The sequence below is a fragment of the Triturus cristatus genome, chromosome 4_2 (assembly GCF_964204655.1).
Source record: "Triturus cristatus chromosome 4_2, aTriCri1.1, whole genome shotgun sequence".
NCBI classification, from domain to species: domain Eukaryota; kingdom Metazoa; phylum Chordata; class Amphibia; order Caudata; family Salamandridae; genus Triturus; species Triturus cristatus.
In genome coordinates, this window is record NC_140586.1 from 963,806,080 (window position 1) to 964,361,883 (window position 555,804).

The 555,804-nt window shown below is 45.9% G+C and overlaps 2 protein-coding genes and 1 long non-coding RNA gene across 5 annotated transcripts; all 3 read left to right on the top strand.

Annotated features, from left to right (window-relative positions):
• The first annotated feature begins 9,756 nt into the window (after window positions 1–9,756).
• On the top strand, window positions 9,757–92,928 carry LOC146839148 (uncharacterized). Of its 2 annotated transcripts, XM_085603167.1 has the most exons (5): window positions 9,757–10,176; window positions 57,642–57,748; window positions 67,601–67,745; window positions 76,034–76,094; window positions 89,998–92,928. In XM_085603167.1, exon 5 carries the CDS (start codon window positions 90,854–90,856, stop codon window positions 92,570–92,572), a length of 1,719 nt encoding a protein of 572 aa, XP_085459293.1. In that variant the 5' UTR covers window positions 9,757–10,176; window positions 57,642–57,748; window positions 67,601–67,745; window positions 76,034–76,094; window positions 89,998–90,853; the 3' UTR covers window positions 92,573–92,928. The 2 variants fall into 2 exon arrangements, with proteins under 2 accessions (XP_085459293.1, XP_085459292.1); XM_085603166.1 differs by lacking the exon at window positions 67,601–67,745.
• Window positions 92,929–200,131: 107,203 nt separating this feature from the next.
• Window positions 200,132–458,749, top strand: LOC146839149 (uncharacterized). 2 transcript variants are annotated; one of them, XM_085603195.1, is made up of 6 exons: window positions 200,132–200,294; window positions 235,942–236,048; window positions 247,346–247,406; window positions 257,869–257,946; window positions 258,415–260,380; window positions 456,552–458,749. In XM_085603195.1, the coding sequence occupies exons 5-6, from the start codon at window positions 259,271–259,273 to the stop codon at window positions 457,494–457,496; spliced, it is 2,055 nt and encodes a 684-aa protein (XP_085459321.1). In that variant the 5' UTR covers window positions 200,132–200,294; window positions 235,942–236,048; window positions 247,346–247,406; window positions 257,869–257,946; window positions 258,415–259,270; the 3' UTR covers window positions 457,497–458,749. The 2 variants fall into 2 exon arrangements, with proteins under 2 accessions (XP_085459321.1, XP_085459320.1); XM_085603194.1 differs by lacking the exon at window positions 456,552–458,749 and adding an exon at window positions 242,567–242,707 and having other exon boundaries at window positions 258,415–269,520.
• On the top strand, window positions 358,738–435,170 carry LOC146839150 (uncharacterized). Its single transcript, XR_014960801.1, has 5 exons — window positions 358,738–358,899; window positions 382,854–382,960; window positions 429,233–429,406; window positions 434,278–434,378; window positions 435,026–435,170. It is a non-coding gene; the product is annotated as an uncharacterized LOC146839150 (long non-coding RNA).
• Window positions 458,750–555,804: the final 97,055 nt, after the last annotated feature.

Consider the following 555,804-nt stretch of genomic DNA (forward strand, 5'->3'; position numbering starts at 1 on the left):
GGAACATGCACGGTTCATGCATAGGTCGGAGCTGCGGCATGGGGTGACCTCACCCCACTCCATAATTGAGTATGCATAGGGACAGGAGTTCTCTCTGAAGCTTCAGATGATAACAGAACATGCACGGTTCATGCATAGGTCTGAGCTGCTGCATGGGCTGCCTCGCCTCACTCCATAAATGAGCATGGATAGGGACAGGAGACTCTCTGAAGCTTCAGGTGATGAGAGGGAACATGCACGGTTTATGCATAGGTATGAGCTGCTTCATGGGTTAGCCTCTCCCTACTCCATAAATGAGCATGGATAGGGACAGAGACTCTCTGAAGCATCAGGTGAGAAGAGGGAACATGCCCGGTTCATGCATAAGTCTGAGCTGCTGCATGGGGTGCCTGGCCTCACTCCATAAATGAGTTGGGGTGGGCGGAATTTGCCAAAGTCACTTTCGCAAAGTATTGCCAAAATGTTAAAAATCTCCGCAAACACGCGAAAATATTGCGAAGATGCAGAATTTTTTTTCCCGTCCGTTCGCTGTATTTTCTGCGTGGTCTCGGCTCGCCAACTTACCCATGCGGTTGCTCTCGGGCGCGGCCATCTTGTTTTCACTTGTCTCGCGGTGCATGATCGCGAGAAGAAAGACGTGATAGCGCGACCAATGACATGTTTGCGGGCGCGAACTGTCGCGAGACAGCGCAAATGGCTACCAACAATCCAACATCTCGTGGAGAACGCGACCGGATCGGGAAAACTTGTCGGCAAATGCGGGGATTCAGGTAAGGTGATCGGGCGCGTACGAGAATGTATTATTTTACAGCGCGAGCAAGCAAAAAAATTCCGGTTAAATGCGGAATGCGGAAATTTTGACATTTTCGCGCTCTCCGCGGAACGCGAAAATGTCAAATTATCGCAATTTCCGCGAGCGGAACAGAATTTTAGCCCAGGCCTATAAATGAGCATGGATAGGGACAGGAGTCTCTCAGAAGCTTCAGGTGAGAAGAGGGAACATGCACGGTTCTTGCATAGATCTGAGCTGCGGCATGGGGTGCCTCGCCTCACTCCATATATGAGCATGGATAGGGACAGGAGACTCTCTGAAGCTTCAGGTGATAAGAGGGAACATGCACGGTTCATGCATAGGTATGAGCTGCTTCATAGGGTGCCTCGCCTCACTCCATTTATGAGCATGGATAGGGACAGAGACTCTCTGAAGCTTCAATTGATAAGAGGAAATATGCACGGATCATGCATAGGTCTGAGCTGTGGCATGCGGTGACCTCACCCCACTCCATAAATGAGTATGCATAGGGACATGAGTTCTCTCTGAAGCTTCAGGTGATAACAGAACATGAACGGTTCATGCATAGGTCTGAGCTGCTGCATGGGGTGCCTCGCCTCACTCCATAAATGAGCATGGATAGGGACAGGAGACTCTCTGAAGCTTCAGGTGATAATACGGAACATGCACGGTTCATGCATAGGTCTGAGCTGCTGCATGGGGTTCCTCTTCCTACTTCATAAATGAGCATGGACAGGGACAGGAGACTCTCAGAAGCTTCAGTGATAAGAGGGAACTTGCACGGTTCATACATATGTCAGAGCTGCTGCATCGGGTGACCTCACCCCACTCCATAAATGAGCATGGATAGGGACAGGAGTTTTCTCGGAAGCTTCTGGTGATAAGAGGGAACATGCATGGTTCATACATAGGTCTGAGCTGCTGCATGAAGTGCCTCGCCTCACTCCATATATGAGTATGGATAGGGACAGGAGACTCTCTGAAGCTTCAGGTGATGAGGGGGAACAAACACAGTTAATACATAGGTCTGAGCTACTGCATGGGGTGCCTCGCCTCACTCCATAAATGAGCATGGATAGGGACAGGAGATTCTCTGAAGCTTCAGGTGATGAGAGAGAACATGCACGGTTCATGCATAGGTCTGAGCTGCTGCATGGGGTGCCTAGCCTCACTCCATAAATGAGCATGGATAGGGACAGGAGTTCTCTCGGCAGCTTCAGGTGAGAAGAGGGAACATGCACGGTTCATGCATAGGTATGAGCTGCTGCATGGGGTGCCTCGCTTCACTCCATAAATGAGCATGGATAGGGACAGGAGTTCTCTCGGCAGCTTCAGGTGAGAAGAGGAAACATGCACAGTTCATGCATAGGTATGAGCTGCTGCATGGGGTGCCTCGCTTCACTCCATAAATGAGCATGGATAGGGACAGGAGACTCTCTGAAGCTTGAGGTGATAAGAGGGAACATGCACGGTTCATGCATAGGTCTGAGCTGCTGCATGGGGTGCCTCGCCTCACTCCATAAATGAGCATGGATAGGGACAGGAGACTCTCTGAAGCTTGAGGTGATAAGAGGGAACATGCACGGTTCATGCATAGGTCTGAGCTGCTGCATGGGGTGCCTCTCCCTACTTTATAAATGAGCATAGATAGGGACAGAGACTCTCTGAAGCTTCAGGTGATAACAGAACATGCACGGTTCATGCATAGGTCTGAGCTGCGGCATGGTGTGCCTCGCCTCACTCCATAACTGAGCATGGATTGGGACAGGAGACTCTCGGAAGCTTCTGGTGATAAGAGGGAACAGACACAGTTCATACATAGGTCTGAGCTGCTGCATGGGGTGCCTCGCCTCACTCCATAAATGAGCATGCATAGGGACAGGGGTCTCTCTGAAGCTTGAGGTGATAACGGAACATACACGGTTCATGCATAGGTCTGAGCTGTGGCATGGGGTAGCCTCGCCCCACTCCATATGTGAGTGTGCATAGGGACAGGAGTTCTCTCTGAAGCTTCAGGTAATGAGAGGGAACAGACACAGTTCATACATAGGTCTGAGCTGCTGCTTGGGGTGCCTCGCCTCACTCCATAAATGAGCATGGATAGGGACAAGAGTCTCTCAGACGCTTCAGGTGATAAGAGGGAACATGCACGGTTCATGCATAGGTCTGAGCTGGTGCATGGGGTGCCTCGCCTCACTCCATAAATGAGCATGGATAGGGACAGGAGTCTCTCAGAAGCTTCAGGTGATCAGAGGGAACATGCACGGTTCATGCATAGGTATGAGCTGCTGCATGGGGAAGCCTCACCCCACTGCATAAATGAGTATGTAGAGGGACAGGAGTTCTCTCTGAAACTTTAGGTGATAAGGCGAAACATACACGGTTCATACATAGGTATGAGCTGCTGCATGGGGTGCCTCTCCCTACTCCATAAATGAGCATGCATAGAGACAGGAGACTCTCTGAAGCTAAGGATAATGAGCTGGAACATACACGGTTGTGTTAAGAAAGTTTGTATATTGTTTCTACAAGCGCACATCAATGAGACAGTCATCACCTTTAAGATCATTGTATAACAGCGGTCCTACATACTTGCCCTGGATACGTGTCAGGGTGAGGCTACGCTTGATTTGTACGTTCAAACCCAAGTTCTTCAACTATTTACAGTTATCTGCAGTCTGTGAGAGGGGAGGCTGGTATACACAATGCTGTGTGGGGAGGGCAGAGGCTGCTGTTTCTATAAGTCAGAAGGGCCACATCATGTATTCGATAGAAGCCATTTATTGAGGCACTCCCATAGGCGAAACTGTCATCTGAAGCTTTGTCGAGTCCTCTTTCTACCATCTTATTCTGGACAACCCAGTATTTAGTTGAGTTTGACAATGATACTTCAGCCTCCGCTATGGACACAAAAGTGCCTGAATCAGTCACCATTTTGCCACCTGAATGATCAGTGGTGGAAGCTTCCGTTTTATATCAGAACTGGAGTTAGCTGGCCTCACACTCGTGTCTCCCGGTTAATTGGCCCACTGCACCATGACAACAGTAAACTAATTAAACGTGAGTGTAAAATTAGTGAAAAGCTTTGGCAAGTAAATTACTTCTAAGAAATTAAGTCTGAAATAATAAAAGCACAAAAAAACAACACACCCCCAATCCAGACCACCAGCTGCAAGGTACACTGCATGCTAATAAACTGTAGATCAGCAATCAAACATGCAACCGAATTTGGCAGATAGCATACTGAACTACGACGTTGACATTATGTTTGTCACCGAAACCTGGCTAAATGAATCTTCCGTTATGATCCTTGACCTCCTAGTCCCCCACGTTTCTCTTTCATCAAAAAGGACAGATTAGATCATCTAGGCGGTGGTATAGCCATCATACACAAGAACAGCATCAAAATAGCTGAAACTAAAACCTCCTCCTATCCAACATTCGAATAACCCAGCACCAACCAAACACGAAATGACAACAAAGCAACAAAATGTCATCTCATCTACCACCCACCAGGAAACACTCCTGCACTCGGAGAACAACTATCTGGCCTACTAACACACTACTCCCTCTCTGACTCCGACAGTATTATCCTAGGTGACTTCAATCTCCAATGGAATAACGAGAAGGACAAATTATTACAGTCACTAATTGAACTCTTACTCTGCAAAGATCGCACCCAACATTGCAAGGGACAAACCCACACCAAAGGCTCTACCTTAGATGTTATCATAGTCAAAAACGAAATAGGAAGCATCAACAAAATTCTCCCAATCGACTGGTCAGACCACCACAACATTCTATTTAATATTAACTAAGCCACAGTGCCACCGAAACGAGCTCAGATGACACATCAATGGCGCAGAAACCTCAATCCTATCCCTCGCTCTAATTTGAAAGAGAAAATGTCATCCCTACTCACACCCACCACAGACGACCTCATTACGGATGAGCTCACTTCCCTCTACGACTCGACAATGAAAACTGCGCTGCACCAACTGGCATCCCTGAAACACAACAGGATCAGAGATACCCCGTCAAGAGCCTGGTTCAACAAAGACTTGAACATTGAAAGAAGACAAGTAAGAGCCGTTGAAACACCCTGGAGAGCAAACCCATTCACAACCAATCTCTTCCAGCTCAGATGAGAATGTAGGAATTACAAAAAACACATCCTCAAAGAGAAAACCACCTTCTTCGGTATCACCCTAGACAAAGCTAAAAACCGCCCCTAATAGCTCTTCAACATCACCTGAAATCAAACCTCCAAACCTGCCAAAGAAAATCCCCTGCCTCAAAACCACAGTGAGACAACCAGGACACATTCTACAATGAGAAAATCACCAAAATTGAGCTCTCCCTAGACTATCACCCACAAACTCAACACAGGAACTCTTCACCCAAAACGAAGATAAACCCAACCCTAGCTCACTCCACAATCCCCAAAACCGAGACTGCTCCCCCATCAACTGCAAAAATAATCCAGCATCCAAAACCTTCCTCCACACCCAAGAATTGGAAGGACTTCAAACCTCTCACAGAAGAGGACATCTCCATGGTGATTGCCACATACAAACCCTACCCCTCCTACACAGACCCACTGCCTGCCTGGCTATAAACCTCAACCTCACCTTAACCCCTTTATGGACCAAGATCATTAACAGCTCCCTGAACAACGGGATGATGCCTAACTGCCTTAAACAAGGCCAAGTCACCGCCCTGCTAAAAAAACCTGATGCAGACGCAAACGATCCTAAGAACTTTAGGCCATCACCAACCTTCCTTTCCTAGCAAACATCCTCGAGAAATGTGTTCTCTGCCAACTCAATAACCTACTCGACTCCCACCAGTCAGGTTTCAGAAAGGGATGCAGCACTGAAACGCTATGCTGAATATAACAGATAACATTCACAATGGCCTTGACACTAAGAGATGCTGCCTGCTCGTCCTGCTTGACCTATCTTGGCCTTTGAAACGGTTGACCACTAGTTACTCTTGGAAGCACTACAAAAGTGTATCAGAGCTGATGGCACTGTTCTGAAACGGTTAACTTAATTTCTACATAACCGATCCCAGCTCATAAAAATCAACAACTCGATGTCTGACATCTCCCCAATAACCCGAGGTGTCCCGCAGGACTCAGTCCTTTCCCCCACACTCATCAACAGTTACAAGAAACCGCTCACCACCAAGCAAGCAAATATCTCCTCCCACCTACGTGCCGATGACACTCAGCTCTACCTACAAATATCATCTCTTAATGATATGCACAACTTAACTCCACACTCACAAAAGTACGAAACCGCATATCATACCACACAACCACTTCAAACTCAACCAAGAAAAAACATGAAATTCTTGTCTTCTCCAATCACAACCACCCCCCACAGATCCAAGAAAGGATAAACACCCTGGACTCCCTGAACTCTACCTGACTCAGCCAAATCTCTGGGGATCTCTCTGGACTCAAGACTAAACATGAGCAGTCACATAAGCTCCACTGCAAAGGGCTCATTTTACAGTTTAAAACTATCAACAATATCATGCCTTTCCCGCCATCTAATGACCTAAAAACCACAACACAAGCTCTAGTTCTGTCCAGACTAGACTATGGTAATGTCACACTTACGTAGCCCCCTTGATAACCCTCTTAAACGCAGCAGCAAGAATGGCCACAGGAGCCACGAAATATAAACACATCACTCCAGCACCGCAAAACTTAAAGTGGCTACAAATTGAACCGCATTGTTGTTGCAAAACGGCCTGCCTCACCCACAGAGCCCTACACACTGGCAAACCAGAGTACCCTGCAGCTAAACTCACTAATGCAGGTGTAGTAAAAGACATCCAGGGAACCGAAGAAGCTCCAACATGCTCCTCTCATCCTCCCCATAAAACACAGACAAAAAACCCTCTCCCGCTCCTTCTCTGGCGACACCCCTTTTTCCTCAACCGTCATCTCCATCCCTGTGGACAATAGCTGTTCTATGTCACCTCATAATCCCCTACTAATGACGGCTTACCACTGCCACAAACTCCTCACTGCTCCGATCCTCAACTCCTCAATCAAACTTCTCCACTCTGCCTGAACTGAACTTTTATTAGTGTACTAGGACTGTTTATGATTCTGTCGTGTTTGTTGCTGTAAAGCCCTCTGATATCCCCTGGGATGTGTCAGCGCTATATAAAACTCCTGAAATAAAATAAATAAATAAATCTGCTCCTAAATCAGAGCTCTTTACTAGTACAATACTCAATGCATCCAACACCTCTAAACTACCTCTCTCTGTCGTCCAGTCGCTAGAAAACCCATTTTCACCTCCAATACAGTTGAACACTCTAACAGTTGTGTGACTCCCTCTCACTTTAGTTTGAGGAAAAAAATGAAAACATGGTGTGCAGCACCATATGATATGGCTGGAAAAATTTTATGGCGGTTCCAATCTCAAAAACACATCAGCAGACCCCTCGGTCTCTGGACATTTTAGACCTATTTCTGTGCTCCATTTTTGGACTTTGAAAAAATATGTCAACTGTGAGAAGGTGGCCTGATATATGCTGTCCACTAGTTCTAGTGGGCACCTTGTATCAGTCCCAACAACCCCTTATGGTGATAGGTTAAAGTCAACATTTATTGAAAGCTATCCTAGTGGTAGCTATGGAGAGCAGCCTTCAGGCTAAGTCTTGAAGGAATGTAAAGCAGCTTGTTTTACCAGTCTATAATCTCTTGAATGATCAAATGAAAGGACAACCACACCAGGTATATATTCAAAATATATGTATTTAGGATAAAACACAGTGTGGTGTATTGCACTACCTACACTAGTGCGGCCTACTAAACTCTCTTGAGTTGTTGAAAGGGTGTGCTATCCCATAGCACACAACTCTAAGTTCAGTAGAACTTACTGTAGCTAAACTTGATATTATATGTACCTTAGGTGGTTTTCAGTTGATCAATTCAATTGAGATTATCTGGTAAAACAATAGCAAGCTGGAATCCCACCACTGCCACCAATGTGAGAAGGTGGCCTGATTATATGCTGTCCACTAGTTCTAGTGGGCACCTTGTATCAGTCCAACCGTATGGTGATAGGTTAAAGACAACCTTTATTGAAAGCTATCCTAGTGGTAGCTATGGAGCGCAGCCTTCAGGCTAAGTCTTGAAGGAATGTAAAGCAGCTTGTTTTACCAGTCTATTATCTCTTGAATGATCAAATGAAAAGACAACCACACCAGGTATATATTCAAAATATATGTATTTAAGATCAAACACACCTCTCTAGTCTCTTTATGAGACTGGAGTTCGAAGTACTTAGTTTACAAGATAGCAAACATTAGTAATAGCACAAATACACGTTTGGGCACTGGGGGCGTATCAAACCATTTACCAAAAAAGTTGTATAAGAACCACGACTGGGATAGACACTAGGCCTATAGTCTTTAGAATCGCTGGGACCCCGAGGAACCACCCAAGGTAGTGACACACGGGGACTGTATGCAGTGTGTAAACACAACCGCGGGTTCCCGTTATCTTCTATGGGCAATGTCGCAGTTGGAAATTTAAAGATTAGGGACACTTCTAATCGAGTCAGGACCAAACCCTTTTGGACTTAGGAAGTTCTAGGGCTAGCACCCACGAGAGCACCAGAGTACTCGAGTTACCTCACCTAGGAAAGCCGGGTACATAGGTGTCTTTTGGTGTCGGGTCGCGTCGTCGATTTCAATGGGAGCCTGCAAAGAACTGCTGTTGCCGTGACGAGGAGAAGTGTCCGCATTGATCCAAGGCCGGATCTAGGATGGAAGGAACCTGAAGGCATAGGGGTCACTTGCCAGTGACCTAGGGCAGGATGGACCAATGCCCACAGATGTCGGGTGCTTCAGGTGAGTTTACGGGTGTCTTAACTCTTCAGCCACGAGGTTCAGGAGGCATACACAAAGTCCAGAGCCTGTTTTTGTGTGTGTGTGTGTGTGTGTGTGTTTTTGTGTGTGTGTGTTTGCGGTTGCTAAGGGGATGCTGACACCCGTCCTGTTGTATTCACAGTGCTGTGAAGTCCCAGCCTGCAGTTGAAGCGCTGTGAATGTGCAGCACTAGTCTTAGAAAGTGTCTGCAGCTCACTGACCTTCCATTTCAAGGATTTTTCAGCAGTTGTTTCAAAATCTTCTTTAGAGCCTCTCGTTGCTCAAAGGGAGTCATGTCTGATATTGATGTGTCTTTGTTTGCACGTCATTGCTTGGTTGTGCATGTGCTAAGGTGACACTCTGAGGTCACACTCATAAAAGCACCGCCACCATGAACATATCACGCACACACAAACACACAGACAGACAGACAGACACAGAGACATAAACACACAGACAGACAGACAGAGACATACACACACACGCACACACACAAACAGACAGACACACAGACATACACACACATCTCACACATGGCACTCTGAACCCTTGGCAGCTCTGCAGTGTGGACTGAGGTGGGCGGTTAGTGTGTTTCTCTTCAGGGAAACATGTGTCCTTCATGGAGGAAATAAAACACACATGTGCAGCTGTGCTCAAGGAGGGAGAGCTCTGGGCCTGCTGTAGGTTCAGAGAGGCCAGGCTTCAGCACAGACCTCGAGGCACAAGAAATGAAACAGATACAAAAACTATCGTTTGAGGAGCAAAGAATGCGTTCACTTACACTGAACTACATCCCCTCGAGTGACATTTCTCGGTTTGTCTCAAAACTAATGGCAGAAGATGGACCCATTTTGGCGTTTGCTGAAGAAACAGGATGTAGAAGAGTCCTGCTCCTGCTGAAGTCTCACAGAGCATCCCTGTGAGGCCTGTCATGGACTGTGTGTGTCTTAAAAACACCCATGTCTGTGTCTTTACAGGCACCAATGCTTGTTTCCCTGCTGGAGCCTGGAGGCGGAGGTTCCATCAGCGGCCACCAGAGGGCGCTCCTCGCCTGCTGATGAAACCCTTTGAGCTGCACATTGGATGAAAGGGAGAAGGATTTCCTCTTCCGGGTCAGCGACGGCAGAGACAGCACCAGCAGCGGTGGTGACATCACTTCCGGCCTCTGCAGAGGAGGAAGGACTCCCTGTGTGTCTGTGCAATTATCTTCATCTTCAGACCCTCACAGACCCCCCACGGACCCCAGATCTGACCCTGCCCCCCCTCAGACCCCAGATCTGCCCCTGCCCCCCCTCAGACCCCAGATCTGCCCCTGCCCCCTCCCTCAGACCCCAGATCTGCTCCTGCCCCCCCCCTCTGACCCCAGATCTGACCTCCTCAGACCCCAGATCTGCCCCTGCCCCCCTCAGACCCCAGATCTGCCCCCTCCCCCAGCCCCAGGAGGAGGAGGGAGCCTGGACATGTCTGCGCATATTTCTGCTCAGGTAGGAGATTGTCAGCACCTTCTGCTGTGTTTGTAGAAATAAACTGAATAATCCTGGAGGGAATCTCTGCAGGAGCCGGGCTGAGCTGGGCTCTTCTATCTGGGGGCCCTGGGGGCTGAGCTGGGCTCTTCTATCCGGGGCCCCTGGGGCTGAGCTGGGCTCTTCTATTCGGGGGCCTCTGGGGGCTGTGCTGGGCTCTTCTATTCGGGGGCCTCTGGGGGCTGAGCTTGGCTCTTCTATCCGGGGGGCCTGGGGCTGAGCTGGGCTCTTCTATCTGGGGGCCTCTGGGGGCTGTGCTGGGCTCTTCTATCCGGGGGCATCTGGGGGCTGAGCTGGGCTCTTCTATCTGGGGGCCCTGGGGCTGAGCTGGGCTCTTCTACCCGGGGTCCCTGGGGCTGAGCTGGGCTCTTCTATCCGGGGCCCCTGGGGCTGAGCTGGGCTCTTCTATCCGGGGGCCCCTGGGGGGGGGCTTTCCTTTGTAGTTGAGATATGACCCATGCACTGTGGCTTACTGCATTTTGCGGAATATGTGCATGCTGCACCGATTCTTCCTTCACTATAAGAAATCTGTGTGCATTGCATCTTACTGCACTATGAGGGTTCTGTACACACTGGACTGCATCATACTCCACTGTGAGGATTCTGTGCACTGCATCTTACTGTACTATGAGAGATCTGTGAACTGCACTGCATCTTAATGCACTGTGGTGAATCTGTGCACACTGCACTGCATCTTCCTGCACTATGAGATATCTGTACACACTGCACTGCATCTTACTGCACTATGAGGAATCTGTGCGCTTCATCTTACTGCACTATGAGGAATCTGTGCACACTGCACTGCATCTTAATGCACTGTGAGGAATATGTAAACAATGCACTGCATCTTACTGCACTATGAGGCATCTGTGTACTGCATTTTACTGCACTATGAGAATCTGAGAACACCGCACTGCATCTTACTGCAGTTTGAGGAATCTGTATACACTGCACTACATTTTACTGCACTATAAGGAATCTTTGCACTTCATCTTACTGCATTCTGAGGAATCTGTGCACACTGCATCTTAATGCACTGTGAGGAATATGTAAACAATGCACTAAATCTTACTGCAATATGGGGAATCTGTGCACTGCATTTTACTGCACTATTTGAAATCTGAGCACACTGCACTGCATCTTACTGCAATGTGAGGAATCTGTGCCCATTGTACTTACTTCAATGTGAGCAATCTGTGCACACTGCTCTGCATCTTACTGCACTGTGAGGAATCTCTACACACTGCGATGCATCTTATTGCACTGTGAGGAATCTGTGCACACTAGATCTTACTGCACAATGAGGAATGTGTGCACTGCATCTTATCACACTGTGAAGAATGCGTGCACTCTGCATCTTATTGCGCTTTGAGAATCTGTGCATGCTGCAGTGCATCTTACTGTACTGTGAGGAATCTGCACTTGATACTGCATCTTACAGCACTTTGAAGAATCTGTGCACTGTACTGAATTTTACTGCACTATGAGGTATATGTGCATGCTGCACTGCATTTTACTGCACTATGAGGAATCTGTGCACACTGCACTGCATTGTACTGCACTGTGAGGAATCTGTGCATCTTACCGGTACAAAGCATTGAGGAGTGTGTGCAAATTGCACTGCATCTTGCTGCACTGTAAGGAATCTGTGCGCACTGCATCTTACTGCAGTATGAGGAATCTGTGCATGCTGCACTGCATCTAACTACACTGTGAGTAATCTGTTCACAATGCACTGCATCTTACTGCACTATGAGGAATCTGTGCGCTGCACCTTGCTGCACTGTGAGGGATCTGTCCCACTGCACTGCATCTTACTGCGATAAATCTATTCAATTTGCACTGCTTATTACTGAGCTGTTCGAAATCTGTGCCACTGCACTGCATCTTAATGTACTGCAAGAAACTTCTGAACGCCGCACTGTATCTTACTGCACGTTGGAATGTGGTTTGTTAGTAGGTGCAGGTAGGTACCTACAGCTAGTACCAACTCCACAATCCCAAATAAAATCCAGTAAAGTCTCAATAAATTAGTCCTTGCTCAAACCTTGATAGCTTGGCTCACAAGCGGTCAGGCTTAACTTAGGAGACAGGTGTTTAAAGGGTTTAGAACACACCAATAACAGTAAATAAGTAGGAAAAAACACAAAATAAAAATCTGACACTAATTTATAGAAATAGCCAATATTTTTATGATTAAAATGACAACAAAGCGACAAAAATCTAATGTAGGAACCGGCGATATGAATTTGTACATATTAAAAGTAAAACTAGTGCTTAGAAGAAAATAGCACTCAAAGAGTTAAGAAAAGGTTGTTCTGGACTGGGGCAAAGTCAAGAGTTCAGGCCGCCTGCAATTTAACACTTTTACACTTACTTCCAGAAGTGTTTCTTGATGCAGGAAGTTGTCCACTGCACAAGCCAAAGGTTTAGAATCTCTGGTTTGCCTCTTCAATCAATCAGTCAGGGAATTGTAAGCGTGCTACTCACCCGTGAGGGTCTCAAGGCGCTGAGGGGGAGGAGGGGTCCGCAGATCTGGTCTTGAGGGTCTTCCTGAAGGTGTTCAGGTAGGGGGGTGCGTCTGATGTCTGCCGAGTTGTAGTCCCAGACCTCTCTTGGGGTCTGGGACCACAAATCCCACAATGCACCAGGTCAATCCAATTAAAATTTGGGTGTAGTTTGTCAGCTGGAGTTGTCCTTGTTGCTGATGTTGCAGGTTGCCCTTCCAGCACTTTTCTACCTGTTGCTGATCAGGGAGTCCAATACTTATCCTTTAAGACAGGCAGAGTCCTTTTGTGGGGAAGCCTTGTGAGTGCAGCAGGTGCAGTCCTTATGAGTGCAGGGCTCTCTTGAGCAGCCCAAGGGTCCAGCAGGGCAGTCCTTCTCCTCCAGATATTTAGTTTGGGTGTTTGAGGGTCCACAACACCAGTAAAGGGTCCAGAAGCTCTGATTTGCCTTTTGGAGGTTTAGGAATACAATTCCCATAATGCACCTGGTCAAATCCTTTAAAGTCCAAGTAAAGTTAGTCAGCTGGGCTTGTCTTGGTAGAGTTGTTGCAGTTGAGTACTCGGAGCTCTCTTCTAACTTGCTTTCAGGGAGTCCACTCTTTAATCTTTTGAAGCAAGGTAAAGTCCTCTTCTGTAAAGCACAAAGTGTGTATCAGGTGCAGTCCTTACGAGGGCAGTCGTCTTGTAGTGCAGACCCGGGGTTCACCAGGGCAGACGTTCTTCTCTTGATATTTCCAGGCAGGCATCTGATGTTGCTGGGCAGCTATCCCCTATAGTTCCAGGTTTCTGGGCTGACAACAAGGGGCGTGCCCCTGACCAATGGGGTGCCGGGTGTCATCTTCTGTGATGACCTCTTCCCCTGAAGTGTGACATATTTGTGTCCCAGAAAGCATTGTTGCACAAAAAACAAAATGGAGAAAATCTCTCCTGGAGCTTCAAGTCTGGCTAAGCCCACCGACAGGTGTGGCTAACTTTCCCCCTACACTTGCCTTCCAGCCCCTCTCCTAATTCAATTACAGGGGCTCCCACCTGGCTGGGGGTGCAGGAAGCGGGGGTGGGCCTGGTTCCTGTCCTCACTGTCTTTCTTTGAAGGCCAGTTTGGCTACCCAGCCACCTTCCTGTCCTGACAGCTGCATATCTTCTCCCACCAGATGTCTATTTAGTCTCATGTCAGGCTACTTCACACCTCATTAAGGCAGCTTGGCTCAGCCTGTCAAAGTCTCGCCAATCCGAAGAGGCTGCTACAGAGTTGAATTGGGTAACTTTTGGAAAGCAATTCTATAACTTAATTCCACCAATAGTTACAATACATCCAACCATGGCAAGTTGTTGGATTTATTGCATCTATTAATTTAACTTATTTGAATTATTATTATTGCTTACTCCTGTCAAAAGATAGGCCGAATTCACAAAGGCAATCTGAGACAAAAGTCTATCTTTACGACTTTTGGTATTCACAGAGGTCATTTACGAGTCGTATCTTTATGTCTGCAGTCAGGCCGGAATCTCCGCAGTCGGGCCAGAATCTCCTCACCCGGACCGTACTCTCCACACCCGGGCCATACTCTCCGGCTCCAGCCGTACTCACCGGCTCGGGCCAGATGAAGTGTAATCAATGGGCCGGAATCCAATTTTTTACACAAAGGAACATTAGGAATGTGTGATAAATGGTAGAGGAGGTCATGAAAAGCAGTTTGTGCTTGGAAAAGGGTGTGGCCGGACACTACATCATATCCCAGAAAAGTTTGCTCCTTTGCATCATGGTACATGAAGTCCATGATTTGCGCTCCCGTCATTGTTGACTGTAGTGTCACACTACACTCAACACTGAGAGAAGCGCAAATCATGGACTGTTCAACACTGAGGGGAGCGCACATCATAGACCACACCCTCAGCTCTCCACTGACAAGTGGCTGAGTTGCTTTAGGGGCAACTGTGGGTTCTTAGAACCTCTTCTGCTGTTTAGAGTGGGGGCTACCACATCCTGTGGCAGACACCCTTCTTCCACCCTCCACCTTGACAGCTGCCGGACTGCTCAGGACGTCCTTGGAGTCAGGTGAAGCCTTACCATGCCATCTCTGCTCTTCCTCCTTACTGGGTCGGGATTCCCTTGGCTCACTGGATCTCTATTTAGGACTGGCTTCCCTTTCCTTTCCTTTTCTTTTCTTTTGGGATCCCAGTCTCCTAACCATAGGGACTGGCTCCCCAGGATCTTTGGATGGGTGTGTGCCCTGGGCGACCGCCCCATTGCCTACTCCCACCCTCAGGGATCCCCAGCTAACCATCTGGATCTGTCGTCCAACACAATGCTAGGAGGACCTCCTCATCTGAGGTGTCCTACTTTATGGAGGCTACACTGGACAGCCCAGTACTAACCACCTTTTTGGAACAGGCGGGGTCACCTCTAAAGTGACCTGGCTTCAAACAGTCAAAACACACAGTGTTCTCAAAGATGTTTTTAAGCCCTGGTTTTCCTGCCTCTGCTTGTCAGAGTTGGGGTAGGATCTGCTCTTCTTCTTTTTAGGGTTCTGGGGCACTGAGGGAATCACTTTAGTTGGCCTACCACCTCCTTCTTTAGGTTTTTGTGGGCCTACTCCCCCGCTCCCTTCTTGAAGTCTACCCCGGGGACTCCTTGGAACTCTTGTACACACCCACCTACCAGCTGTCTCCCCCAGTTCCCTGGGGCCAAACAACTTAGAATCAACTAGACACTGAGATTCCTCCATGAACAGATGAGAGACCCCGCACAGGTACTTACCTTTTTACCCTGTATCCAGCCCTCTAGTGCCTTCACTGATATGTCAACAAAGTCCCCCCAAGATTGGGTGCTGACTTTGTGGGTACCCTGAACTTCATCCTGTACTGCTGTGGGGTGAGCCCAGATTTCCCGATTGGACACTGCTTCATGTGTGAGTAAGCCTCTGCTGCCTCCCCCTCTAGCGTCAGGAGCCCATCCCTCCCAGCTACTGGGACCAAGTCCCACAGGAGTGAACCCCAGTATGGAGAGTTAACCCTTCTCGTTCTGGGGGCCCTCTGAAATGCTGCCAGCCACTCTTGTATGTTGTCACACTCCTAGTATTTAGGGACAACCTCCTTGGGCAGCTTTGGGTCGAACCCACCACCCCTTGACATCTCAAATCTCTGTTTAGTTGCCACCATCTCTTGATTTGCCTTCACATGTCCACTTCTCCCGGGCCAAGGCATGCTTCTTATCCTCCACAGCTATGTAAGCTAACTGGGCCTCACACTCTTCTCCTGAGGGACAGTTCTGCCTCTTCTTTGGTGGATCCCACAAATCCTTCCTCCCTCGAGCTGTAGGTCTGGCCCTGGTGTCTGAAAGAATGGACAGGCGGTCATCATCCTCCTCGTGGAGGTTGGAAGGGTCAACTTACCCCCTCCCCTTCTATCTGTGGAACTTCCTCTTTCTTCTAGCACTGCCCAGGCCTCAAAGGAATGCACCAGCTCTCCTTTCCTAGTGTTGGTATGGGCAGGTAACCCCCTCTTTCTGCTCATCACCCTAAGGTCAGCTACTGTGAGTGTGGGTAGGCGAGTCAGATCGATCAGTTTTGGGTCACAGAAAAGCTTTGGCACCAATTGATCAGAACAATTTAGAAAGATAAAAAAATGAAGTAATTGAAAGAAATTCATCAAAATTTCAAAAATCTATTTTGCTCTAGGTCAATTTGGAGTATTTTTAAAGATCTTCACTTAAATACTGTATTGCATTAAACGCAAACACTGGACCCCACTACTGCGCACCAAATGTTGGAAGGTGGTTTGTTAGTAAGTGCGGGTAAGTACCTACAGCTAGGAGCAACGCCACAATCGCAAGTAAGTTCCAGTAAAGTCTCAATAAATGAATCCTTGCTCGACCCATGGTGGCTCGGCTCACGAGCATTGAGGCTTAACTTGGGAGACAGGTGTGTTCAGCATTTAAAAACACCAATAACAGTAAATAAGAAGGAAACAACACACAATAAAAATCCAACACCAATTTATAACAAGCATTTGCAATGCAATAGGTATCACATTTGTAAAAGCTAGAGCTCTTGTGTTAAAAATGACAATGTTTTTACTTTTGTTTTTTGTATGCATTAGAGAGGTGATATTTGCAAAGCACTATTGCCATTTGTATGACCTTGCGGTGCTGGAGCACCAGAAAATAGGAATTAGGTTATGAGGGAGGGGAGACAAGAGTAATATGCTGGCTGTGAAAAAGCAGAAACAACAATGGAATGATATGCTCTTAAAGCCACAGGACTTTAAACAGGACTATGTAATTCACAAACATGACACATAATCCTCAACCTACTGCATAATCTCAGATTATAACAATAAACACATCGTAGCTCAAATGAAAGCAAAGGAAAAAAAAAAGTGACGTTGTGCTGTGCACTGGCATGTTCTCTGCAAAGTTAATCTGTCACCGTACAGTTGCGGATTGTTGAATTCAGGTACTAAACTGGTACTAATGAGGTTAATTTTTTCCCAGCCAGTAGTTATTGTCACAAATATTGTTCTTAGTACAGTACTCTCACCCACCCAATGGGCCTTTTATGTGCAATAAAACAAAAAACCTTCAAAATAAACATAGATGCACAGATAGGCACACACAAATGTGCAAGCACAGATACAAAGAAACACGCATAGGCAGACAGAAACACACACATTGACATGCACACATTTGGAAACAGCCACCGGCAGCCACATACACAAATAGATGCAACCACACAAGCATACATTCTCACACACACACACACACACACACACACACACACACACACACACACTCATGCACACATTCGCATGAGGGCAAGAGAACAACCAAACGCAGACACACACATGCACATAGACATGCACATAAGCAAACATGCACATACATATACCGCATTACCATGAGGAGATACATTTACACACACACGCATGCACATATATACAAGCAGACATATGCAGGCACTTATACATACCTACGTATATGTGCACACTTACACACATATGCACCCAGGCACCCACACACTCGCGTCTCTTGTCTCACCCCTGTGAGGTGGCTTCAATTAAATATTTATTTTACATTTTTGAAAATGTAAGCTTTTGAAGTGTTCTGATGGGGCAGCGGATAGATAAAGATAAGAGGCAGAGAGGGGGGCTGACATGGAAACAAGAGACAGATGGACAGATGGAGATAAGAGGCCTACAGGGCGGTAGACATAGAAACAAAAGACAGATGGGCGGATGGAGATAAGAGGCAGATAGGGGGCAGACCCAGAAACAGGAGACCGATGGAGATAACAGGCAGATATGGCGCAGACATAGAAACAGGAGACAAATGGACAGATGGAGATAAAAAGGCAGATAGGGCGGTAGACATAGAAACAAGAGACAGACGGACAGATGGAGATAAGAGGCAGATAGGGTGGCAGACATAGAAACAAAAGAGATGAGTGTGTGAGATGGGGGAGAGCTATACGAAAAATCCAGACGCGAGAAATAGAGATACAGATGAGAAGAAAGAAGAGATGGTAAGGACAAAGAACGAGATGAGGCATCATGGGTGGATAGTTACGGAGAGAGGGCAAGAGAGATAACGGAGAGAGAGAGATGAAGGCAAAGGTGGGAGAGAAAGGGGAGAGAGATGAAGACACAGTGGTGAGTGGGTAAGGTGAGAAAGAAAGAAAAAAGGAGGGAGAGGTAGATGGGACGACTTGGGTGAAGAAGTAAGACGAAGGAGCAAGGGGGAGAGATAAGACAACGGGTAGGTTAGATGAAAGATAAATAGAGAAGGCGTGAGATATTGCGTGACAAGGACGGGTGGGTTAAATAAGAGAGATAGAGAGAGGGCGAGAGTGGGATGAAAAGACAAGCGGATGGGTCTGGTGAGAGAGACAGAAAGAGAGAGATGAGGAGACAAGGGATAGGGACATGTGAGCGAGAGAGGTGAGAGAGGGAGAGATGGGGAGACATGGGTGGACTGATAAATTGAGAGAGAATGGCAGAGGGAGACTTAGAGAGAGAGAGACACGTAGAAAGAGAGCGCGAGAAAGTGTATGAGAGATAGGGAGTTAGAGACACGGATCAGCCAGAATAAAATGTTTGCACAGAGCATGGGCGGTAGAGTGAGGAGCTGGGGCTGTCACAAGTGAGAGTCCAAGGCGCAGAGACACTGCATGGTCCTCTCAAACACTGCACCGAGGCAGGATCTGAATCTCTGGCAGAGTTGTGATCTCTCTTTGAGGTTTTTAATGGGCGCGTACAGCGAACAAACATCTACAGCTGTTGTTACAAATTTCAGGGAGAAGAACAGGAAAATACAGTTTTGTTTGTGCCTGCAGTAGGTATATCCTTACACTGGCTTGGTGGATGGAATCTTCTTTGCAATTGTAGATTTCTTCTCAACATTTGGGGGTGGGTGATCTGATTCAATGGCTAAACTTTGCAGGGTCATGAATTAGAGGACTGGCCAAGTCACAATGCTAAAGATAGAACAGCAGTGTATGATGTCAAAATAAGGAGGGAAAGAAGGCAGAGGGGAAGACAGGCCCGTGGAAGGGAGCACAAATAATGTAAACAAACTCCAAATCAGAAACATGAAAAATAATACGAATCTAATAAAGCAGTAAAGGATAATTATCGGTGTAGCCACCACAGAGCAGTGCTAAACTTTGCAGGGTCATGAATTAGGGGACTGGCCAAGTACGGTTGCCATGGCTTGCATAAAAAACAATTAAAACATCGAGCAAAGAAATGCAGCTTTTCTTTAGCACGGAAGTGAAAGGTTACGGCCACAAAGTCCACGCAGACGTGGTCAGGGTATCAGAGCCCTGTACATAGAAGCGGACAAGATAAGCAAGTGAAGGCGTAAAGTACTAATCACATAAGAAGCTAAACATACAGAATGCTAAAAATAGAACAGCCAGCATCATATTAGATATAAAGAAGCAAAGCATTGCATAGTTGAAAGATAGAACAGTGCTGTAAACATGAAATAAATGTTAGTTTCGGCTACTTCAAGTCTATTGCTGCAGGTCGCTATTCAGGAACCGCCTTTTGACTTCTTTTTTGAATGAGGCGTGGAAGGGTTAGCTCTGATTTGGGGAGAAAGATAGTTCCATATTTTCGGAGCAAGACCGGAGAAGGTGCGGTTATAAGTTCTCTTCTTTTTGAATTTTTGTGGTTCCAACAGTAGAGTGTTAGAGCTTCTTAGGGACTGATTCAAACCGATAGTTTGCGTTTTTTTGCCAGGTAAACGGGAGTGTTATAACGAAGCGCTTTGTGCCTCAAGCAGGCTATCTTGAAGCGAATCCTTGCTTCAAGTGAGAGCCAATTGAGTTGAATTGTATGTGGTGTGGTGTGATCACCTTTTCTCGATCCCATGATTAGTCTAGCCGCAGAGTTCAGAGTAGCCCTTAAAGGGGCCAGTCTAGCTTTGGGTAGCCCTGCCAGAGTCACAATTCCGTAATCTGAACGGGAGATGACTAGGGATTGTACTGCTAGCTGCATACCAACAGGAGGCAGGAACGGTTTGATTTTCCTTAAAGTGTTGAATTGGTGATTGGCTCCCCTAGTTGTTACACTGATGTGGTCTTGCATATTCAGTTGAGAGCAATTAGTTGTTTGAGCCAATCTTGAATGGGACCAGAGTGATTGTGGGGGGAAATCAGGAAGAATTCCGTCTTGCATGTATTTAACATCAGTTGATTTTGAGTTGACCATTGTTGAGTTTTTAGAAGAGCACAGTTAAGAGTTTAGATATCCTCCGGTGAAGACATTTTCAAGTACAATTGAGTATCATCGGCATACAAGTGATATTGTACGTTTTAGCAGTTCAGAGTTTCTGTGACAGGTTCCATGGAACATGTTGAAGAGCGTGGGCGAGAGTGTGGATCCTTGAGGCATCCAATTGAGACCTGTGTACTGCTAAAAAGGGAGTGGTTGACTTGGATTCTCTGCTTTCTGTGATGTAGGAACGAGGCAAGCCAAGTTAAAACTGGATCCGATTATCCCATCCTTTTTTCAAGGAGATCAATCATGTTGTCATGTTTGACCGTGTCAAATGCTGAGGCAAGACCAAGAAGTATAAGTAGGCAAAGTTCGTTCTAGTCAAGTAGTCTCAGGGCGTCATCAACAGTGCGCGTTAGGGCAGTTTCGTACTGTGTCCCGATCTGAAGGCTGATTGGTATTGGTCTAGGAGCTGAAACTGTTGGATGTGATTACAGAGTTGTGTGTGTATGCATTTCTCAAGTAGTTTGGCTAAAGTCATGATATTAGAAATTGGTCGGAAGTTGTTAGGATCAGATAAGTCTGCATTTGGCTTCTTTTGGATGGGGGTGACCTGTCCTAACTTGAGGCAGTCGGTAATCAAGCCCTGCACAAGAGATTCATGGACAATCTTAGACCAGGGTGGGAGAATGGAAGATCTAAGCTCTCTGAAGAACTTGGCGGGCAGAGGATCATTGACATTATTTGAAGATTTAATTAAGTTATAATTGTGAGCATCGTCTAGTAGTATAAAGGTATTCCACGATGCGATGTTTTTTTGAGTATGCTCACTAGAGCCAGAAAGAGGGTAACTGGCCAAGGGCAGCCATGGAGGGGGAGTGGGCTTGGTCTGATCATGCTTGTTTTGAGGTCAGTTGTATTTCTAGTTCAATCTTTCTTGCCTTTTCAATGGAGTGTGTAGAGAACTTCTCACGGCTAGGGAGTGAGTCCTTGAGTGCAGAGTGTTGGTTAGTGGAGTGGTTAGTTTCTTGTTTGATGATTTCAAAAAGTTTTTTTGGTCTGTTTTTGGCATTGTCTAGCTGTAACTTAAAGTGATCGGCTTTGGTGCAATGGATGTGTTTGTTGTACGCACTTCTTGTCATCCTCAACTGCTTGAGGTTTGTTGTAGAATGAGAGTTTCTCCATGATCTCCCTGCCAACCTTAGTTTGTAACTTTCCTCGTTAAGGGAGCAATTGAACCAGGGATTGGAATGTTTGTTGGGAATCCTTTTGAATTGCGTCGAACAAATCCATCATGGAGTGGATGTAGTGTTCAGTAAGGTTATCCAGATTAGTCATATTGGGGGGCGGAGGAAGTAGGTTATTGCTAATGTAGGTTAGATCATTTATGTTGATGTTCGTCCACTAAGGTGTGGAGTCCCTCAGGGATCCTCTTTAAGCCCCGCACTTTTCAACATCTATATGAGGCCATTGGCTGAGGTCGTCCACACTGAATTCTCTAAACGGGTTGGAGGGAATAGTTTGGATCTAAAATGGTGCGGGGTAATGAGTCACTTCGAGATGCGTTGTAAAAAAGTAGAATGGAGTCAGCCTCAGACAAATGGTCATTGATCCCATGGGGCCTGGAATGGTGATTAAGATGTGGCAGTGATTTCCAATGCAGGCGCACCGGGTTTTTCATGGATGAAGTTTTTCTCCGGTTGTGTTTTACCATTGCGGGAGGGCTGGGTTGATTAGTCTCAGAGGTCATATTGCGATTCCAAAGCTTCTCTATCTTCATAGAGAGTGTAATCGGTTTTGAAAGACACCTTTAACTAGTTGAAGATCATGCTTGAGGTCTGCCAGCTTATCCTCAGTGGAGGGAGGGTTTAAAGTGTGGGTAGATGGTCTAGGGGTAGATAGTAAGTGAGATCATTCGGAGGAGGGAGTGTTGGTATGCAGTAAGGATTCCTCATAGGTAAGGAGGTAAGTAAGAGGCAAGGTGATGGGATGTTGTAGGCTAGTGAGAGGTGTGCTGGAGGTGAGAGAGGAAGTGGGGTAGGAAAGGGTGCCGGATTAGTTTAATCGACAGACCTGTTGTGTACTAGGGCAGTTAAGCCCGTGGATTGGGGAGCGCGGTGAATGAGTGAGGCTCTCATTCGGGCGAGGGTGATGTAGAGGAAGGGTAGTTAGCACACCTGAAGTTCCCCAGATTGTTGATGAAAGCTTTAGGGGGGGAGGGGGGAGCATTGTGTTTTAATGACATGTGAGTAGAGGGAGAAGGCAAGTCCCACACTGGTGCTCAGGCAGTCTTTGATTGTGATGCAAGGTCTTGGTTTGTCAACTCTGGTTTCATCGTTGGTGCTGCAGGGTGACTGGTCATGCCAACTCAAAGTAAGTGAGGAAGAGGTGAAGGAGATGGAAGAGGAAGAGGTGGTAGATGCAGCGTGGGGTTTCAATGCAGAGGAGAGACTTTGATTTGGTACAGTAGACGGTACAGTGTTAGTCAAAGTATTTTTAATCCTCATGAAACGTTTGTCACACTGTTCTAGATTTCGGTCCAATTCTTGTATAGGATATTCCCATTGTTATATAAGGATATAACGAAATTGTCTTTGAAATCTGGTGAGGGCTGTGAGAAGGTGGCCTGATATATGCTGTCCACTAGTTCTAGTGGGCACCTTGTATCAGTCTAAACAACCCCTTATATTGATAGGTTAAAGCCAACCTTATATGAAAGCTATCCTAGTGGTAGCTATGGAGAGCAGCCTTCAGGCTAAGTCTTGAAGGAATGTAAAGCAGCTTGTTTTACCAGTCTATAATCTCTTGAATGATCAAATGAAAAGACAACCACACCAGGCATATATTCAAAATATATGTATTTAAGATAACACACACCCCTCTAGTCTCTTTATGAGACTGGAGTTCGAAGTACTTTAGTTACAAGTGTTTAAGCATCAGTAAAACACAAATACACGTTTGGGCCCTAGGGGCGTACCAAACCATATACTAAAAAAGTGGTATAAGTACCACGACTGAAACAGGCAGTATGCCTATTGCCTCTAGAATCGCTGGGACCCCAAGGAACCACCCAAGGTAGTGACACAGGGGACCCTCGGAGACTGTATGCAGTGTGTAAACACAACCGCGGGTTCCTATTACTTTCTATGGGGAATGTCGCGGTTGGAATTTTAAAGATTAGGGACACTTCAAATCGAACTAGGACCAAACCCTTTTGGACTTAGACAGTTCTAGGGCTAGCACCCTCGACAGTACCGGAGTACTTGAGTTACCTCACCCAGGGAAGCCGGGTGCATAGGTGTCTTTTGGTGTCGGGTCGCGTCGTCCATTCCAATGGAAACCTGCAAAGAACTGCTGCTGCCGTGAAGAGGAGAAGTGTCCAGAGAGATCCAAGCCTGGATCTAGGATGTGAGGAACCTGAAAGCAGAGGGGACATAGTCTGGGTCACTTGCCAGTGACCTAGGGCAGGATGGACCACTGCCCACAGATGTCGGGTGCTTCAGGTGAGTTGACGGGTGTCTTGACTCTTCAGCCACGAGGTCCAGGAGGCGTCGACGAAGTCCACGAGCCGGATTCGAGCTGCACCACGAAGTCTGTTGAGTGCTGCGGTGTCAGCGACCAGGAAGGACCCAACAAGCCTTGGCAACGGCAAGTCTCAGGAAATCAGAGAAAGGACTGCGGTGCAGACCAGCAAGGTCTGATGGAGTCACCCAGCGAGGGTAAGTAGGAGCAAGTCTGGAGCAACCAGAAAAGCCCATGTAGAAGTGGAATTGCCTTCGTGGGGACCTGCTAGCCAACGGGCTAGTGATCGCGAAGCAGCCTCGAGCGGTCGCACTTGGAGCTGGCCCACGGGTCACTCGTGGAGTGGAGGCCAACAATCTTCGGTGCAGGAGGTGCACAAGGCTGGGGCTACTCGGAGGCCAAAGCACAACTTCGAGGATGACCAGGAAGGTGTTGTTGCTGTAAAAGTTCACGGTGTTCAGGGGTCACGGTTCCACGTTACCCACGATAGCCACGGGCCTCAGCTTTGCTGTGGACTCAGGGTAGCCTCGGGGAAGTCTGGAAATCCACCTCAGGGGATGCAGAGACTTCGGCGTCCGACGGGAGCTTCAGTAATGCAGACCGGACAGTTGCTTCTTTGGTGCCTGCCAAGCAGGGGAGTCACTCCTTGACCCCAAGGGAGATTTCTTCAGTCTTCTAGTCGACATACAAATCGAAGGTCCAGGATATATGTTTCAGAGGTTCGTCCAGGGTAATCGAAAGTCCTAGGGACTGGGTTCCTATACTTATACTAAGTTTAGGGGATGGACTAACTCTTAGGCCCCACCTATGGGTGAGCTTGGAAAGAGGGGTGGTTACACCCATTTCCTTTGTCCAGTTTCGTGCTAGAGCAGGGGCAGGTAGCCCCTGCAACCGGTTTGAACTGGACTATGCACAGGGACACCAAGTGTGCCCCCAGTGCAGGACTTCAAATCACCAGAGAGTGCTCCCGCCCAGCCCCAATACACATCAGCCTGTCTGGGGAGGTGGTTACACCTCCCCTCAACAGGAAACCTATTGTCCAGGCCTCCCCTGCCGGAGTTTCGATCAGCAGCAGGAAGCCACACCCGTGTCTGTGGCAGAGGGATCCATTTTGTGATGTCAGGGCTCAAGAAAGTCCTACCGGGTTTAGCCAGTGTGAACATGTCTCTTCTTCCTCCAGAAGGGTGGAATGCTACCCCAGCCACCAGAATTTGCGGAGGGGGGGGGGGGAGGTAGTATTCCAAAGCATTTGACACCAAACACAACATGTTATGATGCAGCCATTCCAAAGTTAGCATTTACCGCAAGGTTATAATGCACTTAAGAGTATATGGTATGGCTGTATCACAGAACAGCTATAAGGAAGTATTTCTGAAAGCTGCAGAGGGGCTCAGCTCATGCTTGGGCACCCTCTCACACAAAACCAAGCACTCTGCCTTCAGGATTGTCAAGGCCTGCCATAGGAGTGGCTTATAGGTTTATATGTTTCTGTATAGGGTAGTGATATAGGTAGCCTATACCACTGTAAGGGGTGCAAGCACACCCTTACCCAGGCTGCAGTAGCAGACCTGTGGTGTCATTTTGGAGTGCTTCCCAGGGGTGGCATAATACATGCTGCAGCCCCTGGTAGGCCTCTTAGGTACCTATGCCCTAGGTACATAGTATACCATATACTCGGGGCTTATAAGGCACTCCAGAATCCAATTAGATATGTACCTAATGTTCATGGAAACCATTTTAGAGAGGAAGCAGCTAGGCTGTGGTCCTGATTAGCAGGGCCACAGCCAGACTAAGGTCGAAAAACAGTGAAACACCAGCAAAAAGTGGGGGTACCCATGTGAAGCAGGTCCTACTCTGCTACAAGGGTATTGTGGTTATATCGAAACCGTGAGAAGTTTTTCTCATTGGTTTGTATCAGAGCATGGAGGTTAGGACTTTTCTCCATTGGCTCCTCTGTTAGTGAAGGAGATTAGGTCGTTAACCACAACATCTTTTGAAGTGCAAAAGTAGACATCAGAGATAAGCGTTTCGTTGTGCCGTTTGAGTAGATTATTTCTGAAGTTCTTAGCAGTGTTTTTAGATAGGTTAGGGGGTAAACAATCTTAAATGCCTTATAACCCACCTATGGCAGCAGGTTATCACTAGGGAAAGAGTTTTTTGGAGCCATGCTGTTAAAGGAAGCAACTGTGTGAGATGCATATAATTCTGAGTTTGAAAATGAGATTTTCAAAGGACGTTTATTGGATAGCTATTTGTGTAGAATAGGGTTGTAGCTGAACAAGTCATAATATCGTTCAGTGTATTGATGAATCTGTCGTCCTGTTTCAAATTATGGAATCAATTCAATTATTGAATTGGTATGTCAGCATGGGACTTACTTGTGTTTCAATGCAACTATAAAAGGTTCAAAGAAGAAGCCAGGTCTATGATAGGCAATGAGGAGACACCATTACAAGATGGCCGCTCCATAGATGTACCAAGTGTATAGTCCTACCTTTCTTTTAATGCAATGGCAAGTTGCACATAGTCCTTCTTTACTTTATGTGCCTGGGCTAGAAAGAATATCCCGTGTGTATTTCAATCAAACTGATCGGGTGCCATCTTGTGGATGTGGTCTTCATGCCAGGGCTGGAGAGAGAGACCCCCTAAAATGGAACATTAGCCAATAACCATTGGTCAAAAATAGTAGTGGACTTGATTTCACTGGAGCAGCTAAGATGGCCACTCCTCATGAAGGTGACCCATAGAAGGAGCCTCCGTCTATCCCACTGATGTAGGGACTCTTCATGGCGACCCACCTACTCCCCAGGGCCGCAGCTGGTTAGTGACAGAGATCATGGCAAAAATGATGTGTGCGCTATGCAGGGTGCAACCGACTCACTGACCACTATGTTTCTCTCTCACCTCCATCGGGGACCCTTCTCTTCGGTAGCAGTTATGAGGTGAAGGCACTCGCCATTGCAGGCCGAATCGAACGCGGTCCAGCCCATATCAGCGGGGGCTGCAGTGCCGCACCAGAATAGAAATTTGCCTAGCCCACGAGTAGGTAAGTTTCAATTCTATTAAGGACACGGAGGCGAGGATTATGCTAACTCTTCCTTCGCTTTAATACCTATAAGCAGCCTTATTTAAAACAACATTAGACAACTAAATTTCCCAAAAATCCTGGGAAAGGAAAAAGCAACAGTCACTAATATAGTCCTTTAACGATGTCCCTGGCTCGTCTCCCTTGCACTTCCTCTTTCTTCGCTGGAGGAACTGTCCCTTGTTCACTCATCGTTCTTCGAATTATAGTTCCCTGGAAAAAACAACACGGATCAGCCAAAGAAAAAATACAATCATGCAAGCATAGTGAGACAACAGTCCATCATGAAAAGATCATGTAAAACACTGTACTGAAACATGAAATCACAGTGCTTGGCAAAGCAAGAAGATAAGTCAATGTAACACCATCATATGACCATAAAACCAGAGTGAAAAAATTACTTAAAGCCATACGGGGGGGGGAGGGGGGGGGGATCCGCAACCTGTGAGTTGGCGGGGAAGGGATAATCCCCGCCTCCCTGTCCTTAATAGAATTGAAACTTACCTACTCGTGGGCTAGGCAAATTTCTATTCTATGTCAGGATCGGAGGCGAGGATTATGCTCCTTTAAAGCTTATTGATAACCACCTGAGCCACATTCAGCACTGGCTTGAAATAGAACCTTTTAAAGGTAGAATCCGATGACCAATCTGCGGCTCTCATCAGGTCCTCTAACCAAGCACCTAGGGTAAATGCTTTCGAAGCCATAGCCTCCCGTGCTGAATGGGCCCCAAAAGCTCTCATGTTGATGCCCGCCTCTTGCATCACCCACCGCACTCAATGGGCTATAGTGGGAGAAGAAACTGCTTTGAACGTTTTTTTAAGGGCTATCAGGAGTTGTCGTTCGCCTGGAGGGCGGACTTCCTCCGTAGCCTCCTCATAGGCTTTAAGACATTGAACCACACAGAGCTTTGGAGATTCCCTGAAAGCAGGGTAAGAGATCGTGCGAGTGTTGGACTTAGTACGTCTACTCACTGTGAAAGTAACCCCCTCAGGGGAAAAAACTCTCGCCGAGATGTCGAGGGCTTGGACATCAGAAACTCTTCTGCAGGACACTAAACAAAGCAACATTGCCAGCTTAGCCGATAACTCCTTCCTTGAAAGATAACGGTTGGGTTGCCAGGACAAAAACAGGTTCAGCACCTGGTTCACAGCCCAAAGGGTTGAGTAGCGGGGCCCAGGAGGCAACTACAAACGAATGCCCCTGAGAAGCTTGCAAACAAAAGGATGTTCCCCCAAGGGCGCCCCATCCACCGGAGCGTGTCCTGCTGAAATAGCGGACTGTACCGTGTTCACGGACCTATAAGCCAAACCTTTTTTAGCGAGGCCAGCTAAATAATTAAGAACGTGGGTCAAATCTGCGACCACGGGATCCACTTCCCGTCGCAAACACCAACTTACCTAGCGCGTCCAAGCTGATTTATACCTTTTGGACGTGCTATCAGCCCAGGCTCTGGATAGTAGGAATTCAGCGTGTTCCGAAAGGCCCGGCAGTCTTCATCTCTGCCTGTAATCCGCCAAGCCATGAGCTGAAGGGATCCGTCCTCCACCAACCGGTGAGGGGCACCCTCCGGACTCGTGAGAAGGAGGGGAGTCTGGGGGAGTTGGATTGGAGAATCCCAAGAAAGTTGCAGTAGAACCGGAAACCAAACTTGCGACCTCCAGAGCGGCGTCACCAGAACGACAGAGGCACTTTACCTGCGAACTAGGGCTGCCGCCCGAGTGATTATGGAGAACGGGGGAAACGCATACCCGCTCTCCTGGCTCCAATCCTGAGTGAATGCATCCGTCGCCGCCGCCAGTGGGTCTGGTCTCCAACTGAAAAACCGTGGGAGCTGGTGATCGAGGCGGCACGCAAAGAGGTCGATGGAGAAAGGACCCCACCGCTCCTGCAGGCGGAGAAAAATTTCTGGATCCAGCTTCCACACACTGGTGTCCTGCATGTATCGGGAGTGCCAGTCCGCGACTAAATTGTCCCGACCCGGGAGGTATTCCGCCGTCACCGAGATGTGATTGGCTAAGCAAAACTCCCAGAACTCCTTGGCAGATTCGCCAAAGCTTTGGACCGCGTGCCGCCCAGGTGATTGATATACCGGACCGCCGAAACGTTGTCCATTTTCAGCAGCACTGAAGCTTGGACCTGGTCCAGCAACTCCAAACAATTGATGTGAAGACGCTGTTCTGAAGGAGACCAACTTCCGCCGGTGGAGAAATCCCCGCACCGCGCTCCCCAGCCGGACCGGCTGGCATCCGACTCTATCACCAAGTCGGGAGCGGAACCGAAGATAGCCCTTCCGTTCCAGGCCTCTATGTGCACCAGCCACCACTCCAATTCGTCTCTCACCTCCTTCGTCAGGGGAACTACCTGTAAATACGTCAGACCTCTTCGCAGATGATACGCCTTCAAACGCTGAAGGGCCCTGTAATGTAACGGACCCAGGAAGATTGCCTGGATGGAACCCGAAAACAGGCCCACCAGACGCGCAATCTGTCGAAGCGAGGTCCTCTGTTTTGCTAGAGTATGGCGGATCTCGTGACGGATCCTCGCCACTTTCCTGGAGGGCAGGCCGAGCGACGCCTAGACAGAGTCTATAGTGAAACCTAGGAAAACCGCTTGCTGCGTCGGGACCATGAGCGACTTCTGTTCGTTGATCACGAACCCCAAGTCCTGAAGCGAAGACACGGCCAGCTGAAGATGGGACCGCAATTGTACCGGACATTGGGCTAAGATGAGAATATCGTCTAAGTAGACGATCAAGCGGACCCCATGCGCCCTCAAGTATTCTACCGCCGGTTTGAGAACCTTGGTAAAGCACCACGTGGCCGACGATAGACCGAATGGGAGACACACAAATTCGTAAGCCAGACCGCGCCACAGAAACTGGAGGAATCGCCTGTGCGGTGGAAATATGGGTACCACGAGGTACGCACCATCCAATCGAGGGGCCGGAGAACATCTCTGAGCAGATGAATGCGCTCCATTTTGAAGTGTCTGTACACCAGCCACTCGTTGAACTCCCGGAGGTTGATCACCGGTCTCCGCCCCCCGTCGGATTTGTCCACCAGGAGGAGGTAGCTGAGGAAACCCCCAGGGTGAACGTTTGTACGGCAGACCGCTCCCTTGCGGAGTAAAGCAGCCACTTCCTAGTCTGTCATGACCGCGTCAGACGAGGAGGAAACTATGGGACGAGGCCGGACGGCCTGGTGGGGGAAGCCGTAAAACTCTATCTGGAACCCCCGCACCATCTGTAGAACCCAAGCGTCCCTTGTAAGCGCCTCCCAAGCGGGAAAAAACTGCGCCAGCCTGCCGCCAACTTGCAACATCGCCGCGGGCAAAACACTCACCGTTGGGGTTTCCGGAATTTCCACCTTTGTATCCGCCGCGGCCCCTGAAGCGTTGTCCTCTGGTCGGATAGAAGTTTTTGAAACGCTGGTCTGTTTGGTACTGTCCACGTCCGGAGCCTTGCCCCCTGCCCTGGGGGTTTTGGGTTTGGAAGCGGCTGGACGGACGGCCCCTGCTCCGACCGCCCCCCCCCCCGGAAAACCCGAGGATGAAAAACCCTTTTTATGTTCGCTTGCGCTTTATCCCGGGAAGTAAACGTGGCGACGAACTTGCCCAGTTCCTTGTCGAAGGGCGCGCCAAACAAACCCCCTTGCGCGACCGCTCCTGCCTCTCAACACGTCAAGTCGCCTAACTTAGGGTCGACTTTGATCAAAAGCGACCTACGCCTCTCAGTCGAGAGGGCGCAATTCGTGTTGCCCATCAAACAGATCGCACGTTGTGCCCACGCGGACAGAACCTGCGGGTCAATCAGGGAGCCCAAACTACGGGCCTCCTCCGCCATGTCCTTTTTAGGGTCCTTTATAAATTTCACCAGGAATGTCGCCATTTTACCTTCAATATCTGGGGTTAAGGCTACTTTCCCCTCCAAGGTAGGGCGAGGGCACTCCGCCCGCAATCTGCTCCGGGCCTCGTTCTCTAAGGGCTTCCTAAGTCTAGATGCTACATATTGGGCTGCTTTTTCACCAGGGACCCACTCCGCCGAGCGGGGGTGGATGATATCATCCGGGTCCAACATATCCGAAATACTCGCCTTCGGCGGTTCCGTAGAGCCAGACGGTCGCCAAGACCTTGAGCAACCGGCCTCATCGTCCGACCCATCGGGGGAATCTCCTACCTGTATCTGAGGGGAAGCCGGTTGCGGATCAATATCCGCTGGCGCCGGATCCTGGGGTAGTTCATGAGGCACAGAGCGGTCTAAAAAGGCCTGCTTAAGGCCTGCAAATGCGTCCATGTCCACCCCAGCCTCTCACTTTTTCTTGGGGGGAGGTGGCCCTTCGTCGTCATTCGGGTTTCCCACGGACTCTCCGCCCGGCGCTGAAGGACCAACCGGGGTCTGACCTCCCCTTGCGCACAACTGCTCAATCTTATCAACCAGGCGCTGCTCCATAGGGGTCATCATTTCAGTGACCGCCCTATAAATGGAGTCATCTACCGCAGTGTAAAAGTCATCGTCCCACTGTAAGTAGGACAAAGAATCCTCCTCCTGATAATAATCTTGCGCCATGCTCATAGGCCGCTCTTTAGTGGAGCAATAAACCCGGAGAAGTGATCACGCAGGGCGTGAGGATTAGGGCTGAGGGTCTCTCAGGAAAATATGGAGGGCCAAAGGCACAAATTTTTTGCGGGCGAACCACCCTCGGACGCCAGCACCCACAAGTACAAAGGGTCAGCTGCCTGCCAGGCATCCACAACAGGCCTTAGGCCAAAAAATACCTACCCCAACACCCGGGGCGTGTAGCAATTAATACAGTGCACCACTATTGACCCGCAAAGCGGGCGTTTTAATGCTTTGTTTAGGGAATAGTACTGACCCAGGGCTCTGGGCGATTCAGGCAGCAAGGCAGCGCGGACAGTACCAGCTTAGCGGAGCGCGCGAGTACTCTATGATTAAGCGCGCTCCGCGGCTGGCAAGTCACGGCTGAATGACGCAGCGCCCTCTAGTGGCGGCAAGCCGCGACCGCGGCCGGGAAAGAAACAGGATAAAACGAGCTGCGTAAGGAGCCCCGAGCGTTCCCGCGGCAGGCCAGGGAATCTGGAAAGGGTAAAACGCGCATTAGCACGAGAAGACAATACCAGCCCAGACTCCCAGCAACCATATACAAAGCCAAAGGTAAGAGCAGAAAAGGCACTTAACTCTGGCTGCTAAGCAGCGAAGAAAGAGGAAGTGCAAGGGAGACGACTGAGGTTTATGGGATGAGAGCCATGGACATCGTTAAAGGACTATATTAGTGACTGTTGCTTTTTCCTTTCCCTGGATTTTTGGGAAATGTAGTTGTCTAATGTTGTTTTAAATAAGGCTGCTGTAAAAAATATTGGTATTAAAGCGAAGGAAGAGTTAGCATAATCCTCGCCTCCGGTCCTGACATAGAATCAGACGTGTCCCAGCCCTCCTTGGCTGGGGCTGTGACCGCTTTGCCTCCCACCCGCTTGCGCTCCCACTCCAGGTCGCAAGAGGCAGCCCTGGTGAGAACGGGTCCCGAGAGGGTCATCACCACCTAAACAGACTAGGGAACCGAGCAGCAGGGATCGTGATCAGCACAAACTATGCGATCCTCTTGCCAAATGCAGCCAGATCCACATTGACATTCTGTCGGCTCCGCTTGCTTCCCACCCCTCTCTTGTGGGACTCTGGGGAGAGAACTCGAATAACCTGCACCGACTGAGCAGGACTCTCCCGTCGTGCTAGGGCCACAACACCGCCTCGTTCAAAGTGGCACCAAAATTACAAATCCAATGTAGGGAACAGTGGATATGAATTTTTAAAGATTAAAAGTAAAACTAACGCTTAGAAGCAAATAACACTCAAAGGGTAAAAAAAGGTCACACTGGACCGGCACAAAGTCAAGAGATCATGCCCCCACGATGTAACACTTTCACACTTACTTGCAGAAGTATTTCTTGATGCAGCAAAGTGGTCCACAGCACCAGCCAAAGGTACAGAAGCTCGGGTTGCTTCTTGGAACCTGAGACTACAACTCCTAGAACGCACCAGGTCAATCCAAGTAAAATCCAGGTGAAGCTTGTCAGCTGGAGTTGTCCTCATTGTTGATGTTGCAGGAAGCCCATTGTAGGAGAGTAGGATCTGCACTTATGTTGCCCCCACTTTTTTTTCTGATGTTTACACTGGTTTCTAGCTATAGTCTGGCTGGGTCCCTGCTAATCAGGGCCCCAGCCTCTCTGTTCTCTCTAAACAACTTGGAGTGCACATTAGGTGCAATAGTGATTGGATACTGTGGTACCTTATGAGCCCCTAGTATATGGTACCTTAGGTGCCAAGGGCGTAGGTACTTCACAGGCCTGCCAGGGGCTGAAGCATGTATTATGCCACCCCTGGGAAGCAGACTAAATCTGACACCACAGGCCTGCTACTGCAGCCTGGGTGAGGTAGTGTTAGCACTCCTCACTGAGATATAGGTACACCATATCTCTACCTACACACACATATAACCTATCAGTCACCCCTAAGGCAGGCCCTATCAATCCTAAGGGCAGGGTGCTTGGTTTCCATGTGAGGGGGTGCCTCTGCCTGAACAGGGCCCCTCTGCAGCTCTCAGAGTCCATTCTCTGTGGCTGTTTGTGCATGCGGTTAAAACATATACTCTTAAGTGCATTATAATCCCGTGGTTAATGCCAACTTTGGAATGGCAAGAGGATAAACAGCTTTGTGCGCACTCGATTTGTGTGAGGTAAACTATGAATCTACTCGGGTTAACGTTATTCTGATTATTGTGTGCAATGCCTGAGGTGGTTCTACCCTGCCACCTGTTAAAGACAATTGGAACTAGAGCGCTGTGATCTAGACAGGTTATGCACTACCTGAAACACCCATTAAAGGAGTGTAATTGATGCTACATCTTCATTTGTATGTGCTTTAACTGTTTCAATTTTGTTATATCACTAAATGAAAACAAAACAATTTACATTATGATTATCAAGAATTGTTCATAGTGTTCACCATAAAGAAAATGAATACAAAATGTAAAATAAAATGATGCTTGAACGGGTTCTGCTTGTTGATGTGTTGCTTTTTATTGACACATCAATTTCTTTCGCAGTGAATCCTTTTCAGAGATCCAAAATTCAAATCAATCCCAATGCATTTCGGGTGTTGACGTCACCCTTCTTCAGGGGATATCTACTAGTCAATAAATTCACATTTACAATGTATTGCATCATTGCTTGGTTTTACTTAAGTGAGAGTCTTCATTTTGAGAAAAGATAAGTGTGAAATAATAAGAACGAAGAGAAGAATGGTGTATCATTAACCAGGAGGAAAATGAGAGCTTGAAAGATTGAAAAAGTTGTTAATAAAGTTTTCGAAAAGCTGATGAAAGGAACTGGTGTGGAACCACATGACCCACAATGCACCACCATGCTGCGTGCCGTAGAACGAAAAAAGAAGAAATACAGTGCTTGAAACTGTGTAAGCTACCTTGAATGAAGTCCGTGGAGAACTGCAATATCAGTAATAGGGAGCTAGTCCAAGAGTCTGGCTCGTTGTCTGAAAGGTAAAGTGAATGTATTGTGAGTTGTATCTGTGTGCTTGGAGTTAAGTTTATGAGTGTCTGACCTGTGAATGAGAACTCACCCTAAATTTCCTCATGTAAATGTGGAAAAGCGAAAGTGTTCCTTAAGGGACTGTAGTCCAAAGACTGCGTGCTCGTGTCCTCGTTACTATACTGTGGGGCGAGATGTTCTTGAAACAAGTTAAGATCCAATCACCGCGTGTTCGTTAGTGCCGAAGTTTTTTTTACCTCGTCTCTCGTGGCTTAAGGATCATTACTAAAGTCGACTGCAAAAAAGACATAAACAAACATAGGTGTGAACCCTCGTTTGTTCCAAGGGGTCACGAAAAATATTTGGTGATTAGCAAGGAGAAATTCCTTACCTATGTCCTGAGGGGCATGACCGCATTTTCGAGAAACCGCTCCAGTGAGAGAAAGTCACGGTATGTAAACCGGAACAGAAGGTCAACTATATATTATCGTGAGAGTTAGTAAAAGACACGTGCAAAACAATGAAAAGAGATAGTGGACTACTCCGCAAGTGAGAAATCCGTGTCAGCCATGATGAAATGGTGTCATGGTTATTTATGTTAATCGAAGAAAAGAAGTGCAATTTTGGCTGGACAAAAATAAACGTCAATACGAAAGGATGTATGATTACTTGTATCAATTACAATCATTATCATGTCGACACCCATACTTTTAGCACGTGTAAAATGTGTCTGTTTAAACAGCTTGCTGAGAATGAATAAAGTCTATTGATACAAACGAGAAAGAAAAAGCTTCACATGTAAAAATACATCATAGTGCTCTGTGTCCTCGACAAAGTCAAAGTCTGCATATGTATACGTTGGGTATATGGACATTACTAATCATCACGATATCGCGGACAATACAATCAAAAAGCTTCCATGTGTTCACATATATAAACTCGTGCAGTTAATACGTACAAGTCTTTACATGTATAAACATTTCCATTTGACTGAATTGTGATGTGCTAACAGGAATATATACAAATAGCCTATACAAAATAAAATATATGAGCACATGCTTGTGCTAGATCCATGTATTGACTTGTGTGAACTTGATCATGCTCTAACAACCTGTATAACAGAAACATGCAGTAAGTAATCCAAGAGCTGGGTACCCGTGAACTTGATGTGTGTGAGATGAGAGGCTGTCGTGACTGACTCTGTGATGCGTGGGTGACAACTTGTACTAACTGAAAACTGAAGCAAATATGTATATGTCTAGGTGGTTGCGATCGTACTGATTCAGAAATCATAATTGGGAACTTGTGGTTGTTAAGAATAGCTTATAAGCAGCTGATGGTGACTGCAGTGGGTCCTTATTATGTGGTTCCTGGAAATTAAACTTAATGTACTAGCTAGTGAGCTGGTATTCATAGGTAACAGGAAAATTCTATGCGATCATTCAAACCCTTCGGGTGCATGGTATTCAAAGTTCTGATCCAGAAAGTCTCTCTCTGAGTGATATATTTAGATAAGTCCTTATCTTTGCTGTCGTGGACTACTTCCAGAACACTAAATTTTAATTGCGCTATGGAATGATGGGCTTCTTCCCAGTGATTTGCTAAAGGGGAATTGGGATTTTTGGTACGAATTCTGCTTTTGTGTTCTGTGATGCAGGTTCGTAAAGTCCTTTCCGTCTTACCCACATAATACAGGCCACATGGGCATCGTATTACGTAAAACACATTTTGAGTATTGCAGTTGGCCGTGAAATTCAATTTGATGAGTTTACCTGACCATGGGTGTGCTATGTGAGTGCCCTGAATCACGTTGTTACAGTGGGAACAGTTGTAGCAGCGAGTCATCCCTTTGTGTAATAAACCTGTCTCTTGTGTGTTCTGATTTTTCAGTAGTTCTTTAAGGTTACGAGAACGTTTGTATGCAAAGATTGGGCGTTCTCGAAAGAGATCGCCGAAGTCTGGTTCAGTTTGTAGTAAATCCCATCTATTTAGGATTGTTTTCTTGATCGCTGTCGAGTGGGTTGAGAAAATGGAGACAAAGACCTCCTTATTCTCTGTTGTTTTCGATTTTTTCTTCAAGAGTTCTGATCTGGGGAATCCCTCGACCTTTGCTCCTGCCTCATCCACTACCCGTTCTGGATATCCCCTCGTCAAAAAATCTTTCTTGCTGTTGTCTAGAGTTATTGGCAGTTGGGTCGGATCTGAAGTGATGCGTTTGATTCTCAGAAATTGGGATAATGGTAGATGTCTTTTCAGGGATTCCGGGTGAAAACTGGTGTACTGTAGTGTGTTGTTGCGATCTGTAGTTTTTTTAAGATCTTTGTGGTGATAACAGAATCCTGTAGAACAATGTTGACATCTAAATATGAAATAGATCGGGTGTCCAAGGTGTGTGTGAATTGAATCCTGGGGTTGAAGTTGTTGAGTTCACTGAGCTTCCTTTCCAGGTGTTGTTTGTGGCCTCGCCACATGATGAAGATGTCGTCAATGTACCTCCGGTATATGAGAAGATGGTCTGTCCAAGAGGCATAATTTAAGATGTGTTCCTGTTCGAACTGCATCATAAAGATGTTCACGTAGCTGGCTGCTCCCGCAAAACCCATGGATGTACCATTGGTTTGGAGGAAAAATCTTTCTTGCCATTTGAAATAACTGTGAAAGAGACTGAATTGTAGTATTTCTAACAAGAATACCTTGTTTGCTGCTATTTTTTCTTGTTTTAGTAGTGCCCACTCCACCGCTTCAATACCCCCGGAATGGGGTATGGAGGTGTATAGGGACACAACATCTATTGTACTTAACCAAATTGTTTCATCTACAGGTAAAGAAAGTTCATCCTAGAGTTTGAGGAAATGCGTGGTATCTTGGACATATGTGGGCTTTTCGAAAACTATATTAACAACTTTTTCAATCTTTCAAGCTCTCATTTTCCTCCTGGTTAATGATACACCATTCTTCTCTTCGTTCTTATCATTTCACACTTATCTTTTCTCAAAATGAAGACTCTCACTTAAGTAAAACCAAGCAATGATGCAATACATTGTAAATGTGAATTTATTGACTAGTAGATATCCCCTGAAGAAGGGTGACGTCAACACCCGAAATGCATTGGGATTGATTTGAATTTTGGATCTCTGAAAAGGATTCACTGCGAAAGAAATTGATGTGTCAATAAAAAGCAACACATCAACAAGCAGAACCCGTTCAAGCATCATTTTATTTTACATTTTGTATTCATTTTCTTTATGGTGAACACTATGAACAATTCTTGATAATCATAATGTAAATTGTTTTGTTTTCATTTAGTGATATAACAAAATTGAAACAGTTAAAGCACATACAAATGAAGATGTAGCATCAATTACACTCCTTTAATGGGTGTTTCAGGTAGTGCATAAACTGTCTAGATCACAGCGCTCTAGTTCCAATTAACTTTGGAATGGCTGCATCAAAACATGTCTTGTTTGGTGTTAAACGCTTTGGAATCGTACCCCACACCAGTAACTGGTGTGGGAGTATTATCCCACCCTTCTAGAGGGATAGACACGTACCTACTTTGGAAACACGGTAGAATCCTGAAGAGCCCTGGCATCACAAAATGGATGCCACCAGCACAGACACTGGGCTGCCCTGCCGCTGTTGACCGAAACTCGTAGTGGAGGAGGCCCAACAATAGGCATCCTGTCACAGGGCGGTGTAACCACCTCCCAGACAGGATTTAGTGTATTGGGGCTAGGTGGGTGCACTCCTAGAGTGCTTTGAAGTCCTGCACTGGGGGAGCAATAGGCTCCTATGTGCATATGCCAGCTCAAACCGGTTCAGGGGCTACCTGCCCCTGCTCTGGCGTGAAACTGGACAAAGGGAAGTGGGTGTAGCCACCCACTTCCCTGGCCCTCCCATAGGTGGGGTCATAGAGCTAGTCCCTCCCTTCTTGCTAGTTTAAGTTAGGGAACCCTTGCCATTGCAAACTAGATATCCCTGGACGACGCTCTGAAGAAGAATCCTGGACCTTCGACGTTCCACTACCTCTGGAAGACTGAAGTGACTCCCCTCCTTGGCAGGCGCCAAAACTTTGCATCAACGGTCGCAAACTTTCCCGCTCCCGCTGGAGTCCGAAGTCCCTGCAGCCCAGGAAGAGGATTTCCTGACTTCTCCAAGGCCATCGTGAGTCCCCAGCGGCGATGAGGCAAGTGGACCCCACGAGTGACGAGGAACCGCAATCCCTGGGTACCGTGCACTATTTTGGAGTGCAACCCCTTCACGACGCTCTACGAACTTGTGCATTGGACCACGTGTGGTCCAAGCCTCCAGCAGGATTTCCACCGAATATCAGAGGCCTACCCCATCCCGAGTGACCGTGGGCCCCTGTTGAGGGAATCCTCCCGAGGCGTCTTCGCGATCCCTTGCCGGCTGGCTCGTGGGTCCCCAGAAGACTTTTCTACAGTTCCAAAGGGCTCCCCTGGTTGCTCCAGGCCTGCCCTGACTTACCCTCGCTGGGTGAGTCCCTCAGACTTTGCTGGTCTGCACCGCTGACTTTTTACACTCTCCACGAGACTTGCTGTTACTAAGGCTTGTTGGCTTCAGTCTGGTCACCGACACCGCAGTAAGCTGCAGACTTCGTGGGACACGCCGAATCCAGCTCCTGGTCGTCGTCGAAGCCTCCTGGACCTCGTGGCTGAAGAGTCAAGACACCCGTGATCACCTAAAATCACCCGACGATGGTGGGCATCCATCTTCCTTGCCCCGGGTCACTGCCAAGTGACTTTGTACACTGTCCCCTCTGCTTTCAGGTCTTCTTTCTTCTGAATCCAGCCTTGGATTCCACCGGACACTTCTCCTGTCTTCGCAAGCAGCAAATCTTCTTTGGCTCCCATTGAAAACGACGCCGCGACCCGACACCAAAAGACACCTATGCACCCGGCTTCCCTGGGTGAGGTAACTCCAGCACTACGGTGCTCCTGTGGGTGTTGGCTCTAGAACTACTTACCCTGTAAGTGACTTGCTTGTAGACTCTCCCAAAGTATCCTAAAACTTTAAAATTCCAACCGCAATTTGCTCCATTGAAGTCAATAGGGAACCCGCGGCTGTGTTCTCACACTGCACGCGTCTCCCGTGGATCCTTTACTTACCTGTCTTGAGTGGATCAGTGAGGCCCCAGCGATTCTAAAGTCCCTAGGCCTTGTCCCCTTGCAAGTCGATATTCCTAAACCTCTTTTTTAGTATATGGTCTGGTACGCCCCTAGGGCCCCTGCCATATTTGTGCTTAATTTATTGTGAAACGTTGATTTGTGCATATGTTCCTGACTTCTAATCTCAAAAGAGATTAGTAGAGTGTGTCTAGAAATAAATACATATATATTTGATATATATACCTGTGTGGTGTCATTTCATTTAGTAATTCAAGAGATTATAAGGTAAAACAAGCTGCTTTACATTCCTCTGAGACTTAGCCTGAAGGCTGCTCTCCACAGCTACCACTAGGATAGCTTTATTTAAAAGGTTGTCTTAAACCTATCACCATAAGAGTCGAATTGGACTGGTGCAAGGTGGCCACTATAACTAGTGAACAGCATATACCAGGCCAACTTCTCACACCCATCCAGCACTTTTCTGTCTGTTGCTGATCAGGGAGTCCACTTCTTATTCTTTGAGACAGGCAGAGTCCTTTTGTGGTGAAGCCTTGTGTGTGCAGCAGGTGCAGTCCTTATGAGTGCAGGGCTCTCTTGAGCAGCCCAAGGGTCCAGCAGGGCAGTCCTTCTCCTCCAGATATTTCGTTTGGGTCTTTGAGGGTCCACAACATCAGCCAAGGGTCCAGAAGCTCTGATTTGCCTCTTGGAGGTTTGGGACTACAATTTCCACAATGCACCTGGTCAAATCCTTTAAATTCCAGGCGAAGCTAGCCAGATGGACTTGTCGTGGTGGAGTTGATGTAGGTGACTTCTCGAAGGTCTTTTGTACCTGGTGCCTCAGGGAGTCCACTCCTTAATCTTTTGAAGCAAGGCAAATTCGTCTTGTGAAGCCCAAAGCGTGGAGCAGGTGCAGTCCTTATGAGTGCAGTCCTCGTGTGGTGCAGACCAGCTCTTCACCAGGGAAGTCCTTTTTCCCTTGATTATTCCAGGCAGGCATCTGTGTTGCTGGGCAGGTCTCCCCTATGTATCCAGGTTTCTGGGCTGGAAAAAAACTGACCAATGGGGTGCATGTGATGACCACTTCCTTAGATGTGTGGTATATTTTTATCTCAGAAATCACTGTTCCACAAAAACCAAAATGGAAAAAATCTCTCATGGAGCTTCAGGTCTTGTTAAGTCTACCCACAGGTGTGGCTAACTTTCCCCCTACACTTGCCTTCCATACCCTCTTAATTCAATTACAGGGGCGCCCTCCTGGCTGGGGTTGCAGGAAGCGGGGTGGGCCTCGTTCCTGTCCTCACTGTCTTTCTTCCTTTGGAGGTCAGTTTGGCTACCGAGCCCCCTTCTTGTCCTGACATCTGCAGGCTGCAGATCACCTCCGACCAGATGTCTACTTCGTCTCATTTCAGGCTGCTTCACATCTCATCAGGGCAGCTTGGTTCAGCCTGTCAAAGGCTGGCCAATCCGAAGAGGCTGCTACAGGGTTGAATTGGGTAACTTTAGGAAAGCAGTTCCGTAACTTAGTTCCTACAATAGTTATAATAAATACAACCATGGCAAGTTGTAGATTCATTGCGACTGTTAATTTGACTCTTTGAATTACTAGTTTAGCTCCCTACTGTCAAAAGAAAAACTTTATTAATGTCAAATAAAGCCTTCCAACGTTAGCCTATTGAGCTAGTGTACTACAATGGGGAAAACCAACTTGGTCGTTTTTCCCTCACCAGGCATCTAAAACATCTTTTACACTGTCCCTGCTTATTTTATTATGGCCCTCTACTCTTGGGGCACCTAGGGCAGAACCTAGGGGTTATATATGCAAGAATAAGGTAGTGTAGAAGTACTTTTAATTCCAAAGTACTTGGACATCATTTTACTCTGAAAGCAGCCTGAAAGAAAGGGCTGGTTTAAAAATTACATCAGGCTCCACGGCAGTGCACACTTAAGTGCATTAAATCTACAGGGCCTCTACACCTACATGCCCTTCCATATACTTGGGACTTACAGGTAGGCTGTCAGTATCAATTGTAATTACACCTAATTACCATGTACCTTTTAAATGGAGCACTGGGCCTGGTTAGCAATGCCCAGGGCACAATCAGAGTCAGAAAACACCAGTATCAGTCAAAAATAGGGGCAACAATTGGGGGGATTCCTACAAAAGCCTGGTTTCCTCACACTGCACTTTCAGAAATCTGTCCCACTTCATCTAACTGCACAATAAGAAATCTGTGGACGCTGCACTGCATTTTACTGTACTAAAAGAAGTCTGTGCCACTGCATCTGTGTGTCGTGCACCACTTTTTCATCCAAGCTCCTGTAGCTGTAGAAACGTTATATCTATCAATCGTACCACAGGCGTCCTGGCACTAGTGTCTAAGGTCAGACTCATGGACTTGAAACAGACAGACGAAGCACAGGCCAACAGGACAGCGCGTCAGCTGAATAAGGACATTGCCAGATCATTCCTGAAGCTACTCTGACTTTACAATAGGAAGGGATGAGTCGAGGGGCCAAAGATAGCCCATTCCATAGGCGATGACCCAGCTCGCTGAAGATCATCTGCCTGTATCTAGTCCTCTGGAAACGAGGAATATGATTTAGGGCCTGCTGGCTGGATCGCTGAAGCCATGTAAGAGTGCGGGGCACCAACGTGTCTGACAAGGAGGTTGGACTTCCATTGTACATTGTAAAAGGTCTGATGAATAAGACAGAGGATTTTAAAGTGGATTTGTTTGGTTTTTTGCTTGGGAGCTACTGAAATGACATGATGGGATTTCTGCAGCACTGGCGTCTGCATTACTGATATATTCTGAATGTGCTGGAGTCTTCCCATCGCAGCCTACAGTAAGCCAAGATAGATAGTGTTAGAAATGGGGGTCTCTTGTTGGCAGGCTGTTACCCTGTCCAAGCAGGGACCCTTCTTCCCCGTCAGGATAAGAGAGTTACCCTTCTGAAATAACCCCTGCTCACCCCCTTGGTAGCGTGGCACGAGCAGTCAGGCGTATCCTAGAGGCAGTGTATGAAGCATTTACACATAACAAACAGTAATACAGTGAAAACATAAGAAAAGGACGCACCAGTTTTAGAAAAATATGCAATATTTATCTCTGTAAAGCAAGATCAAAATGATAAGAATCCAACATACAGTTATTCAGAAATGCTCATGAAGCAAAAATAGACTTTATAAACAAGTTCCTTGAAGTTGATAGCTCCATTCGGGGCTATCACGGCGTCGTGACCAAACAAATCCAACAATTCTGGCTGACCGTGGCATCGCAGGCCAGCTATGGTGTCAGGAATACCTACAAACAGTTCCTTTCGAAATGCAGGGGGTCAGGGACCTTGCAGTGAGCTCCGAAGAGCTGGTAAAATGTAAAATGTAAATGTATGTGTCTTGTAAAGCGCACTGCTGCCCTGAGGCGTCCTGGCGCTGTAGACCGCTGGGGAACCCGTCCTGGCTATCCCTGTGAGATGGTCCCTCCAGGGTATCTCCAAGGTGAAACCAGGCATCCCCGGCGAATGTGGGGGGCCGTTGTGGAGATGAGGCAAGCTAATGCCCAGAGTTGCCGAGTGTGTTCCTGGTTAGAGTAGGTACCGAGGCGAGAATTATCGAGGCCGTTTTGACCCTGGTCCACGACCCTGCCGCATCGGGAATTGAACCCTGGTCCCTGCTTACGGATCTGCCGCCTCTAACCAGTGAGCCACACCTCTCCACCTGGTATCGGCAGGCGTTGGATTTGGAGATCGGTGCAGGAGTCATCGGGGTCTTGAAGTCACATGTGTTTCAGATCGAACTCAGTGCGGTTTAAGGCGTGAATGTTGGCTTCGGTGGGTGTCAGGGCGAAGGGCAGAGGTGTTATGTGCGTTACCCTCAGGTCGCAGTGCAGGCACCTAGTCAGTGACGGCCTTCAGTGGCATCAGTGAGACCATGGCTGCGGTGCTTATCTCAGTGCTGGGAGGTCGTGGTGCAGGCAGCGGCTCAGTTACGGTATCCGGTGGCATCAGTGAGACCAGGGCTGCGGTGCGAAGTGGGCGGTGTTCATCTCGGTGCTGGCAGGTCACGAAGCAGGCAGCGTTGTTGTTGCAGCACTGTCGTTGGCTGACGACCTGGAGTCGATGACGTCAGTGGGGGAACGCTGCAGTGTAGGACGGGGCGGTGCGTAATGTAACTTAAGAGCGGTGCCCCCAAATTATGGTGCAAACAGTGGCATCGATGTCAACGTGGAGCGGCAGCGTCCGGAATACCAAGGCGGTAGTGTGAAGTGAGGCGGGGCGAAGTGCAGTACACACAGGTCACGATGCAAGCAGTGGCTTAGTGGCCGCATCAGACGGCATCGTCGGTAAGACCAGGGTTGCAGTGCGCGATGCGGCGGTGCCCTTTGCGGTGCCTTCAGGTCATGGAGACGGCAGCGACTTCATAGACGGCGTTGGGTTGCATTTTCTTCTGTTGCAGCACAAAACTCTCAGTTCCCAGTGCTGACAGTAGATGAACTTTAAGTCTTTGCTATTCCTGAGACTTCTTGAACAGGAGGAAAGCTCTGCCTTAAGCCCTTGGAGAAACTCAGGAAAATAGGATGCAGAAAGTCAGTCCTTTCACTACCCAACACAGAAGCAGCCACTGCAGGCCAACACAGCAAAGCACTCAGCAAAGTGGTAGTCTCTCCTAACAGCTTCTTCAACTCTTCTTCTTGGCAGGTTTCTTGATCCAAAAGAGTTCTTAGATCCCAGGGTCTGAGCCCTAATATTTATATCACGTTTCCCTTTGAAGTTCTGCGGTATTGGCACAACCAAAGTTCTCCTGGCACACCTATCCAGTACTGTCCGTCTCAGGCAGGTGGAGACAGCATTGTGGAATGCATCCACAGTCCATTCAGGTGCAAGTGACAAGTCCTCCCCCTGCTCTAAATGCAGCCAGGTCTATTCTGCCTGGTATAAGTCACCCAGAAAAGGCAGGGCACACCTCACCACCCCTTGCGATTGACTAGTGTGAATGCACATCCCTGCTCCTGTCACTCTGAACCCAGATGGTGAGTACACAAATGGCAGATGCACACAGGATGGTTAAGCAAGAAACTGCTCACTTTCTAAAAGTGGCATTTTCAAACATACAACATAAAAATCATCTTCACTAAAAGATGTATTTTTCAAATTCTGAGTTCAGGAAGCCTAAACTCTATGTCTCTATTTTGTCCCAATGGAAAGTAATGCTTGTAAGATGGTACAAAGCAACTCCCATGTTAGCCTACCGGACAGATAGCCTTTCAATAGTGAAAACGAATTTGACAGTATTTCACTATCAGGACATGTCACGCACACCAGTACGTGTCTTACCTTGCACATACACTGCACCCTGCCCATTGGGGAATGTTGAGCCAAGGGAAGGTTTGGGCCTGGCAAGTGCACTTGCCAGGTCGACATGGCAGCGGAAACTGAGCGCAGATATTGCAGTGGCAGGTCTGAGAACATTTTGACTGGCTGCTGGTGTGGGTAGCGCAATCAGTGCTGCTGGCCCACTAGCAGTATTTGGTTTATGTACCCTCGGTACACACAGTGCACTGTAGTAGGGAGACCAGCAAAAACAAGATCCAGAGTACCAAGAAAACCAGGAGGTCAGAAGCAAAAGTCCAGGGGAAACACACCAAAAGATGCCAGGTTTAACAGACAGTCTACTTGGTAGACAATAACTGCTCTTACCTCTTCCACTCTTTAAGGAGTGAGGAGTAATGCCAGAAACACTCCAGGGATGCACAGTTGAGAGAAATGTGATGCCCAGGTTCTAACCCTGTTGCAGCCACAACCAGTGGAGGCCAAAGTTCTGGCTTCCTGTGCTCCAACAATGAAAAGAACAGTTTTATTTCTGTTTGTCTTTAAAGTTTTAGTAGTTGTCAGGACTTGAATAGGTGTGAGGCAGACCCTCAGAAGACTGATACAATTGTCAGAATCCTGTTCCAGCCTAAGAAACAGCTGTGTGTCATTGACGTAGGGTGATACCATCAAACTAAAGGAGTGGAATAACCCCTCAGTAGTGCCAAATGCATAGTAAAGAGAAAGGATGAGACATAACATCCCATTGGCTGTTCCATACACTGTCGCTTACACTGCTGAGCAGAAGGGCAGAGGAGCAACAACCTGTGTTCACCCACACAGGAGCAGACGCTTTGGAAACCCACGCCGCTAGACCCGTCGCCAAAGGACGATCAACCATTATCAAGTGTCAACAGTGTCCAAAGTAGCTGTCAGCTCTAACTGCACCAAGCCCTTCATTACGAGTCATTTGAAACTCATCTGGGAAGGTCAGAAGAAATGCCTTCATGCTATGACAAGGATGGGATACTGGACTCTACCCAAACAAAAATGCAAGTTAAGGTGATGATTACTCCCACTCTCTTTGCAAGCATCTAGGGCCAACTTCGAAACAAGGGATTGATTGATAATCAGCCGGTGCCAGTAGTGGACCCATATCTGGCACCATCCTGTTCAAAGAGACACAGATCTTTCTTCTTCACCCCCTGCCATTGGTGTTGTGCCCTGTTGTCTGCAAGCACTTGTCCTGATTACAGAACTATTTCCCCCATCTCTGTAGCGTGGATAGTTCTGGAGACGATGGATTCCGAAGGTGCTGATAGACCTAAATCCTAGTTTCAGCTGGACTGGACAAGTATTTGGTCAGCAGTGAATACAATCCAAAAACGCCCTGCCACTACAAAAATGTGACTGCAGCTTGAAGCTTTCAAGACAATGGCAGAAAAAGCCCCTTACAACAGACTTTGTAGAGAGCACGGCCTCAGTACTGCCATTATCGCCCAATGAGAACCTTCTAGCTATGAGACCAGTTGGCGTTGTGTAGTTGAAATGTCATGTCACATTTTAGAGACATGCCATTTTCCTCCTGGTGTGTATTGCCACTTCTCCTCTTTGAACTCCAACCAAACTCTTCCATCTTTGCAGCCATCCTGCCCATCACAACCAACACCCAACCAACAGTCACCCAGACGAGTGCCCAGACTGTCTGGCCCATCACACCTCAAGAAACGACAATAACAATGCAGTCATACACTCCAGAGCACTCTCTGATCCCTGCAGTAACCACCTCTTCACTAAAGGACTGGGCCCAATCAGTGCAGCCCTTACCCCAAATCCGAATAATCCAGTCAACTCAGCCCAGATGCCTGCAGATATGTCAAAGTACCCCCATCCTCCTCGAGAAACTCTCAGCAGACACAAAGACGTTTGCCAACTCTCTACCCATCTCGCTGCAAACCTACACAGCTAAAGTTATGGAAAAGATGATAACCAAACATCTAGCCACCAACCTCAATGACTTGACCCTCTTGACCACCTCCTCAGTCTTGATTAAGGCACAAGAGGTTGCCGTCATCGCCCCCACCGACAACATATGACTGATCACGGACAGAGGAAACACCTCTGCCCTCACCATACTGAACCTATCTGCAGCCTTCGACACAATCTCACACCCCATCCTAATCTAACGACTGGACAAAGCCAGCATCCAAGGACCTGCGATTCGCTGCATCTGCTCCTTTCTTGCAGGCTACACCCAGTCCGTCGGCCTGGCTCCCTTCATCTCAGAAGATGCCAACCTCATCTGCAGAGTTCCTCCAGGATCTTTGCTCAACCTGAACTGGTTCAACGCCTGCATTGCCCCACTCACCAACATCATCTGTGTCCATGCAGTCAATGTCATAGCCTACGCTGAAGATACCCAGCTCATACTCTCCCTCTCGAAAACATGGCAAGCACCCAGACCAGGTTCTTCACCTGCACGATGGAAGTCGCCGAATGGATGGAACTAACTGTCTCAAGCTCAAAACAGACAAGACAGGAGAAGTTACCTTCGGCAAAGAGCTTTTTATCTCATACTCCACCTGGTGGCCTACTGAATGTGCACCTACACACCTCCTGGCAATTCATGCTAAAAACCTTGGACTAGTAATAGAGAACCAACTCGCTATGACTGGCCGCATGAACGCAGTCTCCGCCTCCTGCTTCCACTCACTCACAGTGCTCAAGAAGCCTTTCAAATGGCTCCCCACTTACACTCTCAGAGCCGTCACCCAAGCCTTTATCACTAGCAAGCTGGACTACGGCTATGCATTCCATGTCTGAATCATTAGAAGACTCAAGACCATAAAAAACGCAGCAGCCAGACTCGCACTCAACCTACCTCCCTGCGCTCACCTCACACCTCAAAGATCTTGACTGGCTGTCAGTCAATAAACAAGCACTCTCAAAACTCCTCATGCTGTGAGATCAAGCCTTATGCAACATTGTCCCTCACATGCCTCAACCACTTCATAAACTTCCACAAACCTACTAGCCACCTCTGCTCAGCCAGACCCCTACTCATACACTTCCCCAGCTTACGCAAAACCAGTTGGCAGTTGTGCCTTCCCCTACGCTCCTAAGTCTGAGACGACCGTCCGCTACGTATCAGAGCCGCCTCCTCAGTTTGTGGATTCTGCAATAAATGTAAGACCGGGCACAGCACTTGTAGCTCATGCTTTCAGCACTAGGATGACTTGTGTGCTCTACAAATACACATACCATAACATGTTAGTGACATGGCATTTTCCCAGTGCTTATTGCCATCTCACCAGTTTATCCGGGAGAAACCCCTTTAACATGCCACCAAGTTTGGTTGGTGATCCATTTCCCTTCCCACCCTGGATGTGAAGTTACCCCAGCATTTTTCTGAAGTAAATCTCTAACAATGTCCAGCATGGGAAAGGGTCACATTCAACTTTGGGAAATGCTAACATTTTCACAAGTTTGTGGTCATTTACAAATTGTCAAGGGTATCTTCACCTTGCTCCTCCCACTCCCCCATTTTTGCTCTGCATTTACTAGTGTGTACAACTATGCATGACTGAATGATAACTTCACGGTGTTAAAAACATTTTTAAATTGGAAGGAATCCTTTCATCGATAGCTGTCAGGTATCAGTGGAAGAATTTACAGCAGTAAACATAGGTATAAGGCTTTCTGACAGGACCCTGAGACTTTTGGCACCAAATAACATACGTAGAGTACTTGGGTGTAACTCTTGTGCTGCTTAAATGTTTTATTTTTTTAAGATGGATTTTACATTGTTCATAATTGAGAAAATGGTAGCAGGGACTCGGACCCAATGAGCTGGCCAGTTTCTACTAGATACCACTTTCTATTGAATAGTTTTGTTTGTACACATTGTAGAATGATCTACTGAGTCCCAAGGAGTTCTGGGATCACCTGAGTATTATGCCGAAGCTTAACTTTAGACACGGGTTCAACTGAAAACTCCAACTCTATGTGCGTAAACACGATATGTGGTAACTTTTTGGGGGTTTGTATCTCTGCCCAAGGGGGTTCCAGCACCTTCAGTATATTTTTAGCTGCTCCTTTTTGTACTTTTTATGAAAGTCCTACTCTTCTTTGACGCTGTAGCTCTGGTTGGACATTGGCCTTATTGTGTGTGTCTTACTGTGTTGTGCTGCGTCTGAGTTCCAACCTGTGCCAGTGCATGCCTTGAATGCTTGTCTTTGCTACTTCACTGCCCCTTGAGGGTCAATTACTCACAGGAATAACTTGGTTATTCAGTTGCAGTGTCATAGACACCAAGAAAAGCGCTCACCAGCTCCTGTACCTGACGGCTCCTGCTGAGAGTACCCAGGTGGAGTGTCCTGCTGGGTGTGCTCAGCGGCTTTGGTCGCCACTTCTTCCAGCTCCTGTACCTGACGGCTCCTGCTGAGAGTACCCAGGTGGAGTGTCCTGCTGGGTGTGTTCAGCTGGTCTGGTCGGCACTTCTTCCAGTTCCTGTACCGATAGGGTTCCTGCTGAGAGTACCCAGGTGGTGTCCTGCTGGGTGTGCTCAGCGGCTCTGGAAGGCACTTCTCCCAGCTCCTGTGCCCAATGGCTCCTTCCGGAGAGTACCCAGGTGGAGTGCCCTGCTGGGAGTGGTCAGCGGGTCTGTTCAGCACTTCTTCCAGCTCCTGTACCCGACGGCTCCTTCTGAGAGTACCCAGGTGGAGTGTCCTGCTGGGTGTGCTCAGGGGGTCTGGTGGGCACTTCTTCGGGCTCCTGTACCCGACGGCTCCTGCTGAGAGTACCCAGGTGGTGTGTCCTGCTGGGTGTGTTCAGCGGCTATTGTCGGCACTTCCTCCAGCTCCTGCCCCTGACAGCTCCTTTTTTTATTTTTTATTATTTTTATTATCATTTTATATTTCTTTTGCAAGACATACAGGATTACTACAGAATTGAAAGTACAATAAGTACAAAGGAAGAAAATTAACAGAAAAGAATAAAAAAAATAGCCATAGGGCAATACAAGAAATACAATTACAATTATAATATTCAGGCCAGCTCCCCCTGAATCCATTGCCGAACAGGGTCCCAAATGTTTCTACCAAAACACCTTTTCCTTCTGCCTTTTGATCTGTAAATAGCTTCCTCTATATTAAAAGAGGCTAAAAGACGCGCTCTCCACGCTTCAAATGAGGGAGGAGATGAACTAATCCATTCTTGAGTTATACATGCCCTAATTAAAGCCATAGATATAAATAGGAAGGCTTGTTTTCCTTCTGACAACGTATCTGAATTCACGCCAATCAAAACAAGTTCCCCCGTTAGAGTAGGTGAGGACCCAAGCACTGTGTTCAAAAAAGTCTGTATTGCCTCTAAAAAGGGCGCTAACCGCGGACAGGCAAAAAACATATGTATCGAATCTGCAGCCTGACTACCACACCTATTGCATACTGTTCCCGCCGTCCCACCCCATTTTGAAATTTTTAAAGGCGTATAATATAGATCAAATACAGCCATATAATGCTGAGTACGTGATCTACCAGTAACCAAAACCATATTAGCCAAAGTGATTGATTCTTCTAGGCAAATAGCCTTGGTACCTAACCTCTCAGCCCATCTTGCTGCATTAACAGCTAAATCATCTAGACAGGTATCCAAAAAAAGTCTATAATAATAACCAATTCGTTTTTTAACAAACAGATTATCAATAAGTGAAATCCTTACAATGCCGGATACTTCCAGCATTGACAGAGAACAGAAAAAACTATGAATCTGTAAATATTTAAAATGATCCTGCATTGGAAGTTTATATCTTTCCGTTAACTCCAAGAAGGTAAGTAACCGGCTATCCTGCCATATATCATTCACACAGTAAATTCCTTTATTTCGCCATCTAGACATGACTGCATCCTGAAAAACAGGTGGGAATATTTTAGAGGCAGAAAGAGGTGTATAGATCAACAGTTTCATAATTCCAAATTGATGCCTGACTCACTTCCATACCCCGAAGGCTGCTTTCAACATCTTAAATTTAACTTTTTTATAGTAACTTGGTTCTGTATTTTTAAGAAAACAGCCACGGCATTCCTCTCCCATTATGAGTTCATATATAGAGGGTGAGTGACTCTGAGGAATCCTTACTTTTTCCCCAATAATCAAAGGAGAAATAAACTGTAAAACAGAGGCAGCATAGTAAAACAAAAAATGTGGAGTTCCCCATCCCCCCCCTAGATTTTGGTAAGATCATCTTTTTATATGCCCTACGATGTTTTTTATAACCCCAGATAAACCTGGACACCAGTCTTTCCAATTGTTTAAAGAAAGTCAAGGGAAACTCAAGTGGAACAGATCGAAACATATAAAGACATTTTGGGAGTATAATCATTTTTAACACATTGTTCCGACCAACTAAAGATAAATGAAGGTGATCAATCCGTTCAAGTGTAGAGTTTGCGTTTTGAAGAACCGGGTTAAAGTTTATAGCTGGGATATCTGATACAGGGGATGTGATTTGAATACCCAAATAAGTTGCTACAGATACTAAAGGAATCGATGAGGGAGGGGTCTGACCTATAAATACATTTTGAGTTTTCGCTGTGTTCAATTTATACCCAGAAAAGGCCCCAAACTGAGTAGCCAGGTCCTCAACCACTGGAAGAGCTTTCGAGATATTAGTTGTAAGTACTATAATATCATCAGCATAGGCGAGCGCTCTATAATTACTATTAGCAACGGAGACTGGATGTATTTCAAATGCTGAGTTCAGTTTGTTTAAAAATATATCTATATAAATGGCAAACAAAAGTGGGGAGGAAGGACAGCCCTGACGGGTACCTCTAGAAATAGAAAAGGGAGGAGATTTTTTAGAGCCCAATTTTATACAGGATGTGGGGGATACATAGAGAGATTTTAAGGCAAGGATAATGCGTGGACCAAACCCTTTCATTGCTAACATCTCCCACAAATATGACCATGCTACCCTGTCGAATGCCTTTTCGGCATCCAACAGGGTAATACCTAAATCACACCGCATCGTTTCGGCCCGATCCATTAAAGTAATTACTCGCCTAACATGGTCCGAAGTATCCCGATGAGGAATAAAGCCATGCTGTAAAGGCGATACTACTGTAGAAATTACCCTGGATATACGAGTTGCTAAAATCTTTGAAAAAACCTTACTGTCAGCGTTAATAAGCGATATTGGTCTAAAAGATGAAGGAAGAAGATGGGGTTTGCCTTTTTTGAGAAACGCCATGATTGTCGATTGACTCCAAGAGGGGGGTGCAACCGCATTTTGAGCCTCTACGCAGGTCTGGAGGAAATCTTGTTTCAGGAGGGCTCTGAATACTCTATAAAACTCTAATGGTCTACCATCTGGCCCCATGGCTTTCCCAGAAGCCAGCGAGAGAATTGCTGCCTCTACTTCATCCCATGAAATTTCTACATCTAATGCTACAGATTGAGCATCAGTTAGCTTGGAAATATTGTCGGTTCCACAAAAATTTAACAGGGATTCTGATGAATATGATACATTTTCCTCAGTATAGAGTTTGCTATAGAATGAACGAAAAACCTCCAAAATTTCTTCAGGTAGACTATATATTTGACCCGAGTCACCCTGAATCTCGCTCACAGTATTGAACACTTCCTGCTGCCTAAGCCTCTTAGCCAAAATCCGGCCTGTCATTTCCCCCACTTCATAAATTTGGGAGCGAAACACTGTGACCTGCTCCGCCAGTTTCGAAGCAAAGACCTCATAGAGCCTAGACTTGTGTATGGCAAGTGTTGATTTAATAGGTTCAATATCTTGGGCTGCAGTAATAGCGGAAGCTAGTTTAGCCTCCCACTCTAATACTGCCTTCTGATAGGTAATAAGTTGGGCCCGGGAAGACCTTTGTTTATTAATAGAGTATGGCAGAGTTTCTCCCCGGACGGCGGCCTTAACGAATCCCAGACCATTTGAGTGGAGGCGGACCCACGATTAATATCAAAGAATTGCTTAATCCAATTAGACATGTGTTCAATATACAATGGGTCAGCCAGAAGTTTACGTTCAAATGTCCAAGAATTTATCTTCGGAGATTAACCCAATCCATGCTTAATCTCAATTAATATAGGATTGTGATCTGAAATTATTATAGGTAATACCTCATAGGTAATATTATTTAGAAGTACCAAAGACACAAAAAAATAATCTAGGCGAACCACTTTCCGATGTGGGGCTGAGTAAAATGTAAATCCCAGTGCCGTATCTCTTTTTGCAAACCCCACATCAGAAAGACCAACCTCTGAAACTAAACCTCTTAATGCCTTGTAAACCTTCTTCTTAAGCCCTAGATAAGTAATCTCTGAGGTTAGGTTGACATCTCTGTCAATATGTATATTAAAATCCCCACAAAGTATTAATGGAGTGGGCCAACCAGCTAGTTCAACACTTAAACAATTTAAAAGGTCAGGGTCATCAGAATTGGGGCCATATATAGAACAAATAGTCACTTGTCTACCATCTAGAAACAGTTCTATTATGACCCATCTTCCAACCTGATCAGTTTTGGCACGATTACAAGACCCTAGCCCCTTTCTAATGAGAACTGCCACCCCCCTAGTAGTAGTTCCTTGACTCGTACATCCCACAAGATGCATTCCTAGATCATTTAGACATTTTCTATTGTTCCATATCAGATGTGTCATCTATTCGCATACTTTGAATAATATGGGCACACATACCCGCTCTTTTGCTTATTATTCAACCCACAAATGTTCCAAGAACATACTCTTAAGTTGGCCATTTAAGATTCTTTCTTTTTTGTATGTTTATCATTTCTCCCCACTCTTTACATAATTCAAAATTCATAAAGAAGACAAAACTTAAATCTGTATAATACAAAGCATCCATAACTTCCTCTACTGAACTAGAATACAAATTAACTGCAATAATCCTGAACTTGCTTGACCCACCCCCACACCCCCCCTCCCCACTCCCCCAAACCCCCCCCCCCTCAGCCCCGACCCCACCCCCACCCATAAGGGGCAAAGGGACTGAACAGTCCCTAATAGTGATGGTCTGAGAAGCATAATGCGTCTCGCTGCGCACTCTCATCTGCTAAACAGAAATCCAACAAATATTTTTAAAGAGAAATAGGCCCACCTATGACGAGAGCAAAGGAAACATAGAACCAAATAGATAATTAAAGAAGGTGGGCCCCTAAAGGATTAACCTAACAGTCAAAAACAAGTCCAGCTGGAATTAAATCATCACATTTTGGATAGAAATTCTTTTGCTACGCTCTCCGAAGTGAAAAAATGAGTTCTCTCCTTAAAAATAACCTTAAGTTTCGAAGGGTTAAGAAGGAAAGCTTGGGCTCCCTTCGTCTTAAATGAAGGGTTAAGTTGGCGAAACTGCCAACGTTGTTGAACAGTAAAGTGACAATAGTCAGGACGAACAAAGAAGTCCAGACCGTTTCCCCTTCGTTTACGATCTGGTCGAGCAAGATCATACAGGGCTTCGCTTGCCAGAAAGTTGTTCAAAGAAATCAAAATAGCTCTTGGTTGGTTGTTAGAGGCCACGCCAAAAATCTTCTTAGGTTGGAAAGGGAACCTGTGTGCTCTGAGAAGCTCACGGTCCCACTGCCACTGGGTTAGCTCCGGAAAAGCTTCAGTAAAAAGCTCTATAATAAACTGTCTGATATTAATCCCTTCACTTCCTTCGGGAATGCCCAGAATGCGCAAATTATTGCGCCGTGATCTGTTCTCTAAATCCACAAGCTTCCAATTAAAGTCCTCCTTTAGATTAACAAGAGTAGAAAGCTGGGAACTTTGCTGGGTCAGCACATCTTCAATAGCGGAGATCTTCCCCTCAGCCTCCTGTACTCTAACAGAGTTTTCATTACATGTTTTTATCACCCGCCTTACGTTATTTTGGAGCTTACGTAAAGCCCCTTGCGTTCGCAGGTTCTCGGCTCTAGTCTCTTCCCGGTGTTGAACCATCATTTGGTACAACATATCTAAGGTAACCCCCGATGTCTGAGAACTCTGCAACGAATCGCTTAAATCTGGATGAGTATTTCCAGAAGGAGAGATAAGAGCAAGAGATCCTTGGTATTTAGCAGCTTCTGAGTTTGCTGATGAGGCCCCCCCCTAAGGGCAGTATTTTCCTCACCCCCCCCACTCCATTCGAGCAGACGGAGAGTCACCATTGACTGACCCTTTTTCACTGGAATGGCTGGTATTATCTTGAACCCCAGCAGTTAAGCTAGAAATACTAATATCGTCTCTCCATTCCTCATCCCCATCCTGATCTGAACTTTCCACCTCCAGCGCGGCTGATAAATCCGACATTGAGTAGAAATTCCCTGCAGAGTCAACCGAATGTGCGTCCACAATGTTATCAACCAGCTCCTGAGAATTAGCATGAGAAATGGAACCAGCACTGGAGCCACCAATTTTATCAGAAGACATGCCCTGGGATTTTAACTCTGGGTCCAGAGCGGTAACTGTATCCTTTTTACCAACATCTACGTTGGAAGCAGCAATCTGTACCATCAGGGATGCCTCATTGCTGGAGGAGGGGAGAGGAGCCGATACTTCCAAATTCACGCTATCACTGATAGTCACAAAAGGATTGTCCGAAGGATTATCACTCGAATATATTAAACAGGATTCAGGATTAACCAGTGAATCACCAACACTCTTCGATTTCAAGGTATCCTTCAGGTTATCCTTATACTTATCTAGTGCCTTATTCCCTTTTTTAAACATGCCAGGTATTTTTTTTTTAGCAGGAGTAGCACTACATCTCCCAGCATGCATCAGGTCGGTTTCGTGTAGCTTATGTGGAGTGGGATTGCCAGAATCAGCCGGAGTATTACTCAAACTGCTATCCTTCTGTATAGATTCAGCGACGTTTTTTTGTGGATTCAGAACAGTTCCATAATTGCCCGGCTTACCAATAACTGTTGCGGCAGCCGCCGCCACTGCCCGAGTAGTTGGTTTGGGTCCCATCGCTGGTCCCCTTCTCCGTACTCGCTTCCCCAGTGCTTCTTGGCTTTTGATCCGTCCGCCTGTGGCAGGTAATCTTAACGAGGAATCCCGAATCCAGCACAGTCGTGATTCAGCAGCCAGATGATTCCGCATCGATAGCAGGCCAGTTGTAACGGTCGCCACACGCCAGGCAGCTTGAGAAACCGGCGATATTTGAATAGGGAAGCCTGCTGCATACTCGTAAGTCACACCATTAATCGAGAATCCATATAGAATCTTCCCCGCAACTCCGTCTAGATGAAAAAAGGGAGAGCGAGCGCCCAGGACAGCTACAGGTGAGAGCGACTAGCAGCGAGCTCGTCTCTGCTGCTCACTCGGATGCGGATGCATCCGCCATCTCGCCCCGCCCTGGACAGCTCCTACCTCTGACGGCTCCTGCTGAGAGTACCCAGGTGGAGGGTCCTGCTGAGTGTGCTCAGTGGCTATGGTCGGCACTTCCTCCAGCTCCTGCCTCTGACAGCTCCTACCTCTGACGGCTCCTGCTGAGAGTACACAGGTGGACTGTCCTTCTGGGTGTGCTCAGCGGCTCTGGTCGGCATTTCTTCCAGCTCCTATACCTGACGGCTCAAGCCTGAGAGTACCAAGGTGGAGTGTCCTTCTGGGTGTGCTCAGCGGCTCTGGTCGGCACTTCTTCCAGCTCCTGTACCCGACGGCTCCTTCTGAGAGTACCCAGGTGGAGTGTCCAGGAGAGTGTTTTCAGCGGTTCTGGTCGGCACTTCTTCCAGCTCCTTACCTGACAGACCCTGGTGAGAGTACCCAGGTGGAGTGTCCTGTTGGATGTGTTCTGCTGTTCTGCTCAGCACGTCTTCCAGCTCCCATTCATTGCACTGCACTTGGATCTGTTAAAGTTTTATTTTCACAAGGATGATCTCTGATTCCTGCATGTCACATGTCTGACGTTTCTCACTGGCTGTAGCTTCTTGTCTCTTCACACTTCTTGTGCCGTACTTGCCACAGCATCATTGTGGTTTGTAACCAGCAAGTCTCCAGGCTCACTGGCTCAGATATCTTTTCATGCGGCTGTTGGTATCGAGAGTTCAACTGCTTTGAGCACACACTGGTTCCTTGATCATTTCCAGAAGTCTCAATATTTCAACTCTCAATAAATCTCTCAATACCTGTTACGTTTCACAGTTGTCCATTACTTACACCATCCGCTGTTGATCCAAAGTCACTGCAGAAACGCTATCCCAACTCTAGGAAAGAATGCAGCGTCAGCAGGATATATTGCGAGAACTACAACCTGCTAAACTGTTTGCAAAGCCGTGTCCAAGCATTCATGCTTTAGTTTTATAGCTATTGGTATAAAGTGGTTGTCATAAGGTTTCATGAGAGGTTGATCCTCTTAAGACATATATAGCTCCTCAGAAGATTTCCTCCCCATTGCTAGTGGTCTGTCTCACAAGTCCGTACACCACCTCACGCGCCCAACAACAGCAATCCTTCGGAAGTTGTGCCGAGATGTTTCCTTGTTTTAATTTGATGGCCAAACATGAAGTGTGATCTGCCCATCGATGTATGTGTTTATCTGTCCCTGAATAAAGCGATTGTGTTTCTTTTCAGCTGCAGAACACCACAGCCTTTTTACCACACACCACCGGTGCAGTCTTATGCCAGAGGTTCCATCGGTAAATCTTCTGGGCTGCCAAACTCAGCAGGTCTTGCGTCTGGTAAGTCAAATTAGTCTATCAGTGGCTAGTCAAGTCAAAAAGTAAAGTTTATTTAGACCTTTGGTCCTTAAACAGCATAAAAACATGACATTTTGTATAAATATTCTAAAACATTACAAATTCCTCAACAGCCATTTTACAGAGGCCTGATTTCCAAATACTTCCTCTATCGCTGGGAATAACCTTCAATATCAAGGGAAAGAGAGGGTTATTATGTTGGGCCTTCACACTTCCTCCTAAATCATAAGTGCACCCAACAAGGTGTGGCGTTGTGAAAGAAACATTCGTTTGTTGGGCTACAATTATCCTAGGAATGATTTATCTCTTTAGGTCCCGGGATTATCCTCATCAGATGCTCAGACATCACCCACCGAGGAGGCATGCTTCATCATCGGGTCGTGCTCCACGTTGGGTGGGGTGTACAGAACCTAATGGGCTCCGTCAGGACCATGTTGTAGAGATCTTTACGATTTGTTATGTGCAGTGGTCGAAAGCGCGATGCTTTTAATCCCTTGATAAGTGTCAGGAGTGAATGTGTTTAGATTGGGTGATATATAGCTAGAATGACCTATAAATAACCTGCTGACTATTTTATTGTTAGTTGGTTGGATCAATGGTGGGATTAAAAAGACCGATGGTTGTGGACTAGCAGGATCTAATCACAAATCCAACATAATTAATTAGTGTCTGTGCATCCAGATAAGGACAATCCCTGGACCTAGTGAGGTAAATTATGACAGTGATACTTGTACCCCTACATAATACTGTATTCTCTGGGACCCCACACCTTCTTGTGTGTACCACTGAGAATACCCCAAGCTGATGTCCCTCCTAGGAAGGTTGCTCCTCACTGCTCTGTCTTCTAGCCCTCTTTCCAGCTCTCTCTGCGTAGAGAAACATATGTATACAGAGGTCTGATTCGGGTAGTGCGACTCAAAGTATCTTCTTGCCCCAGTATGTTGTTCTTGTGAGACATTAGGTTTACTTATAGGGGCCTTAGAGCCCAGCCATTATTTACTATTGATTATCTTTGTTGTCACTCTTATTTCCTTGCTTCTCTTTGGTCTTCACGTGCTGGCATCACTTTCTCTTCGTATGTTTGCTCGTCCCCTGGAGCATGACTCAAGTACTGTTTCCTTGATTAATGTGTGTCCTTCCGTTGCTCGTTTTCAGAATTCTGAGGCCATTTATTTTCCTTCCGTCGTTGCTTGTCCTATCCATCCCATGTGCTGTGCTTTCCTCGCCCCTGCTCCCTCCTGCGTTGCATCAATTGCCCCTTCTCCCCAACATTCTATTGCTTGCACTGTCCTCCCACCTCACTGACCGTGTTGTTGTTGATTCCCGGTCCAGTTGCTTGCTCCATTGTTGTTGCTTGCCTTGCCATTGTAGCTTGACCCGTTGTCGCTGCTCGCCCCTTTGTTCTTGTTTGTCCTGGATCTCCTGCCCCCTCCTGAGCTGAGTTGCTTGCCTCACCCCCACCATTCTCCCTCATTCCGTTGCATGCCATGTTCCCCTCCTGGTCCTTTTCCACCCCTAACTGCATTGTTGTTTGCCCCAACTACCTTCCCTCTTGCATTGTGTTGCTTACCTAATCCCTCCACTCACTCCTGTGTTGTCACTTACCCTGTCGCCCCTCCAGTGTTATGTTGCCTGCCCTGCCCCTCCTGCATAAAAAAAAGCGCTATGACGCGCCCAGACCCGGCAGCGTGACAGCCAGCACTATTTTTCTAACGCTTAGCCATGCAATGCAGCGCCGCGCTGCTGTACGATATAGATAAAGAAATTGACAAAGCCAACAGCTCTCTCATAAGCGAGACCTGTTGGCTTTGCTAAGACTGGCTGAAGATTAAGGCTAAAGCCCGATACCTCGCTAAAGGGGTTCATTTCTCTTACAAGCTTAGGAAGAGACTTTGTTGGGCCGCTCAAGAACACCAAGATGTTGCATGCATATAGGTCAAGTTTGTAGTTATTCCTGACAATTTTTTTCCCAGTAAAATTAGTGTTGCACCTCCCTTTGTCTGCAGCTGGCTCCAAATACAGAGTAAATATGAGGGGAGAGAGAGGATTGTCATGTCTCATGTCCCAAGCATGTTTAGTGGTGGTGACATGGCTCTATCGATGCTCTCTCCCCTGTGTAGATTGCTACAGCGGGTAAAGTTCCATCTAACAAAGTTTGCGACGGTGGAACAGTAGAATGCCAAAAGAGGTCTGGCAGGGATGGAACCCATCATGACAAAGGATTTTTATCAGTGGAATAGTCAAATAGTCACCAGCACGCCAAAAGGGGGCAACAGATGCTGAATGTGAGATACCGAGAGGACCATGTTACATTATGGCATGGGGGATATTGAGACCTTATACGATTACAATTTACGTAATTCAGACAAACATGAAAAGAGGTCATACATATTACAGGAATTCCTGGTGGATACGGTACTCTCCACCCTAGAAGAGGCAGACGCAGAAGCTTTGGGGGCGCCAATCTCCAATGAGGAAATTCTCGCATCTATCAAAAAACTGAAACCGGAGAAATGTCCCAGGGGTGATGGGCTCCCAGCGGAGTATTATCAAAAATTTGCCCTGCTGCTGGCCGACCGCCTACTGGGCGTGTTTAATGAATGCCCTAGTCCACAAAGTGTTACAAAAACTATGCTGGAGGCGGTAGTGTCTATGATCCCGAAGCCAGACCGATGTCCATATTAAATATAGATGCTAAAATACTAAGTGGAATTCTGGCAATCCGATTGTTGCCTTACATACCTCAGCTGATCCACCTGGACCAGGCTGGGTTTATTCCTAGACGAAATACCACACATAATCTGCGTAGCCTGGCACATGTGTGACATGTGCCAAGTTTAGAAAAAGAGAGCTGGGCGCTGGGTCTGCTGGATATACTGCAGGCTTTTGATTCAGTAGAATGGAACTATGTATGGGCGGTACTTGAGAGGATGGGATTGGGAAGACAGTACATAAAATAAATGGAAATACTATACACTAAGCTGGCAGCGAGGATACGTCTTCGTAGACGTTCTCTGGCAGGGGTGCCCCTTGTCTCCGCTGCTGTTTGCCATTGCGATGGATCCATTGGCGTCTACCCTGAGAAACAAAATAGAGGGCTGGGGATTTCGATTAGGGGACACAAACCATGTGGTATCTATGTATGCCGACGACACATTGTACCTACGCCGCCCCGAAGTAGCAGTACCAGCACTTATCACAGAGCTGGAGAGATTTGGAGAGGAGTCCGGTCTGCGCCTTAACCCGGGGAAATCCAAACTGTTCCCCATGGGAAATCTCGTGAGAAAAAGAGAGCCTGAGCTACCAAGGGTGGGGATGGACTGGGTACGCGACGAGGTGAGGTATTTTGGGATTAGAGTGGCGCACACACACATGATTTATCTAGAAAGTAATATAGGAAGGAGCGTGGAGGGCATTAAAAGATCGGTTGCCCTTTGGAAAGATCTCCCATTGTCACTGATGGGCAGAGTGGCGCTAACAAAAAAGGTCATCCTACCACGATGTCTATATGCCCTTCAGAATTCTATATATAGAATCCCACACAGTTATTTTTCACAACTAGAACACCTGATAGTGGAACTACTGTGGGGATCCAAAAGAAAACGGATCAAGCTAGGCACCTTACAGAGGAGACGGGAGCAGGGGGGACTGGAAGTCCCACGATTAGAAGTATATTACATGGCTACACAACTGCATCATGCCGTGCACTGGTTGGATGAATGGGAGAACTGGGAGAAACAGCTGTTAGCAGGTACACACGAGGGAACCCCTCTCCCGGAGCTCCTCATGACTGGGTCTGGGGTGCCCGAATCCTTCCCATACATTATCAGGCATGTTGCTGCGATCTGGGAAACTGCTGTACAGAAGGTAGTCAAACGAGCGCCCTATGCCTCAGATGCTCCACTGTTCTTCAAAAGGACAGGGCAAACAATGACAATTAATAAATGGATAGAGGGAGGCTGCCACATGATGGGAGACATATAACGCTGAGCAGTTTATAACAAGGGAGGAGGCAGAGAACCCGTTTGAGCTTGCCAGAGGGCAATTACTGCAATATGCGAAAATGTCCGCAGTGGCCTGAGAACTGTGGCCGGTATTTCCGCAAGAGCCACCCGTTACGACAGTCCCACAGACGATATCCAACCTAGCGGGAGGACGTAGACTGTTCTCACATATAGACAGAGCGCTTGAGGAAGATTTTCCCACCGGTCCCCTTCCAATTCACACAAAATGGGACCCCGCAATGGATGAACCCCTAACAGCGACAGGATGGAAGAAAGTGCATGAGGGGGTCACACAGATAAGCTCTTTCACAAGGTTGAAACTCATACAATACAATATCATAAATTAGGCATATTTCACCCCGCGAGTACTACATAAAATATACCTGGAGCACACAAATCACTGTCCTAGGTGCAGACGCTCATTTTGTACACAGAGGTGCCGATCACGATCCATTAAAAACCGGGTACGAACCGTCGGTCGGAGCGTTTTCTCCGTCCGACTCGTACCCGGTCGTAAAACTTTACAAACATGGAATTACGATTCGCACGGAAACACCATTTCCGTACGAATCGTAAAAAACACCGACCGACGAAAATATACATACGAATGTGATCCGGGAATGCTGCGACGTGACGTCGGGACGCTTTCAGGCAGCGTTTCACGACCCAGGAATTACGATTCGAGCCGACAGCAGTCCGGACGGCAATATTTTCACGGCACCCAAAAAGTGCCGTAAAAGCGAAGTACGGCGCGAAACGACCAGAGTAGGTGGCCCGGTACGCGCCGACCCCCCCCAGCCCCCGTACGTTCGAGTCGTACCCCCCGTGAATGTACACCCGTGTACGTGTCGTACCCCCCGTGTATGTACACCCGTGTACGTGTCGTACCCCCCGTGTATGTACACCCGTGTACGTTCGAGTCGTACTCCCACCCGTGTATGTACGCTGGGGGTACGCACCGTACATACACGGGTGGGGGTATGACTCGAACGTACACGGGTGTACATACACGGGGGTACGACACGTACACGGGTGTACATACACGGGGGTACGACACGTACACGGGTGTACATACACGGGGGGTACGACACGAACGTACACGGGTGTACATACACGGGGGTACGACACGTACACGGGTGTACATACACGGGGGGGTACGACACGTACACGGGTGTACATACACGGGGGTACGACACGAACGTACACGGGTGTACATACACGGGTTTACGACACGAACGTACACGGGTGTACATACACGGGGGGTACGACTTGAACGTACGGGGGCTGGGTGGGGGTCGGCGCATACATACAGGGGCTCGGGGGGGTGTTGGGCGCGTATGCGGGCACATGTCTCCATGGTTGCAATGGGAGTTCGGTGCGGACGGTGTTTTTTCCATACGGTTGTCACATCGGACGCACGGGATGGATCGTGATTCCGCGGTCGGACTTCACTTTTCACATTTGTACGGTAAATCATCCGGGGACGTGTCGGACACATTTTCCGACCCGAGGACGTGTGGGGAATGATTCCCAATGCGATTCGTATGGACTTTTTCCCATGCGATTCGTGATTGCCAGTTTGTACGGCACTTGTATGATTCGTACGGTTAAAAGACCGGATACGAGTCGTACGGGGTATTTTTTTTACCGGATCGTGATCGGCACCATGGTGTGGGACTGCTTGGAACTAACAAACCACTGGGGGAAAATAATAGACAGTCTACAAACCGCCAAAGGATGGAAAATACCACTCACTATGCCACTCACTATGCCAAAAAATAAGAAACTTGGTAGAAAATGTGTACAATTAGGGTTAGTACCCGCAAAAAGGAGGATAGCAATTAATTGGCTGAGTTCAGATCCCCCCACAGTTGAGAGATGGGTTAAGGACGTACCCGAATGGGCCACAGCAGAGCAAATCCGAATGAAAAAAGTCAGAAAAGACGATAAGCTAGATGAAGTTGCGAGGGCCTGGTATCTCATGAAATAGATATACTTGAGAAGGAAGACCCGCCCGACGGGGAGGCAGACTTGATGCAGTCAGGACAGGAAGAGATGGTCACAGTGGCCGTGCCCGGAGGCTCTCTGGCAATTGAGAGTGGCATAGAGGGAGGAGACAAATAAAAAGTGGTATATGTTCTTTCCCGGCGACGATATGACACTAACACGTCCTTGGGAGCGAGGGAGGAAAGGGGGATACGTTAAACGTTATTGTTCTATATAGTTGGGATAATGGTATATGCAACATTTATGCTGTAAACGTCTCAGAGGAGGATCTGAGAAGAGAAGCTTATGATTTGTGAAATTTACATCTCCGTACTGCGAAGATAAGGATTGGGTATGCTGATATGTCACATCTGAATGTAAATGTATTGTCATTACGGAAAATGCCAATAAAAACAAAACAAACAAAAAAAAACATGAAAAGAGATCATATTTACATTTGGCACAATCCAAATCAAAATTATATACAGTAGGCCAAGCAAAACAAATTAAAACCTTAAAAAGGAAGCAGTGACAGGTAGGTGAAAACACAGAAGTAACAAACGTTATTTAAATGCAGCATAAAATGCTATTGGACAATGTTGTATTAAAAACAAATATTGTCACATAAATAAAATAATAAACATCACAAAGAAATAAAATTAAGAAAAATAATACAACCACCACTATACATTAAACATCATATACTGATAATCATTGGAAAGAAATCTAATTTATAGAAATGTATCCTCATCAAATCAAAATTTGATTTGAATTTAAACGTGCATAGATGGACAAACAATCAGAACAAGCTGCTTACAAACAGATTTAAGACGGTATGGCAAAACAAATAAGGCAACCTTCGTAAACTTGTCATGGTTGAGAAATGGAGTATGGACTGTACTCCGCCCATTAGAGTCCAGCATTCCATTCTTCCGTAGCGTTGAGTCCATCTTGGGTGGACTGAGGTTTAAATATCCACTTACATTCCAGTCGAGTTAGCAGGGTTTGTACATCACCTCCAGAGGCTGGGGTTTAATCAGATCAATGACCGGCCAAAAGAAGTAATCTTCGGTATGATTATCCTCCATAAAGTGTTCGACCAGTGGTACAGAGGCCACTTTACATCGGATTCTGCTCTTATGCTGATAAATCTTGGCTTTAACTTTTTGAATAGTTTAGCCAATGTAAATCCAATTACAGGGACAACAGATGCTCTAAAATACATTCTGCAAATTATAATTGGAAAAGAAATCCCACTCTTGAAGTATATCTTTGTGTTGAACGATTTGTGTGTTGGCTGTGGTGTTACGAGCTGTGCTGTTTCCACGTTGAAAGTGTCCTTTGACTGGGGGAAAGCTCAACATTGTGTCAACGGATTAAGGTTTGAATGCTCTCACCGGATGGCCTCTAAGGCTGCGTCCTCTTCTAAAAGATAAAAGAGGCAATCCCAGTGATAGGGAGAGCACATTCCAATGTTTTTTTAATGATTTTTATCAATTTGTTAGTTGAAGGGCAAAAGGCCGTAACACAAGTGAACGTATCACAGGAGGTTTATTTTTTGGTTGTGATAGAGTCTCCCTCTGAGAATACCGTGCCCTTTTGAGTGATTGTTTTTATCATTTTTATGGGGTAGCCTCATGCTTTAAGTTTGCATGAATAAGCTCTCTGCTTCTTTAAAGAAGTCCTCCTCAAACTTACAGTTGTGTCGAATGCACAAAATTTGTCTGCAAGGGAGGCCATCTCGCAAAGCTATAGGGTGGTAGTTGGTGTACCGAGGAGTGTATTTTTTCTGTAGGTTACACACTCACTACACGTACATACACTCACAGTCCTACCACCATAGCTGTGCTACACACTCACTACACATGCATACTCACACAGAGTCCTATCGCCATGTAGGAAAGTAGGATCTGCTTCTATGGTTACCCCCACTTTTTGCTTGATGTGATGCTGTTCTTGACTAGAGTCCTGCTATTCAGGACCCCAGTGTATCTGCTTTCTTCCATAAATTGTTGTGTTCAGTACTTAGGTACACCCCAGATTGGATACTGTGTTACCCTTATTAGTCCCTAGTATATGGTAGTAAGGTACCAAGGGCCTATGTAACCCAGAGGTCCCCCATGGGCTGAAGCATGCATTATGCCACCTATCGGAGACCATTCAAAATGGAACTACAGGCCTGCCATTGCAGCCCGTGTAAGCTGGTGCTAGCAGCACTTACTAAAGATATAGGTTTCCTATATCTAGGGTCACTGCACTTAAAATCTATAAGTCACCCATATAGCAGGCCTTAACAATCCTGAGGGCAGGGTGCTTGGTTCTAAGTGAAAGGGTGCCCCTGCATGAGGAAGACACCCTTACAGCCTACGGAGTCCATTCTCCCGGGTTGTAAGTGAAGCAGCCATATACTATATAGAGGGGCACCATGTAATAACGCGATGACCATCTAGAAAACGGCTGCAACTAATCCTATCATGTTTGGCATCAAACATGTTGGAATCATACCTCCCACAATGTAAACGGTGTGGGAGGTATTATTCTAAGCACTGGAAGAGCCCTCCGTTAGGCTCTCAGTATTCCTGGTACCAGCCTTCTAGACCCGGACAGCACAAAATGGTGGCTGCCGACCAGAGCCATGATTCTGCCCTCCAGCTGCTGAGCCAAGCTCGACCAGGGGAAGGCAGAAAAATGACAGCATTTAGTGTATTGGAGCCGGGTGAGTGTGCTTGCCAGCACCACTCATTCTGCATGAGGGGTGCATTTGGTGTCCCCATGCATAGTCCAGTTCAAACCAGCTCTGGAAGCTGTGGCTCCTGCTGTGGTGCGAAACTGTCACAAAGCACATGGGAGTAACCTCTCCCCTCACCTGGGAGGGTCCCCTGAATCGTCCCAACCCTTTCCTAAGGGTACTTGAGGGCTTACCTGTGGGTGGGTCCCTAGATTCGTCATGGGACAAGATTCAGATCAGACACCACTTCTTCCTCTACTGTCTGGGCACTCTGGCCTTAGTTTGGGCTCAACTTCATCTCCCTTCCAGTCTGCTGCATTGTCTGTGCATGTGCACCATACAGGAAACTTCCAAGGCCTGTGGGCATCAAAGACACCTGCAGGACTCTCCCTTGCAGTGGAGTCACTTCCCTGCATTTGCAGGCACCGCATCTAAGTCGACCGGTCTGCTGATCCTGAGCTCCTCCGGACTCTGAAAGGTTCTGCAACACAGGTTGTTGTTCTCCACAGCTCTGGAGGTCTGCCATGCCCTCTCACCAAGTTTGAGGCCAGTATCCCTCGTGGGGTTTGCAATAACCGAACCCCCTTGCACTGTGCAGTTGCAAAGCCTTGTTGGCTTCCTTCCAAGAAGATCTTCGGGCTCTAAGTAGCCCCAACCCTGAGCACCTCCAGTGACCAGAATCTTTGGCCTCACAGCACCGTTGTGCATCGTGCCCACCTTGAGGTCGTCTCGCAACTCCAGGGCCTCCAGCTTGTGTGTCCATTTGAGGGTAACTTTTGTCTCCCCTGATTGTTCTGGGCCTACCCTGACTTCCCTGCTTGTGGTGAGTCCCCTGGACCTTGCTGGTGCCAACATTGCACTTTCTTCGACTTCTGCGTGGGTTGCACTTGCTATGGCTTGTTGGTGCTCGCGCCGGACACCGACCCCTCAGCATTTGACATCCGACATGAGACAGCTCTTACATGGCTCCTGGTCTTTTTCAGCATCGCCTGGTCCTCTCAGGTGCAGAGTCAATGTCCTCATCAACTCTCCTGCAACTCCTGACATTGGTGGGCATTCGTCTTCCAGATCTCCTGGTCACTCCTGAGTGACAGACTCTGTCCCCTCTGCTTGCAGGTACCTCTCAACTAGAATCCACCTTCGGATTCCCCTGGACACTTTCTCCTTCGTCAGCAGCTGCACTTTCCTGAAGTCCTCCATTGGGTTCGACAGCGGTTTCCGACACCACGTCACACCTATGCACCCAGCTTCCCTGGTGTAGGTAATGTGGGTACTAGGGTATCCATGGGTGGGGTGGCTCTCCAACCTTCTGTCTTCCATGGGGTTTCTTCAGGGTCCACTGGGAAGGGTCCTTAATCTTTTAAAATCCAACCGCGACTTACACGTAGCGTTGTAGGGAGTGTGCGGTTGTGTTCCCACACTGCACACTCGCTCCGTGGGGTTCCTAGTCACTCACCTTTGGTGGTTCCTTGGGTTCCCAGCACTTCTATGTCCTCTTGACATTGTCTTGACCCGAGTCATGGTTCTTATACCCCTTTTTTAGTATATAGTTTGGCCCCGCCTCCCAGTGGTCCACTATGTATTCTGTGCTATTTGCTGTATTGTAAAAAAAAGTATTGTGTTTATCTCGGGTAGGAGATATCTAAACTCGTTAGAGAGTATTATATAATAAATACTTATTTTTATAAATACCTTGTGTGGTTCTTTTTCACTTTATCTATACTATAAGATTTAATTCTAGTAAAACAAGCTCCATTACACTCCTTCTGGACTAAGCCTGAAGGCTGATCTCCACAGCTACCACTTAGAGAGCTTTCTAACGTTGTCCAAGACCTCTTAAATCACCATAAGGATTGTCTGGAATGTTGCAGGGTGCCTGCTTACATTTGTGGACATCATATACCAAGGTCTGCTTCTCACACGTGATATCTGTGCTACAAACTCACTACACATACATACATACAGACTCCTACCACCATATCTGTGCTACACACTAACTACACATACGTACACAGCGTCCTACCACCATATCTGTGCTTCACACTTACTACTCATACATACACACACACATCCTACAGTCATAGCTGTGCTACACACTCATTACACATACATACAAACACAGAGTTCTACATCCATTTCTGTGCTCCACACTCACTACACATACATACAGAATCCTACCACCATATATGTGCTACACACTCACTACATATACAAACACACAGAGTCCAACTGCACTATATGTGCTACACACTCTCTACACATACATACACTCACAGACTCCTACCACCGTAGCTGTGCTACACACTCACTGCACATCACACAGAGTCCTACTGCCATAGCTGTGAAACACTCACTTCACATACATACACACACAGATTCCATCCACCATATCTCTGCTTCACCGTTACTCCACATACATCCACACACAAAATGCTACCACCATTTATGTGCTACACACTCACTATACATGCATACACCCACACGGAGTACTATATCCTTACTGCACTACACGCTCACTGCACATACATATACAGAGAGTCCTACGTCCATATCTGTGCTACACACTCACCACACATACACACACAGAGTCCTACCACCATATCTGTGCTTCACACTTACTACTCATACATACACACACACATCCTACAGTCATAGCTGTGCTACACACTCACTACACATACATACACAGAGTTCTACATTCATATCTGTGCTCCACACTCACTACACATGCATACAAACACAGTTCTATATCCATTTTTGTGCTTCACACTCACTACACATACATACACAGAGTCCTACCACCATATCTGTGCTACACACTCACTACATATACATACACACAGAGTCCTACCACCATATCTGTGCTACACACTTACTACTCATACATACACACACACATCCTACAGCCATAGCTGTGCTACACACTCACTACACATACATACAAACACAGTTCTACATCCATTTTTGAGCTTCACACTCACTACACATACATACAAAGACAGAGTTCTACATCCATTTTTGTGCTTCACACTCACTACACATACATACACAGAGTCCAACTGCAATATCTTTGCTACACACTCTCTACATATACATACACTCACAGACTCCTACCACCGTAGCAGTGCTACACACTCACTGCACATCACACAGAGTCCTACTGCCATAGCTGTGAAACACTCACCTCACATACATACACACACAAATTCCATCCACCATATCTCTGCTTCACGGTTACTCCACATACATCCACACACAAAGTGCTACGACCATCTCTGAGCTACACACTCACTACACATACATACACACACAGTCCTACCACCATACCTGTGCTACATACTCACTACACATACATGCACATGCAGAGTCCTACTGCCATATCTGTGTTATACACTCACTGCACATACACACACACACAGAGTTCTACATCCATATCTGTGCTACACACTCCCTACACATACATACTCACACAAAGTCCTACCACCATATCTGGGCTACACAGTCACTACACATACATACACAGAGTCCTACCACCCTATCTGTGCTACAATCTTACTACACACACATACACACAGAGTCCAACCGAAATATCTGTGCTAAACACTCTCTACACACACATACACTCACAGAGTCCTACCACCATAGCTGTGCTACACACTCACTGCACATCAGACAGAGTCCTACCGCCATAGCTGTGAAACACACTCACTACACATACACACACACAGATTCCAACCACCATATCTGTGCTACACACTCACTACACATACATATACCCACAAAGTCCGACCACCATATCAGTGCTACACACTCACTACACATACATACACACACAGACCTACCACCATATCTGTTCTTCACACTCACTACACATACATACACACACAGACCTACCACCATATCTGGTACACACTTACTACATATACATACACATGCAGAGTCCAACTGCACTATATGTGCTACACACTCTCTACACATACATACACTCACAGACTCCTACCACCGTAGCTGTGCTACACACTCACTGCACATCACACAGAGTCCTACTGCCATAGCTATGAAACACTCACTTCACATACATACACACACAAATTCCATCCACCATATCTCTGCTTCACCGTTACTCCACATACATCCACACACAAAGTGCTACCACCATTTATGTGCTACACACTCACTATACATGCATACACCCACACAGAGTACTATATCCTTACTGCACTACACGCTCACTGCACATACATATACAGAGAGTCCTACGTCCATATCTGTGCTACACACTCACCACACATACACACACAGAGTCCTACCACCATATCTGTGCTTCACACTTAGTACTCATACATACACACACACATCCTACAGTCATAGCTGTGCTACACACTCACTACACATACATACACAGAGTTCTACATTCATATCTGTGCTCCACACTCACTACACATGCATACAAACACAGTTCTATATCCATTTTTGTGCTTCACACTCACTACACATACATACACAGAGTCCTACCACCATATCTGTGCTACACACTCACTACATATACATACACACAGAGTCCTACCACCATATCTGTGCTACACACTTACTACTCATACATACACACACACATCCTACAGCCATAGCTGTGCTACACACTCACTACACATACATACAAACACAGTTCTACATCCATTTTTGAGCTTCACACTCACTACACATACATACAAACACAGAGTTCTACATCCATTTTTGTGCTTCACACTCACTACACATACATACACAGAGTCCAACTGCAATATCTTTGCTACACACTCTCTACATATACATACACTCACAGACTCCTACCACCGTAGCAGTGCTACACACTCACTGCACATCACACAGAGTCCTACTGCCATAGCTGTGAAACACTCACTTCACATACATACACACACAAATTCCATCCACCATATCTCTGCTTCACGGTTACTCCACATACATCCACACACAAAGAGCTACGACCATCTCTGAGCTACACACTCACTACACATACATACACACACAGTCCTACCACCATACCTGTGCTACATACTCACTACACATACATGCACGTGCAGAGTCCTACTGCCATATCTGTGTTATACACTCACTGCACATACATACACACACAGAGTTCTACATCCATATCTGTGCTACACAGTCACTACACATACATACACAGAGTCCTACCACCCTATCTGAGCTACAATCTTACTACACATACATACACACAGAGTCCAACCGAAATATCTGTGCTAAACACTCTCTACACACACATACACTCACAGAGTCCTACCACCATAGCTGTGCTACACACTCACTGCACATCAGACAGATTCCAACCACCATATCTGTGCTACACACTCACTACACATACATATACCCACAAAGTCCGACCACCATATCAGTGCTACACACTCACTACACATACATACACACACAGACCTACCACCATATCTGGTACACACTTACTATATATACATACACATGCAGAGTCCAACTGCAATATCTATGTTACACACTCTCTACACATACATACACTCACAGTCGTACCACCATAGCTGTGCTACACACTCACTGCACATCACACGGAGTCCTACCTCCATAGCTGTGAAACATACTCACTACACATACATACACACACATATTCCAACCACCATATCTGTGATGCACACTCACTACACATCACAGAGTCCTACCATCATATCTGTGCTACACACTCACTACACATGCATGCACACACAGAGTCCTACCACCATATCTGTCCACATACGCTCTACACATGCATGGACACACAGAGTCCTACCATCATATCTGTGCTTCACACTTATTACACATACATCCACGCAGAGTCCTACCACAATAGATGTTCTACACACTCACTACACATACATACACAGTCGTACCACCATATCTGTGCTACACACTCACTACACATACATGCACACGCAGAGTACTACTGCAAAATGTGTGCTATACATTCACTCCACATACATAGACACGAAGAGTCCTACGACCATAGCTGTGCTACACATACATGCACACAGAGTCCTACATTCATATCTACGCTACACACTCACTACACACATACACACACAAAGTCCTACCACCATATCTGTGCTACACACTCACTACACATACATACACAGTCCTACCACCATATCTGTTCTACACACTCACTACACATACCTACACAGAGTCCTACCACCATATCTGTGCTACACACTAACTACACATACATGCACACACAGAGCACTACCGCCATATATGTGCTATACACTCACTGCACATACATACACATGCAGGACCCTACCACCATAGCTGTGCTACACATTCACTATACATACATTTACACGCAGAGTCCTACTGCCATATCTGTGCTTTACACTCACTGCACATAATACATACACAGAATCCTACAACCATATCTGTGCTACACACTCACTAAACATGCATACAAACACGGAGTCCTACTACCATTGCTGTGCTACACACTCACCGCACATACACACACTGAGTCCTAACACCATATCTGTGCTTCACACTTACTACTCATACATACACACACACATCCTACAGCCATAGCTGTGCTACACACTCACTACACATACATACAAACACAGTTCTACATCCATTTTTGAGCTTCACACTCACTACACATACATACAAACACAGAGTTCTACATCCATTTTTGTGCTTCACACTCACTACACATACATACACAGAGTCCAACTGCAATATCTTTGCTACACACTCTCTACATATACATACACTCACAGACTCCTACCACCGTAGCAGTGCTACACACTCACTGCACATCACACAGAGTCCTACTGCCATAGCTGTGAAACACTCACTTCACATACATACACACACAAATTCCATCCACCATATCTCTGCTTCACGGTTACTCCACATACATCCACACACAAAGAGCTACGACCATCTCTGAGCTACACACTCACTACACATACATACACACACAGTCCTACCACCATACCTGTGCTACATACTCACTACACATACATGCACATGCAGAGTCCTACTGCCATATCTGTGTTGTACACTCACTGCACATACATACACACACAGAGTTCTACATCCATATCTGTGCTACACAGTCACTACACATACATACACAGAGTCCTACCACCCTATCTGAGCTACAATCTTACTACACATACATACACACAGAGTCCAACCGAAATATCTGTGCTAAACACTCTATACACACACATACACTCACAGAGTCCTACCACCATAGCTGTGCTACACACTCACTGCACATCAGACAGAGTCCTACCGCCATAGCTGTGAAACACACTCACTACACATACACACACACAGATTCCAACCACCATATCTGTGCTACACACTCACTACACATACATATACCCACAAAGTCCGACCACCATATCAGTGCTACACACTCACTACACATACATACACACACAGACCTACCACCATATCTGGTACACACTTACTACATATACATACACATGCAGAGTCCAACTGCAATATCTATGTTACACACTCTCTACACATACATACACTCACAGTCGTACCACCATAGCTGTGCTACACACTCACTGCACATCACACGGAGTCCTACCTCCATAGCTGTGAAACATACTCACTACACATACATACACACACATATTCCAACCACCATATCTGTGATGCACACTCACTACACTTTACAGAGTCCTACCATCATATCTGTGCTACACACTCACTACACATGCATGCACACACAGAGTCCTACCACCATATCTGTGCCACATACGCTCTACACATGCATGGACACACAGAGTCCTACCATCATATCTGTGCTTCACACTTATTACACATACATCCACGCAGAGTCCTACCACAATAGATGTTCTACACACTCACTACACATACATACACAGTCGTACCACCATATCTGTGCTACACACTCACTACACATACATGCACACGCAGAGTACTACTGCAAAATGTGTGCTATACATTCACTCCACATACATAGACACGAAGAGTCCTACGACCATAGCTGTGCTACACATACATGCACACAGAGTCCTACATTCATATCTACGCTACACACTCACTACACACATACACACACAAAGTCCTACCACCATATCTGTGCTACACACTCACTACACATACATACACAGTCCTACCACCATATCTGTTCTACACACTCACTACACATACCTACACAGAGTCCTACCACCATATCTGTGCTACACACTAACTACACATACATGCACACACAGAGCACTACCGCCATATATGTGCTATACACTCACTGCACATACATACACATGCAGGACCCTACCACCATAGCTGTGCTACACATTCACTATACATACATTTACACGCAGAGTCCTACTGCCATATCTGTGCTTTACACTCACTGCACATAATACATACACAGAATCCTACGACCATATCTGTGCTACACACTCACTAAACATGCATACAAACACGGAGTCCTACTACCATTGCTGTGCTACACACTCACCGCACATACACACACTGAGTCCTAACACCATATCTGTGCTATACACTCACCCTACACACATACAGACTCAATAAGCAACCGGATTTCCAGCTCACATTTCTGCGTCTCGCTCAGCAGCAGAACTTTACTTGAGAGAGGTCAGTAGACCATGTTTTCATTGTCACAGATGGAAAAGGTCTGATCTGTGAATTCACAACCTTGGTTTTCTGCCTCCACCGCTCATGTGTCTTACCCAAGGCAGGGACAGTAGTCCAATGTCTGATAAGAAGGCATGCTTGGTGTAGACCTCCAGGTCACAGGGAGAGGCCCAAGAGCTTGCATTGTCAGCAAGAGGCCTGTAGGCACAGAGTAGCTCTTATGATGTTACAGGACTCCCACTTTAAAATGATCTTGTATTGTTAGGAAAATGTCAGAGTTCTTTCCATATTTAGAGATCTCTACTACCCTGATGGATCACTGTCTCCATGTTTAGAGATCTTGTGTACCCTGGTGGATCACTATCTCCATATTTAGAGATCCTGTCTACCCTGATGGATCACTATCTCCATTTTGCACAGGATCAGAATGAAGGCTTTTCCCAATGCCCCCACTCGGAACGCTCTTCACCTCCTCCAAGCAATATATAGCACAGAAACGTTCCAAACGGTGGAAAGGGGCTGGGGAGTAAAAGAAGAGACAGCCAACACTCTATGGTTCCCTCTTCTAGAATCTTCCTTTCATCAATTGACTATCCCAAGCATAGTCCTTTTCTTCTAGGAGGATATGGAACTGAAAGAAAAAACAAGCATAACAGATGATGTAAAACTCCCTCTCTAACTGTTCTAGCTGCTATTAGTTTCTATATTATATTTCTTATTACTCCAATTCACATTACCACTTACCCAATTACAATGTTGGCCATAGCTCCTCTTCTGTAATTAATTATTCAGTTTTCAATTCTTTTCTTCTAGATTTTAAAATGTATTATAAGTGATATCTCTTGCATTAGTTGTTGAGAACATATATTCAATTATTTCTTTGTTTGGAAATTTCAGAGAATACTTGCGTGTTCCAAAAGGTCGAATACCAGCGGAAGACTGCCGAAAGATCTGTAAGGTAAGTTCTGAATGGTCGTCTTTTCTTTCTTTTCTTTATTTAGGGAGATTTGAGAATTTCAGATAGTTGCTGTCAAGAACTACTGTAATTCAGTTGGTTAACTCTGGACACAATGTAAAGAACTCTGACGAGGGTTATTTATAACGAGCAAGCCCCAGTCAGAAACACTACCAAACCTCAGGAAACGGGCTCCGACTGAGAAAGGCTCAGGAGACCGAGACACTGTTCCTGGAACACTCTTATCAACCCTGCGTTGCTGAAGAGGAACTAAGGGACACCAGCAACAAACTACCTGACTAACTAACCCACGAGAACTCAAGGAAGTTCCTGCATCTTGAAATTCTTCGGGTGAAGTGCGCATTCCGTTAGCAGCGCGCACCTCACATTCCGTTTACAATTCTATGGAGAAAAACACTAGTGCGCAGTTAGGCTGGCAGACATCTTACAATTCCAACGCTGCCAGCTCAGATTCCATTTCTTATTCTTTGGTCTCTTTTGTCGTTTGATTCCACTACGAGTAACAAGGCTGGCAATTGTGGAATGGTTGGCAGGAATTCTCCTTAGGATCCTGACACACTATCTCCATTTTAGAGATCTCTGCTACTCTAATGGATAACTATCTCATATTTGGAGATCTCTGCTACCCTGATGGATCACTGTCTCCATATTTAGAGATCTTTGCTACCCTAATGGATCACTGTCCCCATATTTAGAGATCTCTGCTGCCCTGAGGGATAACTATCTCTATATTTAGAGATCTCCATTACCCTGATGGGTCACTATCTCCATATTTGAAGATCTCTGCTACCCTGATGGATCACTGTTTCCATGTTTAGAGATCTCTGCTAGCCTGATAGATCACTATCTCAATTGTAGAGATCTGCTACTCTGATGGATTAGTATCTCCATATTTAGAGATCTCTGCTAGCCTGATAGATCACTATCTCACTTTTAAAGCTCTGTTACCCTGATGGATCACTGTCTCCATGTGTAGAGATCTCTGCCACTCTGACAGATCACTGTCTCCATATTTTCACATCTCTCTTAGCCTGATAGCTCTCTATCTCAATTCTAGAGATCTGTTAGTCTGATGGATTAGTATCTCCATATTTAGAGATCTCTGCTACACTAATGGATTACTATCTCCATATTCAGAGATCTCTGCTACCCTGATGAATTACTATCTCCATATTTAGGGATCTCCCCTACCCTGATGGATCACTGTCTCCATATTTTTAGATCTCCTCTACCCTGATGGATCACTATCTCCATATTTAGAGATCTCCCCTACCCTTATAGATCACTGTCTCCATATTTTGAGATCTCCCCTACCCTGATGGGTCACTGTCTCCATATTTATAGATCTCTGCTACTCTGATGGACCACTATCTCCATATTTAGAGATATCCCCTACTCTGATGGATCACTGTCTCTATATTTAGAGATCTCTGCTACCCTGATGGATCACTATGTCCATATTTAGAGATCTCTGCTAACCTGATGAATCACAATGTCCTGCTCTGATGTAGTGATTAAATATGAGTTAAGACAACACCAAACAATTGAATGCGATGAATCACCGTTATTTAATCCATTAGGCTACGGTTGTCACAAGGATCAAAGTTCAAAACGACAGACTGAATTATACTTTCCCAATTCTTGATCAAGACAGGTGCATACAAAGTGATAAGTGAGGAGTTGAGGGTCAGTGCAGGTGAGGTGCAAGGGAAAGGTAGTGCATCTATATACATCCACATACAATTCATGAAACCTATCCGGCCAGATTTCTGGCAAATACATTAAATGTAATAACATAAACAGCAGATGCAGTTATAGTATCACTGTCATCCAGGTTTGAGATACAAGGAAAAGGAATGTCGATGTTTCGACACCTATGGGGGACTAGCAAACTGTGAGTCTTGGAAGTGGGGTCTTCTTCAGGACCAGAGGGTAAAGGGGTAGCACCTAGGGAAATCAATATGAATAATTTGTGGTGTGTCTGAAAAGAGGGAGGAAAAAAGGGATGATTTTGTTGTAAAAACATTTTGAGCAAAATTTACCGGTGTCAGCCGTAGACTTTTATGCTGGGAGATGAGAGAATGGGCCTGTTGTGCTCCTATAAGGAGGAAAACAAGAAAGCCATCGCTAGGGTCAGGATTCGTATTGGTGGCTGAAGGAGGAGAGGGCTTTAAAAACAAAAGGTAAGTGTGTACTCACCATGGAGAATTACCATATGTAGACAGTAACTAGGGTAGGCTGATTAGTAGCGCGGCACAGAAGGTTCAGAAGTAACCTGTGGCTGAGACTGAAGACATAAGGGGAGAAGAATTTTGTAGTAGAAACCTGAGAGGTCGGTAAAATGGGCGTGCTTAAACTAATGGATAAAGGTTGGGAAACGTGCCAAATGCTCAGTGATTTAAAAAGGGGGGAGAGAAATTAATAAAAGTTAGTGCCGAGTGAAAACGGCGATACTTTGATCGCTAATTGGTTTGCAGTGAATGTGTAAATACGCGTGCGTTCCAGTGTATGGCAACCGGAATTTGCTCGCAGTCAAAATGGAAAACAATGCCGTGTCAATACGGGAATCAAGGCTTGCAGGATTGTGAGCAGCGCGGGGGCAAGGCATTTGAAACCGACAGGCTAAGACCGCAAGGGGTTGGAGAATACAGAAAAGGTTAAATCATTGTGGCAGAATGATCGTACATGTAAATGAGATAAGGTTCGGGTGGAAACTTGAACCCGACAGCCAGTGACTTAGATTAATTACATGGGAAGGAAACAGCTAATCACTAACCGACAGGGTGAAAATAGCGCAGCCGGCTGTGGCTTGACATACCTTTAGGGAAGCGTTGAGACATCTGACAGCTAACCCTGGAAGGTATCACGTGACCACTTAAATACTAGGAAGAAGGAATGAGCCTCGAGCTATCCTTGTTCACTGTGGGTGATCAGTACATTGTCTCCCTCACTATCTCTCCAATAACCTGAAGCCTTTGGCTATCCTTGTTCACTGTGAGTATGGAACACCCACAGGAGCGCCCTGAAGGAATACCAGCAGCGCATAAGAGACACCAAATGGACCTTCATAAGAGACAAAGTCCAGACCAACGTGACCAACGCCAAGGAACTGTTCACGTCATACAGCAGTTCACCAAACCCCACAGTGAATTCACAGACGTCACACCCTCCCTGGAACTCTGCGACAAGCTCAGCTACTACTTCCATCCAAAGATCAAGGCCCTCTATGACAGCTTCAGCGAACAGACACCGGACACCACCCCCCTCCCCACCACCGCTGATAAGCCGACCACCATGACATGGAATCCCGCCACCGTTGAACACATCACCTCGACCATGAAGAAAACCCACTCGGGAGCTCCAACTGACCCTTACCCACCGCACATATTCCACAGAGCCGCCGCGGCCATTGCACCCGAACTAGGACGGACCATCAGCACCTCCTTCAGATCTGGCATCTTCCCAGATGACTGGCAATGGGCGGAGATTAAACCCCTCCTCAAGAAACCCACGGCCGACCCAACGGACCTGAAAAACTACCGGCCCATCTCGCTCCTCCCCTTCGTGGCCAAAGTCACTGAGAGGCTCGTCAACGCCCAGCTGACGCCTTCATCAAAGAGAACTCCATCCTAGACGCCTCCCAGTCTGGTGTCTGCAGCAACCACAACACCGAGCCCGCCCTCCTCGCCGCCTCTGACGACATCTGCATGCTACTCGACCAGGCACACACTGCGGCCCTCATCCTTCTAGACTTCTCCGCAGCCTTCGACACCGTGTCACATCGCACGCTCGCAGCCAGACTTCACGACGCAGGGATACAAGGAGCCGCCCTCGACTGGATCCAATCCTTTCTCTCAGGCACAACCCAGAGGATTAGACTCCCTTTCTTCTTCTCCGCTCCCACCGACACCAACTGCGGAGTTCCCCAAGGATCATCACTCAGCCCCACGCTCTATAACATCTACATGGCCCCCCTCGCCGCCATCGTCAGACAGCATGGGCTCAGCATAGTATCCTACGCCGATAAAACCCAGCTCATTCTCTCACTCACGAAGAGTCCCGAAGACACCAGACTCTGCTTCCATGAAGGAATGAAGAACGTTGCAGCACTTCTTTACAAACTTGCTATAAAACTCAGCCATAACCAAAAATGAGGCCATCTCTTCCTTAGAACATGGATCTTTCAATTGTGTTATAGTGTCAAACAAATCCTTATTTGACTTAACCCCACTGCTTGATATGTGATGACCCAGATAGTCATCCTTAGTTACTCCATATTTACATTTCTCACAACGTAGCGTGAACCCTGCCTTTAATAGCCTCTCCAAAACCTTCACCACTCTGTCATCATGCTCTTCAATAGTCTTCCCATAAACCAACACATCATCCTGGTAACAACGAACACCTGCAGTTCCCTTGACAATATCATCCATGATCCTTTGAAAGACGGAAGCCGCCGACACCAAACCTAATGGCATCCCTACGAACTTAAAAGCCCCCATGGGAGTTATGAATGCTGTCAACTCCTGTGAACTTTTATCCAAAGGCACCTGATGGTAGGCGGATGCTAGGTCAAGAATGTTACATTAAAATGCCCTATCTAGAGTTGACATGACCTCATCAATGTTGGAGAGTGGGAATTTATCCACCACCACCTCCATATTGTGTGCTTGAAGATCCACACATAAGCGAATCTCATTATCACTCTTCTTGGCCATCAAAATTGAAGCAAACCACTCCATTGCCTCCACAGACTCAATCAATCCAGAATCCATTAACCTGGTGATTACCTAATTCATGGCATCCTGCACACTTAAAGGAATCCTCCTCACCTTAGCTACAACTGGCTTGGCACCAAGCTTCAACTTAATACGATGACTATAGCTTTTCATACGCCCCAACGTATCCTTAAAAAATTCTTCAAACATCATCACAAATTTGTTACTAGCACAATTCGGGGCAATATGGCGTCTGAGTAGGAGCCACCGCTTACCTCTCTCCCCCTCTTCGCTGTAAACATCCTGGATGGAGCACAAGAGTATGCATTGGAGCTGCGGGGAAGTCCGCGACGGGCATGCTGTGCTCCGGTGGATTTCTCCAACTTTCCATCAAGTCGGACAGCGAGGGCATTCCTGCAGAGCTAAAGGGAACTTCTGTCAGGGACGCTGGGAGGCCCTAATGTGGCTTCTGCAGATGGCAGCAACAGGTTCAGGGCACGCCTACGGCTCGCAGTGGTTGCCTGGAGATGGCAACACGCTATCGGCAGGAGCGCTGTTAGACACAGAGCCCGAGCGTAACAGCGAGCCAGTGGCAATCGCTCCTCGAGGCAGGGGAAAGCAACGAGTGAGCGCTACCGCCGTACAGTTACAGCGGGAGGTCTCTGATTTAAAATAGATCTCAAAAAAGGGGATCTATGGCCAAATAAAGGAGACAAGCAAGGGGAAATCGAACATGAGAAAACTGAACTTTCTGGAAAAACAAACTTATGGCGAACTAAACCATCCACTGATGTAGAGGAAGCACAACCATCCATTTTAAACATCGTTTCGCCCATAGCTTCGGGTGGAGAAGGGGCCCCTAAAAATGGAGACACAAAAGGACCTCAGCAATAACAAAAATAATGGCAATGGTGATATTGACAGGATTAGAAGCGACCATGTATCAGAAACTGACCAGGCAATAACATCCGCAGTGCGAACGCCCACTGGACAAAGTAAAAGGTTAGACGTCCCGGATGGGGGAAACACGACTCCATGGCAGGCAAATGGTGGTAATACCATTATAGAGGCACAAGTGCATGCTGTACATACTAGCCCAAGTAAAGACGTATTAATGCAGGGTACTCGATCCCGGATGTTGGACGCGGGTATTTCTGGTACAGCTAAGAGCGAACAGGAGAACAGAGTAACAGCTGTGGCCTGCAAAAATGGGCCAAACGGGGATATGGAAGCCGACTGCTTGACCCCAGATGTACCTGGGGGAAAATTCTTCTCACTGACAGAAGAGTCAGAGAGAGTCACAACCTCAAGTAAAAAACAAATGGGTGTCGGGGAAGAAGGCTCGCTGGAAGATCACAGGGGAGCAGGAGACGGAGGAGGAATGACTATTCAGCAACATCAATGCTATTCCCAGAGGGAATAGACGAAGGTGAGAAGCGAACGGCGGAAAATAACGGTTGGATCTCAGATCAGACGAAGCGAGTAAACCCGGCTGAGCCCTCACTGGCTCTGATATTGCAGTCCCTACGAGCTTTTCAGGATGATGTCAAAGTCGACAATCGACAGGCACGACTTGCAACTAAGAAACTTTAAGGTTCCATAGGAAAAGTGGGGAAGATCTGCTCCGACATTGCTGAGTGACTGAACGGAAATGCTTGAAAGCACAGTGGAAAGGCGCAGGCTTCATCGCAGGGCAGTACTATAAAAGATGTGATGTAAAAGCTTGAGGACTATGAGAACCAGCAGCGCCGCAATAACCTCAGGCTGTTAGGGAGTTCCTGAAAACTGTGAGGGTAACAACATAAGAAAGTTCATAGTAACCATGCTAAGAGGCTCCCTACCCGAGCTCCCAACATGGGATTGGGACAAGGAAGTTCAACGTGCTCACAGATTCCCCCTTTTACCATCAAGGCATTCCTCCAGAGAAAAAGCTCTACCCCATGCAATATTGATCTATTTTGGTAACTTCTTGCTTCAACAAGCCGTGTATGATTTAGTTAGACCCAATGCCAAAAGGAACTTTGAAGGTTTTTCTGTTTGTGCCAAACCGGATTTTGCACACGCTACGGTCGAGAGGAGATGGTCGGCTCAGGCAATTAATGACCCCATTTCAATCTGCAGGGACCGTGGTTTTCCTACAAAATCGAGCGAGGTTAAAGGTGATATACAAAGGCCAGAATTTCAGGTTCACCTCTGAAATTCAAGCACAGAAACTCTTGGACGATATTGCAGCGGGGAGTATGGGGGGGTAAATCGTAAATTGTAAAAAAAATGTAGTAACTATTGTAAGCAAGAATTGTAGGCTTGAAGGATGGTTCCTCTGGATATGGGTATTTGGTAAGGCACATTCGATGGGGGAGGAGCTTATGGGAGAGGAGAGTTTGTACAGACGTCCTCACATGAGCTCATGGCTGAGCCTGGTAACCTGAATTGTGGTGGGGGATGAGGGGGAGAGGAAGGGGGGACTCCCAGACAGGGGAGGAAAGGAACTAAGTTATGCCTACATTGCTTCTTGGATGGTTTAGACATTTGTGCAGTACTTCTTATAAGGGGATAGAAATTTTTGGAAAGGTGGCGGGGTTTAATGGAGATAAGGTATTTGTCGTAGGTCAACACCATAAAATGGTATGGAGATATTGAGAGTGGTGTCTATGAATATATGTGGTTTAAACAGTGTAAAGAAAAGACAGAAAGTTGCGGTTGGGTTACAATTGATGGGTGCTAATATCATTTGCGTCCAGGAGACACATATAGATGGGTCACAACTACATATTCTAAATACACTGGGATTTAGGGTGATAAGTGTGACAACACAGGGGGTTAAGGTACGGGGTGTGGTGATCCTGGCTAAAGGAGGGGTGCTGCAGTTTAATCGATCATGTTCAGATAAATTCGGACGTTGGGCTATCTCTGAATGCCAATATGGGGGGGAAGAAACTAACACTGTGCACATTATATGGATGCAACAGAGATGATCCTACAGTATTGAATACTATCTCGAGCGAACTCGCTCACTGGCCACTCCCACGTATTGTATGTGGAGACTACAATATTAATTTACCAAGTGAATGGTCTCTGGAGGGAGGGTGGAGATATGTGGGACGAAAGTAAAAAGTATTTCAAGCCTTAAGGAACATGTGTCAGACTCATGGCTTTGTTGACTGTTGGCAATTGTTAAGATCAAATGATCCAGGATGCACCTCTTTTTCTAATCCACACAGGTCCCATGCAAGATTGGATTATATGTTTATTTCAAATTCATTGAATTCAATATGCCATATATCGAAACTGCCACGAGTACTATCGGATCATCATCCGTTAGTACTAGAGATTGAAATAGAGGTAGCTAATTTTAACTGGAGGTCTTGGTCATTCGAGAGAGCTTTACTCTCTGATACTGAATATTCTACCCATATGAAACGCTGGATCACAATATTTCTGGCAGATAATATAGGGAAGTACCTCCATCGAGGTAGTATGGGATGCCATGAAATCAGAATTAGGGGGGAAACATTGCGATATTCCTTCAATCGTAACAAACAGGTCAAGCAGTCCCTAAAAACATTACAGGATAATCTGGGGGCAGTTGAAGAAGATTTGGTCAGGGCAGTTGAGGAAGGTCAAGATCTTGCGTTAATACAGCGGCAGATACCGATTTGCAAAAGCAACCATTATCAATGTATTTACGGACAAAGCGGTGAGCAAAACAATAGCACGAAGGGAAATGGTGTATGAATTAAATCAACAGGTGGGCCACCAACCAGCAGTTCGCACCAGGGAGAAAACAACATCCAATATAATGCGAGACATTATCCATCCGGGGATAGGACAGACCACTAATCCAGAGTCCATAAGGGATGCATTTGGTAAGTTTTATTGCTCTCTTTATATGGAGGATGACAAGAGGGATCTGGGGCATATTAAAGGTACCTAAATCTTGAAGGAAAGATGGATTAAACCGAGATCCTTGTGACTAGGGGTGAATGTTTGCATTGTCCAGCATTCCGTCCATCAATTGTTTCTTTTGCATATACCTCATAAGCACCTGTCTGTGCGCCTCCTCTGTTTGCACCTCATAAGCACCTACCTGTGCAACTTCTCTTTTTATACCTCATAAGCACCTGTCTGTGCAACTCCTCTGTGTGTACCTCTTAAGCACATACCAGTACACCTCCTCTTTTTATACCTCATAAGCACCTGTCTGTGCGCCTCCTCTGTTTGCACCTCATAAGCACCTACCTGTGCAACTCCTCTTTTTATACCTCATAAGCACCTTTCTGTGTGCCTCCTCTGTACCTCATAAGCAACTATCTGTGCACCTCCTCTGTGTGTACCTCTTAAGCACATACCTGTGCACCTCCTCTGTGTGTACCTCTTAAGCACATACCTGTGCACCTCCTCTGTACCCTATAAGCATTTACCTCTGCACCTCCTCTGTTTGTACCTCACAAGCACCTTCATGTCCACCTCCTCTGTTTGTATCTCACAAGCATCTAGCTGTGTGCCTCCTCTGTTTGTACCTCATACACACCTACATCTGCACCTTTTCTGTTTGTACCTCATAAGCACTTACCGGTGCACCTCCTCCATTTGTACCCCATAAGCACCTGCTGTGCGCCTCCTCCGTTTGTACCTCAGAAGCACCTACCTGTGCACCTCCTCGGTTTGTACTTCACAAGCATCTAGCTGTGTGCCTCCTCTGTTTGTACCTCATATACACATACCTCTGCACCTTTTCTGTTTGTACCCCATAAGCACCTACCAGTGCATTTCCTCCATTTGTACCCAATAAGCACCTACCTGTGTGCTTCCTCTGTTTGTATTACAACAAACAAAGGATGGACGGAATGGTGACAATGCAGACATTCTCCCCCAGTCAAGAGATCTGGGTTAAATCCATCGTTCTTTTGCCCACTACACCACCCCAGTTTAGACATGGCCATATGCAAATCAGTCTTGACCCTGTGCCTCATGGGAACAGTCCAGCCCGAACTGCCAAGCCATGTCTTCCCTGGACCGGAATCAAGCATCCTAGGACCGGTTTCTGGCTATCAGCCGTCATCAGCCAGGATAGCTTGACTCCAGTGGCGTAGTGAGCACGGGTCCCACGTCTGGGAATACCCATCCCACTTGGGGCGAAAAGCGTTACAACAAACAAATGATGGACGGAATGCTGACAATGCAGACATTCTCCCCCAGTCAAGAGATCTGGGTTAAATCCATCGTTCTTTTGCCCACTACACCACCCCAGTTTAGACATGGCCATATGCAAATCAGTCTTGACCCTGTGCCTCATGGGAACAGTCCAGCCCGAACTGCCAAGCCATGTCTTCCCTGGACCGGAATCAAGCATCCTAGGACCGGTTTCTGGCTATCAGCCGTCATCAGCCAGGATAGCTTGACTCCAGTGTCGTAGTGAGCACGGGTCCCACGTCTGGGAATACCCATCCCACTTGGGGCGAAAAGCGTTACAACAAACAAATGATGGACGGAATGCTGACAATGCAGACATTCTCCCCCAGTCAAGAGATCTGGGTTAAATCCATCGTTCTTTTGCCCACTACACCACCCCAGTTTAGACATGGCCATATGCAAATCAGTCTTGACCCTGTGCCTCATGGGAACAGTCCAGCCCGAACTGCCAAGCCATGTCTTCCCTGGACCGGAATCAAGCATCCTAGGACCGGTTTCTGGCTATCAGCCGTCATCAGCCAGGATAGCTTGGCTCCAGTGGCGTAGTGAGCACGGGTCCCACGTCTGGGAATACCCATCCCACTTGGGGCGAAAAGCGTTACAACAAACAAATGATGGACGGAATGCTGACAATGCAGACATTCTCCCCCAGTCAAGAGATCTGGGTTAAATCCATCGTTCTTTTGCCCACTACACCACCCCAGTTTAGACATGGCCATATGCAAATCAGTCTTGACCCTGTGCCTCATGGGAACAGTCCAGCCCGAACTGCCAAGCCATGTCTTCCCTGGACCGGAATCAAGCATCCTAGGACCGGTTTCTGGCTATCAGCCGTCATCAGCCAGGATAGCTTGACTCCAGTGGCGTAGTGAGCACGGGTCCCACGTCTGGGAATACCCATCCCACTTGGGGCGAAAAGCGTTACAACAAACAAATGATGGACGGAATGCTGACAATGCAGACATTCTCCCCCAGTCAAGAGATCTGGGTTAAATCCATCGTTCTTTTGCCCACTACACCACCCCAGTTTAGACATGGCCATATGCAAATCAGTCTTGACCCTGTGCCTCATGGGAACAGTCCAGCCCGAACTGCCAAGCCATGTCTTCCCTGGACCGGAATCAAGCATCCTAGGACCGGTTTCTGGCTATCAGCCGTCATCAGCCAGGATAGCTTGACTCCAGTGGCGTAGTGAGCACGGGTCCCACGTCTGGGAATACCCATCCCACTTGGGGCGAAAAGCGTTACAACAAACAAATGATGGACGGAATGCTGACAATGCAGACATTCTCCCCCAGTCAAGAGATCTGGGTTAAATCCATCGTTCTTTTGCCCACTACACCACCCCAGTTTAGACATGGCCGTATGCAAATCAGTCTTGACCCTGTGCCTCATGGGAACAGTCCAGCCCGAACTGCCAAGCCATGTCTTCCCTGGACCGGAATCAAGCATGCTAGGACCGGTTTCTGGCTATCAGCCGTCATCAGCCAGGATAGCTTGACTCCAGTGGCGTAGTGAGCACGGGTCCCACGTCTGGGAATACCCATCCCACTTGGGGCGAAAAGCGTTACAACAAACAAATGATGGACGGAATGCTGACAATGCAGACATTCTCCCCCAGTCAAGAGATCTGGGTTAAATCCATCGTTCTTTTGCCCACTACACCACCCCAGTTTAGACATGGCCATATGCAAATCAGTCTTGACCCTGTGCCTCATGGGAACAGTCCAGCCCGAACTGCCAAGCCATGTCTTCCCTGGACCGGAATCAAGCATCCTAGGACCGGTTTCTGGCTATCAGCCGTCATCAGCCAGGATAGCTTGACTCCAGTGGCGTAGTGAGCACGGGTCCCACGTCTGGGAATACCCATCCCACTTGGGGCGAAAAGCGTTACAACAAACAAATGATGGACGGACTGCTGACAATGCAGACATTCTCCCCCAGTCAAGAGATCTGGGTTAAATCCATCGTTCTTTTGCCCACTACACCACCCCAGTTTAGACATGGCCATATGCAAATCAGTCTTGACCCTGTGCCTCATGGGAACAGTCCAGCCCGAACTGCCAAGCCATGTCTTCCCTGGACCGGAATCAAGCATCCTAGGACCGGTTTCTGGCTATCAGCCGTCATCAGCCAGGATAGCTTGACTCCAGTGGCGTAGTGAGCACGGGTCCCACGTCTGGGAATACCCATCCCACTTGGGGCGTAAAGCGTTACAACAAACAAATGATGGACGGAATGCTGACAATGCAGACATTCTCCCCCAGTCAAGAGATCTGGGTTAAATCCATCGTTCTTTTGCCCACTACACCACCCCAGTTTAGACATGGCCATATGCAAATCAGTCTTGACCCTGTGCCTCATGGGAACAGTCCAGCCCGAACTGCCAAGCCATGTCTTCCCTTGACCGGAATCAAGCATCCTAGGACCGGTTTCTGGCTATCAGCCGTCATCAGCCAGGATAGCTTGACTCCAGTGGCGTAGTGAGCACGGGTCCCACGTCTGGGAATACCCATCCCACTTGGGGCGAAAAGCGTTACAACAAACAAATGATGGACGGAATGCTGTGTTTGTATGTCATAAGCACCTACCTCTGTACGTCCTCTGTTAGTACCTCATAAGTACTTACCTCTGCACCTCCTCTGTTTGTACCTCAGAAGCACCTACCTGTGTGCTTCTTCTGTTTGTATGTCATAAGCATCTACCTCTGCACCTCTGTTTGTACCTCATAAGTACTTACCTTTGCACCTCCTCTGTTTGTACCTCTCAAGCATCTAGCCATGCACCTCCTCTGCTTGTACCTCATTAGTACCTACCTCTGCCCCTCCTCTGTTTGTACCCCATAAGCACCTACCGGTGCACCTCCTCCATTTACACCTCCCAGGTGAGCTTCTAAAAATGAAGCTTGTGATCCCACACTGCCAACAATGGTCGTTTGACTACTAGGCTGTTACCCGATTTGTGCTCTGTACAGGTTTCAAACCGCTCCCTTTGTTTTGGCTAACAGTGAGCCCTGTAGAGTGAGAAAACAGGTATAGGGGAGTGGTAGGGGGTGATGAACTTACACCTCCTCTGCTCCGCCAAATACCCTCGTGGCCACAGAGTAGCCTCCTAGCACTAAACGGACAACATTAAATTAAATTAAATATCATTGAAAGGAAAAAAAGCAACAGTTGTATAATATGAACACCTCTTTTGGCTGCAAGGGTATGTCAGGTCAACTATTGATTGTGGTGGATTCACTCTGTTAAGAGCTAAATGACTGATATCGCTGTTGTTTGCTTTAGGAAGAACTAAAGAATCTCTAGTTTGTGTAAAGTGTCCGGGCCAGAACTAGGCTGTGTAGCTGCACTAGTCTCAGGGAGATGGGCGGATATTACGGTGATAGAAAATCCACCTCAATTCACAATAATGCTCCAGTCTTACAGGTTTGAAGAGACCAGAAATGCTTGAACCAACCCCAGGGGGGCTGTGGAAAGTGGCAAAGATAACAAGTGAACAACAAGGTAAAGAAAGGAGTTGGCGCATCAGCTGATCCAATGTGAACAGGAAAGGATTGTGAAGAAGTGTGTGAATGGAGTTACCTTTGTTATATACTTCCCGAAGAGTTACCTTTGTTATACACTTCCTCAAACTAAAGTAACAGCATCATGGCCTGATCCATCTCTGTTTCCTCAACCTGTTCTTGTTTAATTGTAATATTGTCCACTTGGGTCTGCCTAAAGCTGGACATGGTGCTCTGTGACCGCCCATTCTTTACTGAGTTACTCTGTGAACCCTGGTAAATCTCCACCTTTTGTGAAGTAAAGATGTCACATGGGTAATAGAAATTTTAGTTAATTATTAGTGTATGATGAAATATCGCTTGATAAGTTTCACAGATGGTGAAGGAGACATGTCTTTTGCAACCAGTAAAATATTGTGTATTCATATTCCATTACATTTCCATTTAGCGATTTTCAATCTCTTTACAGCCAACAGGAAACAAGTCTTGAGCGCACAAAATAAGCGCAGTCTGAGACAGAGGAACCTGAACCTAAACTCAACGATCCTGGAAGGAGCCGTCAAGGGCAGTTCAGTGAATGTATAAGTCAGAGTTGGGCGCCTCCAGCCACACGACGAAGAAATGACATCTAGAAACTAAAGGCAAAAACAATAACAAACCACCTCCGGTATAAGTCAGTGTCCAACAACAGCTTTGATCATGGGATCGGTATGATGTGGTTACAGCAGTGTTCTTCTTTCTATGATATCAGACCATCATTCAGTGCTCTGGGTGTCTTGTAAACTCTTTCTGGCAAAACCACAGCAACCAGACAAAGGCACAATGGAGTGGAGCCAGACAACTGGAGGGTGAGGGAAAGAGGAGCTCTTCTGTCTTAAATACAGAGGACTGCCTCAGTTTGCATCAACTAGGAGGAGGAAGGATCTGTACCCACAAGTGAGCAAAACCGTTATCTAGTTTAAAGAGACAATCACCCAAAAAGACGCCTGACGCATATTATGAATGCAACAAGTATTTAGTGACCATTGTACTTTATTGTTAAATTAGAAATCAAACTTACAAAATAGCAATACATACAGGGGGTGTGAGAAAACACAATGTTGGGATGTAGAAAAAACACATGCCGCTGAATCTTCAGTTTGTCATCAGAACTAAAGCACCATCACCAAACACACAAGGTGGAAAGGACAGTCAAGTGCAGTAAATATGTGAAGAGGTTTAGGCTGATATTAAACCTAGAAAGACATCAGCGAACACACAGAGGGCAAAAGCCATTCAAGTGCAGTGACTGTGGAAGTAGCTTTGGTCACTCAGGAAACCTAAAAATGAATCAGCTAACATACACAAAGGAAAAATCATTCAAATGCAGTGAATGTGAGAAGAGCTATAGGGGGTTATCACAGCTACAAAGACATCAGCGAACACACACAGGGGAAAAACCATATCATTGCAGTGAATGTGTGAAAAGCTTTTGTCAGTTATCAGATCTCCAAAAACATCAGCGAACACACACAGGGGAAAAGCCATTCAGTTGCAATGAATGTGTGAAGAGCTTTAGGGACTCCTCAGCCCTAAAAAGACATCAGCGAATACATACAGGGGAAAAACCCTTAAAGTGCAGTGAATGTGCAAGGAGCTTTTGTCAATTATCAGATCTCCAAAAACATCAGCGAACACACACAGGAGAAAAGCCATTCAGGTGCAATGAATGTGTGAAGAGCTTTAGGGACTCCTCAGCCCTAAAAAGACATCAGCGAATACATACAGGGGAAAAACCATTCAAGTGCAGTGAATGTGCGAGGAGCTTTCGTGAATTATCAGACCTACAAAGACATCAACGAACACACACAGGGGAAAAGCCATTCAGGTGCAATGAATGTGTGAAGAGCTTTAGTGACTCCTCAGCCCTAAAAATACATCAACAAATACATTCAGGGGAAAAACCATTCAAGTGCAGTAAATGTGTGAAGAGCTATAGTCGGTTATCACAACTACAAGAACATCAGCGAACGCATACAGGTGAAAAACCATTCAGATGCAGTGAATGTGGGAATAGCATTAGGTACTTATCAGAATTACGACGACATCAGCGAATACACACAGGAGAAAATTCAATCAAGTGCAGTGAATGTGGCAAGAGCTTTAGTAAGTTATCAAACTTGCAAAGCCATCAACGAATCCACACAGGGAAAAAGCCATTCAAGTGCAGTAAATGTGGAAGTAGCTTTAGTCACTCAGGAAATCTAAAAATCCATCAGCTAACACACACAAAGGAAAAAGCATTCAAGTGCAGTGAATGTTTGAAGAGGTTTAGTCGGTTATCAATACTACAAGCACATCAGCGAACACATACAGGCGAAAAACCATACTACTGCAGTGAATGCACAAGTAGTTTTAGTTGTTCCTCATCACTGAGGAAACATCAAAGAACACACACAGGAGAAAGACCATTCAAATGTAGAGAATGTGTGAAGAGTTGGGGTCAGTTATCAGGCCTTAAAAGACATCTGCGAACACACACAGGGGAAAAACCATATAATTGCAGTGAATGTGGGAGCAGTTTTATTGACTCTTCCGCATTAAAGAAGCACTGGCGTACACACACAGGGGAAAAACCATACCATTGCAGTGAATGTGTGAAGAGCTTTAGTCAGTTGTCACACCTCCAAAGCCATCAGCAAACACACACCGGGCAAAAGTCATTCAAGTGCAATGAATGTGGAAGCAGCTTTAGATGTTTATCAAACCTACAAAGACATCAGCGAACGCACACAGGGGAAAAGCCATTCAAGTGCAGTGAATGTTGGAAGAGCTTTAGTCGGTTGTTACACCTACAAACACATCAGCGAACACACACAGGGGAAAAACCATACCATTGCAGTGAATGTGTGAAAAGCTTTAGTCAGTCATCAAACCTCAAAACACATCAGCAAACACACACAGGTGAAAAGGCATTCAAGTGCAGTGAAAATGGGAAGAGCTTTAGTCGGTTAGTACACTTACAAGGACATCAACGAAAACACATCATCACTGAACAAACATAGAAATAATTTATAGAGATGCAGCAAAATTGGCAATAATTTAAGTACAAACAACCATAATCTTGACCCATCAGTGGACGCACATAGGAGCAAAATTGTGCAGTTATTGTTAGATGAAGGAATTACATAAAATTATAAAAATACAACTGCGAAGGACATTGAAATACCAGATGATAAAAAGTAGATAGAAAACTTGACCAGTCAGAATAAAGAAAAGCAGAGATATCTGTAGGGTTATAAAAGTGCCTGTACAAAATTGAATTATTGGTTGAAGGGGGTGAGAACCTTGTCTAATAATATCACAGTCGTTGTCAGGTGGAACCACAAACGTCACTAAATAAACCTTTGGTTAACATTCTGGTTAAGCAGTCAGACTTAACTTGGGGGTGGTGAGCATAGTATTCATAGCACTCTAACAGAAATAATGTGAAAACACAACACAAGAAGAATAAGAATCTCAAACCAATTTAGAAACATAGAGGATATTTTAATTATTAAATTGGTACCATGGAAACAAAAATCCAATAAGTAGAATCGGTGTTATGAGTTTTTACAATTTTAGGTAAAAATAGCACAAAAAAGGTGCAAAGCACCAATTGTGGGTATCTGATTACACCGGCGTGGGAAAACGTGACAAGTTCAGGATGACTGTGAAAAAGCGTGGGCCGTATCAAGGTCCAGGTTAATTCGGCTGGAAGTTTTACCTTGTGCTATTGGTGCGATGACGGTGTGGTGCGGCTCTGCAGGGCTCTGTGTCGAACTGTGCATGCTGAGTTGGACCCGGTGAAGCCACCCCTCTGGAGTTGCATGGTGCTTCTATGTGATACTCTGTGTGTGGTCCGGTGGAGCCAAAGATCGGGAGATGTACAGTGCTGTGAGCTGTGATGCAACTCTTGGCATTGCTCTGCATCAGGTCTGGGTAAATCTGCTGACCAGGAGCTGAGTGGTGCTGTGAGGCCCAGTGTCATCATGTGCTGCATTCTGTGAAGTCTCCAGTTGGGCAATGAGGTGTACAGTCCAACTCCAGCCAAGGGTCCAGGACCTAGAGGACAACAATTGGGGGGTCGGACTCAGTCCCACAGGGGTCAGCAGAGTTTAATCTAAGGCTGGTGGAGGTATTGTTTCTTTTCCACTTTTAATACTTGATACCCCCATGAGTGTGAACAGGAGCAAATCCCACTTAATGTAAAAACCTTCCGAAAGTGCCATTTTCAAAATAGAAAGTAAAAATCTAACTTTACTATTAAAGAGGATTTTTTGGGATAAACAATGTTATTGATTTCTGAGCAAACAAATAGCAGCATAGCACATTTGATCAGTAATACATGGTATCTCAGAGTACAGTTGCATTGGTAAGGTACAGGTAAGCGTGTCGATCTACAACCACAGCACATGGACATTGCATTTGTAGACAGTGGTGGGTGTCAATTCTAATCAATTGAACTGATTTGTCCATTTGCCCCAGACCCTTTGGTATTTAGTAGGGCATCCCCTGGCCTCAAATATGTGTTTTTGCTGCGCGGCACACCAGTCTACTCCTCGGTGCCACCTAGATATGTTTGGAAGCTTAGACTGTGCCCATGTCGCCACAACATCGCATTTGGCTACTGCAGTGGCTGTCCCCGGGAACACCTTGTCGGATCGAGATCCATCTAGACCGTCCATTACCCCTAAAAGGAGCCTTAGGGGATTGTGGGGATCCTGCTAGCCTAGGATGTGTGTGAGTTTGGACTCAATCAATCAATCAATCAATAATCTTTATTCGGCATCTAAAAAACACCATAAAAGCACATAGCAATAATAAAAAGAAAAAAAGAAAAAATTTCATTAAAATCCATGCTGATATACATCAAATACAGTACTAATTTTTGCTTCAGCAAACCCCTCTTGTTTTCCTTATTTTTAAGGCCATCTTCAGGAAATTCACCACACAAAACAGAGTCCGAGAGTCATTTACCATTTGTAGGTGTAGCAAGGCAACCCTGGCCTGCTTGAATTTAGCCTGTTTTAAAATACCAACTAAAAATCGACGTCTCGGCACTGAATAAAATGGGCATAACAGTACAAAATGAAGTGTGTCCTGAGGAGACCGTAGATCGCAGCCACAGGGACCCTTCTGCTCAACCGAAACAGTAAAACCATGAGGCACAGATAACAAGTGATGTAAAAGATTGAGCTTAAAACGGGTGATTAAAAACCTATCCTGAGCATTACACATAAGAGTCAAATACGGTTCCATCCCCGCCACCGTTTTCAACATATTGTAAGCTATCACAGAATTCTTGCCCCCTTCTTTTAATTCTCTCTGCAATTGGACATAGTTAAAATATCTTTTCATCACCAATTTCCTGTCCAAACGGGTAATTACCATGGGGATACTAAAAAGGTTTTTGCATCCAATAGACTCAAGAGAGGACTTTACATATCTCAGCCAAGGAATGGACAGCCCTTTATCCCTACTGATGCTGTCCATAATTATTTGCCTGTTTAGTTCAGCCTCTGGGTTCGCCCATATCCTAATCCAGGCCATAATCGGCTTCAAATGGACCACATCCTCTATATAAGCCAATCCTAGTTCCTCATGGGTGACATAAGGCGAGGTACTTTGGGGAATGTTAAGTAGGGATCTCAGGTATTTATTCTCCTCTGTCTGAAGCTGATGGACTTCTCTACAGCCCCAAAGTTCAGCTCCATATAACACCTTTGCACAGCAAATTGAGGTGTACAATCTTGCTATCTGCTCCGGGGACCACCGTCCCAGCCTACGTCCATAATTCATAATGGAGCCTGTGGCCGAGACTAGCTTTGTGCATCGTTCCTCCAGTAAAATTTTTAAATTTAAACGCCCATCAAATAAAATGCGTAGATATGAAAAATGTTGTACTTTCCCTATGCTATTGTCATCCATTTTATAAGTAAATTTCTTAATGGGTTTACGTCCAACCTCCATGATAAAGGATTTAGAGAGATTGCCCGACAGATCCAGCGTGTCCATGAAATTAACAAAACCGTCTATTAGACGCTGCAAGCCCCTGGGTGTGTGTGTTAGAAGTACCGCGTCATCTGCGTAGAGCAGAACCGGGATTGGCCTAGATCCTCCCCTGGGGGAATCCACCTTTAGATCAAGTAATGCTTGCTCCAATCCATTAATATATAAGGAGAACAAAAAGGGGGCCAAAATGCACCCTTGTCTAACCACACTGGTGCATGAGAACGATGCTGATAGGTTCCCCTCACGGTTATATCGGACTCTAGCAGATGTGTTACAGTGTAGGTTCCTAAGTATATTTATAAGTCCCCTATCCACCCCCAGCCTACTTAAAAGGGCCCATAATTTCTCCCTGTTTACATGGTCAAATGCGGCCGTTAGGTCCATAAAGCCTAAATAAACCGACCCCTCACTTGCTAGTGTATATTTAGCCACTAGTAAATATAGATTTATACACTGGTCGGATGTAGATTTCCCCGGTCTAAAACCATATTGAACATCAGTAATGACCCGATTTTCCTCCGACCAGTCCATCAATCGTGCTAAAATCACACGTCCCATAACTTTCGCTGTGACGTCGATCAAAGAGATCGGGCGATAACATTGAGAAGTGTCCCTATTCCCTTTTTTGAATATAGGGACAATTATCGCTGTGGACCACGAACTGGGACAACCAAACATTACTGCAGCATTGATCACTCTTGTCAGTATGGGCGCCCACAACTCAATATTACTTAGAAAAAGAACCAGGGGAATGCCATCCGGTCCTGGCGCTTTATTAGGGGATAGACCCTGTATTCCCCCAATGATCTCCTCCAACGTAAACATAATTGCAGGTACCTCCCCTGCCTCCACCTCAGAGGGAATTGTACTAACCGCTACATAATTATAAAGGCCTTTGAAATGAGCTACTCAATCTTCCGGCAAGATATTGGTGCCGAGTGCGGGAACACTGGCATCCTGGAAACATGGTTTATTCATTATTTTCCAGAAAGCAGATGTGTCCCTCCTTAAGGCAGCCTCCCTTAGGTCTTTCCAGGCCTGTGTTTGAATGGCTCTTTTCCTGCATTTAACGGCCTGATTATATATCAGGCTTGACTCTTTTACTTTCAACTTATCCCTTGGTGAGATTTTTAAACAACTTTTAAAATTTTTAAGGGCTAAAGTGCAGGATTTGTCAAACCATCTTGAATTATCCATAGCTGGACCATGGTGGGTGGAACACAACAACTTGTCCACTAGATGGGCAACTGCCTCAAAGCATTTAATTACTTCTGGACCCTAAACCACGGGGTCCAGGCACCTTTCTAGTTCTCTCTTGCCTTCTCTTATGAGTTTTTTATAAAAGGTACATCCATCCACTTTGGCCCATTTTAATCTTCTCCACTGGTCTGTTATTTTCTCTGTGCTACCACCCCTTCCCTTCTTCTTAGATTTTCTAGTGTCCACACCCTCGACCACCAATGTTAGAGGGTTGTGGTCACTAAAAGCACTTAGGTCAATGTCAGCCCCACTTACCCGATCTTTTAAAAATGTAGAGACTACTATGAAGTCATTGAAAGAGGAGCACCCCCTCCCCTTAAAAGTGAGATTAATCTCTCTCTCCCTCTCTTTGGTTATCAAATCCACGGTATGCTCAAAGGCGTGTTTGCTTAACACCCTTCCCAACTCATTGCCCTCAATTGAGTGCTCAAAGTGTGGTCCGTTCCTAACCGGGCACGAAGACCAATTTTCTTGGCCCGGTCTCAGATCAGGGCAAAGATGACAATTAAAATCACCCACAACGGCTACCAACGGGGCCACCGCCCCCTTGTAGGCCCAATTCCCTGCAGTGAGCCTAGCATCTAGTTCTTCCACACCAGACCCTGTCTTTTTTGTGACGTTGGGTTATAAAAATTGATCAAGAGAATACAGTTCCCATAATTAGAAAACCTAAGGTCCTGCATACAAGCAGAGGACCATTTTAGATCGGTCCAAGTGCCTCCCAATTGTAGGTCCACAAAAATACACAATCCCCCCATGGCTCTCCCTGAGCGGGACTTCCGGGCCGGTACAGCGAAGCGCTTGTAACCTACTAAGTGAATATTACTACAATCTATTATCCAGGTTTCCTGTAAACATATAATCTGGAAACCCTGAATATATTGCAGTCAATCAGGATCCTCTATTTTGGACGCAAGCCCTGCAATATTCCAAGATGTTTTTTTTTTATGTTGAAATTTTTAACCTTGTGTACTTCCAACTGTGACAAATTTACGGGGTCCTGTGCGACTCTTTCTGGTGTGGAGCCCTCTTCCAGTGCTACCATAGTGGCAATCCTCCTTGCCATCCCTACATTTTCCATTAACAAGTCCATGTTATCCCCACACCCCGCATCAACACCCTGTGGGACCCTACCTGCTTCCTTTGTTTGGTCTAGCTGCTGTACCCTTCCATTTTTCGCCCACCGTCAATCCACCTCACTTAAAACTCTCCCTCTAAGCAGTGGGTCGAACCTGTTGCGTCTAGGGATATCTCTCACTCCCCCTGCTCCATATGCACATTCTAATGAACCCTCTCCATAATTGCTAACCTCCAATGCTAATCTTGCAGACTTTCTATAAAAGAATTCCAGGGGCAACAAGCCTATCGCCAATCGTTCCTCCCACGCTCGATCTCTGAAGCAGCGAAGTGCTTTGTCCACCAGGTTAGGGTGCCTGAGTGTTACTACAACACAGTCCCCTGGGTGTACTTTTTTAGACTTCCCTACCCATGCTACTCGCCTGGCCATTAAAATATGCCTAAGGTCTGTACCATTAAACCTCGCATTCTGACTTAGGAAACCTTTCTGATTTGAAAACCGGAGAATCTGTGGGGGAAAGTCTGCTGGCGCCATCCCTGACCTGCTGTTCCTGGGCGAATTAACACCGTGTCTCCCCTGCTGCCGCTTTACCATCGTGCGGCCGAAGAGCGGGGAGACTACATCCCCCAGGTGCCCTAGCGCCCGCCTCACGTAAAGCACGCGCCCGGAGGCGCTTAAGAGGACGAGGACCCCTCTGGGGAGCGGGAAACCTTTCTGATTTGAAAACCGGAGAATCTGTGGGGGAAAGTCTGCTGGCGCCATCCCTGACCTGCTGTTCCTGGGCGAATTAACACCGTGTCTCCCCTGCTGCCGCTTTACCATCGTGCGGCCGAAGAGCGGGGAGACTACATCCCCCAGGTGCCCTAGCGCCCGCCTCACGTAAAGCACGCGCCCGGAGGCGCTTAAGAGGACGAGGACCCCTCTGGGGAGCGGGAAACCTTTCTGATTTGAAAACCGGAGAATCTGTGGGGGAAAGTCTGCTGGCGCCATCCCTGACCTGCTGTTCCTGGGCGAATTAACACCGTGTCTCCCCTGCTGCCGCTTTACCATCGTGCGGCCGAAGAGCGGGGAGACTACATCCCCCAGGTGCCCTAGCGCCCGCCTCACGTAAAGCACGCGCCCGGAGGCGCTTAAGAGGACGAGGACCCCTCTGGGGAGCGGGAAACCTTTCTGATTTGAAAACCGGAGAATCTGTGGGGGAAAGTCTGCTGGCGCCATCCCTGACCTGCTGTTCCTGGGCGAATTAACACCGTGTCTCCCCTGCTGCCGCTTTACCATCGTGCGGCCGAAGAGCGGGGAGACTACATCCCCCAGGTGCCCTAGCGCCCGCCTCACGTAAAGCACGCGCCCGGAGGCGCTTAAGAGGACGAGGACCCCTCTGGGGAGCGGGAAACCTTTCTGATTTGAAAACCGGAGAATCTGTGGGGGAAAGTCTGCTGGCGCCATCCCTGACCTGCTGTTCCTGGGCGAATTAACACCGTGTCTCCCCTGCTGCCGCTTTACCATCGTGCGGCCGAAGAGCGGGGAGACTACATCCCCCAGGTGCCCTAGCGCCCGCCTCACGTAAAGCACGCGCCCGGAGGCGCTTAAGAGGACGAGGACCCCTCTGGGGAGCGGGAAACCTTTCTGATTTGAAAACCGGAGAATCTGTGGGGGAAAGTCTGCTGGCGCCATCCCTGACCTGCTGTTCCTGGGCGAATTAACACCGTGTCTCCCCTGCTGCCGCTTTACCATCGTGCGGCCGAAGAGCGGGGAGACTACATCCCCCAGGTGCCCTAGCGCCCGCCTCACGTAAAGCACGCGCCCGGAGGCGCTTAAGAGGACGAGGACCCCTCTGGGGAGCGGGAAACCTTTCTGATTTGAAAACCGGAGAATCTGTGGGGGAAAGTCTGCTGGCGCCATCCCTGACCTGCTGTTCCTGGGCGAATTAACACCGTGTCTCCCCTGCTGCCGCTTTACCATCGTGCGGCCGAAGAGCGGGGAGACTACATCCCCCAGGTGCCCTAGCGCCCGCCTCACGTAAAGCACGCGCCCGGAGGCGCTTAAGAGGACGTGGATCCCCCCGCGTCGCGGGACGCGCGCGGGCGGCGCCGGGCTGAGCCCGGGCAGAGGGCGGGCCGTCTGTGGCCGTCCGGGGCCGACCAGGCCGGGCTGGGCTCTCCCCTTGATATTACGTTCCAAAAGTAAGCTGTTGCTGTTACAGTTCCCAGTTTATCGTCATTCGTGCAATCTCTGACTGCCGTTGCATAGAGGTCTGTGTATTTGTATTTGTTCTGGACTTTGCCCACAACCCGCTACAGGAGTAGCCTACCAACAAAACTGTTTACCTGCCCAAGGAGGAAGGAGTTCAACCAGCGTGGCCGTAGAGGAGGCGCGAGGCGCGGCCCCGGGACTGCGAGCCACAGCGTAAGTACCATCAGCTGTTTTCTCTTCCCGTGTGGGCCGCGCCCCCTCCCAGTGCCCTGCCCCCTTTCACCACTTACTGTCTTAAGCAAGGCTGCCAACGCGCATCGCGGGTCGACGCCCGGGCCAAGGGCGGGCCTGTTCAAGCCTGGGCAAGTCTGGTCTGGGCTAATCCATTGTCATCCCCACTAAATCCATCCTTATCCATCCCGTAGCGTGGCCCCGGTAAGATTATAATAACTATAATTATAGCTGCCACTATGACAACTAGGGCAATGAGGAATAAAACAGCACAAGGAGCGGGTCCCATAATTGGGCCGATCGATCAATTCATTAGTAAAGCTAATGACGCGATCAATCAGGGGATAGTCCTCTTAGAGAGACGCGTCTCCCAGGACCTTGCAGCAGCACGTAGATCTTCAATGGGCCTTTTGGCCCTAGCTAAAACACCCACCCAGCAGGAAATAAATGTCCCATTACTGCGAGAAACCCGTGCTGAACTTCATACCATACCAACAAGCGTTGATCTATCTGTTACCCACTTATCACTTGAAGAAGATACCTTGGACGATCTCGAAAAAACACCAACTTTGATGATTAGCCCCACCCAAATCACCCAAAGTCAATCAGCAACTGCGATCGGGACACAATTCTTAACCCAGCCCTCACTTCTAATAGTAGCTCCTCCAACAACAACTGATAAGGAGATAAGGGAGGGTCCTTTTCCTAATGAAGATAGTACAAGACTAGTAGTCAAGAACAAGGTCAAGCAAAAAAATACACTAAGGCGCCTGAGGTCCAAAAAGACGACCCGTAATAATAACCGGAATAACACAAGCTATTCACCATCGGGAAACGCGGACGACCCCTCTGTTGCATCCGTACCGCCAGACGATCACAGGGGGTATGGCGCTACCAACTCGAACTATCTTGAGCTTAACTCACAAGTACTAGATGTAATTAAGGACCTCATAAAAACTCAACTAACACCAATAGAGCGAACCTTAAATAATATCGAAAAACAGATGGCAAGATTAATCAGCAACACTAGTCACCTTATGCCACCCATTACCACCTTAGCTCCTCTGGCTCCCACGACTTCCACCCATTCTAAGGTAGTTACAGTCAAGAAACCCATATCGACGTTAATAACCCTCCCGAAACAAAATTCTCACAGTAACAGTATAATTGCCGAAAGCAAATCTCCCACGCCCAATATAACATCACCTATCACTAAGTTAAACACTCAAACAGTCAACTTACAAATGGTAAGCACCTCTATACCATCTCAGAAAGGTTCACAGAAACCAGTGCAGAAACCTACACAACTAAATCAGCTTAAAGCAAAATCCCAGCAACCAAAGATACCATACGAACAACCATATAACTCTAGACAGATACCGGCACGCATTACCCTTCCACCTGAATGCGGAGCCTATGACCTTGTATTGGTAAATGTTCCAACACTCAAGCCAGAACAGAGTGAAACAACAACATCCCTGAAAAATAAGATACTTCATTGGCTAAGCCTGAATTGTAACTTCCCAATAGAATGTGTAGGGGAAATTTCCCACACGCAAAGAGTAGGTTGGATAGGCCCCTTACGGAAAAAATTCGAGGGGGATTGTGTAGTTATTACCTTCAGAAACCCCCAGTGGGCCGAAAAGACACTAGCCAAAGCACCACCACCCTCTACTTGGGAATTCAACACAACCCTTCTCCCATTAGGTTATTTCTACAGGCATTTACTAAATACAACCACCAATATCCCGCCTGCCCCTACTAATCCTTTTTTAGAAAGACATTATCCTATTACCTCTTACCCTTCCATCCCTCATCAGAACTCTAAAGTTCTATACCCAACAGGTTCGGTCCAGTGGCATCAGAGCCAAACGTCCATACCCCCACCTATCCATCCTTATCTCTCTGATACTTCCCATCAAGAGAATGGAGATAATCGGTGGAGGCAACCAGTTCCCCCGCTAGCTACTTCCTTTAACATCCCAATATATAACAGATTTAATGCCTTTTCTGGTTTAGATCTTAACGATTGACTTTTCAACCCTTACAATATTGGGGAATTCTCACAATCATCCAAAACGAACCCAACTTCAGCATCTAACACATATCCCACCTTTGTAATAACTCCTACGCATTTGCCTCTTCCTCTCATTAAACCTGAGTGCTCAAAAAACAATTATGAAGTTGTTACAACTGCAACACCGATCCAAACTAATCAGGAAATCATCGAACGGAGGGCTAAAGCAGGCAAACCAGTTGACTCTATCTTAGATACTTTGCAGTTTCATTTTACCTACTGGAATATCGCAGGTCTCTCCGCAAAGAAAATTGACCCCGCCTTCCTAAGCCAGATCAATTTGAGCGGTTGTATCTGTCTTCAGGAGACGTGGGCCATAAGGCCTATACATATACTAGGCTTTAAAACTTTTTGGTCACCTGCGACGAAATCAACTTCTGGCAGAAATAGCGGAGGCTTAGTTATTTATTTCAAAAACACCCTTTCCGTGGATGAGATAATTCCCATAAGTTTAGACACAAATTATCAGATCATAGCAGTTAAGGTCACCAAACAAAGACTTTACCTTATTATAAACTTCTATAATAACCTCTCCAACTCTGCTATGAACACGCTACTCCCAGAGATCTCCGCAATAATACAAAAGCAACGAACTATTCACATCAAAAAGGCATGCATAACAATTTGGGGCGGAGATTTCAACTTACATCTATGCAGTAATAGTGACAATAATAAATGTGGTATTAGTGATGAGTCCGATATAAACCTCACGCATTTTACACACTCTAATGGAGGGGAAAAAATGAATGAACTCATGGCTGAACTAGAACTAAACTTTGCTAATGAAACAAAGAACCCACCTGTTCAATTTCAGCCCACATTCAACGGAAGAGGCTTAACAAGTACAATTGATTTTATACTGATCTCATCACCCATAGGATCCTTCGTAGAAGATTTTAAGGTTTCTAACAACCCCTTAAGTGACCATTTTCCCATTATCATGGTCCTCGCTGAAAGAACAAAGAATAAGCCACATGACATTCTGACCGCTCTAAATCAAAGCGATCTAGAGCTAGGCTCTTTGAATGGCTTTACATTGAAGTGGGGTAATATTGATAAAGAAGCCACAACAAAAAAAATTGTCACAAATAACCAAACGGATATTATTAACTGCTTGGATTCCATCACTCACCCTAGTGAAATTATAGTAAGCTTTCTATTAATTACAACAACCATACAAAAAGAATTGACTAAAAAGCACAAACAAAGGCCCCAACTGAAGAAAGGGTGGTTTGATACAGCATGTACTAAAGCATCCACACGCCTAAAGGAAGCTCTGAACAGTAAACATAAGGACAGAGTCGAAATCATCAGACTTAGAAAAGAATATACAGCCGCCCTAAAAAACAGGAAAAAGGAAGTAAAAGCTGAACTATGGTCAAAACTGATCCAAAGCTCGGAACTTAACGATAGTGCTTTGTTCTGGCAGATAGTTCGTTCCCCACTCCTAACAGAGAAATCCAACCTTCCATCAATAGATGTATCTATAAGCCAACACGAATGGGTGAACCATTTTGCTAAAGTCTTTGCCATAGACACGACCGAAGACAAAGATCAGTCTGAACCTTTGCCACAAATTGTCTATCCGTTAAATCTTCACTTCTCCCATGAAGAGGTCCAAAAAGCTTTAAAATCTTCAAAAACAGCCAAAGCACCAGGCCCGGACGGCGTTCCGGTTGACGTTTTTAAACACCTTCCAGATCTTTGGACCCCACTACTAACTAATGTCCTGAACGCCACCACTGAAGTAGGTATCCTGGAATCCTGGAAAACATCAACCTTGGTACCTATCTTCAAGAAAGGAGATCGAAATAGTCCAACATGCTATAGGCCGATCTCCCTCCTGGACTCCCTAGGCAAAATGGCAGGACGAATATTACTTGACCGCCTCCAGGAGTGGGCCCTAGAACACAAAATTATTTCCGATCTACAATATGGCTTCCGGGAGGGACTAGGAACAACTGACCAGGCTCTAAACCTGTCCCTACTGGCGAGCAAATACCTGGACGCCAAAGGGTCCTCATTCCACATGGCCTATGTCGATCTCTCCGCAGCATTTGACTGCGTGTCACACTCAATGCTGTGGAATACAATCTTGAAAATGGGCGTTCCTACGCCAATTGTGGATTTCCTACGCGAACTATATACAGGCACCACTGGCAGGGTTAGATTTGGGACAAAGGGCGAGCTCACCAACTTCTTCAGGGTGGAAAAAGGGGTTAGGCAGGGGTGCGTATTGGCCCCCTTCTTATTCACCCTATACACGAATGGCCTAGAGGTGGCCATGCTACAAGGCAGTAAGGACCTCCCGGCAACAGGTCGTCGGCAGATACCAGCACTTCTATATGCCGACGATGCTGTTATCCTAGCAAGAACATCAAACGAATTACAAATGGCCCTGAACAGATATTGTGATTTTATGGCAAGTTTAAACTTGAAACTAAACGCAAAAAAAACGTACACAATGCACTCAGGGGAGCAAAGAAACGTGAAACACAGGAAGTTAATGGCGCAGGGCGAACACCTGGATAGGACTAAAACCTATCCCTATTTAGGGATTGTCATTGACGAAAAATTCAAATGGACTCCAGCCATTAATACAAGAAAATTGATTTTCCTCCGAGAGACATCATCATTAAAAACCTTCTCGCAGAGATTGGGGCAGAGACCAATTAAAGAACTAGTGCAAATATATAACGCAAAATGTGTAAGCACTGCAACATATGGGGCGGGGATTTGGGGTTTCAAAAACGTGGACTCAATACAAACAATAGAGAACTCTTTCCTTAGATATTTGCTGGCGGTGCCCAAAACCTGCTCCACCTATGCCTGCCACTCTGAGCTGGGCATTGATTACATCACTGACATCATAAAACTACAACCAATAATGCTGTGGCGCAGAATATGGGTTACCGAGCAATGCCACTTGACCAGGACGATCATACAAGATATCTTAACGCTAGACCACGCTAAGAAAATCAAATGGCTGTCGTACGTCAAAGCGTTATTGACAGATCTTGGATATAGGAAATACTTTGACCATCCATCGCTGATAGAGGAAATCCCTAAAAAGACCTTAAAAATGGAGTGTTTAACTCATTTACGTCAGCTACGTTTATTATCCGAGGTCCACAAGCCATCAGTCCAACATTCCCTGCTAGTCCAGACTGCGTTTTCTGCTGAACCTTATCTAAATTTTAAAATAACACAGTTTGAAAGAATGCTGCTTACCCGCTTTAGACTTGATTTGTTCCATCTACTAGTTCTATTTCCTGAGCAAAATGTCAGGACTTCTACCATCTCTACATGCCCTTGTGACTTGGTATCGCCACAATCAACGATACACACAATGCTATTTTGCAAATTCTATAGCGAGCCCCGGAAGCGCTGGATACTCCCTATCTTGAAGTTCTGGGGTTTCCGTCAATGTCGCCCAGCGTATTTGGCACTACAATTTCTGGAAAATGAAAACTATGCGAAAGCGATTGTATCTTACCTTAAATTTTGTATACGCCACCGCACAAATTTATAACTTCGAACAACATTGCTTATACATATTAACGAAGGGACTGAGATAACAGAAAAACTGTACGTTTTTGCACATGTTGGAAAAATTTGCCCTAATGAAATTGTGATGCACTTTTTACTTCCATGTATTGCTGGCGGTGCCCAAAAATGTACATTTTAATAATCTTTTTAACTTCTTCTTTTATACAATTGTAACTGTGTTTTTATTCTATTTGAACTTTTATGGTGTTTTTTCAAAACTACCGAATAAAGTTGATATTGATTGATTGATTGATTGACTTAGCCAATGTGCCGTCTTGTTTATTAATGTTTCTGTCGTTTCCCGGGTGTTCTCTTTGGGTGCTGGCACGCCCACGAGAACCAATGTGTATGGGCTGCATGCAGGAGGGAGATCTAGATGTGTCAGCCCCTTTGATCCCTGCACACAGCCTTCGCCCTCCGCGTCCCTGTTATATTCCTTACTCATGGTCCCCCTAGTAGCCTGATCCAGAGTGGGTCCCCGCCTCTCTGTCTCACCCTCATTAATCGCTTGTCCTTGGTCCTGGTTTTTTCTAGTACCGGGCGCTTGGTTGACCCACTGTGCCCCTAATCCATTCTTCCCATCAGAAGACCTTGTCTCTGCCGCCACATGATCACTAACGGTCCTCCCTATAATATCCACACCTTTCCCATTTATCAAACTCTCCTGGTGCAACTCGGGACCCTTTCTCCAATTTCCCATCTTCATCAAGTGAGACTCAATCCGGTCTAATTTAGATAATAAGGGTTTTAAGGCAAGGATGAGGAGATGCTCAATTTTGGCCCAAAGTGCGCTATTCCTAACCAATTCTAAATCAGTCTCCTCGTGCACCACATTAGGACATGAAGCTACTTTGTTTGAATCATCTACCCCCTCCTCCCTCGCCCCAGCTGCGCCAGTCAAGTGCTTACTTATATTTCTTGGGGGGCCCCCTTTGTTTTTTAGCCTGGGCTGTTTGGTTAATTTCGATTTTATCCCCTCCCCACCCCCTTTCGCCACCAGCTCACAAACTGCTGGACTTGCTTTTTTCTGGGACCGTGTCATAACTGACCTATTTCCCCTAGCTAAAATCGGGTCCGCGGCATTTTCATTAACACCCTCATTCATACTCTCCCCCAGTTCCTCATCATGGATCTCAACAATCACACTCTTGCCCACCTTAACTGAATTATGGGCCTCTTTACCCTCCTCCCCCTTTGACCCTTGATTATGGCTAATACTAGTACCATCCTTGACCTCCCCTGGACACTGAGGCGGACTTAAAGGGCGTGACTGTGATTCTGTAATACAACACGGATCCCCCTCTGGAATCACAGACTGGCTCAGCCTACTCGTAATTGGTGATTTTGACAGGGCAATATGCCCGAGCGATGAGCGTCTCTGTGCCTGGGCCAGTTCAGCCGACACCCTTCTTTCCGTCAGCTGGATTTGATGTGACACCAGGGATTCTGCTCTTATGATGAACGCATCCAAAGTCCCTACAATTCTGCATCCCCCCCCCGCCCCGAGGTTCTACGTTTACTCATAATACTCCGCTCACGCTGATAGTCTCCAAGAGGTAATTACCAGCTTTTTATGAGAAGTCCTTAGGGGTTTGGCCCTGTCCTGCCTCTACCGGTCCACTAACGACCACAAGCGGCCGCCCTTGGCCCAAGCTGTCCCGGCGTCCGCCGTGGTTATCTGGAGCGCGGTTTTTATCCGCGAGTCAGGAGTCAATTCCTCCCTCCAGGGAGTAAGGACCTCTGGGACTTAGAGTCCCTGATGGAACGCACTGCAGTCACTCGCCAGCTGCCAGGGGAGCCTGCACACTAGTTAGGGAGCTCCAGCACGAACCACAAAAGGGAAGTCTCCCCCAACAGCCGCCTCCCAATTTTTGTCATCCAGCGCTACAGCATACAGAGGCCCAGGTGGACTGATCAGGGACCAGGGGTGGAGGTAAAAACTTCAATTTTATTGTGACGTCTGCTAGATGGCCAACGCGCCACCGCCGCCACAAGTTCGGACTCCATTGCAGCTCAGTAAGGGGCAAGGCATGGGCAGGTCCAGGTCATGTGGTAAAAGTCTGCTGGTTTGTGGTCACAGCGTGTGCAGCTTGGGGAGGGCCGTAAGCCCGCTCTTAAAAGGCGCTCTGGGGTGATATAGGCAGTGTGTAAGTAATATGGTTGGATTAGGCGGAGTCTGGCCAAAGTTGCAATGGCTTTGGGGGCCATAAGGTCATCGTGCCAGTCCTCTTCCTCCAGAGGCCAGCCGTCCTTTCCACCAGGTATGGTATATCCGAGATACTCCTCCCTTCCCCAAGTTTCCCATCATGACCTCATCTTCTAATGGGCTAAATTCAAGGAGTGTTGTGTCTGCTGGAATATGTGCGCCGAGAGCATGACGTAAATGTAGGTACTTATAAAATTGTGAGGTATGAAGAGTGTAGCTTTTCTGCAGGTCTTGAAATGTCTAATGTGGTCGCCCACCCAGACATCGCCCAGTTGGGATATTCCAATATGGTCCCATCGCCTGAACCCCCATGACTGCCGCCACCTTGCCCAGCCACATGCCCTGCCAGAGAGGTGTCTGCTGGCTTAGTTTCTTGTCCCAACATGTGTGTCTGATGGCCATATGCCAGGCTATCAGCACTGCCCTGGTAATTGGTGGTATTGCTCTAGGTAGTGGGCTGCCATATAGGAATGCCTGGATCTGAGGAAACTCCCAGTCCTTGAGCTCTGCTCTGTAAGCCGGGTCAGACCAGCCCCCGGTGAACCAGTCGTGGAGGACTAAAAGTAGGGTAGCTAAGTAGTACAGGTGAAAGTCAATCATGTCCATGTTGCCATCAAAAGTGGGATCAGAGCGAGGGCGATGCGTGGTCTTGCGCCCCCCCACAGGAATCTTGTAGCTTAAACCAGCTGCATGGGAGGTGGAAGGAGGATCATAATTTTAAACAGAGCCACCCTCCCCAGTTGGTTGAGTGGTAAGGTTTGCCAGCGCTTGAGATCCTCTTTGGTTTTTCTGACTAGCGGGGTAATATTTAATGCCCACTCTAGTTTGGGGAGCAGAGCAATCCATATCCCCAGGTATTTGAAGGATTGTCTCCTAATAGGGATTGAGGTTTGCCAGTCGAAGCATTCCCTAGAGGGATGAAGGAGTACAAGGGTCGAATTTTCCGGGTTGAGCCAGAACCCAGAGACGCTCTCAAAGGTATGGAGGGCCTGGAGACAGCGTGGGCCCAAGTTGGCCAGGTGTGCCAGGAAAAGCAGGACATCGTCCTCATATAGGGCAATTTTGTCGATGTGGTGGCTCCTCCAAGCCCAGCCCTGGATCAAGTCATCTGACCGAATTAGGCATGCCAAGGGCTCCATTGCCAGCACAAATAGAAGGGGGAGAGGGGGCAGCCTTGTCTCGTTCCTCTTTGAATGGGGAACGCCTCTGACAGGGCTCGCTTGGTGTCTAAATTGCTGACCCAGGCCCATTGTCTTTAAAACCTCCTCCAGGTAGAGCGAGTCAACCGTGTCGAAGGCTTTTTCAAAGTAGACAAGGAGGAGCGTCCGGTAGGGTGAGAGAAGACGACGGTGCACATGGGCCAGGTGGAGGTGCCTCAGGTAGTGCCTCGTACTGTGTGCTGGCATGAAGCTGCATTGGTCCGGGTGGAGTAGTTTGTTGTGAGTGCAGACATTGGGCCGACATTGAGCCAGAATCGTGGCATATATCTTTACTTCGGTGTTACTTAAGGAAATGGGGCTGTAGTCCGTGCAGGATGGTGAAGGTGGTTGGGTCGTGGGGATCACCACTATGGTTGCCACCCCTATCTATTTAAGGGGGGAAAGACCGGGCCTCATCAACACAGCGATACAGTTCAGTAAGGTGCGGGACCTATAGGTCCCGATAAGCTGCATAATACTCCTGCGGGAAGCCATATGGCCCCAGCATTTTCCCGGCCTTCAGCAAGGAGATTGCGCTGTGTATTTCCTCTGGAGTGAAGGGAAGATGCAGGTCTGCCGCCTCGGTCTCCACGAGACAGGGGAGCTGGACCCTCGGTTGGCTAATCATGTCCATGATGGAAGTTTCGGACCTGGGAGTGGAGTATAGGTGAGCGTAATAGTCTGCAAATGCCTGTGTGATTGTCGGTGACGTGTGCTTGGTGGTCCCTGAGGTGTCATGGATCTTGGGGATTATTCGGTTGGACAGGGGGTAAGAGACCAGGTTGTACAGCAGCTTCCTGTTCTTGTCTCCCCAGCCGTACACTCGGGCTACAGAGGAACGCCACATTTTCTTGGCCGTTTCTAATGAGATATGTTTAATCTCCTCACGTATGACCGTGAATTGCCTGTCTCGCAGATCGCTTGGGGATTCATTTGGGACTGTTTCAATCCGTATTGCTTGGGCCTCAAAAAGGGTTAAGCGGCTGGTCTGAGCCAGCCGACGTGCTTGGACTTGACTTCTGGCTACACCCGGGCATGGTGGCTTTACTTGCCTCCCAAAGGGTGCTCAGGAGGGGACAGATCCTAGATTAGTGGGGAAGTATTGGCATAGCTCCTCCCCTATCGCTTCCTTGGCCTCCTTGTCCTGCAGGAACCAAGCGTTTAGTCACCACAGTGGGCAGGGCGTATCAGGGGTTTCGCCGAGGTATAGAAGTAGGTCTGAATGGTCTGAGATTCCCCGGGGAGGACGGCAATGTTTGATACTCTCTGGCACTCAGAGGCAGGCATGAGGATCATGTTGATTCGCGAATGTGTGTGATGTGCCGCCATGGTATGAGTGTACTGAGAGCACCGGGGGTTCCAGATGCTCCAGACATTGCACAGCCCCAGGGCAGCCGCCCAGTCAACCAGTTTCTTTGCGTTCGCCAACCTAGCGGTAGTGAGTGTGCTAGTGGTGTTGAGCGTTGATGCCATAACCGCATTAAAGTCACCCCCTATCACCGTCTGGCCCAGGGGTAGGGCAGTGATAATGTCAGTGAGGTGGTGCAGAGAGGAGGTGACCGTAGCTGGTGGAAAGTATATGGATGCCAAGTTGAGGGTGCTCCCCTCCAGCGGCCCGGATACAGTGACAAATCGGCTTTGAGGATCTGTAGTAATGTGGTTGGGTGTGAAAGGAGGGCCTCATCATAGCAGGATGGCGATTCTTTCTGACCCTCGCTCAAACCCAGAGTTCCAAACCCTATCAAAGCCATACCTCGCAAGGAAGGGGCACTGAGTCCCAAGGAGGTGGTTTTCCTGAAGTAGGTGTATGTCAGGGGTGTGTCTTTGGCCGCATTTAAGGGCCACTGTCCGTTTAATACGGTCTAGCAATCCATTCACATTCCAAGATAAATTTTAGAGGGGATTACCTTTAGTGGATGATCGTGTCATATCTGGTGTGTTCATTGGATGGGAAATGGGGCAGGGAATCCCCAGGGGGATTGGTTCTGTGTTGTGGGAGGGTGCAACTAGTCTTCTCCCTGTGAGGTGCGTGGTCGTAGCGCTTACATGGTGATCAAGTGCTGAGGTGCTGCAAACAATGAAGAAGGGACATTTTTACAAATCCCAACATAAAATTAGGCAGAGGACAAAGGTCCTACCCCTCCCCGCCCTGATCCCCTCCACCCTATACTTCCGGAATGGAAGCTTCTGTTGCCCTGCAAAATAAAAACATAACTACTTAAACTGAACTAATACGTTTAGCTGAGAGCTGCGTGTTGGATCCCTCCATAATATCGGATCTAATGTTAGCAATGGCAGGCATCTCTAGGGTCTGTAATTCCGTGGCATATGGTCCACATGTCTCTTTTCCGCTAGACCCTCCCTTGCCAACCTCTCAATGGTGATGTGATACCTCAAATCACAGGGCTTCTGGAGAGATCTGAGTATGTAGCTGTCAGATCTAAAGTCTTGGAGGGTCTTCTTGCAGGGGACAGGTCATTCGCAGAGCCATCTTGATGTCGGGGGGGTGGGGTGGGGGAGAGCCCATCGGGTCAGTGGCAGCACTGGATACTGGATCCCAGCATCTTTGCACCGGACGATTTGGAAGCCTCCTTGCGTGCTCCCCTGCCCCTACGTGATTGCGTGCATCTCCTGCTTTGCATGGGGGATGGCGGACCAGGTATTTGTGATCTGGATGACCCAGGTGAGGAAACAGAGCAGACCCGAAGGGGTCATTCTTCGGTTACCCAGGTCCAGGCTGATTGCCGAGACTCAAAGAAATGCGTTTTGTTTTGGAAAACAACTCAGAGACGGGCTGGAAAGAGAAGTCTGTATTGGAGCCCCAAGTTGCAAAGTTTCTGCTTGACCTCTGTGTAGGAGCGCCGCTGGGCCTGAACTTCCTTAGTGTAATCTGGGATGATCATTATGGTTTCATTTTGGAATTTCAGGGCACCCTGGGCCCGAGTCGCATTCAGGATAGCGTCTCTGTCTTTAAAAATGAGGATTCGGGCAATGATGGGGCGTAGTGGGGCGCCAGGAGGTGATTTAGGCGCAAGAGATCGGTGGGCATGTTCGATAGCGAACCATGGTGACAGCTCGTTTCTGGGCATCCATGATGTCAGCCTGCTTTCAAGGAAGGCCACCATTTGGTCCTGTTTGGCCCCCTCCGGAATCCCACCAGGCGGGGTTTGTTGCCCTGTGACCTATTTTTGGCGTCCTCAGCTCTTCGGTGCAGTTCCTTGGTGTGGGCTCGTAGGTGGGTTACTTGCTCTTTCAGTTGGCGGATGTCGTCTTTGTAGGAAAGTAGTATCTGCTTCTTATGGTTACCCCCACTTTTTGCTGATGTCTCAATGTTTTTGAACTAGTCTGACTGGGATCCTGATATCCAGGACCCCAGTCTATCTGCTTTCTCCTTTAAATTGCTATCTATGTACTTTAGGTACACTCCAGATTAGATACTGGGGTACCCTTATCAGTCCCTAGTATATGGTACACATGTACTCGGGCATAGGTACCCCAGAGGCCTCCCCTGGGCTGAAGCATGTATTATGCCACCCATGAGAGGCCTTTCAAAATGACGCAACAGGTCTGCTACTGCAACCTGTGTAAGCTGGTGCTTGCACCACTTACTCAGATATAGGTTCACTATATCTATCTACATCACTACACTTAAAACGTATCAGTCACCCCTATGGCAGGCCTTATCAATCCTGAAGGCAGGGTGCTGCGTTTTACATGAGAGGGTGCCCCTGCATGAGTAGGGCCCCTCTGCAGCCTTTGGAGACCATTCTCCTGGGTTGTCTGTGATGCAGCCAGACATATAGGTAAAGGTGCATTATAACCTCGGTAAAATGCTATCTTTAAAACGGTTGCGTAGAAACATGTTGTGTTTGGTGTCAAACACCTTGGAATCATACCTCCACACCAGTAACTGGTGTGGGAGGTATGATTCCGCCCTCCAGAAGTAACCTTTATGGGTCATCAGTCTACCCGGTCTCGGCTTTCTCGACCCGGGCAGCACAAAATGGACGTTGCCAGCCACAGACACATTAGTGCCCTCCTGCTGCTGAGCCAAGCTCGAGCAGAGGAAGGCATGATAATAGGCATCCTGTCACTGGGAGGTGTAACCACCTCCCAGACAGGGTTTAGTGTATTGGGGCTGGGTGGGTGCACTCTGAGAATGCCGGAAAGTCTGCACTGGGGGCACATTTGGTGTCCCTGTGCATAGTCCAGCTCAAACCAGTTCTGGGAGCTGTTGACTCCTGATCTGGCGCGAAACTGGACAAAGGATGTTAGAAGTTGGCCTGGTATATGCTGTCCACTAATTATAGTGGGCACCCTGTACCAGTCCAAACAACCCCTTATTGGTTATAGGTTAAAGACAACCTTTATTTTAAGCTATCCTAATGGTAGCTATGGAGAGCAGCCTTCAGTCTAAGTCTTGAAGGAATGTAAAGCAGCTTGTTTTACCAGTCTATAATCTCTTGAGTGCCTAAATGAAAGACATCCACACCAGGTATATATAAAATATATGTATTTATTACTAAACACACCCTCCTAATCTCTTTATGAGACGAGAGGTCAAAACACATAAGTTACACTTCAAATATGACAGTAAAATAGCACAAATACACGTCAGGCCCTAGGGGCGAGCCAAACCATATACTAAAATAGTGGTGTAAGAACCACGACTTAACTAGACACAAGGCCTAGAGCCTGTAGAATTGCTGGGACCCCAAGGAACCACCCAAGGTAGTGACACAGGGGACCCACGGGGGCCGTGTGCAGTGTGTGAACGCAACCGCGAGCTTCTTTTAGCTTCTATGGGGAAAGTCGCGGTTAGATTTTTAAAGATTAGGGACACTTAGAAGTGAGTCAGGACCAAACCCTTTGGGACTTAGGAAGTCCTTGGGTCAACACCCACGGGAGCACCGAAGTACTCGTGTTACCTCACCCAGGGAAGCCGGGTGCAGAGGTGTCAAATGGTGTCGGGTCGCATCGTCGATTTCAATGGGAGCTAGCGAAGAAGTGCTGCTGCCGGGAAGATGCAAAGTGTCTGAAGAGATCCAAGCCTGGATCGAAGATGAGAAGAACTTGAAAGCAGAGGGGACAGAGTCTGGGTCACTAGCCAGTGACCAGGAAGGCGATAGGCAGATGCCCACCGATGTCGGTTGATTTCAGGTGAAGAAGGTGAAGATTGAATCCTCAGCCACGAGGACCAGGAGGCATCGAGGACAACCAGGAGTTGGATTTGAGCTGTCCCACAAAGGATGTCGAGTGCTGCAGCGTCGGTGCCCGGATTGGACACAACAAGCCTTGGCAACAGCAACCCACTCAGAAATGAGAAAGATGCTTCGGTGCAGACCAGCAAGGTCTGTGGGACTTACCACTTGGTTGGGAGTCGGGGCACGTCTGGAGCAACCAGGGAAGCCCAAGCAAATTCAAAGTTACCCCCTCAGGGACCCACCAGTCGGCGGACCAGGGAACGCGAAGGGACCTCGAGACGAAACACTAAATGGCGGCCCACAGGTCACTCGAGGTGACTAGGCTGACAATCTTCGGTGGATTCTGTGCTCGAGGTAGGGGCTACCAATCAGCCAAAGCACGACTTCAAGAGACGTCGAGAAGTCAATGCATTTGCAAAAGTGCACGGTGACCAGGAGTTCCGGTTCCATGCTACTCACGAGGGCTGCGGGTCTCAGCTCTGATGGGGACTCGGGTCAGCCTCTGAGATGTCTGGAAATCCTCTGCAAATACTTCAGAGTCTGGCGGGAGCTTCGGAAATGCAGACCGGCAAATTGCTTCGTTGGTGCCTGCAAAGCAGGGGAGTCACTCCTTGACCCCAACGGAGATTTCTTCAGTCCTCTAGTCTTGAGTAGAGCGTCGAAGTTCCAGGATTCAGTTCCAGGATTCAGCTGCAGAGTTTCGTCCAGGGATATCTAAAGTTCTAGTTACAGAGGTTCCTTATTTATACCTAAGGAAGGAGTTGGACTAGCTCTGGGGACCCACCTATGGGAGGGTTTTGAAAGAGGGGTGGCTACACCCATTTCCTTTGTCCAGTTTCGCGCCAGAGAAGGGTCTGGAAGCCCCTGAACCGGTTTGAGCTGGGCTATGCACAGAGACACCAAATGTGCTCCCAGTGCAGGACTTCAAAGCACTCAGAGAGTGCTCCCACCCAGCCCCAATACACATCATCCTGTCTGGGAGGTGGTTACACCTCCCTGTGACAGGAAACCTGTTGTCCAGGCCTCCCCTGCTGGAGTTTCAGTCAACAGTAGGAGGCCAGACCCGTGTCTGTGGCTGCAGCATCCATTTTGTGATGCCAGGGCTCTATTAAATTTCTACCGGGTAAGCCAGTACTGTCATGTCTCTCCGTCTAGAAGGGTGGGATCATACTCCCACACCAGTTACTGATGTGGGGGTATGATTCCAAGGTATTTGACACCTAACACGACATGTTTCCGTGCAGCCAGTCCAAAGTTATCATTCACCTTTTGGCTCAGCTCATACCTAGGCACCCTCTCACATATAACCAAGCCCCTGCCTTCAGGATTGATAAGGCCTGCTATAGGGGTGACTGATCGGTATGTATGTGCAGTGATATGTGAGGTATAGTGAACCTATACCTCAGTAAGGGGTGCACGCACCACCTTACCCAGGCTGCAGTAGCAAACCTGTGGTGTCATTTTGGGTGGCTTTCCAGGGGTGGCATAATACAGTCTTCAGTCCCTGGTAGGCCTCTGGGGTACTTATGCACTGGGTACATAGTATACCATATACTGGGGACTCACAAGGGTACCCCAGAATCCAATTTGGAGTGTACCTAAAGTACATGGAATCAATTTATAAGAGAAAGCAGATAGGCTGGGGACCTGAATAGCAGGTTCCCAGCAAAACTAAGTCAAAAACCATCAAAACACCAGGAAAAAAGTCAGATTCCACCTTCCTACAAAGGACATGGATGTAGCCGCCCCTCTCTCCTGCCCCTCCCCTAGGAGGGTCCCCTGAATCTGTCCAGCCCTTTCCCGTGGGTATAAAATGGGTTACCTGGCTAGATTTTACCTGGACAAGATTCTACAAACAAGATACCAAGTACTTTGACTGTCTGCACGACGCTGTACGACTGAAGAATCTCCCTTGGAGTAAAGGAGTTATTCCCCTGCACTAACAGGCACCTAAGTGCATCTGACTGGCTTGCTGCGACTTTGCTGCTCCCGAGCTCCTGAGGACTCCGAAGATTTCAACAACACAGGTGGGTTTCCGAAGGTCCCTGAGGTTGATCTGCCCTCTCAGCAATTCTGAGGGCACTATCCCTCGTGGGGACTGCTTGACCCGAACCCCTGTTCACCACATACATTTGCAAGTTGGCGATTCCCGAGCTTGTGCATTGAACTCCAGGTAGTCCTGACCCCGAGCAGTATTTTCCCCGAAGAACTTCGACCTCCTCACCCTGAGTGCTCCGTGGGCTGGTACTTTGCAAACTTGCTTGAGGTCTCCTCGCGACTCCTGGTCCGTTGGCCTCTGGGTCCTGATGAGGGTCACCTTGTTTGTTCTTGGGCTTTCCTGGTTGTTTTAGACGTATCCTGACTCTCTATTGCTTGGAGAGTCCCCGTAACCTGTTTGTCTTCCTTCATGGGTTGCTTTTGCCAAGGCTTGATTGGTGCTCCAGCCGGACACCGACCCCTCAGCACTCTACATCCTTTGTGGGACAGCTCACTCCGGCTCCTGGTCGTCCTAGACATCGCCGGGTCCTTGTGACCGCCGAGCCCCCAGTCACGTGAAGTGACCCAGACTCTGTCCCTTCTGCTTTCAGGTTCCTTCCTTCCCGAATCCAGGCTTGGATTCCACTGGACACTTTTCACCTTCATGGCAGCAGCACTTCTTCTCAGCAATCCATTGAAAACAACTTAGGTTTCCGACACCAACTCAGGTACCTTGGTATCCACGGGTGGGTTGGGCTTATGTTCCAAAGGGTTTGCTTGAAGTCCTCCTAGAAATGTCTTTAACTATAACTTTGCAACAGCGACTTTCTCATAGAGTTGTACGGACCACGCAGTCATGTTTCCTCACTGTACCCGTCCTCCGTGTTCTTCCTGTGTCACTACCTTGGGCGGTTCCTTGGGGTCCCAGCGATTCTACGTGCTCTAGGCATTGTGTCTATTCAACTCGTAATAGTTATGCAATATTTTTAGTATATATTTCGGTCTTCCCCTGGAGCCCGCTGTGTATTGTGCTACTTACGACTGTTCTATTGATCCAGTATTGTGTGCTTTGTGTTCTATCCTCGTGTAGAGGATAGTATAGAGTGTTACATTAATAAATACATATTTTTATATAACTACTGTGTGGTTCTCCTTTCATTTGGTCATTCAGGAGGTGATATTCTGGTAAAACAAGCTGTTTTTCTTTCCTTCAAGATTAAGTCTGAAAGCTGCTCTCCACAGCTACCACTAGGATAGCTTTATAAAGGTTATTTTTTACCTCATTCATCATAAGGGTCGTGTAGACTGGTACAGGGTGCCCACTTTAACTAGTGGACAGCATATACCAGGCCACCTTCTCACAGTCTATAGCTGTGGAGATGCAGGATTCTGCTTCCGAGATACGAGCTGTGGCGTTACACAAGTCTTGGCAAATGAGAGCCACAGCCACCCGGACCTCACCGATCTTATTCTCTAATAGGGCCCTGGACGTGCTGATGGCACGAGGGATTGCAGCGAGATCGGCTCCTGGGAGGGATGAGCCTCCGGTCGCATCGTCAATTGGGCCTGACGCGCTTGTGGTATATTGGTCCATTTTAGTCTGGGTCTGGGTGGTGAATGCCTTGGGGGCCTGGTCCTTCCCCATCCTAGATGTCGAGTGGAGCGGAGGCGAGTCAAAGTGCAGGAATCCAGCAGGACTCCAGCAGGGATTCAGAGGGGAAGCCTATCGGAATGTACTTTGAAGTTGGTCAGGCTCTGGTCGTCTGGCAAGCGTTCGCAGCCGTCAATGCCCCATGGCTCAGACTCCAAGAGGAGGGGTTCTCTTTGACCATGTCGTGGCTCCCGGGGGAGCAAGTGCCGATTGTTGGGTTAAGTCCAGGAGGTGAGCAGAGCCCTTGTCGGGTAGGTTGGCGGGGGGGAGAGGAGGGGGGATAGGGTCCGATCGCCTGGTAGAATATGACGATCCTGGCCGGAGCATCGCTGCAGAAAAAGTGGGGGTCTCAGGGAGACTGTGGGGTGATACCAGTCGGGACCCCGGGGAGGGACCCAGGGAACCACAGAGGTCCTCCACATGGAGTGCAGGTCAGGAGGGGTTCCTCATTAATTAAGAACCAGTCAGAAGCACAGGGTCTGCAGGGGTGTTTCTCAGTCTCTCTCCCCCTATCCAGCTATCTCCCGGACCCGGATTACCTCCCTATCGGTCCAGACGATCTCTGTTTCAGGTCCGACTGACCCCAGCAGCTCCAGCTAAGGCCCAACCTACGCAGCTGTTCGGTTGTGAGGTGTGAGTCACCAGTGGGGAGACGGTACGCAACACAGTTCCATTGGTTGGTTGTTGTGCATTGGGGCCAAGTCCAGCCAGATCTCTCGGCAGCCACCTTCTCAGAAACCACAGAGTGGTTCAGATCCCCGATCGTGCCTTCCTATGAAAGGGGGGGGGGGGCGCGGCTTGCCCTGGTAACATAGTATACCATATACTAGAGACTCACAAGGGTACCCAGGGTCAGCCGGGGGCGCTTTGTAGCAACAAAAGAGACAATTATCCAATAGTCCAAAGATTATAATGTCTTTAAGAGAACAAACGCTTGTCTGAAGCTGTATGGGGGATTGTAAGAAGAATGTAGCAACATTCCAGACAAGGTACAAATACAGTCCACAGAGAATTTAGAGCATTGGCAACACTCCAATACAATGCATTCTATTAAAGGACAAGAAACATGAAATGAGATAAACAGATAAACTCTCCAAACACATATACTACACATCCTCCCCTTTGAGAAAGAAAAATAATTTTAAAAAAAATTGATAACAAATGAATTCATTGTATCTGTCTGGTTTTTTTAACAGTCCTGCCACAAGAAGCTTTTACATTAGAGCAAGGTCTGGAAGTGTTGAACATATCATTAAAAACTTCACAATCGCTGTTATGTTATTTATTCATAAAGTTTAATATAGCGTGAACAAGGGTTATTTTATGTTACATAAATTTGTAACACGCACAGATACTCATGAGTGTCCCGGCGCAGTGCCTAGCGGAGTACGGAAAATGAACTTTAAGCAAAGAAATGGGTTTTCAGATTGCTCTTGAAAACCACTGGATCCTTAATATTGCGCAGGGCAAGAGGAAGGGCATTCCAAGCAAGAGCAGCCTTCAGAGACCCGAGAGGCCAGACTGGACGGGATGTTGGTTACGGAGATTCCTGCCTCTTCGTAAACCGAGGTGATCCAGGCCCCACCCACCCACAGCGCGAACTCTCAGCAGAGCAGTGAGTGTGATGGCGTTCGTAGGTGTTCTCTGTATGCCGTGTGGATGAATCCCTGAGGCAGCGTGGCGCCGGCAAGAATTCTCATGGGAAAGGCATGATAGATTGTGCCGCAGCGGGAAAAGAAAGGCTGTGTTTGAAGACGGTGCCCTGGGAGGCAGTTAGATGCCGTAGGGGAAAGCCGAGGAGGGCTTTTTTTCCAGCAGCTGAGGCGGTGGTTTGGACAAGGGTGAGACATCGCTCAGCGTGCGTGTGCCCTCAGTTAAAGTGCCCGGCCGGGTAAGAGCCTGCGAGACAATGTGTATTTGGCCCTAATTCAATTGTCCAGTCCCATAAGGAATTTGGAATTTTTGACAGGCAAGGTTTTCTCATTTTGAATGATAACAGCTGACAGCGAGGGGGACTTAAAGATATCAAAGAGATGGCTGAATGTGGCGATCTGTTTAGGAATGCTGGGACGGCAGAGGAAGGGCGCAGAGGAGATAATGCGTGCAGTTGGCTGGTGAACTCTGGCGCTTAAATTTTCGTGCAAGAATTCTGACATTTACTGACATTTTGAAGTACTGAGAAGTGATTATAGTCAGAGTATCTGCCAGTATTTTAGGAAGCCTCTCCCTCTGAGCTGTAAATGAGCTGTAAGTGAGTGAGCAGGATAAGGAGCGTCAGGACAGTATTCACTGTATTGTGGACAAGCCCGCTGAGGGAGTAGTTTACCACGTGGTGAATTCGTAGGCGCACACCAAGTCCTCTGCAGCCAGCAGAAGAAACCGGGTTTTAGAGTCTTACAAACTGGGATTAATATGGGAAGACATCAAAAGCAGGCAAACACGATGGCCAAGGTAGAGGCAGCTACTGGAATGAAAGCCAGAAAACGCCCTGTACAAATAAAGGGGGCCTCTTCCGCAGTAAAAACCCCTGTGTCTGCGAACCAATCCGAAGTAAGCTCTGGGTCAGAGAGCTCGATTGAGGATCATACGGGGTTGCCTCTAGTGATACTCCCCTCGCAAGATCTATCGCCATCTCAAGAGGAAAATACCACCCCAGTATCCAAAAGTCATGTGGAGTATCCTAAGGGTTCAATCAAGGGAGCAACTGGGAGTGCAACGTTTCCCTTGTTTACAAAAAAAAGTAACCAGCCTCCTGTAACCCAGGATCCAGTGTTAACCTGCTCGGCCTCCCCGGTAGCCCCCCAAGATGATGTAACTCTCAATCTCTTCGAGGGACTGCATATTACTCCACCCCATGTGGCTACGCAAATGGGTATGTCTCCCTCTGGAAAATCCTCTGCAATTTCTTTAGTAACATCATTAGTTCAAGCCAATTTAGTGGAAGGAGTTTCTGTGCCCACACCTGTAAATCAAGACATCATAGACCATATACCTGCTCAGCAGCCCTTACTCGAATCAGATTTAATAATGGTAAATGCCACAAGACAGCAGGATGCAGAGTCTTGGCAGATTTGTCAAGATATGTTGGGAGCGGCAGTAGAGAATGGTGGGGAACTAACAAGACATAGAAAGGAAAGCTGCCCTGAGAAGTCCGCTGCTCCTTCCTCCGGCACCAGTGCGCAACAGATGGAAGTTAAAGATCTCTTGAATCTAATACTGGAGGAAATTAGAGAAATGCAAAAATCTCAGGCGCTAGAGACCGCTATTATACATTTAAGGCTGGAAAAAATTGAGGCATCTATTGCTGGTTTCCGGTCAGGATCGACGAAGCAGAATTTAGGATTGCTCACCTGGAGGAGCAGATGAGCTCCACTATGCGAAAAATCAATGAGGTGACTGCAGATAAGATCGCCTGGAGTCTAAAGTAGAGGACTTGGAGAATTACTTGAGCAGGTCTAATCTACGGATAGTAGGAGTGCCTGAGGGGAGCGAAGGGACTAATGCTCTCTGTTGGGTGGAAACCTTTATTAGACAAAAGGTGCTCCCCGGCCAGGTGGGGGATCTCTCGCTTACAAGAGCTCATCGGGTTCCAGCCCACCCCTTTCCAAATTCTAAATATCTGCGGACAATTCTAGTTAATTTCTCTGATTTCAGGATGAAAGAAAATGTCTTAATGGAAGCCATTCAAATGAGACAGATTCCGATTGATGAGACATCCAATTGTCGTATTTTTGCAGATGTGTCAGTGGGGGCGGCACGAAGACGGAAAGAATTTGTAAAATTGTTATTGTTATTCAAAGCTCAGGGGGCCCAGGCATCCATTGCACAGCAGTCTAAACTCAAGGTGCTGGTTAAAGGAAAATTTCACTTGTTTACACGGGTAGAAGATGCCCAAGATTGTTTTAAAGAAATCTCCGTGATGAGATGAGTTTCTTTTGTAATACTTGATTATTGTGGGAAAATGTATCTGTCTGTGGGTTAGGGTGGGGCCGGTCACTGAGGGTGCAGGGTCAAGGCACCCCCCGTTAAGAGAAAGGGGAAAATGTGGCTTGCGGGATCAGAGGAGACCACATTAGAGAGGAGGGGAGGGTTCGGGGGGGGGTGAAAGCATGGTTAAAATGGGCAGCAAAAGGATTTGGAATGATAAAAAGGGTCAGGAGTATGCAAAGTATTGATGTAATTAGTAAGGTTATAGATATAGGATTATAAATGTTAAGTAAGTGCAGTATTCTTTCGCTAAATGTGAATGGGATCCTGAACAAACAAAAATATGGAGCTATAATTAGATGGCTAGCCTCCTTTTCACCCCAGGTACTATTTCTTCAGGAGACACATTTCAAAACTAATTCTCCTAGAATATTCCTCCCAAGATGGTACTCGCATGCCTTTTTTGCTTCTGCAGGACTGGCTAAAAGATTAGTTGCTATATGTTTCTGCAGGGATCTCCCATGGGAGCTTGGCCAAGTAAAGAGAGATCCCCAGGGGAGATGGATATGGGTTGAGGCTAAATTAAATGGCATGATATTGCATTTTATCAACTACTATGGCCCCATTGTGGATGACACCACTGCCCAATGCAGAATTAGTGAGCAACTAAGGGGGGTCCCCGGAAAAACAATTATGGGAGGTAATTTTAACTTCATTCAGGACTTAAAGAAAGATACCTCAAATAAAAATAAAAAAGAGCTTAAACCCAAAACTAAAAAGGTGATAGCACTATCCGCATCTCAAGTCAAATTGAGGAAAGAGAAAACTTTGAAACTTCAGCAGGCTGTAGTAGAAGCAACAAAATCTAGATATGTACAGTCTGCAGGGATGGGGGACGCCAAAGCAAAGCTAGATAGAGCCAAATACGAGTTAAAGGAGTTTTTTATCTTTGAAGAGATTGCCAGTTCCAGAACATATCTACTGCGAGTATATGAGGAGAGTCAGATGGTTGGCAAGATGCTTGCCAGTAGCACCAAAACTAAACAGGAGGCGGCCACCAATACGCAAATTATTGACCCCAAAACTAGATTGTCTTTAACAGGTAAAGAGGAGATTGCTCAAGTCTTTCTTGACCACTATTCTCAGCTAAACACCACTAGATATGAAGTTGGAGCGACTCAAATTGACAACAATTTTGATGGGGTCGAGCTCCCCATTCTTCCAGGGCCTATGGTGGAACAGCTCTTGCTAGACATATCTGAATAGGAAATTGTGAATGTAATAAAATCTATTGTAGGAGCAAAAGCTTGCGGAGCCGTTTGTCTTCCAATTGAATTTTATAAAACCTTTTGGAGGGAGCTGACCCCTTTTCTGGTAAACCTTTTTAATAATATTACTCAGGGAGGCTGTGTTCCCCCTAGTTTTAAGAAATCCATTTTGGTTAGTTTTGTCAAAAAGGGGGAAAATGGTAAAGACATTAATTCGTATAGGCCCATCAGTCTTCTCAATGCGGATTTTAAAATATTAACCCCTTCAGTGCCCGCCCCTTTCCCCGCCCTGTGCCGGCCGTTGCATTAGCGGGCGGGGTCTATGACGAGCTGGACTCTTCATGGGCACAGCGCAACCGCGGCCCATGACGAGTCCAGCTCGTCATGGGCACTGAAGGGGTTAATGAAAATTTGGGCACAACGTTTTACTCCCATCGCCCAGGAGTTAATTCACTGCAACCAAACCGGGTTCTTAGCGGGAAGGTCCATGTCCTCTAATACCCGGTTTTTAATTCAAGCCCTTGATTATGTGACAAATAATAAAATACCTACTTTTATTACCATGGTCGATGCCGAAAAGGCATTCGACCTGGTAAACTGGGACGCACTGTTTTTTGGCTTAGGTAAATTTGGCATCCTGGTGCAAGTCCTAAATATGTTGAAAAATATTTACCAAGGTGCTCAAGCCCGGGTGTTAGTTAATGGAGACTCAATTGGGACCGTGGACATAAATCGCAGCACTAGACAAGGGTGTCCGATGTCTCCCCTACTTTTTACTTTTTTCATTGAACCCCTAGCTGTGAGAATCCGTAGAAATCCCCTAATTAAAGCTCCATGCGAAGGGATGTCTAAGTTAAAACTATTCGCGGATGATATAATTATGTATCTCGGCCCGGATAAACAGATCGTAGAAGAAGCTCTTTTAGTATTTAGTAAATTCAAACAAATAGGAAGCTATAAAATAAACCAAAACAAAACTGAGATTTTAGTACTTAATACAGACTGCAACTTTTTACCCACGATCTTACGAACCCAGGCCCTGAAAGAGGATCCTTTTAGATATTTGGGTATATATGTTTTGAGTCACATAGATCAATTATTTAAGTTGAACTACCTAGCTGTGCGAAATAAAATTAAAACCCTATTGGACAAGTGGTCCCTTCTACCTCTGACTTTGATCGGTCATGTAGCACTTTTAAAAATGTCAATTCTCCCACTTTTAATATTTTTGTTTGTTAACGTACCCTTAAAAATCAATGCTAAATATTTCAGGGAAATTGACTCAATGTTTAGGGAATTTGTTTGGAAAAAAAAGGCGTCAAGTGTTAAACTGCCCATAGTACAACTAGAGACAAATCAAGGGGGTCTAGCCTTACCAAATATCCGTACCTACTATGAGGCAGCGTTACTAGATCTTACAGCACGTCTATTGGAACCCAACGACCAGATGGACACATATTTTTTTGAAAGAATGATCGATGAGTCCGGTACACAAATTCCAGTTTTTCTAAAGACATCTAAATGACCCAAAAAGTCCTTTATAAGACTGTTTGTAACTATTCCGATCGACTCCAGTCCTTTTTTAAACAGGCAAACTCGTCTGGGTTTGCTTTTTTAAAATTGGAGGAATGTAGGGGGTTTGGCCAGCAAATTCATTCCAGTTGTTTTAGGAGATGGAAGGACATTCGCTTCGAAAATCTGGGCCATATTTTCATGGTAAATACAGTGATTTCCTGGGAAGGAGTACTAGGTAGAGCAGGGAATCGAATTAAGCCTGGGTTCTTGGAATACATGCAGATTATTAACTTCATTAATAAGGGAGCCTACCTGTTCCTTCACTCATCAGGAATGGCAGGCTATAGCCCGGGTAGGAAGCAAGGCTCTGAGAGCAGCTAATTTTAAAACGATGGCCTTCTTATCACGGTGGCTGGCCTATTATACTCCGAAAAAGCTAAACAAATGTTATAAGGAAGTGGAGAATAAATGCTTTCGATGTCTCTCACACGGTGGGGGAGACTGGCTTCATATATTTTTTACTTGCCCGAAGCTAGAAGCCTTTTGGAGAAACATTTTTTAGCAATGAGCCAGTCTATTAAAAAAAAGATTGACCCTGAGACAGAAGTGGCTCTCTTCGGGCTCCCTAAAGTTGGGCCAGATTTGACTAAAGCCGACGAGATGTTCATCTCAATTTGTTCTTCAGTAGCACGCTCATTAATTCTCCAAAATTGGATTGGAAGAGATTCCATCTTACCTAAAATGGATAAATAAAATGTCAAGGATAAGGAGATTTGAGGAAGTTTATGCTAAACGGGTTGGCACATCAAAAAAGTTTGTTGTGGTTTGGAAGTTTTTTGATAATTTGACTGTATCGTTGGAATCTTAGCACTTTAGCACACTGCACTTTAGAAAACCTGGCACTTTAATGCACGGAACTTTAAGCCCCTAACCGGAGGGGATAGGAAAGCAAAGAGAAGAAGAAAAAATGCACTGTGTTAATGCTAAGATTTTGTACATGAAAAATAAGTGGTAGATAATCCAACTGACTTTTATTGTAATCTTAATGATTATTTGGCACAAGACACTTCAGGGTTTTGTAGGATGGGGAAGGTGCAATCGCTCTTTTGATGTTGATGTAAATTTAATATCCCAGACTTTTTTGTTTCGCTTTGATTAAGGATGTGTCCATCCCTGTTTTAAGGGTTTCAGATGTTACATCTATATATTGTGCATTTGCGCCAAAGTCATATTGAAGATGGTTGTTGTTTCTTCAATGATTTGTTATTTTTGTTTCCTGCTCTGCTCAGTAAAAATAAAAAAAAATAAAAAGAGCAGCCTTCAGAGCAACAGCGCTGCCCCCTAACCTCTGATATTTAAAGCGAGGAACCTGAGCGAAGCGTAGGGACACAGACTGCAAGGGTCCCGAAGGAACATAGAAGGAAAAACGTTTCTGCAAGTAGAGAGGACCACAACCATGAAGAGCACGATGGGCCAGAACCAATGATTTAAATTTAACTCTATCCATCACGGGGAGCCAGTGAAGTGATCGCAACTGACGGTAAACGCTGTTCCTAGCCGAGAGGCCCAATAGAAGTCTAGCTGATGTATTTTGAACCACCTGGAGCTTCTTCAGCAGGTAGGGCATTGGCGTACTCAGGCCGAGACAGAATCAGTGCACAAGTAACCGTTTCCCTTGCCACCTGCGGTAGGAGAGGAAAATATTTTCTAAGGGTTTTGTGAAGGCAGAAACAACAACCAGCCAACTTCTTAATGTGCATCAAAAAGGAGAACTCAGGTGGCCAGAGATATTCTTGGAAGTTGGACGGAAATTTCTCAAAAAGAAGAATCTCGGACTTCTCTTCATTGCACTTGAGCAGTGCATCTGCCAACCATTTGAAGATAGAAGATAGACAGTGTTGGACCGATAGAACAGAGTCCGCATTTTTGTCCCAGGTGAAAAGCAGCTGGGTGTCGTCAGCATAGGTCATCATCTTGGCCCCCAAAACTTCCGCCAGATATATCAGAGGTGTGACATATATATTAAAAAGAAGGGGGCTAAGGGAAGACCCCTGGGGGACTCCAGTTGTCACTGACTAAGGGGAGGAGGAGGACGATGGAAGCCAAATATGCTGGACCCGCCGCTCCAAGAAGGACCTAAGCCAGCCCCAGACCGCACCCGACACACCGATCCCGGCAAGTCGCGCAAGGAGAAATAAATGAGGGACCGTGTCGAACGCCGCCGAGAGGTCCAGCAAAATGAATGCTGCCCTCCCGCCGGCGTCCAAGCACTGGATCACTGTTAATGTTTGAGGGAACAACATCACAGGAAGAAGAATGTCAATCTTTATTGGTATCTTCATAACACCAGAAATAATAATGGGGAGATGACTTTGTGCCAGTACTTAATTGGTGATCAGAAACGGTAAATCACCTGAACTGGTAGAGCGAGCCAAAGCTAATCAACTTATGTGCCATGTTTCACCAAAATCACAGTGTTATGATGGATTTTTGGAATCTTTTTTGGAAGACTAAACTTGCTATGTCCTTTGGGTACCTTTTTAGCACTTTTAACGCAAACACATTGCCCCAGGTGCCCTGGCAATTCTGGAAGGGGGTACCACTCCAGGTGGAGGGTACAGAGCCCCAAGAGGGAGGGCCGGGTGTGGGAGAGGCCACCCCAGTCTTTAGTCCAGCCGCCGGGTACAGTCCTGGGGCTGGTGGGTCAGTGCCAGGATGTCATACCTGACCTGACCAGGGGGAGAATGGACAAAGGGTGCCAAGCAAATGGGGCTACTGCCCCCAGCTCCCTGGCGCCACAGCGGTTTGAGAGCCCTGAGAGGCATTCGGCCTGGGTCTAATCCCTGACTACTGTCAGTGGCCACGATAGCATTTTGCTGTCTGTCTGTTGGGACACACCTGTGGGCCAGTTAAGGTTAGGTGCTGCACAGGTGGTGTCCACAGGTGAGGAGAAGGGTTCCCCAGGGATTGGCCTGGTGGGCCCTGAGAGTATGGACAGAGGGATTCCAATAAGTTCAGATTGGCGTAGAACTGGAGTCTGCCCCTGCAGTTGCGGGCCAGGTCCTTGTTCTATCGCCCCAAGCAGGGAAGACCATCACGGTGGTGATTGGTCTACCCTGCGTTTTGTCTGGAAGGGGTTTGTGTTGGACTTGGCCCTTCTTGCAGGGTCATCCCTAAACTTTTTGCCTTCGTCCTGTATTTTTTCTGACCTGGTGTTGGCTGTTTTATGACTCTGGGCACCTTACCACTGCTGATCAGTGCTAAGGTGCATATGCTCTCCCTATGGTAAAATGTATTATGTGAATTGACTTCCATGTTTGGCTATTTGGTTTACTATCAGTCCCTAGCAGAGTGCACCAGGGGTGCCAAGGGCTTGTATATCCAACTGCTGCTAGTGGGCTTACAGCACTGGTTGTGCCACCCACAGAAGCAGCCTGGTAAAATGTGTCTAAGGTTTGCCATTGCAGAACCTGCATGCGGTCTGGTACTGTCATGCTGACTGGGCAAGTGTCCCCACTTGCCAGTCCCTAAACCTTCCCTTACCTTCATGTTAGTCACCCCTAAGGGAGGCCCTAGGGCAGGGTGCATTGTAAGGATAAGGTAGGACATGGCCTGAGGTGTGTGGCATGTCCTAGTAGTGAATTACAGCCATTTTTGTTTTTCACTATTGAAGGCTACCTGCCCTCCATAGGCCAGAACGGGCTGCTAGATTATAACACTCTATAATCCTAGCAGGCTCAGGAAGCATGGTAGAAATTCATGTTTAGTATGCCTGAACTCAGAATAATAAAATACATCTTTTAGTAAAGGGTATTTTAATATCCTGGGTTTGCAAATGCTACTTTTAGAAAGTTAACCTTTGCGTGCCTAACCATTTCAGTCCGCCTCTGGAGGGGAGGGCTATCTTCTTTGTGTGTAGCTTGAGTGACAGCGCTGGGAAGTTCCAGGAGACAGGCTGGGGCTGTCAGGTGGTGAATAGAGAGATTACACCAGGATGGGTGGGAGGAGTGCACCTTGACTCTGAATAGGGCAGTGCTCTGCCACCACAATGCTGGCTCCACCCCCTGGGGAGCGTCTGATGTCTCTGCCCTGCCTGCTGAAAGAAGAAGCCAGAGTCCCAACAACAAAGTGCTCCTCACTGAAAAGAACTGGACTGGGATTATGCAAAGGCCCCCCTGGCCTGTAAAGACAAAAGAAACTTGGTATAAATGTAGGATCCCTGCTCCTAAGAAATCAGATCCTGATTGAACCACGAAGAAACTCTGCCTGACTAGAAGGACCTGGAAGAAGCTGAAGGAGGAGTAACTTTCCCTGACCTGGGGGATTGGCCTGCAGTTGGTGCCTTGCTGAGAAAGGAGGAGAACAGACTGAAAGAGACTTTGCACTTTGTTTTTCAACTATCTCCAAGGGCTTGGAAGAAGAGCTTGCCCCCTGAACTGAGTCCCAGGACTATTGGACTCATCTGCCTTCAAAAATTGAGTTGCCTGGACGATTTGTGCTTGTTTCCCGCTGGATTTGGCCCCAGTACGCCTCGTACACCATCCGCCGCGAAGCCGTGTCTTGGCCGCCCGGCACCGTGCGTCTACGCTGATCCTAAAGCGTTAGTACGCGCCGTATCCCTCCCGGCTGCATTGCACCTAACCTTCCCCGCCGATTCGAGACGTACATCACTGGCTGCCGAACCCTGTACGCCGGATCCAAGTTCCATCGTCCCGCAGGTACGGTCCGTATGCTGCTAATGTACTGCACCGTGCCGTACTCAGAGCCGAGAAGCCGTAGTACGCTGATCCTCCCCGTACGCTGTACGGTGCCGAGAAGTGTCGCCGCCTATCCGCACCGAAGGTACGGCTCGAACGCCAAACGCCACGGACTCTGCAAGCTGATCCGGGCCATCCGCACGTATCCCTGAAGGTCCCGTACCAACGCCGCGTACCGATGCCGCGACCCGACCAGCATCTGAATACGCTGCCGAACTATGACCCGGACCCATCAACTTGTCCCGCACTGTCCGTCGCGGACCCCACGAACTTAAGGTACTTTGTTCTGTTCGCACCGCAGCGTGCGCGTCACGGACCCCGGAGTCCGCACCGATTGTTTGACTCGTACTTTCCTTGTTTTTAATACGGACGAGTTGCACACCCAGGCACGAACCGTACAAAGCCTGAAAAGAAGCAGAATTGACTAAATATTTTAAGCCTTTTTACAAGAACATTGAACTTTAAAATAATACTGTGGTCATTTTATTCGTTATTCTGGTCTTGTGCTAAGCCTTATATAAAGAAAACTATTTTTGATATAACCTTGACTGGTGTCCATTTGTGGTGTGTCATTGCATTACTGTATGTGTTCACAAATGCTTAACCTATGACGCCCTGAGAATAGTCTTGACTGCTTGCGCCACACTACCTAAAGGGTGAGCAGGGGTTATTTTAAAGGGTGATCCCCTTATCCTGACTTAGAATTGAGAGTCCCTGCTTGTCACAATTGTATACCTGTGCCAACTAGAGACCCCCATTTCTAACAAGTGCCATTGCTGGAGGAATGATAAAGGGGGGTCCATTTTTTAATAATAGCGTTAGAAGTAAGAAAATTCAACATTTCTTTAGATTTAAACTGCACCCCATTATCGGTCAAAATATAAGCCGGTAAACATTCTTGAAGAAAAATGGGATCTAAAAAAACACTAACAGTTCTAGTGTCCACTTTATCAACAACTTTAAGTTCAAACCACCTAGAGAATAAATCAACAAGGACAATAATGTACTTAAATGTACCATCCATCCAATTGATAGGGCCCATAATGTCAAACTCTAATTCTTCCCAAGGTAATTTAGGGGAACAAACAATACCTAAAGGTGGATTAAGGATTTTCTTGGACTTGTCAGCAATTTTGCAATTTACACAGGTTCTTACAATCTTCTCAACAGTATTGTCAACTCCAGGCCACCAATAATTGTATCTTACCTTGGATTTAGTACGAGAAATACCAGGATGACCTTCATGAGATTCTTTCTCAAAGAAGCAGGAGGAATAATTTTGTCACCTCTTAAAAGTAAATTATCAGAAATGGAAAGTTTATCCCTAACTTCCCAAAAACATCTCATGTCATCATGAAGATTCTTTTTACTAGAAATGTTCCACTCATCAAAGACTCTTGACTTAACATCAGCTAAAATATTGTCATCAATATCAGCCTTTAACCATTGTTCTTGAGAAATGCTATTCTTGAGATCACTGTTAGAAAGAACATTGGCAACAGAGAAATCATTCCATGAGTTACAATCAATCTCTGTAAGGGGTAAAGAAAGTCTGCTAAGGCAGTCTGCATTTAATTTTAGCCCCTGGAACATAGTGAATTTCAAACAAATAATCTTGCAAATGCATAGAAAGTCTGGCAATCCTGCCGTGGCTCTGTTGAGACCATCAGTGGTAAGTAATTGTGTAAGGGGTTTGTGATGAGTCCTAACAATAAATCGTTTCCCCCATAAGAATTTTCTAAAATGGTCTAAGCCCAAACAACAGCAAAACTCTATCTTTCAATTACTGAATACTAAGGGACCTGAATGCAAAGGCGATAACAACATCTTGTTTACTATCAGATAATTGGATTAAAACTGCACCGAGGCCTTTAGAACTTGCATCAGTAGTAACAAACGTGTGAGCACAAGGATCAAATCCTTGAAGATTAGGTACAAATAGCTTTTTGTAATAAAAAGAAATGCTTCTTGACATTCCGTGGACCATGAGAATATAACTTTGTTTTTAAGTAAATTTCTCATAGAATGAGTTTTTTCAGAGAAACTGTTAACAAATTTAGAATAAAATTCGGCTAAACCCAAGAATGATCTTAACTCATCCTTGGATCTTCAGATGCAATATAGAGTTTACAAACAGCAACATTCCAGACAAGGTACAAATACAGTCCACAGAGAATTTAGAGCATTGGCAACACTCCAATACAATACATTCTATAAAAGGACAAGAAACATGAAATGAGATAAACAGATAAACTTAACAAACACCATATACTACACATTTCTCAAGCCATGCCGCCCAGTGGGGCCCCCCGTCGGCAGGGTGCCAATGGGAAGGGCGGATCAAGCGAGGCCTCCCAGGGCGCGTGACTGGTCCCGATCCCAGCTCTGCAAGGGGGGAGTTTCTGGGGAGCATGGGGCCAGGTGGGTGCGGTGGCTCTTCAGTGCCTGTCCCGGTTCAGGGAGCCCCTCGGACCACACGGCCCGGGACCATCGATGGCTGTGTATTAAGGAGCGGATGATAGAGGGGTCCGGAGCACTCGTGACGCTCCAAACCACGCCCCTAAAGAGGATTTTAAGTTGCAATTCACATGAAGTATTTTTCTAGTTGTTCTCAAACTGAAGTTATCAATTATTAAATGTAATATGGTAGCCCGCTTTTAATATAGGGAAGGCTAGCCTTGCCACAGTGAAAAATGACTTTAAAGGGGTTTCACTGACACAACATGGAAAACATAAGTACACCTCCTACTTTTTAAATACCATGCCCAATGAAACTTTATTTTGCCAGGTTGAAATGGCAGTTTCAACCTGCCCTACAGGTGCAGTGTCAGGCCTGAGACAGGTTTATAAGCTACTTTACTGGCTGGCACAATGAGTGTTCCTGCCCACTAGTAGTATTTAATTTATAAGCCATGGGTATATAGCGTATCATTTACTAGGGACATATAAGTAATTTAATTATGCTAATTAGGTGCATTCCAATTTTACCACACCTGGAAGTGAGAGCCCAAGCACTTTATCACTGGTTAGCAGGAGTAAGGTGTGCAGATCCCTAAAGCCACCTAAACGGGTTCAGCAAGAATCTGCGCGATTCCTCGCAAAAGATGGTCATTCCCAACAGTGTCTTTTCTCAGCAATTGTTTATTCATTTCTCCACACGATGCAGGAAGGCACATGAAGACCAGGAAAACACATTGTGAGTTTAGCACAATGTGAAAAAAAAGAAATGAAACATTCTGTGAAATAAACGTATATAACAAAACATTCAAGCACACTTGATTACGTTAACTGCAGAATCAACACTAGGAATAATTGTGTCATGACGAAGACAGGGTTACCTACCTGTAATTCTGGTTCTGCATCGTAAGGTCCACAATGATAGTGCCAAACGCTAGAATACCTTCTGCAGCATGCGCAGAACCTCGAGCTCTCATTTATATGGTTCGTCCATGTACAGAATAGCATTTGAAGAAAGTCTTTTTTCCATGGAGTCTTATCCGTGAAGTCTTATCCAGGTATCTGTGTGATGGAGGCCATCAGAGGCTTCATATTTCCTGAATGTTCTAGTAATTTTTTAAAATTTATTTTCATATAACTGCTTTGAGGCACCCATTTGCAGAGAAGAAGGCATGCTTTTTTAAAAGGGAGCAAGAAGGTAACATGCAGCCCCTTTGTCTTACTTTAATCATTGCCAGGAAATCTGAAAAAGGACCCTGTCGGTTTAAGAGTGTGCGAGGCACCTCTTCCCACAATGCACAGTGCTGGAAATTACCTCACAAATCCAGTTTTTTTGAAGGCTAGAAGCAAAGCCAAGATATGGCATATGTATGTAGAGATGCACCCATACCCATCCTCAGGGAGGAGGGCAGGTGATTTATGCATTCATTGAACATTTCTACAATGCAGAATCCGGACCACAGGTGCCTAACATTTCCTTCCGCATTGTAGGCTCTTTATTGACAGTCAAAAATGCGAGAATAGAATAGCAAGCTAACTCAATCGCGAAGCGGTTAGTAAAATATAGTCCATCCACAGAAACAGTAAAGAACCTTATTTGCTAAGTTTGCAAAGAGTTTCCGGGCCTACTCTAGCTTCTGGCTGAGTATCAAACTCTAAACAATAGTGTTTGGCGAAGGCGTGGATAGATTTCCATGCTGCAGCACTACTGATTTCCGCAATACAAACATTTGTTATTTGTGAAGTAGTCCCTGCTTTTTCTCTTCTATATTCAGCTCTGGGTTTGGCTGGCAATAGTTGGTTGTAGGAACGTTTGTTATGTTATGTTATGTTACTGAAATTTTTAAAGCGCTCTGTTACCCTGGGATGTCCTGGCGCTGTGCGCTACCTACCAAAAAGAGGAAACTATGACAATTGGCTAAGATGACCATTTAGGTAAATAGCCAAGTTTTTAATCCCTTCCTAAAGGGAAGAAGCTCTGTTGAGTTCCTGAGATGGAAGTGAAGGCTGTTCCATGCCTTGGTGGCACAATGATGAAAACTCCTGCCACCCCAACTAGTTTTATTATAGCGGGGGAGAATAGCATGTTTAGTTTGTAAGGAGCACAGGGCTCTTCCCGGAACATACCACTGTACTGAATGTTTCAGGAAATCGGGGCCTATACCATTAAGGGCATTAAAGACTATACACATGGCCTTAAACTGAATCCGTAGTTCCACAGGGAGCCAGTAAAGATTTCTGAGTCCCGCCCTCACCGAGACAAACCTGGGTGTACCTGTGAGCATCCTAGCTGCCGCTTTCTGCACAATCTGGAGTCTGGACAGATGTTTTTTCTGGATGTTAATGTAGAGACTGTTACAGTAATCCAGCCGTGACAGAATGAGCGCAGTGACTGCAGTTTTCAGGCTGTCTTCCGGGAGGAGGAATTTAATTTTATGGAGAATTCTAGGAATAAAAAAGCAGGATGAGACAACCAGTTTCGAGTCAATAATCACTCCGAGATTTTTCGTCTTTTTTACCGGAACTGTCCATTGTATTCGGCCACCAGTCCGGTGTCCAGAGGTTGGCAGTGTTCCTGAATAATATGACCTCGGTTTTTTCTGCGTTGAGTTTGAGGCAGTTTGAGGCCATCCAGGCTGCAATCGCCTGCATGCCGTTATGACATTTTGAGCCAGTCTCAGCCTGTGACCCTTTTAGGATTGACAACACAATTTGCGTGTTGTCGGCGTAGGAGGTTAACTGGAATCCAAAGGATTTGATCAGGACTGCCAGCGGACCGACATATATGTCAAATAATGTCGGGCTGAGCGAAGACCCTTGTGGAACTCCACAGGGGAGAGAGAAGGGCTTAGAACTGTCTCTACCGAAGTCCACAGTTTGTGTTCTGTTGGCCAGGAACGATTTCAGGAGGTCCCAAGCCTTGCCTTGGACACGGTCCATCAAGACTTCGTGATGGACCGTATCAAATGCGGCCGAGAGATCCAGCATGATAAGTATGGCGGCACCACCCTGATCTATGGCCTCCCTGATCTCGTCTGTGGATTTTATTAATGCCAGTTCAGTGTTATGCTCCGCACGAAATCCAAACTGCGTGGTGTCTAATAAAGAGTTGGTCTGAAGGAACAAGCTAAGTTGGCCATTCATAGCCCTTTCAATCATCTTGCTCGGGAAGGGGAGACGAGAGATGGGTTTGTAATTGCTCGGGTCCTTTGGGTCCAAGTTAGGTTTTTTGAGCAAGGGAAGAATAGAAGCTATTTTCCAGGAGCCCGGGAAATGACCAGTATTAAAAATGGAGTGAAACAGTGGGGTAAGAGCCTCCCCAATGATTTCTGGAACCAGTTTCAGTACTGAGACTGGACAAGGGTCCAGAGGGGAGCCTGATCGAATCTCAGATAGAAGTTTAGTGACTCCATGCTGATCCAAGGATGTAAAATGATCAAATATGGAGGAGGGCTCATTGTGCTCAGAGAGCCCTATTGGCACTACCTCATTAGTAGCTGTGGGCGTAAACGTAAAGGAGAAAAAAATATTTTCAACCTTTTGTAAGAAGAGGGCAGCCAAAGACTCGCATAGTTCTGAGTTGCTTTCTGTCTTGGGGGAGAAGTAGTTAGCATGGAAATAGTTTTAAACAGCACTTTGGATGAGGATCCAGCAACTCTAATTTGTTCCCCAAAGTAGGTCTTTTTGGTTTCAGAAAGCAGTTTTTTATAACTAGCAAGACCTACCTTGTAGGCCTCTCGACCAGAGTTACTATACTCTCTCCTCCATACTCTCTCCAACTTTTTGCACTCTAATTTGTGAGTTTTTAAGCTTTCAGAGTACCACGGGGCAGTTGGCAGTGCCCGCTGGAGAATACACCGTTTACCTGGCACTAGTTTCTTGCAGGCAGAATCCACCTAGTCTGTATTGATGGTCGTGGCTCCTTCTACGTTAGGCAATGGTGAGCCTTGTAGAAGATTTCCTAGAGCAAGATTAACAATATTTTTCCAGGCCCTTGTGGTTATAATTGCCTTAACCGGAGGTTTGTGGTGGTTATGCAAGACTTGTTTTATATTATCAGAGTCGTTCGGATCTTCCAGATAAAAATTAAAATCGCCCATGACTGTGAAATACTTGTTGCACAATCCTTCCTCCAAAAGTGATCCTATGGAGTCTAAAAACGCACCCCTGGGCCCTGGAGGTCGATATAGGAGGATAGTGTTAAGTGTGTCATGATCCGAAGTTTGAATATTAATTAACAGTGCCTCGCAAGTCTGCTTGGAGGCTTCAGTGAAAGGGGGTTTGAGAGTCATGATAAATGGCTGCCGGCCCTCCGCCTCTCTTGGAGAGTCTGTCATGGGTGAAGCAGAAGAAACCGGGGCTAGTAGCTTTAACCAGATCGGGCCCGAAGCTTCATCAGACCAGGAGTCACTTATAAAACCTAATTTGATGTTATGGTCTTCCATAAACAAAGCACATTCCACACTGTGCTTGATTAAAGACCTAGCATTGAGCACAAGGCATTTAAGTGGCGCCTGAGTAGCTCGGATGGTCCTAGCATGGGCTATATTACTACGAGGAATACTAAGATTCTCAGTGATGCCAGGCAGGGCAAAAGAGCACTTAGGGCAGCGCTCGACCTGTGCCTCCTTGATTGATTTAGGAATAATCCTTGAGCAGCAGGCCTTACCCCCCTCAGGATCCCAGCCCATGAGCTGCTCCCTGGAATATGCTTCAAAGTTTGATGTTAAAGGACCAGGGGGACAGGCCCTGAGCCCGGACCGAGCTCGGACGGGCACAGACGGGCTTGCCTTTGGCGGTCGCGTCAACATGACTATTTATAGCCCCAGGGAAAGAAGCTAGAATGCTAACCGCCAAGATGGCGGCGTCCTGTCTATGATTCCCCCCACAAGCAGCAAGCATCAACAAATGATCAGCGCGAGGCACCGAAGACAAAGTGCCCAGTGCGCTCTTTGTGCAAAAATAGCAGATTAGCAGGAGTGTAAGTAAACAAAGTTAAAACCAGGAATAAAAACAAATTCACCAGCCTGGCGAGCGTTGAACGCAGCTTCGTCTCAGTCGGTATTCTCAACACTCGCAACGGCAGAACCCTGGGCCCACACCTCCACACAGTTCCCTACAATTTCTAAGTGTGGTGCACTGCAACCAAAATGTCAGTTGTCACTTAAAACTGGTGTCAAACAGAAATATTGTAGAGCAAATCACTGGAAGGTGCACCCACAGTAAAATCCACAGGTCTTTTTTGTAGGTAAAATTCCTCCGTTCTTTATTTCTGTTTCATAAAAACAGCCAATGATTACAGCTAACACGTTTCGTTCAGGCCATGCTGAACTTCATCTGGATCGGGTAGGCCAACGGGGTGGAGGGCTGGGCATTCTCCACAGGGAGTATTTTACTTATCGCACCGAGCCACTCACCTAATTTTCTGATCAGTACCAGGGTTTATATTTTTAGATAAATACTCAACCTACTGAAAGTCTCTCTGGTGTCTTATCCTATCGGCAACCCGGATCTAGAGCATCCTTCAGTTAGGACTTTAATACTGTGAGAAGTTGGCCTGGCATATGCTGGTCACTAGTTAAAGTGGCCACCTTGCACCAGTCCAATTCGACTCTTATGGTAGATAGGTTTAAGACAACCTTTTAAAGAAAGCTATCCTAGTGGTAGCTGTGGAGAGCAGCCTTCAGGCTAAGTCTCTGAGGAATGTAAAGCAGCTTGTTTTACCTTATAATGTCTTGAATTACCAAATGGAAGGACACCACATAGGTATATATATCAAATATATATGTATTTATTTCTAGACACACTCTATTAATCTATTACTTGGCTTCACATTCCTTGTTGTGTGGAGTTCCGCAGGGCTCCTCATTGAGCCCGTCATTTTTTAATATCTATGTTGCCCCGCTAGCTGAGGTCGTGAGATCCTTGGGGCTGGAGGTGTTGTCTTATGCTGACGACACACAAATAATGGGGTCCATCACCCACAGTATTAGGGAATCCGCCACAAATTTTTAAAATCGTATGCAGGCAGTTTCTTCCTGGATGGTTGAAAACTTTCTGAAATTCAATGGGGAAAAGACCGAGGTCTTGATATTTGATAACCAACATGACATCTGGTCCAACGATTGGTGGCCGGAAACGCTTGGCAGCTGTCCCTGCCCTGTATCCCACGGGAAAAACCTAGAGGTCATGGTGGACAATTCTCTGAGCTTGCAGATTAGTAGAACAGTGTCCCCTTGCTTTGGGATAATCAGGATACTTAGAAAAATGTCCCAGTTCCTTTCGTTTGCCTCACGAAAACAGGCTGTTATTGCCTTAGTAATGTCCAGACTTGACTATTATTTTATTTGGGCATTAACAAAGGCCTGGCGCGACGTCTGCAGCTGGTGCAGAATGCTGCAGCCAGGCTGGTGATGGATAGCCCTAAATACCACGCTGAACTGGCTTCCTCTGGACCATAGAATTCCCTTTAAAACCCTATGCCTGACCCATAATGCCTACTATGGCCTAGGCCCTGAGGCCATTAAAACCCTAATTCAGCCTTATGCCCCTGTGTGGCAGCTTAGGTCGGCAAGTAAGAATCTACTAACAGTTCCGAGGTTTAAAAAGGCTAGATGGGGAGTAAGGGCTTTCTCTACTGCCACTGCCAGGCTGGGGAACTTCCTCCCGGAAGATCTCTCTGGTCAGGTGTCACACTCTCTCTTCCGTAAGGCCCTGAAGACCTGGCTTTTTTACACAGACATCAGTCTGGGCATGTCATTTTGTGTCTGTACATCAGTCCTTCTGCAGCGCCTTGACGACCATGGGCTAAGTTAGCACTTCATAAATTTAATATTCATTCCTTCATTCTATCATTTATACTCCTTTGTACATGTCCTCACACAAGGTCCTTTTTATTGATAATATTTCAATGTATTTGCACCAAAGTGATTATTTGTGTATGCTCGCGTCAGGCTATTGCCCACTCCAGACACCTGAATCTGTCCAAATGACACTCTGGTTGGCAACAACTAGGAATAGATTGATCGGAAGTTGCCATTCCTTTTCTTATATGACCATAGCTTATAAAGATTTGGTTAGTTTTTCTACTGTCCTTGGTTTTATCTAACAAAAAAAAAAGTTAATTTCTGATATTTGACTAATGAAGACCCCTCTCTGCTGCTATGTAGGGCTTGGGAATGAAACTTGGTAAAATAATGGCCTGGTGTTAAATTCCACTCTAGCAGGAATGAAGGGTGCATTCTTAAACCCACCCTTTTCTAATGAAAAGCAAAGAATGCTTTATTGAAGACAAAGCATGGACCTCACTGGCTCTTCTAGCTGAAGCGACAGCCACTCAAAAGGAGTTTTCCTGAAAGATGCTGAAAAGTGGTTCAACGAATATGTTCAAAAGGAGAATACATTCATGTTGTCAGTACCAGATGTAGCTCCCAAGGTCAAGATGCATTTTTAACATGAGGGAAAACTTTTTTAAGCCCCTCTAGGAAAACATTTATGACAGCCAATTGGAAGACTGGAATTTGTTGTGGTGACTTTCTGTATCCGTTTATAGCTGGAAGACACACTTTTATGGAGGAGATTTGTAACATGGCTTTGGGTACAGAAACACAACTATGGCTTGACATGATGTGGGGTTGTGCCCTATAGTGTGGCGCTGTAAACAATATCTTTACCATTGTAGAGCATAACAAGATCTTGTGGATTCATTTTTACTTCAGAAATATATACAAAACGAGAGGAAACAGTCAAGGTTAACGAAAACCACATTCAGTAAAATAGGAAACTATTTCTTTCACATCTTTCATGCTTTTTTTTAGAACTTGTGGTTTTCTTTCCTTCTAGATTTTTAAAAAAAATATTTGAGGTTTTAGTCACGCAGACCCAACAGCTATTTTTGTTTAAAAGGAATAATGACACTGGGAAGAGATAGAAAGAGTTTTGAAACTTTCTGATTCTTTTGAATTTTGCTATTCATCACTTAAGTTTTTGGTTTGTGTTTGTAGAACTTCACTTTTGGTAAATATCTTGTATAGTAAATATATGTTTTTGTATAAACAGCAGCACTCTATGTTACCAGTTTTCACATTTTTAAATGTTTTACACATTTGTATCTTCCTGATTTGCAGCCCTGATGAAGTCTTTTGTAAGGTGAAACGCGTTGGCTGCGCTTTTCCAAGACTATGCATTACAGAGACATTATGCACCATCATACAGGACTCTCGACTTCTCATTTTATTGAATGCGGTTTTCGTTAACCTTGACTGTTGCCTCTCGTTTTGTATATATTTCTATATTAATGTATGGTCAGTGTGCAGCTGGCCATTGAGGTGGGCAACTGTCATCTTCACTTGGTTATTCTGTAGTTTTGATTGACGGTCTCAATCTGTTCGACATCGAATCCCCTGGCTGCTCCCCCCCCCCCACCCCCGTTTATTTGGATTTTTTACCTCTTTTAGTATGTCCATAGAAATCTGAGATGGGTTTAGGTGCCTATTGTCTGTACTCAGGAGCCATGCTGCCAAATTCAATGATTGGAGTTTTAACTGTTGGACTTGACCTTAGAGACTGGTCAGCAGGTCTTGTCTCCAGTAGAGTGTATTGTGCCATCCTAGTGACATGTCTAGGAGGTACGGGTATCACCATTGGCTCAGCCAGTCTGGTGCAATCAGAATAATTTTGATGTTTGCCTTGCTAAGTTTCACAATCATTGTTGGGATGAGTTGGATTAGAGGAAATTCATAAACAAATTCTGTTGGCCCATTGCCCACTGTGCTCTGGTGCCCAGAACACAGTCTTTCTTGCTGTGGCAATCAAATCTAACATTGGGATCGCTAGTCTCAAAAGATGTTTCCCATCACTTCATTGCTTAGGACCCATTTGTGAATGTCCTTGTGGTGTGGACTGAGGCAATCCACTTGTAGGTTCTGGCTTCCTGGGATGTGTATTGTCGATAGAGATTTCCCTCTGTTTAGAGCCTAATGCTACATCACATGAGCTCGTATGGACGGTTGCCTCGTTCTTGTTCTTTCTTGCTTGTTCATGCAATGCATGCCGGTGGGGTTGTGCGTCTGAAACATGGTGGTGTCTGATTTTAGAAAAGGTAGGAACATGTTTAGGGCTAACTTTTTTTCTTTGGATGCCCAAAGGCCCTGTATTTTGAGGTGACCTAAAAGGTGACCTATTAATCCTGTTAATGAGGTATTCATTACTATGATCCTCCACGCCAGAGACTGTGCAGCCTTTTGCATTAGATATATATGGTCTTCCTAGCTGTCCTTCGTCTGTGACCACTGACCTTTGCGACACTGTTCACTCGCGGTTGAAGAGATCTCATGAACAACCTTGCATGTGGGTCTGCATAAATGCAGGATGGCATGGATCCCAGTACAGAGGGAACCTGTCGAGCTGTTGGTTCGTTGTTCTTCAAGTTCCAACACTGCTTTGGACCTTTGTTTCTTTTTTTTTTTTAAAAGAGCTGTTACAAAAAACAAGTACAATACAGCGATGACTGTAGACATATCATACATCAATAAGCATGTCCATTGCAGTTCTTCCCTCATTGCGCCCAGAGGCCCTATGCGAAGCAGCCCTACAGCTAGTTTTGTCATGTTATTCTGTTTACTCCAAAGCCAGTGGAACCACCCCCAATAGCTGTAGACAACGTTCCCCGGCTTTTTTTTTTTTTTTAATATTTGTAAAGCGCTGCATATACCCGTAGGCGTCTTGGCGCTAAAAACCAATATAGACTAAGGAAATGTGAGGGAGTAAACCAGTTAATTGAACAGATGTGAGGGAAGAAAAGAAAAAGAGGTTAATGAGAGAACAACCAGGTTTTCAAGAGTTTGCGGAACTGAAGCAGTGTAACACTTTGTCTGATGTTAAGGGGCAAGGTGTTCCAGAGTCTGGGGGCCGCCACCAAAAAGCGTCGGTCACCCCAGGTAACTGTTTTGGTGCGAGGGACGACCAGTTGGCTAAGAGTGGCTGATCGTAAAGCTCTTGTGGGTTTGTAAGATTGTAATTGGTCTCTTAGAAAATGTGGTCCTTGATTATTGATTGTTTTAAATATTATGCAGAGTGATTTGAAATGAATTCTTTTTTGCACAGTAAGCCAATGAAGATCTTTTATGTTTTTGGAAATGGGTTCAAACTTTGTTTTGCCGGTAAGAAGGCGAGCTGCCGCATTTTGTATTGTTTGAAGTTTTGCAATTACTCTGGTTTGAGCATTGAGGAATAGCCCATTGCAATAGTCCAGGGATGAGAGGACCAGGGCAGAAACCAGTGTCTTAATGACAGAGTCAGGGAGAAAAGGGCGTATTTTCCGGATCATTTTTAACTTCAAGTGTGCTGTTGATACTGTTTTGTTGGCGTGGTTCATGAAATTTAGTCCATCATCAAAGATGACACCAAGGTTCCTAACCTTCGAGGTGGGCGTAGGAGGAGTACCGAAGGTCTCTGGCCACCAACAGGTGGACCAGGCTGGAGAGAGTGGACCGAAGATGAGTACCTCGGTTTTTTCCGAGTTTAGCTTTAGGCAGTTTGTAGCCATCCAGTCTCCTATTTCTAGGAGCCCTTTCTTAAATTTTTCAGCTACTTGCTCTCCGTCGCCTTTAATCGCCAACACTAGTTGGGTGTCGTCGGCGTAAGAGGTTAGGCTCATCCCATGTGCTTTGATGGTCTTAGCAAGGTCCGACACATAGATGTTGAAAAGTGTCGGACTCAGGGATGAGCCTTGAGGAACTCCGCAGGGAGCAGAGAGTTGAGCTGATTGAAAGGGTCCCAGAATGACAGCCTGCGTTCTTTTGGCTAGGAAGGACGCTATTAGGTTTTTGGCAGTGTGGCAGATGCCAAGTCCTTGGACACGGTCGACCAGGGTGTTGTGGTCGACCGTGTCGAAAGCCGCTGATAAATCTAGCAGAACCAGTATGGCAGAGCCACCCTGGTCTCTGATGACCCTGATATCGTCAGCGGCTTTAATCAAGGCTGTCTCTGTCCCGTGATGTTTTCTAAACCCAAACTGCGTGTTGTCGAGAAGCTGATGTTTTTCAATAAACTCGGAAAGCTGGGTATTCATGATTTTTTCAATCATCTTTGCCATGAAGGGTAGACTAGCAATTGGTCGATAGTTTTTTAACTCACTTTTGTCCAGTGAGGGTTTTTTTAGCAGAGGTTTTAGTAAAGTGTTTTTGAGAGGGTCCGGATAATTGCCCGACAGCAATATTAAATTGCAAACCTGCGTGAGTGCCGGTATAATGGCATCCATTACTGGTCTAAGTACAGATAAAGGGCAGGGGTCCAGGGGTGAACCTGATTTAATGTTAGATAATTTATTTTTTATTTGGTCCGGGGTGACTGGTTGGAAGCAAGGGAACGTGTTAGCTGGGGGGAGAGTGGTAGATGAGATTGAACCCGGAGGTGATTTGGAAGAGAACGCCTGGTAGATATCATCTACTTTAGTGTAGAAAAAAGAGGCAAGAGAGTCACACAAGGATTGTGACGGGGGGGGGTGAGGTCTGGGGAATTGCCTGATAATGCTTTGGTGATTGAGAATAGTTGTTTGCTGGAGTTCTTTGCTTTCTCGATTTGCTCACTGGAGTATTCTTTTTTTGCTTCCGCTATCATGATTTTGTATAGTGCTAAGGATTCCTTATAGACAGATTTACTGCTGGCATCATAGTCTTTTCTCCAAGTTCTTTCCTTGCTACGATTTATCTGTTTTTGTGTCCTTAGTTTGTCATTGTACCAAGGTGCGGTGGGTTTAGCTCTGTTACTAGAGTGTTCTTTAGAAGGGGCTGATTGGTGTGTTGCCTGGCCCATCCAGTCGTATAATTGCTGGAGCGCTAAATTGGGGTCCGAAGCGAACACTGGGTGGGTTTGTTCTTGTATGAGCTTCAAATCTTCTTGATTTATATTTTTCCAATCTTTAAAAGATTGTTTAGGTATAGGTTGAGGATTATTATTACAGTGATTATTGGTGGCTATATTTGCAAAAATTGCAGAATGGTCGGTCCAGGGCATAGGCAAAATATTGGTGATTTGCAGTCCTTCTAGGTTAGAAAAGATGGGGTCTAAAATGTGGCCTGCTTGATGAGTGGAGGATGTGACAAGTTGTTTAAGCCCTAGGGTACCTAGATCAGAGATGAGGGCGGCAGAATCGGTAAGGTGACCTAGATCTAAGTGAAAGTTCAGGTCACCTAGAACCGTGAAGCTACTTTCTGTGGCTACAGATTCCATCAAGATGTTTATGTTGGACAGGAAGGTCGTCTTTGATCCTGGAGGACGATATATTAGTATACCCTTGAAATTAAACAGGGGGGAAATGTTGATAGCAAATTGCATGGCCTCACAGGAAGTGGATGGAATAGATGTCGTTCTGACAGGATATGAATCTCTGGCAATTATGGCCAGCCCACCCCCTCTTTGTTTAGGCCTGTCCTGACAGTAGGCTTTAAATCCCTCTGGAACGGCGATGACCAAGTCTGGCTGTGAAGTATCATCTGTCCATGTTTCGGTGATAAACAGTATATCGAGTTTAAAATCAGTTATCAGATCAAATATTTCCTGCCTATGCTTACCGAGTGAGCGAGCATTTATAAGGGCTATGGAAGTGACAGGACCTACATCATGTTTGGTTGAAGAGCCGTTAGTTTGGGGAAGTATTAATGGGATAGTGTCATAACAGTGAGGGCAAATGATGGCAGTATCCTTATGGATCTCTGAGGGCTTGATTTTTGAACATTTGGCCATATTGAGTGGTCGAAGCGCATGTAGGTTATGGCTGGTGTATGTTTTAAAGTCTCCTGATACCTTTTGGGCAGGGGTTGTGGCCCTGGGCCCGGTCCCGGCGCGGACGGGCGCAGACGGGCTTGCCTCTGACGCGCCTCCGGCGCGCCGCCGGCGCGCCCGCTGCGCCCGCCCGCTGCGCGGACAGGAAGTGCCTATACTTTTATACATCGAGGGGGCGGGAAGGGGGGGAGTGCTGGATAGACTAGAGCGCAGCCCTTCCCTCCTCAAGATGGCGGGTGAGGTAGGAGAAGTCACGTGACCGCGACCGAGAGGGCAGCGCTGTTGGGGATGAAAGCTGCAGTCGCGCTTTGCAGCGCGCGATGATTTATAGAAGGTAAGCGCCAAGGTTTAGCCACCCAAAATGTATTTAAAAATACATCGAACTAATCATTGCCCTATGCACGGACAATATCAGCTGGTACCAGTGCAGGAACAGGTTTTAAAAATAAAGGATAGAGAGAGAATCCCCCGGCTTCCGCCTCAGGGGAGAGCAATATTAAAATAAAGGTTTTTGCCGGTGGTAGAAGAAACGCCCCTTAAGTAGTCTAAGAGGGCGGGAGCGCTGGATAGACTGGAGCGCAGCCCTTCCCTCCTCAAGATGGCGGGTGAGGTAGGAGAAGTCACGTGACCGCGACCGAGAGGGCAGCGCTGTTGGGGATGAAAGCTGCAGTCGCGCTTTGCAGCGCGCGATGATTTATAGAAGGTAAGCGCCAAGGTTTAGCCACCCAAAATGTATTTAAAAATACATCGAACTAATCATTGCCCTATGCACGGACAATATCAGCTGGTACCAGTGCAGGAACAGGTTTTAAAAATAAAGGATAGAGAGAGAATCCCCCGGCTTCCGCCTCAGGGGAGAGCAATATTAAAATAAAGGTTTTTGCCGGTGGTAGAAGAAACGCCCCTTAAGTAGTCTAAGAGGGCGGGAGCGCTGGATAGACTGGAGCGCAGCCCTTCCCTCCTCAAGATGGCGGGTTAGGTAGGAGAAGTCACGTGACCGCGACCGAGAGGGCAGCGCTGTTGGGGATGAAAGCTGCAGTCGCGCTTTGCAGCGCGCGATGATTTATAGAAGGTAAGCGCCAAGGTTTAGCCACCCAAAATGTATTTAAAAATACATCGAACTAATCATTGCCCTATGCACGGACAATATCAGCTGGTACCAGTGCAGGAACAGGTTTTAAAAATAAAGGATAGAGAGAGAATCCCCCGGCTTCCGCCTCAGGGGAGAGCAATATTAAAATAAAGGTTTCATTCCATCTGCCCCAAATCTTTATTCATTCATGAGGATTCCCCTGCCTTCATAGACCTCTCATTCTGTCTGCATTCACCAGTCCATATCTGCCTCCCATTCCCTTAACTTCGGAGCAGATGGTGCTCTCCACATTTTAGCTATATTTTGCTTCGCCATTATAAAACCCAGCGTCGCCCAGAGCCGGCCTGTGTTAGTTAGGTCTGTTGCCTCCCACATATTCAGACAGCACCATTTAGGGGAGGGCATCATATTCTCTTCCTATAGTGCCCCGATACAGGATACTACTGCAGCCCAAAATGGCTGTGATGGCCTGTCCCAAATCACGTGGAAGAACGTACCCTCGGAGCTGCATCCCCTGGGACACTGTGGTGATTCAACTCTACCCATCTTGACCAGTGTGGTACATGCGTAATAGGTCCTGTGCAAAATCTTAAGTTGCTGTAATCGAAAACGTTGATTCCCCATAAGAAGGTTTATGGTGTCGCTGTTCCGGAGTCATCCCTCGCTGTGTCTTAATTAACCAGATGTAGCAGCCAGTCCCGTTGTCCCTGGCCTCCCACTCCCTTGGGGCGATGTGTGCGTGATGTTTTGTCCTTGACTGTTTGCCAGCCATCTATCCAATTCCAAGCTTCCTCTGGAGTCTCGAAGAGCCACATCTTCCCTTTCGCTGCCACACAAAGTTTGGCCGGGAAGATCATCACATTTTTCACTTCTCGCTCCCGCAAGACGTTTTTGACTTCGAGGAAAGAGCATCACAGCTTTTGCACATGGTTGGTGAAATCCGGAACGAATGTGACGGTTGCAATTTCCAGCTTGAGGGATGGTCACTCCGTGCAGTCTGCAGTACAATGTCTCCATTCCTGTAATTAAATGTTCACACCACTATGGGGCACGGGGCACACCCGGTCTCAGGGAACCGCCTTGGAGGCAATGGGCTCTTTCTGTTGTAAATTGGCTGCAATTGGATTAGCATTAGCGGAATCCATCTGGTATTTAGAGGCTATCTTATCCATGTTGTAGAATCCATTTTGTATTTCTGGCAGCCATTTTGTTTGCCATGTGCTCACCATGTGCTTTGTCCTCCCTTAGTGTTGACTGCTCTTGTAATCTGCCTAGAAACAAACTATATTTAGTATCTTCTACTTCCGCACATGCCCAGTTGAGTTTGCAGCTGCTAGTAGCATGTAACTGTCAGGATATGTTTACCAGTGTTAGCAAACTGTTAACTCCTCCCACTTGTCGACTGTGCAGTTTCTGTATGACCATATATGTGCATAACTCTTCTCAAGTATACTTGTACCGTCTTCTTTTAGCCCTTGTGTGGGTATAAAAGGACCATGGCCCTTCTGTTCAGTGTGCTACTTCACTCAATACCGAAGGGTGCTGTTTGAATTTAGTTCCACCTCATGAGGTTTATTAAACTCTGTATTTTCTATTTCAGTTTCTGTGCCAACTTCTTTCCAATAGTCTGAGGACTCTGTGCAGAGAACGGCGAACCCCTTGCACTGGTAGGCCTAGCTGAGGCCTATTTTCTACAAATTGGCGCCCAACTCGGGGCTCATCGAGAACTCGGATGCCCGAAGGATTGGTCGTGACGAAGGATTGGAATCTCGCTCTGGACGTGATCACTGCCCGATAAGACCCGAGTCTTGGCATCCGCGGCGGCTTTTCCTTTCTTTCTGGTCTGACCATCCAGGTGGCGCCGGTCCTCGACTGAGATCTCTTCTGTTGATTCGCCGTGCAGTGACCATTTGGTTGATTTTAGAACTTGGCAGGATGAATCTGGACACCAAGTGATTGGTAAGTGTCCTTCTGCGGCGCTTGCTGTTGGTTTTGATGCCTGGGATTGGTAAGGTAGTTTAGTAACGCTTACTGTGGCTTTGAGTATTGTATATTTGTGTTGGCCAACTTGGTTTGTTTTGACATATGTGACTTGCAATTCACATAGGCAGGTAATGAGGAGAATTTTCTCTAACTGAATTGATTTGAACGGCACATCATACTAAAGGTACCTTAAGTGCTACTTTGATTATAATACTGCATATTCTGCACTATTTTTGGCATGCCTGTCTTTAGCACACTTCGTAGGATGTGTTGCTTTTGTAATGGTACCAATTTGAGACTTGATGAAGCACAACCGGCCCCCCCGGAGGGGACGCCTAATAGGGATATGTATATTAAGTATGGTCTTTCTTCTATAATGTACAGCGCATTATGGAATAAATACACGCGTAAGGATCCTGAGTTGCGTTGGCCTATGTATGGGTCATTTGATTTACGAAAGATTGAGTATGTGGAGCAATGTATGTTTAATCGTAAGACTAGGCATGATATGTTTGATTGTGTTCGAATGTGGGAGAAAGAAGTGCGTGAACGGCTGAAGCGTGAGCAAGCCTTGATTGAAAAAGAACAGCGAAAAAACATTTATGTGAAAGCATTAGAGTTAAAGAACAAAGAAATGAAAGAGTTGAAGGAGTTGAAGGAGAGAGAAGGTAGGGAGTGCGCTTTACAGGTAACTGGCCAATACTCTGTTCGGAGGCCCCTTTATCCTATACTTAATAAACCACAAGATGACTCCTTATTATTAGATCGTCCTCCACCTCCGTATACTGTTCCTTCTGCCCCCCATGAGTTAGATGGGGACTCTAGTTTGGAGGAAGATAAGACACGAGAAACTCGTTCTATGTTAACTGCTGCGCGTTCGTCCCAGCTCCGATCTGCTGCTCGTAAAGCAGTTCATGGAACTGCCACCGTCTCTGAAATTCTTGATAGTATGAGAGGGTGGTATGAAAGGGAGCATTTGTATTTTACTGAGGTATTTGCCGAAGAGGTCCTTGAGTTGTTTAGGAAATATTCTGAGGAGTTAGAGCCTAAGGATATATCAGATGATTATAAGCAAATGCGTGATGGTCTTTTTGTTTTCTCCCAGGTGGCTGATACAATCAGGCGTTTGGTAAAGCTGCGTGTTGATGCAGTCCGTTTGCGAGAGGAGAAAAAGGCTGCAGACAGGGCTGTGCAGACATCTCAGACCAGCATGGCACAAGCTCCTGCCTCCGGAACAGATAAGATTATGATAGTTCACGCGAAACCTATGCGGGAGGCCGCGCCCTTGTATGTTCCTCCTAAAGGACAGGGTACAAGCGATGATAAGGCCTCTCTTGATGCAAAGGGTTATTTTATTTATAATTGGGTTTACACCCCTTGGAATAGGACGGATGTTATGGCACTTAAAACTGCACTGCCTGATCCGCGAAAAAATCCAGCCGCTTTTTATGAGGAAGTTGAAGGTGCTATTAGTTCTTGCACTATGACTTTGCCTGATATTGATTTATTTTTTGGATTGATATTACCACCTGATATGTGGAGAACTGTTCGTAAAATTGATGATCATGCAGCTTTTGGGGCATTATGGAGAGACTTAGAACAAATGGATGCCGAAAGGGAACCTGCACAAAAGCCATGTCAGTTAATTTTAGATCTCCCTGCAGCTATATTAGTTAAGTTAAAAACGATTATTCCTCCTAAAAAGATAGATTGGACTGTTTTAGCATCTTGTAAGCAAAAGGCAGATGAATCGGTCTCTGATTTCTTTACACTCTTTGAAGAAGCATTCCGCGATTTTAGTGGCCAGTCTTTGACAGATGACACAGGCAGACATCTGTTTGTCGATAAATATGTCGCAAACCTGTTGCCAGGAATAGCTAGTCGCCTAAAGGCCAGTGAGAGTTCATGGACTACGTCTTCCCCGGTCTCCCTTTTGACTATGGCCCAGTATTATGAGCGCCAGGAATTAGAGGCAAAGGGTAATGAGGACAAAAAGACTAAAGAATTGAAAACGAAGATTATGTTGGCTCAGGCTTATGGTCCGTCTTTCAGAGGTAGTGATCGAGGTGGACGTGGGTCTTATGGTTCGTCTTTCACTTCTTATACTCGTTCGAATTTGTCTGCTGACCAGAGTGCATACTGTAAGAAATTTGGCCACTGGGCTTCTGATTGCCCAGCACTACGTGCTCCGCAGTATACACGTGGTCGGGGACAAATGAGGAATCGACCAGGATATTCAGGGCCTAGAGGAAACACAGGTGATCGTGCTAGGTTTGATACTAATATACGTGGGCAGGATGGGTTTAACACTTTTGATAGAAGGAACCAATATCAAATGTCTAATTATGTGCCATTTGATTCTCAAGATTCTGCTCATGCATAGGATTGCCTAAGATGGGGTAAGGCATCAGTTGAAGTTCCAGTAGATCAGAGGGGTCCCTATGTTACAGCAAATGTCTTGGGCTCCACTGATCAGTTTCTGGTTGATACAGGAGCTACTCGTAGTGCCTTGTCTAAACAATTGGTCCCAAGGGCTCCCCTGTCTGGCTTAACCATTACATCGATAAGTTTCGATGGAACCCCTTCCCTTAGCCCATTGTCGCAACCACTTGCATTCCATGTGGATAAATTTACTGCTCCATGTCCATTTTTGCTTTCCCCGAATACACCAGACAATATTGTGGGTCTTGATATGCTTAAGTATTTCAGGGCTACGATACGCTGTTCTCCAGAAGGTGTCCGTGTTATCTTGAATGACGACCATCCTGTGGCGGAGAGAGCTTGTCTTGCTAAAGAGGATATTGCTTTAGCCTCACTTCCTAGTACTTTGTGGGCTACTTCAGATACTGATGTAGGGCAAATGGTTATTCCATCAGTACACATTAGTGTCAAGGAGGGCGCTGTATTGCCACGTTTGCCTCAATACAAAATTTCACAGGAAGGTGAAGAAGCACTCATATGTATTGTCCGTGATCTTATTGTTCGTGATCTTATTGTTGTGGAAGTTCCCTACAATATTTGTAACAGTCCGATTCTTCCTATGCTGAAAAAAGATACTGACACTAAGGTCTACAGATTCATTATTGATTTACGAGAAGTTAACAAGATTGTAGTACCACAATACCCCGTGGTTTCTGACATAACCACACTTCTTACTCTGGTTCCCCCGACAGCGACTACATTTTCTGTGATAGATTTGAAGAATGATTTCTTTTCGATCCCTATTCATCCTGACAGCCGATATTTGTTCGGTTTTACCCTGAATAAACGATCGTATAGATTCTGTAGAGTTCCTCAAGGCTATACTGAGAGTCCTAGTATTTACAGTCAAGCATTGAAAAGACAACTTGATTCTTTTGTTTTGTCTGAAGGAGTGGCTCTCATTCAATATGTCGATGACATTTTGCTGGCAGCTGACACCCCTGAACAGTGTGAAAAATGTACTTTGTCTTTGCTGTCCTTTCTTGCTTCCCATCATCACAAAGTATCACGGAAGAAATTGTAATATTGTAGACCGAAGGTAACCTACTTAAGTCACCTTCTGTTTAAGGAGGGACGTGCACTTACACCAGATCGCATTCAAGCCATTTTAGAGACACCAGTACCCCGTACTCAGAAAGATGTCCGTGCATTCATTGGCCTTACTTCTTTTTGTAGGCAATGAATATTAGGATTTTCACATATTGTTAAACCCTTGCTGGCACTTTTAACCAAAGACACCCCAATGCCCCTTCCATGGACAGATGAGTGTGAGACTGCTTTCCGACAGTTACAACAAGCTCTTTGTTCAGCACCAGTGTTAGGAACTCCAGATTATACGAAGTCTTTTTCATTATATGTACACGAGAAAGATGGATGCGCATTGTCAGTTTTAGTGCAGACACACGGTGACAAACAGCGTCCCTGTGCATATTTTTCAGCAGTTCTTGATCCTGTTGCTCGTGCGTTACCTGGGTGCTTCCGTTCAGTTGCAGCAACAGCTGTGTCAATACGTCAGAGTGAAGGGATAGTTTTGTCACATAAGCTGTTGGTGTTAGTATCCCATGCGGTTGATGCCCTTTTAAATCAGACAAAGACGCAACATTTAACTAGCGCTCGTCTGACAGGATACGAATTGACATTGTTGGCCCTTCACATTACACTAAAGAGATGTGCGACACTAAACCCAGCCACTTTGTTGCCATACCCGGTGACTCAGTCTCAGTCAGAGGAGTCTCATGATTGTATATTCCTTACTGAGGAACAGACAAAGGGTCGTGTCGATTTGCAAGACACGCCCCTTTTAAGTGTTGATGGGGAACTATGGGTTGATGGGTCCTGTTTGAAGTTACCAGATGGTACAACGTCAGCTGCATATGCAATTACAACACTTCAGACGGTAGTTGAGACAGCTCGTATTCCACAGAAGTCATCTCAGGCAGCTGAGCTAATAGCACTGACACGAGCATGTGAACTCATTACTGACTTATCTGTGAACATTTATACAGACAGTCCCTATGCCTTCGGAGTGGCTCATGATTTTGGGCTACTTTGGAAGGAGAGGGGTTTTCTTACATCCCATGGGGTGCAAATAATGCATGGAGAATTAGTGCATAATCTCTTGACTGCTTTAACATACCCGAAGAGAATAGCGATTGTTAAATGTAGCGCACATAAGAAAATAGTTGATAAGATAGGACGAGGCAATGCCTTTGCAGACCAAACAGCCCGTGAAACCGCCATGCAGCGAAGCATCACGTCCATGTATGTAGTGAAGTCACAGGCTGAACGCTGGCATGATACCAGGCAGGAAGTACTAGATATGCAGAGATCTGCTTCTGCAGAAGAAATTGAGCAATGGTCCAAGGAAGGAACATTGGATGATGAGGGCTGTTGGAGGAATAAAGAGATGAGTAAGTGGAGATTGCAGACAGCTTATTTACAACCTATGATTCATATGGCACATGGGCCGGCACATGTTGGAGCCTCCTCGATAACGAAATTGCTTACGCAAGTTTGGGAGCATCCAGAAATTGCCGGCACAGCTAAAAAGATGGTACAGTCCTGTCTGATTTGTCTTCAGCATAACCCTGGAAAAGGGACACAAACTCCAACAGGAGGGTTTGCTACGCCAACTGCACCTTTTGAAGTTTTGCAAATGGATTACATCCAGCTTGAGCGCTGTAATAACTTAAAGTATGTCCTAGTAGTGGTATGCGCCTTTAGTAAGTGGATCGAGGCATACCCTACGAAGGACAATACAGCTCTCACCACTGCAAAGGTGCTTTTGAAGGAATTTTTTCCTAGATTTGGTGTTTGTAAATTTTTATGGAGTGATAACGGTCCCCATTTCATTGGGCAAGTTGTCGAATATGTCCTGAAGGGGTTAGGAATAAAACAGAAGTTTCACGCCGCCTTTCATCCGCAATCAGCAGGGTTAGTGGAGAGGTATAACGCCACACTTAAATTAAAATTGGCGAAAATACTAGCCTCCACATCCCTGAAATGGCCAGACGCGTTACCTTTGGCACTATTGTCCATTAGATCGGTGCCACATTCGCGGTCTGGCCTCACACCCTATGAGGTGGTGTTTGGCAGGCCTATGAACATTTGGGGAATTCCTAAGCCACGTCCCTTACACGACGTACCGTGTGTATTGATGAGTGACTATTTAGCACAATTGACTGACAGTTTGATCTGTATTCATCAACAGGTTCGAGAAGCTCTTCCGGACAGGTCTGCAGGTGAAGGCCATGGACTTCGGCCTGGAGATCAGGTGATGATCCGATCGTTCCAGAGGTCGAGCAGCTTGGAACCGAGGTGGCGCGGCCCGGAGCAGGTGCTCCTATCGACGAGAACTGCGGTTCGAGTAACGAATAGGAGGAATTGGGTGCACTCCACCCACTGCAAGAAAGTGCCGTCTACCTTGGTGGATCCTGTTGCTTTGATCGACCATCGGGACATCTTGGATACAGAGAAAGGCCAGGCCATATCACCTGACGAACCTGAGGAAGTCTTTCAGGACCACACGATTCCTGGAGTATCTCGATACCAACTGAGACCACGGAAAGAACCTGCATCGTTGAAAGAGACTGGTTGAGCAACCTTCCTGGGTTAGTGAAACGGAATGCCGATGTGGCAAGGGGGGGGAATCAGTTCTGTGTAGTGTAGCGACACCCGTCTTGACCCTCGGTGAAGAAATCAACGGCTGCCCAGGGATAAGAGCTCCAACGGTTGCTTTGACAAATAAGCTGATCATGTCCACAATGAGATCCACTGTTTCTAAGAGGAAGATCATTTGTACTATGAGGTTTATTGTTGCTATGGTGGCAGTAGCAGTAATAACCTGGTTCGTTGAGAGGGTGGCTCCTGCTCGAGAACTTTTGATCGCCACTACTCCAGTACCAGTTGAACACCACTACTTCACGCTTCCCTATCATGAGCGGAAGCATCGACAATCCTACTTAAATAATACCTTCATTCAGATGTTGCATCACACTCACAATGCCACGAATACTACCAATTGTTGGGTGTGTGGGATGATACCTGCACATCAGAAGAAAGGAGGAACACCTTTTATTCCTCTTCCCTTTTCTCATAATGGTTCTTGCCAAGCTTGGTATGCGCTTTTGTTTGCATCTGGGAAACGTACAGTAGGCGGGCTTCTTTTTCGCCTCAATAAAGTATGTTATCAAGATAAAGATGGTTATCCTCAAGCCAACGGGACTAAATGGGAATGGGAAGAGTATCAACCGGACAATATTTCAACGCCATATATTTTCACAAATATGAGAACTTTTCCTAGTAATAAACAATTTGTGATTTCTGTTACTAGAGCTAAAGCAGATTTATGTGTAAGCAGTATTGGAAGAATTCCAGTGGGGAAAAGTGAATGTACTGTGATTCTGCCTATTGAGGGTACAAATAATAGCACTTTCATAGCCTCACCCAATACCTACTTTATCTGTGGTAGCCACGGATATTATCACCTACCTGTTGGATGGTCAGGCGTATGCTATGTATCTTTTCTATTGCCCCCTGTGTTTCTGGTACCTGCATCCTACCACCGAGACCTTAAGTTATTTACCGATATCTCTAAGAACAGATATAAAAGGACAATAAGTGTTGACGAAGTAGACCAAACAGATACCACTCTACAACAGTATGTTGATTTTAATCTGGGTTTGTTCTTCTTTGTGGGAGCTGCATTAAACAGTAGGAAAATTAGACGATTGACTAGAGTTGTGGAAGCTGTTACCAATCAGACAACCTTGGCGCTTGGGAATATTACAGAGGAGCTGCAAATTGCAAGGATTGTAGCTCTCCAGAATCGAATGGCTCTAGATGTTGTTCTAGCCGATCGAGGTGGTGCATGTCGCATCATCGGTAGCAGTTGTTGTGTATTTATACCGGATCACTCGCCTTCAGTGTATGACGCAATATCAAAACTGCATAAGATTGCTGCAGAAATTCACCCAGAGACTGGTACTTGGACTCTAGCTGGAGGGTTCTGGACTCTCGTTTCTGCTTGGGGCTGGAAGCTACTAGCTATCTTGTGTATAATTATAACTGTTTTATTTACATGCTGCGTATGTATTCAATGTGGTCCAATGCTCTGCTCCATTTGCATTTCTGCTTGTATACCTATTAAGAGGAATATTGTAGAGACCAAGGCCCAACAAATGTTGAATAAAGAAGTGGCCGAAATAATGTTAATAGATGTACGAGATGCATATCTAGATTACCCTAGAGGAACAGATGTCTTCAGCTAATGCTAAAAGGGTCGTCTGTTGTAAATTGGCTGCGATTGGATTAGCATTAGCGGAATCCATCTGGTATTTAGAGGCTATCTTATCCATGTTGTAGAATCCATTTTGTATTTCTGGCAGCCATTTTGTTTGCCATGTGCTCACCATGTGCTTTGTCCTCCCTTAGTGTTGACTGCTCTTGTAATCTGCCTAGAAACAAACTATATTTAGTATCTTCTACTTCCGCACATGCCCAGTTGAGTTTGCAGCTGCTAGTAGCATGTAACTGTCAGGATATGTTTACCAGTGTTAGCAAACTGTTAACTCCTCCCACTTGTCGACTGTGCAGTTTCTGTATGACCATATATGTGCATAACTCTTCTCAAGTATACTTGTACCGTCTTCTTTTAGCCCTTGTGTGGGTATAAAAGGACCATGGTCCTTCTGTTCAGTGTGCTACTTCACTCAATACCGAAGGGTGCTGTTTGAATGTAGTTCCACCTCATGAGGTTTATTAAACTCTGTATTTTCTATTTCAGTTTCTGTGCCAACTTCTTTCCAATAGTCTGAGGACTCTGTGCAGAGAAGGGCGAACCCCTTGCACTGGTAGGCCTAGCTGAGGCCTATTTTCTACATTTCCACCGATAAGTAATTGGAGAGGCCTCAAGGCTGAAGGTGTTTCAGGATTAGATCTTTGACAAATAGGTCAGTCGAGGGGCCTTCCACCCGCTCAGGGACCCCAAGAATGCAGACATTATTTCCACTGTAGGGCCCCTCAAAATCTTCCATTCTGGCTTCTAGAACATGTGTTGTAGATTGAAGGTCTTTAACTTGCGCCTTAAACATTTTGGCTTCAGTCTGTAGGGTAGTTTCTGTGTCCTCAACAACTTTGTTGCAGGAACCTAGGTTCCCTAAGTCAGCATTCACCAATGTAACTTCCAATGTGATTGCGTCTTTTTTGCCCTCCATGACTGTTCTAACCCCTTGAATTGCTGCCATTATGTCTTGCAGTGTTAAATCTCCTTCCGCTGCAGGATGGGGCTGCTGCTGCTCTTCCGCTGTAATCGCAGTTGTATCTGCCTTGAACTGCCCATATTTTTTAGTCTGGTCCACCACTCGCAGTCCCTTGCCCCCTGGCATCCTTCCTGGCTCTGCTAACATCGTGTAATGCTTTAGGCTGACCACCAGGCGTGGGGGTTCCCAATGAGGGAAGAGGGGTGAATTGACTGGGCCTCCGGTCTCTTACCAGAGGGCCCTAAGGAGACCACCACTGCTCTGTAGGCCCATGCTTGCTCTTATGTTCCTGAGATCCCATGGGGGGCGGCAGCAAAAACAGAGGCTCAGGGCCCCACTGGCCAATGGCGACCTCTTATTAATATGTCTTCATGAGAGCCCAATTTAGGGCCAGGCGGGCAGTGCTCTCCTTTTCTCTACCAAGCCCCTGTTCTAGGGTTGGGCCTCTCAATATTAACCTTTAATGTAGGGCCAACCCTGGCCTAAATCAGGCAGTCTGCAAGGCCCCCCGGGTCCACTGGCACCTCGAGGGGGCCAAGTCACTCACTGAACCACCCGCACTTCGAGCCAAGAGCCAAGCGGCTTCCCCCGCCCATGGGTCTCTCACCTTCTTGATGCGCAGTACACCAGGGCTCACCCGGTCTGCTGTTAATGCATCAGCGGCCACCAGGCTAGCTCCTCTCGAGGAGTCTGGGTAGATTCACGTGCGAGCTTCATCTCCTGCTCGGCTCCTCAAGTATGCCTCCGCTTGTTCTCAAGGTTGTGTCCGCAGCAACCCCCGTGTCACTTCAGCAGGGGGTCACTCCACTTCACTTTACCTACAGCATCACTGCGTGGGGCCATAAGTCAAGCAAGGCCGTGGTCTCGGTGTTGTAGCCAGGCCTCAGCTGCCAGCTACCTTTAAGCTCACAGTTTCAGTCGGGGGAAAAATGCTCGGCCATCGTGTTGCTCTATGTTGCTTTTATCGTCTGCATCCACTACGGAAATCGGATTAATGTTCGGATAATCAGGGGTCTTACTCGGTGCCCAGAAGGAGCCCCGTCAGGATGCGGCCATCTTGGTCGGCTTGCTGGCCACTCCCTCATGTTTTGGACAGATGTAATTTTCACCTCCGAAGGAAACATTTTTTCTTCTTACTTGTGTCTGGCTTCACTCCCAGTTAAGTTAGACTTTGGACTGGTTTTAGAACTGACTATTCTAGTTTGATCTTTAGGCCTGGTTTTTGCAGGAGATATACTGTGAACTAAAAATTGAGGGCTGTTGTTTTAGGAGAGTTTACTTTTATAAGCCAATCATCTAGATATGGGTAAATATAAGCCTTGTTTTTTCTGAGATGGGCTGCATAATTCCTGGTCTAGGGAGCTATACTCGAAAGTCGATGACCTGTTTTATGTTTCTGGAACCTTAGCACTGCAAAAACAAACTTGGGTTCAGAGGAGAAGGACACAACTGATTCTGGGGCTTGTCTATGCAAAAAAAAAAGAAAACCCATTTTGGGAAGTGAATGCATAGACTTAAAAAGTAGATGCTGTCTTGTCAGCATAGAGTTAACAATTAAGATGCTGTTCAGACTACAAGTATGATTGAAGGCAGCATTCTGAATCATCTGCAAACGGCTGGTGTGTGGGTGGAACCACAAAACGCAGGGCGTTCTCAATCCCAGCATCACATATAAAGAGGTTCACCAAAAAACTGAAATGTCTTCATTAGACAGAAGCAGTAACTACCAATGCATTGCACTGAGTTAATGTTATCCAAGTGCCGAGTCCTGCAAGTTCTCCCTACCACTGACCACCATCACCACCACCCAACCGGTGGGAAATGGCAGAGACCAATCTTCCACAAACACATCCTGATACATAACACAACACATAAACATTTAGGAGGATTACATTCCTTCTACTTTTTCACAAAGACAAACTAGTTTTAAATGGGCCATTTTATATTTAGGGATATGTGATTTGTATGACCATTAGTGGCGAAGCAAATGTGAGTGAGGGGTCATTAATGAAAGTCACAGCGCTGCAGCTGTGTGATAACCAGACCTACGCCAAGGCTTCTCTCCAGAAGAGCGAGGGATCATTAATGGAAGTCACTGATTCCCTCACACTGTGTGATAACCAGACCTACGCCAAGGCTTCTCTCCAGAAGAGTGAGGGATCATAAATGGAAGTCACTGATTCCCTCACACTGTGTGATAACCAGACCTACGCCAAGGCTTCTCTCCAGAAGAGCGAGGGATCATTAATGGAAGTCACTGATTCCCTCACACTGTGTGATAACCAGACCTACGCCAAGGCTTCTCTCCAGAAGAGTGAGGGATCATAAATGGAAGTCACTGACCCACAAACTGTGTTATAACCAGGCCTAGGACGAGGCTTGTCTCCAGAAGAGCGAGGGATTATTAATGAAAGTCACTGATTCCCTCACACTTCATGATAACCAGCAATTGGACAAGGCCCTCTGTATTAGACGCATTAAATATTTGGTGGATTAATTCTTCAAAAATGGAGGGGGAGATTCATGATCTTGTTGAAACAGTAGCACTTTGAGTCTGCTTAGCTTATTGAAATCTGTGATCAAAGTTGGAATGGAAGGCCAAAGCAAACTATCTACAATCCCATGCGGAGGTGGAAACTGGACATTGCTGCAACAAGTCACACGTTGTGAAACTGGTACTATATACGCGATACCTGCCGCAAGCCGCAGCAGTCGTGATTATTTAAAATAAGATAACTGCCGTTAGAAAGCAAAGTCAATGCGGGAATAATAGGTGGGACAGGGGTTCCCTTTAAAAAAAAGCTAAATTAGGGTCCGAAACGTTGCAGGCACCGTGAAGTTTGACTTGTTTACAGACTAGGGAATGTCCTACTGTAGAATCACAATCCTCCCCTGTAAGAAAAACCTCCTTATCTGCTCGCTGACACCGAAATGTGAAAGGCAGGGATCATAATTCATGATTATATCTTTTACTGAGGGGTTCATATCTACCAACCAGATAGTGCTTTATGCACGATGTAAACTGGTAGTGAGAGATAGGCAGTGAAATAACCCCATGTATTAACCACACAGCTGAATCAGTCTCTGCCACAGATAATGGTAACTGGTCTAGTTTTTCAATATGTAACATCTTTTATGTTGCGTCCTTCATCAAAATCAATTTCTGTTTATCTGTCAAATTAAATGGTAAAAATAGTGTGGATGCATTCAGGTAATCCCATGGAATTTTACCACGTTTGAGTGTTTGCAAAGTGCAACCAAATTTCATTACAGAACATAACTGATTTTGACCATGGTACAAAACAGACACTTCATGTTGAACAATGTCAATGACTGATGATGCAATGTTATCCAAAGTATAAATATGAGAGGACAGTGTATTACTGCTGTTATCAACAACTACAAGAACTTTTTCTAAATTATCTTGGTCAATTTGGCACAGGTGCACCGCAGCTTCCATCTGCAATAGCTTCCAAAATCCATTATATGCAGCATAAACAAAACGTTTGGCACAAGGGGATTTAGGAACCAAAAGAAAATCAGCAAGATTAATGTCACCTGATAATTGAGAAAGATGTTATTTCACAGATGACAATGAGGAGTGTTCTAACCATTGTTGGCATAATTTACCCACAGAATATGTGGTAACAGTATGGGAATGTGGAAAACAAGGGTCAGGTCTACTTTGAGCAATCCCTTTTGTGGTATTCAAAAAACGTAATTGACATGCTTTTGAGCTCGTTGACCACAATACCCATCCCAAGGGGTCAATATTGAGCGAGCTATTCTGAAACATGACAGTTAAATCCTCAATTGTATAGTTAGTGTGTATTGCCATGTGTCATAAGCAGCCAATGACGGAATGGAAGGAGAATTAAGATTTTTATCTGTGGCTAAACCAAAACAAGTAGTCTGTTGTACCGTATCATTTAAAAATAAGTGTTGAGACGGTATCAGACACGCATGATGCAATGATTCAGTGCCCTGCATTTGCCAACCTTTGATACCTCATATGGATTTTAAATCAACTGTGTCCTTCAAGTACAAATCAGTTATGAAGGACAGGGAGTAGATCAGTTTGGTATGGGTCAGAATACATTTAATTTGGGTGGGTACATTCAATTTATAAAAATAGGACAAATGGTCTGAAAGATTGTAACCGGTGAAATACACAAATTTACTCCATTGGCTTTGTGAGCTCCTCGGTAACGGGGATGGGTAATGTTCCCACTGTGTACAGTCAAAAAATGGTCTCTGAGTATTAGTTTTGCGCACAAAATGATGGCCATAATGTTGGAAACAGAACAAGTAATCGTAATTGGCAAAATTAAAATACAAATCCTCAGTGTCAAAAGCGGTATAATATTTTAAATAAGAAAACAGTGAATAAACAGCATTAACACCTCAGTCATCGGAGTGTATTCCAGGTAAAACCACATCTCCAAAAGAAACACGGAAAATGTATGGAATGTTCAAAGTTTCGGTCGGGCCATGGATACCGATTGGTACTTTATCCCAAACAATGCCATGAACAACTGGGAAGGCTGAAATATTTACTAGGGATTGATCTCTTTTCATTTTATGTGAAGAAGTGTGAGGGGCCAGAACTAAGTCAACCAAGCACACAGCAGAGTGTACAGGTAAGTAATTGCCATTAATCAAAAGGAAAACCATAGTCGCAAACCCAATCCACATGAAGAGAAACACCATTGTCAGCACCATCCAGACATATGTGCAGGGCGGAACTTGGGAAGTCTTTTTGAACCAGGTGATAAAAAGACTGGTATGTGTATGGGGCTCTGCCTCTGATGATGACAACGAGGATGAATCAGAGGAAAAGCTATTGCGGTCCATATAGTAACCACTGGACCCCAGCTGAAACAACAGGGGGTTTTCTTCATTTGAAGATGAATGAATTGTACTTTCCGGAATGTCAATTATAACTTCAACTGGAGGTGAAGTATACTCATTATCCACAGTTGTAGATGTAGAAGGTAAAACAGGCAAGAAATCAATTGAAGATTCCATCTACCCCTCCATTTGGTGGGGAGACGTCGAGGAAACAGAAGCTGACGGATTCAGTGAAATATCCCGGCGTTGAACGCTTTTAGGCATACTACTCAGCATCGGCCATATGGTGTAGCTTGACATGCTCGAATGAAATGTAACAATTCTCCTTACGACCAGGTAGTGGAGGCAGAATCACAGAACGGGTGCCTTTCAAACCAAGGACTCAGACCGGTGCACGGTATGATGGACCAAATTCTTTTTTGTTCTCCAATGAGATTTCCAACTTTAGGAAGTCAGCCAGAAACCGGAATCAGCACTGCTGCATCCGTGCTTTTGCTTGTGAATCACAAGCCTTTTGTAGATCCTGTAACATGGCACAATGGTTTTCGACATCAAAGGGTGCGGCAGTCGCCACAAAGTCTAGACCATCAAGGTCTGGCACAAACATTTTAATGCCAACGAGCATTTTGTATGGTGTCCGCCCACTCAGAGATCTTCTTGGGAGATTGTTAAGTGCACGTTGAACTCCATATAGATGAGTAAACCACCCCCTACCAGTACCTAATACCCTCGCTGTCAAAGATTGCTTTAAGTCACGGTTCATCCGCTCCACAACAGAATTGCCCTCAGGCCAACATGGAGACGAGAATTGCACCTGCACCCCCAGAGACTTCATCGCATCACGGTAAGCCTTAGAGGCAAAAACAGGACCTTTGTCTATATGGAAGGTGCCACAGGCAAATGTCCCTACAAAGACACACAAATCTTATATAACAGTTCGAGTGTCAGCACTATGTTGAGGCCAAACCCAAAGCATTCTAGTGTATGAATCCTCTGCAACCAAGATATATTTAGAAGCATTATCAGATGTTAAAGGACCGCAGTAATCAAGATAAATACAACCAAACGGTTGTTTGAAATGTACAGTTGAGTGTGAGGTGGACGCGAAACAGTTGAAGGCCTAATCTGTTGACAAATGTCACAGCAAAGAACGTATTTACGTGCCTGTTGATACAAACCAAGCCACCTAAAATGTTGCTGTTAAAGCAAAATAGTCGCTGTCACTCCGGCATGCACAGAAGCAACGCCTTCATGTGCGGCTATGATCAAAGAAAGTCTGCGGTTCTCTTTGGGAATCAGCCGATCCCTAACAGATGGAATAGTTGCAAATCGAATTTGATCAGATGACAAGTGGTATGTATAATGTGAAGGGAAACCTTAGGGAAACTCCGTACCATCCTTCGACGTCTTTATAGCTGCTAGAATATCATCATCACTTTTAGTCATAGACCTACTGACTGCTGCTACTGAACAAGTGGCTACTGCAGATTTGACTGCCTCATCAGCCATTGAATTACCAACAGCGTGTGCTCCCACACGTTGATGTCCCAAAGTATGGATAACATATTAGTGGCAAACGTTCCTTAAGAGCAGCCACTTGGACCCAAAGCGTTTTATGCTTAGGTGCGCTACTTTTAGAATCACGAAAATCATTTTGTGTCCAGAAGAACAAGTCGTCATTGAAGGATTGTACGCCAGAAAAAGAAACGCACACAACAAGTGTAGGAACGTCCGAATAAGCAAACTCAAGAGCCAAAACCAAAGCATGTAGCTCCGTCAATTGAGCCGTGCAATCCCCAAAAGATTGCGTGTGCACCAAGAAGGATTTGAAATCCCCATCAATAATCGAACCTGCCACAATTGCGTAGGCTGCAGAATAAGCATGTTTAGAACCAATCGCGGGCTACGCAGATCCATCAGTGTAAATAATGCATTTGTACTGATCAAGAGGGAGTCATGATAAAGGAGTAGGATGAACATGTTTACATTGTGAATATTCCTGTGTTTGCAAAGAAGTTCCAAAGACAAAGTTGACACCAGCCGACGTCAAAGAACTAGCCTATTGTATCCAATGTGGATGCAAGGCTTTGGAATTTGAGACACTAGCCTTCGTAACCGCATCTAAAGCAGGTTCTGGCGAGACCATGGAAATGCGTTCACCCTGAGCCAAAGAGGGTGCTTTCAGAATCGCCATCTGGACAGCTGTTAAAAATTTTCTGTAGTAGAGAAACACATCTCAGCTGGAGTACACAAATGCGATTTATAAGCAATGGGGACCATATCCCCCTCATTGAAAGTCACGAAGGTAAAACCTACCCCGCCTGGGACAATCCTTATGACCAAATTAGCAGTACTATCTCTCGTTAACAAGAACTGAGAAGCAAGCAGATCAGATGGCAAAGCCCCAAATACTGCTGTATGCTCCGGAAGCCAACTGGAAGATGAGCAAGAGGGTTGTATCAACCCGTATAGCGGCTTGATATGCTGGGCATAATCAGGAATATATGTTCTACCAAAATTAGAAAAAACAGCACAGACTGCAACTTTTTAAGGGCAGAAGTCTGCAATTGAGCACATTTCTCAAAACAAATATGGAGCAAACCCCCCACCTTTGTGATTGAGTTCATAACCAAGAGAAAGTACTGCCAGAAAAGCAATGTGCGATTTGTAGCCCAATTTTGCAAAATGTGTGACAATGCTCAGAAGATGAGAATTTATCTCATCATCAGTCAAAATAAATGACATTGACTCACGAAAAGGCACTAGGGTCAATCTCATGTAAAATTGATACAATGCGTGCCGCAAAAATGCCAGGGCAATTCTTATATCCCATAGGCAATCTTGTATATCGTCTTTGATTGCCTAACGCACTGAATGCGGTCATAACCATGGCTCTCAGGAGCCAAACAATGGCTTAAAAAGCTGTTGGGGATATCAAAAGTTGTTTTATATTTTATGCGAACAATGTTGTTTAATAACACAGAGCTATGAGTGTTCTGAACGGCAAAGTTATGGACATGACTGTTCAAATGTACGTAATCTAAAACTATACGATATGAACCGTCCGGTTTCAATATTGGAAAAAGAGGATTATTCATCGACGATACACAGGGTTCATTCACACCCTGTGTGAGAAGTTGGCCTGATATATGCTGTCCACTAGTTATAGTGGGCACCCTGTATCAGTCCAAACAACCCCTTATTGGTTATAGGTTAAAGACAACCTTTATTGAAAGCTATCCTAGTGGTAGCTATGGAGAGCAGCCTTCAGTCTAAGTCTTGAAGGAATGTAAAGCAGCTTGTTTTACCAGTCTATAATCTCATGAGTTCCTAAATGAAAGATATCCACTAAGGGTGGGCGTAGTTCGCGAAGTAGCACTTCGCGAAGCTACGCAAAGTGAAGTTCGCACTACGCGAGCTACGCGTAGCACTTCGCGAACTGCGTAGTAACATGTTCGCACTGTGCAAGATGTTGTTTTCAATGATTGCACAGTGCGGACAAGCAACCGGCACTGTGCAATGTTTGAAAATGGCATCTTGCACAGTGCGAGCTGTAGTTTTCTGCTGCTCGAGTAGATTTTTACTCGAGCGGCAGCTTTCTCAACGCGAACTGGTAGTTTCTCATCGCGAGCGGTCGCGAGCATACGCGACCCCTCGCAATGAGAAACCTGACCTCCTCGCGTTGGGAATCTCGCCGGGAGGTTTATTTTCCATGCTCGCGATCGCCAACTTGATGTTGCTGATCGCGAACAAGGAAAAAGTCTCGCCGGGATGTCATTTTGCTTGCTCGCGGTCGCCAACTTGACGTTGAGGACCGCGAGCAAGCAAAAAATGACCGCAGCACTACGCAACACTACGCTACGCGTGTTCGCACTGTGCTACGGGCAGTTCGCGTAGTGCAAAGTAGCGCGAACTTCGCAAACTACGCGAGCGTAGCGTAGTGCTTCTCCCAGGCTTAATATCCACACCAGGTATATATAAAATATATGTATTTATTACTAATCACACCTTCCTAGTCTTTTTATGAGACTAGAGGTCAAAACACATAAGCTACACTTCAATAATCACAGTAAAATAGCACAAATACACGTCAGGCCCTAGGGGCGAGCAAAACCATATACTACAATAGTGGTATAAGAATCACGACTTGACTAGACACAAGGCCTAGAGCCTGTAGAATCGCTGGGACCCAAAGGAACCACCCAAGATAGTGACACAGGGGACCCACAGGAGCCATGTGCAGTGTGTGAACACAGCTGCGAGCTCCCGTTAGCTTCTATGGGGAAAGTCGCAGGTAGATTTTTAAAGATTAGGGACACTTAGAAATGAGTCAGGACCAAACCCTCTTGGACTTAGGAACTTCTAGGGATAACACCCACGGGAGCACCGGAGTACTCGTGTTACCTCACCCAGGGAAGCTGGATGCATAGGTGTCTTTTGGTGTCGGATTGCGTCGTCGATTTCAATGGGAGCTGGAGAAGAAGTGCTGCTGCCGTGAAGATGCGAAGTGTCTGAAGAGATCCAAGACTGGATCAAAGATGAGACAAACCTGAAAGCAGAGGGGACAGATCTGGGTCACTAGCCAGTGACCAGGAAGGTGATGAACAGATGCCCACTGATGTCAGGTGATTTCAGGTGAAGAAGGTGAAGCTTGACTCTTCAGCCACGAGGACCAGGAGGTGTCGAGGACCACTAGGAGCTGGATTTGAGCTGTCCCACGAAGGATGTCGAGTGCTGCAGCATCGGTGCCCGTATTGGACACAACAAGCCTTGGCAACAGCAACCCATGCAGAAACAAGAAAGATGCTTTGGTGCAGACCAGCAATGGTCTGTGGGACTCACCACTTGGTCGGGAGTCGGGGCACTTCTGGAGCAACTAGTGAAGCCCAAGGAAATTCAAATTTACCCCCTCAGGGACCCACCAGTCAATGGACCAGGGATCGCAAAGGGACCTTGAGACGAAACACAACGTGGTGGCCCACGAGTCACTCGAGGTGACTAGGCCAACAGTCTTTGATGGATTGAGTGCTCGAGGTGGGGGCTACAAGTCAGCCCAAGCACGACTTCAGGAAATGTCGAGAAGTCAATGCACTTGCATAAGTGCACGGTGACCAGGAGTTCCGGTTCCATGCTACTCACGAGGGCTGCGGGTCTCAGCTTTGCTGGGGACTCAGGTCAGCCTGTGAGATGTCTAGAAATCCTCTTCCTGGGTTGCAAATACTTCAGAGTCCGGCGGGGGCTTCATAAATGCTGGCCGGCAAATTGCTTTGTTGGTGCCTGCCAAGCAGGGGAGTCACTCCTTGACCCCGAGGGAGATTTCTTCAGTCCTCTGGTCTTTAGCAGAGCATCAAAGGTCCAGGATTTAGCTTCAGAGTTTCGTCCAGGGTAATCTAATCTTCTGGTTACAGAGGCTCCTTACTTATACCTAAGGAAGGGGTTGGACTAGCTCTGGGGACTCACCTATGGGAGGGTTTGGAAAGAGGGGTAGCTACACCCATGTCCTTTATCCAGTTTTGCGCCAGAGCAGGGGCTGGAAGCCCCTGAACCGGTTTGAGCTGGACTATGCACAGGGACACCAAATGTGCCCCCAGTGCAGGAATTCAAAGCACTCAGAGAGTGCTCCCACCCAGCCCCAATACACATAAGCCTGTCTGGGAGGCGGTTACACCTCCCTGTGACAGGAAACCTATTGTCCAGGCCTCCCCTGCCAGAGTTTCGGTCAGCAGCTGGAGGCCACACCCGTGTCTGTGGCTGCAGCATCCATTTTGTGATGCAAGGGCTCTGTTAAGTTTCCACCGGGTAACCAAGTACTGCCGTGTCTCTCCCACTAGAAGGGTGGGATCATACTCCCACACCAGTTACTGGTGTGGGGGTATGATTCCAAGGTGTTTGACACCAAACACAACATGTTTCCATGCAGCCAGTCCAAAGTTAGCATTTACCGTTTGTTTATAATGCACTTAAGAGTATATGGTCAGGCTGCACTGGGGAGAGGGGACAAGAGTTTTATATCTCTGTAGATATGGCCCTTTCCTGCTCTTTCCCTCACACGCAGCACAGCATTTTTTGGTGCTGTGGTGCGTTGTGTGAGAGTTTTGTCAATCTGGGTCCTAGTGTCTGCATTTATGAACAATTCAATGTTTTCTTTTTTTATCGAATAGGGGTCATTTAACAACCAACACAAATGGTTAAATGTAGTATGTAATTTGTTCAAACCTGGAGAGTCGAATCACATCGAATGACTGCAGAGGGCGCTGTGTTAAATCGTATCTTAAATAAAAATCACACTTTTCCTTTTTTTAACTAGTATTAACTGCACCTGACTAACATTTTATTGCTATTTTATGTTCTCTTATTCTTTAGAAATGCAAGCTTTGACCTCTTTATCTCGCTGCCTTTTGGGGTCAGGGAGAGTTTGTAGATGTTATATGGGGAGGGTGAGGGGGGCTGTTTAAACACTAATGATAAATTGTTGCCGGATGGTGACGGAGGGCTCCGGTCAGTCTCCCCGTTCTAAATCCAAATTCCATTAGGAAGTTTGTTGCCAAACATTTTAATCATCCGGTCAAAGAGCCACCTCAAAGCTCCCACCCAGGGTTATGGTGCAGAGTAATTCAGTTAAGAGTAGAAACCTCTCCTTTTACAGAAGGTGCACAAGACACTTCTACCTGCCCCATTCAAATGAAGATGCGGGATGTGTTAAGAGACGGAGTGAAGCGTCTTCTTATTCACATTAAAGGATTCCTGGGCTATCGTCCCTCCCTTGCCTCTCTAATGATTTATAGCTGCTCACAATGTGTTTAGCATGGAGAGAACCCTAAAAAACACATTTAGGTTGACTGGGAGCCCAAGGATATTTCATTCAAATGAAAATCTGATTAGTAACCCAGGAGGAATCTCTCAACTTCACCTTCTACAGAGAAAGGATCCTCCCTCTCTCCTCCCCCCTGGTGGATGTTTACTTCCTAAGCAAGGGTCTCCCCTGGGTTTCTGGAAGCCCTTGTAGTAGTGAACAAAAGTCAACAGACTCAGTCGTTACATTCAGGTTTCTCATGAAAGTGACCGTGTTGGGTGCCGCTTTGCATGTCAGCGATATTTATCGCTAATGACATGCAAAGAAGGTGTTCCCGACCACAAGACCAGGAAAACAGCCGCTAACAGGCCTATCGCCTATTAGCAATGCGGCCCTGGCCCCGGTTAGCGACGCTAAAAGTCGTGCTAACCGGGGTCATCGCTGGATTTTTAACACCTGCCCAAAACCTGACTAGTGCTTACTTAACATGGGGGGGTGGATTATTCTGATACGACCACTGGGTCGTATCAGCAAGGTTTCCCCCATCCCCCATGCAACATCGCTGGTTTTGTAGTGATGTTGGCCTATTTATCCTGCTATCGCTGGATTATATAACGCCATGGCGCTATTTATTTATTTTATTTTATTTTATTTTATTTTTAAGGTTTTATATAGCGCTGGTATTAGGTATCAGAGCGCTTTACAAGAGTATCAGACAATAATTGCAGGTTACATCTTTAAAAAAGGTTAAACGGTTATTAGAGCATGGCAATATAGTGACAAGTAAGGTTGAGACAAACAAAAAGGAACATATAGGTCAGGGAAAAAGCAGGCAAAGGGAGAGATTCCGGTGGGGGGGTAGCGGGTAAGAGCACCGGAAGTAGACAGAGAATGGAGGAGGGAAAGAGGATGGGAGGGTGAGAGACACAGCATGGCAAGAGGAGGGGGAGGGTGATGGGGACACAAACCGGAAGACGAGTCAAAGCTGCGCCCAAAGTCCCGTAAGCTGTGATCCCGGGGGAGTGGTATCATTACCCCATCTCTGTTGCGAGAGGCTCCCTAAGCGCAGTGGACTCTCTCAGAGGGGTCTCTGAGACTCCAAGGCCTACTTACTGGGTCCTTCCCCAAAAAGGGGAGAGGGAATGCTTTGGCCAGGGGTGCCATACCATACCTCAATTGTGAGTGGCTCCCTTGGCGCTGTGGACTCTCTCAGCGGGTACGCTGAGACTCCAGCGTATATATCTTGGATCTTTCCCCAACAAGGGGAGAAGGAGTGCTTAGTCAAAGGGCACAAAAGGATAGGGAGCTAGGTGGTGTAGCGGGGAAGGGGAAAGATTCAGGTGAGAGGGGAAAGGAGCAAAGGAAGTAGACAAAGAATGAAAGAATGCTGAATGGGAACAGATAGCTAGGAGACAAGGAAAAAGCAGGGTAACAGAAATACGATGGGGGGGGTGGGTGATTGAGACGGGGAGAAAAACTGTGCCCAAAGTCCGACTGGGTAGGTAACAGCCAGGGGATGAACCAAGGCCGATCTCCTCAATAGCTGAAACAGAGCAGCTCCATCGGGCGTCGTACATAGAGCTCGGACTCCGCTGTCAGGATGGAGATCAGGAGTATGCTCAGAGATTGTCATTGTGCGTAGATTAGGTGGTGGATGCTTCCATCCCTAGATGGTGGGCTGGTCTGGAGAGACGCAGGAGAGTTTTTCCAAAGACCGGCTGGGTAGGTGATGGACAAGGAGGGAATCCATAGCCCATCTCCCCTTTAGCTAGCGAGGTAGCTCCACCGGGCATCAGTCAAAATGGCTATGTCTCAGCTGTCGAGGGAAAGATTTCAGTGAAACTGTCCTGGAGGGCGAGCAGGAACAAAGTTGGGTGAGGGCTGATCAGGATCTGGACGATGATCCATGATTTTGGACCAGGAGAGAAAGAGCATCGAGGAGGGTCTCACTGGGGCGGCCATCTTGAGGTCACGCAAGGGGAATGAGAGCTTGAGGATCAGATTCAGACAGTCCCCATTTATCTCTATAGCCCAGAAGGAAAAGTGGGTGTAAGCAAGCCAGTTTATCAGTCCTGCAATATTCTTTAGGGCTCTGTATTTCCGCAGTGTGAACAGTCGGACGCCTCTTGTTATTATCTGTAATCGATGTCTTACTCGGTCGCCATTTTAAAGTCAGGCACCATTCATCCGAAAATCATCTTAAAGTCCCATTTGGATGTAAAACGCCAAAATATATTACAAGTTGCAGGCATTACTATTTTAGCGCTTAACTAGCATAGCGGTAGCAGGACACCAAACGTTTAAATCTGTAAAGAAAAGCTCCGTATTGAACGTGGAGCCGCCATTTTGCAATCTGGTTGCTTAAGATGAATAAACATCGCCATAGCCTCTAACAAAGCCAGCAATGCCGCAAATACCTCGTCGGGTGTGGGCCCAGACTTTAGTCACTGGGATTCGGTATTGGATCCTCGTTCCTCCGCCCCCAGCCCTCTCTGGCGGCACCGGTACCGACGCACCTTCGACATCGACTGGTAGAGTAGTACCTTTTCAGCGATTGTCGTTTTAACGCCAAATGAAAATTAGTGTTGAAAATATTGTGAAGCCGAAACAAATTGAGCTCTGAGTCAGTATGAATGGGGTTTTAGTGGACTGGTGGGTTCTTCAGTTGTACTATACAGTGCGGCATAGAGCGGCGCAGGGCGGGGGCACCCGCAAATCACAAGACTCAGCGGAGGGTGCCCGCAGTAGTCCACAGCCCTCGTCGCCGCAGCTCGCCAGGCCTTTCCCTCGGTGTTCAAGCACCACCTCTCTCCTCCGCTTCGCACCCCCGGCTCCGATGCTGGTCAGACGGTTAATGCGTCAAACAAGCGAGGATGTTTGCACAAAATCTCTCATTACCGGTTTAGAGAGGTTGACCCCATCCTGGATGAAAAGGTGCTCCCCTTGGAGGCAACCCCGGCATAGCCTTCAATTGGCGATCTAAACAATTTATTGACCTTCGTATTACTGAACAATGTGCCCGGCATTCCTGCCTGGGTCTGACCCGATGTGCCCAGCAGTCCTGCCTTGTTGCTAATACAGCGTTAGCGTGGCAATATATTCCAGCGATAGCAGGCGATAATTATTATCGCGCTAAGCGCGCTCTGCAATGTTTATCACAGTTTCTTGCTAATATGGCCCTTAATTTCTTTCCATAAACACAATTTATAAAGGGGTCACAGGGGAAATTTAGTTTAGGGACTACTACACCTCCAATCCCCACAGAATACTACAACAACTAACAGAAGGTGCAAAGTCCAATCAAAAAGAATAGCAAACCACTACGTGCTGTGAAAGAGTGCAAGAGACACCTCGGATAGTTAGTACACCACCCGGCAGGAGTTAAGAGTCCATCAGCCCACCCTCACTGGCGGAACTTCGTCATCTGAGACTCTAGGGAATCACAGTCTGGGCCCGCAATCACGAGCCAAGGGCTCTGCTGGGTGCACAGCCTAATATTTCCCGAAAAGAAAAATGCTCCTGCCAGGGTGTGTGCTCAAACCCTAAGGACTCTAGTGATGTGCAGTGCTCTTGTGTGGGTGTGAATTAAAAATGAATACCTGGGCAAAAAATGTGTTTATTAGGAATTGTCCAGGGGTTATATCTAAAAAAACCTATAGTCTTGAAAGAATAGACTATCTCCTGGCTCAGTTTTATATGGTCGACATGTTTCAGCCGATGTGGTCACTTGACCCGGCTTTCTTCAGGACCAAGGTGGACAAAATAAAAGCTACTGCAGGATAAACACAATACTTGTGAATCATGAACAACAGACAGTGAAAGTACAAACGTCAGATAAGCTTGTGGCAATGGCCACCCTACCGGATAAGCAATCTCGTGCTTGGACGTAAGAACTATGTCTTCTTTCCTAGAGAGAATCCGAAGAATCTACCGTCAGAAAAAGACATCTTACACATAAATCACAGCATTCATGGCAGCTATTCAGCAATGCCCATTATGCACTGCCATCTTTATAGAAACCCAAAATGATGGTACAAACAGAATAGCATAAGAACTATTTTGAACTCACCCAGCCTTCTGTGGGAGAAACGCCTCACCTCACCCGGCTGACTGCTCGGAGATGGAGGCACCGCTCTGTTTAAATGTGAGGGCAAACAGACAAGTTGCATATTGATACTCATCTGTCCAGACTCTACACACATATCTTTAAACAATTTAATAAACCCCAAAAAAACTAAAATATCAAAATATCAAAGACCTAGGGAAAACCCCCACGGGCATGCTAATGCAGGTAAGTCAAAATGATGTTTTTAAAAAAAATGTTTATTACGTCATTTTCGAGTGCAACATGGTTCAAGAGAAGGCATATATTATCTCTATGAAACCAAGCAAGAACAAAGTAAACTCTACCCTTACAATTTAATAATGTACAGTGTATCATATATAAAAAATAAACAGAGAATGACACCCAAATCAGATTAGGGTAATATGGCATACAAACACGTGAAGACACCAAACTAAATAGTACAACTCTTTTGTTTATTTCATTTGTAAGTGTCACTTTTTATAATACATAAATAGAATTTGTTGATTTTTTATACAAAAATGGTCACAATAAACAAAAAACAACATACATTGTAGCAAAATATATAAATGGATAAAGGTGTTAGACACACACAATAAATATCTGAGTTTTATACAAAAAGGAATATCCCACAGTAGTGAATACAACAAACAACAGGTTCCCAAATACAGGGGAAAAGGTGAAGGAATATTTTTTGATCAGAGCTACAAACACTCAAATTCAAACAGCTCACATTCATACAACATTACATATCTCATCCAACATCAGATCAAAAAGATTCTTGTGGACCCAACTCAAAGCAGTAACATCGGTAGTCCCACGATATTCTGATGGTTATTCAGGATAAATGTCGAAAAACACTTATCTAAAGTACATAATCAATGGGAATGGAGAGGGCCCAACTAAACAACGCCGACGCGCGTTTCGGTGAGACAACTCCAACTCAGGAGTACCACCTTCTTCAGGGCGTAACAAAGACAAACTCCCACAAAAATGGGACCTGTTGAAAAATAAGGGTACATATAAACATAAAAATATAATACAGCAAAAACAAAAACAAAAACAAAAAGATGAATCAAAGATATATACAACAACACAAAAATGTATGCCATATAGCAACCAGAGAGTAATAAACTCCAATATGGGTGTCAGACCCTTAAGGATGAATGAGTAGATTTATTTATTTAATACCATTTGGATTGGAAAGTGATAAACAGGCACCAGAGCAATAGTTAAAAGAATGGAGATAAGTGAAAAAAAGTTTTTTTTGGAAGAGCAAATAAAAATAAAGAAAGAGAGAAAAAAATAACACAGACAATAGAAAAGACGAATCCAGAAGCATCTGTCCAAGCTTTATACAAACAAAAAGTACAGACTAATAAATAAACATAAACCGGTGAAGGGATATAAATACACATAGGAGCTTACCTGTGTAGAGATAGAAAAAGGAGCTAAACCTTTTAGGAGCAGCTCAATCAGGCAAATAGTGGCATAGGGTGGATTAAACGCTGTCCCCACTTAGCCTATTACTCTGTCCTATCTTCTGTTTGTTAGACAGTGAACAAATCCAAACGGGGGTCCTACTGGGATCTAAAATAAGAAGAACAAAAGGGACCCAGAAAACGAAGATGTGAATATAAAGGCTGACCTGCTGTAAGAACTTAATTAATTAACCGTCGGTGAAACAGAGTACAATAAAGTAAAACATCAAGGCAAATTTATAGAAAACGAAGAAGGAATAAAACCATTCACTACGAGGTGATTTGTGCGTACGTAAACAGACACAGAGCTAATACAATCAGGGAATTTCTAACTGAGAACCAGAAGGGATAAACTAAATGAAGGAAAAAAACGCTCACCTGAGCCCGCTTAAGGAGGCAAACAATTGCCGGGTTCAAACAACGCTCTCAGGGTAGCATGATCATAAAATCCGCTGGCCCGTTTCAAAGGGCAAAAAGTCACGGGATACAAGTGGCGTTTTCAGAATGCCACGGCCATATCTATCATTTAACTGAAAAATTAAAACAAAAGGAGAATGGAAAAAGAGAAAAAAGAGAAATAGGTCATGCCAGAGACAAACAACAGCGTCCCAAACTGATACGCAGGAGGAGCAGCTAAGCTATAAATGCAGAGCTAAAAAGTGCCAGACTCGAAGAATCCCCTGTCAAAAATATTCACACAGAAAATACCTTGATAATAAGGTTCAGAGTTGGAGCTCGATCGGCCGTAAACCAAATAATGCGACCCCCAGAAGGATGGTTGCGAGGGAGAGTCTTTCGCCAAGGTTGCTTTTGAATTCTCCAGGTGAGTCCCTCCCACACCGTTAGCGAATCAAAATGGAGGGCGTGACAAATAGGACGAATCCCGCAGGACTCTATCACCGAAGTCAAATTCGGGTTCTCCCGAGAGGTCACTCCCTCATGGTTACCAAATCAAGGTAGAGGGCGTGACGGATAGGACCCGTGCGTAAAAATAAAACGATAGCGAGACGAATAGGCAAATTGATAAAGGAGAAGAAAAAGAGACCAAAACATAACTCAAATGGCGTGTATCAGCGGATCCAAGATGCTAAATCAAAAAATATATAAATAGTCAGCCATAAAACGAAAAAGGCTGATGGAAAAACCACAGAGAATGAAAAAATAAAATAAAAAATAAAGAATGAAACAGATGAATAAAAAGGTAGATAGAAAGGACCAGAATCGCTGACCTAAAGGATATAATAGAGATCCAAAAAATCAGAAAAGAAGATGTAAGATAAGGTCTGAAATAGGTAGTTATCAACTGTGTTGACCCCAAACATAGAAACAAAAACACCTTTTATTTAAATAAAATTGAGTTGAACCTAGATTATTTAAGCAGAGTTCAGCACAGGGGTTGTGATCAGCTGGCTCTGAACTCCTAAAAGAACCCTCTATTTACACTGACAGTGACGGACCATTCATCAAAACACCAGACACGAGGACCCCTTTCCTTACCTGTCCGTCGGTACTTCAGACCAGCCTTCGAGCCGTCTGGGAGGTGGCGGCAGGAAGGAAAAGGGTCCTTATATATCCACCTTAATTGTGTTGAACGATTCAATTAGAATCCGGTGCGGGTGCGTTCAAAGTAACCGTGCAGTCACCCGGAACACGAAGCGTGCGCCAACTCGGGACACACATTTCAAGACATGCGCATTGCATGCACCAGCCGATGCAAGTGTATACGGCCTGTGTCTCTGACAAGCGCATGCGTGTCAGAGAGCCCCGGCACCCCAACAATTAATACACTGCGTGAATGTCAAATAATCGAGTGCTGTGGCTATTCTAACCGTAATGGCAGGAGCGCATGCGCGTCAAAGGTTAATTATACAAAGCGCAAAGCTCAAGCCGCTGGCTACGGTGTATGCATATCGGCAAATTAGAAAATACTGCTGGGGTATCCCTAACGGTAGACCAACAGGCGTGTTTGAGGACCAGAGGCAGGCAAGACGATTTAAATACTCGTTATAGTGCATGTGTAATGATACACAGTGGAAATCTAGTATCAAGGGCACCAGTTTGTTACTATTCGTACTTGGTGAAAGAAAACTCAGGAGCTTCATGGCTTCATACCGGCATAGACGGGCTGGTGTCGAGGCTGACTGATAGTAGCTGTGACAGAGTCAGCACTCGCCGAGAGCAACCCTCAACACAAACTATACCAAACTGCTCTGTTACTGGTTTATTTCTACCTACAAAGTTTGCTCTTATGTCGGTAGATCTTATATACCGGTCATTGTCTACACTAATCTAGATATGCAGCAGCTACCATTTCTAGATTGTATATCTAGTAAGGTGTAATGACAAGAGGAGTGGTATCAGGATGGTGTCCACCCGTGGACTAGACCGCCAACAGGCAGCTACTACATAGTAGATAGATTAATGCCATGTAGCCTAAAGCACAGACACACAACCGTTGCTACAGCTATATTAACAAACATTGTTCAAGAGTGTCAGAACAAATAATAATGATAGACATAGACAGTGCATAAAGGAGTCACAACGCCTCGATGTATTCGTGAGATGGAGTGAGAGTTCTCCTGAACATAATAAGGCGGATATCATATAGGGTCAAGCATCCTATCAGCAGTTAGGGATATCAATATGTGATGCAATCTGTAGAGGGTATCTATATCCCTGAAGGTTTTCAAACTTAAAATTTTTGACCCCAGATTTCAGATAGAGGCCCATGGTATACTATCATTTAGGCTGTGTGTGTCTGTCCTCAATTTGAAAATCCACCTCTGTTCTCTAGAAAATAGAAACTTTGAAGTATCTGTTATGTGCTGGGGAATGAAAGGACGTTCCAGCACAAGCCATCTCAAATCATCGGCCTTGTGTTTTTTGGCCAAAAAATGATCCGTCAAACAGGTGGACTGTTTCATGCAACTGATGGTACTCTTGTGCTCACTTATACGGAGCTTAACCTTGCGTGTGGTGTACCCAATGTAGTGCAAAGAACAAGGGCATGTGATTCTATAGATCACACACTCCGAGTTACAGTTTGTGTGGTTGTGTAGTATCCAAGGACGGTTCGTCCCTATATCCACTGATGTGGTCTTAATGGTCTGAGGGCAGACACTGCACAAGCCGCATGGAAAATGGCCTCGTACCGGAGGTAGTGACCACAGAGTATTAACACCACATGTAGGCTGTGACAGTGGTCGTGTGTGGACCAGACTATCTCGTAGACTCGGACCCTTCTTGAACGCAAACAGGGGCGGCGGGATGCTTTCAGATGCCACATTTAGTATGTGCCAATGTTTCCGTACCATTTTTTGTAATCGGTTGGACAGGGTACAGAAGGTAGTTACAAAGGTAAGCCTCTCATTGGGGGTCCTGGACGTGCTGTTGTCCAGCAGAGCATCTCGATTGTTGTTCGACGCTCTCTTCCATGCTTGTCGAACCAAGCGCCTAGGGTACTGTCGCGACCGAAGTTGAGTCGCTAGTTCTTTCGCATGTTTCTCAAAAAGATCCCTAGTGGAACAGTTCCTCCGTACACGTAGGAATTGGCCAACGGGGAGATTCTCCCTAAGGGCCTTGGGGTGGTAGCTGTCGAAAGAGAGAAGAGAATTTCTGGACATAGGTTTTTTGTATAATTCACATTGCAGTGAATTCTCATGGATAAAAATGGAGATATCTAGAAAGGCTAACCGTTGTTGATTGAACTCAATGGTAAAGTTCAAAAAGGCATTCTGTTGGTTGAGCCAAGTATGGAAAGCCAGAATCTCTTGGCTAGTGCCTCGCCAAACCACTAGTATGTCATCTATGTACCTCTTCCACAGCACCAAATGGTGATGATAAGGGTTGCTGTGGTTCAGTACATGATTTTGTTCAAACAGATGAACATACAGCTTGGCGAGGCTGGGCGCAAAAACACTGCCCCTAGAGGTGCCAGACGTCTGGAGAAAAATCTGATCTTCGAATCTGAAGAAATTCTCTGTCATAGCTAGTCTGGCACACTCCATGATGAAAGTAACAGGGGTCATACTATCCAAATCATGTTCTTCCAACAATCCTCTGATGGAATCCAAAGTTTCTTGTTGTGGAATACACGTGTAGAGTGACTCCACGTCAAAGCTAGCCAAAATATCAGACATCAGACGTGTCTTTAAGATAGGTCGGCATCTCAGTGACCATGGGCCGTAAAAACACATCCACAAACTTAGACAAAGGCTCAAGTAATGAGCTGATCCCAGAGATAATGGGTCATCCAGGGGGTGGTTGTTGCTTTTTGTGGATTTTAGGGAGGCAGTAAAAATAGGGCATCACAGGGTTGTTAGTTACCAAAAACTTGGCCTCATGTGGCGTGATCCACCCTGAATTATTCATTTTTAATTCACACCCACACAAGAGCACTGCACATCACTAGAGTCCTTAGGGTTTGAGCACACACCCTGGCAGGAGCATTTTTCTTTTCGGGAAATATTAGGCTGTGCACCCAGCAGAGCCCTTGGCTCATGATTGCGGGCCCAGACTGTGATTCCCTAGAGTCTCAGATGACGAAGTTCCGCCAGTGAGGGTGGGCTGATGGACTCTTAACTCCTGCCGGGTGGTGTACTAACTATCCGAGGTGTCTCTTGCACTCTTTCACAGCACGTAGTGGCTTGCTATTCTTTTTGATTGGACTTTGCACCTTCTGTTAGTTGTTGTAGCCTTAATTTCTTTCACCAGCATTGTTGACACCAGAACATGGGCTTCTATGGGGATTCTCAAGGGCATATTATCAAGCTCATTATCGCCGCTTTAGCGGCAGTTTTCTGCCGCTAAAACTGCGATAATTTTAACGCCGTTTCTTGATAATATGCCCCCTGAAACCTCCAATCACTGAGACTAGGAAAGGCTGCAGGGAACGTCTCCCATCGGCCTCAGTCAGTGAACAAGAGATTCCAACTCTGTGGTTGTCTGTAATTCTCCTCTCTGTATAATCTTGCTTTAATGAGGTCCCAGTAGAAAACTAGAAATAAAAGGTACACATGTCATATATAGATATAAAGATGGAACTAGAAGATACAGCGCTTGACCTTACAACACCAAGATCTTTGTCTCCATTAACCATTTCATTACCGGGACAGACAAAAGTGTGAAAACTGTGAAGAAGGAAGATATGGAGACTTTGGCTTGGCCACCTGTCAACTCCAAACCTCGTGAGGTCGCTGGGCACCCCAATCAAAAGAAAGATCAGAGTCCTCAGGAAATTATTTGATTTTAAAGTTTTACATGAACCGGAAGCGAAACCGGGCAAAGAAACTTTACTGCTTTAACCGTTCAAAGGTCCTGCATTTATTCAGATGTCTAGGCTAACAGACATTCATCAGGCGATGGAGATAGAGTTGGTTTTGTCAAATTAGCGACCGCAACGGAAGTAGCAAAGTTATCTCTCTACTGTCCCTGATAATGCTGTCAATTATTAATGTTAGTAAAGCTTAAACTCAGTATGCTTGGAAATGAAACTGAAACTCATCTATTTATGGCTGAGCAGAAAGTGAATCCCTCACTAACCTGTCACACAGGTTTGACGTCATGTCAAGTGACATGACATGTCCCAGGTCCCATGAAAACCAATGCTCTTATTGCACTAACTGGATGAGAGATTTGGAGATTGAGACCGAGCACTTGGAAAACTCGGGCACCCTGTGAGCTGTTGTGTAAACAATCAAAAAGAAAGTATGGAAGGATCAATATATCCCCCATTAATTCATGGGGTTCCTCGTCTCACTCCATAAATGAGCATGGATAGGAACAGGAGACTCTCTGAAGCTTCAGGTGATAAGAGGGAACATGCACGGTTCATGCATAGGTCTGAGCTGCTGCATGGGGTTCCTCGTCTCACTCCATAAATGAGCATGGATAGGGACAGGAGACTCTCTGAAGCTTCAGGTGATAAGAGGGAACATGCACGGTTCATGCATAGGTATGAGCTGCTGCATGGGGTGCCTCGCCTCACTCCATAAATAAGCATGGATGGGGACAGGAGACTCTCTGAAGCTTTAGGTAATAAGAGAGAACATGCACGGTTCATGCATAGGTCTGAGCTGTGGCGTGGGGTGCCACACGTCACTCCATAAGTGAGCATGGATAGGGACAGGAGTTCTCTCTGAAGCTTCAGGTGATCACAGAACATGCACGGTTCATGCATAGGTCTGAGCTGCTGCATGAGGTAGCCTAGCCCCACTCCATAAATGAGCATGGATAGGGACAGGAGTCTCTCAGAAGCAACAGGTGATAAGAGGGAACATGCACGGTTCATACACAGGTCTCAGCTGCTGCATGGGGTGCCTCGCCTCACTCCATAAATGAGTATGCATAGGGACAGGAGTTTTCTCGGCAGCTTCAGGTGATAACGGAACATACACGGTTCATGCATAGGTATGAGCTGCTGCATGGGGTGCCTCGCCTCACTCCATAAATGAGCATGGATAGGGACAGGAGACTCTCTGAAGCTTCAGGTGATGAGAGGGAACATGCACGGTTCATGCATAGGTATGAGCTGCTGCATGGGGTCCCTCGCCTCACTCCATAAATGAGCATGGATAGGGACAGGAGACTCTCTGAAGCTTCAAGTGATCAGAGGGAACATGCACGGTTCATGCATAGGTATGAGCTGCTGCATGGGGTGCCTCGCCTCACTCCATAAATGAGCATGGATAGGGACAGGAGACTCTCTGAAGCTCAGGTGATAAGAGGGAACATGCACGGTTCATGCATAGGTATGAGCTGCTGCATGGGGTTCCTCGCCCCACTCCATAAATGAGCATGGATAGGGACAGAAGACTCTCTGAAGCTTCAGGTAATACGAGAGAACATGCACTGTTCATTCATAGGTCTGGGCTGCTGCATGAGGTAGCCTCACCTCACTCCATAAATGAGCATGGATAGGGACAGGAGACTCTCTGACGCTTCAAGTGATCAGAGGGAACATGCACGGTTCATGCATAGGTATGAGCTGCTGCATGGGGTGCCTCGCCTCACTCCATAAATGAGCATGGATAGGGACAGGAGACTCTCTGAAGCTCAGGTGATAAGAGGGAACATGCACGGTTCATGCATAGGTCTGAGCTGCTGCATGGGGTGCCTCGCCCACTCCATAAATGAGCATGGATAGGGACAGGAGACTTTCTGAAGCTTCAGGTAATACGAGAGAACATACACTGTTCATTCATAGGTCTGGGCTGCTGCATGAGGTAGCCTCGCCTCACTCCATAAATGAGCATGCATAGAGACAGGAGACTCTCTGAAGCTTCAGGTGATAAGAGGGAACATGCACGGTTCATGCATAGGTCTGGGCTGCTGCATGAGGTAGCCTCGCCTCACTCCATAAATGAGCATGCATAGAGACAGGAGACTCTCTGAAGATTCAGGTGATAAGAGGGAACATGCACGGTTCATGCATAGGTATGAGCTGCTGCATGGGGTGCCTTGCCCCACTCCATAAATGAGCATGGATAGGTACAGGAGTCTCTCAGAAGCTTCAGGTGATAAGAGGGAACATGCATGGTTCATGCATAGGTCTGAACTGCTGCATGGGGAAGCCTCACCCCACTCCATAAATGAGTATGCATAGGGACAGGAGTTTTCTCAGAAGATTCTGGTGATAAGAGGGAACATGCACCCCACTCCATAAATGAGCATGGATAGGGACAGGAGTTCTCTCGGCAGCTTCAGGTGATAATTGAATATGCACGGTTCATGCATAGGTCTGAGCTGCGGCATGGGGTAGCCTCGCCTCACTCCATAAATGAGCATGCATAGGGACAGGGGTCTCTCTGAAGCTTCAGGTGATAATGGAACATACACGGTTCATGCGTAGGTCTGAGCTGCGGCATGGGGTAGCCTCGTCCCATTAAATATATAAGTGTGCATTGGGTCAGGAGTTCTCTTAGAAGTTTCAGGTGATAACGGAACATACACGGTTCATGCATAGGTATGAGCTGCTGCATGAGGTAGCCTAGCCCCACTCCATAAGTGAGCATGGATAGGGACAGAGACTCTCTGAAGCTTCAGGTGATAAGAGGGAACATGCACGGTTCATGCATAGGTCTGAGCTGCGGCATGGGGTGCCTCGCCTCACTCCATAAATGAGCATGGATAGGGACAGGGGTCTGTCTGAAGCTTCAGGTGATAACGGAACATACACGGTTCATGCATAGTTCTGAGCTGCGGCATGGAGTAGCCTCGCCCCATTCCATATGTGAGTGTGCATTGGGTCAGGAGTTCTCTCTGAAGCTTCAGGTGATAAGAGGGAACATGCACGGTTCATACATAGGTATGAGCTGTTGCATGGGGAAGCCTCACCTCACTCCATAAAGGAGCATGGATAGCGACAGGAGTCTCTCTGAAGCTTCAGGTGATAAGAGGGAACATGCACGGTTCATGCATAGGTCTGAGCTGCGGCATGGGGTGCCTCGCCTCACTCCATAAATGAGCATGGATAGGGTCAGGAGTTCTCTCTGAAGCTTCAGGTGATAAGAGGGAACATGCACGGTTCATACATAGGTATGAGCTGCGGCATGGGGAAGCCTCACCCCACTCCATAAAGGAGCATGCATAGAGACAGGAGACTCTCTGAAGCTAAGGATAAGGAGCTGGAACATACACGGTTGTGTTATGAAAGTTTGTATATTGCTTCTACAAGCGCACATCAATGAGACAGTCATCACCTTTAAGATCATTGTATAACAGCGGTCCAACATACTTGCCCTGGATACGTGTCAGGGTGAGGCTGCACGTGATTTGTACGTGCAAACCCAAGTTTTTCAACTATTCATACTTATCTGCAGTCTGTGAGAGGGGAGGCTGGTATACACAATGCTGTGTGGGGAGGGCAGAGGCTGCTGTTTCTATAAGTCAGAAGGGCCACATCATGTATTCGATAGAAGTCATTTATTGAGGCACTCCCGTATGCGAAACTGTCACCTGAAGCTTTGTCGAGTCCTCTTACTACCATCTTATTCTGGACAACCAAGTATTTAGTTGAGTTTGACAATGATACTTCAGTCACCGCTATGGACACAAAGGTGCCTGAATCAGTCACCATTTTGCCACCTGAATGTTCAGCGGTGGGAGCTTCCGTTTTATATCAGAACTGGATTTAGCTGGCCTCACAGTCGTGTCTCCCAGTTAAATGGCCCACTGCACCATGACAACCGTAAACTAATTAATCATGAGTGTAAAATTAGTGAAAAGCTTTGGCAAGTAAATTACTCCTAAGAAATTAAGTCTGAAATAATAAGAGCACAAAAAAACAACACACCCCCAATCCAGACCACCAGCTGCAAGGTACACTGCATGCTAATAAACTGTAGATCAGCAATCAAACATGCACCCGAATTTGGCAGATAGCATACTGAACTACGACGTTGACATTATGTTTGTCACCGAAACCTGGCTAAATGAATCCTCCATTATGATACTTGACCTCCTAGTCCCCCACGTTTCTCTTTCATCAAAAAGGACAGATTAGATCATCTAGGCGGTGGTATAGCCATCATACATAAGAACAGCATAAAAATAGCTGAAACTAAAACCTCCTCCTATCCAACATTCAAATAACCCAGCACCAACCAAACACGAAATGACAACAAAGCAACAAAATGCCATCTCATCTACCACCCACCAGGAAACACTCCGGCACTCGGAGAACAACTATCTGGCCTACTAACACACTACTCCCTCTCTGACTCCAAGAGCATTATCCTAGGTGTCTTCAATCTCCAATGGAATAACGAGAAGGACAAATTATTACAGTCACTAATTGAGCTCTTACTCTGCAAAGATCGCACCCAACATTGCAAGGGACAAACCCACACCAACGGCTCTACCTTAGATGTTATCATAGTCAAAAACGAAATAGTAAGCATCAACAAAATTCTCCCAATCAACTGGTCAGACCACCACAACATTCTCTTCAATATTAACTAAGCCGCAGTGCCACCGAAACGAGCTCAGATGACACATCAATGGCGTAGAAACCTCAATCCTATCCCTCGCTCTAATTAGAAATAGAAAATGTCATCCCTACTCACACCCACCACAGACGACCTCATTACGGATGAGCTCACTCCCCTCTACGACTCGACAATGAAAACTGCGCTGCACCAACTGGCATCCCTGAAACACAAAAGGATCAGAGATACCCCGTCAAGAGCCTGGTTCAACAAAGACTTGAACTTTGAAAGAAGACAAGTAAGAGCCGTTGAAACACTCTGGAGAGCAAACCCATTTACAACCAATCTCTTCCAGCTCAGATGAGAATGTCGGAATTACAAAAAACGCATCCTCAAAGAGAAAACCACCTTCTTCGGTATCACCCTAGACAAAGCTAAAAATCGCCCCTAAGAGCTCTTCCACACCATCTGAAATCAAACCTCCAAACCTGCCAAAGAAAATCCCCCTGCCTCAAAACCACAGTGAGACAACCAGGCCACCTTCTACAATGAGAAAATCACCAAAATTGAGCTCTCCCTAGACGATCACCCACAAACTCAACACAGGAACTCTTCACCCAAAACGAAGATAAACCCAACCCTAGCTCACTCCACAATCCCCAAAACCAAGACTGCTCCCCCATCAACTGCAAAAATAATCCAGCATCCAAAACCTTCCTCCACACCCAAGAATTGGAAGGACTTCAAACCTCTCACAGAAGAGGACATTGTAAATAGGTAGGATACACTGATGGGCTGTATATCTTCTTTATTCAAGATATCCATAATCCAAGGTCTCATCCACAGGACAGCAGTCTTCAACTGTCACTAACAGAGGCATCATCAAGCAGATGTCATTACATTCTATTCTTACATCACATTCCATGCCCTGTCATTGAATACGTGTATGCTATGCAAACATATAACAATATCAAGAATACCACACACCTCCCCCCGAACCAACAATAAAATACAATTGTAAAAATGTGAAAACATTAAATACATTAACTCATAATCATGCAAAGAAGTAAACACACCGAAATACAATTGTAAAGATGTGAAAACATTAAATACACTAACTCAAATCATGCAAAGAAGTAAACACACTGACAGCGTGTCATAATGTTCAGATCAGTCTAACACAAAGTCATGGAGAGCAGCAGGAACTCTAACAGCACGTGAGCTCCTACGCAATAATGCACTACCATCACTTTGTGTGGACTTACTCACCGGTCTAGAAACTTTACCAACACACTCAGATAAGTTACTAGAAATGAGTGATATCCTATTTAAGTTCCAAATGCGTCCATCATTAAGTTTAACCGCATTATTAAAAAGTTTAACCACTTTAAAAGGAGAGGAGAACTTTGAACCATCCACTTTATGAGGGAGTCGTACTCTAACACGATCACCAACATTTACACAGGTCTGAGCCACAGCATGCCTAACATCAAACTTACTTTTCCTTTGCAAGGACTTGGCACTTTGTCTTGCTAGCATTTGAGCATTACTGACATTTTTGGTCTCAGCCCCTTTCTCCCTCATCCAGGATTGGAACAAAACACTATTAGGAGTACGACCTCGAAAGAGTTCAAAGGGAATCGCACCGGTAGTGGAGTGAGGTGTGATTCTGTAAACCTTGACCCTCTCATGAATCCCAGCTACCCAGTCTTTCCCTTGCGCCTTGGCTAACTGGATGGACTCCTTCAACACACGGTTGAATCTCTCCACCATCCCATTACATTCAGGATGATAGAGAGAACAACGTTTATGCCTAATGCCTTTCTTTGCCAAAAACTCTTCCATTTCAATCGAGACAAACTGCACCCCGTTGTCAGTTAGCAGAGATTCAGGAAACCCTTCTCTACCAAATACCTCCTCCAAGAACCTAGTTACATTACCGGTCTGTATGCTCTGCGTAACTTTTATTTCTGGCCATCTAGAGAACATGTCTATAAGGACCAGAACAAAAAACTGCCCACTCTTACTGTACACAGGCCCTAGAATGTCCAATGCCACATCCTGCCAGCAACGTATGGGTGCTTCACGAATAACCATGGGTTGTACTCTGGTTTTGCATACCTTGTCAGATATGTTACAGTCAGTGCAATCCCTTATCAGTCGTTCCACATTTAAATCCACACCAGGCCACCAAAAATGTAAACGCACTCTTTCTTTTGTCTTTGAAATGCCCTGATGACCTTGATGAGCAAGGTGAACAATTTTTTCCCTAATCAAGGACGGAGGAATTAATCTTGTCCCTCTCCATAAAAGACCTTTACTCACGGACAGTTCATTCCTCACATTCCAATACCTACGAGCATTTTCGCTCAAATTTCTCAACAAAGGCCAACCATTCGCCATTAAACTACAAATTTCCAGCAAATTCACATCCTCAGACATAGCATCCCTCCAATCTTTTTCAGTGACAACACCCTCAACAACTTCACACACCTTAAATTCGTCAACCTCCCATGAGTCTTCAACACCCTCAACACTATCTTCATTTTGTGCTGGAATCAACCGGGACAGACAGTCTGCTACTTTATTGTCAACCCCTGGTATATATTTGACCACAAAATCAAAGTCTTGCAGCGCAATTACCCACTTGCAAATCCGTGATGAGATTGCATCAAGACTTTTCTTGCAAAATACATCTTTTAAAGGCTTGTGATCAGAATGAACAGTAAAAGCATTACCCCAAAGAAATTTTTTTAATTTCTTGATGGCCCAGAAAATGCACAGTGCCTCCTTCTCAATCACAGAATAAAGAAGCTCAGGACCTACCAGAGCTCTTGAAAGGAAAAGTATGGTAACCTCTTTCCCATTCTTGACTTGCTTGAGAACCGCGCCCAAACCACGTGAGCTTGCATCTGTTACCAGTATAGAGTTTGATGTGATGTCAAAACTCTGGAGAGAGGGAGCAGAATTAAGGGCCGTCTTTATATCGTCAAATTCCAACTGACACTTGGAGGACCAGATAAATTTGACTCCCTTTTTTAAAAGCGATCTCAAATTGGGAGTACGGCAAGCAAACTGTGGTACAAATTTGTTATAATACTCGGCCATTCCTAGAAAAGTAACCAGCTCATCTCTGGACTCTGGAACCGGCAGTTCACTTATAGTTTTAACAAGACCCACCTTGGGTTTGACCCCAGTAGACGTTAGACAGTGACCTAGATAATCAATTTCTGTAAGATTAAATTTGCATTTATTCTCTCTCAAGGTCAAACCCCTCTCTGCAAATCGTTGCAAGACAGCTTTCAATCTTTGATCATGTTCCTCTTGTGACGAACCGTACACTAGCACATCATCCTGGTATATTTTAACCCCATGAATCCCATTCAGTACATCTTCCATGACCCTCTGAAACACCGATGCTGCAGAAATCAATCCAAATGGCAGCCGTGTAAATTTGTAAGTTCCAAATGGGGTTATGAAAGATGTAAGACTCATGGACTTTTCATCAATTTTGACCTGGTGATACGCAGCCCTTAAGTCTAAAGACGAGAAAACACACGCATCCCCAAGCTGTGTTAACATGGTTGTGATGTTGGGTAACGGATATTTATCAGGTACAACCTCACGATTGAGAGCGCGCAAGTCCACACATAGGCGAACCTCTCCGGAAGCCTTGCGTGCCAAGACTACCGGAGCCAACCATTCACATGCCTCAGTTTCTACAATAATACCTTCTTTTCTTAGCTTCTCTAATTCGAGACGCATTGGTTCTAGCATGGCCAAAGGTACGTTACGTACCTTACAAGTAACAGGATTTGCCTCTGCTTTTAGAGTTATACTGTGCGTAAACCCAGTGAGACAACCTAGTTTATCACTGAACACTTTTTTAAATTGGGACTGCCATGCAGTACTAGGTTTATCTTTATAAGACACAGAGTTCAAAGCACCAGAAACATGAGAATCATCTGTAGAAGAAGTACCTAGATCTCGTAGAATTATACACGGGTCGCAGCCAGGAGCTAACGACACTCCTAAATCAGCTTGATGAAACCAACTTATTATGCTGTCGCCTCTGCAGGAGATATAAATTTTGCCTGCAGTTAACCTTCCTTTATATTCAATATCGCCTAGAAAGTACCCAAATAGTTTTATAGGCTGCCCACCATATGCTAAAGGTTTGATGTCAGGCTTGAATACCTTGACCTTACCACACAATTCCTTATCAAAAAACACTTTCGGTATTAGTGAGATTTTAGCACCTGAATCAAACAGCATTTTGATACAAGAACTGTTAACACATACATCATCTAGAGGACCCTTACATTTTTTATCACCATTAGGTAGATAGACCTCCCCACAGTCCACATCATCATAGTCTGAGTTACTTTCTTCTTCTACCATTATCTCTTTAACGCGCTTACTCTTATTCACCTTTTGTGATTTGCATGCTCTGGTAAAATGACCCACTTTCCCACAACTAAGACATTTAGACTTAATCGCAGGACATGATTTGTCATTAGCTAGATGATCAAGGGCATTACACCGGTAACATTTGAGCTTACTATCAGTTTTGAGTTTAGCAAAACTTGGCGAAGACGAGGAAACTCGTTGTGAGCCTGAAGGCTTGGGTAACAGCTTGAATTGAGACTGTTTTTTACTGACATGAAGCACCTTTTCTTCCGGGACACTCCTTTCTTTTTTTTTTATCGTCTCAACACATACAAGAGAATGTTCTATTCTTTTAGCTATGGCTATGACCTCATCCAGGTCAGGATCATCCTTTTGCCAAAGTTCATCTTTTATTTTCTCGATGTTACAGCCGAGCATGAACTGATCGCGTATTCGCTCCTCAAGAGAATCTTCAAACTTGCATGTGGCTCCCAACTTCCGAAGTGCAGTTACATAAGTTTCCACCGATTCCTCTTCTTTTTGTACTCGTTTTCCAAATTGATAGCGTTCTAAAATTGTACTTATCTTTGGAAGATAATGTTTGTCAAGCTTTTTTATATTTATCTCAAATTCATTTAGGTTTCTAGACTCTTCTTCGTTTAAGTCAGGTAGGTGTTCAAAAACGTCTTGACCCTCTGAGCCAAGACAATGTAATAAGAGTGCAGACTTCCTCTCAGCGCTGAGTGACACACCACACACCCTTGCATAATTTAAAAATACTTTCTTCCATTTAGACCACCGAATAGGTGGATCGCCAGGATCCGAAAGAAAGAATGGGGCGGAAGTTACATTTTGCATTTCTATTTTTTTTAAAAAAAAAAAAACAGAAAGAAATTTTTTTTTAAAAAAAACTTGTGAATGACACCTAAAGAAAAGAACACTCTGGTTAAAGACTGTAAACCTGGAAATTACTGTGCACCTGAGTGTTTTGCCACAAGAGCTGTGCACATCAGCGCAGAAATCTTGTAATTTCTGTTTTCCCTTTTTTTAATAGTTATTGTGCACAGGCTGTGCACATCAGCGTGGGATATTTACTTATTTTCTTGTAATTTCTCTTTTCCCTTTTTTAATAGTTATTGTGCACAGGCTGTGCACATCAGCGTGGGATATTTACTTCTTTTCCGAAGCATTTCAGAAGTGCAGCGTGTGACAGTAAAGAAACGCAAGCCAGTTGTTCCTGTAAATAGATTCCACACACAGCGCGAAGGTCGTTGCAGTTCAGACAATGATAAAATAAATCTTATTTATTCATTGTGAAACAAAACGAAACGAGTTTGTAGTTTCTCCGTAAGTTGGCTGTGTTGCCAGGAGACGCTTGACCTGAGTCCTTTGTTTGTATCCACCAAGCGTTGTTGAGGAGGCTATGCCGGTCGTCAAGTGACGTATACCGGAGCTCAGATAGCGTGAAGACTGAAGCGCGAGCAGAACCAAAAGGTAACAAACGAATTTAAATTCACATTAAAGTTGATTTTAAAGTTTGTTGAACGCTTGGGAAAGAAGCAGATTACGCCCAGTAAAAGAAACTGCTTTCAAGGAATTCCTTCGTAAGTGTCTCAAAGTTACGAGCTCTAATTTTAAACTGGGAAGCAGCACACGCCGTTAATCATGAAACCCTCACTTCCGTCTGAGGTATCTCGAGTGACAGAAGAAATAAAAAAAAACAATAAAAATACCTTCGTGAGAGCAAAAGAGTTCAAATCGCGTTGAGACCTTGAAGTGATATTAATCAGCAGAAGTGTATCTTGAGGCAGTGATCCCGTCCATCGTCGCCAGTGTAAATAGGTAGGATACACTGATGGGCTGTATATCTTCTTTATTCAAGATATCCATAATCCAAGGTCTCATCCACAGGACAGCAGTCTTCAACTGTCACTCACAGAGGCATCATCAAGCAGATGTCATTACATTCTATTCTTACATCACATTCCATGCCCTGTCATTGAATACGTGTATGCTATGCAAACATATAACAATATCAAGAATACCACAGACATCTCCATGGTGATTGCCAAATACAACCCCTACCCCTCCTACACAGACCCACTGCCAGCCTGGCTATAAACCTCAACCTCACCGTAACCCCTTTATGGACCAAGATCATTAACCGCTCCCTGAACAGCGGGCTGATGCCTAACTACCTTAAACAAGGCCAAGTCACCGCCCTACTAAAAAAACCTGATGTAGACGCAAACGATCCTAAGAACTTTAGACCATCACCAACCTTCCTTTCCTAGCAAACATCCTCGAGAAATGTGTTCTCTCCCAACTCAACAACCTACTCGACTCCCACCAGTCAGGTTTCAGAAAGGGATGCAGCACTGAGACAGCTATGCTGAATATAACAGATAACATTCACAACGGCCTTGACACTAAGAGATGCTGCCTGCTCGTCCTGCTTGACCTATCTTGGCCTTTGAAACGGTTGACCACTAGTTACTCTTGGAAGCCCTACAAAAGTGTATCAGAGCTGATGGCACTGTTCTGAAACGGTTAACTTCATTTCTACATAACCGATCCCAGCTCATAAAAATCAACACCTCAATGTCTGACATCTCCCCAATAACCCGAGGTGTCCCGCAGGACTCAGTCCTTTCCCCCACACTCATCAACAGTTACATGGAACCCCTTACCACCAAGCAAGCAAATATCTCCTACCACCTACATGCCGATGACACTCAGCTCTACCTAGAAATATCCTCTCTTAATGATATTCACAACATAACTCCACGCTCACAAAAGTACGAAACCACATATCATACCACACAACCACTTCAAACTCAACCAAGAAAAAACATGAAATTCTTGTCTTCTCCAATCACAACCACCCCCCACAGATCCAAGAATGGATAAACACCCTGGACTCCCTGAACTCTACCTGACTCAGTCAAATCTCTGGGGATCTCTCTGGACTCAAGACTAAACATGAGCAGTCACATAAGCTCCACTGCAAAGGGCGCATTTTACAGTTTAAAACTCCTCAACAATATCATGTCTTTCCTGCCACCTAATGACCTAAAAACCACAACATAAGCTCTAGTTCTGTCCAGACTAGACTATGGTAATGTCACACTTACTGGAGCAGCCAGAGCACACGTAGCCCCCATGAGAACCATCCTAAACGCAGCAGCAAGAATGGCCACAGGAGCCAAGAAACACAAACACATCACTCCAGCACCACAAAACTTAAAGTGGCTACCAATTGAACCGCATTGTTGCAAAACGGCCTGCCTCACCCACAAAGCCCTACACACTGGCAAACCAGAGTACCCTGCAGCTAAACTCACTAATGCAGGTGTAGTAAAAGACATCCAGGGAGCCTAAGAAGCTCTAACATGCTCCTTTTCATCCTCCCCATAAAACACATACAAAAAACCCTCTCCCGCTCTTTCTCTGGCAACACCCCTTTTTCCTCAACCGTCATCTCCATCCCTGTGGACAATAGCTGTTCTATGTCAGCTCATAATCCCCTACTAATGACGGCTTACCACTACCACAAACTCCTCACTGCTCTGATCCTCAACTCCTCAATCAAACTTCTCCACTCTGCCTGAACTGAACTTTTATTAGTGTACTATGACTGTTTATGATTCTGTCGTGTTTGTTGCTGTAAAGCACTCTGATACCCCCTGGGTTGTGTCAGCGCTATATACAACTCCTGAAATAAAATAAATAAATAAATCTGCTCCTAAATGAGAGCTCTTTACTAGTACAATACTCAATGCATCAAACACCTCTAAACTACCTCTCTCTGTCGTCCAGTCGCTAGAAAACCCATTTTCACCTCCAATACAGTTGAACACTCTAACAGTTGTGTGACTCCCTCTCACTTTAGTTTGAGGAAAAAAATGAAAACATGGTGTGCAGCACCATATGATATGGCTGGAAAAATTCTATGGCGGTTCCAATCTCAAAAACACATCAGTAGACCCCTCGGTCTCTGGACATTTTAGACCTATTTCTGTGCTCCATTTTTGGACTTTGAAAAAATATGTCAACTGTGAGAAGGTGGCCTGATATATGCTGTCCACTAGTTCCAGTGGGCACCTTGTATCAGTCCCAACAACCCCTTATGGTGATAGGTTAAAGACAACCTTTATTGAAAGCTATCCTAGTGGTAGCTATGGAGAGCAGCCTTCAGGCTAAGTCTTGAAGGAATGTAAAGCAGCTTGTTTTACCAGTCTATAATCTCTTGAATGATCAAATGAGAAGACAACCACACCAGGTATATATTCAAAATATATGTATTTAGGATAAAACACAGTGTGGTGTATTGCACTACCTACACTAGTGTGGCCTACTAAACTCTCTTGAGTTGTGGAAAGGGTGTGCTATCCCTTAGCACACAACTCTAAGTTCAGTAGAACTTACTGTAGCTAAACTTGATATTATATGTAACTTAGGTACCTTTAGTGGTTTTCAGTTGATCAATTCAATTGAGATTATCTGGTAAAACAATAGCAAGCTGGAATTCCACCGCTGCCACCAATGTGAGAAGGTGGCCTGATATATGCTGCCCACTATATAATCACAAAAGACATGGGTATTTGCTTTAAGATCCTGATTTATTCAGGATTATGCATATATGTCGTTTCATGGACAGTGTTATACCCAACCAATGGTATTCCTATGTACCTACGTATCACATTTTCAGTGGTTACCTTCCGCCCCAAATGGGTTCTTTAGATGTGGCTCGTGCAACATGTGTAGCTATGGATTGCACAAAATCAATACCTTCAAGTACAATACGGAGAAAACATACACTATCAGAAGGTTCATTAACTGTAACACCAAATGGGTAGTGTACTGTATCAAATGTGTGTGTTCCAAAATTTACATTGGAAGCACAATTAGACCTCTGAAAGAGCGGATGCAAGAACATATCCGTGCCATCAGAAACAATAATTCACAGTATCCCCTAGCAGTTCATTTTAATACGGAACACACACCCAATGATCTACGCAAACTTGGCTTTCATGGTATTGACACAATAAATCGTAATACACGGGGGGGTGACATGACCTCGCAATTACGCAAATTAGAGAGCACCTGGATCATCAAATTGAGGGCGGTGGAACATGGGTTAAATTTTGATAAGGAGCTGTGTGAATTCCTATAATGTCATGTTCAGATGATCCATGTACCTTCTGTCAGCTGTCTCTACTATTCTTTCACATATCTGGGACTCTTTAAACCTCCTTCTTCGAGCCGTAGACTGAATCATATCAGCCTCGTGCCACATGAAGAGAATTTGTGAATTCAGACCTTCTCTCTTTCCTTTACTACTAACAATACTACTGGGTCAATACATATTGTCTTATTGTTACTCAATTTCTAATTGACTCGCCTCTGTCATTCTGTATAGATAATTGGACAGGCCACTAGTACTTTTGTCTTGTTGTCGTCTTCTATTCCAAATGGATGGTGAAATTCCATCGTTCATACTATATGTGCCGCTTACATCAAGGACATAACCTCACACTAAACCATGTTCATTAAGATACACTGAAAATGTGATACGTAGGTACATAGGAATACCATTGGTTGGGTATAACACTGTCCATGAAACGACATATATGCATAATCCTGAATAAATCAGGGGACTTTAGCAGTTTGCAAAATGTTCGGTACACCTTTTTTTTAGACTCATATATTATGCAGCTCGATTAATGATGATTTTGTATTTTAAAATATTTTTGATATACTTTGCAAACTAAGACCGTTTTTGTGTCTTCTTTTTTTCACCTTTGACGAGTGAGGTTAGTCTTTTGTCTATCTTCATTGTATTTTAGACTTTGCCTATCAAATACTTTTTCCGATTTCTTATTTTTGGGTTACTAAAAGAATATCATCCTGGTTGCAAACCCATAATCTTTGATTTAATGTGGTATGACCAGCGATTGATGTTTTTATTCTTTTAAACCACTTAAAACGAGTTACGATCGCAGCGACAGTCCGCTTTCTATAGCTATCCTCTATGCGTATTTAAACCTGCAAAATGGCAACAGCGTGTAAAATACACCGAGCTGCCATACGTTTCTCACCAGATTTTTGCCTTGAATCAGGTAAGGTTAAAGCCACCAAAACTTGGATTCGTAGTTTGTTTCCGACTGGATTAGATGCACTGTATAACTAGACACACGTACTTAGGTGTATGATTGACAACGGTATTAATTGCGCTCGTTGGTTTTTTTTTTTAGCACTTTGGCCGCTGCAAGTTCTACTAAGATCACGTTACTCTATATATTTTTTTATATAGGACTTATCAAGGTCCAGTGGGTTTACCATGACGACAAACCGCTTTTGAGAACGTGTCTCGGCCGTACACATTCACATGTGACACGGAGAGTAACATAGGCGGCGGTTTTTCGGGGTAAGGAAAAGTCACAGTTTTGACTTGAATCACATAACGTGTTCAGAAATATACCCTGCTTTTATATAGCTGTTTTGCTGTTAACACTTAATTTTTTCTTTAGAACTAATTTTTCAAGTTATGATATATACTCTGCGACTTTGAACTAGCTAGGAGTCATAACCTCGACTTTCAAGGTGAGAGGAATATCTCTAACACGTAGTGTTGACCACGGTTTTCTCTGCTCTAGTCATCTGTTTAGAGCTTCATAATTTGGCGTCAGTTTTCTCCATCGTTATTGGTGGTGGCTTTCTCTTCTCGTAGTGAGGCAATCTGCTCCACTTTTCAAGCTTGTCACGGTGTACCTTCTTTATGGTGATTGGCCATTTGAGATTATTGTGCTGTATTTTAAACTTGCAATCAGGTGTATGTGTTTTCTGTTCTTTTCTTATATTTGTTTATTGAGCACTAAGTGTTTTTTTGTTACAAACACAACTTTAAAAAGGGTTGAGTATTGTATCCTTAGACCTCCGGTTTCAGGCATAATCAATTTAGGGAGGTGGGATATGCAATGGATGATATACTCGACCAATGTACATTTATGTGCATTAGAAATGTGTTATCTAGGGCACTTCAATGTGTACTTACATTGTGTGGACTCTTAATGGGTCACCACTGGGCATATCTGTTCACTGTACCTTGACTGTAATATATGTATCCTCCTGCAGCCTTGAAAAAGCCCAGAGGGCGAAACGCGTGTCGGCTGCTGCTGTTCTGCGTTGTTGCTTGATCATTAAAAAATCTGCAACCGGACCTGATTGGAGAGTTTCTTGTCATACGACTGTGTTGATGGACACTTGAAATACTGACTATTGTTTACTGTGCATGTGTTGTTCTTTTTACAAATTTAGGATTATAGTCACTCTTTTTGGGTGTGCTAAGATGTACTGTGTATATATATTCTGCCCACTAGTTCTAGTGGGCACCTTGTATCAGTCCAACCTTATGGTGATAGGTTAAAGACAACCTTTATTGAAAGCTATCCTAGTGGTAGCTATGGAGAGCAGCCTTCAGGCTAAGTCTTGAAGGAATGTAAAGCAGCTTGTTTTACCAGTCTATAATCTCTTGAATGATCAAATGAAAAGACAACCACACCAGGTATATATTCAAAATATATGTATTTAAGATCAAACACACCCCTCTAGTCTCTTTATGAGACTGGTGTTCGAAGTACTTAGTTTACAAGATAGCAAACATTAGTAATAGCACAAATACACGTTTGGGCACTGGGGGCGTATCAAACCATTTACCAAAAAAGTTGAATAAGAACCACGACTGGGATAGACACTAGGCCTATAGTCTTTAGAATCGCTGGGACCCCGAGGAACCACCCAAGGTAGTGACACAGGGGACCCACGGGGACTGTATGCAGTGTGTAAACACAACCGCGGGTTCCCGTTATCTTCTATGGGCAATGTCACGGTTGGAAATGTAAAGATTAGGGACACTTCTAATCGAGTCAGGACCAAACCCTTTTGGACTTAGGAAGTTCTAGGGCTAGCACCCAGGAGAGCACCAGAGTACTCGAGTTACCTCACCCAGGAAAGCCGGGTGCATAGGTGTCTTTTGGTGTCGGGTCGCGTCGTCGATTTCAATGGGAGCCTGCAAAGAACTGATGTTGCCGTGACGAGGAGAAGTGTCTGCATTGATCCAAGGCCGGATCTAGGATGGTAGGAACCTGAAGGCAGAGGGGTCAGAGTCTGGGTCACTTGCCAGTGACCTAGGGCAGGATGGACCAATGCCCACAGATGTCGGGTGCTTCAGGTGAGTTTACCGGTGTCTTAACTCTTCAGCCACGAGGTTCAGGAGGCATACACGAAGTCCAGAGCCTGTTTGTGTGTGTGTGTGTGTGTGTGTTTTTGTGTGTGTGTGTTTGCGGTTGCTAAGGGGATGCTGACACCCGTCCTGCTGTATTCACAGTGCTGTGAGGTCCCAGCCTGCAGTTGAAGCGCTGTGAATGTGCAGCACTAGTCTTAGAAAGTGTCTGCAGCTCACTGACCTTCCATTTCAAGGATTTTTCAGCAGTTGTTTCAAAATCTTCTTTAGAGCCTCTCGTTGCTCAAAGGGAGTCATGTCTGATATTGATGTGTCTTTGTGTGCACGTCATTGCTTGGTTGTGCATGTGCTAAGGTGACACTCTGAGGTCACACTCATAAAAGCAACGCCACCATGAACATCTCACGCACACACACACACACACACACACACACATGCACACACAAACACACAGACAGACACAGAGACATAAACACACAGACAGACACAGAGACATACACACACACGCACACACACAAACAGACAGACACACAGACAGACACACAGACATACACACACATCTCACACACACAAACAAACACAGAAACATACACACACATCTCACACATGGCACCCTGAAACCTTGGCAGCTCTGCAAGTGTGGACTGATAGAGGGCGTGTTAGAAATGGGATTTCGGGTTGGCTAGGGCTTGCGCCAAAGCCAGGCTGAAACCACCACTCTAGTCAGGGCTGGGGAGTAACACGCCAAAGATAACCCCTGGTCACCCCCTTGGTAGCTTGGCACGAGCAGGCAGGCTTATCCCGAAGGCAATGTGTAAAGCGTTTGCGCGCGCACCCAACAACAACACCCAAGGCCTACCACAAAAGAAACTCCACACAAGGTTATATATAAAACTAGCCTTTGTATTATACCAAAACACATTAGATAATATTCACACAATTTACACTGTGCCAACTGCCACTGGGCAGAATTTACAGGGGACTATTTACACAAGACAGGGCCACATGGACCACTGTCAGAATCATCACAAATCACCAAATTATAAATGTAGAAATGTAGAACAAATAATAAACGTTGCAGCTGCCCACTAAGTGCTGGGCAGCTGTGGAAATGAGGCTGGGCACCACTGTGCCTTTAAAACAAATATGACACACGTTGGAGCGCACTGGCGCTCTAGATTAGCAATGCCCCCTTCGTTGGAGCCTCACAGGCTCTTGAATAATAATGGCATAGCACTGGAGCCACTTAGGCTCTGGGAATAACCTATGTCCCTCAACGTTGGAGCCTCTCTGGCTCTTGAATAATAATGCCCCAGACGTTGGATTGGGGCGGCCCGCTGCCATCCGGGGCCGCCCTGAAGGTAGAACTGCACTGTACCTTCACTGGCACTCTCGGGGTTTCGGTAGAGCGTTCCTAGGGGGAGGCACTGACAGGGGGTCCCGATCTCACCCCCCCAGACACCCAACACAGCCCCACTCACCGGGACCTTCGCGGTGAGCACGTTGCTCCTCCTTGGCTCTCCTTCAGTCTCGTGGCGACGGCGGCTGCTGGGCTGCACACGGGGCCCTCTTCCCTCGCGGCGGGGGCAGGCACCAGCAATGTGCCTCGAGCCCCCTCCGCTTCACTGGTTGTCAGGGCGGCACTTGCGGGACTCTCAGTACGGAGGGGAGTCCCGTGCCGCAGTACGCCTCACTTCACTTCGTTATGGAGCCCGCGAGGCTCGGGGTCACTTCCGCCTAGTCCCGCGGCAGAGCCGGCGAGCCTCCCTTTTGCTAGGGACGCGCTCGCGGTGGGGACCAATCCGGGCTCGGCTCTGGCCGGGACATGGCGGGGATTGGCCAATGCACCCAGCAGCACCGGTGATTGGGTCACGGACTCCGGGCCCGCAGCGGTGAATCTTTGTTACGGTGGTCAGAAGGGGTGGGCTCCCTCGCTCTCGAGCACAGAGACCCTGGTGGGGTGGGCACCCGCTAGGGATACAAAGACGGCAGATCTGCGGGGCCGGCACCCGCTTTTCCCTAATTCCAATACGAGGCAAAAACGCGGGGTGGGCACCCGCTATTTAATTAAAGGCAACAAAAAGCGGGGTGGGCTCCCGCCAACGAGCACCACAATGCGGGGTGGGCACCCGCTATAAAACACGGCAAAAAGCGGGGGAATCCCTACGTCGGGGTTCCCTCGTAAATTATCGCAGCTCAGCGCTGCTGGCCCCAACGAGGGTGCTCCTCAGCAAATAAAGATATAGCGCTTCCCAGGCGCTTGACGGCAAGGTCCAGGAAAAGTCTTTAGATGCAGGGGGGCTCACAGGGCCCTCCAGCAGGGAGGCAGTCCCCAGTGGTGGTCTCTCCTGGCACCCAGCAGCAGCAGGCCCCCTCAAGTTAGGATCAGAAGAGAACATTTTACATGGGGTCACAGCCCCTTCTTATACACAGGTTACCTTTGTTTCAAGGTGCAGGGAAGGGGCGAACCAGATGCAACTGGTTCTTGAGCACTTTGTTTTGCTCAGCCCCTCTCCCTATTCACAGAACAGGCCAGGGTCATCAGTCGCACCACAGGGGGCGGAGCCAGCATTGTGTGGGGAAAGCTCAGCCCTATTCAGGTCATAGGTGTACTCCTCCCACTCATCAACATGCAGACCTCTCCACTCACCACTGGGGTAGACCCATCCTGACTCCTGGAGCCAGGCACACCAGCCAATCACACGCCAGACAGTCACTGCACATTTATGCCAGTGTCTAGAAGTGGCACTTCTATACTAGCTACAGTAACGCCGCACACATCATTGCGCAACATTCACTCTCACGAGTTTGCACATATCAAACTCGACCCTGCACTCCCCACGCATCAGGAACTAGCACGGTCACTCAGATCCCCCATGCATTCCTATGGGAGGGCAGGTCAGTCTCTCTGAACCATACACAGAGCGCACGCGCTTTCCACTGGGACACAGTGTGAAAGCGCCTAGAGGCCTAAAACCACTAGTACTCCATAGGGAAAAAGCTGATATACTCGCAAAAAGTTTAGGGGTGAACCTGCCAGAAGGGCCAAGACCAACAGGGCAGTTGGTGTGTTTCTCCTCAGGGAAACATGTGTCCTTCATGGAGGAAATAAAACAAACGTGTGCAGCTGTGCTCAAGGAAGGGAGAGCTCTGGGCCTGCTGTAGATTCAGAGAGGCCAGGCTTCAGCAAAGACCTCCATGCACAAGAAATGAAACAGATACAAAAGCTATCATTTGAGGAGCAAAGAATGCATTCACTTACACTGAACTACATCCCCTCGAGTAACATTTCTCGGTTTGTCTCAAAACTAATGGCAGAAGATGGACTCAGTTTGGAGTTTGCTGAAGAAACAGGATGTAGAAGAGTCCTGCTCCTGCTGAAGTCTCACAGAGCATCCCTGGGAGGCCTGTCATGGACTGTGTGTGTCTTAAAAACACCCATGTCTGTGTCTTTACAGGCACCAATGCTTGTTTCCCTGCTGGAGCCTGGAGGCGGCGGTTCCATCAGCGGCCACCAGAGGGCGCTCCTCGCCTGCTGATGAAACCACTGAGCTACACATTGGATGAAAGGGAGAAGGGTTTCCTCTTCCGGGTCAGCGGCGGCAGAGACAGCACCAGCAGCTGTGGTGACATCACTTCCGGCCTCTGCAGAGGAGGAAGGACTCCCTGTGTGTCTGTGCAGTTAACTTCATCTTCAGACCCTCACAGACCCTAGATCTGCCCCTGCCCCCCCAGACCCTAGATCTGCCACCCTCCCCAGCCCCCCAGGAGGAGGAGGAGAGAACGTGGACATGTCTGCACAGGTTTCTGCTCAGGTAGGAGATTCTCAGCACCTTCTGCTGCGTTTGTAGAAATAGACTGAATAATCCTGGAGGGAATCTCTGCAGGAGCCGGGCTGAGCTGGGCTCTTCTATCCGGGGGCCTCTGGGGGCTGAGCTGGGCTCCTCTATCCGGGGGCCTCTGGGGGCTGAGCTGCGCTCTTCTATCCGGTGGGATCTGGGGGCTGAGCTGGGCTCTTCTATCCGAGGGCCTCTGGGGGCTGAGCTGGGCTCTTCTATCCGGGGGCCTCGGGGGGCTGAGCTGGGCTCCTCTATCCGGGGGCCTCTGGGGGCTGAGCTGCGCTCTTCTATCCGGTGGGATCTGGGGGCTGAGCTGGGCTCTTCTATCCGAGGGCCTCTGGGGGCTGAGCTGGGCTGTTCTATCCGGGGGCCCTGGGGCTGAGCTGGGCTCCTCTATCCGGGGGCCTCTGGGGGCTGAGCTGGGCTCCTCTATCCGGGGGCCTCTGGGGGCTGAGCTGGGCTCTTCTATCCGGTGGGATCTGGGGGCTGAGCTGGGCTCTTCTATCCGGGGGCCTCTGGGGGCTGAGCTGGGCTCTTCTATCCAGTGGGATCTGGGGGCTGAGCTGGGCTCTTCTATCCGGGGGCCCTGGGGCTGAGCTGGTCTCTTCTATCCGGGGGCCCTGGGGCTGAGCTGGGCTCTTCTATCTGGGGGCCCTGGGGCTGAGCTGGGCTCTTCTATCCGGGGGCCCTGGGGCTGAGCTGGGCTCTTCTATCCGGGGCCCCTGGGGGCTGAGCTGGGCTCTTTTATCCGGGGGCCTCGGGGGGCCTTCCTTTGTGTTAAAGTTGAGATATGACCCATGCACTGTGGCTTACTGCATTTTGAGGAATATGTGCATGCTGCACCGATTCTTACTTCACTATAAGGAATCTGTGTGAATTGCATCTTACTGCACTATGAGGGTCCTGTACACACTGGACTGCATTATACTCCACTGTGAGGATTCTGTGCACTGCATCCTACTGTACTATGAAAGATCTGTGAACTGCACTGCATCTTAATGCACTGTGGTGAATCTGTGCACACTGCACTGCATCTTCCTGCACTATGAGATAGCTGTACACACTGCACTGCATCTTACTGCACTGTGAGGAATCTGTGCACTTCATCTTACTGCACTATGAGGAATCTGTTCACACTGCACTGCATCCTAATGCACTGTGAGGAATATGTAAACAATGCACTGCATCTTACTGCACTATGAGGAATCTGTGTACTGCATTTTACTGCACTATGAGGAATCTGAGAACACCGCACTGCATCTTACTGCAGTGTGAGGAATCTGTACACACTGCACTACATCTTACTGCACTATAAGGAATCTGTGCACACTGCATCTTAATGCACTGTGAGGAATATGTAAACAATGCACTAAATCTTACTGCAATATGGGGAATCTGTGCACTGCATTTTACTGCACTATGATAAATCTGAGCACACTGCACTGCATCTTACTGCAATGTGAGGAATCTGTGCCCATTGTACTTACTTCAATGTGAGCAATCTGTGCACACTGCTCTGCATCTTACTGCACTGTGAGGAATCTCTACACACCGCGATGCATCTTATTGCACTGTGAGGAATCTGTGCACACTAGATCTTACTGCACAATGAGGAATTTGTGCACTGCATCTTATCACACTGTGAAGAATGCGTGCACTCTGCATCTTATTGCGCTTTGAGAATCTGTGCATGCTGCAGTGCATCTTACTGTACTGTGAGGAATCTGCACTTGACACTGCATCTTACAGCACTTTGAAGAATCTGTGCACTGTACTGAATCTTACTGCACTATGAGGTATCTGTGCATGCTGCACTGCATTGTACTGCACTATGAGGAATCTGTGCACACTGCACTGCATTGTACTGCACTGTGAGGAATCTGTACATGCTGCACTGCATCTTACAGCATTGAGGAGTGTGTGCCAATTGCACTGCATCTTACTGCACTGTAAGGAATCTGTGCAAACTGCACTGCATCTTACTGCAGTATGAGGAATCTGTGCATGCTGCACTGCATCTAACTACACTGTGAGTAATCTGTTCACAATGCACTGCATCTTACTGCACTATGAGGAATCTGTGCTCTGCACCTTGCTGCACTGTGAGGGATCTGTCCCACTGCACTGCATCTTACTGCGATAAATCTATTCAATTTGCACTGCTTATTACTGAGCTGTTCGAAATCTGTGCCACTGTACTGCATCTTAATGTACTGCAAGAAACTTCTGAACGCCGCACTGTATCTTACTGCACGTTGGAATGTGGTTTGTTAGTAGGTGCAGGTAGGTACCTACAGCTATTACCAACTCCACAATCCCAAATAAAATCCAGTAAAGTCTCAATAAATTAGTCCTTGCTCAAATGTTGATAGCTTGGCTCACAAGTGGTCAGGCTTAACTTAGGAGACAGGTGTGTAAAGGGTTTAGAACACACCAATAACAGTAAATAAGTAGGAAAAAACACAAAATAAAAATCTGACACTAATTTATAGAAATAGCCAATATTTTTATGATTAAAATGACACCAAAGCGACAAAAATCTAATGTAGGAACCGGCGATATGAATTTGTACATATTAAAAGTAAAACTAGTACTTAGAAGCAAATAGCACTCAAAGAGTTAAGAAAAGGTTGTTCTGGACTGGGGCAAAGTCAAGAGTTCAGGCCGCCTGCAATTTAATACTTTTACACTTACTTCCAGAAGTGTTTGTTGATGCAGGAAGTGGTCCACCGCACAAGCCAAAGGTTTAGAATCTCTGGTTTGCCTCTTCAATCAATCAGTCAGTCAGGGAATTGTAAGCGTGCTACTCACCCGTGAGGGTCTCAAGGCGCTGAGGGGGAGGAGGGGTCCGCAGATCTGGTCTTGAGGGTCTTCCTGAAGGTGTTCAGGTAGGGGGGTGCGTCTGATGTCTGCAGAGTTGTAGTCCCAGACCTCTCTTGGGGTCTGGGACTACAACTCCCACAATGCACCAGGTCAATCCAATTAAAATTCGGGTGTAGTTTGTCAGCTGGAGTTGTCCTTGTTGCTGATGTTGCAGGTAGCCCTTCCAGCACTTTTCTTCCTGTTGCTGATCAGGGAGTCCAATACTTATCCTTTAAGACAGGCAGAGTCCTTTTGTGGGGAAGCCTTGTGAGTGCAGCAGGTGCAGTCCTTATAAGTGCAGGGCTCTCTTGAGCAGCCCAAGGGTCCAGCAGGGCAGTCCTTCTCCTCCAGATATTTAGTTTGGGTGTTTGATGGTCCACAACACCAGTAAAGGGTCTAGAAGCTCTGATTTGCCTTTTGGAGGTTTAGGAATACAATTCCCATAATGCACCTGGTCAAATCCTTTAAAGTCCAAGTGAAGTTAGTCAGCTGGGCTTGTCTTGGTAGAGTTGTTGCAGGTGAGTACTCGGAGCTCCTTTCTAACTTGCTTTCAGGGAGTCCACTCTTTAATCTTTTGAAGCAAGGTAAAGTCCTCTTCTGTAAAGCACAATGTGTGTATCAGGTGCAGTCCTTATGAGGGCAGTCGTCTTGTAGTGTAGACCCGGGGTTCACCAGGGCAGACGTTCTTCTCTTGATATTTCCAGGCAGGCATCTGATGTTGCTGGGCAGCTATCCCCTATTGTTCCAGGTTTCTGGGCTGACAACAAGGGGTGTGCCCCTGACCAATGGGGTGCAGGGTGCCATCTTCTGTGATGACCTCTTCCCCTGAAGTGTGACATATTTGTGTCCCAGAAAGCATTGTTGCACAAAAAACAAAATGGAGAAAATCTCTCTGGAGCTTCAAGTCTGGCTAAGCCCACCCACAGGTGTGGCTAACTTTCCCCCTTCACTTGCCTTCCAGCCCCTCTCTTAATTCAATTACAGGGGCTCCCACCTGGCTGGGGATGCAGGAAGCGGGGGTGGGCCTGGTTCCTGTCCTCACTGTCTTTCTTTGAAGGCCAGTTTGGCTACCCAGCCCCCTTCCTGTCCTGACAGCTGCATATCTTCTCCCACCAGATGTCTATTTAGTCTCATGTCAGGCTACTTCACACCTCATTAAGGCAGCTTGGCTCAGCCTGTCAAAGGTTAGCCAATCCGAAGAGGCTGCTACAGAGTTGAATTGGGTAACTTTGGAAAGCAATTCTATAACTTCATTCCACCAATAGTTACAATACATCCAACCAAGGCAAGTTGTTGGATTCATTGCATCTATTAATTTGACACGTTGAATTATTATTATTGCTTACTCCTGTCAAAAGATAGGCCGAATTCACAAAGGCCATCTGAGACAAAAGTCTATCTTTACGACTTTTGGTATTCACAGAGGTCATTTATGAGTCGTATCTTTATGTCTGCAGTCAGGCCGGAATCTCCGCAGTCTGGCCAGAATCTCCTCACCCGGACTGTACTCTCGACACCCGGGCCGTACTCTCGGGCTCCAGTCGTACTCACTGGCTCAGGCCAGATGAAGTGTAATAATGGGCCAGAATCCAATTTGTTACAAAAAAGAACATTAGGAATGTGTGATAAATGCTAGAGAAGGTCATGAAAAGCAGTTTGGGCAGGGAAAATGGTGTGGCCGGACACTACATCATATCCCAGAAAAGTTTGCTCCTTTGCATCATGGTACATGAAGTCCATGATTTGCGCTCCCGTCATTGTTGACTGTAGTGTCACACTACACTCAACACTGAGAGAAGCGCAAATCATGGACTGTTCAACACTGAGGGGAGCGCAAATCATAGACCACACCCTCAGCTCTCCACTGACAAGTGGCTGAGTTGCTTTAGGGGCAACTATGGGTTCTTAGAACCTCTTCTGCTGTTTAGAGTGGGGGCTACCACATCCTGTGGCAGACACCCTTCTTCCACCCTCCACCTTGACAGCTGCCGGACTGCTCAGGACGTCCTTGGAGTCAGGTGAAGCCTTACCATGCCATCTCTGCTCTTCCTCCTTACTGGGTCGGGATTCCCTTGGCTCACTGAATCTCTATTTAGGAGTGGCTTCCCTTTCCTTTCCTTTTCTTTTCCCCTTTCTTTTGGGATCCCAGTCTCCTAACCATGGGGACTGGCTACCCAGGATCTTTGGATGGGTGTGTGCCCTGGGCGACCGCCCCATTGCCTACTCCCACCCTCAGGGATCCCCAGCTAACCATCTGGATCTGTCGTCCAACACAATGCTAGGAGGACCTCCTCGTCTGAGGTGTCCAACTTTATGGAGGCTACACTGGACAGCCCAGTACTAACCACCTTTTTGGAACAGGCGGGGTCACCTCTAAAGTGACCTGGCTTCAAACAGTCAAAACACACTGTGTTCTCAAAGATGGTTTTAAGCCCTGGTTTTCCTACCTCTGCTTGTCAGAGTTGGGGTAGGATCTGCTCTCCTTCTTTTTAGGGTTCTGGGGTACTGGGGGAATCACTTTAGTTGGCCTACCACCTCCTTCTTTAGTTTTTTGTGGGCCTACCCCCCGCTCCCTTCTTGGAGTCTACCCCGGGGACTTCTTGGAACTCTTGTACACACCCACCTATCAGCTGTCTCCCCTCCCTGGGGCCAGACAACTTTGAATCAACTAGACACTGAGACTCCTCCATGAACAGATGAGAGACCCCACACATGTACTTACCTTTTTACCCTGTATCCAGCCCTCTAGTGCCTTCACTGATATACCAACAAAGTCCCCCCAAGATTGGGTGCTGACTTTGTGGGTGCCCTGAACTTCATCCTGTACTGCTGTGGGGTGAGCCCAGATTTCCCGATCGGACACTGCTTCATGTGTGAGTAAGCCTCTGCTGCCTCCCCCTCTAGCGTCAGGAGTCCATCCCTCCCAGCTACTGTGACCAAGTGCTACAGGAGTGAACCCCAGTATGGAGAGTTAACCCTTCTCGTTCTGGGGGCCCTCTCAAATGCTGCCAGCCACTCTTGTATGTTGTCACACTCCTGGTACTTAGGGACAACCTCCTTGGGCAGCTTTGGGTCAAACCCACCACCCCTTGACATCTCAAATCTCTGTTTAGTTGCCACTATCTCTTGATTTGTCTTCACATGTCCACTTCTCCCAGGCCAAGGCATGCTTTTTATCCTCCACAGCTATGTAAGCTAACTGGGCCTCACACTCTTCTCCTGAGGGACAGTTCTGCCTCTTCTTTGGTGGATCCCATAAATCCTTCCTCCCACGAGCTGTAGGTCTGGCCCTGGTGTCTGAAAGAATGGACAGGCGGTCATCATCCTCCTCGTGGAGGTTGGAAGGGTCAACTTACCCTCTCCCTTTCTATCTGTAGAACTTCCTCTTTCTTCTAGCACTGCCCAGGGCTCAAAGGAATGCACCAGCTCTCCTTTCCTAGTGTTGGTATGGGCAGGTAACCCCCTCTTTCTGCACATCACCCTAAGCTCAGCTACTGTGAGTGTGGGTAGGCGAGTCAGATCGATCAGTTTTGGGTCACACAAAAGCTTTGGCACCAATTGATCAGAACAATTTAGAAAGATTAAAAAATGAAGTAATTAAAAGAAATTCGTCAAAATTTCAAAAATCTATTTTGCTCTAGGTCAGTTTGGAGTATTTTTAAAGATATTCACTTCAATGCTGTATTGCATTAAACGCAAACACTGGACCCCACTACTGCGCACCACATGTTGGAAGGTGGTTTGTTAGTAAGTGTAGGTAAGTACCAATAGCTAGGAGCAACGCCACAATCGCAAGTAAGGTCCAGTAAAGTCTCAATAAATGAATCCTTGCTCAACCCATGGTGGCTCGGCTCACGAGCATTGAGGCTTAACTCGGGAGACGGTGTGTTCAGCATTTAAAAACACCAATAACAGTAAATAAGAAGGAAACAACACACAATACAAGTCCAACACCAATTTATAACAAGCATTTGCAATGCAATAGGTATCAAATTTGTAAAAGCTAGAGCTCTTGTGTTAAAAATGACAATGTCTTTACTTTTGTTTTTTGTATGCATTGGAGTGGTGATATTTGCAAAGCACTATTGCCATTCGTATGACCTTGCGGCGCTGGAGAACCAGAAAATGGGAATTAGGTTATGAGGGAGGGGAGACATGAGTAATATGCTGGCTGTGAAAAAAAAAGAAACAACAATGGAATTATATTCTCTTGAAGCCACAGGACTATGTAATTCACAAACATGACACATAATCCTCAACCTACTGCATAATCTCAGATTATAACAATAAACACATCGTAGCTCAAATGAAAGCAAAACAACAAAAAGCGTGACGTTGTGCTGGGCACTGGCATGTTCTCTGCAAAGTTTATCTGTCACCGTACAGTTGTGGATTGTTGAATTCAGGTACAAAACTGGTACTAGTCAGGTTAATTTTGTCCCAGCCAGTAGTTATTGTCACACCTATTTTGTGACAAAACGGGGGAATTCCAGAGTAAGAGCTTCTCAAACTGACCAACAATGGGAGGAAGAAAAAGGACAAGCACTGACAACATGAGGATTGTCACAGAGGGAAACTTTTATCCACAACTCAAGGAAACTGGTTAAAAAAAACAGGACTGCCATCTTAAACTATACAAGTTGTTTTGTGGTTTGAGAATAAGGCTGCATTGTTTGGTCAATAGTTATGGTGTATGGTCTATGGGAAAGGGAGCTGGTACAGCAGTGTGTGATGTCTGTGAGAAAGCAAAATAAGGAGGGAAAGAAGGCAGAGGGGAAGACAGGCCCGTGGAAGGGAGCACAAATAATGTAAACAAACTCCAATTCAGAAACATGAAAAATAATACCAATCTAATAAAGCAGTAAAGGATAGTTATCGGTGTAGCCGCCACAGAGCAGTGCTAAACTTTGCAGGGTCATGAATTAGGGGACTGGCCAAGTACGGTTGCCATGGCTTGTATAAAAAACAATTAAAGCACCGAGCAAAGAAATGCAGCTTTTCTTTAGCACGGAAGTGAAAGGTCATGGCCACAAAGTCCACGCAGACATGGTCAGGGTATCAGAGCCCTGTACATAGAAGCGGACAAGATAAGCAAGTGAAGGCGTAAAATACTAAACACATAAGAAGCTAGACATACACGATGCTAAAAATAGAACAGCCAGCATCATATTAGATATAAAGAAGCAAAGCATTGCATAGTTGAAAGATAGAACAGTGCTGTAAACATGAAAGGAATGTTAGTTTCGGCTACTACACGTGGAGCGCAGTTGAGAGCCATTAGTTGTTTGAACCAATCTTGAATGGGGCCAGAGTGATTGTGGGGGGCAATCAGGAAGAATTCCGTCTTGCATGTATTTAGCATAAGTTGATTTTGAGTTGACCATTGTTGAGTTTTTAGAAGAGCACAGTTAAGAGTTTGGATATCAACCGGTGAAGACATTTTTTTCAAGTACAATTGAGAATCATCGGCATACAAGTGATATTGTACGTTTGAGCAGTTCAGAGTTTCGGTGAGAGGTTCCATGAACATGTTGAAGAGCGTGGGCGAGAGTGGGGATCCTTGAGGCATCCAATTGAGACCGGTGTACTGCTAAAAAGGGAATGGTTGACTTGGATTATCTGCTTTCTGTGATGTAGGAACGAGGCAAGCCAAGTTAAAACTGGATCCGATAACCCCATCCTTTTTCAAGGAGATCAATCATGTTGTCATGTTTGATCGTGTCAAATGCTGAGGCAAGACCAAGAAGTATAAGTAGGCAAAGTTCGTTCTAGTCAAGTAGTCTCAGGGCGTCATCAACAATGCGCGTTAGGGCAGTTTCGTACTGTGTCCCGATCTGAAGGCTGATTGGTATTGGTCTAGGAGTTTAAACTGTTGGATGTGATTACAGAGTTGTGTGTGTGTGCATTTCTCAAGTAGTTTGGCTAAAATCATGATATTAGAAATTGGTCGGAAGTTGTTAGGATCAGATAAGTCTGCATTTGGCTTCTTTTGGATGGGAGTGACCTGTCCTATATTGAGGCAGTCGGTAATCAAGCCCTGCACAAGAGATTTATGGACAATCTTAGACCAGGGTGGGAGAATGGAAGATCTAAGCTCCCTGAAGAACTTGGCGGGCAAAGGATCATTGAAATTATTTGAAGGTTTCAATGAAGTTATAATTGTGAGTAGCGCGGCATCATCTAGTTGTATAAAGGTATTCCATGATGCGATGTTTTTCTCAGTATACTCCCTAGAGCCAGAAAGCGGATAACTGGCCAACGGCAGCCATGGAGAGGGAGTGGGCTTGGTCTGATCATGCTTTTTTTGAGGTCAGTTGTATTTCTAGTTCAATCTTTCTTGTCTTTTCAATGAAGTGTGTAGAGAACGTCTCACGGCTAGGGAGTGAGTCCTTGAGTGTTGGTTAGTGGAGTGGTTAGTTTCTTGTTTGATGATTTCAAAAAGGGTTTTTTTGGTCTGTTTTTGGCATTGCCTAGCAGTAACTTAAAGTGATCAGCTTTGGTGCAATGGATGTGTTTGTTGTACGCTCTTCTTGTCATCCTCAACTGCTTGAGGTATGTTATAGAATGAGAGTTTCTCCATGATCTCCCTGCCAACCTTAGTTTGTGACTGTTAGACCCGGCCCTCGTAACATAGTCAGACCTGACCCCTGCACCTCACACCAGCCCCGAGCCCACGACCTAGCCGATCCTTCCCACCAGAACACACACACCCGACCCGGACTTCCCCCCATCCGTGGCCTTCCTCCTTAGGCCACCCCGGGCCCGCGTGCCCACTTCATGCACCAAGATGGCCGCCCGGCCCCAGCGCGACCCTTTCCTAGAGGCGCCACTCCGGCTGGAGGACATCGCGCTCCCCTTGGGGTAAGAAAGGGAGGAGCAGTTTCCATCACACCTCTGCGCTTCCCTGGGAAGGTGGGTTTTGATCGACCTGCCGGTCTCCCCGAGGGCTGGCTCCACGCCTGCTGGGTGTCTGGGGCTCCTCCCGACCCGGCCAGAAAGGATCAAAGGACAATGGCAGGAAACCCCCAACAAGCGACCCCCAGGTGACAAGACCCCTGCCTGCACAGACTCCGGACATCAAAGAGGAGTCGCCCTATAACAAGGGGTGCTCTGGGACCGTCCGGCAGATTCGCCTTGGAACACCTGAGCCCTGCTGAGTGACTCGCGGCTCCCCTGAAGATCGTAAGACCTCCGAACTTGTGCTTGAGCCCTGCTGAGTGACTCGCGGCTCCCTGAAGATCGTAAGACCTCCGAACTTGTGCTTGAGCCCTGCTGAGTGACTCGCGGCTCCCTGAAGATCGTAAGACCTCCGAACTTGTGCTTGAGCCCTGCTGAGCGACTCGCGGCTCCCCGAAGATCGTAAGACCTCCGAACTTATACTCGAGCCTGCTGAGTGACTCACAGCTCCCACAGACTCTCTTGGTCCCGCCGGACCCCACGACGACAAGCGTATCCCCCAGCTCGAGGATTGTGAGCTGTGCGCCGGGTACGCCCCTGCATTTGATTCTTATCCCCAAAGACTGTCCCGCTACCTCCTAACCCCCCTCCAAGACTTTGTGAGCCCGCGCTCTACTTGTATATATTTTGCCTTGCTGATCATAAAGATCCTACCACTCCGATCTGATAAAGATTTGCTCTTAAGAACTTCTCGTGTACTGTCTCTCTGTCGTGTGGTGCCGAGTGTACGATCCTAGAGACGAGGTTCCTCCCCTGAGGAGTCTCCCGCCAGTGCCCGGCTACGATACCTCGAGGGTGGGTCTCAGGGCAGTCAGGGCCCCTTCCGGGCCCCTCTGAGGTCGCCTTCTAACAGTGACTTTCCTCGTTAAGGGAGCAATTGAACCAGGGATTGGAATGTTTGTTGGGAATCCTTTTGAATTGCTTTGGAGCAATTGCGTCGAACAAATCTATCATGGAGTGGATGTAGTGTTCAGTAAGGTTATCCAGATTTGTCATATTGGGGGGCGGAGGAAGTAGGTTATTGCAAATGTAGGTTATATCATTTACGTTGATGTTCGTCAAATCTCTAGACCTGTGTTTGGTCTTACGAGGTTGTCCCTGTCTAGTCAGCATCCTTTCCAAGATTAGAAAAGAGATTAGGTAGTGGTCTGACCAGTCACAAGGTGATATGCCATCCAGTTGTGTAACGTTATCTTTAGCTATGATTAAATCAAGGGTGGGGCCCTTGTTGTGGGTAGGTCTGTTATAGGACTGGGCGAAGTTTAGGTCGGAGAGGAAAGCATCTCAGGTGCACAGTAAGGGATCATTTGCGTTGTTCCAGTGTAAGTTGAAATACCCAGGGAAGATTTGGTTAGGGTGTTGGTCAGAGTTAGAGGATATAGTCTCCATTATTTGTTTGATAAAAAAATTAGCACCTGGGGGGTGATAGATTTGTGGGGTGTACAAGCTATCTTGTCATTGTTCCAGATTTCGATGCCCAGGTGTTCACAAGTAGACATCGGAGCAGTTTGTGTATGCCTCAGGGTGAGAATGGAGCGAAAGATGCATGCTATGTGGTTCAACTTTAGCCAGGTTTATTCAGTCTGATGATTTCATATTCGGGCTAACTAAAAAGTCCAAAATTAGTAAGGAGGAATCATTGAGTCAAGTTTCAGTTAGGATCAGGAGGTCCAGTTCTTGTGTAAGATTGAGGTCTGCAATATCAGCTGTGGGCCTTACAGCTGACCTGCAGTTAGGAGGCATTGATTTGATGTGAGATTTAGTTACTAGGGTTTCTAGGTGTGATGTGGAGACAGGTAATAAACTATCCTTGTTCATAGTTCTGAGAATGACACTGACTTCTCTAAACGGGTTGGAGGGAATAGTTTGGATCTAAAATGGTGCGGGGTAATGAGTCGCTTCGAGATGCGTTGTAAAAAAGTAGAATGGAGTGAATGTCGGCCTCAGACAAATGGTCATTAATCCTATGGGGCCTGGAATGGTGATTAAGATGTGGCAGTGATTTCCAATGCAGGCGCACCGGGTTTTTCATGGATGAAGTTCCTCTCCGGTTGTGTTTAACCATTGCGGGAGGGCTGGGTTGATTAGTCTCAGAGGTCATATTGCGATTCCAAAGCTTCTCTATCTTCATAGACAGTGTAATCGGTTTTGAAAGCCACCTTTAACTAGTTGAAGATCATGCTTGAGGTCTGCAGCTTATCCTCAGTGGAGGGAGGGTTTATAGTGTGGGTAGATGGTCTAGGGGTAGATAGTGAGATCACTCGGAGGAGGGAGTGTTGGTATGCAGTAAGGATTCCTCATAGGTAAGGAGGTAAGTAGGAGGCAAGGTGATGGGATGTTGTAGGCTAGTGAGAGGTGTGCTGGAGGTGAGAGAGGAAGTGGGGTAGGAAAAGGTGCCGGATTAGTTTCATTCATAGGCCTGTTGTGTACTAGGGCAGTTAAGCCCGTGGGTTGGGGAGCGCGGTGAATGAGTGAGGCTCTCATTCAGGCGAGGGTGATGTAGAGGAAGGGTAGTTAGCAAACCTGAAGTTCCCCAGATTGTTGTTGAAAGAGTTAGGGGGGGAGGGGGAGCATTGTGTTTTAATGACATGTGAGTAGAGGGAGAAGGCAAGTCCCACACTGGTCCTCAGGCAGTCTTTGATTGTGATGCACGGTTGTGAAGCCTTGTGAGTGCAGCAGGTGCAGTCCTTAATGAGTGCAGGCCTCTCTTGTGCAGTTCAAGGGTCCAGCAGGGCAGTCCTTCTCCTCCAGATATTTCGTTTGGGTCTTTGAGGGTCCACACCATCAGCCAAGGGTCCAGAAGCTCTGATTTGCCTCTTGGAGGTTTGGGACTACAATTTCCACAATGCACCTGGTCAAATCCTTTAAATTCCAGGCGAAGCTAGCCAGATGGACTTGTCGTGGTGGAGTTGATGTAGGTGACTTCTCGAAGGTCTTTTGTACCTGGTGCCTCAGGGAGTCCACTCCTTAATCTTTTGAAGCAAGGCAAATTCGTCTTGTGAAGCCCAAAGCGTGGAGCAGGTGCAGTCCTTATGAGGGCAGTCCTCGTGTGGTGCAGACCAGCTCTTCACCAGGGAAGTCCTTTTTCCCTTGATTATTCCAGGCAGGCATCTGTGTTGCTGGGCAGGTCTCCCCTATGTATCCAGGTTTCTGGGCTGGAAAAAAACTGACCAATGGGGTGCATGTGATGACCACTTCCTTAGATGTGTGGTATATTTTTATCTCAGAAATCACTTTTCCACAAAAAACAAAATGGCAAAAATTTCTCATGAAGCTTCAGGTCATGTTAAGCGTACCCACAGGTGTGGCTAACTTTCCCCATACACTTGCCTTCCATCCCCTCTTAATTCAATTACAGGGGCGCCCGCCTGGCTGGGGTTGCAGGAAGTGGGGTGGGCCTAGTTCCTGTCCTCACTGTCTTTCTTCCTTTGGAGGTCAGTTTGGCTACCGAGCCCGCTTCCTGTCCTGACATCTGCAGGCTGCAGATCACCTCCGACCAGATGTCTACTTCGTCTCATTTCAGGCTGCTTCACATCGCATCAGGGCAGCTTGGTTCAGCCTGTCAAAGGCTGGCCAATCCAAAGCGGCTGCTACAGGGTTGAATTGGGTAACTTTAGGAAAGCCGTTCTATAACTTAGTTCCTACAATAGTTATAATAAATACAACCATGGCAAGTTGTAGATTCATTGCGACTGTTAATTTGACTCTTTGAATTACTATTTTAGCTCCCTACTGTCAAAAGAAAAACTTTATTAATGTCAAATCAAGCCTTCCAACGTTAGCCTATCGAGCTAGTGTACTACAATGGGGAAAACCAACTTGGTCGTTTTTCCCTCACCAGGCATCTAAAACATCTTTTACACTGTCCCTGCTTATTTTATTATGGCACCCTACTCTTGGGGCACCTAGGGCAGAACCTTGGGGTTATATATGCAAGAATAAGGTACTTTAGAAGTACTTTTAATTCCAAAGTACTTGGACATAATTTTACTCTAAAAGCAGCCTGAAAGAAAGGGCTGGTTTAAAAATGACATCAGGCTCCACGGCAGTGCACACTTAAGTGCATTAAATCTACAGGGCCTCTACACCTACCTGCCCTTCCATATACTAGGGACTTACAGGTAGGCTGTCAGTATCAATTGTAATTACACCTAATACCATGTACCTTTTAAATGGAGCACTGGGCTTGGTTAGCAATGCCCAGGGCACAATCAGAGTCAGAAAACACCAGTATCAGTCAAAAATAGGGGCAACAATTGGGGGGATTCCTACAAAAGCCTGGTTTCCTCACACTGCACTTTCAGAAATCTGTCCCACTTCATCTAACTGTACAATAAGAAATCTGTGGACGCTGCACTGCATTTTACTGTACTAAAAGAAGTCTGTGCCACTGCATCTGTGTGTCGTGCACCACTTTTTCATCCAAGCTCCTGTAGCTGTAGAAACGGTATATCTATCAATCGTACCACAGGCGTCCTGGCACTAGTGACTAAGGTCAGACTCATGGACTTGAAACAGACAGACGAAGCACAGGCCAACAGGACAGTGCGTCAGCTGAATAAGGACATTGCCAGATCATTCCTAAAGCTACTCTGACTTTACAATAGGAAGGGATGAGTCGAGGGGCCAAAGATAGCCCGTTCCATAGGCGATGACCCAGCTCGCTGAAGATCATCTGCCTGTATCTAGTCCTCTGGAAACGAGGAATAGGATTTAGGGCCTGCTGGCTGGATCGCTGAAGCCATGTAAGAGTGTGGGGCACCAACGTGTCTGACAAGGAGGTTGGACTTCCATTGTACATAGTAAAAGGTCTGATGAATAAGACAGAGGATTTTAAAGTGGATTTGTTTGGTTTTTTGCTTGGGAACTACTGAAATGACATGATGGGATTTCTGCAGCACTGGCGTCTGCATTACTGATATATTCTGAATGTGCTGGAGTCTTCCCATCGCAGCCTACAGTAAGCCAAGATAGATAGTGTTAGAAATGGGGGTCTCTTGTTGGAGGTTGTTACCCTGTCCAAGTAGGGACCCTTCTTCCCCGTCAGGATAAGAGAGTTACCCTTCTGAAATAACCCCTGCTCACCCCCTTGGTAGCTCGGCACGAGCAGTCAGGCGTATCCTAGAGGCAGTGTATGAAGCATTTACACATAACAAACAGTAATACAGTGAAAACATAAGAAAAGGACGCACCAGTTTTAGAAAAATATGCAATATTTATCTGTGTAAAGCAAGACCAAAATGATAAGAATCCAACATACAGTTATTCAGAAATACTCATGAAGCAAAAATAGACTTTATAAACAAGTTCCTTGAAGTTGATAGCTCCGTTCGGGGCTATCACGGCGTCGTGACCAAACAAATCCAACAATTCTGGCTGACCGTGGCATCGCAGCCCAGCTATGGTGTCAGGAATACCTACAAACAGTTCCTTTAGAAATGCAGGGGGTCAGGGACCTTGCAGTGAGCTCCAAGAGCTGGTATCGGCAGGCGTTGGATTTGGAGGTTGGTGCAGGAGTCATCAGGGTCTTGAAGTCACATGTGTTTCAGATCAAGCTCAGTGCGGTTTAAGGCGTGAATGTTGGCTTCGGTGGGTGTCAAGGCGAAGGGCAGAGGTGTTATGTGCGTTACCCTCAGGTCGCAGTGTAGGCACCTAGTCAGTGACGGCATTCAGTGGCATCAGTGAGACCATGGCTGCGGTGCTTATCTCAGTGCTGGGAGGTCGTGGTGCAGGCAGCGGCTCAGTGACGGTATCCAGTGGCATCAGTGAGACCAGGACTGCGGTGCCAAGTGGGCGGAGCTCATCTCGGTGCTGGCAGGTCACGAAGCAGGCAGCGTTGCAGAACTGTCGTTGGCTGACGACCTGGAGTCGATGACGTCAGTGGGGGAACGCTGCAGTGTAGGACGGGGCGGTGCCTAATGTAACTTAAGAGCGGTGCCCCCAAATTACGGTGCAAACAGTGGCATCGATGTCAACGTGGAGCGGCAGCGTCCGGGATACCAAGGCGGTAGTGTGAAGCGAGGCGGGGCGAAGTGCAGTACACACAGGTCACGATGCAAGCAGTGGCTTAGTGGCCGCATCAGACGGCATAGTCAGTAAGACCAGGGTTGCAGTGCGCGATGCGGCGGTGCCCTTTGCGGTGCCCTTTGCGGTGCCTTCAGGTCATGGAGACGGCAGCGACTTCGTAGACGGCGTTGGGTTGCATTTTCTTCTGTTGCGGCACAAAACTCTCAGTTCCCAGTGCTGACAGTAGATGAAGTTTAAGTCTTTGCTATTCCTGAGACTTCTTGAACAGGAGGAAAGCTCTGCCTTAAGCCCTTGGAGAAACTCAGGAAAATAGGATGCAGAAAGTCCAGTCCTTTCACTACCCAACACAGAAGCAGCCACTGCAGGCCAACACAGCAAAGCACTCAGCAAAGTGGTAGTCTCTCCTAACAGCTTCCTCAACTCTTCTTCTTGGCAGGTTTCTTGATCCAAAAGAGTTCTTAGATCCCAGGGTCTGAGCCCTAATATTTATATCACATTTCCCTTTGAAGTTCTGCGGTATTGGCACAACCAAAGTTCTCCTGGCACACCTATCCAGTACTATCTGTCTCAGGCAGGTGGAGACAGCATTGTGGAAGGCATCCACAGTCCATTCAGGTGCAAGTGACAAGTCCTCCCCCTGCTCTAAATGCAGCCAGGTCTATTCTGCCTGGTATAAGTCACCCAGAAAAGGCAGGGCACACCTCACCACCCCTTGCGATTGACTAGTGTGAATGCACATCCCTGCTCCTTTCACTCTGAACCCAGATGGTGAGTATACAAATGGCAGAGGCACACAGGATGGTTAAGCAAGAAAATGCTCACTTTCTAAAAGTGGCATTTTCAAACATACAACATAAAAATCATCTTCACTAAAAGATGTATTTTTAAATTCTGAGTTCAGGAAGCCTAAACTCTATGTCTCTATTTTGTCCCAATGGAAAGTAATGCCTGTAAGATGGTACAAAGTAACTCCCATGTTAGCCTACCGGACAGATAGCCTTTCAATAGTGAAAACGAAATTGACAGTATTTCACTATCAGGACATGTCACACACACCAGTACGTGTCTTACCTTGCACATTCACTGCACCCTGCCCATGGGGGAATGTTGAGCCAAGGGAAGGTTTGGGCCTGGCAAGTGCACTTGCCAGGTCGACATGGCAGCGGAAACTGAGCGCAGATACTGCAGTGGCAGGTCTGAGAACATTTTGACTGGCTGCTGGTGTGGGTAGCGCAATCAGTGCTGCAGGCCCACTAGCAGTATTTGGTTTACGTACCCTCGGTACACACAGTGCACTGTAGTAGGGAAACCAGTGAAAACAAGATCCAGAGTACCACAAAAACCAGGAGGCCAGAAGCAAAAGTCCAGGGGAAACACACCAAAAGATGCCAGGTTTAACAGACAGTCTACTTGGTAGAGAATAACTGCTCTTACCTCTTCCACTCTTTAAGGAGTGAGGAGTAATGCCAGAACCACTCCAGGAATGCACAGTTGAGAGAAATGTGATGCCCAGGTTCTAACCCTGTTGCACGACAACCAGTGGAGGCCAAAGTTCTGGCTTCCTGTGCTCCACCAATGAAAAGAACTGTTTTATTTCTGTTTGTCTTTAAAGTTTTAGTAGTTGTCAGGACTTGAATAGGTGTGAGGCAGACCCTCAGAAGACTGATGCACTTGTCAGAATCCTGTTCAGCCTCAGAAACAGCTGTGTGTCCTTGACGTAGGGTGATACCATCAAACTAAAGGAGTGGAATAACCCCTCAGTAGTGCCGAATGCATAGTAAAGAGAAAGGATGAGACATTACATCCCATTGGCTGTTCCATACACTGTTCCTTACACTGCTGAGCAGAAGGGCAGAGGAGCAACAACCTGTGTGCACCCACACAGGAGCAGACGCCTTGGAAACCCACGCCGCTAGACCTGTCGCCAAAGGACGGTCAACCATTATCAAGTGTCAACAGTGTCCAAAGTAGCTGTCAGCTCTAACTGCACCAAGCCCTTCATTACGAGTCATTTGAAACTCATCTGGGAAGGTCAGAAGAAATGTCTCCATGCTATGACAAGGATGGGATTCTGGACTCTACCCAAACAAAAATGCAAGTTAAGGTGATGATTATTCACACTTTCTTTGCAAGCATCTAGGGCCAACTTCGAAACAAGGGATCGATTGATAATCAGCCGGTGCCATTAGTGGACCCATATCTGGCACCATCCTGTTCAAAGAGACACAGATCTTTCCTCTTCACCCCCTGCCATTGGTGTTGTGCCCTGTTGTCTGCAAGCACTTGTCCTGATTACAGAACTATTTCCCCCATCTCTGTAGCGTGGATAGTTCTGGAGACGATGGATTCCGAAGGTGCTGATAGACCTAAATCCTAGTTTCAGCTGGACTGGACAAGTATTTGGTCAGCAGTGAATACAATCCAAAAACGCCCTGCCACTACAAAAATGTGACTGCAGCTTGAAGCTTTCAAGACACTGGCAGAAAAAGCCCCTTGCACCAGACTCGGTAGAGAGCACGGCCTCAGTACTGCCATTATCGCTCAATGAGAACCTTCCAGCTATGAGACCAGTTGACGTTGTGTAGTGGAAATGTCATGTCACATTTTAGAGACATGCCATTTTCCTCCTGGTGCGTATTGCAACTTCCCATCTTTGAACTCCAACCAAACTCTTCCATCCTTGCAGCCATCCTGCCCATCACAACCAACACCCAACCAACAGTCACCCAGACGAGTGCCCAGACTGTCTGGCCCACCATCACACCTCAAGAAACGACAATAACAATGCAGTCATACACTCCAGAGCACTCTCTGATCCCTGCAGTAACTACCTCTTCACTAAAGGACTGGGCCCAATCAGTGCAGCCCTTACCCCAATCCCGAATGATCCAGTCAACTCAGCCCAGATGCCTGCAGATATGTCAAAGTACCCCCATCCTCCTCGAGAAACTCTCAGCAGACACAAAGACGTTTGCCAACTCTCTACCTATCTCGCTGCAAACCTACACAGCTAAAGTTATGGAAAAGATGATAACCATACATCTAGCCACCAACCTCAATGACTTGACCCTCTTGACCACCTCCTCGGTCTTGATTAAGGCACAAGACGTTGCCGTCATCGCCCCCACCGACAACATATGACTGATCACGGACAGAGGAAACACCTCTGCCCTCACCATACTGAACCTATCTGCAGCCTTCGACACAATCTCACACCCCATCCTAATCTAACGACTGGACAAAGCCAGCATCCAAGGACCTGCGATTCGCTGCATCTGCTCCTTTCTTTCAGGCTACACCCAGTCCGTCGGCCTGGCTCCCTTCATCTCAGAAGATGCCAACCTCATCTGCAGAGTTCCTCAAGGATCTTTGCTCAACCTGAACTGGTTCAACGCCTGCATTGCCCCACTCACCAACATCATCCGTGTCCATGCAGTCAATGTCATAGCCTACGCTGAAGATACCCAGCTCATACTCTCCCTCTCGAAAACATGGCAAGCACCCAGACCAGGTTCTTCACATGCATGATGGAAGTCACCGAATGGATGGAACTAACTGTCTCAAGCTCAAAACAGACAAGACAGGAGAAGTTACCTTCGGCAAAGAGCTTTTTATCTCATACTCCACCTGGTGGCCTACTGAATGTGGACCTACACACCTCCTGGCAATTCATGCTAAAAACCTTGGACTAGTAATAGAGAACCAACTCGCTATGACTGGCCGCGTGAACGCAGTCTCCGCCTCCTGCTTCCACACACTCACAGTGCTCAAGAAGCCTTTCAAATGGCTCCCCACTTACACGCTCGGAGCCGTCACCCAAGCCTTTATCACTAGCAAGCTGGACTACGGCTATGCATTCCATGTCTGAATCATTAGAAGACTCAAGACCATAAAAAACGCAGCAGCCAGACTCGCACTCAACCTACCTCCCTGCGCTCACCTCACACCTCAAAGATCTTGACTGGCTGTCAGTCAATAAACAAGCACCTCATGCTGTGAGATCAAGCCTTACACAACATTGTTCCTCACATGCCTCAACCACTTCATAAACTTCCACAAACCTACTAGCCACTTCTGCTCCGCCAGACCCCTACCCACACACTTCCCCAGCTTACGCAAAGCCAGTTGGCAGTTGTGCCTTCCCCTACGCTCCTAAGTCTGAGACGACCGTCCGCTACGTATCAGAGCCGCCTCCTCAGTTTGTGGATTCTGCAATAAATGTAAGACCGGGAACGGCACTTGTAGCTCATGCTTTCAGCACTAGGATGACTAGTGTGCTCTACAAATACACATACCATAACATGTTAGTGACATGCCATTTTCCCAGTGCTTATTGCCATCTCACCAGTTTATCCGGGAGAAACCCCTTCAACATGCCACCAATATGGTTGGTGATCCATTTCCCTTCCCACCCTGGATGTGAAGTTACTCCAGCATTTTTCTGAAGTAAATCTCTAACAATGTCCAGATTGGGAAAGGGTCACATTCAACTTTGTGAAATGCTCACATTTTCACAAGTTTGTGGTCATTTACAAATTGTCAAGGGTATCTTCACCTTGCTCCTCCCACTCCCCCATTTTTGCTCTGCATTTACTAGTGTGTACAACTATGCATGACTGAATGATAACTTCACGGTGTTAAAAACATTTAAACTGGAAGGAATCCTTTCATGGATAGCTGTCAGGTATCAGTGGAAGAATTTACAGCAGTAAACATAGGTATAAGGCTTTCTGACAGGACCCTGAGACTTTTGGCACCAAATAACATACGTAGAGTACTTGGGTGTAACTCTTGTGCTGCTTAAATGTTTTATTTTTTTAAGATGGATTTTACATTGTTCATAATTGAGAAAATGGTAGCAGGGACTCGGACCCAATGAGCTGGCCAGTTTCTACTAGATACCACTTTCTATTGACTAGTTTTGTTTGTAAACATTGTAGAATGATCTACTGAGTCCTAAGGAGTTCTGGGATCACCTGAGTATTATGCCAGAGCTTAACTTTAGACACAGGTTCAACTGAAAACTCCAACTCTATGTGCGTAAACACGATATGTGGTAACTTTTTGGGGGTTTGTATCTCTGCCCACGGGGGTTCCAGCACCTTCAGTATATTTGTAGCTGCTCCTTTTTGTACTTTTTGATGAAAGTCCAACTCTTCTTTGACGCTTTAGCTCTGGTTGGACATTGGCCTTATTGTGTGTGTCTTACTGTGTTGTGCTGCGTCTGAGTTCCAACCTGTGCCAGTGCATGCCTTGAATGCTTGTCTTTGCTACTTCACTGCCCCTTGAGGGTCAATTACTCACTGGAATAACTTGGTTATTCAGTTGCAGTGTCATAGACACCAAGAAAAGCGCTCACCAGCTCCTGTACCTGACGGCTCCTGCTGAGAGTACCCAGGTGGAGTGTTCTGCTGGGTGTGCTCAGCGGCTTTGGACGCCACTTCTTCCAGCTTCTGTACCTGACGGCTCCTGCTGAGAGTACCCAAGCTGGAGTGTCCTGCTGGGTGTTTTCAGCGGGTCTGGTCGGCACTTCTTCCAGCTCCTGTACCCAATGGCTCCTTCCGGAGAGTACCCAGGTGGTGTCCTGCTGGGTGTGCTAGGCGGCTCTGGTCGGCACTTCTCCCAGCTCCTGTGCCCAATGGCTCCTTCCGGAGAGTACCCAGGTGGAGTGTCCTGCTGGGTGTGCTCAGCGGCTTTGGACGCCACTTCTTCCAGCTCCTGTACCTGACGGCTCCTGCTGAGAGTACCCAGGTGGAGTGTTCTGCTGGGTTTGCTCAGCGGCTTTGGACGCCACTTCTTCCAGCTCCTGTACCTGACGGCTCCTGCTGAGAGTACCCAAGCTGGAGTGTCCTGCTGGGTGTTTTCAGCGGGTCTGGTCGGCACTTCTTCCAGTTCCTGTACCGATAGGGCTCCTGCTGAGAGTACCCAGGTGGTGTCCTGCTGGGTGTGCTAGGCGGCTCTGGTCGGCACTTCTCCCAGCTCCTGTGCTGAGGAAATATAAATTTTATGATCAGTTATGTCCCCTATCTTAGACCCCAACGGCTCCATGTATAAGTTACAAGTACATGTATGTTCCCTCCAGTTCCAGTTATGAAGACGCAAATACATGTGCGTCCACCGTCAACATGTCCTCTTTCAGATCCGCTATGAATGAGTCGGATATTCCGTTCCTAAGTATGAAAGGCCACCGACTTTATATGGTTCACTTTCCACGTTTTACAGTTCAAGCGAGTAGGCCCTGAATTCTGTCATCAAGCCTTTTTCTGCATTCTGCCTCTGAAAGCTCCAGCCTGAGCTTGCATCTGTATCCATGAACTTTGTCCTACTCCCTGCGCGGCTAACGGTGCCTGACGCGACCTGATTGCCTGCCAAAAACTGTATTCAGCCTTCAAGTTATCTGCTCCGCTCCTCATCCAATGCATTCCTGTCTAATAGTTTAGGTAAACATCCTTCCAGCTACCGAGCAAGGGGCACGGTTTCACTGTCTTCATGCAAGTAATTCATAGTCCGTGTTACCATGGAAGATTTCTGCTCCCTCGCATCATATGTAGACACTTAGACGCTTGTACACGCACTCACAGTCAGTATAGAATAGATTTCGTCCGAGAAACCTTTCCTTTTGGATAACACAGTTCCTTAAACATAAGATATTAGATATGATTTGGGATTAGGTTGACCTGACCCCCTAGACTTTCTGTCTCCACATATAGAGCTAAATGTCAAGTCCCTTCACCCTCTAGTTGCACGTCAATCATACGTCATGCGGCTGCGCGCGCATCTCTGCCAAGTATTTCTGCTGACATTGCAGGATTCTCTTATGGATCCACCCATGTATAATGACGTTTTCTAGTTACGCCTATTTTAGTTACGTATGCATATTTTTATCTGTATTATCAGCTGTTACGCCTCCTGCATCTGTCTCAATGTAATGCATTTTGTATATATACGATTACTTGTCAATAATTTATTGCTAGCTAGCTATCCTTGCCATTGCATATGCCTATGCCTATTCCTGCTCTTCACTTCCTGAACCCTCGTGGTGATGGAATATGACGACTACAGTTCGAACTTGTAAAGGAATAAATCCCTTTCAGAACCTCTAATACCACGGATTCTGCCTCTCATTTTACTGAGTTATTATCTAAAGTTTTCCGCATCAAAAATAGTACCGGTAATTAAATTATTTACCACATGATTGGCGCCCGAATAGGGACACTTTCTCATCTCACGCGCCGGAGGTGCTTTGCAGGCCCGGTCTCCTGCCACAGCCGGACGGACAACAACGCGTACCCGCAGGATTTCCTGTATCTCCCTCCTGCCAAGCGGGGGCGACTGAGGCTGCGATCAACACCCAGACGAGGCGGTGAGAAGTGCGAAGTATCCCGACCAGAGCCTAGCTGAGAGAGCAAGATCCGAGGTATACAGAGACCCGCCAGGTTCCGAAGTTCCGAAGTTCCGCGTCGAGTCGAGTCCAGTCGAGTCCAGTCCAGTTCAGTTCCAGTCCAGTTCAGTTCAGTTCCGAGGCCTTCCGTTCCGAGCTACCCGGTGAGTACCGATTGCCGGGGAGGCGTTCTGACGTGCACATAGGTTGTGCCGGTCAAGACGGGTTTGGGTACACAAATCCGGTCTGCACTGTTTCAGCAGTGTATCTGTACTGTTTAGCAGTATATCTAGTATGTAATTCAGAATCACCTAGTTAGTACCGAGTATTATGCTAAGTGACTAGTTCCCTAATGGCCATCATTCTTGTTCGTTAAATGTTAAATGTTAAATGTTAAATGTTTTACACACGTTTTGCATATTGTGGTATGAATGACTGTTCATTATTGTGTTTATTGTATTAAGTGTGTTCAAGATTAAGTATCTGACCAGTTCTCAAAATGCCGCTCTTTTCGAAATTAAGACAGATCAAAACTAGAAAAGGGGTACTCGAAGAAGCTGTTCCCATTCCTCCTAGGGACACTCCAGGGTACTTCATGTATCATAAACATGGCCTAGACGCCGTATTATTTCTTGATTTATGGGTGGACTACACCAAGGAATTACCAGAAAGTCAGAAGTGGCCCGCAGCTGGGACCTGGGATGCAGATTGTATCATGAGAGTAGAAGAAGAATTATGGAAAAAGAAAGTTAGACAGTCACAGAAAGATGCCATTGAATTATGGCGTAAAGAATCATATAGACGTACAGAAAAAGCACTCAGACAGGAAGAGAAAAGTAAGGAGAATTCAAATAAAGTCCGAGAAAACCTATTAATTGAAGAAGGTACTCGAGTAAAATCAGAACAAGTAGATAGACAAAGAAACGCCCTTATGAATGGTATGTATCCTCTTCTGGCCGAGGGGTTACCTAAGGCTACTTCAGAAATACCCAAAGATTTGCCAGTTCCATTGTTTCCGATAAAAGTACATCCCAAAGGGCATCCCAGAACCGCAGAAGATGTTTTCCTTTCCTCCTATCTAGATGACGCAGCTCCCGAGTATGTTAACTCCGCACCACCCAGATCGCTTGCCGATAGTGTTCAACGCCAAGACCCTTCGTCTGTATCTCCGCAACAACAAGCTCCGACACACATTCCGACAAACACATCTGTTTCTACCGCTTTTCCCGCATCTACGGTTTCTGTCCTACATCCAACAAATCCTTTCACGTCCAGCACCTCAGATGGTGCTACAGGAGGTACGACAGACATTTTTTCTACGCCACCCAGAGGAAATAAACTTTCCCTTAGAGAATTAGCACACCAACGCACGCCTAAACTAGCAACTCCCGACGTACTTAAAGAACTTCTAGTGGATTGTAGATATGATCCTGTGCCCGGTAGACGGGAGGAAATGCTGCTATCATCATTACGTATCCGACGAGCTGCAATATATTTAGCGATGCTACCAGAAATGACGACACATTTAGAAAATATATATCACTTTGTCCAATCAGGGCGAGGTCCTGAAAGTATTAGTAGAGCCATGGAGTACCAGAAAGCGGAAGTACAGGGACAACTGTTACGTTTTTTCATAAATTGTGTAATCAGAAATCAAGACAGGCCTGGAGTAAATCCGGAAGAAATACAAAAACTTACCGCATGGGGTAGGAATATATCAGAAGGGAAACATGATAAACAGTTATGTATAGTAGCCATGTACCGAAAGATCCGCAAAGAAGTAGAACGAATACACGAAGAAAGATTAGAGATAGACGAGCCCGAACAAGACAGAGAGAAGGGGAAGAATCAGGAATACAAACTCGACAAGTGAATACGATGGCTTATGTAGGTAGAGGAAGATTTTCTAATAATACCAGATGCTTTAATGATTCGGTACGTCCGATACGTCTAGAAAATAATAGAAATTTCCAAACTCCTATGATAAATATAAGATCTCCCGAACACTTATTCCAAGCCACTGACAACTTACTCCGAGAACGGAGGGGATATCATATACTTGATTCAATGGACGAACAAGAATTAGCTAGATCAGCAGTACTATGGGCTGACAGTCCCGGAAAATACAGTGATGATGCATTAACACACACGTTTTTGAACCTTACCCCAGATGAACAGCGTTTAGCTGGTATATACATGATCCAACATCTCCTTATATTATATAAAAGCCAACACTCCGATCCTGGTCCTTTACCTGATATATTGACTGAATTACTCACGAATAAATGGAGAAGTTCAGGTACTGACTTAATTAGAGAAATACTAGAATTCAGAAACCAGTACATTCTTTTTGTATGTCCAGAACATGTCTCACTGCCCATCAAGGAAAGAACAACGTATTATATGGATAGACAGAATCCCTTACGCGAAGTGCACCCAATAAAAGGTGATGACAATGAGTTTAAACGCGTGTTTGTATACACACCTATATCTAAAATTGAATTATTAGAAATGAAAAAAGTAGTACCTAGTCATGACAAAGACCCTGCAGGTTTCCACCGTGAAATTAAAGACATGTTACTCATGGGAGAATATACCTATCCCGACATTATGAAAATATTGAAAGTATTAATGCCTGCTGGCATTTACGAAAAACTCAAAGAAAAGGATTGGGAGGTGGGAGACCAAAAGATAGATTGGACAGTATTAGAAAACGAAGAAAAAGCCCGAGCTGCAGGTTCAGGGCTTGGGGTAAAGACTACAGCATTACCAGGTTTATTAGTACAGGTATTGCCACGTTTATTAACTACGAAAAAGGAAGACTGGGGTGCAATCTCAGCCTGTAAACAAAAGCAAGATGAAGACACTAGTGATTTCTATTCTCGATTCGAAAAATGTTTTGGTATAAACAGTGGTATAAAAGCAAGTAGCGAATCATATCCACATCTGTTTGTGACCAAATTAGTTGAGAATTCCCTGCCTCAAGTTAAAAATAGAGTATTGAAATTCGAGAGTACCTGGCAAGGTAACACCCCGTCACAAATGTTACAGATGTTACAATATCACCACAATAGAATTAGGGAGGAACAAGAACATGAACAAAGACGCATGAAAGACACGAAAATAAAAATGCTTGTTGCCCAGTCAGTTCCAGTTGACGGTCATAAAAAGGGTATGACACAGTCCAGTGATTCAGCAGGTCCTGCGAAAGGGACATGCAACTATTGTAAACAGCCAGGTCATTATATACACGATTGTCCAGTTTTAAAACATAATATCGCCACAGGTAAAACACAGGAAAGACCACGGCCACCTAGACAGGATCAGAACCAACAAGGAGTCCCGCAGCATGAACAATCCATGCCAGTTCCACAACGGAACGTAGTCACATCACAGCAGCAGCCTATTGCTGCCACACAAGCAACGACACAACAAATGTACCAGTATGCACAATATGACTATCCTGATTATCAACGATACGCATGAAATAGCCTAGAGAAGGAAGTTGGCTTACCCCTTATCGAGGTTCCTGTAGATCAAGAGGGACCTTATGTACATAGTGAACTATTAGGTCAAGATAGAAAGTTTTTACTTGATACAGGGGCAAGCAGAACAACAATACGACGTAGTGAAGTTCCAGGGGCACCCCTCTCAGGCTCACAGAATATTTCCCTTGGATTTTCAGGAAAACCTATCATTAATGAAGTGTCACAACCTCTTCCACTTACGGTTTGTCCGTTGACACGAACTACAGATTTATTGCTTACTAAATCATGTCCAGAAAACTTGTTAGGTATAAAAACATTGAAAGCTCTAGGAGCTATAATATGCTGTTCTCCGGAAGGAGTAAGATTATTTTTACGTGATTTTAAAGGGCACTATGTGTCCAGGGACATGGATCACAGACTGCAGAATTTACCTACACATCTATGGGCACAAGGCCCCACTGATGTTGGTTGCATGCACATTACACCATATCGAGTCACACTCAAAGCAGGAGTGGTACTACCACGAATACGACAATACAAGTTACCTCCAGATGCTATAGTGGCTTTACTGCAAATCATTGACGAGCTTATTGCCCAAGGAGTGGTTATGGAAACCGACTCCAATGTATGTAACTCCCCGATAATTCCGATTCTTAAACGAACTGATCCAAAAGCACCGCCAGTATATCGATTAGTTATTGATCTGCGCGAATTAAATAAATGCATTGTACCACAATACCCCGTGGTCCCATACATTTCTTCCTTACTAACAGCCATTGATTCAGAAGCAACGTTCTTTACTGTAATTGACCTCAAGAATGCCTTTTTCAGCGTCCCAATAGATCCGGAAAGCCAATACTTGTTCGGATTCAGTTTGAATGGACGAAGTTTTAAATTCACACGCGCACCTCAAGGATTCACAGAAAGCCCCAGCATCTATAGCCAAGCACTGAAACGAGAACTTGACAGTATCCACATGCCAGTTAACACTGCTTTGCTTCAATATGTCGATGATCTGCTGATCACCGCCCGAAGCGAACCTGAATGTGAAAAAGCATCACTGACGGTTTTACAATTTTTGGCCAACCAGGGGCACAAGGTGTCGCCTTCTAAGCTGCAATTTTGTGTCCAGCAAGTTGTTTATCTTGGACACTCGCTGTCCAAGGAGGGAAGACAGCTTACACCCGATCGCATCCAGTTAATTGCTAACATGCCAATACCCAAGACACAAAAGGAGGTGCGGGCTTTTATAGGCCTCACTTCATACTGTAGGCAGTGGATCCCTCAATACGCATTTCTAGCAAAAGCACTCATTCAGTTGACAACACAGGAGGCAGCCACCTCGACTGTCCTCCCTTGGACTCAAGAACATACACAAGCTTTTGAGAGCTTAAAGAAAGCTTTATGTCAAGCACCTGTTTTAGCAACGCCATGTTACAATAAACATTTTACACTCTTTGTTACAGAACGCGAAGGTACTGCCTTGTCAGTACTCACTCAGGAACAAGCAGGATCACACAAGCCATGTGCTTATTTCTCTAGTACGTTAGATCCCGTAGCTCAAGCTCTTCCTGCGTGCCTGAAATCAGTGGCAGCAACAGCTTTAGCAATCAGACAAAGCGATGCCATAGTGTTAGGACATCCATTGACCGTACAGATACCACATGCAGTAGAGATTCTTTTGAACCGAACGCAAACACAACACTTGACTATAGCAAGACTTACCGGTTATGAATTAACATTGTTTCAGCCACATATAGAAATCAGACGTTGTAATACATTAAATCCTGCCACACTTTTGCCAGTAAACGGAACAGACCCACTGGCACATGATTGTATTGAAGTCATTACGGTTACAACAAAACCTAGACAAGACTTGACTGACATCCCATTACCAGATCCAGACATGACATTGTATGTAGATGGTTCATGCATGAGAGCAAGTACAGGAGAGTTAGTGGCCGCTTATGCAGTCACAACAGACACTAAAGTTATTGAAACACATTGTATTGACACTTTATCAGCGCAAGCAGCAGAGCTCATTGCTCTGACACAAGCCTGTATTCAAGCTACAAATAAAAAAGTTAATATATACACAGATTCACGTTATGCATTCGGAGTCGTCCATGACTTCGGCGTGCTGTGGCGCGAAAGAGGTTATTTAACTTCTCACGGTGCCCACATCCAGCACGGACCCCTCATTCACGCTTTATTAGATGCAATTCATCTACCTACTGCAATATCGATTATGAAGTGCAAAGCCCATACAAAAGTCACCGATATTATTTCTCAGGGTAACGACCTAGCTGACAGAACAGCTAAACAAACTGCTCAGAATCAAACTCGTACACCCAACTTGACAAAGACAATAGTTCCGACACCGACACATTGCATGACAGTTAAGGATCCCGCCCTTGATGTAATAGACATACAGACACATGCTACACCAGAAGAAATAAAGAAATGGACTGAATTAGGAGGGATCCAAACAGATCAGGGATGGATGACGAAGGAAAAATCTATATGGTTTCTTCCTGACTCTATGGTCCAAGTCATTATTAACACAATACATAGTCCAGCACACCTAGGAGAAAAAGCTATGCTAGACAGCATTCAACACATTTGGTTCAACAAACACTTACGAGCAGCAGCTAAACAAAAAGTCCGTACCTGTATGATCTGTTGTCAGTTTAACCCAGGTAAAAGCATTCCCGTAGAACAGGGTGGATTTCAACCTCCTGATCATCCTTTTGAAGTCCTCCAGATGGATTATATCCAGATGGAACGTTGTCGAGGATTCAAATATGTCCTCGTAGTTGTATGCGCTCTTTCCCGGTGGACAGAGGCGTATCCCGTCTCAGATTACACTGCCCCGACTACTGCCAAACAGTTAGTTCGAGAATTCTTCCCACGGTACGGTTTACCACGTGTTGTATATTCAGATAACGGTCAGCCGTTCTCATCCGAGCTAATGAAACACGTTTCACTTTTGTTAGGTTATAATTGGAAGTTTCATTGTGTCCGACATCCCGAGGCAGCAGGTCTCGTGGAACGCCATAATCAAACTCTGAAAATTAGATTATCTAAAATATGTAGAGAAAAAGGTATTGACTGGATAGTAGCCTTACCAGTTGCGCTCTTTTACATGAGAATGGTAGCGCATTCTCGAACAGGGCTATCCCCGTATGAGGTGATCTTCGGTAGACCACCAAATATGTGGGGGACGCCTATACCTCGTAAAATTACAGACGTTGATTGTAATATGCTGACAGATTACCTGGCTTCCTTGATGTCTGCACTACAATCTTGTCGTTCACAGGTAGCTGCAGCTTTTCCCGATAACACCGAGGTAAAACCCCATGACGTGGTTCCCGGTGACTTGGTCCTAGTACGGAATTTTAACCGGAAAACACAGCTGGATCCCAGGTGGAAATCGCCTCAACTTGTTCTGCTAACCACAAGGACAGCCGTGAAGATTGAAGGTCGTAAAGGGTGGTTGCACTCGAGCCACATCAAAAAGTTTTATGGACTACCTACTGATTTGAACTCTCAACCCTGCATTTCCTCACAGACTGATTCAAAACTCCCCTTGGTTGAACAATCCGATACAGAACTATACAAACTAAAATTAAGGTCTAACAAGTCAGACAATTTGATTGTTTAAGTCCTCTCCAAGGTGAATCGGTTGAATTTGTCACTGACATGTATCCTCTAGACCTGAATAGAGAAAGAAATGGACAGATAAAGATGAAAAAGCATGCGTATTGTAAATCACTGCGTAGTCATTGCACAGTAACATTATTAATTTTGTTTTTCTTAAGTCTTTTGATCATTGCTGCAAGTATACTATTACACATGTATTATCCTATTTCTAAGCATATTTTCAATGTTACTGCTGAACATTCTTTTAGCGAATTACCTCCGCATGAATTGTCCTATAGATTTGCGCTGCGTAACAACACTTTCATTAGTATGTTATATCATTCCCATCAGACCAGCAATGCTACAAATTGTTGGATATGTGGCCGACTCCCTCCCTATCAGAAATACCAGGGAGTTTTGCCTCTCTTTCCGTATCCATTCACACACAATGGCTCCTGTGGAGCATGGTTTAGTTTGATTAATCCTTTAGATTCAGACACCATAGTTTATCAAGGTAACCTGAACTTAGTTTTACTTAAAGTCTGCTACCCTAACAAGGAGGGACTTCCCAAAAGAACAGGAACCGATCTAGAAAATGAAGTATATGGATTAGGTAACTTTACACTTAACCTCATGATTCTGAATGTTGAATCAGAAGCTACACCAATCTTGCCCGCTATGTCAGTATTTCCAGTAAAAGGTGAATTATGTATAAGAAAGAATGGTTCAATACACATGGGCCATAGTACATGTACCACTGTAATTGAGTTCAGTGATCAAGGCAAATCTACATTTAGAGCTTCTCGTCATTCCTACTTCATATGTGGTCAGACTGCATATATACGTCTGCCTCCAGATTGGGATGGTACTTGTTACATTGCATTCCTTCTGCCACCTGTTTTCCTAGCTCCGCCTGATTACCATAGGAATACCTATTCAGTACACCACAGACAGCAGAGAGATCTCCCGATTGTCGATTACACTGAAACGGCATGGGAAAAATACACAGATTTCAATAAAGGTCTCTTTCCCTATATAGGTACAGTCACTAATAGTAAGCTGATACGTAGATTAACCAGAACCCTTGAAGCAGTAGTGAATGAAACTATTTCCGCCTTAGGCAACTTAACAGAGGAGCAGTCTGCAATGCGGATTGTTGTTCTTCAAAATCGTCTTGTCCTTGACGTCATTCTGGCTGATAGGGGCGGAGCTTGTAGGGTCATCGGATCAAGTTGCTGCGTATTCATCCCAGAAAATTCGCCTTCTGTATATAAAGCCATAACTCGCCTCCATAAGATTGTAAGCCAGATACACCAGAACCCAGGCACCTGGACTTGGTCCGGTTGGTTCTGGAGCGTGTTGTCAGCCTGGGGATGGAGGATCCTATCCTTCCTAGGTATTGGCTTTCTCATACTATTCAGTTCCTGCTTATGTCTACAATGTGGGCCAGCGATTTGTGGTCTGTGTGCCACGTCGTGTATCCCGCCTCCAAGTTTTCGCTCAAGATCCCGGATGAAGAAAGAAGAACAAATGATGCTATACGAACAAATAGATGGATTGATGAAGATCGATATCTCCTAAGGGTCCGTAGGGGACAAGGAGGGAATGAGGAAATATAAATTTTATGATCAGTTATGTCCCCTATCTTAGACCCCAACGGCTCCATGTATAAGTTACAAGTACATGTATGTTCCCTCCAGTTCCAGTTATGAAGACGCAAATACATGTGCGTCCACCGTCAACATGTCCTCTTTCAGATCCGCTATGAATGAGTCGGATATTCCGTTCCTAAGTATGAAAGGCCACCGACTTTATATGGTTCACTTTCCACGTTTTACAGTTCAAGCGAGTAGGCCCTGAATTCTGTCATCAAGCCTTTTTCTGCATTCTGCCTCTGAAAGCTCCAGCCTGAGCTTGCATCTGTATCCATGAACTTTGTCCTACTCCCTGCGCGGCTAACGGTGCCTGACGCGACCTGATTGCCTGCCAAAAACTGTATTCAGCCTTCAAGTTATCTGCTCCGCTCCTCATCCAATGCATTCCTGTCTAATAGTTTAGGTAAACATCCTTCCAGCTACCGAGCAAGGGGCACGGTTTCACTGTCTTCATGCAAGTAATTCATAGTCCGTGTTACCATGGAAGATTTCTGCTCCCTCGCATCATATGTAGACACTTAGACGCTTGTACACGCACTCACAGTCAGTATAGAATAGATTTCGTCCGAGAAACCTTTCCTTTTGGATAACACAGTTCCTTAAACATAAGATATTAGATATGATTTGGGATTAGGTTGACCTGACCCCCTAGACTTTCTGTCTCCACATATAGAGCTAAATGTCAAGTCCCTTCACCCTCTAGTTGCACGTCAATCATACGTCATGCGGCTGCGCGCGCATCTCTGCCAAGTATTTCTGCTGACATTGCAGGATTCTCTTATGGATCCACCCATGTATAATGACGTTTTCTAGTTACGCCTATTTTAGTTACGTATGCATATTTTTATCTGTATTATCAGCTGTTACGCCTCCTGCATCTGTCTCAATGTAATGCATTTTGTATATATACGATTACTTGTCAATAATTTATTGCTAGCTAGCTATCCTTGCCATTGCATATGCCTATGCCTATTCCTGCTCTTCACTTCCTGAACCCTCGTGGTGATGGAATATGACGACTACAGTTCGAACTTGTAAAGGAATAAAGCCCTTTCAGAACCTCTAATACCACGGATTCTGCCTCTCATTTTACTGAGTTATTATCTAAAGTTTTCCGCATCAAAAATAGTACCGGTAATTAAATTATTTACCACAGTGCCCAATGGCTCCTTCCGGAGAGTACCCAGGTGGAGTGTCCTGCTGGGTGTGCTCAGCGGGTCTGTTCAGCACTTCTTCAGCTCCTGTCCGACGGCTCCTTCTGAGAGTACCCAGGTGGAGTGTCCTGCTGGGTGTGCTCAGCGGGTCTGGTCGGCACTTCTTCCGGCTCCTGTACCCGACGGCTCCTGCTGAGAGTACCCAGGTGGACTGTCCTGCTGGGTGTGTTCAGCGGCTCTGGTCGACACTTCCTCCAGCTCCTGCCTCTGACGGCTCCTGCCGGAGAGTACCCTGGTGGAGTGTCCTGCTGGGTGTGCTCAGCGGGTCTGATCGGCACTTCTCCCATCTCCTGTGCCTGACGGCTCCTTCCGGAGAGTACCCAGGTGGAGTGTCCTGCTGGGTGTGCTCAGCGGGTCTGGTCGGCACTTCTTCCGGCTCCTGTACCCGACGGCTCCTGCTGAGAGTACCCAGGTGGACTGTCCTGCTGGGTGTGTTCAGCGACTCTGGTCGGCACTTCCTCCAGCTCCTGCCTCTGACAGCTCCTACCTCTGACGGCTCCTGCCGGAGAGTACCCAGGTGGACTGTCCTTTTGGGTGTGCTCAGCGGCTCTGGTCGGCACTTCTTCCAGCTCCTGTACCTGATGGCTCCTTCCAGAGATTACCCTGGTGGAGTGTCCTGCTGGGTGTACTCAGCGTCTTTGGTCGCCATTTCTTCTAGCTCCTGTACCTGACGGCACCTTCCGGAGAGTACCCAGGTGGAGTGTCCTGCTGGGTGTGCTCAGCGGGTCTGTTCAGCACATCTTCCAGCTCCTGTACCCGACGGCTCCCTCTGAGAGTACCGAGGTGGAGTGCCCAGGAGAGTGTTTTCAGCTGTTCTGGTCGGCACTTCTTCCAGCTCCTTACCTGACAGACCCTGGTGAGAGTACCCAGGTGGAGTGTCCTGCTGGGTGTGTTCAGCGGCTCTGGTCGACACTTCCTCCAGCTCCTGCCTCTGACGGCTCCTGCCGGAGAGTACCCTGGTGGAGTGTCCTGTTGGATGTGTTCTGCTGTTCAGCTCAGCACTTCTCCCATCTCCTGTGCCTGACGGCTCCTTCCGGAGAGTACCCAGGTGGAGTGTCCTGCTGGGTGTGCTCAGCGGGTCTGGTCGGCACTTCTTCCGGCTCCTGTACCCGACGGCTCCTGCTGAGAGTACCCAGGTGGACTGTCCTGCTGGGTGTGTTCAGCGACTCTGGTCGGCACTTCCTCCAGCTCCTGCCTCTGACAGCTCCTACCTCTGACGGCTCCTGCCGGAGAGTACCCAGGTGGACTGTCCTTTTGGGTGTGCTCAGCGGCTCTGGTCGGCACTTCTTCCAGCTCCTGTACCTGATGGCTCCTTCCAGAGATTACCCTGGTGGAGTGTCCTGCTGGGGGTACTCAGCGTCCCTGGTCGCCATTTCTTCTAGCTCCTGTACCTGACGGCACCTTCCGGAGAGTACCCAGGTGGAGTGTCCTGCTGGGTGTGCTCAGCGGGTCTGTTCAGCACATCTTCCAGCTCCTGTACCCGACGGCTCCCTCTGAGAGTACCGAGGTGGAGTGCCCAGGAGAGTGTTTTCAGCTGTTCTGGTCGGCACTTCTTCCAGCTCCTTACCTGACAGACCCTGGTGAGAGTACCCAGGTGGAGTGTCCTGCTGGGTGTGCTCAGCGGCTCTGGTCGACACTTCCTCCAGCTCCCATTCATTGCACTGCACTTGGATCTGTTAAAGTTTTATTTTCACAAAGATGATCTCTGATTCCTGCACGTCAGTTGTCTGACGTTTCTCACTGGCTGTAGCTTCTTGTCTCTTCACACTTCTTGTGCCGTACCTGCCACAGCATCATTGTGGTTTGTAACCAGCAAGTCTCCAGGCTCACTGGCTCAAATATCTTTTCATGCGGCTGTTGGTATCGGGAGTTCAACTGCTTTGAGCACACACTGGTTCCTTGATCAATTCCAGAAGTCTCAATATTTCAACTCTCAATAAATCTCTCAATACCTGTTACGTTTCACAGTTGTCCATTCCTTACACCATCAGCTGTTGATCCAAAGTCACTGCAGAAACGCTATCCCAACTCCAGGAAAGAATGCAGCGTCAGCAGGATATATTGCGAGAACTACAACCTGCTAAACTGTCTGCAAAGCCGTGTCCAAGCATTCATGCTTTAGTTTTATAGCTATTGGTATAAAGTGGTTGTCATAAGGTTTCATGAGAGGTTGATCCTCTTAAGACATATGTAGCTCCTCAGAAGATTTCCTCCCCGTCGCTAGTGATCCATCTCACAAGTCCGTACACCACCTCACGCGCCCAACGACAGCAATCCTTCGGTCCTTGTGCCGAAATGTTTCCTTGTTTTAATTTGATGGCCAAACATGAAGTGTGATCTGTCCATCGATGCATGTGTTTATCTATCCCTGAATAAAGCGATTGTGTTTCTTTTCAGCTGCAGAACACCACAGCCTTTTTACCACACACCACCGGCGCAGTCTTATGCCAGAGGTTCCATCGGTAAATCTTCTGGGCTGCCAAACTCAGCAGGTCTTGCGTCTGGTAAGTCAAATTACTCTATCAGTGTCTAGTCAAGTCAGAAAGTAAAGTTTATTTAGACCTTTGGTCCTTAAACAGCATAAAAACATGACATTTTGTATAAATACTCTAAAACATTACAAATTCATCAACCACCATCTTACAGAGGCCTGATTTCCAAATACTTCCTCTATCGCTGGGAATAACCTTCAATATCAAGGGAAAGAGAGGGTTATGTTGGGCCTTCACACTTCCTCCTAAATCATAAGTGCACCCAACAAGGTGTGGTGTTGTGAAAGAAACATTCGTTTGTTGGGCTACAATTATCCTGGGAATGATTGATCTCTTTAGGTCCCGGGATTATCCTCATCAGATGCTCAGACATCACCCACCGAGGAGGCATGCTTCATCATCGGGTCGTGCTCCACGTTGGGTGGGGTGTACAGTACCTAATGGGCTCCGTCAGGACCATGTTGTAGAGATCTTTACGATTCGTTATGTAAAGTGGTCGAAAGAGCGATGCTTTTAATCCCTTGATAAGTGTCAGGAGTGAATGTGTTTAGATTGGGTGATATATAGCTAGAATGACCTATAAATAACCTGCTGACTATTTTATTGTTAGTTGGTTGGATCAATGGTGGGATTAAAAAGACCGATGGTTGTGGACTAGCAGGATCTAATCACAAATCCAACATAATTAATTAGTGTCTGTGCATCCTGATAAGGACAATCCCTGGACCTAGTGAGGTAAATTTTGACAGTGATACTTGTACCCCTACATAATACTGTATTCTCTGGGACCCCACACCTTCTTGTGTGTACCACTGAGAATAGCCCAAGCTGATGTCCCTCCTAGGAAGGCTGCTCCTCACTGCTCTGTCTTCTAGCCCTCTTTCCAGCTCTCTCTGCGTAGAGAAACATATGTATACAGAGGTCTGATTCGGGTAGTGCGACTCAAAGTATCTTCTTGCCCCAGTATGTTGTTCTTGTGAGACATTAGGTTTACTTATAGGGGCCTTAGAGCCCAGCCATTATTTACTATTGATTATCTTTGTTGTCACTCTTATTTCCTTGCTTCTCTTTGGTCTTCACATGCTTGCATCACTTTCTGTTCGTATGTTTGCTCGTCCCCTGGAGCATGACTCAAGTACTGTTTCCTTGATTACTGTGTGTCTTTCCGTTGCTCGTTTTCAGAATTCTGAGGCCATTTATTTTCCTTCCGTCGTTGCTTGTCCTATCCATCCCATGTGATGTGCTTTCCTCGCCCCTGCTCCCTCCTGCGTTGCATCAATTGCCCCTTCTCCCCAACATTCTATTGCTTGCACTGTCCTCCCACCTCACTGACCGTGTTGTTGTTGATTCCCGGTCCGGTTGCTTGCTCCATTGTTGTTGCTTGCCTTGCCATTGTAGCTTGACCCGTCGTCGTTGCTCGCCCCTTTGTTCTTGTTTGTCCTGGATCTCCTGCGCCCTCCTGAGCTGAGTTGCTTGCCTCACCCCCCACCATTCTCCCTCATTCCGTTGCATGCCTTGTTCCCCCTCCTGGTCCTTTTCCACCCCTAACTGCATTTTTGTTTGCTCCAACTACCTTCCCTCTTGCATTGTGTTGCTTACCTAATCCCTCCACTCCCTCCTGTGTTGTCACTTACCCTGTCGCCCCTCCAGTGTTATGTTGCCTGCCCTGCCCCTCCTGCATAAAAAAAAGTGCTATGATGCGCCCAGACCCGGCAGCGTGACAGCCAGCACTATTTTTCTAACGCTTAGCCATGCAATGCAGCGCCGCGCTGCTGTAAGATATAGATAAAGACATTGACAAAGCCAACAGCTCTCTCATAAGCGAGACCTGTTGGCTTTGCTAAGACTGGTTGAAGATTAAGGCTAAAGCCCGATACCTCGCTAAAGGGGTTCATTTCTCTTACAAGCTTAGGAAGAGACTTTGTTGGGCCGCTCAAGAACGCCAAGATGTTGCATGCGTATAGGTCAAGTTTGTGGTTATTCCTGACAATTCTTTTCCCAGTAAAATTAGTCTTGCACCTCCCTTTGTCTGCAGCTGGCTCCAAATACAGAGTAAATATGAGGGGAGAGAGAGGATTGTCATGTCTTATGTCCCAAGCATGTTTAGTGGTGGTGACATGGCTCTATCGATGCTCTCTCCCCCGTGTAGATTGCTACAGCGGGTAAAGTTCCATCTAACAAAGTTTGCGACAGTGGGACAGTAGAATGCCAAAAGAGGTCTGGCTGGGATGGAACCCATCATGACAAAGGATTTTTATCAGTGGAATAGTCAAATAGTCACCAGCACGCCAAAAGGGGGCAACAGATGCTGAATGTGAGATACCGACATTATGGCATGGGGATATTGAGACCTTATACGATTACAATTTACGTAATTCAGACAAACATGAAAAGAGGTCATACATATTACAGGAATTCCTGGTGGATACGGTACTCCCCACCCTAGAAGAGGCAGACGCAGAAGCTTTGGGGGCGCCAATCTCCAAGGAGGAAATTCTCGCATCTATCAAAAAACTGAAACCGGAGAAATGTCCCAGGGGTGATGGGCTCCCAGCGGGGTATTATCAAAAATTTGCCCTGCTGCTGGCCGACCGCCTACTGGACGTGTTTAATGAATGCCCTAGTCCACAAAGTGTTACAAAAACTATGCTGGAGGCGGTAGTGTCTATGATCCCGAAGCCAGACAAAGACCCCCTCTCCCCGAGCTCATATAGACCGATGTCCATATTAAATATAGATGCTAAAATACTAAGTGGAATTCTGGCAATCCGATTGTTGCCTTACATACCTCAGCTGATCCACCTGGACCACGCTGGGTTTATTCCTAGACGAAATACCACACATAATCTGCGTAGCCTGGCACATGTGTGGCATGTGCCAAGTTTAGAAAAAGAGAGCTGGGCGCTGGGTCTGCTGGATATACTGCAGCCTTTTGATTCTGTAGAATGGAACTATGTATGGGCGGTACTTGAGAGGATGGGATTGGGAAGACAGTACATAAAATAAATGGAAATACTATACATTAAGGTGGCAGCGAGGATACGCCTTCGTAGAGGTTCCCTGGCAGGGGTGCCCCTTGTGTCCGCTGCTGTTTGCCATTGCGATGGAGCCGTTGGCGACTACCCTGAGAAACAAAATAGAGGGCTGGGGATTTCGATTAGGGGACACAAACCATGTGGTATCTATGTATGCCGACGACACGTTGTACCTATGTCGCCCCGAAGTAGCAGTACCAGCACTTATCACAGAGCTGGAGAGATTTGGGGAGGAGTCCGGTCTGCGCCTTAACCCGGGGAAATCCAAACTGTTCCCCATGGGAAATCTCGTGGGAAAAAGTGAGCCTTAGCTACCAAGGGTGGGGATGGACTGGGTACGTGACGAGGTGAGGCATTTTGGGATTAGAGTGGCACACACACACATGGTTTATCTAGAAAGTAATATAGGAAGGAGCGTGGAGGGCATTAAAAGGTGATGGGCAGAGTGGCGCTAACAAAAAAGGTCATCCTAACACGATGTCTATATGCCCTTCAGAATTCTATATATAGAATCCCACACAGGTATTTTTCACAACTAGAACACCTGATAGTGGAACTACTGTGGGGATCCAAAAGAAAACGGATCAAGCAAGGGACCTTACAGAGGAGATGGGAGCAGGGGGGCTGGAAGTCCCTCAATTAGAAGTATATTACATGGCTACACAACTGCATCATGCCGTGCACTGGTTGGATGAACGGGAGAACTGGGAGAAACAGCTGTTAGCAGGTACACACGAGGGAACCCCTCTCCCGGAGCTCCTCATGACCGGGTCTGGGGTGCCCGAATCCTTCCCATACATTATCAGGCATGTTGCTGCGATCTGGGAAACTGCTGTACAGAAGGTAGTCAAACGAGCGCCCTATGCCCCAGATGCTCTACTGTTCTTCAAAAGGACAGGGCAAACAATGACAATTAATAAATGGATAGAGGCTGCCACATGATGGGAGACATATAACGCTGAGCAGTTTATAACAAGCGAGGAGGCAGAGAACCAGTTTGAGCTTGCCAGAAGGCAATTACTGCAATATGCGAAAATGTCCGCAGTGGCCTGAGAACTGTGGCCGGTATTTCCGCAAGAGCCACCCGTTACGACAGTCCCACAGACGATATCCAACCTGGCGGGAGGACGTAGACTGTTGTCACATATAGACAGAGCGCTTGAGGAAGATTTTCCCACCGGTCCCCTTCCAATTCACACAAAATGGGACCCTGCAATGGATGAACCCCTAACAGCGACAGGATGGAAGAAAGTGCATGAGGGGGTCACACAGGTAAGCTCTTACACAAGGTTGAAACTCATACAACCACCATAACTGTCCTACACACTCACTACACGTACATACACTCACAGTCCTACCACCATAGCTGCGCTACACACTCGCTACACATACATACACACACAGATTCCAACCACCATATCTGTGCTACACACTCACTACACATGCATACTCACACAGAGCGCTACTACAATATCAGTGCTACACACTCACTATACATACATACTCACACAGAGTCCTATCGCCATGTAGGAAAGTAGGATCTGCTTCTATGGTTAACCCCTCTTTTTGCTTGATGTGATGCTGTTCTTGACTAGGGTCCTGCTAATCAGGACCCCAGTTTATCTGCTTTCTTCCATAAATTGTTGTGTTCAGTACTTAGGTACACCCCAGATTGGATACTGTGTTACCCTCATCAGTCCCTAGTATATGGTAGTAAGGTACCAAGGGCCTATGCAACCCAGAGGTCCCCCATGGGCTGAAGCATGCATTATGCCACCTATCGGAGACCATTCAAAATGGAACTACAGGCCTGCCATTGCAGCCTGTGTAAGCTGGTGCTAGCAGCACTTACTAAAGATATAGGTTTCCTATATCTAGGGTCACTGCACTTAAAATCTATAAGTCACCCATATAGCAGGCCTTAACAATCCTGAGGGCAGGGTGCTTGGTTCTAAGTGAAAGGGTGCCCCTGCTTGAGGAAGACACCCTTACAGCCTACGGAGTCCATTCTCCCGGGTTGTAAGTGAAGCAGCCATATACTATATAGAGGGGCACCATGTAATAACGCGATGACCATCTAGAAAACGGCTGCAACTAATCCTATCATGTTTGGCATCAAACATGTTGGAATCATACCTCCCACAATGTAAACGGTGTGTAGGTATTTTTCTAAGTACTGGAAGATCCCTCCGTTAGGCTCTCAGTATTCCTGGTACCAGCCTTCTAGACCCGGACAGCACAAAATGGTGGCTGCCGGCAAGAGACATGATTCTGCCCTCCAGCTGCTGAGCCAAGCTCGACCAGGGGAAGGCAGAACAATGACAGCATTTAGTGTATTGGAGCCGGGTGAGTGTGCTTGCCAGCACCACTCATTCTGCATGAGGGGTGTATTTGGTGTCCCCATGCATAGTCCAGTTTAAACCAGCTCTGGAAGCCGTTGGCTCCTGCTCTGGTGCGAAACTGGACAAAGCACATGGGAGCAACCTCCCCCCCCATCCAGACCCTCACCTGGGAGGGTCCCCTGAATCGTCCCAACCCTTTCCTAAGGGTACTTGAGGGCTTACCTGTGGGTGGGTCCCTAGATTCGTCATGGGACAAGATTCAGATCAGACACCACTTCTTCCTCTACTGTCTGGGCACTCTGGCCTTAGTTTAGGCTCAACTTCATCTCCCTTCCAGTCTGCTGCATTGTCTGTGCCTGTGCACCATACAGGAACCTTCCAAGGCCTGTGGGCATCAAAGACACCTGCAGGACTCTCCCTTGCAGTGGAGTCACTTCCCTGCATTTGCAGGCACCGCATCTAAGTCGACCGGTCTGCTGATCCTGAGCTCCTCCGGACTCTGAAAGGTTCTGCAACACAGGTTGTTGTTCTCCACAGCTCTGGAGGTCTGCCATGCCCTCTCACCAAGTTTGAGGCCAGTATCCCTCGTGGGGGTTGCAATAACCGAACCCCCTTGCACTGTGCTAACTTGCAGTTGCAAAGCCTTGTTGACTTCCTTCCAAGAAGATCTTCGGGCTCCAAGTAGCCCCAACCCTGAGCACTTCCAGTGACCAGAATCTTTGGCCTCACAGCACCGTTGTGCATCGTGCCCACCTTGAGGTCGTCTCGCAGCTCCAGGGCCTCCAGCTTGTGTGTCCATTTGAGGGTAACTTTTGTTCTCCCCTGATTGTTCTGGGCCTACCCTGACTTCCCTGCTTGTGGTGAGTCCCCTGGACCTTGCTGGTGCCAACATTGCACTTTCTTCAACTTCTGCGTGGGTTGCACTTGCTATGGCTTGTTGGTGCTCGCGCCGGACACCGACCCTTCAGCATTTGACATCCGACATGAGACAGCTCTTACATGGCTCCTGGTCTTCCTCAGCATCGCCTGGTCCTCTCAGGTGCAGAGTCAATGTCCTAATCAACGCTCCTGCAACTCCTGACATTGGTGGGCATTCGTCTTCCAGATCTCCTGGTCACTCCTGAGTGACAGACTCTGTCCCCTCTGCTTGCAGGTACCTCTCAACTAGAATCCACCTTCGGATTCCCCTGGACACTTTCTCCTTCGTCAGCAGCTGCACTTTCCTGAAGTCCTCCATTGGGTTCGACAGCGGTTTCCGACATCACTTCACACCTATGCAACCAGCTTCCCTGGTGTAGGTAATGTGGGTACTAGGGTATCCATGGGTGGGGTGGCTCTCCAACCTTCTGTCTTCCATGGGGTTTCTTCAGGGTCCACTGGGAAGGGTCCTTAATCTTTTAAAATCCAACCGCGACTTACACGTAGCGTTGTAGGGAGTGTGCGGTTGTGTTCCCACACTGCACACTCGCTCCGTGGGGTTGCTAGTCACTCACCTTTGGTGGTTCCTTGGGTTCCCAGCACTTCTATGTCCTCTTGACATTGTCTTGACCCGAGTCATGGTTCTTATACCCCTTTTTTAGTATATAGTTTGGCCCCGCCTCCCAGTGGTCCACTATGTATTCTGTGCTATTTACTGTATTGTAAAAAAAAGTATTGTGTTTATCTCGGGTAGGAGATATCTAAACTCGTTAGAGAGTATTATATAATAAATACTTATTTTTATAAATACCTTGTGTGGTTCTTTTTCACTTAATCTATGGTATAAGATTTAATTCTGGTAAAACAAGCTCCATTACACTCCTTCTGGACTAAGCCTGAAGGCTGATCTCCACAGCTGCCACTTAGAGAGCTTTTTAAGGTTGTCCAAGACCTCTTAAATCACCATAAGGATTGTCTGGAATGTTGCAGGGCGCCTGCTTACATTTGTGGACATCATATACCAGGTCTGCTTCTCACATGTGATATCTGTGCTACAAACTCACTACACATACATACACAGAGAGTCCTACCACCATATCTGTGCTACACACTAACTACACATACATACACAGCGTCCTACCACCATATCTGTGCTACACACTCACTACACATACATACACAGCGTCCTACCACCATATCTGTGCTACACACTCACTACACATACATACACAGCGTCCTACCACCATATCTGTGTTTCACACTCACTACACATACATACACAGCGTCCTACCACCATATCTGTGCTACACACTCACTACACATACATACAGAGTCCTACCACCATATCTGTGCTACACACTCACTACACATACATACACAGCGTCCTACCACCATATCTGTGCTACACACTCACTACACATACATACACAGCGTCCTACCACCATATCTGTGTTTCACACTCACTACACATACATACACAGCGTCCTACCACCATATCTGTGCTACACACTCACTACACATACATACACAGAGTCCTACCACCATATCTGTGCTACGCACTCACTACACATACATACACAGCGTCCTACCACAATATCTGTGCTACACACTAACTACACATACATACACAGCGTCCTACTACACATACACACACACACACACACATCCTACGGTCATAGCTGTGCTGCACACTCACTACACATACATACAAACACAGAGTTCTACATCCATTTCTGTGCTCCACACTCACTACACATACATACAGAGTCCTACCACCATATCTGTGCTACACACTCACTACATATACAAACACACAGAGTCCAACTGCAATATATGTGCTACACACTCTCTACACATACATACACTCACAGACTCCTACCACCATAGCTGTGCTACACACTCACTGCACATCACACAGAGTCCTACTGCCATAGCTGTGAAACACTCACTTCACATACATACACACACAAATTCCATCCACCATATCTCTGCTTCACAATTACTCCACATACATCCACACACAAAGTGCTACCACCATTTATGTGCTACACACTCACTATACATGCATACACCCACACAGAGTACTATATCCTTACTGCACTACATGCTCACTGCACATACACATACAGAGTCCTACGTCCATATCTGTGCTACACACTCACTATACATACATACATACATACACACACAGAGTCCTACATCCTCACTGCGCTACACACTCACTACACACATACCCACACAAAGTCCTACGACCGTCTCTGAGCTACACACTCACTACACATACATGCACATGCAGAGTCCTACTGCCAAATCTGTGTTATACACTCACTGCACATACATACACACACAGAGTTCTACATCCATATCTGTGCTACATACTCCCTACACATACATACTCACACAAAGTCCTACCACCATATCTGTGCTACACAGTCACTACACATACATACACACACAGACCTACCACCATACCTGTGCTACATACTCACTACACATACATGCACATGCAGAGTCCTACTGCCATATCTGTGTTATACACTCACTGCACATACATACACACACAGAGTTCTACATCCTTATCTGTGCTACACACTCCCTACACATACATACTCACACAAAGTCCTACCACCATATCTGTGCTACACAGTCACTACACATACATACACAGAGTCCTACCACCCTATCTGTGCTACAATCTTACTACACATACATACACACAGAGTCCAACCGAAATATCTGTGCTAAACACTCTCTACACACACATACACTCACAGAGTCCTACCACTATAGCTGTGCTACACACTCACTGCACATCAGACAGAGTCCTACCGCCATAGCTGTGCTACACACTCACTGCACATCAGACAGAGTCCTACCGCCATAGCTGTGAAACACACTCACTACACATACACACACACAGATTCCAACCACCATATCTGTGCTACACACTCACTACACATACATACACACACAGACCTACCACCATATCTGGTACACACTTACTACATATACATACACATGCAGAGTCCAACTGCAATATCTATGTTACACACTCTCTACACATACATACACTCACAGTCGTACCACCATAGCTGTGCTACACACTCACTGCACATCACACAGAGTCCTACCTCCATAGCTGTGAAACATACTCACTACACATACATACACACACATATTCCAACCACCATATCTGTGATGCACACTCACTACACATCACAGAGTCCTACCATCATATCTGTGCTACACACTCACTACACATGCATGCACACACAGAGTCCTACCACCATATCTGTGCCACATACGCTCTACACATGCATGGACACACAGAGTCCTACCATCATATCTGTTCTACACACTCACTACACATACATACACAGTCGTACCACCATATCTGTGCTACACACTCACTACACATACATGCACACGCAGAGTACTACTGCAAAATGTGTGCTATACATTCACTCCACATACATAGACACGAAGAGTCCTACGACCATAGCTGTGCTACACATACATGCACACAGAGTCCTACATTCATATCTGCGCTACACACTCACTACACACATACACACACAAAGTCCTACCACCATATCTGTGCTACACACTCACTACACATACATACACAGTCCTACCACCATATCTGTTCTACACACTCACTACACATACCTACACAGAGTCCTACCACCATATCTGTGCTACACACTAACTACACATACATGCACACACAGAGCACTACCGCCATATATGTGCTATACACTCACTGCACATACATACACACGCAGGACCCTACCACCATAGCTGTGCTACACATTCACTATACATACATGTACACGCAGAGTCCTACTGCCATATCTGTGCTTTACACTCACTGCACATAATACATACACAGAATCCTACAACCATATCTGTGCTACACACTCACTAAACATGCATACAAACACGGAGTCCTACTACCATTGCTGTGCTACACACTCACCGCACACACACACACTGAGTCCTAACACCATATCTTTGCTATACACTCACCCTACACACATACAGACTCAATAAGCAACCGGATTTCCAGCTCACATTTCTGCGTCTCGCTCAACAGCAGAACGTTTACTTGAGAGAGGTCAGTAGACCATGTTTTCATTGTCACAGATGGAAAAGGTCTGATCTGTGAATTCACAACCTTGTTTTTCTGCCTCCACCGCTCATGTGTCTTACCCAAGGCAGGGACAGTAGTCCAATGTCTGATAAGAAGGCATGCTTGGTGTAGACCTCCAGGTCACAGGCAGAGGTCCAAGAGCTTGCATTGTCAGCAAGAGGCCTGTAGGCACAGAGTAGCTCTTATGATGTTACAGGACTCCCACTTTAAAATGATCTTGTATTGTTAGGAAAATGTCAGAGTTCTTTCCATATTTAGAGATCTCTACTACCCTGATGGATCACTGTCTCCATATTTAGAGATCTTGTGTACCCTGGTGGATCACTATCTCCATATTTAGAAATCCTGTCTACCCTGATGGATCACTATCTCCATTTTGCACAGGATCAGAATGAAGGCTTTTCCCAATGCCCCCACTCGGAACGCTCTCCACCTCCTCCAAGCAATATATAGCACAGAAGCGTTCCAAACGGTGGAAAGGGGCTGGGGAGTAAAAGAAGAGACAGCCTACACTCTATGGTTCCCTCTTCTAGAATCTTCCTTTCATCAATTGACTATCCCAAGCATAGTCCTTTTCTTCTAGGAGGATATGGAACTGAAAGAAAAAACAAGCATAACAGATGATGTAAAACTCCCTCTCTAACTATTCTAGCTGCTATTAGTTTCTATATTATATTTCTTAATACTCCAATTCACATTACCACATACCCAATTACAATGTTGGCTATAGCTCCTCTTCTGTAATTAATTATTCAGTTTTCAATTCTTTTCTTCTAGATTTTAAAATGTATTATAAGTGATATCTCTTGCATTAGTTGTTGAGAACATATGTTCAATTATTTCTTTGTTTGGAAATTTCAGAGAATACTTGCGTGTTCCAAAAGGTCGAATACCAGCGGAAGACTGCCGAAAGATCTGTAAGGTAAGTTCTGAATGGTCGTCTTTTCTTTCTTTTCTTTATTTAGGGAGATTTGAGAATTTCAGATAGTTGCTGCCAAGAACTACTGTAATTCAGTTGGTTAACTCTGGACACAATGTAAAGAACTCTGACGAGGGTTATTTATAACGAGCAAGCCCCAGTCAGAAACACTACCAAACCTCAGGAAACGGGCTCCGACTGAGAAAGGCTCAGGAGACCGAGACACTGTTCCTGGAACACTCTTTTCAACGCTGCGTTGCCGAAGAGGAACTAAGGGACACCAGCAACAAACTACCTGACTAACTAACCCACGAGAACTCAAGGAAGTTCCTGCTTCTTGAAATTCTTCGGGTGAAGTGCGCATTCCGTTAGCAGCGCGCACCTCACATTCCGTTTACAATTCTATGGAGAAAAACACTAGTGCGCAGTTAGGAGAACTAGGCTGGCAGACATCTTACAATTCCAACGCTGCCAGCTCAGTTTCCATTTCTTATTCTTTGGTCTCTTTTGTCGTTTGATTCCACTACGAGTAACAAGGCTGGCAATTGTGGAATGGTTGGCAGGAATTCTCCTTAGGATCCTGACACACTATCTCCATTTTAGAGATCTCTGCTACTCTAATGGATCACTATCTCATATTTGGAGATCTCTGCTACCCTGATGGATCACTGTCTCCATATTTAGAGATCTTCGCTGCCCTAATGGATCACTGTCCCCATATTTAGAGATCTCTGCTGCCCTGAGGGATCACTATCTCTATATTTAGAGATCTCCATTACCCTGATGGGTCACTATCTCCATATTTGAAGATCTCTGCTACCCTGATGGATCACTGTTTCCATGTTTAGAGATCTCTGCTAGCCTGATAGATCACTATCTCAATTGTAGAGATCTGCTACCCTGATGGATTAGTATCTCCATATTTAGAGATCTCTGCTAGCCTGATAGATCACTATCTCACTTTTAAAGCTCTGTTACCCTGATGGATCACTGTCTCCATGTTTAGAGATCTCTGCCACTCTGACAGATCACTGTCTCCATATTTTCACATCTCTCTTAGCCTGATAGCTCTCTATCTCAATTCTAGAGATCTGTTACTCTGATGGATTAGTATCTCCATATATAGAGATCTCTGCTACACTAATGGATTACTATCTCCATATTCAGAGATCTCTGCTACCCTGATGAATTACTATCTCCATATTTAGGGATCTCCCCTACCCTGATGGATCACTGTCTCCATATTTTTAGATTTCCTCTACCCTGATGAATCACTATCTCCATATTTAGAGATCCCCCCTACCCTTATAGATCACTGTCTCCATATTTTGAGATTTCCCCTACCCTGATGGGTCACTGTCTCCATATTTATAGATCTCTGCTACTCTGATGGATCACTATCTCCATATTTAGAGATATCCCCTACTCTGATGGATCACTGTCTCTATATTTAGAGATCTCTGCTACCCTGATGGATCACTATGTCCATATTTAGAGATCTCTGCTAACCTGATGAATCACAATGTCCTGCTCTGATGTAGTGATTAAATATGAGTTAAGACAACACCAAACAATTGAATGCGATGAATCACCGTTATTTAATCCATTAGGCTGCGGTTGTCACAAGGATCAAAGTTCAAAAAGACAGACTGAATTGTACTTTCAAAATTCTTGATCAAGACAGGTGCATACAAAGTGATAAGTGAGGAGTTGAGGGTCAGTGCAGGTGAGGTGCAAGGGAAAGGTAGTGCATCTATATACATCCACATACAATTCATGAAACCTATCCGGCCAGATTTCTGGCAAATACATTAAATGTAATAACATAAACAGCAGATGCAGTTATAGTATCACTGTCATCCAGGTTTGAGATACAAGGAAAAGGAATGTCGATGTTTCGACACCTATGGGGGACTAGCAAACTGTGAGTCTTGGAAGTGGGGTCATCTTCAGGACCAGAGGGTAAAGGGGTAGCACCTAGGGAAATCAATATGAATAATTTGTGGTGTGTCTGAAAAGAGGGAGGAAAAAAGGGATGATTTTGTTGTAAAAACATTTTGAGCAAAATTTACCGGCGTCAGCCGTAGACCTTTATGCTGGGAGATGAGAGAATGGGCCTGTTGTGCTCCTATAAGGAGGAAAACAAGAAAGCCATCGCTAGGGTCAGGATTCGTATTGGTGGCTGAAGGAGAAGAGGGCTTTAAAAACTAAAGGTAAGTGTGTACTCACCATGGAGAATTACCATATGTAGACAGTAACTAGGGTAGGCTGATTAGTAGCGCGGCACAGAAGGTTCAGAAGTAACCTGTGGCTGAGACCGAAGACGTAAGGGGAGAAGAATTTTGTAGTAGAAACCTGAGAGGTCGGTATAATGGGCGCGCTTAAACTAATGGATAAATGTTGGGAAACGTGCCAAATGCTCAGTGATTTGAAAAGGGGGGAGAGAAATTAATAAAAGTTAGTGCCGAGTGAAAACGGCGATACTTTGATTGCTAATTGGTTTGCAGTGAATGTGTAAATACGCGTGCGTTCCAGTGTATGGCAACCGGAATTCGCTCGCAGTCAAAATGGAAAACAGTGCCGTGTCAATACGGGAATCAAGGCTTGCAGGATTGTGAGCAGCGCGGGGGCAAGGCATTTGAAACCGACAGGCTAAGACCGCAAGGGGTCGGAGAATACAGAAAAGGTTAAATCATTGTGGCAGAATGATCGTACATGTAAATGAGATAAGGTTCGGGTGGAAACTTGAACCCGACAGCCAGTGACTTAGATTAATTACATGGGAAGGAAACAGCTAATCACTAACCGACAGGGTGAAAATAGCGCAGCTGGCTGTGGCTTGACATACCTTTAGGGAAGCGTTGAGACATCTGACAGCTAACCCTGGAAGGTATCACGTGACCACTTAAATACTAGGAAGAAGGAACGAGCCTCGAGCTATCCTTGTTCACTGTGGGTGATCAGTACATTGTCTCCCTCACTATCTCTCCAATAACCTGAAGCCTTGGGCTATCCTTGTTCACTGTGAGTACGGAACAACCACAGGAGCGCCCTGAAGGAATACCAGCAGCGCATAAGAGACACCAAATGGACCTTCATAAGAGACAAAGTCCAGACCAACGTGACCAACGCCAAGGAACTGTTCACGTCATACAGCAGTTCACCAAACCCCACAGTGAATTCACAGACGTAACACCCTCCCTGGAACTCTGCGACAAGCTCAGCTACTACTTCCATCGAAAGATCAAGGCCCTCTATGACAGCTTCAGCGAACAGACACTGGACACCACCCCCCTCCTCACCACCGCTGATAAGCCGACCACCATCACCTGGAATCCCGCCACCTTTGAACACATCACCTCGACCATGAAGAAAACCCACTCAGGAGCCCCAACTGACCCCTGCCCACCGCACATATTCCACAGAGCCGCCGCGGCCATCGCACCCGAACTAGGACGGACCATCAGCACCTCCTTCAGATCTGGCATCTTCCCAGATGACTGGCAATGGGCGGAGATTAAACCCCTCCTCAAGAAACCCACGGCCGACCCAACGGACCTGAAAAACTACCGGCCCATCTCGCTCCTCCCCTTCGTGGCCAAAGTCACTGAGAGGCTCGTCAACGCCCAGCTGACACCTTCATCGAAGAGAACTCCATCCTAGACGCCTCCCAGTCTGGTGTCTGCAGCAACCACAGCACCGAGCCTGCCCTCCTCGCCGCCTCTGACGACATCTGCATGCTACTCGACCAGGCACACACTGCGGCCCTCATCCTTCTAGACCTATCTGCAGCCTTCGACACCGTGTCACATCGCACGCTCGCAGCCAGACTTCACGACGCAGGGATACAAGGAACCGCCCTCGACTGGATCCAATCCTTTCTCTCTGGCACAACCCAGAGGATTAGACTCCCTTCCTTCTTCTCCGCTCCCACCAACACCAACTGCGGAGTTCCCCAAGGATCATCACTCAGCCCCACGCTCTATAACATCTACATGGCCCCCCTCGCCGCCATCGTCAGACAGCATGGGCTCAGCATAGTATCCTACGCCGATGACACCCAGCTCATTCTCTCACTCACGAAGAGTCCCGAAGACACCAGACTCTGCCTCCATGAAGGAATGAAGAACTGTCGCAGCACTTCTTTACAAACTTGCTATTAAACTCAGCCATACCCAAAAATGAGGCCATCTCTTCCTTAGAACATGGATCTTTCAATTGTGTTATAGTGTCAAACAAATCCTTATTTGACTTAACCCCACTGCTTGATATGTGATGACCCAGATAGTCATCCTTAGTTACTCCATATTTACATTTCTCACAACGTAGCGTGAACCCTGCCTTTAATAGCCTCTCCAAAACCTTCACCACTCTATCATCATGCTCTTCAATAGTCTTCCCATAAACCAACACATCATCCTGGTAACAACGAACACCTGCAGTTCCCTTGACAATATCATTCATGATCCTTTGAAAGACGGCAGCCGCCGACACCAAACCTAATGGCATCCCTACGAACTTAAAAGCCCCCATGGGAGTTATGAATGCTGTCAACTCCTGTGAACTTTTATCCAAAGGCACCTGATGGTAGGCGGATGCTAGGTCAAGAATGTTACATTAAAATGCCCTATCCAGAGTTGACATGACCTCATCAATATTGGAGAGTGGGAATTTATCCACCACCACCTCCATATTGTGTGCTTGAAGATCCACACATAAGCGAATCTCATTATCACTCTTCTTGGCCACCAAAATTGAAGCAAACCACTCCGTTGCCTCCACAGGCTCAATCAATCCAGAATCCATTAACCTGGTGATTACCTAATTCATGGCATCCTGCACACTTAAAGGAATCCTCCTCACCTTAGCTACAACTGGCTTGGCACCAAGCTTCAACTTAATACGATGACTATAGCTTTTCATACGCCCCAACGTATCCTTAAAAAATTCTTCAAACATCATCACAAATTTGTTACTAGCACAATTCTGGGCAATATGGCGTCTGAGTAGGAGCCACCGCTTACCTCTCTCCCCCTCTTCGCTGTAAACATCCCGGATGGAGCACAAGAGTATGCATTGGAGCTGCGGGGAAGTCCGCGACGGGCATGCTGTGCTCCGGTGGATTTCTCCAACTTTCCATCAAGTCGGACAGCGAGGGCATTCCTGCAGAGCTAAAGGGAACTTCTGTCAGGGACGCTGGGAGGCCCTAATGTGGCTTCTGCCGATGGCAGCAACAGGTTCAGGGCACGCCTACGGCTCGCAGTGGTTGCCTGGAGATGGCAACACGCTATCGGCAGGAGCGCTGTTAGACACGGAGCCCGAGCGTAACAGCGAGCCAGTGGCAATCGCTGCTCGAGGCAGGGGAAAGCAACGAGTGAGCGCTACCGCTGTACAGTTACAGCGGGAGGTCTCTGATTTAAAATAGATCTCAAAAAAGGGGATCTACGGCCAAATAAAGGAGACAAGCAAGGGGAAATCGAACATGAGAAAACTGAACTTTCTGGAAAAACAAACTTATGGCGAACTAAACCATCCACTGATGTAGAGGAAGCACAACCATCCATTGTAAACATCGTCTCGCCCATAGCTTCCGGTGGGGAAGGGGCCCCTAAAAATGGAGACACAAAAGGACCTCAGCAATAACAAAAATAATGGCAATGGTGATATGGACAGGATTAGAAGCGACCATGTATCAGAAACTGACCAGGCAATAACATCCGCAGTGCGAACGCCCACTGGACAAAGTAAAAGGTCAGACGTCACGGATGGGGGAAACTCGACTCCATGGCAGGCAAATGGTGATAATACCATTATAGAGGCACAAGTGCATGCTGTACATACTAGCCCAAGTAAAGACGCATTAATGCAGGGTACTCAATCCCGGATGTTGGACGCGGGTATTTCTGGTACAGCTAAGAGCGAACAGGAGAACAGAGTAACAGCTGTGGCTGGCAAAAATGGGCCATATACTCTGGGAGGCACTGAGGACCAAACGGGGATATGGAAGCCGACTGCTTGACCCCAGATGTACCTGCGGAAAAATTCTTCTCACTGACAGAAGAGTCAGAGAGAGTCACAACCTCAAGTAAAAAACAAATGGGTGTCGGGGAAGAAGGCTCGCTGGAAGATCACAGGGGAGCAGGAGACGGAGGAGGAATGACTATTCAGCAACATCAATGCTATTCCCGCAGGGAATAGACGAAGGTGAGAAGCGAACGGCGGAAAATATCGGTGGGATCTCAGATCAGACGAAGCGAGTAAACCCGGCTGAGCCCTCACTGGCTCTGATATTGCAGTCCCTACGAGCTTTTCAGGATGATGTCAAAGCCGACAATCGACAGGCACGACTTGCAACTAAGAAACTTTAAGGTTCCATAGGAAAAGTGGGGAAGATCTGCTCCGACATTGCTGAGTGACTGAACGGAAATGCTTGAAAGCACAGTGGAAAGGCGCAGGCTTCATCGCAGGGCAGTACTATAAAAGATGTGATGTAAAAGCTTGAGGACTATGAGAACCAGCAGCGCCGCAATAACCTCAGGCTGTTAGGGAGTTCCTGAAAACTGTGAAGGTAACAACATAAGAAAGTTCATTGTAACCATGCTAAGAGGCTCCCTACCCGAGCTCCCAACATGGGATTGGGACAAAGAAGTTCAACGTGTTCACAGATTCCCCCTTTTACCATCAAGGCATTCCTCCAGAGAAAAAGCTCTACCCCATGCAATATTGATCTATTTTGGTAACTTCTTGCTTCAACAAGCCGTGTATGATTTATTTAGACCCAATGCCAAAAGGAACTTTGAAGGTTTTTCTGTTTTTGCCAAACCGGATTTTGCACACGCTACGGTCGAGAGGAGATGGTCGGCTCAGGCAATTAATGACCCCATTTCAATCTGTAGGGACCGTGGTTTTCCTACAAAATCGAGCGAGGTTAAAGGTGATATACAAAGGCCAGAATTTCAGTTTCACCTCTGAAATTAAAGCACAGAAACTCTTGGACGATATTGCAGCGGGGAGTATGGGGGAGTAAATCGTAAATTGTAAAAAAAATGTAGTAACTATTGTAAGCAAGAATTGTAGGCTTGAAGGATGGTTCCTCTGGATATGGGTATTTGGTAAGGCACATTCGATGGGGGAGGAGCTTAAGGGAGAGGAGAGTTGGTACAGACGTCCTCACACGAGCTCATGGCTGAGCCTGGTTACCTTAATTGTGGTGGGGGGTGAGGGGGAGAGGGAGGGGGGACTTCCAGACAGGGGAGGAAAGGAACTAAGTTATGCCTACATTGCTTCTTGGATGGTTTAGACATTTGTGCTGTACTTCTTATAAGGGGATAGAAATTTTTGGAAAGGTGGCGGGGTTTAATGGAGATAAGGTGTTAGTCGTAGGTCAACACCATAAAATGGTATGGAGATATTGAGAGTGGTGTCTATGAATATATGTGGCTTAAACGGTGTAAAGAAAAGACAGAAAGTTGCGTTTGGGTTACAATTGATGGGTGCTAATATCATTTGCCTCCAGGAGACACATATAGATGGGTCACAACTACATATTCTAAATACACTGGGATTTAGGGTGATAAGTGCGACAACACAGGGGGTTAAGGTACGGGGTGTGGTGATCCTGGTTAAAGGAGGGGGACTACAGTTTAATCGATCATGTTCAGATAAATTCGGACGTTGGGCTATCTCTTAATACCAATATGGGGCGGGGAAGAAACTAACACTGTGCACATTATATGGATGCAACAGAGATGATCCTACAGTATTGAATACTATCTCGAGTGAACTCGCTCACTGGCCACTCCCACGTATTGTATGTGGAGACTACAATATTAATTTACCAAGTGATTGGTCTCTGGAGGGAGGGTGGAGATATGTGGGACGAAAGTCAAAAGTATTTCAAGCCTTAAGGAACATGTGTCAGACTCATGGCTTTGTTGACTGTTGGCAATTGTTAAGATCAAATGATCCAGCGTGCACCTCTTTTTCTAATCCACACAGGTACCATGCAAGATTGGATTATATGTTTATTTCAAATTCATTGAATTCAATATGCCATATATCGAAACTACCACGAGTACTATCGGATCATAATCCGTTAGTACTATAAATTGAAATAGATGTAGCTAATTTTAACTGGAGGTCTTGGTCATTCGAGAGAGCTTTACTCTGTGATACTGAATATTCTACCCATATGAAACGCTGGATCCCAATATTTCTGGCAGATAATATAGGGAAGTACCTCCATCGAGGTAGTATGGGATGCCATGAAAGCAGAAATAGGCGGGAAACATTGCAATATTCCTTGAATCGTGACAAACAGGTCAAGCAGTCCCTAAAAATATTACAGGATAATCTGGGGGCAGTTGGAGAAGATTTGGTCAGGGCAGTTGAGGAAGGTCAAGATCTTGTGTTAATACAGCGGCAGATACCGATTTGCAAAAGCAGCCATTATCAATGTATTTACGGACAAAGCGGTGAGCAAAACGATAGCACGAAGGGAAATGGTGTATGAATTAAATCAACAGGTTGGCCACCAACCAGCAATTCGCACCAGGGAGCAAACAACATCCAATATAATGCGAGACATTATCCAACCGGGGATAGGACAGACCACTAATCCAGAGTCCATAAGGGATGCATTTGGTAAGTTTTATTGCTCTCGTTATACGGAGGATGACGAGGGATCTGGGGCATATTAAAGGTACCTAAATCTTGAAGGAATGATGGATTAAACCAAGATCCTTGTGACTAGGGGTGAATGTTTGCATTGTCCATCAATAGTTTCTTTTGCATATACCTCATAAGCACCTACCTGTGCGCCTCCTCTGTTTGCACCTCTTAAGCACATACCAGTACACCTCCTCTTTTTATACCTCATAAGCACCTGTCTGTGCGCCTCCTCTGTTTGCACCTCATAAGCACCTACCTGTGCACATCCTCTTTTTATACCTCATAAGGACATGCCTGTGAACCTCCTCTGTTTATACCTCATAAGCACCTACCACTACACCTCCTCTTTTTATACCTCATAAGAACCTGCCTCCGCCTCCTCCGTTTGTACCTCATAAGCACCTACCTGGGCACCTCCTCTGTTTGTACCTCACAAGCACATACCTGTGCACCTCCTCTTTTTATACCTAACAAGCACCTGTCTGTGTGCCTCCTCTGTACCTCATAAGCAACTATCTGTGCACCTCCTCTGTGTGTACCTCTTAAGCGCATACCTGTGCACCTCCTCTGTACCCTATAAGCATTTACCTCTGCACCTCCTCTGTTTGTACCTCACAAGCACCTGCCTGTGCACCTCCTCTGTTTGCACCTCATAAGCACCTTCATGTCCACCTCCTCTGTTTGTACCTCATACACACCTACATCTGCACCTTTTCTGTTTGTACCCCATAAGCACCTACCGGTGCACCGCCTCCATTTGTACCCCATAAGCACCTGCTGTGCGCCTCCTCCGTTTGTACCTCAGAAGCACCTACCTGTGCACCTCCTCTGTTTGTACTTCACAAGCATCTAGCTGTGTGCCTCCTCTGTTTGTACCTCATACACACATACCTCTGCACCTTTTCTGTTTGTACCCATAGGCACCTACCAGTGCACATCCTCCATTTGTACCCAATAAGCACCTACCTGTGTGCTTCCTCTGTTTGTATGTCATAAGCACCTACCTCTGCACCTCCTCTGTTTGTACCTCATAAGTACTTCCCTTTGCACCGCCTCTGTTTGTACCTCACAAGCATCTAGCCATGCACCTCCTCTGCTTGTACCTCATTAGTACCTACCTCTGCCCCTCCTCTGTCTGTACCCCATAAGCACCTACCGGTGCACCTCCTCCATTTACACCTCCCAGGTGAGCTTCTAAAACTGAAGCTTGTGATCCCACACTGCCAACAATGGTCGTTTGACTATTAGGCTGTTACCCGATTTGTGCTCTGTACAGGTTTCAAACCGCTCCCTTTGTTTTGGCTAACAGTGAGCCCTGTAGAGTGAGAAAACAGGTATAGGGGAGTGGTAGGGGGTGATGGACTTACACCTCCTCCGCTCCGCCAAATATTCTCGCGGCCACAGAGTAGCCTCCTCAGCACTAAACGGACAACATTAAATTCAATTCAATATCATTGAAAGGATAAAAAGCAACAGTTGTGTAATATGAACGCCTCTTTTGGCTGCAAGGGTATGTCAGGTCAACTATTGATTGTGGTGGATTCACTCTGTTTAGAGCTAAATGACTGATATTGCTGTTGTTTCTGTGCCTTGTCTCATTCTGGAAAGAGTTGCAGCTGAAAGTGTAACAAGATCCGAACTTTATCTGCTTTAGGAAGAACTAAAGAATCTCTAGTTTGTGTAAAGTGTCCGGGCCGGAACTAGGCCGTGTAGCTGCACTAGTCTCAGGGAGATGGGCGGATATTATGGCGATAGAAAATCCACCTCAATTCACAATAATGCTCCAATCTTACAGGTTTGAAGAGACCAGAAATGCTTGAACCAACCCCAGGGGGGCTGTGGAAAGTGGCAAAGATAACAAGTGAGCAACAAGGTAAAGAAATGAGTTGGCGCATCAGCTGATCCAATGTGAACAGGAAAGGATTGTGAAGAAGTGTGTGGATGGAGTTACCCTTGTTATATACTTCCCGAAGAGTTACCTTTGTTATACACTTCCTCAAACTAAAGTAACAGCATCATGTCCTGATCCATCTCTGTTTCCTCAATCTGTTCTTGTTTAATTGTAATATTGTCCACTTGGGTCTGCCTAAAGCTGGACATGGTGCTCTGTGACCGCCCATTCTTTACTGAGTTACTCTGTGAACCCTGGTAAATCTCCACCTTTTGTGAAGTAAAGATGTCACATGGGTAATAGAACTTTTAGTTAATTATTAGTGTACGATGAAATATCGCTTGACAAGTTTCACAGATAGTGAAGGAGACATGTCTTTTGCAACCAGTAAAATATTGTGTATTCATATTCCATTACATTTCCATTTAGCGATTTTCAATCTCTTTACAGCCAACAGGAAACAAGTCTTGAGCGCACAAAATAAGCGCAGTCCGAGACAGAGGAACCTGAACCTAAACTCACCGATCCTGGAAGAAGCCGTCAAGGGCAGTTCAGTGAACGCATAAGTCAGAGTTGGGCGCCTCCAGCCACACGACGAAGAAATGACATCTAGAAACTACAGGCAAAAACAATAACAAACCACCTCCAGTATAAGTCAGTGTCCAACAACAGCTTTGATCATGGGATCGGTATGATGTGGTTACAGCAGTGCTCTTCTTTCTATGATATCAGACCATCATTCAGTGCTCTGGGTATCTTGTAAACTCTTTCTGGCAAAACCACAGCAACCAGACAAAGGCACAATGGAGTGGAGCCAGACAACTGGAGGGTGAGGGAGAGAGGAGCTCTTCTGTCTTAAATACAGAGGACTGCCTCAGTTTGCATCAACTAGGAGGAGGAAGGATCTGTACCCACAAGTGAGCAAAACCGTTATCTAGTTTAAAGAGACAATCACCCACAAAGACGCCTGACACATATTATGAATGCGACAAGTATTTAGTGACCATTGTACTTTATTGTTAAATTAGAAATCAAACTTACAAAATACCAATACATACAGGGGGCGTGAGAAAACACAATCTTGGGATGTAGAAAAAACACATGCCGCTGAATCTTCAGTTTGTCATCAGAACTAAAGCACCATCACCAAACACACAAGGTGGAAAAGACAGTCAAGTGCAGTAAATATGTGAAGAGGTTTAGGCTGATATTACACCTAGAAAGACATCAGCGAACACACAGAGGGCAAAAGCCATTCAAGTGCAGTGACTGTGGAAGTAGCTTTGGTCACTCAGGAAACCTAAAAATGAATCAGCTAACATACACAAAGGAAAAATCATTCAAATGCAGTGAATGTGAGAAGAGCTATATGGGGTTATCACAGCTACAAAGACATCAGCAAACACACACAGGGCAAAAACCATACCATTGCAGTGAATGTGAGAAGAGCTATAGGGGTTTATCACAGCTACAAAGACATCAGCGAACACACACAGGGGAAAAGCCATTCAGGTGCAATGAATGTGTGAAGAGCTTTAGGGACTCCTCAGCCCTAAAAAGACATCAGCGAATACATACAGGGGAAAAACCCTTAAAGTGCAGTGAATGTGCAAGGAGCTTTTGTCAATTATCAGATCTCCAAAAACATCAGCGAACACACACAGGGGAAAAGCCATTCAGGTGCAATGAATGTGTGAAGAGCTTTAGGGACTCCTCAGCCCTAACAAAACATCAGCGAATACATACAGGGGAAAAACCATTAAAGTGCAGTGAATGTGCAAGGAGCTTTTGTCATTTATCAGACCTACAAAGACATCAACGAACACACACTGGGGAAAAGCCATTCAAGTGCAGTGAATGTGCGAGCAGCTTTTGTCAATTATCAGAACTCCAAAAACATCAGCGAACACACACAGGAGAAAAGCCATTCAGGTGCAATGAATGTGTGAAGAGCTTTAGTGACCCCTCAACCCTAAAAAGACATCAGCGAATACATACAGGGGAAAAACCATACAAGTGCAGTGAATGTGCGAGGAGCTTTTGTCAATTATCAACCCTACAAAGACATCAACAAACACACACAGGGGAAAAACCATATCATTGCAGTGAATGTGTGAAAAGCTTTTGTCTGTCATCAAACCTCAAAACACATCAACAAACACACACAGGGGAAAAACCATATCATTGCAGCGAATGTGTGAAGAGCTTTAGTCGGTTGTTACACCTACAAACACATCAGCGAACACACACAGGGGAAAAACCATATCATTGCAGTGAATGTGCGAAAAGCTTTAGTCAGTCATCCAACCTCAAAAAACATCAGCAAACACACACAGGTGAAAAGGCATTCAAGTGCAGTGAAAATGGGAAGAGCTTTAGTCGGTTAGTACACTTACAAGGACATCAACGAAAACACATCATCACTGAACAAACATAGAAATAATTTATAGAGATGCAGCAAAATTGGCAATAATTTAAGTACAAACAAGAATAATCTTGACCCATCAGTGGACGCACATAGGAGCAAAATTGTGCAGTTATTGTTAGATGAAGGAATTACGTAAAATTATAAAAATACAACTGCGTAGGACATTGAAATACCAGATGATAAAAAGTAGATAGAAAACTTGACCAGTCAGAATAAAGAAAAGCAGAGATATCTGTAGGGTTATAAAAGTGCCTGTACAAAATTAAATTATTGGTTGAAGGGGGTGAGAACCTTGTCTAATAATATCACAGTCGTTGTCAGGTGGAACCACAAGCTTCACTAAATAAACCTTTGGTTAACATTCTGGTTAAGCAGTCAGGCTTAACTTGGGGGCGGTGTGCATAGTATTCATAGCACTCTAACAGAAATAATGTGAAAACACAACACAAGAAGAATAAGAATCTCAAACCAATTTAGAAAAATAGAGGATATTTTAATTAATAAATTGGTACCATGGAAACAAAAATCCAATAAGTAGAATCGGTGTTATGAGCTTTTACAATTTTAGGTAAAAATAGCACAAAAAGGTGCAAAGCACCAATTGTGGGTATCTGATTACACCGGCGCGGGAAATAGTGACAAGTTCAGGATGACTGTGAAAAAGCGTGGGCCGTATCAAGGTCCAGGTTAATTCGGCTGGAAGTCTTACCTTGTGCTATTGGTGCGAAGACGGTGTAGTGCGGCTCTGCAGGGCTCTGTGTCGAACTGTGCATGCTGAGTTGGACCCGGTGAAGCCACCCCTCTGGAGTTGCATGGTGCTTCTATGTGAGGCTCTGTGTGTGGTCCGGTGGAGCCAAAGATCGGGAGCTGTACAGTGCTGTGAGCTGTGATGCAACTCTTGGCATTGCTGTGCATCAAGTCAGGGTAAATCTGCTGACCAGGAGCTGAGTGGTGCTGTGAGGCCCAGTGTCATCATGTGCTGCATTCTGTGAAGTCTCCAGTTGGGCAATGAGGAGTACAGCCCGACTCCAGCCAAGGGTCCAGGACCTGGAGGACAACAATTGGGGAATCGGACTCAGTCCCACAGGGGTCAGCAGAGTTTAATCTAAGGCTGGTGGAGGTATTGTTTCTTTTCGACTTTTAATACTTGATCCCCCCATGAGTGTGAACAGGATCAAATCCCACTTAATGTAAAAACCTTCTGAAAGTGCCATTTTCAAAATAGAAAGTAAAAATCTAACTTTACTATTAAAGAGGATTTTTTGGGATAAACAATGTTATTGATTTCTGAGCAAACAAATAGCAGCATAGCACATTTGATCAGTAATACATGGACGCGCCTACAGGACTTTTGCCACTTTCCTTCCGCCTGGGACTGCTGTGAGGGAAACGGCCTGCGTTGGGGGCATCTTCTACCTGCCCTGTTACTCCACAGTTGACACTGCTGCCGTGAGGTGAACGGCCTGGGATAACTACATCCCCCAGCTCACATAGCACCCGGCGCCTGCCGTACTCGACATCAGGCAGCGCCGGGGCGTTATTTAAGCCGCTTACCTGCCCTGCTGCGCGGGACGCGCCTACAGGACTTTTGCCACTTTCCTTCAGCCTGGGACTGCCGTGAGGGAAACGGCCTGCGTTGGGGGCATCTTCTACCTGCCCTGTTCCTCCACAGTTGACACTGCTGCCGTGAGGTGAACGGCCTGGGATAACTACATCCCCCAGCTCACATAGCGCCCGGCGCCTGACGTACTTGACATCAGGCAGCGCCGGGGCGTTATTTAAGCCGCTTACCTGCCCCGCTGCACGGGACGTGCGCGGACTGCGCCCGGGCCAAGGGCGGGCCCGTCCTTGCCCGTCAGTGGCCGGTTGAGGCTGGGCTGGGCCTATTCCCTTGGTTCCTGATTGGCTTTTGTGTTCATGCTGCTGGGTTGCTTGTAGTTAAGCAACAAAAAGTGGGCTTTGTTCTCTTTTGTTTGTGTTCCTTCATTGGGTTCTGTGTATGCTTATTGCAGTTTAAGTGCTATAAGCATCAAGCTTAGTATCATGAGTAAGAGAAAAGTTGAGGCTAGGCTGGTGGGGACTATTGATGACTATCTTACAAGGTCTGAGTCAGTAATTAATCATAAGATTCTAGCAGTGGAGAGAAGACTATCCCTAGAACCAGTCTCGGCGCTACCGCCTGCACAGCATGTGGATGAACAGGACATCCCTATGAATACCGGGACTGGTAACTGTATTCTGGAGGATAATGTATGTCTAATACCTAGGGCTGGGATTATTGACCCCTTGCCATCCGTAAGTAGCCTCCCCAGTCCCGCTATGGTAACAACTAGGGCCAAACAAAGAGCTACCGACCCTAAAACTAGAGAACCGCCCTGCAAGAAAAGGAAAGGTAGAGCCCCTAGTAAGTCAAGTGCAGCTAAGGCACCCCTTGGTATTAGAGGAGCCCATTGTTGTGGGACTCCTTCTGTCTCAGCTAATATTCCTCCCTTGCAACCTATGACCCAGCAGAGCTTTGAGCTTTTAAACACACTTCTTAAGGAACAGCTAGTCTCACTTATCCAACCTGTTTTGGACAAGCTAGATTCTGTGGCAACAAGGCTAAACTGTATTGAAGCATTTTTGGCAAGTAAAACCCCGCCTGCAGCAACCTCACTTGAACCTAATTTGAATGATGTGGCCAGCAACGTAAGCAGAGGGGTTTCTGAAGGTCCTCTCGATTTAAGACCCCAAGTTGTTAACTCCTCTGACCACGTAGCTAATAGAGCTAATTCTAATCAGCCGTTGGCCCCCCATACTATTGTTGATAGACCTTTGACCGATCACCAGCTAAGGGGTTCTACTCAAGGTCCTGCTGACCAGGCATCAGTGGACCCTGATGTGTTAATTAATTTACACCTCCCCCCGGAAGCAACTCCCTATACAGTTATCCTAGCCAATGTTCCATCACTATCAGCAGAGACAAGGGAGCACTGGTCCAATCTCAAAAATAAAGCCCTTTACTATCTTGGGAACAAACTAGGGGCAAGTAAAAGGTTGCTTAATGAATTCAAAATGGTTAGGCGGGTAAAATGGGTTGGCCACTCTCACAAATCCTTGGTAGGGGACTGTGTGGTTTTGATTGATTTATCTATTTGTATAGCGCGCGATTGCCCGAGGGCGTCTTGGCGCTGAGATATACCACTGGGTCTGATGATGTTGACTACAGATGTGTGGAGAAAAGCCATGTTTTAACTTCCTTTCTGAAGGATTTCAGGGATGGACTAGTGGTAGTTGGTTCCATGTTCTTGCTGCGTGTACCAGGAAGCTTCTTCCGCCCCAGTTAGTTTTCCGAAATCTAGGGACCCTGATGCATTTCGTTTGGCTGGATCTGAGTAATCTGTTTGGCTCATATAGTTGCAGATGTGTTTTTAAAAATTGTGATCCAATTCCGTTTAGTGCCTTGTACGCTAAGCATAATGATTTAAAGCGTATCCTACTTTCAATTGGTAGCCAGTGCAGATTTTTTAGTTTATGGCTTACTTGTTCGAACTTTGGTATTCCTAGTATCAACCTGGCTGCTGCATTCTGCAGGCGTTGTAGTTTAAGTAGGATTTTCTTCCTTGCTCCGGCGTATAAGCCGTTCCCGTAATCCAGTCTGGACAAGGCTAGTGCTGTCACCACTGTCTTGCGTGAATCAAACGGTAAGTACGGTAGAATCTTTTTGATCATCTTTAGAATGTACCAGAGTGACGAAGCTAGTTTGCTGGCTTGAGCGTCGAAAGAAAGGTTAGTGTCTAACATGATCCCTAGGTTTTTGACCTTTTCTGACGACTCTGGGCATCTTCCCATATCTTTAGGCCACCATATGGGGGACCATATGTTTGTGTCTCTTCCTAGTATCATGACCTCACTCTTGTCCCCGTTTAGCTTTAAGCAATTCATTTTCATCCATTGATTGATTTTTGTCATGCAGTTTTGAAATTTTTCTGCTGTGTCCTGTACCTCCTTGCTTCTTGACACCACAATTTGGGTGTCGTCGGCGTAGGATATAGGAGTGAAGCCGTTGTTTCTTATTATTTGTGCAAGTGGGGCTACATACAAGTTGAAAAGAGTAGGGCTCATCGATGAGCCCTGCGGGACTCCACATGGTAGATTGAACAGCTTGGATTTCGCTTCTCCTAATTCTACTGAGAAAGTTCTGTTCTCTAGGTAGGAGGCTGTGAGAGCGCATGCTGTGTCATGTATGTATGCTGTTTTTAACCGTGTAATAAGGATTTCGTGGCTGACCGTGTCGAAGGCCGCCGATAAGTCGAGTAATATCAGGGCGGCCTTCGATCCATTGTCCATTATTTGCCTAAGCTCCTCCACTGCTGTGATCAGAGCCGTCTCCGTCCCGTGTTCTACCCGGAAACCGAACTGGGAGTGATCCAGCCAATCTCCGTCCGTCAGATGTTGGGATAGCTGTTTATTTAGCAGTTTCTCCAGGATTTTTGCGGCGAAAGGGATCCTGGCTATGGGTCTATAATTGCTGGGATTTTCGCAATCTAGGTTGGGTTTTTTCAGTAGTGGCCTGATGGATATCATCTTCCAATCATCTGGGAAGATATTGGTGTTGATAATTTTGGAGAATAATTTTTCCAATACTCGGCTTAGTTGTATGGATCAAACCTGCATTATTTTGGGTGGACAAGGGTCCATTGGGCTGCCTGAGTTGGTAGTGTGTATCTCTTTTTCAATCTGTTCGGCTGTAGGTGATGTAAATCTAAAAGCTGATTGGTCTTGTTGAATTGGTGGCTGTGATGTATCCTCTTCTATTGTCTCAGTGTTCTGGTTTTTAAAGGAATCGTATACTGATGAGACTTTATTCACGAAGTATTCTCCTAGTATGTTGCAGAATTCTGATGACAGTGTTTCTGGGTTGTTGTTTTCGAACTTTGATAGTTTTTTGACAGTATCAAAGAGGGTTTTGCTGGAGTTTTTTGACTCGTTGATCTTTTTAACGAAGTATTTACTTTTTTCTGCTATTATTAGTTTTTTGTAGCTGTTTAGGGTATCTTTGTATTCTTGTCTGAGTTGGGTATCGTAATTAGTTCTCCATTTTTTCTCGGCTCTTCTACATGTTTGTTTTTGTGTTTTTAGAGCTTCTGAGAACCAGTTTTGAGTTTTAGGACCCCTCTACTGGTTAAACAAATTTTGGAGAGGGCCTCCCAACTTGCTTCTAACCCTAACGAGATCATGATCCTGCCCCTTGGTTACTTTTACAGACCAGTAAGGGACGCGCATACTAGACAGTTTCGCGCTTCACATTTTGCTTCCCAGCAGGGTCTGCAGCCTCTTGATTCTATTCTGTTACATAACCGCTTCACTGCCCTTTCCTCCTTGGAGGATAATGACTGACTGAGGGTTGTTAGCGTCCATTCCGGGAATGAGTCAGCAGGGGTCACAGAACCCTCTAGTCGGGCACCTACTGGCCAATCATTTCCATTGGTCCAAGGAGAAGATTTAGTTTTATCTGGCCTACCCAATGTCTGTTCTACTTCCCACCCTAACGCGGCGAACCAGATAGTGCATAAAAGAAGTGACTCTTATAATGTTAACATCTCTTCCTGGAACATAGCAGGTCTATTTTCTAGACTTGCAGTTCCTGATTGGTTGGTTTTTGTCGACCAGGCAGATATCTGGTGCTTTCAGGAGACCTGGTCGTTAGTTCCCCTACTTCGTGTAGGGTATCTGAACTTTTTCAAACCGGCCATTAAGGGTCCCAGAGGTAGACCGGTGGGTGGTTTGACTACTTGGATTCGTCAATGTGAGGGCATCACAGCTGTGGAAGTCCTGATCGATAACCCTGATATTTTGGTTACCAGGATTACTTCCACAAGGGGCCTTAATATTCTTATTATAAACATCTACGTGAGAGGTCTCCCGGGTGGCAAATGCTCCCCCACAGTCTATCTTTTAGACCATTTACTCTGCACAGTGTCTAGTGATGGCCACAGGGTGGTGGCAGGTGATTTTAACACATGTTTTGAGCCCCTGGGTGATGAGGACGGGAAACTGTCTGAGGTTGAGGATTCTGTGTGGGGAATTCCACAGTTGGAACTAAGTCCAATCAGGAAATGGACCCAAACAGCATTATACATGAAGGGTCTTTGTCTTGAAAAGGGTCTGCGGGCTGCCAATGGCAGAACGACATCAGATAGGTCCGGGACGTTGACTTTTAATATTGGCAGGAATGGTAGCAGAATAGATTATATTCTGGTTAACTATGAGCTGTGGCCGGCTGTTATCGATATGGTGGTGACCGACAGGATAGAAAGTGACCATAACCCCCTGACGTTGCTCCTATCAGATAGCAGTTTTAACGGCCCTCCAATTGATGATGGTTGTGTTGTGCAAGCGCATGCCATCTTATCTAATGATCAGAGAAGGGTTCGCTGGCCCAAGATTGCTTCTAATGCCATCGTACAGGAAGTCATTAGGAATTTGGTGAATATAGCTATGCATAAATTGATTAGTTGCGAGACCGACGATGGGGTTAAGTGTAGTATACCGGATATTCACAGAGACTTATTTGCAGGTCTTAAATCTTTTTTTGTCAAGAGTATCCCTGTTAATAGCAAACATAAATCCTTGGGAGATAACTCTTGGTTTGATTTAAGCTGTAAAGAATCTCGTAAAGCCCTTTCACTAGCTTTTAAATCCAGGATACCAGAAAGCATTAGGAGCTGTAGATCCGCGTATAAACTTGCCCAAATGAAAGCCAAGAAAAACTGGGACGAAAATCGGTGGAGGGAGTTATATGAGGCTTGTGAGGGTAGGAGCATGTGCCAATTTTGGTCCCTTCTTAAATGGGGCAAGAACCCACAGGATATGATTCCGGTAAATCATGTCGAACCTGCTCAGTGGGTTTCCTTTTTTGAAAGTCAGTTTAAGTCTAGTGAGAGTCCAGATAGAGTTTTGTGGTCTGTTGCTGTTATGGAAGGGCTACGGTTTGCCCCAAGTGAAGTGAAGGCAATCTTGAAATCTCTCCCAAGTGGTAAAGCCCCGGGTCCCGATTGCATTCCTGCTGATCTTTTTAAGCAGGACCTGGACCTCTGGACTCCCTATCTGACCACTCTTGCTAACGCCCTGGCTGGCGGTGCGCTGATTCCAGATACTTGGTTTGGGGCAGAGATATTGCAGATCTACAAGAAAGGTGATCGCTCTGCCCCGGCCAATTACCGCCCAATCAGCCTCATAGATGCTGCCCAAAAAATTATTGCTCGCCTCTTATTGGGTCGCATCCAGAATTGGATTTCTGAGATTAATATTTTAACCCGACTACAGGCGGGCTTTCGTTCTCATGTCGGAACCATTGACCAGGCTTTTAGGTTTACCTTATTATACTGGAAGGAAGTTTTTCTTGGGGGTGGCATGCTTTATGCCGCCTTTGTGGACCTTAAGTCTGCATTTGACTCTGTCCCAAGATTCAAACTCTGGGAAGTTCTTCGGGCTTTGTCCATGCCAACTGGTTTATTGAGGCTGTTGATTAGATTACATGATTCCACTTATGCCCAGGTTCGCTGGGGGAAACCAGGGGAGGTCTTGTCTAGATTTGAGGTGTCCAAGGGGGTAAGATAAGGCTGTGTCTTGGCCCCTACCCTCTTTCGCCTGTTTATTAATGGGGTAATTGACTACTTCTCAGATTTTCCGACTGATGTGCCCACATTGGCTGGTATGAAGGTCCCCCTGCTCATGTTCGCGGACGATACCCTCCTAATTTCTAAAACGCGTCAGGGGCTCCAGCTAGCACTGACCCGTTTTGAGTTGTTCTGCCGCGAACATGAGCTTGAGGTCAATGTGGGGAAGACCAAATTTATAGTCTTACGTGGTGCCAGACCGGTTAGGGCCAGGGTCGAAATGGGAGGAGTAACATTGGAACAGACTTCCACTTTCACCTACTTGGGGGTCACCTTTTCTGACAACCTTAGTTGGAAGCCCCAGATTGACCACTATACCCTTAAACATATTCAATTGGGTGGAGCATTGCTTAGGGAACATAGGCTTTCGCTAACCAAACCTATGGCTCCCCTGATTAAAATCTATGGGTCCAAAATCCTTCCAGCGGTCATGTATGGTGCTGAACTGTGGGGGTTTGGTAATTTGAATTCCCTGAGAGTGGCTCAAAATAAATTTCTCAGGTCTGCAATAGAGTTACCACAATCTTCCCCACGCATACCCCTTCTATTTGATTTGGGTTGTCACCCTATTGAGGACATGGTGCGGTTTAGGCCACTGGCGTTCTGGCGACGGCTGTGGACCACACCTGAGCTGTCCTCTTACGCTAACGCTTTGATAGAAGTTAAAAACCTTGGGGGTTCCCACAGAATCAGTTGGTTGTTTGAAATTAAAGCTATCCTGACTGATATGGGAATGGGTGAGTTGTGGTCTAATCCCGAGATGGCTGTTTTTCCTCAGAAAAAGATCTTTAGGGACAGATACTGGCAGTGGGTCAAAGATAAGCGTTTTGCCTCCATGACCGGAGGTCCTTTGACCATACTGTACTTGACCAATAAGGATGACCCTTATTTTGAGGCATATTGGGATACAATCACAAAACTGCAGGACAGGAAACTCTACCATCAATTTAGACTAGGCACCCTACCACTACGTTCCTTCACTAAAAGTTGGTCTACCCCGGGTAATGATAAATGACCTCATTGTGAGGATATGACAGAAACTGTAGATCATTTCCTCTGTTTGCCCGGAGTATATTCGCCCAAGAAGGTTGTGGTTACGCCCTGTCTGTCGCAAACTTAGAACAGCATCAATTGCTAGCAGAATATTGAAATCTGATACTTCAAGTTTTGTGATTATTGGTGTGGCAAGTATTTAAGTTGGGCATGGCTCTTACGTAGTCGGAGTTTTAGTCCCTAAATATTTTGCACTTAATATCGTATAGTCGGTCATGACATAAGTTTTAAACATATCAAGTCATTGCAATTTTTGCACATTTAATATTTTTTATAATATTGGTGTTCTTAATAGTGAAAACTTATTTATAGGATTTTATGTATACTGGTACAACATATATCTGTATGTTTTTAACTTGTATTGATGTTTTAGCATGTCTTTTATGATGAAATATTCGGAATAAAGACTTTTTTGACTTGACTTGACTTGGTATCTCAGAGTACAGTTGCATTGTTAAGGTACAGGTAAGCGTGTCGATCTACAACCACAGCACATGGACATTACATTTCTAGACAGTGGTGGGTGTCAATTCTAATCAATTTAACTGATTTGTCCATTTGCCCCAGACCCTTTGGTATTTAGTAGGGCATCCCCTGGCCTCAAATATGGGTTTTTAGCTGCGCGGCACACCAGTCTACTCCTCGGTGCCACCCAGATATGTTTGGAAGCTTAGACTGTGCCCATGTCGCCACGACGTCGTGTTTGGCTACTGCAATGGCTGTCCCCGGGAACACCTTGTTGGATCGAGATCCATCTAGACCGTCCATTACTCCTAAAAAGAGCCTTAGGGGATTGTGGGGATCCTGCTAGCCCAGGATGTGTGTGAGTTCGGACTCTATTACAGCTCAGTAAGGGGCAAGGCATGGGCAGGTCCAGGTCATGTGGTAAAAGTCTGCTGGTTTGTGGTCACAGCGTGTGCAGCTTGGGGAGGGCCGTAAGCCTGCTCTTAAAAGGCGCTCTGGGGTGATATAGGCAGTGTGTAAGTAATATGGTTGGATTAGGCGGATAAGTAATCCAAAAGGGGGGACAGGGGGGCTATATTTAAGGAGGTCCAATGTACAGGCCCCAACAGACTATATCCAAAGCGGGGTACAGAGTTCCTCAAGTACTAGAAGGGGGAGATGCGGTTGGTAAATGGAAGGTTCATTCACCAAGGTTTGTTGGTAAAAACAACACCACCCCGGACACTGGCGGCTTGGGTAGGTCTGAAAGTGAAGCGCTCGTTAGCGCTGGACCCAATCGGTGTCCTTTAAAGCCGTCAGCTCCGTTGCGAGCGTATTTAGTCAATGTATTAGGTCGCAGCATCGGATGTGGTATGTAGAGTACACATCACCATTTTAATGTAGACAGCTCCTGATCCTGATGAATTGCCTAAGATCCTTCTGACTAACATGGCAAGAAACATGTCGATCAATTTAGAGTAGAGCTTCACGCCTAGACACCTTCTAGCATTTAGCCACTCTACACATTTTAATAGGGTAGTCTACCTTTTGAATAAAGTACTGTTAGGACTGACCAACCCTTTTTATTACACACTTCCTTCTTCTGCTACATTTATCTTACTAGGCCCCTCACACTCAAGCATATATCGGCAGGAACAAAAGATCCCCGATAAAGAGCCCCGGTTTCGGGTGCCCGTCAAGTATTGCAGCGCCGACTTGACGAGGGGCAATGCTCATATGATGAAGCATGACACCTAGCTTGCTGGGTGTGTGAGAGCATTAGTTCCACCTAAAGGAATTCCCCTGGCTCCTTGTTTTTACCAACAAACCTTGGTGAATGAACCTTCCATTTACCAACCGCATCTCCCCCTTCTAGTACTTGAGGAACTCTGTACCCCGCTTTGGATATGGATTAGGCGGAGTCTGGCCAAAGTTGCAATGGCTTTGGGGGCCATAAGGGCATCGTGCCAGTCCTCTTCCTCCAGAGAGGTCAGCCGTCCTTTCCACCAGGTATGGTATATCCGGGATACTCCTCCCTTCCCCAAGTTTTCCATCATGAACTCCTCTTCTAATGGGCTAAATTCAAGGAGTGTTGTGTCTGCTGGAATATGTGTGCCGAGAGCATGACGTAAATGTAGGTAAAATTGTGAGGTATGAAGATTGTAGCTTTTCTGCAGGTTTTGAAATGTCTAATGTGGTCGCCCACCCAGACATCGCCCAGTTGGGATATTCCAATATGGTCCCATCGCCTGAAACCCCCATGACTGCCGCCACCTTGCCCAGCCACATGCCCTGCCAGAGAGGTGTCTGCTGGCTTAGTTTCTTGTCCCAACGTGTGTGTCTGATGGCCATACGCCAGACTATCAGGACTGCCCTGGTAATTGGTGGTATTGCTGTAGGTAGTGGGCTGCCATATAGGAATGCCTGGATCTGAGGAAACTCCCAGTCCTTGAGCTCTGCTCTGTAAGCCGGGTCATACCAGCCCCCGGTGAACCAGTCGTGGAGGACTAAAAGTAGGGTAGCTAAGTAGTACAGGTGAAAGTCAATCATGCCCATGTCGCCATCAAAAGTGGGATCAGACATCGAGTGAGGGCGATGCGTGGTCTTGCGCCCCCCCACAGGAATCTTGTAGCTTAAACCAGCTGCATGGGAGGTGGAAGGAGGATCATCATTTTAAACAGAGCCACCCTCCCCAGTGGGTTGAGTGGTAAGGTTTGCCAGCGCTTGAGATCCTCTTTGGTTTTTCTGACCAGCGGGGTAATATTTAATGCCCTCTCTAGTTTGGGGAGCAGAGCAATCCATATCCCCAGGTATTTGAAGGATTGTCTCCTAATAGGGATGGAGGTTTGCCAGTCGAAGCATTCCCTCGAGGGATGAAGGAGTACTAGGGTCGAATTTTCCGGGTTGAGCCGGAACCCAGAGACGCTCTCAAAGGTATGGAGGGCCTGGAGACAGGCCAGGTCTGCCAGGAAAAGCAGGACATCGTCCGCATATAGGGCAATTTTGTCGATGTGGTGGCTTCTCCAAGCCCAGCCCTGGATCAAGTCATCTGACCGAATTAGGCATGCCAAGGGCTCCATTGCCAGCACAAATAGGAGGGGGAGAGGGGGCAGCCTTGTCTCGTTCCTCTTTGAAAAGGGAACGCCTCTGACAGGGCTCGCTTGGTGTCTAAATTGCTGACCCAGGCCCATTGTCTTTTAAATTGCTATCTATGTACTTTAGGTACACTCCAGATTAGATACTGAGGTACCCTTATCAGTCCCTAGTATATGGTACACATGTACTTGGGCATAGGTACCCCAGAGGCCTCCCCTGGGCTGAAGCATGTATTATGCCACCCATGAGAGGCCTTTCAAAATGACACAACAGGTCTGCTACTGCAACCTGTGTAAGCTGGTTCTTGCACCACTTACTCAGATATAGGTTCACTATATCTATCTAAATCACTACACTTAAAACGTATCAGTCACCCCTATGGTAGGCCTTATCAATCCTGAAGGCAGGGTGCTGCGTTTTACACGAGAGGGTGCCCCTGCATGAGTAGGGCCCCTCTGCAGCCTTTGGAGACCATTCTCCGGGGTTGTCTGTGATGCAGCCAGACATATAGGTAAAGGTGCATTATAACCTCGGTAAAATGCTATCTTTTAAACGGCAGCGTAGAAACATGTTGTGTTTGGTGTCAAACACCTTGGAATCATACCTCCACACCAGTAACTGGTGTGGGAGGTATGATTCCGCCCTTCAGAAGTAACCTTTATGGGTCATCAGTCTACCCGGTCTCGGCTTTCTCGACCCGGGCAGCACAAAATGGACGTTGCCAGCCACAGACACATTTCTGCCCTCCTGCTGCTGAGCCAAGCTCGAGCAGAGTAAGGCATGACAATAGGCATCCAGTCACAGGGAGGTGTAACCACCTCCCAGAGAGGGTTTAGTGTATTGGGGCTGGGTGGGTGCACTCTGAGAATGCCGGAAAGTCTGCACTGGGGGCACATATAGGTGCCAATTCCGATCCGGTAAAAACCGGGTACGAACCGTCGGACGGAGCCTTTTCTCCGTCCGACTCGTACCCGGTGCGAAATCCATCCGAAAATGCAAGTACGATTCATACGGAAACACCATTTCCGTACGATTCGAACAAAACACCGACCGAACAGAAACTAAACACAATTCCGATCCTGAAAGGAGCCGACGTGACGTCGGTACGCATCCAGCCTACGTTTCACGAACCAGGAAGTACGATTCGAACCGACGTCATCCCGCACGGAAAATATTTACCGGCTGCCAAAAACTGCCGGGAAATCAGGACGACACACGCAAGGAGCAGCTGGACGCGACGAACAGACATGGACCCGAACCTACGTGCCATCCCTGCCCTCCTAGCAGTCCACCTGGCGTACAGGAACCGACGCAGACGCCGCAGAAGGTCAGCACAACAACCAGGGGCAAAGGGGGGGGCAGGGGCAGGACACACAACACCAACACATGGTACCAAATCACACATGGCCTGGACATACCTGACCATCAGGGCCTGGTCACTTCCAGGGGGTGGGGGCGAGGCCAGCAACGCAAGCGTCCGCCACAACGGAAGTGGATGGTCACGCGAACCGGTACGTACCCTACCCAGGCCGCAAGAGCGTGGGTACGGAACGTACCACGCGTCCCCCTACGTCACTCCAACAATAGCGGTACGGCCCGTACCCACGTCAGAAAGGCCTTGGTACAGCTCGTACCAGCATTGCTGGGGTCATGTAGGGGTACGCGTGGTACGACCCGTAGCCACGCCCCCAAGGCCTGTGTACGGTGCGGACCCCACGGCCCCGCAACAATGGTGGGACGCACCGTACCCACCCACCAAAGGCATGGGTACGGCCCGTACCCAGGCACGCAGAGCGTGGGCAGGGGTATGTACGGACCGTACCCCCACCCGTGGAAGTACGGCCCGTACCCCCACCCGTGCATGTACGCCCCGAACCCCCACTCGTGTATGTACGCCCCGAACCCCCACCCGTGTATGTACGCCCCGAACCACCACCCGTGTATGTACGCACCCAAGCGCCACCCGTGTATGTACGCCCCGAACCCCCACCCCACCCTGGTATGTACGCCCCGAACCCCCAGCCGTGTATGTACGCACCAAACCCCCACCCGTGTATGTACGCACCGAACCCCCACCCCAGCCGTGTATGTACGCCCGAACCCCCACCCGTGTATGTACGCCCCCGAACCCCCCCCAGCCGTGTATGTACGCACCGAACCACCAGCCGTGTATGTACGCACCAAACCCCCACCCGTGTATGTACGCACCTAACACCCACCCCAGCAGAGTATGTACGCACCGAACCACCAGCCGTGTATGTACGCACCAAACTCCCACCCGTGTATGTACGCACCTAACACCCACCCCAGCCAGGTTCGGTGCGTACATACACGGCTGGGGGGGGTTTGGTGCGTACATACACGGCTGGTGGTTCGGTGCGTACATACACGGCTGGGGGGGGTTCGGGGGCGTACATACACGGGTGGGTGTTTGGTGCGTACATACACGGCTGGTGGTTCGGTGCGTACATACACGGCTGGGGGGGGGTTCGGGGGCGTACATACACGGCTGGTGGTTCGGTGCGTACATACACGGCTGGGGGGGGTTTGGTGCGTACATACACGGCTGGTGGTTCGGTGCGTACATACACGGCTGGGGGGGGTTCGGGGGCGTACATACACGGCTGGTGGTTCGGTGCGTACATACACGGCTGGGGGGGGTTCGGGGGCGTACATACACGGGTGGGTGTTTGGTGCGTACATACACGGGTGGGGGTTCGGGGCGTACATACTCTGCTGGGGTGGGGGTTCGGTCCGTACATACACGGGTGGGGGTTCGGGGCGTACATACGCGGGCGGGGGGTGGTGGGGTGTTCGGCGCGTATGCGGGCACATGTCTCCATGGTTGCTATGGGAGTTCGGTTCGGACGGTGTTTTTTGCGTACGGTTGTGAAATGGGGAGGACGGGAGGGATCGTACTTGCGCAGTCGGACTTTATTTTTCCGCACGGTGGGTTTCTCGCCCGGGGACGTGTCGGTGACTTTTCCCGACCCGAGGACGTGTGGGGAAATCTTCCCAATGCGATTCGTATGGACTTTTTTCCGTTCGAATCGTACTTGGCAGTTTGTACGCTACTTTGACGATTCGGACGGAAAAAAATCCGGATACGAGTCGGACGGGGAATGTTTTTTACCGGATCGGAATTGGCACCTTAGTGTCCCTGTGCATAGTCCAGCTCAAACCAGTTCTGGGAGCTGTTGACTCCTGATCTGGCGCGAAACTGGACAAAGGATGTTAGAAGTTGCCTGGTATATGCTGTCCACTAATTATAGTGGGCACCCTGTACCAGTCCAAACAACCCCTTAGTGGTTATAGGTTAAAGACAACCTTTATTTTAAGCTATCCTAGTGGTAGCTATGGAGAGCAGCCTTCAGTCTAAGTCTTGAAGGAATGTAAAGCAGCTTGTTTTACCAGTCTATAATCTCTTGAGTGCCTAAATGAAAGACAACCACACCAGGTATATATTCAAAATATATCTATTTAAGATAACACACACCCCTCTAGTCTCTTTATGAGACTGGAATTCGAAGTACTTTAGTTACAAGTGTTTAAGCATCAGTAAAAGCACAAATAGACGTTTGGGCCCTAGGGGCGTACCAACCCATATACCAATAAAGTGGTATAAGAACCACGACTGTGATAGGCAGGGTGCCTATCGCCTCTAGAATCGCACACCAGGTATATATAAAATATATGTATTTATTACTAAACACACCCTCTTAGTCTCTTTATGAGACGAGAGGTCAAAACACATAAGTTACACTTCAAATATGACAGTAAAATAGCACAAATACACGTCAGGCCCTAGGGGTGAGCCATTTCGGATTACGAACTGTTTTCAAGATCGTGTGGGAGTCTGCGGTTTTAAAAGGATTGATTCATGAACATTTTCACTCGTACTTCTACAGAAGGTTTGCATTTTGTTCGTGATTTATCCAGGAGGAGAGAAAGCCAGCGTTTCCTGTGTTTTTTTTCTTCTTCTGCATATAATAACAGGAAGTTCCCACCCCTGCCTCTCTGGTGGAACTATGGGAGGTTAATTTTAAACACAAAAATAGGACTAAAATTAATTGGTGTTAAAAGAGTTGCTGTCCACTTGTGTTACTTTTTTTTTCAGTACTATCGTTTTTGTGATATTTAGAATAATATCTGGTGTAGGAATGTCTTCTGCATAAGTGCATGTAATTAGTCTTATTATTATTATTTTTTTTTCTCTCTATATACATATTTCTTTCTATTTTTCTTACCTTTTTATCTTCCCTTTCATCACTTCCATCTGTCTGGGTAATCACCTGTTTAGTAATTGGCTTGGATTTATTTTAGTCCAGAGAAAGATTCCCCTTTTTGGCACATATAAGAACCTCACACACTCATACATGCATCGCACCAATCAATCACCAGAACAAGACACCAGAGTCTGGACCCAGTCGGATATTTGTGTAGATAGAATTCATGTGTTTTATTAAAAACCCTAAATATCAACACAATAACAAAATTAAGTAACAAAATTAAAAAAGTTAAAAACACATCTTGATATTATGTTCAGTAGATAATGCACAATGAACAAACAATAAAAACCAATAAACAGCTCAAGACATTGGGAGAAAACGAGTAAGAAAGATGTTTGCTTATCCAAATGAAAGGGAAGACATAAGATCCGGATTTATTTTAGTACTGTTTAAACTATTTCATAATGGCTGGTGCAGGAATGAGTCAACCACCCCCATTTTTAAATGACTTAGGGGAGCCTGAAATTCCATGGAGAAGGTGGGAAGGAATTTTCAAGTCTTACCTTATAGCCGTAGGGGGTGGTAATTTTTCAAATGTAAGGAAGCAACACATACTGTTACACAATCTTGGTATACATGGGAGGAAAGTTTTTGAGGACATCACAGGGAGCTAATAGAGGATGAACCTCATGAGGATGAGGAAGGTGTGGATGTGTATGAATACACGTTAAGGAAGTTGGAGGCGCATTTCAAAGTTCAAATAAATGTGGTTCTTGAAAGGCATACATTTTTCAAAAGAAATCAAAGGAAGGATGAGAAGGTATCCTCTTATGTAGCGGTGTTGAGGAGTATGGCTGCCACTTGCGAGTTTGGGGCGCTTACTGACTCCCTCATCAGAGACCAATTAGTAAGATGCACTAATGATGTGAAGGTTCAAGAGGAATTACTTACAAGAAATCCAGACCTTGAGGAGGCTATTAGTATAGCAAAAGGGCTGGAACACACGGCACTATGTACGAGAGAAATGAAAATTTTGGAGGTGGTTAAGGAAAAGTCTGAAATCAAAGATTCTACTAGTGTGGAGGCTGTCTGCAAAGCAGATAATAAAAATAGAGAGGCCCCTAGTAATAAAACGGGAGGCTTGCAATGTTTTAGGTGTGGAAACCATAATCATTTGGCCAACAATTGGCGATGTCCAGCCAGAAACGTTATGTGTAGGAAGTGCAACAAAAAGGGACATTTTCCTAAAGTGTGCAATGTATTCAGTCCTAAGGTTCATGTTGTTGAACACAAGGTGGTTGATGAAGCGGAGGAAAAGAGTTTTATCTTTCAGATAGAGGATGGGAGCAAGGAAGAAAAAACCCAGTATGCCACATGTGAGATTAGTCTAGATCAGGGGTCTCCAACGAGTAGCTCGGGAGCTACTGGTAGCTCGCCAGGACCCTCAAAGTAGCTCTGATAGGCAAAGACGAGCCAAGCCAATCTTATAAAGTTTATGCATATTAAAGAAGGCAGCACTGCTCATCTCTAAACCCTCAGAGTGAAAACTAACCTAACCAATTGTAGCACCTTATAATTACACTCAGACAAACTGTGTTGGCTTATGTGGTCTGCTTCATGACCATCTGTATCCACTCTAAATCTAAGTCACAAGGAAATTGGCCATCTTATACACCCTACTCTATCAGTCGCACCACACGTGAACAATGCACTATCAAAGAAAAATGCTAGCAGTAATCAGTGTGGACTCACCAAAATGTTGGACTGCAGGAGCCAGAGTGAAAATGTGCTAGTTAAGGAGCATGATCAGCCCAAGATCTGGGGACATCAGGGTAGGAGTCCAGAGGAAAGAAAAAAATTAACAGCCTCATCAGCATTTCATTATGTGTGTGTCTGTCTGACATAGTGTCCCTACCTAATAAATAGTGTTGTTTCCTGGAAGCAAAGTGTCAAAGACCGTCAATTTTGTATGCTGGCCCACATCATATGGGTTTTATCTCTGGTGCAATAGTGTCTGTTCATGGAATATTAGTGCCACTGGCATAATAATGGTTATCCTTGACTATAATGCAGGGGCGGCTCCTCTATATGGGTGTTTGGGCATTGCCCCACTGCTTGCTCGCAGTGCGAGAAGCAAAAACATAAAATGGTAAAACTACAATTTTATATTTTTGCTTCTTACACTGTGAGAAAGCAGAAGGGTTTGTTTGGGGGCGGGTAGGTGGGCGGGTCTGCTCTAGGGCAGGGGAGGAGTGGCTTGCGCACTGCTGAGGGCGCTGACTGTTTTGTCGGCCCCCTCTCGCCGACCAAACCAGTCATGCGCACTCTGCCTTTTCTTCATGTAGGCTCAATGCAGCCTACATGGAGAAAATGGCCTCCCCATAGGCGCCCGGTTGGTCGGCGTCCCAACCAATCACAAAGCTGCCATTGCAGCATTGTGATTGGCTTAAGGGAGGGGAGGGAGGCTGCCTGCTTCCTGTTCTTGCCGGAGGCAGGAGAGCATGAAAACGTGGGACCCGCGGACAGGTACATGTTTAAAAAGTATTACCCCCTCATCCTGGATGTTATGGCATTCAGCCTTAGCACAATGGTGGCCCTCGTATAATGGTGGGCATTATTAGCTTAACATAGGCATCCTTGTTATGGTGAGCATCCATGACCTATGTTTGTAATAACTCTTATTCAAATTATTCAAAGCATAATCTGTTCCTGTGAGGTATTTTTACATGTTAATATTAGATGAAAATTGCAAGCTGATATTTGATGACAGTTTCTTCGAAAGATGAAAACTGATATTTTAATGGTAAACATTATGTTTTATCAGAACAAGTTTTACTTCTGGAAAATTGAGTTTTTCCCAAAATGGAAAGTGGTTTTTGATAGAAAAATGTGTATTTTCCAAAACGAATATGCTAACAAAGATAAGTATTGCAGTTCTAAAAACACATTTAAAGTTGATAGCTGAATGATAATTCAAGCTGAGTTGGGGGTTAAACTGCAGTGGTTATGTCTTTTGTGCAGCAGAGCATGTAACATTTTGAATGTTACTTCATTAGTCAGATGGAAGCATGTAATACTGAGAAATGTTTTCCTCTCATTCCTTTTGGTAACCTTGTCTGGAATGCTTGGGTGGTCACTACTAATAATTCTGCTTAGGGTAGGCATAGTCTAATGTTAACATATGTTGCCTCTATTTTAAAGTGATACTATTCGCTAGTAGCTCAGCAGGACTTTAATTGAGCAGAAGTAGCTCTCAATACAGAAAAGGTTGGAGACCCCTGGTCTAGATGGGGAAAAATTCAAAGTTTATGCAGATTCGTGCTCTCCTTTTACCCTGGTGGATAAGAACATTTTTAATGAGAAATTTTCTAAACACAACATCAAGTTAGAAACAGCTGATATTGCTCCCTCAGGGTACAATAGAGTTCCCATCCCTGTGGAAGGTATGGTAAGAATGAGAATTTCATTCAAAAACAGGCACACGGTAGGGAAGATATATATAACCAGTGAGGGCTCAAGTATCCTAGGGTGGAAACATCAGAAGGAATTAGGAATTAAACTAGACCCAAATAATCATGAGCAGGTACTAATTATTGATCCTCCAGTGGTAGGTGCTAATCTTGTAAAGGAATTTCCCGAAGTTTTCAACGAAAAGTTGGGTGTACTAAAAAACGACATGCATAAAATTGTACTTAAGGAAGGAGCTATACCTGTAATTCATTAAACACGTTCGATCCCCTTGTTGATGAGAGAACCTTTAAGAATGGAATTAGAAAAATTGGTCAAACAGGGTGTCATTCAAGAGATTGAATGTTCAGCATGGTTGGCGCCCATTGTCATTACAAGTAAGGATGGTGGGAAGAGCATTAGGCTATGTGTGGACTTGAGGGCTTTGAATGCCAACATTGTAGTTGACAGACATCCTTTACCAAGGATCCATGAGATGCTGAGCACTTTGCAAGGTGCTAAGGTTTTTAGTGTACTTGATCTCTCATCGGCCTATTACCAAATCAAACTACATCCTGATTCCCAACCATTGACAGCTTTCACCACCCCCTTCGGCAACTACAAATTCTTAAGGATGTCATTTGGGCTGGCGTCTGCTGCTTCTGCATTTCAAAGAGCAATGCAACATGTCCTGAAAGATTGCCCTAAATCGATGTGTTTTCAAGATGATATTCTAATTTATGGTTCGAGTGACACAGAACATAATTTGAATGCTGAGTTAGTGCTCAAAAGGTTAAGAGAAGTATGGTTCACCACGAAAGAAAGCAAATGTAAGGTTGGTGTAACATCGGTTGACTATTTAGGGCACACAATTTCTGAAGAGGGAATAAAGCCAAAAATTGATCTGGTGGAAGCAGTGAGGAGAGCACCTACCCCAACTTGTAAAGAGGAAGTTCTCTCATTTCTAGGTTTGGCTGAATATATGGCTAAGTTTATCAAGAATTGTGCGATGATATCGCAACCCCTCAGAGAGATCTTAAACAAGCATTTACAATGCAATGGTCTCGGCATTGGTAAAGTTAGAGCTATTGGCATTGCTCATGACAATGCCGTTTCTTTAAATGTTTTAAAAACAAAAACATAAACAAAAATAATGTCATGAGCAATGCCAATAGCTCTAACTTTACCAATGCCGAGACCATTGCATTGTAAATGCTTGTTAAAACTCGCAGACTTGCACTTTCTTTCCTTTGTGTCTGAGCCGCGGGTCGGGATAAGTGCCCTCTCAGTGAGTTTCGCGGGGGCAAGGATGGTGGCGGGGAGCGCTCCACTTGCCGCTCTGTACAACAGGCTTGTCTGGTTTCCGAGTCCCTTGTCTGCCTTCCTTGTAACTGTGGAGCCTCAGCCTGGGCCGGTCCCTTGCCAGCGTCTGTCCGGGGCCCCTCGGCTCCCTGCGCCCCTCTCACCCGTGAAAGGCGAGAGGACGGCGCGGTCAGCAGTTCCCGGGCAGCAGTTGGCACTTCCGTGGCGCTCAGACCCCTATTAATAACCGCCCTCGCCGCCCCCTCCTGCCCGTGGCTCTCTGGCGTTTCCTGTACAATGGCTAACTTCTAAAATGTGACGTTTTAGTGGTAAGAAAAAACATTCCCGACCGGTGAGGGAGCAGAGGGTGGAAGCTGTCCCCAACCCCGGGGCTCGGGTGGAAGTGGAGAGCCCGGCGGGGCTCCTCGGGTGGAAGCGGAGAGCCCGGTGCGTCTGCAGCCCAGGATGTGGATGAAGCGGAGGCACAGCGCCCGTGAGGCGAGCCCCCCGCCCGCGGCTCCCACCCCGTCAGAGGACTCTCCCTCAGGTAAAGCGGCAGTGGGGAGAGGGCCTGGTGGTACTGGCCATCCTTCCACCACCTGAACCGACCAACCCCACTTCTTTTCTTCCCGACCCTTCAAGCTGAACTGGGCCGTGGAGCGAGTTTGCACGGCGGAAACGTATTCCACGGATCGAATCTTTGGAAATATGACACTGTTTTTATGGGACTTGCACTGTTTATTTGCACTTATGGGTGTTTTTTCCCGGTGATTGCTATGATTGTATGCTTGCTTAGTGTATCATTGTACATTTGTGTCTACGGCAGTGTGTAAGCACGCCACCGCCTTTCTCCGAGGCAGAGCAGAAATGCCTCGGAGAAACGCAGCGTCCTTTTCGGATTGGGGGCGTGTTTGTCTTTTCTCTCCTCCAGCCATTGGCTGGAGGAGAGAATGAGACTTCTTGCAAAAAACACGCCCCCCGATCCGAAAAGGACGGTGCCTGATCGGAGTGACGGGACCTCTTCTCCAATGGCTGGCCAGCATTGAAGAGGCCAGTCAATGGAGAACGGGGGAGAAGAGGGGCGGGTTCAAGCCCCTCTTCTCCACAACATTAAATCTCTCGACTTCCGGTTCTGCCTTAGGCAGACCGGATGGTCCCGAGACCTAAAAAGGACATTGCATTCACTTGGGGAAAAAATCAAGAACTGGCCTTTGAAAACATAAAGGAGTCCATCATTTCAGCTCCATTCATAGGCAACTTTGATGTGAACAAGGACACTATCATTTCCACAGATGTCAGTGGCAAAGGAATAGGAGCCATGCTATCACAAAGATTTGATAATAGTATGAAAGTAGTGGCTTTTGCATCTAGGTCTTTGTCCGGGGCGGAGTCAAATTATTCAACAGTAGCAAAGGAGGTGTTGGCTGTGTATTGGGCGATTAAACACTTCAGTTTCTACGTGTGGGGTTTGCCATTTGAAGTATGTACAGATCACAAACCATTAGTCTACTTGTTCAGCAATAAGGACTTGGAAAACATGACTCCACGTATCGCAAAATGGGTTCTAGGCCTGCAGGGATTTAATTTCAAAATGGTATATGTTCCTGGTCAACAGAACAAAGTTGCTGATTTCTTATCTAGGACTCCAGTGGAAAAACACGATGAAGAAATCACAGGTATGGAGGGTGTCCTGGAAGTAAAGCTCCCAGCTGTGACGAAAGAACATTGGGACTATCACACTGAGCAGGATAGCACCCTCAGCAAAGTAAAAACATTTATAATTTAAGGATGGCCCAACAAGTGCAAAGACCTTCCAGGGGACATTCAACCATATTGGAATGTGCGTAACGAACTGTCAATTGTGGGGAGGTTTCTTCTCAAGTCGGGGAAAATTGTTCCTCCAGTGGGGTTAAGAAGCCAAATTATTGACCTCACCCATGAGGGGCACCTTGGTAGGAGTCTATGCAAAGCAAGATTGAGATCTGAATATTTTTTCCCAGGGATGGATCAGCTAATGGAAGATAAAGTGAAGGACTGCTATGCATGTGGTATAAGTGATAAATCCAGATGTATTAGGCGCTCCCCACTCATACCTGTTGAGATCCCCAGGTCTCCATGGGACAAGTTAGGCTTTGATATCACTGGCCCCATATGGGCTAAAGGACCTCTGGAGCGGTACCTTCTAGTGCTCATTGATTATTACTCCAATTGGACCACTTACAAATTTGTGAACAACATCAACACTAAATCACTGATAGAATTCTTGAGTGACGTGTTTTCAAAGGAGGGTATTCCATCCACCTTAGTCACAGACAATGGGGTTCAATTGATGTCGGAGATGAAGGAGTTCCTAAAGGATATGTCCATAACCCACTTACGTACCCCATTGTACTGTCCAAAGGCCAATGGGAAAGTAGAGAGGGCTAATCGAATGTTGAAAGAGTGTATCCAACTAGCAGTCAAGTCGGGGTCTTCTATCGAGTCTGCTCTTAGAGTCATGCTATGGTCATACCATACTACACCTAGCCTCTCCACGGGTCATACTCCCTTTGAACTGATGAGAGGGAGGAAAGCAGGTTCTAAGCTGTCACCTAATTGGTTGTGTCCTAAAGATTCTGTGGAGGTCAATCCGGAAGAAATCGGTAAGAAAATTGAATCCAGACAAAAGAGGTACAAAGAGTGGCATGACAGAAAATGGGGTGCAAAGGAAAGGTCTCTCAGTAAGGGGCAAAGTGTGTACATCAGGAAACCGGTGAGCTTAGGTGGTAAAGGTGATAAATACTACACAATCCAATTTTATTTATTATGATTTGGCACTCCGAAGAGGGCCACATAAACAAAATACACAAATACGAATACATATTCCCAAAAAATAAAAATTGCAGCACTCTCTGCTGAGAAAGACAGACTAGGACACAGACCTCCACATTTCATCAATAAATAGCTAAAAAACCTTTAAAAAAGTTAAAAATGTTGAAGCAAAACATTTCATTAGGAGGGGTAAATAAAGCCTGCAAAAAAGAGTTCATATCCAGGATACCCAATTGCAAACATGTAGATCTTAACCATTTTAAACGAAGAGGACGCAATACCGGACATATAAACAATACATGATTACGATCCTGTGCAGACATATTACATAAGTTACATAAAGGGGAGGACCCATACCATTTTGCTAAAAGAGTGTTAAGAGGCAATAGATCCTGCCTCAAGAGGAACCAAAATCTCCGAATACCATGAGGTAAATTCCAAATAACATAAGGTTGGACAAACTTCCTTAGGTATGAATTAGTCAGATACACACCTCCCTTCTTAGCTTCCATGGACTTCCTGTCCAACATAAAACAAAGAGTCCAGGAAGCCTGTTTCAGAAGAGATTTTAGCTGAGAGGGAGAGATAACAAAAATAGAGCTCTCATCTAATTCAAGAAGAGCTACAGCCTTTCTGACGTTTTTAACAATCTGAGAGTACTCTTTAAAACTTCCCAACAATTCCCCCCTGAGAAGGGATCTCAGAGTCCCCCTTTTCACCTCTGGCGAGGCAGGCAACCCATCGTACTAAAGCAACTAGGCCCTGCACCCAACAGCTGCGAAGACCAAACTCAAGTCTGCACGAAGCTACAGAACAAGCAGAATTAAGAGAGGTTATAGACCTTAATAATTTTCCTTCAACCGTCTGTAGAAAACCCCAATGCTTTAAATCGACCACTTCTATTCCATACAAAAGAGTTGATGGAATTTTTGCCCTATAAACCTCAAGAAAACAAGCAAAGTGTCTTCTCCCTGTAGCGGAATAAAGAACACTCAAACTTTTACCTTGGGACAGGGCTTTACGAGAATTGTTATCGATATGAGGTTTCTCACTCAGGTTTGCAGAAATTATTTTTCCTAAAAAGGTATATGTTTTAACCACCTCCAATTTCTGACCACCGACTGACCAGCCAAAGTTCTCAGATTTGGATTTTTTCCTCCCTGTAATGCACATAATTTTACTTTTTGTGGCATTTATCCTCATGAAGTGGGACTCTGCAAAATGATGTAAAGCCTGCAGACGATTAGCTAAGCCTTTAGGAGTTAAATCTAGGATAAGAATATCGTCTGCATATAAAAGGCAGGAAATAGAAGAGCCCCCCACTACCGGGGCTATGCCAACACAAGATGCAAGCGAAGCTGGAAGCTCAGCAATATACAGGGAGAACAGTAGTGGTGCCAGAAGACAGCCCTGTTTTAATCCATTAATAGATGCTATAGCCCGTGATAAGCCCCTTTCTCCACCCTGAAGGACTCGACACCAAGTGTCAGTATGTAAGGCTCGGACTAGATCTAATAGAGGTGGGGGCATACCCAAGGCTGCTAACTTTCTCCACAGCAAAAGACGATCTACTTTGTCGAATGCTGTGGAGAAATCAATAAAAGCTGCATACACTCCTCCTCCCCGAACTCTTACATATTTATCCAAAATAACCTGTAGTGCTGTAAGGTTATCCAGAGTGCCATGCTCCTTACGGAAACCGGTTTGTTCGAGGGGTAATATCTGATTCACCTCAACCCACTCAGTAATTAGAGATAGGAGACATTTCGAAAAAACGTTTCCAATAGCATCAAGAAGGGCTATCTGGCGATAGTTCATTGGCTTATCCCTATCGCCCTTCTTGAATAAAGGAACCAAAATGCTCCCTTTCCAGGAAGAAGGCACAGTTTTACTAAGGAAGGACGCTCTAAATAAAGGAAAGAGTATCTTGCTCCATAGAGCAGGGTTTAACTTCAGTATTGAAATAGGAAGTTCATCAGGGCCCATTGCTCCAGAGGAACGCATATCTATAATAGCTCTTTCAATGGTTTTCTCTGAGGGAACTTCAATGGGAGAATCAACGTCTCCAATGGCACTAATGGGTCGCTCACTTTCCAGAACTACACCATTCCCTGCATAAAGGTTGGAAATAAAGGAGATCCATGACGATTCAGCAATAGGAATAGGGAGAGGCCTAACTCTGACTCCACAACCTTCACCAATAAGGGACCAAAATTGTCTAACTTTGCCGTGGGAGACAGCCTCCCGTAGACTTATCCAAAGAGAGTCCTCTTTTTCTTTTTTTAGTTTCTTCCTAATTCTACTTCTCCTTCTTTTTAACAAATATATTTTATTTTTTATTTCAATGGATCTGCACAGGAATTGCTCCCGCACTAATCTATTTATTTCCTTATTTAACGGGATAATTGAACTAGGAACATGGGTCCTTTTTTTGAAGGAGGTGGATTTTTTTAGCAACACAAGTAACCTCCTTCATAAAGTTCTCAAAATAAATCAATTCAGAACCCTGCCAATCATTCAATTCTGAAATAGTTTTGCCTAAAATACACTCCAGGCCCTTCTTGGCTTTAACGTTCCAAAAACATCTTCCAGAGTCCTTATGAAAATTAACTATATCACTATTAAGGGTCCAAGAATCGGAATCTGGCAAAAATAAAGAAAAGTTTATAGTAATCACATTATGGTCACTAAAAGAAGTTGGTGAAACCACCAAATCTTTCACTAAGGAAAATATATCATAATCAGTAATTACATAATCTAGAATTGACTGGCTTTGAGAGGTTCTATGAGTGTATTTTGCAGGGACGTCAGAGGGGAGTCTACCGTTCACTATTATCCCCTCAGCGGCAGAAAGTTCTTCCAGCAGCAGCTTCCCTCTCTTATTAGTTTTAATTTTATTAGGGAAAAGAATCTGAGGGATATAATATGCTTCTTCTTTGCATTTATTGCTAAATAACTCTAAACTGATGTTAGAGACCTTACAATTAAGGTCACCTACTAACAACACCTGGGGGGGCGGATCTAGCGCTTTAATCTGTTTGATATATGAAAAGACTTGCTTCAATAGGGAATTAAAACGTTCATCCGGGGGAATATAAACATTTATTATTACCAAAGAGTTACTGTTACCCCTGCTGATAGAAGAGCGGAGGGTCACCGCCTGGAAAAGGTTACTTGGGTCAACATAATGTGTAAAATTCCAATTTAATCTATTCGACAAAAGGCACGCGATTCTCCCTTTTGCGTGCCCTTTCTTAGAAGGCAAAGCCATTGCCTCGAGAACAACATAATCTCTCCCTCCGCACAATCTACTGACACACCAAGTCTCTTGGATGCAAATAATGCTAGCTTTTAAAGAAAATAAATATTGTAATTTCTCGGGACTATTATTTATCCCGGCAGCATTCCAAGAGATAACTGTTAAATTATTGCTAAAGGTGTCGAAAGAGCTTAGGATTGTTTAAAGATTTAGTTGCCAAAGCACCAGGCAACCAGTTCCACAGTAGGTTATCTTCTATTGGGGGAATATTCTGAATTAGCGGAACAGGCTTGACTTGCGTCACCAGACGTATATTTTTCGAGACCGAGATCTTTAAATCATCAGTTAAGGTAGGAAGATTGTCTTGGAGAATACCCTGCTGAGAGGATCTATTCTGAGGAAAGCTAATTCTCTCAGAGGGTAGAACAGGTAATACGTCAATTCCCCTACACTGAAAACTCTCAGCCTGTTGCAAAATAAGGTTAACTATAAGTTTGGAATAAAACTTGACCCTAATAAAGGGTGCGGTGACTGATCCTGATATAACGACTAGATCAATATCGTTAGATTGAATTAATTTAAGGCTCTCTATATCCTTAAAATATTTGAGTAGCCATGCTCTATTTAAAGGTAAATCTGAGTCAAATAACGATAAAAAATCAATAGTCAAGGTGTCTACAAAAACTTGTGATATTTTTGTAGGTCGATAATGCGGCCATACCGCACCGCCACCCGGGGCATGAAAAGCAGGGGCGGAAGGATCAAGAGGTGCAGACAACGAGGGGATCAGCCCGGGCAACTCTACCACTGGGTGAGAAATTGCCGACCCTCCTGCGTCCAATTGGGGGCCAATCCCGGGAGAGGCTGGACAATCAGGGGGGATTTCTATGCCCAATACTGAGGGCTCCAAAGTGTCAGAAGAGTGAGTGGCCGCCTCCCTACCCACAGATCCTCCAGAAATATGGGCCTTAATATCTAAAACCTGGGAATCCTCAAAAACTATTTGTCTCTGCCTTTTCTTCCTATATTTACGGATTGGCTTCCTCTTTTTTCCTAAGTTCTTTCTTTGTTTTCTGATTTCTCCTTTTGCAACCGCCCCTATCCCCTTTATTTCAGGCACAAATATAGGAAATAGCTCTTTTTCAGTTTTTTGAGTAACGACCTCTATACTTTCTTCTTCAATTTCAGGGACAAGAATCTTTACACAATTAGATAGAGGTAATTTAGAAGCTAAAAAGGGCTCATTTTTAGGGGAAGACACGGGATTATTTTGAACTGGATTTACATTTACGGTTAAGGGATCGCCACCTAGCACATGCTCCTGCAGACCTACTTTAGAAACTAAATCAGGAACCTTTTCCGGGAGTTTTAACAATAAAACATTTAATATCTGAGTGACTGATTCCAGAATACAGTCAGAGCTTCCCACAAATTTACTCAATAACTGTAGAATGGAAGCCAGCAAATGTTCCAATGCAATCAAGGATTCAGAAATCGGTTTTTCCACTTTATGATAACCAGGAAGATCCATATGACCAATGCCAGATAAGTTAAGGAGTGGGCTCTTGGAAATGTTATACTGAGAGACTACACCCCAGAGAAAATAAGAGAGGTTAAAAGAAAGGTTGTCATCATGGAAGACAAGAAAAAATGGAGCATGGATCGGGTTGCCATAGGTCCGATGGAGACTGGCCACAGGGTGGACAGCAAGCCTCTTGTCCAGAGTTCCAAGTCTTGTGAAGCTCAAGTGACAAGTGGGTTGAGACAAAGGAATCCTCCGATTTGGCACAAAGATTTCAGAATGGTATGATCATTTGTAATATTCGTAGCATCTATATTTGAATTTCTGTCGTGGGGCTCGTTAATATGGCTCATTGTTGTTACCTTTTCTTTGTACTACCCTTCCCTTCTCCCTCTCCTTTTCTTCATTTGTCTTTGGGGAGGAAGATGTGTTATAGTTTGCCACTTGGTACAATCCACCCTCCCCTCCCCACTCATGATACATGGTATTGTTTAGAACTTTGACTTGAAGGCCGCCTTGGAATGTTGACAAGCTGACTTCACTGAGGTTACCTTACGCCAGCAGGCTGAGGGTGCAGTTATCGTTCATACCATTAAAGGAACTTGTCTCTTACCTGTGTGGTGAACATTACTTCACAAACCATATACTAAAATAGTGGTATAAGAACCACGACTTAACTAGACACAAGGCTTAGAGCCTGTAGAATCACTGGGACCCCAAGGAACCACCCAAGGTAGTGACAAAGGGGACCCACGGGGGCCGTGTGCAGTGTGAGAACACAGCAGCGAGCTCCTTTTAGCTTCTATGGGGAAAGTCGCAGTTAGATTTTTAAAGATTAGGGACACTTAGAAGTGAGTCAGGACCAAACCCTTTGGGACTTAGGAAGTTCTTGGGTCAACACCCATGGGAGCACTGGAGTACTCGTGTTACCTCACCCAGGGAAGCCGGGCGCAGAGGTGTCAAATGGTGTTGGGTTGCATCGTCGATTTCAATGGGAGCTGGCGAAGAAGTGCTGCTGCCGGGAAGATGCAAAGTGTCCGAAGAGATCCAAGCCTGGATCGAAGATGAGAAGAACCTGAAAGCAGAGGGGACAGAGTCTGGGTCACTAGCCAGTGACCAGGAAGGCGATAGGCAGATGCCCACCGATGTCGGTTGATTTCAGGTGAAGAAGGTGAAGATTGAATCTTCAGCCACGAGGACCAGGAGGCGTCGAGGACAACCAGGAGTTGGATTTGAGCTGTCCCACAAAGGATGTCGAGTGCTACAGCGTCGGTGCCCGTATTGGACACAACAAGCCTTGGCAACAGCAACCCACTCAGAAACGAGAAAGATGCTTCGGTGCAGACCAGCAAGGTCTGTGGGACTCACCACTTGGTAGGGAGTCAGGGCAAGTCTGGTGCAACTATGGAAGCCCAAGCAAATTCAAAGTTACCCCCTCAGGGACCCACCAGTCGACGGACCAGGGAACGCGAAGGGACCTCGAGACGAAACACAAAATGGCGGCCCACAGGTCACTCGAGGTGACTAGGCCGACAATCGTCGGTGGATTCTGTGCTCGAGGTAGGGGCTACCAGTCAGCCCAAGCACGACTTCAAGAGACATCGAGACGTCAATGCATTTTCAAAAGTGCACGGTGACCAGGAGTTCCGGTTCCATGCTACTCACGAGGGCTGCGGGTCTCATCTCTGATGGGGACTCTGGTCGACCTCTGAGATGTCTGGAAATCCTCTTTCTGGGCTGCAAATACTTCGGAGTCTGGCAGGAGCTTCGGAAATGCAGACCGGCAAATTGCTTCGTTGGTGCCTGCCAAGTAGGGGAGTCACTCCTTGACCCCAAGGGAGATTTCTTCAGTCCTCTAGTCTTGAGTAGAGCGTCGAAGTTCCAGGATTCAGCTGCAGAGATTCGTCCAGGGATATCTAAAGTTCTAGTTACAGAGGTTCCTTATTTATACCTAAGGAAGGGGTTGGACTAGCTCTGGGGACCCACCTATGGGAGGGTTTTGAAAGAGGGGTGGCTACACCCGTTTCCTTTGTCCAGTTTCGCGCCAGAGCATGGTCTGGAAGCCCCTGAACTGGTTTGAGCTGGACTATGCACTGGGACACCAAATGTGCCCCCAGTGCAGGACTTCAAAGCACTCAGAGAGTGCTCCCACCCAGCCCCAATACACATCAACCTGTCTGAGAGGTGGATACACCTCCCTGTGACAGGAAACCTATTGTCCAGGCCTCCCCTGCTGGAGTTTCGGTCAGCAGCAGGAGGCCAGACCCATGTCTGTGGCTGCAGCATCCATTTTGTGATGCCAGGGCTCTATTAGATTTCTACTGGGTAACCCAGTACTGTCATGTCCATCCTCTAGAAGGGTGGGATCATACTCCCACACCAGTTACTGGTGTGGTGGTATGATTCCAAGATGTTTGACACCAAACACGACATGTTTCCGTGCAGCCAGTCCAAATTTAGCATTTACCGTTTGGTTATAATGCATTTAAGAGTATATGGTCAGGCTGCACCACTGACAACCCCGGGGAATAGATTCCAAAGGCTACAGAGGGGCTCAGCTCATGCCTGGGCACCCTATCACATATAACCAAACACCCTGCCTTCAGGATTGATAAGGCCTGCCATTGGGGTGACTGATAGGTTTGTATGTGCAGTGATAGGTGAGGTATAGTGAACCTATACCTCAGTAAGGGGTGCATGCACCACCCTACCCAGGCTGCAGTAGCAGACCTGTGGTGTCATTTTGGGTGGCTTTCCAGGGGTGGCATAATACATGCTTCAGCCCCTGGTAGGCCTCTGGGGTACCTATGCCCTGGGTACATAGTATACAATCTACTAGGGACTCACAAGGGTACCCCAATCTAGAGTGTAACTAAAGTACATGGAATCAGTTTATTAGAGAAAGCAGATAGGCTGGGGACCTGAATAGCAGGTTCCCAGCCAAACTAAGTCAAAAACCATCAAAACACCAGGAAAAAAGTGGGGGCAACCATGCAGTCAGATCCCACTTTCCTACATAACCCCCCCCCCCCCCCAAACGAAAGGAGATAAGGCTAACCTTGGCCAGTTAAGCCTTTATTGACTAAGTGGCCATATAAGGAAGTACCTGCACTAGCATGGTAACCCCCTGTCTTATGGTCCACTAAGTTATCCCTCACCCTAAGGGTATGATGGGGTCTCCACCATGGGTATCACTACCTGTGGTGTGTTTTGGTAAAGACAAAAGCTGGTGAGGTGCCTGAGTAGGGAAGTGAGGCCCTAATAAAGTTGGTCTCAACTTCCTCAGATCACTGATCACCCTGTACGCCTCTCTTTCCATGACTGAGTTGCACTTTGCTCTAAGGGTCAACCTTTGGCTGCCTACAGCTGGGGGTTGAGTCCCTTTGGGCGGAACTCTGGAGGGACATGGCAGGTTTGGAAACTTTTGGTCCCAGGTTTTCCCTTGCCCAACAGAGTCCTTCTGGAGGAGGTCCCTACACAAAGCTATGGGGGATCCCTCAGTGTGTTGAGGAATGTTCACCTGGCTAGGGCTCCTAGACTGGGTGCCCCTAATCTGCTGATGAGGACGTTCCTCTGGACAGGGGGGCCTGTGGGGTCCACTGACATCTACAGCCCTGGGCTGACTGAGGCAGGGTAGAAAGGGGCAGGTTACCTGCTCCAGACTGGGTACCACTTCGGAAGGGTCTCCTGCCATCAGAAGTGTTGCCAGGACAGGCCTGACAACCTCTGGGGCAGTTCCTTCACTAGGGGTAGGATCAGTTCCCTGAGGAGGCTGACCCTTACCTAAAGTCTGGGGGGAAGAAGACTTTTCTTCAACCCTTGTGCTCTCTTGTGGAGGAGAGTGGGCCATTCTTTCAGGCTCCATCACTCCAAAAGTTTCCTGGGGTGGGGCTGTGGCCATCACAGCCCCCCTAACTTTTTCAGGGATGCTCAGCATTCTGAGATGGACTTGGTGTTCAACTTCAGTCCAGGCTGACATTTCCAGATCATTGCCCATCAGGCAATCTACAGGTAAGCTTGGGGACACTGCCACTCTCTTGGGGCCTGTGACCCCATCCCAGCTGAGATTGACTATGGCCATGGGGTGATCTGTTCTGATACCATCAATGTTGGTCACCTGGTATTTAAACTCAGGTAAAAGCTGCTGAGGGGGGACTAGTTTCCCTGTCACCGTGGTGACACTAGCCCGTGTCCCTGAATGCGACAGCTTTCTGACCATTAATCAGTGGCTCCAATCTGTACCTGCCCAATGCATTGGGACCTATGGTAAAAGTGGCAAATCCCATGCCACCATCAGAGTCAGAGGAGTCAGATGAGGAGGCCTTTCCTAAATTGGGGCCTACCTCTGTTCCACTTGCAAAAGCACCTAACTTTTTGGGCGCCCTACTCCCAACTGGGGGATTACTACTTGTAGTACCAGGAAGGGTGGTAGTGTTAGTTGGTGGAACATTTTCTTTATTGCCAGTCCTGGGGCAACTAGGATCTGTTTTCCAGTGTCCAGGCTTTTTGCAGACATGGCAATAGGGTTTCCTTTCTGGGGAGGAAGGAGTTTGGGACCCACCCCCAGAAGAGGACTTTTGGGGCCCTGTAGTGGACGTATCCTTAGATGTATCCCCACCTTTCTTTTGGGACTTGGTAGAATCTTTCTTCTGGTCACCACCCTGATTCTTAGGCCTTACCCTGGTTCTGACCCATTTATCTGCCTTTTTCCCAATTTTTTGGGAGAGATCAGATCAGAGTCCACCAGGTACTGGTGTAAAAGCTGTTTTTGACAATTATTAAGGATCTGCTCCCTCATAATCAAATTGTGCAATCCATGAAAGTCAAGCACTTTGGTGCCATGTATCCAACCTTCCAGAGCCTTAGTAGCACAATCTACAAAGCCAACCAAGTCTTGAGTCTGAGCCTTTTGGGTGTCTCTAAACTTCAACCTATACTGTTCAGTGGTTAGGCCAAACCCATCAATCAGAGCACTCTTCAAGACCTTGTAATTGTCAGCATCATCTTCTCTAACAGTGAGGAGCTTATCTCTACCTTTGTCTGCAAAGGAGAGCCATAAGATTGCTGCCCACTGCTCCTGGGGGACCCAATGAACTTTACAGGCCCTTTCCAGTGCAGTTATCCATTTGTGGATGTCATGCCCACTCTGATAGGGAGGGACAATCTTATTCAGCTTTCTATGATCATAAGACCTCTCCCTATCCCTAGGGATGTTGCTACCACAATGGGACTCTAGTCCCAACTTTTTCTAGCTCTGTAGAGCTCTAGGGCCTCCTTATCTAGGGCTACCTGCCTCTTTCTGATTTCCAGGTGAGCTTCCTCATACTTAAACAGTCTCTCCCTCCTCTCCTGAGAGGTTTCCCTCCTGTGAGAGGAAATAGAGGTCCCTATGGATGAGCCAGAATGGTCAGACTCCACTGAGGGAGATCTTGACCTTCTACGCCCACTACCAACTCTTCCAGGAGGGACTAAGGGCCCGATTCACAGAACTGACTTAAGACAAAATCCTAAACTTACTACCATTTTTGTATTCACAGAAGGCACTTACTCATTTTGGTATTCACAGAAGACACTTACTCACTTCGCTATTCACAGAAGTTAGGAGTCCTAACTTTAGGACTCCTAAATGCCTTCTGTGAATACCGAAAGTCTTAAAATTAGGATTTTTCTCAGTTTAGGAGTCCTAAAGTTGGGACTCCTAACTTTACTACTTAAACTGAGAAAAATCCTAATTGTAAGGCTTTCGGTGTTCACAGAAGGCATTTAGGAGTCCTAAAGTTAGGAGTCCTAACTATACTACTACTAAACTGAGAAAAATCCTAATTTTAAGGCTTTCGGTATTCACAGAAGGCATTTAGGAGTCCTAAAGTTAGGAGTCCTAACTTTACTACTACTAAATTGAGAAAAATCCTAATTTTAAGACTTTCCGTATTCACAGAAGGCATTTAGGAGTCCTAAAGTTAGGAGTCCTAACTATACTACTACTAAACTGAGAAAAATCCTAATTTTAATACTTTCGGTATTCACAGAAGGCATTTAGGAGTCCTAAAGTTAGGACTCCTAACTTCTGTGAATACCGAAATGAGTAAGTGCCTTCTGTGAATACCAAAATGAGTAAGTGCCTTCTGTGAATACCAAAATGGTAGTAAGTTTAGGATTGTGTCTTAAGTTAGTTCTGTGAATCGGACCCAAAGAGTGGTCCATTGAGGCCCTCTCCATCACCTTCCAGGGGAATTGGATTTTCCAGGTCCAGGTCATTGTCATCTGCCTGGCCAGCATCAGAGGTCAGGTCATGGGGAGTTCCATCCCTAGGCCCTTCCTCTGGTGCTGTCCCACCCACTCTGCCTACCCCTTCAGATCCTATAGATCTGCTGAGATCATCCAGCCTGAGTACCACTATGAGATGCTGGGTAGTTGGACTTTTGCCTGTCCTCAGTTTCCTAGCTGTACATAATGCTCTCAGTTCCATGAATGGGAGGTTATCATACTTGGAAACTAGAAGCCCATTCGCTTCTAGCAGGGACCCACTGGTTCCTGGCCTTGAAGACTGTGTGGTGTATTGCACTACCTACTCTAGTGTGGCCTACTAAACTCTATTGAGTTGTACAAAGGGTGTGCTAAGCCCTTCACACACATCTCTAAGTTCAGTAGAACTTACTGTATTCTAAAGCTTGTATTATATGTACCTAGGGTACCTTTAGTGGTTTTCAGTTAGTCACTCAATTGAGATTATCTGGTAAAACAATAGCAAGCTGGAATCCCACCTGCTGCACACCAATGTGAAAAGTTGGCCTGGTATATGCGGTTCACTAATTATAGTGGTAACTCTGTACCAGTCCAAACAACCCCTTATTGGTTATAGGTTAAAGACAACCTTTATTGAAAATTATCCTAGTGGTAGCTATGGAGAGCAGCCTTCAGTCTAAGTCTTGAAGGGATGTCAAGCAGCTTGTTTTACCAGTCTATAATCTCTTGAGTGCCTAAATGAAAGACATCCACACCGGGTATATATAAAATATATGTATTTATTACTAAACACACCCCCTAGTCTCTTTATGAGACGAGAGTTCAAAACACATAAGTTACACTTCAAATATGACAGTAAAATAGCACAAATACACGTCAGGCCCTAGGGGCGAGCCAAACCATATCCTAAAATAGTGGTATGAGAACCCCGACTTAACTAGACACAAGGCCTATAGCCTGTAGAATCGCTGGGACCCAAGGAACCACTCAAGGTAGTGACACAGGGGACCCATGGGGGCCGTGTGCAGTGTGAGATCACAGCTGCGAGCTCCCGTTAGCTTCTAGGGGAAAGTCGCGGTTAGATTTTTAAAGATTAGGGACACTCAGAATTGAGTCAGGACCAAACCCTTTGGGACTTAGGAAGTTCTTGGGTCAACACCCACGGGAGCACCGGAGTACTCGTGTTACCTCACCCAGAGAAGCCAGGTGCATAGGTGTCAAATGGTGTCGGGTCGCGTCATCGATTTCAATGGGAGCTGCCGAAGAAGTGCTGCTGTCGGGAAGATGCAAAGTGTCCGAAGAGATCCAAGCCTGGATCAAAGATGAGAAGAACCTGAAAGCAGAGGGGACAGAGTCTGGGTCACTAGCCAGTGACCAGGAAGGCGATAGGCAGATGCCCACGGATGTCGGGTGATTTCTGGTGAAGAAGGTGATGCTTGACTTTTCAGCCGCGAGGACCACGAGGTGTCGAGGACAACCAGGAGCTGGATTTGAGCTGCCCCACGAAGGATGTCTAGTGCTGCAGCGTCGCTGCCCAGATTGGACACAACAAGCCTTGGCAACAGCAACCCACGCAGAAACGAGAAAGATGCTGTGGGTCTCACCACTTGGTAGGGTGCCGGGGCACGTCTGGAGCAACCAGGGTAGCCCAAGGAAATTCAAAGTTACCCTCTCAGGGACCCACCAGTCGACGGACAAGGGATAGCGAAAGGACCTCAAAACGAAACACAAAATGGCGGCCCATGGTCACTCGGGGTGACTAGGCTAACAATCTTTGGTGGATTCTGTGCTCGAGGAGGGGGCGATCAATCAGCCCAAGCACGACTTCATTAGACGTTGAGAAGTCAATGCACTTGCAAAAGTGCACGGTGACCAGGAGTTCCGGTTCCACGCTACTCACGAGGGCTGCGGGTCTGAGCTTTGATTGGGACTCGGGTCGGCCTCTGAGATGTCTGGAAATCCTCTTCCTGGGCTGAAAATACTTTGGCGTCCGGCGGGAGCTTCGGAAATGCAGACCGGCAAATTGCTTCATTGGTGCCTGCCAAGCAGGGGAGTCATTCCTTGACTCCAAGGGAGATTTCTTCAGTCCTCTAGTCTTGAGTAGAGCGTCGAAGTTCCAGGATTCAGCTTCAGAGTTTCATCCAGGGATATCTAAAGCTCTGGTTACAGAGGTTCCTTACTTATACCTGAGGAAGGGATAGGACTAGCTCTGGGGACCCACCTATGGGAGGGTTTGGATAGAGGGGTGGCTACACCCATTTCCTTTGTCCAGTTTCATGCCAGAGCAGGGTCTGGAAGCCCCTGAACTGGTTTGAGCTGGACTGTGCACAGGGACACCAAATGTGCCCCCAGTGCAGGACTTCAAAGCACTCAGAGAGTTCTCCCACCCAGCCCCAATCCACATAAAACTGGCTGGGAGGCGGTTACACCTCCCTGTGACAGGAAACCTATTGTCCAGGCCTCCCCTGCCGGAGTTTCGGTCAGCAGCAAGAGGCCAGACCCGTGTCTGTGGCTGCAGCATCCATTTTGTGATGCCAGGGTGAAGCATTCCTCAATAAAGAATCAGGAAGCTGAAGTGTAGATTGAAGTAAGTTTATTCCATAGAGATCCCATCCATCCAGACCCTTGTCATCCAGCAACTCCCAGTTTACTTCTGAATCCCCAACCTAGAATACAGTGACATCGCAGATGACACTACCAACATTCTAAAGCTTCCAACCAATACCCAGATGAGATATTGTAAGTGTATGCCATGCATATGACATACTACACACCTCCCTTCGTCACACAAAATTCAGAATACAATCACTCAAAATAATAACATATAAACATTAAGTAATTATTCTCTAAATATAGTCTAACAGATAAAACATATTATACTCTAAACATAGTCCAACAGAGAAGATGGCCTTTTACAAATCCTAGTTGAAGCATGAATCATACCACCTTCAGATATACTTGGATTGGCCACATCACGATGGTAGACATCCACCCTTCTTTTTATCACCACAACCCTGTTCAAATTCCAAATTCTATGATCTTGTGTCTTCACGGCATTCTTAAAGATCTTAATAACCTTCATAGGTTCCATAAATTTGGAAACAGCATTACCTAACAAACCTGGGCGTTTGATCATCACCAAATCGCCAACCATAACTTTAGTTACCTTTACAGCTTTTTTTCCATCAAAATAACGCTTCCTCAAATTGCTTTTTTCCTCCTCTCTTTTTTGAATCATTTCATTATCACACTTCTTTTCCTTACCCTTTCCCACTTCATATCTATTAACCCATGTAGGTTCTACATTAGTATTTGGAACCCTCCCACGGAACAACAGAAAAGGTGTTTTACCAGTAGTGGAATGAGGAGATAATCTATACTCTTCAACTTTCTTCAACACTTCATCTTTCCAATTCAAGGACATAGATTTAGATAGTGCAATTGTCTCTTTAATCACTCAATTAAATCTCTCCACCATCCCATTTGCCTCGGGATGGTAAAGAGAGCATATTTTATGTGTAATGCCCTTGGATGCTAGAAAATTCTTCATCTCATTTGACACCAACTGCACCCCATTATCAGTTAGTATAGAACCAGGGATTCCCTCTTCTGAGAATAGATTTTTCAAACATTTAATGATGTGAGTTGAGCTAATGCTTGACAAAAAGAAAACCACAGGCCAACGAGAAAACATGTCAATTACCACCAATACGAATATCTGAGATCCATTCGAGTGAATCGGACCAAGGATATCCAAGGCAATGTCCTGCCGAGGATTCGAAGGAAGCCTTCTTATCACCATAGGTTGGACACGCGTGTTCTTGGACTTATCACTCAATGTACACGGCACACAATCTCGAATTACACGTTCCACTTCTATATCCATGCCCGGCCACCAATACGACATCCTCAAGCGTTCTTTAGACTTGGTAATGCCTGCATGAGAGGAATGAACCAGATCTATAAGTTCTTTCCTAAGACTACAGGGAGGAATCAGTCTCGTTCCTCGAAATAAAAGGTTATTTTCTACAGACAACTCATTACGTACCGCCCAGAATTTCTTTGTATCTAACGATCCTTGTTTGTTGCTGTTCCAACCCCTCCTAAGTAGAACCATTACTTCATTTAGAACAGTATCCATAACCATTTCATTGCCCCATCTCTCTTCACTAATCATATTCTGATCAATGACACAAACCAGTTCTTCTGAATCTTCCCAATCATCCTCTTCAGAAGATTTCATGGGCGGGAGGTATGACAGTACATCTGCCACATTATTCTCATCCCCTGGTATGTATTTCATTTCAAAATTATATACTTGCAGACCTATTACCCATCTGGTAATTCTACTAGATATTGAATCCAGGCCCTTCTTGCTGAATATTTCCACCAACGGCTTAAGATCTGTCCTCACCTCAAAACTTATACCCCAAAGAAACTTCTTCAACTTCTTTATAGCCCAATACACTGCAAGAGATTCCCGTTCTACAACAGAATATCTTGTCTCAGGCTCTTTGAGGCTACATGACAAGCACATAATAGTATGAATGCCATCTTTACCATGTTGTTGCAAGACAGCCCCCAAACCCTTTTCGCTTGCATCAGTGATGAGAATTGGTTTGATCATAGGATCAAAGCTAGCAAGGGAAGGGGCTGCTTTAAGCTTATTCTTGATATCCTCAAATTCTTGCTCACAGCTTTCTGTCCACTGAAAGTCCACTCCTTTCCTTAGTAAATGCCTCATGTTTGCCGCACAATCGGCAAAATTCCTTACAAATTTTGAGTAATACTCAACAACCCCTAAGAACTTCATGAGTTTGCTTTTGTTAGAAGGCGAGCTCATTTCTTGAATTGTGTTGATTAAGTCTTTTTTAGGTTTTACACCATCACAAGTTATGTTATGCCCTAAATAATCAATGGAGCTAGTTCCAAATCTACACTTTTACGCCTTAATTGTTAAATTATGCTCAGAAAGTTTTCTTAAGACTGATCTCAAACGAACGTTGTGTTGATTAGTATCTTGCCCGAAAATTAAAATGTCGTCTTGGTAAACGTAGATCCCAGGTAAACCTTGAAGCATGTTTTCCATAACCTTTGAAAGACAGAAGAGGCCGACACTAACCCAAAGGGCATACGAATAAATCTGAAAGTACCGAATGGTGTTATGAAAGAAGTGTAGTCCCTACACGACTCTTCCAACTCTATTTGGTGATATGCTGAAGTTAAGTCAATCGTACTAAAGACTTTAACTCCACCCAACAGAGACAGCAACTCATTTATGTTAGGCAGAGGGTACTTGTCAATCACTACACACTTATTCAACTGTCTCAAGTCAATGCAAAGTCTCAGGTCCCCATTAGGTTTGCGTGCAGCTACAACTGGTGCCAACCACTCAGTCCCTTCAACCTCTTCTATGATGCCACCCTTTTTTAACTTTACAATTTCTTTCTGCATGTCATCCCTCACTGAAATTGGAACATTTCTCACCTTGCAACATACTGGAGTAGAATCCTTTTTAAGTAATATTTTATGTTTGTATCCTTTGAGACAACCTAACTCTTCTCTGAACACACTTGGATAATCACTTTTGAGACTGTCAATTAGATTAACATTCCCAGCCTTCTCAATGGAGTTTACCTCGCTCCTCAATAGAATGGGAGGATCACCATTAGGATCAAGAAATACACCAAGATCTCCCTGATGAATCCAACTGATGATGCTATCACCCTTCCTAGATACATAAATCTTACCTGAGATTGATCTCCCTTTATACTCAATTAAACCTATGAAGAACCCATGTAATTTGATGGGCTCCCCACCGGAAGCCAAAGGTTTTATATCAGGCTTTAAAAGCTCAACTCTGCTTTTCAAATTATTCATGTAGAATTCGCTTGAGACAGTTGTGATTTTTGCCCCTGAATCAAATAGAACTCTGGTTTTTTCTCCTTCAACTAGAATATCATCTAATGGGGATTTTCTTTTCTTTTCCCCAGTCACAACCTGCACAACAATTTGACCACATTCATATTCATTAGAGTTAACTACATCATCACTATCATCATCAACCTGAACTACTTTTACTTTAGATACATTTTTACTATTGCACATAGGAGCAAAGTGACCTTTCTTTTTACACTTGGGACACAATGAGCCTAGAGCTGGACACCTTGGATTATTGGCGTGTCTTTATTCTTAAAGTTCCCCTTGTCCTTACTCTTCACCTCTTGAACTTTGCATTTATTAGGAGCATCTTTCTTTAAGACAGCCACACATTTGATAGAGTGCTCTATCCTCTTGGCTACGACAAGAACCTCATCTAGAGTGGGTTCATCGCGTAACCACAATTCCTCTCTAACTTTTTCTATATTACATCCAAGCATGAACTGATCACGAATGCGTTCATCAGTTTGCCCATCAAATTTACACGAAGACGCAAGCTTTCTTAAAATGGTTATGTATCCTCCACCGTTTCTTCATCTGCTTGCATCATCTTAGCAAAAGTATACCTCTCAAGAATAGTACTTACTTTAGGTAAGTAATGCTTATCTAGTTTCTTAATGCAAATTTCATAGTCATTGAGCCCATTTGCCTCCTCGTGTGATAATTCTGGAAGATGGTCAAATACATCTTGCCCTTCTGACCTCAAACAGTGCAATAACAAAGCAGATCTCCTCTCCGCACTGAGTGAAGGGCCACATACTCTAGCATAACGCTCAAAAACTACTTTCCACTTTTTCCATTTTATATTAGGCTCACCAGGTTCAGATAAAAAAAATGGCGCCGCAGTGCCATTTTGCATCTTCACAGAGATTGAGTACTGGTCTTGAAATATGTATATAAGTTACAAGATAAAGTACTAATTAATGCCTTTATATGCCAACTAAATAAACACCAGTAGAAAAATACACCAACTGCATAGGTAACTGTAAATACAACATATACTAAGAGAAGCGTTGTGTGTACCAGTGTGAAAGGGTTTTAACTATGCCCCAAAATCATCACACTAACAAAAAACAATGTACGATGCAAACCGAGAGCCGTGTGCATCGGCGAAATATACTTGACTGCCTGAACGCCAGAGCCGTGCGTATCGGCGAATGTGAATTGTTGCCAGGATACGCAAACAAAAGTTTACCTAAGCCTCACTTGGTTGCCTGAATGCCAGAGCCGTGCGTATCGGCGAATGTATATCGTTGCCAAGATACGCAAACAAAAGTTAACCAAAGACTCACTTGATTGCTTGTATACGAGAGCCGTGCGTATCGGCGAATGTACTCTGTTGCCAGGATACGCAACAAAGCCTCTGCGTGACTACGTAGAGACTTGCGTTGTCACGCACGTAATGACTTCACACGTGTATCACGCTCTTATGCGTGAGCGTCTCCATCGAAGAGTAATATGGGGAAGAAGACGAGGATTCCTCTCCAGGCAACGCAGCTGGTCGCTCCTCGAGACACTCCTGACAACACAGCTCCTCGGGACAGGTAAAGTTCGTTGTTATGTCTTGTTATTACTTGAACGTCTTTGCCAAAGTGGAGCGAGCGTTAACGTTGTAAGAAATCCTTCAGTTGTACAAACACAAAGTCAAACGAAGCAATCCACTCGTAATCAAGCGATACAATTCACACGTTTCCTCCTCTTTTCTCTTTTTTTTTTATTTATTTTTTTTTAAAAAAACTTGCAAGAGTAGAGAGGAACACGAAATAAATCCAGAGTTAAAGTATCAATGAATGATAAAGCTTTTGGTATCCAAACTGCCTTGCTCCATCCAGATTAAGGATATGATTGGAGAGAGATTAACACAAACTTCGCCAGAAGAAGTCTAATTATCGCAATAACTTCTAAAAGTCCCGATCAGTCTAGATTGTGATCCATGAGCAGTAAATATAGCAGAATAATGTACAAGAGTTCGTTTAAAGTTGATTAAATTCTCACCAAATTTCCATGTCTTGTGTTGGGATTTCAAATGGGTTTTCTCTGCGCCAGTGAAGCATTCCTCAATAAAGAATCAGGAAGCTGAAGTGTAGATTGAAGTAAGTTTATTCCATAGAGATCCCATCCATCCAGACCCTTGTCATCCAGCAACTCCCAGTTTACTTCTGAATCCCCAACCTAGAATACAGTGACATCGCAGATGACACTACTAACATTCTAAAGCTTCCAACCAATACCCAGATGAGATATTGTAAGTGTATGCCATGCATATGACATACTACACAGGGCTCTATTAAGTTTCTACCGGGTTTACCAGTGCTGTCATGTCTCTACCTCTAGAAGGGTGGGATCATACTCCCACACCAGTTACTGGTGTGGGGGTATGATTCCAAGGTGTTTGATACCTAACACAACATGTTTCCGTGCAGCCAGTCCAAAGTTAGCATTTATCTTTTGGTTATAATGCACTTAAGAGTATATGGTCAGGCTGCACCACTGACAACCCCGGAGAAGAGATTGAAGGCTGCAGAGAGGCTCAGCTCATGCCTAGGCACCCTCTCACATATAAACAAGCCCCTGCCTTCAGGATTGATAAGGCCTGCTATAGGGGTGACTGATCGGTTTGTATGTGCAGTGGTAGGTGAGGTATAGTGAACCTATACCTCAGTAAGGGGTGCATGCACCACCATACCCAGGCTGCAGTAGCAAACCTGTGGTGTCATTTTGGGTGGCCTTCCAGGGGTGGCATAATACAGTCTTCAGCCCCTGGTAGGCCTCTGGGGTACCTATGCCCTTGGTACATAGTATACCACACACTAGGGACTCACAAGGGTACCCCAGAATCCAATTTGGAGTGTACCTAAAGTACATGGAATCAATTTATAAGAGAAAGCAGATAGTCTGCGGACCTGAATAGCAGGTTCCCAGCCAAACTAAGTCAAAAACACCAGGAAAAAAGTGGGGGCAACCATGCAGTCAGATTCCACCTTCCTACAAAGGACATGGATGTAGCCGCTCCCCTCTCCTGCCCCTCCCTTAGGAGGGTCCCCTGAATCTGTCCAGCCCTTTCCCGTGGGTATAAAATGGGTTACCTGGCTAGATTTTACCTGGACAAGATTCTACTAAAAAGATACCAAGTACTTTGACTGTCTGCACGACGCTGGACGACTGAAGAATCTCCCTTGGAGTAAAGGAGTTACTCCCCTGCACTAACAGGCACCTAGGTGCATCTGACTGGCTTACTGCGCCCTTGCTGCTCCCGAGCTCCTGAGGACTCAGAAGATTTCAACAACACAGGAGGTGGGTTTCCGAAGGTCCCTGAGGTTGATCTGCCCTCTCAGCAATTCTGAGGCCAGTATCCCTCGTGGGGACTGCTTGACCCGAACCCCTGTTCACCACATACATTTGCAAGTTGGCAATTCCCGAGCTTGTGCATTGAACTCCAGGTAGTCCTGACCCAGAGCAGTATTTTCCCTGAATAACTCCGGCCTCCTCACCCTGAGTGCTCCGTGGGCTGGTACTTTGCAAACTTGCTTGAGGTCTCCTCGCGACTCCTGGTCCGTTGGCCTGTGGGTCCTGGTGAGGGTCACCTTGTTTGTTCTTGGGCTTTCCTGGTTGTTTTAGACGTACCCTGACTCTCAATTGCTTGGAGAGTCCCCTGGACCTTGCTGGTCCACACCGTAACCTGTTTGTCTTCCTTCATGGGTTGCATTTGCAAAGGCTTGATTGGTGCTCCAGCCAGACACTGACCCCTCAGCACATCCTTTGTGGGACAGCTCACTCCGACTCCTGGTCGTCCTAGACATCTCCGGGTCCTTGTGACCGCCGAGCCCCCGGTCACGTGAAGTGACCCAGAATCTGTCCCCTCTGCTTTCAGGTTCCTTCCTTCCCGAATCCAGGCTTGGATTCCACTGGACACTTTTCACCTTCATGGCATCAGCAGTTCTTCTCAGCAATCCATTGAAAACAACTTACGTTTCCAACACCACTTGACCACTAGGCACCCGGCTCCTCTGGGATAGGTAACTCGGGTACCTTGGTATCCACGGGTGGGTTGGGCTTAGAACCTCTTATGTTCCAAAGGGTTTGCTTGAAGTCCTCCTAGAAGTGTCCTTTAACTATAACTTTGCAACAGCGACTTTCTCATAGAGTTGTACGGAGCACGCAGTTGTGTTTCCTCACTGTACCCGTCCTCCGTGTTCTCCCTGTGTCACTACCTTGGGAGGTTCATTGGGGTCCCAGCGATTCTACGTGCTCTAGGCACTGTGTCTATTCAACTCGTAATAGTTATACCATTTTTTTAGTATATGTTTCAGTCTCCCCCTGGAGCCCGCTGTGTATTGTGCTACTTACGACTGTTCTATCGATCCAGTATTGTGTGCTTTGTGTTCTATCCTCGTGTAGTAGAGAGTGTTACATTAATAAATACATATTTTTATATAACTACTATGTGGTTCTCCTTTCATTTGGCCCTTTACACTGACCTGCTCCCTGCTGACGAGAGGCAACTACCTCGAAACACGTGTCCAGGGATGGCTAATGCGACACATACTTTTCTACATACACCGTGGCATAGGCGTACTCGCCGTCGCCACTACATTGACCACAGTTCCTTGGGGCAACTTGCTGGTGTGACGAGCAGAGTGCGACCAACTTTTGATTAATTTATTACGGCTCCCTTGAGCCAACGGGCTGACGAGCCTTGGACCTGCACCTGCGCGCCATGAGAGGTACTCTACCTGTTTTAATTACATTTTGGCAGTCCACGCGGCACCCCTTTACACTGACCTGCTCCCTGCTGACGAGAGGCAAGTACCTCGAAACACGTGTCCAGGGATGGCTAATGCGACACATACTTTTCTACATACACCGTGGCATAGGCGTACTCGCCGTTGTCACTACATTGACCACAGTTCCTTGGGGCAACTTGCTGGTGTGACGAGCAGAGTGCGACCAACTTTTGATTAATTTATTACGGCTCCCTTGAGCCAACGGGCTGACGAGCCTTTGACCTGCACCTGCGCGCCATGAGAGGTACTCTACCTGTTTTAATTACATTTTGGCAGTCCACGCGGCACCCCTTTACACTGACCTGCTCCCTGCTGACGAGAGGCAACTACCTCGAAACACGTGTCAAGGGATGGCTAATGCGACACATACTTTTCTACATACACCGTGGCATAGGCGTACTCGCCGTCGCCACTACATTGACCACAGTTCCTTGGGGCAACTTGCTGGTGTGACGAGCAGAGTGCGACCAACTTTTGATTAATTTATTACGGCTCCCTTGAGCCAACGGGCTGACGAGCCTTGGACCTGCACCTGCGCGCCATGAGAGGTACTCTACCTGTTTTAATTACATTTTGGCAGTCCACGCGGCACCCCTTTACACTGACCTGCTCCCTGCTGACGAGAGGCAACTACCTCGAAACATGTGTCCAGGGATGGCTAATGCGACACATACTTTTCTACATACACCGTGGCATAGGCGTACTCGCTGTCGCCACTACATTGACCACAGTTCCTTGGGGCAACTTGCTGGTGTGACGAGCAGAGTGCGACCAACTTTTGATTCATGCATTAATACCCCACTCATTGAGTAGGGATGGGGAGGGATGGAAGCAAGAGAAATTATTGAATATGTGGGAGCTTCTCTTTGATCTGAGGTGCCGTTGAGAGATGAGGTAAGGGAAATGGTATTTGAATCTAATATTCGATCACGAAGAATCAGCCCTAATCAAAATGAGGGTGATTCATCGGCTAGTAATAGGGTAGAAGATGGGAAAATAAAAATTCTGTCCTGGAATGTGGCCGGGTTGAAGAATAAATTATCTATACCTGAGTGGGGCAATTTCATAGACAAGCATGATATTTGCCTGATGCAGGAAACATGGGCACTAGAGGAAAATGAAAGGATTGGTTTTGCCACTTTTGACATCCTGGCAACCACAAGGGGCAGGGGGAGACCCTCGGGTGGTCTGACAATATGGGTGGGTACGCATTTGGGCACCCAGGCAGCTCAAATATCTACGAGCTCCCCTGACGTCCAATGTGTACTCTTAACACTTAAAGATATGTCACGGGTTGCCATAATAAACATCTATTCTAGACCAGTTAAGAGCAGTCAAGAATCTGTCACCATTGATGCACTAAAGCACTTTATAATGTCACTCGACCCCTCAGTGGTTCTATTAGTTGGGGGTGATTTCAATTGCCAATTTGAGCCCCTCGAGAGCTCGGATATGGGAGAGCTGGATGACGAGGACCAGTTCTGGCATGTTCCGGATCCTCAAATCCCTCCTGTTGGAGCTTTGACACCTCTGGTCCTTGAAATTAAGTCCTTCTCCCTCGCAATGTCTTTAAGGGCCTGTAACGGGAGGCTGAAATCAGATCGCCCGGGGTCAGCTACGTTTAATAGACCAGGGCAAACTTCCATCATTGACTATATATTGATGGAAACCAGACACTGGGATAAGTTGTTGGAGTTTACGATATATCCCAGACAAGATAGTGACCACAACGCCCTTGTCTTAACTCTTAAACCGGGAAGTTTTGGGTTAACAAACCCTGCCCCCGACCCCAATGGTCTATTGCTCCCTTTGTTGATATCCAACAATAGGCGGAGGGTCAAATGGCCCCATTTCCAGAACTCCCCCGTTAAACTTGCTAAAATATATCAGACAGTTATACCGTTTCTTTCTGATATGGGGGATATAAGCGAAGGTAACTTAGGTGCAGTTCCCCAGGGTACCCCCTGGAAATAAGCAGCTGGTTGCCAAGCTGGTGGATGTGTTCGATCCTGTGGGAAAGGAAAAATGCCACCAGGATCGGACACATCCCTGGTATGATGCCTCTTGTAGAAAAGCAAAAAAGGATCTGCTTTCTGCAATAAAAGATGAAGATGGAGCCAATATTAAGAAACTCCGCCTAGAGTATAAAAAGGCTATCTCCAGGGGAAAGAAGGACTGGGAGGAGCATAGATGGGAGGAGCTTAGATCAGCTCTCTCTCGAAGGGATCCCAATGCGTTCTGGGCTATTGTGAGTTTCGGTGTGAGTAGGGAAGGCTCATCCCCAATCGCAAATATAGCACCCGGAGTGTGGGAAGCGCATTTTGGAGCACTATATGGTGATTTGGGTGAAGATACCACACTCTTTTTTAATCCCGATTTACTTTTCGATCATAGACCGGTGAGTGGGACTGACTCGGCCGTTGGTGAAACCACGTTCCGCTCTTTGCTCGCCGTCTCTGAGCCCCAGCAGGAGTATCGATTTCTGGGGTTTTCGAACGGCGGACGGAGTGAGGACTCCCTGGTGGATGGGGGCGAGCTTCACTTGGATCAGTTGGAGGTTATCACCCTCAAGGAAGTAGAGTCTGCAATAGCAAGGCTACTACCTAATAAAGCTCCTGGTTTAGATAAGATGCCCGGGGACCTATTTCGGTCCCAACCTAAAATATGGGCATCGTACCTGGTGGTTTTATTTAACTCAATCCTTATGGGGGCTGATCCACCAGATACCTGGCTAGGAGCGGAGATTGTCCCCATTTTCAAGAAAGGCTGTCCGCTAACTCCAGCAAATTATAGGCCCATTAGCCTCCAAGATACTTCCCAGAAACTAATGGGTAGAATTATTCTAGACAGAATTCAAGGGTGGATGGAAGAAAACGAAATATTGACCACACTACAGGCAGGGTTTAGGACGGGTATTTCAACTATAGACCAAATTTTTCAGCTGCAGGTCCTATTTTGGAAAACGGTGAGAGTGGAGGGTGGTAGCCTCTAGCTCATCTTCGTTGACCTGCGTGCTGCCTTCGACCTTGTCCCAAGAGAAAAGTTGTGGAAAGTCTTAGCAGATATGGGTCTTCCACCCCATCTACTGAACATCTTAATTAGACTCCACAACGGTAACTATGCTCAAGTTAGGTGCGGGAGGCATGGCAACCTGACTGCACGTTTTCCAGTCAGGAAGGGTGTACGACAAGGGTGAATTTTGTCACCAACGTTGTTTAGTCTTTACATTAATGGTCTTGTGGACCATTTAGTTAATGTAATTGACAACGATGCCCCCAGGTTGGCCACCGGCCGAGTGCCCGCTCTGATGTTTGCGGATGACACTTTGTTGTTATCCAAAACATCATCGGGCATTCAGCGTACCCTGGATGGCTTTGCAGCATTTTGCACTGCTCGATGATTAGAGATAAACTTGGATAAGACCAAGTTTATGATTTTCAATCCTCCGAAGCAGACCCGCCCAAACCCCATTCTCAATGGTTCCGCGCTTGAGAGAGTTAAGACTTTTGTTTACCTTGGGATCAACTTGACGGAGAACTTTGACTGGGATTCTCAAATCTTGAAATCAACGCTCAGGCTGTCCCAAATTATGGGGGGGATTAGTAAAGTCCACCGAATTTCGGTCTTCAAACCGGCAGCTTCGGTTATAGAAATATATCGATTACAAGCCAGAACGGCTTCATTGTATGGAGCTGAACTCTGGGGCCACAAAAATATATTTAAACTCCTTAGGGCTGAGCAGGGCTTCAAGAGAAGCCTCTTGGGTCTGCCGCTAAGTACACCACTCATTCCTCTGCGATTTGATCTGGGGCTGGAATCAATCGAAGACCTAGCAGCTGTACGGCCCATGCTATATTGGGAAAGACTCTGGTCAGTGCCTGAATTGGCTCTTATAAAAAATAAGAATATTGCGTGGTTACACCATATCAAGAATCTCAGCATAAGGATTGGCCGGAGTGAGCTCTGGGAGTCCCCAGAGGTGTCCTGTTTAGGGATACGTAAATTGGAACTTATAAGTCAGCTGAGGCAACAGAAACTACTTGCCCTATATCAATCAAGCTCTTTGGGGAGACTTTCCAGAGAGTTCCTCTTAGTAAAAGCCGAACCACGAGCAGAAGTCTTCCTAGACGTAATCTACCCACCCCTCGTGAGGAAGCTTTATATACAGCTAAGACATGGCAGCTTACCACTCAGAGTATTTACCCATAAATGGGCAAAATCAGAAAATATTGTTTGCCCGGCTTGTAATTATAACCGAGAAGATGTATGCCATGTTATGTTTTTCTGCCCTGCTTATCAATTGATAAGGAAAGGCTAGTTGATCCCACTATGTAGGAACCTTGGGCTTAGACATTGTATACAGGCATGCAGGATTCTAACATATGATACTCATCCCCTCATTGTTTTTGCTGTCTCCCGTTTTTTACTTGGTATGTGGCGAAGAAGGAAAAGTTTTGGGTAAATATTGTTGTTTTTTACTGATCTTATCACTTGATAACTATACAGTTTAATCTGTTTTTAATAGTATATTAACTTGCTGTTATTTATTGCTTTTATGATTCATGCGTCTTGTATGTATTTTATTTGCACTTTTATGGTCTTTGACCGAAATAAAGTTATCGATTGATTGATTGTTATTGTTATTCAAAGCTCGGGGGACCCAGGCATCCATTGCGCAGCAGTCTAAAGTCAAGGTGCTGGTTAAAGGGAAATTTCACTTGTTTACACGGGTAGAAGAAGCCCAAGATTGTTTTAAAGAAATCTCCGTGATGAGATGAGTTTCTTTTGTAATACTTGATTATTGTGGGAAAATGTATCTGTCTGTGGGTTAGGGTGGGGCCGGTCACTGAGGGTGCAGGGTCAAGGCACCCCCCGTTAAGAGAAAGGGGAAAATGTGGCTTTCGGGATCAGAGGAGACCACATTAGAGAGGAGGGGAGGGTTCGGGGGGGTGAAAGCATGGTTAAAATGGGCAGCAAAAGGATTTGGATTGAAAAAAGGGTCAGGAGTATGCAAAGTATTGATGTAATTAGTGAGGTTATAGATATAGGATTATAAATGTTAAGTAAGTGCAGTATTCTTTCGCTAAATGTGAATGGGATCCTGAACAAACAAAAACATGGAGCTCTAATTAGATGGCTAGCCTCCTTTTCACCCCAAGTACTATTTCTTCAGGGGACACATTTCAAAACTAATTCTCCTAGAATATTCCTCCCAAGATGGTACTCGCATGCCTTTTTTGCTTCTGCAGGACTGGCTAAAAGATTAGTTGCTATATGTTTCTGCCGGGATCTCCCATGGGAGCTTGGCCAAGTAAAGAGAGATCCCCAGGGGAGATGGATATGGGTTGAGGCTAAATTAAATGGCATGATATTGCATTTTATTAACTTCTATGGCCCCATTGTGGATGACACCACTGCCCTATGCAGAATTAGTGAGCAACTAAGGGAGGTCCCCAGAAAAATAATTATGGGAGGTGATTTTAACTTCATTCAGGACTTAAAGAAAGATACCTCAAATAAAAATAAAAAAGAGCTTAAACCCAAAACTAAAAAGGTGATAGCACTATCCGCATCTCAAGTCAAATTGAGGAAAGAGAAATTTTTGAAACTTCATCAGGCTGTAGTAGAAGCAACAAAATCTAGATATGTACAGTCTACAGGGATGGGGGACACCAAAGCAAAGCTAGATAGGGCCAAATACGAGTTAAATGAGTTTTTTATTTTTGAAGAGATTGCCAGCTCCAGAACATATCTACTGCGTGTATATGAGGAGAGTCAGATGGTTGGCAAGGTGCTTGCCGGTAGCACCAAAACTAAACAGGAGGCAGCCACCATTACGCAAAGTATTGACCCCAAAACTAGATTGTCTTTAACAGGTAAAGAGGAGATTGCTCAAGTCTTTCTTGGCCACTATTCTCAGCTAAGCACCACTAGATATGAAGTTGGAGCGACTCAAATTGACAACAATTTTGATGGGGTCGAGCTCCCCATTCTTCCAGGGCCTATGGTGGAACAGCTCTTGCTAGACATATCTAAAGAAGAAATTGTGAACGTAATAAAATCTATTGTAGGAGTAAAAGCTTGCGGAGCCGATGGTCTTCCAATTGAATTTTATAAAACCTTTTGGAGAGAGCTGACCCCTTTTCTGGTAAACCTTTTTAATAATATTTCTCAGGGAGGCTGTATCCCCCCTAGTTTTAGGAAATCCATTTTGATTAGTTTTGTCAAAAAGGGGAAAAATGGTAAAGACATTAATTCGTATAGGCCCATCAGTCTTCTCAATTGGGATTTTAAAATATTAATGAAAATTTGGGCACAACGTTTTACTCCCATCGCCCAGGAGTTAATTCACTGCGACCAAACAGGGTTCGTAGCGGCAAGGTCCATGTCCTCTAATACCGGGTTTTTAATTCAAGCCCTTGATTATGTGACAAATAATAAAATACCTACTTTTATTACCATGGTCGATGCCGAAAAGGCATTCGACCTGGTAAACTGGGAAGCACTGTTTTTTGGCTTAGGTAAATTTGGCATCTCGGTGCAAGTCCTAAATATGCTAAAAAATATTTACCAAGGTGCTCAAGCCCGGGTGTTAGTTAATGGAGACTCAATAGGGACCGTGGATATAAATCGCAGCACTAGACAAGGGTGTCCGATGTCTCCCCTGCTTTTTACTTTTTTCATCGAACCCCTAGCTGTGAGAATCCAGGGAAATCCCCTAATTAAAGCTCCATGCGAAGGGATGTCTAAGTTAAATCTATTCGCGGATGATATAATTATGTATCTCGGCCCGGATAAACAGATCGTAGAAAAAGCACTTTTAGAATTTAGTAAATTAAAACAAATAGGCTATAAAATAAACCAAAACAAAACTGAGATTTTAGTACTTAATACGGACTGCAACTTTTTACCCACGATCTTAAGAACCCAGGCCCTGAAAGAGGAGCCTATTAGATATTTGGGTGCTTATGTTTCGAGTCACATAGATCAATTATTTAACTTGAACTACCTAGCTGTGCGAAATAAAATTAAAATCCTATTGGACAAGTGGTCCCTTCTACCTCGGACTTTGATCGGTCATGGAGCACTTTTAAAAATGTCAATTCTCCCACTTTTAATATTTTTGTTTGTTAACATACCCTTAAAAATCAATGCTAAATATTTCAAGGAACTTGACTCTATGTTTAGGGAATTTGTTTGGAATAAAAAGGCGTCAAGAGGTAAACTGCCCATACTACAACTAGAGACAAATCAAGGGGGTCTAGCCTTACCAAATATCCGTACCTACTATGAGGCAGTGTTACTAGCTCTTACAGCACGTCTTTTGGAACCCAACGACCAGATGGACACAATTTTTTTTGAAAGAATGATCAATGAGTCCGGTACACAAATTCCAGTTTTTCTAAAGACATCTAAATTACCCAAAAAGTCCCGTTATTAGACTGTTCGTAACTATTCCATTCGACTCCAGTCCTTTTTTAAACAAGCAAACTCGTCTGGGTTTGCTTTTTTAAAATTGGAGGAATGTAGGGGGTTTGGCCTGCAAATTCATTCCAGTTGTTTTAGGAGATGGAAGGACATTGGCTTTGAAAATCTGGGCCATTTTTTCATGGTAAATACAGTGATTTCCTGGGAAGGAGTACTAGGTAGAGCAGGGAATCGAATTAAGCCTGGGTTCTTGGAATACATGCAGATTATTAACTTCATTAAAAAATATAATCTCCTGCCAAGCGGGGTTCCAATTGCCCTGGTTAATGCTCTATATAAAGTAAGATTAAAGGGAATAGGAAATTGTTATTCCTTAATTATGAAACAAAAGGTTTTCCCCCTGGTTGATGAATTTTTGGGAAAAATAACTCGGGAGACTACCTGTTCTTTCATTCATCAGGAATGGCAGGCTATAGCCCGGGTAGGATGCAAGGCTCTGAGAGCAGCTAATTTTAAAAGGATGGCCTTCTTATCACGGTGGCTGGCCTATTATACTCCGAAAAAGCTAAACAAATGTCATGCGGAAGTGGAGAATAAATGCTTTTGATGTCTCTCACACGGTGGGGGAGACAGGCTTCATATATTTTTTACTTGCCCGAAGCTTGAAGCCTTTTGGAGAAACATTTTTTTAGCAATGAGCCAGTCTATTAAAAAAAAGATTGACCCTGAGACAGAAGTGTCTCTCTTCGGGCTCCCTAAAGTTGGGCCAGATTTGACTAAAGCCGAAGAGACGTTCATCTCAATTTGTTCTTCAGTAGCACGCTCATTAATTCTCCAAAATTGGAGGTCGGAAGAGAGTCCATCTTACCTGAAATGGATAAATAAAATGTCAAGGATAAGGAGATTTGAGGAAGTTATGCTAAACGGGTTGGCGCATCAAAAAAGTTTGTTGTGGTTTGGAAGTTTTTTATAATTTGACTGTATCGTTGAAATCTTAGCACTTTAGCACACTGCACTTTAGAAAACCTGGCACTTTAATGCACTGCGAAGCGTAGGGACATAGACCGCAAGGGTCCCGAAGGAACATAGAAGGAAAAACGTTTCTGCAAGTAGAGAGGATCACAACCATGAAGAGCACGATGGGCCAGAACCAATGATTTAAATTTAACTCTATCCATCACGGGGAGCCAGTGAAGTGATCGCAACTGACGGTAAATGCTGTTCCTAGCCGAGATGCCCAATAGAAGTCTAGCTGCCGTATTTTGAACCACCTGGAGCTTCTTCAGCAGGTAGCCTGGAGGGCATTGGCATAGTCAGGCCGAGACAGAATCAGTGCACAAGTAACCGTTTCCCTTGCCGCCTGAGGTAGGAGAGGAAAATATTTTCTAAGGGTTTTGAGAAGAAAGAAAGAACAACCAGCCAACTTCTTAATGTGCGTCGAAAAGGAGAGACTCTCATCCGACCACACCCCCAGATTTTTAACAGGCTTCCCTGTAGAGGTGGGCAAGGGGAACTCAGCTGGCCAGAGATATTCTCGGAAGTTGGAAGGAAATTTCTCAAAAAGAAGAATCTCGGACTTCTCTTCATTGCACTTGAGCTGTGCATCTGTCACCCATTTGAAGATAGAAGATAGACAGTGTTGGACCAATAGAACAGAGTTCGCATTTTTGTCCCAGGTGAAAAGCAGCTGGGTGTCGTCAGCATAGGTCATTATCTTGGCCCCCAAACCTTCCGCCAGATATATCAGAGGTGTGACATATATATTAAAAAGAAGGGGGCTAAGGGAAGGCCCCTGGGGGACTCCAGTTGTCACTGACTAAGGGGAGGAGGAGGACGATGGAAGCCAAATATGCTGGACCCGCCCCTCCAAGAAGGACCTAAGCCAGCCCCAGACCGCACCCGACACACCGATCCCGGCAAGTCGCGCAAGGAGAAGTGAATGAGGGACCGTCGCGAACGCTGCCGAGAGGTCCAGCAAAATTAATGCTGCCCTTCTGCCGGCGTCCAATCACTGGATCACTGTTAATGTTGGAGGGAACAACATCAAAGGAAGAAGAATGTCAATCTTTATTGGTATCTTCATAACACCAGAAATAATGATGGGGAGATGACTTTGTGCCAGTACTTAATTGGTGATCAGAAACAGGTAAATCACCCGAACTGGTAGAGCGAGCCAAAGCTAAGCGACTCATGTGCCATGTTTCACCATTATCTAAAGTCACAGTGTTATGATGGATTTTTGGAATCTTTTTTGGAAGACCATCCATCCAATTGATAGGGCCCATAATGTCAAACGCTAATTCTTCCCAAGGTAATTTAGGGGAACAAACAATACCTAAAGGTGGATTAAAGGTTTTCTTGGACTTGTCAGCAATTTTGCAATTTACACAGGTTCTTACAATCTTCTCAACAGTATTGTCAACTTCAAGCCACCAATAATGGTCTCTTACCCTGGATTTAGTACGAGAAATACCAGGATGACCTTCATTTTTTTTGTTGAAACATTTTTTATTGTTTTCATAGCAACAACTCCGTACAAGCCCCGCTTCCTCCCCGGTCAAAGAATGTATTGCACATACAGAGTTACCAGCCAATATCCGGGAGAATAAGCTTCCGGCCCATACGGGCCCTCCCCCCTCCCTCCCCACCCCATGTCAGTGTGCCTCCTGTCTTTCGCCTCGCTCCTGATGTGCCCCCTCCCTGCCATAAATCAGACATGGGTGCCCACCCTCCACTAGAGAACCAAGGCTGTCCCTCGCGCTTAGCCACACCTTTGTTTCCAGCACTCGCTACTACTCCCCTTCTACTCCCCGTTCACCGCCTCCTCCTGCCCACCAGATGTGTCCCCCTCTGTCCCGTTGTTAGCCATCAGCCCCTGAAGTTCCACCACCAGCGCCTCCCACGCACGGGCCGTCGCCAGCGCCTTTTCGTCGTCCCTCCGAAGAGCTAATTGCAACCGGAGCGCACCCTCTGCCCCCGCCCAACGCGCAAAGGCCGCCCTCCACCGCAAGAAGCTAGGCCCCGTCCTGGACTTCCAGTGCATAGTCAGTTCCCTCGTGGCCATTATCAATCCTAAGTCGTAAAACTTGCTAGTGACCTTCGTCCGGCGGGTGTGTGGGAACCAAAGCAGTAAACAGGCCCCCAGGTCCGGGTCAATAACACGGTCCGTCACCTGATTTAGGCAATCCATAACCTCTGCCCAATAATCACCCAACTGAACGCAGGACCAAAACATGTGACGAAAATCAGCACCCTCTCTTCCGCGGGTATTGCGAGTGCGCACCCCCAAAATATTGCAATATTTTAACCGGCGTCAAATATGCCCTGTGCAACGTAAAAAATTGAACCAACTGGAACCGGGCATTGCGCGTTCCCTTCCAGGCCCGCCGCACCAGCGTGGTCCAGGTAGTCTCGGGGATCGGTTTCTCAAGGTCCAATTCCCACTTGCCCCTCAAGGCGGCAAGGGGCGGTAGGCCTTCCGACGACAGTCTGCGGTAGAGACAAGTAATGGCCTTGGACGTCCCCGCCGCCATCACTACATATTGGCAACCTGCAGCGACCGGTGGCTCCGAGAGCCCCGCATTCCAGTGCCGCTGAAGGCTCGCTACCAGGGCCGCGTGAAGTAAAAAGTCCCCACGTGGGAGCCCATAGGAGTCCTGCAACTCCTGGAAAGGCAGCAGCACCCCCTCCCGGAATAAGTCGCCCACCATCTGCACGCCCAACTCCTCCCAAACAGCCAGCCCAGACCAGTCGCCTCCATGCGGGAACGCCGTACACATTCCCAAAGGAATCTCCGGGGCGTAGGGGCGAGTTATCGCCGCCCTCCTCTAGCACCGGTTCCAACACAGCCGGAGTGTACGCTCCTACAACGTAAGCAGGGCAAGGTCCAGCCTCTGCTGCAAGATTATGAAGGCTAGCACATGCCGCGGAATCAACCTGCCCTGTGGGCCCTCCGGGCCCCTGTATTCCCTGGCAACCGCCTGCGTAAGCCACTGGAGTTGGGCCGCCAGATAGTACCACTCGAAGTCCGGGACTGCCAGGCCCCCCTCCGCTCTCGGCCGCCGCAGGGTGGTCAAAGCCACCCGCCTTCTCCCTGAGCCCCAAATGAAGCCCGTGGACATCGCCCTGAGCCGTTGGAAGTACGACGCAGGCACCCATATAGGTAGGGTGCGAAAGAAATAGAGGAGTCGTTTCAACGCCACCATCTTCAACAGCGCCACCCTCCCGGCGCACGAAAGTGGGAGCGTACTCCAGAAACTCATGCTACCCCGCAAGCCGCGAATGGCTCTGCCAATATTCCCCTCCAGCAAATCCGGCTGGGTGTGGTAGATATTAACCCCCAAATATCGCAGGCAGCCCCCCTCCCATCGGACCAGTCCCAGTGACTGGGGGGCCCGGCCGCCCGGTCCCAGCGGGAACAAGCATGTCTTGCCCCAGTTGACCTTGAGCCCAGATAGGCGTCCAAAGGCCTCCAACAAGGCAGTCGCCCCATGCAGTGCACCCTCGGCGTCCACCAAAAACATCAGCAGATCATCAGCATACAGAGAGATATAGTGGGCATCCCCCCTCAAGTGAACGCCTGCATAAGAACGCCCCAGTCGGGCTTGCGCCGCCAGTGGTTCAATAGCCAGGGCGAACAACAAGGGGGAGAGCGAGCAACCCTGCCACGTCCCCCTCCGCACCGGGTAGGAGGTCGAAATGGTGACCCCCATCTTCACCCGGGCCGTGGCCTCGTTATAGAGCAAGGCGGTCCAGCGCACAAAGCCGTCCCCCAGGCCAAAAGCCCGCAGCACTCGGTATAAATAGGGCCACTCTACACTATTGAAGGCCTTTTCGATATCAACCGACAGTGTGCAGGCTTCCGGATATATGTCCCGGTCCAGCTCCATCACCCGCAACAAGCGTCGCACCGACGTGGCCGTGTTACGCCGAGGGATAAAGCCCGCCTGATCCGGGTGCATCAAGGCGGTCATATGAGTCAACAGGCGCGACGCCAAGATTTTACTCAGGATTTTGTAGTCCACCGTCAACATGGAGAGCGGGCGGTACGCCGTGCGTGCGCCAGCCTCCCCTCCCGGCTTCAACAGGGGCACCACTATTGCCTCTCGAGCGGAGGCCGGTAAGCGCCCAAGTCGCCAAGCCTCGCCGTAAAGGACTTGCAGCTGTGGTGCTAGCAGATCCGAGCAAGCCGCATAGAACTCAATGGGCAATCCGTCCACTCCCGGGGTCTTTCGCCTGGCCATATGCTTAATCGCAGCATGAATCTCACCCAGGGATATAGCACCCCCGAGGTCCTTCTCGCTCTCCGGGTCCAGCCGGGGTAGGCGGGCCGCCACCAGAAACTCGGACAAGCCTTCCGGTTCCCCCTGCATGGTGCTGTCATACAGCCCTGCATAATAACTGGCAAACTGCTTATTGATCCCCGTCTGAGAATAGACCGGGACCCCCCCTGCCTCGACCAGAGATAGTATAGGGGTACCGCGAGCCGTCGGGGACGCCAACCATGCCAGAAGAGACCCCACCTTTTCCCGTTCCGCATGCGCCCGGGTAAGGTAATCCTTATGATCAAAGCAGCGAAGCTTCTCCACACACACCGCCACGCCCTCACGCGCCTCCACGACCGCAGGCAGCTCGCCCTCCCCCGCCTGATGCGCGCGCTCAGCCGTCCGCAGTTGGGCCTCCGCCCCCGCTACCTCCTTCAGCAAGGTCTTCCGCACGCCAGCGGTGGACGATATACAAACTCCCCGAACCACCGCCTTGAACGCATCCCATTCCGTCGCCCGGGTCGACGCCGTATCCGAGTTAGTCCTAAAGTACTGCTCTATGCAGCCGCTAACCTCAGCCCGGACAACCGGGTCCTCCAGCAACAAGGGGTTCAAGCGCCATGTGGGTATCGCCTGCCGCTGTCTAGACCACTGCAGCACCCCCATGCAAGGGTTATGGTCCGAGATGGTTTTAGCCAAATACTCACTATGTCGCATCAGAGTCTGGGCATCCGGGGAACACAATATACTGTCCAAACGGACATACAACTCGTGGGGGACTGAGTAGAAGGAGTAATCCCTATCCATCGGGTGATGTGTCCGCCACGTGTCTACCAACCCCCAGGTTTCCTGCCAAGCGCGCCTACTATTGGCCACCCTACGGACCACCGATTGTGCAAGGGGTGGGTGGGACCTATCCAGCTCAACATCAGCCACTGAATTAAAATCCCCTCCCAACACCACCGTCCCCGTCAAATAGGCCGCGAGCTGCCCCGACAGTCTGGAGAAGAAGGCGGCCTGGTCTACATTAGGGGCATACACACTACAGAAGGCCATGTCCCTCCCATCTAGTCGCCCCTGCACTGCTACAAACCTGCCCTCCGGGTCCACCAGTGTCGCCAGCGGCTGGAAAGGAACTCCCACCCTAACCCATATCAGGGCCCCTCGGGCAAACTTCAAAAAGGTAGTATAGAATAATTGGCCTCGCCAGCGCCGCTGCAACGCCTTCCCCTCCTCGCGATCTAAGTGGGTTTCTTGGAGGAAGGCTACCTGGATCCCTCTCCGCACCAGGTAGGCATGCACTTTATATCTCTTCCCCATAGAGGTGAGCCCCCTCACATTCCAGGTCAGGACTCGCAGTTCAGGTGGGGTCCCCATCCCATCGCCTTACCAACCACTCTTTCCCAGCCCTCCGAGGCACACTGACATTCCCCTGAAGCCCCATAACTCCCCAACTCCCCACACGCCCTCCCCTCCCCAGAACAGGTGCTAAACTGCAGTTACCCATCCAAATACCACCCCAAACAATATCTAACACTCTGGTAGCCACCAGCGTCTCACAATGTCCGTGAGGGTGAGGTGGTGGCTCTGCACCAGACGGGCCGGTCGACTGTCCCCTGCTGTGCATCCGCGCCCAGTCTCTGCAAATCCCCCCCCGGTGTTCCTCACCCCTTCAAATCTCCCGCTCTCCAGCTCCCCACTCCAGGGCCCCCCAGTAACAATCCCCGGTCCGCAAGGCGTCGTCAGTTACCGATCACACTCCCAACCCCGCAAAGCCAGGTCTGGGCCCTCCTCCCCACATACATACAACTCCCGCTTTGCGCCTCTCACTGCACCCTGGGGAGTCCCAGTTCCTTCAAGCGTCCAGCAGTTCATCCGCCGTCCCTGGGGTCACGTTCGGTAGCAGCTCCGCATCCTCTCCGGGGCCATCCGACAGGGAGGCCTCCGAGCCCCTCTTGGAGCCCGAGTCTTCACTGGGCTGGGAGGCCGCGGCCCCCGATATCACAGAGACCGCCCGCAACGCAGCCCGCCGCTCCAGCACCGTCTGGGATGCTCCCGGTGATCGGACCCCTGTTGTCCGTGTCCTGTTGCGCCTGTTGCGGCGGGCCCTCGCTCGGGTCCCCGCCGGCCCCTCCTCGTCCACATGCGCCGCTGCTCCCGTTCGGGCCAATTCGAACCAGCTCCAGGCCGCCGCGGGGTCCGTAAAGAAGGATGTCTTTCCGTCCAGTACCACTCTGAGGCGAGCCGGGAACAGTAAAGAGTACTGCAGGCCCTCATCCCGGAGCGCCTTTTTCACCGCCTGAAAGGAGGAGCGCCTGCGCTGGACCTCCATGGGATAATCCGGATAGATTGATACCGGGACATTCTCCACTTGATAGGGGCCCATGGATCTTGCCTTCTGAAGAATGATATCGCGGTCCCTGTAGTGCAGCAGCCGAGCCACCACCGGCCTGGGAGGTCGGCCCGGATCCGGAGGCCGGGCCGGGACCCTGTGCGCCCTCTCCAGGGTGTAAAACTGCGTCAGTCCTCCCGGCGCCACCACCTCCTTCAGCCAGGTCTCCAGGTAAGCCAGCATGTCTCCTCCTTCAATCTTTTCGGGCAGGCCCACCACACGGATATTGTTGCGGCGATTACGTCCCTCCGCGTCCTTTGCCCTCTTCTCGAGGACCGCCACCCTCCTGAGAAGGTCCGCCGACTGGGCCTCCAATGCCTTCTGCGCCGGAGCTGCCAAGTCCAACGCGTCCTCCGTTTGCTTGACCCTGTCCACCAGCTTCCTGTGGTCCGTGCGTAGCAATCCCAGATCGGAGGACACCTGCGCAATGTCCGTCTGCAGCGCCGTCCGGGTATCCGCTATGGCCTGCAGGATTTGTTCCATCTGACGCTGCTGGAGCCCCACCGCAGAATCCACGTGAGTCCCGCCATCCCGGCCACCAGGCGAGTCGCCCACGGAGTCCGCTAGATTCGCTCCCAGCTTGGACCTTGGTTTGCCCATGCTCCCAGGTCAGGGAGCCCATCAGGGGGCCGCGAGGCTATCACCAACTGGAGCAAGGCCTCAGCACAGTGGTCACGGCAGGTCTCTACTCCGGCTACGAGGCCCCACACACCCCTGCCTCTAACCGCCAATGACGTGCTCCCTGAGGGGCCCCAACGAGGAGGACCCGCTCCACTCCTCGAAGCCTGTCGTCCCTGCAGTGTGGTGTAACAGCCGCAGGCACCCCCGTTGTTCGCCGTCCTACCTCCTCACTGCACCCCCGAGGCAAAGTCTGTCCATCTGTTCGGCCCGGTCTGCAGTCCAGGACCCGGCAGACCACCTCCACAATGGCCCGCGTGACGCCGGCCGGCCCACTCCTGGCTCGCTATCAGCTCCTCCGGGGGTTCCGCTGCCACGCCGTCACCAGGGTCGCCGCCCCACTTCAGGCCGGACTCAGCTCCTCGGAGCACACCACCTTCTGTTCTCAGCGCGGCGCCAGTCCTCAGCGCCGCGCTCCGCTCTGCCGCGCCGTGGTCAGGGACCGGAGCACTCGAGGCTGCCCTCCAGGCGTCTGGAACACCGGGGCTGCAGGTTGAACAGGATTTTTGGCTGGGCTGGATGCGGAGCTCTCTGCTCACACGTCCATGCCCGTCGGCAGCCAAGCCACGCCCCCCCCCAGGATGACCTTCATGAGATAAATGTATGATTTGTTCTCTCAAAGAAGCAGGAGGAATAATTTTGCTACCTCTTAAGAAGTAAATTATCAGGAATGGAAAGTTTGTCTCTAACTTCCCAAAAACATCTCATGTCATCATGAAGATTCTTTTTACTAGAAATGTTCCACCCATCAAAGACTCTTGACTTAACATCAGCTAAAATATTGTCATCCATATCAGCCTTTAACCATTGTTCTTGAGAAATGCTATTCTTGAGATCACTGTTAGAAAGAACATTGGCAACAGAGAAATCATTCCATGAATTACAATCAATCTCTGTAAGGGGTGAGGAAAGTCTGCTAAGGCAATCTGCATTTCATTTTAGCCCCTGGAACATAGTGAATTTCAAACATATAATCTTGCAAATGCATAGAAAGTCTGGCAATCCTGGCGTGGCTCTGTTGAGACCATCAGTGGTAAGTAATTTTGTAAGGGGTTTGTGATGAGTCCTAACAATAAATCTTTTTCCCCATAAGAATTTTCTAAAATGTTCTAAGCCCCAAACAACAGCAAAGGTCTTATCTTCCAATTACTGAATACTTCTCCTCTGTAGGAGTAAGGGACCTGAATGCAAAGGCGATAACAACCTCTTGTTTACTATCAGATAATTGGGTTAAAACTGCCCCGAGGCCTTTAGAACTTGCATCAGTAGGAACAAACGTGTGAGCACAAGGATCAAATCCCTGAAGATTAGGTGCATTACAAATAGCTTTTTGTAATAAAAAGAAATGCTTCTTGACATTCCGTGGACCATGAGAATATAACTTTTTAAGTAAATTTCTCATAGAATGAGTTTTTTCAAAGAAATTGTTAACAAATTTAGAATAAAATTCGGCTAAACCCACGAATGATCTTAACTCATCCTTGGATCTTCAGATGCAATATAGAGTTTACAAACAGCAACATTCCAGACAAGGTACAAATACAGTCCACAGAGAATTTAGAGCATTGGCAACACTCCAATACAATACATTCTATAAAAGGACAAGAAACATGAAATGAGATAAACAGATAAACTTAACAAACACCATATACTACACACATCTCAAGCCATGCCGCCCAGCGGGGCCCCCTGCCGGCAGGGTGCCAAAGGCAAGGACGGATCAAGCGAGGCCTCCCAGGATGCGTGACTGGTCCCGATCCCAGCTCTGCAAGGGGGGGTTTTCTGGGGAGCATGGGGCCAGGTGGGTGCTGTGGCTCTTCAGTGCCTGCCCCAGTTCAGGGAGCCCCTCGGACCACATGGCCCGGGACCATCGATGGCTGTGTATTAAGGAGCGGATGACGAAGGGGTCCGGAGCACTCGTGACGCTCCAAACCACGCCCCTAAAGAGGATTTTAAATTACAATTCACATGAGTCTAAGAAGTATTTTTCTAGTTGTTCTCAAGCTGAAGTTATCAATTATTAAATGTAATATGGTAGCCCGCTTTTAATATAGGGAAGGCTAGCCTTGCCACAGTGAAAAATGACTTTGGCGGGGGTTTCACTGACACAACATGGACAACTTAAGTACACCTCCTACTTTTTAAATAGCATGCCCTATGAAACTTTATTTTGCCAGGTTGGAATGGCAGTTTTAACCTGCCCTACAGGTGCAGTGTCAGGCCTGAGACAGGTTTATAAGCTACTTTAGTGGCTGGCACAATGAGTGCTCCTGCCCACTTGTAGTATTTAATTTACAAGCCCTGGGCATATAACGTATCATTTACTAGGTACTTATAAGTAATTTAAATATGCTAATTAGGTGCATTCCAATTTTACCACACCTGGAAGTGAGAGCCCAAGCACTTTATCACTGGTTAGCAGGTCCCTAAAGCCACCTAAATGGGTTCAGCAAGAATCTGCGCGATTCCTCGCAAAAGATGGTCATTCCCAGCAGTGTCTTTTCTCAGCAATTGTTCATTCATTTCTCCACACGATGCAGGAAGGCACATGAAACCAGGAAAACACATTGTGAGTTTAGCACAATGTGAACAAAAAGAAATGAAACATTCTGTGAAATAAACGTATATAAAAAAACATCCAAGCACACTTGATTACATTAACTGTAGAATCACCACTAGGAATAATTGTGTCATGACGAAGACAGGGTTACCTACCTGTAATTCTGGTTCTGCATCGTAAGGTCCCCAATGATAGTGCCAAACACTAGAATAGCTGCTGCAGCATGCGCAGAACCTCGAGCTCTCATTTATATGGTTCTTCCATGTACAGAATAGCATTTGAAGAAAGTCTTTTTTCCATGGAGTCTTATCCGTGAAGTCTTATCCAGGTATCTGTGAGATGGAGGCCATCAGAGGCTTCATATTTCCTGAATGTTCTAATAAATCTTTTTAATTTATTTTCATATGACTGCTTTGAGGTATACATTTGCAGAGAAGAAGGCATGCTTTTTTAAAAGGGAGCAAGAAGGTAAAATGCAGCCCCTTTGTCTTACTTTAACCATTGCCAGGAAATCTGAAAAAGGACCCTGTCGGTTTAAGAGTGTGCGAGGCACCTTTTCCCACAATTCACAGTACTGGCAATTACCTCACAAATCCAGCTCTTTTTAAGGCTAAAATCAAAGCCAAGATACTTATGTGCATATGTATGTAGAGATGCACCCATACCCATCCTTTAAAAGAGCAGTCAGGGAGGAGGGCAGGTCAGTTATGCATTTATTGAACATTTCTGCAATGCAGAATCCGGACCACAGGTGCCTAATATTTCCTTCTGCATTGTAGGCTCTTTATTGACAGTCATAAATGTGAGAATAGAATAGCAAGCTGACTCAATCACGAAGCGGTTAGTAAAATATAGTCCATCCACAGAAACAGTAAAGAACCTTATTTGCTAAGTTTGCAAAGAGTTGCCCGGCCTACTCTAGCTTCTGGTTGAGTATCAAACTCTGAACAATAGTGGTTGGCGAAGGCGTGGATAGATTTCCATGCTGCAACACTACTGATTTCCGCAATACAAACATTTGTTATTTATAAAGTAGTCCCTGCTTTTTCTCTTCTATATTCAGCTCTGGGTTTGGCTGGCAATAGTTGGTTATAGGTACGTTGGTTATGTTATGTTATGTTATGTTACTGAAATTTTTAAAGCGCTCTGTTACCCTGGGGTGTCCTGGCGCTGTGTGCTACCTACCAAAAAGAGGAAACTATGACAATTGGCTAAGATGACCATTTAGGTAAATAGCCAAGTTTTTAATCCCTTCCTAAAGGGAAGGCTCTGTTGAGTTCCTGAGATGGAAGGGAAGGCTGTTCCATGCCTTGGTAGCACAATGATGAAAACTCCTGCCACCCCAACTAGTTTTATTATAGCGGGGGAGAATAGCGTGTTTAGTTTGTAAGGAGCACAGGGCTCTTCCCGGAACATACCACTGTATTGAATGTTTCAGGAAATCGGGGCCTATGCCATTAAGGGCTTTAAAGACTATACACATGGCCTTAAACTGAATCCGTAGTTCCACAGGGAGCCAGCGAAGATTTCTGAGTCCCGCCCTCACCGAGACAAACCTGGGTGTACCTGTGAGCATCCTAGCTGCCGCATTCTGCACGATCTGGAGTCTGGACAGATGTTTTTTCTGGATGTTAATGTAGAGACTGTTACAGTAATCCAGCCGTGACAGAATGAGCGCAGTGACTGCAGTTTTCAGGCTGTCTTCCGGGAGGAGGAATTTAATTTTATGGAGAATTCTAGGAATAAAAAAGCAGGATGAGACAACCCTGCTAACGTGATCATCAAAAGAAAGTTTCGAGTCTATAATCACTCTGAGATTTTTCGTCTTTTCTACCGGAACTGTCCATTGTATTCGGCCACCAGTGCGGTGTCCAGAGGTTGGCAGTGTTCCTGAATAATATGACCTCGGTTTTATCTGCATTGAGTTTGAGGCAGTTTGATGCCATCCAGGCTGCAATCGCCTGCATGCCGTTATGACACTTTGAGCAAGTCTCAACCTCTTACCCTTTTTGGATTGACAACACAAATTGCGTGTCGTCGGCGTAGGAGGTTAACTGGAATCCAAAGGATTTGATCAGGACTGCCAGCGGACCGACATATATGTTAAATAATGTCAGGCTGAGCGAAGACCCTTGTGGAACTCCACAAGGGAGAGAGAAGGGCTTAGAACTATCTCTACCGAGGTCCACAGTTTGTGTTCTGTTGGCCAGAAACGATTTCAGGTGGTCCCAAGCCTTGCCTTGGACACTGACCACTGATAGACGGTCCATCAAGACTTCGTGATGGACCGTATCAAATGCGGCCGAGAGATCCAGCATGATAAGTATGGCGGCACCACCCTGATCTAAGGCCTCCCTGATCTCGTCTGTGGATTTTATTAATGCCAGTTCAGTGCTATGCTCCGCATGAAATCCAAACTGCGTGGTGTCTCATAAAGAGTTGGTCTGAAGGAACAAGCTAAGTTGGCCGTTCATAGCCCTCTCAATCATCTTGCCCGGGAAGGGGAGACGAGAGATGGGTCTATAATTGCTCGGGTCTATTGGCACTACCTCATTAGTAGCTGCGGGCGTAAACGTAAAGGAGGAAATAATATTTTCAACCTTTTGTAAGAACAGGGCAGCCAAAGACTCGCATAGTTCTGAGTGGCTTTCTGTCTTGGGGGAGAAGTAGTTAGCATGGAAATAGTTTTAAACAGCACTTTGGATGAGGATCCAGCAACTCTAATTTGTTACCCAAAGTAGGTCTTTTTGGTTTCAGAAAGCAGTTTTTTATAACTAGCAAGACCTACCTTGTAGGCCTCTCGACCAGAGTTACTATACTCTCTCCTCCATACTCTCTCCAACTTTTTGGGCACTAATTTGTGAGTTTTTAAGCTTTCAGAGTACCACGGGGCAGTTGGCAGTGCCCGCTTGAGAATACACCGTTTACCTGGCACTAGTTTCTTGCAGGCAGAATCCACCCAGTCTGTATTGATGGTCGGGGTTCCTTCTACGTTAGGCAATGGTGAGCCTTGTAGAAGATTTCCTAGAGCAAGATTAACAATATTTTTCCAGGCCCTTGTGGTTATAATTGCCTTAACCAGAGGTTTGTGGTGGTTATACAAGACTTGTTTTATATTATCAGAGTCGTTCGGATCTTCCAGATATACATTAAAATCGCCCATGACTGTGAAATACTAGTTGCACAATCCTTCCTCCAAAAGTGATCCTATGGAGTCTAAAAACGCACCCCTGGGCCCTGGGGGTCGATATAGGAGGATAGTGTTAAGTGTGTCATGATCCGAAGTTTGAATATTAATTAACAGTGCCTCGCAAGTCTGCTTGGAGGCTTCAGTGAAAGTGGGTTTGAGAGAGTCATGATGAATGACTGCCAGCCCGCCGCCTCTCTTGGAGAGTCTGTCAAGGGTGAAGCAGAAGAAACCGGGGCTAGTAGCTTTAACCAGATCGGGCCCGAAGCTTCATCAGACCAGGAGTCACTTATAAAACCTAATTTGATGTTATGGTCTTCCATAGACAAATCACATTCCACACTGTGCTTGATTAAAGACCTAGCATTGAGCACAAGGCATTTAAGTGGCGCCTGAGTAGCTTGAAGGGTCCTAGCATGGGCTATATTACTACGGGGAATACTAAGATTCCCAGTGATGCCAGGCAGGGCAAAAGAGCACTTAGGGCAGCGCTCGACCTGTGCCTCCTTGATTAATTTAGGAATAATCCTTGGGCGGCAGGCCTTACCCCCCTCAGGATCCCAGCCCATGAGCTGCTCCCTGGGATATGCTTCAAAGTTTGATGTTAAAGGACCAGGGGGACAGGCCCTGAGCCCGGACCGAGCTCGGACGGGCGCAGACGGGCTTGCCTTTGGCGCGCCGGCGGCGCGGTCGCGTCAACATGACTATTTATAGCCCCAGGGAGAGAAGCTAGAATGCTAACCGCCAAGATGGCGGTGTCCTGTCTATGATTCCCCCCACAAGCAGCAAGCATCAACAAATGATCCGCGCGAGGCGCCGAAGACAAAGTGCCCAGTGCGCTCTTTGTGCAAAAATAGCAGATTAGCAGGAGTGTAAGTAAAGTGTGTATATGTAGAACTTATTGATACTAAGCTTGGCTTTTATATGTACCTTGAGTACCTTGAGTGGCTTTCAGTTAGTAATTCAAATAGAGATTTTCTGGTAAAACAATGGCAAGCTGCAATCCCACACGCTGCCCACCAATGTGAGAAGTTGGCCTGGCATATGCTGGTCACTAGTTATAGTGGCCACCTTGCACCAGTCCAATTCGACTCTCATGGTAGATAGGTTTAAGACAACCTTTTAAAGAAAGCTATCCTAGTGGTAGCTGTGGAGAGCAGCCTTCAGGCTAAGTCTCTGAGGAATGTAAAGCAGCTTGTTTTACCTTATAATGTCTTGAATTACCAAATGGAAGGACACCACACAGGTATTTATATCAAATATATATGTATTTATTTCTAGACACATTCTATTAATCTCTTTATGAGATTAGAAGTCAGGAACATATGCAAATATCAACGTTTCACAATAAGTCAAGCACAAATATGGCTGGGGCCCTAGGGGCGTACCAGACCATATACTAAAAAAGAGGTTTAGGAATGTCGACTTGCAAAGGGACAAGGCCTAGGGCCTTCGGAAGCGCTGGGGCTTCACTAATCCACCCAAGGCAGGTAAGTAAAGGACCCACGGGAGATGCGTGCAGTGTGAGAACACAGCCGCGGGTTCCCTATTGATTTCAATGGAGCAAGTCGCGGTTGGATTTTTAAAGTTTTAGGGTACTTCCAGAGAGTTTATAAGCAAGCCACTACAAAGTAAGTAGTTCGAGGGCCAACACCCACAGGAGCACCGAAGTGCACGAGTTACCTCACCCAGGGAAGCCGGGTGCATAGGTGTCTTTTGGTGTCGGGTCGCGTCTTCGTTTTCAATGAAAGCCGAAGAAGTTTTGCTGCTTGTGAAGACTGAAGAAGTGTCCGGTGGAATCCAAGGCTGGATTCAAGAAGAAGAAGAAGACCTGAAAGCAGAAGGGACAGTGTTCACAGTCACTTGCCAGTGACCGGTGGCCAGCAAGATGGATGCCCACGGTAGTCGGGTGATTTCAGGTGATCAAGGGTGTTTTGACTCTTCAGTCACGAGGTCCAGGAGGTGTCAATGATGACCAGGAGCTGGATTTGCAGTGTCCCACAAAGTCTGCAGCTTACTGAGGTGTCGGCAACCGGATTGGAGCCAACAAGCCTTGGCAACAGGAAGTCTTCTGGAATTTAAAGAAAGTGAGCGGTGCAGACCGGCAAGGTCTGAGGGACTCACCCAGCAAGGGTAAGTGAGGGCACATCTGGGGCAATCAGGAGAGCCCTTTGTTTTGATGAGAAAGTCTTCAGGGGACCCACAAGCCAGCCAGCAAGGGATCGCGAAGACACCTTGTGAGGATTCACTTCACAGGCGCCCATGGTCACTCGGGATGGGGTAGGCCTCTGATCTTCGGTGGAAATCCTGCTGGAGGCTTGGAACACACGTGGTCCAATGCACAAGTTCGTAGAACGTAGTGAAGGGATTGCACTCGATAATAGTGCACGGTCCCTGGGTATTGCTATTCCTCGTCACTCGTGGGGTCCACTCGCCTCAGCTCTGCTGGGGACTCACAATGGTCATGAAGAAGTCAGAAAATCCACTTCTGGGGCTGCAGGGACTTCGGACTCCAGCAGGAGCGGGAAAGTTTGCGACCGTTGATTCAAGTTTTTGGTGCCTGCCAAGCAGGGGAGTCGCTCCTTGATTCCAAGGGAGATTCTTCAGTCTTCCAAAGGTAGTGGAACGTCAAAGGGCCAGGATTCTTCTTGTAGAGCGTCATCAAGGGATATATAACTTGCAATGGCAAGGGTTCCCTAACTTATAATAAAGGAAAGGGAGGGACTAGCTCTATGACCACTCCTATGGGAGGGTCAGGGGAGTGGGTGGTTACACCCACTTTCCTTTGTCCAGTTTCATGCCAGAGCAGGGGCAGGTAGCCCCTGAACCGGTTTGAGCTGGCATATGCACAGAGGAGCCTACTGCTCCCCCAGTGCAGGACTTCAAAGCACTCTAGGAGTGCACCCACCCAGCCCCAATACACTAAATCCTGTCTGGAAGGTGGTGACACCTCCCTGTGACAGGATGCCTATTGTTGGGCCTCCTGCACTGCGAGTTTCAGTCAGCAGCAGGAGGGCAGCCCAGTGTCTGTGCTGGTTGCATCCATTTTGTGATGCCAGGGCTCTTTCAGATTTCTACCGTGTTTCCACAGTAGGTACATGTCTTCCCCTCTAGAAGGGTGGGATCATAACTCCCACGCCAGTTACTGGTGTGGGGGTATGATTCCAAAGCGTTTGACACCAAACACGACATGTTTTGATGCAGTTATCCCAGAGTTGGCATTTACAGAGAGGTTATAATGCACTTAAGAGTATAGGGTTTAGCCGCATCCACAAACAGCCACAGAGAATAGACTCTGCCAGCTGCAGAGGGGCCCTGCTCATGCAGAGGCACCCCCTCACATTGTAAACCAAGCACCCTGCCCTCAGGATTGATAGGGCCTGCCTTAGGGGTGACTGATAGGTTTATATGTGTGTGTATGGTGAGATTTAGGGAACCTATATCTCAGTGAGGAGTGCTAACACTACCTCACCCAGGCTGCAGTAGCAAGCCTGTGGTATCAGATTTAGTCTGCTTCCCAGGGGTGGCATAATACATGCTTCAGCCCCTGGTAGGCCTGTGAAGTACCTATGCCCTTGGTACCTAAGGTACCATATACTAGGGGCTCATAAGGTACCACAGTATCCAATCACTAGTGCATCTAGTATGCTGTCCAAGTTGTTTAGAGAGAACAGAGAGGCTGGGGCCCTGATTAGCAGGGACCCAGCCAGACTATAGCCAGAAACCAGTGTTAACATCAGAAAAAAAGTGGGGGCAACATAAGTGCTGATCCTACTCTCCGATAAGTACTCTTTGAGATCCCCACCTGGAAGGTCTCATTTTACACTGTTGTGTGATTTTAACTTCTAATCTGAATAAAACGTTATGTAAAGACATTCAAACTCTCTTGGAAACCCTGAGCTGCTGCGGATTTCCACAGTTGGTTATGAGCCCCACCCATGTGGCGGAGCATATATTAGATGGCATTTTTTCTAGTGATCTGCAAATCAAGGTGGGAGAGCCGATACATCTCTCCTGGTCAGATCATTTTGCCATTCCTTTTAATTTACAGACTTTGGCATCAGGGACTGTTTTAGCTGAAAGTAGAAAATTGGAGGAAAGGAGAAATCGTAGCCTTATTAGCAAGGAGGCACTCACTAACCTCTTCAAGAACTTTCAGCTTCCCAGGCACCCGGATGCAAATCTGGAAGCAGCTGAATTATATAAAAAGCTGTTAGTAGCCATGGACACTTTAGCACCCGTTAAAAATCACCATGCAGCTAGGAAAAAGCCCTCCGCTCGTTGGTTTTCTGACAGACTCAGAATGCTGAGGCAATAGTGCCGCAAACAGGAGAGGCTATGGCGTACCGATTTAGCGCCGAGGGGTAGAGAGTTACACAAACAGCGCTTGAAGGAATATAAAGCGGCTATTATGGAAGAAAAAGGAATGTATTATGCAAAGATCACTGAGTCGATTAAATCTTCAAGAGAGCTTTTTTAATGTTATAAACTCTCTCACATCCCCCCTGTCACAGATCCATTGGAGGTTTTGCAGGAACTCTGTGATAGAATAGCAAACTTCTTCCACACCAAAATTACAGATATATATTCTCTGTTGGAGGCTTCCAACTCTAAAGCGGTTCTATCTGCTCAGCCCAAACTCCACCTGAATGATTGTGTAAGCATGGAGGAGGCACCCAGGCTACTCACCTTCCCTCGCATGTCTCCAGATGTTACGGACCGGCTGCTAGAAGGAGTTACATCCGGTTCTCCTTTGGACTCATGCCCTCTAAAGGTACTAAAATTATGTAGAGAAGTTATTGTTCCCCACCTCACCGCTGTACTTAACGTAGCTATCTCCGAGGGGCAGTATCCTACCCTTTGGAAGACTGCGGTGGTTAAGCCAGTCTTAAAAAGCCTTCATTGGACCCAACGGGATTGAAAAATGATCGTCCAATGTCTTTGCTACCAGTCCCAGCCAAGATTTTGGAAACACATTTAAATTCTCACCTTACTGCCTACCTAAATGATCACCAGCTACTTGATGGCTCATAGCATGGCTTTAGAAGCCATCATAGTACGGAGACAAGGCCAGACTGGCTATAGCTTGGGGGCCGGTGCTGGGCCCCTGGGGCTGATATTGTTGCAGTGCCGTTTTTGCAGCTCAGCTGCAATATCGGCCGCTGTAACTAAATCGGCCGAAACCGGCCGTGGCAAACAACTCGCCGCATCCCCAACCCCTGGGGGGACGGCAGAGCAATTTGCCAGGGCCAGTTTTGGTTCCTAGTTCGGCCCTGTACGGAGACAGCATTAACTGCAGAATTTACTAACATCCGTACTCAGGTCGATGCAGGGCACACCACATTGCTGGTTCTTCTCAACCTTACTGCAGCTTTTGATACCCTATCTCCTTTGAGGCTGGTCGAACGTCTCAAGGAGATAGGGATCGGGGCACGGCCCTTGGCATTATTGCATCCTTTCTCAGTGATTAGGCACAGACAGTGAAAATGGGCCAATTCTACTCGGCTTCACATTCCTTGTTATGTGGAGTTCCGCAGGGCTCCTCATTGAGCCCGTCATTTTTTAATATCTATGTTGCCCCGCTAGCTAAGGTTTTGAGATCCTTTGGGCTGGAGATGTTGTCTTATGCTGACGACACACAAATAATGGTGTCCATCATCCACAGTATTAGGGAATCCGCCACAAATGTAAAAAATGTTGCTGTTGCTGTTGTTTTAGGAGAGTTTACTTTTATAAGCCAATCATCTAGATATGGGTAAATATAAGCCTTGTTTTTTCTGAGATGGGCTGCGTAATTCCTGGTCTAGGGAGCTATACTCGAAAGTCGATGACCTGTTTTATGTTTCTGGAACCTTAGCACTGCAAAAACAAACTTGGGTTCAGGGGAGAAGGGACACAACTGATTCTGGGGCTTGTCTATGCAAAAAAAAGAAAACCCATTTCGGGAAGTGAATGTATAGACTTAAAAAGTCGATGCTGTCTTGTGAGCATAGAGTTAACAATTAAGATGCTGTTCAGACTACAAGTATGATTGAAGGCAGCATTCTGAATCATCTGCAAACGGCTTGTGTGTGGGTGGAACCACAAAACCCAGGGCGTTCTCAAGCCCAGCATCACATATAAAGAGGTTCACCAAAAAACTGAAATGTCTTCATTAGACAGAAGCAGTAACTACCAATGCATTGCACTGAGTTAATGTTATCCAAGTGCCGAGTCCTGCAAGTTCTCCCTACCACTGACCACCATCACCACCACCCAACCGGTGGGAAATGGCAGAGACCAATCTTCCACACGCACACCCTGATACATAACACAACACATAAACATTTAGGAGGATTACATTCCTTTTACTTTTTCACAAAGACAAACTAGTTTTAAATTGGCCATTTTATATTTAGGGATATGTGATTTGTATGACCATTAGTGGCGAAGCAAATGTGAGTGAGGGGTCATTAATGAAAGTCACAGCGCTGCAGCTGTGTGATAACCAGACCTACGACAAGGCTTCTCTCCAGAAGAGTGAGGGATCATTTATGGAAGTCACTGATTCCCTCACACTGTGTGATAACCAGACCTACGACAAGGCTTCTCTCCAGAATAGCGAGGGATCATTTATGGAAGTCACGGATTCCCTCACACTGTGTGAGAACCAGACCTACGACAAGGCTTCTCTCCAGAATAGTGAGGCATCATTAATGGAAGTCACTGACCCACAAACTGTGTTATAACCAGGCTTAGGATGAGGCTTGTCTGCAGAATAGCGAGGGATCATTAATGGAAGTCACTGATTCCCTCACACTGTGTGATAACCAGACCTACGACAAGGCTTCTCTCCAGAAGAGCGAGGCATCATTAATGGAAGTCACTGATTCCCTCACACTGTGTGATAACCAGACCCACGCCCAGGCTTCGCTCCAGAAGAGTGAGGGATCATAAATGGAAGTCACTGATTCCCTCACACTGTGTGATAACCAGACCTACGCCAAGGCTTCTCTCCAGAAGAGCGAGGGATCATTAATGGAAGTCACTGATTCCCTCACACTGTGTGATAACCAGACCTATGCCAAGGCTTCTCTCCAGAAGAGTGAGGGATCATAAATGAAAGTCACTGACCCACAAACTGTGTTATAACCAGGCCTAGGAAGAGGCTTGTCTCCAGAAGAGCGGGGGATCATTAATGGAAGCCACTTATTCCCTCACACTTCATGATAACCAGCCGTTGGACAAAGCTTCTCTCCAGAAGAGTGAGGGAGCATTAATGGATGTCACTGATTCCCTCACACTTCGTGATAACCAGCTGTTGGACAAAGCTTCTCTCCAGAAGAGTGAGGCATCATAATTGAAAGTCACAGCGCTGCAGCATTAATGGAAGTCACTGATTCCCTCACACTGTGTAATGGCCAGACCTACGACAAGGCTTCTCTCCAGAAGAGCGAGGGATCATTAATGGATGTCACTGACCCACAAACTGTTATAACCAGGCCTAGGACAAGACTTTTTCAACAGAAGGATGAGAGGCAATAAACTCTTAACGGGACGTTTCAATGTTCAATAATTTTCCATTCACTGTATTTTCGTGTAAGCAGAAAGGTTCTTTATTTCGTTATCTTCAATAACAAGTAGGCACAGCCAACGCGTTTTGCCCTACAAGGGCTTCATCAGGGCAACGTAATGTAGTAACACTATCTTAAAATTCGAAACAGTAATGCCAGCACTCTATCGCACTTCGACTGCTTCTTCATCCTTCATGGAATAGCAATTCATCAAGTATTCATGGAAGTACCTTCAACAGTTGGGTTCAAATTAAATCAAATGTGACTCTCCATACAGCTCCCAGCGTTTCAAATTCTTGTGTTGGTTAAAGTATTCATATCGGGTTAGTCCCACGTCCACAAAAAGTCATCGGATTGAAATGTCCCGTTAAGATTGTATTGCCTCTAATCTTGCTGTTGAAATTGTATTGAATTTATGACCGTGTGGCAGCTGATCGTTTGAGGTGGGCAATACATGAGCTGCGACATATGAGTGACTATACTGGGTGGTACAGTTTTCTGAGCCTTGCTGCCTTACTCTGCCCTGAATATTTGTGAACTAGGACAAGGCTTCTCTCCAGAAGAGTGAGGGATCCTTAATGGAACTCAATGGCCCACACACTGGTTGATAACCAGGCCTACAACAAGGCTTCTTTTCAGAAGTTGACATGTAATACAATAAAAATGTATTTGAATTGATGGTATTTGGCTGGTGATTGTATAGAAAGAGATGTTAAATGAGATTGTTCCCCTACACTATCAAGATAATTTGTGCTGTCAGCAGGAAACCTGGTATACCTGGCATCAGAGAGCTCCAATATTGATATTGGTTCTGGTATACCTGGCCTTCCTTCAGATGCCCATTGACCGGCTAGTATTATTGTATTGTTTGCATCAGCTTCTGCCTGTACCAGTCCTTTCTTCGATGCCCGTTGACCGGGTCGTATTATTGCATTGTTTGCATCAGCTTCTGCCTGTACATGGCCTTCCTTCGAACACCCATTGACAGGCTTGTATTATTGCATTGGTTGCATCAGCTTCTGCCTGTACCTGGCCTTACTTTGGGCACCGATTGACTGGCTCCTATTATTGCATTGTTGCCATAAGCTTCTACCTGTAGCTCTCGTTCCTTTGGACGCCCATTGACTGGCTCATATTATTGGATTGTTTGCATCAACTTCTACCTGTACCTGGCCTACCTTCGGATGCCCATTGACCGGCTAGTTTTATTGCATTGTTTGCATCACCTTCTACCTGTACTTTGTCTTCCTTCGGAAGCCCATTCACTGGCTCATATTATTGTATTGTTTCCATCAGCTTCCACCTCTACCTGGCCTTCCTTTGGACGCCCATTGACTGGCTCATATTATTGCATTGTTTGCATTAGTGTCTGCCTGTACCTGGCCTTCCTTCAGACACCCATTGATTGGCTCGTATTATTGAATTGCTTTCATCAGCTTCTGCCTGTACCTGGCATTCCTTCAGATGCCCTTTGACTGGCTCGTATTATTGCATTGGTTCCATCCGCTTCTGCCTGTACCTGGCCTTCCTTCTGATGCCCATTGACTGGCTTGTATTGTTGCATTGTTTCCATCAGCTTCTGCCTGTACCAGGCCTTCCTTCGGACGCCCATTGACTGGCTCATATTACTGCATTGTTTCCATCAGCTTCTGCTTTTTACATGACCTTCCTTCGGACGCCCATTCACCGGCTTGTATTATTGCATTGTTTTCATCAGCTTCTGCCTGTACCTGGCCTTCCAAATAGCCAATGTAGTTCCCAAAAACATATCCATTCACAGCTACTCTTCAGAGACCAAAATGTTGTGGAAAAAGCGGAATTCCATAAACTCCAATATGTTGTCTGAACCTTCCATAGTAAAAAGGTATGCGATCCAGTTAAGTAAGTCGAATGAGCACACATGCTCCTCATATCCAGAGGCCATTAGGAGCATATCAGGGCAACCTGTGTAAACTTAGAAGAAACTCTGATCCAGAGCACAGGTACTCAATTTTGCTGTTGGTCCAAGTAGAGGATCGCACACCAGGTGCCTACCCATGGAACATTCCTGGTCATGGGCCTTCAACTGACACATTAACAGTGGATAATCCAGGGCAGCGTGTGTCTCATTGGAGAGGCAGACATCCAGGGCCCATTGAAAAGGGCACCGAAGGCAATGGAACACAGGTTGCACGCAGGTAAAATAGGCTTAATGGAAGGTCAGCCAATAGTCAACGTTAAGATTCTTTAATGGCATGGAGCCAAAAAGCTGGCGCATCTGATCACGGTACAGCTGCAACTTTACCCGGTCTGGCAGCTTTACAGATCGAGCAGCCATTGCGGAGCAGCAATAGAAGGACAAGTACGCCACAAATTAGCAGTAGCACCAGAGAAAACCCTCCGAAGATGCTGGAAAAAGTAGAATAAATAATAGCGGGTATTACTCCAAAAATAGTCTGAAAGGAGGTGACAAGTACAGCTCCCACAAGTTTAAAAAAGTGGGCAAGGCCCTCTGTATTAAACGAATTAAGTATTTGGTGTATTAATTCTCCAAAAATGGAGGGGGAGATTCATGTTATTGTTGAAACAATAGCACTTTGAGTCTGCTTAGCTAATTGAAATCTGTGATCAACAAGTCACACGTTGTGAAACTGGTACTATCTACGGGATACCTGCAGTATAATATTTTAAATAAGAAAACAGTGAATAAACAGCATTAACACCCCAGTCATCGGAGTGTATTCCAGGTCAAACCACATCGCCTAAAGAAACACGGAAAATGTATGGAATGTTCAAAGTTTCGGTCGGGCCATGGATACCGATTGGTACTTTATCCCAAACAATGCCATGAACAACTGGGAAGGCTGAAATATTTACTAGGGCTTGATCTCTTTTCATTCTATGTGAAGAAGTGTGAGGGGCCAGAACTAAGTCGACCAAGCACACAGCAGAGCGTACAGGTAAGTAATTGCCATTAATCAAAAGGAAAACCATAGTCACAAACCCAATCCACATGAAGAGAAACACCATTGTCAGCACCATCCAGACATATGTGCAGGGCGGAACTTGGGAAGTCTTTTTGAACCAGGTGATAAAAAGACTGGTATGTGTAGGGGGCTCTGCCTCTGATGATGACAACGAAGATGAATCAGAGGAAAAGCTATTACGGTCCATATAGTAACCACTGGACCCCAGCTAAAACAACAGGGGTTTTTCTTCATTTGAAGATGAATGAATTGTACTCTCCGGAATGTCAATTATAACTTCAACTGGAGGTGAAGTATACTCATTATCCACAGTTGTAGATGTAGAAGGTAAAACAGGCAAGAAATCAATTGAAGATTCCATCTACCCGTCCATTTGTTGGGGAGACGTCGAGGAAACAGAAGCTGACGGATTCAGTGAAATATCCCGGCGTTGAACGCTTTTAGGCATACTACTCAGCATCGGCCATATCGTGTAGCTTGACATGCTCGATTGAAATGTAACAATTCTCCTTACGACCAGGTAGTGGGGGCAGAATCACAGAACGGGTGCCTTTCAAACCAAGGAGTCAGACCGGTGCACGGTATGATGGACCAAATTCTTTTTTGTTCTCCACCTTTTCCCGGATGAGATCTCCAACTTTAGGAAGTCAGCCAGAAACCGGAATCAGCACCGCTGCATCCGTGCTTTTGCTTGTGAAGCAAAAGCCTTTTGTAGATCCTGTAACATAGCACAATGGTTTTCAACGTCAAAGGGTGCGGCAGTCGCCACAAAGTCTAGACCATCAAGGTCTGGCACAAACATGTTAATGCCAAAGAGCATTTTGTATGGGGTCCGCCCACTCAGAGATCTTCTTGGGAGATTGTTAAATGCACGTTGAACTCCATATAGATGAGTAAACCAGCCCCTACCAGTACGTACCTAATACCCTCGCTGTCAAAGATTGCTTTAAGTAACGGTTCATCCGCTCCACAACAGAATTGCCCTCAGGCCGACATGGAGATGAGAATTGCAACTGCACCCCCAGACACTTCATCGCATCCCGGTAAGCCTTAGAGGCAAAAACAGGACCTTGGTCTATATGGAAGGTGCCACAGGCAAATGTCCCTACAAAGATACACAAATCTTATATAACAGTTCGAGTGTCAGCACTACGTTGAGGCCAAACCCAAAGCATTCTAGCGTATGAATCCTCTGCAACCAAGATATATTTAGAAGCATTATCAGACGTTAAAGGACCGCAGTAATGAAGAGAAATACAACCAAACGGTTGATTTGAAATGTACAGTTGAGTGTGAGGTGGACGCGAAACAGTTGAAGGCTTAATCTGTTGACAAATGTCACAGCAAAGAACGTATTTACGTGCCTGTTGATACAAACCAAGCCACCATAAACGTTGCTGTTAAAGGAAAATAGTCGCTGTCACTCCGGCATGCACAGCAACGCCTTCATGTGCGGCTATGATCAAAAAAAGTCTGCGGTTCTCTTTAGGAATCAGCCGACCCCTAACAGATGGAATAGTTGCAAATGGAATTTGATCAGATGACAAGTGGTATGTATAATGTGAAGGGAAACCTTAGGGAAACTCCGTACCATCCTTCTACGCCTCGTTAGCTGCTAGAATATCATCATCACTTTTAGTCATAGACCTACTGACTGCTGCTACTGAACAAGTGGCTACTGCAGATTTGCCGGCCTCATCAGCCATTGAATTACCAACAGCGTGTGCTCTCACACGTTGATGTCCCAAAGTTTGGATAACATATTAGTGTTAAAAGTTCCTTAAGAGCAGCCACTTGGACCCAAAGCGTTTTATGTTTAGGAGCGCTACTTTTAGAATCACGACAAGTCGTCATTGAAGGATTGTGCACAGGAAAAAGAAACGCACACAACAAGTGTAGGAACATCCGAATAAGCAAACTCAAGAGCCAAAACCAAAGCATGTAGCTCCATCAATTGAGCCGTGCAATTCCCAAAAGATTGCGTGTGCACCAAGGAGGATTTGAAATCCCCATCAATAATCGAACCTGCCACAATTGCGTAGGCTGCAGAATAAGCAAGTTTAGAACCAATGGCGGGCTACGCAGATCCATCAGTGTAAATAATGCATTTGTACTGATCAAGAGGGAGTCATGATAAATGAATCAAAAGGAAAACCATAGTCACAAACCCAATCCACATGAAGAGAAACACCATTGTCAGCACCATCCAGACATATGTGCAAGGCGGAACTTGGGAATTTTTTTTGAACCAGGTGATAAAAAGACTGGTATGTGTAGTGGGCTCTGCCTCTGATGATGACAACGAAGATGAATCAGAGGAAAAGCTATTACGGTCCATATAGTAACCACTGGACCCAAGCTGAAACAACAGGGGTTTTTCTTCATTTGAAGATGAATGAATTGTACTCTCCGGAATGTCAATTATAACTTCAACTGGAGGTGAAGTATACTCATTATCCACAGTTGTAGATGTAGAAGGTAAAACAGGCAAGAAATCAATTGAAGATTCCATCTACCCCTCCATTTGTTGGTTAGACGTCGAGGAAACAGAAGCTGACGGATTCAGTGAAATATCCCGGCGTTGAACGCTTTTAGGCATACTACTCAGCATCGGCCATATGGTGTAGCTTGACATGCTCGATTGAAATGTAACAATTCTCCTTAAGACCAGGTAGTGGAGGCAGAATCACAGAACGGGTGCCTTTCAAACCAAGGACTCAGACCGGTGCACGGTATGATGGACCAAATTCTTTTTTGTTCTCCACCTTTTCCCGGATGAGATCTCCAACTTTAGGAAGTCAGCCAGAAACCGGAATCAGCACCGCTGCATCCGTGCTTTTGCTTGTGAAGCAAAAGCCTTTTGTAGATCCTGTAACATAGCACAATGGTTTTCAACATCAAAGGGTGCGGCAGTCGCCACAAAGTCTAGACCATCAAGGTCTGGCACAAACATTTTAATGCCAAAGAGCATTTTGTATGGGGTCCGCCCACTCAGAGATCTTCTTGGGAGATTGTTAAATGCACGTTGAACTCCATATAGATGAGTAAACCAGCCCCTACCAGTACCTAATACCCTCGCTGTCAAAGATTGCTTTAAGTCATGGTTCATCCGCCCCACAACAGAATTGCCCTCAGGCCGACATGGAGACGAGAATTGCACCTGCACCCCCAGACACTTCATCGCATCCCGGTAAGCCTTAGAGGCAAAAACAGGACCTTGGTCTATATGGAAGGTGCCACAGGCAAATGTCCCTACAAAGATACACAAATCTTATATAACAGTTCGAGTGTCAGCACTACGTTGAGGCCAAACCCAAAGCATTCTAGGGTATGAATCCTCTGCAACCAAGATATATTTAGAAGCATTATCAGACGTTAAAGGACCGCATTAATGAAGATAAATACAACCAAACGGTTGATTTGAAATGTACAGTTGAGTGTGAGGTGGACGCGAAACAGTTGAAGGCTTAATCTGTTGACAAATGTCACAGCAAAGAACGTATTTACGTGCCTGTTGATACAAACCAAGCCACCAAAAACATTGCTGTTAAAGGAAAATAGTCGCTGTCACTCCGGCCTGCACAGCAACGCCTTCATGTGCGGCTATGATCAAAGAAAGTCTGCGGTTCTCTTTGGGAATCAGCCGACCCCTAACAGATGGAATAGTTGCAAATGGAATTTGATCAGATGACAAGTGGTATGTATAACGTGAAGGGAAACCTTAGGGAAACTCCGTACCATCCTTCGACGCCTCTATAGCTGCTAGAATATCATCATCACTTTTAGTCATAGACCTACTGACTGCTGCTACTGAACAAGTGGCTACTGCAGATTTGCCGGCCTCATCAGCCATTGAATTACCAACAGCGTGTGCTCTCACACGTTGATGTCCAAAAGTATGGATAACATATTAGTGTTAAAAGTTCCTTAAGAGCAGCCACTTGGACCCAAAGCGTTTTATGCTTAGATGCGCTACTTTTAGAATCACGACAAGTCGTCATTGAAGGATTGTACACAGGAAAAAGAAACGCACACAACAAGTGTAGGAACGTCCGAATAAGCAAACTCAAGAGCCAAAACCAAAGCATGTAGCTCCATCAATTGAGCCGTGCAATTCCCAAAAGATTGTGTGTGCACCAAGGAGGATTTGAAATCCCCATCAATAATCGAACATGCCACAATTGCGTAGGCTGCAGAATAAGCATGTTTAGAACCAATGGCGGGCTACGCAGATCCATCAGTGTAAATAATGCATTTGTACTGATCAAGAGGGAGTCATGATAAAGGAGTAGGATGAACATGTTCACATTGTGAAAATTCCTGTGTTTGGAAAGAAGTTTCAAGACAAAGTTGACACCAGCCGACGTCAAAGAACTAGCCTATTGTATCCAATGTGGATGCAAGGCTTTGGAATTTGAGACACTAGCCTTCGTAACCGCATCTAAAGCAGGCACTGGCGAGACCATGGAAATGCGTTCATCCTGAGCCAAAGAGGGTTCTTTCAGAATCGCCATCTGGACAGCTGATAAAAATTTTCTGTAGAAGAGAAACACATCTCAGCTGGAGTACACAAATGCGATTTATAAGCAATGGGGACCATGTCCCCCTCATTGAAAGTCACGAAGGTAAAACCTACCCCGCCTGGGACAATCCTTATGACCAAATTAGCAGTACTATCTTTCGTTAACAAGAACTGAGAAGCAAGCAGATCAGATGGCAAAGCCTCAAATACTGCTGTATGTTCCGGAAGCAAACTGGAAGATGAGAAAGAGGGTTGTATCAACGCGTATAGCGGCTTGATATGCTGGGCATAATCAGGAATATATGTTGTACCAAAATTAGAAAAAACAGCAAAGACTGCAAATTTTTAAGGGCAGAGGGAGTCTGCAATTGAGCGCATTTCTCAAAACAAATATGGAGCCAATCCCCCACCTTTGTGATTGAGTTCATAACCAAGAAAAAGTACTGCCAGAAAAGCAATGTGCGATTTGTAGCCCAATTTAGCAAAATGTGTGACAATGCGATCAACGCGCAGAAGATGAGAATTTATCTCATCATCAGTCAAATAAATGTCATTGACTTACGAAAAGGCACTAGGGTCAATCTCATGTAAAATTGATACAATGCGTGCCGCAAACATGCTAGGGCTATTCTTATATCCCGTAGGCAATCTTGTATATCGTCTTTGATTGCCTAACGCACTGAATGCGGTCAAACCATGGCTCTCAGGAGCCAAACAATGGCTTAAAAAGCTGTTGGGAATATCAAAAGTTGTTTTATATTTTATGCGAACAATGTTGTTTAATAACGCAGAGCTATGTGTCTTCTGAATGGCAAAGTTACGAACATGACTGTTCGAATGTACGTAATCTAAAACTATACAATATGAACCGTCCAGTTTCAATATCGGAAAAAGAGGATTATTCATCGACGATACACAGGGTTCATTCGAACCCTGTGTGAGAAGTTGGCCTGATATATGCTGTCCACTAGTTATAGTGGGCACTCTGTATCAGTCCAAACAACCCCTTATTGGTTATAGGTTAAAGACAACCTTTATTGAAAGCTATTCTAGTGGTAGCTATGGAGAGCAGCCTTCAGGCTAAATCTTGAAGGAATGTAAAGCAGCTTGTTTTACCAGTCTATAACCTCTTGAATGATCAAATGAAAAGACAATGATAGCACGTTCCTGAATAGGAAAATGTCTTTCGTTTTGCACTCAATCTCAGAGATATGATCTCTTTTGTGAAATTAAACTCAGGTAAATCGGAATTTATTCAAGCATAACTTGAGTTTATTAACCGTTGTTCAAAGTTAATGAAGTCAAAGAATTGTATTCATTCTTTATCAATGCATCATATATCCAACTGCCCAATGCATTTCGGGCTTTTTTAAGCCCTTCTTCAGGGGCGGTACTCTGAAAGGATAAGGTATAGGGTTCAGTGTATATATATACATTTTATAAACACTCAATAGAAAAGAACAATTTTTATCCAAACAATTATACAGTAGATTTTGATTGTAACAAACATGATCATGTTGAAACAGTATTAAAAGTAATACATTCGTAATAAGTAAAAAAACACAATACCAGTGTTGGTAATTACCAAAATGGAGGTACACTACACATCAAAGTGATGTGAAAATATCCGCTTGTTTTACATGTTAAAACAACATACTGTGATGTGCATTTACCAAGGTCATAGGAAATAGTGAAGCCAAAATGGACCAAGAAAGTTTGGGTGGTAGTGTAAGTAAAGAAATTAAATGAGAAAATGAAAATGCCATATAGGACAAAGTAATGTGGTGTGTTTTTGCCAAAATTGTAGGAAAAAGTAAAGACGAAATAAAAAGAAAAATCTGGATGGTAGTGTGGGTAACAAAAATACATACAGCGTGGGGCCTTTTAAAAGAATACAATCACTGTCTGACAAGTAACGGAAGATCAAACTTACAGTTGGTATGGTGATGTATAGATTCTCCTGAACCCGGGAGAATCAAATCGGAAATGCTCCGGTAAGTGTAATGGATGGTAATCATGTGATATATAGACATGTGATAAGGAAAAGTGCGGGAAAAAGAGAACTACAAAGAAAACAGACTTGTAGTTCCAAGAGGTAATCATGTGATATGTGATAAAGAAAAATGCGGGAAAAGGAGAACTACAAAGAAAACAGACTTGTAGTTCCAAAAGGTCAATAAAGTTTAGTGAAACTACACGTGCAAACAAAATATAAAATAATAAACAAAAGTGAGTGCAGTTACATCTGTAAAGGAATTAGGCCAAAAGTAAAAAGAAAAATGGAATAGACAGCGTGTGAAACGAAGAAACACATGTAATTCGAGTGATTCGAACCAAAAGCGATAGTTCAAAAAATGTAAGATATTACCAAATCCTGGAGCTTGTAAGGGAGCGTCAATGTAATAGTGCAATAGTACATGTGTATAAGATGAAATTAGTAAGTAAAATAAAATAAAATAACTGTAAGATTCAACATGAACTGTAAAGTTACACAAGGTACTAGGGTATCACAAGTCGGGTGGAAAGTTCAAATCTCCAATTTAAGGTGAATAAAGGAGACCTTAGTTACAGAAAACAGCCCAGATCATAACGCTCGTTGAGACCTTTCGGATGTATGGAATTCAGCTTGTGGATCCAAAATGTTTCTCTTTGTAATAGATATTTACTATTATCACGACCCCTCAGCTGGGGAATCTGTTCAAGGACCAAAAATCGCAGTTGACAGATGTTATGCTGATGCTGGTGAAAATGAGTTGCGATTGGTGATTTCGCCTGTTTGGTACGTATATTGCTTTTGTGTTCATTGATCCGTATACGGATTTTTCTCTCAGTTTTGCCCACATAAACCAAACCACATGGACATTTCAACATGTAAATGAGATTCTGACTATTACATGTGGCTGTAACCTTGAGTTTGATCGTGTTACCTTGTGAAGGATGTTGGATGTTGGTACCTTTGATGATAGAGTTACAGTTACCACAGTTAAGACATGGTAAAGTACCTTTGAAGGAGCTGGTAGTGAGTTCATCAGCTTTAGACAATATTTGTTTGATGTTGCGTGATCTTTGGTAAGCAAATCTAGGTGATATTTCAAAAATGTTATTGAAATCCATTTCCATGCTTAACATAGGCCAATACCTGAGGATGGTTTTTTTTATGTTGAAACTTTGTGTGGAAAATTTTGACACAAATGTCATTCGTTGATCTGAAGTTTTTGGTGGTTTGGGTGAAAGAAGCATCTGTCGGGTAGATTTGTTAGACTTCAATATGGCGCTGTCAAGAACTTTGGTAGGATATTTTCGTTGTTCAAATTTGGAAATGCAAGCGGATTTGCTTGATTCAAACAATTCATTGGTACTTGAGATTCTTTTCAATCGTAGTAGTTGTGAGTAGGGCAAGTGATTCTTGAGAGATGGTTGGTGGAAACTGTGAAAGTGCAGGAGATTATTGCGGTCAGTAGGTTTAGTGTAAACCTCAGTGGTGAGGTTTCCTTGGTATAATGTGACCTTGGTATCCAGGAATGTTATTGATTCTTTGTTTATACAGTGAGTGAATTGAATTCGTTGGTCAACTGTATTAAGTGATTCAATTAATGATTCCAGATGATCAATTGAGCCATTCCATAAGATAAAAATATCATCAATGTATCTTTTATAAAGGGTAAGATGTTGGGTCCACTCGTGTTTGCAAAGTATGTTGTCTATTTCAAAACGGTGCATAAAGAGGTTCGCGTATGTTGGGGCGGCACAATTGCCCATGGAAGTTCCGGAGCATTGAATGTAAAATGTTCCTGCCCATTCGAAGTAGCTGTGATAAAGGGTGAAATGCATGAGTTCCATCAGAAATACTTTGAGATTCTCTGGTTTGTCTGTGGTCATCAGAAATGACTCGATTGCCTCAATGCCTTTATCATGGGGTATGGAAGTGTAAAGTGAGTTTACATCAATGGTACATAGGACGGTTTCCATGGTTATCAAATTTTGAATGGACTCCAGGATATTGAGAAAATCAGTAGTGTCCTTAATGTAGGTAGTCATCGACTGAACAGAAGCTTGTAGATGTTTGTCCAAGTATTTCCCTACGGGTTCATGTAGTGAGTTCACTGTAGACACAATTCGTTTGCACCAACTAATTTTGCTTAAAATATTGACCTGGAGAAATTTTGAGTGCGCAACTTCTGTTCTAGCTTTTCAAATGAAAAGACAACCACACCAGGTATATATTCAAAATATATGTATTTAGCTTAACACACACCCCTCTAGTATCTTTATGAGACTGGAGTTTGAAGTACTTACGTTACAAGTGAGCAATCATCAGTAATAGCACAAATACACGTTTAGGCCCTAGGGGCGTACCAAACCATATACCAAAAAAGTGGTATGAGAACCACAACTGAACTAGACACAAGGCCTAGAGCCTGTAGAATCGCTGAGACCCCAAGAAACCACCCAAGGTAGTGACACAGGGAACCCACGGGGACTGTATGCAGTGTGTAAACACAACCGTGGGTTCCCGTTATCTTTTATGGGCAATGTCGCGGTGGAAATTTAAAGATTAGGGACACATCTGATTGAGGCAGGACCAAACCCTTTTTCTAGGACTAGCACCTACAAGAGCAGTGGAGTACTCGAGTTACCTTACCCAGGGAAGCCGGGTGCATAGGTGTCTTTTGGCGTTGGGTCGTGTTGTCAATTTCAATGCAAGACTGCAAAGACCTGCTGCATGGATAGGGACAAGGGTCTCTCTGAAGCTTCAGGTGATAAGAGGGAACATGCACGCTTTATTCATAGGTCTGAGCTGCGGCGTGGGGTGCCTCGCCTCACTCCATAAATGAGCATGGATAGGGACAGGAGACTCTCTGAAGCTTCAGGTGATAAGAGGGAACATGCACGGTTCATTTATAGGTCTGGGCTGCTGCATGGGTAAGCCCTGCCCCACTCCATAAATGAGCAAGGATAGGGACAGGAGACTCTCTGAAGCTTCAGGTGATCAAAGGGAACATGCACGGTTCATGCGCAGGTCGGAGCTGCTGCATGGGGTGCCTCGCCTCACTCCATAAATGAGAATGGATAGGGACAGGAGACTCTCTGAAGCTTCAGGTGATCAGAGGGAACATACACGGTTCATGCATAGGTCTGAACTGCTTCATGGGTTAGCCTCACCCCACTCCATAAATGAGCATGGATAGGTACAGGAGTCTCTCAGAAGGTTCAGGTGATAATAGGGAACATGCATGGTTCATGCATAGGTCTGAACTGCTGCATGGGGAAGCCTCACCCCACTGCATAAATGAGTAAGCATAGGGAAAGGAGTTCTCTCTGAAACTTTAGGTGATAAGGCGAAACATACACGGTTCATAGATAGGTATGAGCTGCTTCATGGGTTAGCCTCTCCCTACTCCATAACTGAGCATGGATAGGGATACGAGTCTCTCAGAAGCAACAGGTGATAAGAGGGAACATGCACGGTTCATACACAGGTCTGAGCTGCTGCATGGGGTAGCCTCTCCCTACTCCATAAATGAGCATGGATAGGGACAGGAGACTCTCTGAAGCTTCAGGTGATCAGAGGGAACATGCACGGTTCATGCATAGGTATGATCTGCTTCATGGGTTAGCCTCTCCCTACTCCATAAGTGAGTATGCATAAAGGCAGGAGTTCTCACGACAGCTTCAGGTGATAACAGAACATGCACGGTTCATACATAGGTATGAGCTGCTGCTTGGGGTGCCTCGCCTCACTCCATAAATGAGCATGGATAGGGACAGGAGACTCTCTGAACCTTCAGGTGATAAGAGGGAACATGCACGGTTCATGCATAGTATGAGCTGTTTCATGGGTTAGCCTCTCCCTACTCCATAAATGAGCATGGATAGGGACAGGAGACTCTCTGAAGCTTCAGGTGAGAAGAGGGAACATGCATGGTTCATGCATAGGTCTGAACTGCTGCATGGGGAAGCCTCACCCCACTACATAAATGAGTATGCATAGGGATAGGAGTTCTCTCTGAAACTTGAGGTGATAAGGTGAAACATACACGGTTCATACATAGGTATGAGCTGCTTCATGGGTTAACCTCTCTCTACTCCATAAATGAGCATGGATAGGGATACGAGTCTCTCAGAAGCAACAGGTGATAAGAGGGAACATGCACGGTTCATACACAGGTCTGAGCTGCTGCATGGGGTAGCCTCTCCCTACTCCATAAATGAGCATGGATAGGGACAGAAGACTCTCTGAAGCTCAGGTGATAAGAGGGAACTTGCACGGTTCATACACAGGTCTGAGCTGCTGCATGGGGTAGCCTCACCCTTCTCCATAAATGAGCATGGATAGGGACAGAAGACTCTCTGAAGCTTCAGGTGATCAGAGGGAACATGCACGGTTCATGCATAGGTATGAGCTGCTTCATGGGTTAACCTCTCCCTACTCCATAAATGAGTATGCATAGAGGCAGGAGTTCTCATGGCAGCTTCAGGTGATAACAGAACATGCATGGTTCATACATAGGTATGAGCTGCTGCATGGGGTGCCTCGCCTCACTCCATAAATGAGCATGCATAGGGATAGGAGTCTCTCAGAAGCAACAGGTGATAAGAGGGAACATGCACGGTTTATATACAGGTCTGAGCTGCTGCATGGGGTAGCCTCTCCCTACTCCATAAATGAGTATGCATAGGGACAGGAGACTCTCTGAAGCTCCAGGTAATCAGAGGGAACATGCGCGGTTCATGCATAGGTATGAGCTGCTGCATGAGGTAGCCTCGCCCCACTCCATAAGTGAGTGTGCATAGGGACAGAAGTTCTCTTAGAAGCTTCAGTGATAAGAGGGAACATGCATGGTTCATACATAGGTCTGAGCTGCTGCATGGGGTGCCTCACCTCACTCCATAAATGAGCATGCATAGGGACAGGGGTCTCTCTGAAGCTTCAGGTGATAATGGAACATACACGGTTCATGCATAGGTCTGAGCTGCGGCATGGGGTAGCCTCGTCCCATTCCATAAATGAGTGTGCATTGGGTCAGGAGTTCTCTTAGAAGTTTCAGGTGATAACGGAACATACACGGTTCATGTATAGGTATGAGCTGCTGCATGAGGTAGCCTAGCCCCACTCCATAAGTGAGCATGGATAGGGACATAGACTCTCTGAAGCTTCAGGTGATTACAGGGAACATGCCCGGTTCATGCATAGGTCTGAGCTGCGGCATGGGGTAGCCTCGCCCCATTCCATATGTGAGTGTGCATTGGGTCAGGAGTTCTCTCTGAAGCTTCAGGTGATAAGAGGGAACATGCACGGTTCATACATAGGTATGAGCTGCGGCATGGGGAAGCCTCACCCCACTCCATAAAGGAGCATGCATAGAGACAGGAGACTCTCTGAAGCTAAGGATAATGAGCTGGAACATACACGGTTGTGTTATGAAAGTTTGTATATTGTTTCTACAAGTGCACATCAATGAGACAGTCATCACCTTTAAGATCATTGTATAACAGCGGTGCAACATACTTGCCCTGGATACGTGTCAGGGTGAGGCTGCGTGTGATTTGTACGTTCAAACCCAAGTTCTTCAACTATTCATACTTATCTGCAGTCTGTGAGAGGGGAGGCTGGTATACACAATGCTGTGTGGGGAGGGCAGAGGCTGCTGTTTCTGTAAGTCAGAAGGGCCACATCATGTATTCGATAGAAGCCATTTATTGAGGCACTCCCATAGGCGAAACTGTCACCTGAAGCTTTGTCGAGTCCTCTTTCTACCATCTTACTCTGGGCAACCAAGTATTTAGTTGAGTTTGACAATGATACTTCAGTCACCGCTATGGACACAAAGGTGCCTGAATCAGTCACCATTTTGCCACCTGAATGTTCAGCGGTGGGATCTTCCGTTTTATATCAGAACTGGATTTAGCTGGTCTTACACTCGTGTCTCCCAGTTAAATGGCCCACTGCACCATGACAACCGTAAACTAATTAAACGTGAGTGTAAAATTAGTGAAAGGCTTTGGCAAGTAAATTACTCCTAAGAAATTAAGTCTGAAATAATAAGAGCACAAAAAAACAACACACCCCCAATCCAGACCACCAGCTGCAAGGTACACTGCATGCTAATAAACTGTAGATCAGCAATCAAACATGCAACCGAATTTGGCAGATATCATACTGAACTACGACGTTGACATTATGTTTGTCACCAAAACCTGGCTAAATGAATCCTCCGTTATGATACTTGACCTCCTAGTCCCCCACGTTTCTCTTTCATCAAAAAGGACAGATTAGATCATCTAGGCGGTGGTATAGCCATCATACATAAAAACAGCATAAAAATAGCTGAAACTAAAACCTCCTCCTGTCCAACATTCGAATAACCCAGCACCAACCAAACACGAAATGACAACAAAGCAACAAAATGTCATCTCATCTGTCACCCACCAGGAAACACTCCTGCACTCGGAGAACAACTATCTGGCCTACTAACACACTGCTCCCTCTCTGACTCCGACAGCATTATCCTAGGTGACTTCAATCTCCAATGGAATAACGAGAAGGACAAATTATTACAGTCACTAATTGAACTCTTACTCTGCAAAGATCGCACCCAACATTGCAAGGGACAAACCCACACCAAAGGCTCTACCTGAGATGTTATCATAGTCAAAAATGAATTAGTAAGCATCAGCAAAATTCTCCCAATCGACTGGTCAGACCACCACAACATTCTCTTTAATATTAACTAAGCCGCAGTGCCACCGAAACGAGCTCAGATGACACATCAATGGCGCAGAAACCTCAATCCTATCCCTCGCTCTAATTTGAAAGAGAAAATGTCATCCCTACTCACACCCACCACAGACGACCTCATTACGGATGAGCTCACTTCCCTCTACGACTCGACGATGAAAACTGCGCTGCACCAACTGGCATCCCTGAAACACAAAAGGATCAGAGATACCCCGTCAAGAGCCTAGTTCAAAAAGACTTGAACTTTGAAAGAAGACAAGTAAGAGCCGTTGAAACACTCTGGAGAGCAAACCCATTTACAACCAATCTCTTCCAGCTCAGATGAGAATGTAGGAATTACAAAAAAACGCATCCTCAAAGAGAAAACCACCTTCTTCGGTATCACCCTAGACAAAGCTAAAAATCGCCCCTAAGAGCTCTTCAACATCATCTGAAATCAAACCTCCAAATCTGCCAAAGACAATCCCTCTGCCTCAAAACCACAGTGAGACAACCAGGTCACATTCTACAATGAGAAAATCACCAAAATTGAGCTCTCCCTAGACTATCACCCACAAACTCAACACAGGAACTCTTCACCCAAAACGAAGATAAACCCAACCCTAGCTCACATCACAACCCCCAAAACCAAGACTGCTCCCCCATCAACTGCAAAAATAACCCAGCATCCAAAACCTTCCTCCACACCCAAGAATTGGAAGGGCTTTAGACCTCTCTCGGAAGAGGACATCTCCATGGCGATTGCCAAATACAAACCCTACCCCTCCTACACAGACCCACTGCCAGCCTGGCTATAAACCTCAACCTCACCTTAACCCCTTTATGGACCAAGATCATTAACAGCTCCCTGAACAGCGGGCTGATGCCTAACTGCCTTAAACAAGGCCAAGTCACCCCCCTGCTAAAAAAACCTGATGCAGACGTAAACGATCCTAAGAACTTTAGACCATCACCAACCTTCCTTTCCTAGCAAACATCCTCGAGTAAGGTGTTCTCTCCCAACTCAACAACCTACTTGACTCCCACCAGTCAGGTTTCAGAAAGGGATGCAGCACTGAAACAGCTATGCTGAATATAACAGATAACATTCACAATGGCCTTGACACTAAGAGATGCTGCCTGCTCGTCCTGCTTGACCTGTCTTGTCCTTGGAAATGGTTGACCACTGGTTACTCTTGGAAGCCCTACAAAAGTGTATCAGAGATGATGGCACTGTTCTGAAACGGTTAACTTCATTTCTACATAACCGATCCCAGCTCATAAAAATCAACAACTCGATGTCTGACATCTCCCCAATAACCCGAGGTGTCCCGCAGGACTCAGTCCTTTCCCCCACACTCATCAACAGTTACATGGAACCCCTCACCACTAAGCAAGCAAATATCTCCTACCACCTACATGCCGATGACACTCAGCTCTACCTAGAAATATCCTCTCTTAATGATATTCACAACATAACTCCACGCTCACAAAAGTACGAAACCACATATCATACCACACAACCACTTCAAACTCAACCAAGAAAAAACATGAAATTCTTGTCTTCTCCAATCACAAGCGCCCCCCACAGATCCAAGAATGGATAAACACCCTGGACTCCCCGAACTCTACCTGACTCAGCCAAATCTCTGGGGATCTCTCTGGACTCAAGACTAAACATGAGCAGTCACATAAGCTCCACTGCAAAGGGCTCATTTTACAGTTTAAAACTCCTCAACAATATCATGCCTTTCCTGCCACCTAATGACCTAAAAACCACAACACAAGCTCTAGTTCTGTCCAGACTAGACTATGGTAATGTCACACTTACTGGAGCAGCCAATGCACACGTAGCCCCCTTGAGAACCATCCTAAACGCAGCAGCAAGAATGGCCACAGGAGCCAAGAAACACAAACACATCACTCCAGCACCGCAAAACATAAAGTGGCTACCAATTGAACCGCATTGTTGTTGCAAAACGGCCTGCCTCACCCACAAAGCCCTACACACTGGCAAACCAGAGTACCCTGCAGCTAAACTCACTAATGCAGGTGTAGTAAAAGACATCCAGGGAGCCTAAGAAGCTCTAACATGCTCCTTCTCATCCTCCCCATAAAACACATACAAAAAACCCTCTCCCGCTCTTTTCTGGCAACACCCCTTTTTCCTCAACCGTCATCTCCATCCCTGTGGACAATAGCTGTTCTATGTCACCTTATAATCCCCTACTAATGACGGCTTACCACTGCCACAAACTCCTCACTGCTCTGATCCTCAACTCCTCAATCAAACTTCTCCACTCTGCCTGAACTGAACTTTTATTAGTGTATTATGACTGTTTATGATTCTGTCGTGTTTGTTGCTGTAAAGCCCTCTGATACCCCCTGGGTTGTGTCAGCGCTATAAAAAACTCCTGAAATAAAATAAATAAATAAATCTGCTCCTAAATGAGAGCTCTTTACTAGTACAATACTCAATGCATCAAACACCTCTAAACTACCTCTCTCTGTCGTCCAGTCGCTAGAAAACCCATTTTCACCTCCAATACAGTTGAACACTCTAACAGTTGTGTGACTCCCTCTCACTTTAGTTTGAGGAAAAAATGAAAACATGGTGTGCAGCACCATATGATATGGCTGGAAAAATTCTATGGCGGTTCCAATCTCAAAAACACATCAGCAGACCCCTCGGTCTCTGGACATTTTAGACCTATTTCTGTGCTCCATGTTCGGACTTTGAAAAAATATGTCAACTGTGAGAAGGTGGCCTGATATATGCTGTCCACTAGTTCTAGTGGGCACCTTGTATCAGTCCCAACAACCCCTTATGGTGATAGGTTAAAGACAACCTTTATTGAAAGCTATCCTAGTGGTAGCTATGGAGAGCAGCCTTCAGGCTAAGTCTTGAAGGAATGTAAAGCAGCTTGTTTTACCAGTCTATAATCTCTTGAATGATCAAATGAAAGGACAACCACACCAGGTATATATTCAAAATATATGTATTTAGGATAAAACACAGTGTGGTGTATTGCACTACCTACACTAGTGTGGCCTTCTTAACTCTCTTGAGTTGTTGAAAGGGTGTGCTATCCCTTAGCACACAACTCTAAGTTCAGTAGAACTTACTGTAGCTAATCTTGATATTATATGTAACTTAGGTACCTTTAGTGGTTTTCAGTTGATCAATTCAATTGAGATTATTTGGTAAAACAATAGCAAGCTGGAATTCCACCGCTGCCACCAATGTGAGAAGGTGGCCTGATATATGCTGCCCACTGGTTCTAGTGGGCACCTTGTATCAGTCCAACCTTATGGTGATAGGTTAAAGACAACCTTTATTGAAAGCTATCCTAGTGGTAGCTATGGAGAGCAGCCTTCAGGCTAAGTCTTGAAGGAATGTAAAGCAGCTTGTTTTACCAGTCTATAATCTCTTGAATGATCAAATGAAAAGACAACCACACCAGGTATATATTCAAAATATATGTATTTAAGATCAAACACACCCCTCTAGTCTCTTTATGAGACTGGAGTTCGAAGTACTTAGTTTACAAGATAGCAAACATTAGTAATAGCACAAATACACGTTTGGGCACTGGGGGCGTATCAAACCATTTACCAAAAAAGTTGAATAAGAACCACGACTGGGATAGACACTAGGCCTATAGTCTTTAGAATCGCTGGGACCCCGAGGAACCACTCAAGGTAGTGACACAGGGGACCCACAGGGACTGTATGCAGTGTGTAAACACAACCGCGGGTTCCCGTTATCTTCTATGGGCAATGTCACGGTTGGAAATGTAAAGATTAGGGACACTTCTAATCGAGTCAGGACCAAACCCTTTTGGACTTAGGAAGTTCTAGGGCTAGCACCCACGAGAGCACGAGAGTACTCGAGTTACCTCATCCAGGAAAGCCGGGTGCATAGGTGTCTTTTGGTGTCGGGTCGCGTCGTCGATTTCAATGGGAACCTGCAAAGAACTGCTGTTGCCGTGATGAGGAGAAGTGTCCGCATTGATCCAAGGCCGGATCTAGGATGGAAGGAACCTGAAGGCAGAGGGGTCAGAGTCTGGGTCACTTGCCAGTGACCTAGGGCAGGATGGACCAATGCCCACAGATGTCGGGTGCTTCAGGTGAGTTTACGGGTGTCTTAACTCTTCAGCCACGAGGTTCAGGAGGCATACACAAAGTCCAGAGCCTGTTTGTGTGTGTGTGTGTGTGTTTTTGTGTGTGTGTGTTTGCGGTTGCTAAGGGGATGCTGACACCCGTCCTGCTGTATTCACAGTGCTGTGAGGTCCCAGCCTGCAGTTGAAGCGCTGTGAATGTGCAGCACTAGTCTTAGAAAGTGTCTGCAGCTCACTGACCTTCCATTTCAAGGATTTTTCAGCAGTTGTTTCAAAATCTTCTTTAGAGCCTCTCGTTGCTCAAAGGGAGTCATGTCTGATATTGATGTGTCTTTGTGTGCACGTCATTGCTTGGTTGTGCATGTGCTAAGGTGACACTCTGAGGTCACACTCATAAAAGCACCGCCACCATGAACATCTCACGCACACACACACACACACACACACACACACACACACACGCACACATAAACACATAGACAGACAGACAGAGAGACATACACACACACGCACACACACAAACAGACAGACACACAGACAGACACACAGACATACACACACATCTCACACACACAAACAGACACAGAAACATACACACACTTCTCACACATGGCACCCTGAAACCTTGGCAGCTCTGCAAGTGTGGACTGATAGTGGGCGTGTTAGAAATGGGATTTCGGGTTGGCTAGGGCTTGCGCCAAAGCCAGGCAGAAACCACCACTCTAGTCAGGGCTGGGGAGTTACACGCCAAAGATAACCCCTGGTCACCCCCTTGGTAGCTTGGCACGAGCAGGCAGGCTTATCCCGAAGGCAATGTGTAAAGCGTTTGCGCGCGCACCCAGCAACAACACCCAAGGCCCACCACAAAAGAAACTCCACACAAGGTTATATATAAAACTAGCCTTTGTATTATACCAAAACACATTAGATAATATTCACACAATTTACACTGTGCCAACTGCCACTGGGCAGAATTTACAGGGGACTATTTACACAAGACAGGGCCACATGGACCACTGTCAGAATCATCACAAATCACCAAATTATAAATGTAGAAATGTAGAACAAATAATAAACGTTGCAGCTTCCCACTAAGTGCTGGGCAGCTGTGGAAATGAGCCTGGGCACCACTGTGCCTTTAAAACAAATATGACACATGTTGGAGCACACTGGCGCTCTAGATTAGCAATGCCCCCTTCGTTGGAGCCTCACAGGCTCTTGAATAATAATGGCGTAGCACTGGAGCCACTTAGGCTCTGGGAATAACCTATGTCCCTCAACGTTGGAGCCTCTCTGGCTCTTGAATAATAATGCCCCAGATGTTGGATTGGGGTGGCCCGCTGCCATCCGGGGCCGCCCTGAAGGTAGAACTGCACTGTGCCTTCACTGGCACTCTCGGGGTTTCGGTAGAGCGTTCCTAGGGGGAGGCACTGACAGGGGGTTCCGATCTCACCCCCCCAGACACCCAACACAGCCCCACTCACCGGGACCTTTGCGGTGAGCATGTTGCTCCTCCTTGGCTCTCCTTCAGTCTCGTGGCGACGGCGGCTGCTGGGCTGCACACGGGGCCCTCTTCCCTCGCAGGCGGGGGCAGGCACCGGCAATGTGCCTCGAGCCCCCTCCGCTTCACTGGTTGTCAGGGCGGCACTTGCGGGACACTCAGTACGGAGGGGAGTCCCGCGCCGCAGTAGGCCTCACTTCACTTCGTTATGGAGCCCGCGAGGCTCGGGGTCACTTCCGCCTAGTCCCGCGGCAGAGCCGGCGAGCCTCCCTGTTGCTAGGGACGCGCTCGCGGTGGGGACCAATCCGGGCTCGGCTCTGGCCGGGACATGGCGGGGATTGGCCAATGCACCCAGCAGCACCGGTGATTGGGTCACGGACTCCGGGCCCGCAACGGTGAATCTTTGTTACGGTGGTCAGGAGGGGTGAGCTCCCTCGCTCTCAAGCACAGAGACCCTGGTGGGGTGGGCACCCGCCAGGGATACAAAGACGGCAGATCTGCGGGGCCGGCACCCGCTTTTCCCTAATTCCAATACGAGGCAAAAACGCGGGGTGGGCACCCGCTATTTAATTAAAGGCAACAAAGAGCGGGGTGGGCTCCCGCCAACGAGCACCACAATGTGGGGTGGGCACCCGCTATAAAACACGGCAAAAAGCGGGGGAATCCCTACGTCGGGGTTCCCTCGTAAATTATCGCAGCTCAGCGCTGCTGGCCCCAACGAGGGCGCTCCTCAGCAAATAAAGATATAGCGCTTCCCAGGCGCTTGACGGCAAGGTCCAGGAAAAGTCTTTAGATGCAGGGGGGCTCACAGGGCCCTCCAGCAGGGAGGCAGTCCCCAGTGGTGGTCTCTCCTGGCAATCAGCAGCAGCAGGCCCCCTCAAGTTAGGATCAGAAGAGAACATTTTACATGGGGTCACAGCCCCTTCTTATACACAGGTTACCTTTGTTTCAAGGTGCAGGGAAGGGGCGAACCAGATGCAACTGGTTCTTGAGCACTTTGTTTTGCTCAGCCCCTCTCCCTATTCACAGAACAGGCCAGGGTCATCAGTCGCACCACAGGGGGCGGAGCCAGCATTGTGTGGGGAAAGCTCAGCCCTATTTAGGTCCTAGGTGTACTCCTCCCACTCATCAACATGCAGACCTCTCCCCTCACCACTGGGGCAGACCCATCCTGACTCCTGGAGCCAGGCACACCATCCCATCACACGCCAGACAGTCACTGCACATTTATGCCAGTGTCTAGAAGTGGCACTTCTATACTAGCTACAGTAACGCCGCACACATCATTGCGCAACATTCACTCTCATGAGTTTGCACATATCAAACTCGACCCTGCACTCCCCACGCATCAGGAACTAGCACGGTCACTCAGATCCCCCATGCATTCCTATGGGAGGGCAGGTCAGTCTCACTGAACCATACACAGAGCGCACGCGCTTTCCACTGGGACACAGTGTGAAAGCGCCTAGAGGCCTAAAACCACTAGTACTCCATAGGGAAAAAGCTGATATACTCGCAAAAAGTTTAGGGGTGAACCTGCCAGAAGGGCCAAGACCAACAGGGCGGTTGGTGTGTTTCTCCTCAGGGAAACATGTGTCCTTCATGGAGGAAATAAAACACACGTGTGCAGCTGTGCTCAAGGAAGGGAGAGCTCTGGGCCTGCTGTAGGTTCAGAGAGGCCAGGCTTCAGCAAAGACCTCCATGCACAAGAAATGAAACAGATACAAAAGCTATCGTTTGAGGAGCAAAGAATGCGTTCACTTACACTGAACTACATCCCCTCGAGTAACATTTCTCGGTTTGTCTCAAAACTAATGGCAGAAGATGGACTCCAGTTTGGAGTTTGCTGAAGAAACAGGATGTAGAAGAGTCCTGCTCCTGCTGAAGTCTCACAGAGCATCCCTGTGAGGCCTGTCATGGACTGTGTGTGTCTTAAAAACACACATGTCTGTGTCTTTACAGGCACCAATGCTTGTTTCCCTGCTGGAGCCTGGAGGCGGCGGTTCCATCAGCGGCCACCAGAGGGCGCTCCTCGCCTGCTGATGAAACCACTGAGCTGCACATTGGTGAAAGTGAGAAGGGTTTCCTCTTCCGGGTCAGCGGCGGCAGAGACAGCACCAGCAGCGGTGGTGACATCACTTCCGGCCTCTGCAGAGGAGGAAGGACTCCCTGTGTGTCTGTGCAGTTAACTTCATCTTCAGACCTTCACAGACCCTAGATCTGCCCCTGCCCCCCTCCCTCAGACCCCAGATCTGCCACCCTCCCCAGCCCCCCAGGAGGAGGAAGAGACACCCTGGACATGTCTGCACAGGTTTCTGCTCAGGTAGGAGATTCTCAGCACCTTCTGCTGTGTTTGTAGAAATCGACTGAATAATCCTGGAGGGAATCTCTGCAGGAGCCGTGCTGAGCTGGGCTCTTCTATCCGGGGGCCTCTGGGGGCTGAGCTGGGCTCGTCTATCCGGGGCCCCTGGGGCTGAGCTGGGCTCTTCTATCCGGGGGCCTCTGGGGGCTGAGCTGGGCTCTTTTATCCGGGGGCCTCTGGGGGCTGAGCTGGGCTCCTCTATCCGGGGGCCTCTGGGGGCTGAGCTTCGCTCTTCTATCCGGGGGCCTCTGGGGGCTGAGCTGGGCTCTTCTATCCGGTGGGATCTGGGGGCTGAGCTGGGCTCTTCTATCCGGGGGCCTCTGGGGGCTGAGCTGGGCTCTTCTATCCGGTGGGATCTGGGGGCTGAGCTGGGCTCTTCTATCCGGGGGCCTCTGGGGGCTGAGCTGGGCTCTTCTATCCGGTGGGATCTGGGGGCTGAGCTGGGCTCTTCTATCCGGGGCCCCTGGGGCTGAGCTGGGCTCTTCTATCCGGGGCCCCTGGGGGCTGAGCTGGGCTCTTTTATCCGGGGGCCTCGGGGGGGCTTTCCTTTGTGTTAAAGTTGAGATATGACCAATGCACTGTAGCCTACTGCATTTTGAGGAATATGTGCATGCTGCACCGATTCTTACTTCACTATAAGGAATCTGTGTGAATTGCATCTTACTGCACTATGAGGGTCCTGTACACACTGGACTGCATTATACTCCACTGTGAGGATTCTGTGCACTGCATCCTACTTTACTATGAAAGATCTGTTAACTGCACTGCATCGTAATGCACTGTGGTGAATCTGTGCACACTGCACTGCATCTTCCTGCACTATGAGATATCTGTAGACACTGCATTGCATCTTACTGCACTATGAGGAATCTGTGCACTTCATCTTACTGCACTATGAGGAATCTGTTCACACTGCACTGCATCTTAATGCACTGTGAGGAATATGTAAACAATGCACTGCATCTTACTGCACTATGAGGAATCTGTGTACTGCATTTTACTGCACTATGAGGAATCTGAGAACACCGCACTGCATCTTACTGCAGTGTGAGGAATCTGTACACACTGCACTACATCTTACTGCACTATAAGGAATCTGTGCACTTCATCTTACTGCATTCTGAGGAATCTGTGCACACTGCATCTTAATGCACTGTGAGGAATATGTAAACAATGCACTAAATCTTACTGCAATATGGGGAATCTGTGCACTGCATTTTACTGCACTATGATAAATCTGAGCACACTGCACTGCATCTTACTGCAATGTGAGGAATCTGTGCCCATTGTACTTACTTCAATGTGAGCAATCTGTGCACACTGCTCTGCATCTTACTGCACTGTGAGGAATCTCTACACATCGCGATGCATCTTATTGCACTGTGAGGAATCTGTGCACACTAGATCTTACTGCACAATGAGGAATTTGTGCACTGCATCTTATCACACTGTGAAGAATGCGTTCACTCTGCATCTTATTGCGCTTTGAGAATCTGTGCATGTTGCAGTGCATCTTACTGTACTGTGAGGAATCTGCACTTGACACTGCATCTTACAGCACTTTGAAGAATCTGTGCACTGTACTGAATCTTACTGCACTATGAGGTATCTGTCCATGCTGCACTGCATTGTACTGCACTATGAGGAATCTGGGCACACTGCACTGCATTGTACTGCACTGTGAGGAATCTGTACATGCTGCACTGCATCTTACAGCATTGAGGAGTGTGTGCCAATTGCACTGCATCTTACTGCACTGTAAGGAATCTGTGCAAACTGCACTGCATCTTACTGCAGTATGAGGAATCTGTGCATGCTGCACTGCATCTAACTACACTGTGAGTAATCTGTTCACAATGCACTGCATCTTACTGCACTATGAGGAATCTGTGCTCTGCACCTTGCTGCACTGTGAGGGATCTGTCCCACTGCACTGCATCTTACTGCGATAAATCTATTCAATTTGCACTGCTTATTACTGAGCTGTTCGAAATCTGTGCCACTGTACTGCATCTTAATGTACTGCAAGAAACTTCTGAACGCCGCACTGTATCTTACTGCACGTTGGAATGTGGTTTGTTAGTAGGTGCAGGTAGGTACCTACAGCTATTACCAACTCCACAATCCCAAATAAAATCCAGTAAAGTCTCAATAAATTAGTCCTTGCTCAAATCTTGATAGCTTGGCTCACAAGTGGTCAGGCTTAACTTAGGAGACAGGTGTGTAACGGGTTTAGAACACACCAATAACAGTAAATAAGTAGGAAAAAACACAAAATAAAAATCTGACACTAATTTATAGAAATAGCCAATATTTTTATGATTAAAATGACACCAAAGCGACAAAAATCTAATGTAGGAACCGGCGATATGAATTTGTACATATTAAAAGTAAAACTAGTGCTTAGAAGCAAATAGCACTCAAAGAGTTAAGAAAAGGTTGTTCTGGACTGGGGCAAAGTCAAGAGTTCAGGCCGCCTGCAATTTAATACTTTTACACTTACTTCCAGAAGTGTTTGTTGATGCAGGAAGTGGTCCACCGCACAAGCCAAAGGTTTAGAATCTCTGGTTTGCCTCTTCAATCAATCAGTCAGTCAGGGAATTGTAAGCGTGCTACTCACCCGTGAGGGTCTCAAGGCGCTGAGGGGGAGGAGGGGTCCGCAGATCTGGTCTTGAGGGTCTTCCTGAAGGTGTTCAGGTAGGGGGGTGCGTCTGATGTCTGCCGAGTTGTAGTCCCAGACCTCTCTTGGGGTCTGGGACTACAACTCCCACAATGCACCAGGTCAATCCAATTAAAATTCGGGTGTAGTTTGTCAGCTGGAGCTGTCCTTGTTGCTGATGTTGCAGGTAGCCCTTCCAGCACTTTTCTACCTGTTGCTGATCAGGGAGTCCAATACTTATCCTTTAAGACAGGCAGAGTCCTTTTGTGGGGAAGCCTTGTGAGTGCAGCAGGTGCAGTCCTTATAAGTGCAGGGCTCTCTTGAGCAGCCCAAGGGTCCAGCAGGGCAGTCCTTCTCCTCCAGATATTTAGTTTGGGTGTTTGAGGGTCCACAACACCAGTAAAGGGTCCAGAAGCTCTGATTTGCCTTTTGGAGGTTTAGGAATACAATTCCCATAATGCACCTGGTCAAATCCTTTAAAGTCCAAGTGAAGTTAGTCAGCTGGGCTTGTCTTGGTAGAGTTGTTGCAGGTGAGTACTCGGAGCTCCTTTCTAACTTGCTTTCAGGGAGTCCACTCTTTAATCTTATGAAGCAAGGTAAAGTCCTCTTCTGTAAAGCACAATGTGTGTATCAGGTGCAGTCCTTATGAGGGCAGTCGTCTTGTAGTGCAGACCCGGAGTTCACCAGGGCAGACGTTCTTCTCTTGATATTTCCAGGCAGGCATCTGATGTTGCTGGGCAGCTATCCCCTATTGTTCCAGGTTTCTGGGCTGACAACAAGGGGCGTGCCCCTGACCAATGGGGTGCAGGGTGCCATCTTCTGTGATGACCACTTCCCCTGAAGTGTGACATATTTGTGTCCCAGAAAGCATTGTTGCACAAAAAACAAAATGGAGAAAATCTCTCCTGGAGCTTCAAGTCTGGCTAAGCCCACCCACAGGTGTGGCTAACTTTCCCCCTACACTTGCCTTCCAGCCCCTCTCTTAATTCAATTACAGGGGCTCCCACCTGGCTGGGGGTGCAGGAAGCGGGGGTGGGCCTGGTTCCTGTCCTCACTGTCCTTCTTCCTTTGAAGGCCAGTTTGGCTACCCAGCCCCCTTCCTGTCCTGACAGCTGCATATCTTCTCCCACCAGATGTCTATTTAGTCTCATGTCAGGCTACTTCACACCTCATTAAGGCAGCTTGGCTCAGCCTGTCAAAGGTTGGCCAATCCAAAGAGGCTGCTACAGAGTTGAATTGGGTAACTTTTGGAAAGCAATTCTATAACTTCATTCCACCAATAGTTACAATACATCCAACCATGGCAAGTTGTTGGATTCATTGCATCTATTCATTTAACACTTTGAATTATTATTATTGCTTACTCCCGTCAAAAGATAGGCCGAATTCACAAAGGCCATCTGAGACAAAAGTCTATCTTTACGACTTTTGGTATTCACAGAGGTCATTTACGAGTCGTATCTTTATGTCTGCAGTCAGGCCGGAATCTCCGCAGTCTGGCCAGAATCTCCTCACCCGGACTGTACTCTCCACACCCGGGCCGTACTCTCCGGCTCCAGCCGCACTCACCGCCTCGGGCCAGATGAAGTGTAATCAATGGGCCAGAATCCAATTTTTTACAAGAAGGAACATTAGGAATGTGTGATAAATGGTAGAGGAGGTCATGAAAAGCAGTTTGGGCAGGGAAAATGGTGTGGCCGGACACTACATCATATCCCAGAAAAGTTTGCTCCTTTGCATCATGGTACATGAAGTCCATGATTTGCGCTCCCGTCATTGTTGACTGTAGTGTCACACTACACTCAACACTGAGAGAAAAGCTAATCATGGACTGCTCAACACTGAGGGGAGCGCAAATCATAGACCACACCCTCAGCTCTCCACTGACAAGTGGCTGAGTTGCTTTAGGGGCAACTATGGGTTCTTAGAACCTCTTCTGCTGTTTAGAGTGGGGGCTACCACATCCTGTGGCAGACACCCTTCTTCCACCCTCCACCTTGACAGCTGCCGGAGTGCTCAGGACGTCCTTGGAGTCAGGTGAAGCCTTACCATGCCATCTCTGCTCTTCCTCCTTACTGGGTCGGGATTCCCTTGGCTCACTGAATCTCTATTTAGGAGTGGCTTCCCTTTCCTTTCCTTTCCTTTCCTTTTCTTTTGGGATCCCAGTCTCCTAACCATAGGGACTGGCTAACCAGGATCTTTGGATGGGTGTGTGCCCTGGGCGACCGCCCCATTGCCTACTCCCACCCTCAGGGATCCCCAGCTAACCATCTGGATCTGTCGTCCAACACAATGCTAGGAGGACCTCCTCGTCTGAGGTGTCCTACTTTATGGAGGCTACATTGGACAGCCCAGTACTAACCACCTTTTTGGAACAGGCGGGGTCACCTCTAAAGTGACCTGGCTTCAAACAGTCAAAACACACAGTGTTCTCAAAGATGGTTTTAAGCCCTGGTTTTCCTGCCTCTGCTTGTCAGAGTTGGGGTAGGATCTGCTCTCCTTCTTTTTAGGGTTCTGGGGTACTGAGGGAATCACTTTAGTTGGCCTACCACCTCCTTCTTTAGGTTTTTGTGGGCCTACCCCCCGCTCCCTTCTTGGAGTCTACCCCGGGGACTTCTTGGAACTCTTGTACACACCCACCTATCAGCTGTCTCCCCTCCCTGGGGCCAGACAGCTTAGAATCAACTAGACACTGAGACTCCTCCGTGAACAGATGAGAAACCCCACACATGTACTTACCTTTTTACCCTGTATCCAGCCCTCTAGTGCCTTCACTGATATACCAACAAAGTCCCCCCAAGATTGGGTGCTGACTTTGTGGGTGCCCAAACTTCATCCTGTACTGCTGTGGGGTGAGCCCAGATTTCCCGATCGGACACTGCTTCATGTGTGAGTAAGCCGCTGCTGCCTCCCCCTCTAGCGTCAGGAGCCCATCCCTCCCAGCTACTGGGACCAAGTCCTACAGGAGTGAACCCCAGTATGGAGAGTTAACCCTTCTCGTTCTGGGGGCCCTCTCAAATGCTGCCAGCCACTCTTGTATGTTGTCACACTCCTAGTACTTAGGGACAACCTCCTTGGGCAGCTTTGGGTCAAACCCACCACCCCTTGACATCTCAAATCTCTGTTTAGTTGCCACTATCTCTTGATTTGCCTTCACATGTCCACTTCTCCCGGGCCAAGGCATGCTTTTTATCCTCCACAGCTATGTAAGCTAACTGGGCCTCACACTCTTCTCCTGAGGGACAGTTCTGCCTCTTCTTTGGTGGATCCCATAAATCCTTCTTCCCACAAGCTGTAGGTCTGGTCCTGGTGTCTGAAAGAATGGACAGGCGGTCATCATCCTCCTCGTGGAGGTTGGAAGGGTCAACTTACCCCCTCCCCTTCTATCTGTAGAACTTCCTCTTTCTTCTAGCACTGCCCAGGGCTCAAAGGAATGCACCAGCTCTCCTTTCCTAGTGTTGGTAGGGGCAGGTAACCCCCTCTTTCTGCACATCACCCTAAGCTCAGCTACAGTGAGTGTGGGTAGGCAAGCCAGATCGATCAGTTTTGGGTCACAGAAAAGCTTTGGCACCAATTGATCAGAACAATTTAGAAAGATTAAAAAATGAAGTAATTAAAAGAAATTCGTCAAAATTTCCAAAATCTATTTTGCTCTAGGTCAGTTTGGAGTATTTTTAAAGATCTTCACTTAAATGCTGTATTGCATTAAACGCAAACACTGGACCCCACTACTGCGCACCACATGTTGGAAGGTGGTTTGTTAGTAAGTGTAGGTAAGTACCTACAGCTAGGAGCAACGCCACAATCGCAAGTAAGGTCCAGTAAAGTCTCAATAAATGAATCCTTGCTCGACCCATGGTGGCTCGGCTCACGAGCATTGAGGCTTAACTTGGGAGACGGGTGTGTTCAGCATTTAAAAACACCAATAACAGTAAATAAGAAGGAAACAACACACAATACAAATCCAACACCAATTTATAACAAGCATTTGCAATGCAATAGGTATCACATTTGTGAAAGCTAGAGCTCGTGTGTTAAAAATGACAATGTTTTTAATTTTGTTTTTTGTATGCATTGGAGTGGTGATATTTGCAAAGCACTATTGCCATTCGTATGACCTTGTGGCGCTGGAGAACTAGAAAATGGGAATTAGGTTATGAGGGAGGGGAGACAAGAGTAATATGCTGGCTCTGAAAAAGAAAGTAACAACAATGGAATGATATGCTCTTGAAGCCACAGGACTTTAAACAGGACTATGTAATTCACAAACATGACACATAATCCTCAACCTACTGCATAATCTCAGATTATAACAATAAACACATCGTAGCTCAAACGAAAGCAAAAAAAAAAAAAGCGTGACGTTGTGCTGGGCACTGGCATGTTCTCTGCAAAGTTTATCTGTCACCGTACAGTTGCGGATTGTTGAATTCAATAGCTAAACTGGTACTAATGTGGTTAATTTTTTCCCAGCCAGTAGTTATTTTCACAAATATTGTTCTTAGTACAGCACTCTCACCCACCTAATGGGCCTTTTATGTGCAATAAAACAAAAAACCTTCAAAATAAACATAGATGCACAGATAGGCACACACAAACGTGCAAGCACAGACACAAAGAAACACGCATACACAGAGAAACACACACATTGACATGCACACATTTGGAAACAGCCACCGGCAGCCATATACACAAATAGATGCAACCACACAAGCATACATTCACACACACACACACACACACACACACTCATGCACACATTCGCTAGTGGGCAAGAGAACAACCAAACGCAGACACGCACGTACACATAGACATGCACATAAGCAAACATGCACATACATATACAGCATTACCATGAGTAGATACATTTACGCACACACGCATGCACATATATACAAGCAGACATATACAGGCACTTATACATACCTACGTATATGTGCACACTTACACACACATGCACCCAGGCACCCACACACTCTTGTGTCTCTTGTCTCACCCCTGTGAGGTGGCTTCAATTAAATATTTATTTTACATTTTTGAAAATGTAAGCTTTTGAAGTGTTCTGATGGGAGCAGCGGATAGATAAAGATAGGAGGCAGAGAGGGGTGCTGACATAGAAACAAGAGCCAGATGGACAAATGGAGATAAGAGACAGATAGGGCGGCAGACATAGAAACAAGAGACAGATGGACAGATGGAGATAAAAGGAAGATAGGCTGTAGACATAGAAACAAAAGACAGATGGGCGGATGGAGATAAGAGGCAGATAGGGGGCAGACCCAGAAACAGGAGACAGATGGAGATAAGAGGCAGATAGGGTGCAGACATAGAAACAGGAGACAGATGGACAGATGGTGATAAGAGGCAGATAGGGTGGCAGACATAGAAACAAAAGAGAGATGAGTGTGTGAGATGGGGGTGAGCTATACGAAAAATCCAGACGCGAGAAATAGAGATACAGATGAGAAGAAAGAAGAGATGGTAAGGACAAAGAACGAGATGGGACAACATGGGTGGATAGTTACGGAGAGAGGGCAAGAGAGATAACGGAGAGAGAAAGATGAAGGCAAAGGTGGGAGAGAAAGGGGAGAGAGATGAAGACACAGTGTTGAGTGGGTAAGGTAAGAAAAAAGGAGGAAGAGGTAGATGGGACGACTTGGGTGAAGAAGTAAGACGAAGGAGCAAGGGGGAGAGATAAGACAACGGGTAGGTTAGATGAAAGATAAATAGAGAAGGAGTGAGATATTGCGTGATAAGGATGGGTGGGTTAAATAAGAGAGATAGAGAGAGAGCGAGAGTGGGATGAAAAGACAAGCGGATGGGTCTGGTGAGAGAGACAGAAAGAGAGAGAGATGAGGAGACAAGAGATAGGGAAATGTGAGCGAGAGAGGTGAGAGAGGGAGAGATTGGGAGACATGGCTGGACTGATAAATTGAGAGAGAAAGAGGGAGGATGGCAGAGGGAGACTTAGAGAGAGAGAGACACGTAGAAAGAGAGCGCGAGAAAGTGTATGAGAGATAGGGAGTTAGAGACACGGATCAGCCAGAATAAAATGTTTGCACAGAGCATGGGCGGTAGAGTGAGGAGCTGGGGCTGTCACAAGTGAGAGTCAAAGGCGCAGAGACACTGCATGTTCCTCTCAAACACTGCACCGAGGCAGGATCTGAATCTCTGGCAGAGTTGTGATCTCTCTTTGAGGTTTTTAATGGGCGCGTACAGAGAACAAACTCGTCTACAGCTGTTGTTACAAATTTCAGGTAGAAGAACAGGAAAATACAGTTTTGCTTGGGCCTTCAGTAAGTATATCCTTACACTGGCTTGGTGGATGTAATCTTCTTTGCAATTGTAGATTTCTTCTCAAAATTTGGGGGTGGGTGATCTGATTCAATGGCAATTGGTTGCAACACAAATATCTAATAAAAAAATTAAGTCTTGGAATCGTTTCGGTTAGAGACGAACAAAAAACACTAAAACGCACATATAACCGCTTCCAGAACAACAGTGAAGCAAGTGGCTTGCTTGAGGGCTTCGTCAATGAGCACATCTGGATTCCCACTACTCCAGAGGTGTCCCTAGGCAGGTTGAACAAGCGGAACACTTGGTGGTACTGCATTGCAGGTAGCACATCACAGGGTATGTGATAAACCTATTTTGTGACAAAACGGGGGAATTCCAGAGTAAGAGCCTGTCAAAGTGACCAACAATGGGAGGAAGAAAAAGGACAAGCACTAATAACATGAGGATTGTCACAGAGGGAAACTTGTATCCACAACTCAAGGAAACTGGATGAAAAAAACAGGACTGCCATCTTAAACTATACAATGGAGTTGTTGTGTGGTTTGAGAATAAGGCTGCGTTGTTTGGTCATTAGTTATGGTGCATGGTCTATGGGAAGGGGGCTGGTACAGCAGTGTGTGATGTCTGTGAGAAAGCAAAATAAGGAGGGAAAGAAGGCAGAGGGGAAGACAGGCCCGTGGAAGGGAGCACAAATAATGTAAACAAACTCCAAATCAGAAACATGAAAAATAATACGAATCTAATAAAGCAGTAAAGGATAGTTATCGGTGTAGCCACCACAGAGCAGTGCTAAACTCTGCAGGGTCATGAATTAGGGGACTGGCCAAGTACGGTTGCCATGGCTTGCATAAAAAACAATTAAAGCATCGAGCACAGAAATGCAGCTTTTCTTTAGCACGGAAGTGGAAGGTTATGGCCACAAAGTCCATGCAGACATGGTCAGGGTATCAGAGCCCTGTACATAGAAGCGGACAAGATAAGCAAGTGAAGGCGTAAAGTACTAATCACATAAGAAGCTAAACATACACAATGCTAAAGATAGAACAGCCAGCATCATATTAGATATAAAGAAGCAAAGCATTGCATAGTTGAAAGAGAGAACAGTGCTGCAAACATGGAATAAATGTTAGTTTCGGCTACTTCAAGTCTATTGCTGCAGGTCGCTATTCAGGAACCGCCTTTTGACTTCTTTTTTGAATGAGGCGTGGAAGGGTTACCTCTGATTTGGGGAGGAAGATCGTTCCATATTCTCGGAGCAAGACCAGAGAAGGTGCGGTTATAAGTTCTCTTCTTTTTTAATTTTTGTGGTTCCCACAGTAGAGTGTTAGAGCTTCTTAGGGACCGATTCAAACCAGATAGTTTGCTTTTTTTTGCCAGGTAAACGGGAGTGTTATAATGAAGCGCTTTGTGCCTCAATCAGGCTATCTTGAAGCAAATCCTTGCTTCAGGTGAGAGCCAATTGAGTTGAATTATATGTGGTATGATGTTTTCACCTTTTCTCGATCCCATGATTAGTCTAGCCGCAGAGTTCAGAGTAGCCCTTAAACGGGCCAGTCTAGCTTTGGGTATCCCTGCCAGGGTCACAATTCCGTAATCTGAACGGGAGATGACTAGGGATTGTACTGCTAGCTGCATACCAACAGGAGGCAGGAACGGTTTGATTTTCCTTGAAGTGTTGAATTGGTGATTGGCTCCCCTAGTTCTTGCACTGATGTGGTCTTGCATATTCAGTTGAGAGCCATTAGTTGTTTGAGCCAATCTTGAATGGGGCCAGAGTGATTGTGGGGGGCAATCAGGAAGAATTCCGTCTTGCATGTATTTAGCATAAGTTGATTTTGAGTTGACCATTGTTGAGTTTTTAGAAGAGCACAGTTAAGAGTTTGGATATCAACCGGTGAAGACATTTTCAAGTACAATTGAGTATCATCGGCATACAAGTGATATTGTACCTTTGAGCAGTTCAGAGTTTCGGTGAGAGGTTCCATGAACATGTTGAAGAGCGTGGGCGAGAGTGTGGATCCTTGAGGCTTCCAATTGACACCGGTGTACTGCTAAAAAGGGAATGGTTGACTTGGATTCTCTGCTTTCTGTGATGTAGGAACGAGGCAAGCCAAGTTAAAACTGGATCCAGTAACCCCATCCTTTTTTCAAGGAGATCAATCATGTTGTCATGTTTGACCGTGTCAAATGCTGAGGCAAGACCAAGAAGTATAAGTAGGCAAAGTTTGTTCTAGTCAAGTAGTCTCAGGGCGTCATCAACAATGCATCAACAGGGCAATTTCAGTACTGTGTCCCGATCTGAAGGCTGATTGGTATTGGTCTAGGAGTTGAAAGTGTTGGATGTAATTACAGAGTTGTGTGTGTGTGCATTTCTCAAGTAGTTTGGCTAAAATCATGATATTAGAAATTGGTCGGAAATTGTTAGGATCAGATAAGTCTGCATTTGGCTTCTTTTGGATGGGAGTGACCTGTCCTATATTGAGGCAGCCGGTAATCAAGCCCTGCACAAGAGATTAATGGACAATCTTAGACCAGGGCGGGAGAATGGAAGATCTAAGCTCCCTGAAGAACTTGGCGGGCAAAGGATCATTGAAATTATTTGAAGGTTTCAATGAAGTTATAATTGTGAGTAGCGCGGCATCATCTAGTTGTATAAAGGTATTCCACGATGCGATGTTTTTTTGAGTATACTCCCTAGAGCCAGAAAGCGGATAACTGGCCAAGGGCAGCCATGGAGAGGGAGTGGGCTTGGTCTGATCATGCTTGTTTTGAGGTCAGTTGTATTTCTAGTTCAATCTTTCTTGTCTTTTCAATGAAGTGTGTAGAGAACTTCTCACGGCTAGGGGGTGAGTCCTTGAGTGCAGAGTGTTGGTTAGTGGAGTGGTTAGTTTCTTGTTTGATGATTTCAAAAAGTTTTTTTGGTCTGTTTTTGGCATTGTCTAGCTGTAACTTAAAGTGATCGGCTTTTGTGCAATGGATGTGTTTGTTGTACACACTTCTTGTCATCCTCAACTGCTTGAGGTTTGTTATAAAATGAGAGTTTCTCCATGATCTCCCTGCCAACCTTAGTTTGTGACTTTCCTCGTTAAGGGAGCAATTGAACCAGGGATTGGAATGTTTGTTGGGAATCCTTTTGAATTGCTTTGGAGCAATTGCGTCGAACAAATCCATCATGGAGTGGATGTAGTGTTCAGTAAGGTTATCCAGATTTGTCATATTGGGGGGCGGAGGAAGTAGGTTATTGCAAATGTAGGTTATATCATTTACGTTGATGTTCGTCAAATCTCTAGACCTGTGTTTGGTCTTACGAGGTTGTCCCTGTCTAGTCAGCATCCTTTCCAAGATCAGAAAAGAGATGAGGTAGTGGTCTGACCAGTCACAAGGTGATATGCCATCCAGTTGTGTAACGTTATCTTTAGCTATGATTAAATCAAGGGTGGGGCCCTTGTTGTGGGTAGGTCTGTTATAGGACTGGGCGAAGTTTAGGTCGGAGAGGAAAGCATCTCAGGTGCACAGTAAGGGATCATTTGCGTTGTTCCAGTGTAAGTTGAAATACCCAGGGAAGATTTGGTTAGGGTGTTGGTCAGAGTTAGAGGATATAATCTCCATTATTTGTTTGATAAAAAAATTAGCACCTGGGGGGTGATAGATTTGTGGGGTGTACAAGCTATCTTGTCATTGTTCCAGATTTCGATGCCCAGGTGTTCACAAGTAGACATCGGAGCAGTTTGTGTATGCCTCAGGGTGAGAATGGAGCGAACGATGCATGCTATGTGGTTCAACTTTAGCCAGGTTTATTCAGTCTGATGATTTCATATTCGGGCTAACTAACAAGTCCAAAATTAGTAAGGAGGAATCATTGAGTCAAGTTTCAGTTAGGATCAGGAGGTCCAGTTCTTGTGTAAGATTGAGGTCTGCAATATCAGCTGTGGGCCTTACAGCTGACCTGCAGTTAGGAGGCATTGATTTGATGTGAGATTTAGTTACTAGGGTTTCTAGGTGTGATGTGGAGACAGGTAATAAACTATCCTTGTTCATAGTTCTGAGAATGACACTGAATTCTCTAAACGGGTTGGAGGGAATAGTTTGGATCTAAAATGGTGCGGGGTAATGAGTCGCTTCGAGATGCGTTGTAAAAAAGTAGAATGGAGTGAATGTCAGCCTCAGACAAATGGTCATTAATCCTATGGGGCCTGGAATGGTGATTAAGATGTGGCAGTGATTTCCAATGCAGGCGCACCGGGTTTTTCATGGATGAAGTTCCTCTCCGGTTGTGTTTAACCATTGCGGAGGGCTGGGTTGATTTAGTCTCAGAGGTTATATTGCGATTCCAAAGCTTCTCTATCTTCATAGAGAGTGTAATCGGTTTTGAAAGCCACCTTTAACTAGTTGAAGATCATGCTTGAGGTCTGCAGCTTATCCTCAGTGGAGGGAGGGTTTAAAGTGTGGGTAGATGGGAGGAGGGAGTGTTGGTATGCAGTAAGGATTCCTCATAGGTAAGGAGGTAAGTAGGAGGCAAGGTGATGGGATGTTGTAGGCTAGTGAGAGGTGTGCTGGAGGTGAGAGAGGAAGTGGGGTAGGAAAATGAGCCGGATTAGTTTCATCGATAGGCCTGTTGTGTACTAGGGTAGTTAAGCCCGTGGGTTGGGGAGCGCGGTGAATGAGTGAGGCTCTCATTCGGGCGAGGGTGATGTAGAGGAAGGGTAGTTAGCAAACCTGAAGTTCCCCAGATTGTTGTTGAAAGCTTTAGGGGGGGAGGGGGAGCATTGTGTTTTAATGACATGTGAGTAGAGGGAGAAGGCAAGTCCCACACTGGTGCTCAGGCAGTCTTTGATTGTGATGCAAGGTTGTGAAGCCTTGTGAGTGCAGCAGGTGCAGTCCTTATGAGTGCAGGGCTCTCTTGTGCAGCCCAAGGGTCCAGCAGGGCAGTCCTTCTCCTCCAGATATTTCGTTTGGGTCTTTGAGGGTCCACACCATCAGCCAAGGGTCCAGAAGCTCTGATTTGCCTCTTGGAGGTTTGGGACTACAATTTCCACAATGCACCTGGTCAAATCCTTTAAATTCCAGGCGAAGCTAGCCAACTGGACTTGTCGTGGTGGAGTTGATGTAGGTGACTTCTCGAAGGTCTTTTGTACCTGTTGCCCCAGGGAGTCCACTCCTTAATCTTTTGAAGCAAGGCAAATTCGTCTTGTGAAGCCCAAAGCGTGGAGCAGGTGCAGTCCTTATGAGGGCAGTCCTCGTGTGGTGCAGACCAGCTCTTCACCAGGGAAGTCCTTTTTCCCTTGATTATTCCAGGCAGGCATCTGTATTGCTGGGCAGGTCTACCCTATGTATCCAGGTTTCTGGGCTGGAAAAAAACTGACCAATGGGGTGCATGTGATGACCACTTCCTTAGATGTGTGGTATATTTTTATCTCAGAAATCACTGTTCCACAAAAAACAAAATGGAAAAAATCTCTCATGGAGCTTCAGGTCATGTTAAGCCTACCCACAGGTGTGGCTAACGTTCCCCCTACACTTGCCTTCCATCCCCTCTTAATTCAATTACAGGGGCGCCCGCCTGGCTGGGGTTGCAGGAAGTGGGGTGGGCCTAGTTCCTGTCCTCACTGTCTTTCTTCCTTTGGAGGTCAGTTTGGCTACCGAGCCCCCTTCCTGTCCTGACATCTGCAGGCTGCAGATCACCTCCGACCAGATGTCTACTTCGTCTCATTTCAGGCTGCTTCACATCGCATCAGGGCAGCTTGGTTCAGCCTGTCAAAGGCTGGCCAATCCAAAGCGGCAGCTACAGGGTTGAATTGGGTAACTTTAGGAAAGCAGTTCTATAACTTAGTTCCTACAATAGTTATAATATATACAACCATGGCAAGTTGTAGATTCATTGCGACTGTTAATTTGACTCTTTGACTTACTATTTTAGCTCCCTACTGTCAAAAGAAAAACTTTATTAATGTCAAATAAAGCCTTCCAACGTTAGCCTATTGAGCTAGTGTACTACAATGGGGAAAACCAACTTGGTCGTTTTTCCCTCACCAGGCATCTAAAACATCTTTTACACTGTCCCTGCTTATTTTATTATGGCACCCTACTCTTGGGGCACCTAGGGCAGAACCTAGGGGTTATATATGCAAGAATAAGGTACTTTAATTCCAAAGTACTTGGACATCATTTTACTCTGAAAGCAGCCTGAAAGAAAGGGCTGGTTTAAAAATGACATCAGGCTCCACAGCAGTGCACACTTAAGTGCATTAAATCTACAGGGCCTCTACACCTACCTGCCCTTCCATATACTAGGGACTTACAGGTAGGCTGTCAGTATCAATTGTAATTACACCTAATTACCATGTACCTTTTAAATGGAGCACTGGGCTTGGTTAGCAATGCCCAGGGCACAATCAGAGTCAGAAAACACCAGTATCAGTCAAAAATAGGGGCAACAATTGGGGGGATTCCTACAAAAGCCTGGTTTCCTCACACTGCACTTTCAGAAATCTGTCCCACTTCATCTAACTGCACAATAAGAAATCTGTGGACGCTGCACTGCATTTTACTGTACTAAAAGAAGTCTGTGCCACTGCATCTGTGTGTCGTGCACCACTTTTTCATCCAAGCTCCTGTAGCTGTAGAAACGTTATATCTATCAATCGTACCACAGGCGTCCTGGCACTAGTGACTAAGGTCAAACTCATGGACTTGAAACAGACAGACGAAGCACAGGCCAACAGGACAGCGCGTCAGCTGAATAAGGACATTGCCAGATCGTTCCTGAAGCTACTCGGACTTTACAATAGGAAGGGATGAGTCGAGGGGCCAAAGATAGCCCGTTCCATAGGCGATGACCCAGCTCGCTGAAGATCATCTGCCTGTATCTAGTCCTCTGGAAACGAGGAATATGATTTAGGGCCTGCTGGCTGGATCGCTGAAGCCATGTAAGAGTGTGGGGCACCACCGTGTCTGACATGGAGTTTGGACTTACATTGTACATTGTAAAAGGTCTGATGAATAAGACAGAGGATTTTAAAGTGGATTTGTTTGGTTTTTTGCTTGGAAACTACTGAAATGACATGATGGGATTTCTGCAGCACTGGCGTCTGCATTACTGATATATTCTGAATGTGCTGGAGTCTTCCCATCGCAGCCTACAGTAAGCCAAGATAGATAGTGTTAGAAATGGGGGTCTCTTGTTGGCAGGTTGTTACCCTGTCCAAGTAGGGACCCTTCTTCCCCGTCAGGATAAGAGAGTTACCCTTCTGAAATAACCCCTGCTCACCCCCTTGGTAGCTCGGCACGAGCAGTCAGGCGTATCCTAGAGGCAGTGTATGAAGCATTTACACATAACAAACAGTAATACAGTAAAAACATAAGAAAAGGACGCACCAGTTTTAGAACAGTATGCAATATTTATCTGTGTAAAGCAAGACCAAAATGATAAGAATCCAACATACAGTTATTCAGAAATACTCATGAAGCAAAAATAGACTTTATAAACAAGTACCTTGAAGTTGATAGCTCCATTCGGGGCTATCACGGCGTCGTGACCAAACAAATCCAACAATTCTGGCTGACCGTGGCATCGCAGGCCAGCTATGGTGTCGGGAATACCTACAAACAGTTCCTTTAGAAATGCAGGGCGTCAGGGACCTTGCAGTGAGCTCCGAAGAGCTGGTATCGGCAGGCGTTGGATTTGGAGGTCGGTGCAGGAGTCATCGGGGTCTTGAAGTCACATATGTTTCAGATCAAACTCAGTGCGGTTTAAGGCGTGAATGTTGGCGTCGGTGGGTGTCAGGGCGAAGGGCAGAGGTGTTATGTGCGTTACCCTCAGGCCGCAGTGCAGGCACCTAGTCAGTGACGGCATTCAGTGAGACCAGGGCTGCGGTGCTTATCTCAGTGCTGGGAGGTCGTGGTGCAGACAGCGGCTCAGTGACAGTATCCAGTGGCATAAGTGAGACCAGGGCTGCGGTGCTTATCTCAGTGCTGGGAGGTCGCGATGCAGGCAGCGGCTCAGTGACAGTATCCAGTGGCATAAGTGAGACCAGGGCTGCGGTGCTTATCTCAGTGCTGGGAGGTCGCGATGCAGGCAGCGGCTCAGTGACAGTATCCAGTGGCATAAGTGAGACCAGGGCTGCGGTGCTTATCTCAGTGCTGGGAGGTCGTGGTGCAGGCAGCGGCTCAGTGACGGTATCCAGTGGCATCAGTGAGACCAGGGCTGCGGTGCCAAGTGGGCGGAGCTCATCTCGGGGCTGGCAGGTCACGAAGCAGGCAGCGTTGTTGTTGCAGCACTGTCGTTGGCTTACGACCTGGAGTCGATGACGTCAGTGGGGGAACGCTGAGTGTAGGACGGGGCGGTGCGTAATGTAACTTAAGAGCGGTGCCCCCAAATTACGGTGCAAACAGTGGCATCGATGTCAACGTGGAGCGGCAGCGTCCGGAATACCAAGGCGGTAGTGTGAAGTGAGGCTGGGCGAAGTGCAGTACACACAGGTCACGATGCAAGCAGTGGCTTAGTGGCCGCATCAGACGGCATCGTCGGTAAGACCAGGGATGCAGTGCGCGATGCGGCGGTGCCCTCTGCGGTGCCTTCAAGTCATGGAGACGGCAGCGACTTCGTAGACGGCGTTGGGTTGCATTTTCTTCTGTTGCGGCACAAAACTCTCAGTTCCCAGTGCTGACAGTAGATGAACTTTAAGTCTTTGCTATTCCTGAGACTTCTTGAACAGGAGGAAAGCTCTGCCTTAAGCCCTTGGAGAAACTCAGGAAAATAGGATGCAGAAAGTCCAGTCCTTTCACTACCCAACACAGAAGCAGCCACTGCAGGCCAACACAGCAAAGCACTCAGCAAAGTGGTAGTCTCTCCTAACAGCTTCTTCAACTCTTCTTCTTGGCAGGTTTCTTGATCCAAAAGAGTTCTTAGATCCCAGGGTCTGAGCCCTAATATTTATATCACATTTCCCTTTGAAGTTCTGCGGTATTGGCACAACCAAAGTTCTCCTGGCACACCTATCCAGTACTGTCCGTCTCAGGCAGGTGGAGACAGCATTGTGGAAGGCATCCACAGTCCATTCAGGTGAGTCACCCAGAAAAGGCAGGGCACACCTCACCGCCCCTTGCGATTGACTAGTGTGAATGCACATCCCTGCTCCTTTCACTCTGAACCCAGATGGTGAGTACACAAATGGCAGAGGCACACAGGATGGTTAAGCAAGAAAATGCTCACTTTCTAAAAGTGGCAGTTTCAAATATACAACCTAAAAATCATCTTCACTAAAAGATGTATTTTTAAATTCTGAGTTCAGGAAGCCTAAACTCTATGTCTCTATTTTGTCCCAATGGAAAGTAATGCTTGTAAGATGGTACAAAGCAACTCCCATGTTAGCCTACCGGACAGATAGCCTTTCAATAGTGAAAACGAAATTGACAGTATTTCACTATCAGGACATGTCACACACACCAGTACGTGTCTTACCTTGCACATACACTGCACCCTGCCCATTGGGGAATGTTGAGCCAAGGGAAGGTTTGGGCCTGGCGAGTGCACTTGCCAGGTCGACATGGCAGCGGAAACTGAGCGCAGATACTGCAGTGGCAGGTCTGAGAACATTTTGACTGGCTGCTGGTGTGGGTAGCGCAATCAGTGCTGCAGGCCCACTAGCAGTATTTGGTTTACGTACCCTTGGTACACACAGTGCGCTGTAGTAGGGAAACCAGCAAAAACAAGATCCAGAGTTCCACAAAAACCAGAAGGTCAGAAGCAAAAAGACAGGGGAAACACGCCAAAAGATGCCAGGTTTAACAGACAGTCTACTTGGTAGACAATAACTGCTCTTACCTCTTCCACCCTTCAAGTAGTGAGGAGTAATGCCAGAACCACTCCAGGGATGCACAGTTGAGACAAATGTGATGCCCAGGTTCTAACCCTGTTGCAGCGACAACCAGTGGAGGCCAAAGTTCTGGCTTCCTGTGCTCCACCAATGAAAAGAACAGTTTTATTTCTGTTTGTCTTTAAAGTTTTAGTAGTTGTCAGGACTTGAATAGGTGTGAGGCAGACCCTCAGAAGACTGATACAATTGTCAGAATCCTGTTTCAGCCTAAGAAACAGCTGTGTGTCATTGACGTAGGGTGATACCATCAAACTAAAGGAGTGGAATAACCCCTCAGTAGTGCCGAATGCATAGTAAAGAGAAAGGATGAGACATAACATCCCATTGGCTGTTCCATACACTGTTCCTTACACTGCTGAGCAGAAGGGCAGAGGAGCAACAACCTGTGTGCACCCACACAGGAGCAGACGCCTTGGAAACCCAAGCCGCTAGACCCGTCGCCAAAGGACGGTCAACCATTATCAAGTGTCAACAGTGTCCAAAGTAGCTGTCAGCTCTAACTGCACCAAGCCCTTCATTACGAGTCATTTGAAACTCATCTGGGAAGGTCAGAAGAAATGTCTCCATGCTATGACCAGGATGGGATTCTGGACTCTACCCAAACAAAAATGCAAGTTAAGGTGATGATTACTCCCACTCTCTTTGCAAGCATCTAGGGCCAACTTCGAAACAAGGGATCGATTGATAATCAGCCGGTGCCATTAGTGGACCCATATCTGGCACCATCCTGTTCAAAGAGACACTGATCTTTCCTCTTCACCCCCTACCATTGGTGTTGTGCCCTGTTGTCTGCAAGCACTTGTCCTGATTATAGAACTATTTCCCCCATCTCTGTAGCGTGGATAGTTCTGGAGACGATGGATTCCGAAGGTGCTGATAGACCTAAATCCTAGTTTCAGGTGGACTGGACAAGTATTTGGTCAGCAGTGAATACAATCCAAAAACGCCCTGCCACTACAAAAATGTGACTGCAGCTTGAAGCTTTCAAGACACTTGCAGAAAAAGCCCCTTGCAACAGACTCGGTAGAGAGCACGGCCTCAGTACTGCCATTATCGCCCAATGAGAACCTTCTGGCTATGAGACCAGTTGGCGTTGTGTAGTTGAAATGTCATGTCACATTATAGAGACATGCCATTTTCTTAGTGCGTATTGCCATTTACCCTCTTCGAACTCCAACCAAACTCTTCCATCCTTGCAGCCATCCTGCCCATCACAACCAACACCCAACCAACAGTCACCCAGACGAGTGCCCAGACTGTCTGGCCCACCATCACACCTCAAGAAACGACAATAACAATGCAGTCATACACTCCAGAGCACTCTCTGATCCCTGCAGTAACTACCTCTTCACTAAAGGACTGGGCCCAATCAGTGCAGCCCTTACCCCAATCCCAAATGATCCAGTCAACTCAGCCCAGATGCCTGCAGATATGTCAAAGTACCCCCATCCTCCTCGAAAAACTCTCAGCAGACACAAAGACGTTTGCCAACTCTCTACCCATCTCGCTGCAAACCTACACAGCTAAAGTTATGGAAAAGATGATAACCAAACATCTAGCCACCAACCTCAATGACTTGACCCTCTTGACCACCTCCTCAGTCTTGATTAAGGCACAAGAGGTTGCCGTCATCGCCCCCACCGACAACATATGACTGATCACGGACAGAGGAAACACCTCTGCCCTCACCATACTGAACCTATCTGCAGCCTTCGACACAATCTCACACGCCATCCTAATCTAACGACTGGACAAAGCCAGCATCCAAGGACCTGCGATTCGCTGCATCTGCTCCTTTCTTGCAGGCGACACCCAGTCCGTCAGCCTGGCTCCCTTCATCTCAGAAGATGCCAACCTCATCTGCAGAGTTCCTCAAGGATCTTTGCTCAACCTGAACTGGTTCAACGCCTGCATTGCCCCACTCACCAACATTATCCGTATCCATGCAGTCAATGTCATAGCCTACGCTGAAGATACCCAGCTCATACTCTCCCTCTCGAAAACATGGCAAGCACCCAGACCAGGTTCTTCACCTGCACGATGGAAGTCACCGAATGGATGGAACTAACTGTCTCAAGCTCCTTCGGCAAAGAGCTTTTTATCTCATACTCCACCTGGTGGCCTACTGAATGTGGACCTACACACCTCCTGGCAATTCAAGCTAAAAACCTTGGACTAGTAATAGAGAACCAACTCGCTATGACTGGCCGCGTGAACGCAGTCTCCGCCTCCTGCTTCCACACACTCACAGTGCTCAAGAAGCCTTTCAAATGGCTCCCCACTTACACTCTCAGAGCCGTCACCCAAGCCTTTATCACTAGCAAGCTGGACTACGGCTATGCATTCCATGTCTGAATCATTAGAAGACTCAAGACCATAAAAAACGCAGCAGCCAGACTCGCACTCAACCTACCTCCCTGCGCTCACCTCACACCTCAAAGATCTTGACTGGCTGTCAGTCAATAAACAAGCACTCTCAAAACTCCTCATGCTGTGAGATCAAGCCTTATGCAACATTGTCCCTCACATGCCTCAACAACTTCATAAACTTCCACAAACCTACTAGCCACCTCTGCTCAGCCAGACCCCTACTCATACACTTCCCCAGCTTACGCAAAACCAGTTGGCAGTTGTGCCTTGCCCTACGCTCCTAAGTCTGAGACGACCGTCCGCTACGTATCAGAGCCGCCTCCTCAGTTTGTGTATTCTGCAATAAATGTAAGATTGGGCACGGCACTTGTAGCTCATGCTTTCAGCACTAGGATGACCTCTCTGGTGACTTGTGTGCTCTACAAATACACATACCATAACATTTTAGTGACATGGCATTTTCCCAGTGCTTATTGCCATCTCACCAGTTTATCCTGGAGAAACCCCTTCAACATGCCACCAAGTTTGGTTGGTGATCCATTTCCCTTCCCACCCTGGATGTGAAGTTACCCCAGCATTTTTCTGAAGTAAATCTTTAACAATGTCCAGCATGGGAAAGGGTCACATTCAACTTTGAGAAATGCTAACATTTTCACAAGTTTGTGGTCATTTACAAATTGTCAAGGGTATCTACACCTTGCTCCTCCCACTCCCCCGTTGTTGCTCTGCATTTACTAGTGTGTACAACTATGCATGACTGGATGGTAACTTCACGGTGTTAAAAACATTTAAACTGGAAGGAATCCTTTCATGGATAGCTGTCAGGTATCAGTGGAAGCATTTACAGCAGTAAACTTAGGTATAAGGCTTTCTGACAAGACCCTGAGACTTTTGGCACCAAATAACATACGTAGAGTACTTGGGTGTAACTCTTGTGCTGCTTAAATGTTTAATTTTTTTAAGATGGATTTTACATTGTTCATAATTGAGAAAATGGTAGCAGGGACTCGGACCCAATGAGCTGGCCAGTTTCTACTAGATACCACTTTCTATTGACTAGTTTTGTTTGTAAACATTGTAGAATGATCTACTGAGTCCCAAGGAGTTCTGGGATCACCTGAGTATTATGCAGGAGCTTAACTTTAGACACAGGTTCAACTGAAAACTCCAACTCTATGTGCGTAAACACGATATGTGTTAACTTTTTGGGGGTTTGTATCTCTGCCCAAGGGTGTTCCAGCACCTTCAGTATATTTTTAGCTGCTCCTTTTTGTACTTTTTGATGAAAGTCCTACTCTTCTTTGATGCTGTAGCTCTGGTTGGACATTGGCCTTATTGTGTGTGTCTTACTGTGTTGTGCTGCGTCTGAGTTCCAACCTGTGCCAGTGCATGCCTTGAATGCTTGTCTTTGCTACTTCACTGCCCCTTGAGGGTCAATTACTCACAGGAATAACTTGGTTATTCAGTTGCAGTGTCATAGACACTAATAAAAGCGCTCACCAGCTCCTGTACCTGACGGCTCCTGCTGAGAGTACCCAGGTGTAGTGTTCTGCTGGGTGTGCTCAGCGGCTTTGGACGCCACTTCTTCCAGCTCCTGTACCTTACGGCTCCTGCTGAGGGTACCCAAGCTGGAGTGTCCTGCTGGGTGTGCTCAGCAGCTCTGGTTGGCACTTCCTCCAGCTCCTGCCGCTGGCGGCTCCTGCCTCTGATGGCTCCTGACGGAGAGTACCCAGGTGGAGTGTCCTGCTGGGTGTGCTCAGTGGCTCTGGTCCGCACTTCTCCCATCTCCTGTGCCTGATGGCTCCTTCCGGAGAGTACCCAGGTGGAGTGTCCTGCTGGGTGTGCTCAGCGGCTTTGGTCGCCACTTCTTCCAGCTCCTGTACCCGACGGCTCCTGCGGGAGAGTACCTAGGTGGAGTGTTCTGCTGGGTGTGTTCAGCGGCTCTGCTCAGCACGTCTTCCAGCTCCCATTCATTGCACTGCACTTGGATCTGTTAAAGTTTTATTTTCACAAAGATGATCTCTGATTCCTGCACGTCACTTGTCTGATGTTTCTCACTGGCTGTAGCTTCTTGTCTCTTCACACTTCTTGTGCCGTACCTGCCACAGCGTCCTTGTGGTTTGTAACCAGCAAGTCTCCAGGCTCGCTGGCTCAAATATCTTTTCATGCGGCTGTTGGTATCGGGAGTTCAACTGCTTTGAGCACACACTGGTTCCTTGATCATTTCCAGAAGTCTCAATATTTCAACTCTCAATAAATCTCTCAATACCTGTTACGTTTCACAGTTGTCCATTCCTTACACCATCAGCTGTTGATCCAAAGTCACTGCAGAAACGCTATCCCAACTCTAGGAAAGAATGCAGCGTCAGCAGGATATATTGCGAGAACTACAACCTGCTAAACTGTTTGCAAAGCCGTGTCCAAGCATTCATGCTTTAGTTTTATAGCTATTGGTATAAAGTGGTTGTCATAAGGTTTCATGAGAGGTTGATCCTCTTAAGACATATGTAGCTCCTCAGAAGATTTCCTCCCCGTCGCTAGTGGTCCATCTCACAAGTCCGTACACCACCTCACGCGCCCAACGACAGCAATCCTTCGGTTCTTGTGCCGAAATGTTTCCTTGTTTTAATTTGATGGCCAAACATGAAGTGTGATCTGCCCATCGATGCATGTGTTTATCTGTCCCTGAATAAAGCGATTGTGTTTCTTTTCAGCTGCAGAACACCACAGCCTTTTTACCACACACCACCGGCGCAGTCTTATGCCAGATGTTCCATCGGTAAATCTTCTGGGCTGCCAAACTCAGCAGGTCTTGCGTCTGGTAAGTCAAATTAGTCTATCAGTGTCAAGTCAAGTCAAGTCAAAAAGTAAAGTTTATTTAGACCTTTGGTCCTTAAACAGCATAAAAACATGACATTTTGTATAAATATTCTAAACCATTACAAATTCATCAACCACCATCTTACAGAGTCCTGATTTCCAAATACTTCCTCTATCACTGGGAATAACCTTCAATATCAAGGGTAAGAGAGGGTTATGTTGGGCTTTCACACTTCCTCCTAAATCATAAGTGCACCCAACAAGGTGTGGCGTTGTGAAAGAAACATTCGTTTGTTGGGCTACAATTATACTGGGAATGATTTATCTCTGTAGGTCCCGGGATTATCCTCATCAGATGCTCAGACATCACCCACCGAGGAGGCATGCTTCATCATCGGGTCGTGCTCCACTTTGGGTGGGGTGTACAGTACCTAATAGGCTCCGTCAGGACCACGTTGTAGAGATCTTTACGATTCGTTAATGTGCAGTGGTCGAAAGAGCGATGCTTTTAATCCCTTGATAAGTGTCAGGAGTGGACGTGCTTAGATTGGGTGATATATAGCTAGAATGACCTATACATACCCTGCACACTATTTTATTGTTAGTTGGTTTGATCAATGGTGGGATTAAAAAGACAGATGGTTGTGAACTAGCAGGATCTACATAATTAATTAGTGTCTGTGCATCCTGATAAGGACAATCCCTGGACCTAGTGAGGTAAATTATGACAGTGATACTTGTACCCCTACATAATACTGTTTTCTCTGGGACCCCACACCTTCTTGTGTGTACCACTGAGAATACCCCAAGCTTATGTCCCTCCTAGGAAGGCTGCTCCTCACTGCTCTGTCTTCTAGCCCTCTTTCCAGCTCTCTCTGCGTAGAGAAACATATGTATACAGAGGTCTGATTCGGGTAGTGAGACTCAAGGTATCTTCTTGCCCCAGTATGATGTTCTTGTGAGACATTAGGTTTACTTATAGGGGCCTTAGAGCCCATCCATTATTTACTATTGATTATCTTTGTTGTCACTCTTATTTCCTTGCTTCTCTTTGGTCTTCACATGCTGGCATCACTTTCTGTTCGTCTGTTTGCTCGTCCCCTGGAGCATGACTCAAGTACTGTTTCCTTGATTACTGTGTGTCCTTCCGTTGCTCGTTTTCAGAATTCTGAGGCCATTTATTTTCCTTCCGTCGTTGCTTGTCCTATCCATCCCATGTGATGTGCTTTCCTCGCCCCTGCTCCCTCCTGCTTTGCATCAATTGCCCCTTCTCCCCAACATTTTATTGCTTGCACTGTCCTCCCACCTCACTGACCGTGTTGTTGTTGATTCCCGGTCCAGTTGCTTGCTCCATTGTTGTTGCTTGCCTTGCCATTGCAGCTTGACCCCTCGTCGTTGCTCGCCCCTTTGTTCTTGTTTGTCCTGGATCTCCTGCCCCCTCCTGAGCTGAGTTGCTTGCCTCACCCCCACCATTCTCCCTCATTCCGTTGCATGCCTTGTTCCCCTCCTGGTCCTTTTCCACCCCTAACTGCATTGTTGTTTGCCCCAACTACCTTCCCTCTTGCATTGTGTTGCTTACCTAATCCCTCCACTCACTCCTGTGTTGTCACTTACCCTGTCGCCCCTCCAGTGTTATGTTGCTTGCCCCGCCCCTCCTGCATAAAAAAAGCGCTATGATGCGCCCAGACCCGGCAGCGTGACAGCCAGCACTATTTTTCGAATGCTTAGCCATGCAATGCAGCGCCGCGCTGCTGTACACTATAGATAAAAACATTGACACAGCCAACAGCTCTCTCATAAGCGAGACCTGTTGGCTTTGCTAAGACTGGTTGAAGATTAAGTCTAAAGCCCGATACCTCGCTAAAGGGGTTCAATTCTCTTACAAGCTTAGGAAGAGACTTTGCTGGGCCCCTCAAGAACACCAAGATGTTGCATGCGTATAGGTCAAGTGCGTGGTTATTCCTGACAATTCTTTTCCCTGTAAAATTAGTGTTGCGCCTCCCTTTGTCTGCAGCTGGCTCCAAATACAGAGTAAATCTGAGGGGAGAGACAGGATTGTCATGTCGTATGTCCCAAGCATGTTAGTGGTGGTGACATGGCTCTATCGATGCTCTCTCCCTTGTGTAGATTGCTACAGCGGGTAAAGTTCCATCTAACAAAGTTTGCGACAGTGGAACAGTAGAATGCCAAAAGAGGTCTGGCTGGTATGGAACCCATCATGACAAAGGATTTGTATCAGTGGAATAGTCAAATAGTCACCATCACGCCATAAGGGGGCAACAGATGCTGAATGTGAGATACCGAGAGGACCATCCTACAGTATGGCATGGGGGATATTGAGACCTTATACGATTACAATTTACGTAATTCAGACAAACATGAAAAGAGATCATACATATTATAGGAATTCCTGGTGGATACGGTACTCCCCACCCTAGAAGAGGCAGAAGCTTTGGGGGCGCCAATCTCCAAGGAGGAAATTCTCGCATCTATCAAAAAACTGAAACCGGAGAAATGTCCCGGGGGTGATGGGCTCCCAGCGGAGTATTATCAAAAATTTGCCCCGCTGCTGGCCGACCGCCTACTGGACGTTTTTAATCAATGCCCTAGTCCACAAAGTGTTACCAAAAACTATGCTGCAGGCGGTAGTGTCTATGATCCCGAAGCCAGACAAAGACCCCCTCTCCCCGAGCACTTATAGACCGATGTCCATATTAAATATAGATGCTAAAATACTAAGTGGAATTCTGGCAACCCGATTGTTCCCTTACATACCTCAGCTGATCCTCCCGGACCAGTCTGGGTTTATTCCCAGACGAAATACCACACATAATCTGCGTAGCCTGGCACATGTGTGGCATGCGCCAAGTTTAGAAACAGAGAGCTGGGCGCTGGGTCTGCTGGATATTCCGCAGGCTTTTGATTCAGTAGAATGGAACTATATATGGGCGGTACTTGAGGGGATGGGATTGGGAAGACAGTACATAAAATAAATGGAAATACTATACACTAAGCCGGCAGTGAGGATACGCCTTCGTAGAGGTTCCCTGGCAGGGGTGCCCCTTGTCTCTGCTCCTGTTTGCCATTGCGATGGAGCCGTTGGCGACTACCCTGAGAAACAAAATAGAGGGCTGGGGATTTCGATTAGGGGACACAAACCATGTGGTATCTATTTATTTATAGATTTATACCGCGCTAGAATCGACTCTTAACAAGAGTATCTCTGCGCACAGGGATTGAAGAAAAAGGAAGAAAATCGGCAACTGCAGGAGGAATGTCGTACAGCTCAGTTCAATTCAGCGTACAAAACTGAAACAGCTGACAGATTACTAAAATAAAAACGTTTTGAGTTTTTTCCTAAAAACAAAAAGTTCTGGGCATTGCCTAAGCTCGAGAGGAAGTTCATTCCATAATGTAGGCCCGGCCACAGACAAGGCTTTCCCACCATGTCTGCTCCTCTTAATGGTAGGAATTTTAAGTAGGAGTTGGCTACTAGACCTAAGAACCGAGTGGGGTTGTATGGAGTAAATTTGTACTTCCAATAGGAGGGTCCAGATCCATGTATTGTTCTATGGATAAGACAACATGTCTTAAAAATAATCCTCTTACGGACTGGGAGCCAATGTAGCTTGTCAAGGAGTGGTTTGGAAGGAGTTCTTGGGGGGGCATTCAATACAAGTCTAGCCGCTGTGTTTTGTATCACCTGGAGTTTTGCCAGGACTCCCTCATTAGCTGACAACAGGAGTCCATTGCAGTAATCCAGGCGGCCCAACACTAGTGCCTGTACCAAGGTTTTTCTGGTGGAATCAGGCAATAGTGGAAACACTTTGCGTAGAAGTCCAATTGCATGAAAACATTGGCCAACCACCCAATTGCCATGCTGTTTAAAGGTGAGCTCCTGATCAAGACGAACCCCTAGGTTTTTTACGACCGGTTTAGGTACAGGTACTTGACCAAGCTCACATGGCCACCACTCCGGAGTCCACAGAGTTCTAACCTTCCCAAAAAGCATTACTTCGGTCTTATTCACATTACATTGGAGATAGTTAGACTTCATCCAATTCGCTACAGCCTTCATGCCCTCTGAGAAGGCCACCCTCACTTCGTCGGTAAGATGTTTAAAAGGGAATAAGAGCTGCGTATCATCAGCATAGGAGTCTGGGACAAACCCAAAGTCTCTCAATATGCTGGCCAGGGGTGCCACGTAGATGTTAAAAAGAGTCGGGCTTAGACAAGAGCCCTGTGGCACCCCCTTGGTGATATAAGTTTCAGTCGACCGAAATGAGCCCATGCTAACGGCTTGGGTCCGGTCAGATAGAAAACTCTTTAGCCGGGTTAACGCTGTGCTCTCAATCCCAATTGCGGTAAGGCGTTCGATTAAGATTTTATGAGATATCGTATCGAACGCCGCCGATAGATCCAGCAGTACCAAGATCGTCAAATACCCTTGATCCTGATACATGTGAAGGTCATCTGTCACAGATAGCAAGGCGGATTCAGTGCTATGTTTAGGTCTGAAGCCATACTGAGAGCTATCCAGCTTACCAGACTGTTCAATGTAATGTGATACCTGCTTGTTAACGTGTTTCTCTATAACTTTCCCCAAAAAAGGGAGTAATGAGATGGGCCTCAAATTGGATAAGTCGGTCCAGGGGATGGAGGAGTTTTTCCTGATGGGCCTTACTAGTGCTTTTTTCCATTCCCCGGGGACTTGCCCCTCCGTCAGAGAAAGATTAATGAGACTTTGAATCTGTGGGCTCAGACTTTTTCCTACTGCCGGGATAATTCTGGCTGGGATAATGTCTGAGGGGCTCCCGCTTTTAATCTGACCGAGATAACATTCGGTATCAATCAAGGAGATAGGGGAGAAGGATTGCAGGTGCGTAGTTCCTGACTCTTCCTTCTTTTCCAAAAATAATGAGGTATCTCCAATGGAAGATGGATTGGATTCGGAAATATCATCATGAATCTTGTTTATTTTGTTTGTAAAAAACTGAGCAACTTCATCGCAGAGTTGTTGTGAAGATAATTCAGAAGTTTCACAAGCTGCTGGTTTCACAAATGAGTTTAAGGTTTGATATAAGATCCTGGGAGTATTTCCTGCAGCTAAAAGAAGAGTCTGTATGTGGGATTTTCGGGCATTACGAATTTCTTTATGATATTTAGTTAAGACTGCCCAAAAATGAGTCTTATCAATGTCATCATGAGTCGTTCTCCACACCTTTTCTAATTTCCTCGCCTGCTGTTTAAGAGATCTCAGGTTCTCCGTAAACCATACCTCCTGTTTACAAGCTAAACGAGGTTTGTAGGTTTTTATAGGGGCAATCCTGTTAACCACCCTAAGTATAGCCTGATTATAGTGGCCTAACGCCTTATCAACATTCTCTCCAGAGCAAATGGGGAATGCAGCAAAATGCCCCTGAAATATTTCCGGGGTAATTTTGTGCCATGGCCTACGCCTGGTAGGAAGGGCTTGCACCTGAGGGGGGGCTTTACCTGAGTGGAAGGTGGAAAATTCCAAGACAAAGTGATCAGTCCAATTAACCTGAGTAGAAGAGGCACATAGCAGGGTATTAGGTTTATTAGAAAAAATAAGATCCAAAGTATGTCCTGCTAAATGAGTAGGGCCAGTATTCATTAGGGTTAATCCAAGCAAGGAGATGTCAGTTAGTAAGGATTGGGCCTCAGCATTATCTTTCCGGTCGCTGTGGACATTGAAATCACCTAGAAGTATAAAATCGTGCTCCGTATCAATGTGTCTGGCAAGTATCTCCAGCAGCAAGATGTTAAAGCAGGTACAAGGACCGGGAGGGCGATAGACCAGTGCCCCTTTATAGCTGATTTTCGAGTAGATACCAATTTTAAATACAATGATTTCTAAGTCAGGGGTGCTCATTTCCTCTAAGGTGGTGACTGATAGGTTATTCTTATATACAATGGCAATACCTCCCCCTGTCTTGACAGGCCGGTCAAGCCTGGCTATTTTATAGCCCTCTGGGATCCCTAATGTAATGGCTGGGACAGAGTGCGGTTTCAACCATGTTTCTGTCAGATAGCAGAGTTCAGGTTGGGTCGAGGCAATCATGTCCCATACTTCACTGTGGTGTTTAGACAGAGATCTGATATTGCAAAGAAGATTTCTGCTCTTATAGGAGTCCTATGGGGATGTTGTTATTGATGGATATCTATGTATGCCGACGACACGTTGTACCTACGTCGCCCCGAAGTAGCAGTACCAACACTTATCACAGAGCTGGAGAGGTTTGGGGAGGTGTCCGGTCTGCACCTTAACCCGGGGAAATCCAAACTGTTCCCCATGGGAAATCTCGTGGGAAAAAGTGAGCCTGAGCTACCAAGGGTGGGGATGGACAGGGTACACGACGAGGTGAGGTATTTTGGGATTAGACTGGCACACTCACACATGGTTTATCTAGAAAGTAATATAGGAAGGAGCGTGTAGGGCATTAAAAGGCCGGTTGCCCTTTGGAAAGATCTCCCATTGTCACTGATGGGCAGAGTGGCGCTAACAAAAAAGGTCATCCTACCACGATGTCTATATGCCCTTCAGAATTCTATATATAAAATCCCACACTGGTATTTTTCACAACTAGAACACCTGATAGTGGAACTACTGTAGGGAACAAAAAGAAAATGGATCAAGCTAGGCACCTTACAGAGGAGATGCAAGCAGGGGGGACTGGAAGTCCCTCGATTAGAACTATATTACATGGCTACACAACTGCATCAGGCGGTGCACTGGTTGGATGAACGGGATAACTGGGAGAAACAACTGTTAGCAGGTACACACGAGGGAACCCCTCTCCCGGAGCTCCTCATGACCGGGTCTAGAGTGCCCGAATCTTTCCAATACATTATCAGGCATGTTGCTGCGATCTGGGAAACTGCTGTACAGAAGGTAGTCAAATGAGCGCCCTATGCCCCAGATGCTCCACTGTGGATTGCACAGCTCTTCAAAAGGACAGGGCAAACAATGACAATTAATAAATGGATAGAGGGAGGCTGCAACATGATGGGAGACATATAACGCTGAGCGGTTTATAACAAGGGAGGAGGCAGAGAACCCGTTTGAGCTTGCCAGAGGGCAATTACTGCAATATGCAAACATTTCCGCAGAGGCCTGGGAACTGTGGCCTGTATTTCCGCAAGAGCCACCCGTTACGACAGTCCCACAGACGATATCCAACCTGGCGGGAGGACGTAGACTGTTCTCACATATATACACACACACTGAGAGGGGGACAAGGAGCGACAATTAAAGAGTAGGTCCTGTACCAATGCTCCTAAGATAACTCCACATATAATAGGGTAGCAGTTCCTGAGAAAGACAGTGCCAGTATGGTCAACTGCCTGAGGGGTAAGAGACAGAGCAACAGGGAAAATAAGAAAGAGGTTCGTGAATGTGGATGTGATGTAGACCAGATACTCCTGGGTGGTGTTCGAAGTGCCCTCACACACCCTTGCGGGTGCAAAGCATCATCATAGGGCGGTGCTCCTCATGGGGGTGGCGCTGCAGTCCCTCACGGGCCTTTCAAGAGGGCTCTCTGTCGAGATCTTTTAGTGGAGTAGCCGTAGTTGTGCATGCGGGTGTGTGGGGAAGTGCGTGACGTGGTGTGGCTAAAAAGACCCTCTGGTACCCCAAATTAATTTATTAGTGAGTCCGTCGGGTCTAGGTAAAATCTAACGGGGAATAGTGCCTGGATAGCACTGTAGTTAGTATGGGAAAAGGTTGGTAATCCCACTGCTCTCAACCCGTGTGTGAGGTTTTTAGAGTGAGAGTGAGGATGTAAGGAGGGTGGTCAACATGTTTCGCGCTGCCTGTGGTCCCTAGTGGATCCTTAGCGCTTCGTCAGGACCTTGGTGAAAAGGAAAGAAAAATAGAGATACAGGAACAGGTATGTCCTATAATCCCATCATGAGTGGAGGGGAACACGTATTATTCGTGTTCCATACGTCGAACCCGCATTAGTGTGGGTCCAGACTGTACCGGAAAGAGACCAACTGGGGCGGGGGCAGCAGATGCGCGCCGGGGAATACTGATCCGTAAACCCAAGGTGCCTCCGTTAAACGTTATTGTTCTATATAGTTGGGATAATGGTATATGCAACATTTATGCTGTAAACGTCTCAGAGGAGGATCTGAGAACAGAAGCTTATGATTTGTGAAATTTACATCTCCGCACTGCGAAGATAAGGATTGGGAATGCTGATATGTCACATCTGAATGTAAATGTATTGTCATTACGGAAAATGCCAATAAAAACAAAACAAACAAAATAAACATGAAAAGAGATCATATTTACATTTGGCACAACCCAAATCAAAATTATATACAGTAGGCCAAGCAAAACAAATTAAAACCTTAAAAAGGAAGCGGTGACAGGTAGGTGAAAACACAGAATTCACAAACGTTATTTAAATGCAGCATAAAATGCTATTGGACAATGTTGTATTAAAAACAAATATTGTCACATAAATAAAATAATAAACATCACAAAGAAATAAAATTAAGAAAAATAATACAACCACCACTATACATTAAACATCATATACTGATAATCATTGGAAAGAAATCTAATTTATATAAATGTATCCTCATCAAATCAAAATTTGATTTGAACTTAAACGTGCATAGATGGACAAACAATCAGAACAAGCTGCTTACAAACAGATTTAAGACGGTACGGCAAAACAAATAAGGCAACCTTCGTAAACTTGTCATGGTTGAGAAATGGAGTATGGACTGTACTCCGCCCATTAGAGTCCAGCATTCCATTCTTCCGTAGCGTTGAGTCCATCTTGGATGGACTGAGGTTTAAATATCCACTTACATTCCAGTCGAGTTACCAGGGTTTGTACATCACCTCCAGAGGCTGGGGTTTAATCAGATCAATGACCGGCCAATAGAAGTAATCTTCGGTATGATTATCCTCCATAAAGTGTTCGGCCAGTGGTACAGAGGCCACTTTACATCGGATTCTGCTCTTATGCTGATAAATCTTGGCTTTAACTTTTTGAATAGTTTAGCCAAAGTAAATCCAATTACAGGGACAACAGATGCTGTAAATTACATTCTGCAAATTATAATTGGAAAAGAAATCCCACTCTTGAAGTATATCTTTGTGTTGAACGATTTGTGTGTTGGCTGTGGTGTTACGAGCTGTGCTGTTTCCACGTTGAAAGTGTCCTTTGACTGGGGGAAGGCCCAACATTGTGTCAACGGATTTAGGTTTGAATGCTCTCACCGGATGGCCTCTAAGGTTGCGTCCTCTTCTAAAAGATAAAAGGGGCAATCCCAGTGATAGGGAGAGCACATTCCAATGTTTTTTTTAATGATTTTTATCAATTTGTTAGTTGAAGGGCAAAAGGCCGTAACACAAGTGAATGTATCACAAGAGTTTGTTTTTTTTGGTTGTAATAGAGCCTCCCTCTGAGAATACCATTCCCTTTTGAGTGATTGTTTTATCATTTTTCTGGGGTAGCCTCATGCTTTAAGTTTGCATGATAAGCTCTCTGCTTCTTTAAAGAAGTCCTCCTCAAACTTACAGTTGTGTCGAATGCACAACATTTGTCTGTAAGGGAGGCCATCTCGCAAAGCTCTAGGGTGGTAGTTGGTGTACCGAGGAGTGTATTTTTTCTGTAGGTTTTCGAAACAGAGTTGCCTGGTCTCCATCCTCTTAACTCCCACACAAACTCAGTGTGTGAGTGTAAACTCTCCATTCACAGGAATGCAGGCAGCCCTTCCCCACTGTCTGGGGAAGCCGCCTCCTCCGTCCCTCATGTTCCTTGTTAAACAGGAAGCATTTAAAATTGAACCCACAGACTCATTAACACCCAGAGTTCAACCACCATATCCATTCTACACACTCACTACACGTACATACACTCACAGTCCTACCACCATAGCTGTGCTACACACTCACTACACATGCATAAACACACGGATTACAACCACCATATCTGTGCTACACACTCACTACACATGCATACACACACAGATTCCAACCACCATAGCTGCGCTACACACTCACTACACATGCATACTCACACAGAGCGCTACTACAATATCAGTGCTACACACTCACTACACGTGCATACACACACAGATTCCAACCACCATATCTGTGCTACACACTCACTACACATGCATACTCACACAGAGTCCTATCGCCATGTAGGAAAGTAGGATCTGCTTCTATGGTTACCCCCACTTTTTGCTTGATGTGATGCTGTTCTTGACTAGGGTCCTGCTAATCAGGACCCCAGTTTATCTGCTTTCTTCCATAAATTGTTGTGTTCAGTACTTATGTACACCCCAGATTCGATACTGCGTTACCCTTATCAGTCCCTAGTATATGGTAGGAAGGTACCAAGGGCCTATGCAACCCAGAGGTCCCCCATGGGCTGAAGCATGCATTATGCCACCTATCGGAGACCATTCAAAATGGAACTACAGGCCTGCCATTGCAGCCCGTGTAAGCTGGTGCTAGCAGCACTTACTAAAGATATAGGTTTCCTATATCTAGGGTCACTGCACTTAAAACCTGGTTCTAAGTGAAAGGGTGCCCCTGCATGAGGAAGACACCCTTACAGCCTACGGAGTCCATTCTCCCGGGTTGTAAGTGAAGCAGCCATATACTATATAGAGGGGCACCATGTAATAACGCGATGACCATCTAGAAAACGGCTGCAACTAATCCTATCATGTTTGGCATCAAACATGTTGGAGTCATACCTCCCACAATGTAAACGGTGTGGGAGGTATGATTCTAAGCACTGGAAGAGCCCTCCGTTAGGCTCTCAGTATTCCTTGTACCAGCCTTCTAGACCCGGACAGCACAAAATGGTGGCTGCCGACCAGAGACATGATTCTGCCCTCCAGCTGCTGAGCCAAGGTCGACCAGGGGAAGGCAGATCAATGACAGCATTTAGTATATTGGAGCCGGGTGAGTGTGCTTGCCAGCACCACTCATTCTGCATGAGGGGTGTATTTGGTGTCCCCATGCATAGTCCAGTTCAAACCAGCTCTAGAAGCCGTGGCTCCTGCTGTGGTGCGAAACTGGACAAAGCACATGGGAGCAACCTCCCCCCTGTCCAGACCCTCACCTGGGAGGGTCCCCTGAATCGTCCCAACCCTTTCGTAAGGGTACTTGAGGGCTTACCTGTGGGTGGGTCCCTAGATTCATCATGGGACAAGATTCAGATCAGACACCACTTCTTCCTCTACTGTCTGGGCACTCTGGCCTTAGTTTGGGTTCGACTTCATCTCCCTTCCAGTCTGCTGCATTGTCTGTGCCTGTGCACCATACAGGAACCTTCCAAGGCCTGTGGGCATCAAAGACACCTGCAGGACTCTCCCTTGCAGTGGAGTCACTTCCCTGCATTTGCAGGCACCGCATCTAAGTCGACCGGTCTGCTGATCCTGAGCTTCTCCGGACTCTGAAAGGTTCTGCAACACAGGTAGTTGTTCTCCACAGCTCTGGAGGTCTGCCATGCCCTCTCACCAAGTTTGAGGCCAGTATCCCTCGTGGGGGTTGCAATAACTGAACCCCCTTGCACTGTGCTAACTTGCAGTTGCAAAGCCTTGTTGGCTTCCTTCCAAGAAGATCTTCGGGCTCCAAGTAGCCCCAACCCTGAGCACCTCCAGTGACCAGAATCTTTGGCCACACAGCACCGTTGTGCATCGTGCCCACCTTGAGGTCGTCTCGCAACTCCAGGGCCTCCAGCTTGTGTGTCCATTTGAGGGTAACTTTTGTTCTCCCCTGATTGTTCTGGGCCTACCCTGACTTCCCTGCTTGTGGTGAGTCCCCTGGACCTTGCTGGTGCCAACATTGCACTTTCTTCGACTTCTGCGTGGGTTGCACTTGCTATGGCTTGTTGGTGCTCACGCCGGACACCGACCCCTCAGCATTTGACATCCGACATGAGACAGCTCTTACATGGCTCCTGGTCTTCCTCAGCATCGCCTGGTCCTCTCAGGTGCAGAGTCAATGTCCTCATCAACTCTCCTGCAACTCCCGGCATTCGTGGGCATTCGTCTTCCAGATCTCCTGGTCACTCCTGAGTGACAGACTCTGTCCCCTCTGCTTGCAGGTACCTCTCAACTAGAATCCACCTTCGGATTCCCCTGGACACTTTCTCCTTCGATAGCAGCGGCACTTTCTGAAGTCCTCCATTGGGTCCGACAGCGGTTTCCGACACCACGTCACACCTATGCACCCAGCTTCCCTGGTGTAGGTAATGTGGGTGCTAGGGTATCCATGGGTGGGGTGGCTCTCCAACCTTCTGTCTTCCATGGGTTTCTTCAGGGTCCACTGGGAAGGGTCCTTAATCTTTTAAAATCCAACCGCGACTTAAACGTAGAGTTGTAGGGAGTGTGCGGTTGTGTTCCCACACTGCACACTCGCTCCGTGGGGTTCCTAGTCACTCACCTTTGGTGGTTCCTTGGGTTCCCAGCACTTCTATGTCCTCTTGACATTGTCTTGACCCGAGTCATGGTTCTTATACCCCTTTTTTAGTATATGGTTTGGCCCCGCCCCCCAGGGGTCCACTATGTATTCTGTGCTATTTACTGTATTGTAAAAAAAGTATTGTGTTTATCTCGGGTAGGAGAAATCTAAACTCGTTAGAGAGTATTATATAATAAATACCTATTTTTATAAATACCTTGTGTGGTTCTTTTTCACTTAATCTATACTATAAGATTTAATTCTGGTAAAACAAGCTCCATTACACTCCTTCTGGACTAAGCCTGAAGGCTGATCTCCACAGCTACCACTTAGAGAGCTTTCTAACGTTGTCTAAGACCTCTTAAATCACCATAAGGATTGTCTGGAATGCTGCCGGGTGCCTGCTTACATTTGTGGACATCATATACCAGGTCTGCTTCTCACACGTGATATCTGTGCTACAAACTCACTACACATACATACACAGAGAGTCCTACCACCATATCTGTGCTACACACTAACTACACATACATACACAGCGTGCTACCACCATATCTGTGCTTCACACTTACTACTCATACATACACACACACATCCTACAGTCATAGCTGTGCTACACACTCACTACACATACATACAAACACAGAGTTCTACATCCATATCTGTGCTCCACACTCACTACACATACAAACAGAGTCCTACCACCATATCTGTGCTACACACTCACTACATATACAAACACACAGAGACCAACTGCAATATATGTGCTACACACTCTCTACACATACATACACTCACAGACTCCTACCACCGTAGCTGTGCTACACATTCACTGCACATCACACAGAGTCCTACTGCCATAGCTGTGAAACACTCACTTCACATACATACACACACAAATTCCATCCACCATATCTCTGCTTCACGGTTACTCCACATACATCCACACACAAAGTGCTACGACCATCTCTGTGCTACACACTCACTACACATACATACACACACAGTCCTACCACCATACCTGTGCTACATACTCACTACACATACACGCACATGCAGGGTACTACTGCCATATCTGTGTTATACACTCACTGCACATACATACACACACAGAGTTCTACATCCATATCTGTGCTACACACTCCCTACACATACATACTCACACAAAGTCCTACCACCATATATGTGCTACACAGTCACTACACATACATACACAGAGTCCTACCACCCTATATGTGCTACAATCTTACTACACATACATGCACACAGAGTCCAACCGAAATATCTGTGCTAAACACTCTTTACACATACATACACTCACAGAGTCCTACCACCATAGCTGTGCTACACACTCACTGCACATCAGACAGAGTCCTACCGCCATAGCTGTGAAACACACTCACTACACATACATACACACACAGACCTACCACCATATCTATTCTTCACACTCACTACACATACATACACACACAGATCTACCACCATATCTGGTACACACTTACTATATATACATACACATGCAGAGTCCAACTGCTATATCTATGCTACACACTCTCTACACATACATACACTCACAGAGTCCTACCACCATAGCTGTGCTACACACTCACTGCACATCACACAGAGTCCTACCTCCATAGCTGTGAAACATACTCACTACACATACATACACACACATATTCCAACCACCATATCTGTGATGCACACTCACTACACATCACAGAGTCCTACCATCATATCTTTGCTGCACACTCACTACACATGCATGCACACACAGAGTCCTACCACCATATCTGTGCCTCATACTCACTACACATGCATACAGTCTTACCACCATATCTGTGCTACACACTCACTACACATGCATGCACACACAGAGTCCTACCACCATATCTGTGCCACATACTCTCTACACATGCATGCACACACAGAGTCCTACCATCATATCTGTGCTTTACACTTATTACACATACATCCACACAGAGTCCTACCACCATATCTGTGCTACACACTCACTACACATACACGCACATGCAGAGTACTACTGCAAAATATGTGCTATACATTCACTCCACATACATAGACACGCAGAGTCCTACGACCATAGCTGTGCTACACATACATGCACACAGAGTCCTACATCCATATCTGCGCTACACATTCACTACACACATACACACACAAAGTCCTACCACCATATCTGTTCTACACACTCACTACACATACCTACACAGAGTCCTGCCACCATATCTGTGCTACACACTAACTACACATACATGCACACACAGAGCACTACCGCCATATATGTGCTATACACTCACTGCACATATATCTTTATAACTGGAACTGGAGGGAACATACATGTACTTGTAACATGCACATAGAACCGTTGGGGTCCAAGATAGGGGACATAACTGACCAGAAAAATCCATATTTCCACATCTAAATTTGGAGATGGTGATCCATCAGGGTGGCGAAGATCTCTAAACATGAAGACAGTGATCCATCAGGGTGGTGAAGATCTCTAAACATGAAGACAGTGATCCATCAGGGCAGCAGAGATCTCTAAATTTGGAGATGGTGATCCATCAGGGTGGTGAAGATCTCTAAAAAACACTAGTGCGCAGTTAGGAGAACTAGGCTGGCAGACATCTTACAATTCCAACGCTGCCAGCTCAGTTTCCATTTCTTATTCTTTGGTCTCTTTTGTCGTTTGATTCCACTATGAGTGACAAGGCTGGCAATTGTGGAATGGTTGGCAGGAATTCTCCTTAGGATCCTGACACACTATCTCCATTTTAGAGATCTCTGCTACTCTAATGGATCACTATCTCATTTGGAGATCTCTGCTACCCTGATGGATCACTGTCTCCATATTTAGAGATCGTCGCTACCCTGATGGATCACCATCTCTGCTGCCCTGAGGGATCACTATCTCTATATTTAGAGATCTTCACCACCCTGATGGATCACCATCTCCAAATTTAGAGATCTCTGCTGCCCTGATGGATCACTGTCTTCATGTTTAGAGATCTTCGCCACCCTGATGGATCACTGTCTTCATGTTTAGAGATCTTCGCCACCCTGATGGATCACCATCTCCAAATTTAGATGTGGAAATATGGATTTTTCTGGTCAGTTATGTCCCCTATCTTGGACCCCAACGGTTCTATGTGCATGTTACAAGTACATGTATGTTCCCTCCAGTTCCAGTTATAAAGACGCAAATACATGTGCGTCCACCGTTAACATGTCCTCTTTCAGATCCGCCATGAATGGGCCGGATATTCCATTCCTAAGTACGAAAGGCCACCGCCTTTATATGGTTCACTTATGCCATTTTACAGTCCAGGCAAGTAGGCCCTGATTCTGTCATCAAGCTTTTCTTGCTTTCTGTCTCTGAAAGCTCCAGTCCGAGCCTGCATCTGTGACCATGAACTTTGTCTCATCCTCTGCGCGGCTCACGATGCCTGACATCAGCTTGCTGCCTGCCAAGAACTGTATTTCACCTTCGAAATTATCTGCTCCGCTCCCTGCCCAATGCATTCCTGTCTAGTAGTTTAAGTAAACATTCTGCCAGCTACCGAGCAAAGGCCCGGCTTCTCTGTCTTTATACAAGTAATTCATAGCCCTATTACCATGGAAGACTTCTGCCCTCGCATCTAGTGTAGACACTTAGACGCTTGTACACGCACTAACAGTCAGTATAGTCAGTATAGAATAAGATTCTACTCCAAGAAGGCCTCTCTTTTGGATAACATAGTTCTTTAAACATAGGATGTTAGATATGATTTGGGATTAGGTTGACTTGACCCTCTAGACATCTGTCGCCACATGTAGAGCTAAATGTCAAGTCCCCTTCACCCCCTAGCTGCACGTCAATCACACGTCATGCTGCTGTGCGCGCATTTCTGCCAAGTATTTCTGCTGACATTGCGAAATTCTTTCATGGAACCACCCCATTATGACATCATGCCTGATGGCGTTCCTTTGTTACGCACAATCACGCCCATTTTCATTACGCATGTATAATGTTATCTTCCTTATCAATTGTTACGCCTCTCGCATTTGCTTCACTGTAATGCCTATTGTATAAAAGTAATTAATCATCAATAATGTATGTACTTCACTTCCTGAGCCTGCGTGGTGATGGAACCTGGAGTCCACGATTTCGAAATCGTCCATTGGAATAAAGCCCGTTCCTAACCTCTAATACCACGGATTCTGCCTCTTATTTATTGAGCTATTTTTATTATGTTCTGTATCAAATTAAGTTCCGGTAATTAAATTATTTACCACATAAATGGCGCCCGAACAGGGACACTTTCTCATCTCACGCGCCGGCGGTGCGTTGCAGGCCCGGTCTCCTGCCACAGCTGGACGGACAACAACGCGTACCAGCAGGATTTCCTGTATCTCCCTGCGGTCAAGCGGGGGCGACTGAGGCTGCGATCAACACCCAGACGAGGCGGTGAGAAGTGCGAAGTATCCCGACCAGAGCCTAGCTGAGAGAGCAAGATCCGAGGTATACAGAGGCCCACCAGGTTTCCAATGTCCTGAAGTGTCCGAAGTTGTCGAGTCGAGTCCAGTCCGGTCCAGTTCAGTTCAGTTCCGTTCCGAGGCCTTCCGTTCCGAGCTACCCGGTGAGTACCATTACTGGGGAGGCGTTCTGGCGTGCACATAAGTTGTGCCGGTCCAGACGGGTTTGGGTACACAAATCCGGTCTGCACTGTTTTAGCAGTGTATCTGTACTGTTTAGCAGTATATCTAGTATATCAAGTATATAAATTCAGAATAATTTCCGTTAATGTCGAGAATTATGTTTTATGATTAAATTTTCTTAGATCGTCATCATCATCGCTGTCCATTTAAATATTAAATGTTAAATGTATTAATACGTCCTGCATATTTTCGAAACTAAGACAGATCACAACTAGAAAAGGGGTACTCGAAGAAGCTGTTCCCATTCCTCCTAGGGACACTCCAGGGTACTTCATGTATCATAAACACGGCCTAGACGCTATATTATTTCTTGATCTATGGGTAGACTACACTAAGGAATTACCAGAAAGTCAGAGGTGGCCCGCAGCTGGGACCTGGGATGCAGATTGCATCGTGAAAGTAGAGGAAGAATTATGGAAAAAGAAAGCCAGACAGTCACAGAAAGACGCCATTGAATTATGGCGTAAAGAATCGTATAGACGCACAGAAAAAGCACGTAGACAGGAAGAGAAGAGTAAAGAGAATTCAAATAAAGTTCGAGAAAATCTATTAATTGAAGAAGGTACACGAGTAAAATCAGAACAAGTAGACAGACAAAGAAATGCCCTTATGAAGGGTATGTATCCCCTTCTGGCCGAAGGATTACCTAAGGCTACTCCGGGGATACCAAAAGACTTGCCACCCCCATTATTTCCAATAAAAGTACATCCTAAGGGGCATCCTAGAACAGCAGAAGATGTTTTCCTTTCCTCATATTTAGATGACGCAGCTCCCGAGTATGCTAACCCCGCCCCACATAGACCGTCGGCCGGGGAGGTTCAACGCCAAGATCCTGTACCTGTATCCTTACAGCATCAAATCCTGACACAAGTTCCGGCAAGCACGTCCGTTTCCACATCTGTTCCTACAGCTACTTCTATAGCTGTGTCGTCCACACCTATAGTTGCTGTATCGCGTTCTACGAATCCTTTCACGCCCGATACTCAAGACGGGGCTACTGGAGGTGCTACCAACATTTTTTCTACGCCACCCAGAATAAATAAACTTACCTTTCAAGAGTCAGCACATCCACGTACCCCCAAACTCATAAATGCCCGCACGCTTAAGGAACTTCTTATAGATTGTAGATATGACCCTGTGCCCGGCAAAGAGGACGAAATGATCCTGGCATCATTACGTATCAGACGAGCCGCGGTGTATTTAGGGAAGTTACCAGGAATGACTGTGCATCTAGATAATATATATCATTTTGTCCAAACAGGGCGAGATTCTGAAAGTATTAACAGAGCTATGGAATACCAGAAAGTGGAGATACAGGGGGAACTGTTACGTTTCCTCATAAATTGTGTGATCAGAAATCAAGACCGACCGGGGGTAGACCCGGAAACAATGGAAACTCTTACCAGATGGAGCAAAAATATATCAGAAGGGAGACATGATAGGCAAAAATGTATAATAGCCATGTGCAGAAAGATCCGTAAAGAAATAGAACGCCTACACGAAGAGAGATTAGCGGTAGACCAGTTTGAACAAAACGAGGAGGAGGAAGGATCGGGACTGTCCATAGGACAGTCAGAAACCGTAGCCTATGTAGGTAGAGGAAGATCTTGTAATAGTACTAGATGTTTTACAGACCCGATACGTCCGATATGTCCAGATAATAACAGGAATTTCCAAACACCTATAATAAATATGAGGTCCCCCGAGCATTCGTTCCAAGCCGCTGACAAATTACTGCGAGAACGAAGGGGTTATCATTTACTCGATTCTATGGATGAACAAGAATTAGCCAGGTCAGCCGTTCATTGGGTTGACAGTCCCGGAAAATATGGTGATGATACAGTAGCACACACATTTTTGAACCTCATCCCAGATGAACAGCGTTTAGCTGGGATTTATATGATTCAACAACTTCTTATACTATATAAAAGCCAACATTCAGATCCTGGTCCCTTACCTGATATATTGACTGAATTACTCACGAATAGATGGAAAGGTTCAGGTACTAAGTTAATTAAGGAAATACTAGAATCCAGAAAGCAGTACTTTCTTTTTGTATGTCCAGAACATGATTCACTGCCCATCAAGGAAAGACCGATGTATTACATGGACAGACAGAATCCCTTACGAGAAGTACACCCAATAAAGGGCGAGGACAATCAGTTTAAACGTGTATATGTATATACGCCCATATCGAAAATAGAATTGTTAGAAATGAAGAAAGTGGTACCCAGTCATGACAAAGACCCAGCGGGTTTCCACCGCGAAATTAAAGACATGTTACTCATGGGAGAGTATACCTATCCCGACATTATGACAATATTAAAGGTATTAATGCCTGCTGGCATTTATGAAAAACTCAAGGAAAAAGAGTGGGAGGTAGGAGACCAAAAGATAGATTGGACAGCATTAGAAAATGAAGAAAAGGCCCGAGGTCCAGGTTCGGGGCTTGGGGACAAAACTAAAGCACTACCAGGTTTACTAGTACAGGTACTGCCGCGTTTATTAACCACGAAAAAGGAAGACTGGGGTGCAATCTCAGCCTGTAAACAAAAGCAAGATGAAGACACTAGTGATTTCTATGCCCGATTCGAAAAATGTTTTGGTATAAATAGTGGTATAAAAGCAAGTAGCGAGTCATACCCACATCTGTTTGTGACAAAATTAGTTGAAAATTCTTTGCCCCAAGTGAAGAATAGAGTATTAAAATTCGAGAGTACCTGGCAAGGTAATACCCCATCACAAATGCTACAAATGTTACAGTACCATTACAATAGAATTAGAGAAGAACAAGAACATGAACAAAGACGCATGAAAGACACGAAAATGAAAATGCTAGTCTCCCAGACAGTTCCAGCTGAAGGTCATAAAAAGGGTACGACACAGTCCGGTGATTCAGCAGGACCTGTAAAAGGGACATGCAACTATTGTAAACAGCCAGGACATTACATACACGACTGCCCAGTCCTGAAGCGTAATATCGCCACAGGTATTACAAAAGAAAGACCACGGCCACCTAGACAGGATCAGAATGAACAAGGAGCACCGCAGCATGCACAGGCCATGCCGGCTCCACAACAGTCTATACAGTTTGTGCCAGCCGCACCAGCGTTGCCTGCTGCTGCCACACAAACCACGACACGACAGCTGTACCAGACCGCACAGTATGACTATCCTGATTATCAACGATATGCATGAACCAGCCTAGAGAGGGAAGTTGACTTACCCCTTATCGAGATCCCAGTAGACCAAGAAGGACCTTATGTACATAGTGAATTATTAGGCCAAGATAGAAAATTTTTACTTGATACAGGGGCAAGTCGAACAACTATAAAACGTAGTGAAGTTCCAGGGGCACCCCTCTCAGGCTCACAGAATATTTCCCTTGGTTTTTCAGGAAAACCTATTGTTAATGAAGTATCACAGCCTCTTCCTCTTACGATAGGACCCTTGACCAGAACTACAGATTTATTGCTTACTAAATCATGTCCAGAAAACTTGTTAGGTATAAAAACACTGAAAGCTCTAGGAGCTATAATATGTTGTTCTCCGGAAGGAGTAAGATTGTTTTTACGTGATTTCAAAGGTCACTATGTGTCTCGAGATATGGATTCCCGACTGCAGACTTTACCGACACATTTATGGGCACAAGGCCCTACAGATGTTGGTTGCATGAACATTACACCCTATCGAGTCACACTAAAGGCAGGAGTGGTACTACCACGAATGCGACAATACAAGTTACCCCCAGATGCTGTAATGGCTTTACTGCAAATCATTGACGAGCTTATTGGCCAAGGAGTGGTTGTGGAGACCGACTCCAATGTATGTAATTCACCGATAATTCCGATTCTTAAACGAACTGATCCAAAGGCTCCCCCAGTATATCGATTGGTTATTGATCTGCGCGAATTAAATAAATGTATTGTACCACAATACCCCGTAGTTCCAGACATCTCTTCATTACTGACAGCTATTGATTCCGAAGCAACGTTCTTTACTGTAATTGATCTCAAGAATGCCTTTTTTAGCGTCCCAATAGATCCGGAAAGCCAATACTTGTTCGGATTTAGTTTAAATGGACGTAGCTTTAAATTCACACGCGCACCTCAAGGATTTACAGAAAGCCCCAGCATCTACAGCCAAGCACTGAAACGAGAACTTGACAGTATACACATGCCAGTCAACACTGCTCTGCTTCAATATGTCGATGATCTGCTGATCACCGCCCGAAGCGAACCTGAATGTGAAAAAGCATCACTGACGGTTTTACAATTTCTAGCCAAAAAGGGGCACAAGGTGTCCCCTTCTAAGCTGCAATTCTGTGTCCAGCGAGTTGTTTACCTTGGTCACTCGCTGTCCAAGGAGGGAAGGCAGCTTACACCAGATCGCATTCAGTTAATAGCTAACATGCCAATACCCAAGACACAAAAGGAGGTGCGGGCTTTCATAGGCCTCACTTCATATTGTAGGCAGTGGATCCCTCAGTATGCATTTCTAGCAAAACCACTCATTCAATTAACAACACAGGAGGCAGCCACATCGACTGTCCTCCCTTGGACTCAGGAACACACACTAGCTTTTGAAAGCTTAAAGAAAGCTCTATGCCAAGCACCTGTTTTAGCAACACCATGTTACAGAAAACATTTTACACTCTTTGTTACAGAACGAGAAGGTACTGCCTTGTCAGTACTCACACAGGAACAAGCAGGATCACACAAACCGTGTGCTTATTTTTCTAGTACATTAGATCCCGTAGCTCAGGCTCTGCCTGCGTGCCTGAAATCAGTGGCAGCGACAGCTTTAGCAATCAGACAAAGCGATGCCATAGTGTTAGGACATCCATTGACAGTACAAGTACCACATGCAGTAGAGGTTCTTGTGAATCGAACGCAAACACAACACTTGACTATAGCGCGACTTACAGGTTACGAATTAACATTGTTTCAGCCACATATAGAAATCAGACGTTGTAACACATTGAATCCTGCCACACTTTTACCTGTAAATGGAACAGACCCACTAGCTCATGATTGTATTGAAGTTATTACAATAACGACGAAACCCAGACAAGACTTGACAGATGTCCCATTGTCAGATCCAGACCTGACGTTGTATGTAGATGGTTCATGTATGAGAACAAGTACAGGAGAGTTAGTGGCCGCTTACGCAGTCACAACAGACACTGAAATTATTGAAACCAAGTGTATAAATACCTTGTCCGCTCAAGCAGCAGAGCTCGTCGCTCTGACACAGGCCTGTATTCAAGCCACAAATAAAAGAGTCAACATATACACTGATTCACGTTATGCATTCGGAGTTGTACATGACTTCGGCGTGCTGTGGCGAGAGAGAGGTTATTTAACTTCTCACGGTGCCCACATTCAGCACGGACCCCTCATTCATGCCTTATTAGATGCAATACATTTACCCACTGCAATATCGATTATGAAATGCAAAGCTCATACGAAAGTTACTGATATCATTTCTCAAGGCAATGATCTAGCTGACAGAACAGCTAAACAGACTGCTCAAACTCAAACATCCGATATGACAAAGACAATAGTCCAGACACCAACACATTGCATGATGGTTAAGGATCCCACTCTTGATGTAATTGACATACAGACACATGCCACTCCAGACGAAATAAGGAAATGGACTGAATTAGGAGGGATCCAAACGGGTCAAGGATGGATGACGAAAGAAAAATCTGTGTGGTTCCTTCCTGATTCAATGGTCCAAGTCATTATTAACACTGTCCATAGTCCAGCGCATCTAGGAGAGAAAGCTATGCTAGACAGCATTCAACACATTTGGTTCAACAAACATTTACGAGCAGCAGCGAAACAAAAAGTTCGTACCTGTATGATCTGTTGTCAGTTCAACCCAGGAAAAAGCATTCCCATAGAGCAGGGTGGATTTCAGCCTCCTGATCACCCTTTTGAAATTCTCCAGATGGATTATATCCAGATGGAACGATGTCGAGGATTCAAATATGTTCTCGTAGTTGTCTGTGCTCTTTCCCGTTGGACAGAGGCATACCCGGTTTCAGATTACACTGCCCCGACTACTGCCAAACAGTTAGTTCGAGAATTCTTCCCACGATACGGTTTACCACGTGCTGTCTACTCAGATAACGGCCAGCCGTTCTCATCCGAACTAATGAAACACGTTTCACTTTTGTTAGGCTATCAGTGGAAATTCCACTGTGTCCGACACCCTGAGGCAGCAGGTCTCGTGGAAAGACATAATCAGACCCTGAAAATTAGATTGTCCAAAATATGCAGGGAGAAAGGTGTCGACTGGGTAGTAGCATTACCAGTTGCACTCTTTTACATGAGAATGGTAGCACACTCTCGAACAGGGCTATCCCCGTATGAGGTGATCTTTGGCAGACCACCAAATATGTGGGGGACGCCTATACCACGTAAAATAACTGATATTGACTGTAATATGCTGACAGATTATTTGGCTTCCTTGATGTCTGCACTACAATCTTGTCGTTCACAGGTAGCTGCAGCTTTTCCTGACAACACTGAGGTGAAACCCCATGACGTAATTCCGGGGGATCTCGTTTTAGTGAGGAACTTTGATCGAAAGACTCAGCTGGATCCTAGGTGGAGGTCGCCGCAATTGGTCTTGCTCACCACAAGGACAGCCGTGAAGATCGAAGGCAGAAAAGGCTGGGTACATTCAAGTCATATCAAGAAATTTTATGGACTACCATCGGATATAAAAACTACACCTCGCGTGTCTTCACCCATTGACTCAAAACTTCCTTTGGTTGACTCAAGTAGTCACGAACAATACAAACTAAAACTCAGGTCTAATCAGTCGGGCAGTTTGATTGTTTAAGTCCTCTCCAAGGTGAAGCGGTTGAATTTGTCTCTGACATGTATCCCTTAGATCTGAATAGAGAAAGAACCCGAAAAATGTTGAAACGACATGCATACTGTAAATCACTGCGTAGTCATTGCACAGTGACGTTATTAATTTTGTTCTTCTTAAGTCTTTTAATAAATATTGCAAGTATATTGTTGCACATATATTATCCTATTTCTAGACATGTTTATAATGTTACTGCTGAACATTCTTTTAGTGAATTACCTCCGCATGAATTGTCATACAGATTTGCGCTGCGCAATAACACTTTTATTAGTATGTTACATCATTCCCATCAGGTTAGCAATGCTACAAATTGTTGGATATGTGGCCGACTTCCTCCCTATCAGAACTATAAAGGAATTCTACCTCTTTTTCCATACCCGTTCACACACAACGGCTCCTGTGGAGCATGGTTTAGCTTAATTAATTCCTTAGATTCAAATTCTGCAGTTTATCAAGACAAATGGGTATGGGGAAATCTGAACTTAGTTTTACTTAAAGTCTGCCACCCCAACAAGGAGGGACTTCCCAAAAGAACAGGAACTGATCTAGAAAATGAAGTATATGGATTAGGTAATTTTACGCTTAATCTCCTGATCTTGAATGTCGAATCCGAAGCTAATCCAAGTTTGCCCGCCATGTCAGTATTTCCAGTAAAAGGTGAATTATGTGTGAGAAAGAATGGTTCCATACATATGGGCCATAGTAGATGCACCACTGTAATAGAATTCAGTGATCAAGGCAAGTCGACATTTAGAGCTTCCCGCCATTCCTATTTTATATGTGGTCAGACGGCATATGTACGTTTGCCTCTAGACTGGGATGGTACCTGCTACATTGGATTCCTTTTGCCACCTGTTTTTCTAGCTCCTCCTGATTATCACAGAAATACTCATTTAGTACACAATAGAGAAAGGAGAGATCTCCCAATAGTCGACTACACTGAAACAGCATGGGAAAAATACACAGATTTCAATAAAGGTCTCTTTCCCTATATAGGTACCGTTACTAATAGTAAGCTGATACGTAGATTAACTAGAACCCTTGAAGCAGTAGTGAACGAAACTATTTCCGCCTTAGGCAATTTAACAGAAGAGCAGTCTGCCATGCGGATTGTTGTGCTTCAAAATCGTCTTGTCCTTGACGTCATCCTGGCTGATAGGGGCGGAGCTTGTAGGGTCATCGGATCAAGCTGTTGCATTTTCATACCAGAAAATTCGCCATCTGTATATAAAGCTATAATCCGCCTTCATAAGATTGTGAGCCAGATACACCAGAATCCAGGCACCTGGACTTGGTCCGGTTGGTTTTGGAGCGTGTTATCAGCCTGGGGATGGAGAGTTCTATCCTTCCTAGGTATTGGCCTTCTCATACTATTCAGTTGCTGTCTATGCCTACAATGTGGACCAGCGATTTGTGGTCTGTGTGCCACATCGTGTATTCCACATCAAGATTTTCGTTCAAGATCCCGGAAGAAGAAAGAAGAACAAATGATGCTATATGAACAGATCAATGGATTAATGAAGATTGATATCTCTTGACGGGCAAGTAGGGGACAAGGAGGGAATGTGGAAATATGGATTTTTCTGGTCAGTTATGTCCCCTATCTTGGACCCCAACGGTTCTATGTGCATGTTACAAGTACATGTATGTTCCCTCCAGTTCCAGTTATAAAGACGCAAATACATGTGCGTCCACCGTTAACATGTCCTCTTTCAGATCCGCCATGAATGGGCCGGATATTCCATTCCTAAGTACGAAAGGCCACCGCCTTTATATGGTTCACTTATGCCATTTTACAGTCCAGGCAAGTAGGCCCTGATTCTGTCATCAAGCTTTTCTTGCTTTCTGTCTCTGAAAGCTCCAGTCCGAGCCTGCATCTGTGACCATGAACTTTGTCTCATCCTCTGCGCGGCTCACGATGCCTGACATCAGCTTGCTGCCTGCCAAGAACTGTATTTCACCTTCGAAATTATCTGCTCCGCTCCCTGCCCAATGCATTCCTGTCTAGTAGTTTAAGTAAACATTCTGCCAGCTACCGAGCAAAGGCCCGGCTTCTCTGTCTTTATACAAGTAATTCATAGCCCTATTACCATGGAAGACTTCTGCCCTCGCATCTAGTGTAGACACTTAGACGCTTGTACACGCACTAACAGTCAGTATAGTCAGTATAGAATAAGATTCTACTCCAAGAAGGCCTCTCTTTTGGATAACATAGTTCTTTAAACATAGGATGTTAGATATGATTTGGGATTAGGTTGACTTGACCCTCTAGACATCTGTTGCCACATGTAGAGCTAAATGTCAAGTCCCCTTCACCCCCTAGCTGCACGTCAATCACACGTCATGCTGCTGTGCGCGCATTTCTGCCAAGTATTTCTGCTGACATTGCGAAATTCTTTCATGGAACCACCCCATTATGACATCATGCCTGATGACGTTCCTTTGTTACGCCCAATCACGCCCATTTTCATTACGCATTTATACTGTTATCTTCCTTATCAATTGTTACGCCTCTCGCATTTGCTTCACTGTAATGCCTATTGTATAAAAGTAATTAATCATCAATAATGTATGTACTTCACTTCCTGAGCCTCCGTGGTGATGGAACCTGGAGTCCACGATTTCGAAATCGTCCATTGGAATAAAGCCCGTTCCTAACCTCTAATACCACGGATTCTGCCTCTTATTTATTGAGCTATTTTTATTATGTTCTGTATCAAATTAAGTTCCGGTAATTAAATTATTTACCACATAAATGGCGCCCGAACAGGGACACTTTCTCATCTCACGCGCCGGCGGTGCGTTGCAGGCCCGGTCTCCTGCCACAGCTGGACGGACAACAACGCGTACCAGCAGGATTTCCTGTATCTCCCTCCGGTCAAGCGGGGGCGACTGAGGCTGCGATCAACACCAAGACGAGGCGGTGAGAAGTGCGAAGTATCCCGACCAGAGCCTAGCTGAGAGAGCAAGATCCGAGGTATACAGAGGCCCACCAGGTTTCCAATGTCCTGAAGTGTCCGAAGTTGTCGAGTCGAGTCCAGTCCGGTCCAGTTCAGTTCAGTTCCGTTCCGAGGCCTTCCGTTCCGAGCTACCCGGTGAGTACCATTACTGGGGAGGCGTTCTGGCGTGCACATAAGTTGTGCCGGTCCAGACGGGTTTGGGTACACAAATCCGGTCTGCACTGTTTTAGCAGTGTATCTGTACTGTTTAGCAGTATATCTAGTATATCAAGTATATAAATTCAGAATAATTTCCGTTAATGTCGAGAATTATGTTTTATGATTAAATTTTCTTAGATCGTCATCATCATCGCTGTTCATTTAAATATTAAATGTTAAATGTATTAATACGTCCTGCATATTGTGGTGTGAATGACTGTTCATTATCGTGGTTTATTGTATTAAGTTTGTTCAAGATCAAGTATCAGACCAGTTCTCAATATGCCGCTCTTTTCGAAACTAAGACAGATCACAACTAGAAAAGGGGTACTCGAAGAAGCTGTTCCCATTCCTCCTAGGGACACTCCAGGGTACTTCATGTATCATAAACACGGCCTAGACGCTATATTATTTCTTGATCTATGGGTAGACTACACTAAGGAATTACCAGAAAGTCAGAGGTGGCCCGCAGCTGGGACCTGGGATGCAGATTGCATCGTGAAAGTAGAGGAAGAATTATGGAAAAAGAAAGCCAGACAGTCACAGAAAGACGCCATTGAATTATGGCGTAAAGAATCGTATAGACGCACAGAAAAAGCACGTAGACAGGAAGAGAAGAGTAAAGAGAATTCAAATAAAGTTCGAGAAAATCTATTAATTGAAGAAGGTACACGAGTAAAATCAGAACAAGTAGACAGACAAAGAAATGCCCTTATGAAGGGTATGTATCCCCTTCTGGCCGAAGGATTACCTAAGGCTACTCCGGGGATACCAAAAGACTTGCCACCCCCATTATTTCCAATAAAAGTACATCCTAAGGGGCATCCTAGAACAGCAGAAGATGTTTTCCTTTCCTCATATTTAGATGACGCAGCTCCCGAGTATGCTAACCCCGCCCCACATAGACCGTCGGCCGGGGAGGTTCAACGCCAAGATCCTGTACCTGTATCCTTACAGCATCAAATCCTGACACAAGTTCCGGCAAGCACGTCCGTTTCCACATCTGTTCCTACAGCTACTTCTATAGCTGTGTCGTCCACACCTATAGTTGCTGTATCGCGTTCTACGAATCCTTTCACGCCCGATACTCAAGACGGGGCTACTGGAGGTGCTACCAACATTTTTTCTACGCCACCCAGAATAAATAAACTTACCTTTCAAGAGTCAGCACATCCACGTACCCCCAAACTCATAAATGCCCGCACGCTTAAGGAACTTCTTATAGATTGTAGATATGACCCTGTGCCCGGCAAAGAGGACGAAATGATCCTGGCATCATTACGTATCAGACGAGCCGCGGTGTATTTAGGGAAGTTACCAGGAATGACTGTGCATCTAGATAATATATATCATTTTGTCCAAACAGGGCGAGATTCTGAAAGTATTAACAGAGCTATGGAATACCAGAAAGTGGAGATACAGGGGGAACTGTTACGTTTCCTCATAAATTGTGTGATCAGAAATCAAGACCGACCGGGGGTAGACCCGGAAACAATGGAAACTCTTACCAGATGGAGCAAAAATATATCAGAAGGGAGACATGATAGGCAAAAATGTATAATAGCCATGTGCAGAAAGATCCGTAAAGAAATAGAACGCCTACACGAAGAGAGATTAGCGGTAGACCAGTTTGAACAAAACGAGGAGGAGGAAGGATCAGGACTGTCCATAGGACAGTCAGAAACCGTAGCCTATGTAGGTAGAGGAAGATCTTGTAATAGTACTAGATGTTTTACAGACCCGATACGTCCGATATGTCCAGATAATAACAGGAATTTCCAAACACCTATAATAAATATGAGGTCCCCCGAGCATTCGTTCCAAGCCGCTGACAAATTACTGCGAGAACGAAGGGGTTATCATTTACTCGATTCTATGGATGAACAAGAATTAGCCAGGTCAGCCGTTCATTGGGTTGACAGTCCCGGAAAATATGGTGATGATACAGTAGCACACACATTTTTGAACCTCACCCCAGATGAACAGCGTTTAGCTGGGATTTATATGATTCAACAACTTCTTATACTATATAAAAGCCAACATTCAGATCCTGGTCCCTTACCTGATATATTGACTGAATTACTCACGAATAGATGGAAAGGTTCAGGTACTAAGTTAATTAAGGAAATACTAGAATCCAGAAAGCAGTACTTTCTTTTTGTATGTCCAGAACATGATTCACTGCCCATCAAGGAAAGACCGATGTATTACATGGACAGACAGAATCCCTTACGAGAAGTACACCCAATAAAGGGCGAGGACAATCAGTTTAAACGTGTATATGTATATACGCCCATATCGAAAATAGAATTGTTAGAAATGAAGAAAGTGGTACCCAGTCATGACAAAGACCCAGCGGGTTTCCACCGCGAAATTAAAGACATGTTACTCATGGGAGAGTATACCTATCCCGACATTATGACAATATTAAAGGTATTAATGCCTGCTGGCATTTATGAAAAACTCAAGGAAAAAGAGTGGGAGGTAGGAGACCAAAAGATAGATTGGACAGCATTAGAAAATGAAGAAAAGGCCCGAGGTCCAGGTTCGGGGCTTGGGGACAAAACTAAAGCACTACCAGGTTTACTAGTACAGGTACTGCCGCGTTTATTAACCACGAAAAAGGAAGACTGTGGTGCAATCTCAGCCTGTAAACAAAAGCAAGATGAAGACACTAGTGATTTCTATGCCCGATTCGAAAAATGTTTTGGTATAAATAGTGGTATAAAAGCAAGTAGCGAGTCATACCCACATCTGTTTGTGACAAAATTAGTTGAAAATTCTTTGCCCCAAGTGAAGAATAGAGTATTAAAATTCGAGAGTACCTGGCAAGGTAATACCCCATCACAAATGCTACAAATGTTACAGTACCATTACAATAGAATTAGAGAAGAACAAGAACATGAACAAAGACGCATGAAAGACACGAAAATGAAAATGCTAGTCTCCCAGACAGTTCCAGCTGAAGGTCATAAAAAGGGTACGACACAGTCCGGTGATTCAGCAGGACCTGTAAAAGGGACATGCAACTATTGTAAACAGCCAGGACATTACATACACGACTGCCCAGTCCTGAAGCGTAATATCGCCACAGGTATTACAAAAGAAAGACCACGGCCACCTAGACAGGATCAGAATGAACAAGGAGCACCGCAGCATGCACAGGCCATGCCGGCTCCACAACAGTCTATACAGTTTGTGCCAGCCGCACCAGCGTTGCCTGCTGCTGCCACACAAACCACGACACGACAGCTGTACCAGACCGCACAGTATGACTATCCTGATTATCAACGATATGCATGAACCAGCCTAGAGAGGGAAGTTGACTTACCCCTTATCGAGATCCCAGTAGACCAAGAAGGACCTTATGTACATAGTGAATTATTAGGCCAAGATAGAAAATTTTTACTTGATACAGGGGCAAGTCGAACAACTATAAAACGTAGTGAAGTTTCAGGGGCACCCCTCTCAGGCTCACAGAATATTTCCCTTGGTTTTTCAGGAAAACCTATTGTTAATGAAGTATCACAGCCTCTTCCTCTTACGATAGGACCCTTGACCAGAACTACAGATTTATTGCTTACTAAATCATGTCCAGAAAACTTGTTAGGTATAAAAACACTGAAAGCTCTAGGAGCTATAATATGTTGTTCTCCGGAAGGAGTAAGATTGTTTTTACGTGATTTCAAAGGTCACTATGTGTCTCGAGATATGGATTCCCGACTGCAGACTTTACCGACACATTTATGGGCACAAGGCCCTACAGATGTTGGTTGCATGAACATTACACCCTATCGAGTCACACTAAAGGCAGGAGTGGTACTACCACGAATGCGACAATACAAGTTACCCCCAGATGCTGTAATGGCTTTACTGCAAATCATTGACGAGCTTATTGGCCAAGGAGTGGTTGTGGAGACCGACTCCAATGTATGTAATTCACCGATAATTCCGATTCTTAAACGAACTGATCCAAAGGCTCCCCCAGTATATCGATTGGTTATTGATCTGCGCGAATTAAATAAATGTATTGTACCACAATACCCCGTAGTTCCAGACATCTCTTCATTACTGACAGCTATTGATTCCGAAGCAACGTTCTTTACTGTAATTGATCTCAAGAATGCCTTTTTTAGCGTCCCAATAGATCCGGAAAGCCAATACTTGTTCGGATTTAGTTTAAATGGACGTAGCTTTAAATTCACACGCGCACCTCAAGGATTTACAGAAAGCCCCAGCATCTACAGCCAAGCACTGAAACGAGAACTTGACAGTATACACATGCCAGTCAACACTGCTCTGCTTCAATATGTCGATGATCTGCTGATCACCGCCCGAAGCGAACCTGAATGTGAAAAAGCATCACTGACGGTTTTACAATTTCTAGCCAAAAAGGGGCACAAGGTGTCCCCTTCTAAGCTGCAATTCTGTGTCCAGCGAGTTGTTTACCTTGGTCACTCGCTGTCCAAGGAGGGAAGGCAGCTTACACCAGATCGCATTCAGTTAATAGCTAACATGCCAATACCCAAGACACAAAAGGAGGTGCGGGCTTTCATAGGCCTCACTTCATATTGTAGGCAGTGGATCCCTCAGTATGCATTTCTAGCAAAACCACTCATTCAATTAACAACACAGGAGGCAGCCACATCGACTGTCCTCCCTTGGACTCAGGAACACACACTAGCTTTTGAAAGCTTAAAGAAAGCTCTATGCCAAGCACCTGTTTTAGCAACACCATGTTACAGAAAACATTTTACACTCTTTGTTACAGAACGAGAAGGTACTGCCTTGTCAGTACTCACACAGGAACAAGCAGGATCACACAAACCGTGTGCTTATTTTTCTAGTACATTAGATCCCGTAGCTCAGGCTCTGCCTGCGTGCCTGAAATCAGTGGCAGCGACAGCTTTAGCAATCAGACAAAGCGATGCCATAGTGTTAGGACATCCATTGACAGTACAAGTACCACATGCAGTAGAGGTTCTTGTGAATCGAACGCAAACACAACACTTGACTATAGCGCGACTTACAGGTTACGAATTAACATTGTTTCAGCCACATATAGAAATCAGACGTTGTAACACATTGAATCCTGCCACACTTTTACCTGTAAATGGAACAGACCCACTAGCTCATGATTGTATTGAAGTTATTACAATAACGACGAAACCCAGACAAGACTTGACAGATGTCCCATTGTCAGATCCAGACCTGACGTTGTATGTAGATGGTTCATGTATGAGAACAAGTACAGGAGAGTTAGTGGCCGCTTACGCAGTCACAACAGACACTGAAATTATTGAAACCAAGTGTATAAATACCTTGTCCGCTCAAGCAGCAGAGCTCGTCGCTCTGACACAGGCCTGTATTCAAGCCACAAATAAAAGAGTCAACATATACACTGATTCACGTTATGCATTCGGAGTTGTACATGACTTCGGCGTGCTGTGGCGAGAGAGAGGTTATTTAACTTCTCACGGTGCCCACATTCAGCACAGACCCCTCATTCATGCCTTATTAGATGCAATACATTTACCCACTGCAATATCGATTATGAAATGCAAAGCTCATACGAAAGTTACTGATATCATTTCTCAAGGCAATGATCTAGCTGACAGAACAGCTAAACTGACTGCTCAAACTCAAACATCCGATATGACAAAGACAATAGTCCAGACACCAACACATTGCATGATGGTTAAGGATCCCACTCTTGATGTAATTGACATACAGACACATGCCACTCCAGACGAAATAAGGAAATGGACTGAATTAGGAGGGATCCAAACGGGTCAAGGATGGATGACGAAAGAAAAATCTGTGTGGTTCCTTCCTGATTCAATGGTCCAAGTCATTATTAACACTGTCCATAGTCCAGCGCATCTAGGAGAGAAAGCTATGCTAGACAGCATTCAACACATTTGGTTCAACAAACATTTACGAGCAGCAGCGAAACAAAAAGTTCGTACCTGTATGATCTGTTGTCAGTTCAACCCAGGAAAAAGCATTCCCGTAGAGCAGGGTGGATTTCAGCCTCCTGATCACCCTTTTGAAATTCTCCAGATGGATTATATCCAGATGGAACGATGTCGAGGATTCAAATATGTTCTCGTAGTTGTCTGTGCTCTTTCCCGTTGGACAGAGGCATACCCGGTTTCAGATTACACTGCCCCGACTACTGCCAAACAGTTAGTTCGAGAATTCTTCCCACGATACGGTTTACCACGTGCTGTCTACTCAGATAACGGCCAGCCGTTCTCATCCGAACTAATGAAACACGTTTCACTTTTGTTAGGCTATCAGTGGAAATTCCACTGTGTCCGACACCCCGAGGCAGCAGGTCTCGTGGAAAGACATAATCAGACCCTGAAAATTAGATTGTCCAAAATATGCAGGGAGAAAGGTGTCGACTGGGTAGTAGCATTACCAGTTGCACTCTTTTACATGAGAATGGTAGCACACTCTCGAACAGGGCTATCCCCGTATGAGGTGATCTTTGGCAGACCACCAAATATGTGGGGGACGCCTATACCATGTAAAATAACTGATATTGACTGTAATATGCTGACAGATTATTTGGCTTCCTTGATGTCTGCACTACAATCTTGTCGTTCACAGGTAGCTGCAGCTTTTCCTGACAACACTGAGGTGAAACCCCATGACGTAATTCCGGGGGATCTCGTTTTAGTGAGGAACTTTGATCGAAAGACTCAGCTGGATCCTAGGTGGAGGTCGCCGCAATTGGTCTTGCTCACCACAAGGACAGCCGTGAAGATCGAAGGCAGAAAAGGCTGGGTACATTCAAGTCATATCAAGAAATTTTATGGACTACCATCGGATATAAAAACTACACCTCGCGTGTCTTCACCCATTGACTCAAAACTTCCTTTGGTTGACTCAAGTAGTCACGAACAATACAAACTAAAACTCAGGTCTAATCAGTCGGGCAGTTTGATTGTTTAAGTCCTCTCCAAGGTGAAGCGGTTGAATTTGTCTCTGACATGTATCCCTTAGATCTGAATAGAGAAAGAACCCGAAAAATGTTGAAACGACATGCATACTGTAAATCACTGCGTAGTCATTGCACAGTGACGTTATTAATTTTGTTCTTCTTAAGTCTTTTAATAATTATTGCAAGTATATTGTTGCACATATATTATCCTATTTCTAGACATGTTTATAATGTTACTGCTGAACATTCTTTTAGTGAATTACCTCCGCATGAATTGTCATACAGATTTGCGCTGCGCAATAACACTTTTATTAGTATGTTACATCATTCCCATCAGGTTAGCAATGCTACAAATTGTTGGATATGTGGCCGACTTCCTCCCTATCAGAACTATAAAGGAATTCTACCTCTTTTTCCATACCCGTTCACACACAACGGCTCCTGTGGAGCATGGTTTAGCTTAATTAATTCCTTAGATTCAAATTCTGCAGTTTATCAAGACAAATGGGTATGGGGAAATCTGAACTTAGTTTTACTTAAAGTCTGCCACCCCAACAAGGAGGGACTTCCCAAAAGAACAGGAACTGATCTAGAAAATGAAGTATATGGATTAGGAAATTTTACGCTTAATCTCCTGATCTTGAATGTCGAATCCGAAGCTAATCCAAGTTTGCCCGCCATGTCAGTATTTCCAGTAAAAGGTGAATTATGTGTGAGAAAGAATGGTTCCATACATATGGGCCATAGTAGATGCACCACTGTAATAGAATTCAGTGATCAAGGCAAGTCGACATTTAGAGCTTCCCGCCATTCCTATTTTATATGTGGTCAGACGGCATATGTACGTTTGCCTCTAGACTGGGATGGTACCTGCTACATTGGATTCCTTTTGCCACCTGTTTTTCTAGCTCCTCCTGATTATCACAGAAATACTCATTTAGTACACAATAGAGAAAGGCGAGATCTCCCAATAGTCGACTACACTGAAACAGCATGGGAAAAATACACAGATTTCAATAAAGGTCTCTTTCCCTATATAGGTACCGTTACTAATAGTAAGCTGATACGTAGATTAACTAGAACCCTTGAAGCAGTAGTGAACGAAACTATTTCCGCCTTAGGCAATTTAACAGAAGAGCAGTCTGCCATGCGGATTGTTGTGCTTCAAAATCGTCTTGTCCTTGACGTCATCCTGGCTGATAGGGGCGGAGCTTGTAGGGTCATCGGATCAAGCTGTTGCATTTTCATACCAGAAAATTCGCCATCTGTATATAAAGCTATAATCCGCCTTCATAAGATTGTGAGCCAGATACACCAGAATCCAGGCACCTGGACTTGGTCCGGTTGGTTTTGGAGCGTGTTATCAGCCTGGGGATGGAGAGTTCTATCCTTCCTAGGTATTGGCCTTCTCATACTATTCAGTTGCTGTCTATGCCTACAATGTGGACCAGCGATTTGTGGTCTGTGTGCCACATCGTGTATTCCACATCAAGATTTTCGTTCAAGATCCCGGAAGAAGAAAGAAGAACAAATGATGCTATATGAACAGATCAATGGATTAATGAAGATTGATATCTCTTGACGGGCAAGTAGGGGACAAGGAGGGAATGTGGAAATATGGATTTTTCTGGTCAGTTATGTCCCCTATCTTGGACCCCAACGGTTCTATGTGCATGTTACAAGTACATGTATGTTCCCTCCAGTTCCAGTTATAAAGACGCAAATACATGTGCGTCCACCGTTAACATGTCCTCTTTCAGATCCGCCATGAATGGGCCAGATATTCCATTCCTAAGTACGAAAGGCCACCGCCTTTATATGGTTCACTTATGCCATTTTACAGTCCAGGCAAGTAGGCCCTGATTCTGTCATCAAGCTTTTCTTGCTTTCTGTCTCTGAAAGCTCCAGTCCGAGCCTGCATCTGTGACCATGAACTTTGTCTCATCCTCTGCGCGGCTCACGATGCCTGACATCAGCTTGCTGCCTGCCAAGAACTGTATTTCACCTTCGAAATTATCTGCTCCGCTCCCTGCCCAATGCATTCCTGTCTAGTAGTTTAAGTAAACATTCTGCCAGCTACCGAGCAAAGGCCCGGCTTCTCTGTCTTTATACAAGTAATTCATAGCCCTATTACCATGGAAGACTTCTGCCCTCGCATCTAGTGTAGACACTTAGACGCTTGTACACGCACTAACAGTCAGTATAGTCAGTATAGAATAAGATTCTACTCCAAGAAGGCCTCTCTTTTGGATAACATAGTTCTTTAAACATAGGATGTTAGATATGATTTGGGATTAGGTTGACTTGACCCTCTAGACATCTGTCGCCACATGTAGAGCTAAATGTCAAGTCCCCTTCACCCCCTAGCTGCACGTCAATCACACGTCATGCTGCTGTGCGCGCATTTCTGCCAAGTATTTCTGCTGACATTGCGAAATTCTTTCATGGAACCACCCCATTATGACATCATGCCTGATGACGTTCCTTTGTTACGCCCAATCACGCCCATTTTCATTACGCATGTATAATGTTATCTTCCTTATCAATTGTTACGCCTCTCGCATTTGCTTCACTGTAATGCCTATTGTATAAAAGTAATTAATCATCAATAATGTATGTACTTCACTTCCTGAGCCTCCGTGGTGATGGAACCTGGAGTCCACGATTTCGAAATCGTCCATTGGAATAAAGCCCGTTCCTAACCTCTAATACCACGGATTCTGCCTCTTATTTATTGAGCTATTTTTATTATGTTCTGTATCAAATTAAGTTCCGGTAATTAAATTATTTACCACAGCGCAGTTAGGAGAACTAGGCTGGCAGACATCTTACAATTCCAACGCTGCCAGCTCAGTTTCCATTTCTTATTCTTTGGTCTCTTTTGTCGTTTGATTCCACTATGAGTGACAAGGCTGGCAATTGTGGAATGGTTGGCAGGAATTCTCCTTAGGATCCTGACACACTATCTCCATTTTAGAGATCTCTGCTACTCTAATGGATCACTATCTCATTTGGAGATCTCTGCTACCCTGATGGATCACTGTCTCCATATTTAGAGATCGTCGCTACCCTATGGATCACTGTCTCCATATTTAGAGATCTCTGCTGCCCTGAGGGATCACTATCTCTATATTTAGAGATCTTCACCACCCTGATGGATCACCATCTCCAAATTTAGAGATCTCTGCTACCCTGAGGGGTCACTATCTCTATATTTAGAGATCTCCACTACCCTGATGGATCAATGTCTCCATGTTTAGAGATCTCTGCTACCCTGATGGATCACTGTCTCCATGTTTAGAGATCTCTGCTACCTTGATGCATCACTATAGACATATTTAAAGATCTCTGCTACCTTGATGGATCACTATCTCCATATATAGAGATCTCTGCTACACTAATGGATTACTATCTCCATATTTAGAGATCTCTGCTATTCTGATGGATCACTGTCTCCATATTTTGACATCTCTGCTAGACTGAAAGATCGCTATCTCAATTTTAGAGATCTGTATCTCTGATGGATTAGTATCTACAAATTTAAAGATCTCTGCTACCCGGATGGATCACTATCTCCATATTTAGAGATCTCTGCTTCCCTGATGAATTACTATCTCCATATTTAGAGATCTCCCCTACCCTGATGGATCACTGTCTCCATATTGTTAGATCTCCTCTACCCTGATGGATCACTATCTCCATATTTAGAGATCTCCCCTACCCTTATAGATCACTGTCTCCATATTTTGAGATTTCCCCTACCCTGATGGGTCACTGTCTCCATATTTAGAGATCTCTGCTACTCCGATGGATCACTATCTCCATATTTAGAGATCTTCACTTCCCTGATGGATCACTGTCTCCATGTTTAGAGATCTCCGCTACCCTGATGGATCACTGTCTCCATGTTTAGAGATCTCCGCTACCCTGATGGATCACTGTCTCCATGTTTAGAGATCTCCGCTACCCTGATGGATCACTGTCTCCATATTGTGAGATCTCTCCTACCCTGATGGATCACTATCTCCATATTTAGAGATCTTCACTTCCCTGATGGATCACTGTCTCCATTTTTAGAGATCTCCGCTGGATGTATGACGTTACAACTCACACTTTTACAACGCATGCACTTACAACGCATTTTTTACAACGCATAATCCATTACAACGCACTACACTTACAACGCATGACACTACAACGCATTTTTAAAAACTACCTTTACAACGCATACCATTACAACGCATAATATTAAATTGCATTTAAGGTAAGTATTAGATAGTATAGGGGTAAATATTACTTTTCTAACTCCAGGGGGTGCAACAGTAGGGTAAATGTTGGATAGTATAGGGCTAAAAATTACTAATCTAACTCCAGGGGGTGCAACAGTAGGGTAAGTGTTGGATAGTATAGGGGTAAAAATTACTATTCTAACTCCAGGGGGTGCAACAGTAGGGTAAGTGTTGGATAGAATAGGGGTAAAAATTACTATTCTAACTCCAGGGGGTGCAACAGTAGGGTAAGTGTTGGATAGTATAGGGGTAAAAATTACTATTCTAACTCCAGGGGGTGCAACAGTAGGGTAAGTGTTGGATAGTATAGGGGTAAAAATTACTATTCTAACTCCAGGGGGTGCAACAGTAGGGTAAGTGTTGGATAGTATAGGGGTAAAAATTGCTATTCTAACTCCAGGGGGTGCAACAGTAGGGTAAGTGTTGGATAGTATAGGGGTAAAAATTGCTATTCCAACTCCAGGGGGTGCAACAGTAGGGTAAGTGTTGGATAGTATAGGGGTAAAAATTACTATTCTAACTCCAGGGGGTGCAACAGTAGGGTAAGTGTTGGATAGTATAGGGGTAAAAATTACTATTCTAACTCCAGGGGGTGCAACAGTAGGGTAAGTGTTGGATAGTATAGGGGTAAAAATTACTATTCTAACTCCAGGGGGTGCAACAGTAGGGTAAGTGTTGGATAGTATAGGGGTAAAAATTACTATTCTAACTCCAGGGGGTGCAACAGTAGGGTAAGTGTTGGATAGTATAGGGGTAAAAATTACTATTGTAACTCCAGGGGGTGCAACAGTAGGGTAAGTGTTGGATAGTATAGGGGTAAAAATTACTATTCTAACTCCAGGGGGTGCAACAGTAGGGTAAGTGTTGGATAGTATAGGGGTAAAAATTACTATTCTAACTCCAGGGGGTGCAACAGTAGGGTAAGTGTTGGATAGTGTAGTGTAATATTATGCGTTGTAATGGTAGGCGTTGTAATGGTATGCGTTGTAAAGGTAGTTTTTCAAAATGCGTTGTAGTGTCATGCGTTGTAAGTGTAGTGCGTTGTAATGGATTATGCGTTGTAAAAAATGCGTTGTAAGTGTAGTGCGTTGTAACAGTTGCGTTGTAAAGGTTGTTCCCCATCTCCGCTACCCTGATGGATCACTGTCTCCATATTGTGAGATCTCTCCTACCCTGATGGATCACTGTCCCCATATTTAGAGATCTCCCCAACCCTGATGGGTCACTGTCCCCATATTTAGAGATCTCTGCTACCCTGATGTATCACTATGTCCATATTTAGAGATCTCTGCTACCCTGATGGATCACAATGTCCTGCTCTGATGTAGTGATTAAATATGAGTTAAGACAACACCAAACAATTGAATGCGATGAATCATCGTTATTGTTGTCACAAGGATCAAAGTTCAAAAAGACAGACTGAATTGTACTTTCAAAATTCTTGATCAAGACAGGTGCATACAAAGTGATAAGTGAGGAGTTGAGGGTCAGTGCAGGTGAGGTGCAAGGGAAAGGTAGTGCATCTATATACATCCACATACAATTCATGAAACCTATCCGGCCAGATTTCTGGCAAATACATTAAATGTAATAACATAAACAGCAGATGCAGTTATAGTATCACTGTCATCCTGGTTTGAGATACAAGGAAAAGGAATGTCAACGTTTCGATCCCTATGGGGGACTAGCAAACTGTGAGTCTTGGAAGTGGGGTCTTCTTCAGGACCAGAGGGTAAAGGGGTAGCACCTAGGGAAATCAATATGAATAATTTGTGGTGTGTCTGAAAAGAGGGAGGAAAAAAGGGATGATTTAGTTGTAAAAACATTTTGAGCGAAATTTACCGGCGTCAGCCGTAGACCTGTATGCTGGGAGGTGAGAGAATGGGCCTGTTGTGCTCCTATAAGGAGGAAAACAAGAAAGCCATCGCTAGGGTCAGGATTCGTATTGGTGGCTGAAGGAGGAGAGGGCTTTAAAAACAAAAGGTAAGTGTGTACTCACCATGGAGAATTACCATATGTAGACAGTAACTAGGGTAGGCTGATTAGTAGCGCGGCACAGAAGGTTCAGAAGTAACCTGTGGCTGAGACCGAAGACATAAGGGGAGAAGAATTTTGTAGTAGAAACCTGAGAGGTCGGTATAATGGGCGCGCTTAAACTAATGGATAAAGGTTGGGAAACGTGCCAAATGCTCAGTGATTTAAAAAGGGGGGAGAGAAATTAATAACCGTTAGTGCCGAGTTAAAACGGCGGTACTTTGATCGCTAATTGGTTTGCAGTGAATGTATAAATACGCAGGCGTTCCAGTGTATGGCAACCGGAATTCGCTCGCAGTCAAAATGGAAAACAATGCTTTGTCAATACGGGAATCAAGGCTTGCAGGATTGTGAGCAGCGCGGGGGCAAGGCATTTGAAACCGTCAGGCTAAGACCGCAAGGGGTCGGAGAATACAGAAAAGGTTAAATCATTGTGGCAGAATGATCGTACATGTAAATGAGATAAGGTGCGGGTGGAAACTTGAACCCGACAGCCAGTGACTTAGATTAATTACATGGGAAGGAAACAGCTAATCACTAACCGACAGGGTGAAAATAGCGCAGCCGGCTGTGGCGTGACATACCTTTAGGGAAGTGTCGAGACATCTGACAGCCAACCCTGGAAGGTATCACGTGACCACTTAAATACTAGGAAGAAGGAACGAGCCTCGAGCTATCCTTGTTCACTGTGGGTGATCAGTACATTGTCTCCCTCACTGTTTCTCCAAATAACCTCACCGCCATCTCTTCCTGAAGCCTTGGGCTATCCTTGTTCACTGTGGGTGATCAGCACATTGTCTCCCTCACTGTCACTCTAAATAACCCTAATGCCATCTCTTCATGAGGCCTCAAGCTATCCTTGTCCATTGTGGGTGATCACCAAATCGCCCCCCTCCCTGTCTCTCTAAAAAACATCTCTGCCATCTCTTCATGAGGTCTCGAGCTGTCCTTGTTCACTGTAAGTGATCAGCACATTGTCTCCCTCACTTTCTCTCTAAATAACCTCGCCGCCATCTCTTCATGAGGTTTTGAGCTGACCTTGTTCACTGTGAGTACGGAACAACCACAGGAGCGCCCTGAAGGAATACCAGCAGCGCATTAGAGACACCAAACGGACCTTCATAACAGACAAAGTCCAGACCAACGCCAAGGAACTGTTCAACGTCATACAGCAGTTCACCAAACCCCACAGTGAATTCACAGACGTCACACCCTCCCTGGAACTCTGCGACAAGCTCAGCTACTACTTCCATCCAAAGATCAAGGCCCTCTATGACAGCTTCAGCGAACAGACACCGGACACCACCCCCTCCCCACCACCGCTGATAAGCCGACCACCATGACCTGGAATCCCGCCACCGTTGAACACATCACCTCGACCATGAAGAAAACCCACTCAGGAGCCCCAACTGACCCCTGCCCACCGCACATATTCCACAGAGCCGCCGCGGCCATCGCACCCGAACTAGGACGGACCATCGGCAACTTCTTCAGATCTGGCATCTTCCCAGATGATTGGCAATGGGCGGAGATTAAACCCCTCCTCAAGAAACCCACGGCCGACCCAACGGACCTGAATAACTACCGGCCCATCTCGCTCCTCCCCTTCGTGGCCAAAGTCACTGAGAGGCTCGTCAACGCCCAGCTGATGCCTTCATCGAAGAGAACTCCATCCTAGACGCCTCCCAGTCTGGTGTCTGCAGCAACCACAGCAATGAGCCTGCCCTCCTCGCCGCCTCTGACGACATCTGCATGCTACTCGACCAGGCACACACTGCAGCCCTCATCTTTCTAGACCTCTCCGCAGCCTTCGACACCGTGTCACATCGCACGCTCGCAGCCAGACTTCACGACGCAGAGATACAAGGAGCCGCCCTCGACTGGATCCAATCCTTTCTCTCTGGCACAACCCAGAGGATTAGACTCCCTTCCTTCTTCTCCGCTCCCACCGACACCAACTGCGGAGTTCCCCAAGGATCATCACTCAGCCCCACGCTCTATAACATCTACATGGCCTCCCTCGCCGCCATCGTCAGACAGCATGGGCTCAGCATATTATCCTACGCCGATAACACCCAGCTCATTCTCTCACTCACGAAGAGTCCCGAAGACACCAGACTCTGCTTCCATGAAGGAATGAAGAACGTCGCAGCATGGATGAAAGACAGCTGCTTGAAGCTCAAATCAGAGAAAACTGAGGTCCTCATCCTCGGACCCTTCACCTCCGCCAGGGACTACACCTGGTGGCCTTCTGCCCTAGGTAATCCACCCCTACAGACCACGCACGAAACGTCGGCACCATCCTGTACTCCTCCCTCTCCATGAAATGCCAGATCAACATCGTCGCTTCCACCAGCTTCAACTGCCTGCGCATTCTCCGCAAGACCTTCAAATGGATCCCCCCAACTGCAGAAGGACAGTCACCCATGCGCTCATAACGAGCAGACTGGACTACGGAAATGCCTTATACGCCGGAATTAACAGATCACTTCTACACAAACTCCAAACCATCCATAAATCTGCAGTCAGACTCGTCCTCGGGACACTGTGTCACGAACACATGACCCAACACCTACGAGACCTCCACTGGCTCCCCGTCGAGAATAGGGTCACTTTCAAACTCATCATCCACGCCTACAAATCGCTCAACATCATCGGACCCGAATACCTCAAAGAGAGAGTCTCCTTCCATGTACCCAAGAGGATCCTCTGCTCTGCCAACCTTGCCCTGACAGAGGTCCCCCGCATCCGCAGAAAAAGAGCAGGTGGGAGAGCTTTTTCCTACATCACAGCCAAGACCTGGAAAAAGCTCCCTGTGAACATCAGACGCTCGCCGACCCTGCACACTTTCAGAAAGGACCTCAAGTCCTGGCTCTTTAACTGATCCGGAGTTGCTCCCCCCCCCCAGCGCCTTGAGACCCTCTCGGGTGAGTAGCTCGATTTACAAACCCACTGATTGATTGATTGATTGATTTATTGACTGTATCTCTAAATAACCTCACCGCCATCTCTTCATGGAGCCTTTGGCTGTCTTTGTTCACTCTGGGTGATCAGTACATCGACTTCCTCCCTGTCTCTCTAAATAACCTCACTGCCATCTCTTCATGAGGCCTCAAGCTGTCCTTGTTCACTGTGGGTGATCAGTACATTGTCTCCCTCACTGTCTCTGTAAATAATCTCACCACCATCTCTTCATGGAGCCTCGAGCTATCCTTGTTTACTGTGGGTGATCACCACATCGTCTCCCTCCCTGTCTATCTAAAAAACATCTCCGCCATCTCCTCATGGAGCCTTGGGCTATCCTTGTTCACTGTGGGTGATCAGCACATTGTGTCGTGAGGGTTTAGGGGAGCCAGCGGACGTTGCTAAGTTAGTATTAGTTTGTACTTTGCATCACCGCCATCTTGCCGCTTATGCACATGACACTACTTGCCTTGGTTCCTGTAAACACTTTTGCTCGTGCTGCTTCACATGGGAACTGTCTGCCTTTCAGTATTTCTGTTGTGCTCTGAGTTCTCGTCTGTACATCGTGTTCATGGCCAGTAAACAACTCAACTGGTTAATCGGCTTTGGTCCGTCCCACAGACATATAGACATAACAGGGAACACAGCTCCGCTTCTGACTTTTCGGGTGCTTTTAATATTGCACGGGATGCAAGTTAAAAAACACTTGGAGAAAACCTTTCCAGAGGAAGAGCTGTGCTTGTCCGGAGATGTAAATCCTATCATCTAAGACTTGAGGTAGGGGGTTCTGCTGTACAAGCCCAGAGGTCTTCCACTGATATAATAAACATAGCTCGTAGCACGGGGAGGGTGGTAAAGCGCTATAAGGCGTCATCCACTGTCATTATAATATGCTATCCTCGTTCGTATTATATGGAATTGTAACCATGATGATTACATTGTTTTTATGCATTTCTTTGCTAATGTTAGCACGTGTACTGCATTACAGAGCATGTTAGTTGAAATAAACATTTTAAACTATACAGTGTCTCTAATTACTCACATTGTGAACAGGTATGAGTATCTAAACGAAAGAGTGTCTTGTTCCCACGAATTCTAAGAGGCCCTGAGTCACATGTTCTAGGATATCCAATCATTGGTAGCTCCGCTGTAGTACAGAGAACGAATGGGATACTATAGCTAGCCGGAAGGGGGTTCTGGGCACCGAGGCGAGTTTTTGGTACACCACAACACACCGAGGTCCTGGTTTCCTGTGCATAGTTCTGTGTATGTGCAGAATCCCTGCAACATGGCGCACCTAACGTTTGGTCTGGTACTTATTTACGAGGCACTTTAGTAGTTCTCACTACTTGTTCACAATCCCCTCGCCTCTGTTTCCGGAAAACATTGGTGACGATTTACCTGCCTATATTGTCACTTTTATAGGTGATTCAAGCTTGAAATTTACAAAAGGTATCGTTTGTATTTTGAATTATGACCCGACATTGTCTTGCCGCCTTTTTCCTTAGAGTTTTCTTTTCGCTTTTCTATATGGCTGAAGTCGACATCGCGGCGTACAGCCGCGTGGCGATCTGGCATCATTTGCAAGCATGTAGGGTGCCGGATGCTGGTGTCAATCTGATCTTTGTGGTCCAAGCCGACCCAGTATACACATATGAGGTGTTTTCTTCCTGGGTGACATTTCCAGCAATTGAGGGAGCGGATTATTTGTGGCATAAATACAGCCATACCTACCTTCCTGCTGTGTATCGGCCATATAGCACTCTAGAAGTTCACTTGATGGCATGGCAGCATCGCATATGGTTTGATGGCGCCCTTCCCGTACCCCTGACACCTATCATGTCTGGCCCATTGTCGATTGATGGGGCCATTTGGCCTGTGTTGGCGGGTTACACGCCGCATCCACGGTATTTCACGTGCGATGTAGTGGCTCTCTGTCTCATGCACACTACACTAGTCCGTGTGTATAGAGCAATGGTTCAATATGTGAAACGCAACATCCAGGCGGGAGCACCTGGAGTTGCGCAGCAACCAGCTGGTGCTGGCAGTGTTACTATTAGCCCCGTAATGGTTAATTCGGTTATGGGCAAGCCTCCCCCAAATAAGGAAGATTTACCTTATTGGCTTGTTTAGAAATTTGACCAGCTGGAAGCGGTGTTTCCACATACCACTCCTGTGGAGAAGCACCGAATTTTGATAATTAGTTTGCTGAAAGACTTAGTACCCAAAGTCACTGATTGTGAGAGTTGGGGTAAAATATTCGCTGCAGTTTATGCAAAGTGTTTTGGCACACCATCCATGACGGGACTCCCCTCTGGAATCAAACGTGTTCAAGATGAGCACGGACCAGAGGCGGCAGTAGAATTGGGGATGAGGTTAGTTGCAGCGTATGACGTGGTTGCTGATCTAATCCTTGCTAATGTTAAGGGTGATACAGTCAACTTTCAGGTGTCTAATGATTTGGCGCTTGTCCCAGATGTAGACTAGCCCCGCGAATTACCTAAGATTATTGCCCAGGTTCATAAAACAGTTGGGCGTAATAGTTTGGGTGTTAAGCCTTCTGCTAAAGTACCTGCACGACCGCAGGCACAACAGATGTCTCAAACTGATTAAGGAGGCCGTCCACAATTCCCTAAAAAGAATTTGAAGAATAACAAACAGGGGAAATCACAACAAAAGCAAGGGGACGGGCACTGCCCCCTACACCTTCTGTCTCAGAATGCACTTATGAACTGCGTGACCGCGCGAGAATTACATCTCCTGATCGATTTCAGGTTCTCCTCGTTCTTCACAGGAAGCATCGGGTTCATATGCCGGTGGAGGTGATCGCCAGGAGCACGGAAGAGGTCGAGGTGCCCCGCAGGGACATGAGCAGCCACGGGCAAGTGACGGAAAGGGTAAACAAGACGACTTTCCCCGTCAGCGTCCCCCTTTTCAAAAGAAGAAAAGTGACAACTTTAACTGCGAGGTAAGCCTCGAACGGTGAGGACCCAGATCCGGAATCTAACATGGGCGGTAACGCTGCTAGACAGCGCAGCGGAGGTTACAGTAGTGCGGCAAGCACTGCGTCCATTTCTGGAGGTGACAGCAACTGATACTTTCATCACAGTTGAAACTGCTGAGACCCGAGAGGCTCCCCCTGACAGACTATATGAAATTAGTATTCTCTTAGAAGGTGACATAAAACGCATTCAATTCAATTCAATAGAGACTTTATTCGGTTATATTTCACACCATAAAAGTGCACATATATACAATACGATTAAAAACATTATTCATACTATTACAATAATTCATAGTCACATACAAGAATCATATTACATGTAGCCCATTGATCCAGATACATGGTAAAGTGCAGATAGTAAGTACAACATCATTGGTCTAGGCAATTCCTTAATTTGACGGTTAATTTTAAAAATTCTTTAACCTGTAAGACATTATCGCTGTACAAAAGCTGCAAATAGAAAAAGGCAGGTTTGATTTGGTTAAAATTAAGTTTCCTTAAGAGTGCAACAAGATAACGTTTGCGGGGATATTCATAAAACCTACATAAAAACATAAAATGCAGCATATCCTGAGAAGACTTCCCGTCGCAGCCACAGGGTGCTGTAACCTTATTAAAGATGTCTGACTTCGGTCGAATTAAAAGATGATGGAAGATGTCAAATCTAAACCTAGTCAACAAGAATTTCTCATGAGAGGTGAAATTACTCATTAAATATGGCTCCATGCTTTCACAAGTTTTTAACATCACATATTTCCTAATTCTTGGTTTCATAAGCTCCTCACTTTCCCTTTGAGCCAACTTGTCCTTATAGAAGGCTTGTTTGATTGCTGTTATATCCCCCTTTACAATTCTGCTAGGATTTTCAAACAAATTCAGGCGGCCTAGCCTGGAAAAGCAGGTTTTCAGATATTTTAACCAGGGGACACGCATGTGTTTGTCCTGAGATACAAGATCTCTTACAATCAAATGGGTAAGAGGTATGTCCTGATTTATCCACAGTTTCACCCAACAAATCAGAGGCCTTAAGAAAAAAATATCACTTAGATACTGGATTCCCAGTATAAGGGGGGTAATGTCGTGATCATGGAAAGAACAAGCTATATGGGTGAGATTGCACGGCAGCTATCAGACACCTCATGTTACATAAAATTACCAGGTAATCCTATTAAGACTCTGAGTATACATATCAATATGAGACTAATGGAATGGAGAGATAATGGCTTACTGAGCGAGGATGAGTGTAGATACCTCATGGTACAAAAACCCACCTCCCCCTGTATATATATATTGCCCAAAGTACACAAGGGAGGCCCATTTCCACCTGGCCGTCCCATATCTCTGAGTATGTGGATCATTATATCCAACCATTGGTCCAAAACCTCCCTGCTTATATTAAGGACACGAAGGACATATTGGGTAAATTTGAGGGCCTAACCTGGTCCGAAAGCCTCATATTCGTTACCCTCGACGTGACTAGTCTATATACGTGTATTAAAAAAGAGTTTGGGATTCAGGCACTACAATGTTTCTTAGGTCAAAGAACAGCAGATCATTACTTGCATAACGAGGTCCTCTTGGAGATGACGGAGATCATCCTATCAAAAAACTTTTTCTTGCACGACTCGGAGTGGTTTCATCAGATTCAGGGGACGGCTATGGGCTCTAGGTTTGCTCCCGCTTATGCCGGGCTCTTTATGGGCTGGTTTGAGCGGGGGCATGCCTGGGGACGCCATGCTGCGAAGTGGATGGAGCATGTCATTTTCTGGGGCAGGTACATCGATGATATTATTATGTTATGGGATGGACCTGCCCCGGATCTTCTGGAATACTATGCCTACCTAAATGACAACCCATTCAATGTTAAGTTCATGATTGAGTACAGCAGGGAAACTATTGATTTCCTTGATGTCACTTTTTATATCCATGACAATCAAATTCAGAGTCTTACTCACAGGAAAGAGACTGCATGTAACAGTACATTACACTTCTTAAGCGCTCATCCAAATCATGTTGTAAACAATATCCCCTATGGGGAGATGATCCGGATGCGGCGCAACTGTAGTATGGAAAGTACTTTCTTCCAAAACATCAGCGAAACAGAACAACGATTCCTCAGTAGAGGTTATCCAAAGGAAATACTTGATAAAGCACATAAAAGAGTTATGAAGGTGCCTAGGGCTAATACGCTTAGATCAAACCTAAAAAAAGAGGATAAACAAACTCGAATCTCCTTTAATACACAATTTAATAACAATAGCAGCAGAACCTATAATGTTCTGCGTAAACATTGGCATTTGCTGAAGGATATCCCGAGTCTACAAGGGATACTCCCTGAAAAACCAAAAGTGACCTACAGAAGAGGGCAAAACTCACGTAACAAACTGTGCCCCAGCTATGTCACTACCCCTAAACCTCAGACTTGGTTACCCTCTATGACAAAGGGTTTCTATACATGCAACGAGTGTAATGTATGTAGGCTAGGCAAAAACAAGACCAAAACGTTTTGTCATAACACCAATCGCACATATAATATTAATCATATGATTAACTGCAAATCCACATTTGTGACCTATATTTTGGGCTGCCCATGTAATAAGATCTACGTGGGCAGCACCAAGAGACCCCTAAAAATAAGAATACAGGAGCACCTACGGGCACTTCGGAAGGGAGATCTTAGATACCCTCTTACATATCATATGCAGGAAAATCATGGTAATATGGAGGATTTTTGGTTTATGGGAATAGACCATATCCCGATTCACCCAAGAGGAGGTGATAGGGAATTGGCCCTGAGAAAAAATGAAGCCGCATGGATATGTAGACTCAAGTGTGTAGAACTGGGACATAACAGCGATGACGAGATGCACTACTTTCTTTAGCCAATGTGTGGTGTTTAGCTACAATTATGTGAATCTTGTATCTATTATAACTAATATTGGTTCGCTGAGGCTTTTGCTGAAAATGAACAATGTGGATTGTACATATCTGTCTATCACTGATGTTTTGTGTAATAATTTTCATTATTATCATGGTTTTCTTCACTATTCCGTCTCTGTTAACGTTTGCTTCACAACTATGGGACCCTGGCCCCTTCTTTCTCAATGTTCTGATCCTTTGGCTACTTTTATTCTTTTTTCTGTTTGTCATATTAAGTTTGTCCTGGAAACTCAGTTTTAATTAGTCATCTGGCTAGGATTCATATGAATTATCTCGTGACAGGTCCGGTTAAGCCATGGCCTACATGGCATCCTTAGATTCCCAACTGGCATTATTATTGGTGCTTAGGATACCCTTTTCTTCACTTTTTTATGTGCATACTTATAAATATGGTATACACGCCTAAAACCGACTTAGGGCTAGACATATTCACATATATGGATATAGATCACTTTATGGTGTTTACTTATTTTTTTAAAGTCGAAAGTAAGATTGTCCGCAATTTATATTTAATTGCTTGACACGACCTGAATCGATCAGCAATCTAAGTTGGCACTACTTAGGAAAACGGCCGTTCTTGCTGTTTGTTGCCTGACCTAAGATGGCTGCCATATATGTCACCCTTTTCGTGGTTAGCGACGGGTTTATGAGCGTCATTTATTCCAAAAAGGAAGTTTGCTATGGGCGCTACAGCAATAAACATAAATTGCTCTTGGCCAACATTTAATTTTAATGTTATATCCAGGTCACTCGATAAATCAATTACAATAGTGCGACCGTGTTAACACACCATTTTAAGATGGCCGCTTTGTTGGAGAACGCCTTTCGTGCGAGTTTCGGGGACGTTCACGTTTGTCGTCATGAATTACTGCAGGTGTTCCTTGTGAGCGCTAATTATCGCGTGTATTTAAACATAAGAATCCTCATCGGTTTTTACTTGCTCGTTATTTCCTTGCTGCCCGCCAGCCGTTATTTCCGGGTCTTTCGGGTGCTCGCCACAGCTGTATACTGGTAAGTTCTATCACGGGACATGTCTTTAAAATAGAATTCAATTTGACTTTTTAAGTGTGGTAGAGGAGGGTATGGGATCTGCCACCCTGCTTGGCTTCCTCGTTTGTACATTACGGGATGCGTTTGACAACGATAACATAACTCGACTCTGTTAGCTGGGATATGTTTGGCATGAGTAACTTTTTCGATACCACATGCAATGGTATATTTGCTGAAAGGAGTATATATTCCTACTCTGCTAGCTAGGAAGGGGCTAATATCAGTACAGCCCCCTTATTCCAGTTCCCATAAGAAATTAGGGGTATACTTGTTAGCTGCCCGGATAGCACAACGTTATTTACGCTGTCCGGTTAGCACTATGATTCTCATTCCTATGATAGTTTAAGCGCATGACATTTAAAGCGCAGTGCATATGACTTTTTCCCCTATTGGGGGTCTATACAAATATTGCGAAACAAGAGCCAGATACTCCGGCGGTTTCTTACTTAGACTTTCATTCATAATAGTGGAAGTCTCGTTTATCAGGTACTAGCAGCTATGAGGTGGTTTGTGCAAAGGGCTAGTAGATGGTGACTTATTGGTACAGCTAGCTGTTTATGTTATATTATAAAAAGATCCGTATTATAAACCCATTGTCTTTTGCCATAGACTGTGAAGACTGTTATCTTTCGTTTCACACAACAAGAAAATACTTGAAAATACTTGAAATGACGTGACTTGGTCATCCCTTTAAATATATGGTGATCCTATAGAATATCACGCTCTAATGTAAGTATCTAACCTGAGGGCTGATACTCACTGTCAAATATTACAGTGCAGCATCCCTACTTAGTATTTTTGAACGTTGACTACCTTTGCTGTTTTTGACTTATAGATAATTTCAGCCAACTTAAGAAACCAGGGGAATTCTCTACGGATTTTACGGATCTGGCACTGTATCTACTCATGCCGAATAGGATTGATTAGTTCTTGCATCTTTTACATGGTGGGTATTATTGAACCCTTATGTACTCTATGAACCCATAGAAGATGGGAGCTTATGAATCCGTTACTCCTAGCGTTACTGTGTAATTTTGAAGTCACTGATGGTCCATGGCCCCGGTGTAGCAATGCCTGAGACCATAAAGCCCGATTGAGTTTCCTTTGCATGATTACTAATATTTAGTTTATAGTTCTGTTATCTTTTCTGTTTTAATTTTTTTGTTTTCACTTGTCGCTTTTTTACTATTTATCTTTTTCTAGAATCCATTAAAGTAGGCATTTGGGGTTATGCTGAACATGTCTCTCTTTCCCTACCCCCGTGCTCGGTTTATATATGATCTTTGTGATTTGCTTTAACTCTGGGATACAGATACCAATGACTGTTAAGAGCAACGATATAGCGCTGTATATGTTGGAAGTAGATAAGAAGAGTTATACTGAATGAATATACTTACCGTTTCATAAAGAGGCTATGTAGCCTGTAATAAGATCACATTGATGTAAGAAAATTACAAATAATTGCACTTATGGAATTTGTAGTATGGAATGTCTTGGGTTGTATATGTATTTTTATGTGTATTTTTATGAATATTTATGTGTTTTTAAATATATGGTGATCCTATAGAATTTCACGCTCTAATATAATTTCAGCCAACTTAAGAAACCAGGGGAATTCTCTACGGATTTTACGGATCTGGCACTGTATCTACTCATGCCGAATAGGATTGATTAGTTCTTGCATCTTTTACATGCCCTGAAGAAGTCCGCTTCAAGGACGAAACGCGTCGGCTGTGTTGTCAAGATCAAATTGTATCTACAATCTTGTGTTTTAAAAAGATAAGATAATTATTATAACCTTGAATAAAAATGAACTATTTTTGAATAACCTTGATGTGGGGAATGAATTATATTATTGCCTTTCCCGATCTTCCGATGTGTGGTGCACCTGTGCTGTGTTTTGAAACTGTTAGGTCCGGTTGGACTTGCATTGTAACAGTGGGTGCGATTCAGCGTGCACACATACCCCTAGTAACTACATAGGGATACAAATATAGAAGGGATAGCAGCTTAGGTGCTGGCCTATAGAGGGCTCCACTGTTGGGTGTGTTTCATGCCATTTTTGTTTGCAACTGGATTCCCAGTTCTTCATGTACTGTCAGGTTGGGTGTACTGGTGGGGACACAGAGTAGACGTTTTAGGAAATTGTTTTCGACAACCTGCAATTGTTCTCCAGCCACATATCCCCAAAGTTCGCTACCATATGCAGCTGTAGCAACAGATTTGGCATTGTAAAGCTTAATCATTGCGTTAGTTGGCTTCTTACCCAGTTTTGTCGCAAAGTTAAAAACAGAAGCATTAGCCCTTGTCAGTTCACCTTTCTTTTAGGCCAGGTGTGGACCCCAGTTAAGCTTGGTATCAAACAGGACACCAAGATATGAGAATGTTTCTGTGACTGGTATTGGGATATCATCCAATTTAAAAATAAAATTATTTTTGGGTTTATGGCCAATATGCATTATGTATGATTTGGAGTTGTTGACCAATAGATTTCGGTCAGACATAAAAATGTTAAAAGCATTTAAAAGCGCCTGGAGTCCCTTCTCCGTTCTTGAAATTAAAACCGCATCATCTGCATATAAAAGAACTGGAATACCCCGCCTGCCGACTCTAGGGCAGTCTGCATGTACATTCTGTAGATAATCATCTAAATCATTAATATACAAATTAAAAAGGAAGGGGGCAAGAATGCAACCCTGATGCACTCCCTTCTTTATGTCAAAATTACCAGTGGTGTTCCCGTTTACAGAATATCTGACGTTAGCACTGGTATTACTGTGCATATCCACCAGAAAGTCGACTATCCCTGGATCCACACCTTTCTCCCTCATGGACCTCCACAGCCCCCCCCTGTTAACACAGTCGAAGGCTGAAGAAAGGTCCATGAAGGCAAGATGGACAGTTCCCCTCTGTACAGTGGTATATTTGCTCAATACAAGGAAGAGGTTAAGGCACTGGGTTATGGTGGAGCGCCCCCCACAGAAACCATACTGAGAAATCGAAATGATGTTATTTTCAGTCGCCCAGCATGTTTATTCTCTGTAGTAGAATTCTCCCCATAATTTTGACCATGGAGTCAATTAATGAGATTGGCCGGTAGCAGTGAGGACTGCCCTTATCTCCTTTTTTAAAAATGGGAACAATCGTTGATAGTCCCCAGGAGGTAGGACAGCCCACTTTGGCAGCTGCATTAAATACTGCAGCCAGGATGGGCGCCCAAAAGTGTGGATCAGACTTATACAAGTCTGGGGGGATCCCATCAGGCCCTGGGGCTTTTCTAGCAGTAAGACCTTCAATGGCCACCATAACTTCAACATTAGTAAACCTAATAGCACCTCCCCTAGCATCAAGCAATTTCTCAGTTATAACATGTAACCCAGAAGAGTATAATTGTTTAAAATGAAGTTCCCACTCTTCCTTGGTAATACAACAGTCCAGACCATTACCCGGGTCTTCTACCAGGAATGGTTTTTTCATTATTGTCCAAAATCTGGTGCTGGATTTTAAGGTAGAGGGATCAAGTAACTCATTCCACGCTTCTACTCTTAGCGACTCCTTATGGGATTTAAGAATGGACTTATATTCTCTACGGCACAGTTTGACATTTTCCTGCACTCTCGGAATAGCTGCCAGTGCTAGCCTGAGGTTACGAGCAGCTTTGGAGCAATCATGATTGAACCATCTTGGCCCACATTTTTCCACACTCATCTTTGCTGGAACCAACATCAGTTCTGACACTTTCTCCGACAGATTTTGATAAGCAGTGAGAACCCGTCGTGGGTCTGCCCCCACCTGAGTGCAGTTCACAATATCCTCAGTACATGTGTCTACAATGTTTTTATACAGTAAATCTGGAGTCACCATTGACCATTTAAGTCGCCGCCTCCCATCTGTGGTGGCCAGCCTCCCGGAGTTACATATCTGTCTTTCCTTAGTAAGCCAAGGTCCCTTCAGACGGATTGTTAAAGGATTATGGTCACTGAATTCGCTTGGGACAATATCAAACGAATCGAAAAAAGGCAGCAGTGTCGCTGACAACAGCATGTGATCAATAAAGGTGCCCCTCCCATGCCCCTTAAAGGTGGGAGTATCAAAACATTTAAATGGATCCCTGAGCGTCATGGCCAGGGAGAGGTCCAGGTTATCAAGGAGAGCATTGCATAGTTCCCCAGCCATTGTGTGATCCAGGTGGAGTCCCTCCATACGCTCACAACTTAAATCATTTATGCATTTGTGCAGAGGGTCTCCACACAAGTGGACATTGAGATCCCCCACAATCATGAGGTTATGATTAAAATCCTTTAGAGAGGAAGTGAGAAAAGCATGCAGGACAGATACGGAGTTAGATACTGAAGGGACATTGGCAGCATTATAAAAATTCACTAAACATACTCGGCAGTGTTCCCCATTTAAAAGCAGACCCATCATACCAGGATCATTTGCATCAATTCTACTGATTTTACAGGTAACAAGGATAGAAACGAAAATCACCAGTCCACCCTTAGGTCTGCCTCTTAATGATGGTGTGGCCGGGACATAGAAGGCCTTTTACCCTTCTAGAAAAAGATCACATTCAACCAGCCATGTCTCTTGTAGGCAGATAACTTTAAATTGCTTAATGTAGTTGACCCAATTTATGTCTGCCATTTTTGCAGCCAACCCCGCAATGTTCCACGAGACAACATTGCTACCACAGTTTTTATCCTGAGAGTTCAGAATAGGTACCAATTCATATGAGATTGAGATGCCCTGACCCACAGGGATCTCATGTCAGTCACACATGTCCAGGCCAGATAGAAGGTCGTACCTGTTCTGTGTGTTGATGTTAAACCCAGAATTAGGTTGGGCCAAAAAATTAGGTCTATTCTGCGTGTTGGTAACGTTTCCAAATCTCCTCGGGTTAACAATATTATACTGAAAGCGGGTGTCCATGACCTGGGTCTGAGTTTCAGCCACTGGACTAAACAACCTTTGTTGGGGGGAGTTATGACAGAGATGGGCATAGAAGTACCCCAGAGGTCGGACACATATACTGCTCTCATTATATATCAGTGACGAAGCTCTTAAGAGAGCGATGCCACATGTTGGGGATGTTTGAAGTTCACAACAATGCAGTCTCCGCTTCCCATTTTTTTCGATGGGCCCACCCAGTTCACCCTCCTGACTGCCACTATCTGATCAGAATATGCAATTGGGAAGCCACAGTTTTTATTAAGCCATGACACTGTTTTGTTTTTAAGTGAGGCATGAGACTCGTCATAGGGTGAGGCAGGATGAGTACCGCAGGGTGGGACATTAGTTAGGACTACCACAAATGGCGCACAGTCAGGCAGTAGGTTAAGATAGCGTTTACTCCTGTGCGGCCTGCTATCTGTTCCCTGTCTTGAAACAGGGTTAGATTGAATCTGTGGATCCTTTGTTACTTGGGTGGCTGGTGTTGTTGGTGCCCTACTCACGGTGGTAGGTACTGCCGTCGTATTAATGGAATTTGACTGAGTTTTTCCCCGCACCATCCCTGCCTGTCTGCCTTCCCCAGGGTTATCCCTTAATCCAGTAACTGCAGCCTGGTACGAAGATACCAGGCCACCAGGCCTGGACACCTCAGCTGTTAGAGTGTCTATCTTGGTGGTTAAAGGTCTGATAGCCTCCTCTACCTTAGATTCCAATTTAGACTCGAGGTTTTTTATGAGGGCAACAAGTTGTGCAATATTAGCATTTAAGCTATTCTCCTTGTTTCCAGTAAACACAAAGGGATTATTAAGTGGGACAATAACAATAGCAGAATCTACAGCAGTAGTTTTTTTCTTCTGTTTCCCACCCCCTTTTATCTGTGTTCGCCTACAGTTGCGTACCAGCCTTATAGCTGGCGGAACTTCCTCCAAATCCTCACTGGATGTATCTTGGTGTTCTAAATGGACCTCAGCCCTTACCACAATCGGTGTGACCGGGTTTTCTCTAGCAGCACCATTGACGCTGGCCTCTCCTTCAGCGACCATCGCTATCAGAGGCGGCATCTCAACCAGTGCTGTTGCAGGGGGCCCTTTCCCTAGAGATGCCCGACGTTCACTGTTGATCTGAGTGACTTTTTTTACCATGTAATTGTCAATAGTACTATGGCCCGTTGCAGTTTTATCATTTTTAGCCTTAGACATCCTAAATAGAAACAATACGTGTTTAAGTTGCAATGCGACTATACATAAATGTTAAAAAGAATTAAAGTCTCACTTGTTACTTTAAAAAAGAGGGGTCAGGTCACGAAAACCAGGGTCTCGGGCCCAGTCCAGTCTCTTCAGGCCTCTGAGGGCCACAGAGGGCCCGCCCTTGTCCCGGGCTTATCCCGGCGTCGCCCGCGCGCGTCCCGCGACGCAGAGGGAGCCTCGCAGTTTTCAGCGCCTCCTGGCGCGACGGCGGGCGGAAGTGCCCCAGTGGCGCTCGGCAGGCTGGGAAGTGTAGTCCTGCGCTGCCGCCGTAGATGACAGGTCGGCGGCAGCGAAACAAACAGCGTGGGTGTACTTATGCGCTGCAAACGGGACCCCAGGTACGTGCTTGCTCCTTTCTGCCTCCTCCAAGGAAAACGTTCAAAACGCATTATCAAAGGTTTTTTGGGGAAAAATCTGACTTCTTCGTATGACATCCTGTTAGCGGAGGCACACTGGCCCCCGCCTTTTGTTCTGGCAGCTCTGAGAGAGAAGGAGGTAATCCTCCCTAGTTTTTTACACAATGTCCCAAAGGAGCATGCGCAACTTGTTGCAGAAAAGTGGGCTTCAATGGTTGCGCCGCCTTTGTACCGTACACAGGTGGGTTGGGATGCAACGTTTCCCCATCACGGTCCATGCAACAGGCACAACCCTAATATCCCATCCGTAGGGAAGCAAAGGCTCCTCTAGCGGAAATACAAGACCAATTGGAGTATCAAGGGGTAATTGAGACATGTGTGTCATCTATGAATAACCCTCTTTTTACCGTGACCAAGCCAGACGGGTCGTACCGCATAATTTTGGATTTCCGACATCTGAACTCTCATTGTCGGATGAATGCGGAACAGCATACCCATAGTTCAGCTCTAGTGGACAGACTAGTTCGGAAAAAATATAAAACAACGCTAGATATATCCAATGGCTTTTTAGCCACAATCTGTCCCCCTTGTCAAGTCAGTGGACAGCTTTTCCACACGGCGGCAAACTAAAACAGTTAACAAGATTAGCGATGGGCTATAAAAACAGCCTGGGTGTTTTCGCCGCATGTGTAGTCTCATTGTTAGACACAATCGAACCTGATGCATATTTGTATGTAGATGACATTTATCTTACAGACGATGAGTTATATCCGCATCTTTGTCACGTGGACCGCATCATTGTGGAGTTTGCGGACTACGGTTACAAATGTAATTCAAAATCACACATTGCTGAATTTGCAGTGTTGTTCTTGGGCTACGAGCTCAATAATGAGGGCCGCGGTTTGGCACCGCACCGGAGTTTGCAGATCCTAATGTGACTACTCTACTTGCAAGCAATTCCTATTACTGTGTGCAGTCTTTTAATGACATTTTATTCTTTTGGTCTCAAAATGACTACCGTGATTCCAAAGGCAAGACAATTTAGCATAAAATGCTATGGGTTCAAGTGGCAGAGCTGAAAGAAAGCCTTCCGCTCACACAGGTAATTCATACTCTTGGCCTCCAACCTGTAGGAGTACACGCGGTTGGTAACAGCTTAGCTGATGAAGCAGCTAAGTCAACAGTGGCATGTGCTTAGTAGCAGCGGTTACAAGATCCATGAGTAAGATTGATGATGACATCTTGGCAGCTATAGCTGCTATAGAGAAGGGAGGTAATTATCCAAAAGGATTCCCTTCCAAATACTCTTATCAATTAAACCCTGATAACTTTCCCTATGTGACAATTTATAACATTGGTGAGAGGTTGATTCCCTACGCGGACCGCAGCCTTACACTGATAATCGCAGCACACGAGGGCATGGCCTCGGCGCTTGCTGGTGTGTCTGCTACAGTCAGTATCTTGCAACAACGTTACTGGTGGGTTGCTTATATAAACAAACACATACTTATGAACTTTCTTGTGAAATTTGTTAGCAAATCGAGCCATCTACTGTGACCCAGACATCACAAACACCGTTATGCATATCCAATCGACCATTTGCTTGTGTTTATTTGGATCACTGCGGTCCATTTTCTTCTGATACTGTATATAAATACATGTTAGTTGCATGTTGATTCGCACACAAGTTTTCTATGGGTCTGGCCACAATGCAGCGCTGACGCTCGAACTGTAGTCAGGGATTTGCGTGTTTTTGTTGGAATTTTTGCAGTGGGCACCTTACATTCGGACCAGGGTCCGCCGTTCGCCTCTAAGGCGTACAAAGAATCCATAAGGTCTTTGGGGGTGCAGGTCAAATTTTCGTCTCCATACCGGCCTGAGGGCAATTCCGTTGTGGAGCGAATGATCCGTGACTTAAAGCAATCCTTAACTGCTAGAGTTCTATAGGCAATGGCAGGAACTGGCTCGCCCATTTGTATAGCGTACAACGCGCACTTAATAATCTCCCTAGAAGACCTCTGGGTGGGCGGACCCCTTACGAATTGCTCTTTGGCATGAAAATGTTTGTGCCAGACCTTGATGGTCTAGACTTGGAGGCTGATGCCGCCCCTTTTGACGTAGATAAACATTGTGCTGTATTACAGAACCTACAAGAGACAGTCTAGCACAAGACCATTAACCTGCCGCCGCTGATGGTGCGCTGCAGATTCTAGTGATCGGCTGGCTGCCTAAAGTTGGAGAACTGGTCAGAGAGAAGGTGGAGAACAAAAAAGAATTTGGTCCATCCTATCGAGCTCCGGTTCCAGTGCTGGGCATGCAGGGAACTCGTACAGTAATTTTACCACCACTTCCAGGTCGCAAAGACAACAGATACGTCTCAATTGACAATGTCAAGCTACACCATCTGGCCGATTCTGAATAGTTTTCCTCCAGCTTCATCGTATGGCACTATTCCAGGAAATCCTGACACTGCCATAGAGATGGACTCTGTTGCTGATTCTTTGCTGGTCCAACAATCCACAGATGCTAATGAAGAACCAGCATATTCTTACCCTACAAGTGAATCTTTGCCTGGGTTAAATGCTATAGCGAGGAACGAGTCGCGTTTTTCCTTTGACTCTCATTCAACATAGACTTTGACCCCATCAAAATTTGCAATTTTTATCTCCTGGTTCAAACGCACTTATTTGGTTCCCCCATGGATATAATCTGGCTGGTGCTCCTCCTTATTTTTCTATTCATGTCCATTGGGTTTGTGACTGTGTTTTTTCTTTTGATCAATGGACACTACCTTAAAGAACGCTCTGCTGCTGAACTGGTAGATGGGACTTTGGCCCCGCATTCTTCATCGCACATCATGAAAAGGGACCTGACTTTCGTCAACATTGCAGCCTGGCCAGTTACAGATGGCATAGTTTGGGATACATTCCCGTTTCAAATCCATGGTCCAACCGAGATTATTAGTGTTCCAAATGTACTTTGTGTCTCAATGGGTGATGTGGTTAAATCTCTGTACAATCTCTGTTTTCAGATTTAAAATACTATGCAGCATTTGATGCTGAAGACTTGTATTTGAATTCTGCAAATTATGCTGACTTATTTTGCTATCAGCATTATGGCCACCATTATTTGCATAAAGCAACTACTTTTCGAGCTGTTTTTAATTACACGCAATGGGAACATTGTCCCACCCCACCAATAGGGAGTTCTAAGACCCTGTTGAATAAATGTACATATTTTACGAGTTTTGATAACTCAAATCCTGAATCTTACTATTTTAAATTAAATTCTAAATCAAATACGAAAGTTATGCTTACCCACACTAAATTGTTATACTCTGATTCCTTCATTCTTAAATTGGCGGTGGGTGGCTATGATCATTGGAAAAATACAGTTGATTTCAAATCAGTTTGGGGTTCCAAAACCTGGCAGGTGCAGGGCACGGAAGCTTTGTATCGTGCATGTCTTATACCAACACAAATACTGTTCTTGAACAATTCTATCTATCAGACTACTTATGTGGGTTTCGCTACGGCTAAACAACTGAAGGCTCCTGCTTTTCCTTCCCTTGCAGAATATCCAGACTGGAATGTTACTACCAATTACACATTTGAGGAGTTGCAGTCTCTATTTACAAATGCAACATTTAATATCTCTAATATTGACTCTATGGGGTGGTTGGTTTGTCAGACCAGTGCAGATGCATGCCAAATGCGTTTCCCTGACAGGGCTCAGGTTACAGGACAGGCCTCATCCACGATTTTTGACTACACATTCTAATACAACGTATTCTGTTGGTAAATTGTGTCAAACTTGGTTGCAACACTCTACCTTGTCTTCTGTTACACTGCATTTGCCAATGTTATCGAATGATGTGAATTTATCAGATTTCATAAAAGGCCCGATTGGCCTCAGGCCTCAACGATGGATATATGCGGTTTACAATGACATTTGGAAATTGTCTCAAATTGAAGCCGCTTCACGTTTAAGGGCTATCGACCAAGCTAATCTTGAAAAAGTTCTTGCTGTGGTAGATAACAGTATCAATACCCTTTCATCCAAGATATACACATTGGACAATATTGTTTCTTCTGTTGTTGATATTGTGCAGGATGATGTATCTGTGTTATACCATCTGTCTTTCCTATTTTCCATGGTACACTTGCGTGCAACCAGTTTGGAATGTCTTTTTCAATGGGCTTTGGATCTCTGCCTCACAAACACAGCGTCTCCTGACCCGGACTTTGCCTCACTGATGAGCCCCCTAGTGTCTCATGAGCAGGACTGTTCTGGTATGGGTCTGATGGCCTGTGCAGCCGCGCTCGGAGTGCTAGCTCAGTGGGATATCGGTGCAGCAGCACATGATTTCCTGCAACGGAGTTACATCGAGTACCACACAAGTTGCCCACCTTTGGTGCTGGAAGCACCCATCGTTAATGAGCATGTTTGTTCCTTTGAATTACTTAACTGGATGGCATCTACATTTTCAGACGATGATTTCCTGTTGATAGCTGTCGCCACTTTTTGCGCTTACACGCTGATAGATTGATAAGACCAGGCCACCCAGACATTTTTTTAAATATATTTTTCCTTTCTATTACTTTTTAATCCCCTCCCAGAAAGATATTTTTTTAAACGAACAGAACTTTACCATGTTTCTCACCCTATTGACATTCTTCGCTTCCAAGTCGCATAAGCTCTTGTTGCTCAGACTTTTTGAACTCTGTGTTCTGCTCCATGGATGGGATCCCGCCCCACGTGTACCACTCCGTGCAGAAACCTAATTTAAGGTGAAAAATTAGACTAATAACGTGCGCCTATTGAGCGCACTTGGTTATGTACATACGGTTTTTGATGAACACGTAGTATTTATATGGTAGCACTAATATGCCCCATGGTCTGTCTGGGTGGAGGGGCCTGTAGGACCTGTTCTCGGCATCCCTCCGTCAGTGTGACCTGTAAGTCCCAGGCTCGACCGCATATTACAGGTCACACTTAATTTAGGTTTCTACACGGAGTGGTACACGTGGGGCTGGATCCCATGCTGTCCTGAAGAAGAGGTTAGGGGATACCTCGAAACATGTTGACAAAATAATAGGCAATATAACCACATAACAGTTATATTTTTCCTGTTATTAACCCCTTTTTATCTTACCAGCTAGGAGTAGGAATACATTGTTAACTCACTAGTTAGGTATTTTTAACTAACACAAACACCACTCCCCCAACACTGCACAACACATAGTTTCACACAAAAAAGTGCTCCTACGTAAATCTCGCAAGTCGTAGCACGCCCCAAGCAGTAGATGCTTGGGATGGCCCCAATGATGAAGCATGTCACCTAGGGGCAACCCTGGGTGAGTGAGGGGACTCTAGAAAAGCATTTTTCTTTTCTAAATTGTTGAGGCTCACCAATTTGGTGAACCCACTGTCTGTTGACTTAGGCTAGTTTCTCATGATCCATTATCTATGGATCAATTGAGTGTACTCTCTAAATAACCTCACCACCATCTCTTCATGGAGCCTTGGGCTATCAAACAAGATTAGAACTCAGAGAAGTAAATCTCTGTTTGAAGCTCTCTCTTTCACAGACACGTACCCTCAAAAGGTCCTTCGACGGTAATTGTAATGATGAAGAAACCTCTGAAGACACAGGTAAGATCAAGAGGCATTTTTTAATACCCCATTCATCAGCAAGTGCGGTCAACTATCACCAATCAAATCCACACTCTGTCCGCCCTTGATATTCCATATGGAACCAAGCTACCTCACACTTCTTCCCCCTTACAATTAACATGAGCTAAGGCAAACACCACAACCTCTTTTCCCTTAAAACAAATGAGAAACCAAGACAACCAAAAAACAGAAGAAAAAAATTAATAGAGATGAACCAAACAAGGTGAGCTCCTGCAAATATGCAAATATTTCCTCACAAAGTCCGTAAGAAATGCTGGGCTTCTGCAAATTCTCACCCTCCTCCGGGTAAACGCCGAACACCCCAACTAAGACATGGCTCTGGATGCTGATTCAGTGTTTTATACTTTGTCGAAAGAACTGTCATTCCTTGTCTTTACGTGAACCACACGGCTGTGATTCCAGATACGTCCATTATTGGTTTTCGCTGCATTCTTAAACAATTTCACTACTACCGTCACATTTGTGAATTTAGACCAGTCTTAACAGCCCACAGGTGTCTTAATCTTAACTTTGTCTTCAACCTGGAATTCAACTGCTTTAGCACATTTACGGGAATCCAAATACTCTTTCCTTTTCTGCTGCAATGACAACTCCTTCTCCCTCCACTGGCCAATACCATTGTCCTTCTCCCCTTTGTCCAAAATCATCCATCCAGAACATATTTTAGTATTAGGAAATCTCCCCTTGAAGAATTCAAACAGAGTCTTCCCAGTGGAGGAATGAGGCGTGAATCTGTATGCTGAAATCCTGATTTGCAACTTGTTTCTCCAATTCAAACTGTTCACCCTCGCAAAATGAATTCCCTCCTTCAATGTTTTGTTCAGCCTCTCAATGGCTCCATTAGTCTCTGGATGATAAAAATAAGTTCTCTTGTGTTCAATTCCACAACCTTCCAACTATTGCTCCATTTCTCACGAACAAAACTGTGGACAATTGTCCGACAACAAGAACCTAGGAAAACTTTCACGTTTAAAAACTGCATCCAGAAATGTTATCACATATTGAGAAGTAATGTCACGCACACAACTCACTTCAATCCACCTGGAGTATGAATTTAGAAGAACAATCAAATACGGTGTCTGATCACCGTGAAGAGCTCCAACAATATCTATAGCTACCTCTTCCCAAGGACACGTAGGTAATTTTCTGTAGACCATAGGTGACTGTCTCGGCCTGAGTATCTTATCACCAGGGTACACATTCTCTCACCACGTGTTTGACCATGAGATCCAATCCAGGCCTCCAAAAATCCTGTCTAATGCGTTCTTTGGTTTTCAAAATTCCCATGTGCCCTTTGTGGGCCATTTGAATGATGTTGTCCCTCCGACTTACCGGGGGAACCAACCTCATGCCCCTAGTAAGCATCTCATTACAAATGGCCAACTCATCACTCAACAACGACTAAGGTTTCTCAAGCTTATCCACTTTATCTTCCAGAATCCGATCCATCACTTTCACAAGCTCAGAATCCTTCTTTAAATCCTCCTTCTTTAAGTCCTCCAAACGGGGATATGGAAGCCAACTGCTTGACCCCAGATGTACCTGGTGAAAAATTCTTCTCACTGACAGAAGAGTCAGAGAGAGTCACAATCTCAAGTAAAAAACAAATGGGTGTCGGGGAAGAAGGCTTGCAGGAAGATCACAGGGGAGCAGGAGACGGAGGAGGAATGACTATTCAGCAACATCAGTGCTATCCCCGGAGGGAATAGACGAAGGTGAGAAGCGAACGGCGGAAAATATCGGTGGGATCTCAGATCAGACGAAGCGAGTAAACCCGGCTGAGCCCTTACTGGCTCTGATATTGCAGTCCCTACAAGCTTTTCAGGATGTTGTCAAAGCCGATAATCGACAGGCACGACTAGCAACTAAGAAACTTTAAGGTTCCATAGGGAAAGTGGGGAAGATCTGCTCGGACATTGCTGTGTGACTGAACGGAAATGCTTGAAAGCACAGTGGAAAGGCGCAGGCATCATCGCAGGGCAATACTATTCTTCCTCTTTGATTGCTCCCAAGGTGATCTCACACACTTTCACATCAAACTCTTCCACAATGTTCATGTCTTCCTTACTAACCCCAGAATCCACACTGTCAACCAGACGCAAAAGACAATCTACCCTAACATTAGTAGCACCTGGAATGTATTCTATAGAGAAATCAAATTCTTGCAGGGAAATGACCCACTTCCTTATCCTTGAAGAAATTGAATCCAAACCTTTCTTCTCAAAAATCTCCTTCAAAGGTTTGAGATCAGACCTAACAATGAAGGAGGTTCACCACACAAGCTTCCTGAATTTGTTTATTGCCCAGAAAATCGCAAATGCTTTCTTCTCATTGACTGAGTAGTTTATCTCAGCACCTCTTAAGCATCTCGAAGCCCAGACAATCAGATGTTCCAAATCTTTCCTTTGTTGAGCTAGCAGAGCACCCAACCCTTTATTGCTTGCATCAGTGATTATATATGTTGCATCACCTGGTGTAAAGGCCTGAAGATCAGGAGCACACGTCAGATCAGCCTTACCCCTTGTAAACTCCCGTTTGCACACCACATAATCCCACATAAATTCTACCTTCTTGCCGAACATACTTCTGAGATGATTAGTTTTCTCCGCAAACTATTTTACAAACTTGCTATAAAACTCAGCCATACCCAAAAATGAGGCTATCTCTTCCTTAGAACATGGATCTTTCAATTGTGTTATAGTGTCAAACAAATCCTTATTTGACTTAACCCCACTGCTTGATATGTGATGACCCAGATAGTCAACCTTAGTTACTCCATATTTACATTTCTCACACCGTAGCGTGAACCCTGCCATTAATAGCCTCTCCAAAACCTTCACCACTCTATCATCATGCTCTTCAATAGTCTTCCCATAAACCAACACATCATCCTGGTAACAACGAACACCTGCAGTTCCCTTGACAATATCATTCATGATCCTTTGAAAGACGGAAGCCGCCGACACCAAACCTGATGGCATCCCTACGAACTTAAAAGCCCCCATGGGAGTTATGAATGCTGTCAACTCCTGTGAACTTTTATCCAAAGGCACCTGATGGTAGGCGGATGCTAGGTCAAGAATGTTTCATTAAAATGCCCTATCCAGAGTTGACATGACCTCATCAATATTGGGTAGTGGGAATTTATCCACCACCACCTCCATATTGTGTGCTTGAAGATCCACACATAAGCGAATCTCATTATCACTCTTCTTGGCCACCACAATTGAAGCAAACCACTCCGTTGCCTCCACAGGCTCAATGAATCCAGAATCCATTAACCTGGTGATTACCTAATTCATGGCATCCTGCACACTTAAAGGAATCCTCCTCACCTTAGCTACAACTGGCTTGGCACCAAGCTTCAACTTAATACGATGACTATAGCCTTTCATACGCCCCAACGTATCCTTAAACAACTCTTCAAACATCATCACAAATTTGTTACTAGCTCAATTCAGGGCAATATGGCATCTGAGTAGGAGCCACTGTTTACCTCTCTCCCCCTCTTCGCTGTAAAAATCCCGGCTGGAGCCCAAGAGTATGGATTGGAGCTGCAGGGAAGTCCGCGACAGGCATGCTGTGCTCCGGTGGATTTCTCCAACTTTCCATCAAGTTGGACAGCGAGGGCATTCCTGCAGAGCTAAAGGGAACTTCTGTCAGGGACGCTGGGAGGCCCTAATTTGGCTTCTGCAGATGGCAGCAACAGGTTCAGGGCACGCCTACAGCTCGCAGTGCTTGCCTGGAGATGGCAACACGCTATCGGCAGGAGAGCTGTTAGACACGGAGCCCGAGCGCAACAGCGAGTCAGTGGCAATCGCTGCTCGAGGCAGGGGAAAGCAACAAGTGAGCGCTACCGCCGTACAGTTACAGCGGGAGGACTCTGATTTAAAAATAGATTTCAGAAAAGGGGATCTACGGCCAAATAAAGGAGACAAGCAAGGGAAAATCGAACATGACAAAACTGAACTTTCTGGAAAAACAAACTTATGGCGAACTAAACCATCCACTGATGTAGAGGAAGCACAACGATCCATTTTAAACATCGTCTCACCCATAGCTTCCGGTGGGGAAGGGGCCCCTAAAAATGGAGACACAAAAGGACCTCCGCAATAACAAAAATAATGGCAATGGTGATATGGACAGGATTAAAAGCGACCATGTATCAGAAACTGACCAGGCAATAACATCCGCAGTGCGAACGCCCACTGGACAAAGTAAAAGGTCAGACTTCCCGGATGGAAGAAGCACGACTCCATGGCAGGCAAATGGTGCTAATTCCATTATAGAGGCACAAGTGCATGCTGTACATACTAGCCCAAGTAAAGACGTATTAATGCAGGGTACTCGATCCCGGATGTTGGACGCGGGTATTTCTGGTACAGCTAAGAGCGAACAGGAGAACAGAGTAACAGCTGTGGCTGGCAAAAATGGGCCATATACTCTGGGAGGCACTGAGGACCAAACGGGGATATGGAAGCCGACTGCTTGACCCCAGATGTACCTGGGGAAAAATTCTTCTCACTGACAGAAGAGTCAGGGAGAGTCACAACCTCAAGAAAAAAACAAATGGGTGTCGGGGAAGAAGGCTCGCAGGAAGATCACAGGGGAAAAGGAGACGGAGGAGGAATGACTATTCAGCAACATCAATGCGATCCCCGGAGGGAATAGACGAAGGTGAGAAGCGAACGGCGGAAAATATCGGTGGGATCTCAGATCAGACGAAGCGAGTAAACCCGGCTGAGCCCTCACTGGCTCTGATATTGCAGTCCCTACAAGCTTTTCAGGATGTTGTCAAAGCCGACAATCGACAGGCACGACTAGCAACTAAGAAACCTTAAGGTTCCATAGGGAAAGTGGGGAAGATCTGCTCGGACATTGCTGAGTGACTGAACGGAAATGCTTGAAAGCACAGTGGAAAGGCGCATGCTTCATCGCAGGGCAGTACTATAAAAGATGTGATGTAAAAGCTTGAGGACTATGAGAACCAGCAGCGCCGCAATAACCTCAGGCTGTTAGGGAGTTCCTGAAAACTGAGGGTAACAACATAAGAGAGTTCATAGTAACCATGCTAAGAGGCTCCCTACCCGAGCTCCCAACATGGGATTGGGACAAGGAAGTTCAACGTGCTCACAGATTCCCCCTTTTACCATCAAGGCATTCCTCCAGAGAAAAAGCTCTACCCCATGCAATATTGATCTATTTTGGTAACTTCTTGCTTCAACAAGCCGTGTATGATTTAGTTAGACCCAATGCCAAAAGGAACTTTGAAGGTTTTTCTGTTTTTGCCAAACCGGATTTTGCACACGCTATAGTCGAGAGGAGATGGTCGGCTCAGGCAATTAATGACCCCATTTCAATCTGCAGGGACCGTGGTTTTCCTACAAAATCGAGCGAGGTTAAAGGTGATATACAAAGGCCAGAATTTCAGTTTCACCTCTGAAATTCAAGCACAGAAACTCTTGGACGATATTGCTGCGGGAAGTATGGGGGGGTAAATCATAAATTATAAAAAAAAATGTAGTAACTATTGTAAGCAAGAATTGTAGGCTTGAAGGATGGTTCCTCTGGATATGGGTATTTGGTAAGGCACATTCGATGGGGGAGGAGCTTAAGGGAGAGGAGAGTTGGTACAGACGTCCTCACACAAGCTCATGGCTGAGCCTGATTACCTGAATTGTGGTGGGGGTGTGAGGGGGAGAGGAAGGGGGGACTCCCAGACAGGGGTGGAAAGGAACTAAGTTATGCCTACATTGCTTCTTGGATGGTTTAGACATTCGTGCAGTACTTCTTATAAGAAATTTTTGGAAAGGTGGCGGGGTTTAATGGAGATAAGGTATTAGTCGTAGGTCAACACCATAAAATGGTATGGCGATATTGAGAGTGGTGTCTATGAATATATGTGGTTTAAACGATGTAAAGAAAAGACAGAAAGTTGCGGTTGGGTTACAATTGATGGGTGCTAATATCATTTGCCTCCAGGAGACACATATAGATGGGTCACAACTACATATTCTAAATACACTGGGATTTAGGGTGATAAGTGCGACAACACAGGGGGTTAAGGTACGGGGTGTGGTGATCCTGGCTAAAGGAGGGGGGACTACAGTTTAATCGATCATGTTCAGATAAATTCGGACGTTGGGCTATCTCTTAATGCCAATATGGGGGGGGGGAAGAAACTAACACTGTGCACATTATATGGATGCAACAGAGATGATCCTACAGTATTGAATACTATCTCGAGCGAACTCTCTCACTGGCCACTCCCACTTATTGTATGTGGAGACTACAATATTAATTTACCAAGTGATTGGTCTCTGGAGGGAGGGTGGAGATATGTGGGACGAAAGTCAAAAGTATTTCAAGCCTTAAGGAACATGTGTCAGACTCATGGCTTTGTTGACTGTTTGCAATTGTTAAGATCAAATGATTCAGGGTACACCTCTTTTTCTAATCCACACAGGTCCCATGCAAGATTGGATTATATGTTTATTTCAAATTCATTGAATTCAATATGCCATATATCAAAACTGCCACGAGTACTATCGGATCATCATCCGTTAGTACTAGAGATTGAAATAGAGGTAGCTAATTTTAACTGGAGGTCTTGGTCATTCGAGAGAGCTTTACTCTCTGATACTGAATATTCTACCCATATGAAACACTGGATCACAATATTTCTGGCAGATAATATAGGGAAGTACCTCCATTGAGGTAGTATGGGATGCCATGAAAGCAGAATTAGGGGGGAAACATTGCGATATTCCTTGAATCGTGACAAACAGGTCAAGCAGTCCCTAAAAACATTACAGGATAATCTGGGGGCAGTTGAAGAAGATTTGGTCAGGGCAGTTGAGAAATGTCAAGATCTTGCGATAATACAGCGGCAGATACCGATTTGCAAAAGCAGCCATTATCAATGTATTTACGGAGAAAGCGGTGAGCAAAACGATAGCACGAAGGGAAATGGTGTATGAATTAAATCAACAGGTTGGCCACCAACCAGCAGTTCGCACCAGGGAGCAAACAACATCCAATATAATGCAAGACATTATCCATCCGGAGATAGGACAGACCACTAATCCAGAGTCCATAAGGGATGCATTTGGTAAGTTTTATTGCTCTCTTTATACGGAGGATGACAAGAGGGATCTGGGGAATATTAAAGGTACCTAAATCTTGAAGGAATGATGGATTAAACCAAGATCCTTGTGACTAGGGGTGAATGTTTGCATTGTCCAGCATTCCGTCCATCAATTGTTTCTTATGCATATACCTCATAAGCACCTGTCTGTGCGCCTCCTCTGTTTGCACCTCATAAGCATCTGTCTGTGCGCCTCCTCTGTTTGCACCTCATAAGCATCTGTCTGTGCGCCTCCTCTGTTTGCACCTCATAAGCACCTACCTGTGCAACTCCTCTTTTTATACCTCATAAGCACCTACCTGTGCACCTCCTCTTTTTATACCTCATAAAGCACATACCTCTGCACCTCCTCTGTTTGTACCTCAGAAGCACCTACCTGTGCGCCTCCTCTGTTTGTATCTCACAAGCATCTACCTGTGCGCCTCCTCTGTTTGTACCTCATAAGCACCTACCTGTGCACCTCCTTTTTTATACCTCATAAAGCACCTACCTGTGCGCCTCCTCTGTTTGTATCTCACAAGCATCTACCTGTGCGCCTCCTCTGTTTGTACCTCATAAGCACCTACCTGTGCAACTCCTCTTTTTATACCTCATAAAGCACCTACCTGTGCGCCTCCTCTGTTTGTATCTCACAAGCATCTACCTGTGCGCCTCCTCTGTTTGTACCTCATAAGCACCTACCTGTGCACCTCCTCTTTTTATACCTCATAAAGCACCTACCTGTGCGCCTCCTTCGTTTGTATCTCACAAGCATCTACCTGTGCGCCTCCTCTGTTTGTACCTCATAAGCACCTACCTGTGCACCTCCTCTTTTTATACCTCATAAGCACCTACCTGGGCACCTCCTCTGTTTGTACCTAATAAGCACCTGTCTGTGTGCCTCCTCTGTACCTCATAAGCAACTATCTGTGCACCTCCTCTGTGTGTACCTCTTAAGCACATACCTGTGCACCTCCTCTGTACCCTATAAGCATTTACCTCTGCACCTCCTCTGTTTGTACCTGACAAGCACCTGCCTGTGCACCTCCTCTGTCTGTACCTCATAAGCACCTTCATGTCCACCTCCTCTGTTTGTATCTCACAAGCATCTAGCTGTGTGCCTCCTCTGTTTGTACCTCATACACACCTACATCTGCACCTTTTCTGTTTGTACCCCATAAGCACCTACTGGTGCACCGCCTCCATTTGTACCCCATAAGCACCTGCTGTGCGCCTCCTCCGTTTGTACCTCAGAAGCACCTACCTGTGCACCTCCTCTGTTTGTACTTCACAAGCATCTAGCTGTGTGCCTCCTCTGTTTGTACATCATACACACATACCTCTGCACCTTTTCTGTTTGTACCCATAGGCACCTACCGGTGCACCGCCTCCATTTGTACCCAATAAGCACCTACCTGTGTGCTTCCTCTGTTTGTATGTCATAAGCACCTACCTCTGCACCTCCTCTGTTTGTACCTCAGAAGCACCTACCTGTGTGCTTCCTCTGTTTGTATGTCATAAGCACCTACCTCTGCACCTCCTCTGTTTGTACCTCATAAGTACTTACCTTTGCACCTCCTCTGTTTGTACCTCACAAGCATTTAGCCGTGCACCTCCTCCGCTTGTACCTCATTAGTACCTACCTCTGCCCCTCCTCTGTCTGTACCCCATAAGCACCTACCGGTGCACCTCCTCCATTTATACCTCCCAGGTGAGCTTCTAAAAATGAAGCTTGTGATCCCACACTGCCAACAATGGTCGTTTGACTATTAGGCTGTTACCTGATTTGTGCTCTGTACAGGTTTCAAACCGCTCCCTTTGTTTTGGCTAACAGTGAGCCCTGTAGAGTGAGAAAACAGGTATAGGGGAGTGGTAGGGGGTGATGAACTTACACCTCCTCCGCTCCGCCAAATACCCCCGTGGCCACAGAGTAGCCTCCTCAGCACTAAACGGACAACATTAAATTAAATTAAATATCATTGAAAGGAAAAAAAGCAACAGTTGTGTAATATGAACACCTCTTTTGGCTGCAAGGGTATGTCAGGTCAACTATTGATTGTGGTGGATTCACTCTGTTTAGAGCTAAATGACTGATATTGCTGTTGTTTCTGTGCCTTGTCTCATTCTGGAAAGAGTTGCAGCTGAAAGTGTAACAAGATCCGAACTTTATCTGCTTTAGGAAGAACTAAAGAATCTCTAGTTTGTGTAAAGTGTCCGGGCCTGAACTAGGCCGTGTAGCTGCACTAGTCTCAGGGAGATGGGCGGATATTATGGCGATAGAAAATCCACCTCAATTCACAATAATGCTCCAATCTTACAGGTTTGAAGAGACCAGAAATGCTTGAACCAACCCCAGGGGGGCTGTGGAAAGTGGCAAAGTTAACAAGTGAGCAACAAGGTAAAGAAAGGAGTTGGCGCATCAGCTGATCCAATGTGAACAGGAAAGGATTGTGAAGAAGTATGTGAATGGAGTTACCTTTGTTATATACTTCCCGAAGAGTTACCTTTGTTATACACTTCCTCAAACTAAAGTAACAGCATCATGTCCTGATCCATCTCTGTTTCCTCAATCTGTTCTTGTTTAATTGTAATATTGTCCACTTGGGTCTGCCTAAAGCTGGACATGGTGCTCTGTGACCGCCCATTCTTTACTGAGTTACTCTGTGAACCCTGGTAAATCTCCACCTTTTGTGAAGTAAAGATGTCACATGGGTAATAGAACTTTTAGTTAATTATTAGTGTATGATGAAATATCGCTTGATAAGTTTCACAGATGGTGAAGGAGACATGTCTTTTGCAACCAGTAAAATATTGTGTATTCATATTCCATTACATTTCCATTTAGCGATTTTCAATCTCTTTACAGCCAACAGGAAACAAGTCTTGAGCGCACAAAATAAGCGCAGTCTGAGACAGAGGAACCTGAACCTAAACTCACCGGTCCTGGAAGGAGCCGTCAAGGGCAGTTCATTGAATGCATAAGTCAGAGTTGGGCGCCTCCAGCCACACGACGAAGAAATGACATCTAGAAACTAAAGGCAAAAACAATAACAAACCACCTCCGGTATAAGTCAGTGTCCAACAACAGCTTTGATCATGGGATCGGTATGATGTGGTTACAGCAGTGCTCTTCTTTCTATGATATCAGACCATCATTCAGTGCTCTGGGTGTCTTGTAAACTCTTTCTGGCAAAACCACAGCAACCAGACAAAGGCACAATGGAGTGGAGCCAGACAACTGGAGGGTGAGGGAAAGAGGAGCTCTTCTGTCTTAAATACAGAGGACTGCCTCCGTTTGCATCAACTAGGAGGAGGAAGGATCTGTACCCACAAGTGAGCAAAACCGTTATCTAGTTTAAAGAGACAATCACCCAAAAAGACGCCTGACACATATTATGAATGTGACAAGTATTTAGTGACCATTGTACTTTATTGTTAAATTAGAAATCAAACTTACAAAATACCAATACATACAGGGGGCGTGAGAAAACACAATCTTGGGATGTAGAAAAAACACATGCCGCTGAATCTTCAGTTTGTCATCATAACTAAAGCACCATCACCAAACACACAAGGTGGAAAAGACAGTCAAGTGCAGTAAATATGTGAAGAGGTTTAGGCTGATATTACACCTAGAAAGACATCAGCGAACACACGGCGGGGAAAAGCCATTCAAGTGCAGTGACTGTGGAAGGTGCTGTGGTCACTCAGGAAACCTAAAAATGAATCAGCTAACACACACAGGGCAAAAACCATACCATTGCAGTGAATGTGCAAGGAGCTTTTGTCAATTATCAGCTCTCCAAAAACATCAGCGAACACACACAGAGGAAAAACCATACCATTGCAGTGAATGTGCAAGGAGCTTTTGTCAATTATCAGCTCTCCAAAAACATCAGCGAACACACACAGAGGAAAAACCATACCATTGCAGTGAATGTGCGAGGAGCTTTTGTCAATTATCAAACCTACAAAGACATCAACGAACACACACAGGGGAAAAACCATACCATTGCAGTGAATGTGCGAGGAGCTTTTGTCAATTATCAAACCTCAAAACACATCAGCAAACACACACAGGGGAAAAACCATATAATTGCAGTGAATGTGTGAAAAGCTTTTGTCAATTATCAGATCTCCAAAAACATCAGCGAACACACACAGGAGAAAAGCCATTCAGGTGCAATGAATGTGTGAAGAGCTTTAGTGACCCCTCAGCCCTAAAAAGACATCAGCGAATACATACAGGGGAAAAACCATTCAAGTGCAGTGAATGTGCGAGGAGCTTTTGTCAATTATCAGACCTACAAAGACATCAACGAACACACACAGGGGAAAAGCCATTCAAGTGCAGTGAATGTGCGAGGAGCTTTTGTCAATTATCAAGCCTACAAAGACATCAACGAACACACACAGGGGAAAAGCCATTCAAGTGCAGTGAATGTGCGAGGAGCTTTTGTCAAATATCAAACCTACAAAGACATCAACGAACACACACAGGGGAAAAAACATATTATTGCAGTGAATGTGTGAAAAGCTTTAGTCTGTTATCACACCTCCAAAGACATCATCGAACACACACAGGTGAAAAGGCATTCAAGTGCAGTGAATGTGGGAAGAGCTTTAGTCGGTTAGTACACTTACAAGGACATCACCAAAAACACATCATCACTGAACAAACATAGAAATAATTTATAGAGATGCAGCAAAATTGGCAATAATTTAAGTACAAACAAAAATAATCTTGACCCATCAGTGGACGCACATAGGAGCAAAATTGTGCAGTTATTGTTAGATGAAGGAATTACGTAAAATTATAAAAATACAACTGCGTAGGACATTGAAATATCAGATGATAAAAAGTAGATAGAAAACTTGACCAGTCAGAATAAAGAAAAGCAGAGATATCTGTAGGGTTATAAAAGTGCCTGTACAAAATTGAATTATTGGTTGAAGGGGGTGAGAACCTTATCTAATGATATCACAGTCGTTGTCAGGTGGAACCACAAGCTTCACTAAATAAACCTATGGTTAACATTCTGGTTAAGCAGTCAGGCTTAACTTGGGGGGGGGTGCATAGTATTCATAGCACTCTAACAGAAATAATGTGAAAACACAATACAAGAAGAATAAGAATCTCAAACCAATTTAGAAAAATAGAGGATATTTTAATTAATTAATTGGTACCATGGAAACAAAAATCCAATAAGTAGAATCGGTGTTATGGGTTTTTACAATTTTAGGTAAAAATAGCACAAAAAGGTGCAAAGCACCAACTGTGGGTATCTGATTACACCGGCGCGGGAAAACGTGACAAGTTCAGGATGACTGTGAAAAAGCGTGGGCCGTATCAAGGTCCAGGTTAATTCGGCTGGAAGTTTTACCTTGTGATATTGGTGCGAAGACGGTGTGGTGCGGCTCTGCAGGGCACTGTGTCGAACTGTGCATGCTGAGTTGGACCCGGTGAAGCCACCCCTCAGGAGTTGCATGGTGCTTCTATGTGAGACTCTGTGTGTGGTCCGGTGGAGCCAAAGATCGGGAGCTGTACAGTGCTGTGAGCTGTGATGCAACTCTTGGCATTGCTCTGCATCAGGTCAGGGTAAATCTGCTGACCAGGAGCTGAGTGGTGCTGTGAGGTCCAGTGTCATCATGTGCTGCATTCTGTGAAGTCTCCAGTTGGGCAATGAGGAGTACAGTCCGACTCCAGCCAAGGGTCCAGGACCTGGAGGACAACAATTGGGGGATCGGACTCAGTCCCACAGGGGTCAGCAGAGTTTAATCTAAGGCTGGTGGAGGTATTGTTTCTTTTCGACTTTTAATACTTGATCCCCCCATGAGTGTGAACAGGATCAAATCCCACTTAATGTAAAAACCTTCTGAAAGTACCATTTTCAAAATAGAAAGTAAAAATCTAACTTTACTATTAAAGAGGATTTTTTGGGATAAACAATGTTATTGGTTTCTGAGCAAACAAATAGCAGCCTAGCACATTTGATCAGTAATACATGGTATCTCAGAGTACAGTTGCATTGGTAAGGTACAGGTAAGCGTGTTGATCTACAACCACAGCACATGGACATTACATTTGTAGACAGTGGTGGGTGTCAATTCTAATCAATTTAACTGATTTGTCCATTTGCCCCAGACCCTTTGGTATTTAGTAGGGCATTCCCTGGCCTCAAATATGGGTTTTTAGCTGCGCGGCACACCAGTCTACTCCTCGGTGCCACCTAGATATGTTTGGAAGCTTAGACTGTGCCCATGTCGCCGCACCATCGCGTTTGGCTACTGCTATGGCTGTCCCCAGGAACACCTTGTCGGATTGAGATCCATCTAGACCGTCCATTACTCCTAAAAAGAGCCTTAGGGGATTGTGGGGATCCTGCTAGCCCAGGATGTGTGTGAGGTCGGACTCTATTGCAGCTCAGTAAGGCGCAAGGCATGGGCAGGTCCAGGTCATGTGGTAAAAGTCTGCTGGTTTGTGGTCACAGCGTGTGCAGCTTGGGGAGGGCCATAAGCCCGCTCTTAAAAGGCGCTCTGGGGTGATATAGGCAGTGTGTAAGTAATATGGTTGGATTAGGCGGAGTCTGGCCAAAGTTGGAATGGCTTTGGGGGCCATAAGGTCATCGTGCCAGTCCTCTTCCTCCAGAGAGGCCAGCCGTCCTTTCCACCAGGTATGGTATATCCGGGATACTCCTCCCTTCCCCAAGTTTCCCATCATGACCTCAGCTTCTAATGGGCCAAATTCAAGGAGTGTTGTGTCTGCTGGAATATGTGTGCCGAGAGCATGACATAAATGTAGGTACTTATAAAATTGTGAGGTATGAAGAGTGTAGCTTTTCTGCAGGTCTTGAAATGTCTAATGTGGTCGCCCACCCAGACATCGCCCAGTTGGGATAATCCAATATGGTCCCATCGCCTGAACCCCCCATGACTGCCGCCACCTTGCCCAGCCACATGCCCTGCCAGAGAGGTGTCTGCTGGCTTAGTTTCTTGTCCCAACGTGTGTGTCTGATGGCCATACGCCAGGCTATCAGGACTGCCCTGGTAATTGGTGGTATTGCTGTAGGTAGTGGGCTGCCATATAGGAATGCCTGGATCTGAGGAAACTCCCAGTCCTTGAGCTCTGCTCTGTAAGCCGGGTCAGACCAGCCCCCGGTGAACCAGTCGTGGAGGACTAAAAGTAAGGTAGCTAAGTAGTACAGGTTAAAGTCAATCATGCCCATGTCGCCATCAAAAGTGGCATCAGACATCGAGCGAGGGCGGTGCGTGCTCTTGCGCCCCCCCACAGGAATCTTGTAGCTTAAACCAGCTGCATGGGAGGTGGAAGGAGGATCATAATTTTAAACAGAGCCACCCTCCCCAGTGGGTTGAGTGGTAAGGTTTGCCAGCGCTTGAGATCCTCTTTGGTTTTTCTGACCAGCGGGGTAATATTTAATGCCCATTCTAGTTTGGGGAGCAGAGCAATCCATATCCCCAGGTATTTGAAGGATTGTCTCCTAATAGGGATGGAGGTTTGCCAGTCGAAGCATTCCCTAGAGGGATGAAGGAGTACTAGGGTCGAATTTTCCGGGTTGAGCCGGAACCCAGAGAAGATCTCAAAGGTATGGAGGGCCTGGAGACAGCGTGGGCCCAAGTTGGCCAGGTTTGCCAGGAAAAGCAGGACATCGTCCGCATATAGGGCAATTTTGTCGATGTGGTGGCTCCTCCAAGCCCAGCCCTGGATCAAGTCATCTGACCGAATTAGGCATTCCAAGGGCTCCATTGCCAGCACAAATAGAAGGGGGAGGGGGGCAGCCTTGTCTTGTTCCTCTTTGAATGGGGAACGCCTCTGACAGGGCTCGCTTGGTGTCTAAATTGCTGACCCAGGCCCATTGTCTTTAAAACCTCCTCCAGGTAGAGTGAGTCAACCGTGTCGAAGGCTTTTTCAAAATAGACAAGGAGGAGCATCCGGTAGGGAGTGAGAAATCGGCGGTGCACATGGGCCAGGTGGAGGTGCCTCAGGTAGTGCCTCGTACTGTGTGCTGGCATGAAGCTGCATTGGTCCGGGTGGAGTAGTTTGTTGCGAGTGCAGACATTGGGCCGACATTGGGCCAGTATCGTGGCATATATCTTTACTTCGGTGTTAATTAAGGAAATGGGGCTGTAGTCTGTGCAGGATGGTGAAGGTGGTTGGGTCGTGGGGATCACCACTATGGTTGCCACCCCTATCTATTTAAGGGGGGAAAGACCGGGCCTCAGCAACACAGCGATACAGTTCAGTAAGGTGGGGGACCTATAGGTCCCGATAAGCTGCGTAATACTCCTGCGGGAAGCCGTCTGGCCCCGGCATTTTCCCGGCCTTCAGCAAGGAGATTGCGCTGTGTATTTCCTCTGGAGTGAAGGGAAGATGCAGGTCTGCCGCCTCGGTCTCCACGAGACAGGGGAGCTGGACCCTCGGTTGGCTAATCATGTCCATGATGGAAGTTTCGGACCTGGGAATGGAGTATAGGTGAGCGTAATAGTCTGCAAATGCCTGTGCGATTGTCGGTGACGTGTGCTTGGTGGTTCCTGAGGCGTCATGGATCTCGGGGATTATTCGGTTGGCCAGGGTGTAAGAGACCAGGTTGTACAGCAGCTTCCCGTTCTTGTCTTCCCAGCTGTACACTCGGGCTACAGAGGAACGTCACATTATCTTGGCCGTTTCTAATGAGATATGTTTAATCTCCTCACGTATGACCGTGAGTTGCATGTCTCGCAGATCGCTTGGAGATTCATTTGGGGCTGTTTCAATCCATATTGCTTGGGCCTCAAAAAGGGTTAGGCGGCTGGTCTGGGCCAGCCGAAGCGCTCGGACTTGACTTCTGGCTACACCCCGGCATGGTGGCTTTACTTGCCTCCCAAAGGGTGCTCAGGAGGGGACAGATCCTAGATTAGCGGGGAAGTATTGGCATAGCTCCTCCCCTATCGCTTCCTTGGCCTCCTTGTCCTGCAGGAACCAAGCGTTTAGTCACCACAGTGGGCAGGGCGTATCAGGGGTTTCGCCTAGGTATAGAAGTAGGTCTGAATGGTCTGAGATTCCCTGGGGAGGACGGCAATGTTTGATACTCTCTGGCACTCAGAGGCAGGCATGAGGATCATGTTGATTCGCGAATGTGTGTGATGTGCCGCCATGGTATGAGTGTACTGAGAGCACCGGGGGTTCCAGATGCTCCAGACATTGCACAGCCCCAGGGCAGCCGCCCAGTCAACCAGTTTCTTTACGTTTGCCAACCTAGCGGTAGTGAGTGTGCTGGTGGTGTTGAGCGTTGATGCCATAACCGCATTAAAGTCACCCCCTATCACCGTCTGGCCCAAGGGTAGGGCAGTGATAATGTCAGTGAGGTGGTGCAGAGAGACCCCTCCATAATATCGGATCTAATGTTAGCAATGGCTTGCATCTGTAGGTTCTGTTATTCCGTGGGATATGGTCCACATGTCTCTTTTCCGCTAGACCCTCCCTTGCCCACCTCTCAATGGTGATGTGATACCTCAAATCACAGGGCTTCTGGAGAGATCTGAGTATGTAGCTGTCGGATCTAAAGTCTTGGAGGAACTTCTTGCAGGGGACAGGTCATTCGTAGAGCCATCTCGATGTCGGGGGGTGGGGTGGGGGGAGGCCATCGGGTCAGTGGCAGCACTGGATACTGGTTCCCCGGATCTTTGCACCAGACGATTTGGAAGCCTCCTTGCGTGCTCCCCAGCCCCTACGTGATTGTGTGCATCTCCTGCTTTGCATGGGGGATGGAGGACCAGGTATTTGTGATCTGGATGACCCAGGCGAGGAAACGGAGTGGACCCGAAGGGGTCATTCTTCGGTTATGCAGGTTCAGGATGTTTTGTTTTGGAAAACAACTCAGAGACGGGCTGGAAAGAGAAGTCTGTATTGGAGGCCCAAGTTACAAAGTTTCTGCTTGACCTCTGTGTGGGAGCGCCGCTGAGCCTGAACTTCCTTAGTGTAATCTTGGATGATCATATGGTTTCATTTTGGAATTTCAGGGCGCCCTGGGCCCGAGCCGCATTCAGGATAGCGTCTCTGTCTTTAAAAATGAGGATTCGGGCAATGATGGGGCGTAGTGGGGCGCCAGGAGGTGGTTTAGGCGCAAGAGATCGGTGGGCACGTTCGATAGCGAACCATGGTGACAGCTCGTCTCTGGGCATCCATGATGTCAGCCTGCTTTCAAGGAAGGCCACCATTTGGTCCCATTTGGCCCCCTCCAGGAATCCCACCAGGTGGGGTTTGTTGCCTTGTGACCTATTTTTGGCGTCCTCAGCTCTTCTGTGCAGTTCCTTGGTGTGGGCTCGTAGGTGGGTTTCTTGCTCTTTCAATTGGCGGATGTCGTCTTTGTAGGAAAGTAGTATCTGCTTCTTATGGTTACCCCCACTTTTTGCTGATGTCTCAATGTTTTTGAACTAGTCTGACTGGGATCCTGCTATCCAGGACCCCAGTCTATCTGCTTTCTCCTTTAAATTGCTATCTATGTACTTTCGGTGCACTCCAGATTAGATACTGGGTACCCTTATCAGTCCCTAGTATATGGTACACATGTACTTGGGCATAGGTACCCCAGAGGCCTCCCCTGGGCTGAAGTATGTATTATGCCACCCATGAAAGGCCTTTCAAAATGACACAACAGGACTGCTACTGCAACCTGTGTAAGCAGGTGCTTGCGCCACTTACTCAGATATAGGTTCACTATATCTATCTAAATCACTGCACTTAAAACGTATCAGTCACCCCTATGGCAGGCATTATCAATCCTGAAGGCAGGGTGCTGCGTTTTACATGAGATGGTGCCCCTGCATGAGTAGGGCCCCTCTGCAGCCTTTGGAGACCATTCTCCGGAGTTGTCTGTGATGCAGCCAGACATATAGGTAAAGGTGCATTATAACCTCGGTAAAATGCTATCTTTAAAACGGTTGCGTAGAAACATGTTGTGTTTGGTGTCAAACACCTTGGAATCATACCTCCACACTAGTAACTGGTGTGGGAGGTATGATTCCGCCCTTCAGAAGTAACTTTTATGGGTCATCGTCTACCCGGTCTCAGCTTTCTCGACCCGGGCAGCACAAAATGGACGTTGCCAGCCACAGACACATTAGTGCCCTCCTGCTGCTGAGCCAAGCTCGAGCAGAGGATGGCATGATAATAGGCATCCTGTCACAGGGAGGTGTAACCACCTCCCAGACAGGGTTTAGTGTATTGGGGCTGGGTGGGTGCACTCTGAGAATGCCGGAAAGTCTGCACTGGGGGCACATTTGGTGTCCCTGTGCATAGTCCAGCTCAAACCAGTTCTGGGAGCTGTTGACTCCTGATCTGGCGCGAAACTGGACAAAGGATGTTAGAAGTTGGCCTGGTATATGCTGTCCACTAATTATAGTGGGCACCCTGTACCAGTCCAAACAACCCCTTATTGGTTATAGGTTAAAGACAACCTTTATTTTAAGCTATCCTAGTGGTAGCTATGGAGAGCAGCCTTCAGTCTAAGTCTTGAAGGAATGTAAAGCAGCTTGTTTTACCAGTCTATAATCTCTTGAGTGCCTAAATGAAAGACATCCACACCAGGTATATATAAAATATATGTATTTATTACTAAACACACCCTCCTGATCTCTTTATGAGACGAGAGGTCAAAACACATAAGTTACACTTCAAATATGACAGTAAAATAGCACAAATACACTTCAGGCCCTAGGGGCGAGCCAAACCATATACTAAAATAGTGGTATAAGAACCACGACTTAACTAGACACAAGGCCTAGAGCCTGTAGAATCGCTGGGACCCCAAGGAACCACCCAAGGTAGTGACACAGGGGACCCACGGGGGCCGTGTGCAGTGTGTGAACACAGCCGCGAGCGCCCGTTAGCTTCTATGGGGAAAGTCACGGTTAGATTTTTAAAGATTAGGGACACTTAGAAGTGAGTCAGGACCAAACCCTTTGCGACTTAGGAAGTCCTTGGGTCAACATCCACGGGAGCACCGGAGTACTCGTGTTACCTCACCCAGGGAAGCCGGGTGCAGAGGTGTCAAATGGTGTCGGGTCGCATCGTCGATTTCAATGGGAGCTGGCGAAGAAGTGCTGCTGCCGGGAAGATGCAAAGTGTCCGAAGAGATCCAAGCCTGGATCGAAGTTGAGAAGAACTTGAAAGCAGAGGGGACAGAGTCTGGGTCACTAGCCAGTGACCAGGAAGGCGATAGGCAGATGCCCACCGATGTCGGTTGATTTCAGGTGAAGAAGGTGAAGATTGAATCCTCAGCCACGAGGACCAGGAGGTGTCGAGGACAACCAGGAGTTGGATTTGAGCTGTCCCACAAAGGATGTCGAGTGCTGCAGCGTCGGTGCCCGGATTGGACACAACAAGCCTTGGCAACAGCAACCCACTCAGAAACGAGAAAGATGCTTCGGTGCAGACCAGCAAGGTCTGTGGGACTCACCACTTGGTTGGGAGTCGGGGCACGTCTGGAGCAACCAGGGAAGCCCAAGAAAATTCAAAGTTACCCCCTCAGGGACCCACCAGTCGGCGGACCAGGGAACGCGAAGGGACCTCAAGACGAAACACTAAATGGCGGCCCACAGGTCACTCGAGGTGACTAGGCTGACAATCTTCGGTGGATTCTGTGCTCGAGGTAGGGGCTACTAATCAGCCAAAGCACGACTTCAAGAGACGTCAAGAAGTCAATGCATTTGCAAAAGTGCACGGTGACCAGGAGTTCCGGTTCCATGCTACTCACGAGGGCTGCGGGTCTCAGCTCTGATGGGGACTCGGGTTAGCCTCTGAGATGTCTGAAAATCCTCTTCTTGGGCTGCAAATACTTAGGAGTCCGGCGGGAGCTTCGGAAATGCAGACCGGCAAATTGCTTCGTTGGTGCCTGCAAAGCAGGGGAGTCACTCCTTGACCCCAAGGGAGATTTCTTCAGTCCTCTAGTCTTGAGTAGAGCGTCGAAGTTCCAGGATTCAGGTCCAGGATTCAGCTGCAGAGTTTCGTCCAGGGATATCTAAAGTTCTAGTTACAGAGGTTCCTTATTTATACCTAAGGAAGGAGTTGGACTAGCTCTGGGGACCCACCTATGGGAGGGTTTTGAAAGAGGGGTGGCTACACCCATTTCCTTTGTCCAGTTTTGCTCCAGAGCAGGGTCTGGAAGCCCCTGAACCGGTTTGAGCTGGGCTATGCACAGGGACACCAAATGTGCTCCCAGTGCAGGACTTCAAAGCACTCAGAGAGTGCTCCCACCCAGCCCCAATACACATCATCCTGTCTGGGAGGTGGTTTCAGTCAACAGCAGGAGGCCAGACCCATGTCTGTGGCTGCAGCATCCATTTTGTGATGCCAGGGCTCTATTAAATTTCTACCGGGTAAGCCAGTACTGTCATGTCTCTTCGTCTAGAAGGGTGGGATCATACTCCCACACCAGTTACTGATGTGGGGGTATGATTCCAAGGTATTTGACACCTAACACAACATGTTTCCGTGCAGCCAGTCCAAAGTTATCATTTACCTTTTGGCTCAGCTCATACCTAGGCACCCTCTCACATATAACCAAGCCCCTGCCTTCAGGATTGATAAGGCCTGCTATAGGGGCGACTGATCGGTATGTATGTAAAGTGATAGGTGAGGTATAGTGAACCTATAACTCAGTAAGGGGTGCATGCACCACCTTACCCAGGCTGCAGTAGCAAACCTGTGGTGTCATTTTGGGTGGCTTTCCAGGGGTGGCATAATACAGTCTTCAGTCCCTGGTAGGCCTCTGGGGTACCTATGCCCTGGGTACATAGTATACCATATACTGGGGACTCCCAAGGGTACCCCTGAATCCAATTTGGAGTGTACCTAAAGTACATGGAATCAATTTATAAGAGAAAGCAGATAGGCTGGGGACCTGAAAAGCAGGTTCCCAGCAAAACTAAGTCAAAAACTACCAAAACACCAGGAAAAAAGTCAGATTCCACCTTCCTACAAAGGACATGGATGTAGCCGCCCCTCTCTCCTGCCCCTTCCCTAGGAGGTTCCCCTGAATCTGTCCAGCCCTTTCCCGTGGGTATAAAATGGGTTACCTGGCTAGATTTTACCTGGACAAGATTCTATTAAAAAGATACCAAGTACTTTGACTGTCTGCACGACGCTGGACGACTGAAGAATGTCCCTTGGAGTAAAGGAGTTATTCCCCTGCACTAACAGGCACCTAAGTGCATCTGACTGGTTTGCTGCGCCTTTGCTGCTCCCGAGCTCCTGAGGACTCCGAAGATTTCAACAACACAGGAGGTGGGTTTCCGAAGGTCCCTGAGGTTGATCTGCCCTCTCAGCAATTCTGAGGGCAGTATCCCTCGTGGGGACTGCTTGACCCGAACCCCTGTTCACCACATACATTTGCAAGTTGGCGATTCCCGAGCTTGTGCATTGAACTCCAGGTAGTCCTGACCCCGAGCAGTATTTTCCCCGAAGAACTTCGGCCTCCTCACCCTGAGTTCTCCGTGGGCTGGTACTTTGCAAACTTGCTTGAGGTCTCCTCGCGACTCCTGGTCCGTTGGCCTCTGGGTCCTGATGAGGTTCACCTTGTTTGTTCTTGGGCTTTCCTGGTTGTTTTAGACGTATCCTGATTCTATTGCTTGGAGAGTCCCCGTAACCTGTTTGTCTTCCTTCATGGGATGCTTTTGCCAAGGCTTGATTGGTGCTCCAGCCGGACACCGACCCCTCAGCACTCTACATCCTTTGTGGGACAGCTCAATCCGGCTCCTGGTCGTCCTAGACATCTCCGGGTCCTTGTGACCGCCGAGCCCCCGGTCACGTGAAGTGTCCCTTCTGCTTTCAGGTTCCTTCCTTCCAGAATCCAGGCTTGGATTCCACTGGACACTTTTCACCTTCATGGCAGCAGCACTTCTTCTCAGCAATCCATTGAAAACAACTTAGGTTTCCGACACCAACTCAGGTACCTTGGTATCCACGGGTGGGTTGGGCTTATGTTCCAAAGGGTTTGCTTGAAGTCCTCCTAGAAATGTCCTTTAACTATAACTTTGCAACAGCGACTTTCTCATAGAGTTGTACGGACCACGCAGTCATGTTTCCTCATTGTACCCGTCCTCCGTGTTCTCCCTGTGTCACTACCTTGGGCGGTTCCTTGGGGTCCCAGCGATTCTACGTGCTCCAGGCATTGTGTCTATTCAACTCGTAATAGTTATGCAATATTTTTAGTATATATTTCGGTCCCCTGGAGCCCGCTGTGTATTGTGCTACTTACGACTGTTCTATTGATCCAGTATTGTGTGCTTTGTGTTCTATCCTCGTGTAGTAGAGAGTGTTACATTAATAAATACATATTTTTATATAACTACTGTGTGGTTCTCCTTTCATTTGGTCATTCAGGAGGTGATATTCTGGTAAAACAAGCTGTTTTACTTTCCTTCAAGATTAAGTCTGAAAGCTGCTCTCCACAGATACCACTAGGATAGCTTTCTAAAGGTTATTTTTGACCTCATTCATCATAAGGGTTGTGTAGACTGGTACAGGGTGCCCACTTTAACTAGTGGACAGCATATGCCAGGCCACCTTCTCACCGTCTATAGCTGTGGAGATGCAGGATTCTACTTTCGAGATACGAGCTGTGGCGTTACACAAGTCTTGGCAAATGAGAGCCACGTCCACCTGGACCTCACCGATCTTATTCTCTAATAAGGCCTTGGACGTGCTGATGGCACGAAGGATTGCAGCGAGATCGGCTCCTGGAAGGAATGAGCTTCCGGTCGCATCGTCAATTGGGCCTGACGCGCTTGTGGTATATTGGTCCATTTTAGTCTGGGTCTGGGTGGTGAATGCCTTGGGGGCCTGGTCCTTCCCCATCCTAGATGTCGAGTGGAGCGGAGGCGAGTCAAAGTGCAGGAATCCAGCAGGACTCCAGCAGGGATTCAGAGGGGAAGCCTATCGGAATGTACTTTGAAGTTGGTCAGGCTCTGGTCGTCTGGCAAGCGTTCGCAGCCGTCAATGCCCCATGGCTCAGACTCCAAGAGGAGGGGTTCTCTTTGACCATGTCATGGCTCCTGGGGGAGCAAGTGCCGATTGTTGGGTTAAGTCCAGGAGGTGAGCAGAGCCCTTGTCGGGTAGGTTGGCGGGGGGGAGAGGAGGGGGAATAGGGTCCGATCGCCTGGTAGAAGATGACGATCCTGGCCGGAGCATCGCTGCAGAAAAAGTGGGGGTCTCAGGGAGACTGTGGGGTGATACCAGTCGGGACCCCGGGGAGGGACCCAGGGAACCACAGAGGTCCTCCACATGGAGTGCAGGTCAGGAGGGGTTCCTCATTAATTAAGAACCAGTCAGAAGCACAGGGTCTGCAGGGGTGTTTCTCAGTCTCTCTCCCCCTATCCAGCTATCTCCCGGACCCGGATTACCTCCCTATCGGTTCAGATGATCTCTGTTTCAGGTCCGACTGACCCCAGCAGCTCCAGCTAAGGCCCAACCTACGCAGCTGTTCGGTTGTGAGGTGTGAGTCGCCAGTGGGGAGACGGTACGCAACACAGTTCCATTGGTTGGTTGTTGTGCATTGGGGCCAAGTCCAGCCAGATCTCTCGGCAGCCACCTTCTCAGAAACCACAGAGTGGTTCAGATCCCCGATCGTGCCTTCCTATGAAAGGGGGGGGGGCGCGGCTTGCCCTGGGTACATAGTATACCATATACTAGAGACTCACAAGGGTACCCAGGGTCAGCCAGGGGCGCTTTGTAGCAACAAAATAGACAATTATCCAATAGTCCAAAGATTATAATGTCTTTAAGAAAACAAACGCTTGTCTGAAGCTGTATGGTGGATTGTAAGAAGAATGTAGCAACATTCCAGACAAGGTACAAATACAGTCCACAGAGAATTTAGAGCATTGGCAACACTCCAATACAATGCATTCTATTAAAGGACAAGAAACATGAAATGAGATAAACAGATAAACTCTCCAAACACATATACTACACATCCTCCCCTTTGAGAAAGAAAAATAATTTTTAAAAAATTGATAACAAATGAATTCATTGTATCTGTCTGTTTTTTTTAACAGTTCTGCCACAAGAAGCTTTTACATTAGAGCAAGGTCTGGAAGTGTTGAACATATCATTAAAAACTTCACAATCGCTGTTATGCTATTTATTCATAAACTTTAATATAGCGCGAACAAGGGTTATGTTATGTTACATAAATTTGTAACACGCACAGATACTCATGAGTGTCCCGGCGCAGTGCCGAGCGGAGTACGGAAAATTAACTTTAAGCAAAGAAATGTGTTTTCAGATTGCTCTTGAATACCACTGGATCCTTAATATTGCGCAGGGCAAGAGGAAGGGCATTCCAAGCAAGAGCAGCCTTCAGAGACCCGAGAGGCCAGACTGGACGGGATGTTGGTTATGGAGATTCCTGCCTCTTCGTAAACCGAGGTGATCCAGGCCCCACCCACCCACAGTGTGAACTCTCAGCAGAGCAGCAGAGCAGCGAGTGTGATGGCGTTTGTAGGTGTTCTCTGTACGCCGTGTGGATGAATCCCTGAGGCAGCGTGGCGCCGGCAAGAATTCTCATGGGAAAGGCATGATAGATTGTGCCGCAGCGGGAAAAGAAAGGCTGTGTTTGAAGACGGCGCCCTGGGAGGCAGTTAGATGCCGTAGGGGAAAGCCGAGGAGGGCTTTTTTTCCAGCAGCTGAGGTGGCGGTTTGGACGAGGGTGAGACATCGCTCAGCGTGCGTGTGCCCTCAGTTAAAGTGCCCGGCCGGGTAAGAGCCTGCGACACAATGTGTATTTGGCCCTAATTCAATTGTCCAGTCCCATAAGGAATTTGGAATTTTTGGCAGGCAAGGTTTTCTCATTTTGAATGATAACAGCTGACCGCGAGGGGGACTTAAAGATATCAAAGAAATGGCTGAATGTGGCTATCTGTTTAGGAATGCTGGGACGGCAGAGGAAGGGCGCAGAGGAGATAATGCATGCAGGTGGCTGGTGAACTCTGGCGCTTAAATTTTCGTGCAAGAATTCTGACATTTACTGACATTTTGAAGTACTGAGAAGTGATTATAGTCAGAGTATCTGCCAGTATTTTAGGAAGCCTCTCGCTCTGAGCTGTAAATGAGCTGTAAGTGAGTGAGCAGGATAAGGAGCGTCAGGACAGTATTCACTGTATTGTGGACAAGCCCGCTGAGGGAGTAGTTTACCACGTGGTGAATTCGTAGGCGCACACCAAGTCCTCTGCAGCCAGCAGAAGAAACCGGGTTTTAGAGTCTTACAAACTGGGATTAATATGGGAAGACATCAAAAGCAGGCAAACACGATGGCCAAGGTAGAGGCAGCTACTGGAATGAAAGCCAGAAAACGCCCTGTACAAATAAAGGGGGCCTCTTCCGCAGTAAAAACCCCTGTGTCTGCGAACCAATCCGAAGTAAGCTCTGGGTCAGAGAGCTCGATTGAGGATCATACGGGGTTGCCTCTAGTGATACTCCCCTCGCAAGATCTATCGCCATCTCAAGAGGAAAATACCACCCCAGTATCCAAAAGTCGTGTGGATTATCCTAAGGGTTCGATCAAGGGAGCAACTGGGAGTGCAACGTTTCCCTTGTTTACAAAAAAAAGTAACCAGCATCCTGTAACCCAGGATCCAGTGTTAACCAGCTCGGCCTCCCCGGTAGCCCCCCAAGATGATGTAACTCTCAATCTCTTCGAGGGACTGCATATTACTCCACCCCATGTGGCTACGCAAATGGGTATGTCTCCCTCTGGAAAATCCTCTGCAATTTCTTTAGTAACATCATTAGTTTCAAGCCAATTTAGTGGAAGGAGTTTCTGTGCCCACACCTGTAAATCAAGACATCATAGACCATATACCTGCTCAGCAGTCCTTACTCGAATCAGATTTAATAATGGTAAATGTCACAAGACAGCAGTCTTGGCAGATTTGTCAAGATATGTTGGGAGCGGCAGTAGAGAATGATGGGGAACTAACAAGACATAGAAAGGAAAGCTGCCCTGAGAAGTCCGCTGCTCCTTCCTCCGGTGCCAGTACGCAACAGATGGAAGTTAAAGATCTCTTGAATCTAATACTGGAGGAAATTAGAGAAACGGAAAAATCTCAGGCGCTAGAGACCGCTACTATACATTTAAGGCTGGATAAAATTGAGGCATCTATTGCTGGTTTCCGGTCAGGCTCGACGAAGCAGAATTTAGGATTGCTCACCCGGAGGAGCAGATGATCTCCACTATGCGAAAAATCAATGAGGTGACTGCAGATAAGATCGCTTGGAGTCTAAAGTAGAGGACTTGGAGAATTACTTGAGCAGGTCTAATCTACGGATAGTAGGAGTGCCTGAGGGGAGCGAAGGGACTAATGCTCTCTGTTGGGTGGAAACCTTTATTAGACAAAAGGTGCTCCCCGGCCAGGTGGGGGATCTCTCGCTTACAAGAGCTCATCGGGTTCCAGCCCACCCCTTTCCAAATTCTAAATATCTGCGGACAATTCTAGTTAATTTCTCTGATTTCAGGATGAAAGAAAATGTCTTAATGGAAGCCATTCAAATGAGACAGATTCCGATTGATGAGACATCCAATTGTCGTATTTTTGCAGATGTGTCAGTGGGGGCGGCACGAAGACGGAAAGAATTTGTAAAATTGTTATTGTTATTCAAAGCTCAGGGGGCCCAGGCATCCATTGCACAGCAGTCTAAACTCAAGGTGCTGGTTAAAGGAAAATTTCACTTGTTTACACGGGTAGAAGATGCCCAAGATTGTTTTAAAGAAATCTCCGTGATGAGATGAGTTTCTTTTGTAATACTTGATTATTGTGGGAAAATGTATCTGTCTGTGGGTTATGGTGGGGCCGGTCACTGAGGGTGCAGGGTCAAGGCACCCCCCGTTAAGAGAAAGGGGAAAATGTGGCTTGCGGGATCAGAGGAGACCACATTAGAGAGGAGGGGAGGGTTCGGGGGGGGGGGTGAAAGCATGGTTAAAATGGGCAGCAAAAGGATTTGGAATGATAAAAAGGGTCAGGAGTATGCAAAGTATTGATGTAATTAGTAAGGTTATAGATATAGGATTATAAATGTTAAGTAAGTGCAGTATTCTTTCCCTAAATGTGAATGGGATCCTGAACAAACAAAAATATGGAGCTATAATTAGATGGCTAGCCTCCTTTTCACCCCAGGTACTATTTCTTCAGGAGACACATTTCAAAACTAATTCTCCTAGAATATTCCTCCCAAGATGGTACTCGCATGCCTTTTTTGCTTCTGCAGGACTGGCTAAAAGATTAGTTGCTATATGTTTCTGCAGGGATCTCCCATGGGAGCTTGGCCAAGTAAAGAGAGATCCCCAGGGGAGATGGATATGGGTTGAGGCTAAATTAAATGGCATGATATTGCATTTTATCAACTACTATGGCCCCATTGTGGATGACACCACTGCCCAATGCAGAATTAGTGAGCAACTAAGGGGGGTCCCCGGAAAAACAATTATGGGAGGTAATTTTAACTTCATTCAGGACTTAAAGAAAGATACCTCAAATAAAAATAAAAAAGAGCTTAAACCCAAAACTAAAAAGGTGATAGCACTATCCGCATCTCAAGTCAAATTGAGGAAAGAGAAAACTTTGAAACTTCAGCAGGCTGTAGTAGAAGCAACAAAATCTAGATATGTACAGTCTGCAGGGATGGGGGACGCCAAAGCAAAGCTAGATAGAGCCAAATACGAGTTAAAGGAGTTTTTTATCTTTGAAGAGATTGCCAGTTCCAGAACATATCTACTGCGAGTATATGAGGAGAGTCAGATGGTTGGCAAGATGCTTGCCAGTAGCACCAAAACTAAACAGGAGGCGGCCACCAATACGCAAATTATTGACCCCAAAACTAGATTGTCTTTAACAGGTAAAGAGGAGATTGCTCAAGTCTTTCTTGACCACTATTCTCAGCTAAACACCACTAGATATGAAGTTGGAGCGACTCAAATTGACAACAATTTTGATGGGGTCGAGCTCCCCATTCTTCCAGGGCCTATGGTGGAACAGCTCTTGCTAGACATATCTGAATAGGAAATTGTGAATGTAATAAAATCTATTGTAGGAGCAAAAGCTTGCGGAGCCGTTTGTCTTCCAATTGAATTTTATAAAACCTTTTGGAGGGAGCTGACCCCTTTTCTGGTAAACCTTTTTAATAATATTACTCAGGGAGGCTGTGTTCCCCCTAGTTTTAAGAAATCCATTTTGGTTAGTTTTGTCAAAAAGGGGGAAAATGGTAAAGACATTAATTCGTATAGGCCCATCAGTCTTCTCAATGCGGATTTTAAAATATTAACCCCTTCAGTGCCCGCCCCTTTCCCCGCCCTGTGCCGGCCGTTGCATTAGCGGGCGGGGTCTATGACGAGCTGGACTCTTCATGGGCACAGCGCAACCGCGGCCCATGACGAGTCCAGCTCGTCATGGGCACTGAAGGGGTTAATGAAAATTTGGGCACAACGTTTTACTCCCATCGCCCAGGAGTTAATTCACTGCAACCAAACCGGGTTCTTAGCGGGAAGGTCCATGTCCTCTAATACCCGGTTTTTAATTCAAGCCCTTGATTATGTGACAAATAATAAAATACCTACTTTTATTACCATGGTCGATGCCGAAAAGGCATTCGACCTGGTAAACTGGGACGCACTGTTTTTTGGCTTAGGTAAATTTGGCATCCTGGTGCAAGTCCTAAATATGTTGAAAAATATTTACCAAGGTGCTCAAGCCCGGGTGTTAGTTAATGGAGACTCAATTGGGACCGTGGACATAAATCGCAGCACTAGACAAGGGTGTCCGATGTCTCCCCTACTTTTTACTTTTTTCATTGAACCCCTAGCTGTGAGAATCCGTAGAAATCCCCTAATTAAAGCTCCATGCGAAGGGATGTCTAAGTTAAAACTATTCGCGGATGATATAATTATGTATCTCGGCCCGGATAAACAGATCGTAGAAGAAGCTCTTTTAGTATTTAGTAAATTCAAACAAATAGGAAGCTATAAAATAAACCAAAACAAAACTGAGATTTTAGTACTTAATACAGACTGCAACTTTTTACCCACGATCTTACGAACCCAGGCCCTGAAAGAGGATCCTTTTAGATATTTGGGTATATATGTTTTGAGTCACATAGATCAATTATTTAAGTTGAACTACCTAGCTGTGCGAAATAAAATTAAAACCCTATTGGACAAGTGGTCCCTTCTACCTCTGACTTTGATCGGTCATGTAGCACTTTTAAAAATGTCAATTCTCCCACTTTTAATATTTTTGTTTGTTAACGTACCCTTAAAAATCAATGCTAAATATTTCAGGGAAATTGACTCAATGTTTAGGGAATTTGTTTTGAAAAAAAAGGCGTCAAGTGTTAAACTGCCCATAGTACAACTAGAGACAAATCAAGGGGGTCTAGCCTTACCAAATATCCGTACCTACTATGAGGCAGCGTTACTAGATCTTACAGCACGTCTATTGGAACCCAACGACCAGATGGACACATATTTTTTTTAAAGAATGATCGATGAGTCCGGTACATAAATTCCAGTTTTTCTAAAGACATCTAAATGACCCAAAAAGTCCTTTATAAGACTGTTTGTAACTATTCCGATCGACTCCAGTCCTTTTTTAAACAGGCAAACTCGTCTGGGTTTGCTTTTTTAAAATTGGAGGAATGTAGGGGGTTTGGCCAGCAAATTCATTCCAGTTGTTTTAGGAGATGGAAGGACATTCGCTTCGAAAATCTGGGCCATATTTTCATGGTAAATACAGTGATTTCCTGGGAAGGAGTACTAGGTAGAGCAGGGAATCGAATTAAGCCTGGGTTCTTGGAATACATGCAGATTATTAACTTCATTAATAAGGGAGCCTACCTGTTCCTTCACTCATCAGGAATGGCAGGCTATAGCCCGGGTAGGAAGCAAGGCTCTGAGAGCAGCTAATTTTAAAACGATGGCCTTCTTATCACGGTGGCTGGCCTATTATACTCCGAAAAAGCTAAACAAATGTTATGAGGAAGTGGAGAATAAATGCTTTCGATGTCTCTCACACGGTGGGGGAGACTGGCTTCATATATTTTTTACTTGCCCGAAGCTAGAAGCCTTTTGGAGAAACATTTTTTAGCAATGAGCCAGTCTATTAAAAAAAAGATTGACCCTGAGACAGAAGTGGCTCTCTTCGGGCTCCCTAAAGTTGGGCCAGATTTGACTAAAGCCGACGAGACGTTCATCTCAATTTGTTCTTCAGTAGCACGCTCATTAATTCTCCAAAATTGGATTGGAAGAGATTCCATCTTACCTAAAATGGATAAATAAAATGTCAAGGATAAGGAGATTTGAGGAAGTTTATGCTAAACGGGTTGGCACATCAAAAAAGTTTGTTGTGGTTTGGAAGTTTTTTGATAATTTGACTGTATCGTTGGAATCTTAGCACTTTAGCACACTGCACTTTAGAAAACCTGGCACTTTAATGCACGGAACTTTAAGCCCCTAACCGGAGGGGATAGGAAAGCAAAGAGAAGAAGAAAAAATGCACTGTGTTAATGCTAAGATTTTGTACATGAAAAATAAGTGGTAGATAATCCAACTGACTTTTATTGTAATCTTAATGATTATTTGGCACAAGACACTTCAGGGTTTTGTAGGATGGGGAAGGTGCAATCGCTCTTTTGATGTTGATGTAAATTTAATATCCCAGACTTTTTTGTTTCGCTTTGATTAAGGATGTGTCCATCCCTGTTTTAAGGGTTTCAGATGTTACATCTATATATTGTGCATTTGCGCCAAAGTCATATTGAAGATGGTTGTTGTTTCTTCAATGATTTGTTATTTTTGTTTCCTGCTCTGCTCAGTAAAAATAAAAAAAAATAAAAAGAGCAGCCTTCAGAGCAACAGCGCTGCCCCCTAACCTCTGATATTTAAAGCGAGGAACCTGAGCGAAGCGTAGGGACACAGACTGCAAGGGTCCCGAAGGAACATAGAAGGAAAAACGTTTCTGCAAGTAGAGAGGACCACAACCATGAAGAGCACGATGGGCCAGAACCAATGATTTAAATTTAACTCTATCCATCACGGGGAGCCAGTGAAGTGATCGCAACTGACGGTAAACGCTGTTCCTAGCCGAGAGGCCCAATAGAAGTCTAGCTGATGTATTTTGAACCACCTGGAGCTTCTTCAGCAGGTAGGGCATTGGCGTACTCAGGCCGAGACAGAATCAGTGCACAAGTAACCGTTTCCCTTGCCACCTGCGGTAGGAGAGGAAAATATTTTCTAAGGGTTTTGTGAAGGCAGAAACAACAACCAGCCAACTTCTTAATGTGCATCAAAAAGGAGAACTCAGGTGGCCAGAGATATTCTTGGAAGTTGGACGGAAATTTCTCAAAAAGAAGAATCTCGGACTTCTCTTCATTGCACTTGAGCAGTGCATCTGCCAACCATTTGAAGATAGAAGATAGACAGTGTTGGACCGATAGAACAGAGTCCGCATTTTTGTCCCAGGTGAAAAGCAGCTGGGTGTCGTCAGCATAGGTCATCATCTTGGCCCCCAAAACTTCCGCCAGATATATCAGAGGTGTGACATATATATTAAAAAGAAGGGGGCTAAGGGAAGACCCCTGGGGGACTCCAGTTGTCACTGACTAAGGGGAGGAGGAGGACGATGGAAGCCAAATATGCTGGACCCGCCGCTCCAAGAAGGACCTAAGCCAGCCCCAGACCGCACCCGACACACCGATCCCGGCAAGTCGCGCAAGGAGAAATGAATGAGGGACCGTGTCGAACGCCGCCGAGAGGTCCAGCAAAATGAATGCTGCCCTCCCGCCGGCGTCCAAGCACTGGATCACTGTTAATGTTTGAGGGAACAACATCACAGGAAGAAGAATGTCAATCTTTATTGGTATCTTCATAACACCAGAAATAATAATGGGGAGATAACTTTGTGCCAGTACTTAATTGGTGATCAGAAACGGTAAATCACCTGAACTGGTAGAGCGAGCCAAAGCTAATCAACTTATGTGCCATGTTTCACCAAAATCACAGTGTTATGATGGATTTTTGGAATCTTTTTTGGAAGACTAAACTTGCTATGTCCTTTGGGTACCTTTTTAGCACTTTTAACGCAAACACATTGCCCCAGGTGCCCTGGCAATTCTGGAAGGGGGTACCACTCCAGGTGGAGGGTACAGAGCCCCAAGAGGGAGGGCCGGGTGTGGGAGAGGCCACCCCAGTCTTTAGTCCAGCCGCCGGGTACAGTCCTGGGGCTGGTGGGTCAGTGCCAGGATGTCATACCTGACCTGACCAGGGGGAGAATGGACAAAGGGTGCCAAGCAACTGGGGCTACTGCCCCCAGCTCCCTGGCGCCACAGAGGTTTGAGAGCCCTGAGAGGCATACGGCCTGGGTCTAATCCCTGACTACTGTCAGTGGCCACGATAGCATTTTGCTGTCTGTCTGTTGGGACACACCTGTGGGCCAGTTAAGGTTAGGTGCTGCACAGGTGGTGTCCACAGGTGAGGAGAAGGGTTCCCCAGGGATTGGCCTGGTGGGCCCTGAGAGTATGGACAGAGGGATTCCAATAAGTTCAGATTGGCGTAGAACTGGAGTCTGCCCCTGCAGTTGCGGGCCAGGTCCTTGTTCTATCGCCCCAAGCAGGGAAGACCATCACGGTGGTGATTGGTCTACCCTGCGTTTTGTCTGGAAGGGGTTTGTGTTGGACTTGGCCCTTCTTGCAGGGTCATCCCTAAACTTTTTGCCTTCGTCCTGTATTTTTTCTGACCTGGTGTTGGCTGTTTTATGACTCTGGGCACCTTACCACTGCTGATCAGTGCTAAGGTGCATATGCTCTCCCTATGGTAAAATGTATTATGTGAATTGACTTCCATGTTTGGCTATTTGGTTTACTATCAGTCCCTAGCAGAGTGCACCAGGGGTGCCAAGGGCTTGTATATCCAACTGCTGCTAGTGGGCTTACAGCACTGGTTGTGCCACCCACAGAAGCAGCCTGGTAAAATGTGTCTAAGGTTTGCCATTGCAGAACCTGCATGCGGTCTGGTACTGTCATGCTGACTGGGCAAGTGTCCCCACTTGCCAGTCCCTAAACCTTCCCTTACCTTCATGTTAGTCACCCCTAAGGGAGGCCCTAGGGCAGGGTGCATTGTAAGGATAAGGTAGGACATGGCCTGAGGTGTGTGGCATGTCCTAGTAGTGAATTACAGCCATTTTTGTTTTTCACTATTGAAGGCTACCTGCCCTCCATAGGCCAGAACGGGCTGCTAGATTATAACACTCTATAATCCTAGCAGGCTCAGGAAGCATGGTAGAAATTCATGTTTAGTATGCCTGAACTCAGAATAATAAAATACATCTTTTAGTAAAGGGTATTTTAATATCCTGGGTTTGCAAATGCTACTTTTAGAAAGTTAACCTTTGCGTGCCTAACCATTTCAGTCCGCCTCTGGAGGGGAGGGCTATCTTCTTTGTGTGTAGCTTGAGTGACAGCGCTGGGAAGTTCCAGGAGACAGGCTGGGGCTGTCAGGTGGTGAATAGAGAGATTACACCAGGATGGGTGGGAGGAGTGCACCTTGACTCTGAATAGGGCAGTGCTCTGCCACCACAATGCTGGCTCCACCCCCTGGGGAGCGTCTGATGTCTCTGCCCTGCCTGCTGAAAGAAGAAGCCAGAGTCCCAACAACAAAGTGCTCCTCACTGAAAAGAACTGGACTGGGATTATGCAAAGGCCCCCCTGGCCTGTAAAGACAAAAGAAACTTGGTATAAATGTAGGATCCCTGCTCCTAAGAAATCAGATCCTGATTGAACCACGAAGAAACTCTGCCTGACTAGAAGGACCTGGAAGAAGCTGAAGGAGGAGTAACTTTCCCTGACCTGGGGGATTGGCCTGCAGTTGGTGCCTTGCTGAGAAAGGAGGGGAAAAGACTGAAAGAGACTTTGCACTTTGTTTTTCAACTATCTCCAAGGGCTTGGAAGAAGAGCTTGCCCCCTGAACTGAGTCCCAGGACTATTGGACTCATCTGCCTTAAAAAATTGAGTTGCCTGGACGATTTGTGCTTGTTTCCCGCTGGATTTGGCCCCAGTACGCCTCGTACACCATCCGCCGCGAAGCCGTGTCTTGGCCGCCCGGCACCGTGCGTCTACGCTGATCCTAAAGCGTTAGTACGCGCCGTATCCCTCCCGGCTGCATTGCACCTAACCTTCCCCGCCGATTCGAGACGTACATCACTGGCTGCCGAACCCTGTACGCCGGATCCAAGTTCCATCGTCCCGCAGGTACGGTCCGTATGCTGCTAATGTACTGCACCGTGCCGTACTCAGAGCCGAGAAGCCGTAGTACGCTGATCCTCCCCGTACGCTGTACGGTGCCGAGAAGTGTCGCCGCCTATCCGCACCGAAGGTACGGCTCGAACGCCAAACGCCACGGACTCTGCAAGCTGATCCGGGCCATCCGCACGTATCCCTGAAGGTCCCGTACCAACGCCGCGTACCGATGCCGCGACCCGACCAGCATCTGAATACGCTGCCGAACTATGACCCGGACCCATCAACTTGTCCCGCACTGTCCGTCGCGGACCCCACGAACTTAAGGTACTTTGTTCTGTTCGCACCGCAGCGTGCGCGTCACGGACCCCGGAGTCCGCACCGATTGTTTGACTCGTACTTTCCTTGTTTTTAATACGGACGAGTTGCACACCCAGGCACGAACCGTACAAAGCCTGAAAAGAAGCAGAATTGACTAAATATTTTAAGCCTTTTTACAAGAACATTGAACTTTAAAATAATACTGTGGTCATTTTATTCGTTATTCTGGTCTTGTGCTAAGCCTTATATAAAGAAAACTATTTTTGATATAACCTTGACTGGTGTCCATTTGTGGTGTGTCATTGCATTACTGTATGTGTTCACAAATGCTTAACCTATGACGCCCTGAGAATAGTCTTGACTGCTTGCGCCACACTACCTAAAGGGTGAGCAGGGGTTATTTTAAAGGGTGATCCCCTTATCCTGACTTAGAATTGAGAGTCCCTGCTTGTCACAATTGTATACCTGTGCCAACTAGAGACCCCCATTTCTAACAAGTGCCATTGCTGGAGGAATGATAAAGGGGGGTCCATTTTTTAATAATACCGTTAGAAGTAAGAAAATTCAACATTTCTTTAGATTTAAACTGCACCCCATTATCGGTCAAAATATAAGCCGGTAAACATTCTTGAAGAAAAATGGGATCTAAAAAAACACTAACAGTTCTAGTGTCCACTTTATCAACAACTTTAAGTTCAAACCACCTAGAGAATAAATCAACAAGGACAATAATGTACTTAAATGTACCATCCATCCAATTGATAGGGCCCATAATGTCAAACTCTAATTCTTCCCAAGGTAATTTAGGGGAACAAACAATACCTAAAGGTGGATTAAGGATTTTCTTGGACTTGTCAGCAATTTTGCAATTTACACAGGTTCTTACAATCTTCTCAACAGTATTGTCAACTCCAGGCCACCAATAATTGTATCTTACCCTGGATTTAGTACGAGAAATACCAGGATGACCTTCATGAGATTCTTTCTCAAAGAAGCAGGAGGAATAATTTTGTCACCTCTTAAAAGTAAATTATCAGAAATGGAAAGTTTATCCCTAACTTCCCAAAAACATCTCATGTCATCATGAAGATTCTTTTTACTAGAAATGTTCCACTCATCAAAGACTCTTGACTTAACATCAGCTAAAATATTGTCATCAATATCAGCCTTTAACCATTGTTCTTGAGAAATGCTATTCTTGAGATCACTGTTAGAAAGAACATTGGCAACAGAGAAATCATTCCATGAGTTACAATCAATCTCTGTAAGGGGTAAAGAAAGTCTGCTAAGGCAGTCTGCATTTAATTTTAGCCCCTGGAACATAGTGAATTTCAAACAAATAATCTTGCAAATGCATAGAAAGTCTGGCAATCCTGCCGTGGCTCTGTTGAGACCATCAGTGGTAAGTAATTGTGTAAGGGGTTTGTGATGAGTCCTAACAATAAATCGTTTCCCCCATAAGAATTTTCTAAAATGGTCTAAGCCCAAACAACAGCAAAACTCTATCTTTCAATTACTGAATACTAAGGGACCTGAATGCAAAGGCGATAACAACATCTTGTTTACTATCAGATAATTGGATTAAAACTGCACCGAGGCCTTTAGAACTTGCATCAGTAGTAACAAACGTGTGAGCACAAGGATCAAATCCTTGAAGATTAGGTACAAATAGCTTTTTGTAATAAAAAGAAATGCTTCTTGACATTCCGTGGACCATGAGAATATAACTTTGTTTTTAAGTAAATTTCTCATAGAATGAGTTTTTTCAGAGAAACTGTTAACAAATTTAGAATAAAATTCGGCTAAACCCAAGAATGATCTTAACTCATCCTTGGATCTTCAGATGCAATATAGAGTTTACAAACAGCAACATTCCAGACAAGGTACAAATACAGTCCACAGAGAATTTAGAGCATTGGCAACACTCCAATACAATACATTCTATAAAAGGACAAGAAACATGAAATGAGATAAACAGATAAACTTAACAAACACCATATACTACACATTTCTCAAGCCATGCCGCCCAGTGGGGCCCCCCGTCGGCAGGGTGCCAATGGGAAGGGCGGATCAAGCGAGGCCTCCCAGGGCGCGTGACTGGTCCCGATCCCAGCTCTGCAAGGGGGGAGTTTCTGGGGAGCATGGGGCCAGGTGGGTGCGATGGCTCTTCAGTGCCTGTCCCGGTTCAGGGAGCCCCTCGGACCACACGGCCCGGGACCATCGATGGCTGTGTATTAAGGAGCGGATGATAGAGGGGTCCGGAGCACTCGTGACGCTCCAAACCACGCCCCTAAAGAGGATTTTAAGTTGCAATTCACATGAAGTATTTTTCTAGTTGTTCTCAAACTGAAGTTATCAATTATTAAATGTAATATGGTAGCCCGCTTTTAATATAGGGAAGGCTAGCCTTGCCACAGTGAAAAATGACTTTAAAGGGGTTTCACTGACACAACATGGAAAACATAAGTACACCTCCTACTTTTTAAATACCATGCCCAATGAAACTTTATTTTGCCAGGTTGAAATGGCAGTTTCAACCTGCCCTACAGGTGCAGTGTCAGGCCTGAGACAGGTTTATAAGCTACTTTACTGGCTGGCACAATGAGTGTTCCTGCCCACTAGTAGTATTTAATTTATAAGCCATGGGTATATAGCGTATCATTTACTAGGGACATATAAGTAATTTAATTATGCTAATTAGGTGCATTCCAATTTTACCACACCTGGAAGTGAGAGCCCAAGCACTTTATCACTGGTTAGCAGGAGTAAGGTGTGCAGATCCCTAAAGCCACCTAAACGGGTTCAGCAAGAATCTGCGCGATTCCTCGCAAAAGATGGTCATTCCCAACAGTGTCTTTTCTCAGCAATTGTTCATTCATTTCTCCACACGATGCAGGAAGGCACATGAAGACCAGGAAAACACATTGTGAGTTTAGCACAATGTGAAAAAAAAGAAATGAAACATTCTGTGAAATAAACGTATATAACAAAACATTCAAGCACACTTGATTACGTTAACTGCAGAATCAACACTAGGAATAATTGTGTCATGACGAAGACAGGGTTACCTACCTGTAATTCTGGTTCTGCATCGTAAGGTCCACAATGATAGTGCCAAACGCTAGAATACCTTCTGCAGCATGCGCAGAACCTCGAGCTCTCTTTATATGGTTCTTCCATGTACAGAATAGCATTTGAAGAAAGTCTTTTTTCCATGGAGTCTTATCCGTGAAGTCTTATCCAGGTATCTGTGTGATGGAGGCCATCAGAGGCTTCATATTTCCTGAATGTTCTAGTAATTTTTTTAAATTTATTTTCATATAACTGCTTTGAGGCACCCATTTGCAGAGAAGAAGGCATGCTTTTTTAAAAGGGAGCAAGAAGGTAACATGCAGCCCCTTTGTCTTACTTTAATCATTGCCAGGAAATCTGAAAAAGGACCCTGTCGGTTTAAGAGTGTGCGAGGCACCTCTTCCCACAATGCACAGTACTGGAAATTACCTCACAAATCCAGTTTTTTTGAAGGCTAGAAGCAAAGCCAAGATATGGCATATGTATGTAGAGATGCACCCATACCCATCCTCAGGGAGGAGGGCAGGTGATTTATGCATTCATTGAACATTTCTACAATGCAGAATCCGGACCACAGGTGCCTAACATTTCCTTCCGCATTGTAGGCTCTTTATTGACAGTCAAAAATGCGAGAATAGAATAGCAAGCTAACTCAATCACGAAGCGGTTAGTAAAATATAGTCCATCCACAGAAACAGTAAAGAACCTTATTTGCTAAGTTTGCAAAGAGTTTCCGGGCCTACTCTAGCTTCTGGCTGAGTATCAAACTCTAAACAATAGTGTTTGGCGAAGGCGTGGATAGATTTCCATGCTGCAGCACTACTGATTTCCGCAATACAAACATTTGTTATTTGTGAAGTAGTCCCTGCTTTTTCTCTTCTATATTCAGCTCTGGGTTTGGCTGGCAATAGTTGGTTGTAGGAACGTTTGTTATGTTATGTTATGTTACTGAAATTTTTAAAGCGCTCTGTTACCCTGGGATGTCCTGGCGCTGTGCGCTACCTACCAAAAAGAGGAAACTATGACAATTGGCTAAGATGACCATTTAGGTAAATAGCCAAGTTTTTAATCCCTTCCTAAAGGGAAGAAGCTCTGTTGAGTTCCTGAGATGGAAGGGAAGGCTGTTCCATGCCTTGGTGGCACAATGATGAAAACTCCTGCCACCCCAACTAGTTTTATTATAGCGGGGGAGAATAGCATGTTTAGTTTGTAAGGAGCACAGGGCTCTTCCCGGAACATACCACTGTACTGAATGTTTCAGGAAATCGGGGCCTATACCATTAAGGGCATTAAAGACTATACACATGGCCTTAAACTGAATCCGTAGTTCCACAGGGAGCCAGTAAAGATTTCTGAGTCCCGCCCTCACCGAGACAAACCTGGGTGTACCTGTGAGCATCCTAGCTGCCGCATTCTGCACGATCTGGAGTCTGGACAGATGTCTTTTCTGGATGTTAATGTAGAGACTGTTACAGTAATCCAGCCGTGACAGAATGAGCGCAGTGACTGCAGTTTTCAGGCTGTCTTCCGGGAGGAGGAATTTAATTTTATGGAGAATTCTAGGAATAAAAAAGCAGGATGAGACAACCCTGCTGACATGATCATCAAAAGCAAGTTTCGAGTCAATAATCACTCCGAGATTTTTCGTCTTTTTTACCGGAACTGTCCATTGTATTCGGCCACCAGTCCGGTGTCCAGAGGTTGGCAGTGTTCCTGAATAATATGACCTCGGTTTTTTCTGCGTTGAGTTTGAGGCAGTTTGAGGCCATCCAGGCTGCAATCGCCTGCATGCCGTTATGACATTTTGAGCCAGTCTCAGCCTGTGACCCTTTTAGGATTGACAACACAATTTGCGTGTTGTCGGCGTAGGAGGTTAACTGGAATCCAAAGGATTTGATCAGGACTGCCAGCGGACCGACATATATGTCAAATAATGTCGGGCTGAGCGAAGACCCTTGTGGAACTCCACAGGGGAGAGAGAAGGGCTTAGAACTGTCTCTACCGAAGTCCACAGTTTGTGTTCTGTTGGCCAGGAACGATTTCAGGAGGTCCCAAGCCTTGCCTTGGACACGGTCCATCAAGACTTCGTGATGGACCGTATCAAATGCGGCCGAGAGATCCAGCATGATAAGTATGGCGGCACCACCCTGATCTATGGCCTCCCTGATCTCGTCTGTGGATTTTATTAATGCCAGTTCAGTGTTATGCTCCGCACGAAATCCAAACTGCGTGGTGTCTAATAAAGAGTTGGTCTGAAGGAACAAGCTAAGTTGGCCATTCATAGCCCTTTCAATCATCTTGCTCGGGAAGGGGAGACGAGAGATGGGTCTGTAATTGCTCGGGTCCTTTGGGTCCAAGTTAGGTTTTTTGAGCAAGGGAAGAATAGAAGCTATTTTCCAGGAGCCCGGGAAATGACCAGTATTAAAAATGGAGTGAAACAGTGGGGTAAGAGCCTCCCCAATGATTTCTGGAACCAGTTTCAGTACTGAGACTGGACAAGGGTCCAGAGGGGAGCCTGATCGAATCTCAGATAGAAGTTTAGTGACTCCATGCTGATCCAAGGATGTAAAATGATCAAATATGGAGGAGGGCTCATTGTGCTCAGAGAGCCCTATTGGCACTACCTCATTAGTAGCTGTGGGCGTAAACGTAAAGGAGAAAAAAATATTTTCAACCTTTTGTAAGAAGAGGGCAGCCAAAGACTCGCATAGTTCTGAGTTGCTTTCTGTCTTGGGGGAGAAGTAGTTAGCATGGAAATAGTTTTAAACAGCACTTTGGATGAGGATCCAGCAACTCTAATTTGTTCCCCAAAGTAGGTCTTTTTGGTTTCAGAAAGCAGTTTTTTATAACTAGCAAGACCTACCTTGTAGGCCTCTCGACCAGAGTTACTATACTCTCTCCTCCATACTCTCTCCAACTTTTTGCACTCTAATTTGTGAGTTTTTAAGCTTTCAGAGTACCACGGGGCAGTTGGCAGTGCCCGCTGGAGAATACACCGTTTACCTGGCACTAGTTTCTTGCAGGCAGAATCCACCCAGTCTGTATTGATGGTCGTGGCTCCTTCTACGTTAGGCAATGGTGAGCCTTGTAGAAGATTTCCTAGAGCAAGATTAACAATATTTTTCCAGGCCCTTGTGGTTATAATTGCCTTAACCGGAGGTTTGTGGTGGTTATGCAAGACTTGTTTTATATTATCAGAGTCGTTCGGATCTTCCAGATAAAAATTAAAATCGCCCATGACTGTGAAATACTTGTTGCACAATCCTTCCTCCAAAAGTGATCCTATGGAGTCTAAAAACGCACCCCTGGGCCCTGGAGGTCGATATAGGAGGATAGTGTTAAGTGTGTCATGATCCGAAGTTTGAATATTAATTAACAGTGCCTCGCAAGTCTGCTTGGAGGCTTCAGTGAAAGGGGGTTTGAGAGTCATGATAAATGGCTGCCGGCCCTCCGCCTCTCTTGGAGAGTCTGTCATGGGTGAAGCAGAAGAAACCGGGGCTAGTAGCTTTAACCAGATCGGGCCCGAAGCTTCATCAGACCAGGAGTCACTTATAAAACCTAATTTGATGTTATGGTCTTCCATAAACAAAGCACATTCCACACTGTGCTTGATTAAAGACCTAGCATTGAGCACAAGGCATTTAAGTGGCGCCTGAGTAGCTCGGATGGTCCTAGCATGGGCTATATTACTACGAGGAATACTAAGATTCTCAGTGATGCCAGGCAGGGCAAAAGAGCACTTAGGGTAGTGCTCGACCTGTGCCTCCTTGATTGATTTAGGAATAATCCTTGAGCAGCAGGCCTTACCCCCCTCAGGATCCCAGCCCATGAGCTGCTCCCTGGAATATGCTTCAAAGTTTGATGTTAAAGGACCAGGGGGACAGGCCCTGAGCCCGGACCGAGCTCGGACGGGCACAGACGGGCTTGCCTTTGGCGGTCGCGTCAACATGACTATTTATAGCCCCAGGGAGAGAAGCTAGAATGCTAACCGCCAAGATGGCGGCGTCCTGTCTATGATTCCCCCCACAAGCAGCAAGCATCAACAAATGATCAGCGCGAGGCACCGAAGACAAAGTGCCCAGTGCGCTCTTTGTGCAAAAATAGCATATTAGCAGGAGTGTAAGTAAACAAAGTTAAAACCAGGAATAAAAACAAATTCACCAGCCTGGCGAGCGTTGAACGCAGCTTCGTCTCAGTCGGTATTCTCAACACTCGCAACGGCAGAACCCTGGGCCCACACCTCCACACAGTTCCCTACAATTTCTAAGTGTGGTGCACTGCAACCAAAATGTCAGTTGTCACTTAAAACTGGTGTCAAACAGAAATATTGTAGAGCAAATCACTGGAAGGTGCACCCACAGTAAAATCCACAGGTCTTTTTTGTAGGTAAAATTCCTCCGTTCTTTATTTCTGTTTCATAAAAACAGCCAATGATTACAGCTAACACGTTTCGTTCAGGCCATGCTGAACTTCATCTGGATCGGGTAGGCCAACGGGGTGGAGGGCTGGGCATTCTCCACAGGGAGTATTTTACTTATCGCACCGAGCCACTCACCTAATTTTCTGATCAGTACCAGGGTTTATATTTTTAGATAAATACTCAACCTACTGAAAGTCTCTCTGGTGTCTTATCCTATCGGCAACCCGGATCTAGAGCATCCTTCAGTTAGGACTTTAATACTGTGAGAAGTTGGCCTGGCATATGCTGGTCACTAGTTAAAGTGGCCACCTTGCACCAGTCCAATTCGACTCTTATGGTAGATAGGTTTAAGACAACCTTTTAAAGAAAGCTATCCTAGTGGTAGCTGTGGAGAGCAGCCTTCAGGCTAAGTCTCTGAGGAATGTAAAGCAGCTTGTTTTACCTTATAATGTCTTGAATTACCAAATGGAAGGACACCACATAGGTATATATATCAAATATATATGTATTTATTTCTAGACACACTCTATTAATCTATTACTTGGCTTCACATTCCTTGTTGTGTGGAGTTCCGCAGGGCTCCTCATTGAGCCCGTCATTTTTTAATATCTATGTTGCCCCGCTAGCTGAGGTCGTGAGATCCTTGGGGCTGGAGGTGTTGTCTTATGCTGACGACACACAAATAATGGGGTCCATCACCCACAGTATTAGGGAATCCGCCACAAATTTTTAAAATCGTATGCAGGCAGTTTCTTCCTGGATGGTTGAAAACTTTCTGAAATTCAATGGGGAAAAGACCGAGGTCTTGATATTTGATAACCAACATGACATCTGGTCCAACGATTGGTGGCCGGAAACGCTTGGCAGCTGTCCCTGCCCTGTATCCCACGGGAAAAACCTAGAGGTCATGGTGGACAATTCTCTGAGCTTGCAGATTAGTAGAACAGTGTCCCCTTGCTTTGGGATAATCAGGATACTTAGAAAAATGTCCCAGTTCCTTTCGTTTGCCTCACGAAAACAGGCTGTTATTGCCTTAGTAATGTCCAGACTTGACTATTATTTTATTTGGGCATTAACAAAGGCCTGGCGCGACGTCTGCAGCTGGTGCAGAATGCTGCAGCCAGGCTGGTGATGGATAGCCCTAAATACCACGCTGAACTGGCTTCCTCTGGACCATAGAATTCCCTTTAAAACCCTATGCCTGACCCATAATGCCTACTATGGCCTAGGCCCTGAGGCCATTAAAACCCTAATTCAGCCTTATGCCCCTGTGTGGCAGCTTAGGTCGGCAAGTAAGAATCTACTAACAGTTCCGAGGTTTAAAAAGGCTAGATGGGGAGTAAGGGCTTTCTCTACTGCCACTGCCAGGCTGGGGAACTTCCTCCCGGAAGATCTCTCTGGTCAGGTGTCACACTCTCTCTTCCGTAAGGCCCTGAAGACCTGGCTTTTTTACACAGACATCAGTCTGGGCATGTCATTTTGTGTCTGTACATCAGTCCTTCTGCAGCGCCTTGACGACCATGGGCTAAGTTAGCACTTCATAAATTTAATATTCATTCCTTCATTCTATCATTTATACTCCTTTGTACATGTCCTCACACAAGGTCCTTTTTATTGATAATATTTCAATGTATTTGCACCAAAGTGATTATTTGTGTATGCTCGCGTCAGGCTATTGCCCACTCCAGACACCTGAATCTGTCCAAATGACACTCTGGTTGGCAACAACTAGGAATAGATTGATCGGAAGTTGCCATTCCTTTTCTTATATAACCATAGCTTATAAAGATTTGGTTAGTTTTTCTACTGTCCTTGGTTTTATCTAACAAAAAAAAAAGTTAATTTCTGATATTTGACTAATGAAGACCCCTCTCTGCTGCTATGTAGGGCTTGGGAATGAAACTTGGTAAAATAATGGCCTGGTGTTAAATTCCACTCTAGCAGGAATGAAGGGTGCATTCTTAAACCCACCCTTTTCTAATGAAAAGCAAAGAATGCTTTATTGAAGACAAAGCATGGACCTCACTGGCTCTTCTAGCTGAAGCGACAGCCACTCAAAAGGAGTTTTCCTGAAAGATGCTGAAAAGTGGTTCAACGAATATGTTCAAAAGGAGAATACATTCATGTTGTCAGTACCAGATGTAGCTCCCAAGGTCAAGATGCATTTTTAACATGAGGGAAAACTTTTTTAAGCCCCTCTAGGAAAACATTTATGACAGCCAATTGGAAGACTGGAATTTGTTGTGGTGACTTTCTGTATCCGTTTATAGCTGGAAGACACACTTTTATGGAGGAGATTTGTAACATGGCTTTGGGTACAGAAACACAACTATGGCTTGACATGATGTGGGGTTGTGCCCTATAGTGTGGCGCTGTAAACAATATCTTTACCATTGTAGAGCATAACAAGATCTTGTGGATTCATTTTTACTTCAGAAATATATACAAAACGAGAGGAAACAGTCAAGGTTAACGAAAACCACATTCAGTAAAATAGGAAACTATTTCTTTCACATCTTTCATGCTTTTTTTTAGAACTTGTGGTTTTCTTTCCTTCTAGATTTTTAAAAAAAATATTTGAGGTTTTAGTCACGCAGACCCAACAGCTATTTTTGTTTAAAAGGAATAATGACACTGGGAAGAGATAGAAAGAGTTTTGAAACTTTCTGATTCTTTTGAATTTTGCTATTCATCACTTAAGTTTTTGGTTTGTGTTTGTAGAACTTCACTTTTGGTAAATATCTTGTATAGTAAATATATGTTTTTGTATAAACAGCAGCACTCTATGTTACCAGTTTTCACATTTTTAAATGTTTTACACATTTGTATCTTCCTGATTTGCAGCCCTGATGAAGTCTTTTGTAAGGTGAAACGCGTTGGCTGCGCTTTTCCAAGACTATACATTACAGAGACATTATGCACCATCATACAGGACTCTTGACTTCTCATTTTATTGAATGCGGTTTTCGTTAACCTTGACTGTTGCCTCTCGTTTTGTATATATTTCTATATTAATGTATGGTCAGTGTGCAGCTGGCCATTGAGGTGGGCAACGGTCATCTTCACTTGGTTATTCTGTAGTTTTGATTGACGGTCTCAGTCTGTGCGACATCGAATCCCCTGGCTGCTCCCCCCCCCCACCCCCGTTTGTTTGGATTTTTTACCTCTTTTAGTATGTCCATAGAAATCTGAGATGGGTTTAGGTGCCTATTGTCTGTACTCAGGAGCCATGCTGCCAAATTCAATGATTGGAGTTTTAACTGTTGGACTTGACCTTAGAGACTGGTCAGCAGGTCTTGTCTCCAGTAGAGTGTATTGTGCCATCCTAGTGACATGTCTAGGAGGTACGGGTATCACCATTGGCTCAGCCAGTCTGGTGCAATCAGAATAATTTTGATGTTTGCCTTGCTAAGTTTCACAATCATTGTTGGGATGAGTTGGATTAGAGGAAATTCATAAACAAATTCTGTTGGCCCATTGCCCACTGTGCTCTGGTGCCCAGAACACAGTCTTTCTTGCTGTGGCAATCAAATCTAACATTGGGATCCCTAGTCTCAAAAGATGTTTCCCATCACTTCATTGCTTAGGACCCATTTGTGAATGTCCTTGTGGTGTGGACTGGGGCAATCCACTTGTAGGTTCTGGCTTCCTGGGATGTGTATTGTCGATAGAGATTTCCCTCTGTTTAGAGCCTAATGCTACATCACATGAGCTCGTATGGACGGTTGCCTCGTTCTTGTTCTTTCTTGCTTGTTCATGCAATGCATGCCGGTGGGGTTGTGCGTCTGAAACATGGTGGTGTCTGATTTTAGAAAAGGTAGGAACATGTTTAGGGCTAACTTTTTTTCTTTGGATGCCCAAAGGCCCTGTATTTTGAGGTGACCTAAAAGGTGACCTATTAATCCTGTTAATGAGGTATTCATTACTATGATCCTCCACGCCAGAGACTGTGCAGCCTTTTGCATTAGATATATATGGTCTTCCTAGCTGTCCTTCGTCTGTGACCACTGACCTTTGCGACACTGTTCTCTCGCGGTTGAAGAGATCTCATGAACAACCTTGCATGTGGATCTGCGTAAATGCAGAATGGCATGGATCTCAGTACAGAGGGAACCTGTCGAGCTGTTGGTTCGTTGTTCTTCAAGTTCCAACACTGCTTTGGACCTTTGTTTCTTTTTTTTTTTAAAAGAGCTGTTACAAAAAACAAGTACAATACAGCGATGACTGTAGACATATCATACATCAATAAGCATGTCCATTGCAGTTCTTCCCTCATTGCGCCCAGAGGCCCTATGCGAAGCAGCCCTACAGCTAGTTTTGTCATGTTATTCTGTTTACTCCAAAGCCAGTGGAACCACCCCAATAGCTGTAGACAACGTTCCCCGGCTTTTTTTTTTTTTTTTAATATTTGTAAAGCGCTGCATATACCCGTAGGCGTCTTGGCGCTAAAAACTAATATAGACTAAGGAAATGTGAGGGAGTAAACCAGTTAATTGAACAGATGTGAGGGAAGAAAAGAAAAAGAGGTTAATGAGAGAACAACCAGGTTTTCAAGAGTTTGCGGAACTGAAGCAGTGTAACACTTTGTCTGATGTTAAGGGGCAAGGTGTTCCAGAGTCTGGGGGCCGCCACCAAAAAGCGTCGGTCACCCCAGGTAACTGTTTTGGTGCGAGGGACGACCAGTTGGCTAAGAGTGGCTGATCGTAAAGCTCTTGTGGGTTTGTAAGATTGTAATTGGTCTCTTAGAAAATGTGGTCCTTGATTATTGATTGTTTTAAATATTATGCAGAGTGATTTGAAATGAATTCTTTTTTGCACAATAAGCCAATGAAGATCTTTTATGTTTTTGGAAATGGGTTCAAACTTTGTTTTGCCGGTAAGAAGGCGAGCTGCCGCATTTTGTATTGTTTGAAGTTTTGCAATTACTCTGGTTTGAGCATTGAGGAATAGCCCATTGCAATAGTCCAGGGATGAGAGGACCAGGGCAGAAACCAGTGTCTTAATGACAGAGTCAGGGAGAAAAGGGCGTATTTTCCGGATCATTTTTAACTTCAAGTGTGCTGTTGATACTGTTTTGTTGGCGTGGTTCATGAAATTTAGTCCATCATCAAAGATGACACCAAGGTTCCTAACCTTCGAGGTGGGCGTAGGAGGAGTACCGAAGGTCTCTGGCCACCAACAGGTGGACCAGGCTGGAGAGAGTGGACCGAAGATGAGTACCTCGGTTTTTTCCGAGTTTAGCTTTAGGCAGTTTGTAGCCATCCAGTCTCCTATTTCTAGGAGCCCTTTCTTAAATTTTTCAGCTACTTGCTCTCCGTCGCCTTTAATCGCCAACACTAGTTGGGTGTCGTCGGCGTAAGAGGTTAGGCTCATCCCATGTGCTTTGATGGTCTTAGCAAGGTCCGACACATAGATGTTGAAAAGTGTCGGACTCAGGGATGAGCCTTGAGGAACTCCGCAGGGAGCAGAGAGTTGAGCTGATTGAAAGGGTCCCAGAATGACAGCCTGCGTTCTTTTGGCTAGGAAGGACGCTATTAGGTTTTTGGCAGTGTGGCAGATGCCAAGTCCTTGGACACGGTCGACCAGGGTGTTGTGGTCGACCGTGTCGAAAGCCGCTGATAAATCTAGCAGAACCAGTATGGCAGAGCCACCCTGGTCTCTGATGACCCTGATATCGTCAGCGGCTTTAATCAAGGCTGTCTCTGTCCCGTGATGTTTTCTAAACCCAAACTGCGTGTTGTCGAGAAGCTGATGTTTTTCAATAAACTCGGAAAGCTGGGTATTCATGATTTTTTCAATCATCTTTGCCATGAAGGGTAGACTAGCAATTGGTCGATAGTTTTTTAACTCACTTTTGTCCAGTGAGGGTTTTTTTAGCAGAGGTTTTAGTAAAGTGTTTTTGAGAGGGTCCGGATAATTGCCCGACAGCAATATTAAATTGCAAACCTGCGTGAGTGCCGGTATAATGGCATCCATTACTGGTCTAAGTACAGATAAAGGGCAGGGGTCCAGGGGTGAACCTGATTTAATGGTAGATAATGTATTTTTTATTTGGTCCGGGGTGACTGGTTGGAAGCAAGGGAACGTGTTAGCTGGGGCGAGAGCGGTAGATGAGATTGAACCCGGAGGTGATTTGGAAGAGAACGCCTGGTAGATATCATCTACTTTAGTGTAGAAAAAAGAGGCAAGAGAGTCACACAAAAATTGTGACGGGGGGGGAGTGAGGTCTGGGGAATTGCCTGATAATGCTTTGGTGACTGAGAATAGTTCTTTGCTGGAGTTCTTTGCTTTCTCGATTTGCTCACTGGAGTATTCTTTTTTCGCTTCCGCTATCATGTTTTTGTATAGTGCTAAGGATTCCTTATAGACAGATTTACTAATAGTATCATAGTCTTTTCTCCAAGTTCTTTCCTTGCTACGATTTATCTGTTTTTGTGTCCTTAGTTTGTCATTGTACCAAGGTGCGGTGGGTTTAGCTCTATTACTAGAGTGTTCTTTAGAAGGGGCTGATTGGTGTGTTGCCTGGCCCATCCAGTCGTATAATTGCTGGAGCGCTAAATTGGGGTCTGAAGCGAACACTGGGTGGGTTTGTTCTAGTATGAGCTTCAAATCTTCTTGATTTATATTTTTCCAATCTTTAAAAGATTGTTTAGGTATAGGTTGAGGATTATTATTACAATGATTATTGGTGGCTATATTTGCAAAAATTGCAGAATGGTCGGTCCAGGGCATAGGCAAAATATTGGTGATTTGCAGTCCTTCTAGGTTAGAAAAGATGGGGTCTAAAATGTGGCCTGCTTGATGAGTGGAGGATGTGACAAGTTGTTTAAGCCCTAGGGTACCTAGATCAGAGATGAGGGCGGCAGAATCGGTAAGGTGACCTAGATCTAAGTGAAAGTTCAGGTCACCTAGAACCGTGAAGCTACTTTCTGTGGCTACAGATTCCATCAAGATGTTTATGTTGGACAGGAAGGTCGTCTTTGATCCTGGAGGACGATATATTAGTATACCCTTGAAATTAAACAGGGGGGAAATGTTGATAGCAAATTGCATGGCCTCACAGGAAGTGGATGGAATAGATGTCGTTCTGACAGGATATGAATCTCTGGCAATTATGGCCAGCCCACCCCCTCTTTGTTTAGGCCTGTCCTGACAGTAGGCTTTAAATCCCTCTGGAACGGCGATGACCAAGTCTGGCTGTGAAGTATCATCTGTCCATGTTTCGGTGATAAACAGTATATCGAGTTTAAAATCAGTTATCAGATCAAATATTTCCTGCCTATGCTTACCGAGTGAGCGAGCATTTATAAGGGCTATGGAAGTGACAGGACCTACATCATGTTTGGTTGAAGAGCCGTTAGTTTGGGGAAGTATTAATGGGATAGTGTCATAACAGTGAGGGCAAATGATGGCAGTATCCTTATGGATCTCTGAGGGCTTGATTTTTGAACATTTGGCCATATTGAGTGGTCGAAGCGCATGTAGGTTATGGCTGGTGTATGTTTTAAAGTCTCCTGATACCTTTTGGGCAGGGGTTGTGGCCCTGGGCCCGGTCCCGGCGCGGACGGGCGCAGACGGGCTTGCCTCTGACGCGCCTCCGGCGCGCCGCCGGCGCGCCCGCTGCGCCCGCCCGCTGCGCGGACAGGAAGTGCCTATACTTTTATACATCGAGGGGGCGGGAAGGGGGGGAGTGCTGGATAGACTAGAGCGCAGCCCTTCCCTCCTCAAGATGGCGGGTGAGGTAGGAGAAGTCACGTGACCGCGACCGAGAGGGCAGCGCTGTTGGGGATGAAAGCTGCAGTCGCGCTTTGCAGCGCGCGATGATTTATAGAAGGTAAGCGCCAAGGTTTAGCCACCCAAAATGTATTTAAAAATACATCGAACTAATCATTGCCCTATGCACGGACAATATCAGCTGGTACCAGTGCAGGAACAGGTTTTAAAAATAAAGGATAGAGAGAGAATCCCCCGGCTTCCGCCTCAGGGGAGAGCAATATTAAAATAAAGGTTTTTGCCGGTGGTAGAAGAAACGCCCCTTAAGTAGTCTAAGAGGGCGGGAGCGCTGGATAGACTGGAGCGCAGCCCTTCCCTCCTCAAGATGGCGGGTGAGGTAGGAGAAGTCACGTGACCGCGACCGAGAGGGCAGCGCTGTTGGGGATGAAAGCTGCAGTCGCGCTTTGCAGCGCGCGATGATTTATAGAAGGTAAGCGCCAAGGTTTAGCCACCCAAAATGTATTTAAAAATACATCGAACTAATCATTGCCCTATGCACGGACAATATCAGCTGGTACCAGTGCAGGAACAGGTTTTAAAAATAAAGGATAGAGAGAGAATCCCCCGGCTTCCGCCTCAGGGGAGAGCAATATTAAAATAAAGGTTTTTGCCGGTGGTAGAAGAAACGCCCCTTAAGTAGTCTAAGAGGGCGGGAGCGCTGGATAGACTGGAGCGCAGCCCTTCCCTCCTCAAGATGGCGGGTGAGGTAGGAGAAGTCACGTGACCGCGACCGAGAGGGCAGCGCTGTTGGGGATGAAAGCTGCAGTCGCGCTTTGCAGCGCGCGATGATTTATAGAAGGTAAGCGCCAAGGTTTAGCCACCCAAAATGTATTTAAAAATACATCGAACTAATCATTGCCCTATGCACGGACAATATCAGCTGGTACCAGTGCAGGAACAGGTTTTAAAAATAAAGGATAGAGAGAGAATCCCCCGGCTTCCGCCTCAGGGGAGAGCAATATTAAAATAAAGGTTTCATTCCATCTGCCCCAAATCTTTATTCATTCATGAGGATTCCCCTGCCTTCATAGACCTCTCATTCTGTCTGCATTCACCAGTCCATATCTGCCTCCCATTCCCTTAACTTCGGAGCAGATGGTGCTCTCCACATTTTAGCTATATTTTGCTTCGCCATTATAAAACCCAGCGTCGCCCGGAGCCGGCCTGTGTTAGTTAGGTCTGTTGCCTCCCACATATTCAGACAGCACCATTTAGGGGAGGGCATCATATTCTCTTCCTATAGTGCCCCGATACAGGATACTACTGCAGCCCAAAATGGCTGTGATGGCCTGTCCCAAATCACGTGGAAGAACGTACCCTCGGAGCTGCATCCCCTGGGACACTGTGGTGATTCAACTCTACCCATCTTGACCAGTGTGGTACATGCGTAATAGGTCCTGTGCAAAATCTTAAGTTGCTGTAATCGAAAACGTTGATTCCCCATAAGAAGGTTTATGGTGTCGCTGTTCCGGAGTCATCCCTCGCTGTGTCTTAATTAACCAGATGTAGCAGCCAGTCCCGTTGTCCCTGGCCTCCCACTCCCTTGGGGCGATGTGTGCGTGATGTTTTGTCCTTGACTGTTTGCCAGCCATCTATCCAATTCCAAGCTTCCTCTGGAGTCTCGAAGAGCCACATCTTCCCTTTCGCTGCCACACAAAGTTTGGCCGGGAAGATCATCACATTTTTCACTTCTCGCTCCCGCAAGACGTTTTTGACTTCGAGGAAAGAGCATCACAGCTTTTGCACATGGTTGGTGAAATCCGGAACGAATGTGACGGTTGCAATTTCCAGCTTGAGGGATGGTCACTCCGTGCAGTCTGCAGTACAATGTCTCCATTCCTGTAATTAAATGTTCACACCACTATGGGGCACGGGGCACACCCGGTCTCAGGGAACCGCCTTGGAGGCAATGGGCTCTTTCTGTTGTAAATTGGCTGCAATTGGATTAGCATTAGCGGAATCCATCTGGTATTTAGAGGCTATCTTATCCATGTTGTAGAATCCATTTTGTATTTCTGGCAGCCATTTTGTTTGCCATGTGCTCACCATGTGCTTTGTCCTCCCTTAGTGTTGACTGCTCTTGTAATCTGCCTAGAAACAAACTATATTTAGTATCTTCTACTTCCGCACATGCCCAGTTGAGTTTGCAGCTGCTAGTAGCATGTAACTGTCAGGATATGTTTACCAGTGTTAGCAAACTGTTAACTCCTCCCACTTGTCGACTGTGCAGTTTCTGTATGACCATATATGTGCATAACTCTTCTCAAGTATACTTGTACCGTCTTCTTTTAGCCCTTGTGTGGGTATAAAAGGACCATGGCCCTTCTGTTCAGTGTGCTACTTCACTCAATACCGAAGGGTGCTGTTTGAATGTAGTTCCACCTCATGAGGTTTATTAAACTCTGTATTTTCTATTTCAGTTTCTGTGCCAACTTCTTTCCAATAGTCTGAGGACTCTGTGCAGAGAACGGCGAACCCCTTGCACTGGTAGGCCTAGCTGAGGCCTATTTTCTACAAATTGGCGCCCAACTCGGGGCTCATCGAGAACTCGGATGCCCGAAGGATTGGTCGTGACGAAGGATTGGAATCTCGCTCTGGACGTGATCACTGCCCGATAAGACCCGAGTCTTGGCATCCGCGGCGGCTTTTCCTTTCTTTCTGGTCTGACCATCCAGGTGGCGCCGGTCCTCGACTGAGATCTCTTCTGTTGATTCGCCGTGCAGTGACCATTTGGTTGATTTTAGAACTTGGCAGGATGAATCTGGACACCAAGTGATTGGTAAGTGTCCTTCTGCGGTGCTTGCTGTTGGTTTTGATGCCTGGGATTGGTAAGGTAGTTTAGTAACGCTTACTGTGGCTTTGAGTATTGTATATTTGTGTTGGCCAACTTGGTTTGTTTTGACATATGTGACTTGCAATTCACATAGGCAGGTAATGAGGAGAATTTTCTCTAACTGAATTGATTTGAACGGCACATCATACTAAAGGTACCTTAAGTGCTACTTTGATTATAATACTGCATATTCTGCACTATTTTTGGCATGCCTGTCTTTAGCACACTTCGTAGGATGTGTTGCTTTTGTAATGGTACCAATTTGAGACTTGATGAAGCACAACCGGCCCCCCCGGAGGGGACGCCTAATAGGGATATGTATATTAAGTATGGTCTTTCTTCTATAATGTACAGCGCATTATGGAATAAATACACGCGTAAGGATCCTGAGTTGCGTTGGCCTATGTATGGGTCATTTGATTTACGAAAGATTGAGTATGTGGAGCAATGTATGTTTAATCGTAAGACTAGGCATGATATGTTTGATTGTGTTCGAATGTGGGAGAAAGAAGTGCGTGAACGGCTGAAGCGTGAGCAAGCCTTGATTGAAAAAGAACAGCGAAAAAACATTTATGTGAAAGCATTAGAGTTAAAGAACAAAGAAATGAAAGAGTTGAAGGAGTTGAAGGAGAGAGAAGGTAGGGAGTGCGCTTTACAGGTAACTGGCCAATACTCTGTTCGGAGGCCCCTTTATCCTATACTTAATAAACCACAAGATGACTCCTTATTATTAGATCGTCCTCCACCTCCGTATACTGTTCCTTCTGCCCCCCATGAGTTAGATGGGGACTCTAGTTTGGAGGAAGATAAGACACGAGAAACTCGTTCTATGTTAACTGCTGCGCGTTCGTCCCAGCTCCGATCTGCTGCTCGTAAAGCAGTTCATGGAACTGCCACCGTCTCTGAAATTCTTGATAGTATGAGAGGGTGGTATGAAAGGGAGCATTTGTATTTTACTGAGGTATTTGCCGAAGAGGTCCTTGAGTTGTTTAGGAAATATTCTGAGGAGTTAGAGCCTAAGGATATATCAGATGATTATAAGCAAATGCGTGATGGTCTTTTTGTTTTCTCCCAGGTGGCTGATACAATCAGGCGTTTGGTAAAGCTGCGTGTTGATGCAGTCCGTTTGCGAGAGGAGAAAAAGGCTGCAGACAGGGCTGTGCAGACATCTCAGACCAGCATGGCACAAGCTCCTGCCTCCGGAACAGATAAGATTATGATAGTTCACGCGAAACCTATGCGGGAGGCCGCGCCCTTGTATGTTCCTCCTAAAGGACAGGGTACAAGCGATGATAAGGCCTCTCTTGATGCAAAGGGTTATTTTATTTATAATTGGGTTTACACCCCTTGGAATAGGACGGATGTTATGGCACTTAAAACTGCACTGCCTGATCCGCGAAAAAATCCAGCCGCTTTTTATGAGGAAGTTGAAGGTGCTATTAGTTCTTGCACTATGACTTTGCCTGATATTGATTTATTTTTTGGATTGATATTACCACCTGATATGTGGAGAACTGTTCGTAAAATTGATGATCATGCAGCTTTTGGGGCATTATGGAGAGACTTAGAACGAATGGATGCCGAAAGGGAACCTGCACAAAAGCCATGTCAGTTAATTTTAGATCTCCCTGCAGCTATATTAGTTAAGTTAAAAACGATTATTCCTCCTAAAAAGATAGATTGGACTGTTTTAGCATCTTGTAAGCAAAAGGCAGATGAATCGGTCTCTGATTTCTTTACACTCTTTGAAGAAGCATTCCACGATTTTAGTGGCCAGTCTTTGACAGATGACACAGGCAGACATCTGTTTGTCGATAAATATGTCGCAAACCTGTTGCCAGGAATAGCTAGTCGCCTAAAGGCCAGTGAGAGTTCATGGACTACGTCTTCCCCGGTCTCCCTTTTGACTATGGCCCAGTATTATGAGCGCCAGGAATTAGAGGCAAAGGGTAATGAGGACAAAAAGACTAAAGAATTGAAAACGAAGATTATGTTGGCTCAGGCTTATGGTCCGTCTTTCAGAGGTAGTGATAGAGGTGGACGTGGGTCTTATGGTTCGTCTTTCACTTCTTATACTCGTTCGAATTTGTCTGCTGACCAGAGTGCATACTGTAAGAAATTTGGCCACTGGGCTTCTGATTGCCCAGCACTACGTGCTCCGCAGTATACACGTGGTCGGGGACAAATGAGGAATCGACCAGGATATTCAGGGCCTAGAGGAAACACAGGTGATCGTGCTAGGTTTGATACTAATATACGTGGGCAGGATGGGTTTAACACTTTTGATAGAAGGAACCAATATCAAATGTCTGATTATGTGCCATTTGATTCTCAAGATTCTGCTCATGCATAGGATTGCCTAAGATGGGGTAAGGCATCAGTTGAAGTTCCAGTAGATCAGAGGGGTCCCTATGTTACAGCAAATGTCTTGGGCTCCACTGATCAGTTTCTGGTTGATACAGGAGCTACTCGTAGTGCCTTGTCTAAACAATTGGTCCCAAGGGCTCCCCTGTCTGGCTTAACCATTACATCGATAAGTTTCGATGGAACCCCTTCCCTTAGCCCATTGTCGCAACCACTTGCATTCCATGTGGATAAATTTACAGCTCCATGTCCATTTTTGCTTTCCCCGAATACACCAGACAATATTGTGGGTCTTGATATGCTTAAGTATTTCAGGGCTACGATACGCTGTTCTCCAGAAGGTGTCCGTGTTATCTTGAATGACGACCATCCTGTGGCGGAGAGAGCTTGTCTTGCTAAAGAGGATATTGCTTTAGCCTCACTTCCTAGTACTTTGTGGGCTACTTCAGATACTGATGTAGGGCAAATGGTTATTCCATCAGTACACATTAGTGTCAAGGAGGGCGCTGTATTGCCATGTTTGCCTCAATACAAAATTTCACAGGAAGGTGAAGAAGCACTCATATGTATTGTCCGTGATCTTATTGTTCGTGATCTTATTGTTGTGGAAGTTCCCTACAATATTTGTAACAGTCCGATTCTTCCTATTCTGAAAAAAGATACTGACACTAAGGTCTACAGATTCATTATTGATTTACGAGAAGTTAACAAGATTGTAGTACCACAATACCCCGTGGTTTCTGACATAACCACACTTCTTACTCTGGTTCCCCCGACAGCGACTACATTTTCTGTGATAGATTTGAAGAATGCTTTCTTTTCGATCCCTATTCATCCTGACAGCCGATATTTGTTCGGTTTTACCCTGAATAAACGATCGTATAGATTCAGTAGAGTTCCTCAAGGCTATACTGAGAGTCCTAGTATTTACAGTCAAGCATTGAAAAGACAACTTGATTCTTTTGTTTTGTCTGAAGGAGTTGCTCTCATTCAATATGTCGATGACATTTTGCTGGCAGCTGACACCCCTGAACAGTGTGAAAAATGTACTTTGTCTTTGCTGTCCTTTCTTGCTTCCCATCATCACAAAGTATCACGGAAGAAATTGTAATATTGTAGACCGAAGGTAACCTACTTAAGTCACCTTCTGTTTAAGGAGGGACGTGCACTTACACCAGATCGCATTCAAGCCATTTTAGAGACACCAGTACCCCGTACTCAGAAAGATGTCCGTGCATTCATTGGCCTTACTTCTTTTTGTAGGCAATGAATATTAGGATTTTCACATATTGTTAAACCCTTGCTGGCACTTTTAACCAAAGACACCCCAATGCCCCTTCCATGGACAGATGAGTGTGAGACTGCTTTCCGACAGTTACAACAAGCTCTTTGTTCAGCACCAGTGTTAGGAACACCAGATTATACGAAGTCTTTTTCATTATATGTACACGAGAAAGATGGATGCGCATTGTCAGTTTTAGTGCAGACACACGGTGACAAACAGCGTCCCTGTGCATATTTTTCAGCAGTTCTTGATCCTGTTGCTCGTGCGTTACCTGGGTGCTTCCGTTCAGTTGCAGCAACAGCTGTGTCAATACGTCAGAGTGAAGGGATAGTTTTGTCACATAAGCTGTTGGTGTTAGTATCCCATGCGGTTGATGCCCTTTTAAATCAGACAAAGACGCAACATTTAACTAGCGCTCGTCTGACAGGATACGAATTGACATTGTTGGCCCTTCACATTACACTAAAGAGATGTGCGACACTAAACCCAGCCACTTTGTTGCCATACCCGGTGACTCAGTCTCAGTCAGAGGAGTCTCATGATTGTATATTCCTTACTGAGGAACAGACAAAGGGTCGTGTCGATTTGCAAGACACGCCCCTTTTAAGTGTTGATGGGGAACTATGGGTTGATGGGTCCTGTTTGAAGTTACCAGATGGTACAACGTCAGCTGCATATGCAATTACAACACTTCAGACGGTAGTTGAGACAGCTCGTATTCCACAGAAGTCATCTCAGGCAGCTGAGCTAATAGCACTGACACGAGCATGTGAACTCATTACTGACTTATCTGTGAACATTTATACAGACAGTCCCTATGCCTTCGGAGTGGCTCATGATTTTGGGCTACTTTGGAAGGAGAGGGGTTTTCTTACATCCCATGAGGTGCAAATAATGCATGGAGAATTAGTGCATAATCTCTTGACTGCTTTAACATACCCGAAGAGAATAGCGATTGTTAAATGTAGCGCACATAAGAAAATAGTTGATAAGATAGGACGAGGCAATGCCTTTGCAGACCAAACAGCCCGTGAAACCGCCATGCAGCGAAGCATCACGTCCATGTATGTAGTGAAGTCACAGGCTGAACGCTGGCATGATACCAGGCAGGAAGTACTAGATATGCAGAGATCTGCTTCTGCAGAAGAAATTGAGCAATGGTCCAAGGAAGGAACATTGGATGATGAGGGCTGTTGGAGGAATAAAGAGATGAGTAAGTGGAGATTGCAGACAGCTTATTTACAACCTATGATTCATATGGCACATGGGCCGGCACATGTTGGAGCCTCCTCGATAACGAAATTGCTTACGCAAGTTTGGGAGCATCCAGAAATTGCCGGCACAGCTAAAAAGATGGTACAGTCCTGTCTGATTTGTCTTCAGCATAACCCTGGAAAAGGGACACAAACTCCAACAGGAGGGTTTGCTACGCCAACTGCACCTTTTGAAGTTTTGCAAATGGATTACATCCAGCTTGAGCGCTGTAATAACTTAAAGTATGTCCTAGTAGTGGTATGCGCCTTTAGTAAGTGGATCGAGGCATACCCTACGAAGGACAATACAGCTCTCACCACTGCAAAGGTGCTTTTGAAGGAATTTTTTCCTAGATTTGGTGTTTGTAAATTTTTATGGAGTGATAACGGTCCCCATTTCATTGGGCAAGTTGTCGAATATGTCCTGAAGGGGTTAGGAATAAAACAGAAGTTTCACGCCGCCTTTCATCCGCAATCAGCAGGGTTAGTGGAGAGGTATAACGCCACACTTAAATTAAAATTGGCAAAAATACTAGCCTCCACATCCCTGAAATGGCCAGACGCGTTACCTTTGGCACTATTGTCCATTAGATCGGTGCCACATTCGCGGTCTGGCCTCACACCCTATGAGGTGGTGTTTGGCAGGCCTATGAACATTTGGGGAATTCCTAAGCCACGTCCCTTACACGACGTACCGTGTGTATTGATGAGTGACTATTTAGCACAATTGACTGACAGTTTGATCTGTATTCATCAACAGGTTCGAGAAGCTCTTCCGGACAGGTCTGCAGGTGAAGGCCATGGACTTCGGCCTGGAGATCAGGTGATGATCCGATCGTTCCAGAGGTCGAGCAGCTTGGAACCGAGGTGGCGCGGCCCGGAGCAGGTGCTCCTATCGACGAGAACTGCGGTTCGAGTAACGAATAGGAGGAATTGGGTGCACTCCACCCACTGCAAGAAAGTGCCGTCTACCTTGGTGGATCCTGTTGCTTTGATCGACCATCGGGACATCTTGGATACAGAGAAAGGCCAGGCCATATCACCTGACGAACCTGAGGAAGTCTTTCAGGACCACACGATTCCTGGAGTATCTCGATACCAACTGAGACCACGGAAAGAACCTGCATCGTTGAAAGAGACTGGTTGAGCAACCTTCCTGGGTTAGTGAAACGGAATGCCGATGTGGCAAGGGGGGGGGAATCAGTTCTGTGTAGTGTAGCGACACCCGTCTTGACCCTCGGTGAAGAAATCAACGGCTGCCCAGGGATAAGAGCTCCAACGGTTGCTTTGACAAATAAGCTGATCATGTCCACAATGAGATCCACTGTTTCTAAGAGGAAGATCATTTGTACTATAGGGTTTATTGTTGCTATGGTGGCAGTAGCAGTAATAACCTGGTTCGTTGAGAGGGTGGCTCCTGCTCGAGAACTTTTGATCGCCACTACTCCAGTACCAGTTGAACACCACTACTTCACGCTTCCCTATCATGAGCGGAAGCATCGACAATCCTACTTAAATAATACCTTCATTCAGATGTTGCATCACACTCACAATGCCACGAATACTACCAATTGTTGGGTGTGTGGGATGATACCTGCACATCAGAAGAAAGGAGGAACACCTTTTATTCCTCTTCCCTTTTCTCATAATGGTTCTTGCCAAGCTTGGTATGCGCTTTTGTTTGCATCTGGGAAACGTACAGTAGGCGGGCTTCTTTTTCGCCTCAATAAAGTATGTTATCAAGATAAAGATGGTTATCCTCAAGCCAACGGGACTAAATGGGAATGGGAAGAGTATCAACCGGACAATATTTCAACGCCATATATTTTCACAAATATGAGAACTTTTCCTAGTAATAAACAATTTGTGATTTCTGTTACTAGAGCTAAAGCAGATTTATGTGTAAGCAGTATTGGAAGAATTCCAGTGGGGAAAAGTGAATGTACTGTGATTCTGCCTATTGAGGGTACAAATAATAGCACTTTCATAGCCTCACCCAATACCTACTTTATCTGTGGTAGCCACGGATATTATCACCTACCTGTTGGATGGTCAGGCGTATGCTATGTATCTTTTCTATTGCCCCCTGTGTTTCTGGTACCTGCATCCTACCACCGAGACCTTAAGTTATTTACCGATATCTCTAAGAACAGATATAAAAGGACAATAAGTGTTGACGAAGTAGACCAAACAGATACCACTCTACAACAGTATGTTGATTTTAATCTGGGTTTGTTCTTCTTTGTGGGAGCTGCATTAAACAGTAGGAAAATTAGACGATTGACTAGAGTTGTGGAAGCTGTTACCAATCAGACAACCTTGGCGCTGTGGAAATGTGGATTTTCCTGATCAGTTATGTCCCCTATCTTGGACCCCAACGATTCTATGTGCATGTCACAAGTACATGTATGTTCCCTCCAGTTCCAGTTTCCAAGACGCAAACATATGTGTGTCTACCGTCGACATGTTCTCTGTCAGATCCGCCATCAATGGGCTGGATATTCAATTCCTAAGTATGAAAAGCCACCGACTTTATATGGCTAAGGTACTCCATTTTTACAGTTCAGGCAAGTAGGCCCGATTCTTTCCTCAAAGCCTTTCCCTGCTCTCTGTCTCTGACAGTTTCAGCTTGAGCTCGCATCTGTATCCATGAACTTTGTCCTACTCCCTGTGCAGCTAACGGTGCCTGCCTCGGCCAGTTTTCGCCTGCCTGCCAAGAAGCTGTATTTCACCTTCGAATTATCTAGTTTGCTCTTCAGCCGATGCATTCCTGTCTAGTGATTTAGGTAAACATTTCCTTTAGCTCACAGGCAAAGGACTCAGCCTTTCCGTCCTCCTGCAAGTGATTCATAGCCCTGTTGCCATGGAAAGTTTTCTGCCCCTCGCTTCTCATATAGACACTTAGACGCTTGTACACGCACATACAGTTAGTATAGAATAGATTCTGTCCGAGAGTCCTTCCTTGTGGATAACATAGTTCTCTAAACATAGGATGTTAGATATGATTTGGGATTAGGTTGACATGACCCCCTAGACTTCTCGTCTCCACATGTAGAGCTAAATGTCAAGTCCCCTTCACCCCCTAGTTGCACGTCAATCACACGTCATGCTGCTGCGCACGCATCCATGTTAAGTATTATCGTATAGATCCACCTATGTAAGATAATGAGAGCCAATCATGTTTCTTTTTGCTCCTTATTACGCCTAGTTTCAATTACGTATCACTATGTTAATTTATCTTATCAATTGTTACGCCTTTCTGCACTTGTTTCATTGTAAATGTATGACCTATAAAAGTTACTTCTTGTCAATAAAGTATTGTACTTCACTTCCTGAACCCTCGTGGTGACGGAACCTGAAGGCCGCGACTCGAGTCGGCCATTTTGGATGGAATAAAGCCCATTTAGAAAACCTCTTATACCACGGATTCTGCCTCTTGTTATTCCGAGCTATTTTACTTTATTTTAAGGATTCCGTATGAAATTCAGTTTCGGTAAAAAGAATATTTACCACATAATGGCGCCCGAACAGGGACACTTTCTCATCTCACGCGCCGGCGGTGCGTTGCAGGCCCGGTCTCCTGCCACAGCTGGACGGACCATAAACGCGTACCAGCAGGATTTCCTGTAAGCTCCCTCCGGTCAAGCGGGGGCGACTGAGGCTGCGATCAACCCAGACGAGGCGGTGAGAAGTGCGAAGTATCCCGACCAGAGCCTAGCTGAGAGAGCAAGATCCGAGGTATACAGAAGCCCACCAGGTTTTTCGAAATCCCGATGTCCAGAGGGTCCGCTATCCGCAGTCATCGAGTCCTGTCCATTCTCTGAGGCCTTCCGTTTCAAGGAGCTACTCGGTGAGTACCATCGCCGAGGAGGCGTGTTGACGCGCACATAGGTTGTGCCGGTCAAGACGGATTTGGGTACACAAATCCGGTCTGCACTGTTTAGCAGTGTATATGTACTGTTTAGCAGTATATCAAGTATTCCGAAGTATTCAGTTATTGTCAAGAATTCAGCATGGTGATTAGTTAGGCAGACTGTCATCATTGTCGGTTATTGTTAAAATGATTAATGTTCAATGTTTAAAGTGTTCAAATGTCTTGCATATTGTGGTATGAATGATTGTTCTTTGTTCACTGTTCATTATTGTGTTTTTCGTATTAAGTGAATTCAAGAGTAAGTATCAGATCAGTTGTCAATATGCCGCTCTTCTCGAAGTTAAGACAGATTACTACCAGAAAAGGGGTGCTTGAAGAAGCAGTTCCTATTCCTCCTAGGGACACTCCAGGGCATTTTATGTACCACAAGCATGGCTTAGATGCCATATTGTTTCTTGATCTATGGGTAGATTATACCAAGGGATTGCCGGAAAGTCAAAGGTGGCCCGCAGCGGGAACCTGGGATGCAGAGTGCATCATGAAAGTGGAGGAAGAGTTATGGAAAAGAAAGGTCAGACAGTCACAGAAAGACGCTGTTGAGTTATGGCGTAAAGAATCTCATAGACGTACAGAAAAAGCACGTAGACAAGAAGAGAGGAGTAAAGAAAGTTCAAATAAAGTTCAAGAAAATCTATTAATTGAGGAAGGTATCCGAGTGAAGTCAGAACAAGTAAATAGACAAAGAAATGCTCTTATGAATGGTATGTATCCCCTTCTAGCCGAAGGACTACCAAAGGCTGTTCCAGGGATGCCAAAAGACTTGCCACCCCCGTTATTTCCAATTAAGGTACATCAAAAAGGGCATCCCAGAACCGCAGAAGATGTTTTTCTTTCCTCATATCTAGACGACACAGCTCCCGAGTATACTAACGCCACACTACATAGACCGTCTGGCGGAGGGGTTCAACGTCAGGATCAGGTATCCGACCCCGTGCAACAGCAAGTCCCGATACAAGCTTCGGCAAGCACATCTGTCCCCGCAGTCGATTCTACAGTGGTATCGACACCCATAGTTGCTGTGTCACGTTCAACGAACTCATTCACACCCGACGCCCCAGATGGGGCCACGGGAGGTGCTAGCAATACCTTTACACCACCCAGAATAAATAAACTTGTCTTTCAAGAATCAGCGCATTCACGTACACCTAAATTCGTAAATGAACGTACGCTTAAGGAACTCCTTGTAAATTGTAGATATGACCCGGTGGTTGGTAAAGAGGACGAAATGGTCCTGGCATCATTACGCATCAGGCGAGCCGCAGAGTATTTAGCAAGGTTACCAGGAATGACTACGCATCTAGATAACATATACCATTTTGTTCAAACAGGACGAGATCCAGGATGTATTAACAGAGCTATGGAATTCCAGAAAGTAGAGATACAGGGGGAACTGTTACGTTTCCTCATAAACTGTGTGATCAGAAATCAAGACCGTCCGGGGGTAGACCCGAATGCAATGCTTATTCTTACAAGATTGAGCCAGAATATATCAGAAGGGAGACACGATAAGCAAAATTGTATAATAGCCATGTGCCGAAAAATCCGTAGAGAAATAGAGCGTATTCATGAAGAAAGATTGGGAACAGATGAGTTCGAGCAAGATGAAGTGTCCGAATCAGGGAATTCCGCAAGACAGTCAGAGACCATAGCCTATGTAGGCAGAGGAAGATCCTGTGATAATGCTAGATGTTTTTCTGATCCCATACACTCTGTATGCCCAAATAATAGCAGAACGTATCCGACGCCTGTAATAAATCTGAAGTCTCCTGAACATTTGTTTCAAGCCGCAGATAAAATACTACGAGAACGAAGGGGTTACCACCTCCTCGATTCCATGGATGAGCAAGAATTAGCCAGATCAGCTGTTCACTGGATTGACAGTCCTGAAAAATACGGTGATGAGACCGTAGCACACACGTTTTTTAATCTCAGTGCAGACGAACAACGTTTAGCTGGAATCTATATGATTCAGCAACTCCTTATATTATATAAGAGCCAACATGCTGACCCTGGTCCTTTACCTGATATATTAACGGAACTACTCACGAACAGATGGAGAGGTTCTAGTAACAAGCTAATTAAAGAGATATTAGTGTCACGTAAACAGTATGTCCTTTTTGTAAATCCGGATTCTCTCTCGCTGCCCCACAGAGAAAGAACGCCGTACTATATGGATAGACAAAATCCTTTACGAGAAGTGCACCCAATAAAAGGCGAAGACAATGAGTTTCACCGTGTATTTGTTTACACACCCATATCAAAAATGGAATTATTAGAAATGAAGAAAGTAGTACCTAGTCATGACAAAGACCCAGCGGGTTTCCACCGAGAAATTAAAGACATGTTACTAATGGGAGAGTACACCTTTCCTGATATTATGACGATATTAAAGGTGCTTTTGCCTGCTGGCATCTATGAAAAACTGAAAGAAAAAGAGTGGGAAGTGGGAGACCAAAAGATAGACTGGACAGCATTAGCAGAGGAAGAAAGGGCCCGAACTGCAGGTTCAGGGCTCGGGGATAAAGTTAAACTGTTACCAGGTTTACTAGTACAGGTACTGCCACGTCTATTAACTACAAAAAAGGAAGATTGGGGTGCAATCACAGCCTGCAAACAAAAGCAAGATGAAGACACAAGCGATTATTATGCTCGATTTGAAAAATGTTTTGGTATAAACAGTGGTATAAAAGCAAGTAGTGACTCATATCCACATTTATTTGTGACAAAATTAGTGGAAAATGCATTGCCTCCAGTGAAGAATAGAATATTGAAATTCGAGAGTACCTGGCAAAGTAACACTCCGTCACAGATGCTACAAATGTTACAGTATCATCACAATAGAATTAGGGATGAACAAGAACACGAGCATAGACGCATGAAGGATACAAAAATGAAAATGCTAGTTTCTCAGACAGTACCAGCAGAGGGTCACAAAAAGGGTGTGACACATTCTGGTGATTCTGCAGCTCCTGTAAAAGGAACCTGCAATTACTGTAAGCAACTAGGCCATTATGTACACGATTGTCCAGTCCTGAAACGTAATATAGCTACAGGTATTGCAAAAGAGAGACCACGATTAGTTAGACAAGATCAGAATGAACAAGGAGCTATGCAGCATGGACAGTCCATGCCAGTTCAGCAACAGTCCATGCCAGCCTCACAGCAGCCCATACAGTTTGTGCCAGCTGCACCACCGTTGCCTGCTACTGCCACACAAACCACAACACGACAAATGTATCAGACTGCACAATATGAATATCCTGAGTATCAGCGTTACGCATGAACAAGCCTAGAGAGGGAAGTTGACTTACCGCTCATCGAGATTCCTGTAGATCAAGAAGGACCGTATGTACATAGTGAATTGTTAGGTCAAGATAGAAAATTCTTACTCGATACAGGGGCAAGTCGAACAACTATAAAACGTAGTGAAGTTCCAGGGGCACCCCTCTCAGGCTCTCAAAATGTTTCCCTTGGTTTTTCAGGAAAACCTATTGTTAATGAAGTATCACAGCCTCTCCCACTTACGATAGGACCTTTGACACGAACTACAGATTTATTGCTTACTAAATCATGCCCAGAAAATCTGTTAGGAATTAAAACTCTGAAAGCACTAGGAGCCATAATATGTTGTTCTCCGGAAGGAGTAAGGTTGTTTCTACGTGATTTTAAAGGTCACTATGTGTCTAGGGACATGGATCCCCGACTACAGACTTTACCAGTACATCTATGGGCACAAGGCCCTACAGATGTTGGCTGCATGAACATTACACCATACCGAGTCACATTGAAAGCAGGAGTGGTACTACCACGAATGCGACAATACAAGTTACCACATGATGCTGTAGTGGCTTTGCTGAAAATCATTGATGAGCTAATTGCCCAGGGAGTAGTTGTAGAAACAGACTCCAATGTATGTAATTCACCGATAATTCCGATTCTTAAACGAACTGATCCTACTGCCCCACCAGTATACCGATTGGTTATTGATTTGCGTGAACTAAACAAGTGCATTGTACCACAATTTCCTGTGGTCCCTGATATATCCTCATTATTGACAGCAATTGATTCCGAAGCAACATTCTTTACTGTAATTGATCTCAAGAATGCCTTTTTCAGCGTCCCAATAGATCCGGAAAGCCAATATTTGTTCGGATTCAGTTTAAATGGGCGCAGCTTTAAATTCTCACGCGCTCCCCAAGGATTCACAGAAAGCCCCAGCATCCACAGCCAAGCACTGAAACGAGAACTTGACAGTATCCACATGCCAGTCAATACTGCACTGCTTCAATATGTCGATGATCTGCTGATCACCGCGAGAAGCGAACCTGAATGTGAAAAGGCTTCTCTGACAGTTTTACATTTTCTAGCCGACAAGGGGCACAAGGTGTCTCCTTCTAAGCTGCAATTCTGTGTCCAGCGAGTTATTTATCTTGGTCACTCGCTGTCCAAGGAGGGAAGGCAGCTTACACCCGACCGCATCCAGTTAATTGCTAACATGTCAATACCCCAGACACAAAAGGAAGTGCGGGCTTTTATAGGCCTCACTTCATATTGTAGGCAGTGGATCCCTCAGTACGCATTTCTAGCAAAACCACTCATTCAGCTAACCACACAGGAGGCAGCCACATCGACTGTTCTCCCTTGGACTCAGGAACATACACAAGCTTTTGAAAGCCTAAAGGAAGCTTTATGTCAAGCACCTGTTTTAGCAACACCATGTTATAGCAAACATTTTACACTCTTTGTTACAGAACGTGAAGGTACTGCCTTGTCAGTACTCACTCAGGATCAAGCAGGATCACGCAAGCCATGTGCTTATTTTTCCAGTACATTAGATCCCGTAGCTCAGGCTTTGCCTGCATGCCTGAAATCAGTGGCGGCGACAGCTTTAGCAATCAGACAAAGCGATGCCATAGTATTAGGACATCCATTGACAGTACAAGTACCACATGCAGTAGAGGTTCTTGTGAACCGAACACAAACACAACACTTGACCATAGCAAGACTTACCGGTTATGAACTGACATTGTTTCAACCACACATAGAGATCCGACGGTGTAATACATTGAATCCTGCTACACTATTACCTGTAATTGGAACAGACCCACTAGCTCATGATTGTGTTGAAATCATTGAAATAAAGACGAAACCTAGACAAGACTTGACAGACGTTCCATTGTTAGATCCAGACCTGACGTTGTATGTAGACGGATCGTGCATGAGAACAAGTACAGGAGATTTAGTGGCCGCGTATGCAGTCACAACAGACACTGAAGTTATTGAGACAAATTGTATAGATACTTTGTCAGCCCAAGCAGCAGAACTTATTGCTCTAACACAAGCCTGTATTCAAGCCACAAATAAGAAAGTTAATGTATACACTGACTCACGTTATGCATTCGGAGTTGTACACGACTTCGGCGTACTGTGGCGAGAGAGAGGTTATTTAACCTCCCATGGTGCCCACATTCAGCACGGACCCCTCATTCATGCCTTGTTAGACGCAATACATCTACCCACTGCTATATCGATTATGAAATGTAAAGCACACACGAAGGTTACTGATATCATTTCTCAAGGCAATGATTTAGCTGACAGGACAGCTAAACAGACTGCTCAGAATCGCACATTAGACATGACAAAGCCAATAGTTCAGACACCAACACAGTGTATGACAATTAAGGATCCCGCACTTGACGTAATTGACATACAGACACATGCTACTGCAGAAGAATTAAAGAAATGGACTGAACTAGGAGGGATCCAGACAGATCAGGGATGGATGACGAAGGAGAAATCTGTATGGTTTCTTCCTGACTCTATGGTCCAAGCCATTATAGCTACAATTCACAGCCCGGCGCATTTAGGAGAAAAAGCTATGCTAGATAGCATTCAACACATTTGGTTCAATAAACATTTACGAGCAGCAGCTAAACAAAAGGTCCGTACCTGTATGATATGTTGTCAGTTCAACCCGGGAAAAAGTGTTCCCGTAGAACAGGGTGGATTCCAGACTCCTGACCATCCTTTTGAAGTGCTCCAAATGGATTATATCCAGATGGAACGATGTCGAGGATTCAAATATGTTCTTGTAGTTGTCTGCGCTCTCTCCCGATGGACTGAGGCGTACCCAGTATCAGATTACACGGCCCCGACTACTGCCAAACAGTTAGTTCGAGAATTCTTCCCACGGTACGGGCTACCACGTGTTGTATATTCAGATAACGGCCAGCCTTTCTCATCCGAATTAATGAAACATGTCTCACTTTTGTTGGGATATCAGTGGAAATTCCACTGTGTCCGACACCCCGAGGCAGCAGGTCTCGTGGAACGACATAATCAAATTTTGAAAATCAGATTGTCTAAAATATGTAAGGAGAAAGGTGTTGACTGGATAGTAGCCTTACCAGTTGCACTATTTTACATAAGAATGGTAGCACACTCTCGAACAGGGCTATCCCCGTATGAGGTGATCTTTGGAAGGCCACCAAATATGTGGGGGACGCCTGTACCACGTAAAATAACTGATGTTAATTGTAATATGCTGACAGATTACCTGGCTTCCTTGATGTCTGCACTACAATCTTGTCGTTCACAGGTAGCTGCAGCTTTTCCTGACAACACTGAGGTGAAACCCCATGACGTTGCTCCGGGGGATCTGGTGTTTGTGAGGAATTTCGATCGGAAAACCCAATTGGAGCCCAGGTGGAAAACACCGAAGCTAGTCCTGCTGACCACAAGAACAGCCGTGAAAGTGGAGGGCCGCAAAGGATGGATACATTCCAGTCACGTTAAGAAATTTCATGGACTATCCTCGGATATAGACACTGTGCCCTGCACTCCCTCACAGACTGATTCAAAACTTCCCTTTGTTGAAAGGAATGACTCTCAGAACTATAAATTAAAACTTAGGCCCAAACAGTCGAGCAATTTGATTGTTTAAGTCCTCTCCAAGGTGAAGCGGTTGAATTGTCTCTGACATGTATCCCTTGGACCTGAGTAGAGAAAATACCAGAGAAATGTTGAAACGACAGGCGTATTGTAAATCACTGCGTAGCTACTGTGTGAGGACATTATTAATTCTGTTTTTATTGAGTGTTTTAATAATCATTACGAGTGTGATTTTGCACATATATCATCCTATTTCTAGACATGTTTATAATATTACTGCTGAACATTCTTTTAGTGACCTACCGCCACATGAATTATCTTATAGACTTGCGCTGCGCAATAACACCTTCATTAGTATGTTACATCATTCCCATCAGACTAGTAATGCCACCAATTGTTGGGTGTGTGGCCGACTCCCTCCCTATCAGAATAACAAAGGAGTTCTGCCTTTCTTTCCACATCCGTTCACACACAATGGCTCCTGTGGAGCATGGTTTAGTTTACTAAATTCCATAGACCCAGACACAGCAGTTTATCAACAACATTGGATATGGGGAAATCTGAATCTAGTTTTATTCAAAGTCTGTCACCCTAATAAGGAGGGTCACCCCAGTAGAACAGGAACTGATTTAGAAAATGAAGTGTATAAATTAGGTAATTTTACGCCTAACCTCATGATTTTGAACGTCAAATCCGAAGTTGAATTAATTCTGCCCACTATGTCAGTATTTCCAGTTAAGGGTGAATTATGTGTGAGAAAAGTTGGTTCCGTACACATGGGCCATAGCAAATGCGTTACTACAGTAGAATATAGTGATCAAGGGAAATCTTCATTTAGAGCTTCTCGCCATTCTTACTTTATATGTGGTCAGACGGCATATATGCGTCTGCCTCTAGATTGGGATGGTACCTGTTACATAGCATTCCTTTTGCCACCTGTTTTCCTAGCTCCCCCTGATTATTATCGAAATGTTCATTTAGTACACAAAAGAGAGCGTAGAGATCTCCCAGTTGTCGATTATACTGAAACGGCATGGGACAAGTATGTAGATTTCAATAAAGGTATCTTTCCCTATATAGGTACAATATCAAATAGTAAGCTGATACGCAGACTCACCAAGACTCTTGAAGCTGTAGTAAACGAGACTATAGCCGCCCTAGGCAATCTGACAGAGGAACAATCAGTGATGAGAATTGTTGTTCTCCAGAATCGTCTTGTCCTTGACGTCATCCTGGCCGATAGGGGCGGAGCTTGCAGGGTCATCGGATCCAGCTGCTGCATATTCATACCAGAAAATTCGCCATCTGTATATAAAGCTATAACACGCCTTCATAAGATTGTAAGCCAGATACACGAGAATCCAGGCACTTGGACGTGGTCCGGGTGGTTTTGGAGTGTGATATCAGCCTGGGGATGGAGAGTTCTATCCTTCCTAGGTATTGGCCTTCTTATGCTCTTCAGTTGTTGTTTATGCCTGCAATGTGGACCAGCGATTTGTGGTCTGTGTGCCACATCATGCATTCCATATCAAAGTTCTCGTTCAAAATGCCGGAAAAAGAAGGAAGAAGAAATGATGCTCCATGAGCAAATCGATGGAATAATGAAGATTGATATCTCTTGAAGGGCAAGTAGGGGACAAGGAGGGAATGTGGAAATGTGGATTTTCCTGATCAGTTATGTCCCCTATCTTGGACCCCAACGATTCTATGTGCATGTCACAAGTACATGTATGTTCCCTCCAGTTCCAGTTTCCAAGACGCAAACATATGTGTGTCTACCGTCGACATGTTCTCTGTCAGATCCGCCATCAATGGGCTGGATATTCAATTCCTAAGTATGAAAAGCCACCGACTTTATATGGCTAAGGTACTCCATTTTTACAGTTCAGGCAAGTAGGCCCGATTCTTTCCTCAAAGCCTTTCCCTGCTCTCTGTCTCTGACAGTTTCAGCTTGAGCTCGCATCTGTATCCATGAACTTTGTCCTACTCCCTGTGCAGCTAACGGTGCCTGCCTCGGCCAGTTTTCGCCTGCCTGCCAAGAAGCTGTATTTCACCTTCGAATTATCTAGTTTGCTCTTCAGCCGATGCATTCCTGTCTAGTGATTTAGGTAAACATTTCCTTTAGCTCACAGGCAAAGGACTCAGCCTTTCCGTCCTCCTGCAAGTGATTCATAGCCCTGTTGCCATGGAAAGTTTTCTGCCCCTCGCTTCTCATATAGACACTTAGACGCTTGTACACGCACATACAGTTAGTATAGAATAGATTCTGTCCGAGAGTCCTTCCTTGTGGATAACATAGTTCTCTAAACATAGGATGTTAGATATGATTTGGGATTAGGTTGACATGACCCCCTAGACTTCTCGTCTCCACATGTAGAGCTAAATGTCAAGTCCCCTTCACCCCCTAGTTGCACGTCAATCACACGTCATGCTGCTGCGCACGCATCCATGTTAAGTATTATCGTATAGATCCACCTATGTAAGATAATGAGAGCCAATCATGTTTCTTTTTGCTCCTTATTACGCCTAGTTTCAATTACGTATCACTATGTTAATTTATCTTATCAATTGTTACGCCTTTCTGCACTTGTTTCATTGTAAATGTATGACCTATAAAAGTTACTTCTTGTCAATAAAGTATTGTACTTCACTTCCTGAACCCTCGTGGTGACGGAACCTGAAGGCCGCGACTCGAGTCGGCCATTTTGGATGGAATAAAGCCCATTTAGAAAACCTCTTATACCACGGATTCTGCCTCTTGTTATTCCGAGCTATTTTACTTTATTTTAAGGATTCCGTATGAAATTCAGTTTCGGTAAAAAGAATATTTACCACAGCGCTTGGGAATATTACAGAGGAGCTGCAAATTGCAAGGATTGTAGCTCTCCAGAATCGAATGGCTCTAGATGTTGTTCTAGCCGATCGAGGTGGTGCATGTCGCATCATCGGTAGCAGTTGTTGTGTATTTATACCGGATCACTCGCCTTCAGTGTATGACGCAATATCAAAACTGCATAAGATTGCTGCAGAAATTCACCCAGAGACTGGTACTTGGACTCTAGCTGGAGGGTTCTGGACTCTCGTTTCTGCTTGGGGCTGGAAGCTACTAGCTATCTTGTGTATAATTATAACTGTTTTATTTACATGCTGCGTATGTATTCAATGTGGTCCAATGCTCTGCTCCATTTGCATTTCTGCTTGTATACCTATTAAGAGGAATATTGTAGAGACCAAGGCCCAACAAATGTTGAATAAAGAAGTGGCCGAAATAATGTTAATAGATGTACGAGATGCATATCTAGATTACCCTAGAGGAACAGATGTCTTCAGCTAATGCTAAAAGGGTCGTCTGTTGTAAATTGGCTGCGATTGGATTAGCATTAGCGGAATCCATCTGGTATTTAGAGGCTATCTTATCCATGTTGTAGAATCCATTTTGTATTTCTGGCAGCCATTTTGTTTGCCATGTGCTCACCATGTGCTTTGTCCTCCCTTAGTGTTGACTGCTCTTGTAATCTGCCTAGACACAAACTATATTTAGTATCTTCTACTTCCGCACATGCCCAGTTGAGTTTGCAGCTGCTAGTAGCATGTAACTGTCAGGATATGTTTACCAGTGTTAGCAAACTGTTAACTCCTCCCACTTGTCGACTGTGCAGTTTCTGTATGACCATATATGTGCATAACTCTTCTCAAGTATACTTGTACCGTCTTCTTTTAGCCCTTGTGTGGGTATAAAAGGACCATGGCCCTTCTGTTCAGTGTGCTACTTCACTCAATACCGAAGGGTGCTGTTTGAATGTAGTTCCACCTCATGAGGTTTATTAAACTCTGTATTTTCTATTTCAGTTTCTGTGCCAACTTCTTTCCAATAGTCTGAGGACTCTGTGCAGAGAAGGGCGAACCCCTTGCACTGGTAGGCCTAGCTGAGGCCTATTTTCTACATTTCCACCGATAAGTAATTGGAGAGGCCTCGAGGCTGAAGGTGTTTCAGGATTAGATCTTTGACAAATAGGTCAGTCGAGGGGCCTTCCACCCGCTCAGGGACCCCAAGAATGCAGACATTATTTCCACTGTAGGGCCCCTCAAAATCTTCCATTCTGGCTTCTAGAACATGTGTTGTAGATTGAAGGTCTTTAAACATTTTGGCTTCAGTCTGTAGGGTAGTTTCTGTGTCCTCAACAACTTTGTTGCAGGAACCTAGGTTCCCTAAGTCAGCATTCACCAATGTAACTTCCAATGTGATTGCGTCTTTTTTGCCCTCCATGACTGTTCTAACCCCTTGAATTGCTGCCATTATGTCTTGCAGTGTTAAATCTCCTTCCGCTGCAGGATGGGGCTGCTGCTGCTCTTCCGCTGTAATCGCAGTTGTATCTGCCTTGAACTGCCCATATTTTTTAGTCTGGTCCACCACTCGCAGTCCCTTGCCCCCTGGCATCCTTCCTGGCTCTGCTAACATCGTGTAATGCTTTAGGCTGACCACCAGGCATGGGGGTTCCCAATGAGGGAAGAGGGGTGAATTGACTGGGCCTCCGGTCTCTTACCAGAGGGCCCTAAGGAGACCACCACTGCTCTGTAGGCCCATGCTTGCTCTTATGTTCCTGAGATCCCATGGGGGGCGGCAGCAAAAACAGAGGCTCAGGGCCCCACTGGCCAATGGCGACCTCTTATTAATATGTCTTCATGAGAGCCCAATTTAGGGCCAGGCGGGCAGTGCTCTCCTTTTCTCTACCAAGCCCCTGTTCTAGGGTTGGGCCTCTCAATATTAACCTTTAATGTAGGGCCAACCCTGGCCTAAATCAGGCAGTCTGCAAGGCCCCCCGGGTCCACTGGCACCTCGAGGGGGCCAAGTCACTCACTGAACCACCCGCACTTCGAGCCAAGAGCCAAGCGGCTTCCCCCGCCCATGGGTCTCTCACCTTCTTGATGCGCAGTACACCAGGGCTCACCCGGTCTGCTGTTAATGCATCAGCGGCCACCAGGCTAGCTCCTCTCGAGGAGTCTGGGTAGATTCACGTGCGAGCTTCATCTCCTGCTCGGCTCCTCAAGTATGCCTCCGCTTGTTCTCAAGGTTGTGTCCGCAGCAACCCCCGTGTCACTTCAGCAGGGGGTCACTCCACTTCACTTTACCTACAGCATCACTGCGTGGGGCCATAAGTCAAGCAAGGCCGTGGTCTCGGTGTTGTAGCCAGGCCTCAGCTGCCAGCTACCTTTAAGCTCACAGTTTCAGTCGGGGGAAAAATGCTCGGCCATCGTGTTGCTCTATGTTGCTTTTATCGTCTGCATCCACTACGGAAATCGGATTAATGTTCGGATAATCAGGGGTCTTACTCGGTGCCCAGAAGGAGCCCCGTCAGGATGCGGCCATCTTGGTCGGCTTGCTGGCCACTCCCTCATGTTTTGGACAGATGTAATTTTCACCTCCGAAGGAAACATTTTTTCTTCTTACTTGTGTCTGGCTTCACTCCCAGTTAAGTTAGACTTTGGACTGGTTTTAGAACTGACTATTCTAGTTTGATCTTTAGGCCTGGTTTTTGCAGGAGATATACTGTGAACTAAAAATTGAGGGCTGTTGTTTTAGGAGAGTTTACTTTTATAAGCCAATCATCTAGATATGGGTAAATATAAGCCTTGTTTTTTCTGAGATGGGCTGCATAATTCCTGGTCTAGGGAGCTATACTCGAAAGTCGATGACCTGTTTTATGTTTCTGGAACCTTAGCACTGCAAAAACAAACTTGGGTTCAGAGGAGAAGGACACAACTGATTCTGGGGCTTGTCTATGCAAAAAAAAGAAAACCCATTTCGGGAAGTGAATGCATAGACTTAAAAAGTAGATGCTGTCTTGTCAGCATAGAGTTAACAATTAAGATGCTGTTCAGACTACAAGTATGATTGAAGGCAGCATTCTGAATCATCTGCAAACGGCTGGTGTGTGGGTGGAACCACAAAACGCAGGGCGTTCTCAATCCCAGCATCACATATAAAGAGGTTCACCAAAAAACTGAAATGTCTTCATTAGACAGAAGCAGTAACTACCAATGCATTGCACTGAGTTAATGTTATCCAAGTGCCGAGTCCTGCAAGTTCTCCCTACCACTGACCACCATCACCACCACCCAACCGGTGGGAAATGGCAGAGACCAATCTTCCACAAACACATCCTGATACATAACACAACACATAAACATTTAGGAGGATTACATTCCTTCTACTTTTTCACAAAGACAAACTAGTTTTAAATGGGCCATTTTATATTTAGGGATATGTGATTTGTATGACCATTAGTGGCGAAGCAAATGTGAGTGAGGGGTCATTAATGAAAGTCACAGCGCTGCAGCTGTGTGATAACCAGACCTACGCCAAGGCTTCTCTCCAGAAGAGCGAGGGATCATTAATGGAAGTCACTGATTCCCTCACACTGTGTGATAACCAGACCTACGCCAAGGCTTCTCTCCAGAAGAGTGAGGGATCATAAATGGAAGTCACTGATTCCCTCACACTGTGTGATAACCAGACCTACGCCAAGGCTTCTCTCCAGAAGAGCGAGGGATCATTAATGGAAGTCACTGATTCCCTCACACTGTGTGATAACCAGACCTACGCCAAGGCTTCTCTCCAGAAGAGTGAGGGATCATAAATGGAAGTCACTGACCCACAAACTGTGTTATAACCAGGCCTAGGACGAGGCTTGTCTCCAGAAGAGCGAGGGATTATTAATGAAAGTCACTGATTCCCTCACACTTCATGATAACCAGCAATTGGACAAGGCCCTCTGTATTAGACGCATTAAATATTTGGTGGATTAATTCTTCAAAAATGGAGGGGGAGATTCATGATCTTGTTGAAACAGTAGCACTTTGAGTCTGCTTAGCTTATTGAAATCTGTGATCAAAGTTGGAATGGAAGGCCAAAGCAAACTATCTACAATCCCATGCGGAGGTGGAAACTGGACATTGCTGCAACAAGTCACACGTTGTGAAACTGGTACTATATACGCGATACCTGCCGCAAGCCGCAGCAGTCGTGATTATTTAAAATAAGATAACTGCCGTTAGAAAGCAAAGTCAATGCGGGAATAATAGGTGGGACAGGGGTTCCCTTTAAAAAAAAGCTAAATTAGGGTCCGAAACGTTGCAGGCACCGTGAAGTTTGACTTGTTTACAGACTAGGTAATGTCCTACTGTAGAATCACAATCCTCCCCTGTAAGAAAAACCTCCTTATCTGCTCGCTGACACCGAAATGTGAAAGGCAGGGATCATAATTCATGATTATATCTTTTACTGAGGGGTTCATATCTACCAACCAGATAGTGCTTTATGCAGGATGTAAACTGGTAGTGAGAGATAGGCAGTGAAATAACCCCATGTATTAACCACACAGCTGAATCAGTCTCTGCCACAGATAATGGTAACTGGTCTAGTTTTTCAATATGTAACATCTTTTATGTTGCGTCCTTCATCAAAATCAATTTCTGTTTATCTGTCATATTAAATGGTAAAAATAGTGTGGATGCATTCAGGTAATCCCATGGAATTTTACCACGTTTGAGTGTTTGCAAAGTGCAACCAAATTTCATTACAGAACATAACTGATTTTGACCATGGTACAAAACAGACACTTCATGTTGAACAATGTCAATGACTGATGATGCAATGTTATCCAAAGTATAAATATGAGAGGACAGTGTATTACTGCTGTTATCAACAACTACAAGAACTTTTTCTAAATTATCTTGGTCAATTTGGCACAGGTGCACCGCAGCTTCCATCTGCAATAGCTTCCAAAATCCATTATATGCAGCATAAACAAAACGTTTGGCACAAGGGGATTTAGGAACCAAAAGAAAATCAGCAAGATTAATGTCACCTGATAATTGAGAAAGATGTTATTTCACAGATGACAATGAGGAGTGTTCTAACCATTGTTGGCATAATTTACCCACAGAATATGTGGTAACAGTATGGGAATGTGGAAAACAAGGGTCAGGTCTACTTTGAGCAATCCCTTTTGTGGTATTCAAAAAACGTAATTGATATGCTTTTGAGCTCGTTGACCACAATACCCATCCCAAGGGGTCAATATTGAGCGAGCTATTCTGAAACATGACAGTTAAATCCTCAATTGTATAGTTAGTGTGTATTGCCATGTGTCATAAGCAGCCAATGACGGAATGGAAGGAGAATTAAGATTTTTATCTGTGGCTAAACCAAAACAAGTAGTCTGTTGTACCGTATCATTTAAAAATAAGTGTTGAGACGGTATCAGACACGCATGATGCAATGATTCAGTGCCCTGCATTTGCCAACCTTTGATACCTCATATGGATTTTAAATCAACTGTGTCCTTCAAGTACAAATCAGTTATGAAGGACAGGGAGTAGATCAGTTTGGTATGGGTCAGAATACATTTAATTTGGGTGGGTACATTCAATTTATAAAAATAGGACAAATGGTCTGAAAGATTGTAACCGGTGAAATACACAAATTTACTCCATTGGCTTTGTGAGCTCCTCGGTAACGGGGATGGGTAATGTTCCCACTGTGTACAGTCAAAAAATGGTCTCTGAGTATTAGTTTTGCGCACAAAATGATGGCCATAATGTTGGAAACAGAACAAGTAATCGTAATTGGCAAAATTAAAATACAAATCCTCAGTGTCAAAAGCGGTATAATATTTTAAATAAGAAAACAGTGAATAAACAGCATTAACACCTCAGTCATCGGAGTGTATTCCAGGTAAAACCACATCTCCAAAAGAAACACGGAAAATGTATGGAATGTTCAAAGTTTCGGTCGGGCCATGGATACCGATTGGTACTTTATCCCAAACAATGCCATGAACAACTGGGAAGGCTGAAATATTTACTAGGGATTGATCTCTTTTCATTTTATGTGAAGAAGTGTGAGGGGCCAGAACTAAGTCAACCAAGCACACAGCAGAGTGTACAGGTAAGTAATTGCCATTAATCAAAAGGAAAACCATAGTCGCAAACCCAATCCACATGAAGAGAAACACCATTGTCAGCACCATCCAGACATATGTGCAGGGCGGAACTTGGGAAGTCTTTTTGAACCAGGTGATAAAAAGACTGGTATGTGTATGGGGCTCTGCCTCTGATGATGACAACGAGGATGAATCAGAGGAAAAGCTATTGCGGTCCATATAGTAACCACTGGACCCCAGCTGAAACAACAGGGGGTTTTCTTCATTTGAAGATGAATGAATTGTACTTTCCGGAATGTCAATTATAACTTCAACTGGAGGTGAAGTATACTCATTATCCACAGTTGTAGATGTAGAAGGTAAAACAGGCAAGAAATCAATTGAAGATTCCATCTACCCCTCCATTTGGTGGGGAGACGTCGAGGAAACAGAAGCTGACGGATTCAGTGAAATATCCCGGCGTTGAACGCTTTTAGGCATACTACTCAGCATCGGCCATATGGTGTAGCTTGACATGCTCGAATGAAATGTAACAATTCTCCTTACGACCAGGTAGTGGAGGCAGAATCACAGAACGGGTGCCTTTCAAACCAAGGACTCAGACCGGTGCACGGTATGATGGACCAAATTCTTTTTTGTTCTCCAATGAGATTTCCAACTTTAGGAAGTCAGCCAGAAACCGGAATCAGCACTGCTGCATCCGTGCTTTTGCTTGTGAATCACAAGCCTTTTGTAGATCCTGTAACATGGCACAATGGTTTTCGACATCAAAGGGTGCGGCAGTCGCCACAAAGTCTAGACCATCAAGGTCTGGCACAAACATTTTAATGCCAACGAGCATTTTGTATGGTGTCCGCCCACTCAGAGATCTTCTTGGGAGATTGTTAAGTGCACGTTGAACTCCATATAGATGAGTAAACCACCCCCTACCAGTACCTAATACCCTCGCTGTCAAAGATTGCTTTAAGTCACGGTTCATCCGCTCCACAACAGAATTGCCCTCAGGCCAACATGGAGACGAGAATTGCACCTGCACCCCAGAGACTTCATCGCATCACGGTAAGCCTTAGAGGCAAAAACAGGACCTTTGTCTATATGGAAGGTGCCACAGGCAAATGTCCCTACAAAGACACACAAATCTTATATAACAGTTCGAGTGTCAGCACTATGTTGAGGCCAAACCCAAAGCATTCTAGTGTATGAATCCTCTGCAACCAAGATATATTTAGAAGCATTATCAGATGTTAAAGGACCGCAGTAATCAAGATAAATACAACCAAACGGTTGTTTGAAATGTACAGTTGAGTGTGAGGTGGACGCGAAACAGTTGAAGGCCTAATCTGTTGACAAATGTCACAGCAAAGAACGTATTTACGTGCCTGTTGATACAAACCAAGCCACCTAAAATGTTGCTGTTAAAGCAAAATAGTCGCTGTCACTCCGGCATGCACAGAAGCAACGCCTTCATGTGCGGCTATGATCAAAGAAAGTCTGCGGTTCTCTTTGGGAATCAGCCGATCCCTAACAGATGGAATAGTTGCAAATCGAATTTGATCAGATGACAAGTGGTATGTATAATGTGAAGGGAAACCTTAGGGAAACTCCGTACCATCCTTCGACGTCTTTATAGCTGCTAGAATATCATCATCACTTTTAGTCATAGACCTACTGACTGCTGCTACTGAACAAGTGGCTACTGCAGATTTGACTGCCTCATCAGCCATTGAATTACCAACAGCGTGTGCTCCCACACGTTGATGTCCCAAAGTATGGATAACATATTAGTGGCAAACGTTCCTTAAGAGCAGCCACTTGGACCCAAAGCGTTTTATGCTTAGGTGCGCTACTTTTAGAATCACGAAAATCATTTTGTGTCCAGAAGAACAAGTCGTCATTGAAGGATTGTACGCCAGAAAAAGAAACGCACACAACAAGTGTAGGAACGTCCGAATAAGCAAACTCAAGAGCCAAAACCAAAGCATGTAGCTCCGTCAATTGAGCCGTGCAATCCCCAAAAGATTGCGTGTGCACCAAGAAGGATTTGAAATCCCCATCAATAATCGAACCTGCCACAATTGCGTAGGCTGCAGAATAAGCATGTTTAGAACCAATCGCGGGCTACGCAGATCCATCAGTGTAAATAATGCATTTGTACTGATCAAGAGGGAGTCATGATAAAGGAGTAGGATGAACATGTTTACATTGTGAATATTCCTGTGTTTGCAAAGAAGTTCCAAAGACAAAGTTGACACCAGCCGACGTCAAAGAACTAGCCTATTGTATCCAATGTGGATGCAAGGCTTTGGAATTTGAGACACTAGCCTTCGTAACCGCATCTAAAGCAGGTTCTGGCGAGACCATGGAAATGCGTTCACCCTGAGCCAAAGAGGGTGCTTTCAGAATCGCCATCTGGACAGCTGTTAAAAATTTTCTGTAGTAGAGAAACACATCTCAGCTGGAGTACACAAATGCGATTTATAAGCAATGGGGACCATATCCCCCTCATTGAAAGTCACGAAGGTAAAACCTACCCCGCCTGGGACAATCCTTATGACCAAATTAGCAGTACTATCTCTCGTTAACAAGAACTGAGAAGCAAGCAGATCAGATGGCAAAGCCCCAAATACTGCTGTATGCTCCGGAAGCCAACTGGAAGATGAGCAAGAGGGTTGTATCAACCCGTATAGCGGCTTGATATGCTGGGCATAATCAGGAATATATGTTCTACCAAAATTAGAAAAAACAGCACAGACTGCAACTTTTTAAGGGCAGAAGTCTGCAATTGAGCACATTTCTCAAAACAAATATGGAGCAAACCCCCCACCTTTGTGATTGAGTTCATAACCAAGAGAAAGTACTGCCAGAAAAGCAATGTGCGATTTGTAGCCCAATTTTGCAAAATGTGTGACAATGCTCAGAAGATGAGAATTTATCTCATCATCAGTCAAAATAAATGACATTGACTCACGAAAAGGCTCTAGGGTCAATCTCATGTAAAATTGATACAATGCGTGCCGCAAAAATGCCAGGGTAATTCTTATATCCCATAGGCAATCTTGTATATCGTCTTTGATTGCCTAACGCACTGAATGCGGTCATAACCATGGCTCTCAGGAGCCAAACAATGGCTTAAAAAGCTGTTGGGGATATCAAAAGTTGTTTTATATTTTATGCGAACAATGTTGTTTAATAACACAGAGCTATGACATGACTGTTCAAATGTACGTAATCTAAAACTATACGATATGAACCGTCCGGTTTCAATATTGGAAAAAGAGGATTATTCATCGACGATACACAGGGTTCATTCACACCCTGTGTGAGAAGTTGGCCTGATATATGCTGTCCACTAGTTATAGTGGGCACCCTGTATCAGTCCAAACAACCCCTTATTGGTTATAGGTTAAAGACAACCTTTATTGAAAGCTATCCTAGTGGTAGCTATGGAGAGCAGCCTTCAGTCTAAGTCTTGAAGGAATGTAAAGCAGCTTGTTTTACCAGTCTATAATCTCATGAGTTCCTAAATGAAAGATATCCACTAAGGGTGGGCGTAGTTCGCGAAGTAGCACTTCGCGAAGCTACGCAAAGTGAAGTTCGCACTACGCGAGCTACGCGTAGCACTTCGCGAACTGCGTAGTAACATGTTCGCACTGTGCAAGATGTTGTTTTCAATGATTGCACAGTGCGGACAAGCAACCGGCACTGTGCAATGTTTGAAAATGGCATCTTGCACAGTGCGAGCTGTAGTTTTCTGCTGCTCGAGTAGATTTTTACTCGAGCGGCAGCTTTCTCAACGCGAACTGGTAGTTTCTCATCGCGAGCGGTCGCGAGCATACGCGACCCCTCGCAATGAGAAACCTGACCTCCTCGCGTTGGGAATCTCGCCGGGAGGTTTATTTTCCATGCTCGCGATCGCCAACTTGATGTTGCTGATCGCGAACAAGGAAAAAGTCTCGCCGGGATGTAATTTTGCTTGCTCGCGGTCGCCAACTTGACGTTGAGGACCGCGAGCAAGCAAAAAATGACCGCAGCACTACGCAACACTACGCTACGCGTGTTCGCACTGTGCTACGGGCAGTTCGCGTAGTGCAAAGTAGCGCGAACTTCGCAAACTACGCGAGCGTAGCGTAGTGCTTCTCCCAGGCTTAATATCCACACCAGGTATATATAAAATATATGTATTTATTACTAATCACACCTTCCTAGTCTTTTTATGAGACTAGAGGTCAAAACACATAAGCTACACTTCAATAATCACAGTAAAATAGCACAAATACACGTCAGGCCCTAGGGGCGAGCAAAACCATATACTACAATAGTGGTATAAGAACCACGACTTGACTAGACACAAGGCCTAGAGCCTGTAGAATCGCTGGGACCCAAAGGAACCACCCAAGATAGTGACACAGGGGACCCACAGGAGCCATGTGCAGTGTGTGAACACAGCTGCGAGCTCCCGTTAGCTTCTATGGGGAAAGTCGCAGGTAGATTTTTAAAGATTAGGGACACTTAGAAATGAGTCAGGACCAAACCCTCTTGGACTTAGGAACTTCTAGGGATAACACCCACGGGAGCACCGGAGTACTCGTGTTACCTCACCCAGGGAAGCTGGATGCATAGGTGTCTTTTGGTGTCGGATTGCGTCGTCGATTTCAATGGGAGCTGGAGAAGAAGTGCTGCTGCCGTGAAGATGCGAAGTGTCTGAAGAGATCCAAGACTGGATCAAAGATGAGACAAACCTGAAAGCAGAGGGGACAGATCTGGGTCACTAGCCAGTGACCAGGAAGGTGATGAACAGATGCCCACTGATGTCAGGTGATTTCAGGTGAAGAAGGTGAAGCTTGACTCTTCAGCCACGAGGACCAGGAGGTGTCGAGGACCACTAGGAGCTGGATTTGTGCTGTCCCACGAAGGATGTCGAGTGCTGCAGCATCGGTGCCCGTATTGGACACAACAAGCCTTGGCAACAGCAACCCATGCAGAAACAAGAAAGATGCTTTGGTGCAGACCAGCAATGGTCTGTGGGACTCACCACTTGGTCGGGAGTCGGGGCACTTCTGGAGCAACTAGTGAAGCCCAAGGAAATTCAAATTTACCCCCTCAGGGACCCACCAGTCAATGGACCAGGGATCGCAAAGGGACCTTGAGACGAAACACAACGTGGTGGCCCACGAGTCACTCGAGGTGACTAGGCCAACAGTCTTTGATGGATTGAGTGCTCGAGGTGGGGGCTACAAGTCAGCCCAAGCACGACTTCAGGAAATGTCGAGAAGTCAATGCACTTGCATAAGTGCACGGTGACCAGGAGTTCCGGTTCCATGCTACTCACGAGGGCTGCGGGTCTCAGCTTTGCTGGGGACTCAGGTCAGCCTGTGAGATGTCTAGAAATCCTCTTCCTGGGTTGCAAATACTTCAGAGTCCGGCGGGGGCTTCATAAATGCTGGCCGGCAAATTGCTTTGTTGGTGCCTGCCAAGCAGGGGAGTCACTCCTTGACCCCGAGGGAGATTTCTTCAGTCCTCTGGTCTTTAGCAGAGCATCAAAGGTCCAGGATTTAGCTTCAGAGTTTCGTCCAGGGTAATCTAATCTTCTGGTTACAGAGGCTCCTTACTTATACCTAAGGAAGGGGTTGGACTAGCTCTGGGGACTCACCTATGGGAGGGTTTGGAAAGAGGGGTAGCTACACCCATGTCCTTTATCCAGTTTTGCGCCAGAGCAGGGGCTGGAAGCCCCTGAACCGGTTTGAGCTGGACTATGCACAGGGACACCAAATGTGCCCCCAGTGCAGGAATTCAAAGCACTCAGAGAGTGCTCCCACCCAGCCCCAATACACATAAGCCTGTCTGGGAGGCGGTTACACCTCCCTGTGACAGGAAACCTATTGTCCAGGCCTCCCCTGCCAGAGTTTCGGTCAGCAGCTGGAGGCCACACCCGTGTCTGTGGCTGCAGCATCCATTTTGTGATGCAAGGGCTCTGTTAAGTTTCCACCGGGTAACCAAGTACTGCCGTGTCTCTCCCACTAGAAGGGTGGGATCATACTCCCACACCAGTTACTGGTGTGGGGGTATGATTCCAAGGTGTTTGACACCAAACACAACATGTTTCCATGCAGCCAGTCCAAAGTTAGCATTTACCGTTTGTTTATAATGCACTTAAGAGTATATGGTCAGGCTGCACTGGGGAGAGGGGACAAGAGTTTTATATCTCTGTAGATATGGCCCTTTCCTGCTCTTTCCCTCACACGCAGCACAGCATTTTTTGGTGCTGTGGTGCGTTGTGTGAGAGTTTTGTCAATCTGGGTCCTAGTGTCTGCATTTATGAACAATTCAATGTTTTCTTTTTTTATCGAATAGGGGTCATTTAACAACCAACACAAATGGTTAAATGTAGTATGTAATTTGTTCAAACCTGGAGAGTCGAATCACATCGAATGACTGCAGAGGGCGCTGTGTTAAATCGTATCTTAAATAAAAATCACACTTTTCCTTTTTTTAACTAGTATTAACTGCACCTGACTAACATTTTATTGCTATTTTATGTTCTCTTATTCTTTAGAAATGCAAGCTTTGACCTCTTTATCTCGCTGCCTTTTGGGGTCAGGGAGAGTTTGTAGATGTTATATGGGGAGGGTGAGGGGGGCTGTTTAAACACTAATGATAAATTGTTGCCGGATGGTGACGGAGGGCTCCGGTCAGTCTCCCCGTTCTAAATCCAAATTCCATTAGGAAGTTTGTTGCCAAACATTTTAATCATCCGGTCAAAGAGCCACCTCAAAGCTCCCACCCAGGGTTATGGTGCAGAGTAATTCAGTTAAGAGTAGAAACCTCTCCTTTTACAGAAGGTGCACAAGACACTTCTACCTGCCCCATTCAAATGAAGATGCGGGATGTGGTAAGAGACGGAGTGAAGCGTCTTCTTATTCACATTAAAGGATTCCTGGGCTATCGTCCCTCCCTTGCCTCTCTAATGATTTATAGCTGCTCACAATGTGTTTAGCATGGAGAGAACCCTAAAAAACACATTTAGGTTGACTGGGAGCCCAAGGATATTTCATTCAAATGAAAATCTGATTAGTAACCCAGGAGGAATCTCTCAACTTCACCTTCTACAGAGAAAGGATCCTCCCTCTCTCCTCCCCCCTGGTGGATGTTTACTTCCTAAGCAAGGGTCTCCCCTGGGTTTCTGGAAGCCCTTGTAGTAGTGAACAAAAGTCAACAGACTCAGTCGTTACATTCAGGTTTCTCATGAAAGTGACCGTGTTGGGTGCCGCTTTGCATGTCAGCGATATTTATCGCTAATGACATGCAAAGAAGGTGTTCCCGACCACAAGACCAGGAAAACAGCCGCTAACAGGCCTATCGCCTATTAGCAATGCGGCCCTGGCCCCGGTTAGCGACGCTAAAAGTCGTGCTAACCGGGGTCATCGCTGGATTTTTAACACCTGCCCAAAACCTGACTAGTGCTTACTTAACATGGGGGGGTGGATTATTCTGATACGACCACTGGGTCGTATCAGCAAGGTTTCCCCCATCCCCCATGCAACATCGCTGGTTTTGTAGTGATGTTGGCCTATTTATCCTGCTATCGCTGGATTATATAACGCCATGGCGCTATTTATTTATTTTATTTTATTTTATTTTATTTTTAAGGTTTTATATAGCGCTGGTATTAGGTATCAGAGCGCTTTACAAGAGTATCAGACAATAATTGCAGGTTACATCTTTAAAAAAGGTTAAACGGTTATTAGAGCATGGCAATATAGTGACAAGTAAGGTTGAGACAAACAAAAAGGAACATATAGGTCAGGGAAAAAGCAGGCAAAGGGAGAGATTCCGGTGGGGGGGTAGCGGGTAAGAGCACCGGAAGTAGACAGAGAATGGAGGAGGGAAAGAGGATGGGAGGGTGAGAGACACAGCATGGCAAGAGGAGGGGGAGGGTGATGGGGACACAAACCGGAAGATGAGTCAAAGCTGCGCCCAAAGTCCAGTAAGCTGTGATCCCGGGGGAGTGGTATCATTACCCCATCTCTGTTGCGAGAGGCTCCCTAAGCGCAGTGGACTCTCTCAGAGGGGTCTCTGAGACTCCAAGGCCTACTTACTGGGTCCTTCCCCAAAAAGGGGAGAGGGAATGCTTTGGCCAGGGGTGCCATACCATACCTCAATTGTGAGTGGCTCCCTTGGCGCTGTGGACTCTCTCAGCGGGTACGCTGAGACTCCAGCGTATATATCTTGGATCTTTCCCCAACAAGGGGAGAAGGAGTGCTTAGTCAAAGGGCACAAAAGGATAGGGAGCTAGGTGGTGTAGCGGGGAAGGGGAAAGATTCAGGTGAGAGGGGAAAGGAGCAAAGGAAGTAGACAAAGAATGAAAGAATGCTGAATGGGAACAGATAGCTAGGAGACAAGGAAAAAGCAGGGTAACAGAAATACGATGGGGGGGGTGGGTGATTGAGACGGGGAGAAAAACTGTGCCCAAAGTCCGACTGGGTAGGTAACAGCCAGGGGATGAACCAAGGCCGATCTCCTCAATAGCTGAAACAGAGCAGCTCCATCGGGCGTCGTACATAGAGCTCGGACTCCGCTGTCAGGATGGAGATCAGGAGTATGCTCAGAGATTGTCATTGTGCGTAGATTAGGTGGTGGATGCTTCCATCCCTAGATGGTGGGCTGGTCTGGAGAGACGCAGGAGAGTTTTTCCAAAGACCGGCTGGGTAGGTGATGGACAAGGAGGGAATCCATAGCCCATCTCCCCTTTAGCTAGCGAGGTAGCTCCACCGGGCATCAGTCAAAATGGCTATGTCTCAGCTGTCGAGGGAAAGATTTCAGTGAAACTGTCCTGGAGGGCGAGCAGGAACAAAGTTGGGTGAGGGCTGATCAGGATCTGGACGATGATCCATGATTTTGGACCAGGAGAGAAAGAGCATCGAGGAGGGTCTCACTGGGGCGGCCATCTTGAGGTCACGCAAGGGGAATGAGAGCTTGAGGATCAGATTCAGACAGTCCCCATTTATCTCTATAGCCCAGAAGGAAAAGTGGGTGTAAGCAAGCCAGTTTATCAGTCCTGCAATATTCTTTAGGGCTCTGTATTTCCGCAGTGTGAACAGTCGGACGCCTCTTGTTATTATCTGTAATCGATGTCTTACTCGGTCGCCATTTTAAAGTCAGGCACCATTCATCCGAAAATCATCTTAAAGTCCCATTTGGATGTAAAACGCCAAAATATATTACAAGTTGCAGGCATTACTATTTTAGCGCTTAACTAGCATAGCGGTAGCAGGACACCAAACGTTTAAATCTGTAAAGAAAAGCTCCGTATTGAACGTGGAGCCGCCATTTTGCAATCTGGTTGCTTAAGATGAATAAACATCGCCATAGCCTCTAACAAAGCCAGCAATGCCGCAAATACCTCGTCGGGTGTGGGCCCAGACTTTAGTCACTGGGATTCGGTATTGGATCCTCGTTCCTCCGCCCCCAGCCCTCTCTGGCGGCACCGGTACCGACGCACCTTCGACATCGACTGGTAGAGTAGTACCTTTTCAGCGATTGTCGTTTTAACGCCAAATGAAAATTAGTGTTGAAAATATTGTGAAGCCGAAACAAATTGAGCTCTGAGTCAGTATGAATGGGGTTTTAGTGGACTGGTGGGTTCTTCAGTTGTACTATACAGTGCGGCATAGAGCGGCGCAGGGCGGGGGCACCCGCAAATCACAAGACTCAGCGGAGGGTGCCCGCAGTAGTCCACAGCCCTCGTCGCCGCAGCTCGCCAGGCCTTTCCCTCGGTGTTCAAGCACCACCTCTCTCCTCCGCTTCGCGCCCCCGGCTCTGATGCTGGTCAGACGGTTAATGCGTCAAACAAGCGAGGATGTTTGCACAAAATCTCTCATTACCGGTTTAGAGAGGTTGACCCCATCCTGGATGAAAAGGTGCTCCCCTTGGAGGCAACCCCGGCATAGCCTTCAATTGGCGATCTAAACAATTTATTGACCTTCGTATTACTGAACAATGTGCCCGGCATTCCTGCCTGGGTCTGACCCGATGTGCCCAGCAGTCCTGCCTTGTTGCTAATACAGCGTTAGCGTGGCAATATATTCCAGCGATAGCAGGCGATAATTATTATCGCGCTAAGCGCGCTCTGCAATGTTTATCACAGTTTCTTGCTAATATGGCCCTTAATTTCTTTCCATAAACACAATTTATAAAGGGGTCACAGGGGAAATTTAGTTTAGGGACTACTACACCTCCAATCCCCACAGAATACTACAACAACTAACAGAAGGTGCAAAGTCCAATCAAAAAGAATAGCAAACCACTACGTGCTGTGAAAGAGTGCAAGAGACACCTCGGATAGTTAGTACACCACCCGGCAGGAGTTAAGAGTCCATCAGCCCACCCTCACTGGCGGAACTTCGTCATCTGAGACTCTAGGGAATCACAGTCTGGGCCCGCAATCACGAGCCAAGGGCTCTGCTGGGTGCACAGCCTAATATTTCCCGAAAAGAAAAATGCTCCTGCCAGGGTGTGTGCTCAAACCCTAAGGACTCTAGTGATGTGCAGTGCTCTTGTGTGGGTGTGAATTAAAAATGAATACCTGGGCAAAAAATGTGTTTATTAGGAATTGTCCAGGGGTTATATCTAAAAAAACCTATAGTCTTGAAAGAATAGACTATCTCCTGGCTCAGTTTTATATGGTCGACATGTTTCAGCCGATGTGGTCACTTGACCCGGCTTTCTTCAGGACCAAGGTGGACAAAATAAAAGCTACTGCAGGATAAACACAATACTTGTGAATCATGAACAACAGACAGTGAAAGTACAAACGTCAGATAAGCTTGTGGCAATGGCCACCCTACCGGATAAGCAATCTCGTGCTTGGACGTAAGAACTATGTCTTCTTTCCTAGAGAGAATCCGAAGAATCTACCGTCAGAAAAAGACATCTTACACATAAATCACAGCATTCATGGCAGCTATTCAGCAATGCCCATTATGCACTGCCATCTTTATAGAAACCCAAAATGATGGTACAAACAGAATAGCATAAGAACTATTTTGAACTCACCCAGCCTTCTGTGGGAGAAACGCCTCACCTCACCCGGCTGACTGCTCGGAGATGGAGGCACCGCTCTGTTTAAATGTGAGAGCAAACAGACAAGTTGCATATTGATACTCATCTGTCCAGACTCTACACACATATCTTTAAACAATTTAATAAACCCCAAAAAAACTAAAATATCAAAATATCAAAGACCTAGGGAAAACCCCCACGGGCATGCTAATGCAGGTAAGTCAAAATGATGTTTTTAAAAAAAATGTTTATTACGTCATTTTCGAGTGCAACATGGTTCAAGAGAAGGCATATATTATCTCTATGAAACCAAGCAAGAACAAAGTAAACTCTACCCTTACAATTTAATAATGTACAGTGTATCATATATAAAAAATAAACAGAGAATGACACCCAAATCAGATTAGGGTAATATGGCATACAAACACGTGAAGACACCAAACTAAATAGTACAACTCTTTTGTTTATTTTATTTGTAAGTGTCACTTTTTATAATACATAAATAGAATTTGTTGATTTTTTATACAAAAATGGTCACAATAAACAAAAAACAACATACATTGTAGCAAAATATATAAATGGATAAAGGTGTTAGACACACACAATAAATATCTGAGTTTTATACAAAAAGGAATATCCCACAGTAGTGAATACAACAAACAACAGGTTCCCAAATACAGGGGAAAAGGTGAAGGAATATTTTTTGATCAGAGCTACAAACACTCAAATTCAAACAGCTCACATTCATACAACATTACATATCTCATCCAACATCAGATCAAAAAGATTCTTGTGGACCCAACTCAAAGCAGTAACATCGGTAGTCCCACGATATTCTGATGGTTATTCAGGATAAATGTCGAAAAACACTTATCTAAAGTACATAATCAATGGGAATGGAGAGGGCCCAACTAAACAACGCCGACGCGCGTTTCGGTGAGACAACTCCAACTCAGGAGTACCACCTTCTTCAGGGCGTAACAAAGACAAACTCCCACAAAAATGGGACCTGTTGAAAAATAAGGGTACATATAAACATAAAAATATAATACAGCAAAAACAAAAACAAAAACAAAAAGATGAATCAAAGATATATACAACAACACAAAAATGTATGCCATATAGCAACCAGAGAGTAATAAACTCCAATATGGGTGTCAGACCCTTAAGGATGAATGAGTAGATTTATTTATTTAATACCATTTGGATTGGAAAGTGATAAACAGGCACCAGAGCAATAGTTAAAAGATGGAGTTTTTTTTGGAAGAGCAAATAAAAATAAAGAAAGAGAGAAAAAAATAACACAGACAATAGAAAAGACGAATCCAGAAGCATCTGTCCAAGCTTTATACAAACAAAAAGTACAGACTAATAAATAAACATAAACCGGTGAAGGGATATAAATACACATAGGAGCTTACCTGTGTAGAGATAGAAAAAGGAGCTAAACGTTTTAGGAGCAGCTCAATCAGGCAAATAGTGGCATAGGGTGGATTAAACGCTGTCCCCACTTAGCCTATTACTCTGTCCTATCTTCTGTTTGTTAGACAGTGAACAAATCCAAACGGGGGTCCTACTGGGATCTAAAATAAGAAGAACAAAAGGGACCCAGAAAACGAAGATGTGAATATAAAGGCTGACCCGCTGTAAGAACTTAATTAATTAACCGTCGGTGAAACAGAGTACAATAAAGTAAAACATCAAGGCAAATTTATAGAAAACGAAGAAGGAATAAAACCATTCACTACGAGGTGATTTGTGCGTACGTAAACAGACACAGAGCTAATACAATCAGGGAATTTCTAACTGAGAACCAGAAGGGATAAACTAAATGAAGGAAAAAAACGCTCACCTGAGCCCGCTTAAGGAGGCAAACAATTGCCGGGTTCAAACAGCGCTCTCAGGGTAGCATGATCATAAAATCCGCTGGCCCGTTTCAAAGGGCAAAAAGTCACGGGATACAAGTGGCGTTTTCAGAATGCCACGGCCATATCTATCATTTAACTGAAAAATTAAAACAAAAGGAGAATGGAAAAAGAGAAAAAAGAGAAATAGGTCATGCCAGAGACAAACAACAGCGTCCCAAACTGATACGCAGGAGGAGCAGCTAAGCTATAAATGCAGAGCTAAAAAGTGCCAGACTCGAAGAATCCCCTGTCAAAAATATTCACACAGAAAATACCTTGATAATAAGGTTCAGAGTTGGAGCTCGATCGGCCGTAAACCAAATAATGCGACCCCCAGAAGGATGGTTGCGAGGGAGAGTCTTTCGCCAAGGTTGCTTTTGAATTCTCCAGGTGAGTCCCTCCCACACCGTTAGCGAATCAAAATGGAGGGCGTGACAAATAGGACGAATCCCGCAGGACTCTATCACCGAAGTCAAATTCGGGTTCTCCCGAGAGGTCACTCCCTCATGGTTACCAAATCAAGGTAGAGGGCGTGACGGATAGGACCCGTGCGTAAAAATAAAACGATAGCGAGACGAATAGGCAAATTGATAAAGGAGAAGAAAAAGAGACCAAAACATAACTCAAATGGCGTGTATCAGCGGATCCAAGATGCTAAATCAAAAAATATATAAATAGTCAGCCATAAAACGAAAAAGGCTGATGGAAAAACCACAGAGAATGAAAAAATAAAATAAAAAATAAAGAATGAAACAGATGAATAAAAAGGTAGATAGAAAGGACCAGAATCGCTGACCTAAAGGATATAATAGAGATCCAAAAAATCAGAAAAGAAGATGTAAGATAAGGTCTGAAATAGGTAGTTATCAACTGTGTTGACCCCAAACATAGAAACAAAAACACCTTTTATTTAAATAAAATTGAGTTGAACCTAGATTATTTAAGCAGAGTTCAGCACAGGGGTTGTGATCAGCTGGCTCTGAACTCCTAAAAGAACCCTCTATTTACACTGACAGTGACGGACCATTCATCAAAACACCAGACACGAGGACCCCTTTCCTTACCTGTCCGTCGGTACTTCAGACCAGCCTTCGAGCCGTCTGGGAGGTGGCGGCAGGAAGGAAAAGGGTCCTTATATATCCACCTTAATTGTGTTGAACGATTCAATTAGAATCCGGTGCGGGTGCGTTCAAAGTAACCGTGCAGTCACCCGGAACACGAAGCGTGCGCCAACTCGGGACACACATTTCAAGACATGCGCATTGCATGCACCAGCCGATGCAAGTGTATACGGCCTGTGTCTCTGACAAGCGCATGCGTGTCAGAGAGCCCCGGCACCACAACAATTAATACACTGCGTGAATGTCAAATAATCGAGTGCTGTGGCTATTCTAACCGTAATGGCAGGAGCGCATGCGCGTCAAAGGTTAATTATACAAAGCGCAAAGCTCAAGCCGCTGGCTACGGTGTATGCATATCGGCAAATTAGAAAATACTGCTGGGGTATCCCTAACGGTAGACCAACAGGCGTGTTTGAGGACCAGAGGCAGGCAAGACGATTTAAATACTCGTTATAGTGCATGTGTAATGATACACAGTGGAAATCTAGTATCAAGGGCACCAGTTTGTTACTATTCGTACTTGGTGAAAGAAAACTCAGGAGCTTCATGGCTTCATACCGGCATAGACGGGCTGGTGTCGAGGCTGACTGATAGTAGCTGTGACAGAGTCAGCACTCGCCGAGAGCAACCCTCAACACAAACTATACCAAACTGCTCTGTTACTGGTTTATTTCTACCTACAAAGTTTGCTCTTATGTCGGTAGATCTTATATACCGGTCATTGTCTACACTAATCTAGATATGCAGCAGCTACCATTTCTATATTGTATATCTAGTAAGGTGTAATGACAAGAGGAGTGGTATCAGGATGGTGTCCACCTGTGGACTAGACCGCCAACAGGCAGCTACTACATAGTAGATAGATTAATGCCATGTAGCCTAAAGCACAGACACACAACCGTTGCTACAGCTATATTAACAAACATTGTTCAAGAGTGTCAGAACAAATAATAATGATAGACATAGACAGTGCATAAAGGAGTCACAACGCCTCGATGTATTCGTGAGATGGAGTGAGAGTTCTCCTGAACATAATAAGGCGGATATCATATAGGGTCAAGCATCCTATCAGCAGTTAGGGATATCAATATGTGATGCAATCTGTAGAGGGTATCTATATCCCTGAAGGTTTTCAAACTTAAAATTTTTGACCCCAGATTTCAGATAGAGGCCCATGGTATACTATCATTTAGGCCGTGTGTGTCTGTCCTCAATTTGAAAATCCACCTCTGTTCTCTAGAAAATAGAAACTTTGAAGTATCTGTTATGTGCTGGGGAATGAAAGGACGTTCCAGCACAAGCCATCTCAAATCATCGGCCTTGTGTTTTTTGGCCAAAAAATGATCCGTCAAACAGGTGGACTGTTTCATGCAACTGATGGTACTCTTGTGCTCACTTATACGGAGCTTAACCTTGCGTGTGGTGTACCCAATGTAGTGCAAAGAACAAGGGCATGTGATTCTATAGATCACACACTCCGAGTTACAGTTTGTGTGGTTGTGTAGTATCCAAGGACGGTTCGTCCCTATATCCACTGATGTGGTCTTAATGGTCTGAGGGCAGACACTGCACAAGCCGCATGGAAAATGGCCTCGTACCGGAGGTAGTGACCACAGAGTATTAACACCACATGTAGGCTGTGACAGTGGTCGTGTGTGGACCAGACTATCTCGTAGACTCGGACCCTTCTTGAACGCAAACAGGGGCGGCGGGATGCTTTCAGATGCCACATTTAGTATGTGCCAATGTTTCCGTACCATTTTTTGTAATCGGTTGGACAGGGTACAGAAGGTAGTTACAAAGGTAAGCCTCTCATTGGGGGTCCTGGACGTGCTGTTGTCCAGCAGAGCATCTCGATTGTTGTTCGACGCTCTCTTCCATGCTTGTCGAACCAAGCGCCTAGGGTACTGTCGCGACCGAAGTTGAGTCGCTAGTTCTTTCGCATGTTTCTCAAAAAGATCCCTAGTGGAACAGTTCCTCCGTACACGTAGGAATTGGCCAACGGGGAGATTCTCCCTAAGGGCCTTGGGGTGGTAGCTGTCGAAAGAGAGAAGAGAATTTCTGGACATAGGTTTTTTGTATAATTCACATTGCAGTGAATTCTCATGGATAAAAATGGAGATATCTAGAAAGGCTAACCGTTGTTGATTGAACTCAATGGTAAAGTTCAAAAAGGCATTCTGTTGGTTGAGCCAAGTATGGAAAGCCAGAATCTCTTGGCTAGTGCCTCGCCAAACCACTAGTATGTCATCTATGTACCTCTTCCACAGCACCAAATGGTGATGATAAGGGTTGCTGTGGTTCAGTACATGATTTTGTTCAAACAGATGAACATACAGCTTGGCGAGGCTGGGCGCAAAAACACTGCCCATAGAGGTGCCAGACGTCTGGAGAAAAATCTGATCTTCGAATCTGAAGAAATTCTCTGTCATAGCTAGTCTGGCACACTCCATGATGAAAGTAACAGGGGTCATACTATCCAAATCATGTTCTTCCAACAATCCTCTGATGGAATCCAAAGTTTCTTGTTGTGGAATACACGTGTAGAGTGACTCCACGTCAAAGCTAGCCAAAATATCAGACATCAGACGTGTCTTTAAGATAGGTCGGCATCTCAGTGACCATGGGCCGTAAAAACACATCCACAAACTTAGACAAAGGCTCAAGTAATGAGCTGATCCCAGAGATAATGGGTCGTCCAGGGGGTGGTTGTTGCTTTTTGTGGATTTTAGGGAGGCAGTAAAAATAGGGCATCACAGGGTTGTTAGTTACCAAAAACTTGGCCTCATGTGGCGTGATCCACCCTGAATTATTCATTTTTAATTCACACCCACACAAGAGCACTGCACATCACTAGAGTCCTTAGGGTTTCAGCACACACCCTGGCAGGAGCATTTTTCTTTTCGGGAAATATTAGGCTGTGCACCCAGCAGAGCCCTTGGCTCATGATTGCGGGCCCAGACTGTGATTCCCTAGAGTCTCAGATGACGAAGTTCCGCCAGTGAGGGTGGGCTGATGGACTCTTAACTCCTGCCGGGTGGTGTACTAACTATCCGAGGTGTCTCTTGCACTCTTTCACAGCACGTAGTGGCTTGCTATTCTTTTTGATTGGACTTTGCACCTTCTGTTAGTTGTTGTAGCCTTAATTTCTTTCACCAGCATTGTTGACACCAGAACATGGGCTTCTATGGGGATTCTCAAGGGCATATTATCAAGCTCATTATCGCCGCTTTAGCGGCAGTTTTCTGCCGCTAAAACTGCGATAATTTTAACGCCGTTTCTTGATAATATGCCCCCTGAAACCTCCAATCACTGAGACTAGGAAAGGCTGCAGGGAACGTCTCCCATCGGCCTCAGTCAGTGAACAAGAGATTCCAACTCTGTGGTTGTCTGTAATTCTCCTCTCTGTATAATCTTGCTTTAATGAGGTCCCAGTAGAAAACTAGAAATAAAAGGTACACATGTCATATATAGATATAAAGATGGAACTAGAAGATACAGCGCTTGACCTTACAACACCAAGATCTTTGTCTCCATTAACCATTTCATTACCGGGACAGACAAAAGTGTGAAAACTGTGAAGAAGGAAGATATGGAGACTTTGGCTTGGCCACCTGTCAACTCCAAACCTCGTGAGGTCGCTGGGCACCCCAATCAAAAGAAAGATCAGAGTCCTCAGGAAATTATTTGATTTTAAAGTTTTACATGAACCGGAAGCGAAACCGGGCAAAGAAACTTTACTGCTTTAACCGTTCAAAGGTCCTGCATTTATTCAGATGTCTAGGCTAACAGACATTCATCAGGCGATGGAGATAGAGTTGGTTTTGTCAAATTAGCGACCGCTACGGAAGTAGCAAAGTTATCTCTCTACTGTCCCTGATAATGCTGTCAATTATTAATGTTAGTAAAGCTTAAACTCAGTATGCTTGGAAATGAAACTGAAACTCATCTATTTATGGCTGAGCAGAAAGTGAATCCCTCACTAACCTGTCACACAGGTTTGACGTCATGTCAAGTGACATGACATGTCCCAGGTCCCATGAAAACCAATGCTCTTATTGCACTAACTGGATGAGAGATTTGGAGATTGAGACCGAGCATTTGGAAAACTCGGGCACCCTGTGAGCTGTTGTGTAAACAATCAAAAAGAAAGTATGGAAGGATCAATATATCCCCCATTAATTCATGGGGTTCCTCGTCTCACTCCATAAATGAGCATGGATAGGAACAGGAGACTCTCTGAAGCTTCAGGTGATAAGAGGGAACATGCACGGTTCATGCATAGGTCTGAGCTGCTGCATGGGGTTCCTCGTCTCACTCCATAAATGAGCATGGATAGGGACAGGAGACTCTCTGAAGCTTCAGGTGATAAGAGGGAACATGCACGGTTCATGCATAGGTATGAGCTGCTGCATGGGGTGCCTCGCCTCACTCCATAAATAAGCATGGATGGGGACAGGAGACTCTCTGAAGCTTTAGGTAATAAGAGAGAACATGCACGGTTCATGCATAGGTCTGAGCTGTGGCGTGGGGTGCCACACGTCACTCCATAAGTGAGCATGGATAGGGACAGGAGTTCTCTCTGAAGCTTCAGGTGATCACAGAACATGCACGGTTCATGCATAGGTCTGAGCTGCTGCATGAGGTAGCCTAGCCCCACTCCATAAATGAGCATGGATAGGGACAGGAGTCTCTCAGAAGCAACAGGTGATAAGAGGGAACATGCACGGTTCATACACAGGTCTCAGCTGCTGCATGGGGTGCCTCGCCTCACTCCATAAATGAGTATGCATAGGGACAGGAGTTTTCTCGGCAGCTTCAGGTGATAACGGAACATACACGGTTCATGCATAGGTATGAGCTGCTGCATGGGGTGCCTCGCCTCACTCCATAAATGAGCATGGATAGGGACAGGAGACTCTCTGAAGCTTCAGGTGATGAGAGGGAACATGCACGGTTCATGCATAGGTATGAGCTGCTGCATGGGGTCCCTCGCCTCACTCCATAAATGAGCATGGATAGGGACAGGAGACTCTCTGAAGCTTCAAGTGATCAGAGGGAACATGCACGGTTCATGCATAGGTATGAGCTGCTGCATGGGGTGCCTCGCCTCACTCCATAAATGAGCATGGATAGGGACAGGAGACTCTCTGAAGCTCAGGTGATAAGAGGGAACATGCACGGTTCATGCATAGGTATGAGCTGCTGCATGGGGTTCCTCGCCCCACTCCATAAATGAGCATGGATAGGGACAGAAGACTCTCTGAAGCTTCAGGTAATACGAGAGAACATGCACTGTTCATTCATAGGTCTGGGCTGCTGCATGAGGTAGCCTCACCTCACTCCATAAATGAGCATGGATAGGGACAGGAGACTCTCTGACGCTTCAAGTGATCAGAGGGAACATGCACGGTTCATGCATAGGTATGAGCTGCTGCATGGGGTGCCTCGCCTCACTCCATAAATGAGCATGGATAGGGACAGGAGACTCTCTGAAGCTCAGGTGATAAGAGGGAACATGCACGGTTCATGCATAGGTCTGAGCTGCTGCATGGGGTGCCTCGCCCACTCCATAAATGAGCATGGATAGGGACAGGAGACTCTCTGAAGCTTCAGTTAATACGAGAGAACATGCACTGTTCATTCATAGGTCTGGGCTGCTGCATGAGGTAGCCTCGCCTCACTCCATAAATGAGCATGCATAGAGACAGGAGACTCTCTGAAGCTTCAGGTGATAAGAGGGAACATGCACGGTTCATGCATAGGTCTGGGCTGCTGCATGAGGTAGCCTCGCCTCACTCCATAAATGAGCATGCATAGAGACAGGAGACTCTCTGAAGATTCAGGTGATAAGAGGGAACATGCACGGTTCATGCATAGGTATGAGCTGCTGCATGGGGTGCCTTGCCCCACTCCATAAATGAGCATGGATAGGTACAGGAGTCTCTCAGAAGCTTCAGGTGATAAGAGGGAACATGCATGGTTCATGCATAGGTCTGAACTGCTGCATGGGGAAGCCTCACCCCACTCCATAAATGAGTATGCATAGGGACAGGAGTTTTCTCAGAAGATTCTGGTGATAAGAGGGAACATGCACCCCACTCCATAAATGAGCATAGATAGGGACAGGAGTTCTCTCGGCAGCTTCAGGTGATAATTGAATATGCACGGTTCATGCATAGGTCTGAGCTGCGGCATGGGGTAGCCTCGCCTCACTCCATAAATGAGCATGCATAGGGACAGGGGTCTCTCTGAAGCTTCAGGTGATAATGGAACATACACGGTTCATGCGTAGGTCTGAGCTGCGGCATGGGGTAGCCTCGTCCCATTAAATATATAAGTGTGCATTGGGTCAGGAGTTCTCTTAGAAGTTTCAGGTGATAACGGAACATACACGGTTCATGCATAGGTATGAGCTGCTGCATGAGGTAGCCTAGCCCCACTCCATAAGTGAGCATGGATAGGGACAGAGACTCTCTGAAGCTTCAGGTGATAAGAGGGAACATGCACGGTTCATGCATAGGTCTGAGCTGCGGCATGGGGTGCCTCGCCTCACTCCATAAATGAGCATGGATAGGGACAGGGGTCTGTCTGAAGCTTCAGGTGATAACGGAACATACACGGTTCATGCATAGTTCTGAGCTGCGGCATGGAGTAGCCTCGCCCCATTCCATATGTGAGTGTGCATTGGGTCAGGAGTTCTCTCTGAAGCTTCAGGTGATAAGAGGGAACATGCACGGTTCATACATAGGTATGAGCTGTTGCATGGGGAAGCCTCACCTCACTCCATAAAGGAGCATGGATAGCGACAGGAGTCTCTCTGAAGCTTCAGGTGATAAGAGGGAACATGCACGGTTCATGCATAGGTCTGAGCTGCGGCATGGGGTGCCTCGCCTCACTCCATAAATGAGCATGGATAGGGTCAGGAGTTCTCTCTGAAGCTTCAGGTGATAAGAGGGAACATGCACGGTTCATACATAGGTATGAGCTGCGGCATGGGGAAGCCTCACCCCACTCCATAAAGGAGCATGCATAGAGACAGGAGACTCTCTGAAGCTAAGGATAAGGAGCTGGAACATACACGGTTGTGTTATGAAAGTTTGTATATTGCTTCTACAAGCGCACATCAATGAGACAGTCATCACCTTTAAGATCATTGTATAACAGCGGTCCAACATACTTGCCCTGGATACGTGTCAGGGTGAGGCTGCACGTGATTTGTACGTGCAAACCCAAGTTTTTTAACTATTCATACTTATCTGCAGTCTGTGAGAGGGGAGGCTGGTATACACAATGCTGTGTGGGGAGGGTAGAGGCTGCTGTTTCTATAAGTCAGAAGGGCCACATCATGTATTCGATAGAAGTCATTTATTGAGGCACTCCCGTAGGCGAAACTGTCACCTGAAGCTTTGTCGAGTCCTCTTACTACCATCTTATTCTGGACAACCAAGTATTTAGTTGAGTTTGACAATGATACTTCAGCCACCGCTATGGACACAAAAGTGCCTGAATCAGTCACCATTTTGCCACCTGATGTTCAGTAGTGGAAGCTTCCGTTTTATATCAGAACTGGATTTAGCTGGCCTTACACTCGTGTCTCCCAGTTAAATGGCCCACTGCACCATGACAACCGTAAACTAATTAAACATGAGTGTAAAATTAGTGAAAAGCTTTGGCAAGTAAATTACTCCTAAGAAATTAAGTCTGAAATAATAAGAGCACAAAAAAACAACACACCCCCAATCCAGACCACCAGCTGCAAGGTACACTGCATGCTAATAAACTGTAGATCAGCAATTGAACATGCAACCGAATTTGGCAGATAGCATACTGAACTACGACGTTGACATTATGTTTGTCACCGAAACCTGGCTAAATGAATCCTCCATTATGATACTTGACCTCCTAGTCCCCCACGTTTCTCTTTCATCAAAAAGGACAGATTAGATCATCTAGGCGGTGGTATAGCCATCATACATAAGAACAGCATAAAAATAGCTGAAACTAAAACCTCCTCCTATCCAACATTCAAATAACCCAGCACCAACCAAACACGAAATGACAACAAAGCAACAAAATGTCATCCCATCTACCACCCACCAGGAAACACTCCGGCACTCGGAGAACAACTATCTGGCCTACTAACACACTACTCCCTCTCTGACTCCAAGAGCATTATCCTAGTTGTCTTCAATCTCCAATGGAATAACGAGAAGGACAAATTATTACAGTCACTAATTGAGCTCTTACTCTGCAAAGATCGCACCCAACATTGCAAGGGACAAACCCACACCAACGGCTCTACCTTAGATGTTATCATAGTCAAAAACGAAATAGTAAGCATCAACAAAATTCTTCCAATCAACTGGTCAGACCACCACAACATTCTCTTCAATATTAACTAAGCCGCAGTGCCACCGAAACGAGCTCAGATGACACATCAATGGCGTAGAAACCTCAATCCTATCCCTCGCTCTAATTAGAAATAGAAAATGTCATCCCTACTCACACCCACCACAGACGACCTCATTACGGATGAGCTCACTCCCCTCTACGACTCGACAATGAAAACTGCGCTGCACCAACTGGCATCCCTGAAACACAAAAGGATCAGAGATACCCCGTCAAGAGCCTGGTTCAACAAAGACTTGAACTTTGAAAGAAGACAAGTAAGAGCCGTTGAAACACTCTGGAGAGCAAACCCATTTACAACCAATCTCTTCCAGCTCAGATGAGAATGTCGGAATTACAAAAAACGCATCCTCAAAGAGAAAACCACCTTCTTCGGTATCACCCTAGACAAAGCTAAAAATCGCCCCTAAGAGCTCTTCCACACCATCTGAAATCAAACCTCCAAACCTGCCAAAGAAAATCCCCCTGCCTCAAAACCACAGTGAGACAACCAGGCCACCTTCTACAATGAGAAAATCACCAAAATTGAGCTCTCCCTAGACGATCACCCACAAACTCAACACAGGAACTCTTCACCCAAAACGAAGATAAACCCAACCCTAGCTCACTCCACAATCCCCAAAACCAAGACTGCTCCCCCATCAACTGCAAAAATAATCCAGCATCCAAAACCTTCCTCCACACCCAAGAATTGGAAGGACTTCAAACCTCTCACAGAAGAGGACATCTCCATGGTGATTGCCAAATACAACCCCTACCCCTCCTACACAGACCCACTGCCAGCCTGGCTATAAACCTCAACCTCACCGTAACCCCTTTATGGACCAAGATCATTAACCGCTCCCTGAACAGCGGGCTGATGCCTAACTACCTTAAACAAGGCCAAGTCACCGCCCTACTAAAAAAACCTGATGTAGACGCAAACGATCCTAAGAACTTTAGACCATCACCAACCTTCCTTTCCTAGCAAACATCCTCGAGAAATGTGTTCTCTCCCAACTCAACAACCTACTCGACTCCCACCAGTCAGGTTTCAGAAAGGGATGCAGCACTGAGACAGCTATGCTGAATATAACAGATAACATTCACAACGGCCTTGACACTAAGAGATGCTGCCTGCTCGTCCTGCTTGACCTATCTTGGCCTTTGAAACGGTTGACCACTAGTTACTCTTGGAAGCCCTACAAAAGTGTATCAGAGCTGATGGCACTGTTCTGAAACGGTTAACTTCATTTCTACATAACCGATCCCAGCTCATAAAAATCAACACCTCAATGTCTGACATCTCCCCAATAACCCGAGGTGTCCCGCAGGACTCAGTCCTTTCCCCCACACTCATCAACAGTTACATGGAACCCCTTACCACCAAGCAAGCAAATATCTCCTACCACCTACATGCCGATGACACTCAGCTCTACCTAGAAATATCCTCTCTTAATGATATTCACAACATAACTCCACGCTCACAAAAGTACGAAACCACATATCATACCACACAACCACTTCAAACTCAACCAAGAAAAAACATGAAATTCTTGTCTTCTCCAATCACAACCACCCCCCACAGATCCAAGAATGGATAAACACCCTGGACTCCCTGAACTCTACCTGACTCAGTCAAATCTCTGGGGATCTCTCTGGACTCAAGACTAAACATGAGCAGTCACATAAGCTCCACTGCAAAGGGCGCATTTTACAGTTTAAAACTCCTCAACAATATCATGTCTTTCCTGCCACCTAATGACCTAAAAACCACAACATAAGCTCTAGTTCTGTCCAGACTAGACTATGGTAATGTCACACTTACTGGAGCAGCCAGAGCACACGTAGCCCCCATGAGAACCATCCTAAACGCAGCAGCAAGAATGGCCACAGGAGCCAAGAAACACAAACACATCACTCCAGCACCACAAAACTTAAAGTGGCTACCAATTGAACCGCATTGTTGCAAAACGGCCTGCCTCACCCACAAAGCCCTACACACTGGCAAACCAGAGTACCCTGCAGCTAAACTCACTAATGCAGGTGTAGTAAAAGACATCCAGGGAGCCTAAGAAGCTCTAACATGCTCCTTCTCATCCTCCCCATAAAACACATACAAAAAACCCTCTCCCGCTCTTTCTCTGGCAACACCCCTTTTTCCTCAACCGTCATCTCCATCCCTGTGGACAATAGCTGTTCTATGTCAGCTCATAATCCCCTACTAATGACGGCTTACCACTACCACAAACTCCTTACTGCTCTGATCCTCAACTCCTCAATCAAACTTCTCCACTCTGCCTGAACTGAACTTTTATTAGTGTACTATGACTGTTTATGATTCTGTCGTGTTTGTTGCTGTAAAGCACTCTGATACCCCCTGGGTTGTGTCAGCGCTATATACAACTCCTGAAATAAAATAAATAAATAAATCTGCTCCTAAATGAGAGCTCTTTACTAGTACAATACTCAATGCATCAAACACCTCTAAACTACCTCTCTCTGTCGTCCAGTCGCTAGAAAACCCATTTTCACCTCCAATACAGTTGAACACTCTAACAGTTGTGTGACTCCCTCTCACTTTAGTTTGAGGAAAAAAATGAAAACATGGTGTGCAGCACCATATGATATGGCTGGAAAAATTCTATGGTGGTTCCAATCTCAAAAACACATCAGTAGACCCCTCGGTCTCTGGACATTTTAGACCTATTTCTGTGCTCCATTTTTGGACTTTGAAAAAATATGTCAACTGTGAGAAGGTGGCCTGATATATGCTGTCCACTAGTTCCAGTGGGCACCTTGTATCAGTCCCAACAACCCCTTATGGTGATAGGTTAAAGACAACCTTTATTGAAAGCTATCCTAGTGGTAGCTATGGAGAGCAGCCTTCAGGCTAAGTCTTGAAGGAATGTAAAGCAGCTTGTTTTACCAGTCTATAATCTCTTGAATGATCAAATGAGAAGACAACCACACCAGGTATATATTCAAAATATATGTATTTAGGATAAAACACAGTGTGGTGTATTGCACTACCTACACTAGTGTGGCCTACTAAACTCTCTTGAGTTGTGGAAAGGGTGTGCTATCCCTTAGCACACAACTCTAAGTTCAGTAGAACTTACTGTAGCTAAACTTGATATTATATGTAACTTAGGTACCTTTAGTGGTTTTCAGTTGATCAATTCAATTGAGATTATCTGGTAAAACAATAGCAAGCTGGAATTCCACCGCTGCCACCAATGTGAGAAGGTGGCCTGATATATGCTGCCCACTATATAATCACAAAAGACATGGGTATTTGCTTTAAGATCCTGATTTATTCAGGATTATGCATATATGTCGTTTCATGGACAGTGTTATACCCAACCAATGGTATTCCTATGTACCTACGTATCACATTTTCAGTGGTTACCTTCCGCCCCAAATGGGTTCTTTAGATGTGGCTCGTGCAACATGTGTAGCTATGGATTGCACAAAATCAATACCTTCAAGTACAATACGGAGAAAACATACACTATCAGAAGGTTCATTAACTGTAACACCAAATGGGTAGTGTACTGTATCAAATGTGTGTGTTCCAAAATTTACATTGGAAGCACAATTAGACCTCTGAAAGAGCGGATGCAAGAACATATCCGTGCCATCAGAAACAATAATTCACAGTATCCCCTAGCAGTTCATTTTAATACGGAACACACACCCAATGATCTACGCAAACTTGGCTTTCATGGTATTGACACAATAAATCGTAATACACGGGGGGGTGACATGACCTCGCAATTACGCAAATTAGAGAGCACCTGGATCATCAAATTGAGGGCGGTGGAACATGGGTTAAATTTTGATAAGGAGCTGTGTGAATTCCTATAATGTCATGTTCAGATGATCCATGTACCTTCTATCAGCTGTCTCTACTATTCTTTCACATATCTGGGACTCTTTAAACCTCCTTCTTCGAGCCGTAGACTGAATCATATCAGCCTCGTGCCACATGAAGAGAATTTGTGAATTCAGACCTTCTCTCTTTCCTTTACTACTAACAATACTACTGGGTCAATACATATTGTCTTATTGTTACTCAATTTCTAATTGACTCGCCTCTGTCATTCTGTATAGATAATTGGACAGGCCACTAGTACTTTTGTCTTGTTGTCGTCTTCTATTCCAAATGGATGGTGAAATTCCATCGTTCATACTATATGTGCCGCTTACATCAAGGACATAACCTCACACTAAACCATGTTCATTAAGATACACTGAAAATGTGATACGTAGGTACATAGGAATACCATTGGTTGGGTATAACACTGTCCATGAAACGACATATATGCATAATCCTGAATAAATCAGGGGACTTTAGCAGTTTGCAAAATGTTCGGTACACCTTTTTTTTAGACTCATATATTATGCAGCTCGATTAATGATGATTTTGTATTTTAAAATACCTTTGATATACTTTGCAAACTAAGACCGTTTTTGTGTCTTCTTTTTTTCACCTTTGACGAGTGAGGTTAGTCTTTTGTCTATCTTCATTGTATTTTAGACTTTGCCTATCAAATACTTTTTCCGATTTCTTATTTTTGGGTTACTAAAAGAATATCATCCTGGTTGCAAACCCATAATCTTTGATTTAATGTGGTATGACCAGCGATTGATGTTTTTATTCTTTTAAACCACTTAAAACGAGTTACGATCGCAGCGACAGTCCGCTTTCTATAGCTATCCTCTATGCGTATTTAAACCTGCAAAATGGCAACAGCGTGTAAAATACACCGAGCTGCCATACGTTTCTCACCAGATTTTTGCCTTGAATCAGGTAAGGTTAAAGCCACCAAAACTTGGATTCGTAGTTTGTTTCCGACTGGATTAGATGCACTGTATAACTAGACACACGTACTTAGGTGTATGATTGACAACGGTATTAATTGCGCTCGTTGGTTTTTTTTTTGAGCACTTTGGCCGCTGCAAGTTCTACTAAGATCACGTTACTCTATATATTTTTTTATATAGGACTTATCAAGGTCCAGTGGGTTTACCATGACGACAAACCGCTTTTGAGAACGTGTCTCGGCCGCACACATTCACATGTGACACGGAGAGTAACATAGGCGGCGGTTTTTCGGGGTAAGGAAAAGTCACAGTTTTGACTTGAATCACATAACGTGTTCAGAAATATACCCTGCTTTTATATAGCTGTTTTGCTGTTAACACTTAATTTTTTCTTTAGAACTAATTTTTCAAGTTATGATATATACTCTGCGACTTTGAACTAGCTAGGAGTCATAACCTTGACTTTCAAGGTGAGAGGAATATCTCTAACACGTAGTGTTGACCACGGTTTTCTCTGCTCTAGTCATCTGTTTAGAGCTTCATAATTTGGCGTCAGTTTTCTCCATCGTTATTGGTGGTGGCTTTCTCTTCTCGTAGTGAGGCAATCTGCTCCACTTTTCAAGCTTGTCACGGTGTACCTTCTTTATGGTGATTGGCCATTTGAGATTATTGTGCTGTATTTTAAACTTGCAATCAGGTGTATGTGTTTTCTGTTCTTTTCTTATATTTGTTTATTGAGCACTAAGTGTTTTTTTGTTACAAACACAACTTTAAAAAGGGTTGAGTATTGTATCCTTAGACCTCCGGTTTCAGGCATAATCAATTTAGGGAGGTGGGATATGCAATGGATGATATACTCGACCAATGTACATTTATGTGCATTAGAAATGTGTTATCTAGGGCACTTCAATGTGTACTTACATTGTGTGGACTCTTAATGGGTCACCACTGGGCATATCTGTTCACTGTACCTTGACTGTAATATATGTATCCTCCTGCAGCCTTGAAAAAGCCCAGAGGGCGAAACGCGTGTTGGCTGCTGCTGTTCTGCGTTGTTGCTTGATCATTAAAAAATCTGCAACCGGACCTGATTGAAGAGTTTCTTGTCATACGACTGTGTTGATGGACACTTGAAATACTGACTATTGTTTACTGTGCATGTGTTGTTCTTTTTACAAATTTAGGATTATAGTCACTCTTTTTGGGTGTGCTAAGGTGTACTGTGTATATATATTCTGCCCACTAGTTCTAGTGGGCACCTTGTATCAGTCCAACCTTATGGTGATAGGTTAAAGACAACCTTTATTGAAAGCTATCCTAGTGGTAGCTATGGAGAGCAGCCTTCAGGCTAAGTCTTGAAGGAATGTAAAGCAGCTTGTTTTACCAGTCTATAATCTCTTGAATGATCAAATGAAAAGACAACCACACCAGGTATATATTCAAAATATATGTATTTAAGATCAAACACACCCCTCTAGTCTCTTTATGAGACTGGTGTTCGAAGTACTTAGTTTACAAGATAGCAAACATTAGTAATAGCACAAATACACGTTTGGGCACTGGGGGCGTATCAAACCATTTACCAAAAAAGTTGAATAAGAACCACGACTGGGATAGACACTAGGCCTATAGTCTTTAGAATCACTGGGACCCCGAGGAACCACCCAAGGTAGTGACACAGGGGACCCACGGGGACTGTATGCAGTGTGTAAACACAACCGCGGGTTCCCGTTATCTTCTATGGGCAATGTCACGGTTGGAAATGTAAAGATTAGGGACACTTCTAATCGAGTCAGGACCAAACCCTTTTGGACTTAGGAAGTTCTAGGGCTAGCACCCAGGAGAGCACCAGAGTACTCGAGTTACCTCACCCAGGAAAGTCGGGTGCATAGGTGTCTTTTGGTGTCGGGTCGCGTCGTCGATTTCAATGGGAGCCTGCAAAGAACTGATGTTGCCGTGACGAGGAGAAGTGTCTGCATTGATCCAAGGCCGGATCTAGGATGGTAGGAACCTGAAGGCAGAGGGGTCAGAGTCTGGGTCACTTGCCAGTGACCTAGGGCAGGATGGACCAATGCCCACAGATGTCGGGTGCTTCAGGTGAGTTTACCGGTGTCTTAACTCTTCAGCCACGAGGTTCAGGAGGCATACACGAAGTCCAGAGCCTGTTTGTGTGTGTGTGTGTGTGTTTTTGTGTGTGTGTGTTTGCGGTTGCTAAGGGGATGCTGACACCCGTCCTGCTGTATTCACAGTGCTGTGAGGTCCCAGCCTGCAGTTGAAGCGCTGTGAATGTGCAGCACTAGTCTTAGAAAGTGTCTGCAGCTCACTGACCTTCCATTTCAAGGATTTTTCAGCAGTTGTTTCAAAATCTTCTTTAGAGCCTCTCGTTGCTCAAAGGGAGTCATGTCTGATATTGATGTGTCTTTGTGTGCACGTCATTGCTTGGTTGTGCATGTGCTAAGGTGACACTCTGAGGTCACACTCATAAAAGCAACGCCACCATGAACATCTCACGCACACACACACACACACACACACACACACGCACACACAAACACACAGACAGACACAGAGACATAAACACACAGACAGACAGACACAGAGACATACACACACACGCACACACACAAACAGACAGACACACAGACAGACACACAGACATACACACACATCTCACACACACAAACAAACACAGAAACATACACACACATCTCACACATGGCACCCTGAAACCTTGGCAGCTCTGCAAGTGTGGACTGATAGAGGGCGTGTTAGAAATGGGATTTCGGGTTGGCTAGGGCTTGCGCCAAAGCCAGGCTGAAACCACCACTCTAGTCAGGGCTGGGGAGTAACACGCCAAAGATAACCCCTGGTCACCCCCTTGGTAGCTTGGCACGAGCAGGCAGGCTTATCCCGAAGGCAATGTGTAAAGCGTTTGCGCGCGCACCCAACAACAACACCCAAGGCCTACCACAAAAGAAACTCCACACAAGGTTATATATAAAACTAGCCTTTGTATTATACCAAAACACATTAGATAATATTCACACAATTTACACTGTGCCAACTGCCACTGGGCAGAATTTACAGGGGACTATTTACACAAGACAGGGCCACATGGACCACTGTCAGAATCATCACAAATCACCAAATTATAAATGTAGAAATGTAGAACAAATAATAAACGTTGCAGCTGCCCACTAAGTGCTGGGCAGCTGTGGAAATGAGCCTGGGCACCACTGTGCCTTTAAAACAAATATGACACACGTTGGAGCGCACTGGCGCTCTAGATTAGCAATGCCCCCTTCGTTGGAGCCTCACAGGCTCTTGAATAATAATGGCATAGCACTGGAGCCACTTAGGCTCTGGGAATAACCTATGTCCCTCAACGTTGGAGCCTCTCTGGCTCTTGAATAATAATGCCCCAGACGTTGGATTGGGGCGGCCCGCTGCCATCCGGGGCCGCCCTGAAGGTAGAACTGCACTGTACCTTCACTGGCACTCTCGGGGTTTCGGTAGAGCGTTCCTAGGGGGAGGCACTGACAGGGGGTCCCGATCTCACCCCCCCAGACACCCAACACAGCCCCACTCACCGGGACCTTCGCGGTGAGCACGTTGCTCCTCCTTGGCTTTCCTTCAGTCTCGTGGCGACGGCGGCTACTGGGCTGCACACGGGGCCCTCTTCCCTCGCGGCGGGGGCAGGCACCGGCAATGTGCCTCGAGCCCCCTCCGCTTCACTGGTTGTCAGGGCGGCACTTGCGGGACTCTCAGTACGGAGGGGAGTCCCGCGCCGCAGTACGCCTCACTTCACTTCGTTATGGAGCCCGCGAGGCTCGGGGTCACTTCCGCCTAGTCCCGCGGCAGAGCCGGCGAGCCTCCCTTTTGCTAGGGACGCGCTCGCGGTGGGGACCAATCCGGGCTCGGCTCTGGCTGGGACATGGCGGGGATTGGCCAATGCACCCAGCAGCACCGGTGATTGGGTCACGGACTCCGGGCCCGCAGCGGTGAATCTTTGTTACGGTGGTCAGAAGGGGTGGGCTCCCTCGCTCTCGAGCACAGAGACCCTGGTGGGGTGGGCACCCGCTAGGGATACAAAGACGGCAGATCTGCGGGGCCGGCACCCGCTTTTCCCTAATTCCAATACGAGGCAAAAACGCGGGGTGGGCACCCGCTATTTAATTAAAGGCAACAAAAAGCGGGGTGGGCTCCCGCCAACGAGCACCACAATGCGGGGTGGGCACCCGCTATAAAACACGGCAAAAAGCGGGGGAATCCCTACGTCGGGGTTCCCTCGTAAATTATCGCAGCTCAGCGCTGCTGGCCCCAACGAGGGTGCTCCTCAGCAAATAAAGATATAGCGCTTCCCAGGCGCTTGACGGCAAGGTCCAGGAAAAGTCTTTAGATGCAGGGGGGCTCACAGGGCCCTCCAGCAGGGAGGCAGTCCCCAGTGGTGGTCTCTCCTGGCACCCAGCAGCAGCAGGCCCCCTCAAGTTAGGATCAGAAGAGAACATTTTACATGGGGTCACAGCCCCTTCTTATACACAGGTTACCTTTGTTTCAAGGTGCAGGGAAGGGGCGAACCAGATGCAACTGGTTCTTGAGCACTTTGTTTTGCTCAGCCCCTCTCCCTATTCACAGAACAGGCCAGGGTCATCAGTCGCACCACAGGGGGCGGAGCCAGCATTGTGTGGGGAAAGCTCAGCCCTATTCAGGTCATAGGTGTACTCCTCCCACTCATCAACATGCAGACCTCTCCACTCACCACTGGGGTAGACCCATCCTGACTCCTGGAGCCAGGCACACCAGCCAATCACACGCCAGACAGTCACTGCACATTTATGCCAGTGTCTAGAAGTGGCACTTCTATACTAGCTACAGTAACGCCGCACACATCATTGCGCAACATTCACTCTCACGAGTTTGCACATATCAAACTCGACCCTGCACTCCCCACGCATCAGGAACTAGCACGGTCACTCAGATCCCCCATGCATTCCTATGGGAGGGCAGGTCAGTCTCTCTGAACCATACACAGAGCGCACGCGCTTTCCACTGGGACACAGTGTGAAAGCGCCTAGAGGCCTAAAACCACTAGTACTCCATAGGGAAAAAGCTGATATACTCGCAAAAAGTTTAGGGGTGAACCTGCCAGAAGGGCCAAGACCAACAGGGCAGTTGGTGTGTTTCTCCTCAGGGAAACATGTGTCCTTCATGGAGGAAATAAAACAAACGTGTGCAGCTGTGCTCAAGGAAGGGAGAGCTCTGGGCCTGCTGTAGATTCAGAGAGGCCAGGCTTCAGCAAAGACCTCCATGCACAAGAAATG

Excerpts from the sequence above, each read along its gene's own strand:
- LOC146839148 (XM_085603167.1), top strand. The coding sequence starts at position 90,854 with ATGAATCAGCTAACATACACAAAGGAAAAATCATTCAAATGCAGTGAA.
- LOC146839149 (XM_085603195.1), top strand. The coding sequence starts at position 259,271 with ATGAATCAGCTAACATACACAAAGGAAAAATCATTCAAATGCAGTGAA. Across the intron at positions 260,381-456,551 it reads AAGGACATCAACGAAAACAC|ACAGGGCAAAAACCATACCA; the intron begins ATCATCACTGAA and ends CAGCTAACACAC.